The 576,716-nt window shown below is 43.4% G+C and overlaps 14 protein-coding genes and 3 long non-coding RNA genes across 34 annotated transcripts in view; 9 read left to right on the plus strand and 8 right to left on the minus strand.

The window, feature by feature from the left end:
- vps50 (VPS50 EARP/GARPII complex subunit) overlaps positions 1-18,794 on the minus strand; it is a 131,498-nt gene extending 112,704 nt beyond the window's left edge. The window contains exons 1-5 of the mRNA XM_035429341.1: positions 18,617-18,794; positions 17,796-17,864; positions 8,433-8,555; positions 7,208-7,279; positions 601-654 (exon numbers count right to left, since the gene is read on the minus strand). Of these exons, the coding sequence (XP_035285232.1) occupies positions 601-654; positions 7,208-7,279; positions 8,433-8,555; positions 17,796-17,864; positions 18,617-18,649 (351 nt within the window). The 5' untranslated portion in view covers positions 18,650-18,794. The remainder of the gene's footprint in view (positions 1-600; positions 655-7,207; positions 7,280-8,432; positions 8,556-17,795; positions 17,865-18,616) is intronic.
- Positions 18,795-22,171: 3,377 nt separating this feature from the next.
- Positions 22,172-35,921, minus strand: hepacam2 (HEPACAM family member 2). Of its 2 annotated transcripts, XM_035428186.1 has the most exons (10): positions 35,736-35,921; positions 32,891-33,241; positions 31,801-32,085; positions 29,844-30,143; positions 27,388-27,513; positions 26,818-26,937; positions 25,892-25,913; positions 25,753-25,787; positions 24,985-25,058; positions 22,172-24,065 (listed from the first exon to the last, which is right to left on the minus strand). In XM_035428186.1, the coding sequence occupies exons 1-10, from the start codon at positions 35,794-35,796 to the stop codon at positions 23,955-23,957; spliced, it is 1,485 nt and encodes a 494-aa protein (XP_035284077.1). In that variant the 5' UTR covers positions 35,797-35,921; the 3' UTR covers positions 22,172-23,954. The 2 variants fall into 2 exon arrangements, with proteins under 2 accessions (XP_035284077.1, XP_035284078.1); XM_035428187.1 differs by lacking the exon at positions 26,818-26,937 and having other exon boundaries at positions 35,736-35,916.
- Positions 35,922-55,539: 19,618 nt separating this feature from the next.
- On the plus strand, positions 55,540-105,230 carry cdk6 (cyclin-dependent kinase 6). Its single transcript, XM_035429265.1, has 8 exons — positions 55,540-56,065; positions 56,839-57,178; positions 61,944-62,079; positions 67,268-67,435; positions 88,250-88,359; positions 96,963-97,013; positions 97,538-97,673; positions 98,528-105,230. The coding sequence occupies exons 2-8, from the start codon at positions 56,955-56,957 to the stop codon at positions 98,672-98,674; spliced, it is 972 nt and encodes a 323-aa protein (XP_035285156.1). The 5' UTR covers positions 55,540-56,065; positions 56,839-56,954; the 3' UTR covers positions 98,675-105,230.
- LOC118233472 lies at positions 91,454-98,763 on the minus strand. The gene is made up of 3 exons (XR_004766531.1): positions 98,679-98,763; positions 92,370-92,448; positions 91,454-91,557 (listed from the first exon to the last, which is right to left on the minus strand). It is a non-coding gene; the product is annotated as an uncharacterized LOC118233472 (long non-coding RNA).
- A 1,496-nt stretch (positions 105,231-106,726) lies between the features above and the next one.
- On the plus strand, positions 106,727-115,872 carry fam133b (family with sequence similarity 133 member B). Its single transcript, XM_035431500.1, has 11 exons — positions 106,727-106,896; positions 107,779-107,876; positions 108,355-108,433; positions 111,134-111,286; positions 111,383-111,415; positions 111,767-111,835; positions 112,113-112,211; positions 113,007-113,060; positions 113,203-113,289; positions 113,666-113,716; positions 115,099-115,872. The coding sequence occupies exons 1-11, from the start codon at positions 106,873-106,875 to the stop codon at positions 115,231-115,233; spliced, it is 882 nt and encodes a 293-aa protein (XP_035287391.1). The 5' UTR covers positions 106,727-106,872; the 3' UTR covers positions 115,234-115,872.
- Positions 115,873-116,555: 683 nt separating this feature from the next.
- LOC118232942 (progranulin-like) lies at positions 116,556-123,689 on the plus strand. The gene is made up of 5 exons (XM_035428200.1): positions 116,556-116,784; positions 120,208-120,345; positions 121,510-121,686; positions 122,899-123,129; positions 123,293-123,689. Exons 2-5 carry the CDS (start codon positions 120,208-120,210, stop codon positions 123,419-123,421), a joined length of 675 nt encoding a protein of 224 aa, XP_035284091.1. The 5' UTR covers positions 116,556-116,784; the 3' UTR covers positions 123,422-123,689.
- Positions 123,690-130,331: 6,642 nt separating this feature from the next.
- Positions 130,332-133,422, plus strand: efcab1 (EF-hand calcium binding domain 1). Of its 2 annotated transcripts, none has more exons than XM_035430231.1 (6): positions 130,332-130,480; positions 131,370-131,525; positions 132,057-132,161; positions 132,256-132,407; positions 132,737-132,841; positions 132,948-133,422. In XM_035430231.1, exons 1-6 carry the CDS (start codon positions 130,405-130,407, stop codon positions 132,996-132,998), a joined length of 645 nt encoding a protein of 214 aa, XP_035286122.1. In that variant the 5' UTR covers positions 130,332-130,404; the 3' UTR covers positions 132,999-133,422. The 2 variants fall into 2 exon arrangements, with proteins under 2 accessions (XP_035286122.1, XP_035286123.1); XM_035430232.1 differs by having other exon boundaries at positions 130,369-130,480; positions 131,334-131,525.
- Positions 132,503-135,235, minus strand: rbm48 (RNA binding motif protein 48). 2 transcript variants are annotated; one of them, XM_035430229.1, is made up of 5 exons: positions 135,078-135,235; positions 134,678-134,868; positions 134,192-134,337; positions 133,430-134,031; positions 132,503-133,205 (listed from the first exon to the last, which is right to left on the minus strand). In XM_035430229.1, exons 1-5 carry the CDS (start codon positions 135,198-135,200, stop codon positions 133,134-133,136), a joined length of 1,134 nt encoding a protein of 377 aa, XP_035286120.1. In that variant the 5' UTR covers positions 135,201-135,235; the 3' UTR covers positions 132,503-133,133. The 2 variants fall into 2 exon arrangements, with proteins under 2 accessions (XP_035286120.1, XP_035286121.1); XM_035430230.1 differs by having other exon boundaries at positions 134,678-134,831; positions 135,078-135,216.
- Positions 135,236-135,324: 89 nt separating this feature from the next.
- pex1 (peroxisomal biogenesis factor 1) lies at positions 135,325-153,126 on the plus strand. 2 transcript variants are annotated; one of them, XM_035430227.1, is made up of 24 exons: positions 135,325-135,747; positions 135,964-136,110; positions 136,306-136,389; positions 136,768-136,882; positions 137,169-137,863; positions 138,099-138,218; positions 138,453-138,576; positions 138,810-138,916; positions 139,032-139,114; positions 139,477-139,609; positions 139,904-140,000; positions 140,429-140,599; positions 140,918-141,072; positions 142,038-142,227; positions 142,713-142,879; positions 143,377-143,511; positions 144,131-144,195; positions 144,754-144,896; positions 145,591-145,694; positions 146,165-146,341; positions 148,268-148,477; positions 149,605-149,802; positions 151,589-151,719; positions 152,543-153,126. In XM_035430227.1, exons 1-24 carry the CDS (start codon positions 135,640-135,642, stop codon positions 152,628-152,630), a joined length of 3,747 nt encoding a protein of 1,248 aa, XP_035286118.1. In that variant the 5' UTR covers positions 135,325-135,639; the 3' UTR covers positions 152,631-153,126. The 2 variants fall into 2 exon arrangements, with proteins under 2 accessions (XP_035286118.1, XP_035286119.1); XM_035430228.1 differs by having other exon boundaries at positions 138,456-138,576.
- Positions 153,127-169,566: 16,440 nt separating this feature from the next.
- Positions 169,567-288,292, minus strand: elmo1 (engulfment and cell motility 1 (ced-12 homolog, C. elegans)). 8 transcript variants are annotated; one of them, XM_035429115.1, is made up of 23 exons: positions 288,155-288,292; positions 258,169-258,295; positions 256,161-256,201; positions 255,776-255,848; positions 254,835-254,885; positions 253,991-254,160; positions 251,335-251,370; positions 247,930-248,029; positions 247,533-247,684; positions 247,161-247,239; positions 244,445-244,486; positions 244,008-244,058; positions 242,662-242,784; positions 241,957-242,085; positions 236,465-236,569; positions 232,756-232,864; positions 210,041-210,177; positions 184,208-184,371; positions 181,883-181,995; positions 176,321-176,428; positions 175,335-175,417; positions 171,763-171,840; positions 169,567-171,130 (listed from the first exon to the last, which is right to left on the minus strand). In XM_035429115.1, exons 2-23 carry the CDS (start codon positions 258,244-258,246, stop codon positions 170,930-170,932), a joined length of 2,223 nt encoding a protein of 740 aa, XP_035285006.1. In that variant the 5' UTR covers positions 258,247-258,295; positions 288,155-288,292; the 3' UTR covers positions 169,567-170,929. The 8 variants fall into 8 exon arrangements, with proteins under 8 accessions (XP_035285006.1, XP_035285007.1, XP_035285008.1 ...); XM_035429116.1 differs by lacking the exon at positions 288,155-288,292 and adding an exon at positions 267,889-268,043; XM_035429117.1 differs by lacking the exon at positions 288,155-288,292 and adding an exon at positions 267,893-268,022.
- Positions 288,293-291,423: 3,131 nt separating this feature from the next.
- On the minus strand, positions 291,424-298,524 carry rp9 (RP9 pre-mRNA splicing factor). The gene is made up of 6 exons (XM_035427890.1): positions 298,193-298,524; positions 297,818-297,848; positions 297,468-297,597; positions 296,445-296,536; positions 296,143-296,204; positions 291,424-292,310 (listed from the first exon to the last, which is right to left on the minus strand). The coding sequence occupies exons 1-6, from the start codon at positions 298,345-298,347 to the stop codon at positions 292,085-292,087; spliced, it is 696 nt and encodes a 231-aa protein (XP_035283781.1). The 5' UTR covers positions 298,348-298,524; the 3' UTR covers positions 291,424-292,084.
- Positions 298,525-302,479: 3,955 nt separating this feature from the next.
- Positions 302,480-322,244, minus strand: c8h18orf21 (chromosome 8 C18orf21 homolog). 6 transcript variants are annotated; one of them, XM_035427860.1, is made up of 6 exons: positions 321,981-322,244; positions 321,709-321,801; positions 316,435-316,457; positions 313,359-313,558; positions 303,089-303,282; positions 302,480-302,641 (listed from the first exon to the last, which is right to left on the minus strand). In XM_035427860.1, the coding sequence occupies exons 1-6, from the start codon at positions 322,031-322,033 to the stop codon at positions 302,491-302,493; spliced, it is 714 nt and encodes a 237-aa protein (XP_035283751.1). In that variant the 5' UTR covers positions 322,034-322,244; the 3' UTR covers positions 302,480-302,490. The 6 variants fall into 6 exon arrangements, with proteins under 6 accessions (XP_035283751.1, XP_035283752.1, XP_035283750.1 ...); XM_035427861.1 differs by having other exon boundaries at positions 321,976-322,244; XM_035427859.1 differs by having other exon boundaries at positions 321,709-321,828; positions 321,976-322,244.
- Positions 322,245-337,094: 14,850 nt separating this feature from the next.
- On the plus strand, positions 337,095-339,631 carry LOC118233023. The gene is made up of 2 exons (XR_004766440.1): positions 337,095-337,288; positions 337,499-339,631. It is a non-coding gene; the product is annotated as an uncharacterized LOC118233023 (long non-coding RNA).
- A 9,174-nt stretch (positions 339,632-348,805) lies between these two features.
- Positions 348,806-355,014, minus strand: LOC118234554. 2 transcript variants are annotated; one of them, XR_004766682.1, is made up of 3 exons: positions 354,978-355,014; positions 351,184-351,334; positions 348,806-349,406 (listed from the first exon to the last, which is right to left on the minus strand). It is a non-coding gene; the product is annotated as an uncharacterized LOC118234554 (long non-coding RNA). The 2 variants fall into 2 exon arrangements; XR_004766683.1 differs by having other exon boundaries at positions 354,962-355,003.
- Positions 355,015-357,631: 2,617 nt separating this feature from the next.
- poc1bl (POC1 centriolar protein homolog B (Chlamydomonas), like) lies at positions 357,632-380,316 on the plus strand. Its single transcript, XM_035430550.1, has 11 exons — positions 357,632-358,055; positions 366,233-366,638; positions 369,923-370,092; positions 370,996-371,185; positions 371,344-371,529; positions 372,039-372,156; positions 373,399-373,575; positions 374,434-374,565; positions 374,989-375,099; positions 376,867-377,019; positions 377,715-380,316. The coding sequence occupies exons 2-11, from the start codon at positions 366,259-366,261 to the stop codon at positions 377,841-377,843; spliced, it is 1,746 nt and encodes a 581-aa protein (XP_035286441.1). The 5' UTR covers positions 357,632-358,055; positions 366,233-366,258; the 3' UTR covers positions 377,844-380,316.
- A 4,218-nt stretch (positions 380,317-384,534) lies between these two features.
- Positions 384,535-412,674, plus strand: galnt12 (UDP-N-acetyl-alpha-D-galactosamine:polypeptide N-acetylgalactosaminyltransferase 12). Its single transcript, XM_035431244.1, has 10 exons — positions 384,535-385,804; positions 388,100-388,269; positions 389,837-390,026; positions 391,847-392,032; positions 393,500-393,617; positions 394,641-394,817; positions 405,449-405,580; positions 405,727-405,840; positions 408,120-408,275; positions 409,658-412,674. Exons 1-10 carry the CDS (start codon positions 385,449-385,451, stop codon positions 409,793-409,795), a joined length of 1,737 nt encoding a protein of 578 aa, XP_035287135.1. The 5' UTR covers positions 384,535-385,448; the 3' UTR covers positions 409,796-412,674.
- Positions 412,675-441,098: 28,424 nt separating this feature from the next.
- gabbr2 (gamma-aminobutyric acid (GABA) B receptor, 2) overlaps positions 441,099-576,716 on the plus strand; it is a 211,634-nt gene continuing 76,016 nt past the window's right edge. Inside the window, exons 1-3 of the mRNA XM_035430498.1 lie at positions 441,099-441,410; positions 502,975-503,112; positions 563,870-564,040. Of these exons, the coding sequence (XP_035286389.1) occupies positions 441,099-441,410; positions 502,975-503,112; positions 563,870-564,040 (621 nt within the window). The remainder of the gene's footprint in view (positions 441,411-502,974; positions 503,113-563,869; positions 564,041-576,716) is intronic.

The raw sequence follows: 576,716 nt of genomic DNA on the forward strand, positions 1-576,716 counted from the left end.
TCTCTAGTTGAGAGGGACCCCATTATGGATCAGAGGAAGCGCTGCTGGGAGTTTGTGGAGAGAGGGGGAGGTAACTGGCTTTCTTCTGCCTCCACTTTGATCCGGAAAATAGAACGTGACCGTCCCAGATAATGGATAGAGCCCCCGCCGTCCCACGGCAGTACGCGCTACCGGCAAACCGGCGCTCGACTTCCACGAGCTCGCGCGAACAGGAATCACTTCCGAATATTTCTGATATCGCAATGACACTGTTAGGCGTTACACGTGAGCTGGGACATCGTCAGGCCAACTAAAAAGACTGATTTGCCTAAGGCAAGTTATCTGCTCATCTTAAGCAGATATTATGCTCTTATATTATGATATTATGATATTATGCTCATCTAAACACACTTTCAAGGCCATCACGAAACAGAGTCGCCTTTCGCAAAACTACTCGCGCAAGCCGACCGCGGGGAATCAGAGAGAGAATTCTCTTTGCGTTCGCGCCCCGCGCGCTTTGGGGCTTCGCCGCTGCTGTAAGGGAAAGACGTTCGGAACGGGGTGTCAGACATTCAACTTCTGAAAAGGCGAGTGAAAGTCAGCTTCCGACGGCGCGCTTACCTTGACGTAGGAGGGCTGCTTCTCCAGGATGAGGTCGGCCACCTTCTTGGAAACCTGCGGAGAGAAGACCGCACCCCCGGGTCAAAGAGCGTTCCGGAAGGACGGAGTGTGGCACAGTGGGTAAGGAACTGGGCTTGTAACCGAAAGGTCACAGGTTCGATTCCCAAGTAAGGACACTGCCGTTGTACCCTTGAGCAAGGTACTTAACCTGCATTGCTTCAGTATATATCCAGCTGTATAAATGGATACAATGTAAAATGCTATGTAAAAGTTGTGTAAGTCGCTCTGGATAAGAGCGTCTGCTAAATGCCTGTAATGTAATGCAATGTAATGGAAGCGTGGCCCCGTGCCGGCTGCCCACAGCGGCGCCCGGTCTGAGCGCTGGGCCCACGCGGGGCTGGCGGGGCTGGCGGCAAGGCAGTGCGTGAGGAGCGCTCGCTCTAGAGAGAAACTGCGACGAGATGCGCAGCTGCAGGCAAACAAACTGCAACAGCGGCGTGGGGAACGGCTGCCGTTACGAACCGTTAGAAACAGAAGGTTTAATCGAACTTAACTGCTGAAAGCACCTGCGTGTTCATTTGGAACTGCGATAATGCCACTTCGGCTTGCTTCACAGCCTGCATTATGATCTCATTGCAGGTTATAGGAAATCAACAGCACCCAACAAATCAGAGAAGAGAACTGAACGAGGCCTAGGGGTGTAAAATAAATTAATACCAGTCAAATCGAATGCCGCAATAACCCCTTATTTGAACATATAGTTAAATGCAAAACAACTGGGACAGTGACACAATGTTTTTTTTTTTTTTTGCTTTGGCTACGTACTCCAGCGCATTGGACTTGAAATGAAACAATGAATATGAGGTTAAAGACTGTCCACTTTAATTTGAGGGACTGTACAACCCTATTGGGTGATCTGTGTAGGAATTACAGCTAAATCCAATGTGCTTGGAGTTCAGAGGCAAAACAAAAAAAAAACTGTGTCAGTCTCAAAACCTTTGCTTTGTATGTCAAACTACAATATATTAAGGTGGATAATAGAAACGCTCATTAGGTGGGTCACAGGTTCAACTACACTACATGAGGGATAAAGAACTGAGTGGCAACGTGTTGTGTCTTTTTTATATGGTCCGCTAGTATTGCCTTCACTTTTTCTTGCAAGTGTCCACCTCTAGTGTGTTTTTCTAAAAGGAAAAAAAAAGAAATGGGCATACTTGGAAAAAAGTGACATACACTAAGTGGTAAAACTTTCCTTCTACTTGACACATTAACAACAAGGTCAAAACAAAGTGATCAGAGTGCCCAACCATCCGTCTGAAGAAGAGGCATAATTGGCACTGGTGCAGCTTAGACCTCGACTTTTCCATGAGGAAATAGCTACTGCGCGCGGTACGACTCAAACGAAGGTCGCTCGGCCTTTCGCACCGGTCCAAACAGAAGACCGGTCCGAAAAGAGAAAAACGCAAACGAGCCTTCCGCACGTTTGACCGAACGGGAGCCGCGGCCACCCGCGTCCTAAAGCGCCGCGTCCGGCCCGTTAGCATCGCGGCGCAGCCGGGCCGCTCCAGACCGCAGAGGGCGGGGAAAGGTCAGACCGCAGCCGAAATCACGACTCCGGAGAGAGGGAGAGAGAGAGAGGGAGAGAGGGAGAGAGAGGGGGGGGGGAGAGAGACGCGATTTATTCAGCGGCGCGCTGGCCGAGCGCTAGGAGGCCAAACCCTGGGCGAATTCCCCCCCCCCTCGTTAGGCATTCACATCGCCTCTGCAGCGCGCGATAATAACACGGATCTACGGAAACCCCCCAGGGAGAAAACACACAATCGCAACACAAATGAGGCACGTTATTAAACGCCGCTGTAGCCTATTAAAGGAATCGCATTACGCTAGATTCCGTTAGCTCGACGCGTTCCGCGCGCTCAGCAGAGTCCCGTCTCGGCTTTGAACTCGCAACCCCCCGGTTTGCGCAAACGCACGTCCTCCCCCCCCCCCCCACCCCCCCGACGAGGACGCCGCCGCGCCGCCCGCTTTGATTACCCCCCGGGAGGGAGCGGGCCCGGACCGCGGAAGGAAAGGGAGGCCATCTGCAGTCAACAGTCAGAAAAACAGAGCCGGGGGGGAGACTCTCTGCGCTCTGCGGAAGAACGCGCTTCCGCCGCCGCGCTGGCCGGAGAGAGGGGCCCGAGCAGGGTTCCGGGAACCAACATCTTGTCACCGTCTGGCGAACAAAATTTTTTTGGTACGGGAACAAAAAAGTGGGAGGGAGAGAGAGGGTGGAAATCATTCTCGGCGCGGGGCGCCCGATTCGGCCTTTAACGGTCCCGCTGGGCGGCGGCTAGGACGGCGCCGTAAATACACATTTATCGTCCGCTTAATCACACGGGTCCCCCGAGCCTCCCCTCCGAGACCCCGCCAGCAGCCCGACACAGGCAGGACCAGCGCGTGCCTCTCTGTCGGGCCGCGGACGAGTCTAACTCTGAAGCCTTCGACACACCGTCTCACTTAGCGGTGGGCGGGGGGGGGGTTTTAAAGCAGGGTCCGCAAGGCACAGTCTGCCACACGTATTAAGGACGTGTGCCTTCTAGGAGATAACGGGCTGGCAAGGCCTCAAACCTGAGACGCGTGGCAGCTCTCCGGGTTTGATCGGGCCCGCTGCGCCACCTACTGGCTGACGAGGGCGTTGCGCTCTCTCTCCGCAACATCTGCAGTCTGGGAATTGGGGAATCGACAGCGACAGAGGACATAACCTAACCCTAACCCTAACTTAACATCAGAGGCGGGGTCCAGCGAGACCAGAACCACCGAACACACCGTGGCAAAGCAGCTACGAAAGGCTGAAGCTAGCAAAGCTGTCTTTCTGATCACGAGGAAAGCGTGCCTGAGCAACGCACCCCGCCGCATCAGTCAGCCGCGAGACGGGCAGCTTCCCTACTCTCGGGTTCGACCAACAGCGAGCCAATCGTTTCTTCAGTTTCACAGCCGTGATGAACCAATCGTTTCCCTTCAGAGAGTTCCGCAGAGGCCAAACGGCGCTTCCGCACGGGGAGCAAACCGAAGCCCCGGAATCTGTTCGGCAGCAACGGAAGCGGCGCCGCCGCCAACCTGCGGCTATCGGTCAGGTTCACCGGCGAAAGGCATGTAGAAACAGAGCGCGAGCGGACGCCGCTCTGAATCTCCGTTCTGAGAACGGGCAAAACGTTAAGCGACGACAACCGAAAAATTTCCCGGCCAACGGCCCGGTTCTCTAAGGGCGAGGGTTCTCTCAGGCAGAGCGAAAACCCCCAAGACGATTCCGCTCGCGTCCGCCGGGGCCGACCGCCGTAACCAGCAGACGAACAGAGCGTCGCCGCCCCGACCGCGAACGTGTTTTTTTTTTTTGCGGCCCCCCGTGAAATCGTTGGGGATTAATCGGCACGGCCCTCAGAACGCAGGAGAAAAAGAACAACCCGGACGGCGTTACCTAAAAAAAAAAACAAAAGCGGCGTTTACGCACTCGAAACGGAATCGAATTATCTGCGGGGAAGATTAAATCTTTTCTGCTAAACGTTTTCGGGGACGGAAAGCGAACAAAAAAAAACAAAAAAAAGATTCAAAGGATATCAGATTAGAAAGAGCCACTTAAGAAGCCAATCAGCTATGCAGAACTGAAGGAGTCTCATTTGCATGGCTTCGCCTCCCCGCCACTTCTCCCTGGAGACAACGACGCGGAGAGCAGATAGCTTCGGCGTCTGTCAAACAGGCCGTCTGAATTTCAACAACAGCTACCTAATTTTAGGAAAGACAACAGAAATAAGCGGTCCGTGTCAACGTACAGGCGGCCCAATGGAGAACTGGACAGGTTCTATCTGAAGGAAGGATGATTAGCCGCGGTTGGGATGCGTTCCTCAGCCGTTCGCTTTGAGACCGGCCTTGCGAAAGGACTCTAATGCCGACCTAATCCTGTTTCACGGAAACCACGGATCCCCTCCACTTCAAAGAAGCGGTGCCCGGTGACCACGGACACCGGCTAACCCCCCGAAAACATCCCAGCCAGTCTCCGTTTGCACACTCTGGAAGCAGAGGCAGTCCGTCGGTCTGTCTGTCTGTCTGTCTCTCTCCCACTCTCCCTCCCACGTGCTCTCTCTCTCTCTCTCTCTCTCTCTCGATTGCGTTACACGCCTGCAACACCCTCACCGCAGACAGCCAATTACTTCTGCAGCCAGCCATGGCAGCAAGTTTCCAATTAAGCGGCAGAATGAGGCATTACGGACGGAACCACAGCAATCTCTGACGGCTACGCCGGGAGCCCGCAGCAAATAAGGCGCCCGGTCGAGAATGGTATTTATTTACCCGAGAGCCACAGCCCCCCCCCCCCCACCCCTGAAAAAGAAACTGCCCAATTTAGAACGGATTCTGCCCACGGGGGGGGGGGCCGTGACCTATCGACGGACGAAGCCGAACTGCCCCGGCGACACGTCTCCCCGTCCAGGAAGTCTCCCCCCCCGTTCTCCTTTCCCTTAAAAATGCCACCGAAAATGTGACATTCGGGGCGGTTCAGAGGCGCGCGTCGTTAAAATTCCCCCCGCTCCGCTCGGCCACCGCCCCCCCATCGCCATCGGCCTCGGGCAGCCTCCTCCCACGGCCCGGGAAGAAAAAGGCATTTGGTAAAGGGCGGCGGCCGCGCCCGCCCTTTTACCTTTTACCGAAAAAGGCAGGAGCGTGCCGCTCTCCACCGGGGCGTTCGCCGGGGGCGCACGCCGGTCACGCGGCCGCCCGTGCCCTCGGGGTCACCCGTTCCGCTCAGTACGCGGGGGCGTTTAAAAAAAAAAAAGAAATTCTGGGAAACAGAACATTTCAATCTCCAGTGTAAAATGTGCTCCGACGGTAGCACAGGCAATATTACCCAGTTTGAGCACGCACTGGGGAATTTTCTAGCGTTGCTTAATATCAGAGGCTTAGCCCCAATGGGGGGGGTACAGGGGCAACTTGTGGACCAGGGGGTGCTTCAGCTGGAAATGTGCCTCCCCCCTCCCGTCTCCCCCATCCACTCCCGCCTACGCTCCTGATCACACAGCTGCCCCGTCTCCAGGAGAAAGAATACGACAAACGAACCGCGCGTTGCCTTCCCTGCGCACTGGGGAGTTTTCTGTTGCGCGCACTCGTCCTTAATGAGACATACTGGGTTATTAGCATCGCGAGAACGAAGCATCCATTATACACCCGAGCTCGCCGCCGGGATCCTGTCGCTCCTCCGCGCTCCGAGCAGGAAAACACTTCAGTCTGGAGTCACGACCGGACCCCTCTCTCCCTCCCTCTCTCCCCCTCTCTCTCTCTCTCTCTCTCTCCCTCCCTCTCTCCCTCTCTCCCACTCTCCCACTCTCCCTCCCTCTCTCCCTCTCTCCCCCTCTCCCACTCTCCCTCCCTCTCTCTCTCTCCCTCTCCCTCCCTCTCTCCCTCTCCCCCTCTCTCTCTCTCTCTCTCTCTCTCCCTCTCCCTCTCTCTCACTCCCCCTCTCTCCCTCTCTCTCTCCCTCTCTCCCTCTCTCCCTCTCTCTCTCTCCCTCTCTCCCTCTCTCTCTCTCCTCTCTCCCCCTCTCTCTCTCTCTCTCTCTCTCTCCCTCTCCCTCTCCCTCTCTCCCTCCCTCTCTCTCTCTCTCTCTCCCTCACCCACCCCACCTCCCTCTCTCTCTCTCTCTCGAACGTCCCTGGCGTGGGAGATACCTGAGCGGAACGCAACACGCTCGCCGGGTATTTATCCATCTCCGAAACAAGACATCAAAGACCGCTACGCCGCAACAATGGCGGCCGTTAGCGAAGCGCTGAGAGCCCCTCTCCGCCCCCTGGCACGGGTCACCCGGGATTCAGCCAGCGAGGGGCTGGGGCTGGGGATCAGTTTCGCCCAGCGCTCGCGGGGGGGAGACAGATAGCGAGAGGCTGTCAAATGGCTTCAGGTCTCCCGGGATGGATTTTTTTTGTTTACATCGAAGTCGCTGCATCTTCTCGGAAGATTGGTGGCAGGGGCGGAGGGGGGGGGGGGGAAGGGGGAGAAGGGGGGGGGTACGCAACTGACAAGAGGTATATCAATCCGAGTATTCGGGCAGCGATGCGGACGGCCGTCCCCTCCTAGGTGCAGGGCCTTATCTCCCGCCCCCTCCATCCCCGCCTCGGGCTTGTCAAACTGCTTCCTGACAAGGTCACATTACTCAGGTTTGGGGGGGGGGGGGGGACACGTCCTCTCCTGCTGTGACACTCGAAGTAGAGACAGGGAAAAAAAGTTATTTCCTTGTTTAAAAACAGGCTTTTAAACGGTGAAATAAGTTTTTCTCCTTTCTCTGCTTCGTGCGGACGGAGTTCTTTTTTTTTTCTTTTTTTTTTTTTCAGCCACTGTTTTAAATTCCGTGACCCTCGATTGTTTCAGCAAAGTGGCACCGGAGTCGTCGCTTACTGTCCTTCGGGCCCCGCTGCCGAGGTAACCTCAGGATCGATAAGACAGACGCAGCTCCGCGAGGCTCTCAGATCTGCTCACGGCTGCGCGTTTCGTCATTCAGAATCAGGCTCAAACAGAGAGGGACGATCAGTGTGACTGCACATGCTCAGCCCTGTATTACGCATTCATGGACCTGCTCACTTACCGCAGCCTGCTGGCTCTTCAGTTTGTCCCTGTATTCCTCCAATTCTTGAAGGTTAAGATCCGGTGGCAGTTTCTGGAGGCGCATAAACAACACAATTAACTTCCCAAGCGCTGAAGGGAAATCACAAATTGGCCTCAGTGCTCGGGCTGTGATTTTTTTTTTTTCTTCCTCCGCTATTCGGAACCGTCGATCGTGTCCGCGAGGACAACGGCTCAGCTAGCTGCAACCGCGCAAAGAACGCCAGTGCTCCTCGGACGCATCGGTCTGGAAACCGGCGATTATTTTACATTCTGCGGGCCACTCGGTACTACAGGAGAGATGGCGCCTATGGTGGGAGGGGCATGTCTCTCAGTGGCAACAGCAGGTAGTCTGAGGGCATGTGGTACATCAGTAGGAGGGGCTAAGGCAGCGGTCAGTCGCACAGCGCCGGCCAAATGAAACCTACCTTGCTGTTTACCCATAATGCACTGGAAACACAGCCCAAGGAGAGCCTGGCCGTAGGGCAGACCCTGCCTATTGGATGAACGCTTTTACTCACTGTGCCGCAGACTTCCGCGTTGGATATTTGACGGAAATAACATAAACGACACATTCAGGGACTCGTTCAGAAGCAACGACTTAAAAAAACCACAATTAGCTTCATTCGGGGGCCAAAGCTTTGGTTTCAGAAGCACCCCTTTGGAAAACCCATCGAAAAAAGCACTGACAAAAAAAGCAGTGCTGTGGAAAAAGTCTGGGGGATTAAAGAGCAGAATTATCCGATGGCTTAGAAGCATAATGAATCAAACGCTTGCTTAGAAGCATAATGAATCTGATTTCAGAAAACCATTGTGAGGGGAAAAAAAAAAAAAAAACAACAAACTAAATCTGACAGAAGCACAATGACTTTCCTCTTCGTTGGATCTTTCTGCCGCCCAGAGTTACGACGCGGCACCGAATCTAATGAGGTTTCACGCTGACTGTACGCGGCCGATCCGTCGATCTGGCCTGGGCGGGGACTGAGCGGAGGCGTCTGCGTCCGTCAGCGCTCGCGCCGCGGCCTGGCCTGTGTGTGCGCGCGTGGAGCCGGGGTGTCTTAGTCCGGGGGAACGGGGGTCCGCTCCGCCGGCTGAGGGGTACCCTAAATGAAGAGCGAGGACGTGCATCTGCTCGGGCGGAGTCCTGCTGGATGAGAGGGGGGCCCCGGACCCCGCGCCCCACCGCGGCCCCCCCGCCGGGCCCTTACCTCCAGCTCGTGCCGGACCATGTCGAAGGAGTCGCCGGAGAAATACACCTCCTCGATGCCGTCGATGATCTCCTGCTCGGCCTGCGGGTCCACGGGCTGCTCCCTCATCTCCCTCAGCTCCTCCTGCGGGAGAGAGAGAGAGAGGGAGAGAGAGAAGGAGAGAGAGAGAGAGAGAGAGAGTGTGAGGACGGGGCCGGGGGGCTCAGTGCGCCACTCCACACGCTATCCCGGGACTGTCAAAACACCGGGGAAAAGCCTGCGGTCTCCGGCTCCAGAGACCCCACCGATTTATATCCCAGCCAGCACTTCTGACTCGGGTAAGCCCAGAGATTAATGCTTCTGAGCCCCCCCCCTCCCTGGAGGGAACAATCTGCGGATTCTAATGAGAAGGTCTAATGCTCGCAGGCGTGGGCATCCGCACAATGCACAGAGTTAGCAGAAACCGTGCCTGTTCCTCTCGAAGCGTGATCTTAATTCCGAGCGCCGCAACTTCTCAACCATCCAACTATATAAAGTAGAGCCTTCATAAAGATTCATCAACATTATCTCCGGTCAGCAAGTGTTACTGCGTCGCTGAAACGCAGCCAAGTCCCTTAATGCACACGCGTGATTCTGTCCCAACCGACAATGAGCTTGGCAGCACAGCCGACCTCGAACGCGAGCACCGCTCGGAAGGAGTCGAGGTAGAAGCACAGGACGGCCCCGGAGAACCGTTTCCTTCACTGGTCCGTTACAATAAAATAAAACATTTAAAAAAGCCACAAAGCAGATTCCAGCCGCGTTAGCACAGAGCTAAGGACTCAGAAACTCATTCTCGGCGATATCAGCCAGCGGCCTCAGGTTCAGTCCTAATAAAGATAATATTCAGCCCAGACCGAGCCGTTATCGCACCTCACGCTGTCTCCCGGCGCTGAATAACGAGGCGAAGCAGCATTTATTTTAGTTTTTTTTTTGTCTTGATTAGAACATTTTTTTGTATCGGCTCACGGAACTGGCAAAGCCAGAGATGACTGCTTCAACAACGGAAAAAAAAATTGCGTCTGCTAAATCTCTTTGTTTAAGACAAAGGACAACGTGTCCGGTCATTAGGTGAACCTGAGCCTTACGGATAGTGCTGCTGGTGGCCTTTCATGAAACAACCCTAAAGCTACAAAGAGAACATCCCTGCTTTGTACAAGCATGTACATGTTCAGAATTTGAAAAACCCCTCGTAACAAATTCACACCAAAACTTTGCTCCCCCACAAAAAAATCATGAAATGATAAAGAAGAGGGTGCTTAGAAATGCAGACGCCATTTCTTTGCGTTCATAAAACCGTCAAACAATTGAAATGATTGTGTGATCCATGTCGGAATCGCTGCCCTTTATCACAGATCACCAGACATGGATGTGAATACCCTCAAAGTAAAGCTGACAGTCTGCATTTTAACCTCACATTCACAGTTGTATTTCAAATCAATCCAATGTGCTGCAGTACAGAGCCAAAACAACAAACACTGTGTCGCTGTCCCAATACTTTTGCGTTTAGCTGCATTGTCGGTAGAATGATCATCATTTCCCGCGCGATCGACGACAGCGTACTGCGGAGGACACGCTTTTACCAGAACGTGTTGAGCAGGCAGAGGTGAGCGTGTTAATACGCAGTAAAGTGCTGAAGGAGTGCGCAGGCAGGCGTGGGCGGCCCTCCGTGGGAGTGGATCGAGCGGGGTGGGGGGGGGGGGGGAGATGAGTCATCGCTCGCTGGCGCCAGGCAGGTAGGGGAAACGGGGAGGAAGAGCCGTTAAAACGGAGGATTCCTTTCTCGTCCTCCGCCCCGGCGAGCCCGGTGCCGGCGAGAGAGAGAGCGGCGGCGGAGCGGGCTTCGGCGGGGCGAGCCGTCGGGCCCCGCGGGAGTGACTCACCGCCGTTTCCGGGAGCGCGCGCGCTCTCCGCGGGACCAGAAACGGCCGCCTCGTCCGCAGCGCCGTCAGAGGTGTTAATTAATAGCGTCCGCCGCCTGGCCTCGCGCGCGTTTAAGGAATACCGCGACGCTGCCGCCGGTTATCCTCCAAGAACTCGACGCATTTGGTTCTGTTTTGTTTTAGTTTTTCCCCCCCTGTTCTCTATTCCAATACCAGGGTGTAGTGACAAAAGAATCAATTTGCACTTTGCAAATGACTCCGTCTCGAGCTTTTGTGGGAAACTGAACGACTCGAGAAACCTAGTTCTCTCATCTGGTCGATGGTTAAATGCCAGCGATCAAAGAGGAGACAATGGCTAATTTCGTGGAATCAGCTGATACACTTGACAATACCGAGCTGGAAGCAAGGGGTTGCTGATCAATGCCGATATCTCCTGCTGTGTCCCTCATCTCAAACAATCGAACCCTTCTACGGTTCACCTTTGGAAAGAAAAGGCAGGCTGAATATTCACCAGATATGTTTGTGTTTTTCTTCACACCTCAAAAAGTACACAGGAAACACCCTCCAAAGGGGAGGAAAGTCAGCTATTGTCTCTTGAGAAAAATCCTACTTTCCATTATTATACATAACATCAACTAACTCGCAATAAAAGGTACCAATAAAAGGGAACAGCAAAAACAACCTAGGACTACTTCAGTGCAGCATTTTCTAAATATAACCAAGAGGGGAAAGGCAGAAAAATGGACTGATCTGATTAACTTGTGGTGGAGAGGATGGAATTTAACGGGAATATAATCTTGCAAAACCAAAACTGATCCTTTGCTCCAGCACACAGCTGGTATGATGAGACCGTCATCCTGTATTAGTAAAGGAGGCCCATTTGGCTACTTTGCCCCAGACCCTTTTCTTTCAGGTCAACAAATACCAGCCCAAAGAATAGTCATGCAGTGCCATCTATTGGCTGACAGTGGTAGTGGCCTTACAACGCGCACAATGAGATTCACCATATTTCATGCACTGTCCTATCTGTGCTTTGAAAATAACATTCAACGCACGCATTCAGTTTATCCAAAGCTTGAATTTGACGATAATATTTCTTGAAAAAGCCGATAAGAGTTTGAAAATGTACCCGTAGGTAAAACATGGTTGGATATACCAAGGGTTGATACATCCACCCCAGCGTCCCAAAATCAAGCGATACATCGTATCCGTAGGGGTTCCTAAAACTAATAAGTACGGTTTTCAAAGGGGGAGGGATGCACCTTCCGTCATATCTCACATCTCATATCTCAACGGTGTTAACTGAACATTTGTATGCTGAACGCAGAGCGTTCGGCAACCGCACACAAAGGGATGAATGGAAAGAGAAACCTCTTTATTCCAGCGGTACAAAAGGCGCGTCGCTCGCGGCGGGGGAGAGCCGCGCCCTCGACGGCTCGCTTTCAGCCGCGGCCGCGGCGGTACGGCGCTTTCCCCCCCCCCCCGCCGAGCTCCTCCCCTCCCCTCTCCCGCCCGCGTCCCTCCATCCGTCCGTCGAGCCTCGGTCGTGACGGGGAACGCGCGGCGCCGAGCCCGCTAACACCGTCAGATTAGCGGGCTCATCACTGGGATTACAGGCAGGCTCGCGCTAGAAAACAAGCCTCTGCTGAAGGCAACTCAGGACAGACACTGTGTCTCTATTCAGCGGGAGTCTGTTTCACTGAGCGCGACTTTAGGTCCAAGGCATAGGCCGCCACTTACACTGCATTACAGGCGTTTAGCAGACGCTCTTATCCGGAGCGACACTTGCACAACTTCTTCTATGCATGGCAAATTGCGCTCGCTCACTCACTCACTCACTCACTCACTCACTCACTCACGACCTTTCAGGGGTGTTTTGTGGGACGCATGCGCAGGTGGTGCTTCGTTTAGTAGGACGCTTGCGCAGGTGGTACGGCACGACATTTTAAAGCACAGCTTTATCGACTAATGTTACTTTAGCTTTCGTGTTTCGCCTACTTTAGTTAACCTAGTTAGCGCGTACGGATGCTATCCTGCACACTTGAGTAGGAGCTAAGGACACACAGCTAAAACCACTGACACAGATGTATGGACACACGGAGGACAACAAATAACATTACAGAGGTGAGGACGTGCCATAGATACCTAGCTATATAGTTCGCCAAGTTGCGCCGTGGGTCTGGACGGTTTCATGCATGTTTAACTTCATGGAACTCGTAGCAGATCTCGCACGTGGCGAGTTTACTGGCTGTGATCTTCATTTTACTCCTTTTCGTTCTTAACCACACCAGCCAATTCAGGGGTGACGAAAAAGATATATGCGGGGCACAAATTATAAACATGAAGCTCAAATTTTTATTCGACTTTATTTTTTCGGCAACTGCATTAGATGTCTCATTATACGTTCTTCCAATGGAAAATGACATTCACCCACATGCAACATGAGGTAAATACTTCAACTATGCCTCCTAAATTCTACATTTTGAAAGCTGTTGATCTGTTGCCCGGGAACACACCTGACTGGGACTCAAAGCAGAAGGGTAGTATTTCAATGTCAGCTACAGAATGGGCGCAGGAAAAATTTCAGAGGCAGCACTGCCAAATTGGCACGACCGGTCGTCTTTGAAGGGAAACTCAGAAATCAGCACTGGAATCAGGAACAATTTGACAGAAACGTCAATGCTAATTATATACAATCTTACATGGAAAACTGATCTCATGGCGCTGCAATGGCCACATGCAAAGTCGGTTATGCCATGTCATTGCATGCATGTTAATTTTATCAACTTTCATTGTTTAGCTTTCCATTGTTTGATTAATTTACACTAATATATCAATTATGGGAAGTAGAGGCAAGCCCCAAAGTTCCCCTGGGGGAAAATACGGTTTCACTCTATTGGAAGGATAGCATGCTTTTATAGGGCTTCCGCCTCATTAAGCCACAGACAACGAGATTTATAAATAAAAATGGATTTCCAGCAGGGCCCAATGCTTATTCAACAAGATGGCAGTCTGAAAACTCCTGGATCAGTATGTATGTATGGATGTATTTCAAAAAGAACAACACAGCAGCTTGATTAACGACAAAGAAATTCACACTGGCCATAGGAAGGTAAATGCAAATCCATGCAGGCCAACTGATGCAAACATTGTTAAAAAAAAAAAAAGTTGTAAATAAATACGAATGGAATTTAATAGATTTGTTTCTCTGCTGATGGTGCTCTTTAGAACAGCCACAAAACAGCAATGAACAACCTTACCTGACAGCAAAAATACTAAGATAACCCTTTTTTCAGACTGTATTGAAATTTGCTCAGGTTTCATAAACCCACAGATGTGGAGAACATCTCCTATTTGGTGTCCTTGAAAGTGGCGTCTGTGGGTGAACCACAGATGTGTTAAACCCAATTTCTTTGGGTGACTCAAAATACGCACCCAATTCACAATAGAAAATGGATTTTATGTTTACCTGCTGAAATGCACCAAAGTGAATTAAATAAATAGCTCCTTACCATAGGCTACATGCAGGTCAAGCTCAGGCTTTGCTTTATACAATTAGCCTATATTTTGAGGTCACTGTACAGATATAGGCTAGTTTAGGGGGCAAAAATCCCATTTTCACTGTGAGGATGAAGCAATACAGCTCACATCTGTCAGAATCCAGCTTTCGGTGTGTTTCAGCACCACTGATTCACGTAAGTCACTGATTGGCTAAAAAGTCCAGACACCTTGACCCCAAACCCTTAAAGTATTGCTGATTGAAGGGAAACCAGAAATACCTGCAGACACTGCAGCCATCCAGGCCTGAAGTCACACCTAACGCCCCAGCTCTAGCCCCATTGGCTGCAGCAGTGTGGCCAGGACTATCTGACCTAGAACCACTGCATTACCCACAATCAGAGACGAGGGCACACAGTGTCACGCTGAATACTGCCATCTGCACTGATTCAGAAAACAGGCTGCAATTTATCTGCTGCCAAAGGCTGGGGTCTGCAATCTTTATCTCACAGTTGTACCTTAGCCATGAACATGCACTGAAGTAAATATGCTTGTAGACAACATCCTACAACACAATATAAAAAATGAATACAACACAATATTTTTTGTCCTGCATTCACAGGGAAAACTAACCATAAAAGACAAACAAGCTTCCTGCTGTCTCAATTGATTATTTATTTATTTATTTTAAAGTTAAATTAGGGAGGTAAAATTGGTTAGATATGTCACAAAATTGTGCCAACTGTACTAAACATAGAAGTGATATTGATGATTGATGACTATGATATGTTTATACCTTTGACCATATCAGGGATCTGTTTCACATAGGCCTTGTGAGTGGGAGTCTAAGTCTTTCACTAACTGGCCACTTGTGTGCGGTCCTAGTAATGTAATATGTCAGGAAGGAAGCAAATGTTTTAATGACCACAAAGTGAGGTGGTTGTCATGGGCTGATACCACCTGCACTATGAAACTGAAAGAAGGTCATAGTATCAGTAAGCATCGGCAGTATCTAGTGTTCAAAAGTACAAACACGCCAGGCCTGTACAACTGCTTTATCACAATCCTTATTTATTTTTCCCCAACATCAAAAAGGTTTCAAACGCACTGAAATGTATTCATTTTCACCATATGTAGAAACTTCAATCATGATGAAGCTGCAGTCTACTTTTCCCTAGTGAAAATTCGAAGATGTTTGGAGTGAATTAAATTCCATTCTTCGGTCTGAGCCTGAGAACATTTGTTTTGGTTTCTCTGTAGAAGGCCCTATGCCCTTGGCAACAAATAAATAACAAAATATACCCAGAAGAGGGGCACATAAAACAAACAGTCCAAAATGTCCACCATCATGGAAACTTATGTTAAGCCTAATAATAATGCCCATAATCATCATCATACTTCTTTCCTATACAGGGCATTTTAAATTATTGGCAAACATTTCATACAAAGGAATATAGTAATGTTAATGTATATCAAAATGAGAAGTAAAAAAACAAAGATAAAAAAACAGTGCAGAGGGCAAGGTGAGGGCTGACAAATGTTCCACCTCAAATGCTACATTGAAAATATAACCCTTTCTAATGTTCAGAAAGGTTTATAATCTTCTGAACTTCCAGTCTCTGAATTACTAGGCGATATAGCATCCTATCCTCTTTGACCAGGAAATCCAAGCACCTCCAGTTCCAGCTGCCATCAAATGCCCCAGAAACACAGGAAATTAAACGGCCCAGTGCAATTAATCTAGCCTTTTATCTCCAACAACTCATGTAAATACAGCTGAGCAATACAACTGCCTATTCTGCCAAACAAAGAAAGGTCAAGCAAAAAAAGCATGCGCAAAAGTCACGTGTGGACTACAATTTATTTTCCTTGTGCACTTACTGGATTTAGAGGACAGCATTTTCATCTACTTTGCAACAAACACATAACTTGCATTATGAGAAGAATAAATGTCCAATACGTTTAATTTAAAGAATCAAGACAGATTGTAATTTTAAAACTGGCTATTTGCTTCCCCTTCCTATTGTTCAAATACTGCAGCTAAATGCACAGCCCAAACAAGCTCGTATCACCCTTTGTCCTTGGCTGGAACAATTGTGGTTCTTAAGATAATGTATCCATTTCTCATTTTTTCTAATCTCTAATGTAGGATACATTTTACATCAGATTCACTCAGGCCGAGGCATGGTGACTTTGATGAGGACTGGCGTTTCAATTTTCTGTCCTCACAACCAAATGAAATCTGGTTTTTGTTCTTGAAAGACACAAATGTATTATTTTTAAATTAGCCTATTTTCTGAGTTTTTATTTTTCCCTAATGCAAACTTATATTTAACACAGCATTGTTTGGCTATGAAAGCCTTACAAATCACAGGTATTCCAAATTATGGATATAAATGACGAACAATTTGGTAATCGGATACTTGCTCTTTTGACGTGAATAGAATTTGGATCCTTTTTAAGATGTTATTGGTGTAGCCGTGGCTTTTTACCATGCAGAAATGACTGTAGGCTAAATTTCAGACCAATGTTCCACCGCAAAAAATGTCAAGGTGCCTCTACTTAAAATGACGAATAACCTGGCTACCTTAAAATCTTGAGGTAGGGGAACAACAGATCTTGTTTTTCATGCTTCTTCTGTATGAACCGTATGGAAAAAATATGAAGTAGATCTGTTGTTTGCCTAACTCAAGATTATAAGCCAGGCAGGTTGCTCATTATTTTAAGTAAAGCCACCGTGAAATTTTTATGATGGAATAAAATGTTCATTAAATTCATTACCACATGACACTTTAGCTTATCTTTGGCAATAATATTGCAGACACAGAATGACCCATGCAGTTACTTCAGAGCTCTGTGGCCACATTTCCTCCTCTGAACTAGCAAGACCAGAGATGACAGTTGAGATAATAATCATCCCATGTCTGTGCTGGCAACGGTACAGTGTTTTGCTTTCATATCATTTCACATGCTAGTTGTTCCTTCCATACATTTTAGTACTGTACCACACAAGCACTTTCGGACTTTACACTCACAGTTCGTTTCCATGAAATAACGTGGCTAGAAGACAGGCTAATGTAAATGTTACCAGATTAGTCTAGTTTTTCTCACATCAATTTGTCAAACTCAGATCAGTCCATTTGTCTACTGTCTTCCTCTTGTATTTTGGTTTACAGTCCACATTGTCTTTCAAATAACAGGTTTAACATAGGCCACAGAATTCCATGGGAACATACATTTTAGAGAATTAATTAAATGCTCTTTATTCATTTGCATTATCCAAGCTTTACATTTCTAACAATTATCCAATTATTCAGATATTCATTTCCAACCCAAATGTTCATATTTCACACTTGTAAATCTGAATTATTAGCCAACCAAATTAACAGGTAATATTTTAAATGTTCATGATGCAGACAGTCCCAGGTAATATCCTTCATTCAAAAAATTGACATCAAAAAGTAATACCAGCAAATCAATTTCATAAACCTCCTACAAAACTACACCAATCTATATTTTTAATTAACATACCTGAAAAATATATTTTTTTGAACTGAATGACGCAGCTCAAGGTGACTGACCACCTATTTGGCCTACACATACCTGCAACAACAGTTAAGTTCTACTTATAATTCTTCAACATGCCCATTAAGTTTCAGGATTTTCTAGTCTACAGTCTAGGGCCACAATTCATCTTTGTTTAACTTTACTGCAGACAATGGGTAGAACATCAAATTTGGGACTTAAACGAGAAAACTGATATCCACAAGCTATCACATTCCGGCAGAACGACTTAGCATAATGCATTCATTACAAAAAGGAAAAACAATCTACTTTTAAGTGAGTATGTGAAACACAATACACAATAGGAATGGAAACAAAGAGGGGAAAATGCAGGGACAGTCACGCATTTTGGTCAAGGTTACTTTACACATTACACATGCATGACAATGCACATAATTACCTTGCTGGGAATCCTGAAGTTCTCGACGGGGCTCAGGTCTGTCATGCTCTCCTGTGGACTTTTGAGACCCTTCGAAATGCAAAAGAGACGTTCACTCATTAACGCATTATGTAATGTTATCACTGGTCGTAGTTATATGGCTCCTACATTGAAGACTACCACTGAATCGCCACATCGGAAGCAAACTGTCAGTTTTTGGTAGAAGCGTGTCTGTGACATCCAGTCATCGGATTATTCCTAAACAAGATATAGGATTACCCGTGATCAGTGGGGAGCAAGAAAATACAGAATGATACCTACTGGTACACCTGTTGGAAGAAAATACGTCTATTCCAAGAATTACGAAATCCTTCCTGGAATCAGTTCTCAGTTTGTAACTTAGATAAAATTGTACATGCAGCTGTCTGTCTTATCTGTCCCAACGTCGTTAGATAGCTCCAGCATGCCAGCTATCTATAGATAAAAATATAACTAACAAGCAAAATTTCACTACATTCCAACCACCAATAGCACTATCGCTTCATAGCTAGCCGGCAACTGTCGCTCCCTCCTAGCCAGACGGCCACCACACTATCAAACATGGAAGACACCAAATATCATTATTTATCAGCTACCTGTTAGGCAGACAACCAATGTTCAGTTCTGTTTCGATTATTACAGCATCATTCATCACTCTTATATCTTGTCATCTTACCACTGTGTCATTGTGCTTAGCTAGCTAGCTAACTAGCAGCTACGTTTTCCAGTTGTCAGTGGACATGAAGGTAGTAGCAAGCTAGCTATATCTGGAAGACAGTCAAATAATGTTCACGATAACTCACCTGACGGGTCATTAGGGATTTTATCTTCTGCATTGCTTTGCAAACTATCTGACGTGATTAAAAAAACTAGGCATTAAGTTATTACGAAATATATTCTAATTCCTTGTCGGAAAATCAAGTCCTGCAATTTGGAGCAGAGGCCATGTTTTGTCACGTGATTCTTCGTTTTAGCATAGCATCAAGGGACTTGTGGTTTATTGAATAATAAAGACGCAAGTTCTTAAAACAGTACAACTACAATTCCCGTTTTTTCAGCAAACAATGATGTACTGTGGGATCGTTTCCTTTTCCGTTTACCTGTCAAAACAAACCGAAAGGTCAGAGGAGTTGTGTTTGGGGTGTTCTGTGTAACTAAAGTGTGGAACATGTGTGTATAATTTTTATTGTCTACTCATTGTAAGTTCATGTACAATGGCATTTTAAGTGCCATTTATGTTCCCTTTACCTGATCGCTATATTAAAACTGCCAACAACGTCATCTCCGGACCTGTCAGGTGAATTCAAAGCGGTGTAGTCTAACCTCCCACCTAAGGACAGACTTGTGTATGCTGAATATATAAGAATTCTTTAGAATACTTTAAAACGAAATATGGTCGAGTTGAATGGAACGTCATTGATTTTACGAACGAAAGCTTTTCAATTTCAGGGAATTTTTCATCTCATCCAAAAAGGCTTTGTTTGGGGATCGTCTTTCTATTCTCCACATTTAATGTGGATTGGCGGAGTGATTTTACCCTTTCCTTCCTAATAGTAGAATAGTTAAAATAGCAGCACTCACACAATTATGGTATTATTCTTTTACAGCAAGAAAGAAGGGCACGCGTTTCCATCACTAGTCGGGTTATGCTCATTGTCACGCAGAAAGCCGCAGTATTTCTAACTAGGCCAAAAACCTACTAAGCACAAGTAAACTATAATATACTACTGAGGGAAGACGTCATGTTAAGTTTAAAAAGAGCCATGAATATGTATCTAAACACTTAAACATTGATGCTGCAAATAATAAATGAAAAGGCCATCGTATTATTCGATTCGTAGTATGCGCTTTACGTGCACTTAGTCCCGGCTAATCCCTTTGCGTGAACAAATTAGTCTTCGTTTGTGTGTCTGACGTATTTGTTTTAGATTCATCTATGGTTGGCAGTCAATGTATCCCAGTCTGCTAGCACAGAATAATATACATACAGTGCTGTGATCCTAATATGTGGCATACTCTTTGTTCGTCTTTTGATTACTTTGGTTGACCCATCGCTAGATGGCAGCGTCCTGCACTTCATCCGTGTTCTCAAGGTATGATCCGGGTTGACATATGGTAGGCTCGACAGAAAATGCATACGTAGCATTTTATGTGTACGCTGATTGGAACTGCGCGCAGTTCAAGCTTCATGCTTTCCGTTGGAAACGTGCCCCAAATATGCCACGCCAAAAATTTTGGTTTCCTTGTGAGCATACAAGTACATTCTGGTGTTTATACGACTCTTTCAAGTGTTTTTTCTTTTCTTTTCTTGTTTCTATGTTCGTCTATGTTTATTTATTCACCAGTTTGAAATTTACAGTTATAATTTTAGGTACTGTTCCATCATTTCTGTGTTCAAGACTGAAAAATCGGGACACCGTTATATGCTTCCACTGAAACACATTCGGTCTGTAAATCTTTAGTGGTAACAGGCCTGTTGATTTTTGCTGACCATCCTCTTGGTTCTGTATTCTTACCTTATGCCAAACATACAAATATGGCTATGTTAATGCCAACTTTAATTTTTTTTTTTTTTTTTATATATCTGCATCTGACTGTAATGTTACCATTTTCACCAAATATCAATTGCAATGTTTAGCAGTTCTGAAATATGTCAACATTGCACTTTGAAATTTACTCTCCCATGCAATTACATCGTTGTACAAATCCATGCAGAAGGATATTTACACAGACAAACAATGTGCAATGTTTGTTCCCAAGAGCATAAGGCACTGGCAATCCTGTGCTAACATCTTGTCTTTAACCTGGTTTGTTGTTGTAACGGTGCCACACCTTGAACACCTGTGAAGCCTGTTTAAAGAAAATTACATTTAACCTAAATTCATCCAGTCTATTAAATGTTCTCATGAAGGATAAAATAGGGACATTTTCCTAAAATGTAAATGGGCTCCAGAAACAACAGCAGAATGATGGGGAATTATTCCAGTTTCAGGTGATTGTGAATGATTTCCCAGTCAAATGATGGACTACAGATGTTCCTAGGCAGCTGAGTTGTTTGTCAGGAGAGGGCAATTCCTGGGATCTTCCCATAAACCTTATAATACTGTACAAAGGTTGAACAGATGGTCTGTGTGACAGGACTTCATCATAAAACCTGCCGCTATATCAAACCGAATCCATTTCGCTCTATTTGATGTTGCGTTCTTTGCTCACGCACCAGAAAAGCTTTCAAGCTAACAAGTACAAGCAGAGAATGGTGATAAAGGCTTGTAGTACATTTCCTGATATATTTAAGGTTGACATCCTTTTGTAATCTTCTCATGTCCTTGCTAATGACAAAATGTTTTTAATATATGTACGTAAAGATGAATTTATGCTATTTATAGGGATTTTATTTGCATTTTTGGGTCACTGGCCTTCGGGTAAATTTTTTTATTTTTATAAGATGCAAAAATATTCCCCTCAGCATAAATATTGTTCCTGAGGACTTTGCTGGACAATTTGTGCAGTGTTGCAAGCAGATTGCTTTAACTGATGGACTTTAACAGTTAATTCATGTTCTTCGTTTTTGATGTAAGCACAATTTTCCTGGCACAGCCAGAAATGACCGAAAAAACTTCCACTGTGAGGTTCATGACCAAAACACCCAAAAGTTGACACAAGCGAATAAGGGGAAGTAGCTTTAAAGTTCCACCGCAAACCCTTCAACAACAACAACAGTAAAAATAATAATAATAATAATCACATAGTATTACTTACAAGCAAATCATAAATCAAGTAAAAAAAATAAGAATTGGCATCTAACAAGAGTGGTTAAGCACTGAAGACCATAAAAAGCCACCACTCTCTCTCCTTGCATGTATTTGTTACAGAATGAAATGTTGTCTTTAAAGTGTGATACTCATATACGGCCATACTGTGGCATACTGTATTGTCCGCCTTCATTGTACACACAGTGAGTGGAGTTTCAATTTGAATGTCCATCTACAGGTTTCTCTTCCTTTGACTGGAGAGCTGTAATTGGAGTTGTTTTTGATAATACAATAAGAGCTAGATCACTTACTTCTTTATTGTCGGACGATTAACTTATTCTTGGTTGATTTTGTAATGGGGGTCTTCCAAAATCAAGAAGACACACCAATTCATCCTAAAATGTTCCCAAAATGTATATATAATTTAGCAACAATTAGCAATTTGAGTTTGACCTAATTACCTTGTCTTGTATGAGCATTTAAGATTAGGCTGAATAAAGAAATAAAGATGTCGATTACATAAGATTCTTAAAAATAGGTGGAACAAAAATGTGTTTGTCTCACGCAATACATATCCCTCAGTCAATACACACAATTCTACTGAAATACTGAATTGTTATAAATCTTTATTGAAATACAAAATATACACATATGTTTACTGACACTGTACAGCACTTTGCAGATAATTTAGTTTCGTTCAAAACCAAATAGCTCTGCCTGTGAAAAATCAAATAAAACACATATAATCCCTTTCATAGACAAAAAAGGAAACAGTAACTGAGAATCAATCTACTTACAAAATGAGCTGTCCTTAAAGGGACAGTTCACGTTTTTTATATTATTTCAGTTTTGGTGCATGTTTTGATTGGCCTGGACAGTTTAGGTACATTTGACACTTGTACAGCAACATTATGCTTCCAGAGATTATGCATGTGAAAATTACATGAATATTATGAAAATAATAATAAGAAGAATAAGAATAATTTGGGTTGGAACTACTTTCTATGACCATGCAGCCTGAGCTGAAAGAAGTTGTGGCACAGCTTCCTGTATCAACATTGCTGCACCTGTACCCAGGAGTGCAGAGCTTATATTGTTTGAAAACTAAGAAGGAAAGAAGTACTGACACAATTTTTTTTAAAAACTGATATTTATGTTTGTAATTATGAATAAACACTATAAAATTAATCTGTTCACGTGCAACCTCTGGAAACATAATATCACAGCACAAATTGCTTGAAAATGACTTGATATGTTTTGTTTTTTTTATTTGTTTTTTTTTGTTGTTGTTGCTTTAGACCACAAACCCCTGAAAGACCTGATACCTGGCAGTGTGAAGTCGACAGGTCATCAAAAGAAAACCTCTGGAAATATCTTTAACATTCTTCATTACACACAAAAACTGGTCCAATCGAAAACATACACTAAAATTTAAATAGTATATTTTTTAAACTTCAGAAAGTGAACTATCCTTTTAACAAGCGTGTGAAATGAGAATTTAAGTTTGTTACAGCATGTTTCAGAATCTTTCGACTTAAGAACAATATGATTCAGCAATTGGCAAACACATAATATAACTGTAAAAACACATATTAGTTACACTTCAAATTTCATAAATTCAAAGTGTGTAGTCTTTATCCGTTTTAGGAATGAGTTTGATTGAATCGAGGCCAATGCCTTGATTCTGAAACAAAACCACCTCGCAGTTGTAAGAGTTAAGCACAAATGTATGCCTATGGAAGAGTGCATTTGCATCTGCTAAAAGTGATCTAATATCCTTAGGCTATTCAAGCACATGGTCGTGACTATTTTCTGCATTTGAAGAAGGTTCATATTTAATGTATGCTATAATATATACTTTAGCATGTCATATAGTTTCAAATGCAGGGAATAGTCAGGACTCACACTGGATGCAATGACCACGGTGTGTGTCTGAGACCATGTGTTCGAGACCAGGCCTGACAAACTGCGACTCTCTCAACTGCAGGTGAAATGACAAGAAGGGCTGGGATGAATGACATCTTCTCGCCATCATGCATTGTTGCATTGTTTCGAAAAGAGTGGACTCTACTGGTATGTGCATTAAGCCAATAAATATGAACAGGTGATGAGGCTATGCCAAACCCTGTAAAAAAAAATAATAATGATAGGCTTATGCAACAGGCATAATAGAAGCAGAGTAATTAGCAGTGCAAGGTTGAGTCACTCAACAGAAGAATCCTTCTCCTTTCCCTTTAAAGCGCTTGAAACCTTTAATAAATATTCGCCGGGAAGGTCGCAGAAGCTTTCCAGCGCTCTGAGTGTGCGTGTTCCCGCCTAAAACCTCCGGCGACGTGAAGACTGTATCATCACAGACCTTTTTTTTCAAACGGCACTCACGGGGGGGGGGTTACTTCAGCAAGCTCTGCGACGGCGTTTCGGGAACATGCTTTATAACATCATAGATGGTGGTATGCAAATCCTGAGCGGACTCCAGCCCTGCCAGGGACCTGTTGGATGCCTGTGAAAAACAAACCGGGAGATCGTGTCACCATTTTAGATCCTTTCCGTTTTTTACACACTGGGAGCAAATGGTAAAATGAAGGCTTTTATCGCGGTGCTTTACAGTGTCACCGCTGGAATGGTTCTGTATCTATATTGTTTCCCGCTGCTTTTCTTCATGTGCTGTTCTGCTAGCGTAGAGCATTTGTTAAATGAATAACTGTAAATGTAAGAACCTGATATAATATTATTAACATGGGTTAAAAATTGGTTTGTATGCGTGTGTGTGTGTGCATTTTTTGTGAGCAAATGCACGTGTGTGTGTGTGTGTGTGTGTCAGTATCGTTTGTGCGGAGCCTGACTGACACTCCCATGCAAACAGTAAGTAACCATTGCTTGTTTAGTTCAGTACTGTTTCGACATTAGAAAACTGTTCAGTGTATTGAATGCACCCCAGTTTCAGGCACTAATAACCAACAGTATGCTGAGTGTTTGTATCTACTGCAGCCCTGTACTGCCCTGCTCCCTGTGGATACAGCTGTGCATTCTGGCATTCATTACAGCCCAGATCTTCGTTAGATTAATTTTTACTGTTATCTTAATGCAGAGCTGAATTTGGCATGCTTTATCAAGTAGTTCCTTTTGGTAAAGAGATGTTCGGTTAGAATAAATGTTTGGGCTAACAGAAAAGTTAAAATGTGTCGTCCACTTAATTTGCATCATTTGTAATTGAATTTGCATTGTTAGATAGGTTAGTATTATACTTATGAAAATCTACGCTCGAGTACCAGACAATAGAACATCATTTCCCGCTCATTTAACCATTAATTATTCATCCCTGGGACTGCTTTCCCATTTTTTACTATTGATATTTGATCAACAAAGTATGTTGAGAAATGCATGGCACCAAGCTGAAGGCACTGCTGAAGGTGAAATACCAGTGTGGATTCTGCTCTTCCTGGTATCGCCACAAATTCATAGATTCCAAAGTCTTCAGTTGCGTCCTCGTGGCCTGGAAGAATAATGTTGCATTGAGTGCTTAAGGGGTTTGGCTTCAGTAGAACAGCAGTTAGACCTCACCCTACTGTATGGACAATGCTTATGTAAATCCCTATCAGAGGCCACCAATGAAATGAATAATCTGAATACTTGATGTTGTTCAGTAACAATTTTTGGCAGATCATTGAGCTTGCCACTGTGTTTGTAGTGACACCTTTTTCCACATCCTGTATCCTAGATATGGACTTATTTTTATTATTCTCCGCATTATTCTTGTTTACTTGCGTAATATCGCTTTCACTTTGACAAGTTCATACGTGGTACCTTTTTGCCTAGCAGCCTGACTACTCTGAATGAGGAAGCTATGCGGTGGCCTTCCAGTCTGTACACAGACCAGCACTCCCCTTAGCAGTCCTGCCATAGGTTGCATGGATGACTTTAGTCATCACTGCAGGACTGTAAGGTGAATCGAGGTAACGGCATGACCGCAAACAAATAGCTATTTATAGAGACGAGCGAACGGGAAAAAGATCATTAGATAGGCATGCGCAGTATGTCAGGGATAAACCCACACGTGTGATTACACTCAACTGCGGTAAACACATTGATGTATAGATGTGCAAATGATTATTTAAGTATAGGACTGTACACAGAGCTGCAAAACAATGAGCTTTTCTGAGAAATTAAAAGTGTTGAATCTGCTGTACCTGAGAGGTGTGGTCCCTTTTGGTCAGTTAGAGGCCTGCAGGGGGACAAACGAACAGTTTAAGCTCCAGTGCTAATGTCAAGAACAGTCTAAATGTTTGTTTTCAAAATACTAACTATTCCAGTTTAAATTTCCCTTACCTGTTGTAAATATTCATGATCACTGTAAACAGAAGGATAAAAGATTAAAAATCATTGTGAATTTTCTCAGATAAAAGACAAGACAAAAAAGACAAAATTCATATTGCTAGTCTTTGCACATAAGTCCAAAACAGTATTCAGGTAAATTACTTTTGAAAATCTCGATGAAATTATTCATCATTAGTGGATGCGACTCAAGATAATCATTACTACACAGTAAAATGTTCAGTGTTGAATCAGCTGTTACAGAGTGCATTTGGTCCTTGTTGGACTGATTACGCACACTGTTAGAGCTGAATTAACACCTGATATTTTACTGTGTAGTAATGATTATCTTGAGTCGCATCCACTAATGATGAATAATTTCATCAAGATTTTCAAAAGTAATTTAAAAATGTAAAGCAACTGATAATGCAACAAAACTCAGCTATAAGGCCTTGTTTTGAGGTGCTTATTTTATCATTAGCAGGATCTATTTAAAATATATTTTCTCATTTTCAGTCCTCAAAATAAACAACATGGCATGTCTAAAGAATTCACACACTGCATATACATATATAGTTGATTTTCATTGATCTTGTGGTTTAACAAGATCTTCTTTTCAAACACCCACAGATGATATTTGGACAGGGAAAACTGGCTCATTTGACTCTTTGGCATTTGCATGAAGCTCATTAAGGTGCAGACCCGGAGCTGTGCAGGTAGCACAGAGGTGACTCTGCTGTGTTTGAGTCCCCGGTTGCAAGAAAAGACTGCGCAGCCGAAGACATTTCAGAATTCAGCAGGTTCCACATCAGCTTCTACTCGGTGTCAGTCAGGGTTATGAAATAACAGAGGGTTACAGACAGACTGTAACATGTACATTTATCTGAGCCAGAACTGTGATGATTTCAGGATTGTGGCAGCCTGCTGATAATGCTCCTCACCCCGTGGCAGAGGTGTAATTGGGTAGCGAAGAGATATATCCGTTAATAAGAAGTGAGGCAGACGCTCAATTTTTACTTCATCCACTTCTTCACAGTGCTTTCTTGTGGGATCTCCATCTGCTGTAATGAGATCAGGCACATATCCAGGCTGCTCAGTCATTTTTCTAGGTTTCATAATTAATAACTATAAGCAGAGGACCCAGATCATTCCTTTGTGGCCCTGAAGGTTTTATTAATTTCCGGCTCATTTCCAGAGTCACTGATCCTCTTCTGAATCTAATTCTGACAATAACACCAGATTCAGAATGATAATTCAGCTTCTCCTCTCCTCTGCTACTCTAGGCCTTCATGCAGCCAAACCGCGATGCGCCTTGGCCTCAATTTCACGTGAAGCATTTGAGTGTGTTTTAGTGCTGTGGGCATTTCTTGCAGAACTATTTTTGTGCGGATGGAAATTTTTTGTAAATTTTCCCCAACCGCCAAACCCGTCGTTCTGTATGGAAAAAAACGCAGAAAGGTTTGGTTTGAACCTGAGTGTCAGTGGATAGCGTGCAATGCTCAAGGTCTCACCTCTGTGTGGATGGCAGGACTTTCTGAAAAGAACCACCAGCATGCAGATGATGACGATCAGTGAGACGATGACAATGGCGGTCAGCGGAGACGCTGCGCTGCCTTCTTGGAAATGTTTCTCCTTCCCTGCAGAAAAACAGAGAGGACATTTTGAAAACAGTTGCAGGTGCAGGTACGCCAGACCGGGAAAAATAGTCCTCTTGAACGGAGCCCAGTCAAGCTCAATGAAAAATAATGAAAGATGCTTAACAGGCCATTTATTATACATAGCTTCTGGCTATTCAGTGAATCCACTGATGACTATTAGACAGAGAGAGAGCGTGCATGAATTTAGGCTATGAAAATGTACGCCTTAAAAGACCATTGATGTCGGCGAGATGTCTGCCACAGTTCATAGGGTAACTGACTATCAACCCACAAGCGAAGATTGAATTCCTTCAGATTCGTTCTCCCATTTTGTGCCGTACATTATGTATCAAGAAAAATATCAGGTGCCAGAGGAAATGCATGTGACACTTAATTTCTGCTTGACACTGTCGTGGTGTCAAGATGAATGTATATGAACCACACTGATGTGTATCTGTCATAACCTTGTCTTCGTTCCTCTATTGTGATTAAGCAGTGGTTAAATCAGCTTTAGTTATAGTTTGGTTGCAATATGCAGTACTTTACATGTGTGACTAAAGTAACTCCAGTCTAGATCCAGTCTATTTGCTCCCATGTCACCCTGGGCCCTGCTCAATAACCTCACTATCCCCTGTTTCCTGTCTTGTCTGCAAAGTGTGCTCAAAAGGTAATTTCGCAAATCTGTCACAGAAATTAAAATAGTCTCATTTCCAGTCATAAACAATGCTCAGTCATGGTTTCTTCTGTGGTTTTGGACATTGTTCAAGAATGTTCAAGACAAGAATGTCTTGAACATTCTGACAGCTATTCTTCATTTCACATTTATTAAATCGTATTACACGTCAGTGCATGATCTGATTACATATGACGAATTTACTTGTTTTGACAACACCTTAATTGCCATTGAGCAATTATTCTGGAAGAAACAACATTTCAGAAGGAATCACATTCTTTGTCTGTAAAGCAAACCGGAGTGGCAGTGAATCTCAATAATCCAATGATCCAGCATTCCCCATCATTTTCATTTGCTGAAAAGGAAGCCAGGCCAGTTCAGCATGTAGCATTTATGTTTTTTCTGCTCGGTGATGGAGAAAGTCATTTTTTCCTTTTAGGGCAAGTCGCAGAAACTGCCTGCACGGTTGGACTCTGTCAACAGGGAACACCTGTTGCCAGCTGTTTGCTTTCCAATAGATCCATAAGATGGTTCAGAGGGGAGAGACCAGGGACCAGGTCTGAAGAACAGAAACTGAAGAAAAAAATAATATTGACTTTTCTCAAATGTGGATGATGAATTAGATAAATGTCCTGTTTGAACATTTCACTCAGATCAAGTTGTGTAAATAGTTACAACACTGATGGGGACTTAGATGTTTATTTTAACGTATTCACCCTTCCCTGAATATTTTGTAGCCTGTTTCCATGAAGGCTTGGTCATTGCCAAGATAATAAAGTTGAGTTAATAATGAAGATGATTTATTCTTTGTGTAAAATTATGGTATTTAAATATATGTGTACATGGGAACTAAAGCTTTATATTTTCTTTATTTTCACAAATAAATTATTATCACTGTGTGGAATATTACACATATAGTACTGTCACTAATTATGGAAACACTGCATTTATAAACAGAGTTTGATGACTAATCCAGTATTTTGCTACAATTTCTGTTTTTGGCATAATAAATGTAAAATGTAGGAAATGTAATATAAACATAAAATTTATATATAAATAATTAGCATTTGTGTTAAATAATCATCATTACACCTTCCTTTATGTATTACCAACATAATTGAGAAGTCTAATGTATCTTACTGTGGGAATTGTATAATTAGCTTGAACATTGTATTTCTTTGCCCAGTATTTTTCTACATAAAGTGATAATAGTCATGCAAAGAAAACAATAGTCATTTCAAATTACTGATGGTCTCATAACATCATTACCAATTGTGGTGAACTGTTTCAAATGAAAATGGCTCTGAGAAGCGACAACAGAAGACAGGGACGAAATAAAAGCTGAAAGAGAACACACACACACACACACACAAACACACACGCACACATGCACACACACAAACACACACACACACGCACAAATGCACACACACAAACACACACACACACACACACACATTCACACACACACGCACACACACACACACACACACACGCACACACACAAACACACACACACACACGCACACAAACACACGTGCGGGCACACACACACACGCACACGCGCGCACACACACACGCACGCGCACACACACGCACACACACGTGTGCGTACCCACACACACACACACACACACATGCGTAAACTCATACTGACCGGTGCCCAGGCTGGCCACCACCAGAGTGAACTCGGTTTCGTCCTGCTTCTGTGTGACGTTGTTGAAGGCGCGGCACAGGAACTCCTCGGTGTGGGCCAGCTCGTAGGACGTCACCTCGAAGCGGGGACCCGTCATGAGGACCTCGGTGGCGTTGTTGGTCTTGGAGATCCAGGCGCAGCTGTTTGGGGGGTTGGAGTCTGCCAAGCAGTCGAAGAACACCAGCTCTCCAGGATTGACAGTGAAGACCCCCCCAGTTTGCAGGCCTTGGTCTGATTTGACTGCCAGGTTGTACGGTCCATCTGGGAATTAAAAAGTAAATAAATAAATAACGTAACATGATGCCGAGCACAGGCTACTCAACCCACCAACACTCGCCATTTTCCTACAACTAAAGTGTAGCTAGTGCTCGGTTTACCTGCAACTAGATAGTATCTAGCACTGTGTTTAAATAAATGAATAAATAAATAAAACCATCTCTGTTTCAGTCATTTCTGAGAAGTAGATCTTACTTCTACATTGACTAATTAACATAATTGTTGTTTCAAGGTATTTCGAAGAGCAGGATTTCTTCACAGTCTGTAGAACCGATGGTCTGAAATTTAAAATGTTTTGATGTAACGTGGAAATTCTTAATCCTACCCATGATTTATTTCATTTGCCAGGATTATACATATTAAGATATATATGTAAAAGCATATTTATTAAAGTGCTCTAGTGTTTACCGTTTTTATTTTTTCCTAATTAAAAGTGAAATTGCAAAGCAGAAGATTTTACTTTCACCCATGTTTTAAAGAGTATGACTCTCACTTTTTGTCACTCCGGATAAGAGCATTTGCAAAATGATAGTTATGTCATGTGTATTGGGCTATCATCTGAGAAAATAGTCTGTCACTGAAAAAGAGCTATATGCTAGACATGGGCACTGAGGGAAGTGAAACCGCGGTTTTCTTAGTCTCTGCTAGCTCGACTTGGCCGTACTGTAGTTTCCTGACAGACGGAGAGGTGGCGGTTCTGCTCATTTCCCCTGTGTCTCCAGCTTACTGGTCTGCAGGTGGTAATCACTCTGTTCTGCACTAGGCTATTACCAGAGCCCTGGCCTGGAGCAGTGGCATATGGTGCTCCAGGAACAAACACACATTTACACTGAGGCAACACTGTTAAAGCCTTTGTGTGCATGCGCAGCCATTGTCTACATAAACCTGTCTAAAAAAAAAACAGGCAGTTGTAAATTACAGGTATTTTTTAAAAGAGATGTTTCACAAGTCTGAGGTTTCTACGGAAGGGCTCTATATGTCATTAAGCTATTATGCAAGCTATTATGCTACTCTTCTTGCATTAAGCTTTATGACACTAAATAAACATCTCTTAAATTGACCTTAAATACAATCACACAGATATATAGTCTCAAAGGTGGCCACAGACATTCTAAACAGTGTGTAATCCCAATAAATAATAGCACTGTCGCTCCACAGAAGTTGAAGATTAGAACTGGTTCCTCAAACTTGGCTGGCTCTGTGGTATCATTGATACAGCACCACCTAGGTTTCAGTGATGGTGACATCATTGTTTGACTAACCCAGAAGTGCCAACAGTACGATACAGGAGCCTGAATGCAAATATCAAGCACTTCTGTTTTTCCATCTATGTGGAAGGACCAGGCATGGCACAATGGGTGCCTACAACAGGGTTAGTTATTTAAAAAGGAGGTGAAATTAGAGCGTTAAGCGAGAGGTGTTGCTGCACAATGATGTCTGGTGTTAACAGGAACAGAAAAGGCACACACTACGCTTAGAGGGCAAACTAAAAAAAAAGTAAACTAAACTTTTGTTGCTTACTTTGTTATTATACATAGTGTGTGTACGTGTGTGTGTATGTGTGTGTGTGTGTGTGTTCCATGTGTGTGCGTAGCATATTTTACATAAGCAAAATTAAATGTTGAAAGATATTTGTACTTACAGAAAATATTTAGTGCCACTGGCGCGCTTGTTTCTTTGCTGATGAAATTTTCCACCACACAACTGTACTCCCCAATGTCCTCTTTTCTGACGGGGCTTATGACAAGGCTGCTGTTGTCGGGAGAGAGTGTGTGTCGCGCCCCGGCGCGAACGGGTCTGTCATCTTGGAACCACTGGTACCGCACCCTGGTCCCGTTCTCCACCGAGCACATCCACATCACATTCTCTTTATCCTCCACCACTTCAGTAGCGGGACTCTTCTTGATGACTGGGACAGATACGGGCACTAGACAAGAGAGATGGCACCTCATCAGATCTCTTCATCAGCTTTCTGTACTCTTCATTGTCTTTGAGGGGTTCGTTAATACAACAAACCACTCAATTGTTGCTATGACAGCATGCATAATATACTACTCATACAATGACATGCTAATGAACAACCTTCTGAATGACGAGACAAGGTAATGAGTAAGGTGTAGTCAAAGATGGCAGAAGGAGTTAGAAGTAATGGGGGCTGTTGTCCTTTATAGAAATAAGTACATTCTCTCAGGTCAATTCCTTCGTGACCAATTTTTCCCAGTCTCCATATCAGCATCAAATATTTTAATCAAACCTTTGTTCGGGTTGTGTACATTAATTTTACTTTGAAACCTGTTTACAATTTCATTTTGTAAACGTTTATAGCCTGTATTGATCACTCAAATGCACCTTGCACATATTTGAAAGCAGAGGTGGAAAATCCAGATTCAGAAATAATAGTCCTCCCCAGCATTTTGTTCCAATCACCGGGATTTTCTGATTAGCACAATTTTTTTAGCCAGAAGGTAGAACTAATTAGTGAAATTAGCTGGCTGAGTTCATGGGTGAAAGGATCACATGGCAGGACTTTCTTTCTGACCCCTGGACTTGCCACCTCTGATTGAATGAGAATAATAACACAATAATGCCTTTATGAATTACATATTAATACCAGAGAAGGGGAAGTGGTATATAAGGCATACCTGCTTGAGATTGCTAGGTAAATAGACCTGTTCAGTTTAGTCTTAGTCTGCCTTAACCCTATTTTTAACGACCATGTGTCACCAGCTTACCATGGACCATGATGCGGACGGGATTGTTCTCTCTAACAAAGGATCCGTTGGGAAATGTGATGTAAAATGCGAGCCAGTACTCCCCCTCCATCGTCTGGTCCAGGCTGTGAATCAGCAGCGACGCGTTGGGGGGCTGAAATGAGAACCTGCTCTTGTCCATGTTGATGTCCTTTTGGTTTTGGAAGGCCACCAGCAGTGTGGGCATGTCCTCGGTTGGCCCGCGGAAGTTCCAGTTGAAATAGATCTCCACGTCTTCTGAGTGGACGAAATCTTCCACGGGCAGGAGCAGTGAATGTCCATACGTGCCATGGAGAATAGTGGGCACCCTCACATATGGGGAGCAGTAGGTGCCTGAGGGACCAGGAAGCAGCGCTTGATTATAATGGCCATTGATACAAGCAGACATGAGTAAACGAGCATTGGGGCAAGATGAAATCTGCGCTCAACACATTACTTCAGGATTCGTTCCTGTTCATTAGCCATGCACACTGTGCAGGGCAGGCTAAGCCTCCAATGTTTCTCATTAGAAAAGGGCTCATTAGAAAAGGGTAACTTGAGTAACTTTCTGATTAAGTTTAGAATTATATCTGACTGTATGATAATGATAAAATACTTTAATCTGAGCAAACCATGACAAATTGTGGCATTAATTGGACACGTTCATTTGACGTAATTAGGTAAGTTTTAATCCCATGAAGCTTACTGATCAGATGTATTAACTAATGATTTATGTTTCCCCAAAAACAGGAATATGTGCTACATTGTATCTTAATTGCTGTAGATTATATGCCTGAATTACAGATAGGAGTTTTTGTCAGTGTTTTTCTGTTTGTTGCTAGATCTACATTTGACCTTCAAACTCAGGAGGAGCTTCCTCTCTGACAACTTCTTAATATGTGGTTCAGACTTGCTTACCACAAGGCTATATTAGGTTGTGTGTCATTCACTAACCTGTGAACCTAAAACGGTGTGCCTTATGAAATTTTTGTGGGTTTTAAACTCATGTCTGACAGGAAACTTCAGTTTGAACAGAGTTACAGTTATATTAAGGTTAACCCTTTGTGTAAGATACTATACAGTATGTCATAAACATTTTTGTATTAAAGTATAAAAACATTAAATTTTGTGTATGTTGCCACTGACATGATATAACAAGCCTAGATTGCTCCTCTCTGTTCTCTCCCAATGTTTTGATATTCCTAAATCAATAGCAGAAATATGACCCATGACTATTGCCTTCCATCACACCTAATAAAATAAGGGACACCAAGATGTACAGCAATATAACATGTATGTACAAATGTTGTTATTTGTTTTGGTGGAGATTTTTGGGACTTTAAAACTCAATATTTATTCAGTTCTTGAATTATACATGCTCCAGACACCGGGTTCTGCTTAATTCTGAACTGGTCTAAAAGCAAACACTTGCTTTGCAACGTAGCCGTTGAACATCAGTTTGAATTCTGTTTACGTTGCACAATTGGCACAAGCCTCTGTTGCCTGGGGAGTACACAGGCTGTCAACTCAAAAAAAAAAAAAAAAAAAGCATTAACCAAGTCCAAAAAACAGGACAGACAATGTGACAGATACACAATGGCTAATTACCCCTCCAAATTCAGGATGTAGGCTTTTGAATATTTCATCACTGGGTCATGCGTCCATTTTTGACCAAAGGCACAGAGTGGACGGTGAGAGTTGCCCATTGCAACGGACAGGTTCCGCGTTGCTGGGCAGGTCATGCAGCAGGAGGTAGGCTGTGTGCAGGTAAACACATCCTCCTCCCCCCACCTCCCCCCTCCTCCCCCTCCTTCCCCAAAGCCACCCTGGAGACAATCCGCATTATCTCCACTGTTGACTGTTGGCAATATTATTCATCACAATAGATGGCCGTGCGTGCCTTGTTATGTCGTAAATAATAAATAGAGCCACCCCCATTACATGCTCTGCGTATCCTGCATGGGGTGGGTGGGGGGGGGGGAGGGGGGGGGGGGGGGGGAGGGGGTGGCAGAAGTGTGCTCTCTGTTTACCCATCAAGGGTTGAAAGGTCCCCTCAATAGGTGCTTTTCGCTGGGCTACTGTTGCTTCTAAACAACTTGGAGGCTGTGGCAGCGAGGGGCACGGTTGACGGTCTGGATTCGTATTACAATGCACACAGGTGAGATCCCTTCAGCGACCCCGATGACCCCCCCCATCCCCCCCCCCCCGCCCACCATTCGCACCTCAAACAAAGCTGTTTGGACTCAAAATAAACTGTGACAGCTTGGCAGCATGCCGCCGTAGAGACTTCATGCGCACTCCCAAAATAAGCCTTATTAAAATAGCACTTCAAAGATAGACTGAGTAACTCGTCACATTCCTATCTTTCCAGAACATTCATCATCACATGCAAATCGTTTGAATCTCATAGAGGGAAACTATGAGAAAAAAGCCCAAGATAATGGGGTTGCACCACCTAAGCAAAGCTATCTAAACAATTTAAAAAATTACGAGCCAAAGAGGAAAACAAAATGCGATAAAATAAAATAAATATTCAGTTCCTTCTCTTAATTTTTGACTTCCTATATAATACTAGAGAGACAGGAACAGATCTCAAACTGCTGCATTACAGTGTTCTGTAATACTGAATGTAGTGCGTCCTTCCAAATATTAGAGTGTTTAAAGGCTTTAGAACCAAATTATTCGACCAAATTTAAATGATCAAAAGTTGATCAGCAGACTTTCATCATTTTAGCATTACATGAATTGGTACCCTTCAACCATAATGTACAGCCGACATGCTGGCATTTCAGCCGCAGTGGCTACTTAAGACAGTGGCAGCCATGGCTTCAAACACCTGTGGTCTTACCTGAGAGGAGGGAAGTCACTGTCCAGAGCAGTGGCAGGAAGGTGCTGCTGAAGGTCTCCATTAATGCATTCTGCTCTCCGTGGAGCTGCCTGCTCGTGACGGAGGGGAGAGGGGAACTGGTGACACAACATTTGCCAGGGAAATGAGAGGAGCTGGTCCGGCCCCTCCCATGTGACACCAGCAGGAGAGGTACACCTGGCGACGCCTTTACGTGGTCACTGCCTCCCACGGGCACCGGCACACGGGGGGGGCGGGGGGGGGGGGTTTGGCCCCGGCCCTGACCCTGGGTCCCAGCCCACCCCCCCCCCCCCCCCCAAGCAACCGGGGGTGGGGGGAGGGCGGCTCTCTGTCCTCCCGAGCTGTTAGCATTAGCACTCTTCTTTGCGGGGCTGAAGAAATGTTCCCTGACTGGCTGCATAAAGGTCTGCTCTGTTCGCCCTGCTGACTGACTGTCGCCGAGGAGCGTCACGCAGCGATGGGGTCGATTGTGGTTCCTAAATGTCCCACCCCCCCACCCCCCCCCCCACCCACAGTGCGTAGCTTTGTGCCGACCCATTCACACCCATTTTCTAAAGCAGCCACATTCATCTGTGTAGAACCATTGCAGCACACAGAGCTGCTAAAAGAAATCACGCAATCAAATTTATTGTGTCACTTCCTCACTTCAGCCTACTCTCGTCATCAAATTAAAAGCATTCCATTCAGAAGAATGAGAATATTATTTGAGCACTGTACACTCATCGCGTGACACAAATGGGTCATTATACAGATGCTGTGTGAAACCCCCTTCTCCAAATAATAGGGATATGCGTTATACACAGTGGATAGGCACACGTGTAGCTAGCCAAGCTGTGAGAGATAATTCATGCTCCTCTCCACAGGCAAACAGTCCCTTTATTGTGAACGGATACCTGCGCTAACGAGCCATTAGCGCTGCAAAGCTGAACCCCCAGGGCCAGTTTCTCATTAGTCCCATGTTGTATGTCCCTGTTGATTGGTCAGACATGGCGGCTAAGTGGTGAGACACGGCGGCTGAGCAGTGAGACACGGCGGCTGAGCAGTGAAACATGGCGGCTGAGCAGTGAGACATGGTGGCTGAGCAGTGAGATATGGTGGCTGAGCAGTGAAACATGGCGGCTGAGCAGTGAAACATGGCGGCTGAGCAGTGAGACATGGCGGCTGAGCAGTGAGACATGGCGGCTGAGCAGTGAGATATGGAGGCTGAGCAGTGAGATATGGAGGCTGAGCAGTGAAACATGGCGGCTGAGCAGTGAGACATGGCGGCTGAGCAGTGAAACATGGCGGCTGAGCAGTGAGACATGGCGGCTGAGCAGTGAGACATGGCGGCTGAGCAGTGAAACATGGCGGCTGAGCAGTGAGATATGGAGGCTGAGCAGTGAGATATGGAGGCTGAGCAGTGAAACATGGCGGCTGAGCAGTGAGATATGGCGGCTGAGCAGTGAAACATGGCGGCTGAGCAGTGAGATATGGAGGCTGAGCAGTGAGACATGGTGGCTGAGCAGTGAGACATGGCGGCTGAGCAGTGAAACATGGCGGCTGAGCAGTGAGACATGGCGGGTGAGCAGTGAGATATGGAGGCTGAGCATTGAGACATGGCGGCTGAGCAGTGAAACATGGCGGCTGAGCAGTGAGATATGGCGGCTGAGCAGTGAGATATGGAGGCTGAGCAGTGAGACATGGCGGCTGAGCAGTGAAACATGGCGGCTGAGCAGTGAAACATGGCGGCTGAACAGTGAGACATGGCGGCTGAGCAGTGAGACATGGCGGCTGAGCAGTGAGACATGGCGGCTGAGCAGTGAAACATGGCGGCTGAGCAGTGAAACATGGCGGCTGAACAGTGAGACATGGCGGCTGAGCAGTGAGACATGGCGGCTGAGCAGTGAGACATGGCGGGTGAGCAGTGAGATATGGCAGCTGAGCAGTGAGACATGGCGGCTGAGCAGTGAGACATGGAGGCTGAGCAGTGAAACATGGCGGCTGAGCAGTGAGACATGGCGGGTGAGCAGTGAGACACGGTTTATGCTTCAGTGGCTGCTCTGCTCTCCCTGCCACAAGCTTCCCCCTGCCAACTGACACAAAAGCCAAAAGTCGCACATCTTTCTCCTTCTTCATGCTTTGTCAAAAGACTTCATAAATATTTCCTATACAGAGTCTCTCTCTCTTTCTCTCTCTCTCTCTCTCTGTCCTTGTGTGTGAGTTTGGAAGGTAAGAGTTGAACAATGTAAAAAAAAATGTAAACATGTCATTTGAGACAGGCAATTTGATATCTGCTTGGTATAAGATTAGGTAGAAGGAATTGCCATACGCATGTCAGTATTTCATTATACCGAAAAGTTCTGTATAAAAATGGCTGATACCTCATGTATATTCCATACAGAAATGCTGCTCCGAGAAACTGGCTTATGCTCAGAATCAATGGAGTCTGTGGCTCGCAAGCTTCACTACTGCACTGGACTGCAAATGATTGCAATAAGATGGGGACGCGCTACGCCACACTATGTTTTAGATGTGTGTCTGTATCTTATACACGTCACATATCTGTGCCAACACAATCACAAATACATGCATCACTAGTTAGATTTGTAACAGTTATTACAGTCATATTTATATATACAGTAAGTGCTATAACTGTCATTCATTTGCTCTATTCTTCCTTTTTCTAGCCTCTTCCTGCATAATATACCTTGGGAAGTGTGGGAGGTAGAAAGGAATGTGTATCATGTTCTCTCTCTCTCTCTCTCTCTCTCTCTCTCTCTCTCTCTCGCTCCCTCTCTCGGTTCTGTTTCATCCACTGTTTAAACTGAGCAGCTCAAAGCAGTTACAGCTCAAAAAAAATGCAGAACTGAGACTGTAATTTTAATTTCTTGCTCAGAAACAAGCTAAACCACAAACGAAGGTTTAAATCCCCATTCGACTGACAGTCTACTGTTTACTCGCCCACTTCCTCAATATCCTCCAAAAATAAAAGTGCAATTGCTCTCTTTGCCACTAGATGGCGAAATCGCCTCAGTCTCAGAGTTAGGTTGGAAGAATTTTTTTGCATGATTTGCCGGACATGAAATTGTACGTCTAATGCAAAACAAGGGCATTCAGCTTCAGCGGTGGGCATTCCACGGGCACGGCGTGTAATTGCAGGTTGCTGCAGACGCAAGTTAGCAGCGGGGACGAGGGCCGCGCGGCGCGGCGCAGTCAGGCTCGAGCCGCATGCCGCGTTTGAGCCGGCCCACTTAGCCGCGGCTAGCGGTGACACTTCCTTGGCTGCAGCGGGCCACGCGGCTGCAGGCTGACACTGTGCAGAATGGAAACATCCGCCCCGCTGCCAGGAAAGGGCCGGGGAAGAGCGTCTGCGCTGACCGAGCACTTTTTTTTTAGCGACGCCGCTGCCAAGCTCGCCGTTTCTTAAAATTCCAAAACCGTTTACCTTTGCTCCACTTCCCCCACGTCAAGGCCAGACGAAGAGCCCACTGCCGCGGCACATGTGTGCGTGTCTGTGGTGGTAGGGGGAAGTGGGGGGGGGGCGGGGGTTAATGTTGGCCAAACTGCTTTAACTGCCCAAACTGGGGGTGACACTGGCAGGGGTTTGTCACACTGTCTGCGGTGCAAGTGCATTCGGGAAATTGTGTGAGGCCCAAGAGGTGCAGGAAGTACAGAGGAAGGGAGGTGGGGGGGGGGGGGACTGTGCACGTGGGCATGAGCCACACCTCCAACACCCAGGCCCTCCCTATGCCACGACGCGTCACATTTTCCAACACCCAGGCCTCAGAAGACAGCACTTAATGGCCATGGAGTCCACTAGCTCCTGCTTTGCACAGTGGCTTGTTCCGACACCATAATCCACATAAGTTCACACCGACAGCACCTTGAAGCACTGCTCTCTAATTATCATTAGGAGCTTCTGTCTTTGATCACATGACTGCTTAAACAAGAATTAACGGCAGCGGGGGACGATGTTGCAAGATAAGTCACCTCCAAACAAACGCAGTCTCTCACTCGTGCCTCTAACAATGAACTACACTGAGCTAGTGCTACGAATGGCAACGCAAAATATAATACCAACCTACAACCTGTGCCAAATATTAACTGTGAGATGCATGTTCCATTAAACCACAACAACTATCATTTTCAATCCTGTTAGAACATGTGGACAGATATACATATTCTTGAACTGACAGAAGAAACACAAGGCCCTTCAGACTTGAGCACCGCAGACCTACATAATTTTCCAGTGGTAATGGCAATATTGTCATATGTACCTGTGTATGTAAAATCATTTCAGTTGCGAAACAGCAATACAAGAGAGAGGCCCCTCCAGTCAGAGGCTTCAAAACGAAAGTTTGGCTCTGTTGGCATTTTCGAAGAGGCCGTTATTCCATAGCTAGTTTTTCTGAACCACTGTGCTGTCCATACAAAAACCATACAAAAAGCCCTTGGAACTGTCGGGTTCTAATGCTGTAAAATACAGAAGTGATGTTGTCCAGAAAAAAAGTCAAACGCAAGTACACTAAGCCTTAAACTCTGGAGGCCAAACGCGGCACGTATAAGCACCATTCAGATCCCAGCACTCGCGGGACGGCCTTCGATTTTAAATGCAAGATGCCACTGGAGATGCATTGACTGCTGCTTCCCCACAGCTGGGAGAGTCTGGACAGATATGTCATTCTACGGGAAGAATGCACGCAGTCATGAGACTGGCGCTGTGACTTCTCCGGGACCTTCCTCCGGAGAGGAGAGAGCGGGGCACCCTCGCTGGGGCCTTCTGCGGGGCTCTCGAAAAAAATGGACGCCTGGCTCTTTCTTTCTGCGACGGCCGGAACAATGCAGAAGCGGAACCCCCCGAGCTGGTACAAAGCTCCTACACATGGTATGACCTCAGAGCACACTCTGTGCACGCGGAGAGAGGGAGCGCCTGTTTCTAGGCGAGAGAGGAAGTGGGCGGGGAGGTTTGCTTGACCTCCGAGCGATCTGATTGGCCGACGCGGGCTCATTCATCTCAGCAATGATTTATAATGCTGGGAAATCATTGACTGCTGGACCCAGCATGTATTTCCTTAAGCCTGAGGTCTAGACCACAGAATTTGCAGGCTATTATTTGCAGGATGTATTCCTTATTGTTTGAATAACAGCACAAACAAGTTCAAAATGGTTGCAGCTCTAAGAAATCCAGTGGCCTTTCATGAACATCAAAAGCCCATAACATCACTCTGTATCTTGGATGTTTTACGCCGTAAGTTTGAATAGCTTCTGTCAATGGTGCTTTATATCCATAGTAAACAACTGTCTTTTCAACTGTGTGATTATTTGAAAATGATAAAAAATAAAAGTTGTGTGAGAGGCTGTGGGAAAAGCTGTATGTGTAATTGAATTTCTGCTAATTATAAATGTTATATATGAGTAAGTATCCTTATCATCAACATCATGTCATATCACATGAATTGCATGTTAAATTGTATTATTGTTTTTCATTATTTCACTTACTGGCTGTAAATTCAGTCACCTAGTCTTTATGATGATGTACATGCGAATAAATGAGTGAGCTTCCACATACTTTAACTCGCTCAAGAGTAAATAGCCACCATCTCAAAACATAGGAGAACAGGGGTTCCTACTGCTTTGCTCGAATGCATTTCCTTTTTATTGCACCATTTCACCCATAAGGGTATCCATTTTTTCATATAATTTTGTGCTAACTTGTTACACAAAATGCTTAACAGTAATTGGCTTGTGGCTAATAGACTTGACGCTGAGTGCTATGCTAACCAGAGTTGTGGATTTTCATAAGACGTCGCTAATGAGCACATTATTACATGTCACAATTTCCCAGAGAAGAGAGATCAAAGATATATCTCAGAGAGAAATCCACAAACTTGGCCAAAAAGAATAGTTAAAGCACCACTAAGAGATCACGCTGCTGATTATTGGTGCCGTATTTGGCATAAATCTCGCTCCATCACCAGATTCAGAAGTCCATGGCTTTCCACCCCAGGTGGAAATAAAAAATGAGAATAAAAAAAAAGAAAACCTGCAGTACTGACCCAGAACCGGAGTCTTAAATCGCCATTGTTTCATTTGGACGTAAAACAATCGCGCTTTGTATTTAAATCCCCAGCGCTGAGCGTGCAGCGCGCGCAGGGGCTGGACAGTGCAGGCGCAGCGTCTGTCCGTCCGCCCCGCTCGCCCTGGACGGAAAGAGCCGGAGACGCGAGGGAGAGAGAGCGCAGCCTCGTTTCGTTCGCCTCTCTCCGATCGCTCGAAACTACAGAAGCGCAGCCAGGCCCGTTGCTCAACGCGCTCACCACTCAGGTCCCTCCGAAGGCCCCCCTATGGCAGCCTCCCCAGACAGAGGCATTAATTCCAGGCAGTAAAAAGAGCAGCAGCTCCGGACTGCTGTCAACCTTTGATTAAAAAGCGAGACCCGACATATTTCCCATACTCCGTATTTATAGATTTTAAAAACACGCACCACATCTCCCCTCCTTGGCTTTGGAAGGGATTTATTTTTAATTTTTTTAAATGTTTTTTTTTTCTTTTCTTTTTTTTTCACAAGCGACGGAATCATTTCGGAAGAGCGGAGCCCGGGGGCTCCTGAGGAACACAATTGTTTACACATCTCTGGGTTAGTCACACTGTCTCCTCGGGCCCGGGTTGCTGAGCGCACGCATTTCCTCGCCGGCTTTGGAAAGACTTTGCATAAGTGGAGGGATATTATAACGGGGCGCTTAAGTAAGGTGCTGGCATCTCCTGCGTTTGGCGAATGCAGCTCTCCCGCCCGGAGAGACAGCGCGTCTGACTCTTGAGGAAGGGGGGGGGGGGGGGGGCGCTTTTGGGGGGCTGGAGTAATTCCAACTGTAATCCCACTGCTCCCCCCACACCGCAGAGGATTCTGGGGTTTAAAGCCGTCCCTACAGTTTCCCCTGCAGTCCCACGTTATGCTGTTGGTAGGAGGGCCCTCACTGCACACACAGTATCGCCCCATGTGACTTCTGTTTTGAACTGCGTAACATGTTCTGCATTGCACAAGCATGCTGAAGTCAAAGGATCACTGACATCATGTCTCATTTAGTGAGAGACTTACTTTAGTTATGATTATTATCTATCCATCCATGATCTATACCTGCTTATCCTGGGCAGTGTCACGGGGGGTGCTGGAGCATATCCCAGCATGCATTGGGTGAGAGGCAGGAATACGCCCTGGACAGGCGGCCAATCCATTGCAGGGCTATTATTATTATTATTATTATTATTATTATTATTATTATTATTATTATTATTAAAACTGCAATACTATACATAAGTTTTATTTCACTAAGCCTAATAAATTCTTTCACCAGAAGAGATCCAGGACAGACAAATTGGAGCAAGGCATCATTTTATTCAAGCGAGGCAGTTCATACATGGTAATTCATGGAGTCATGGGTTGCCCGAGAGACAGAGAGAAATAGAATACTCAGGTGACATATTGTTTGTCTGCTCACAGACGTAACACTCCCAGAAGTGTTAATTAAATTTAAACAGAACTGCATTGACCAGTAGAGTCTTCCTTCAGACCAAGGCCCTTGTGGTTGGAATGGGTTTTTTTCTGTTGGACTCTATTAAACACTCCTGGGAGCATTACAACAATGTGGAGATATGCTTCATTCCGGTGGAGTATTCCTTCCTGTTCCTAACCAGCAGCAGTGAAGCAGGATGTGTGTGTGTGTGTGTGTGTGTGTGTGCAATCCTTAGTCCCAAAGAAGAGAAAGAGAGCCAGCAGACTGGGACCTCAGTCCTATTCAGTGCGTCTCGCTTCTCCTCACTGTCCTCACTCCTACAGAGCGTAGGTTTCAGTGTTTTCCAACAACCACTTTCCTCCTCCACACGGAAGCGGTGTGAAACGAAACAGCAGAGTCATGTCTACAGTGGGCCTTTTTGTACATTGTTCTCCTGGCGTTGTAATAAATCATCTGGCCGGTGCTAGTGACTCCAGACAGATGGGACGCATGGCGAACCCCCGGCGAGCCCCCAGCAGCTGAGCCCCCCGAAGGCCTGGGGTCCCCTCACGTGGCCCCCACCACCCCCAACCCCCCCCCCCACCCCGGCTCCTCTTCAAACAGCCCCGCTGAAAGAAAAGCCTGTTGCTGAAAACTATACCGAGAGGCCCCGGCCAAGTTCTTACTTAGATGATGTAATCTAAAGTAACATTTTCCCAAATATGCAGAGTTATACAGAGCTGCGCTTTGGCTGCCAGGCTAATAAAGCCTGAACTCAGTCTGGCTCAGTCTTCCTCCTGCCTCCCTGGCCTGTTCCGCAAGCCAGATGGGATTTTTCTGTTTCCAGGCTCGCATGCGCACATACACGGATGCACGCACGAGCACGCACGCAGAACCGAACGCCGCGGACACACAGGAACAGACATGCAGGGGCATGGCTGCACACTCACACACACACACACACACACACATTCACACATTCACAGCTGATTCAGCAGGCCAAAGGATGACATTTTCACTTAAGCATCCTTCAGACCTCAAATATGCAAACTTCAACGCATCCACCTCCCAGTGGCTCTAGTTGGACATGATTGATGTCTCTGCACCGTGAGGACTGTCAAAGTAAAAGGTTACATATCCATAGAAAGGTCTTCACCAATACTGTCCTCACTTCATCAATCAATTGCTTGTGCTTTCATAGTAAACAGATAATATGTGTGAGTGTGTGTGTGTGTACATGTGGCTGTATTTGTGCACATGTGTGTATGTGTATGTGAGAGAGAGGGAGAGAGAGAGAGAGAGATAGAGAGAGAGTGGGAGAGAGAGAGAGAGAGAGAGAGAGGGAGAGAGAGAGAGAGAGAGAGAGAGAGGGGGAGAGAGAGAGAGAGAGAGAGAGAGAGAGGTTGGCTGGCTGCCTGTTTGCGCACAAAGTCCTGAAGTAGAACATTTTACAACTTAAAATATGTGCAATTTAAGCTACGGGCAATTTAAGATTACAGACTGTAATCTGATGTTGTCACTCAGCTGTCAAGCTTAATGATTGTACAGTTTCGTTAGATTTATGTCTTATTCCTTAGGCAGGAAAGGTTTGCGTACAGTCTCTCCAAGATGATGAGGAGCTAGTGGTGGAGTACAGAACAGAATACTGCAGCTTGTATTCACAAATCATCCCACAGTAGAAGCACTGATCTAGGAACAGTGTAGCCTTTTGTCTCAAAATGGGTAAGGGTCAGACGTGGACGAAGGGAAGACTGATCCTAGATCAGACCCAGCAGCACTATGTGAATATAGGCCTAAGTGAAGTCCTATGCAGTTATTTCCAAGGGAGATAATATGGCTCTTCAAACAGGCAGACTGGTCTCCCAGGTGGCTCAGTTAGTAATGGCACTCAAAACTAGATTAAGTTGGATCCTATCGTTAAAGCTCTATATAGGACCCAGTTTAAGTTTAAGCTCTGGTTGTTTCATTAGTAGAGTATAACCAGGAGACCACAATGGCAGGGCACAGCTTGCCTCATCATACCAAGGTTAAGATGGCTGTCGTGTATTTGTTCCTCCCAAAAACACCAATAGCTTACAATTGCTTTCAGAGATACTTCACTCCTTCAATGAGTGCAAACTCCTGCAGTACTGTGTGGCCTGTAGCTCATAAAATAGTCACTGGTTTGTGCTTCAATTGCAATTCTCTACCTACAGCTCTCAATACATCAACAAGAAGTATCTAACCTTGTGAGGGGCACAATTGTCCATTCCAAATTGGTGAGGGAAGTTAGTGGCCTTCCAAGAATACAGAGGGCGGCGGTGCCTTTGAAAATCCAATTAGGCCCTTTTCTTTTCATCATAAAGATAATATGGCCTTTTGATTTCTCTCCTGCCGAAGTAAATTGACCCACCTCTAAACTTTTTATTACTTTTTTATTTTCACAACATGTGTCGTGTCTAGGTTTATTGGATTACATATTGATTATATTAGTGTATAGTTATACATGTGATATATTTTTATCATGAAGCATCGAGAGTTTGGAGGAAACAGTTTGATCAACATTGATGGGAATACCCTAACTTTAACATGTGACGTCATCTCAATCATGGGGAGTCTCAAAATTTTCCAACACATGATTTACTGATATGAAGCACTTTGGTTTGAACAACGCAGCCTTTGAATATGAGTGAATGTTTATGTTTTGCCGAGGCAAAAGCAATTTCCTTTACTTTAATGACAATAAAGTAAACCATAACAGAGAGCTGCTGACAATCAAGCTCATGCATGATATTCGAGGAAAATGATCCTTTCGCTTTCGCTTCTACATTTGGCATGCACTCAATCTACAACTTTTTATTTCGGGTCAGTATTTTTCTGTTTGTTTTGGTCCTGCTATCCTCTTTAAAGGGTTTGACTGAGCTGTTAATCGAAGGCTGATCTTTATTAGACATTTTTGCTTTCAATGTTTAATCCATTTTTTCTGTGGAAGAAAATCACAATACCTGTTAATTGATGTGCTCGTTCTGACAATTAGTGGAGTACAGTAGTTCATTTCCTCTTGGTCTTTCACAGAACCAACATTACCATGAAAAACAATATCACGAAAACACGAACAAAAGCAAACAAACAAGCTGTAAGTTGTTCAGTGACTTAAAATTTAGTTGTTGCAAGCTACTGCAAGAACAAACACGCGTTTTGAAACCTTTAGCTGTAGCAAATAAATAACAGCCAGAATTCAACTCAATTAAGCCGTTAAGTCACAGTGGGTTTGTTTGCATTCATTGATTTACAATTAATCAAGTCAGTATCCTTATCATGGTAAGGGTCCAGCGAACAAAATCTATTGTAGTTTTTAGTCACAAAAATCATGCAAACTCGGAGAAACATTGATACAATGTCCGTTGTTTACTTAATAATTCTCCAGAGGAATTATTGATGTCCGTTTCGGCGTTGCATACACACTGAGACTACTGTGTACATACGCAATGTTAGCATCACCACTTATACCGTATACTCTCTGGAACAAGGTGAGCCCACCTAGATGGTTGTCTTACTAGTAGTGGCCAAGCAGTCTCTCAGTATATCTAATGGAGCCTGCCGTTTGCAAGCAACAACTTTACATGGACAGTTTAACTTCTCCCAGTACACAGCCAGCCAATGGCATGCTCTTATAGTGATGATTAAAAAACATTTTAGCCAATGAAATTACATTTCTACTGGTGTATAGGTTGTTAGGCTTAAAAAGATGCACATTGTTTCTCATGCGTAAACAAACCATAACTTTTTCAGTACACACAGAATGTTATGCAGCAAAAAAAAGTTCTAAAAAGGTTGTTGGTTTACAACAAAAAAATATTTTGCAATGCCTTAGTCTAAGCAGAAGGCTCTACATTTGGAGGCCTTGGAAGAAATCACTTGTCTGAGGAAGATAGTGAAAACAGCTTTCACTCCACATCAGAGGGCATGTTCACTGAAGGATTTGATCCCATTTTATATCAGTGAGCATCTAAATACATTTTCAAAATATTATTCAGTATGCTTATAAATAGGCCTGATTTTCAAAAATAAATGTGGCATGTAAAATTGTGGGATGTGTTTGCTGATGGGGGTGAGGTATTTGACTAAATTATGAGATGTGGGATCTTGATTGGGGGTGGGGTATTCGACTAAAACATCTATTAGTGGACCCCAATCAATGGATAAGTAAACTAGATAGCTAATGTTGTTCTTTTCTACAATCTACCAGACCTACTGCTCCAAGAGTTAGCAAGGAGAGAGCAAGGTGAGAGAGGTGAAGAGGTAGGGGGGGAGGGAAAGGGAGGGGGGGGGGGGTGACAGGCATTTCAGCACACCTCTTCCATAAGCATATAGTATACAATATATAGTATTTCACACTTCCAAAACAACATTTGTTCACCAAGTGTTCTTTTGGGGACTCCAAATGGCCTGTTTGGAAACCCGCCTAGACATAGCTTAGACAAAAAAAACATGCAGAATGCTCATTTTTGGTGGTATTGTCATCAAAGTTGAACCAGGATTTGTCCAGTGTTGTGGCTGTGGCTCCATTGTGTTTCTAAGCTGACCAGACACAGCCACAGGCATCTGTACCCGCTCAAATACAAAAAGTCTTCTGGGTGAGAAAAAAAAAACTTCCACTTCTATTGTGTTTGAGCTTCTGTTACTTTGTTACAGCAATATTTAGAGCAATTCTGACTCTAGGAAAACAAAGTCCTAAGGGTTGCCTTTTAGAAGAGACCAGGATTATGCCTGTAGTCAAACGGGTTCAAACACAGACACCATTTCATTTTGGCTATGAGATTTTCAGGCTTGTGTTAAAAAACGATGGTGCTACATTATGGGTCAAACAAGATCTCAGATGCAGTTAAATCATTTTTCAAAGTGGCTTTTAAACCAAGACACTGCACGGAGATCATTTGTATTTCCACAACAGTACTGTACAATACTGTCATTTTAATTGTATATTAATGCTACGCGATGTGCACTCTGTTCCTCGGATTACGGATGATGAATAATAGCTTAGTGTTCACTGTATCAAGTAGCTGTTAAAATTGGACTGAATTCTCACAGTGAAATGTTCTGTACGTACCAGCATGTGCATTGCCAGCATACATGAAATCTGTCAATTATTTGGCCTTTTTTTTTTCTTTTTTTTTTGAAAGAGCGGTTAATTTTCAATGGAATGTGCGAACAGCAGTGGGCTTCACACATGAATGAAGCCCACCCAGGGCAAAGGAGGCAATGACCAGACATCAGGCACCGTAAACAACAGGCAGCTGGACCATATGGTGTCATCTAAGTTAAATTTTAATCTGGTCGCAAAACATGTTGCCATGGCTTTGCCCATTTATTTTAGTGTACATCCGCTACTGTGAATGATTCCTTAAATGCAAATCACAAATATTCCACGACTTTGATGTCACATGGATGTGTAAATTCATGCCTGGCTGGATTAGAGGCCTGAAATCTCTACAATTGCAAACATAATAATCACTGTGAATGCTCTCAAAATACCCAGTCACCCTAATTTCTCTTTAAAGCTTTACATGCTGTCGGAATCATTGTGCACTGTACTGTTATATGACAGTACTCGCAACAGAAGTTTTACCATCTTCTGCCAATACGTCTTTCCCTTAACAACCACAAAATGATCAGATTTCATTGAAATCGTATTTTAACCTCATGGTTTTTGATGTGATACCAGTTCATGCTTGGGCAACTGTCCCTTATCTTTTGTTAGTTTTTCTTAATATTATTTTCCAAACACTGAAAAAATATATATAAGCTAATTTGCCTCTGTGGGCACTTCTCTGGAGTCTGCCAGTGAAAGTGTACTGTGGGCAATGTATAAATGCATTGTCTGTCCAGCCCCCATCTGTGGCAGTGGCAGGTGTTCCACCCTTCAAAGAGCAGGTTTTATGCCTCTCCTCAAGTTAGTTGCTTGGTTTCCATGGAAATACACAACAGACAGAGTCTTGTCTAGGGGCCTGTGCAGGGGAAGGCTTTGCTTGCTGCTTGCTCTGGACATCAGTCAGTAAAATTCAAGCCAACACAGAAACAACTTAACATTGTCCACTGGGGTAATATTAAGGTTAAATGGCAGTCTGCTGTTGGGATAGAGAACACCCTTGTTTTCCTCACCTCCGCAGTTAACACTTATCAGATGCTTACTGACAACTGAGTTTGTGTTCCGTGTTGAGTTCTGTGTTGTGTATTGTGTTGAGTCAATAGTGCACTGGTTTTAAAACTTGTTCAAGAGACTGAACAATTTTAATGCGCAGGGACAGTTTGGGTCGACAGGCTAAGCGTTTGCAATGGCTATCTAAATAATGACTGGCTTTCATTTAATGACTTATTTGAAAATTGGTTTCCACTTTTACATACAGTACAATGCATATGAAGAGTCGAGTAGAGATCACTCCATCTGAAAATTTACCTTAGGTACCCTCTGAAACAAACAAATATTGCTCTGAATTTATTGTGGAAATCCATATGAGAATAAAAAAGGCAGATATATACAGTGCCATAAAAATGTATTCACCCCTTTCCTTATTTCCTCCATTACTGCATGTTTGTCACATTGAATGTTTTCAGACAAAATGTAAAATTACGAAAGGGAACCTGAGTAAATACAAAACATATTTTTAAATTATCATTTCGCTTATTTAACGAAAAAAAGTTATCAAACACCCATATCACCCATGTGAAAAATTAATTGCCCCCTTAAAATTAGTAACTGGTTGCACCACAGTTATTACTAATAACTCCAACCAAATGCTTCCTATAATATGATATCAGTCTTTCACATCGCTGTGGAGGAATTTTAGCCCACTGCTTATTTCAGATTTTTATGTTGTCCTAAGACAAGTACTGTTCAGTAAATGTACAGAATAACAGCATTCAATGTAACAATTTCCTGCACTCACATAGTCTACTTAAGGTCATGGCCCTGATGTTGCCTTTCATTGTTTTCTGCTGTAATTGGATGTAGCAGAGTTACCTGACACACTCCAAACACCTGCTGGCGTTTCCCTGGAACTGATCAACAGCAGACACTCCCTTCTGTAGGAGCGTTGTGAGGCTAGAGGGAGGTGTCAGGAAGTATCCCAATGCTCCTCTCTGTGCCTCGGCACAGGTGTGCTACCCCAGGAGGAACTGGCTGCCATCTGTTGCAGGGACTTCTCACGTATCCATAAACAAACGAAGAAAATTCGTTTAGGGAAAGTCCACAGGGGCCAAACCCACAAACTGCAAAAAAGTACATCTTATGGACAATCTGCAGTTATTCTCTGGAAAAGCAAACCCGAGAAAAGAGTTTGACAGCCGTTTGGTTTTTGTCTTAAAGCTTTGGGTATTCCCAAAGATCAGGAGAGGGAACAAAAAATGTCAGTCACTGATATTCCACTGAGCACAGTCAAGCCAATCTTTAATGGGTAAGCCCACATACTGATTAGATCAGGTTGTGCCTCAGAACTGGCTATCACCAGGACAGGGTCGCATAGACATCAGGCAGTCATCAAATGCAAAGGATTTACAAACAAGTGCAAAATATAACGGCTTCATTTCCAATGGTGTTCATTTATCCAATTAATTTTGCTCCCTCCAAAATGGGAGAGCGTATAAAAATGGCTCTAAGTCCTACATGGATCACCCAATATGGATGTAAATACCCTCAAATTAAAGCTTGTTTCATTTTCGATTGTGTCCCTGCCTAAATACTTACGGACAGCACTGTGCACACACACACACACACACACACACACATGTATGTATGTATGTATATATTCTGGTTTTTTTAGATGAATGAAAAAATTTTCAAAACAATAATTAATCAATAATTAATTAAACAGGTGTCATGCTGTCAAGCTCTGAGGTAAAATGTGAAAACACCTCCAAGTCACTGTAAATATAAGCAGACCTACAGAAGCCATTATCATTGATGATCACGTTATTTCTGTTTTAATACCCTGAGCAGCATAACATCTATCTTAAATTACCTCTCATATAATGGCCAGGGATGTATACTGTAAATGGACTGCATTTATATAGCGCTTTTATCTATATATTTATATATCCAAAGTGCTTTACAATTGATGCCTCTCATTCACCCATTCACACACATACTCACACGCCAACGGAGAAAGCTACCATGCCTTTGGTAAATGGTTGCCATGCAAGGCTGCCATGCAAGGCGCCAATCAGCTCGTTGGGAGCAATTAGGGGTTAGGTGTCTTGCTCAGGGACACTTTGACACGCCCAGGGCGGGGGATCGACCCGGCAACCCTCCGACTGCCAGACAACCGCTCTTATCTTCTGAGCTACTCATTACAGGAAGGCCTACACCCACTTGGAGTATAGGATATAAAAATTGAATTTACTATTAGATACCAATAAAAATAAGAACATATTCATTATGAACCACACAAGCTGGTTAATGTCATATGAGTACGTTTTTAAAAATCAATTCCTCAACAGGAACATGCTTAGTGACCGAAGAAACTGGCATGTTTTGAGTGCAAGTGTTCTTTGAGGATAATAAGAGGTTCAAGGCAGGAACAACTTAATTAATTCAATTCAAACATCTCTGTATGAATGTCAATATCTTATAAATTACCCTAAAAGCTAATTGACCAGTGAAAACCAAAACAAAAAATGTATTTTATAATAATAATGCAAATTTAAGAATTTTAAAGACTGCACCTTGGAAAAGTCTGTTTGACCTTTAGAACATTCATTTTGGTGAATTAAAAAAAAAAATTAAGTTTTATATGATAGTTATTTTTGAATTTGCCTTTTTTGGGTTTAATTTACCTTTATGCAGAGTACAGATAATATAGTACAGAAAAAAAAAAAACAATAAACCATTTGCATTTGATGTTTTTTCCATTTTGCATTATAATTGAATTCTCTCTCTTGCTTTTACTGAGGGGTGAATTTTCTGTCTCTGTATGATGACAATTCATGACTTGGGTATTTGAGGGCTTCTGATTGGCTGATTTTTCCTTCCATTTAAGGAGAATGGAGGCTAATCTATTCAAGATGTGTAATGGCTTTCAGTGCTAATTGAAAAGGAACAATGATGATGCATAAATGTAAATGAATACATTTACAGTTATTTGTTGAGAATACTTTCTTCCCTCTGTACTTTGTAATGCAAATCATGGGGGTGGGAGGCTGGGAAGGGTGTTGAAGGGGAAACTCGATCTCACTACATTCGTCAGACTCGTTTTCTATCGCGCTTCCTTTAACTGTCCCAACTGAAATGAATGCTCAAGTTTCCCAGACCCTCATTAGAACTGATGCAGTATTTCACGCTAATTTATGTAAATCGCTCGTGAATTATAGCTTCCATGGCTTTACAGTGCCACTGTTTTACAGAAGGAGCCCTTTTGATATTCTTTTCACAAAGTTCTTCTTCATGACTTTGTTCTCCACAAAGCTGGGGCTAGATGCTGTAAGGACACAGCTCTAATTGGGCTTTTATATAGGTAATTTGAGATAAAGTCCTGTCAAGTTCCCTCCTGCTTGAATTACAACAATGAGAAAGAGGGGGGAAAAAACAACAAACTTATTTTTTAGTTTACTGTTGTCTTTGAATTCACATCTGAAATATGAAAATCCACATGACCTTATGAAATATTTGCATAATAAATGCATAGATAATGCACATTTTATTATATGATATAACCTAAACAAAACTAGCATATATTGTAACTATATCTCAGCAATATGAAACATTTCCTATGTGTGATACAGCTTTAAAAATGTACATTATTAAACTTTCAATAATATATATTTCTAAGGCTATATCACATAATTAAATGTACAGTATTATTGAGATGTAATTATAATTCAGTATTCTAAAAAAAAACCCAAATGTGCAAGATTCTGTATTAATCATTTTGCTAAAGAGCTCTTCTTTTATCACAATAAATAATTTTCATAAATAGCATACTCAAAACAAGGCTGGAAATTAAAACCCAAAAGAAATTCCATTTTAATTTGTGGGACAGGACACAGCACCAACTTAAGCTAGGAAACAGAAATCACATGATTAACAAAATCAGAATGGGATCTCAGGCTAAGGTAAAGCTGGCAGCAGCAGGCTTACACAGTTATTTGCTTGAATGTGAGAATGTATTAATAATCATGCAAACACCCAAACACAAGACCGCTGTATTGGGGCGATGTGTTTGGTACTGAAAACACGGCTACCATTTTGTAGTGAGGATGAAACGGGTAACCGACTTTGCCAAACTGCGGTTATGCCAGCTGAAGAGGACCATGTCACAGAAAAGCCAAGAATGGTGACCAAAACCTCAGCCCATTTCCCATTGTGCCCACAATCCAAAAACAGCTTTCATCCCTGAGCCAGCAATACTATAGCTAAACACGGGGCAAAGGGCCCATCTCTCTAATTAGTCTGCCGTAATCAGTCATCATTTTTTACCACGCTTCCATTAGATTGTTCTGGAGATGGACTGAGTGGGTGATAGCGGGAAATGCTGTAAATCCACAACACACCTTTTAATTTAGTTTCATGTGCTCTGTGCCACAGCGTAATTGGTGGCGCTGGAAGCAGTCCAGTGCACACTTAAAGAAACTTCAAGATGCACAGATTCTCTCCTACATGATTTCAAACAACTGTCTCTGGTCACATTTCTCTGGACAATTGTAGTCTAATGTTCTGGACACAAAATCCCACCCCCTCCAGTTTTGTAATCAGTGCAATGATTCACTTTAGCGGAGTTGATTTAACTCTGAGTATTTTGCTATGCATTTTGCTATTTGACACAATCAACTGGCAAATGTTGCTCGAAGCTCATATTTCTGGTTTATGTGAACCAGAGGCAAATTGAACATTAGTATCAGTTTGTGATTAAATGAAACTGTGTGCAATGCTAGTATCAAAGCAAGAAATTAAAACAAATCACACTCTTTTCTTATCAGAAACAAAGCACACAGAAATATAATTACTCTAAATGTGGAAGTTACATGTTGAAAAATAAATAGACAATAATAATGAGTAATGTAATCTATATCATTAACTATATTTATATTAAAATATTTTAACTGCTTTACATATGGTCTACAAAAAATTACGCATATCCTTACCATTCCTCGTTTGTCTGAAGGTACATGTTTCACAGATTCATAGTGCAAGTATTGTCTCGGATCAGTAGGCATGCAGTACAACTGTACAGAAAGCCCCAGTAATCTTTTCCTAATAACAGACATGTCTCAGCGCAACGCCTTTTCCGCAGAGACTGTTGCATGTTTGCTAGCAGAAGTTTAGATGGGATCAACACACAAAATGCACTGAACAAACTGTATTGTTTTACTGAGTTGCCCTAATGTGTCGATCATTATCCGTCTGTGATAATCGTGAAATGAAGCATACATTTCAAATTAATTTCTCACTTAATTTGTGTAAATTCACTTTATTTACTTATTTGTTATTTTATTTGTTATATTTGTAATGTTACTTATCTGTAATCATAGAATTGTAGTAGAATAACAATAACAATGATGGCAACATTAATCATAAGTGTCAAGATCATCATCACCATAGAAAAACATGAAGCGCAATAACAGTTCATTTCAAATTTTCAAACCTGGTCCAGTACCTTTAAGAAAATGCACTTATTTTAGTTGCAGTCTAGCACTGGCTCTTTAGCCATCATTAACGACCCAGACATTACAGCCATTTGGAGCTGACCTGTGTTTATTTTAAGACCGCAGGCTGCACGGGGAGGTACTAATGTGACAAGCTTACCTGTTGCGTTTTTCTGCAGCATGCTCACTGTCACGCGTGGCAATCTGCAAACCTACAGGAATAGATGCATGTACCTTAGTGCATTAATACTTATGTAATCTAGGTTTGTGTTTCAATAGAGGTGGAACGGTACATAGGCTATATAGACACACGCGGCAAATCAAAACAGTAGATTCATTTACAGAAAATGGATTCATTGTGTGCAGTGAAAGCGTAGCCTTATAGTTAGGTGAGCTAAAATTGGGTTGCCTACTGGTAACCAGTGTTATTAAAAAAACAAACAAAAGCCGGCGCAATTTAAAACTTGAACTTTCCTAAATATCTCATGACACAGACCCTTTACTCGTGGGGCCTTGAACCTTTTTTGTGCAGAATTGAGTCTGTCAGTCCGAATTCCCCAGAAGTATTGTTAACGGAGGTCTCTTTTCAATAGCCCGATACATCGGGTTGGCGCATCCAATAAACTTTGTGGCCGCCCAGCTTTTCCCCCCCGTGGTGATCGCTGTTTTTGACACTGGGACAAAAAAGAGGACTGAGAATGCTAAAGAACCAAGAAGGCAGAGGGAAAGCAGAAGAAGGCGGTTTGCCTTTGTAGTCAGAGAGGAATGCGGAAATGTCCCTGCTCTGTGTCAAACTTCTCTGAAGAGGGTCAAGGCACATTCAGCCAGCGTGGGAAAGGGAAAGGAATCGGAGCTCACAGTCCTGCGTTGCATATTCTGGGATAGAAAGAAACTTTGAGGGAGTTTGCATGTTGATGAGTTTATGCTAGGCTCTGCGATATCTGAAACGAGTTTGCATGTACGTTATTTCGAGGAAAACGATTACCCCCTTTTTAAAGTTATTCTGCCCGTATTGCGATTGCCGTGTTGGTAAGCATTGGCGACTGCTGCGGGATGGGGGTTCCAGTGTGCACCGTCCCTCTACCTGTGTGGCCCTGGGTACGGACAGTGAGGTATCTGTGAAGTAGCCTACTTGCAAACTTGTTTAGAAAGAAAGCGGCGCCTCGTTGCCGTTTATAAAGGACGTGCACGCCGTTGCGGAATCTGGGTCCTAATTGTATCGATCAGGTAACTGAACAACTGCACACCGTTTTATTTTACATTATTAATCTATCTTATGCATGCGTGCATATTCACTGTTGTAGGCGTTCATGTTCCATTATTTAGCAAATATTACATTTATTAGTGATGCATGTATAGTAAAGCAGTTAATTCCTTTCTAGGTTGTCCTTTTTGTTTTGTGTTATTCCAGTTGGTGTTGGTTAAGGAAATATTATTGTTATTTAAGGTAAGTTAGTTGTGGAAATGTAGAGAAGTCTTACACTGACAACGTTTTTATTGATAGGGGAAGTTGAACAATACCATCACAACCACGTGCTCGCTACGATTTTAACTCGCTCGCGAATGAAAGGTGGAAATAAGTGTAATTATAATCTACATTTAAATTAGTAACTTAGCTTACCACCCATTCAACTTATTTGCTTCGGTTGTTAGCTGTTTATTGGTTATTTGTTGTGCTGATACATTGCGCTTTGCGCTACATAGGGATCATATAGCTACATTAAAATATAATTTATCGCAGACCTTTTCAGAAAAATATCAATATTGACTAAATAATATGACTCGGACTTTGATTGCGTTGAGCTTCCAGATGTTGAATACGTTGGTGTTAGAGGAACAACCAATGTGTGCAGCCTGCAACAATTTTGCAGTTTGAGTAGGTGAACTAATTGAGGTTCATGTGCAGCAATTCAAGCTAGCGTGTTTGGATAATAGTTTGATGTGATCATTTATTTTGAGTGTTTGTTTAATTTTAATCCCTTTATGTTTGTCTAATATAGGTATTGCTTATACTTGGCCAAACCTCTGATGATGTCTTTGTAAAACATATTTTGGACGTTGCCTGAATTGGGACCCCAACAAAACATTTAGCAACGTATGAAAGGAACCTTTTAAAATGGAGAAAGAAGGCTCAACTCAACAATACGTGCCCGTCGCCGAGATTGGCGAAGGTGCTTACGGGAAGGTGTACAAAGCACGAGATTTGAAGAACGGTGGTCGCTTCGTTGCCCTTAAAAGAGTGCGGGTGCAGACTGAGGAAGAAGGGATGCCCCTTTCAACTATACGCGAGGTGGCAGTACTGAGGCAGCTGGAATCTTTTGAGCACCCCAACGTTGTCAGGTAAGGAAACATAACAGATGGAGGAGCAGAGCGGTATGATTGCCAATTACATTGCCATCGCAATGGTGAACTTGGGCGGGTGCAGACTGGAATGTAGGCCTATCACTGCCCTGTAAATGGTTTAACAGCTGTTGATTCCAAAGTAGTTTGTTTTTATTGCAGTTACTCTCAGTAAATCATGTCTCTTCTGGAACCGAAGTTGGCTATGTTTTATGATAGCATATAGGCTACAACATGCAAGTAACACATTTTAACTGATATGTAAATTCATAACTGAATGTATGTATTTTGCAATGTGTGTGTTGTTTGGACGTTACAAAAAGCATAGGCCTACTGCATCAATGTACATGCATATGGTGAAATTTATATTGTTGATATGTTATATATTGCATATAAAGTATTAACATATGTGAAAACATTTCAGTTTAGATGTTTTGATATACAAATTCAGGAGCTCATGGCTATGTCAGCCAGTTGAACAAAATCAGACACCCATTAGTATATGAATGGCGAGAGCAGCAGCCTACAGGATCCTTGGTTTATCTCTTTAAATTGCTTTGTCCATGTGTTTTTAATTGACGTGCACAAAAGAGAGTTTGCACCAATTTTGATAAAAGCACACCAACCTTTAGATAGGAATTTTTATTTTAGCAAATTCAGAGGTGGGGAACCTAACCTTTGACACAAAGCACAAGCCAGGAGCCAACAGTAGATCTTATGATTGATTTGGCCCTTAAATTGTTTGGATTTGGGAAAATATTAAAATCTTGAATTAAATGTTTGATACCTCTTAACAATATAGGCTTTATAATGTCAACTGCACCAAAACATGCATCAAATTCAATTCAGTTGTTTTAAATCCCTACAATATCCATACTTTGGGATATTAGAGGGCAATATTTGATTCTCCAGATTGACCTCAAAGGGATTTAAGATCCTAGATACAAGAAAAGGGCAAATGTTTTAAACCATATTTTGAATAAAAAAAATATTGCTCTGCAGACAAATGTATATGTGAACAATGTGACAAAGTCACCAGCATCAGACTTTCGTGCTCAGCCATTGAGAAATGAAAAATATGGAAATTAGGGAGAGCAAAGTGCCTTTGTGACTCAGGAAGTGAAGGTCAAACTGAAAACATCTGCCCTTGCGTTCTGATAAGTCTGACGAGAAACTCTCTGCAGACTACGCTAATGGGTAATATCTGCTCCACACATGAGTCAGCAGAATGAGTCAAGGTAATCATTTAGTACCTGCCATAGGTTTTGGGGGAAATTCTCTTAAAAGTCAAGAGCTGTTGGGAAAGTTTAGCAGTTTGCAGGTTGAATTAGATTAGCTTGCATTACTCAGGACCTTGTGCGGCTAGCATTTCCATGGCGTCCATTTATAAAACAGGATATTTACTGGAGGTTAGGTTAAGTATCAACAAAAGGGCCTCAAATCTACACAGTCTGATTCCAAGCCCAGCTTTTCACTCGGCTGGCCCCACAGATGGGCATTTTGGAATTTAGCATTATGGTTTGAAAATACTATGTATTTTTGTCAAGAAGCAAATTAATTTGTCACAACTGTCAAGAACAGATTGTATTTTCACCCGGCTGGGTTACTTATTGGTCAAGCTTTATTTTGAGAATCTTCATTCAGGAAGTTAAAAATTGTGCTTATAGCTTGACTGAAACAACCACAAAAGCAGCAAATCAATTTTAATGAAAACATGTACTCAAGTCTATTGCTGACAAAACTGAATTACCTTTCCCTCTAGACCAAAGTTTTCATCCAGAGTTTTTCCCCCAAAAAAACTTGAGCCCTGATACCTTATTATTTAGTATTTAAACTTATCCCGAATCAGTGAACTATATACGTGCATTTCTCTATATATTTCAGTTGCATTGTATAAAATAAAGTATTGTTCACATCATGGTGCTGGACTTATCCAGCAGCACAATTTTTGCCTTTGAACTGGTCAGGATGAGCGGCTGTTATGGGGGAGCATGGCTGCCATTCGCCCGGATGATGACTCTGTGCATGTTGCCTGTGGATGCAGAAAGTTGCTGGAGGCAGTGTGCTCTGTGGGACGGCTGTTGGCTCCCAGTCTTTCCACATTATCCCTTCAGTCCATCCACGAAGGCTGTCAGACGCAGGAGTTTCGATGGCACTCTAGGGTAAACAGACGGCCAGGTGTTTCCACGCTCCAGATTTCCACCGGTGGATTTGACCTCGTTTGTGTTCACGGGGCACTCTGGTCTGTTTTTAGTACAATGTGAATGTTTACCGCGTCACACCCGGGCCGTAGCTAAATTTGGACACTGCGTTTTCATCCTGGAACGGAATCCACATGTTTTAAATGACCTAAATTAGAACGTCTAATTGCAATCCTGTGGCTACGACATCCTCCCGTCAGTCTGGGTGCAGGCCGGCACGTACAGATGCTGAAACACCTGCGGCCGGCCACTGCTTTCTCTGCTGTCCTCCCGACGAGCTGCAAAGTAGCAGTTTCAGATCGTTCTTGCAGTCTGTGCTTGCAGTGAATCACGTCGATTTCCATATTCCCTGAAAGTGGGGCTTCTGCTGCGTCCTATATGAGAAGGGGCTCCTGCTTTAAGGGGTCTCTGGCTGCATATAGGCACAAAGACCAAAATGTGTAGAGCGTTCTGCTTTTCGGCTAACTGCTGACAGTTCCAAGACGCTTATAAGCGTGTTACTCTTTCCATATGCAGAATGTCAGCTCCAAAGTTCCTTTGCGCCAGAATAATTAAGGGTTTAAGACTCATATTTAACCCCGGATTTCAAGGGGGAACAGATTTGTGAGTTGTTTCATGAACACTGCAATAATTGTGATGTACTCATTCTCAAGATTACAGTGACACTGCCTCTGTAAATGTCTCAAAAGCTCTGTGGTGGGGCTTGACATATTTTTCATATGACCGACCTGGTTCATTAGTGTATACCAGATCAAGTTCTATAAATGACCAATAAAATAAGGCTTTAAAGGATTAGACTTCAGTACCAGTACATTTACTGTAAATTGACATAGCTATCACAATTTTTAAAATGTGTTATTTTACCAAAACTGCACGTGTTTCAGTATAATTCCAGTGATCCCTGTATCTGTAGCCTATTTGTTTGTGTATTTTGCGTCGTTTTGGTAAAGCTCAGATTACCCAAACTGAAATGCGAATCATGATGTGCCTGTAATTACAGGTAGAAGTTCATGGGTTACATGTGAAAACTGAAAACAGACCTGTTTTCAGAGCTGGAGAACTGTCCCATCAAGGAGAATGGCAGCTTGTAGTGTGATATGAAGAAAGAGCCGTTGTGACAAATAAAATATACCGACGTGTGCTGTGATGTTTCGCTCTCGTGGCGCAAAGAGGGGGCATCTGAATTTGCGAACCTGACTGGGAAGTAGTCGGCGTGGAGCGGCAGAGAGCTCGGACTATTCACCCTGGACTCTGCGGTACCGCTGATCACATCAGAGTCAGGCCCAGGTTACCAAGGCTCTGAGTGAGGAATGTTTCGGCAGTCATCCACCCTTAGCTGAGGGCAATCTTCTCTTTTGTTTCAACTGTTTTGATCCTGCTTGTCACCGGGCAGTTTTTCAGAATGATCTGGATGATGGAACCATGGATGTTGAGTGGAATTCTTTTTCTTCTTCCCCCATATGTAATAAATATTTGTGGACAATGTGCCATACTCTAAACATTTTCCCACTTTGAATCTGTCTATGCACATTACATGGTACCTAAGGCTGTTCTCTGAACATAAAATATCAGTTTTCATTACAAATATATAACTTATATAACTTAAAAAACCAATATTTCAGGAAGTAAAATGAACCCTATTTGGTTGGGTGTACCAAGCACGAGCCAGGTTAATGGCCCCTTACATGATTGGTTTAAAAATTCTCATCATACATCCAAGAACTTTCTACTTGCAGGTTTCTTTCCTGATTACATTTTAAGCAGCCTTGAAGAGGAAGAAGATTGATGCCACTGTAATTTTGGCACCTTATAAGGATTTTTTGGAGACAGGCAGTGGCAAATTTAGCCTGAATGGTCTTTGATGACAGGGACTTTTTCACTGTGGGAAAGTTGAACCAGCCCTTTTCCCTTGATTAATGAGCAAGTCCTGGTTAATGCTATACCAGTTCCCAGTATCAAAATAGTACTGCTATATTGAAAACACATGTTTACTGTAATGTTCCACTGAAAAACGATTAAGTTAGGTGATGATTGCCATAAATTGTTCTGTCTAACATTGTCACATTTTTGCAAAAATTTTACAAGCAGGTCTTGAGATTATCACCTTCCTCCAGCTTGCCATTCTTTCCTTATTTCTTTTGTTTCTGCCCCATTTTCAAATCCATGTGTCCAAAATAATCTCATAAATTCCAACAAAGGTCTCTTAACAAAACATCAGTAATGGTTTCTGTGTTGCTTGCAAGCAGTGTGGCAGCAAAAAAATTTTTCCACTAGATTCTTGGCTTTTGTGCCTTTTGTTTGTTAGCATCTGCATTGGCGCTTCTCAGGTGTGCAGGTACCACTTTTAAGCATTCAAGATCTCCAATGTGAAATCTCCTCTACATTTTCTTAGAACTGTGATTTGATTTTGTGAAAAAATATCAGCATCATATTTTTTTTACTTCAATATAAACAATGCAATTGTTGAGTTGAGAATGACCTACACACCTGGAAAAATCTAGAAGATTAGTGTGTTTAGTTATATGTCTGCTTTGTATTAACCGTGCTGGTGCGCTTCCCTCCAGGCTGTTTGATGTGTGCACAGTGTCCAGGACTGACAGAGAGACCAAGCTGACCCTGGTCTTCGAGCACGTGGACCAAGACCTGACCACATACTTAGAGAAAGCGCCTGAACCAGGAGTGCCTCCTGAAACCATTAAGGTACCTCAGATCTCTTCATTCTCTTTAACATTATGAGGGTGGTTCATATGGACTGAGAGGTTCTACTTGTCAAGTTCAGCTGAGATGTGTCATATTGAAATTGGCTGTAGAGCATTAGCAACCTCAAAGACGTGGAGCCCCAGACAAGGGGAAGTCCTTATTGCCTGTTTTATGAGTGTTACATAGCTGAGGTGAGTCAAGTGATGGTGATGGATAGCTTCGATGAAGTGTCACTTTTTGCACTCAGTGGAATAGTAATGTCGTTCACTGGCTCTTTCATGGTCCTTGCTACCGAGCGGCCTGTATTCAATAACGTCAATGAGGAGTAGCGCTCGTCAGCCCATACGTACATGTTTTTGTGAGCTGTGGCAGTAACTCTTTTAGACATTAATTGCCGTCCGATGTTCCGGGTAGACATGAAATGACTTGAACTGGCTTTAAAGAGCACATGGAGGATATCGCAGAAACATCTGAGGGAGGCCTGGGCTTTCCCAGGGCAGAGCCTGTGGTCTAAGGCTACTAATTAAGGTTTTGAGATGATGTGCTTCTGTTTTTTTCTTTTTTAATTTTTCTCTCATTTTTACTATGGTTGCAATATGAGTTCTATTTCAGGGTTTCAACGTGAATTAAAGACTCTGGCTCACCAGGCAAACTGTCAGAAAAATATTCCATACTCTTCATGTCAGCTGTCATGTCAAATTTGTTTTCCATGAAAATGATGAAAGGCCATTAGAAATGGTACATGTTTAGTTGTGTACATGCAGTAATTTACCCTCAGTGATTGTGGCCAATGGAGTGACGGATATAATCAAACAAACAAAAAAACATTCTGCAGCAGTCCAAGGTCTATTCAGTAAATATCCATTTAAAAGAAAGGCATTCAATTATTTTTAAAAATCAATTTGTACTTTTAAGTACATCATATTATATTAACAAATGGACATGATCATAAAACCTGTGTGCATACCGTTCAGACCAAAACCAGGGCAAAGGTGCAGGTGAGCCAAGTCAGAGCTAGAAAGGCTGAGTACACATTAAAATGTGTGTCAATATTGCCCAGCATCTAATGGTTTTGGCTGTATGGGGAGAGTCCTCTGCAGATAGCCCCCAAGGCAACATCTATGGAATAACAAAAACAAGGGGATTTTTATTCACGTGTGACTATCACTTTCATTATCCATAAATAATCATATAATGTCAACGTTTTCTTTCGCAGTGGTGAGTAAATGCCTTGGTGTCTGTTTACAGGGAAAAGGGTGTCAAAACAAAAGGTTTGGGTATTTCCTTGTTGTAAGCTGTCACATGTATAGTGTGCGCTGACCTGTTCCCACACATTTCAGTTACAGGCCTATTTATTGTGTTTCCTTCCCATCATGCCCCTGGGCATGTCCCAGAAATCACCAGAGAAGAAGAGTGGCCTCTTTGCAAAGTTCTTTTTGACTATGGAGATATAAAAAAAACTGTTGATTGAGAGCATCAAAGTTTATCAGTGGCAACATTGGAAATTCCTGTAAAAAAATGTGTGATCTATTTGTGATCTGGCGAAGTAACAGTGGTGTTTTTGTGTTCTTTTTCATGTGGTCCATTATTGCACAAAATAAGAGGTACTTTGGCAAACAGAAATATCATCGTAGCTATCGTGACAGCCTCCTGTTTACCCTTGTGATTTCACTAAATACACTCTCTTCATTCAAACAATAGAAGCCATGCATTCCACTTTATGGCTAAGAGCACTAATGGTGCTTGATGTGCTGTAACACACACAGGAATCTGCACACGTGCACTCACATGCACACACGCGTACACACAAAGACAGGGTCGACGTGATAGAGAAGTGATCCATGCGTGCTGTATCTCTGTCATTGATTAGTCATTTGTGATTAGTGGTTTGTGCTTGTGCCTATTTCATTTTACATTGCAATGAAACTAATATTTTCCTATTAGAATAGATGTAAAGGGCAAAATGAACAATACTGTCAAATTGACACAGAAAGGCACTGTGTCAGTATATCCCCAGTCAGTTAGGATTTTGAATTCAGGAAATCACTTGTTGAGAGAAGGACTAAAACCACAGAAGTTGAAATCCTGTCGAAGTTAGATAACAGAAGTAAAAAAAACCCACGGACCGGGAAAACCAAACCGACCGAAGCGGCCAGAAACACGGTCGGCCTTATCATTTCGGTTTCTGGGGACGGTAAATAAAGGACGGTACTCCCAGATAAACCTCTAACAGCTTAATTTGCAGTCCAGCCGAGGGCAGCAGATTGCGAAAGCCGGCCATTCAGACCCACCGCGGGATAATTGATGAAAGAGTCCCCGGAATGAAATGAGCTGGAAAGACATCAAGCGGTTCCCTCGGCTGCCGGAGTGTGACTGGTCCACCCGCCCCCCCCCCCCCCCCCCCCCGCCGCCCCCCAAACCCTCCCACCACCCCCGAACCCCCACCCACCCAACAGAATCCCGTCTCCTGACCGTAATGAGGGGGGTTAATGAAGCATAGGGAGAGTATTACACAAACGTTAACAGGCAGATGTCCCGCATTATGCCCGGCTTCAATAAACAATATTGCCGCTCCCCGCGTATTTGCATGAGAAAGGGATGCCCTCTGCGTGCGTGTTTTGACTGCCGCGCTGGCCTCTCTGTTTTCGCTCCTCTGCACTGCCCGGCTGCTCGTCACCGCCCTGGTGTCCCCTTTGGACCCTTGGATAGATAGCGGGGTCCGCAGTAACAGTTGCATTCGAGGCCTCTTTCTTTTGTGCGTTTCGCGAGATCACCTTCCGCTACGTTTAAAGTCAGAGCTTCTGTCGTCTGTCTCCCGAATTGCTTTAGCCGCCTGTGTCGCATGGCTGGAAGTTTCGGCGCTTTTGGGAAGGTGTAGACTACTGAGCTAAGTGTCCGTTCGCTAGCACTGTGCTTGCTTTGGCTGTTTGCGAACACGTAACCATTTCCCTGCTATCATATTTTGTATGAATGATCTGTCTTTTGATAATGCTCAGTGTCGCTGCTTGTCGGAACCCAGGATGACCTGTGCGTAGGACGATAGTTTCTTCAAAACCACTTTTAGGGAAGTGTCCGTGGCCATTTCTTCCCATTGTCACCATTTGCTGTAGTTGCAGTGTTCTGCACATTGTGTCTGATCTCTTAGCGAGAAAAACGAAACCATGAAACCGTGTAGGAGGATGCCACATGCACCACTATTAATTTTGTTGGGCCCACACCCTGCGGTACTTCCTGCCTTGTGATAGATGCTGTCAACTGAGCGGTATAAATGAGTATGAGCACACCCCCCGTATCGTCTTTGGGTTTTTTGTGGGGTAAAGTGTTTTCCCCTAGTTGAGTAGCTTCGACCTCAGAGTTGTTTCAGAGACGCTGGGAGTCCGTGTGAGAGGAGTCCTATGTCTAAGCACACAGGCCCAGGGAACCCTCAGTCAGACGGCCATACACGCGTGTAAATACCATAGCCGTTCTTCAAGCTCAGACCACTCAGCATTTTGCATCCAGCATCAGTGAAATGACCCACTGCACTGGGCAGGCTTTTTTTCCTCCCCCCCCCCCCCCCCCCCCCCCCCGTCTGTGTTTTTGGATGACGACCATTCGATGTTTGGGAGATGTTAACAAGCACCCGCCCGGGGGCGGAGGACTTGCTATTTAAAGCCGGTGCGGGATCGGGGTCGGAGCGCATTGTTTGACCAAAAATAACTGCTTTGGCCCCCGCCAGATCACGGGTGGACGGTCATTAAAAAAAGTCTTGTTTCCAGGCCTGTCCATCTCCACCCTGCACATGGGGACCCCTTTCTACGCATTTACTAAGCCCGTCTTTCTTTGCATCTTTGCATTGTGCCACTGTCCCTGGTCAGGCCAGAGCCGTGCGCAAATGTTTTCTGGTTGAGTGTGCACGCTATTGTTTCAGCTTTTTAATCACTGACCAGCTGGCTTGTTAGTGAATGGAGCAGTAGGCCCCTGGCCACATCTCTTGTGAGGTCTTGGCTGGGAGTCTGGGTAGGCTGCCTGCACCCCGTGTCAAAGTAATTCAAGCGGCAATCGCAAAAAAAACTGCCCTTTCTCCCTCTACTCCTCCCCCCCCCACCACTTCTCCCTCTCTTTCTTCTCTCTGTCCCTCTTTCTCCCCTCTTGCGCCCCTCTCTCTTTGTATCCCCTCTCTCTCTCTCTATCTCTCCTCTTCCTCTCTCCCACTCCCCTCACTCTCCCCCTACTCCTTACTCTCTCTCTCTCTCTCTCTCTCTCTCTCTCTCTCATTCTTGTTCCCTTTTTCTTTTCTACCCAACCGCCACCATTAACGTAAAATTTCTGCTGGTCGTACGCGGCTGTGCGGGTTACGCCAGAGGAAATGGCCGTTGAGCGCGTTTTCGGGTGCCGAGCCCGGCCGCAGACGCGCCGTCCCCGGGGTCGAGCGAGCGGACGCGCGGGTAGCCGCGATCCGCGGACAGCTGCAGGAGCGCGGAGCCCCCGTACGGGGCCTCTCAGCAACATGTCTTCCCTGCGAGCGATAGTGTCAGTTATCAACATCTGCTGCGCTTCAGCTTTAAAGGGACAACCTCTCGCTCCCATTTTGTGAACCTCCCCCCTGCCGCCCCCCACCACCTCCGCTGTGACTGCACAGAGGCGACTGTGAAAACGTTTCTAACTGTAACTCCTTGCAGTTTGTGACATAATCTCGTATCTTATCAGTGTGTACCTGCATTTAAACGAAACAGGAACTTAAGCATGGCGGCTTTCCCACGGTATAGATACTCCCACTAACTAGAAAAAGGTTCACATGCTGAAGTAACTGCCTTGCGATGATGTACATACCAACCAATCAAAAGGATCATGGATAGAATAAAAAATATTTCATTAACCGACTTATGAAATCTGCCAGATCAATCTTGCATACATACTTAGTATTATGCCTTATAAATTTTCTATGCCTTAATCTCATTTTGTGTTGCATGTGCGTATATGTTAAAAGAATGTCTGTATGCCTAATGCATGTGCGTGTGTTGCTGCACAAAAGTGTGTGCTCATGAGCCTGTGCATGCATGTCCGTGTTTGTAGGCATGTCGTGTGTGTGCGGGCACATGTCTAGCTGTGTAGTGCACGGCATGCCTGTTGGTGTGGAGGCCAACGGGGTAAAATTCCCAGGTGATGATATCATTGCTGATGATGTCATATCTTTACCTCTGAACAGGACATGATGTACCAGCTACTGCAGGGTCTGGACTTCCTCCACTCTCACCGTGTGGTCCACCGTGACCTGAAGCCCCAGAACATCCTGGTCACCAGCGGAGGGCAGATCAAACTGGCCGACTTCGGCCTGGCGCGGATATACAGCTTCCAGATGGCACTTACCTCAGTAGTGAGTACACAGGTTTTTTAAACTGGGGCTTCTTTTCCTTTGGTCAATGGACAGCACACTGTGTCATGGCTTCAGCAAGTTTATATGTATCATTAGATGATAATGGTTAACTGTCGACAGACGGGATTGCCACAGGCGGCCCTGCCTTGCCTTTGGGGCAGGCGGTCTGTTCTACGGCCTGCCTGCACCAGCTGCATGTGTTGCACAGCAGCTCAATGTGATGACTGCGCAGCTGAGGGACTGCACCGACACACAAACACGGGCTAGTCTGGGCTTTCATGAACTTGATGTTGCAATAAAGGAACGGGCTATTTTCCACACTGCGTATACGACTGAATATTTCAAATTGGAAATGAAAGTAAACATGTGGAATGAAAACTTATTTTTTTAAAAGCCACCAAACTGATAACAGAAATGGTAGATCAACCCATATTCAGTTCCACCAAGTCCTTAGGGGTGTTAAATTTGAATGACATGATTCACATTCGCAGACGTCAGCTACTGCCAATTTTGTAAAGGAATGAAATTCATTTTTGCAAACAATGAATGAGTTAAAAAAAATAGTAGGGTACTGAACTTAGATTAAATCAATAGACAGAATCATTTTCCTTAGACGAGTAAGTTTGTGGAAGGATTGGATGTTTTTCATGGAGGATTTATTTTATTTTGATTGGATGTAGGTGAAATCACAATGCAAAAAGCTACTGTAGTAGCTCACATAGTCATTGTGATGTTCATTGCAGTGTTGGTAATAGTTTCAAGGTGGCTGTGTGAATTTCTTTGTGGTATTGGTTGCCATAAAAGATGCTTTTGCTGTTTCCGGTGTGATTATTTTACTGTGCAACATGATGCTGTCAGAGAATTGTATTCTTCTCTGATTCATAAATGGCAAAATGAAAAAAACCCTTCTGCCCCAGTGGTCTTGGTGGTGGTATAATTAAGCTATTCCCAAAATTCTAATGAAAGTCAATGATAATATATACTTTTTATGCAAATCGACTGAAATGTGGTAAATATATATTACTAAATAATATCAATTACATTATTTTTACTACAGTAATACCTTCTTATAGAAGAATTTTCTGGCAAGCTACTATGACACTCAAAACGTAAGAGGCTATGACATTCTTGTGTAAAATAGGGACTCTGACATTTATTTGAATGCGTTTCTTACTAACTCACATTGGAGTATATCAGTTAGTTATGGTTATTTTCATTTTCATTATCATCCCATTTAATCTGATGAACACTTGAATACGTGACATGTTCCCCTGGGGTTGCCATTTGGAACTTGAGATGTTTGATGTAGCCTTAAATAATGCTAGCTGTGCCAGGCTGCTTATACAGTAGCTTTAAACATAGCCATACTTGCATTCACTTCTGAAGCTATAGTGGTGGAACTACAGTCATAATGGGGGGAAAAAGGTTTTGTTCTCTTTGTAGCAATGATGAATACATTTTAGCAAGTAGCTCTTTTAGTTTTGGTCTTCTCTGAAGTTATAAAAGAAACAAAAAATGAGCAAACACACGCATGCACATACACACACACACACACACACATACACACAGACCTAAACATTTTACAAAGTGTACTGTGATCAGACAGAATAGAGGCATATGTGTCAAGTAGTAGCATTCATTTTACTGGCAAGTGTTGTGAGGATGTGTTTGATTGTGATTACTGCATGATTCTTTCCAAATGAAATTTGAAAAGGAACCTATTTAAAAGGGTACTGCTCCCATATATTTTACAAAACAAAAAGGTTGTTCATCTGGGACAAAAGGGTTGCTGGAGGGCCTTCCTCTGAAAACCTGATCTCCCTTTACCCTTCTTTCTCTCCGCTCTCTTGTTTCTCTTATCTCTCTATTTTCTTCCCTCTCTCTTGTTCCTCACACTTGCTCGGATCGGGCAGCCCGGGCATTTCAAAGTGAAGGCTCCGGCGTGGAAGATGTTTGGTTTTTTTTTCGAGTGCTTTTGTGAGGCGGCGAATCCCCTCCGGTGGGTTCACGAGCGCGACACGCCACTGATGTGAAAGGGGACCAGGGATCCCTCGAGACTGGCCTGAAAGGCCCCCCCCCCCCCCCCCCCTGGTCTGGGGCCGTCCTGAGATGCCTGCAAATAATGCGTGGTGTAAAGTGAGAACGGTGGCCGCAGCTGCAAGGCTGGCGATCGCCAGAGTGGACAGGACCCGGGATGGAGGGACCGAGGGGACCGCTTTCCCTCCTCCTCCTCTTTTGATGCCGTATTCTGTTGCACGCGTTTCTGTCGTCCGGCGATAGGGTGATATCTGAGAGGGTTTCTGTAGGTCTAATGTTTAAGGCTTTAATTATCCTATGTAAAGATAACTTAGTCCAAACTAAATGTGCACGTTTGTACATGTTCCAAATTCAGTTTCAGTTCAATTTAAAGGGGAAATGGGAAAGAGCATACATTTCCAAGGTTTCCCTGCTCACTAAATGTGAAAAATTGCCAACAACATCCTTCTTGTTCAGTTTAATCCCTGACCAACAAGTGTCCCTTAGTTTTGTCAGCTGGGATGGTAATAGTAGCAATACGCATTTAGTAATCCATTTAAGCTCTTAATTGTATTAAGGTACGCTTTCCAATTAAGTATTTCTTTAAACGGTATAATGAAGTACTTCCGAGTGGCTCTGTCCATAATGTTTGATTTTGGCCGATGTCATTGGCTCACTCTGTCCATGATCACGCACAAGCGGACAGTTAGATTCGTTCTGCTTGGGAAGAGTGGGCTTTGGTTGGCCAGGCTTCTCAGGTCATTGCTGTATAAGGGCCTCCTAGCAATTCGCCATCTCCTGCATGCTAACGCCGATCTTCAGTCAAAGCTGCATCCGTCCTCCGATAAGCGTTAGCGCCCTTGTCGTAACGGTCTGCAGTGTGGAAAATAATCGCTGGCTCACAAAAGGGCATTGAAGGTGTGATCCCACTTCAGCTGCAGTGCTCCCACTTGGATGCGATGATGCAAGAGTAGGCTACAGCGCGACTGCCAGTTCCAAAAAAAAAAAGAGCAAAAAAAAATACGCAACGTATGAAAAGCAGCAGAAGTACAATGTAAAATGCACTGGGGAAATGGAAAACAGCATGCATCCCCCTGAAATTTCGTCGACGTTTTAATTGCATTGCGGTTGAGCCATGCATCGTAACGTAAGGCACATGCAGTAATACGTAACAGATGCGTAAGGAAATGTGGCGTGAGCGCAGTCCATTTCTGGGCTCAGTTTTAAAAGGTGGGCTTTGTGTGAGTGTGTATGCAGATTTGTGGTTCGGCGGTTTTATTTGCACACGTCAAAATTTTAGTTTCAGTTATCACGGGGTGGATTTGTGTGTTTCGTTTGTTAGTCGCGTTTTTTTCTTTGCAGATTCACCCGGGAATTCACCAGACACGTCAGAAAACAGTCTCGCAGTTGCAGAACACGGGCCAACTGCAGCTCTCACCCAGTGGTTCAAAACCCAGAGAAAAAGTGGAGCGTTGTGTGAACTGGGCCTCCGGCTGCCATGATTAATTTTCCCGGTCAGGAATCCCCCTATCGCCTCCCTCGAGCCAAAGGAGGGGATGGAAAAAAAAACTATTTCCTCTCGCTTCTGCCAAATGAAGGAATGTCGTTATTTTTGTATGCAAAACCGTTTCGTATTCAAAGTTTTTTTTTTTTTTTTTTTTTTTCCTTAGAACTTGCTTGCTAAAAAGCTACCAGTACAGTGAATACCAAGCTGAGGAAAAGATTAGCAGTAGCGGCACGCCAGAACTTGGGGCAACTGTAACTCAGTCCTGATAAGCAGGCTGACTCATTCCTGGAACGACAGCACTGCAGGGAGAGCGCTGTGTTAAAAGAGACACGTTTCACCAGCTTTCCCTTCTTCGTTTTTATGTCTATGAATGATTAATTCATATCTTGTAATGATTGCTCATGACTTAATTTTAGCAAATGAGTGCAGAATTAGTGCACTGTGACAGAAAAAGAAAAAGTACCCTGTAGATGTTTTTGGAAATTTTTTTTTACTGCTGCGAAGAGAAGGCTGACCTCGCTGACAGTTCAGAATGTCTCCTGCGTGTATAAGTCACTCAGCGGCCCTTTTGTAAATACCAAACACAGGTTTGAGGTTAGAGATTACTGATGCTGCAGAGTTGGAATTGCTGCCTCACAATGTGAGGAACTCACATTGTGAAGGAAGTATTCACTGGGGAATTTATTGTCGTTGCTCCCAATATGTTTTGGATATAAAAAGCCATCAAACAGTACGAGTCCACGACGCTACATGAGGGGTGCCTGAATGCAAATGGGACCACCCATCGGGCCGAGCCTAGGTGCGGATAAGCAGGCCGTGTGAATCTGCACAGTTCCACGTATTGTTCTCTGGCCAAGTGATTGTTTTATTATGACTTCAGTGTCCCCCCCCCCCCTCCATTGTTGTCAAACCCTGACTGACAGGTCAAAGTGGCGAGATATAAAAAGTCTTCCTGCATACACAAGTAGTGGATGGGAGCTATTTTTCCACCCTGTTTTGTGATTCTGAAACGAAAACGCCCAACATCAAACTCCGTTCAGCTTTGTTTGAAAATGGAAAGCAGTCCACACCATACACCCCGTTTGTCCTAATCCTTTGTGGCAGAAGCAGCATATGTCCTGTAAACCAGTACTTACATAATCTCAACTCCCAGGTGAATAATGCTTGATCCTGTGAGTACACGTACTTAATAAATACTATGATAAGTATGATTCTTACTAAATGAGTTGAGTTGTAATTTCCCATTTGATGTGATCATGAGTCCGTGTAATAGGGAGCAGACCAGTCCCATGAAACTGATTATCAGCCACTTGGGAAAGTATCATGTGCGTTAAATTGCACAAGAAATTGGATTTGGGGAGCAGGAAGCCATTGGTCATTTCTTCAGTATGATTATGTATTCACAACAGCTAGATAAGTTCCATGGCAGGAGTGGTCAGCTCAAGAGTCACAGTGTCGTAGGTCTTCATTTGTAGTCGAGTAAGGACGTGCATCTAAGGACAGGGGTTGGAGGATGGATTAATAACCGAGGTCACGACACTTTCACTTTCAGACTGAGACTGTGAACAGGCCTGATCCAGTTCTACATTTGCTTGTGGGAAAGGCCCTCCCGACCTTGCACTTTGAGTTTGGCCCTCATCCGAATGAACCGTCTGCGGATTGTTCCAAACTGCTGAACTTTTCACAGATATTAGCCGGTGTAATTTTAAAGTAGAAAACAACGCTTTCTTTGCTTAAAGCACGTACTGGGTTAATTAACAACAGTCCAACAATCCACTAGTCTTTGATGCTAACCATCACTTTAAAAAATAATGTTGGAGCTGGGTACAGCACACCTTTGAATCTAGTACCAATCACGAGGCTAGTTTGTATGGAATATTGGTGAATTTGGTAATCACAAAGGGCCTGGTAGGCCAAGGAAGACCTTTACTGTTGATTACCAAACAATGTTCAGCATAATGAAGAAGAACCCTCAAACACCTGTCTGACGGATCAGAAACACTCTTCCTTGTGCAGGCGTGCGTGTGTCAGTGATTACTGACAAATCGAACCGCAGAGGCTACACTGTTAGATTCAAACCACTAGTTAGCTGCAAAAGCAGGATGGCCAGGTTACAGTTTGCTAAGAAGTATCTAAGAGAGCCTGCAGAGTTCTGGAAAAAGGTCTTGTGGACAGATGAGAGCAAGAACGACTTGTATTAGAGTGATGGAAAGGGCAAAATGTGGGGGCCAAAAGGAACTGCCCAATGTCTAATATCATTGGACAGCACTCCATCCTACATTAAGACAATTATTCCAGACATATTGCTAAAGCAACAAAGGAGTTTTTCAAAGCCAAAAACTGGAAAATTCTTGACAAACAATTGACAGAAGTCAATCACCCGAACTGAATCTAATTGAATATATGTTGCTGAAGAGAGAACTAGCCTCCAAAACAAGCAGGAGCTGATGGCTGCAGTACAGGTCTTGCAGGGAACTATCAATGAAGATATACACCTAGTGGTGTCTATGGGTCACGGCCTTCAAGCAGTCATTCCATGCAAAGGATATGCAACAAAGTACATATAACATTAGTATGTCAAAAACATTGTGGTGCCCAGAAATGGGGGGACTATGTATAAAAAATGTCTACATGGTGAAACCAAAGTGTATAAAAATACCCTTATATAAAAGCTGAGAATGTGCATTCTAACCACAAGTGAATTGCCTGATTGCAAATCTGAAGTGGTGCTGTACATAGCCAAATCAAGAAAAAATGTCTTTGCTCCAAACATTATGGAGCTCAATGTAGTTTGCAGCTGGGCCCTTTTTTTGGTCTTTGACATGGAACTCAAGTCCTCGCCTGACATGACAGTGGAAAGTCTCTCCAGAAAGTTGTTCAGTGAAAGTCTTGTTTGGATAATGTGGGAAAATATGCTTCTATGGCGGACTGGCAGCAGTGCTGGAATGTGGTATGCAAACCTACCTATTACAATGGCATTCCTGCCAGAGAAAACTATCTAACCTCACTAAGTAGTCTATAAGTGTCTCCTACAAAACAGAGATTCACATCTATAGGTGAAGAGACACAGCTTCAAGTGAATCAATGTTTGTGTCAGTAGTGAAATCGATCTAATGAAGTATTCAAAATGTATTTCGTTATAACCACCTATATGTTTGAAATGCAAATTTGTTTGCATACAGCAATCACCTCAGTGAAAAGATAGCTTCTAACTTGCTGTATGCACTCTGGGTCTAGCTTTTGAAATATTTGTCTATGTAAATGAAAGATGGGACGTAAAATATATTGCGTTTTGTACATGTATGTAATCCGGTCAGATTGTTCCTGCAGAGGTAAAGAGTATCTATAAAAGAGAGGCAGGCTTTTACAGCTGCTCTCCACGGTACCTCAGCATGGTGATTCATCCTGTTATAAGTCATTTTCATGGAGCTTTTTTTTTTGTGCATGTGTGTACACAAACTCAAAGAAAGTGCCGCACTGGGAGTGCTTTGGGCCTTGTCACTACCTTCTCAACACCGATGGAATGAATTCCTCATGTTGGCTACACCTATCGCTTAGCTCTGACGAAGCCCTTCAGTCTCTAAGGGCTATTGTGCCTCTAGTTCAGGGCTGTCAAACTTCCAGTCCCGGAGGGCTGTGTTGTCTGCTGGTTTTCAGTGTGTTTCAGCAGGAGTCGTTCATTTAAGTCATCGATTGGATAATGAGTCCACACACCTTGTTTTTAAAGCCTTAATTGGCTTCTGACCACAAATACCTGCCAACACAGGCCTTCCAGGACTGGAGTTTGACACCACTGCTCTAGATGTACCTTGTCGGATCAGGGTTTGAAATGTTGACACGTAGAACAACGAGGTTCCCTTAGTATGATTTTAGCTAACATGCATCTTCTGCATCACAGAGCAGAATTCCCCCTTTTTGGTCCGAGAGCACTGCTAGCCCTGACTTCAGCCCCACCACAAACATGGCTGGCACTACACGTGTTTGTGCACGCCTGAAATCTCACCTTTCTATGATTGAACAAGTAGCGGTTGGCTCCATCTCCATTCTCAGAAAGTAGTATTCGCTGCACTTGTTTGCACACTCGTTTCTTTACTGACACTGGGTGTGATGTGAGCTTTTTTTGTTGTTGCCATTTTTCTCCCATTTTCTCCCCAATTTAGTCGTTATACCAATTCCCCGTGTGTATCACGGTCCTGGACGATGCGTTATCCTCTGTCGGTCTGAGGAGGGTGTAGACTACTACATGCCTCCTCCAATACACGTGGAGTCGCCAGGCGCTTCTTTTCACCTGACAGCGAGGAGTTCACGCTATCTCCCCCAGATCCCCTCCCCGCTGAACAGGCGCCCCGACCAACCTGTAGGAGTCGCTAATGCAACGAACAGGACTCATACCCTCACCGGCTTCCCACCCGCGAACACTGCCAATTGTGTTCGTAGGAACGTCTGACAAAGCCGGAAGTACCGCTGCCGGGGATTGAACCTTAGTCTCTGTGGTGGTAGGCGAGTACTTATACCTCTACACTACCTAGATGGCCATGTGAGCTATTTTTTGACTTCTCCATATCTCAAGGGATTTTTTGTCTCTAAGGGTTGCTGGGAGGCTCATCTTAAGGCACTGTTTCAGTGCATTGGATGGGCCCCACGGTCTAATATGAAATCCGGATCAGGACAGCAGCCCTGCAGAACCACACTCAGTTGTTTATAGTTTCTAGGTTTGGTTATGAGGTCACACTTCCTATGAAGTTTTTCTTGCCGTTCTCAAGAGCTTTCACAAGAGAGTTCACAAGAGCTTAAGGAAGAATAGGTCCAAATATCGGGACATGTTTTGGGGTTCTGGCTATCACCCATGATTGATTGAATGACTGTAATGATGGGTTAGCCAGCTGACCAGTTTGCTAGTTATTGAGTTAACATTAAGGTAGCTATGTGGCTAACATGCTACAGTTACTGTCAGTTTCTAAGCTAGAAACCAGAAGTGTGTTTTTGACACGAAAGTCAACATTATACCTGCAGTAGCTCCAACCATCATTAGGGACCTAACATATTAACTCACGAGTAAATGATAAATGTTTATTGTACCTTGAAAAATTCCGCTTCTCTCCACCCCACCTACCCTACCGCCCCTTTGACAAACTCTCCACCCATTTTTGTGTGTGAAAATTAAGGACGACCCTGTTCTTGGCAATGGGGGGAGGATGTGTTTGTCCTGGGACGAAGCCAAGAGTTCAATAATCATTAATAAAAACGATAATGCGTTGTTCACACTGTATACGAAGGATGCTGGAAACATTTCAGAACACTTCATCCATCGCCATACAACAAGCATGTTTTTCAGTCGCTGTACAATCTGAGACTTCAGCCATCATTCCTAAAATTGCTATGCAGTATAGACAACGTGTTTTATTATAAGTAATGTGTATTATTGTGTTTTCTCTTTCTGATTTATTATTAGTTGGCCATAAATTAGATTGATATAATAAAAACTGGCTGAAAGACTGTTGTAAGGATTAACATCAGCCTCATGTAACGTGACCTGCACCATTGTTGGTGGATTGTGAAAGTAGAGCATTTTTCTATTTTCCATTTTAATTCAAATATAAGAAATTCATCCTGCCTTCAGCAATGGTAACGATTTTCCATGGCTGATGACACATCAACCATTGTCTCTTTGGCAGCAGTGACATCCGGTAGTTTTCTGTGATCATGAGTTGGAAATGTGAATGCCCTATAAATTATACTGTTTTCTCTCAGTTTGAGCCAGTCCAAGTAAATAAATGAATTTTAAAAATCCATCTTTAGGATTTGGGGGAAATTGTGCTTATGCAAATGTTGAATTAGAGTATAATAATAACAATGAAGTGAACATAATACATGTTATGGAATAATTCTTAATGCGTTATTTTACGCAGGTAAAGCTAAATGGTGATACTGTTTCATCAGCGATTTTGCAATGGAAATAATTAGCTATTAAAGTTGTGGTAGGATAAGTGTGAATTATTGCAACATTGGAGGGAGTTTACCTCATGATCTGAGCCATGGCCATGTGCGCTGGCCGTAGGCAGAGGTGTCAATCACACCTCCACCTAAGCCCTGCCCTGTTCTTTACCCCACCTAGGGCCCTCCAATGGCAAAGTGCTTTCTGCTCAGCCACATACGCGCAATGCACGTGCTCAGCTAGAACTGACCCCGCTATTATCGCTATAGCACGTGTCCAAAACCGTCCGTTTTGCCTTTAAACCTTTTATGGGCCTGGCTGGAGGAGAGGCAGCGGCACTTTCGGTCTGACTCATGCCTCTGTAGCAGAGCTGTAGCAGACCTTGCAGGCCCAGGGATATTTTTTCCACCAGCCCTTTGGAACCACCAGGGCTGCCCTGCACGCGGCAGCCTCCCACGCTGACAGACATGGGGGCGGTGACAGCAAAACGCGGAAGTGACAGTCGGAAGACTCGCATTGCGGCACGTTCCTGGGATGTTTAGCTATCGTTTCCATGATCCAAAAAAGCACCTACTCAAAGGCCAAAAAGTAAAGGGCGACAATGAATGAAACCGTGAAACAATTGACCTTATTTGGTATTTCCTGTGAGACTGTTGCCAGTCACCATGGAGCGCATAGTGTATTTTATGCATCGGTATTAATTGTTGATGGGGAATTGGCAGGGGCCCAGGTTTAGAAGGACTGATTTGGGGGGGGAGAATTGCATCTGGATAAGCCTTGCCTGCACCAGTAAAGAAAAAAATTACAGCATATATCAGGAATTTTTCCGACTAATGGTGTGCGGATGTGGTAGCGCTGGGGGAAAAGAGCCTGACTGAGCTCTCTTTGTTCACTAGCTGAGGGCCCCATGCAGCATTCCTTAAAGCCGTGCATACTTTGGCAACAGTTGTGCAGTTTTTAACTGTATACTGTTTATGCGTGGCCTCAGTTGTGACTTCATATATCTTTCCGCTGGCTGGGTCAGCGATATTGTTGCCGTTGCGTCAAGAAGCCGGCTGTAGCTTCCAAATAATGGAGTTCATGCCACCTCTCGGGCTGCAGGAGAAGGAATGGCTGTTCGTGCAAGACAAAACATTTCGCGGAAGGGAAGGAGTCGGGCCAGTAGGCGGTGCCTCCATCCCCAACCAATCAGAGTTACACAGGGTTGTAATCATGCAAGGGCTGCTTTTGATTGGGCAGGTGAGCATGTTTTGATGGACATGACGTTCATTGCGGTTTGCAAGTGCACATCCAGTGTCTCCAGTCAGCTGCAGAGTCCGTCAAAATAAAGCAGAGACTTTCTTACACCTAAGACTTAACTGAAGTGTCCTGTAGTTTTTGGAACGAGTCAGAATGTTGCGTTTTTTAATACATGTATTTTTTGCGTACATGTAACTATTCAGTTAGCTCCTTGGTAACACTTTTTTCCATTTTTATTTGGCTCCTTATGAGAATACCCCATATTCCAGCCATTATGAAGCCCACTGGTAATCAAAAACTTCTATAATTATTTAAAATATCCTGCATTGCATCCAAATCAGTTTGCCCCACTGGAAATCATACACTAAAATTGAAATAATATACTACAGAAAATGAACTATCCCAAAGGTAATTATCAGTCTGCATCATTTTTCTTTATGGGTTCTGTTTCATGAGCTTTCATTTTATCTATGCCACCTAGTTAGGTTATTAATGTTAAGTTAAATCTTTTTTTGCCAAGAAATTGACTAGCTAGCTTGCTCTACTATTTGGTTAATTTTGGAGTGAGCTGGCTTGCTGTTAACGAGAGTAACTGTGCTCATTAACTGTTCTGTTTACAGCAGCCATGTAGCCTACCTAGTAGCCAATAATGGTAAGCTCTTTAATCTGAATGCACTTTATTTAGATATATTTGGTTAGTAAAACCCTGCCCATGGACTAAAGAGAAAGCAATTTCTTTCTGTTTGTGGAACAGCTGGGGTTGTATCATTTTATATCCAGCTTATGTGGAAAAGCTTGAGCAATCTTGCTTCATCACCATCAAAACCAATCCTGGTTGTATGAGGAGTGTGTTGAGATAAAATTTTGTAATAAATAAATAAATAATACAAATTCCAGAAGCCTGCTAATGTAATTTACTTAGATTGGAATGTTTTCAGGAGGTGGGTGGGGTTTTGGAAGGGGTTGCCAAATATTCTAGTATTCATTCCCAACAGACAGGAACTTTACTCTATTATGATTTCATCTTGTAGCTTTGCAGCATGTTTCCTCAGGCAGTGCATTGGAATCACGATTGATTACTGTAAAACTGTGGTATAGAGGGGACATGTGACCTACTCAGTGCTTATCTGTGCTTTGATGAGTCTGCCTCATCCTGCCACCCTTGTCAAGTGCTCCTTTGCATTCTGGGAATGGTCGCAGGGTCACATGCTAACACCCTGCAGTCTTCTGGTAGATGCGTGCCTTGTAAGCACTCTGATACCTGATACCACCAACTGCATCAACCAGCCAAACACTGCTCACTTATGGAAGGAGGGGTCAGAACTTGATGCGTACCCCACCAAACATAGGCTGTGGGCATTGTGACTGACAGCTTTGTCTTTTCATCAAAGGCCAATCAAAAGCCTGGACGCTGTTACCTTGGGGGCTGTAGACTGGGCAGGTGTATCGATACAAAGGATTCATGGGTAGAGTTGCTGTTGCTCTGGCCCTCTTTCAGCATCCAGTGCTGTCGTGTGTCCGTCTCGATGAGTCACGTGGGCCGAGGCGGATCTGTGGACGGCATCCCATCTGAAGGTCCCCAGCCAGCTGAGAGGAATGCGAGACTCTGTGTTAAAGAGCCTTTCATCCTCCACTTCCTGCTGGAGGGGGAATGTAAACAGAGGCTCCGTGCCTGCTTCATCAGTGGCGCTCGCTCTTAGTCACATCGCCTATTGTCTTCGCTTCACAAAGGGAATGGAGAGAGCGACTGTAAGAAACGCCATCCCGCTTCAACCTGAACGCAAGCGAAGCGAGCAAAGTTAAAAACATACGGTCGGTGGTTGTCGTCTCCCCCCCCCCCCCCCCCCCCCGGTACACGCACGGGCGCGCGCCACCCCCAGCCCCCCTCGCGGACTGGAGCGGCGAGGATTTGCTTGGTCAGTGAGGCTTCAAGCGCGGCATAGCTGCCGCTCTCCGACCAAGTGGGACCCGCGTTCTCACCGCAAAGGAATGCGCAGAATGTTGTCGTTTAATCTCGAGTCCGCCAGGGTTCCCTTATCTGCCCCGTTGCTACCATAGCAGCTTCGCCCGTCTCCGCCGGCTTGTCCTCCGAGCCCGATTAGGTGGCCTCACACACCAGCGGCGGGGATGGGCCTTTCGGGTTAGGATCCACGCCGGATTTCGGATTTCTTTTCCAAAAATCATCCGTGATGCCAACGAGCATGAGCGAGGTCGCGAACAGGGAGCCTGAAAAGGGAAAAGACGACTGTTAAAGGCACAAACAACTCTGATGCATTCAAGTTTTTATTTATATATGTTAATGCACTTGTTAAGACAGTTTTAATTTTTTGTGAATATGCCTTGCACATAAGTCAGTGTCGCTTGTGCAGTGCTTCTTTCCGCATTATGCGTTTTCTCGAAGGTCTCTTAAGTATGGTTCCTAGAAAGCGTAAGTTAGATCCGGGGGGAGGGAAGAGTGGGTGTGCCAGGGCTTCCTCAGGGTGGCTCGATCTGCAGCCTGCCACGCTGGCACGGCGTCCAGCGCCCGTTGTTGGCACCGGTGTCCTGCAGTCTGCGGGGGGGCTCAGTGTTGCAGCTGTTGCATTTGCGAAATTTTCAGCGGCAGAGATGAGTCCATCGTCAGAGTGACTGTGCTGTCCTGCGTCCTGGTACCAAATTGTCGCCGGGCAGGTGGCACCCCTGGGAGGGAAGGACAGAAGAGTAGGACACGGGGAGGAGAGGTAATCTGGCTTTTCACCGGCGTTTATCGGGAGAGCGAGTTTTCAAAATAAACACACAAATCTTTTCCTCTTCCCTCAGGGGTTCCAGGGGAAAGTAATAAACTAAAATAAGAAAGACAAAATAAACAGAGGCACCATGAGAACCTTACCGCCGTGTTGGTCTTGGTCTTGGTTCGGCTTCAGTCTCGGTACAGGGGCTCCCAGCATCGGTCGTTCCCAGTGTCAGTCAGAAAGAAGCACGATTTTAAGCCCTGGACTGATTGGTTAACGCAACCCAGGTGTGTGCCTACTTAACCAGTAGGCGTGGCCCTAGATTGCTCTGATTTCCTTTACCGAACAGAGCCCCACCATAGGGATGATTTGTAACAATTTGGATTCTGAGCAGTACACTTTGGTGTACTTGAAGAAAGCGCTCTGCTTATTTAACTTCCGAGTCCAATAGATTGTGAGGTATTATTTGTAAATGCATGAGGAAGCTTAAAAAGAGGATCAGATGAGATAGAGCACTGCCTCATCATTACTGGAGTACAGGAAAGAGTGAACCATCCCTGGATCAGTACCTACTGCCACAGGTAGTGTATTAACAGATTAGTCTTGTACCCCTCTTATCAGCCTTGTTACCCCTCTTGTCTTCAATACGGTTCATCATCTGGTAGCATTAATATTCAGAAGGCCTCTGTTCAGTTTTATAATAGAGAAGTGCTGCGGTCTATTCCCAATCAGTGCTGCAAATCTCATTTCTTACTCAGAAGTGCTCATGCTTTTTTCAGTTGTTTCTATTATATCATTTGGAGAACATGGTATTCATATGTTTCATATAGCCATTAGATAGGAACGAAGTTGCACATATCATATTTACATGAGACATAACCCTCCTGAAATACATTATTTCAAAGCTGGAATAAAGAAGATTCAACGTGTTACTGCACATGGTCCTATTTCCACAAATGACCACCAGAAAAAATTATACTGCCATACTGATGTGAATAGATGAAATTGTTGAACATAACACAAAAACAGATGCAACTGAACTTCTTGGGCTATTTATCAAGTTCTAGTTTTGGACTGAACATTGGGAACAATAATTCCAGCTGAGATTTAGGATTTATTTATTGAGAAAGTGTGAAACCGAAACAATGCTCTCCCAATTCAGTTTCAGAGCTCTTGTCACCTTTTACAACCTTTTACTTCCTGCTGCCTGAAGAGCAGAAGAATGCTGCAGAAAGCTATCTGTGGCAAGGCGTTCTATTTAAGTGCGTATGGCTGAGCGGGTGCACTCGAGCTGACATCACAGAGCCTGCGGTTCTTCCTAGAAATCGAAACACTGTTGGTTTTTCTGAGAGAAAGAAACCCGTGAAACGATCTGACGGCATCCAGCCGACTGCTTCAAATTGTGTGCCGATGATTGAGAACGTGAGCAAAAAACTAACACATATTAAATTACGATTATCACCAATGCAGTGACATTAATATTGGATTATTGTATGTATTAACAGTGAGATGTATGCAGGAGCAGGGAACATAACCTAGCGCACATAAAATGACAGTAGGTGTCCATTTAATGTTTAAGAAATCATTGAATTGTCTGGACTGGAAAGGAGTGTGGAAATATGGACTGTCCCTTTAAATGTCTTACAAGCCAATCACTTATTAACAAGCCTAAAAACAAAGAAAATGATGGTTATCTTGCTAGCCGGTCAGCTTGCTTTTTGATTTCAATGGAACAGTTTTGTGGCTGTAGATCCTGTACTGTAGTTACATACGGACATTAATTACATACGGATAAATGTGCTTGAGAGAGCTTAGCATTGTCTAAATTTAAATAAGCTTGGTCTGCAATTCACTACAAAACTAAAAGACCCTTTTGACTCCGGCTGGTTCACAATTAAGCTATCAACTGACGAAGCTCAGTAAGAATGGGTAAGGCATTCCATATGCCTTTTGAAAAGTTCTGTAAGTGCTCTCTATCTGTGATCGGAAGGTTTTCAGCTACAGTACTACATTCATTTTACAGTTTCTGAGCTCATATATGGGATATATACACCTGAAATTCTTCGTTCATGCTCTTGCATCCCTTCATTCCACTGCCGAACCTAACATGAAGCTACCAGGCAACATTAGGATGCAGTCTGTTAACCTTCATTTTTCTCCTGAAGATGCTCTTTAAACATTACCTTTGTCTACACTACCACTGCCTCCCATTTTGTTTATATTTCTTACCTAATTCACAGTTATAAAGCTTTACATGGATTGGGTAACTTACCAGTTCCTCATATTTTTTCACCCTGGTTCAGCATGTTTTCGATCCTTAAATTCTTTGCATTCTCCATTTTTGTTTTACCGTGTAATACGGTCATTGTGTCGTCAAATATATTATTTTTATTCCTAAGTCATAATTTTATCATCGTTATAAAAATGAATAAAAATAATAAAACTAAGGGAATGCTTGGGATGCTCTCTGCATCTAGTACCCATGATGCACTACTGGACAATATTTACGGTTTAATCTCGCTCTTTACTCAGTGAATGATGCAATGCCCGAGTGTTTGTGAAGAACAAAACAATGTTGTTCTCAAAATACATCACACACTTTGGTTTGATCACATGTCATGATCGACCAGAGGTATGGTTCAGCTCTTCGATAGAAGCTTCCTCTCAATTTCCACTTAACCAGGAAACCCCAAAGCTTGTGTGAACTTGACTATTACAATTGCATTCTAAAAATAATCCATCATTTTGCAGTGCATGTGGGTATTCTTGTGAATTCTAACTGCGGTAGATCAAATTGATCATCACCTGCCAATCAATCAGATTTGTGTGAAATCCATAGTTTTGTTGAACTCTGACTCCCAAGACCAGCATCATGAATGTGATTATTTATTGACCATAAAACTATATACTTTTATTCTAATGCAGTTTTTTAAAAATAAATATGGTGTAAAATTTATTGGCACCCCATTCACATTTTAATATAAAAATATATTTAAATATTTAAAGGTAAATCTGCAACTCATTATTTAAGTTAATTTCAGTCTTAAAAGCGGTATTGTGGCCTTCAACTATGTCCTGATTTACAAGAGCAGTAGTTCCAAACCTCGGTCTTTGGGGGGGCGGGCTGCATATGCTGGTTTTCCTTCCAACCACAGTTGAAATCCAAGAATTTTAACAAGCTGTTAATTTTCTTTATTTAGGCGCTTTTCATGTTTAGAGGGATTATTTACTCTCTTAAACCACATGATATCAGAATTAGCTATGCATGCCATGAAGACTAAAAGTCCCATGTTTGCATTGTGCTTATTGTGCTATATTGCAAACAATTACATAAAGAAGTAACAAAATGTTTTAACTACTCAAATGAATTATTGCTGCGAATCAACAGGCCCCTTTCCTTAACCTTGTTAACACAATGCAAGTTTGGCTCAAAATCATTTGCTTTGTCTTTGAATTCTTCATTATCTACCAGATGGTTAGTTTTACGTGCCATGTGTCCACACTTTCACCAATTCAGAGCCTGTTGATTCACGTCAGTCTTTAATTTGATCAGTTAAATAATTTTTTTTACATCTATGTAATTGTTCGCGATATAGCGCAATGCGAACATGGGACTTTTATTCTTCATGGCATGCATAGCTATTTCTGGCATAATGTGGCTTAAGAGGGTAAATAATCCCTCTAAACATGAAAAGCACAAAATGTAAAAAATTTAAAACTTGTTAAAATTCTGGGATTGCAATTGTGGTGGGAACAAGAAACAGCATACACTGGGTTCCCCTAGGACTGAGGCTGGGAACCACTGCACTATGGTATAAAAATGAAGTAGCTCGCATGTAAAATCCCTTCGTCATTCATCACCATGGGGAAGGCCAAAGAACTGTCAAATCAAGAGACGGATGGTTGTTCATCTACACAAATCAGGTTAAAAAAAAATATATATGTAAATGGTTAAACATATGACTAAGCACTGTGAGGGAAATTATCAAAAAGTTTCAAACATCTGGAACGGTTGCTAACTTGCCAGGAAGAGGACACAGGTTCAAGTTATCTCTGCACGCAGTGAGCAAGATAGTCAGGGAGCAAAGAAGAACCCAAGGTTCAGAGTTGTATTTATTTTATTTTTTTTGTATTTTGAGGTCACCAAGTCTCAAAATCAATCATAAAATGCCAACTCCAGACCAACAGGCTTCTCTCTGAAGGGTTGCCTGAGGAAAGCCCTTCCTGAGACCAGAAAAAAGTGTGGACCTTGGAACTATGACTGGAAGGTGCCATGGTCAAATGAGACAAATTAAATGTTTTTGGCTGACGTACACTGTCGCCATGTTTGTCCATCCCTGCCTTAGGCTACTGCGACTCCATGCTGGTTGGCCTCTCTGCATGTGCTATAAAATCTTGACACTACATTCAAAAAACCAACTTGGGCACAGCCTTCCAAAATACTCATCTATTTGTATCATCCAGTGACAACCAAAAGCCACTCTTACCACATTTAAAACTTCGGTGGTAGCTACTCCAGGCTGACCAATTTCAGCTGAGGGGCGCAGGGCTTCTTTTGCACAGACTGACTAGAGCAGAGCATCTTCCGTGTGACTTCTATTACCAAAGCTACCAAAGTTCTGAAGCACATCTAACTCCGCATTTCTCAAATCATGGTGAAACCTGCGAGTGTCCATTTTAGTCGTGCGTTGGCATTAAAGTGGCTTTCTGAACGTTCGGACAAGACTTGTTTTATTGTGGTAAGCCCACTGACAGCGGTCAAATTAATTGGGTGTGCTGAAACCGTTTCACCTGAAATGGAGTGTACCCTGTGTACAGTGAAGTCTTCATTTTGATTAGCAGTTATATGGTAAGGGCAAGCGATGATGAGGATGACCAGAAACCGCCCACCCTTTCTGTTTACCAGCTGCATGTTCCACTTGCACTTATGTGAAAATGCATGCAAAACCTTGCATTGTCACTTCAAGAGAGTCTTACGTACAACACACAAATCAAGCAAGATGAATGTGTTGTGCAGTGATGTGCACAAAGCGAGAACACAAAAGAACACCAAATCCCCATTAAAAGGGTGCAATTTCAGCTTATTTTTAGATAGGTGTGCTAAGGTTTGTCAAAAGAGTTAATGGGATCATTATAACTTTAATTTTAATTCATGTACTTTATGAAGTATTCTCCTTCACTACATCATGACCAGTTGACACAAGCTCAGAGGCTGTAAATGGTGTACATTTGATGTACTTTTGACCGCGCTTTCCACACAAGGAGGGTCTGAGTCTTCAGTATTTAAGAGCAGGTATGTTGTATTTGCCATGTAAATATGTGAACTCTAGTCAGGCTTGTTTTCAGATCAAGCTCAAGAGTGTGGCTTTTTTTCCCCTCCTCATACCCGGCTGTCTGCGGTCTCTAGCCATGTATAATTTTCCAGTGTGTAAATGACTACTGAAGCAGACCAGGATTTTTGGGGAGCTGTCAAGAAGCACAGTGCGAGATTCACAAACTGCCTCACTGGACTAAGTGTGGCATGAATCAGCTCTGCTGCTTCTGCACACCATAGAATGCCGCACGACTGTACTTTCGAAATCCATCACCTCTCGAATGGTCACAGCCAGTGCATCATGGTGCACAGTATGAGTACAACACGCATGTAAACCAGAACAAGAACAAGCGCACGTCATAGGTGAGGCCAAAGTGAAGACCTTGTATGGTTTGCTTGTTCTTAGCTTCTACTATTGAGCAAATCCAACTGTTCCTTATTACTGAAAACTCTCCAAATTGTGTTTGGTAGGAAACAAAATTAAAACTAATAGTTTTATTGAAGTTAGGCACACATGTTGATTTAAATACAGCCTTTTGCAAAATGAAACAAGTTTCACTGAATTTGCAGAACCTCACATAGGTGTTTTATCCTTAATTATCTAGTGATTAAGCATTATTGCTGCTTCCCCTCTTTCTTTACGTTGAGATGCTGAAGAGCAGATTGTAGTGATAACTAATTTGGGAAAGGAACAGAGTATGATTTGTCTACAAAGCAGAGAAATATCCAGGCAAGCAGATTTGATTTTTTTTTAACCCCTCAACAGTCCTGTACTTCCTCTATGATCTAACAGAACAGGTGAGGCTGCACAAGCAGTTATTGTGACTGGGCTGCGATAAGGCACCCTGCTGTTGGCGCGTTCTTCAGGAGCACTTCCTTCAAACAGGCAGACTCAGCGACTGAGGGAAGTGTCTCCGTATGGACTGTGCATGTGCTGTGCACACCCAAAGAAAAGCCAAGCGACGTCGCTCCGCCACATTTCATACCTTACATAATCCCACACGGCTCAGAAATATTCGTCTTCGGTGTTCTCGCTGATGTCAGTTTCTTCGTACTGTTTAGTTTTTAGAAAGATTTTATTGCCTTCCCGGCACATTTTCCCTCTGCATGTCTACTGAAAGCAGGGATTGAACAGACCTGGGCACTGGAAAAGTCGTCAGAGTGACCACTGCAGCGGGCAGTGTGACATGGATCTGCCCCTGGGTGCATTCGGTGTATTCTTAAAGAACATGAGGGGAAACATTCTGATGAATAGCTTCTGCTTAGATCATGTGAGCATGTGTCACGTGTGTTACAGCAGTCTGAAGAATGTCTACTGGAATGGCTTAAAAATATATGTGAAGATATGACAACACACCAAGTTGCCTAGTTATTTAGCAGTTGAGATGCAGAGCTAGTGTGCCAGAGAAGCACTTCTGCAGGCGGCTGTTTGACCAGAGGGGTCACTATTGAGTCATAAGCTGGGGGAAACCCTGTCAGTTGAAGAGCTCAATCCCTGGGTAATGGCGTGTATGTAAGATTTTGAGGTTGGATTGCACACCCCTGTAAGTTTTGTTTGTCCTCCACTTGTGGGATCCTTTACAAATGTAATATGTGTAAGTCTGCCTGGATAAGAGCGTCTGCTAAATACCAAAATGTAATGCAGGTAATGTAATGTTTATTGGGCCCACTACAACTGTCTGAGCGTTTTGCTGACAGAGAAGTTTTGCGGTTACAGTCCTCTCTCTTATCTGAAACCAATCATTGCTTATGTTGTTTCTGATTTGATGAGAGGAATCTCTTAGCTGCTGCAAATTATTCACAATCGACTTCAATGTAAAGCCCCATGGACTAAATCATTCAACAATAGAAACTGTCGGGAACAGTTAGCTAATAGGTTATAGTTATCTAACCGTCATTTATTTGCACTACAGAGAGTGCCAGGAAAAACACAACATCAGAAGAAAAGGGAATACCCAAGCCTTAAGCCTTAAGTCTTCACTGAAACCTTAGTACAGTTGTGCTGCCATTTAATAGAAGTGCGAAGTATTTTTGTCATTTTGAAACTGGAAAGTGTCACCGTGAACACCCTGTTGTGACTTCACTCTTTCAGGTTGTTACACTGTGGTACCGCGCTCCAGAAGTCCTTCTGCAGTCCAGCTATGCCACGCCAGTTGACTTGTGGAGTGTGGGGTGCATATTTGCCGAGATGTTCCGGAGAAGGTAAGACCCACTTAAGAGGGAGAAGGACCCTCCTAACCACTTATTTTTATTTTTTAAATATTGTCATTAGACATTATTAGAAAATGTTTTTTCACTGTAGTAAATCATTAGATGGGTGAGGTATGAAACCATTTTTGTGTGTTCATATGAAGTATTGCGTAATCACAAACGTGTTCAGCTGACTCAAGGTATATGTTTATTATGGCCAGCAGCCATACCACCATGTAGCTTGCTCCTTTTCGAATGGCTGAAGTTAAGCAGGAGTAGGCTTGATTAGTACTTGGGAGAGTGATGGGAGACCTTCTGGGAAAAACTAAGTGGCAGCTGGAGGTGGTATTGGTGGGGCAATAGAGATCAATCTTCCCTCTGGTCAAACAAACCCCAATGCCCTAGTGCAGTGATGGGGCCACTGTGCTGCAAGAGTGTGTTGTCTTTCTGTTTAGACATTAAACTGACTCACTGTGGAAACATTTATCTCAAAGGGTAGGGGATTCCCAGGTGTCCGGACTAAATTCCTAACCTGGCTGTCTCAGCCTACTACCTAATCATCCCCAGTTCAATTGGCTAAAAATCATTCCCAGATCTCCCTTTCTACCTCAGCTGATGTGTGTTGGTGCAGAATGGCTACTGTGAATCACCCAGGTGGGTTCTACACATTGGTGGTGGTTGAGGAGCGTTTCCCCCTCACCACTGTAAAGTACTTTGAGTGTTAGAAAATATAAATGCAAGGAGTTTAATAGGAGAGTGTGTCTTCAACTCACTATAGCACCAGCTATAAATATCAAATATTTCTGCTTGTTAGACACAAGCCAGGGGTTTTGCCTTGAATCCCCGCTAATCGACTTTCTGCAGTACTCTTACTGAGAGAAATAAATCATTTTTTAAGAGAACATACAGATTTCTGCAATGCTAGCTGCTGCAATGGTCCAGAGTGCAACAGCATGGCTTCATGGGGGATTGGGAGCGTGACCACTATCTCTAACGTTGATTTTCGTCTATAGCGAAATACTGCTAGCTAGTTAGCTAATGTCAATCTTGCCGGCTGTGTATGCCACGCCCCTTATCACAAAGGGGGTGGTGAAAGTGGTTCTGGATAACTAGAAAAAAAACACACTGGAGCCAGTGCGGAAGAAGCCTGACAGGACAGCAATTGAAAAATTGGAAAATAGCGATAAACTGAAATATATTACAAATATCAGTTAATAAACCCTGGAATGATTTTCACATCTCTGCTACACATTTACAAATGATGTAAGTGTTTTAGCCTGGAATTTTCCTTTAATATGAAAAATTAAAGGGCAATTTGTAATAATATAGAACCAATTTTTCAGCAATGAGATTTTTATAAAGTGATTTTAATTGTGTGTGTGTGTGCGTGCGCGTGTGTGTGTGCGTGCAGTCCTGTTTGTGTGTTTGTCAGTTGGTTGCTAAGCTGTAAATGAAATTCAGTTACAGTCTTTGTGGTTGCCAATTTTTGAGAATTCAGTTTCTGATATTTTTTTTCTGTTTGTGGTTTAACGTACTTCTCTTACTCTGTGGGGCGGCATTCATAAATCCACTTCATGTTAAGAAAAAATGTTCCAGCTGAAAGCTTTTTCCTTCACTCTGTAATTTTATTGTCTTCTGCTATTGTGTGGGCATTTCTGTGTTTTTGTGTTGTTTGCTTAATGCTTATGGATTAACACGAGAAAGCAGAACATGTCAATAGCATTAGTTGCTCTGCAAATAGAAGCTCACAAGAGGGGAATGGGGCCAAATGGGCGAGCTCCTTGTAATTTATGTTTCCTTCCCCTGATAAGGTGCATGCCCTTCACTGTGAGATCCAGCACAGACAAGCAGGCTAGTCGATGGAGTGGGTAGTTTTCCTTGCTTCCTATCACAATGACACATATGTACGTTTCGTAACCATTTTATCATAATGGCTCACTAGGCAATTGGTAGCGGCAACATACAGTGTTATAATACTCACGAAAATGTCAAAAATACATAAAAAGTCTGAAGATTTTAGTTTTTTAACTTTTTTATGACATAAACACGTGCTAGTTGGATTGTGACTATTGCACTATGGGAACGTTCATGTAAACCCCACAGTGCTCTTTCTTTGCCTGTGTCATGACAGTGTTTTCCAGCACATTTCTTTATAAAAAGGTGCCGTACAGTGTGTAGCTTCATTTCGGGTAAAATGTCAGTGGGCCGGGTCAGTTTTCTGTGTCTTCGGGCAAGTATGATGCTGCAAGGTCACATTACAACCCCATGCAGCCCGTTTTAAATACCTAGAACTTTGGAACAGTTCAACAGCCCCTTTTGCAGATGTCATTTTGCTGAACATGTAATGCACTGTTCATTAAGAATTATACCAAATTACACCTATTTTTCAGATGCAGAATTTAATGTTTTTTGTGCGACTCATAGGTATTTTTAAACAAATGGTGAAAACAAGGGGATGATGGAATATAAGTGCTTACCCAGAATACTTTTGGTAATTTTCACTGAATGTGAGATTAGCCATTTTGGCTAATAGGTAGGTGTGTATTTAGATGATTGATTATATTCAGTGGGTTCAGGAGGTGGACATGTTGTGGTCTGTTTTAACCCAGTCTTATGAACTGTGCTCCATCGTCCCTTCTTCCAACAATCTTATTTCTACCTGTGCATTTATTTAGCGCCTTACATCTCAGGATGCCAAAGTGCTTAACAGTGAGCACACCTCACTCACTGGAATTGTGTGGCATCCATCTCCGTATTACTGAAATGGCAGCCATTTTGTACCAGGATTCTCACCACATATCTTCTTTGATGAAGGGGGTGATCAAATTTAACTAGGGGGATTAGATGGTCAGGATAAGACAGTCAGGTTGTAAATTTGGCCAGGGCAGGATGGAGGCTCCTAGTGTTTGCTGTGAGGTCATTTAATGACCCGTCACTTCTCCTGAAAGGCCTCAGCATTTTAATTTGCAGAAAAATGGCAAAAAAGAATTGCATCATTGCAATCAAAAACATTGGGATGTATTTGGTTTGATTTCATTTGAATTTTCTCATATTTGCAATGGGAAGAAAACGGTAGCACCTGTGACAGTTTTGGGAAGACATTTTTAACAACACACTGCGAACATTTCGGGAGTTTTTTTTTCCAGCTGTAGGAATTCCAGGCTCTGTCCGGGAGGCTCTGTACACAGACTGAGTGTAAAATGATTATGGCTGAGGAAGAAAAATATGAGGTTATGACCCAGGAAATAGTCATTTCTCAAAAATGTTAACCTGCGACTTTGCTCTTTTCTTGGGAGCCACAGAACTGGCTTGAGTGATATTTATTTGAAAGGTTGGCTTTGAGATTACCATTCAGATTCATCTTTGATTTCTCAGCTGTATTCAGGCACAGTGATCAACATAAAATAATTTTACTATTATTGTTTTTATTATTTTAATAAATCTCTTTGCATTCAACAAATACTTTACCAATGCTTTTAATGAATACAATACAAATATGTTAAGAACTTTGGGGAAAATATTAAAATTGCCTTGAAGTTGTTGAATGTTAAAGCCAAACCATTTTGTGGCCTTATCATTTGACCAGGACACGGGGGTTAACACCCCTACTAATTTCAAAAAGTGCCATGGGGTCTTCACTGTGGCTGAAGGCAATTTGGATCATCCATCTTCTTTTTTTTTAGAGGACGACAATCTTGAATAATAAAGTTTGTCTGTTTTATTACAAAAAATCCTATATTAAACCACCTTACACATTTTTGTTGTTTTTGCATATTCCAGAAATCCAATTTATTTTGAGATCCAATAGCTGGAGAATGTTGCTGGGGTGTAGTCATCAGGCCTGTCAAGATGACCTCAACAGGATGTGTTTTATAATACATTAATACATTTAATAATACATTTCCACCTGGCCTGGCCTTTTAGCAATGTGGTAATGTTGCGGCACTGCGGAGTGGAACACCAAGGACACATTCCCCAGTCAGGCTAGCAAGCTCTTTGCCTCCCCAAAATGTGGAGCTCACCACAAATGTGTCAACAACAGGAGTCAGGACAGCAGGGGGGAGCCCGCAGTGAAAGTTGAGGCCGGTGCAGCCGTCGTACCTGTCAGGGGGGAGGGAAGAGCACTGTAGCGGGACATTCCGCCTCGCCAAGAGGCCCTGCCTTTTCCATCGTTCAGTAGCGGTACTGTGATGTGGAATGGGTGAGCAGGAGTCGGTTCCCATGTCTGTAGCAAAAGCACTTTATCTCCTTGAAAAACCACTGCTCTCCACAATAACATGAGTTCTTCTTATTCCTGAACTATCAGCTACCCAAGGTGTTTGGATCAAATAAAAAATGTAATATAGAGCACTTATACATATTTAAATTCCTAGCCAGATTTAGCTAGCATATGCATGTATGATACATGATTGAATAGTAATATCATATTTATATAGGAATAAAATATTGGGTGACAAGTGTGCCAGCTATCGACTTAATGCTAGCATGATATTAATAATATTAATAATAGCCAGGTGCCACCTTTCTAACAAAGCACAGGTTAAAACTCCAGAGTTATTGGATTTAGAGACGATCACTTGCACATTGATCTCGTCAAAATAACGTCTTCCATCTGTGCAGTGGAAACAAAACTCAGCATGAGGACACAGAAATGAATGACTTACTGGTTAAGTATGATGCTGCTTGGGATGTAAGAGTTTTATACAAGGTTATAATAAATGAGGAGTGAAGTACTCTTCGATGACAGAGCTTGAGATGATGTCTTATTGGCTGGCTGAAGTTTTGAGCTGGTGTGACGTTTGGTACTCAAAGGATATCCTAAAATGGACAATGTTACCGTCTTTTATAGAATGGCAGATCATGGCCATGTTCAATATGATAAACAGTACTTTTATCACACTTTTTTTAAAGGTATGCCCTGCCACCAGAACAAAGCAGATGTTACTAGAAGTTTCTCTTTCCCTGACAGGTACCCAGTACAGTTTACGCCTAGTATTTAATCACAGAACTAGGATTTATAATACATAGATATTCCCCCCCCTACACAACTGAAACCCTTCTGTTCAACATCATGCTGGAACAGTTGTGTACATGATGAGTCCCATTGTATATCAATTTCTGAGAGAGGTTCAGCAGCAATTCATGGGGAAAATAAGAATCACATGACAGTTGGTGTGTGTTTCAAGACATTTTTTACTTCTGTGCTTTCTGTAGTTCCAGAAAGTTTGCAGGACAGTGCCTGTTGCCCCCTGAAAAAACGGTTGAATTCCGCTTCCGGTCGGTTCTGGAACTGATGTCATTTGTATGTATCAACATTTTATTGGAAACAATGCTAAGCATGCGTGACAATGTGGCTATTCACATTGGATCTGGTTTGGACAGTCTTACCATTATTAGCCTGCTGGCTAAAGCACTATAAGCTAAGTAGTTAGCTAAAGCAAGTAAACTGTAGTAAACTGTAGAAAGGCCTATATGATAGGCCTAGTGCAAAGACGAAGATAGCAGGGCAGCAATGCTGTGGGGTTGATCAGGAACCGTAATTACAACTGCCATACTGCCAGTCTTACAAACAGAAGCACAACCGAATCTTCACAATGCATTCAAACCATGAACATTACAAGTACGACATTTCGCCAATTTGAACTGTGCCAAATTTAACATTTGGCTTTATCACTTGCAAGTTAGCAGCTGCCTGCAGCTACAGAGCATTGTTAGCTAGCGTCATAGCTGATACAACTACATAGGCTTAGTGAATGAATGTACCAGTAACTTGTATATACTCATGCGCAAAACAATGTCCTGGAGTGGAAAGCACTTGATAGCATTTTATCCAATAAGGGGTTGACCGGAACTGACCGGAAGTGGGGGCAGCAGGTTTTGCACTGACACCTGCAATAGAAACAGCAAACTGCATGGCCTCAATAAAATTCTGAACTGGAATCCGGAAATGATCGTGTGCGTTTCCGTCGTGAAGCTAAAGAGGGTCACCTATTACTGAAGGAGATTCCAGGGCCCGACTCAATTGTCTAAAAAAAAGCCTTTTTTTTTTTTTTTTTAATGACACAAAGGCCGTGGTGAACACTTCAAGGCCTGTTGGTAACGTGAGGAGAGGTGGCACGTCTTCCGTTGGCACAAAGAGCCGTGAAACCACGCCGTTGCGCCGCTGGCCTCCCGCCAAGCCGGCCGGAGAGCGAGCGGGAGGCTCTTTGATCCCTGTAAAATGTGCTTCTTTCTTTCTCTCTGCCGCAGGTGATTAAGATAACGTTTTTAAAAGCCACCTGCTGCAGATTAAGTGCTTTTCAGACGCCGCTCTCAGCGTCCGAGCGGCCACTCTGACTCGACGACTGCAGAAGGAAACAGGTCCTGTAGATATTCATCAATACTTTTAAATTTGAGCTCAATGACCAATGAAGAAACAGCAACAAATCTGCCTATCTTGGAAATGGAAAAGCAATATAGCTATTCATGCCGAGAGCACACCGCGGAATATGGTTGTGTTCCTGAATTGCGTTTTCATTTGAAGGTGGTCCGTGTGCATTTGGATGCTTCCTTATAAATGGGTGTGTATATACTGAGCGCGTGCGAACGTGTCTGCAAGCACAACGGTTTTATCTTTTTATGAACATTCTGATGTGCTGAAACTAGCCAGTAGAAATATATGTTCCGTAGAACATTTTCAGAAGTCTTCTGCATGTGCTCGATTTACTACGCCTCATCTGTGGATCATACAGGAGAATGTGTCGTGTTTTTTCCTGACTATTTAGCATCGTCACAACAGATTCTGGGACCCCTGCAGCTAATACGCTATTCTCGCTCCTGTCACACATCACCAACATAACCTCTCCCTTCCCAGAATGCATCACGTGCGAAGCAGGAGGGGGTCGAACCGCGCCGTGAGCGAAATGCGAACGCGAAGCGAGCGCAGGTCTGACGGTCCGGGGGTTGTCGCGGCAGCGCTAACGGCGCAGCGCGGAGCCCGCATTCCTGTTTACTTTCTCACAGTTTCTCAGGCGCGCACGTGTACGCTTTCCGTGGGAGACGTCGCCCCAGCCGCATTCCGGGAGGCGGAGCCCCTGGAATGCAGGATACGAACGCGCGGCCGTTAACAAAGCGTGACTCAGCCGCGTGTCCGAGCGCGATCCCATTCAACCTGTTGGCGGCACGTCCCCCTGCAGCCCGTCCTCGCCTCGGGAAGCTCCGGCGCGCCGTGAGGTCACGCAGTGCCGCACGCTTGCGTTCCGAGGAAGAATGTAAACCTTGTTTGAAGCGTCTGATTAATTCAGGGGAAAATCGCTCTTGGGGGAGAAAAAAAGAATTCCTGCCAAAGTATTTTGGGCATACTTGTTTTGGCATGACACTGCTTAAGGTTATTTTAGCAAAGAACTGGTTTGGCCGATCCCTCTGATGAAAATCATTTGCCTGTCGTAATGTAAGGATTTGCAACAACAGATCACATGAATCCGCAGATTGACTACATTTTCAGTGTTTGGAAAAGGGGTTGGTGGTTACATGAAATGCTGGGTGTCTTGCTGCAGATGCGACATCTAGTGGTGATACTTAACTGTGAGGGAGGGGAATTTCGGCCTGCAGCTGGTGCTTTTCTCAGTGAGGCTGTTTTCACATTCCCCTATTTTAAGCTGCCAGTGGTGGCCCTCGAGTTATTGCTGCGCCAAATCGACCCTGTTCAAGCATCACTGCAGCTTGACCACATGCACTCACGAGCCAATGGGTTATCCACGCTGCGGAACGCGCAACACTGCGAGAGAGCTGACCCCGATCAGGAGAGAGGCGCGTCTCTTGCCGATGGCGGCTAGCTACCTGTGGGCTACCTGTGGGCGCTCTGCGTGCGGGTGGGAAGAGACAGAGCAACGCTTCTCCGGGGAACCGCCCCCCCCCCCCCCCGGGCGCCTGCCGGACCGCGGACGTTCGTTTCCTCCGACGTTTAAGGCCCGGGCCTTTATTACTGCAGCCTATGGGGAGGACGGCCGCGACCTCGATTACAATGCATTCTGGGCATACATCTGACGGACTCCCCGCTGTGGTGTCGTCTTTGTGCGCGTGCGTCGTCCGGTGACAGTGTGTGCGACCAGCCTATTAAGGCCGTCACAATGCCACCCTGCCCATTCTCCACGCAGGAGGATTATCATTATGCAGGATTAATTGCTCCCAAAACTGTATGTCCATCTGTGAGTTTTTGGAGAGTTTTCCGAAACACTGGAGAGAATGTGAATTAAAAATTCAGCTGTGAATGAAAGCCAGTCAGAGTGCCTGGGCCCTTATTGTTTTATAGGATTTGTATTTAGTTTTTGAAATGGTCTAACTTTTTAATCAAGTTTCAGGCTTGATTAGTTTATGCAGTTTCTGTATTGTTTTCTTACATATTCTTGATTTCACATGCTGTAATTTTCAGGGGCAATCCTTTTGGGTACTGTTGTTCTGCTTTCAGGTTTCTGCTTTTTTTTAAATCAGGTTTTAGGTTTCAACTTACTGTTTGTACAAAATAATACAAAGATCAGCAATGCAGTACTGCAGCGTACCACAGTAAGTTCTGGAAAATGGTGCTACACTGAGTTGCACTTAACTCAGTAGTGTTGTCCCTGTTTCTTTATTATTAGGCCTCTGTTTCGCGGAAATTCTGATGTTGATCAGCTGGGCAAGATTTTTGAGTGAGTATCTCGTCATTCTCATATCCTCATTCTCTGCAAACACATTCATGGCTTGTGCCCACACCTCAAAGAAAAGCATGTTTTAGTCACCCTCTGAATGTATAGTGAATATCAAACCTGGGTATGGAACAATAAATAAGCATTGTTGTTGTTGTTGTTGTTAGCAGTGGAACTAGTGCTATAACTAGTACTTGTCATGCTACTGTTTTTCAAGGAACAGCATGCTTTATATGATAGATATTAGCCTATTTGGCATGCATGAAAAGGTTTTGATTTTCTATTATGTTAATATTTTCACTTGGTATTGTAGCAGTCTCAACTACCAGTACTTATGCTGGTCACAGACCAAGAACAAAAATGTGAATTAGGGACATTTTGCCACCAGCTCACTGTCATCATGTGGTACTATGCCGTGCTATATCACAGTGGCACAGTGCCATTCACCTTCCCTGCCTTGTTGAAGGCGTGTGTATGAAGGAGGAGGGGGCTGGTAGCTCAGTACTGACTCACGGGTGTGTCTGCAGTGTGGTAGGGGTCCCCAGCGTGGACGACTGGCCCCAGGAGGTGGCTCTCCCACGGAGCGCCTTCGCCCCCAGGCCCCCCCAGCCCATTGGAGACCTGGTTCCGGATATCGACGAGCTGGGAGCTTCACTTCTGCTTGTAAGTGCCTCACTGAGCGGCTTGTGGCTGCCATTTCTCTTTCCCGTCACAAAGGTTGAGTGGAGATTGCAAACTGAGAGAAGAATCTAAAGAAAATGGCTACATTGGCTACATTGCCCTGCAATAGATCGTCAGCCTGTCCAGAGTTCATGCCTGCCTCTCGCCCAATGCACTCTGGGATAGGCTCCAACACCCCCACAACCCTAACCTGGAGTAAGCGGGTATAGATGATGGATGGATGGATGGATGGATGTAGGTTACATTATTAATTTGCTGTGACAGATTCCAATATACAGGGCAGCCTGCAAGTCCACCTGTACTATATGTAGTTTCTTTACCGGATGCCATAATCTTGGGACTTAGAGCAATGTAGCTAAAGCTCCTTACTCAAAGCTGTAGTGTTAGCACACCACATGGGATTTTAATGAGCAACCTTGCGATTACAAGCAAAGGGATAACTGCCTTGACCATGACGTTCCTCTGTGACCCATTGATTCATGGTTTGGCGTCGAATTTGGAGTGTGCCAGTACCGACTGTGGCCGGCAGCCACGTAGGACAGCACACAGCTGGCTCTGGCATCTCCCAAGACTTGGAGGGTTTCAGACCAATTGCTCATTGGTGAACCTCACTGGTCTATCGGGTGCCTGTGATGTCATAAGAAGTAGCAGCTGACATCATGCCCTCCAAAGAGTAATGAGTTGTGGTAATGAGTGCTAATAAAATACAATTGGGTTTTAAAGCATTGAAAAAACATTTTAAGAGAGATCGAAACCGCTCTGGCCTACAGCCCTCTGGGATTAAGCAATCGTATGCAAACTGTACTATATTAACATGTGATTCTTTTCCCACACAGCAATTCCTGTCTTTCAATCCTGCCAAGAGGATATCGGCCTATGCTGCCCTGTCCCACCCATACTTTGAGAACATGGAGAGTAGCAATAAGAACTCCCAGGAGCTCGCTAACAGCCAGTCACCCGTTGAAGAGAGAGGAGCCAGCTGAATACCTTGAAGGAGATCGCAGTCTTCCGCTTTTTCTGAAAGGGATGAGCGAGGGAAGTCTTCCACACCGATGAATGCTGCTTTGAGAATACCTTACTCCAGCTATAAAAGCAATTCATTTTTTTATTTTTTTATTTTTTTGGCCCTCAGATGCTTTTATATAAGAATCAATGCAACGAACAGCGAGGCTTACATGTGCTGCCTGGTTATACTCTGGATGTCCAGACGCTGCTTTTCCGCTGCCTTTTTGAAGAAAATGCTAAGCAAAAGCCAATCCTAACACACACACACACACACACACACACACCTCTTACTGCCAGTGATCTCTCTTTAGGGATTTAACTTGTACAGCTGCTTTGAAAAGCCCTCTTCTCCACCCACGCATACACACATAAACGCCAGGGTGCCTTTCACCTGTACAGCTTGCTGCAGTAAACCTCCTTTACCGTACATGTACAAACAAAATTACACACACATACACACACACACAGACTTATGCACAAACCTACCCCTTTCGCTGTCAAAGCTCCTCTGTATGGCCTCTCTGATGACACACACACACACACACACACACACATACACGTGCGCACACACACACATACACACCCTCCCTCACATTCCATCTCTGGGAACGTCTCTGATATCAGCCCCACACACCTTGCCTCCCTCCCAGGACGTGTTGCGGATGTGAATTGATGAAAACTGGCATCTCTGCCACCTGGTGGCCGGCAAGCTTCATCGCAAGCCCGAGCACCTCACAACCTGGACATTCTCCTCATGTCAATTCAAATATACCCAACCGTCATTCAGAGCATCCAACAGCTGACTGTCTTAAACCTTTTCTACAAAGAGTGCTGCATAATATTTACTGTTCCTCTTGGGGACAGCATTTTATTTTATTAATAATGCTGAGGTTGGGGCAATGTCTATCCATTTTCAAAACCAGACTGTCCTCTTTGGAAATATGTTAATACACTGGGCGTAGATCTTGGAACATATGAACTGAAGTAGAATTATTCATACACATTTAAGTAAAATAATAATATTAAAAATAATTATTTAGGTATTTTAGATATTTTCTTCTTTTTTGTGGATCGTAATGTCTTTTTTTTTGTGTGATTTTGTCTTAATACATCTGATCTAATGGTAGAGCAAGACGCTCTGCTACCACATCTCTGTAGGTTGTTAGAAACCTCTCCAGCTTCATAAGGAATAGTCAGCTCGTCACTGTTGCAAACAATCTGTGACAGAAAAGGTTTCATGCAGGCATATGGGGTTCGGAATGAATTTGTATGAACGTACAGTAAGTGATTGGTAACAGTGTTAGTGGTAGTGTGTTTTACATGTGTAAAGTGAAAAGCATAGGTATAGCACTAGCATTGGTAGTGTTAGTACAAGGAAGTGAATTGGTGTGGTTTGATAATGAAGCATTTGCATGGGTGGACAGCTCAGTGGAGCTTTGTTCAGAAGTGTGTCCCTATTTATCATCCACATATCAATGGGTTGGATATTTTGAAACAGCACTAAAACTCATGAGACAGTTGGACCTAAATGAATCAGACCAAATCATTTTTAGGAACTAGTGTAGTGTAGAATAAACCTGAACATAGTCTAGTATTTACCTCCAAAAACCTACCATTTATATTTTTGAAAATTACAAAGAAGAATGCACATCATTCCTTAATTAGTATTCAGTAATATAATATACAGTGGTCTCATTACCAGTAGTCCAGATTGCATTTGTCTACATTTCATTTAATTTTCATTCATTTTGCTGTAAGTGTTTGATCTTAATGGTAAGGGAGAGTACTAATTTTCTAGAACCATCTAGATGTTGACAAGAAAGGACCCAATAATAACGGTAATAATGAACGACAGTCTATGACAGGCCAACCGGAAGCTCAGAAGGAAGAATAGCTCATGATTGGATGTGGTCCTCCCTGACCATGACCATAATCCAAAGGCGATGACACATTACGACATTCGCTAGTGGATGAGGTTGGCACTGACCGGGCAAGGAGGCTGATGAAAAAGTGAGCAAAGGGTGGGTCAAGAAAGCAAAGGGGAAAGCCAGTAGAGATGAAACAGTTCACATAAACCGAAACCGCTCTGTATTCTATTCTCAGGATTAGTTTAGGAAACAGAAGACAACAGATAACAGAAGACTCACTATGACAGATTTTGCACATTCAGTTTAGTGAAGGACGTTCAGTGCCACCTTTCAGGTTTCTCTCATAAGGATGCAATTACTGGTGATACTGTGCTAAGCTTGTCAAGTTCTTGGCAAATTTAATGCATATCTTATTTTCACATACAATGGATGCAGTGGTTAATATTTCACTTTAACAGGAAAATAATGCAAAACTGTAGTTTTTTTTTTTTAATTTTAACAAGTGCTTCGCAAGTTTGTAAATAGATTCAGTAAGAGAGGACATATCAACGTAATTCTACTAAAAACTACAAATTCTATGCCTGTCATACTAATCATTTTTTTGATATTATGGCACTCGGACAGTGTGACACATTCCATAATGATGCACAAACCTTTTTTAATAATGTAGTCTTTGATAATAAGTCTTTGATTATGGCTTCTCAAGCAACTCAGCTCTTTAGATACTGAAGACTGCTCTGCTCAGCTTTCTTCAACTAAAGCAACAATAACAAAACATGTTTTGTCTAGATGATTTATTCCTACATTGTAGGTATTTAATTTATTACAGCAGCAGATGCTAAACAATTCTGAAAATAACTAAGCTTGTGTAAACTGTGTTATTTCAGTGTTGATCAGTGATTAACAACAATTTCATATGTGTGCTGTTAAATATCTCAAGCAACACAAAGTAATAACTGAATGTTTTTTATTCTGGTTGGTTTTATGATGCTTGTGGGTAATTCACATAGCACAAAATACAGTCAGATATGAAGATCCAAATTTGCATGACCGTATATTTATGTTTCATACGTATTCACATCATATTTAGATGTTGGGTGATACTTTTTCCCTTGCTGTTTATGAAATGGTAGGGAACAGGTGTTGCACAACAGAAAATGGTTGCATGGAAACCTGGGTTGTGCTTTTGCTGGATTTCAACACGGTTTTCTCAACCGCATGTTGTGGTCAGCCTACGATAGTACATTTTCCCCCTTTGTCTGTTGTGTATGCAGGAAATTGATAATGGAGATGGAAAGAATGACTTCGGATGAATATGCTGCACATGACTTTTAATATTATACTTTAATTCTCTACAGCTCACTCTATGTTCAGAGTCATTGTAGGAGTTAATCTTATTTGATAATACGTGGCAGAAAATATTTATTTACATGTGTAATCAAATATTTAGTGTATATAAAGGGTAGGATGAACAAACATTTGCCTTTATGAATCATTTGATCTGTAACATAATTTTTGGTTTCTGTGAATGATCACCACATCACCAATAGCAAAGTAATGTGGTAAAACAATGCCACTGAACAAGTTGTGGATGTGTGCTATCTGGAAGGTTTTTACACCTCTCTTCAGCTCACTAGCTGAATTCTATTTAAATTAATTTTATTAAGGCATGATTAGATGCTTTCTAACAGTTTCGCTCTCCATATTCCCTTTCATTTTATCTCGTAAAATACGTTAAAGTGTTTGGAATTGCCCATATAGTGAACTTCTTGTTCACTTCTGTTATATAATATACACAACTGTAGTCTTGTAGATTTTGATAGTTAAGAGGACAGCACTGAGATATTCTAAGGTCTCTGAAAATGTTTGTTTCCGGACACATTGTTAATTTCTGTCTAGTTTGCTGTTATTTAGCTAAGGGACATTAAGTTGTACATGCGTTTTCAGAAGTGGTGTAAAAAAAAATGTCATTAAGCATTTTTACATACAGACAACAGACCTTCAAAAATACATTTTTTACAGTTTTCTTTTGTATCAGTGCCACATATCATTAATGTTATTTTGGAAGGGGAATTATTCATATAATTTAAACCATTAATGTAAAGACAAATTGCTGTGTGGTTGAACTGAATTCAGGAATTGATAAATTGCAGTTTTAAAATATTGTTTGACTTGATTTTGTTTGGAGGATACTGGCACTTTGCGTTAGTTTAGTGTTTATCCACAAACAAAAACTCCTGAGAGCCCACAATTTCAGTCCCTTGCATAATCTTGTTTCCGTGACATTATTGTTTTTGAGTTATTTATTGATTTGAGGGGATTTTAAAAAAACATTTATATTTCTTATTTAAAATTTTGTCACAAAGGAGGCATTTGCAGGTTGTATGTTGTGAAGCGTAAGTGAGTTCACAGGTCCAATGATTTTGTGATGATCCTGATTTCATTGCTTGTAGGATCATTTCAATTGAGGCTAAATCATTTGTGATCATGAATTGATTTTAGCACTCGACGTCCCTCTGTAATTAGAAAATGGTTGATATTTATTTTAAAGTAAATCTTGTTGAAAATCCATTACAAGCTAAAAGGCTCTGGTTCCTCCGATAATGAACTGATGTACTGTTCTCTGTGTGAAACTGTCTCTGGGAGGGACTCTGGAATCAGAACAGCGTCTTCTCCAGTGGGATAGAATGGCATAGATCTGGTGCTAGCACACGTTTTGCTGTACCCTTTCCATTTAAACTTGAATGTAATCCCAAAACCTTTTAGCCCACACATGGTGCTGTAATGTGGCTTGAATCTTTCATTAAATGGCAGTCATACAGATTCTTTGAAAGACCGTGGTAATTGTTCTGAAAACCATGAAAAAGCTGGACCATGCGAAATAATGTATCATTTAAAGTAAGGTCAGAATTTGTTCAAATGTACTCAAATTCATATAATCATGCCTCAGCAATGGTAAAGCCGGTCTTGGCTAACTTAATTATCTTGTATTACATCAAATTTAGGCTCACATGTCGGCAACTAGGAAGATGACCAATAATTTGGTGGCTTCACTTCTGAGGTGTTTCTGAGATGGCGACTGGTCCCTATCTTGCACCAAATTAGGCTTTCGGCCAGTATGTCTGTTCAAATGTGTGATATATGGCTGATCTACTTCTGGGGTTTAGTCATCTACCCCAACAATGTTACAATGATGTCATTTCTCAGTTTTTTCCTCAGATATACTGGGAATCTTACTGCATTTGATCAGATTTTCAATTTCACTGGAAAACCTCTTTCTTAGTACATTGTATTATTATATTTCATTTATGTTGAATAAATGTTATAAAATATATATTTGCATTGCTGTTAAAAGCATGATTTTATTTGAAAGCAGTGGTATATTGTTTATGTATTAGCATTGTGCTTGAAATAGGCAAGAGACAAAAATATTAGGTTTTTGTTTTATTTCTTGCAGGCAGGCAAAAGAGTGAAATTGGTGCTGTGAGGGCATGCTTTTAATATGTCCATGCTTTTTAAAGTATCACGCATTGTTTTAAATCTGAATCGGTGATATCTGATTAGTCATTTTTAATGTTAATACTGTATCTATTTCATGCCTTGAGCATATTTTGCAGTATTGTTCAGTAGTTGCATATTTGTGTAGTTCAGTTCAGTAATGAAATACAGTACACCAAATTTATAGCTGATGATATGCTTAAACAATTATCTACTTGTGTTTAACTATTTCTTGTCTGTTGCTTTTTTTTCCAAGTTATGTACTAGTAAGTTGGAAATGTACATTTTGCTTTTGGTATTTTATCAAAGCAAGAAACAGGGGTGCTTTTATAAAGTAGTACCTTGTGTGGATGTGCTTATACTTGTAATAGGATTTAGAAATTCAGTTTAACAATTGTGATGTATTTCAGACATAATACAGCTTTTTAAGTGTCCAAATGAAAATGTGCAGAGAACAGTCAAAACAGTAATTGCCAAGTAAAGTATCACATTACTTTGTGTAACAATAGCCATGTACACTTAGTACTGTACCATGTGTGCTGGTTTAGTGTGCTCATTTAGTTTTAAGGATGTGTATCTTAGTGCAAACCAATTTCAGCCTAACCTAATTATGTAGATGGAATAACATTTTATTATTAGAAATATGTGTTCATCTTTGCAATTCTTATTTATACCACGTAACCTGGAATTGGAAACAATTCATTGGTTGACATCACATGTATTTTTGTCAGAATTGTTGATAAGAATGTTGTTTTTTTTGTTGCCAGGGAACCAAATGATTGATTATTGATAAGAATGTTGAATGACCATGTAGAATTTATCATTGAGAATGAAAGACCATGTATAATTTACCATTTAAATAGGGCAACAGTGCTGATATTGGATTTTTAAAAAATGTTATTTCCTTTTCAGGGTAGGTGGGTGGGTGGGTGTGGGGGAGGGACACATTTTTGTGGGATTTTCTTTAAAAGGGTTTTGCTGCTAATTCTGTATCATGCTCTGGCCCAGTCCTTGTAAAGATATAGCCAATCAGACAAGACGAGACAAGAGAGGCGAAAGTGCTGCCCATGAAAAAAGCTGCTTAAGTTTATGCTTGTGTTTTGTAGCTTCAACTGCTGGACATTTTTATTTTTGTAAAATAAATATTTCAGTGTGTGAAAAGCCTTGATTCCATCTTTTTCGTTCTTCTTGTTCACTCTCTGTATCAAGTGTCTGCTTTCCCACAACGTGTAGAGCTGATGACTAGTAAAAGTGTAACAGGGGTAACAATTACAGTATAGGCCTATGTCAAATGAGAATATAGCAATATACAGAGATGGGCATGGGAGTTGTTACATTTTTTTAATTGATTGAAAATATGTAAAACTGAATGTATGTATGTACGTATAATTATTATTACTATTATTCTCATCATCATTGTTATTATGTTGTTGTTGTTGCTAATGCTGTTTTTCACAGAACTACACATTTTATATGATAGATCTTTACCATACATGCAAAGGTCTTGATTTTCACTTGGTATTGCAGCATTCTCCAATACTACTAATTGTTGTTTTTGCCTACCTACAATTAACACACCAGACAAAGCATCGCCCGAGATCATGCATGCTAAATTACATGACTTCAGTATAGAGGTCAATGAAAAAAAAAAGACAAAACACTTCAAACGCCTCGCACCCTGTGACACTAGCCTACATTTTTTGTGGGTTCGAATCTCGGCTTGGGGTCTTTCTGTGTGGAGTTTGCATGCTCTCCCCGTGTCCGCGTGGGTTTCCTCCGGGCACTATGGTTTCCTCCCACAGTCCAAAGACATGCAGGCTCTAAATTGCCCATAGGTATGAGTGAGTGAGTGAGTGGTGTGTGTGCCCTGCGATAGATTGGCGGCCTGTCCAGGATGTATTCCTTCCTCTCACCCAATGCACGCTGGGTTAGGCTCCAGAACCCCTGCAACGTTGCTTAGGATAAGCAGGTATAGATAATGGATGGATGGATGGATGGATGGAGAATGCAGCTTTCACTTGTATGAACTGAGAAAGGGATGGGCAACAACAACACACAGAATGCTTTACAGTTCTCACCCAGACAAAGGCGAATGTGGCTGATTTACAAATCCATTCATGTGATTTTATGTTCAAGAGCAGTGCTATGACTTCAATTAATGTTGTCCCTTTAGATCTAAGGGTAGATCCGTTTTGGAAACATATTTGAACAAAAGGCACACATCTTCCAAACTCCAGGAGACATGATAGCCTCTTAATGTTTTGTTTTGTTTTTTTTGACAGGGGGAGAGAAAGAGAGAGTGTATAAATAGAATAACTAAAATTTTAAATGCATTTTTTAAAATATTAAATACATATGGGCTATTAAATTTGCTTTAGTAGTTCAAGTTAGATTTTTTTTAAAATTATCATAAGTAAAGTCCCACTGTTGAACTGATTCTATCTGCAGTAACAGTGCAGACATGAAATTGAAAATAACTTAAACAGTCCTGTTTTAATGTAATGAATAAATGCACTCTAAAAACAACTTGGGGTAAATTAGAAAGGAAGAGGTCAGGGAAATGTGTAGTATTTTGGAGAAAAATCTGCCATTATGCATGTCGTTGGATTGGTAAATAAAAAGAAACACATTCGTTGTCCGCTAGATGGCAGGCGTCCCATTACTTGTTAGTCATTTTGAGGCAGTCTGTTGCTGGAGCCAGTCTGTTAGCCAGAAGAACCCTCGATTTGCTGGATTGACATGTAAACAAAATCCCTAGCTAACGTTAGCTAGTTCATTGAAACAAATGAAGTCAGCGTGAGATCGACATAATGGGGAAAAGAGATAACAGAGTGGTAAGTACATATGTTAATAAAACTGATGCATATTATGCAAGTGAATTAATACTGATACGACATTTTCGCTGATAAGGCACAACCTGTGCCTTGAGCGCTATTATCCGTTTTTAAGAAGCTAGCTCGGAGAGCCTGGGCCTGCTTTAAAAACTATGTTAGCTAGGCAGTAAACCGCTCAAGCGGGTTGTCTGCGTACTACGGATAGCGATCACATTCCCCTAATAACTAGTTAGTCTTGCTTTATGTAGCTACCTCAGTGATGTGACCATTTTAAAATGTTTAAATAGATAGCAAGCTTATTACCATGGCGTTAACGCAATGTTATGCTAACGTTTGCTAGCTACATTAGATTTCCAATCTTAACATTAGTCTGTCTATGTCAAACAATACAGTATCATTATTTTGTGTGCGTCTGGTTATAGACTAATATTTTAGCTAGCTATGTAACTAGCTGGCTGTCTCACATACGTCGTATTTGTCTTGTTAACTAGACTAGCGAGCATTACTACAAATTAGCTAGCTAACAAGCTAGCTAGCTACCGACACTGTGTTAGCTAGTCTAGCTAACTGCCGTTGGTTTGCAGACTGCTTTGCAGCTATTGTTGCTTTAGTAATAAAATTAGCTAGTTAAGGTATTCCACAGCCTTTTCTAATCCAGCTCTTTTTCTTAGCCATCGGGCCATTATTCAAGTTGCTTTCATGGTCTCGTAACGTTAACTAGCTACGTGATCTGTGAAGGCAGCAGTAACTTTAGACAAATATGGCTACCTAATTCAGTTCATTGAAATCAGCTAACTAGTTTTCTAAATTACTTGTTACTTCTAATGTTTATAACAGTATTGGTTTAAACCGTGCGGTTATCTCTGTATGTTTATATTACAGGCTTATGTGAACCCAATAGCTGCGGCCCGAGCGCGGGGACCGGCGCCTTCTTCAGGGCCCACCATACAGGACTACCTGAGTAGACCTAGGCCCACATGGTAAATGTACCAGTAACAACTCGCTCTCACAAGATTTCTAAATTACTCAGTTGCCTGTCTCATGCTAAACATTATTGTGCTATTTGCATGTATTTCCGGACAACCTGGCATGCTAGCTAATTGATTAGTCAAGTGTCCAGTAGGAACGCTCTTGTTCTGCCGCAAGATTTGAAATCCTATCGTGAATCTAAATTACAACTGGCAGTTTCTGAAGGCTGGTTGTATTACAGTAACCAGTCAAATATGATAAACCCAAGTTTCTGCTTTGCAGCATCGTGGTGTTTGTGCCACACTAGACTGAATCTGTTTTCAGAAATGCTGAAGGTTTTCTTGATTCATAGTCCCTTTCTTAGAATACTCTTGTTCCTTTTGATGAGAGAGACCAATGTTCTTCTCTTTAGAGTGGCTGTGGGAGTTAAAACCTTACTTTATTTTTGAGGGCATTTGAGTTGAATGTGATACCACTCTCACTTTTCAGGGAAGAAGTGAAAGAGCAACTGGAGAAGAAGAAGAAAGGTTCAAGAGCACTGGCAGAATTTGAAGAAAAAATGAATGAGGTATTGTATTATTGATTCAGTTTTACATTCCTAAATCAGCAACTTTACCATTCAACAGTTAGAGATAAAATAGAGGACTATTTTAGCCACATTTCCACCCAAAGACTTTTAGTCCCAGGAACTACTTTTCAAGGAACTAAAACGTTCCTTCAGCCCATTGTTGTCTGCGTTTCCACCGCGGTCTAAAGTCCCGCAAAGATTAGGCAAATTAGTCCACTGACATATGAAAAAGCGACGTTGTCGGTCCATCTGTCGTATGATTTCTTCTGTAACCCCATACTTCCACCAAAGTAGCCTACATTATTTTCTAATAACCGGGACAGCCCGGAGGGGTTTATTCCACTTATATACAACGGGTTACCAACAATGACTATATATGGTTACTTTAGTATTTATTGTTTTTTATCGATTTAATCACCTGAAATTGAAATAGTCTTCTGCTTCCGTTTGGGCATATTTTACTGTTTTCAAGCAAAACTGTCATTGGTAGTTGGACTTGGACCGTTGTTATGCAACAAATAGGATATAACAAGCCAATAGTCAGATTGTAACTGTTTTATATATCCTCTCAAACACATTCATTATGTTTTTATGCGAACATTCACTTTCATGTCTTGACATCCGAGGCGACAGAATGCATTCACATTCCACAAATAACTGGCAACAACAGCAGGAAACATGCACACGTCGTAAACAATTTGCTGTCGAATTGATTACTTCGACTCTCATCGTCAATTCCATATAGGCTAATGGCAAAATGACAAGAATAGAACGAAAACTTGGACTTGCGTGAAAATTTAAATTAGCAGTGGTACAGCCACCGTTTGCTTTCCTTCAAAGTTGCTGCTAGCCAAGCAGCGAAGTGTGCCCTCCAGATGCAAACCATGCACCATAAATTAGTCCATAGTCTTGCTGGTCTTTTTGTGGAATTGAAGAATGGCAGAGTAAAATTATGGCAGTCTGAAAAAGCAAAAGGGACGATTACTAGAATTAACCTGTTGTTTTACCCTGACAAAAAGTGTGGAAGGTGATTTCTAGTTTGCTTTTACTGTATCACCAATGTAAATTACGCAGAAATACCGCATACCTCACATAACTGTATCAAACGTTTTGAGTCAATTATAACAGGCCAACAAAGAAAATCCGGAAGAAAATATTCAGCAACCAAATTAAACCGTTTGAATGTTTTGGTACGTAATATGCTGTCCCAGCACGAATGCTGAACATTTTATAAAACGAATACTAAAGCAAGAAAAGAACAGAAAAGCACACACGTTATAATTCCAAGATGTTGGCAGGCTATAACCAAAAGTAGGCTACTGCGTCGCATAACATACAAAGTTTGAATTCAAGTTATGAAAATAAATCGGTTTGCGGCTGCAGATTTTTAAAAATGGCGGTTGAAATAAAACACTGCGAGTAGTCGACCAGTCAGAAATATTCAGCGCTTGCGCCCCTCCCCAAAAGTTCCGGTACTTTTGGAAAGTACTACCCCTCGAGCAGGGTTTTTTTTGGGGGTAAAATAAAGTCCCGGAACTTAATTTAGACCCTGGTTCCTGCGGTGGGAACGCAGTTCCTCAAAAGGTTCCTAGTTCCTGGCGAAAGTTCCTGCGGTGGAAACGCGGCTTTAGTCCGCTGACATATGAAAAAGCAACGGCTGTTTTACACGTCATTTTTGCGCGTGACTATACTACAACGATGATGCCATATAAAGCGACGGACAGGCATCATTATTCGTGCGACACTGCAACAACAGTATTAAGCATGCAGGAGATTCAAGCCAAGCTATTGCGGAGATTGACCGCCAGATGACTGAGTCGGACTCGCGCCACCGCGCACAAAGCACAATAAAAACATTCCAAAAGAGAGCCCTTCCATCCACAACAGCCTGCAGGACGATCGAATGCCAGCCCTTGCGGGTGAAATACTCTGTGTGTTCCTGTATTCCTCCGGTCCAAGAATGGGGATGTGTGATCCATCTCCACACTGTGGCAACCCCCATCTGCGCTCAAAATATGTCGCCATTTCCTTTAACTTTTCACTGTTTGGGCGCTGAATATCTTCTGCCATGAGTACCTTCTCAACAGAGGAGCAGAAATCGTGTACACAGTGACACACCGTAGTAATGCCGACTCCAAATAAATGAGAAAGTCGTTAAGTTCTTCTGCTGGTTTGCGGCTGCAGATCTTTAAATATGGCGGTTGAAATAAAATGCTGCGAGTACTCGACCAATCAGAAATGTTCAGTGCTACAATCCCCACCCCCAAAGTTCCTGTGCTTTTGGAAAGTACTACCCCCCGAGCAGGGACTTTTTGGGGGGTAAAATAATGTCCCCGGAACATAATTTAGACCCTGGTGGAAACGCCTTTTGAGTTCCTCAAAAGGTTCCTAGTTCCTGGGGAAAGTTCCTGCGCGGCTTTTGTATGATGTGTATAAGTCATTATAATTGGTAGTAATGTTTATAACATTGTTAAATTATTTAGGTTTTGCAGCCAAGCACCACATCAAATACTATTTGTAGTACATGTTGTCAATTGTTTTAGAATCATGTAACCTGGTCTACCCATGGATTCACCCTGCAATTGCTAGCAATCCTAAATTAGTTTCTTGTAGAGTGAACAAATTACTAATATTTATTGGTGGAATTTTTTATTTGTATTTTTTATTCTCAATCAAATCATTTTGTGTCCGTATCTGTAGAACTGGAAGAAGGAGTTGGAGAAAAACAGAGAGAAATTACTTGGTGCAAGTGAAAGTAAGAAGGACAAGGATAAAGAAAAAGAAAAAGAGAAGAAATTACCTGGTGGGAGTGAAAGTAAGAAGGATAAGGATAAAGAAAAAGAAAAGAAACAGGTGAGTTGCTATTGCCCTGAAAATAAATTTGCTGTTATGGCTTACTGTAGCTGCGGCCACAGTTACACGCCACTTGCTTTGCTTTTTCGTCCTTAGAAAAAACGGAAGGAGAAGAAGAAGTCCAGCAGGGTGAGAAAAGACCAGCATACCGTACTGGCTGACTGCGCTACAATGTGCCGTGATGTATAACTAGAAAAATGTAACATTTGTTTGGTGATTCTGGTAAAGGAGTCATAGGAGGTATTTTTGTTGGCTTATCATTGCTTTTGAAGCCCGTATCAAGCATTCAGCAAATGTTAAGGGTCATTGTACCCTTATGTTCATTGTGTGATATTTTATATGTTCCTTGATGGGGTTTTTTTTTTTTTTTGTTATCTGTATTTTTTTTTTTTTAATGCTATTCCTAATATTTATTGGTGTTTATTGTATCTTAAATGACTGAAAATCTAATAAGCTCTGCTTTCATTGTGTTTGGTCAAGCATTCCTCGTCTTCCTCCTCTTCATCAAGCTCTGATTCCTCTAGCAGCTCCTCTGATTCTGATGATGAGGTAAGTAGGTGCTGAGGGCTTACTGGCATGGAGGTTTCGAATCTATGTCCGTATTCAGAGGAATGCCTTGCCGCATCATAACGTGCCCGGAAGTCTGTACATGCAATTTTAAATTTTTATTCATTTATTCATTCATCCATTTAACTTTCTGGCGTGTTTGCAGTAGTTTCAGTTTGTTAACCTGCTGTGAAGGGCAAGTGGTTTAACTTTTGGATCTTATTGCCATTAAGTCTCTTAGAGTGAAACCTGGACTTTTTTCTTCTTTTCTTTTGAATAGGATGAAAAGAAGAGCGTTAAAAAGAAGCGGAAAAGGAAGCATTCCTCTGCCCGGAAAGCTTCGGAGGGCTCCCTCTCAGAGTCCGAGTCGGATAGCAAGGTACCCACCCCCACTGCGCGCCCATGTATTGGCTCAATTAGCAGCTAACTTGTGAGTAAGGGGGTTGCCATGGTATAGAAGCTGTTTTACACCATTTAAAAAATTGTAATAGTCACATATATTGACTATCTGCAATTGGTAACATTTCAGTTACAAAAAATAATCAGAATCAATGTGAATTAATTGTTGTAAGCTATGGGTAAGCTGTGTTGTAAGGTTATTTTTGTTAATTTGTTTTCCAAGTGAGCTGTTGTGTTTCTTTAATCTAATTTTATGTATTTTGATTAAGTTGTTTTTAAAGGATGTTCCCAAGTAATTGTATAAATCAAGATTGTTGTTAGTCTTTTCAAATCTGCCATTGAATTAATATGTAATGGTATATGATGCTATGTTTACAGGCAATGAAGCTTAAAAAAGATCATCCTTTTTTCTGAAAAAAAAAAAAAGTGCAGAAATTTTGGTCAAATGCTCTTTTTCTGTCTATAAATCTACGCCCACTTTTACATATGATGCGTGTGTCTACCATTTACCTGTACCTGATTCAGTAAGTTGGTGCTTGTACTGAAATACTGGTATTTTTGTTCTGTAATCCTTCACTGCATCCTCTGAAGGCATGCTGTTTTTCTTAGAATTTGCTAGAACGTTATCTTGGTGTGCCTCAATGCCAAATAGTGCCTGTGAGGTTGATGTTGATGTAGTGAGTCAATGACCTGTATGTGATTTCTCTTTGTCTCAATTAAAGCTCTAAGAAGTGCATATAGGTAGCTGCAACCCATCTTGTTTTATCTTCTCTAGGAGTCTTCCAAGAAGAAAAAGAAGAAACTCAGGGAGGACCTGGAGAAAGAGAAGGTCATTTCTCCCCTGTGAAATTAAAGTAGTTGACCCGTCACTTTTTCCCACGGAGAGTTTGTTGATTTCATTCCTGTGTAGTACAGTTCTAAGTGTGTGGTGGTTCGGTATATTCACGGGTGGGAATGTGTGTACCTAACAGGATGGCAGCCGGAAGAAGAAGAAGGCCGAGCGCACACACAAAGGCTCCTCTTCTGAGTCCTCCGCTGACTCGGTAATGGATGGAGATGTAAGTACTCTCCACCGAATCGCTTCTCTCCAAATCACCTCTGTCCAAACCGCCCCTTCCGAAATCAACTCTCTCCAAATCTCTCACCAAATCACATTTCGCCAAATCTTTTCTTGGCTTGCCAAAGTCAGGGGCCACCTGCTATTCTCTGTGATCGTTATTATTACACATCAGGGATTTTGGGGACCAAAGTCCTCCTAAAATTTTAACTAATTTTATTGTATACCTCATTACCCCCTACTATGTTGCCTTAAGCTGTTCTTTTTACACTTATTAAATGATAAAACTTTAAAAATCTCCATTGCTGCAAGACCATTTTCCCCCTGAAGAATAATTGTTCTCACTCGCATCCCATAACCTTTGAACTTCTGTGTAGGTGGAGTCAAAGAAGAAGAAGAGGAGCAGTGAGGAGAAGGAGAAAACTACAGTAAGTTGGTTATGACTAATGGCACGTAAAATTTGAGGGTTCAATTTGAGACTTTCAGGTCTTTTTGTCTCAGTTTGTATGTAAAATTTAAGTTTTTTTCCAAATTTTCTCCTCATTCACTCAAGGTATGTTCCACTTTTTTTTCTTTTTACAGTAGGCGTGTCCACATGTAGGGCTGTAGTTGGGATTTAACGGTACACAAAAATCTTGGTTCGGTATGTACCTTGGTTTTGACTTCATGATTTGGCACATTTTTGGTAAAGCGGAAGAACAAAACAAAATGCGAAATACAAAATTGCTTTCCGTTTATTACGGCCATATAACTGGCCATAATTTCTGGCTGAATAAAACAAGGCACATTAACACCAAGTCGTTAGGGGGAAGTTTTGTGGACTTCTGAATTTAAGTTCGACAAAAAATAGTTCTGCGTGTGAGTTAAAGCGAGATGAAGTGTTTGGTTTGCAGCGCATACCAAAATCCGATACTACAGTATACTTTTTGGTAGGAATATGTGTACAGTTACATCCCTACGCACTAGCACTTAATGTCTGGTTCAAAGGGTTACCCACAGTCTCAGCTTGACACCAGTGTTGGTGGAATATGATTTGCGTTTGAAATCCTGGTAGTGCAGAGGGATATTTAAAGGGTTTATTAGTTTGCTAATTGGGCTGTAGGTGGAGGAACTCTCGCTTAAGCTGCTTGCACGTGATCAGCGTCAAAACACTCTGCGCTGTGTGAAACCATTATATGTCTAAGGAGGGAGCGCTGACACCTGTTGAGTTGGCACCCTGAAATTCAAATCATTTGAATTTGACCTTTTTTGAGTTTGACCTCTCGTAGCACGTCCAATCACACCACAGCTTTGTATGAAGCAGGCAGGTGTAAACATGGATGAACAACTGTAAAAACTATTTTTGGAAGAAGAGTGTTGACATTTTGGGATAAACCCAGGATTTTCGGTTTCATGAAGAGAGTTGACAACTTAGCCTTATACCACAGACACTGCTATCACCACTTGTTACAACTCGTTAGCTACAGTTTTCCAAACCAACGGCATTCCTGGATGGGTGGGTTCAACAACTGGCGGCACTCGATTCTTCTTGTGTAGTCACCGCCTTCCTTGGCGTTGAAAGTGGCTTTGGTGTTACAAAATCACTGTTGCCAAATACACAAGTGATGCCTCATGAAATACAGTGGTTACTGGAATCCAAGGTAAACATTTGCAATTTTTTTTTTGGGGGGGGGGGGGGGGTGTTCACGTGCTTCAGCGCTCCCTGCGTAGCAACGATGCGGTGGCGTAGCATAGCTGCCCTCTTCCACAAACAGAAAAGTGGGAAGTGAGACATTTAAAAAAAAAAATTTTAATTCTTGTTCGTTTTCAGGAAAAATCGAAGAAGAAGAGAAAAAAGAAACACAAGAAACACGGGCGGAAGAAGAAGAAGGCCTCGGGCTCTGGGTCCGAGCTGGAGAAGCGCCCGGCGGCACAAACGCCGGAGACGGGAGCGCACGCTGTTTAGGGAGGACGTTTAACAATACTACCAAAAAAAAACAACAGCATCGTCAACCCCCTGCATGACGGAAGACTTTTCCTGGCGAGCGAGAAGCTCGCCCCCTGCTCCTCAAGGGTTTTATCATGGGGACATTTCACGTTTCAGTTACTTTGAACTTTGCAGTTTTTTAGAGGAAAATTTTCAGTCCAAATAAAGGTCATGTTACCAATATGATTGTCGAGAGTGGCTTGTCTGAATGATTCCTTGTCGATTTGAAGCATAAAATCGGTTTTCTGTGGTATACGAGGCCCGAGACTGTTGTACTGCAGCAGGGAACTGCTTATTATGACCTCTTTGCTCTTCAAAGGTGGTTAGTGATGACTTTCACTCCAACAGGTCTTTCACAGCTGTTATGTCTGCAATTTATGTTATTTTCTCATGTTTCAGTTGAAATTTTGGAGTACAATAATTATGTGACTTCAGTATGCTTGTATGTGCTGTGCATGTACCTCCATCAGGACTGTTACCAGCCTCATATTGAAGTTGGAATTACAAAACTTGGTTAGTTATAGTTGGTGGAGACATGTTTGGTCCTTTGAGATTGAAAAATAAAAGATGGTGGATAATTCTAAAGTTTGACATGAAATAAAATTATATTGTAGCACTTCCCAGACTGTTTAAATATTATATATGAGCTGTGTGGAGCTGGGGAAATGGTGAAACAGAACTTGTTCGGGAAGCAATCTGCCTGTTGCCCACAACCACGTGCAAGATTGGTGCAATTTAGCGCAAGTTTAGCTGCCATGTGCTTTGCATGTGATATGCTGGAAGTACCCAAAATTGAGCAACAAATGGACACAGTCCCACAAAACACTAGCTGCATGAATTTATGAAAGGACACAAAATTATTTATTTTTTTAAAACTGGCTAAATCTTCATCTGTAGCATGAGTTGCAGTGATTTTATTTTATTTTATTTTATTTTAATCCTGCCAAGATTAAAATGGTGGCACCTCGGGATTGATGTTGGGAACTTTTGGGGTTTCATTCGGCATGTTTGAAAAATGAATTGTAAACTTTAAAGTAGTATTTAAAATGGCCTCCTGTTGTATGACAGTCATCTGAACAATTTAAAACTTGAAGTAGAAATCAGTGCTAAAAGGAGGGACTTGAAAATGAATTGAAGCTTGACATTTTAATTCTACAGTTATAGACAACACCCTTTCAGTTTTACATCTTGTTCTGCCAGTGACTTGTAGAGGTTGTTTCAGAAAAACAGGAATGGAAAGTGAAAGTTGAAAGGAATCCCATCCCCCCCCCCCCCCCCAGTCTGTGATTGGGCTCAATCAGAATTTGAAAAGGTATGTAGCAGCAAAAAATACAACCACTGATAAGTTGGTAAAGCCACATGCCTTAAAACCAAAGGAAGTTCTGTTTGCGAGAGTTACTTCCTCTATACTTCTGACTTTTGACTGCGTTTCATTAAACCATTTTAACGGAAGTTGTCTGTTGTATCAAGTTAAACATTGCTTAGGAAAGTGTCTAGCCACCACTCTAAAGAGGACCTAGATCCAAGAAGGTAAGAACCCTACCTAAAGTTGCAGGTTATTTGATTTGGGCAAATCTGCATTAAACAGCAACATGAACAAGAAGACCTAAATATATGCATTTGCATACTGTTGTGGGTGTCATTTGAGGTAACTGCTTAATGAACTGTCAGTTTGGGCCATGCACTTTCACCACAGTGCGTGCTAGTGTACCAAAAGCGGTCTGTAGGCTACTTTGCTGTACTGTACTCGCATCTTTCCATTTTTCATACGTAATATTTTTTTTTTTACTACAGCGCCCATTATTTAAATATTTGTTTAAAATTAAATAAATTTGACTTATCAGATTGCATTTTTGAAGGGCGTGAGTGCTCGAATGACGAGGACTGCTCGAGCACTACTCGGGTGAAAAAAATGCCGTTTGTTTTATGGGTAATAGCCTACTGTTAGTTTCAGAAATCCTTGCTCCGCAATCTAATTATTTCAAGAGGTGTTGTGACTAATGCAGACCTGCCAACCTGCACTTGGTGTAGGCTACCAACCACGCAATTCTTGGTCAAAATGCGCAGGTACGAAATGCCAGCTGAAACTAGGCAAAAAATATATTATTGTAATTTAATTACGGGAAAAAATCAATTAATACAAAACAATACCGTATATTTATTCGGTATTTAAACTACATCCCTCGGATTGAACCAGATGCTACGACCTCGTGCTTGTGGTTCTGTAACCCCTCCCGACCCACTCAACATCCACTGATACGCAGCGGTACTTTATTATACATCGAGGCGTAACGCTGCATTGCTGAGGTACAATGGGAAATTGGGAGTAATAATCAAGCACAAAAATGTGATCGTAATGTTAACATATAAAACGTTAAAAACTTTACGAGATGATGCATTTCAAGGGGTATATCCTAATGAGATAAATTTGTGTATATAGTTAGCTGTAGTAGTAGCTCGCATACGATTTAGCCTCGTTAGGAGACGTGCGAACAACTGGTGTAATTTAGCTGCAGTAACTCAAACGCTACGGAGACTCCATGTTCAAACTTTGAATCGCGCACCCTCTATTAGAGCAAAGTGACCATTGCAAAGGTGTTTGACTATAGACTGCTAACGTAGCAAATAATTCCCATTATTGCAGCCAGTCACCCGACCAGCCTTGCAGTTAGAAAATAACCATGACGTCAGACGACGAGGATACTAACAAAGAGAGAGAGAGAGCAGCAGACCTACTAAAAAGAAACGAGTCCATGCCCCCCAGAAGTTCCTCGCAAAATATCAGCAGCGATGGCCGTGCCTCCGACCCTCAAAACGTCCGTTTCGCACATTGTGCAATTATGACATTGACATTAGCCACCAAGGAGCTTCAGGTAATAATTTAGCTAAACCTCTAGTTCCAAAGGCCTACATTCCTAGATAACTTTTCAATTGAATACTTTTTTTTTTCATTAGGCCTAAATGATGTGTGCCTATATAAGCTGATTCACTTATTAAATAAAAATGGAAATCATGAACAGAAACTTTTATTTTATTTAAGGTTTTATTCATAATTGACAGTGTTTTACATCGCAACATAAGTTTTTTTTTTACACATTACAAAAGTTTCTGTAAATACTTAAACGAAAGCATGTTACAATATATAAAATAAATTATTTCCATTTTTATTAAAGAATTGAATGCAATTCACTTAACTGATAGTTTTAACTGATCAGTTTGTATAAGCACACATATCATCTAATGAAATATTAATCATGAAAAATTGTTTTAAGCAGGCGTACTCAAACTTTTGACTTGCAAGTGTATCATAATATAGCCAAGTGCAGTAAGTGACATTTTAGAATCAGGTCAAATTATACAATTTTGCCTGATCACTTCAACAGTCAAAACTAGAATTATGAAGAAAGGCTTGTGTGCGCGTGCAAAGCGGTGAACTAAGCGTCACACTGACTATTGTGGTAGCCTACTCAAAATATTTTCCTAAGGTTGGCAGGTCTGCTAATGTAGTGGAGTTCTCAGTATTTTACCGATTTTCTTTGACCGTTGTCGATCGTTCCTTGCTTCGAAAATTACGTCAAAATATGAGTTTAAAGTAAAAATTGTAGATATCACAAACTCCTCGTACGGATTTTTTTCTACAATACGTTTGAAGTGTAATTAATTAGGGCTATTTTATATCGGTTGCTACGTTTATCTGTATTGCCTTCTATAGCTAGGCCTACATATTCAATAGAAAAACATCGCTGAACACCCATGCTGTATGCATTATTAAGGCGGGGTGTTTGTCACGGAAAATACTGGATAAAGTCATGGAGAAGTCGCGCTAAAGTTGTTGACAATGACAGAAAATGAAAACATGAAATAACATTCGCAAATGGTGCAACAATAACGGGTGCATTAAAAACAAAATTAGCGGACCTATATGCTATTTGAGCATATGATGTGTTTCACGTTATGTAAAAGGCCTTTCCATGATGGACCAAAGTGATTAAATCTTCACTGGTCTATCAATGCATTTTACTGGTATTTGTTGCAGTAGCGATAATAACTAAATGTAAAAAAACAACTTCATACGTATACATTTAGTTATATTACAGCCCTATTTACTATATCAACTATAAGACAAGCAACACGCTCGAAATTCTTATCGCGACCCATTAAATCCAATGGCGCAGACATTGCTTCATAATTTCAAACTGCTTTCCTAAAGGCTATTTTGGGTCCTGCGACTTGAGTTACAAAAGAGAATATGTACGGATTCCTAGACCTGCTGATAGCGACCACCCTCTCTCATATTAACCTCAAATACGCAAGACAGGACACAAACAGTATGCTAGCAAATTTATGTCAGGTTCTATTCATTTATATGGGGTGGTCGATACACGTCCCCTTAGCAACCAAAACTAGCGCTGAACCACATCAGAATTATTTGCCAGTCACAGAAAAAATCACAGAAGTACTGAAAAAATAACCACTGGAGGATAAGGAATTTTTTCCTACATAACTAGGTACAGATTACCGATATTTCGCCTATTTCATATATAGTTGCAAATCAATTTACGTTTTCCTGTCTGTCGAATGAAGGTGGTCGATAATAGGTGCTCTCACTCTACCTAGCGATCAACGTTTTAGTTGGTCTTGGTTGGTCACTATAATCCTGCCCCCAGCCCCTGACATAAGCAGTTTTTCGTTCTAGACCAGCGAAGTGTTGGTCCCGCTTTGGAACCAGTTTTCCCGGTTCTTTTGCTGTCGAAAAGAGAAGAACTGGTTTGCGATTAGGCACCGGCTCCGAACCGGCCCTCAAAATGCCTTGGTGGAAAAGGGGCAGTTGAGGATGCCTTTTCAAGAACGTTTAATCAAGCATACTTAAGAGTTGTTTATGAAATTTGTCACCTCAATTTTGTTAGCAGAAGGTACCCCCAAAACAAGTCATACTTATGTTTTTCTTCCCAGATGCTGAGAGTTGTGTTGGTGCTCCTGTCGTTTGAACTTGCCTCCAGTACTGTAATATATCCAGATGGAAGAGTGTGTCCGGATAGATCCACCTGCTGCGAAACAGATTCTGGATACGAGTGCTGCCCGGTTCCAAATGTAAGTCGATTATAGGAACAATGGTCAATTGGCTTTCAGTGGAAACGTCCAAGCCACTGGTGATGTTACCACCCAGAATAATTTTATTTAAGTTAGAGCTATACACCTGGGACACACATCACATAATTCTTAAACCAACAATGTCACTAATGTCAGGGTATTTGGGGAAATGGACCCAAACGCAGAGTGGGAAAAATTCACAAAACTAAAAGGGTAAATATACACAAAGAATTTAATACAAAAAAAACTCAGGATCAAACAAAGGGGCCACGAGGGGCAAGACCACAAACTCAAATAACCAAAAAAAACACAGAACAGAACACAGGCAGGTCAGAAATACGGGCAGGCGGAACACACACAAACAGGCAGAAACTCACAAGCAGAAGCAGTCAGAAACACAAACACGAACACAAGCAAGCAGATACATACCAGTCAGAAACAAACACAAGGATCCAGCACCTGCATCAGGGGAACAAAGAACTAATAACGAGACAATAATGGAAAACAATAATACAATTAACACAGGGGAAACCAATGAGGGAAAGAACAGAAATACAAAAACTGAGAAGTGCTGCCAACTGGTGGCCCAAAAAGGAAAAATAGAAACAAGAAGACAGAACCATGACAACTGATTGTTGCAAAAAGAGTATGGCAATCTGTCGCTGAAAGAAGTAGTTTGAGATTAGCTTTCAATTGATGTAACCAGCTGAAACAATATAACTGATTTGGTTTTCATATTATATTAATGCAGCTTCTCCTAATTTTTGAATGAATTTTTAATATATGGCACATTCTATTAAGACAATTATTTTAAAAGGGGGAAAAAGTAAAAAAGTGATCACATTCTTAGCTTATACCAGGGGTGGCCAACCCAGGTTCTGGAGAGCTGCAGGGTCTGCCAGTTTTTGTGTTTACGCTGCACTTAATTGATTAATTTAAAGTAGTCAATTGCACAGTTAACTCAACTCACCTGGCTTCGTTGTGGTTGATATTTAAGGTGAAAACAAAAACCAGCAGTCCCTGTTGCTACCCTGGACCAGGGTTGGCCACTCCTGGCATATCCCATTAAAAATGTGACCAAAATGTTAGGTTATACCCTTATATGTTGAAGAGCCCTCAAAAAATCCTGGCAAGTGACACTCCTGTGTTCCCGTGTTTTTAAAGGCTGTTTGCTGCCCTGACCGGTCCCATTGCTGCCCACGAGGTTTCAAGTGCAATACGCTGGCCCAGATGTGCGAGTGGTCAGGTGGAAGCATGCCCATACTGCGGAAAGTGCCTGCAAAGCCCTCTGGCCTCTCTTTCCTCAATGCAGCGGTGTCGGATCCTAAGATGGCCGAACAGGTGATCCCAAAACATAACCCCCACCTCCAAAAAACTGTGTCTGGGGTTACTGCTGTTTCCCACTGAGCAGCAGTGTGAGCAGTCTGCTCCTGCACCACTCTCCTGTCAATGCTTTTACCCCAGGGGTGCGCATCAAGGGTCGATCCATTTCAGGATTTTGTGCCAACTTCTGCTAATTATTTTATCAGCTCAATCATGCACTACATGGCCTAAAGTATGTGGACACCTGACATCCAACATCTCATCCAAAATTATGGGCATTAACATGGAGTTGGTCCACCCTTTGCTGCTGTAACAACCTCCACACTTCTGAGAAGGCATCAAACTAGATGTTGGAGCAATGCTGCAGGGATTTGCTTTCATTCAACCAGAAAAGCATTAGCGAGGTCGGGCGTTGATTGGGCAATTAGCCATGACTTGATGTTGACTTTCCAATTGATCCCAAAGGTGTTGGAATGATGTTGAGGGCAGGGTTCAGTGCAAGCCAGTCAAGATCTTCCACACCATTCTCAACCAAACCATTTCTATATGGACCTTTCTGTGCGCAAGGGGCATGCTGAAACAGGAAAGGGCCTTCCCCAAACTATTAGGGAAGCCCAGAATCATATACTGAATGTCATTGTATGCTGTAGCTATAGATTTTCCTTCACTGCAATGAAGGGGCATAGACCAAACCATGAAAAATATCCCCAGACCAAAGGGTGCCCAGATACATTAGGTCATATAGTGTATCTTGATCTGACATTTATATAAGCACCAACTACATCCGCTGATTACAATTGTGTACTAAAGTCTATACTGTGCTTAATTCCATGAGTAAACCAGAATAGTTTCTAGAGCTTTCAGAAAACTAAGTCTTAGGTAATTAGTTGGAACAAAAACCAACACACAGACTAGCCTTCCAGAACCAAAGTTGTGCACCACTGTTTTAGATTCATCACAGACAGTGCTCCAATGAGTGAGTGCTGATGGGTGTATAACTGACACCAACACCACATTCACAGTGAGTAGACTGTTGGGGGCAGCCATGCTGTCAGGAGAAAACCTACCTAACAAAAATTCTTGACAATTCTGTTCTGCCACATGGACTCCCAGTTATAGTTACCCCATAAAGTTTGGACCTGAAATGTCTTTGTTATTAGGCAATAATTTCTGTCTGAACCAGATCAAGACTGTTGACGCTTATTCAGGGTGTTTTTTTTTTCCCTGCAGGATGAGTGCTGTCTGAGCAGCAGTGGCTGCTGTCCTGTAGGATTCCACTGTAACGAGCACAAGGCTTGTGAGAAGGACAGAGTGCAGTACCCACGGACCGAGCTGCAGCAAGCCTCGAGCATTGAGTCCCAGGGTGTGATCACATACTGTGATAGAAAGTTCTACTGCCCCATGAATACCACTTGCTGCAAGAATCCTTCTGACCAGTGGGGCTGCTGTCCATATCCCTTGGTACACACATTATACTAATTTCTCAGTTTTAGCTGGAGGTGGGGTGGGAAGCAGCGCTGTAGGCATCGCCTCAGAGACCCACTGGAGTGATGTTGTGCATTTGTATGAGCAGTCAGTGCAGTGTTGGCCTTTTCAGGTATTAACGTACCTCTCTCTTTCTTAGGCTCTATGTTGCCCTGACAAGCTGCATTGCTGTGCATATGGGTTCATCTGTGATAGAAAATCTACGAACTGTATAAAGGAATACGCAAGCGTCCCTGCAGCTCTCAAGGAGGCAGCGAGGAGAACCTGACCGACTTTTGAACATTTCGCTCAAATATTCCCAGCCTTTTGCATTCTTTAAGTATTCAATTTTTCACACAACAGGATATAAAGCGATTGTTTCATTTTTTAATTAATGCACACCTTCAGCTGGACGCCAGCACAGGAACCTAACACAGAAGCAACAAGAGTAATGAAAATGCAATAACCTCTCACTGCGTAATTGCGCTTACTTTAAAACAAATTATGGTGGTTGGTTCAATGTCGACAATTAATTAAACACACTTGTAATAACAAAATTTTGTGGTTTTTCTGATTACCCTGCAGGAAAAAACAACGTTGCTGTTAGCCGATAACCAGCATTAGCAGCAAGGGCTAGTTTTGTGAAACATGGTATCTGGTAGTTGGTGATCAGCTAGAGTAAGGTTTATGAAACGGGAGCGTATCTATGTTCCCATGGTCCTATGCTTCCAGGGTCCTAAGTTCCCATGGTCCTATGTTCCCAGGGTCCTATGTTCCCCAGTTCATTATTCTGTTAACACACATTAACCCTCCTATTGCGTTCAGGTCAAATTTGACCCATTTCAAGTTAAAATATTTAATAAATATTATCCAGTTTTTTTATTGGAACAAGGCTTCAAAACAGCTATATAAACACAACAAAACCAATGGTTATCATTTTATTTGATTATATAGAGCTGGGGAACTGGGACCCTGGGAACATAAGACCTTGGGAACATAGGACCCTGGGAACACAGGACCCTGGGAGAGCACATATGTAGAGCTGGGGAACATAGGACCCTGTGAACATAGGAATGACCCCACTGAATTCGATACAGCATGCATGCTATCTAGCTACATGTAGACAATTTCACTAACAAAGTTGCTAACAAAGACTACTGTCCTCATCAGGGTTCACTAATAATAAAGCATAACTGACTAGGCATTGGTAGTTCACCTGCATTTCTTTCAATCAGGGGAACTGAATTCGATACAGCATGTATGTTATCTAACTACATGTAGCCAAATTCACTAACAAAGCTAACAAAGTTTCTAATCAATGGCTTAGTATTATTCTATTCATAAGTTGTAGTACTTCCATTGAGTTACTGAAAATGACACTAAATGAATATTTGCTAAACGTTCAACATTTTATTTCTTACTCTATACCTCGGAAACATAACAATGTAATCATAGTATTAAGTCCGGCGGTGAACCGGATTGGTCTTGGCTACGCCGGCTGGTGGAGAGAGCACGCAAAAGTTGTGCTGAGGTCACCAACGGCAAGAAACCAAAACTTATCACATTGAGGTCACCAAACTTCAAGAAACCTTTCCGCAAACCAAACAGTATCTGAGTGGCAAAATAGTCTTACCCAGTGCTACTGGAATGGGATTCATTTAATGTTATCTCAGTTATCTGACTCCAAAAACGATGTTTTAACCTTTCCTCTGTGCTAACAGTTATGCAAAGACGGAGGAGCCTGCTGTCGGCCAGTAGTGGCAAATCGCTGTCTAGCTTGGTAGAGGTGGACATGTCTTTGGCTTGTATAGCCTGCATAAGTACAATTGTGTATCCTGCTACTACACTAGTGTATAGACAAGTGACTATGGGGTGCAAGTTCTATGTGTATGCTAGCACCTTAAACCTGCAAGAGTCAAAGAGGAATGCCAGGTTGAAAAGAATGCAGTTTATTGTTCAGTGTGTCTATTAATAATGACAATATACAACGATGCAAAATGTGAGTAGTAAAATGGCTATACACGTAAATGATCTATACGTGCAGTAGACCATGGTGACCAATTGGTATCAAGATCTTTAGCCAGAACCCCATCACTAAAGTCAAGACACCAACTTGTTCCCCATAACATCATTTTTTCCAACAATACAAACCATGATTACATATTTTGGAGAACTTAAAGTTCACATAATGCTGATCCAATTGGATGTTTTGCAACTGAGCACTGTCTCATCATCACAATTGCTGACTCCCTGTCAGCATAGTAAACAGTCTGTTTTACTTTGAGGGTGAGAGGCAGACTACAGTGAACTGTCCTACAGTGTTAACTAATCAGCCTAAGGTGTGTTCTCCACAGTTCGGGGCTGGGCCGGGAGCACACAGAGAGAGAGCAGGTTTCTGAGGTTCATTCTGTCCTAGCACAAAAAGAAAGCAAAGCTGGCACTGAAATACTGGAGGAGCTGGTCGGCTGAAAAGCGGGCCAGCTTTGAACAGCGAGCTGAAAAGCTGCCGCTCAGTTTTGCTTTTTTGTCTTTCTTTTGTCTATTTTTGTTTGTTTTGTTTGACGCCCATGTTAACAGGTTAGAGCAGCCACACAGCCTGCGTGAGACGTGTGACTGAGGCGCGGCTCGAGCCTCGCTGCAGTGGCGCATCATCTAGAGTTTTGGCGTGGAGCCTATTTTTCATGCGTGAGGCTCGCGGTTATCAGCAAAAATAGACAGTGAAAAGATCTGTTGATAGTCATATTGACATCATACCAGCAACATTACATAACTGACACCTTTCACTATAGTTTCAATGTCTAGGCCATATCTGAATATGTCACAGACATGAAAAAAATATATAAATATATATTTTTTAAACCATTTCAGCAATTTTTTATTTATTTATTTTAATTATTATTTTTTTTACACTTGAGCACACACTTCTTAACCTTTTTCTGTCTAAACTAAATATAAATTAAATTTGTAATGAAATTAAATCAAACATTCTATTATCGTTGGCCATTATCAAAGGCAAACTCAATGCAGAAAGATAGGGCTGGCAGTAGCAGCGCCGCAGCGGCAACGCTGGCGGTGTGGACACACGCATGCGTGCGAGCCGCAGCAGTTCAGCAAGGTAGCCGTCACGCACACGTGAGGTTAGCGGTGTGGCCCAAGCGTAAGACTACCCAAAGCAATAAAGGTGGGCGTAACTGCGGTGAGGCGCCTGGCACCTTGTGTCCCTCTGTGCAGTCAATAACCCTCCTAGACACCCTGTAAACCACAATCCCTACTTTCTTCCTATCTGAATTAAGCAAAACATTTTTAACAAGGTGAGAAGAATTTTCTATAACTTTAGGTAATCTATTTCCAAATTCCTATGACAAACATCAGATTGTAGAAGGGGATGAACATGTCACTATCATAGCAATATATTATATGCCTGTATTCACTCAATGGTCTCATTTCAAATAATTGCTGCTCGTTCCTCACACCCCCTTCCACCACTTACACAGTCCTGTTCACTCTTAACCTCCTCCTCAGTGACATTTATGAGAGCAGAACAATTCACGGATCAGGACAACTATTACTTGTAAAAAGGGAAAACGGTATTTTTGGATTTTAAAAATGTACAATATCATTTCAATTCATGCTTAATTTAAAAGGCCGGTGTCAGTACTTGTAATCTTTCATCCCTGTCCCATTGTCCCTTGGTCCTCTCTGGCTAGGTGCTTTAGTTCCATTCGATGAAGAGGACCAGTTGGGGTTGAATCATTTTGTGGCAGATGGCGGCCGCCAGTGGCCACTGCAGTGGCGAGTGGGTGATTCAACCCCCTCTCAAGAGGACATCACTGTTGACTATCAGCTAGGTCACAGTCAGCCCTTAATAGTTTGGAGCCACTTAGGGGAGTGGTACAAAAATAAGCAATAACATTAGTATTTAGTATATTGTAAATAACATAATTGTATACATTTTCTACACAAAAAAGGTCATTTTAAAGTATCATGATAAATAATGAAATCTTGAAAGTAAAATCCACTCCTTAAGTTAATATAAGCTCCTGCTTGTGGGCCTTCTCTTACTTTGGGCAATTTCTTGCCAGCTGAATCTGCTTCTTGTCCTGGGAGACAGAGGAGGGATCAGTACATAAAAAAATTCAGCAAGCAGTGCACACCTTCTTACATCATTGGCAGTTCCAACCAAACCCGTTCAACATTAGAACTTTTTTCTCAGTGACCTTTTTCCAGGGTCAGCGGTGAGAAACCATGACTTATATTGTGTGACACCATCACTGATTATCTCAAACAAACAGACTGGTGTATAGCTCACTTCGCTCTTCCTTATCCTTCAGTAAACAACTGAAACAAATCACCCAGCTAGAAGAGGCCAAATTGACTAGAGAAATAAGTCTGTGCTGCAATAAACCCATAATTACTGATGCTGACAAGAGGAATTTAATCACACTGCAAATTAAATTGGATGCTATTTACACAAAGAAAGCAAAGGGGGCTTTCATTAGATCTAAAGCAAAATGGATCAAGGAAGGAGAGAGAAATTCTTCTTATTTTTGTAGATTAGAGAAAACCCACCAGGGAAAAAATAATATGGGAACATTGATCATCAATGCTCTGACTCAAAGAGAATAGCCAATGAAAACTATTCCTTTTATAGTAATTTATATTCTTCTAATTTCTTACCCGATACAGCAGAAATCTTCTTTGACCAAATCAAAGACTTCATTCCTCAAATAACTGAGGATTTCAGAAATGACTGTGAGGCAGAGATCTCATATGGGGATCTAGAGAAAGCAGTGCAGTGCTTGACTCCTGATCACTCACCTGGCCCAGATGGCCTTACAGCAAATTTTTATAAATATTTTTGGGAACATATCAAACTACTTTTATTTGAAACACTAAAAGAAAATATAGAAAATCTATCACTTCCACAGACTATGAGGCAAGGTTTAATAGTTCTTATTACAAAGCCAGGTAAAGATCCCAAAATATTGGATAATTTGCGACCAATAGCTCTTATCAACAATGATTACATACATATTTTCAAATTGTCTCAAAGGGTTTTCTCAAATAATAAGTGACACTCAGTCAGGATTTATGAGAGGGACATCAATACATAACAATGTGCGCCTAGTCCTAGACTTGCTTGAGTATAAAGATTATATAAATGGCTTTATTCTTTTTCTTTATTTTTATAAAGCTTTCGACATGTTAGAACATCCTTTTATTTTCAAGGCATTGGAACTCTGTGGTTTTGGAGAGAATTTCAGGAATGTAATCAAATGCCTTTATCATGACACTAACAGCTCAATATCTTTATCAGGTGGTACTTCCCCTTGTTTTACAATTAACAGAGGTATAAAACAAGGCTGCCCAATTTCACCATCACTCTTCTTAGTTGCAGCTGAAATGCTCTCAATTCTTATCAAAAATTCAGATATTGAGCAATTGAGTGTCTTTGAGAACCAAATAGTCGTAAGTCAACTGGCAGACAACACAACTTTGTTTTTGAAAAATGTTGAGCAGGTTCCAAAGGCTATTCAGATTATAGACTTATTTTCCAAAGCATCTGGTTTACAATCGAACCTGAAAAAGTGTGAATTATTAGCTATACACGACTGCCTTCTTGTGGCAGCATATGGTATCCCCATTAAAACTACGGTCAAATACTTAGGTGTGCATATTACAAAGGAGACTAAATTAAGTGAAACTTTGGATGTATGGAACAAAATGGGTGAATGCAAATTAAGATTAGACAGATGGTTAAACAGAGATCTTTCTCTGTTTGGTCGCATTTATATAACAAAGTCTATCTAGTCAAAGGTGCATTTATACAGCTTATTCTCTTTCCATATCTAACAAAGCGGTAAAGACCATCAACAAGTTAAACTTTGACTACATTTGGAAAAGAAAATCTCATTACTTAAAGAAAGCAACCATGGTAAAAGTCTATGAAGATGGTGGTCTACAGGCCATTGACTTTGACTATATAAATGGAACTTTAAAGATCAAATGGTTAATTTCCTTTCTTGTAAATAACAACAGCTTTTGGTATTGTGTTCCCAGGGAAATTTTTTAAAAAGAACACAATTTCACACCGCACGATGTTCCCATCTGGAATTGCAGATTCATTCTTTTTATAAATAGGTATTTATTTTTCAGTGACTGGGTGGAGAAAAAGATTTGGTCTGTCAGCAATTTATTAGATGAATCTGGAAACATCTTACCTTTTGAGGAATTCTGTATGAAATTTAATTTCCAGTGCAACCGTAAACAATATGATAAGGTTATTAAAAGCATACCATCTTCTTTTATTTTGATGACTAAAAACGCACTACCTCATATGGTTGCCCCCCCCCCCCCCCCCTCATCCCCCTTCACTGATGATTAGTGTACATGATTTCTCAAGTAAGGTTTTGCCAAACAAAGTGATCACTGGTCTCTTTACAAATGTTTTATATCCTATGCAATTCAGCAGAAACTCAGCTTCTCATACCTTTTGTCAGCCTACTTTAAAGAAATTACGCATTAACTTCCTAAGCTTACCTTTACCACCAGAAGGAAAAGAGCTATACTTCAATGTATTTAATGATATCCTTCAGGAGAATTCCTTAGACAAAGGTTCAACTTTGATCACAATAGCTGTATATTCTGTGATGAAGAAATAGAAACTACAGATCACTTATTTTTCTTCTGTCTTCATAGCAATATTTTCTGGTGTGATATGTATGATTGGCTAGAATCAAAAATCTTTTCTCTCTCCCATTTTACCAGAAATGATATTACGTTTGGAATCATAATGGAGGATAAGAAAACTGAACTTCTGTTGAATACTTTACTTAGGTACATTTTTTATTCATAAATGTAAATGCATTAAGACACAACCCTTGTTGGTGGTTTTTATGAGAACTAGCACTGTACTGCAAATCACTGAAGTATATGAAAAAGAAAACAGCAAAAAAAACTACTGAACATTATTGATGCCTTCGAATTATTAGAAGAGACCCCTTAGCTATTTTATTTTATTTTTTGTCTTTTATTAGGTTATAATTATGTTACATTGTGTGCTCCGTTTTCTAAAAAGCCTACTACTGATGATGTATCTCTTGCCATCTCTTGTTTGTTGTACAATTTCTACTTCAGTTAATAATTTAAAAAAAAAAATTTTTTTAAACTTCGCTCTTCCTTCTTTTCACACGTGGATTTCAGTTTCTATAGCAACTTGATGATAAACATTGCCTGTGAGTGTTGAAGTTACTTCGACTGAAAGACGGCGAAATGTCTGAAATGTCGGCGATGAACAGAAAAATCATTCAAAATCTAGCAGAGACCTTTTCCAGGCAAATAAAACACTGTAAGTGCACGCCGCTGACGCAGAATTATTCATTAATAGACAGCCTCCATGTTCCCGAAAGCTTGTTAGCACCGCTCAAGTGCAGCTAACGCTACAGTAGCTAGCAAATTTTAGTCATCTTGTTGTAGCGAACAACCGGAATAGGCTACTTTACGGAAAAATGTCTTACAACCCATATTGAATCTTTCAAGTAATTTTAGTTCGGCCAGCAGCTATTCGTCCATCAGTTGTGCTTTCCAAACGTTCAGGACTAACACACTGATCATGAATTTGCTGATCGCTAGCCTTAACGTTACATATCTTTCAGTGTGGCTTCGAGCTGTGTTATAAATTCCCTAATAGAATTTTAAACATCTATAGACTATTTCAAGCAATGTCATTAAGGGCCAGACTAAGGCGCCGTTCCTGAATATTATTATCTTAGTCACAGACTCAACAAACGATGATGAGCCCAACAGATATATTAGACTTAGTCTACCAAGGTGTGTCGTCCATTGTGCCAGTATTACCATGCAAAACTGATGAAATATTCTTAGCTACAATTTGCTTGTAATACTCGATGATCTAAGTCACAAAAAGGAACACTTGGGATCAGTTGTGCTTATTTTTAAAAAATCACTTGCTTGTTTGGGCTCCTCTTCTAGTTCAGTTAAATCTTTTCTAGTCTATGGTTTAACGTCAGCCTGACCTTACAGGATAGGTAGGCCTACTTGCAAGTAGGCTACTCAGGAAAGCATAAGTTAAACTGTACTTTTTCCAATAAATCATTCTTCCTGTTTTTTTATTTTTAAAAAATCTAATTCTGAGACCATGTTTTATATGTAATTTCATTCTTAATTCCCAATAACTTAAGAAAGATCAATATAAACCCCATTGATCCTGGCTACAGTTAACAGAACTGAGATGGAGTGTCTAATACGACTGTTTAATGGCTTGCTGGGAGACCAAAGTGACCGGAGAGCTGCAAATGGCCTGGATCGGGGTAAATTCAGGAACATTCTCCACAAGACGTTTGGAATGACAGATGATATGATCATGGATAGAGGTATGCACTGAATTCCATTTGTTGGAAAAGTGTTTCAAAGTAAACTCATGACAGCAAGGGACCTGTACATATTTTGTAAGATATCTGGATCTCTGGGTTTCTAAATGCAGTAGCAGACCGAGGCTTGTGTTGTAATGTAGCAGTATCCCTATTGCACATATTGTATCTTGACCATGCCAGTGCCAACCCATGGAGCAAAGTATAATTAGCTGTTGCTTTGTTTAGGTAGGGAAGGTTGTAGTCTGCAGGATAACTCAATAACCTCAGCAATCACAGTAACTGCTTTGGTTGGATATGTACCTGCAGTTTGTCTGCATTAGCTGTGTCTGGTTTGCATGTTGTGGAATGACCATGCATAAGTGTAAAAGCCAATGACACAAATATGAGGATGATGAGGTAGTAATGAGTTGGTTGCAACTGGGCATTCAATTTGGGGATGGAGGCATTTGGTATTACTCCTTGTCTATAGCATGTTTTCTCAACACAAATGTGTGCTTTTTGCTTTAAACAATAAGATTTATTTTTATTTAGTTTTTCATGCATTCGATAAGGATAATGACAGCTATGTCAATGTGAAGGAGTGGACAGAGGGTTTGTCAGTGTTTCTACGTGGGACATTGGATGAGAAAATAAAATGTAAGTAAAATAAAGTATTTGCCAAATGCTCCCATCGTGTGTTGACTTGCAGTATGTACACTAAATATTTACTTCTTCAATTTTTCAAATTCAGACTGCTTTGATGTGTATGACTTGAACGGAGATGGTCATATTTCTCGGGAAGAGATGTTCCACATGCTGAAAAACAGCCTCATCAGACAACCAACAGAGGAAGACCCAGATGAAGGCATCAAAGACCTGGTGGAAATTGCTCTAAAGAAAATGGTGCGATATATACATGATATAGTGTTTGCGAACGTTTAAAAATTAATTAAAATAACATACATAATCATAGGGTGGCCCCAAGAATGATGCTTTGGTACATTTGCAAAAATAAACACTTTATTATGCACATTCACCCATATTTGCATATGCACAGCTGATTTTATATTAACATATGTACATGTGACTGGAGATTTTGATCAACGCTGAAAGCATCGAATACCGATATATATATCATGTTTAGACAGTTTCTATTTACATTCTCATTTAAAGATGTCAAACAATGTTTTGAATTTAAGGGGATTTTTGTATGATTGTGCTGCTACTTACAGGATCATGATCATGATGGCCGTCTGTCTTTCACTGACTTTGAGAAGGCAGTAAGGGAGGAAGACCTGTTACTGGAAGCTTTTGGAACTTGTCTCCCAGACGCAAAGGTATACATCGCAAATAGTGAATTAAACACTTTTGTGAATTATTTTCAGTTGCGTTATTAAGGTGCTGGGATAATAGCTAAAATGTCTTTTTCCACTTCTGTTCCAGAGCATACAGGCATTTGAACAGCAAGCATTCCAGGATTCTCTTGAGAACTAATTCAGGCATGTTTTATTCCAAGTTCTCACCAAATAAATAACTCTGACTTAAATTTTGGGTGTACGTCCTCAGACACCTAATACCCTTATCACCAGTATTATTGGGTGTAGTTCCTGTGAAGACATGGAATGCTATTTATATCCTCCTTCGTGGCTTGGGAGTGGTGGCTTTCTTCTCTGCAGGCTTGTACTCTGGAACTGACGAAACCTAACATATGACGACAAAGAAGAGAATGTACACTGAATATTCTCAGACTTAAACTTGAATGGTTAAATATGTCTGTATTTAATATCCTAGAATGTATATAGTGTTGCAGAGACACACTGCATTTCTAGCTTAACATATGTCAAGCTAGAAATGCAGAGATTTCAGAAATGTGATCTGATGGAACAACAACAGTGTTTATTAAAATTCAGTAACACATCACCAACCTTTGCCATGGTGCTTCTTATTAAATTAGCTGTAATATTCAAGGAAGCATCCTCCATGTCCATCTTAGGTGGCTGTGGTAGTTTTGGTCCAATCAGAGTTTCACTTTTTTCTACAATTCCCAACAGTGCATCTTGACAAGCTTCCTCTATTTTACGTTTCCTGTTTTCTAAGTGTGTTGTCCTTGGTATAAACCTGGTTGTAGGGTGACTGATTTTTCTCTGCTGGTTACTCGATGCTGGATTTCCATGAGGGGATTGTAAAACTTTAGATGGAAGAGGCTCATTATTACCAGTATCAACGAAATGGTATGTGGACCCCATGTTGTCCTCAGCAGGCTGCATGTTACGTTGATATCCCTTTAACACAAATGATGATGATGATGACGATGACGCCTGCTCAGAAAAGGATGAAGGTCTATAAACATCCTCTTGTGGGGGAGGGGGCAAGAAAGGATAACTTGAAAGGTAGCTGGCATTCAAACTTTCCTCTTCCTCCTGAGAAGTATCTTTCCATTTCTTTTTTTCACACAAAGTCATTTCTGAGTCATTTTGGGTTCTGGGTATTTTGCTTTTATCGTCTTCTGTTTGGTCAGATTCTCTAGCTGTGAATTGGAGAACAAAAGTTATCATGCAAGTAATACTATTTTAATTGCACCAAAATTGTAGTAAAAGTGAAACAACCAATGTAATAGGTAGGATCTGAGCAGCAAAAATAAAATAGATAGCATGTAGAATGTCAGCACATAATTCAGAACATTTTACCTTTATTTCGCATTATCCTGGCAACAAATCTTCTCCTCTCTTGTAATTTCTGTCTGGTGTCCTCCACCGTTTCGTTTTCAGGAGCATAGCATACGTGAAGCAAGCCACCAAAGAAACTCCTTTCATCCAGATTACGTTTTGCCACTCTGTCAAGTGTTTGAAATCAGAGAGTTTATAGTTTTTGGGTCACGCAATAGTTTAGACCAGTGATTCCTAAACTCGGACCTGGGGCCCACCTGTGCAGACAGGTGTTTGGTCCAACCTCAGTTGGAATCCCATAATTTTAACAAGCTTAATTTTTCTTAATTAACAAAAACCACCATACATGAGGGGGGGGGGGGGGGCGAGTTGGGAAACCACTGGTTTACACACTAGCTAGCATAATTTGACTGTTTTATTAGCATAATGTAACTAAGAACACACTGCTGCGTGTATGGCGTGGCAAGATGGTTATGTCTATGGTCCAGTATGTCCGACAGCACTCACTTAGCACTTTGAAGCCTCTGGAATTTAATTAAGTAAACTTCAGTGAACTCCTCTGCAGGGTATTCGTCCAGTACTCGGTACTCTTCAACCGCCCCATACAGAGCAAAGAGCTGGACCAGTTCTGTCATCACGCCAATTGCTGGAACTCCTTGGACTAACAAGAAACGAGATTCCAAGTTGATGGTGTATACCTAAGGTAAACAGTAAACAGTTTTCATGTTCAAACGAGAAATTCATATTAGCATCACAAATGCATGTACCAAGTCGCCAAGTTAGCTTAAACGGTAAACATTAAACAGCAAGTTAACTAGCAAGCTAACGTCAGTTAGCATAAGATAGACTGATATAATATTTAGCGATCTAGTTAGCTAGGTAAAAACCCGCGATCGCATATACATACTTTGACAGCTTTGGGTCTCCTCCCTTCTCTATATTTGGGCCTTGTGTGACAAACTGTTCGTTGTTCGTGGTGTTTGTGAACTTCGACGGGGCTCCAGCTTGAACCACCACTGGGGGCTGCCATCTTCGTTTGTCAAGACAACAGCAAACAAGACAGAGCTAATCGAGTTGACCCAACAGGAAAATGGTTAGAACAATTCTCCAATCGCTATGAAGTAGAGAGGTCACGTGTCTGAATTTCATCCAATGAACAATGAGCAACAAGACAGCATCAGTAGATGCGAAGTTAACTTCAGCTAGTTAACGTTGTAGTTGCAGTGTTTTCAGTCTCGGGTAAACTGGAAATTGTTTTGTTTTTCCAGCTGTAGGCATCCGGATGAAAATTTAACGATCGGCTAACAAATGATCAATGAATTTTTGATCTGTCAATTGTGTATTTGCACAGAGAAGAACACGTTACGGCCATGCTCTGTATCCAATGTAGCCTATCCAGAGTGTCAACCTTAATGTAAACCCTCAGCCCACCAAGGCTATTTCTGCCTGGCTAGGTTAGCGAATGAACAATGCTGGGTAGCCATGGGATTCAACCTGTCACCGTGGTGTTTAACAACTCTAAAAACTGTTTCATTCACCTTCCTTCCAACTTAGTATCACAGCTCTGTCTTCAAGAGGTAAGACATTGCCATGACACGTTATAATGTTACCTAACTAATTTTTTACGCAATCACAATAGTAAGATTTGTTCAGTTGCAGAATAATACTATGAAGCGCTTTGATAGTGGCGATCGTCTGTTGACGAATTTGTGGTTGCATGTCAAACTCGTGTTGTCACAATGGTAACCGTGATTTTATTGTACTGACACTAAAAGTATTATTCCTCACAACAGACTCAAGTTTTAGAGCTTACCTGGGGTGTCTGTACTCCTGTATATCTAAGCTGGACGAGATGTCTGAAAAATTCAAATCGGAACGAAAACACGGTCGAGGTGAATAGGCAGCTGGGGGACAAACTTGGAATCAAAGATGGAGAGCAGGTGACTTGGCATGTTGGTGGCGATAAACGTTTTATCGCTACTTTTAAAAAGCATTACTAAGCTACTAATTATTAGAGCAAATTTTGTATTTTTGTTCAGCATGATTTTTTTTTTAAAAAACACAGAATAAACAATTTAGTTCTGCTATATGTGAAATGTATTAAAAACTAACGTCGGTTTGACATGATGTTGCAGGGCTTTCTGCGGGCCTGTCAGCAGGTCCTCTCTGTTCAACAGGTAATGGTGGAGCCACTGTCATCAGATGACTGGGAGATACTGGTAAGGCCCTCTTTCTCCTGAAAAAGGGATCATTTCTCTCTTCATATGACTGACTGAGAGTCCTTAGATTAATATTATAATGCCTGCATACTGTTTAAGTGACATTTTTAAACTGGTAGGACAGATACAATTGGCTCAAAACAAGTAAACGTCTCTTCTGGGATTGTAAATGGTGTGCACCTTTTTGTAAATATATTCATTTTATGATCTGCATGCATCTGGGGTGATATGCCAATGTTTCGTAGTTATATGGGGTGTAGTTTACATTTCAAAGTTATATTATGTACAGGTGGACTATTGCTAACTGTGATAATGGGGATAAAGCTGACTGACCACTCCATGGGGCTGTATATACCAGTGTAGCCTTTTCGTCCTCAGGAGCTCCACAGCTCAGCACTGGAGCAGCAGCTCCTGGATCAGATCCGAGTAGTTTTCCCTGCTGGAGTGTTTCCTGTGTGGGTGAACCAACGTACTGTTATCTACATCCAAATAGGTCAGTGCGAAGTATTCCTCATGTTATCCATTTAGCTGCTAGGCACCCACAAGTACAATACAGAGTGCCGTGTACAGAAGGGTAACCACATCAATCCTACAGTGCTACAACTGCTACATTCATAAAACTGTATAAAACCCTAACAGTGACTCAGGGCATATTATTGTACCACATGTTCAACATGGCAGGTACAGGACCGAAAGACAAGTTGAAGTAGGGAGAAGGAATTAAGTCCAGACATTATTCACACACGTATTCTTGATTGTGTCCTCCTCGTGTGCTACAGCCTCCCTCTCACCGTCTGTACCTTATGGTCACCTGGAGCAGTTCACCGAGCTTGTGGTCGCACCCAAATCGCGGGAAGGGGGAGAACACCCCACCACCCCTCGGCCCAGGCCAGCTGGCTCTGCAGACCCAAACCAGAGCCCGGGTGTGCGCAGGCAGGGGAACGTTGAGGTCCCGGAGTCCCCCCAGGGTGCCCTGCTGGACACGCCCGAGCCCGGCACGGGCGGCCTGTGGGGCGGAGTCAGCCATCTGAGGAGCCTGGTGAGGTACATGCTCTCGGGCGGCGTCAGCCCCGAGAGGGAGGCGCCCTCCGTTCCGCCTATACCCCCTCTCCTCAGGGACGGCGTATTCAGGGCGTGCAGGGCCCCGCCTGTCTGTGCTGGCCACTGGGGCGGCGCCCACGGGGCCCTGCACGTCCTGCCCTGGGGCCACTGCGAGGACGCTGGGGACCGGGGCCCAACCGCCGTGTCGTACGGCAGGGTCTCCCGCCTGCTCTCGGCCAAGGAGCTGAGAGAGAGAGCGAAGCAGGCCTCGGAGAAAAAGAGAGGGAGCGCGGCCACGCCCCCTGCTGGCCCTGCCCCCGATGAGGCCCAGGAGCAGCCCTTAGTGGTCAGGGTGTTCTGTCACTCTGCGGAGGAGATCCTGGAGGCCCAGAACAGCAGCGGAGGGAGACAGCTCTACAGTGGGAGGGTCTGGGTGAGTATGCCTCCTGGGATTCTAGGCCAAACCCTCAGACCAGATGCCCCATTAAACCTGTTTTGTTTACCAGATTTCTATAAAACCAGATAAATATGTGCTTCAATGATGTCCATTTCTTCAAAGGTCTGTGGTGACACCACATTAAATAATCCATATATTATTTGTTGAAGTAACTCTAGAATACAACTCTTATTTATTGCAGGGACTGACGGTATTTGTTGTTATTTTACAGATCCCTGAAATCTTAAGGAAGCGGCTAAATATTGATATGCACTCAGCTGTGAGAATTCAGCCAATAAAATCGACCCCTAAATTGGCTTCTGTCGTCCAACTGCAGCTGTTGCAAGAACTAGTGAGTTTTGTTAATCAGGACTTTTATCATATTTATCAGGCAGTCGATTATGCTTCTTTCCTATATGAAATTAAATGATAATTGTGATGCTGTGGTTCATGTGTGCAAGAACAGAAGTGTGTAGAAGACCTCCAATTCGGAACTGCTTGTAGTCTTGATATGGCCCGTAGTTTAAGTATACTATATTGTGGAGACTTATTGAATGAGCTTTGAATATTTGTTGGTTCTCTTCAGCAGCAGACTGAGAATGAGCTGGACGTTCAGGCAGCCTTCTTGTGTTGGCTGCAGTCTCAAAATGATGATGCCCTGAGCTGTGTGACTGGTCGTTCTCATTTCATCACACTTCCTGTCTGTGAAGGTAGGCTTTCAGCGCTGCGTTTCAGTATTTTCCAAAGGGCTTACAAGTGCACTAGAGCAAACGTGACAATGATTGTGATCTCTGCTTATACCAGTATTGAATTTGGCGACATAGTGTATACTTTATATACAATGTAGTGTATATAGTATACTTTGTTTGCCTGTTTTCACAGCATTAATATACTTGAATTGAAACTGTTTGTTAGTGTAATTCATCAGTTTTTTTTCCCCCAGAACATCTGGAGTTTGCTTTGACTGTGTTAAAGCCAGAGTCTGAGAGTGTGAAGTCTGATGAGGTGTTCTTGTTAACTGCACGTCTGCTGCAGAAAACTAACATACAGGTAGTGGCTATGTGTTATTGGCTCTTTGATTTCACTACTCTTATTGCACAGAGGGTGCTCTACATACATTGTATTTGAAACAAGCCTGTGTTCATTATGGTTTGTACATTTCCAGGTTGTTTGGGAGCCACTGAGTGTTCCTGCAAAAGCCGATGATGACACAAATTATCTGTCTTTTCCTTCGCTGGATAGTCTTGGGTAAGCCTTATTTTTTAGTCTTAATCAGGGTTAGACATCTGATTTGTTGGTTATGAATTGGGCTTGTGCTGGGTGGTTTCCTGGTAAAATACCAGTACGTGATCTGGATTTCTTTAACAAATATCCAGCAGCATATTTGGCTAATATGCTAATATGCAAAATTTTCATACTGTCAGTTGCTCTGTGCAGGGGAACCTGCTAAGCAAATACATATATAATGTATAATATAATAAAATATATAATAAAATGATACATTTTGGCTTCAAACTGTGGAATAAAGTCCAGATATTCAAAATCAAAGAACTCAAGTGTTTCCTTGAAATTCAGAGCACAGCACTGTCTGTCTCTTGCCCTCTGTCCAGGGGAATGGAGGATATCGGGGTGACGGCCTTCGAGCACATCTCCTACAGTCTGCTGGGGCGCCCCCTGTCTGAGGAGCTGGCAGCCGCGACCCCGGGGCTCAGAAACGGGGCGCTGTTGGTCACAGGCGCCGGGGTAAATACCGCCGCGCATGGGTTCTAGAGAAAGGCAGAGGTGTCCCTGGGGTGGGTATCTACTGCTTTTCAGGGACACCGAAGTACAATAAATAAATTAAAAAATGTAGATAATACAGACAGTGCTCATATCCAAACAAGTGGGTGGGGGGTGGGGGGGGGGGGGGGCAGCAGCTTGCTCTGCATATAATCTTGCTGACGGCTTTGTGCTTTGTGGCTCAGGGCTGAAATTGCTGTCCCCGTTGCGTGTGAGAGAGTGAGCGTGCGCCATTGTGGTGCCGTATGTGCGTTGCAGGGAAGCGGGAAGACCGTGTTCTCCAAAGCGCTGTGCAGGAAAGCAGCCGAGGAGCTCGACGCTCACGTGGTGGTCATCGACTGCAAGAAACTGAGAGGTAGGAAGTAGGGATGTTGCTATGGGGATGAAGCGCTGCCACACTGTATCTTTGAGCCTGCATTTAGACCCGTGATGTGTGTGCGCTCGATGCTGTGTTTAGACACTATGCTTGCGATGATGCGTTTTACTGCGATTCACTTTGTGATTGTGTAGCTCTGTTTTTAAAGCACGTGTGATGGTGATGCGATGTCGATGCGCGTGATGCGTTCATTGCGTTTGTGAGGAATACAGTACACGTGAGGCTGCACTTGCGAACCTGTTTTCACAAGCATTGCTGCAGTGATAGGGCAAATTTATATGTGTAATGCTGTGCTGTGTGTAATAGAGTAATGTGATGCATCACCGTGTTTGATATAGCCCATTTCAGGGTCTGATTTGATATAGCCCATTTCAGGGTCTGATTTGATATACAGTAACCCATTTCAGGAAAGCGAGTGGAGACGATACGGCAGAGGCTGGAGGAGGTTTTTGAGCAGGCAGCTTGGAGACAGCCTTCAGTGGTCCTTCTGGATGACCTGGATCATGTGACGGGGGCGGCTGTCTCCCCAGAACATGAGCATGGTCCAGAGGCGCTTCACCGCCTTCAGTTAGCCCAGAGTACGTGTCTCCTGTCCCATCTTCATATTATGTAAATATGCTTAAGGTTGCTCTCCCTGTAACAACCTGTTGCATAATTTATTTAAATAACATTTCACATTAAATTCTTTTAAGGAGCAAATGTCTGCTTATTACTGTGTATGTATTATAATGGAGTACGATTTCTGCAGAAATGTGCAAAGGCGACGTACGTTCACATAAATGTGCTGCGATACTACGTGTAGAAACCTCTTAAGAACGTCTGTGGAGGTTAACAGGAAGTGAGCAGCTGTTATTTAACCCACGCTGCGTCCTCGCTCTCTCGTGTCGCTGTCTCAGGTCTGAGGGACCTGGCGGGCGAGGCCGTGCTGCAGGGCGGGCTCGTCACCCTGCTGGCCACCAGCCGCAGCGAGCACTCCCTGCACCCGTCCCTGGCGGAGGCGCAGGGATCCCACCTCTTCCAGTGCTTCGCCCACATCCAGCCCTCAGACCAGGTACAGACGTGGTCTGCTCGTGTCACAGGCCTGCCTACGCACAGAGGCCTGCAGTGCGTACAGTACGGCTAGCTGAATGCCAGCACGATTACAGTGACTGAGTGTGACAAAATTGAAACCAGGCGTCATTGTAAGAATTTCTTTAATAAACATATGGCCACTCATAAGTGCCAAACAAAAATAAATGTTAACGGCCCATTAAATGCATAGAAAAATAGGTACAACGTTAATTATGAAGAGCGCTAGAAGTACAGAGTTGGTACAGTGTAGCTCAGGAACGGCAGTTGTGGGCCTAAAGTCCTGCAGTGGGAATTCCTGCAGTCTGAGCCATTAATTACAGAGTTGGATCAATTATTCGGCTAAATTGCTGCAGGTGGTCGCATACTCAATATTTTACCGAGCTAATAAATCTGCAGGATTTCAGCACTTTGGGGAAAGAAGTGCACTTAAATTCTGCGTGTGGCTATTTAAAATCCTCTTAAAGATCTTAAGAAGAAGTGTGTTCCACTTGCTGTCTAATAGACCACAAAATTGTTTATGTTAAACCAGAGAAGAGATTTAATTAAACTCCAGCAGAGTGTATTGGCACAGTAGGTACAGCAGTAAAGTATAATCTTTTCAAAAATTAGTGCTTGGCACGCTTTAACTGAACTTTTAATTTCATTTAACTTTTTCCTGAGTTGTGAGGATTAAGTGCAGTCCTATGCCAGTTAGTGCCTTACCGATTATATATATCATGTCTGTTGCTGTGACATCAGTGCAGTCATTTGTGGTGGTGCGTTGTGGTGTCATATGTATTTAATTTTTTTTCAAGTTTTCTATGGTCATTCATGCTGTGTTTTGTCTTAATGTGACGTACCCAAGCGATGGCTCCAATAACGGACTGGTGAGCTGTCTTTTTCGGGGACGACGGGGGGCGTGCTCTGTGCAGGGAGAGAGGCGAGTGAGATGACGGTGTGTTGCAGGCGCAGCGGCAGGAGATCCTGAGGGCCGTGGTCAGGAGCAAGAGCGCGGTTTCCCCCGAAACCCTGGGTGCGCTGGACCTGGAGAGCCTGGCCAGGGAGACGGAGGGCTATCTGCCCCGGGACTTCACCCTGCTGGTGGAGAGGGCCATCCATGCCAATGCCCTGCACAACAGGGGCAGCTCTGTGCCAGGTACTGACGGAAGAATCCCTCACACAGGCCACCCGTGTGCTGGCAAGAGCGGCTGCAAAAACTCCAACTAGATAACTATCAAGCTGCTTCAGCTGCCTGTCCAGCCAGCAAGCAAACAGACCGCTAGTGCCAGCACATTGGTAGTTAGATGCCAGGCTGTCTGGCTGTATTGGGATGGCAGGTATGCCATCCCGCCAAGTTACGCCTTGGCGGGGGCATTAGCAGATACGCTGACAGCACCATAGAGAGCAGGTTTTGTAATTGCAGCATCCATTTGACAACAGCATTACTGGGAGTAATTGTGTGATTTGTGTATATGGGTAATATCTGTTCCTTCCGTTAAATCTGATGAATTAAATTACCTGAGAATTCTAGGATAATTTACTCCGTTGTTCTTTTCTTGTGTTAATTACAGTCGAATGAGGTCTGTTTGGGTTTTTCTGTTTGTTTGCTCATTTTTCATGGGTTTGCTTTGTCTGTTACAGAGGTGTGCTTGTCCACGTCTGACTTCCAGCAGGCTCTGAAGGGTTTCACCCCGCCCTCCCTGTGGCACGTCCGGCTCCATCCCCCCAGCGCCGCGGGCCTGGATCGGGTGGGCGGGCTTCACGAGGCACAGCAGCTGCTGATGGACACCATCCTTCTGCCCGCCAAGGTGCAGCTCCTCCCCCTAGCTCCTCTTCAGCCACCATGGCAACGGCTTTGTGCCCTGCCGGATGGCTGGTTTCAATTCACCGCGACAAGTCTCTTAATCCTACAAAATAACGTGGATTTAATCCTCATTTACTGAGGGAACTGCATTGGTTGTGGGATGATGGCTACTGATGTGCATGTAAAACCTTTTCTGTTGCATTTTCAGATGTGAAGCACCTCTTGGACCTTAATTGTAACTCACTCACAAACTCACTGACTCACGTTTAGCAGACTTAAAATTCTCCACAGGGGGGTGCTATTAACATGCAAGCAGCTGAATGGGGCTTCGCATCAATGACACTGTGTGTCCTTGGTTAAATATATGTGAAATAAAATATCACTAATGATAAAGATGTTTGGCCCACCCTGTTTGGTTTTATATCCTGTCTGAGTGAAGGGCCATAATTTGATGCTAGTGGATATCTTGTCTGCTCACGCCACCATCTTTGTGCGTTCCAGTACCCCGCGCTCTTCGCGAACCTTCCGATCCGACAGCGCTCCGGCGTGCTGCTGTACGGGGCTCCCGGAACTGGGAAGACTCTGCTGGCCGGGGCCGTAGCCAAGGAGAGCGGCATGAACTTCATCAGCATCAAGGTGCCCCCGGCCGTACTGTCTCCCCCGACAGCATTCTCATTGGCCGCATCACAGGAAATGACCGCCCAACAGAGCTCAGATTGGCCAGCACACAGGAAGTTACAGAATATAAGTGTATCATCCAAGCAGCACTAAGATAAAATTCCAGCAGCTGTGGTCAGATCTTAGGGGAGCCACAGTAGTTTTGTTTCTGGTCCAGCAGTGCACCACTGCTTCCACTGATGCATGATGTGTTTGTATAAACAAGGCTCCCTGCATCATCCTGAGCCAGCTCCAAATTCTGCAACTCAGGATCTATTTTATTAGACTTATTAAGACAAAAACAATGCAATCAGAGGCGCTTTCAGGCTTTACCCAAACAACAGCTGCAGTGCTTTTGACATTATTCCTCTGGCCATTATAATATCATTTTACTCAATTTGCCGATTTACTTGCCTTCTTCAGCTACTTTTCCACTTTTAGATTTAATTACATTGTTAAAAAAAAATAGCCTACAAAAACAGTTGAATTATGGCTCTGAAGCACCAGAGTTGAGTAGGTTTGTTCTAGAAGGTGGTTTCAGCAGATTGCTTACGGAGATGGGGTGGGTGAATGACTTGCTGTGGTTGTGTGCCCTCAGGGTCCGGAGCTTCTGAGCAAGTACATCGGGGCAAGCGAGCAGGCTGTACGGGATGTGTTCCAGAGGTCTGCCCTCCACTTTTCTTTCTGTAGCTATGTATCGCTGAACTGTCTAAAATCCAAATTGAAGATGGGGTTTGCAGTTTAAAGTCCATTTAGTAAATCATTCATTATCAAATATGCTCCTTGATATTGTCCTCGAAGGTCCTTGACTTTTGCATTAGAAATACTGTGGGTTGGTCGGTCACTCGGTTAAAAAGTTTTAAAATTGTGACTTGAGTGTCTGTGATCCAAACAATTATATAATGGACAAAAATGATCTCCAAATTGCTTTCAGTCATATTGATTTCATAAACATTAGGTCTTATGCAAAGCACTTCCCATTGACGAGCACTATTTAGGATGCTGAGGGATGGAACTGCCAAACAGGAAGTAGTGCCTGTAAAGAAAAAGGAAAAAGTGGAAATGCTGCCATTTTAGTGAAAGCGCAAAAATGGAAAAAGCTGAACGAAATGTTGGAAGGCACTTTTCCCTCCCTAACACCTAAGCCTTGTTAACTGAGCTCTGTACTGCGGAAAGATGACCTCTGACCCAGCACTGACCTCCATTGTCGTCCATTCGCAGGGCCCAGTCCGCCAAGCCCTGCATACTGTTCTTCGACGAGTTTGACTCGTTGGCACCGCGCCGGGGTCACGACAGCACGGGCGTCACGGACAGGGTGGTCAATCAGTTACTCACCCAGCTGGACGGGGTGGAGGGGCTTCAGGGTAAGGGTTCTTTTCTGGAGAAATGTCCCTTTTACGGCAGGCTTATTTTATAGGCTTTTTTGTTCTGCAAGGCAAATAGGTGCCCATTTACCTGTCAGCAGCATTAACAAATTTTGCTCTGACTTACAGTGTTGAACTAGATTAAATTATGATATTTTTCATTGTGCATTGAAATTTCTTTTGCATCAAACATGCATATTCATTTGGGTGTCGCATGTGACCACGAGAACATACTATAACGACTAGCTGAAAAGCCTACTGAGATTAAGGGTTTTTTCCTCCTAAAATTATTATGTCAAAATGGTACCAGTTGGCAGTTTTTATTGAGGGCACTGACTTTAACATTGGTAGCTTCTTTTCAAACAGATGATGTCAGTTTGGCTTCAGGTGTGTAAATATGTGTGTAAATGGCAGCCCCAGGGGGATATTTCACTAGGCAGGATTACTGAGTTAGCTGTATAACTGCGCTGAGTAAAACCTGGAGCAGCTCTTTTTACGTCAGTCCATGTTCCAGGTTTGGGAGGGTTCCGGGCTTTCTTTGTGCAGTTACCCAGCTGTGCTTCATGAAACAGGGCCATGGTCATTCATATCCTGTTACTAATTTATTTTGCGCTGGAGATGTTGGAGTGAAGGCCGATGCAGTGTGGTGTACTGGACTCTGTTAATGAGCGGGTCCATGTTATGTGGCCCCCAGGTGTGTATGTTCTGGCTGCCACCAGCCGCCCTGACCTCATAGACCCTGCGCTTCTGAGACCCGGCCGCCTGGACAAGTCCCTGTACTGCCCGCCACCCGACCAGGTATTACACCCCTACCTGTACTGCCCCCCACCCGACCAGGTATTACACCCCTGCCTGTACTGCCTGTACTGCCCCTCACCACCCAACCAGGTATTACGCCCCTGCCTCTACCACCTGACCAGGTATTACACCCCTACCTGTACTGCCGCTCACCACCCAACCAGGTATTACACCCCTGCCTGTACTGCCCCTCACCCGACCAGGTATTACACCCCTACCTGTACTGCCCCCCACCTGACCAGGTATTACACCCCTGCCTGTACTGCCCCTCACCACCCGACCAGGTATTACACCCCTACCTGTACTGCCCCTCACCACCCGACCAGGTATTACACCCCTACCTGTACTGCCCCTCACCCAACCAGGTATTACACCCCTACCTGTACTGCCCCCCACCCCACCAGGTATGGGTGGATCTTGTTGATCCGGGGAGCCCCTCAGCTCATCTTTGCTACCCTGCACCCCTGCAGGAGGCCCGTCTGGAGATCCTGAAAGCCCTGACCCAGTCCGTCCCGCTGGCGGGAGACGTGGACCTGGAGCAGGTCGCCAGCGCCACTGACTCCTTCACCGGGGCGGATCTGAAGGCCCTGCTGTACAACGCCCAGCTGGAAGCCGTCCACAGCTGCCTTGGGCCCGGCCACCTTCACGTGAGTGTCACACACCGCCCCCCTGTGGCAGGCCCTGGAAAAACGTGGCATTGTCTTGGTATCAGATATGGAGGGATTCAGTCAGTGAAATGTGGGTAGTTACTCTGGTCAATGAGGGTATTACAGTCAATCAGGATAGTGCCTTAGAGCAGCTAAGTGTAAAATACACTCCTCTGAGGTAAAGACTGAACTGCAGACTATAGAGACGTGGGAGCTAACAGAAAACACTTCAAAGTAGAGCCTTTGCTTGTCTATGCTCTCCTGAACTGGCAGAGATAGTCACATTAGTGGGCTTATGAATGTGACTGAGAGTAGGAGAAAATGAAAGGAAACTGGCAAGAAAATTGTGCAAATTAAAAATTAATAAAACGAAAGTACAGTGCAGCAAATGGGCGACACAGCACTACCTGATCAAGGCGGTGCAGGTTTATACCAGTATTGAAATATGGGAAATCCAGTATGATTGAGCTGCCTACTAGCCAATTAATGCATTAAAACAGCAGTCAGGTGTGTTTAACAGGTGGTGCACAGTCTCCGTCCAATCAAAAACTTTAGAGCGGTTTCCACATTGTAAGGACACAGGTGCCAGCCATTCTCTACAGCGCTCCCATTTTAGGGAGCATTTGTTCCTGAAATTTCATGTCTGCTAACTGGAAAAATAATTTCTACTAATTGGGATACATTAGTGTTGTCATGGACAATGAGCACTGTCTGTTTGGCTTCTTTATTACATGCATACATGGAGAGATGGCTGGACTCAAGAGTTCTAAAACATCTCTGGAGGAGGGGGAGACAAAATGAGCCTTTCACAGTATTTCTGCACTGCTATTAAAAAACCCTAATTTGGGATAATAGAAAAACAAGGGTGTTATAGACAGTTCAAGGTCACTTGTAGTTCACACAGGCGGATAAACCACAGTTTTTTAGCTTATCAGGAAAAAACAACGCTTCTGTCACATACACCTTAGTTCATAGAGAGGAAAGTGCTTTTTTTTGGTCTCTCTCTTTTCACTTAGTTATACAGTCAGCAAAAATACATACTCGTATTTATCTTCCACAGTGTGCTCCTAAATCTTTTGACTTGGCAGCACGTGCTCCTCAAAAAAAAATGTTAGCGTACAGCCCTGCTTTCCCGCTGAGATTTCGGGGTGCAGCTCGGCCTGCTGCTGTGAAGGCAGTAACTCGGTCAGTCACTGATGAGTCAGTAGAACGAGCCTGGTCTTCAGCCCTATGCTGTTATATTTCAAAATGCAGCATATAACGTTTCTTCTTATATGATTGGTCTAGTTTGACTTCTTAACACCTGTGCAGATTGATCCACTGGTATATTTATTTATTAACCTTTATTTATACAAGGTAGGTTGACTGAGCACATGTGCCCTTTTGCTGCAATGCTCTGTGAATTCCCCCCAAAAGTAGCCTAACCTGCATGTCTTTGGATATATTAATCTATAAAACAATGATTGGTCTATTTCCTTCCTATTTTGTATGTCTGCTAATTATAAATCCACATAATTATCACTTTTGCTGTTGGGATGTGATACTTAACAAAATTACCTTGTCCCTCTGCTGATTTTGGAAAGCTCGGCTTTGGATATTTTGCACCATATAGTTGTAACAGTCTACAAAAAAGTCTTAAACTTTTTAGACAAATGAACTTCAGTTGCTGATTTTAAACCTGTAAGTCATGACTCACTGACTGAAGCACGCTCCTGCGTTTAACCTCTGCGCTGCTCTTTAATTACAGTTATACTACTGTCTCATTGCCCATTTGTTGTTTGTAATGTGATTGTCAGCTGTCCTGTAGGGTAACTTTGTGTTTTATGTCAGGTCCCCCTTGCGAAAGAGATTTTGATCTCAGTGGGGTATTCCTGGTTAAATAGAGGTTAAATAAATAAAATTAAAATGTCGTGTCCTCGGCCGCAGGATCTGGGCTCCGGCTCGGACAGTGACGTCAGCCTGTCCTCCATGATCTTCCTGAACCACAGCAGCGGGTCGGACGACTCTGCGGGGGAGGGAGAGGGCGGGCTGGACCCGGGCGAGCTGCCCCTGGAGGACCCGCACCACAACATCTGGAGGCTGTACTTCGGCAGCTCCTGCGAGTCGGAGCTGGGGAACCCGTCGCTCTCAGAGCTGGTAGGACGAGCGCTTGTGTGAGAGCAGCTACACCCCTGCTGCATTGTTGGGATCTTGAATTTACTCGGAGGTTCTCTTGGTTCTTTGTTCTTCTTGGTTCGGCTAAGCCTCAAATCCTGTCACAGTGCCGTGCAAGGCTTTGCATGGAGTACTTGGTGGTGGAGCAATGATCTACTGGGAGTAAATTAAGGAAACTCAGGGGTAGCTATTTGAGACAAAGTTTATCCTGTTTTATTCATAACCAACAAGGTCTTTTTTTGGAGACAGGTCAATTTGCATGAAGGGAAATGTACTATCCAGCAGTTATCCATGATTTAATGTGTCGATGAAGCATAGGCATCTTGATTGACATAGCTAGCCAACATTAACAACCATTTAGTTAGCTAGCTGTCATGGGCTACAGTAAGGTGCCTTAATCTGTGACATGCAAAAGCATCCCCTTGATGGCAGCATCAAGATGGCGGTAATTTATAAGGTGACTACTGAACTGGTAGTAACTAAAAAGCTGTTGAAGTAGCTGTCCCAACACAAACTACACAAAAAAACTATTTACCTTTTCTGGTTGATTTTGCTTTATATGTTCCTGGCATTTAGTAGTCTGTATGCTGTTATTCAGAGCGACTGGCAATGCAGACACTAGTGCAAAGATGAGGGATCAAAGTGTCGTAATGAGGGTAAAAGTTATAGTCCGAAGACAGACTGCAAGTTCAGGAAGTAAAGACTCAATTGGCCGCTTGCAAGCAGTCCTTATGAACTAAGTTATACAAACAAGGACAAAACAATCCTAATGAGCATTAAACTACATTAAACAAACCTCTGCAAAAAAAAAAGTCCAGTCTGCGAAAACAATGAAATGGAAAAATTACTCCTAATTGGGTGTTAAGACTATGTAAAAGTGCTAGGAAAGATTGCAGTTCAGTTCCTTTCATCATGAGCGTGTGTCCTGGTCCGTGGTGCAATTTGTTCTTTATAAATAAGCTCAGTTTCTGTTCTGTTTGGCTGTGAGTTAATACATGGTGTTTGCAATCATTATTTTATATATTGTTATGTCTGTATTTCCTTGATATGCATTTGCAAAGTTCAGAGTTCAAAGGCATCAAAGCCTTTTTGTTTTTTTCTCACCCCAGAACTCTCAGTGCCTTTCGGGCCCAAACTCGGTGACCCATGACCTTACGGGCGCGTCTCTGCGGGACCCCAGCTGCTACCACACACCCGTCTTCATGGCCTCCCTGCAGGAGGGCTACCAGGAGCTGAGCCACGAGCAGCTGGAGCTCCTGCGCACCGACATCGCCAGCATCAAGACCAACTACCGCAGCAGGTTCACGGTGCGTGTACATCTATCTGTCCTTAAAGATAGAGACCAGCACGGTGCGTGTACATCTATCTATCCTTAAAGATAGAGTCCAACATCAAGACCAACTACCGCAGCAGTTTCACGGTGCATGTACATCTATCTATCCTTAAAGATAGAGACCAACATCAAGACCAACTACCGCAGCAGGTTCACGGTGCGTGTACATCTATCTATCCTTAAAGATAGAGTCCAACATCAAGACCAACTACCGCAGCAGGTTCACGGTGCGTGCACATCTACCTGTCCTTAAAGATAGAGACCAGCACGGTGCATGTACATCTACCTATCCTTAAAGACAAAGACCAACATCAAACCAACTACCGCAGCAGGTTCATGGTGTCTGTAAACCTCTCTGTCCTTAAAGATGGAGACCAAAATCAAGACCAACTACCGCAGCAGGTTCACGGTGCTTGGCGATCTCTCTGTAATAAAAGACAGACCAGCATCAAAATTTTATTGCGCAAGTACAGTAGTTCTCTCTATCCTTAAAGACCAACATCAAGACCAACTGCTGCAGCAAGGTTACAGGCCTTTTATATCTCTCTGTGCTGCAAGATGGTGACCTTAGCAGGGTCACATTAATTCATATATCTTTGTTCTCTTTTGCCATTTTCTCCATTACCGTAGAACCTGTAAAAGAATTGGGAACGGAGGTTGTTCAGAACTGAAATGTTTTATCAATTATCAAAATTTTAAGCATTTGAATCCTTTACTGATTGAATTCTGTACTGGCAGTACAGTAACCTTACTGGCTGCTATTTGTTTAGTTAGCTAGAAAACGTAAATTAGGTTGATATACAATAATCTATCACTGCCAATTGGGATCTCATTTGGGATTTGTCTGCTAACTGTATGCTACTTTCCAGTTTTATATCATTTTTTTAGTGGTCAGGCCATAGCACTTAAGATCACATCCGTGAGGTTGTACAACGTAGTTACCCAGAATATAATTATATAATTTCAACACTTGGGTTTTAAAGTCTTTTATTGCTTGTCTTTGCTTAAGGAATTAAACTAGCCTAATGAATGATGACTGGAGGACCATAAAGGGAAATTAAATGAAACTAGTGGAACTAAAAATGTCATAAAAACATGGAAAGTAGACATAAGTCAAGATATTTGCTTGCTGACGTATTGAAAGCGACCTCACAATGATTCACCAAAGATAAAGGGAACATTTCTCAAAAAAAGGAAAAAAATGAATGCTGGGTTATTCTCCCGTCACATTGATCCTTTGTTCTCATTTCTGGGAGTCAGAAACCTTGAAGGAAAGGAATTCTTTTAAGGGTGCACTAGGCACTGGTTTGCTGGCTGTCGGAGTTTTATTGAGGGGTATGGTAACAGAGGGCCTCATCCAGCGTTGCCAACTTTTTCCCCCACGGAAAGTAGCTGAAGCACGCTCAAAAAGTCACTAGAAGCTGCTAATTTACACATTTATGACACCCTGGCATACTCATTTGCATATGAAAACGTGTCTCGCTGGTGGATGGTCGACTGTAGCTTCTCTCTGCACTCACTAACCAGCCACTGTTATGTGAGCTGGTCGATAGCGAGCGCAGGAAAGACTGCAGACCCACTGAGCAGCGTTGGCGGCTGTTTTCCGAGGAAGCTGACGCCTGCTCAAGAAGTCGCTAGATTTGTCAGGAGGCTCTCTTTTTGAAATGAAGTCGCTAAAGGAGTCTGATGAGTACTTAAATGTCGCGACGAAAGTCACCGAGTTGTGGCCTCACCCGGTCTGTTTCCTGTCTGGGGCTCAGGAGGAGTCTGCGCTGGCGCAGGCGGGGCCCAGTAAGCCGGCCCTGCTGATCTGCCACGCCCACCTGACCTCGGCGCTGGCCTCCACGCGCGCCTCCGTCACCAGGCAGGACTGGAGGAGGTACACGGAGCTGTGAGTTGCCCTTCCTCCCTCTCTCTCTCTGTGTCTGTCTCTCTCTCTATCTCTCTGTTTTCCATCTCGTATCCTTCACCCGTTTCGATCCACAGTTCCTTCCTCCCATTGTCAGTGAGCGTACTATCCGTCAGGACGCGCTTGTTACGAAGAGGCACACATTTTACAAAGAGGCGCTTGTATGAAATAATGGCCTCCACTAGTTTTATGGAGCATTCTTGTTTACCTCTATTCAAGGCAAACCCAGGAAACACATTCATTTGAATGCATCAGATGCATTCAAATGGGTCACATTTTCATCCATCTTGTGTTTGACCTCCCAAATTAGCCCCACTGACTACTAGTTTGAAATCTCAGTTCAAAGTACAGTTGTTAAATCAAGGTCTGATGATTTTTCTCAGAAGAGTCTTTGCCTAAGTACTGGCATTTCATCATCGCACCACTTAAACTGAGCAGCCAAGAGAGAACCGGCGTGCTGTGAAATGCATGATTTGCATATCTCCTAAGCCGTATTACCAGCATGTCACATCCAATCAAGTTTGGTGTTTTGAAAGCCTGCCCAGTGAGAATTTAGGGACTGAGTTACAAGACTGTATTCATTGTTTATGGAGCCATGCCAGAAGGAATTAGGGGTATTTGCCCTCTATTTCCAAACATCAAGCCTGGAAAAAATGGATTTTTAAGGATGGGCGAGATTAAATATATTTTATTTCTTATTTCACTGGTTTCGCTCTAATGTTGACAAAGGGATTTCCTTTTCTTGATTTGAAGCCAGCTTTCGTTTTTGTGCTCATTTTGAAACCGTTCTTTTTTTCCCCCCCAGATACGAATCCTTTGGCTACACAGGGTCGGACGGGAAGTCTCACGGCACGGCTGCATTTAAGCCTGGCCAGCGCGTGACTTTGGCATAGGGAACACATATAGGCCTATACCTCTCTGCCACTTGTGGTATTGACCATGTTTACCTTTAGGGAGCCCCTGTCATGGAGGTAAGATGGGGTTGGAGATCACGATTTTCTCCTTATACAAAGTTGTTCATAATGTTACCTGATGTATACCTGAACCAATGCAATTACCACGACATTACATTGACCTATAATTAAAACCAACATTATGTTGTACTGAAATTAAAACCAAAATTACACTGTACTCTGCATGCCATTTATGTTATTCTGTCCCTGTAGGTGAAAAAAGTTCCAACACACAATTCCTGTGCCTAGTACATTTTCTTTACAAAAACTTATATTTAATCTTTGACATGTGTGTAGATCTTTTGGGAAATAATTATATAAATTATGCCATAATTTTCAGTACAGTTTCACTTACTCACAGCCCTTTATGTAAATTAATTTATTTGAAAATGTCTTGTAATTTATGAGCTGATTAAAATGTTTACATTTCAAACTATTTTGGACTAAATGAATATGAACTATTAATTCAAGGAGAGAAACCTGCATGGAGGAAACCCCACACTACACACTGAACAGAAATACTTGTATATTCTCCAAATGACCACTAGATGGAGAAAGACGAGTAATATTCCCATCACTTAACCATTGGCAGACCATTACTTTGAGCTGTATTCAATTAACAAATGTGAAAAAACATATAAGAGTCTGTATTGCACATCAATGAGAGCTTTTGAGTGAGAATCTCATCTTGATTTGACAAAAGTTCTCAGTTTTTCTTGGATAAGCTTTTTGTTTCTTTGCACAAATTTCATGATGCATTAGTAGTTAGTTGTGTTTTAGATGTTTCTGGCTCACTGTTAAAACATACTATAAATAAAACTATCAACCTACACGTTTGTACAGCATGCCCTGTAGTTTTAAATACAGAAGTGAGGCTGTGTCTCTGGTTTGGCACACATGCGTGGGTTAGAGCTCAGTGCTTTTCTGACACGTGATAAACACACGCACACGCACACACACACACACACACTACAGACAGTGCAGCCTATGCCTGCAGAAGAACCAGGGATGCTACTTGAAGTGATTTGAGAATTCATCTCCTCAATAATTCAGCTTCACACAAGCCAAGCTTTAGCCGTCTATTTCCCCTACTGTAAAGAACACCCATTGGCAAAAATTTGAACCAGCTCTGACAAAACTATGAAACGCACATAAGATGAGGCTAAGACTGCATATCCCTGGATTTTTACCACTTTCATCCACAAGGCTCATGCAGAAACAGAGATTATCAGCACATTTCTGATCGTTTTTAAGGGTTTGATTGTAGCGCATTTCTGACGTAAAACACAAATGGTTCTCCCCAAAGCAGGCAGTAGACCCAGGAGGAGGTTGCACGTCCGGTCAGGTCCTCACTGGTGGTTTCTCCCGTTTCTCTCAGGTGTCAGGTCAAGTTAACATTGAAGGGGCTGTTCTCATTTCCCTCTGATAAACTCATTATGAAGTGCAGTGCATTGGGCTGATGGGATTTGGGTGAAGGCTGCACCGCAAATGTATTCATCCTTCCTCCTAATGGAATCCTTACAGCACATATTGCAAGAATTGAAAGCGACCTCATTTTAAAGGCAGAACAGGGGAGAAATGACTGACGCACTGCTTCAGAGAGAACAGAATATTCTGGAAAAGGCGAAGAGCACATACGATGTGAATGACAAGTAATTTTCTTACTTTGGTCTGATACTTGTCGTACACTGAACTCTTGTGGAATCTGCCTCAGTCACAAAAAAAGGATGAATATTTTTGTTCTCATTTTTTAACTGTGCTTTGAGAAAGTGGTCTATAGTATTCCCTTCTAATGAAAGGTTGGCATAGTAACATAAGCAAAAATTATGACTTTTTTTAAAAAGGGCATTGCTTAGCTGGTTGGTATGCTCCAGTTTGTTCATTTTCATGTTGGCCTTTCTGTAGGTCTCTCACACAGCCTTTGGTGTCCATACCTGTACAGGGACACACACCCTATACTGCATGCACACACACATATGTGTATATTCTTGCCGACACCTGCTCATGTACTTCAGGGAAAACTAGCTATTTAGCTAAATCTGGCACTGTTGCGTTTCCTCATCTTTCATCTTTGTTGATTAGTATCCATTGCCCCTTGTCAAATAACACAATGAAATGCATTTAAAATGCACAGACAACCTTTATGGCAAATACACCGACATCAAGCACCTGCAGCCACAAGGAAATTCACAGGGACAAAAATGAAAACCCTGAACTGTAAAACTATGTCCCAGATGTAGTTCTCTGGAAACAGTATAATTTAATAAATTCTTTATATACACACACACTCAGTGGCCACTCTTTGAGGTGCACCTATCTAGTACCAGGTTCGACCCCCTTTTGCCTCCAGAACTAAATTCGTCCCAGCATTAATTGAACAAAGTACTGGAAACATTCCTTAGGGATTTTGGTCCATGCTGATTCAATAGCATCATGAAGATCCTGCAGATTTCTTGGCCTCACATTGATGCTGCGAATCCCCTGTTCTACCTCATCCCAGAGGCGCTTTTGAATTGAGATCAGGGGACTGTGCGGGCCATTGGAGTAAACTGAAGTCACTTTATTAAAGCTGACAATCTGCGTTTATAACCTCATATTCGTTGTTTGGTTTCAAATCCAACGTGCTGGAGTACTGAGCCAAAACGAAAAAAAATTGTTGCATGCCTTAGTTTGACTAATGAGACCACCACATAACCACATCAGAGATAATAGGTACTGCATATAATTCACAGTCAAAAAACTCTTCTTGCCTGCCATGTAGTCGCATGCTGCATAGAGCCATTGCCAGAAATAAAGCACTAAATGTACAGTATGTAGTTGGCACACAGAAAGAGTTCAATGTGAGCTATTCTGGGAGGGAGTTACATTAATTCCGGTTGAAATGAGAAAGTAACAAATCAAATATATCAATGCAGCAGGCCACTAGGCCCGAAAAACAATCTGTATAACCATTTCTGTTTCCCTCCTCAATTCCAGCCTAAATCCCAGCCAATAACAGCCACTGTTACGCAGCTGTCTATTCTCATCGAGGGCTCTCTTATAATTGTACCGAACATAAAACCAACAGAGACCTTGTCCAACAATCAAGCTCTTTCATCTGCAGTCAACAGAGAGCAGTTGTTAACAGGCCTTGAAACATGTACAACCATAATCGCATTCAAATCCAAAGTTAAATGTTTAATCATTGCCGTTTCGGGAGCACCTGGGACAATTAAATAAACGGAGAGCCAGAGATCCACTTTTAAAGCATAGGTGTGCCATTCTCTTTGCGAACAGCTTGTCCATAGCTGGTTGAAGAGGCACTAAATGTGGTGTCCTGGACATCTGGCAAACAGGGAGCATTGTCTGTGCCGAGAAAGCCAATGACCTAAATTTTAGATGTAGGTCATTTACATGTAGCATAGAGGCAACCATTCCCCAAGGTACAGTATATAAGCAAATGAATCACTTGCCACTTGAATAATGGGTCTGTGGCATAAAACATACTTTTTTGAAGGTTTTATAAATTCTCTGTTAATGACTCTCATACCATTGGATGAGGATAATCAGACTCTTGTCATGTTGTATAAGAAGAGTGTTGTACAATGTGCTGTATCGTTTGCATGACACTACAATGGCAAGAGTGAATAACCTTATCTGTGGATTGAGAGTCCGGATGGTAGAATCGATTAAGCATACAATAAACACAACGGCTTCACAGCACAAATAATAATGAACCACTAAACATATTAAAACACTCCTGAATTTAACTGAAAAATGTACATTATTGCAGTCCTGATGAACTGAAACCAAAAGCCCTGTTCAGTCAGCCAGTTCACAAAAAATCTGAAGGCTTTCATGAGTTTGCAGTCTGAAGTCTGGATATAGAAAATCCTCCACTTGATTCTATCCCTGGCTTCAACAGTGACTCACTCTGAACTTCAAAATGGCAAGCAGCATGCTTAACACTCAATTTCTGATCATTTCTGAGGCAGCCGAAAAAAATTTCTCAGTTTAACATGGAAGGCCAAACACTACATCAGTTGTTATGGATTCTGTTGACGCAGAGAGAAATGTATCTAGTTGTGGGCAGGTTTTCAAACATAAACATCTATCCATGAAGGTAGAGATGATAAACTGATCACATTTAACGACAAAATTTAGAGCTTTTTTCGTTTACAGAAATCCATGATAATTGATCAGTTCTATTTATGTACCCCAACTGTGAATAATCTTTTTGTTTTATGATTTGTTCAATAACAGCAGGGTGGCATGCATGGCTATTTCTGATATCATTCCAGAGAAAATTTAAGTGTTGCTTGATCTGACTGATTAAAAAATCCTGACATCTGGATATCAGATCTATTCTTGGCATGCACAGCCATTTCTCATGTAATGTTAATTACATTTAGAGGGTTCTTAATTAAGAGGGCAAGTCCTTCAGAAGACATTAGAAGTGCCTACGAACAATCAACAGCTCATTACAATTCAGAGTTTTCAACAGTGGTTAGGATGGAAAGCAGCATATAATGGGGGTTGGGTGCAGGAGGAGAATTCTGACACCTGATCAGAGGCTCTGTTTCGAGGCGCAGAAAAGCTGAATTGAGTGGATTTCACTCCTTTAGTTCACCGCTTTGTGTTCAGATGCACTGAGAACAGAACCAGGTCCACAGTGGAACGGCTCCCGGGCGCCAGATTAGATAAAGCACAAGCTGTCAGTGCAGTGATTCACCCCACGGTCCAAACTGAATCCTGACCTTGGTGATGGGGCACTATGACCCCTGATTCACTGCTAGAAACTCCCATGGGCAATCACACAAGTGAACAATTGATTCACATCTCCCATATGCCTGCACCTAGGGGTGCTGTATAGGGGGGGATAAAAATTCCAAGGTTCCTGACTCACAGAGGCCCTCAAAAAATGTAACTGTAATTCTGCAGGGATGGGGTGTCCTGGGGTGGAGGGGCCCAAAATCTCTGGTGGCACCCCTGCACACACCAGCTTTTCAGCTGAGCAGGTGGATCGCAGAGCACAAAGGCACAGCTCACTACAAGCAGCCCTGAGGACGTGTGTGCTAGTTTGTGCCCTCACAAACCGAGGGAGGACATCGCTGTGATGGAACAGGCCTGTTACTAATTTGGCTTTATAAATTCGCAAATAATGAAAAATGGGGATTGAGGAAAAAGTGTGTGAGGCACCAGGTGTGCTGTCGACATCATTTTCACCTCCGTTTGAAGTCCCTTGCTGAGATGCCCCCCTCTGCGTCAGACTGTATTACATTACAGTCATTTAGACTGTAGACAGTCTTATCCAGACAGCTTATAAAATGGAATACGTAAGTGTTTTCATTAAGGGCACAAAGTACAGTCTTAACACTGAGAAGGAAAACGAACGTGTGGAATCTACGACAGCGTGAAGACGTAATGAATCGGGTATCCTTGAGTTCGCTCTTGCCTTTAGGGCGACGAATGGAAAGATAAATCAACCCGCGGCCGTTTGACAGCAGCCAGACCCGTCTCTACTCTGTTTTAGGCCCGGCTGTGCCGAGCCGTCAGCCCCATGCTCTCACACGCTCCCTCCTGGACCTTATTGCTTTCCTAACCGACAGGCAGGTATGCAGTGTGTGAGGAGATTCAGCCTCCCATCTAAACAGCATGTGGTCCAGGAGCTCACTGATTTCCGTCCACAGCACACTTCCTCCTGGTAGCGCGGAGGCTGGTGGTGCGACAGAGAGACGGCTGCCGCTGTTTCAGTTTTTCCGTGCGGCGATTTCGTAATTAGCAGCTCCTAATTCCATTACTGTATGTACAGCTGTGCAGTTCTCCAGCAAAGTAAACAATTTTCTCGCATTTTGCTGATATTAAAATATAAAATGTGATAAAACATTTTCCCTGTGACAAACACCTGAGGCTGAGGTCATTTTGTCCTTCACCAGAAAGAGAAAATAAATAATTATGTACCACAGACGGTTGAAAGCTGTGAAAAGTAAGCCTTTGTTTGCTTCCCGCTCTGTAGATGCAGCTTTCGACATTTGATTTAGCTGCTGAGGAATGCGCCTTGACGTCTTCTGAAACAACTCTGTTCAAACGCCGAGGAGCGCAAAAGCACTGCTTGAGTTCAAATTGAATAAGAAGGGGAGGAAGAAAGAAATACTGGAAGCCTGCATTAGTGTCAAGATGTCTGCCACAGTTATGTGCTGTGAACCACAGTAGCTCTGGAACTCACAAGTGAATTCTTTTTTCTATGACAAACACCCCTTTTATCCCAATTATTTTATTTCCCAAAATTCCAATTGTCCTGTAAATTCCTCCCATCACTGCAACGTCCAGTTTGGGACATTGCATGCTAGCGTGCGCATCCTCCCACACACGCCCAACTTACTTTAGCTTCTTTATGTGGAGAAGTCCAACGACTGAGTCTGCAAGGACTACATTCTCACAAGAAGAGGAGCCTTTGAGAGCTCAGGTCATGGAGGCAACCCCTGTTCTTACCCATCCAATCACATGCTGGTGTTGTTCTGACTGATGAGTGGAGTCACCCAGTGAATTATGACTCCTGTCATGATGGCCATGGCCACAGAGTTACCCTGTGAAATGAATCTCTCCCTCCTTGGGCTGTGGTTGATTACGTGTCACCCCGTGGGAATCCTGGCTACTTTTGGTATCAGCAAGATTCAGTTTTGATCCAAGCCATGGGACTCACCATTGCACTCCACACCCACACACACACACACATTGTCTCAGTTTGGAGTGCCACGTGCCAACCATAGTCCCCACACCCTATATAAAGAGACCAAAAATGAACTTTCCGGTACAGCCCTTGCATTGCGTGTGCAGTGTGTACACTTCCCTCTCACTATAAAGTGAACTAAGTTTCATCACCTCAGTCATTAATGACGAACTGTGCGTATGGAAGGAAATGAATCGATCGTCCAAACAGTAGGATTGCTGCAGATGGACAATTGATTCCATTTGTAAGCACAGTGAGTGCTTTTATTGTTTTAACCAGTGAGAGATGATGATGATACTCTCCCAAGAATGTCAATGGGCATGATCTCAAAAGGCATTTATCCATTTAAAACATATTGACTCACACTACCTCCTTTAAAAGTGGAACCCACAGGGAGAATTCCCAAGAGAATTTGTCCATGCAAAAATTCAATACCACTCAACAATAATAATGGAAAAGCACTTCAGAACATTTCCTGGGGCTCAAAATGCAACATTTCATGGTTCGTATATTACAACCATACAGGGACAACTGTTCAGTTCAGGCTTAAAATCATCTCATGGAATACTGTGCATCAGTTTCTTTGTAGATGTGCTATCCTCACAATTCAGGGGATTAACAAAAAAATTAACGACTGAAGTTGCTGATATAGCAGAATATTTATCAAAAGTAATTATGTAAATAATCATAGCTGCAAATATATACAAGCACTATTAAAAGCTAATCTGATGTAACTGGTGTTCAGTAGGCTACAATGTGCAGTGCACTGAAAATTTTGACAGTGACATGTCCATTTATGTGGAGCTGCTCAGTGGCCAACAATAGAGGATTGTGGTTGTACTGGGCAGCTCCCAGGTGTGAATGTGTATGAGTGTGAAGCAGGGCGTTCCTGCAAATGAGCATCCATGCTCAGTGAACCTACCCTGGGTAAATAAAGGTAAAATAAAATAAATAAATAAATGATGTATGGACCAGAAGCCCAGTAATATGGAGACACTTTAATACCATATAAATTATGAGATTTTGCATACAATTGCAGGTACTTTCTGGTCCATTGATTCATTCTATGTTTGTTGCATGGAAAACTACTAGAGCATCTATCCCTTTAAGCAAGAAAAATACCTTGTATGTAATTAAAAATTTGAGCACAAGGAAGGTGATTTATCAGATTGTCCTCCCTTAAGCATCAGCTATAGTGAAATATAATTGCCTCTATTTACTGGTAAACTCCTGTCTCCTGTGGTTTTTGAACTGAATGTTCCCACATCTGAACTCCGCACAGAAAGAATCCCTTACCAATTAAACAGTGACCACAGCTTCGCAAAACAATTATGAAAGAACCCCGGCTGCATACTAAATACTGACCACCTCTGCATTAAAGGAAGCAACTCTAGGGATACTAACTTTCACTCTTACCATCTTCCCAGGATTCATTCAAGAGGACGACCCTGCTATGGGTGTTTCTTAACTATATACCATGGGTTAATATCCATTATTTGTGGAAAAAGTACCAATTGAGTATTCGCAGTCTGCCATGATTTAAACATACCCTGCCATCCCGCTGTCTCAGATACTAGACGGTAGGGGTTTATGAATGCAGTCATGCGAACCCATGCTGACACTGAGCAATGTGGTGAGGGGGAGAAAAAAAACTCTGCAGGAGAATCTCTAATCTGATTTGATTACTGCGCCGCTTCCCGATATGAATTTCAGAGCCTCGGTCGTTTGTGTACCGCCCACGGCCGAACTTACTCGAAATAAGTTATTATTTAGAAGCCAGGCGCTTCCATCGGGGCCAGCTCTGCCCGCGCTCGCGGGCGAGGACGCGGCTGCCGCGTTTACGTCTTTCTTCGCTGCCCCCTGAGGTGAGCGAGAGCTCTTGAATAATTCAAAAGCCGTCCTTCCTTTCCTTCCCCCCTTTGAATTCCACTCCAACTTGCGTCCGCTCACGGTCGCTTAGCCCATGCGCTCGCTTCGAATTTAAGCTTAAGGCATCGGCGATGACACCCCAACTCCTCTTCCATACGCTTCACAGGCTTTCTTCATCCTTCGTATGCTACAGTGTGTTATTATATACAGTGTGGTCCCTAAGTACCACATTGTATATAATAACACACTGTAGCACATTTTTTGTTGTTTTGGCTCAGATGAGCAGACAACTGTCCAATTTCTTTTGGTTCCCTACAATGGGGAGGCTACAGTATGTATGAAAAGGACTGATTCTGAAACTGATCACTGAATATGGATGTAAATACTTTCAAATTAAAGCTGACAGTCGGCACTCTACCCACATATTGTTTCATGTGCCGGAGTACAGAGCCAAAACAACAAATTGTGTCACTGTCCAAATACTTAAGGACCACATTATTTTCTTGAGTACAACTTCATTTTTCTTAATGTTGAACTAAATGTATAGGCCTGCATTGCATAAGGATTTTTTCAAAACTAAAGATCATTGACTCAAACTTTTCCTTTCAATTTTATACATATGCCCAGTTATGTGTTTGTGGTTAAGTTAACATCAGACTGCTGCCACTACTATTTTTTGGTCCCCCCCCACTACCTCTTCCCCTCCTTGGTGATTATTGTTAATGAGCTACAATATAATACACATCTTTAACTATATTATATCCCATTTATAAACTACTATACAGCATGCACTTGTTTCCTGTTAAACAAAGGTATCACACTGAGTATCCACTTGTATTGAGTATCCACACATTTCCAGTCATTTTCTACTCAAAAAAAAACCCAAATGATAAAATGCTCCCCAAGATCTAGCCACAATATCCACTCACAATTATTGGCTGTCCCATTGCTGTAAATACAAATTATATGAGGCCTCTGAGGGAGTGGGAGTTTTGGGAGACCAACCGCGACTGAACAGGGGGTTCTTTAAGCTATTAACCAGAGGTAAAATAGCCACAAAGTCTCAAGAGACAAGGGAAAGGAAAACAATACTCCTTAGGGAGAGTATCCCAAAGAAAAGCTCTACACAACCCACGTACTGGGTAAAAAAAAAAAAACTAAAGCTTAAGGAGTATGAAAATAACTGCCGGAGCAGAAAACGGGGCAACTCAAAGAAAACAGACCTCGAACCGAGGCTGAAAAAGTAACACCCTAAAGAAAGAATACTGAGCTTAGATTGTGGCACTAACTTGTTGCCAACAATCTAAAAAAGCTAAAGACTGTTGTGCTAATTTTATAGCCACAACAATCCAATATCGCACCTTTTTTACCTTTTTTTTACCTTTTTTTTACCTTTTTTTTACCTTTTTTTTACCTTTTTTTTACCTTTTTTTTACCTTTTTTTTACCTTTTTTTTACCTTTTTTTTACCTTTTTTTACCTCGCTTGACAGAATACCGGCTCTCGTGCAACATAAATGACACTGAAGCAAAGCTTATCAGCTTGCTTGGGGTTTAAATAGAACGCCAACAGGTGCAAATTGTAAAAAGAAAATTTGCACGTGTATAATTCAATCAACTCAATGGCCGTAATAACTGAAGAAAAGGCGCATAAAAAAACCAATGGCCGTAATAACTGAAGAAAAGGCGCAGAAAGGAAAAGAAATGGTGGCATCAGCCAAAACCATGACAGCCTCGTATTTTGTGATCTATATTCAATGAGGTCAATCTATAACATGAACATTAACAATCAGTAGACAAACTTAACAGGGAAAAAACTGCTAATTCAACATACATATTTCCTTGTGATATTACTAATTCCAAAGTTCCTGGCTGTGACATTAAATGAAAAGTCCTTTGCGAAAATTATAGCCTTAAACACAGGACATGTGGGTCGGTCGTATTCACTTTTTCAAAGTCGTTGCAGGGTTGCATACAGGTATTATCACAGTAAATTCAATGTATCTAGAGTTCTACATTAAATTACACCAACCACAAAGACAGATTTCACAGTTTGAATTACAATATCATAAAAGTTATGGCCATTCTGTATGGGATGAAAAAGCTTTCTTTTTACATTATTGTTTTCCAGAAACTGATAACATTGTTGTTTATTGCAGAACATGTAGCACAAAGTCTTCTAAATGTAAATCTGAATGATTTCAATGTCAATAACTTGGATTTAGCTTTGCTTGGCTGGAAGTGCAGACAGTAGTATTGCTTTTGTAGATGTTACTGCTGTTAACCCCTTAAGTCGCACGACCTGTATTCAGGCAGGAGTGGGTTTATTTGCATTCATTCTGGTTTTTTTTTTACAGTGAAATTTTCAATCAATCCGGTCATGTGATGTGTTGTTTAAAAGTCTTAAAGCCCATGGTTCTATCTCTATAAACTATTTTATGATGTCAGTGTTTGTCCTTGTTTTGTAACATGTGGGGTGGCAAAACAAGCTTGAGGCGTCCTCACCTTATATACATTTTTGGAAATCCAGCTGTTAAGTATTGCTCAGGGCTGGATGATGTTAAAGAGCACATGGAGAATTCCTGTGATGGGTTTTTAAAAAAAATAATTTAAAAAGTGCAAAATAAAAAGAATCTAGTGCAGGATATGTACATTAGCGCTCACTACGAAACGCAAATAAGAAACTGGCAAAAAAAAAGAAGGAGGAAAGAATAAGGGAAACAAAACAAATGCTAGGCTAACACAGGCTATGTCCTCAGACCCAGTATGCCTTAGCTTCCTGCTCCCATACATTCTCTGGCAAAAGACTCCCTGAGGAGCAAAAGGCAGACTTATAACTGAAATTCTTCAAAGAAAAAGGCAAACTATAAAAAATACATAAATGATGCAGTTTATACCACTTCATATCACTTGCAACAGGGGAATTGGAGATGAAGAAGACAGGCAGGGGGAAAGTAAACTCATTTGCTCGCTCATCTTCCGCAAGCATATAATGTACAATATATAGTATTTTACACCTCTAAATATCCAAGATATCATTTGGCTACCAAGTGTCCTTTTGGAGTTTCAAAATGGCCTTTTGGGAAACCTGCCTAGACATAGCTTAGAAAAAAACAATGCAGAGTGCTTATGTTTTGGTGATGTTGTCTTCAAATTTGTCCAGTGTTGTGGCTGTGGCTCCATTGTGTTTCTAAGCCCACCAGGAACGACCACAGGCATCCACTCAAAAAAGCATATGGCTGGACCTAACACACGTGATTCGGCCGACCAATGGTGTAACTTCATCACTCAGTCAATCAGTCACTTTATCAGTCACAGACATTCGCGTTTGTAGGGCTGGCCTCGCTGTTGCGGTCCAGCCAAAAATAATCTTTAACGGTGTTGGTGTTTGAGCTTCTGTCAATTTGTATCAGTAATATTTAGAGTGATTCTGACTCAAACATCCAAGAAAAAAAAAATTCACAAAGAGTTACCTTTCAGTAAAGACCAGGATTATGCCTGTAGTCAGAAGAGTTAAAGAATAGTATCCATTTTATTTTGTGTATGTCATTTTATGTTAAAAAAGGGGTGCTACAGAAGGGGTTAAAGAAGATAGGGATTTATGCGTGCATGTTATACTTGGTCACTTTTAAAAATTCTCTATTTCAGTTGCATTTTCTGAGGTAAAATGCTGAGAAACTTTTGCTCATTTTATAGGTGTGTACGCCTTAGCTGTGCTTATACCAATAGCAGAATTTACAGACCTACTGTACAGTGTAATTATGTGGATTGCTGACCAAAATAGTAATCATTCCATACAACATTAAACCATCTGCATGAGTGCTGCATTTACAACACCTGCAAATAGATAATTGATTTCTGAGGGATTTTTCATTTGGGTGATTTATTCAGAACTTGGCCAATTCGCAGCAAAAGTCCATCTATACCAAAACCTGTTTTTCAGCTTAGAATGTGTAAAAATATGCTTTTATGCTGTTGTATTTCAGACGGTAACCATGCTATAGCATTCAACAATCATACAGTATTATATGCTCATGAAACAATAGTGTCCAATAACTACCTAGATATATAATGAAAATGGTCTACAACCACTGATGATTGGAGAAAGAAATAAACATTTTCCTCGAACAGGCATATAAAAATGACTGTAAATTCTAAATGAAAATATAAGAAAATGATAAAAAGCATTATTATTTTGCAGCGTGGCACCCACGTTTTGTAAATATTGCTGCATCGGTTAATCTGAGGTAGCAATTACTGAGTCCGTGCCCAACCATTCACAGCTGAAATCATTGAGCTGGCAGTTCCTCCACCAAACTGCTGACATGGCCTGGACCAGCATGTTCAGTGCATCAGCCTGCAGAGGGCTAGCCGGGCCCGTTTAATGGACGGCCTGTCAGATCAGGAGCTCCTGATCCCCGCGTGACCGACAGCGCTGCTCATCTACCAGATTGGAGCTCAAATCCGCAATGATTCTAAAAACAAAACCATAATCTGACCCATAATCTGTTTCACCTCCATGAGAAGAATGGCACAGATAACTATAGGCAGAATAAGGCATTTTGGAAAATTATTTATTCATTACTTATTCAATTTTTTGTTCCTTTCTCTGGATTGCTTGTATATGTACGTGTGTACGAGTGTTTTGGGTACCTGTCCCCTTTTTGTCGCCCCCATGTAAATGGTTCATAATAAAAAATGATTCGAAAAAAAGAAAAAGGCATTTTTGCATGTCCCTGTTGTGCTGTTCTGTTCCTGAGTGCCTTGAGAGAGCGTGCGCTGTGTGAGGCGTCGTGACCGCTCTCAGCCGCAGCACCGGCCGCTCCCGAACCCCGGGGCGCCGGAGCGGATCGGATCGTTAGAGGAGCGCCGGGCGAGGCTTAATGGGCCCGGTCCTGCTCCCCGGGGCCCGATTAACGGTGCGGGGCGCTGACCCGGCTCGGCTGCAGAAACAAGGCGCGGCCGGCGAGGAGGCGATCTCCCCGTTCCTCCGTAATGACCGAATAATAAACTCGCGTCGGACAGAGACAGGCTGAGTAATTGGCTTAAGAGACCGGGCCTGCTCGGGCCAATGAACCGGATGAATGTGGGGGTGGGAGGGGGAGTTTGGCGGGGGGGGATGGGGGAGTAAATGGCGCTTGGTCAGGGGCGACGCATTAGCGCAAGCATCCCCGGCGCTGAATTTGAGCCTGCTGAGAGGGGGCAGCGGAACGGCTGACTTCACTGCGGCAGCTCAGCCGACGGACGCAAAAAGGCCGGCGTGCCGAGCCCGATGCCGCTTGCCTGGCTGAAGTTCGTCGCCTGCGCTCGTGGGCAGACTGCTGTAGGTTTCGATCCCACGTGCAGCGCTGCTGTTGACTACTATTTGTGAAGCGCTGCATAAATGGATCATTAGCGAAATGTGGGCTACGGCATTACTGGAGGTATGAAAAAAAATCTGTTAAGCAGACGATGTGATGGAGGGTGTTTTTATTTGCCAGGGAAAAGTTACAGTGATGACACAAAACAAACACAGCTCCTATTTTTGACTGTTGAGATAAATTAGGAAGACGCTCGCTTTTTTACTGGTCGTTTCTTAGCAGCAGAGCGGATCTTTGCAAGTCGTGGCCGCTGACATGCGCCGCGCGACTTCAAAGGAGAATGACCAATTATTCTATTCTCTCTCTTCCTGAGCTTGAGAATAGATGAAAGAGTGTCACCGCACCGTTCCAGAAATAGCATTCCCTTTGTGTCACATTAAAAAAAAAAAAGAAAACTGACAGCTTTTTGAATGTGGCTGTACGAACCACAGGGGGGTTCCGCGGCTTAACAATGAGCCAGTGTGACAACGGCGCGCAACACTAAATGGAAGGTAAAGCCGGGGGGGGGGGGGGGGAGAAACGGAACGGGCGTTCTCACTTCCACCAGACCGGGTCTGGCACCCCTTCGGAGGGCGACAGACACCACGCGGGTCACGTGACCTGCGACGGGGCGAATGAAATTTCCCCCAGGCTCGGGGGGGGGGCGGGAAGTGGGATTTAATCAGCGCCGGGCGCTACACCGGCGGAGCGGTCCTTGTCGTTCACAAACGAACCCTGTGACACACCGCCTCTATAAATAGCGGAGGGTTTTGTTTGACGGCCGTCAACGGACACGAATTCCTTGAAGCCGTCCGGGCAGATCTCGCGTTCTTTATTAGCACGTCTGCTGGAGAAGCTGTCTGTCGGAATGCAGGGACTCAGCATCTGCCACGCCAGACCGACAAGCCAATTAAGACTAATGATGGAGGCGAACGGTGGAGTTTTTAAAAAGGCTTACGAGAGTTTTCTGAGGAATATATACACCTGTGGGGCATTATATTATTTATATAATAGCCCACAGGTATAAAATGGCTCATACATTCTTGCTCTTGCGTCAGCAGTCTGCCTCTGCCTCTTCTGACTATATCTACTTGTTCTGGTCTTAGTATTGTCAGCTCTGAGCTTCTCAATTTTGACATGTAGGACTGAAAAGCCAACTAATACGATTTTTATTATTTTGGCCTAAAAGGAGAAATCATGGTAACTGTGTAAAGCATTTTCTATTAAATTGATAAGATGGACTAATTCCCAAATAGAAAGCGCAACACTTGTGATCTGATGGACAGGTGGCTTGTAGTAATACGTGTGTACGTTATTAGTTTTGTTAATTAAAAAAAAAAAAGCATTACTTCAGGCATACACTTCTATCTGATCCCCGTAATATCTCAGTTTGACTTCACTGGCAGGGTAGGTAAGTAATGCTGCCTTGGGATATTGAATGTTATTTTATTTTTTGAGCTTTATATTGATGAAGCTGTCAGTCCTGGCTCTGGTATCCGCAGAGCACAGTCAACACATTAGTCCTGATTGCGAAGTTTGATCTGTCTTCAGGTTTTGAGCCAAAGACAGCGTATCTGTTGATGTATGCACTGTCTGCCTTTGTCTAACCTTTGTCTAAGCATCCATATTCTGAAATGCAAATGTTTACACTGAGCCTTGTTCAATGTTTATAATAAATTATAAAATGATGTAAAGGTGGTACATGTAAACTACACTTGTGTGTACTGAATGATGCTGATTATTATTTACATTTCCAAACTTTCTTTAAAAGTGTGTGTGTGTGTGTGTGTGTGTGTGTGTTCATGAGAGTTTTCAGGACAGTAGGGTTTGTGCATGAAATGGCTCAGAATTGTAGACGGATGCACTGTAGGGCACGGAATGGAAGACCGGCTCTTAAACTCTGCACTATGGACTGTGGGGGGAACGGATCACTCTCGCTTGTGCGTTAAGGAGCAATCCGGCGCTCGTAAACGCTCGAGCGTGTAATAGAGAGGCACACCCGCGAGCCTGACGCTCCACAGCCAATCACTCTCCAATGAGAGGGCCAGTCCAACGGCTGCCCACCCCACCGAACGTCCCCAAAATGGTGCGCAGAGACGTCGCATTCTGCTGCTATTCCCAACGAATCCCTCTGGGGTTTCCCTGCAGCTGGAATAGGTAGGTCTGCTGGGAGGCCTCAACACTTGGTGTTAGATAGCCACTCCATAAATAAATGTGTTCTAATTGAATTAAAAAAAAACAAAAATGTGATTCACTGCAATGTCGTACGTACAAGATGTATGTATTAATGTAATTCTAGGTAATTTATTATGTGTGTGGTATGTGTAATTTTGTGATTAACTAATTCGCCATAATTACACCAAAAAAAAAGATTATGCTTGACAGAAAGCTATGCTCACAAGTCATCCTGCAGCTTCACTGTCAGAGTAAGGCAAGTTACTATCGACTGTACTGTATCATGAATATAGCAGTTTTATCTAGGTGTCCATGGAAATTCTGAGGCTGACATCAACGAACAACATTTGTCTGGCCGCACTGGCTGATGCCGATATGTCTCTTTTAGTATTATGGCACAAATGCAAAATGCAACCAGGTTTACACAATCATGGCAGCAGACAGCATAGGGAGCTACTGAACATCTGTACAGCTTTACTTGTGAGCTCAAGTGATACATTGAAGTTCAGATGACTATGATTAGGCTACTTTTTGAGAATGACATTTTCATTTAATTTACAGCATCAGCAGTGCATAAAATAAGTTTGTTTTCAGCTATTTTCAGCCAATTTCAATTGTGACCCCAATATTGTTGTGCATACCAACACAAACCTATAATCATGAACATATTCTAACATACTACAATGGTTTGTTGTTTTTAAATATGTCATAGGCTACAGGACAACTGAGTAATCTTAGTCCAACCGTTGACTATTCGTTCAATTATAAAGTCTGTGGAGGCCCTTGTATAATCTAACACAAGTTTATTCATTCACTTGGAACACAAAGTACAGTGCTCAACCGAACTCGCTACAGAGGGGGAATGTTTTCAAACAACTCCACTGGTCCGGGCGTACAGGTGGCAACAACAGACTCCGCAGTATTTAAAGCTTTAAAGGACTCACGCTACCGGGCGTGGACGTGTGCAATGCGAGTACACAGGAAATGCAAAAACAAAGGTTAATTTTATTCTTTTTTTTTTTTTTTTAATGTAAACTGCAGGGTTTAGGGCATTTAAACCGAGAACAAACTTTTGAGTGGGTCAAAAAGGGTAAACAGTAAGATAAGTAACAGCCATGTTTATTTTTTTAAATTAAATTTACACTTGTTTCCAGATTGGTGGAGAGTTCAGAAAAATACCTTCCCTTAATTAACACTCAAACAATGTGGTAATACTGACTACTTGGCAGCTTCACAGACATTACTAAAGATACAGCAGCTTACGATACAAGCCAAATATTGCTTTGGAATATTACAGCTAACATGACGGAGCCCAACCGGGTTTCAGGCTGGGTTGGGGGGGGGGGGTGGGGGGAGGAGTGTTGGTGAATTCACACGCATATACTGCAGGTGAACCAGCATGGCTATTTTTGAAAGTTGTGAAAGCTAAGCTCAAGCAATTCGTTAATTAAACAAAATATCAAGAGGCGGCTTCAGTGCGCGATATTGGCAGGTCAAGGAGGGTCCACTTCATTTAGCAGTTTACAGGAAGTGGAGCAGGGGTGAGGTTTCAGTAAACCGTTGAAAATGGAGTGTATTTTTTTTCCTTTCATGATGGAGACATAGCTGCCGCGTGTCAGAATATGAGATGTTTGTCGCTACAGTGCAAAAACATTAAAACCTGGAGGTGTGAAAACAATAACAGGATACTGCATCCACCCCCTCTCACACAACCACCCAAAAAAACAAAACAACATTAAAATAAAACGGGGGAAAATGACTTCTATAAGAAATATTCTACAGCAAACTCAAAACAAAACCGTAAAGGACGTGTGGAACTAGTCTGGTCTTGGTCCTCCTTCAGCAGGTTACCTAAGTGTTGCCATGACGAAGCGTGTGTCATGATCGTTGAGCACATCTTGGCTTCTTGCTAACTGGCCTTGCAAGACATCAGTGGGCAATGGGACATGACAAGTTAAGAAGGCCTCGCAGGCAAGTCATTAAGTGCTGCAAATACATTAAAATACACCTTAAAAAAGTAAGTTTAGCAAGTATAGCAAGAAAAACAAAAAAGTTTGACAGATCCTTATTTTTTTTTTTCCTCTCTCTCTTTTTTCACCGTCAAAAGTTCTTTCCAGTATGAGTAAGAAACGATTGGTCCAGTTGGTAGTTAGTTGCAGTCGTAAACAAAGTCATAGTTGCTAGGCTCTTTGGGAATGGGGGGCGGAGCCTCGGGAATCTGAATGTTCTCGAGGTCCAGGAGGCGGAGCTTCATCTCCATGCTGAGAAGGACGTCCAGGTCGGTCTTGGTGAACTCGCTCGTCATCTCCTTTCCCAGGAGCGCGTTAAGACCGTCTGTCCACACACAGTACTGAAAGACAACATGGAAATGACTTACTCTACTGCACTGAAAAACCACTGAATCTGTCTCTGCTTTTATTTTTTGAGACTCCTCTCAACCAACACCCAACCAGAGCAACAAATCAATTAAGGTACAGGCAATCACTGGCTCTAACTGATTAAAATGCTAATTAGAACAAAGGCAAGATTGTGGACTGTATTCAATCAACATTTGTCCTTAACTTTGACTTACAAATAAATGCACGCATTATACCTTCTTCACAAACTCAATTTGGTGAGCTAGTGTTGGTGATTGCTCAACTCGCCAGACTGTGTTTGTGAAAAATAAAAAGAATTCTTGCTTTCAGCTGTTAGTCAAGGACAAACGTAAGGACAAATGTAGACTGAATCCCTACCTATATCGCCAATAGACTCTGGTATTCAATATCTATTCATAGGCAAAATTATCTTCTTAACAAATTGATCATCGTTTCATTCACACCATTTTGTTCACACCATCATGATTGTTCACCATCAAATACCGATATTACAGAGGCAAAGCAGAGAACCGCAATATTTATTCTGGAACATTTCGCACATTGCGATGGTGGTATTTTCAGCACTTTGCGCTCCCCCAGCGAAGGGGAAATGACGAAACCGTACCTCGTGCTTGTCGGGGGCGATGAAGTTTAAATACTCGTCCGACTCGTAGAGCACGGAGAACGCCAGCTCCAGCACTTCCTGCAAAGACAGATTCACACCGTCAGCTCCTCTCTTCCCGCCCGCCGCTTCCTCCTCTCGGAGAAATCAAACACCAGATGGCACGCGGCGTCCGCCGCCATCGCGCCCGCCCGTCCAATCGCAGCCCCCCCGCGGGGAGCGTGGAAACGGCGGGAGGAAGCCGAGAGCTCCGGGGGGGGGGGGGCGGCCGGCATCCGCCGCGGCGCGAGGCTTCGGCTGATTGGCCGACGTGTCCCGCGAAGCAGGGAGCGCGCTCGCACTCGCACTGGAATGACGCAGTGCGTCGCGGATACCCTGGGGAGTGCTGGGAAGTCGTCAAGCTGAGAGGAGGGGTGGGGGGGAGGGGTGCGGCTCGATAAGCATACAATACCTCACACCCAGCACAGGTGGGACGAAAACAAGAGCACAGCAATGCTGGGCCTGAGCTTGTCCACATCACAGAAACGTTCAAAGTGATGACTGATCGATTTACATCGCAGAACAAGGCAAAGTGAATACAGTTTATTCCAGTAGTTATGTAAAAAAAAAAACAATTAAATAATGAATTACTCAGTAATTGACTGAGGTGCAATCCCTTATTACACTATATTTATATACGTAATATTCCCTGCCGCAAAATAAAAGCCAGATGGGCCATAGGGCATATGCTCTTTGTGCTGGCACATAAAGTCATAAAACATAGTTGGATAAACACAGCCTGAAACACTACTTTAGTCAGTAGTATGTCATGCCAGCTACCTTCAACCATGCTACCTGAACCTTCACCTCATACCAAGATATTTTTCCGGCTGCAGACTTAACAACCACGTGAGCATGGACCGTAAGACCATTTGCAAGCATTTTATTTTGGAACCTTTTTTTGGACAGTTAAAAAAAAAAAGAAATATACACACACTAAACACAAAAAATAAGACGTGACAGGGACTGCATTACATTTACAGTCAATTCACTTGCCATCAGGTGTAATCCTAGTATAATGGCCGTCTTAAATCAGAAGGTTTTGTAATTTAGAGTTCAGTTCATGGTCCACTGAACCTTCTTCGCTGGCCTATTTTCAGTAAATTAACTGCTCCAGTGACCCTTCATTATCAGAACCTCCTCTCTCCAGTGAAAGTGTTTAGGCGAGAGCTACAGAGCTGAACACATGAGTGAGGTGTCACTTCCACTTTGCTGACTTCGTTCAGACAGTAGTTTGGATTCAGAGGCCATTTACGGAGCTATTAGCCGTATATGGTCCCCTGGGTGCGGCCTGCTTAAAATGAGTGCCCGTGACTCGAGCACTCCTGCGTGCCAACCAGTGATGCCGCTAACTCCCCACGCTAACAAACATTAACAAACTGGAAGTCTATAAATACTTGACCTTATTACTGCAGCATCTAATTGAAGCTTAAAATGATTAATTTTGAACATCAAATTCAGGGAGAGTGTTGGATGTGCAAACTAAAAAAAACAAATACAGGAAGACAGCCTCTACCACTGAAGTAAATTAATATATGCCCCGCAGGGCATTAGCTAAATGCCTCGTTGGTCAAACAAATCCCGTTTCCCTTGGTTTTCGTTTCACACGACTTCCTGGTGTCCTTTAAGAGCAGCGGGCACAAAGAGATGGGACTCCGAGGCCAAGGTTGTCTCCACAGCAGCGTACCCAGGCAGGTGTTCGCAAACAGTAACTCCTATAAATAGACTGCTCAGCGTCACGCGGAGTCGCTGTGAAGCTCCGCTCCGCTTCGCACGGAAGTGACACGTCCACCAGGAAACCGCAGCGCCGCAGAATCGCAGTATTTCAAACACGTACACGGCGCGAGTGCGGCATGCGTCAAACGGCAAAAATAAACGACCGGTTTGCCATAAAATGGCGGCTGTCGTTAAGGACGAGGCTGAGGAGTGCGTAAAAGCTAGGGGAAGCTTTTATTGTGAAGTTGAGCCTTCAGCTATAAATGTCGCCAGAACTGCGGTGATAGCAACTTTCCCAACGTTCTGTTCAGGCAGTGCCCAGCATCTGTGTGAGGTTAAACTGACTTTACCTCACATTTCCCACTAAAGACCCGGAAAAGCAAGGACTAGTGCGTATCGATGCGCACCAAACCACGCAGCCATCTACAGTGGCTGTTAGGAATAGCGACTGAAAGCTAGCTGAACATGGGAGAAAGCTCTCCACAGTCCTGGACCTGTCACTGATTATTAGATTGTACGCTTTCTTAAGTGTAATTCTCAAGACTGGGCGAAAGACAAGACACAATGGCACTAAATGGCTGTGCCAAAGACTGCACGTAAGACTGATTTCAGAGCTATTCGAGTATTTATCATGCAATCATATCATATTATATATTAAATTTGAGTGTGGGTGGACTGTCCTTTGGCCAAAAATTTTTAAATGATGATTCACTTAGATGTAAAGGCATATAGTCATGAAGGTGTTACTGAACAACATGTACATGGAAAGAAGTTTTATTCGAACGATACTGAGATCAGTTACAGAACAGCATAACACATCATGTGCTGTATCAAAAAAAATCACTCATGGGAACTCATTCACTCACATCTCCTCTTTTCCCTGGCTGACATTTCCCTACCCCCCCCCCCCCTCCCCTAGGAGCCTCCTCTGTCCTCCCCACCCCCTCCTCTCCCCTACCCACCTCCTCCTCTTTCCTATTCACCTCCTCCTCTCTTCTCCTCACTTGCTCCTCTCTCCTCCCCACCACCTCCTCTCCCCTACCCACTTCAGCCTACCTTTTACCTCCCCTCCCTACCTCCCTCCATTGCTGCCCACCTCTTCCTCTCTCCTCCCCACCACCTCCTCTTTCCTACCCAGCTCCCTCCATCCCCACCCACCTCCCCATTACCCTACCTACATCCCTCTATATCCATGCCCACCTCTCCTTTACCACAGCCAGCCCTGCAAGCAGGCCCCGATCCAAGCACTATATACAGCATAAACAACACAATGAAGACCCTGTTCCTTTAGCCCTGCAATGTCATCATTCATTATTATTTTTTGTTACCTGGCACAATATACCACCACTGACGCTGGCCTCCATGGTCATTAGACTCTCTGGATAAGACCTCTAATGGCCTAGACCTTCCCTGGGCCATCTCTGGAGGACTAAGAGAACAGTGATTTATGAAGCATCTCCTCCGGCACGGAGATGGGACAGAAGGCAGCAGCTGTCCCAGCGTGCGCGCGCCAGATTCGCTTCCACTAACAGAGATAAAACACCCTTTCGCCTGCACAAGTCTCACACACCCACCAATCAGGACGCAGAGCGTGGACCCCACAGCCTATCGCTACGCAACGCCTCATTCTGCGCGGTCGAGCGCCGGACGAATCGAAGGCAGCAAACTCTGTGGCGGGGTTCGAAGGCCACAGAGTTCGGCCAGGCAAGCGATCGCGCCAAGACAGGCGGATTTTTCCGGAAGGCTTCGCCCGCATTCGCCCGCCGGAGGGACCCGAAAGGGAGGTGGGTGGGGGGAGGCGGGGGGAGGGCGGATCTCACCTTGTTCTGCTTGAGCGCTCCCTTCTCCTTCATGTGAGGGCAGTCCTTCCCTGTCACCACCGCTTTGATGTCAGCCACCGGCACTGCGGGCGTGAGGAGAAGACCAGAAACAGTCAGACGCCCGAGCGCTCCCCCGGCGCCGCCGCGCCGCTGGCTAATCGCTCCCTTTAACGGGCCCGCTAATTTTAGCGCGATAGAACGCGAGCCCCGTCTGACAGCGTGCTATTAAACGCGAGATATGAAGGCGGTTTATTTTTTTAAAATTGTGTTATTAATTTGCTTAGCAGACGCTTGAATCTAGGGCACCTTACACACAGCTTAGACCGCTTACAGTTATATTACACAGCTGGGTGTTTACTGCTGAAGAGCCATGCTGAAATGTACAATGGCAGCGCTGGTACAGTACATGGTACTTGAAACTCCTGAGCCTTCGACCTCTGGCTTACAAATCCAGGTCTTTCCACTTTTACTGTATACTACTCTGCCTGTCCTAGTTTACTCCTCTCTGTGTTGTGCGTATGTGCCTCTGCTGTATTGCGTGAGCAGCGAAAGAAGCCACGTTAGATAGCTCTGACCCAGCATGTGGGTGTGCTGCATTTTAAAGGCAGGCCACTGCACCGTGCTGCAGAGAGCCAATGACGCTGCTGCCATGTCACATGACACACTGCTCAGTTTATATGAATAGACTGGTGGTGAAGGAGTAGTCTGTGAATGACCAGTTACTCCCCTCCCTCCGCCCAGTCAGACCAGTTCAGTGGCAAGATATGGCCCGTTATCGTATCGATAGCATCGTGCTAACGTTCATCTTTAGTCAGCCTTTTAAACTCCTGTGTTATTTAAGTGCTCAAAGTAAACAGGATTCAGCCTGTGTCGTGTCTGAGAGTTGGGGACAGCCTGTGCCTGAGAGTTGGGGACAGCCTGTGCCTGAGAGTTGGGGACAGCCCGGGCTGTGTGTGAGAGTCGTGTCTGCAGTGTGGAGTACTCACACTTGTCCTGCAGAGAGTCGTGGGGAACTTCGCCCTGGGGGCTCTCCTCCAGATCTCCGTAGTGCAGGACTTTGTGATTGGGCGACAGGCGGCAGTACCAGAACTTATCTGTGGAGGGGGATAATTTAAAACAATATTAGAGATGGGAAATGAACAAAGCACACATTATAAACAGTCTTTGGCTTGGTACGTGGGGGAAAAAAAAGTTTTTCAGCAACTTTGTTCAATTTTACAGAAAGCACAATACACCCCTACTTACAGTAAAATCAATAGGTGAAAATGTTAGCCATTTCAGTGGTATACACTAATACAATAACTTTAAGGTCACGGTGTAACGCTGCATGAATCTCTGAGCTCAAAGAGTGGTCGTAGCTGGCCGAGTTTATCTGTGAAGCAGGTTTGTGCAACGTTTAACCTGCGGTATGACCTGCTTCAAAGATAAACCCAATGGCCTTAAATTCGTCAAAACCATAATGTTGCCAATTTTCCTTATCGATTAAAAGAATATAGACAAAAGCATGCAAAAATTCTCAAACAAAAAAAAAAAAACGGAGGAGGTATGTACCGAGTACTACGTATGTGTTGTATTAATGTTTTTAACAGCAGTGAATCACGTTCTATCCTTCAAGGTGAAAAGGAAAATGAATGAAGCGTCCCTTGACCACAGCCCTGCTAACATAATAGACGTAGTACATGCGTTTATCAGGCTACTGTGCAGCTGGACGGAGCCATGTTTATGGCCACACCCACAGAGGAAGGGAGAAATGAGGGGGGAAAAGAGTAAACTCCCAAACAGCTCTACATATCCATGCAAACTCACTGCCAAACTAGTTCCATCAAACAGACTTCTCAAAGTCAGCAAGCCCTGTTATGCTAGACACTCTCATAATGCAGCAGCTTGCCAGAGTGAGGTTTTGCCATTTTGCGGAAACTCTGTGTAAACGATGCTTAAAAAGTGTCACCCGTTTATCCTAAATCGACCACAAACGCACGGAGAGGCCCGCTTACGCAAAGGCAGAAGTGAAAAGAATGTTCTATCGTGACGCAGCTCTCAAAAAAAGCGCAGAGCAAGCGCAGTCCCTAAAGCAGAGCGAGCTCCTGGCGTGTGCCGCAGGGAGCCTCCTGGAGGGCCAGCAGCCCCGTGCGCTCACTCCCCTTATCAGCAAAAAAAAAAGCATTAAGCCAGGAAGGCTCTTACAAGCCGGTGATGTAAGCAACTGCAAAAAAAAAAAAAAAAAAAAGAACAATGGGGCAGAAATGTCATCGCGGTGCCCGCTGCAGCAGAGTGCTGAGAGCGTGGCTTTAAAGCTCGCGGCCACGCCCAGGTTGACAGAGCGCAGCCTCCAGCAGGGGCTGGAATTTTCCGTTAGTGCCAAAGACCCTTCGCTACGCATCGCTGAAATAATAACGGTAAGTGGCTCCCTGCCCAAACTCGCGATCTGTGAAAATGAAACCCGTTTTAACGCCTCTGTTCGGACGCGCTTTAAATCTACCTATCATACATTAATAACAGGAGACCAGGGTGAGGGCGAGCATGACGCTGGAAAACTGGTTGGGTAGTCTGCGCATGTATTAAATCATCCTGTGTACAGCCTTTGATTTGGAGAGTAAACAGGGGCAGTAGGTAAACCCTTGGGTTCATTTTCAAATCGGTTTGATCTAGAAAACGCACACTTTTGTTCGGCACATTGTGACAATTACGAATTGTATATCAAGCGCATTTTTCCTTAGCGATTGCTTCGTAGAGTACTGCACGGTAAATAGCTTCTTCGGGATCGGGATTGATTTTGGGATCGGGATTGATTTTGGGATTGATTTTGGGATTGGGATTGATTTTGGGATTGGGATTGATTTTGGGATCGGGATTGATTTTGGGATCTCTGCCGTGGATGCTAGCGGCGCTGCTCGGGTAATGTCGCCGTCCTGACCCGTGTCGCCGGCACGTGACGCGAGGGGGACCGTCACACCGCTTTTTCCTCCCCCCCCGGTGTCAGCGGCGTTTACGTCCAGAACGCGGAGGGCAAGCAGGCGAAAGACGAGGTTAAGGCACGAGAAAATGCCAAAGTGTCAAAGCGAACGAGGTCGTTTCAGACCGCAGCTCGGCGCGACGGAGATCGAGGACGCGCTACCCTGCGGCAGGCGCGCCACGACAGCGTCTGCTCCCGAAATGTCACGTCCCGTTAAGTGCCTCGTGACACGAACGGAGCGTCCCTAAGAAACACACCAGATCTTGTCTGTACTGCGCGACGTCTCCTTTGGCTTATCTTACTGGGAATAAAACTGAAGCCAAACGGAATTACATCTGCCTCCTCAAATACTGAATAGCACACAAGACGGAAAAGATTAAAACAACGGTCGTATCTGAGTTGAATAATAGGAGCCTCAAAGGTAGACAAAAAATAAATCTTCTTTATACGAGTCAGGTGAATGCTGAAGTAACACTCCTCTTCAACGCGTGCTCAGCAAGAAAGGCCTCGCGTTGTAAATCTGGACCAGGAGCACCTCTGTATTTTGGAGGAGAATCCGTGGAGAACACTTTTTGCGAGGGGGGCAAACTTTGAGAAACCTGCACCCAAGCATGGAGCACTGCGGCTGCTGAGTAGGCCACAAAGCACTACAGAAGAGCTGGCACTGATTGGAGAAGGGCTGCATCACTCACTGGTGACAGCCTGACATTTTGGGACGCAGAACTCACGCCAACTTAAATCTTCTCCAGTCCTGCTTGGCATAGCCCAGGAGAGATCATGTGACTGTAGGCTCCAGCTTGCATTTCCAGCGAGCTCCTTCACTGACTGAACCACTTGGGGAATCCTTGGAAATTTTGTTTGAGCAGTCTTTTAGTTTAGTAGCCAAAACCAGTCAAATATTGACTCCACTTTAGATGATGCGCGCTCTTCAAACAAACGTGTTCTCAGTGACATCTGATGTAGATAAGTACAGTATAAACAGAAGCTTCTGGGGCCAGGTTTTGACGGATAGTTTCTAAACTCGACGATCCTTCCAAACGTTAAATTTGCGGCACCTCACCAATGAAAGGCACAAAAAAGGATGGAATTAATTCTCAAACGATTCCCACTCAGGGAGAGATGGAGGGAGGTGACCGAGGGAGCGAGGGAACGATGAAGAATGGAGAAGAGAAGAATGCGGTCTCTGGGCAATTTAAACCAGCCCCGCTGTGAGCAGCTCTAAATTAAACAGGCGAACCGATAAGGGTTCCCCCTGGACGTTCACAGAAATTACTCAACTTCTGCCGGCGAGTGTGAAGGAGGATATTAGGCTGAGTGATTCCCGAGCGCTCGGATTCAGACTGTGAATGCCTCATCCAGTCACGGCAGCGGCAGCCATTTAAAGAGGCTTCGCAGGTACACTGGCAAGGGCCCTCAGAGTGGTAGATGAGTACGCATAAAGCACAGATGGCATCAGCTTGCTGTTTGCCAGCTGAGGGGTGAGCATAAAACACAAAAAAAACAGAGAGAATAACTACGAGGAGAGACATTTATGGATTTTAGTTTTACCACCAAGGAAATCTCTGACCTGTTATTAGACATAAACGCATTAATTATACTTTCACTGCTCTATTATATTATCTAACAAGAGACACAAATAAGGCTTACGTATTGGTATTGCGTTGCTGGCAAATCCAGAGGGTGTTCAAAAGGCTCAAAGTCGAAATCTGTCTTTACAGTCCATCACACACACGCACGCACACACACAAATGCGCAAGTGCATACACACGCAGGCACACACGCACGCGCAAACACTTATCAGCGCTAACAGTCCCAAACCAAGCTTTCCAGTCTCGAGCGCGAGTCCCGTTTTTCAGACAGAGAACCCCAGCTGCGCTGCTTACGGCAATTCTGAATTATCCGTTGCAGAGCAACGCTTCTCATTCATTTGACATGAACATTATTTTGTAGGCAGAGCGCAGAGCATCAGAGCAAACTTGAAAGCAAGGCAGGACGTGTGCTTTTTATCAGTCCTATAAATATCACCAATCAAACTATCTGAAGAATTGAAATGAGAGACTTGCGTATTCATAGCTTCATAAAAAAAGGCGTTCTGTCGGGCCTGAAAAGATCTCCGGCGGCAGATGAATCCTAATAATGTTTCATTACTCTTAATAACCCGACTTGATTAAACAAATGTAATTTCAGCCGTACAGAATCTCGGTAAGTGACACCCACGTAGCCCACAGTGTTATATCAGTGATATTCAGGCTAGCGCAGGTTTTCAATAACCAATTTAACAACATAAAAGTTCAGCATTGTTCTGGAATCATACCAAAGCTGTTACTAAGGTCACCGTGTACACGCGTGTTTCTGTGGTGTACGGCTTTTTTATGTGTATGTTTAAAACGACTTCATAGAGTTCCATTATCATTCGTGGTTCCTAATGACAATGGCTCAGTAACGCTCCAAACCTTTAAACTAAAGTGTATATTATGCGGTGAAAACAAAAATCAGCAAGTGTTAGCAATTACACGAAAGTTCCATTTATAAGCACGCTACAAGTACAGCAAAAGGCTCTCGTCCATATAAAAAATGCCTGACGTGTAAGAACGTGAAGGATTCCCCTGGTTTTTCCATCAGCCAAGGTGGCGATTGTCAGCGTGTGAAGAGGAGCTGGCGCGCGCTCACGTGACCGAACACAATCAGGAAGGCTTCCTCCATTCGACCGTCGCGCAATCCCGCCGCTCGATCCCAGAGGCAGACGTGTCAGCCACATTAGGAGCAGGCCAAATTTAATTAGATCATTTATCCAGGCCGGGTCCAGGAACTCGGATAATAATTTCATTTATCAATCGCTGGAATCGATCGGAGGCCATCACGGAAAAAAAAAGTGACATATGGTCTTTGTTCAAGATAACGACACATACTGTAAACTGGTTTTCAGAAGCAGACCGCATAAATGAAGTTAGTAATGTTGTATTTCTGGCTTCCGTGCAGCGCGGTTGCGTGTTTTTGGGAAGCCTCCACTGGGAAAAACGAAAGATTGGATTAGGAGCAGAATGCTCTTGGGAAATACTGCGGGCCTGGGCAGCTGTGGTCAATGCTCATCGTGCTGTTCAGACTTTTTGCTGCTTGAATTACATCAGCGGTATCCAGCGTGAGTCCCAGCATCTACCTAAAAGCAAGCACTCATTTTGCGGGACACCGTGTGAGAGTGAGACTTCGCGGGGGTGTTCAGGACATTGAGAGCGTGTGTTGGGCACGCAGTGCAGTCACACTGCGTCGAGCGCACACAGCGCAGGAAAACCAGGCTTCCTTAAACCGAAAACACGCAAAGCCGCCATTTAAACAACTCGCCGGTTTGAACCAATCGCCGTGCTCCGCTGCGGACAACAAAGATGACATCGGCTGAAACGAGTCCACGGCCGGCGGCTAACTGTAGCTCCGCCCATTCGTTATGACGCTCATGCAACCTCGCTCTCTCAGCGCTAGTACACTCTGTGTAGGGTAGGAGCGTGTGTGAGTTAGACGCTGCACTGCGCAGCGCAGGGACCAGTGCGCACAGGACGGTGCTCGCGGGTGGTGGGACGCGAGCGGCGCTAAGTCCGGCTACCTTGGCGCCTTCGGCTGCTGATCTTCCGGAAGCAGGTTCCCTCGCACAGGCGGTTCAGCCTCTGCTGCTTGATCAGCTCCATGATCTCCGGCTGAATCTTCTCCCGCAGCTCCCTGGAGGAGGAGGAGGAGGACGGCGAGGAGGAGGAAGAACGTTAATGGAGGAGGGTCCGGTCAACGGAACATTAACATTTCATATTACTGAAGCCACTCTCTTCCCGAGTGAGTTATTTAATAGTCATGCATACAATATGCCCACATAAACACCAGTATAGAGAAAGAAATACTATCTGTGATGCGATTGAAACGATATAATCAGCACTATAATCACCATATTGCCATGCACAAATGCCATAGCGAGTGAACACAGGTACTGAAGAAGCAGAGTAAGTTCAGCTAATTTTAAGCAGTGGACAAACACTGTTAGTGGTCCAAGCCAATGATAAGGGAGCCATGGGGCTTCGAGAACCCTGCAGTGAGGGGAGCGTGTGACCATGACTCAGTCATTTCCACCAATCAGCGCGCTGCTCTTTATAGCACAGTGTTCTGATTGATCTCAAATCAGTGACTGGCATTGCCTGGCATCACCCCCAATAAAGGCATCTCAAAGCTTCAATCTCCTACCAACATCACAGACTCATCAGACTTACGATCATGCCGCGGGCTGCAGAATAGCCAGAGTAACGGAACAGACTTGTCCATTGTGTTTTCTGAACGTACACACTATTCAGCTTTAATAATGCATATGCTTATAATTATGTAAAATACACTGTCTGAGTCCACAGGAAGTTCCTTAGACTGAGACTGACACACCGTATACCACAGTGAAGGGGAGCCTGCTGCTTAGCCCTGGCATTTCCGGAACATTCTCCTTTCTTCTTTTAATGCCCTCCGGTTTATCCTGTCATTTCCACGCCACACCGGACTAGGAGACGGGCAGGTCTTTAAATAGACAAGAGAGGCAGCCCAACACGTTCTCTGATTTCTGAGAGGGAGACTGGAGGCGCCTCTGAAAACACTGGCCAAGATGTGCTGCCACATGAATTTCATTATCGGATTTAGCATCGAGGTTTTTTTTCCGCAGCCCTGTGCAAACCTATTTTAACAGTTTTTTTTTTTTTTTTTTAGATTATACCTTCTTTCTTTTTTAGTTTTTTTTTACTGCTCCACTGCCATTACCTCACAGAATTCTGCACTTACTCTTGTAAGCTCTCTGGTATTGGGAACTGCATGTAAAATTACGCAGTTTTATTTTCTTTGTGAATGGATACTAATAGCTGGATGCTAACATGTATGTATGTATGTATGTATGAATATATATACTGTACATTTTCCAAACTGTGAGGTAACTTATTTTTGTAAGTAAACCCAGGAACACAAACTCCGGAACACAAATTTCATATTTGTATAACTAATAAATAAATGATTCAATGGAAGTGTCGCTGGCAACAGCAATATGTGGTTTGTAATCAGCAAATTCAGAAATAAGGAAACCTTTGCGGTGACAAGATGTAAGAGCAATTCAGGAACCTTCAAAATTAAAATGAGCAAAAAACAGGTAGCATGACGGAGGTTATGGGACTGCTACTGTAGTAGTGCGTGAGTTTGTGAACCTTAGCAACGCAATGTGCCTCCTTCCAAATAAGAGTGGGTTTTGTTTCCTTGGCTGATGACCTTGCCTTTAGCTCTACAAAAGCTAATAACATCTCCTGTTGGGCATTGTGGGTGTTGAACCCAATTCCTTACTAAATATCATCTCTCATCCCTGTTAGAATGCAGTGCACTTGCAAAGTAAATGATGCACAAAGCTTGCTTCCTGATACACAGAACGCAGTTACTTATTTTCCACGTTTTCCCCTCATAATGCAAGAGTTGGGAGGTAGTAATCACGGTTTTGCTTAATAATTCCTAAAAATTCAGACTCGTGCTTAAAAATGAAAATTTCATGGATTAAAAACTGACTGAAATGAAGAAAGCCAGCACGAGACCGCTTCTGACAACTGACACCATGCATATATATATACTAATGGCTATAACTGACTATTCTCTACAAAGCTGATTTAATACCATTTAAAAATATATCAGACTAAATATCAGTACTACAAACTTTTACTATCTTATGTTCTGGGTATCTGTTTTACTCCCTTTTGAATATATTCATTGTTCAGTTCATTGTGACAGTTCAGTAATAATAAAAAATAATAATAATTAAAAAAAAGTGGCTATGACAAAAGACATTTTGATTGGTTGATTCTCTGAGTAGGCAGGACAACGACCCGGTCGTTTGGTGTGAGAGCGGGGCGTGCGCTACGTTCGAGGAGCTCACAGGATGGGCCGGGACTGGAAGTCCTCCTGGTTCATCCTCTCGGATTGACGAATCTTCAGGATCTCGGTGTAGCTCAGGTTCTGCAGGCGACTTTTGAACTGGTCCAGAGAGTTAGGCTTCTGAATCAGGGCTCGCATTACCTGCTCCTTCACCACCTGCATCACCTGGCAACAGACAAGGAGGGGGAGGGGACAACTTCAATCACCTGCGCTGAGGCACACGTGGACGACATCACCTGTGACAGGGACACAGATCGCCAAGGCTGCTGTGCAGACATCTTAAGGCTCAGGGCTGCCCAATCCTGTAACTTGGGAGATCTACCATCTTACAGGTCTTCACTCTAACCCTAACCAAGCACACCTCATTCAACAGCTGGAGATCTCACTGAGCTGCCAATTAGTAGAATCAGGTGTGCAAAATGAGGGATGAAATGAAAATATATGGGATGGAAGAACTCCAGGAACAGGACTGGGCAGTGCTGCCTTAAATGCTGTATTCTGCTCTCCAGTACCTGAAGTCACATGCGCTGAGGTACAGTAGAGGTCAACGCTCACGCTAGAGATCAGACAAACAGATCACACGTGCTACATGAAATCACCTGTGCTGGGGTACAGGACAGCTCTGATCACATGCATAATTATTATACAGCATTTACTAAAAAGAATGTTCCAGTACGTTGCACCTGCGGCTCTACGAACATTCTGCAAGCACATGCACAAGCCAAAACAAGACAGAAAGTACCATTCTGCATCAATAGAGAGCCTAACGCGACAAAAGAAAAACCTTAAGTAATAGCCAGAGTAAAGATACTACACTCAATGTAGGTCAAAGATACTAACTTCAAGAACCTCACAAAGCAGCTTAGACACACAGAAATGGACAGAAACCTTAAAAGCTTGGATGTAAAAGACCAGCAGTACAACAGCTCATCCTCATTTCTAAGAAAATACACTCGGTGTTGTCAAGGCATGTTCCCGGGCAACGTGACGGCAAAAAAGGAGGGGGAAAAAAAACACCGTAACTACTGCGCGTGTCAAGAGCAGCAGACACTGGAGCGAAGCTTTTCATTAGCTTACAGGAGGACAGCTATCTCAGAGCACGGCCAGCGACGTGACACTGCTACCCCTGGGGCATCCGCAAAGCAATTACTCCCGCGCTAACAGGGAACAGCCGGCCTGCGCGATCCGCGTACTCCCATGATGCAGCGCTGCCTCGTCTCGGCACGCGTCCGCAGTCGGGGCGTAATAAGAGGAGTCGGGGGTTCGAGGGCCTGCGCGGTCCCTCGCACGGGGCAGACAGGCAGGCGAAGAGGAACTCGGTGGATTTTGAGTGGCGTGTGCCGGTGGGACGCATTAAGCTGTCGCGCCTCGTGCCACCTCCGCAACACGTCCTCTGAATGCATCCGCACGCCTGCGCGAGTAAATGGCGCCTTCCCGTCTCTTTTGCGTTTTTCCCGTCGGTGTGCAGGTCTTCCTGAAGGGCTCTGTGAATTCAAAAGTGCCAGGGATGCGAACCGAACCCGGCAATCGTATCGTTCAAGAGAAGCGCGGGAGACGAGCGACCCCAAAAATATGCAAAATACACAAACAGCCTGTCAACTCTCTGACACACACATGCATACACCCACACACATAATACACACACACACACACGCGCACACACACATATACGCACACGCTCAAACCAGGTATCGACAAAACCAAACAGACATCTGCCTCTAGCAGCTGACAGGCTGTGGAACCTTCCATGCTTAAATTATACAGGGAACAAATGTGCGAACGTTATGCTTATTAACCAAACAAGGCTGCCATTCTATAATGGCCCTCAGCATATTGTAAGGAATGTCAAGTAGGCTTCAAATTGAGCTGAAATTGGACAGCGGCTAATTCCATAGCCGCCCATGAACACGTCTGCTTTGTTTAATTAAATCCTGTAGATTAGTTTCATTTTAATTAAAGATAAAGACTGACAGAAAGGCTGTACTGCTTCTCTAAATCACTTGCAAATCTACACATTTTTGGCGAATGAGAAAATTGCTGTCCGGTCATTTGAAACGGAATCTAAGATGGCATGTTGGAAAGAAGCCTGACAGCACGCAGTGGAGAGGGATGCTCGCCCGTTCGAAATGAACAGCGCAGAAAGCACTTATTAAACCATACCCCAGCGATGACAGAACTAAGAACAACGTGCCAAGCAGATTTTCAAGGACTGTCAGCTTGTTCTGCTCTTTGCCTCTCAAACCCATTTTCTCGGAAATGGCTCAGTTTATTATCCATTTCTTAATGCGTTTTTTTTCCCCCCCCTCATTCTTCTCCCCGGTTCGGAATGCCCAATCACGCGCGAGCTGCGCCGCTCGTCTCCGTGTCTGTCGTCAAGAAGGTTCAGACACGCGGGCACGTGCTCTGCTCCGAGGCACGTGATGTCAGACCCTGCTTCCGATCACACCGCTGCTCCCGGTGCTCGGCTCACACAGACAAGAGGCAGAGGAGCACCCTTCACGGGCAGCTCAACAGATGAACTGGAGGGTGACCAGCAGTGGTCTCCAATGGGTGATGAGACTCTGTCATCCTGGCAGACTGAAGCTCTCTTAGCCCTGGGCTTACGCCAGAGCCGACTGTGCATTGCCCTGCAGGGATTCCATCATTACCCCCTTTAATGCATGAATACAACAGTTTTCCTGCCATTGCAAGAGTGCTTTAGACAATTAACTTAAAATACAGATGACAGACACAAAATGAGACTTTTGCATCTATAATCTTCAATGAAAAAATAAGCTTACAGTAATGCAGGTGTAGAATTTCACATCAAGAAAGGATTCAAATTAAAATTAGTTTATTGTCAGCCACTTCCAAGCTGCAAATATGTAAGTTCCTAATGAGCTCCACGGCTAATGTGATCGCAACCCGAAGGCTCTACTCCAGGGCCGCTCAGCCCTGTTCCAGGAGATCTACCATCCTGTAGGTTTTCACTCCAGCCCTAACAAAGCACACCTCCTTCAACAGCTAGAGATCTCACCGAGCTGATAATTAGTAGAATCAGGTGTGCCAAATTAGGGGTGAAATGAAAACCTACAGGATGGCAGATCTCCAGGAACAGGGTTGGGCAACTCTGCTCTACTCTATTTCTAGACTGAAAACTATCGCAAATTATGGCAAGTCACAGAAAACAGCAAAGGGTTTGCTTAGATTCTCTGAAAAACACCAGGAAAAGTGCTAATACAAAGTCAAGGGGTGAGCCTTCCTCATTGGCTGGTAGCTGGTTGACTTGAGAAAAATAACTTCTGTGAGAAGAGGGCAGTCCTGTAGGTGTAAGATTCTCACTAGAAGATGAGTCATGAATCTCACTTTATCCTTTAATCCAGTCTCTTTAGACTATTTTTGTTGCTTTTCAAGTATACAAATTAGATACTTCAAGAACGACAAAACATCGTTTTAGTGATACGCGTGTTGTTTTCGGTCAACGTTAAATACAAAGGAAAATGTACATTAAGGTGAACGGACACACACAGACTGCAGTTTCCAACACAAAGATTAACAAAACAAACAGGTAATTTACCATATTCTGTAGCAAACACGCAACCTAAACAAACTATTTTATTAATAGAAATACTCTTATACGTGCTTATTATTTCTGTTCTGTCAATAACCAGAATAAAAGTAACACCCTACTTGGTTTCTCACCACTGATTCTAACAGTGTATCTGGCTCTCAATGCTATCTACTGCATACAAATAATCCACAGCCAAATATGTGAATAAATTACTATGGTTAGTCTGAAATGAATAATGCTGAGAAATACTGAAAGGAGTTTGTTTCAGAGGATGTGACACAATAACTCTTGCTTTGTTTCTGGCCTCTAAGTCACGCTGGGATGCTTTCAGGACTTAAGCCGGCAACCCTTTCCGATTCTAAGCTTCAACGACGCGTGCCTCTGCTGTGCCACGGAATTAGCCCGCCTACCGCGTGTCAGTTTTACAGAATAATGTTCCCCCGACAAGCAGAGGGCGAGCGAGGAACTGTGCGTTTAGGAGATTAGACCGCAGCCCGGCCAGAGTAATGGGTCTCTCTACAAGCCAAAAAACCACCCGCCAACCGCTCGCCGCAGTCCACGGGCAGCCATTACTCACAAGGCTACGAGAGCGGCGTTCATTTTATAACCCGAGAGAAACAAACAATGAGAAAAGCGAGGTGCGGTTTCTGCAAACGCTTCTGCGTTCTGCTACAGTGAGCGGTGGCCGTTGGAGAGAGACCGCATGGCTGAATCAGTCTCAGCATTCACAAAGCCCTATCGGACGCCGCCGTTTGTCTAGAGTTTTTACTTGGTTGCGCCAAGACCGCTCGTCTTAGAATACCAGGAAAAACGGAAGGCTGGAGGACGCTGCGACAAGAGGAACGGCCCTAAAATCAGACATTCTAACTTTAGGAAGAAAATAACTATCTCATTCTAATGAAAACAGACACGCTTCTAAGGCCTTCTGGAAAAAAAGAGATATAAAAAGCTCCGCGTTCAATTGTTTCATTCTTTGTCATGAAAGAAGGATATTTCACCATCCAGATTCTGTGATGTTAGATGAAGGCACACTAAAACCAAGCCGACTGGAGAATAAGGAAGGAAAAAAGATATTAACACAAATAAATGAGACCACAGGCAGTTACAAAGAAAGAAGGCATTAAGGCTCTATCCTGTGTAAAATAGCGGTTTAGTTTCCGCTGATGAGATGTAGAGACATGAAGGAATACTTCGGGCTGGAGCAGGGAGGTTATGCGACACAAAGAGGGATTACGCTTTTGCCATTCCGCATTTCATCTAAACGTTCCCGAAACCAATGTCAAATTCTACGTTTACTACCCGAAAAAATCGCAACCCAAATCTTTCATTTGAGTTGCAAGTCACCACTTACATTACAGACATTTAGCAGACGCTCTTATCCAGAGCGACTTACATTGCATCCACTTATACAGCTGGATATATACTGGAGCAATGCAGGTTAAGTACCTCGCTCAAGGGTACAACGGCACTGTCCTCCCGCAAAATCGAACCTGCGACCTTTAGGTTACAAGACCAACTCCTTAGCCATTTAAGAAGTCAAGCTAAAAAAAAAAAAATGTCCTTGGGTGGCAGGGGATCGGTTTTAGGAGAGGGAAAAGACACTGTGGAATGATCTCTCGTGCCAACCTTTGACCCGCAGAGCAGCCGCACGCAACGAACGCAGCACCGTCAGCTCGGCTGGCAGTGGAGGACCTGACCCCCGACTGCCCTCGAGCGTCTCGCTGCGGGAGACAAGGCCGCCTCTCTTTAGCCGCGAGCGCCGCGGCCGGGCCCCTCCCCCGCATTACGCACGCAGGGCGCGGCCTCGCTCCGGACGGGCGGGACGGGCTCGACTCGCCCGCACAACGGGCCTATTGGAGGGGGGGCGAGGGAATCCGCACAAAGGCGGGGCCTCATCCGCCGGCCGCGCGGCCTGGGTCTCCGCGTTTCTGAAAGGAGCCAGACTTCCGAGCGAGAGAGAGGGAGGGAGGGGGAGAGAGAGAGAGAGAGAGAGAGAGAGGGAGGGAGGGAGAGAGAGAGAGAGAGAGAGGGAGAGAGGGAGGGAGGGAGAGAGAGAGAGAGAGAGAGGGAGAGAGGGAGAGAGAGAGAGAGAGAGAGGGAGAGAGGGAGGGAGGGAGAGAGAGAGAGAGAGAGAGGGAGAGAGGGAGAGAGAGAGAGAGAGAGAGCGAAAGAGAGCGAAAGAGAGCGAGAGAGAGCGAGAGAGAGAGAGAGAGAGAGAGAGAGAGAGAGAGAGAGAGAGAGAGAGAGAGAGAGAGAGAGAGAGAGAGAGAGAGAGAGAGAGAGAGAGAGAGAGGGGGGGAGGGAGAGAGAGAGAGAGAGAGAGAGGGAGAGAGGGAGAGAGGGAGAGAGACGGGGAGACAGGGAGAGAGAGAGAAAGAGAGAGAGATGGAGAGAGAGAGAGAGAGAGAGACAGAGAGAGAGAGAGAGAGAGAGAGAGAGAGAGAGAGAGGGAGGGAGGGAGAGGGAGAGAGAGAGAGAGAGAGAGAGGGGCGGCAGGGCGGGCTTTTGGACCCGCGCGGCGAGGCTCGCCGGTCCCTGGTCTGAGCCGCCCCTGCTGGAGGAGGATTAGCGCAGCCTGTCTGTCTGCCTTTCAGACCCGATCCTGCTTATGGAGCTCTAATAGATAGTTTCACTAATGGAAGTAAAATGAATAGCACATTAGCTTCCTCGGTAATGGAAAGCAGTGTTCGATCGCTGTAGCGTGACTGTAGGAGGAGAGAGAGCATGCGAATTTGTGTATGTTTATGTGTTTGTGCCTGTGCGTCCACGTGTGTGTGTGTATTTGTGTGTGTGCACGTGAATGCGTATGTTTACGTGTGTGCCATTGCATACGTGTGTGCATGTCTGTGCGAGAGAGTGTATGTGCATGTGTGTATGTGTGCCTGCGTGTGCCTGTTTGTGTGAGAGTGTATGTGTGTATGCGTATGGAAGTGTGTGTGTGCATTTGTGCGTGTACGTGTTTGTGCATATGCATGTGTGTTGGTGTGTGAGTGTATACGTGCATGTGTGCGCATGTGTGTGCATGCGTGCGTATGTGCGTGTGTGTGCGGGCACCTGTGTGTGTGTGCGTATGTGCATGTGTATGTGTGTGTGGGCACGTGTGTGTGCGTGTGTATGTGTGTGTGGGCACGTGTGTGTGCGTGCTTATGTGCGTGTATGTGTGTGTGGGCACGTGTGTGCGTGCGTATGTGCGTGTATACGTGTGTATGTGTGTGTGAGCACGTCTGCGTGTGTATATGCGTGTGTGTGTGGGCACATGTGTGTGCGTGCGTATGTGCGTGTATACGTGTGTATGTGTGTGTGGGCACGTCTGCGTGTGTATATGCGTGTGTGTGTGGGCACATGTGTGTGCGTGCGTATGTGCGTGTATACGTGTGTATGTGTGTGTGGGCACGTGTGCGTGTGTATATGCGTGTATGTGTGTGTGAGCACGTCTGCGTGTGTATATGCATGTATGTGTGTGTGGGCACGTGTGGGTGCGTGTGTGCGTGTTTATGTGTGTGTGCGTGCGTGTGTGTGTGCGTATATGCGTGTATGTGTGTGTGGGCACGTGTGCGTGTGTATATGCGTGTATGTGTGTGTGGGCACGTGCGCGTGTGTATATGCGTGTATGTGTGTGTGGACACGTGTGTGCGTGCGTATGTGCGTGTGTATGTGTGTGTGAGCACGTCTGCGTGTGTATATGCGTGTATGTGTGTGTGGGCACATGTGTGTGCGTGCGTATGTGCGTGTATACGTGTGTATGTGTGTGTGGGCACGTGTGCGTGTGTATATGCGTGTATGTGTGTGTGGGCACGTGTGCGTGTGTATATGCGTGTATGTGTGTGTGGGCACGTGTGCGTGTGTATATGCGTGTATGTGTGTGTGGGCACGTGTGTGCGTGTGTGAGGGGCAGCTGAGGCAGCCTCCAGGAGGTGAGCAGGTGGCAGTGCTCCCTCTTCACGCCTCTCAGCATCCCCCCACACGGCGGCCCCTGCCAAGAGAACTCACCGGGGGCCTCCGGGCAGGGGACCCACCCCCATGGGCAGCGCGACCTCCACATCTCTCCGTCGTCCTGAAAATTAATCTCCGCTTTCCGCAGGAACGGTCCCCAGCTGCCCATCGTGCCAGCGCCTCCACCGATACGGATAAAAAGCGGTGCCTGGACGGCTAATTACCCGCTGTGAGAAACATTTACGCTGTCACTTCCTGCTCGGTTCCTGGGGGAAGGGGGCGCTAGTATCGTTCCCCGGCGCCCTGCTTTCGTTTCGGGGGGCCCCGCTCGAGCAGAACGGGGCAGCGCTCTCAGGGCCCAAAGCGGACACGTCGCCCCCCGATCTCCCGTCTTAATTACGGCTTCGTCGCCATCCGCCATGAACTGGCCAGCGCGGCTCCATACCTCACGCGCTTTCGTAGTTAAGTCTCACGTTTAATTCCGACGTGCAGCGATGAGGGGACCTTCATCCACTCTAACCGGTTCGTAACAATTGACCCGAAGTAGGTAAATGACATTGGTGTGTGCTTTCAAAGACAAATTATTTCCTGGCTATTAGCAGAAGAAACAACACAGCCAATGCATATCGTGAATATGTTCACACACTCATCTGCAGACTGAGATGAAAACATCTCCCCTTCTGACAAAGGTGAGCGATATTTGGGAGGTAAAGGAACAACACTTCTACAGAGAGGAACTTCAACTACCGAATGGACCGTATTCAAATCCAGACACCACACAAGCCTGGGCCACTAGATGTTGGGAATCAACAACAAGAGAGAGATACAACTCTTGTACTCTTGTTAATAAAGTCTATCTTATCTTATCTAGACGGACGGAGTGTAGCACAGTGGGTAAGGAACTGAAACCGTAACCGAAAGGTCGCAGGTTCGATTCCCGGGTAAGGACACTGCCGTTGTACCCTTGAGCAAGGTACTTAACCGAAATTGCTTCAGTATATATCCAGCTGTATAAATGGATACAATGTAAAATGCTATGTAAAAAAAGTTGTGTAAGTCGCTCTGGATAAGAGTGTCTGCTAAATGCCTGTAATGTAAATGTAATGTTATCTTACCTCTGTTTCGCAATTTCAAAAACTGACCACAACCAATTTCAGCTATATCTAACTAAACAGCAGACCTGTAAAAGCAGCTGTTTGCATTTGATTAACATGGCCTAGCAGAAACGCTTTCGGGACGTTCTAACTTTTGATATGACCAGCACTCCTGGAGCTGAAGCTGAGACCACACCGAGCGCAGCACTTGATGCACAGCATGCATTAGCTTCACATAGCGTGCTACACCGCTTGTGACTGTAGAGCTAGTTAAAAGCTCAATTAGAAAATGGTCTGTTATAAACACTAAAGTAAGGACACAGATGAAAACATTCTTTAAGTCCTCCTCAGTAGTATGCTCTTCTGTTGTGAATTGCAAATTATGTCATGCATTTTAAGACACAGGCAGTAATCCCATTAAATCAACAGGAACCTGACTATATAACTCTAAGCAAGTTTGGCTGGAATCATTATTTCATTTTATAAATATAAAAAAGTCTCAAACATTCATGACCGTTTTTCCATTATAGTTTATTGACTTGTATTACATATACATTATACATTTATGTATTGTACAGCCCAAGTCAATTACTATAGTGAGTCCTGTAACAGTGAGTATTTATAGATTGAAACAGGCGGATAAGGTACCATGCAGGAGCTGGCCATTCAAAGAAAGACCAAAGGCTCAGGAGAGGCAAGTGACCGTAAAGACAGGACAATGGCTCCAGTACAAAAAGCCAATTCATCAATCTGAAGTCAGAAAGGACAGACAGATGAATCGAGAGGCCGCCTGATATCTTTTGATCGGCCTTCGATCGTTCGGCGCCTGAGGGGCGCTTCATCTCCCCGTTTACGGCTCTCTCTCACAGCCCTGACCCTGAGTCCGAAACGCATCGGTGCCTTCCACTTCAATAAGCTCCTTTGAACCCAAGGGAACTGCAAACCAAAACCATTCTTTCAGTAATATTAAATGCAGCCTCAAACTGCCTTTGTGTTGGTACGGTACCTACTATAAACAGGAGAAAGGTGCCTGTTGTTTCTCTCCCTTCAGTGGCTCCTCCAGTATTGGTTCCCTGATTTCCATGGCAACTTTTCCCCCTCCCCTCCCCTCCCCTCCCCTCCCCTCCCCCAAGTCAAGGTCAGCGCAGTAAATTTTGATGAGGAAACTCAATATAAGCCGTGATCCAGAGATCTTTAATGAAGGTATGTAAAAGTCTATTAAAAACAACCGAATTGATTTTGAAAGCAGGTTCTACGCGTAGATTCACGTTACAGACGGGCGCAGCTAACAGAAAGATAGCACTGAATCATCAGGCAGGCATTCTGCTCCTCCACTTCCCAGGACAAAGCAGAGAGCACATCACTCTCAGCCACAGACACTGTGACAGATGAGGTCTATTCAGCCGCTTGTCTCCAGCGCGTCGGCTTCTTATTTGGGAAAAATGGTGCATATGCGCCATTGTCCATGTACTGTATGCAGGATAACGTATGAATAAAAAGTACCGGATGCGTTTTAAACGACGTAGGGGCCTTCTTAGAGCACTGCTGTTACATAATACTCTGACACAGGTGGGAGGCGTGTATGTGCAGGCCTGGGCACTGTGAGGAGTTCTGACGCGTCTCCCTCTCCCTTCCCAGCAATCACTGGGCCGCGACTGTGTCTCGGCGGGCTGCGTCTGACCAGCAGGCCTTTCAGCTGAATATCTGCCATCGTCACGGGAACCTCGGGAAAGACGATCCCAAGGGATCTGCTATCGTCACGGGAACCTCGGGAAAGACGATCCCAAGGGATCCGCCATCGTCACGGGAACCGCGGGAAAGACGATCCCAAAGGATCCGCCATCATCACGGGAACCGCGGGAAAGACGATCCCAAGGGATCCGCCATCGTCACGGGAACCTCAGGAAAGACGATCCCAAAGGATCTGCTATCGCCACGGGAACCTCGGGAAAGACGATCCCAAAGGATCTGCTATCGTCACGGGAACCTCGGGAAAGACGATCCCAAAGGATCTGCTATCGTCACGGGAACCTCGGGAAAGACGATCCCAAAGGATCCGCCATCGTCACGGGAACCTCGGGACAGACGCGCCCCTCAGAACGGTATCCGACCGACGCGGGAGCCGCGGAGAGCAGGAAGCCAGGCAGAAACGGGTGCGCTTAATCACGGCGCGGGGAAACGAGTGAGCAGCGAGGCCCTGGGAGACCGCGGCGTGGCGTGGGCTGGCTTTCAGGGTAACTACTCAGGACACGCGCACGTTAGCGCGCACATGCTACACGGGCTACGCATCGTACTGCATCAGTCAAACGGAACGCACGTAGGCTACGCGCCGTACCGCGCCGGTCCCAAAGCTTTCCAGCTAGCACAGCGCTCCCTCACGCACAACGGATGATCTGAAATGAAACATTTATGATCACGTCTCTCCCCCCTTTCAGTCCCCCTCGTCTAAACACCGAGTCACGCCCGCCGAGGCCATCTGCTTAATCCGCGGCAGTAATCTGGGCTAGGCCGCGTGGCGATGACGCGCGGAACCATCCGCCGTCCGCGGCGTCACGCACGTTTCCGCATCGCAGCGCACCTCCCGCGGACGGAACACAATTTCCCATAAGCGCTCGAGGGGCCCGTCCAGACTTCATTTCGGATTTCTCGCGTTTCTGGAGAGCGCGTCGGTCTCCGATTGATCGTTTCCGTTGCCGAGCAGCATGCGGTCCGCGTGAACGAGCTCCTCGACCGCCCTAAACAGGACGCGCGTGAAATCGTTTACGGGCCACCGAAGCGCAGGGGGGTCTCCAGAACGTTCCGGAAGATGTGCAGGTAATAAACTACCACTGAACACAGAGGACTGTAATCTCCATTAAAGGCGACATGAAACAATTAAACGGGTTAGTGTTTTCATATGAGTCACAGCGCTGTCATTTCCATGTGTTTTCCCGTTAAATAAGCCAGAAAAAGAAGTGTTTGAGAATTTTCCTATTGCCATGGTAATCGCCTCACTCAGTAGTCATACTTAAATGAATAATTCCAGCCTTCAAAAGCGTGTATCATTAAATCCGTCCTTTTTGTTTTATAAAGGACAAAACAAATATAACACAAAATTAACTGAGTAAGAATTTATTCACAACACAACATGAAACTGAACATAATAACGATGGCTACTGCAAATGATTTATTTGGCATAAATTAATTCATATTTACAATGAACCTCCCTCAAAGGATGTAGTGCAGTGGTTCCTAATCCTGTTCCTAGAGATCTGCCATGCTGTAGGTTTTCATTTCAACCCTAATTTGGCACACCTGATTCTACCGATTAGCAGCTCAATGAGATCCTCATCTGTTGAATGAGGTGTGCTTTCTTAGGGTTGGAGCGAAAATCTGCAACGAGGAAACAGATCTCCAGTAACAGGGCTGGGAATCACTGGTTTAGAAAAGGAGCGTTCTGTGTGGATAAGCACCATTAGACACACCAGGCCAGCCAGGACTGGACCCAAAAGGACAAGAAATTGGAACATGACCCACCAAAAAACGCTGCCAAAACGTTGCCAAAAATGAAGCCAAAAACAGAGGCAAAACCTGAAATGTTGATTTTTGTATTGTGTCAAACAAACCCAGATAAATTCTACAGTAATAATTTAAAAATAGTCAACCGACTGGCCACGGGTAACTGCATAATCCGATGACAAGTGTCTTTCCCTAGAGGACGGACACACACCATTAAGTGTAGCCATCCTCAATTCTTGATAAATCGCATCAAGTGGTTCATTTACTACCACTCACATAATATTATAGTATATGGATGGTAGCGTATATGGCAGAATGGTAGAATATCTCACAACCTGACATCTCCAAAAAATGCTTAAGAATAAAAGCTCCCACACAAAATGGTGGCCCTTTTTTTGTTAATCAAACCGCACGTGCAAAATGCTTGTGTACCATTACAGCAGACACAACAGCATGCCTCTGACATGTGCAAATGGTTTTATGCCTCAATAAAAAAAATAATAATAATAATAAAAAAACACTCACAAAGCTAATATCAGCCTTGTGGAATCTAGGCGATTTGATCAAGCAGTGACATTTACAGGATAGCCAGATTTCATATGAGCTGGTAACAAATTGAGGCAAAGTAAAATGTTAGTCCATACAAATTCTTCTGTGCTCCTATTTGGAGAGGAATGCTTTTCTCTCTGCCTCAATGTCCTGAGTCCAGCTCAAAGCATCGTACCTGGGAAAAGTGTCTATCTCACTGGGAAGCACGGCAAATGTTCTCCCGTTTCATGCCTAACCGTGGAATCCAACTTCCTTCCTGTGGGAAAACTCCTTTTTGTTAAATCTTGACTTTCGAATCGTATTGGTTAATTCGATATAGCATAAAAATGTGAATCGCATGAGACCTGAAAAAAATGCAGTGCTGGAATGAAAAACTGGACTACACAAAAAAAAACTCAACGTCAGGGAACTTGTAGAAAGTAGAGCTGAAGTTATTTTATTTTGATTGGTTTCTATTCATCTACAGTCTACACAAATAACTTGGGTTTCTTTCCTCTCAGTCAGTTTGACAATGTCTCATAATACAATTACAAATCGAATTTGTTACTCATCGTTTAGGACAACGTGCACCATAGTTGGATTGAAAAGAAAGAGCATTCATAGGAAAAATGCCAAAGATAATCCAAAGTACATCTGTTATCTCTTCTGGTCTCTTATTAAAACTGACAATGGAAAATGAGATCCACCATCAACTATTTTCATTCAACTGCATAAAAATACATAGTTTTGGCCTTGAAATATTTGCTACATAGTTTCTATGGTGTAACTAATAAAGTAGTCATTGAGTGAGTGTGTGTCTGAATTCTTCACGCCACAGATTCAGATAGGTGCTGGAAATGTTCCTTGGGGATCTTAGGGATCTTGGGCCGACTCGACAGCATCACACAGTTCCTGTCATTTTTTTGGACACACATTCATTCCGGGCACCTTCCGTTCCACCTCATCCCAAAGGTGCTCTATTGCATTGGGATCTGGGAACTGTGCAGGCCACTGGAGCAAACCGAAGTCTATCGTGTTCGTTGAACCAGCCTGAGATAATGTTGGCTTTCTGACAATGGTGCATTATCCTGCTGGAGAATGGTGCGATAATAAATAAAAAGAAAAACCATCCGGCATCCAGCAGCAGCTCCTCGAACATGGCAGCGACATCAGTTTACTCCAATGGCCCCAGATCACAATCCAACAGAGCACCTTTGGGATGAGGTGGAATGGGAGATTCGCAGCTTTAATGTGCGGCAGAAAGATTACAGGATCTGCATGATGCTATCGAGTCAGCATGGACCGAAATCCCAAAGGAACTCTCGGTGAATCAATGACATGAAAAATACAGGCTGCTGTAGGCAGGCAAAAGGGAGTCCTAGGGAGATTGGTTGGTAGGTAGGTAGGTAGGTGTGTGTGTGTGTGTGTGTGTGTGTGAGAGAGTGTGTATGTGTGTTTATACATATATATATATATATATATATATATAGTTATGGTTTGATTTTTTGATGTTTGAGCCAGAGTGCTCTTCAAGTGTGATGGCTCAGAAGAGACTGTGGGCTGTCATCAGTGCAGCCTTTTTTTCAGTTTGACAAGCAAAGTGAAGCTGCGGGCTGGGTAGGTTTTATTGCTAACAGGCTCTCATTACAGTACACCTGCTCCAGGGCACCTCCCTGAGAATCAAGCCGGGGAGGGAGTTTGATATATATATATATATATAAAGCAACCAGCCTTTGAAGGCCTATGGACTGGTGTGCACAGACGGATGTCCAACTATGTACTCCCGAGTTAGGTCTTGCAATGCTAATTGGCTTTTCTTTATACATACATACTTTTGCAATTAGATACACACGATAAGTTATATTTGATTTGTTAAGTTAATTATTAAGTTACACCCCTATGTGACCCCTTATCCAGCTGGAACGGTTTTAATCACAGTACAGAATTTGAGCGTACTTGTCCCACCGAGTCTGACTGGCCTGGCAGGGAACAGAATCATTTCACAGGCAATAACTGCAATGGTGGCTAACCACACGAAAAGGCTGCCGCTCTCCTTGGTTTCTGTACATTTAGTAGAACCGAAATAAAGAAACTGCGATGACATATCTACAGTAGCGCTCGCTTCCGCAGCGGAAGAGCTTCGCGGACGTCACACGCGTGTTCCCAGGCCTCGTCGGACGGCTGGCGGATCGACTGCCACGCCCCCGTCGCTCGGAGGAGCGGCGCCGTCCCGCAGATCAACGGGTGAAAGATTTCCCACCGGAAATGTTTTTTAATTTTGTATTTTTCCAGCTGCAGTGGTATTTTTTTAGAGGCTTTAAAGTGTGAGGGAACCGTTTGGGCCTCGAGGAGCAGTCAGTGACTGAAGCCCCCGGCTCGGAGAGCTCCGCTCCTGGCGGGAACGGGAGGGCGGCGGCGGGGGGGGGGGTTCCAGAACGCTCCTGAAGAGGCAGGAGCGACGCAGGGGATGCGGCGATGCGGAAGGATGACGCTCCCCGCCGACGTGCGGCCGTTTAGCACCGCGACCCATCCGCCCATTCACCACGCAAACGGGCGCGCTGCAAAGCTATCACATTACATTCTTTATTCTGAATTCATAACTGCTTTTTAAAATAATACATTTTAATCACTGTACCCAACAGTCCACGGTCCATGCTTATACTTTTTAGAATTAATTTCTTTCCATTTTCCAGTGCCAAAAACTCAAGTGCTCACGAAAAACCATACCAATTGCTTACAGTATTCGTTTGACATGAAGGACACTGGTAATTCCAATTTGAATAAATCTGGACTTGTTTACGGAACCACGTTTGGATCTGGAGTTGATAGTTTGTTTCTGGCAGATGATGAGGGTGACCCTTTAACGGTCACCTTTCACGTCAGCAGAGCGGCCCTCCGACCTCAGGACTGACCAGGAGGAACCCCCGTCCACAAAACGCCTGCAGGCTGCCCTGCCTCGCCCTCAGTCGGCCATTTCCAACAGCAATTCCTACTTCAGTAAGGGAGAGCCGAACTGCGGCCTTTCTCCCTGGTTCCGTGAAGCATTCGGGATTTTACAAGCTAACATAAAGAAGGTGAAGCGCAACAGTGCTAAAAATGGCTTACAGGTGACATGGCATTCAGGAGAAGACTCGAAAATGACCTGGTGTTCTTCAAAGCAGGTCTGAATTTCCTGCCTGGACTCCCTAAGAACAGCTTAGAAACCCCCAGCAACGCTTTCGAAAGCCTCACTTGTATTGCAAACATGATTCAGCAGACACATGTTCTACTGAAAACAAATTTGGTATCGCTAGCTGAATCACTGATTTTTCTGATGAAGATCACTGTAAACTGCGGGTCAGATGTATGGAAATGACTGGATTCAGCGCATGGCCAGGCTGGAATATTCTAGATGCCTAGATACCTCAATCACACACTGCTGAAAGCATTAGCTGGTCCAAAGTATAAGGACCAGTAGCATAGCACTATATACCAACATACACAAATGTGATTATAAAGAGCAGATAAGACATGGGTGTCAGCTTTAGCTCAGTACGAAGTTTCTTCTGAATCCCAACATAAAAATGTATGTACAAGTCAGAGTATGTGTGCATGAGATTTTGTAATAGCCGTATAAAGAAATAAGACAAAGAAATAAGCTAATAAGATAATTAGTCAATATTTGTTTTGACTAAAAATGTCTGTCTAAAATCCCCCGAGCAATTCAGTATCAGATGGCCAGATGAACAGACCATATTTACTTTTCCTCTGTTTTTGCACATTCGAATATTCTCAATATTTAAAATGATCAGGCTTTTCACCGAAATTACACGTCAGATCAGAAGCCTTGCCTACAGGTCAGAAGCCTCGTGTCTCTGTGTCCAGAGCTTGCGATGGAGCGGCGGACAGCAACGCTCCCGCTATTAGACGGGAAAAACAATGAGCGAACGCTGTTAATGCCGGGGGGGGTGGCGGTGCAGACGGCGGGATAAAAATAGCTCGCTCGACTTCGGCGCGGAACCTGCGCGGAATAAGCAATGATGCGGCGGCTGGTGCCTGACCGAATCCTCCGAGCGCGGGGGCGGGGGGGGGGAGCCGGGCCGCAGACGCCGCTACGGGTCCGACAGGACCGCCCGCTCACCGCTCCCCGCGCGGCTCGAAACCAACTTCCTGTTCCCGGTGACCCGGGAAACGCGGAACTCGTGCGTCGTACGCGCGCGCGTGCTGCTCGTTCGTTCGAAACGCTCGGCGCAGAACCGCTGAACCGTAGGAGCGCTGCCTCAGCCGAACGCTGCCCTGGCCAGATAGGCACGCGAAGGCGTGCGAGCTGGCCGGTACGACCGTGACCGCGAGCGGTGCCCCTCCTGGACCGTTGAGTTTCTCATTTGGCATTTCGGATCTCATTCAACACACATCAGTGACGCTCGTGACCAAAGAAAGACGGTCCTCCTAAAACACAGGGAAGTCCACGAGGGAAAAGGCTTTTATCACATGGAAAAGCACTGGGCAGATGTGACTATATTTTCCATATTAAAAAAACAGGTTTAGCACTCTTACAGTAAACTAATCCACACGCACGTGCCAACACGCTCAAAACAGAGTAGCACGTGAACGAGCTTTAAAAAAAGCATTCTATAAGCAAAAAAATTTAAAAGGAAATGACTGCATTTCTTGCCTGTCAGCGTCCAATACAACAGGTACTGTGGCTCCTGTAGGATGACAGTAATACAACGGTATGTAATGCACTGAACCCTAACCTGTCCTTACAATAACAACAAGCTCGCATCCCCGAACTCGCGCTGCACTGAGGGCAATGCGATGATCTCCGCTAATACCCGTAACCGAATTACTGTCCTTAAATTCACACAAAGCCCAAACTCCATCTGCCCGTCTTCCAGCACGCTGCGCTGCATCCAGGCAACCAGCCCCCCGCGCGCGTCTGCTCCAATCAGGCGCAGGCAGCGCGACCTCGCTCCAGCACGGGGAAGATGAAATGGGACTAATCTACTTACATGCCAGCATCGCGTCCATGTCTCCCTCTCTCTCTCTCTCTCTCTCTCTCTCTAGCCCCAGGAAGCGCGCGTCTACGGACGCGGGCAGAGGCCGGTGAGAAGGGACGGCGGCGTCTGAGGGCGAGCGGAGCGGGGAGAGAGAGGTGCAGACGGTCCCGGGCTGAGCTCTTCAGTGAAAACCGAATTTCCTTTAGCCATGTGCGTGCGGCACGCGCTCTCCGTCGCTCTCTCCCTCCCTCTCTCGTTCTCTCTTTCACTCCGTCTGTGTCTCTCTTTCTCTTTCTTTCTCTCTTCGCCGCTCCGGTCCAGAGAACGCGTGTGCCGCTGCCGTTGTGTTTATTTGAGCGTCGGAGCGCGATTGGGCGGACACCGCGAAGGCTGCGGCCAATGGCGGGCGGGCGGGGGGTTGGTGTAAGGAGAGGGAGAGGGAGGGGGAAAGAGGGAGGTGGGGGTGGGGCGCTAAGTCGCTGTCTTTGTGCATGGGCGTGTGGAGGTGCTTTTTTTTTTTCCAGCCAGGAACTGTAGCATCTCCGGCAGGGAACAGCCCGGACGGCCATACGCCACAAGAGCTCCAAACCACACCAGCCTCTCCATTATGCCCAGCTGGATCTGTGTGTTTTAGAATGCGTGTGTGTGTGTGTGTGTGTGTGTGTGCGTGTGTGTGAGTGTGAGTGTGTGTGTGCGTGTGCGTGAGTGTGAGTGTGTGTGTGTGTGTGTGTGAGTGTGTGTGTGTGTGTGCGTGTGCGTGAGAGTGTGTGAGTGTGTGAGTGTGTGAGTGTGTGTGTGTGTGTGCATGAGTGTGTGTGTGTGTGAGTGTGAGTGTGTGTGTGTGCGTGTGTGTGCGCGTGTCTGTGTGTCTGTGTGTGTGTGCACATGTGTGTGTGTGTGTGAGTGTGAGTGTGCATGCATGTGTGTGAGAGTGTATGTGTGTGCCAGTTTGCGTGTGCTTTTGTGTACGTGCGCGCGTGCGTTCATGAGGGGGTCTAGCAATTAGAATTCAGTAGCCATGGAAACAAGCTAAATGTTGCCTGTCAAGGTTTTCCTGGGCACATCATCAGGATGGATCCGTCTCCTCCGTCTCCTCCGTCCTCCCTCTGTGAGCTCCGTTATTTACACAGCGCGGCGGGGCGGCCAGGAGGCGTGTGCGGGGGGTGGGGGTCTGCAGGGGGGTGTGCGAGGGGTGGGGTGGGGGGGGCGCTCGGCTGGAAGAGGCCGCTCGCCGAGCCGCGCGTTAGCGTAGCGCCAAGGCGAGCGTGACGCCGGCACATAAATAAGGGGTTTGGAGGTGGGGGGCGGGGGGGGAACGAGTCGATACGGATTTTTTGCCGGCCGTTGTTTTATTCTTCATTTGAGGGGAAAGAAACAAAGGCGCGGACATGAAAGCCGACGGACGCTGGGATCAAACGCGCCTTCAACCAAAAAAGCGCTTCACGCTGCACTGACCCGCACTAGACGCCCTACGAGTCTCATCCATTTCTGTGTAGTTCTGCAGAAGAACACTGCATCTGCAATTTCAACTACAAAAAGAAAAATAACGTGTCTTTGTTTTATACAAGTTTTATCCATTTCTGTGTAGTTCTGCAGAAGAATACCGCATCTGCAATTTCAACTACAAAAAGAAAAATAACGTGTCTTTGTTTTATACGAGTTTTATCCATTTCTGTGTAGTTCTACAGAAGAACACTGCATCTGCAATTTCAACTACAAAAAGAAAAATAACGTGTCTTTGTTTTACACATCTCAAGTGCACGATATATCTTGATCATTTCATTATAAGCCATATAAGTCTACGTTCGAATTATACGTAAAGCACTGTTAAATTACACGAATGACAGTGACTGATCCATGCGTTAAATGCATGCATTGTTGCATCGCATTAATGCGGCACAAATGAAACTGAAGTGGCTTGCGGCAAACGAAAACGGGACAAAGAATAAATACAAACGCGCAATTCCCAACAAATGAGAGAATAATGTGCCATTAAATCAAACCCAATACAGAGCGAGTTCAACGCAATATGCTAAATAATGATGGTGCCAAACATTCACTGATTGTTATCTAGATAGTCTTTTATCTGCTCGTTAAATTGCTCTCATCTGCCTTGAAACGATGTTCATTAGATGCGCTTTCTTCAGTCAGTCAAATTCCCTTCCCTTCCCCGTCAGTAAAAGCGGCTCTTCCTGTTTTCCATTTCACCCATTCGGGGGCTAGCGTTTCCTCCTGCGGGGGTGGTATTTCAGTCTACTAGGGTTCATCTAAACTCCTAAAATGATTAAGACTTAAAATGTCTGACATTCTGTTATTTCTCTGTATTAAAATGTAATGGGTCCCTGCTCACATTTACTGAACAGGACATTGCGGCATAAGTTTAAAATAAGCTTAGATTTAGTAGCGTTACCCTTAAAATAGCGAATTCTTTTCTTCAAAGGGCTTCTCAACATTAACACGTATAAAATAGATTAAAGACCAAAAGTTGTCTATGAAGATTATCGAATATAATTGGAGGATGAGGTAATTCTGTATGTCCTTCTGACAAGACAGAGGACACTGCAGTGGTGGAGCGCTCCTCCAATTAGGACTGAAGCTCTCCAAATGTGCGAAATCCAACCGGCGATAAAATGCCCAGACATGAATCGTGACGGCACTAATGCGAGAGATTTCGCCGGAGGTTCCCAGGGGCGACGCACAGCTGGCAAACGGTAGGGAGGAAGGCTCGCCGTTGACCGCACAACCGGACACGCCAGCTGTACGCGAGGAGCCCTGCTCCGGCGGAACGACCGCGCGGGTCAGAGCCGGACCGCGGAGCTTCTGAAGACGCGTGCAATTCCAGAACCAACAGACAAGATGGCGGAGATGGAACCAGCCATGTAAAACAAACTGCACGTTCCAAATCAGAATAATAGGAAATAAGGGATATAAACTGCTTTCATGGAGAGATGTCTGGTGCAGTCTGTAGGGTGGTCAGCACTCAAACCAACTGCTCCCCCCGCCCCCCCCCTGCCCCCGCCCCATACACAGTGGGGGGTTAATACCCCGCAGTGTCACCTTCTGTGCTGTGATCCCTTCTCTATCTGTCACGCTCTTCGCTTTCTCCCCGTCTGAATAAGGCAAAAAATACCAACAGAGGGCAGCCTCTGAGCTTTAATTTATTTTTTATGCTTTTAATTGCTTTCACGAAACAAACCAGAAGCGATGAAATTTCATCACGGGCAACAAAATCCACTGCCCCTGGTGCCTGTCAATCAGCCTCCGTTGTTTAGTAATTTACGGCATAAAGGGGAATCGGCGTCGTCTGCCGGTGCGGCGAATCTTCAGGCGGCCTGCGGTTACGCTAAGCGAACGAACGCGACGGCGGGAACAAAGAGGCTGCCTTCCTCGAAGGGCATCGGGGGCTTCGGACGAAAACCGTTAGCGCAGCCCATCGCGCTGCGTCGCGAGACGAAGCCATCGGAGGCGGCGCCAGAACAGAGCCGGACGGAACGGAGCCGCGGCCGGGCCGGCGAGCCGCCGCGAACCAAACGACCCCCCCCCCCCCCGCTTTACCGGGCGTCGACACATTGCACTTCCAAAACCCTCTGAAGAGCAGGCTTTCATGGAATAGAACGTTATTTCAAAATACTGAGTCAGTGTTCTAGAACTCCGTTGCAATTCAGTTACCAGTAGTGATTGTTACATACGTATTAGTACGTTCAGTTAAGAGCATTCTAATCACATATTTAGTGAGCATGCACATTGAAGGGTTAAGTTTGTTCGCGGACACGGTCACAATGCACTTCAACTGTGGCGTTACCGCAATGACCCCATAACAAACATTTACTAAGGGCTCTTCGGCGTTGCAATTATTTCTTTAGCAGAAAGCTTCCAGGAGGTAGAACTGAAGTTGCTTCGGCAATTACGAGTCATTCATGTGCACTCAACCGTTAAATTCTCTGAGAAGCGGCGAATGGTCTTGATTGATCGCGCAATATTTGAAAAGCAACCCCGCGCATTTACAGTGCGCACCCAAATATGCTAATTACTTTTAAAAGGCGATGAAGCTAATCGCGGGTCAACCATGGCGGAATCATCACAGACAGAAGCCAACTTGCCACTCGCGTACAAGGCAGAGCCCCCAACGTCGTGTGAGCCAGTTAAAACAATCTACATAAAAACATCTATGCTTATTCACTCAGGTAAACATAACGGCCTTACATCAGAAGAAACCAAGCGGACTAATTGAATTCACAAGCTGCATTTAGAATATCTTCCAAGTGCTCATCTGGAGGAGGATCAGCGACGGAATTTCAAAGCGGTGACACTTCACTCACGCCGCTCGCTGAACCCGACATCCTGCTTCCTGAATGAGCTAAGCGCTAACGCTGCATGTGCATCGGCCTCGCTGAGCACTACAAAGCAAAACACTCATTAACCAGTCAGAGCTGAACGTCAATGTGGATTTTGATCATATTTGGTAAGGTAAGATGGGAAAGATGTAAAAGAATGCAGACAGATGGCATGAGTGTCATAGGTCCGGGGGGGGGGTGGGGAGTGGGGAGTGGAGAGTGGAGGTGGGGGGAGGGGGGGGTCAAGACAGCACCCGTCATTGACCATCATTCAAAATAGGCTATTTTCACCTTTACGATTATTTTCCTTCTGGTCATCTCTTAAATTTTAGATTCATTCTGTACACAAAAACAGGCACTGCACTTGTATAAGACTGAGGTAAGCCTGGCTAGCTGCAGCTAGCCTGCTGCTGTTCTACTTCAAAATTACATGCACATTTAATAACAAATTTAGCGCTGTACCAACCGTCCTGGACATCACCAGTGAGCCCCCAGAATGCTTCATGGAGCCTGACGAGAGCGCTTCATGACTACACACAAGCTAGCTGGCTCATCAACAGACCAAACCCAGCACTTCGCTTTGCTTACACACAGTAATTACGAACCTGCCATCTGCCTGTACCAATGGATCTGTCAAAGCAACACCATATTTTACTGCGTTTCACGAAAACATTCCCCTCTCCTTTTACGATGATGCCATCTGTCTCCATGCCAACAGATCACTTTGTAGGAAAGGCTCTTTAACCTCATCTTCACTTAAAATGTATATTGAGCACCTTTTATGAACGTAGTTGTGGAAATTCTATAGATGGACACACCTTCGCCGCTTAAAGACTAAAAGAAGAGCACAACCCACCAATGTTTGAAAAGAACTGAACTTTCAAATTTGCATATGCCAAGAAGGCACAAAATGGCCGACGCTCTCGTTCAAACTGCATTCTGACGCATTAGGCAATGGGCGGCGCGTTCCAGTGGAGTTCCTGGTAAGGTGGAAGGTGGAGGCGGTGTGTTAAGTGGTCAGGAGAGAAGCGCATTTCGTCACGCGCGTCGGGCGCCCACTCCGAACCAAAGAAAGCCCTGAATCAGCCCTTTGGCAGCAGGACGGGGAGGGGGGGGGGGCTCCAGGAGAGGCATTCCATTCCAAGTTTTAACAGCCCCCACCTTCCTCGTCCAATCAAAAATGCCCCCCTGCCCCCCCCCCCCACTTGCCACGTCAGCGTTTTCACCTCAAGGGAAATTCCCACCCAGATTTAATCCATCTTGTTTATAAGCGCTGTCCCCTTCCTCCACCTGTCCCACCTTCACTGTGCACAACGCTCGGGCCTCCGCGAACGCCCGTCTCTCATCGCGGGACGCGAACGCCGGGCTCATCTCACGTCCCCGAATCCGCAGCGACGCTCGGCGGGTAGCGGAGCGGAGAAGAGATTCGCCCCGCGCGCGACGCGCGAAATGAGGGCTAAGTAAGGAGGCGCGGGGCGACACCTAAATAAATTACAACACAAATGACCCTGATGATCCGCGCTCAAGGCTCGGGAATTGAATTTGAGTCACGGGCGCCTCCGGGCGGGTTCTCTCCCGCGGACCGACTCGTGACAGAGAGAGAGAGAGAGGGAGAGAGGGAGAGAGAGAGAGAGAGAGAGAGAGAGAGACAGGGACAGAGAGAGACAGAGAGAGAGAGAGAGAGAGAGAGAGAGATAGAGAGAGAGAGACCTGCCTGTGCAGCAGAACCTGGGGGATCGGCAATACTGCGCCGAGGTTTCCTTAATTAAATCTGAGTCTTAGCAGCAGCACAATCCACCCACACAAACAACAGGGGGAATCTAATCTCTCTCAATTCAATCAAGGCCTGGTCTCGGCGAAGCCAGTGATGGATTCAGATATTAGAATTCCTGGCCGCGGGACTTGCGGTCTATCAATCCAGCGCGGGCTGAATCAACACTTCAAAGGCTAGCGTTTCACGGGAAATTGATTCTCGACTTCGGCGGGGACGGGAAGCTACGCGGCACTTTGGGGCGAACGGCGCACCGGCGGTTCAAATCGCCGCCGACTGGGGATTCCACCAAAGTTTTCGACGCCTCCTGCGATCTGAACGAGGCTCGAGGCTGGTGCTGAGCCGCTGCCATTGCCGGCTTCCATGTAGCGCCGCACAAACGGCTGGACGGGGTGGAGCGTCCGGTCCGGGACCCTCGCTCGCACGGTCACGGTCACGGTCACGGTCGCAGGGCTTGGGATCAGAGCCCTCGAAACCCCTTTAAGGGTCTATTCCCAGAGGATCGCCGTGGTCACAACAGAGCTCCCATCGCCAGCTCGGTCAAGTCTCTCACAGCTGCCAGACAGCCGGAGGAAGGTCGGCGACTGAGGTCGCTGTGGATTCCCGCCCAGAACCTGGCCCTAAAAAACCAGTGAGGTATGCAGGTCACGCAGTCCAACCCGTAAGCAGGTGCTACACCACTGCTTTGAGGACCGGTGACATTTCATTATACATTTACGCATTCCCCATTCATTATAATCAGCCCCCCCCCCCCCCCCCCCCCCCCCCCCCCCCCCCCCCCCCCCCCCTTTCAAGCGGTTTACAGAAAAGACAGGAGCAGTATGTTCGGCTGGCAAAGCCAAGGCAACGGCAATGCTGACTCCACCTGGCCTTCGGAACACCAGCGCCGCTCGGCTTCTGCGGCTGCAGCCGTGGGACTCCCTTATCGACGGCGGGATCGCAGGCTGCTGAACGGGCCGGCGGTCCCGGCCGCCGCGTTACCTGCGGTCGCTTGCGGTTGGTGAGCGCGGCCCCCCAAATTTCCCCTTCGCGAGCCTTCGGTGTTTTTGAGGTGCTATCGCTAAACCCTGTGAAAACCATAAACCGCGCGCGGTAGCGACGCCCCTGGTTTTTTTTAGCATGTCAGACGCCATGGTAATTTACTAACTATTCTGCGCTGTGGCTTATGTTCATCTCAAACAGGCTGAGGTTCACCTTATTAAAGCAGAAACTGAAGACATTCCACACACAGCATCCAGGGGTGTTAGCAGAGGGGTGTGCGTTCGAGAACGCGGAATGATGATTTCCACTATGAGACCACGAGACTGTGAGAGGGAATAACGATCCTGCGATCAACAGACTGGGAATATCAAAACATTAAATTCTCAGTCTGTTGATGGCAGGGGCATTATTCTGTGATCAGAGGATCACAGTCAAAACTGAGACGGAGAAAGCACGCTTGATCCTATGCTTGGCACAGGAAAATAAAATCAATAGGTGTTTTCATGCAGCAAGAAATCTAACCTCGTTACTGGTGAAAATGTTATGAACACAATAAAACTCCTCTTTTATCTCTCTCCATACAGCCATCGATTTAATTATGCATGCTAATTAAGCACGAATTAAAGCAAGATTAATGCAAGCTTTTCTCTCACTGTACTGAACTTCTTTTAAAGGACAATCTATCAAGTTGATTTACTGGTCCATATGAAGAATATCCCAATGACATTCAATAACCAACATTTTCATTTTTTAGACAATCGCATTTGCAAACGCATTGAATTATGATGAACACAGCAGTCATAATCATATAATGCTAATGCCATTATTACACCATTGAAGCAGAAATCCAAATACCACACTCAGTCCTCAAATGCTTCTTCACAAAACTGTCAACTCTCCAAAAAACCAACTTTGTTGGAGCTAGATGGGTTTTCATGCTTCATGGCTCAATCAATTTAATACATCTGCAAACCTCTTAAGGAAAATTGGCTTTTTAACAGCAGCGTCTATCAAGTTCAATACCAAAGCTGGCATGAGGACAGGTCTCAAACAAACGGTTAAGGGCAAACGGTCCAGGATGGGTAAAGCGCGCGATTGGTCCAACAACGAGCGGCAGCAGAGACCACACCCCCCAAAAGCCCCGCGCCCGCCAAAAAGCGGCTCACCTTGTTGAAGTCCTCGGACGTGGCTCTCATCTCCTTCCAGGTCTTGTTCAGCAGCTGTATGCAGATGCAGAAGAACTCCTCGAAGGAGCGGTCGTGGGTGAAGAACATGGGGTGGAAATCGTGGCAGTTCTCGCTCGCTGCAGAGAAAAGAAGGGTTTGTTACTCTACTGCTTCACTGTGTGCGATTATACACCTTACCTTCCACACACTTTACCTGTATACAACCAGATAATTATTGCAGCTGTCCAGGTTGAGGGCCTTGTACTACAGCAGGGGACTTCAACCATTTTTCACCATGGACCATTTACAAACTAGGCTTTCAGAAAGAATTTTGCAATTCAAACATAATTTGAATGCCAAAAGAGTGAGTTTCTTCCAAACAGGAAAATGCGTGCTCACAAGCAAACAGTGGATTTTCACGTGTGCTATCAAACGTTTTTTTTTTTGCCTACTGAACATGTCCCTCACACTTCTGCCTTCTCATTCCCATGATACATTTGTTCTTCTATCCGTTTACCCACTGTCAGTGAAGAGATCGTCTCTCCTCAACATCGAATAAGTAAAGTTTGGAAAGTGTTCTGTGGAGCTCATGGAAAAATTCAACAAAATGAGACAGTAATTTGCACAATTTGTAAAATAAAGCTTAGACATCACATGGTGACTACCAATCTGAGGGCCCACTTTTAAACTGTATATCCAGCAGAGTTTACTTTAGTGTAGTTTGGTCGACTTCAGTATCCCACAGTGGGATTAGCTGCAGAGATAACAATCAGAGGCGCCTGCATCTAAATGGGCAAGCATGACCACATTCCCCTCTCTTCAGCTACACACACACACACATACACACACACACACGCACACACACATTACTCACTGAACAGCAAGAGACCACTGCACATTAAAACCCTGGTAAGCACGGCACGCTGGTTGATGGCACTGACATTTAATCGTGCAAACACAATATTTTCATGTGCATTCAAATTGTTACATTCTTTAGATAAGGGATTTGAACCTACAAATACACTGCAACCCACAGTTGAACCATTGTTTCATTAGGCCAACAGATCCATTAGATTATCATTTCCAAACATTAAGCTAGCATATTCATAGTGTACATCAATAATTCATGAGTTAAACATTACCCTGCATCGTTCCACAACACTCTAACTGCGCCATAATTATATGTAATACTGAGTGATATGCTTGCAATACTGTAATACTGAGTGATAGGCTACTGTTGGACCACGGCCGCGTTCAACAGTAGCCTACAGACAATGCATAACAATGATTCTAAACGCATAACAATGATTTGAAGAGCGGCATTACACCAGACCGTATCATATTTCTCACAGGATCGGAGATACTCAGGTGCAGAGCTCTAGGCACAGGACACCTCCAGGTTTCTGAACCACAGTCAGCTGTGAGCAGATGGGTTTTTAATCAGTGTCAGAGGACTTCCATTTCTGTCTCGCATCACCCTGCTACCCACGGCTCGGCAGATGCGACGCCCCAACCTTTCTGAGGTGCAGCTTTACCCATCAGTCTCTTTTTTAGCGGTTAGATTACGTTTTAGATATTACACGGGACGGCGAGTCTCACTCCATGAATGGGTAATGCAAGAAAAGACAATAACCCCAAACGCCTGCCAAAAAAAAAAAAAAAAAGCCTTTAGAGCACTCTGGACTGCCGAGGGGGGGTGGAAGCTTCACGGAGCCACGAAATGAGATCTGTAACCTGAAGCGGCTCCCGGTTTGCTCTTAGCGTTGCTCTGCTTAGTAAAGGAGCCGGGAGACGTTACCGAGCGGCGGTATTCTGTCTCTATCCGCCGCTTCCTCCTTTCTGGACCCGAGCCCAGCGCTGCCCAGCTCTGCCCAGTACTACCGCACACCGATTCCTTCACTTCAGAAGGCTCCTTTACCCAGAAACACTCCAAACCCAGCAGAAGAGGAATCAGAGGAAACCTCAGGACACAAAGAATTGTAGCAAATGCACTGATATCAATATGTAAACACACATACTAAAATCTGGCCCAAACAATAACCCAAAATAACAAACGAACAAACAAATCTGCCATTATGAAAATCAAACAATGGTTGTCTAGCACAGGCGAAAAAACCAAAACAAAGTATTTATTCTGAATATGACCGTTAGAGGTGTAATGCTATCATGTGATATTACCAAACACATTGTTGCAACAGGTGTGTCAGTGTTGTAGGCCAGCAGGAGAGCTAGCATTATAGAGGTGACATACATCAGTCAGCGGTAAAACAAATCAATACTCAACAAGGACAATCATATTAAAGGACAGCTGCACAATGTAGTGCCTGTGTATCTGGTGCTATAATTGAGACCATACATACTCCAATGTCCCATTAACTGCAGATCAATATATATATATTTTCAAAATCAATAAATATTATTACCCACCGAAAATGGGTGCTTCAAGACATTACTCTTGCAATGGAAGCAGAGATTACTGCAAGGGCCCCCAAGCAAACAGAGAACAATAAGCTAAAAGTATTAAAATGAAGAGGTTTTATGCGAGATAATAAAAGCACTGAAAGCATTTAAAGCACATTGTAAAAATGTGTTTTTATTATAGCAGTTCTGCGAGCCTTTCTTCTGCTCCTAAAATGCTAAACTGGTTCACAGGCACTGCAGCAGGACAGCTCAAGGAGCTGACGCTGAATAGTTTAATGAGCGTCGCCCACAGGCAAGCTGCGCTTTATTTACTTCTGTGAACTTCTGTCATCATGTGGCCGAACTCGAGGATGTAAATGGGCACTGCTTACTCATCACTGCACCAGGCCAACAGGCCACAGAACTCACACGCAGTATCAAAAGCACCTGGAAACCATCATTAAAAAAAACTCAGGGAAAGTACTTAGCTGGACATGGCTAGTGTTTGTTAATCTGCTTTGTCCATCCTACTTGGCAAGTCCATGCAAACTCATAGAGAATTCATCCAGTGACTAAAATAATTGTAGACCTTGCGTCAAAAATGAAAACCAAAAAGCCAAAAACAGTAGTAAGTGGACTTACACACACTTACACTCAAGATTATTTTCAGGACAATCTTTCTGAACACTCTACAGCACAACTAAAGCATTTTTGCCGAACCCTGAGGGCCGGCCAAGAGCAGAGAATGTCTCTTACTGAGGAGCTGGCTGACCCGCTAAGTCGCTGACTCTCCGTTGTTGAAACGAGCGCCGAGTGGTGGTGTGCAGTAGGTGGCGTTCTGGTAGCTAGCTAGCAAGTATTATGTAAATAGCCTACAAGACGTTGTATATTTGTGGATAAATTCAAAATACCCAAAAAACGCTTGCTACAGTAGCTAACTAGTTTCTATATTATAGCTCAGAGGCTAGTTACAAGTAGCTAAAATTAAATGGTGAGCTGAAAGCTTACCGATGGTGACTTAGCTAACGTCCAAATAATAAAGCAACTGCAGCTGGCTATCGATAGCCAGAGGCCTAGTTTAGGTATGGCAAGGACACCTTGGATTCATGGACTTTTTTTGTTAGTCTTGTTTGTTAGAGAGGGTGCATGACATGAATAAAACATATGCTATATATCATCAAAACGTGTGAACACTGGACTCATTAATGCATTTTGTTTGGTCTTTCGTGCTGTGCCACAACAACAGCTGACAAATCACCTGAACTTTCCTGCTTGGCACACATCATTTGCAGCATTTCATTTATGCTTCAAACTAGGGTAACATTTCCCCTGCAACTAACAAAACCTTGCATAAACTCAGAATTCTTAATTTGACAATGTGAATCACTTGCTGAGCATGTTATTAATGAGAAACAGGGAAGGAATCTAGGCCATGCCTGGCAAACAGGAAAAACTGAATGAAGAAAATATGAAGCAGCTATGAATCTCTGCCCGGGATGTGGGCAAATGCCCTGGGGCTTTCTGACGAAAGGACAGGATGCATGCTGGAGCCCTGCTCCAATCAGACGGTCAAGGCGCATCTCCAGCCAATATTACTGAAGACGAGACAGGCAGGCTGGCTAAACCCTTGCAGCCTCCTCTCCTGGTGTCATTTGTCAAGCTGGGGCTGACGCTTCACCAAACCAACTCCCGTGAAAAGCTTCACGTTTGATTATTGGGCATAAAAGAAGACAACTAATGGGTCCTTCCAAAGTGCACTTCTAGCAGTGTGCACCCCCGGGAGCCAACAGACACAAAGCAAATGCAGTGGATCTGATCTGAAAGAACTTCAGCTATGGTTAACCTGGAATAGGAGAGACAATAATTGTGCGGCCTCTCAATCAACACTTACTCTGATTGGTCAAGACATCCTGTGTGACATGCCTGACCAATCACTGAAGAGTGCGCTTTTCCCATGATGAGAAAAGCAACCCATTCTATAATAGAGTGACATCAGCACCAAAAAGGCCAGTGGACATAAAGGCCTTCTCTCAGTATCAATGGCCTTTTTTGGCCTGAGCACAACAGAGAAGATTATGTGGATGAGATCCAGTCAGTGACAAACCAAGGCACTGCGTGGGGAGGCTGCCATATTGCAGCTATCCTTGCATTACTTCCCACACTGTAGACAGCCAGCAGTGCACTTTTTCTGTAGTACGACTCAACTGCAGCTCAAATCAGACTTCATCTTTTTGGATGGCTTTTTGAACGGAGAGCGTCAAAATGAACTGCTCGGCAAAATCCCTTTAAGGAAGTAAAACCAGGAAAATGGTAAAGCTGTTCTCAAACACAGGTCTTGAAAGGAATATTTCTGCTGTATTCCCAGTTATCTACATCTAAATCATAGACTGCTCCAGATTCAGCACAGTCTGTGTAAAGATCTGGAAAGTGACACAATTTTTGATGGTATGGCACTACACTCCAACACAGAAGATTTGTAATAAAACCATGAATATGAGGTTAAAGTGCAGACTCTCAACTTCAATTTGAGGGTTTTTGCATCCATATCAGGTGAACCGTGAAGTAATTACAGCTCTTTTTATTCATAGTTCCTTTATTTGAACCGCTTATTCATTGTTTCATTTAAAAACCAATGTAATGAGTATAGAGCCAAAACAACAAGAACTGTGACGCTATTCAAATACTTACGGACCGGTCAGTGACAAAATTTTGGCTCTGCGTGGGAAGGCAGCCATATTGCAGCAATCCTTGCATTAATTCCCACACTGCAGACAGCCAGCAGCGCATTTTTTCTGCGGTATGACTCAACTGCACCTCAAATCAGACTTCATCTTTCTGGATGTTTGTTCGGTCTGCACGATGAACAGAAAAAACTAAATTGCAACCTCGCTTTGATGTGTCATCGCCGGGTTGAGAGGGGGGGTTCAGTGACCCGCAAACCACTCCACCTGAGACCAACCGATAACAAGCCATCTCCAAAACACCGTGCCACACTCACAGAGAGTCTCTCTTTGCCTCACCTCCATGCAATGAAATGATGAACGGCAAAGGGTCAAAATTAACTCTGCAAAATCCCCAAGTGCATTCAAATGTACCGTGGTAAACGCGCACGTCTGAAATCTACAAACCTTCGGTGTTTGACAGATATCTGATAAAACCTCAGCAGTATAATTCTGTTAATGCGAGCCATGAAATGTGATAGCAATACTGCTGAGCACACAGCAATCAAAGAGAATAAGGTTCTTCGTTAAGAAGAGCTTATTAACTTCAGTGGAAAAAAGACAACTCAAAAAAAGATTTTTTTTTGAATAGATTTAAATTCTTATGTGGCTAGATATAGACACATGCCCAAACACTATGTTAGGAGCAATAGTTTGAGGGAAAATGAAAAACTCTCTACCACTGTGTACAACTACTACAGACATATTGAATATATTCTGAACTACTGAACATCACATTACATTACAGGCATTTAGCAGACGCTCTTATCCAGAGCAACTTACACAACTTCTGCACAGCATTTACATTGCATCCATTTATACAGCTGGATATATACTGAAGCAATGCAGGTTAAGTACCTTGCTCAAGGGTACAACGGCTTCGAATTGAACCTGTGACCTTTAAAAAAATCCCATTGGTATATGAAGTGAAGTTACCATTCTGCATGGATCCAATAGAAAAGTTGACAGTCTTGTAGAAGCGACATTTTGAGAGCAGATTGCATTAGAATGCATTAGAGGTATCCCCATGACGGTCTCAACCCCCAGTACAACACGTGCTATGAAAATAAATGTCACAAGCCCAGCCTGTATGACATATGGAGAAGGGAGAGAAAAAAAAAAACCCTGTGTACATTGTTTCAGGGCTAGACAGTGGTGTGTTTGGCTAATGGCGGGCCCCTTAGGACCGGCTGACATGCGATTCCTCGTTCATTTGACGGACAAGCTTCGAAAACCTGGCCGGTAGACCATCTATTCCCATCCCTGCTTTCCCCTCGATTCTACGAGAGAGCGCAACGCACGGCCTGTTAATTAGAGCCAGAGGACACGTGATCAAAGTCACTGGAGCCTGGGGGGGGGGGGAGAGAAGGGGGAGGGGGGGAGAGAAGGGCATCTATTTTTTGTCGTGTGGCCCGAGGGTGTCAGGCGAGAGCTACCCCGCTGAGGCCGCTCCTGACGTCTGCGGCGAGGCCGAATCGGCGCGCGGGCGGGGAGGACGGGGACGGCGCGCCGGCGATGTCACCCTCCCAGCCGAACGGCGTGATGAATGCAGGATGAGCGCTGTCATCCTAATTATAATTAATACCAGGCCATGCCTGGGCGTCGCAGACACACCACTCTCCCCCCAGAGGGGAACACTCTGCCCTTGTCCACAGACTGCAGTCTGCTAAGATGGCCGCCGTACATGTCGGATGATGACCAACACGTTAGCTTGCTGCCCACCAAAGTCTGTACACCTCGTACTGTTGCACTAGTGCCTGTTAAGCAGGGTTTCTTCTGAGCTTCCAAATAAGCGCAGGTATAAAATGCCACCGAATAGAAAAATATATTAATTTCAATAAAATACACACATAATTAGTGCTTCAGGAACTCATCTCGCACAGAACCTACATAACATAACATAATTATGAGAACAGGCCATTCAGCCCAACAATGCTCGCCATTTTCTTGACTAAATTGTACCGAGTGCTCTGATTACCTACAGGCTAGATAGCATCTAACACCGTATCAAGCCTGGTCTTGAAAAGCCCCAGAGTTTCTGCCTCGACAACATGACCTGGCAGGATGTAAATACGGATGTTGACTCTAAGCTGATTTTGCTTGTACCAAAGAAGTCACATTTTTGTCATTTGCATTTGTATTTTCAGGCCAGGTCTTTTTAAAAAAAAAATGGGATGAGATGTCTCTGGCAAAGCACGCAGTTGAGCTCTACAAAACCACGCTCTGCCACAGCCTCGTGCAAAAAGGAAGTGCAACTGATATCGATGGAAAATCCATCAAAGCCGTCTCACGGATCCAATTTGGTTCCTATTGAAAATTCTAATGAAGACAGGGAAGTTTTACACTAATGATATGCTAATTCATTTTTGATGAGAAAGTGAACTGATTGACTGATTGAATCATTACCTTCAACCATGCATTTAACTCAGCTCAAATTCAGAAAGCGACTAAAATATATATAATAAATATAATGGAGCCAGAATGAATAAGTACTGCTATCCAAGGGTTTTCCTGAGGCAGCCCCTGATAAATCTCAATGAATATTTAAATTCCACAGGTAAATAATATGCATATCTTATGTAAATAATAACCATACCAGCACACAAATAACCTCACAAGTTCTAAACTGACATTAATACAGATGAACAGTTTTGGACCTTCAAAGAGTACTGTTAACTACATAAGACACCACGGGGGTTAATATGATATCATGAGTGGCAATTATACAGCTGTCAGTAACAAAATCAATCGATGAAGGCATTAACAACTGGGTAAAACTGCACTCGTGTGTGCAGATCTGATCTGAAGTAAAACCAGCACTCCAGTCAAGCAGTTCTCAAACACAGGTCTTTAAAGGAATATTACACACTATTCCCACTATTCCACTATTCTAGTCTGTAAGTATCTAGACAGTGACACACTTTTTGATGGTATGGCACTGCACTCCAGCACACTGGATTTGAAATAAAATAATGAATATGAGCTTAATAAGTGCAGACTGTCAACTTTAATTTGGGGGGTATTTACATTCATATCAGATGAGCTGTGTGGAAATTACAGTTGTAATTTTGTTGTACAGTCGCACTTTTAATTCGTAGTTCCTTCATTTTAACCTCTTATTCCTTGTTTCAAAACCAATGCACAGTAAGGAGAACAAAGCCAAAACAACAAAAACTGTGTCACTGGCCAAATACTTACAGACTGTGATTCTGTAACTGGGGAAGAAAGTACATTAGGACAAAGAAGTATTGTCCCCGGCATGTTACTTGAAGAGGTGATCCAGACTGGATCACAGACATGACCTCAAAACTGTCGCCCAATGTGCTTGCACATCGCTAGAATCAGGTAGTGTGAAATATCCAATCCGATACAACAGTAAACAACATAATGCAACACAACACACAGCGCCCACAGTTCCTCTGCTCAAACCAAGGTGAAATCACCATTGTTACCAGTCACCGTTCTGAATATTCAGGACACGTAGGCACGTTCCCGCTTAGCGCTTCATTTTCTGAGCACTTTAAACGTTTGCTGGACAGCACAGAGAGAACGCATGACATTTAAAAAAAATCAATAAATTACAAAATTCCCAGCAATTGTTTCTACTGAAGAGCCAGGCGTGAAACCGGTCGTGTTGTAATGGTTGCCGTGAATTACCTTCAGCTGAATTTTGATGCCGAAAAACTGTACCCATTTCCCTATCTCTTTCAGTGAAGGATTTTGGCGGTATTGTTCAGTGGACATAATCACTTCACGACAAGCACAAAAGTGAATGAAACACCCAAGCTCCCCCAAGTCGATCCTGGCCTCCTCATAGGTCAAGCCAATGTGAAATGGTTTTAGCTTTAATGATGTGCCGCGGCCATGATTTTTTCCCCCTGATTTGTGCTGAACGGTGTGGTGCATTGTGGGAAGAGGTAACAGTATTGAGTCTTACGCTTCCCAGGGCGGACGGCTATTTATAGACTTTTACCTGCTCCCTCGGCATTCTCCCCAAACGGGGAACGGTGCGCGAGCAGAGAATGAAGTCCATTCCCCCCCGACGCCGCTGTGAAATGAAACTCCATTACCGTCTGATGCGGAGAAAACCGGGTTCCGCCACCTGCTACACGGGACCCGTCCTCCATTTAGAATCGAGACACAAGTCCCGGGGGGGGGGAGGTGGTCAATATCTCACCTGGCCTTCCTGTGGCGAAAAGGCAGCTCATGTGCTGCCGTTTAATTGAAACACTGGAATTGCAGCCAGTGGTTTAATTTGTCCTGTTTGACACTCAGAAAGCCAAAGCTGAACTCTAAATGTACACCCTTGCAGAAATGAACTATGCTGTCACACATTGTAAATATGATACAATGATAATATATTCCCACAGCAATTAATTTTTTAATATACGTTTTAATATTAGAAAATGACGATAATCTGTATATTTCCCTGCATTTTGTGAAGAGTTGCAGTACCATGCTGATATATTTTGTTTCGATATCTTTCTATCTAAGGATAGGTTGTGATGAGTGAACTGAATTTGCATTAGTAAATATGGTAGGGGAATTCCGTGTCAGCACAGTACATCGACCCTGATTCACAAGCTATTGTGTGCAATGCAAATGTAATTACAAGTGCAGTAATATTGGACCTGCCTCCCCCTCCACCTTCCATGATTTGTAACATGTTATACCGCAGTGTATAATTTTCAGGTCACATGACAAGAAAGAAAAGGCTTCTAAACTGGCCTGTGTATTAAATATATAATTTAGCAGGTACATGTTTCAAAAGTGTAGAAATGTCCTTTTCAGCTAAGAAATCTCCGGTGTCTTCCACAACCAGCTCGCAAAAGTCACTCCTCGCGGACGATGAATCACAACTTGCTTTCTGAGTCACTGCAACATGTCGGAATCTTTTTCTAATCCCCATATGAGCACTCTGGGCATCCACAGGTGGCTATACTAAACCATTTAAGCCTTTTATCTTCCCAGATTTATCTTGTTGATTTCATAAAAATTTTGCTGAAAGTTAGTGTACTTCTCACTCCATTCTTACTGGCTCCAGATATATGCACAATTCCCATTTAGAAAACTGAGCAGACCACACCTCTATATTAGTTCAGATGTTTGTGTATTAAAGATTTTATTTATTGTTTGAGAAGGAGAAATGATGCAACAGGGTAATTAAACTGCCTCAATCCATGGAAAACCGAGATGGAAGAATTCACTCTGGGATTGGTTTGAGACTACAGACCCTAGAGGTTAGAATATCACAAAAGGATTTCAAATAGACTTGTGTTTTTTGAACAATAATTTCAATTTGGAATCTTATTGGAGTACGGACCTCCATATAAATACTATTTTAGGTTTGACAGTAAAACATAAAAATAACCGAGGGAAAAAATAGTGCGAATCAATTCAGTGAATAATGAGAGTCTGGAAGTTACTTCTGATGCTTCTTTACCACTTTATTTACGACCGTGCTTTCCACAGACCCAGCAAAGGGGCAGAAAAATGCTTATCACAGAGCAAACACCTGCAAAAAAGGTCATTTCACTTTAAGACTATGCAAGCAGCTTCTTTTTTTTAATAGTCGTTTCATATAATTAAGCTCGCTCACTCTGTGCAAAGCGCTGGATCCGAGCGGCGCACGTTTCTGCCAAATAATTCGGGCTGTCAGGCATTTTGATTGTGACAAACAAACCAAGACTGTTAAGCTCCACTGCTGTGCAGCTGTCAGGCTGAATTCTCCCCGGAAAGGAGACAATGTGCGTTCTTTAAAAGCAGAGAGAGAGCGACAAAGACAGAGAGAGAGACAGAGAGGGGGGTGCGTTTATCCATTAGATGAGCATGGCAGCTAAAATGAATTAAGATTTACTGCGGAGTGTTTGGTGGGGGGGGAGTTGAAATGAACACTACACATTAAAGTGAGACGAGAGATGGTTCTTCCATTTCAGGTGAGCAGATGGACACCTCAGGACTGGCCGAGGTTCGGTTTCAAATATAATCCAATTGGAATGCATAAATGAGATTTACTGAACACACTGGGGTGGGAGAAACACGGAACAGAATGGAGAGCAAAACTACAACAGGGCAGGTTTCCTGAATAACAGCTGAGTGAGGTTAAGTTCGGGTGGTGAACCCTCACAGCCCCCTTCTCCTGCTGCTAAATCTTTGGCTAATTGCACAGCCATTTTGCACCAGAGGTCAGATGGATCACCACCGTGGGAGACCTGGCCTTCTACTCACACAAACCACCAGCCGGGCACCGTTTCTATTACATTACAGGCATTTAGCAGACGCTCTTATTACACAACATTTTTACACAGCATTTATATTGCATCCATTTATACAGATGGACATATACTGAAACAATGCAGGTTGACTACCTGGCTCAAGGGCACAATGGCAGTGCCCTACCTGGGAATCGAACCCGTGACCTTTAGCTTACAAGACCAGTTCCTAAATCATTATACCACATTGCCGCCCATCTGTGGGGGGCCCACCAGTGCCCCCGTGTCCACAGCTCAACATCGCCAGCGCTAAGAGGAAACGGCAGACGCTAACGGGCTCTGAGGCTCCACCGCTCCGGCCCTGACAGGAGAGACGCTCAGCTAGGTAAACATGGTGCGGTGGGTCTAAATTCGCGGCCGTAACGAGAACGCCGGGCGGACGTTGGGGCGGGGGTGGTGGTGGGGGCGCGGTTGCACCTCCAGCCGCCGCCGCCGCCAATCAGTCACAAGGAGGACAGACGTCGCTCGGCGGGGGGGGGGGAGAGGTCGCCTCCCCTCTCAGCCTCGCTCTTCTTCCTCTTCCCGCGTTTAGCGCTACCTGCTCAGCCCGCCAGCGACGGCGCGGGGCGGCGGCTTTTTAATAACGCAACCGCAGACCTGTCAGTCAAGGGGCTCGTCCCTCCGCCCCGTCGAGAGTCTCATCACCTCACATCCAGAGGGGAGACGCCGCCATTATTCAACAGCCCCGCGAATTCACATCGCTCCACGCTCCCATCTTAAATAACTTCATAAATATTATATGGGCTTCCTCTTCCCTCGAGGAGCCAATCCAACAACATCTGACTGATGCAAATTCCATTAAGGCTCTTTCACGAAATGTGGAGATCATAAATCTTTCAGAGTCCACGTGGCGTTTGAGAGGAGTTAGCACAAGGACTCCCGACCGTGACATTAATAATCCAGAAATGGTGACAGGACGCTTGATGACGTAGACCTCCGTACATCCAATTTAGAAACAAAAAGCAAAAACATCAAGCGGTATGTATCCATTTGCTGCCATGACGAATCTGGAAATTAAGTGAAGCTCATGTGGAATATGGCGCCTACGCTTCTAAAAAATTAATTGCAAAATGTTTTTTTTTTTTGGACTAGCAGAGGCTTTCTTGTGCCCCTTGGGCCACAAGAAATGTTGCCGTCTCTGAGACCAGTTTTTAAATATGCAATATCCTGTCCTGTTAAAGACAGAAAGCTAAGTGGAGTTTTTCTTGGTCCACTAAAAATTCAGTTAATTAATGTTGAGCCATTTTTCGATAACACTGTCAAGCTGCCATAATGTATAACTTGCTTTGTGCTTCGTTCAGCCTGGCTTCATTCTCACATGTGAAGGAGTAGTCACGCCACCAAGCTGAAGTGGAAACATGCTTGATGACGAGATCTATACGGAACATTTTCTCAACCATTTTCCAAAACCTTCATCTGAAAGTTTAGCTCTCAGGTTTCTGTGAGGGGAGAGGGGGTGAAATGTTGCCACTGGGGACTCTAACACTTAATGACAAGTGTTGCCAAGTGCCAAATATCAAGAGAAAATAGTCCCCAGGATGCCCTCCAAAAGTCCTACTCTACTGCTAGAAGTCATTAGTGGTAATACTGTGAGGTTTTAAGAGAGTAACTAAGCTACATAGATAAGAATAATTTCATACTTGCATTTTTGGCCTTTCTGGACAAACACATTAATGGTAAGTGATTTACTCAGAATAAATTGAATAACTAATGTCAAAGGGATCTGAAAGCATAAACATCATTTAGTAGCCATAAAAGTCCCTTGATGGTGTCACAAAACTGCAAAGGTGTCTTAACATTTCCTGGCAACTGAAAATGCAGAACATGTCCCATCAGGGACATATACATGTAACAACTGCATTAGCATGTCCCCGTGAGAAGCAAGGCACCCACAGACTGCCTGTCAGTGAGATACCCGTCCCACTTGTAGCATGCATGCCGTGTGGCCTGGGGCTCAGAGAACAGTCAGTGGCTCGCGCAGCGGATCCATTTGCAGTATTAGATTTTTATCATGTACATGATACGCCATTACTGTGCTCTATTTGGAGAGTTAACACCTTTCAATTGGAAGGTGTTCCATTCTGCATTATTATGTAATGTCCTCAGCACCTCAAGTTTATCACCAACACACTGTTGGTGGCTTGTATTGCTGTACAAGCAGCTTTACAAGCAGACACTTCAGTATTTTTAGTCTTTTTTTTCTTTCTTTTTTTTTTCGCTTTAGAACATGAAACCCCAAATGCTCCTATAAGCCAGGGAGTCTTCAGAAACCTCAGCACCTAAAACATCCTTCATCACCAACAAAAACTGCCGGGAGCACTAAAACACAAACAAAACTGAGAAACAAAAACCCTGAAAGTGAAATATCATTTTAGTCTACAAGACAATCCACCTAGCTTTACTTTTTATTCTATAGTAGCTTAAAAAACATAACATAAAAGAAAGAGACATCCCTGCAACAAGGACTGCCTCTGAAAGAGTTTTCAGTTCTTTTGGTCATATTTAACCGCCCTTTTGTCCAAGCTTGAACACCAGAAAAACTGAATGTTGGTCTTCATCTTAAAGCACTGCTCATTTGACAGTTCAGTTTTTAAATACTGAGAGTACATACCCATGTGAAAAAACAGTATGCCGAAGTACACTATTTTATATTTCAGAACACTTGAAGCACTGTATAATTAACCCTGCGTTCACACAGCGAGCAACTCGGTTGATGGGTCGCTCAAGAGTACTAGGCTGAGGGACGGACAAGGGCTTCCTGTTGTATCCTCTAAGTGGTTTTGTACAGCTACACATTTTTGAAGAAAAAAAAAAACCGCATTGCACAATGTATCAAAGACATATATTTGCCATACATCCTATAATTTAGTTTCTATAGTTATGTCATGACACTGATAATTACTATTTGTTACTGCTATCTCCTTAGCCAGCTAGCAATATATCTCTCGATCTCTGTCACTAGCTAGCTAGCAAGGGATCTCTAATCTATCTCTCTCAATAGCAAACGTTATCTAGCTAGCTAGTGAGAGAGACAGATAGATCGCTAGCAATAGCCAGCTCTCTAGTGGTGTATAAAACGCAACGTGTTTGGGTACAAGCCACTTATTTGTATTACACTCTGCTGCCTATCTTTTAAAATTTTTTAAAGATATTGCAATGAGTGAAGCCGGGCAAAATGATTATTCACAAAATTTGGCATCATATCGGCAGGAGAAATAGATAGCTCAAAAGTCTGCTTAGCTGTTGACGAGCAATGCCCACGAAAAGACAAACCGTGGGCAACATTTTTCAGTTGGCCAGTTGCTTGGGTTGCTGGCTATTGCTCAGCTTCATAGAGAGTGAATAGACTTCCGGCAGATGGTAAACCAAATTGCTTGTGAACGGGGGTAATTAAGTTCATATAATTATGTGTCACGTATTTTTCAATATGGACATGTACATTGATTTAGAGATATAAATGTGATGACTGCTTAGGGTCTAACATATGCATAAATATGTAAAGCAATGCACAGATGTAAACTTGTATATCCAAGTTACTGAAGTCATACTATGCAGGATTTCTTTCCTTGCTTCACTCCTGTGTTTACAATCAAAAATTCCTCCTCCATTCTCAACCCCACCTATACCTCCAAGATGATGAAGCTACCGCATCAACAAAACAGCTAGATATTTTGCTCTGGCTAGTAATGTCAGTAGCTTTATAACACCGTACTGCAGACTGTTGGGATCACATATCTTTAAAAAATACAGCAATACTGCATTCATACCCGTCAGGCAGTCACAAGTATGCCAAAATGCTCGACTGACATATGCAAAAGCAAAAACTGTCACTTTGCTGTCATATGGCTGCCACCCCCTTCAACAGATTGGGGAAGTAGCCTAGCAGAACTCCAGGCTGTGCCCTACCAGCCAAACCCTGTGGCAACAAAGACACACGAGCACACCTTCACCTAAGATAGGAATTCAGTAAAAAATGCAATGTGCCTCTCCGACAGAGGATATTGGTCTGTAGTAGTCAAACTGCAGTCATCTCTGGAGAAAAAGACCTAACTTATACAGGATAGTAGGACTTCCTGACTGGTTCACTCCCCTATTACCTAGCTAATGATAGCCAGCTAGCCTATATGAGTTGAGAGAAGTGGACTGGAATCTTATTCTCCAGCCTTAAGTTGTTACTTTGTAAAATATTGGACCCACAACAAATTCACAGGCCATGGGCAGCCAGCAAATGTTGGCAAACCTAACTGACTTTAGTTAGCAAATAACTTCAGCTTCCCAACCGAAACACTGACCAGTCACTTTAGAATAACAAAGACATTAGAAACATTAGAATAACAAATACAGGCAGACAAGCAAGGACTTGACAGAAGAACACACAGACACAGATTGCTAGTGCATCATAGTAATGACTGAGCATGGTTGTTTTACTATATTTTCAACGTGAAAATCCTGCATAGTATGCCTTTATATATAAACTTGAAAAGAATCATACAATAAACGAAATAAGTTATACACTTTGTGTGGCACCTAAAATATCCTAAAATGTATGCAAAAACAAAAATTAAAAAATAAAGATATCACACTATTTATTGAAAATCATGATACTGGCCTCACACCAGTATCAAGATTCTCATACCTTGAAATCTCATCCCACCCCTACCATGAACATCTACTGGCAAATACAGTATAAAGAATGAATAAAAATATTTTGTAGGGGGAAAAATGATTCCTTTCAAAAATAATTTAGAAAAATGAATACATATAAAACAAAGTGCACAGGTGTTGAATTCAGCAATTATACTAAAATATGTTTGTAAGCGCAAATAGTATTCTGGGCGGGAAAAGCTCTACTCAAACCCAGTGGTATTTATGCAGAACCAGTCCCCCACGTTTGTAACCCTCTCAAAAGACGCATTTTATTTTTTAATGCCCAACTGCAGCGTGGCTGCCTCTCTGAGTTTGTTTAATTAAATTTTGGTGCCTGAGTGGCTAAGTGTGCCTCCTAAATGATTTAGAGAGGAGTACTGCAGTGCATAGCATTATCAACCCTCCAATCTATTTTCCACGGCCATTTCTCTAATAACTTTTATTTGAAAATGCATAACTCCAGTTTTCATCTCTCGGGTCTTCTGTGCGGACGGTTCAAGACTCGGCCTGTTCTTATTCTAAAAATATTCTCTTAAAGAGTTAAGACAGGAGGGTGAGTTAACAGGAGGCTGATATTTTTAAGTCTTGCATATCATTAATTCATATTTAACCAAGTGTGATACTGCTGCAGATGGTTCCGCTTTTTTTTTCTTTTTTGTTCTAATAAATTTTCGTCTCTTGAGGCGAATTAACAGGAAGCACAGAGATGGCGCTCCCCGTTTTCCTGCAAAACAGACATGAAAATACCGACCCCATAAACCAACAGCTGAAAAGTTGAGCTGTTTTACGCTGGGAGAAGTTAAGCAGTTAAGTGCATCTGGATGCAGCAGTGATCCAAACCCAAGGGCACAGCAGTTCTGACACAGTTAAATTGGTCATTCAGGTGCGAGGTCTATGAATCACTGGTAGGCACACCGGACCGGGGTGCTCTTTAAGGCTCTTAAATGGGCAAAATTACAATTGACTTTTGTTCTTTACGGCGAGAGCACTCGATATTCCCGCTTGGGAACTACGCAGGTTGATCAATCTCCAGGAAACCAGTATTGAGGGCAGCTAAATGAAGCGCAACACAGTGCAGCGCTTCGAGCATATGCTTTGAGCATATGCGATAAAGCAAAGGAGATCTCAGCTGCCATTGGGGGAGGAATCGCACGGGCACAGTCTGCAAAGCAGGGAGCGGAAAACAGCGCAGGCACAGGAAGGCCCGTTACGAAACCGCACGCCCTCTTTGAAGATAAGCCGCCCTGCGGTGAATTCTGGGAGCGTAGCTTATCGATGTGCGCGGCTCGTGCTGAATGGCCACTCGCGGGCGTATCGGTCTGCCTCAGAGCGTCCCTCAGAAGGGTTTCCGGAACGATCAAAGGCCCGCTGGTTGGTGCGCGATCTGGGCCCTGCGCAGGCCAGGCGCTCTCGCCCTGCTCTGTGCGATAGAGCGCATTGCTTCCAGTAAGAGCGAGCCTTCCCTTCAAACCCCCGCTCAGCAGAGCCTCCTGTACACATGCAGCAGAGCCCGTCGCGGTCCTCACAGATCTGGGCCGCACAGGCGCGTTGCGCACGTCGTCCGTAAATCCCTGTTTTAATGCGGCAAGAGCCCCGCAGCGCTTAAGGAAAGCGCGAAGCGCCATTGGTTGTCGTGGGCACCCTGGCCCCATTCGGTGCCCAATGGTGCCAGACCGAGCCGGCTGTGCCACCACGCAGGCCAGGAGCGACAGCCGAATATTTACTGCCAAAATGGCCGACCAGAAGGCAATTGGACATCACACGTGTACCCAATTTGCACTTAGCATTGCACCAACCCCAGAGAGAAAGCCTGAACCGTGAAGGGAAAATTGAGTCCCAAAGACTGCATTAATAATTCATAATCAGAGATGCATCTGCTCTGCACATTTCCGCTTTTTCATTTCTATACCGTCAGCATGCAGCTTACAGCATTTGTTCAAATGTGGTGGCGTCTGCTATAATGAACATAACAGTAACATTTTCCTCATGTGAACATCAAGCCGTTTTTCTTTTTGGTGTTCTAGAAAGCTCCGCTTGTGACTAAATGTTGGCTCTTCTGAGAAACCCGTGCCTCTCCATCAGCAGCTACTTCCCCAGCACATAGCTACACTGCAGACCACTGTCCACCATCTATGTTAAACCTGGGATTTGAACCATCGATTGTACTTCTTGGTTCTGTTACGGTTATTTTCGCGGTCTTGCATTATGTACTGTCAGCTGTGCTGCCACTTCAAAGACTTCAAAGTGTTCAAGTGTTTCTCATACAACAGCACCCATAAATTGGGTCAACCATTTTTTCCACAAGGCACGAGATCCACAGGCACTTTCAATATCCGTGTGCCATCCCTATATTACTGGATAAGCACAGTCACCTGGCCAATCATAGAATGTAATTATTTGCGACCGTCGTAGAATCAAAAAAAATAATTTACAATGAAATATCAACAGTGTTCTTTTTGTACGGAGACCAACAGCAGCGGGAATCGGGGGGAGAACAAGGCAGCTCTCAGAGACGGATAACAGTAATCTACATATCTGACCGCTGACGCACAAAGAAACCATAAGGGAAGTGGTTGAGTCTGCTGATCGCATGTCTGAGGTCACAGATGAGTCAACAGAAGGGCACAGTTATGTTTTGCGCATTTGAATCGTTTTGCCAGGAAGATCAGTCGCATGGGATTCAAAGCAGTCGTACGCGCGGCGTACCTTGCTTCTGCGAAATCGCTGCTCAGGTGCAGATGGCATCGGAAGTGCCTGTTGGACTTTGAGGTGGATCTCAACGATGTGACAGCGTTCATTTCAGATAACGCGAGGAACATGCTGAGAGCACAGCAGGAAACCCTCAAAGGCTTCACGCCAAATGCATTCCATCCATCTGGCAGCGCCCGCGTCCTGGTGCTGGCGCGTGGCGTTCGGCCAAGCGACTTTCCCGAAGCTGACAAACTTGCGGGAGTTTTTTAGGCGTTGTTCAAACAGAGTTACAGCAGCACGGTGTTCCTAAGGAAAGCACTAATGGAGCAAGGTTCAGGCCTACCAATAAAGCCCCCATCTGAAACCCATGCAAGACAAGATGGGATGGTGGGTATTCTGCCGTGTGTTAGCATTCCCAGGGCTTCAGGTTATAGGTTTGTGGACCTGGAGATGGACATCTCACCAGCTAGTGCTGGGCTGGCACAGCGCAGGGTTTTGAGGCACAGCTCTTGGGACATGACAAAACCTTGTGGAAAAGATCCACTGTTTTGAGTGCAGAGAAATCGCAACATGCATGGAACGCATACGATATGATGCGACCACTAAAACACAGAGTCCTAACATTGGCTCAGTAGATGAACAGTGCAGCAAAAACAACAAGTAGCCAATGAGTCGAACTATTCGGAGTAGCCGCGGAGAAACTGACAACATACTGCAACCCCGTTGCACTCCAACAGAAACACATTTCTTTCAACCAGCGCACAAACTCTTTGAGGCAGTTAGGGGTTTTCGATCCCAAGCAAGCCTGCACACTTGACTCGACAAAACTCCCTCTGGACTCGATTCAAGGACTTGACAAGAACTGTTCTTCCGAACTTGTCAATTACACACTGTCTGCGCAAGAAAAGTGCGCTGCGACTGCACTGGGGGAGCTCTGGGAGACAGACGAGAAAATCTTTACAATTACCGCGCCGAAAGCAAGAAGATACTTGTCTGTTCCAATTCCTTGGTGCAGAAAGACGAGTCCAGCTTACACCAAGCACCGTCAAGCAACAACAGAGGAAACCAATCTGACCGTAATTAAATTTAATCACCAAATTTAAATTTAGTAATCTGTTTTAATCCATTTCATTTTTTCCACCCTCACCAGCTCCAAACCCTTGCAGTATTGTGAATAGCCCTCTTCACTTTCAGTGCAGGTAAATAAACTCTAATTAAATGTACAGAACACTTCCCACAGATAAAAAATGGTATGTCATTACACTATAAATATACGCGGTTTCCATAAGCATACTGAAGGCAGCATGGGACAGTGTGGAAACATTTCTGGCAATCTTTTTTGCAGTGCCAATTGACTTATCATACTGAAGAGTGAAAAGGATGAACGTGGAGGTTTAATGTCATAATTGTCTAACATATGCAAAATAATGCACTCCTGACCTCTTGCTGAAGGACAACTGAAATGCAGGTGAGAAAACATGCCCATAAATACAGAAGATTTTCAGAAGCCACATTTGCAATAATTACATCCAGCCCCATCCTAGTGATGTCCGTCAATTTGTTGATCCGGTAGCTTTCCACCCACTACTATACACACACAATCTGTGCCTGAACTGTATTTATGTGGGGAAATGACTACATTATACAATATTCATATTCTTGCCATCAACCCATTTCAACAGGAATAATGTCAACATTTTACATGATATCAGACATTATACCCAAAATCCCAAGCCCCCACACCAGCATGAACCTTCATGGGCCTTCCTTCATGTGCCATTATAGTGCTGACCAATCCAACTCATGGGCTTTCCCGCAGCCCCGTTTCATGGTGCAGATATGATTCCAGTGTCAACAGACCTTTCCGGCAACCCAGCTTCATGGCATGGATACGATTCACTCCAACCCCTAACAAAGCACTCCTTATTCAACAGCTGGAGGTCTCATTGAGCTGCTAATTAGTAGAATCAGGTGGGCTAAATTAGGGTTGAGATGAAAACCTACAGGAAGGCAGATCTCCCGGTACGGGGTTGGGAAGGACTGCGTTCAGACTTTCCAGCAGGCTACTGTCCGCTCTCCCAGACAGCACAAGCTCTTCTTCATCTTCGGAGGACTCTTCGGAGGACAGGCGCACGCGTCCGAGAGGCACGTGGCGACGGAGCGGGTGGGGGTCCCGCCCCCAAGCACGTCCTCCTGCCCGCAAGGACCTTTCAGCTGCCAGTAAAACTACCAGCCCATATGATCTGCATAATATTATTCAATTTTCAATTACCACTTCCTCCTCTTCGGCTGGGGGGAGGGGGTGTGCTAACCGAAGCACAGCTCTGACCAGGCAATAACCAAAGCGCTGTAAATTTGCAGGCTGAGTCTGAAGGTTACCCAATTTGCACCAGCAGCCTGTGCACAACTTTTTTTTATTTTTTTAAACCAATGATACAAAGTTGCATTTAAAAAGTAAAATAACTCCTGTCAGAGGATGAATAAGCCCGCAGTAGCATATTAAACCAGAAGGGTGTGGAAAATGTATTAAATGAAGTGTGAATGTGTCAACTGAAATGAATTAACTGAAGCGCACAAATACCTTCAAGCACGCATGCGAGCCGTAAGATCCAGGAAACCAAGAGATGCAACTGCGAGAAGTTGGAATACACAGATATTTTCCTTCTTGAATCTAAACTTTAAAAAGCCTACTTATTTGACTTTCTCAAAAGCTCAGACTAGAAAAGCAGAGAACCAACACTACAATTGTAGTCCTTCCTGAATGCCGGCTCAATATTTCTTACACATTCACAACCGTAGTAATCCTAAGAACATAAAGCCTCAGCAACGAATATAGTGAACTAATGAATACAGTAAACTCTGCAGTTTCCTGCGTTCAGCTCCTGAGGTTAGAGAGGGACCCGGTCCTAACGGGTCCCTGGAGGCACATTACAGTGGTCAGGGGCCCCAGAAGGCTTAGCGTTACAACAGGGAGGTCCTACAACCTCCCAAACGCTCCTTCACACACTGACCCATACCAACGCACACAGTTACTATTCTGTCCTTCCATTGCACGATTCTCTATAAATCTTTAATGTGGAGAGTGCACAGTGGCATTACTGAATGTAGAAAATGGTCACTACACTACCTCAAGGTCACTACAGAACTATGCAATGAGGAATATTTAAAGTGAAGGCTCAAAAGGGCACTTCATCTCTGGGTTAAATCTAGAAGGTCATCTGATTCAGGCTACATCGATGAGACACTTCCAGAGGCCCTCTTCAGGCTAACGCCAGTAAACACTACCCTCAAAATCAAGTCCTCGTCCTCAGAATCAGTCATCTGACTGCTCGCAGCAGTGAGGCCTTCTTTCTGATCATTAACTTCTAATTAAAGACCAAATTAAACGCTGAAAGCATTATTGTCCATTCTTAGGTATCAAACTCATCCACATAGCTTTTTTAATACACAGTCTGGCTGGAAACTAGAGAGAGGGAACAAGGCCATGCTGGCACACAGCTTGTTTCATCTTTAATTTAGAACACATAAATGCAAGCGCGGGTATTACATTCCCTTACTCAAACAACACTGTGTTTGTGGTTTTTGGAGGACTTCATTTGTTGCCGAAGCTAAGGGGAAAGGCATGCTGTCATTAAGACTACGCAGAATGAGAGCAATTTATCTTTGTTCGCTAGGATAAATTCTGACACTTCTGCTAACATACCTGTGGGACCTTTGACAGTGCCACACAATCCCTGGCTTCAGCTCTTTGTTTTCATCCATTTGTCCAACATCTCTTTCAAAGCTTGCCTCATTTGCTGGGGAAAAAACCCCATGACTGTCCACATGTAAAGGCACAGCGCTCTCCTTCAGGGCTTGAGCCTGCTGGTGCTACAGCGCTAATTCAGCTAGTTGGCGGGACACAGGCTGAACTATCCCACATGGCCGAGGCGGCGGCGGCGACCCCGTTCCCCCCCCCGCCCCCCGCAGAGACTGTGGTACTTACGCAGCTCTCCCACTTTGAGGATTTCGCAGAGCATCTTGGTCAGCTCGATGCTGCTCCGCCCGAACGGACACTCGTGCTTGTCCTCCCGACTGCTGTTTTCCAGAACCATCTGCAACGTCAAGCGAGAGGGACCGTTATTAGCCAGCTATACCCACCCTGTCCACCAAAAATGGACTACGAGGCTTCGACTGCTTTCTCCTGGAGCATCATGGTACTACTGTTAACTAGGGGAGCCGACTGCTTATGTGTGGTCAGTCAGTGACCTTGTGGCTACCTCTCATCGTAATCAAAATCTCCACGGGAACAACTTAAAATATATGTACTGTCTTATATGCATTTCACATATTATGAGATTGCATTACGGCGATATTACATTGCGGGACTTTGATGAAATGGAACCATGTCCTTAGGAACAATGCATTAAAAGCACCCGATTAAAAACGCAATTCAAAGATATTTTAAATCGAGACAGGTGAGGCTAAAACCATACTGAAGCGCTCAACCAGCCACCCCGTGAAGAAACAGGCCGTGTTGCATTGGGAAAGCTTGTCACCCGCACAAACAGAAATCTATGGGGAGATACAGAGGCTAATCACACAAAAGCACTGCACCATGGGCTCTTATAAGAAGCTTTTATTCGGGGTGCAAATCTTCACGGCAGCACAGGGACAAAAAGGAAAAGCAGAAACTCTCTCCGCTCAGTCGAAACACACCGGCGGAGCAATGGCCTCTTAAATGAAAGAGATGGGAAATGCCCAGAGCGGAGCGAGCCTAAGCCAGCATAGTCACAGCCCAAAAACTTAAATACTGTCTGACGTTGTGGGACACCGCAGAGCTCAGAATGATCCGCCTTTACCTGGCCAGTCATAACCCCCCCCCTTGTTGAAAAGCGAGGTACTCAACCCAAAAAATGTAAAATGGCGAAACACATACACATGTAAATACCATGAAATAACAGGTGATCGTCTGTACTTTTGTCTCATATTCATCTATTCATCTCAAATCCAAATGCCTCTAGAATATCACTCATCTCACTCAGTTCCCATACTTTTGGAGGGCACAGCATATGATTATTTAACCACTTTTAATCCAGTATGTTTCCAACATGGGACTTTTTCTTTTGATATGCATTAGTATAGATATAGGTATTTGTAATATTTCTCATGTATCCCTCAGCATAGCCAAGGGCAGTGCATTATGTTCTACTTAACCAGCTTCACAATTATCTCCTTGGATTTTGATCTGAGAAAGGGCCTGAAACAGGAGTCTATCCCTCTCGTCGATTTCCTTAATAAAAATCTTGAAAGCGAGGTCTCATTTATAATTCCCTTAGATCAACCATTTCAGAGACTATGCTTTTCAAAGAAATACACATTGTCCAAGAAAACAAATGATCATAGCTTAAGGACAACGAACAAAGACCAGAGGACGTCTTCTTACAACTGAGCAGCACCAACGTATTACATTATATGGGAATTAGCATTCAAGTTGCGTCGGACAGGCAGTGGCTAGAACTGTTTAGCATATACACGCGGTAATCGTACGCTTTCACCACAGCGATCCGGAGAACGGCGAACGACAGTTAATTCGCTATCAAAATGCGGCGGTATTTGAACGCAAGGAGAGACGTTGACGGCTGGACGGTCAGACCCGGGTACGATCCATCCTGCAGCGGAGGCAGAGCACAGAGGCCAAAGCGCACCTCAGCATTCATCACCTGACCCCGCCGCCCTCATCTCTGCGCACGCCGTGCGACGAGCGCGCCGTTCGTCCGCCCCGACGAGCCTCAAAACCGAGCGCGCGGCTCAGAATGAAATCCAACGCGACCGATTTATGAGAGCCGTCGCTGATTCGCTTTCACGGGAATACTCAGCTTTGATGAGCAGAAGTCATTTGCCGCAGAAAGGATCGCGTGCAACAAAAGAGAAGAGCAATAGCGAGCGTCTGTCCTGACTTTCTCTGAAGAGAGGCACAGACTCAAAAGGTGAAAGAGGAATTGAACCGTTAAAAAGCCGGTCCCGGTGGTTTTGACTTCTGATGCAAACCGTCTCGGAGCCAGGAACGCAATGGATTATTCAGTAAAAAGGAAAAGTAAGCTCGCGATTAAGTTACAAGCGTCGTATAAGTGCAATTACGTTTCAAACGGAGCAAGAGGAAGCAATAAGTGACAAACTGTTTCATTGATCCTCCAGAGCCTAGCGCACTTTAGTACTTTCTGAAATAACTTTGTAAAGCTTGGGAGTCACTGAGACTGAGGAAGGGGCAGAGACAGGCCCAAGTCAATAAGACAGATGACAAGCGTGGCCCAGAGTCACCTTCACCCCCCAGCACAGGGACCGGGAGGGCAGGGACCACGAGAGCAGGGGCCAGGATTAATTATGTAAAAAAATACACTGTATGGCAGTGCCAGCCTTGTTTGGAGGGCACCATGCCAACACTTGCGACTTACACAAGAAATATCAGAACCTCGGGGCTACACGCAAGGAGCTCACTGAGATTCTGCTTAAAGTCTCATTGTGTTCTTGCCAAATTCAAACAAGCACTGTGTCGCTTTGAAAGCGTGAGCTGAGAAGATTTTGCTTTTGCATTCATATAACAGTTTGGTCCAACGGAAGATTGCAACTTGCGACACTACGGAATTTAAGACATTACTTGGCCAAAAGTAAGTGGACACCTGCCATCAAACATCTCGTCCAAAATGATGGGCATTAATATGCAGTTGGTCCACCCTTTGCTGGTATAACAGAACGGGAAGGCTTCATTAGTGTGAGTATTATTGAGGTGGGCACTGATTAGGCGATTAGGCCTGGCTTGCAGTTGGCTTTCCAACTGATCCCAAAAGGTGTTGGATGGGGTTGAGGTCAGGGCTCTGTGCAGGCCAGTCAAGTTCTTCCACAGCGTTATCAGCAAAACCATTTCTTTATGGACCACGCTGTGCGCCAAGGGGAACTGTCATGCTTTAACAGGAAAGGACCATCCCCAAACTGAATCATCTAGAATGTGATTGTGTGCTGTAGCTTTATGATTTACCTTCACTGGAACTAAGGGCCTAGCCCAAACCATGGAAAACAGCCCCAGACCGAGGGGAGTCCAGCTAATTTTGGTCATATGGTGTATATCATACCGGTACTGTGGGAGGTGTGCATGTATTGTGCCCGAATTTACAAGGATATTTTAAAAATATTTTTTAGTAGGACTAATTCCTGAAAATGAAGGCTTGAAATTGTAAAAAGCATGTATAATGTGCAATGCTAATTTCAGCTGTTGTCACTATCAGTCAGGGCAGAAATTTGGCTAGAACAAATGATAGAAAAACTGCTATTTAAAACAATGGTAGTGGTAGCTAATCTTATTAATGCTACTACTTAGTCAAGATAGAAACAATTACTCTTGAAAGCCAGTCATTTATTCTTCTTCAGTATTTTCAAGTCCACACTTGCCACACAACGGAAAGGTCCCAATTAACTGCATTGAATTTTCACAATAATTCATAGTCACGTTTGCTGTGAAATTTTTTGGACAGAAGTGTAAATGGATATAAGCTGGTCATAAATGCAAATGCTGAAAGCATCATAAATTAAAATTAAAATTATTGCTTCAAATTAAAACACAGCGGACCCCAAAACCATAAAAGCTAGAGGGAGGACTTGTGACAGGGAAGTGTGAGCCAGAGGAAGGTTCTGGAAGGTTCCGGTCCCTGCACGCTCACCCGGATGTAGGCGTCCTGGTGGTGCTTGGCGAAGTAGAGCATGTTGTCCAGGGCCAGCATCCCCGGCGGTATCTGCGTGAAGTCCACCGCAGGGTTGACGTGGTTCTGGGAAAGAGACGGATGGGCGAGAACGAGTCAGTATTCCACACACAGAAGGTAGGAAGCATTGCAGCTGCCCTGATCTGAACGTACAAATCACCCACAGCCACCCACAGCTGTCTACAGTCAGGATTCGATGACAGGTCATTTCTTTAGCAGAACTCTCCAGACTATAGCATGTTCAGATACACTGCACGTTAGCCTTAGCAGTCAGTGCTATTCCACAGCAAATATTGCAAGTATTTTATGTCGGGATATTTTGCTTAAATAACATTGTTATTACCGAGGCTAGAACAGCAGCGGCTGAACTGGGACTCGAGCCTAAAAACCATTTAATCGTATTTGCAGATCCATTACCCCTCCCCCCCGTTCGTTCCGCCAAAACCGCTGTGCAGCAGCGCTTCTGTTCTGATCTCTTAATCTGATCGTAAAGAAGTGCGCTTTGTTCCTCCCCCATCTGTCCGACCGCCGTTCACTTTTAATGCCTTATAAAGCGCGTCAGAGCCGCCAACTCCGCGGGGGAGGGCCGATCCCGACCGCCGACGCGCTCGCGCGGTGCGTAGAGCTGCTCGAGGCCAGGAGTAAAATTATCCAGACAAAACTCATCCCACCGTATGGGACTGAAACCCCCCCCCCCCCCAAATAAAAACACCCACACACCCGCACTTCGTTCACTGAATCGCAGGTATTTCGTTCGTTTGAATCGTGTATACGTAGTTATACGGGGTGTCCAATCTTATCCGAAAAGGGTCGGTGTGGGTGCAGGTTTTTGTTCTAGCCCAGCACTGTGACACCTGATTCTACTTATCGCGGTCTTGATTAAAGACCATGATTAGTTAATTAGTTGAATCAGGTCTCGTAGCGCTGGGCTAGAACAAAACCCTGCACCCACACTGGCCCTTTTCTGATAAGACTGGACACCCCTGACATAGTTGCTTTAGGTTGATATGGAACACCAAACCCCTCCAGTGGCCCTGATTTAAAAGCCAAAGACAACTCCACCACGCCAGAGGTACTGAACCAAACAATGTTACATACATCACTTCCACAGCGTGTTATTATCCAGAAATCCCCAGTCTGAAGGACCTCGGGCAGAATGATGGAAGGCCCACAGAGCAAATGTTCACCGAACCGCACTTCTAGCCCTTTTCTCTCTTTACAGAACGCTTTACTATTTACTCGGCAAACGCAGGTGATTTAAGCAGAAATCTGCGGCAGCAATAGTAAATTTGGAAGAGGTAGAGGAGGGGCAGGAGGAGTAGCAGTTGCAGCGTGCTGTAGCAGTATTAGTAGTAGTGCCAGACTAGCATCAGGGCCATAATTTGGGGCAATTTACAGGACGCTAAAAGATAAATGTGAAAAAATACCCATCGCTGCTGTTCGCAGAAATAACAGCCATAAGCGAGTGCTGTATGCAATTTAAGTGCCACAGCGACAGAGCATAAGCCGTAAACACAACAGAATACAATTCCAATCCCTTGTGTCATCAGATTGAAGATATTGGGCCCACATATTGTGTATCAGAGGATGTTGAACGAAGCAAATATTGGCTGCCCAGTTTTCACTGAACTGGCTGTGATACGTAACTGGATTCGTAGACAGACGCGTCCCGTCACATCTCTCCAGCACACAGCAGCCTGCCGCCATTTAAAACCTGGCAGGGGTCCCACCACCGGGGACCCGACCCGATCCGATGGGCCCCGGCGCGGACGGCGGGGGGTAACGGGACGGGACGCACGGCTGATTAGGGACAGCGACGGAGGGCTGGGGAGCGGACCGTCTCTGCCGACAGATTCGCCTCAGCCCCCCGTCCCGCAGAGAGGGAGAAAAATAAAAAAAACAGGATCGCCCCAGACAGCTTATCAAAGTCGGGGGCTGTGCGACCAGGAGCCCGGAGGACTCGAGGAGAGGGGGAAACGGAAGGCTAGTTTCCACACGGCCTCCACAATCTCCACCCGTCCGGCACCTCCAGAGAGAGGGGGGAAAAGAACACTGAGAGCGCTGAGAACTTTCCCGCATTCTCACAACACCCGCCGGGCACAGGAGGAAAAAAAAGAAATAAATAAGAATGTCTTCAGCCTATCTGTCTTCTTCAGAGAATTCAATATTTACAGCATTCCCCTGTTATGACACTGTGAGATCTGCTGTTCAGAGACCCCCATTATAGAGGTCTAATAATATGGAAAACAGTATGTGGGCTGGAAACATTATCATGTGACACAGGAATTGCATGTTGCCTTACATTATTTATATGCTTAGCAGACTTCATTACCCGGTAATGGATGAAAACCTTGGGTCAAGTTGTCTGCATTGCCTAATTACGCAGACGGATGTTTGCCGTAAAAACCATAATTCAGGCGCCTCGTCTCCAGGGGGCAACAGGGGAGCTCCACCTGGGGTTTCGCCCTCCAGCCCCGCGGTCACGTTCGTCTTCCCATCCCCCCCCCCGCCCCGCGCGCGTCACGACAGCCGCCGCTGTAATGAGGAAGGGCTGGATCTCGGGGGGGGGGAGACCGGGAAACAGGGGGTCTCGCCGAAAAGACAAACTGCCCCCCTGGAAGCGCCAGGAAGCGGCTCGCAGTTCACAGGAAACGCCAGGGTGGATAATTCGAAGCGGCGTTTCTGCGACACGGCCCAGAGCGCCAAGCAGGGGCGAGATCAACACTTCGGGAGAAATAACCGTACGGTTTTACCGTGACAAGCCACTTAGGAGACCAGAAACACCGAGGTACAGAAACCCCCAGCAACACTAACGTGATGAAAACGAATGTCAAGATAACGCAATATAAACGCCATCCGAGATAAATGTATTTGCACGCACCGAAACGCAATGTTACAAAACACAACGATCTCCCTTGTAGAACAAAAAAAATATTGCCGTTTATGTGCAAATAAAGTGATGAGAACGGTGATGAGTTACAAGGCTGTTGTATTTTTTATTTCCGGGGATGCACCTGCGGCACGGTTCGAATGTGCAGAAAGACTCTGTGTTATATTGAGCTCTGTGAACCCACAGAGCTCGCTGGGCTGGCTCTACAGTAAATTAGCCTCGTGGCTCTCCTGTGCGGTGGTTTCAACAGATACGGACGCCGAGCGACGCTTCTTCTCTTTGACGAGCATCGCGTACAAATCTTCACCCGCGGCCTCCGTCTCCTGAATAAACACCCGAACGATAAATAAACACCCTGTCTAATTCAACCGATCTGACGGACGAAACAAAAAAATAAAGAAAAAAAAATATATATTTTTTTGTACTTCAACAGCAAGGAACCGTGAGACTCGAGCGCGCTTCCTGCGTGCTTAACTAAAAGGGGGCTGCTCGGCAAAGGAGAGACAGCCGCGGAGCTGCGCGAGTGTGATGTTTGCGAGAGATTACGCTCCTTGTTTTATCAAAGCGGCCGCCCACGCCGGACGCCCCGCTGTACCCGCATTCTGCAGGAGTCTGCTTCGCTCCCGTTCCCAGTCGTCTGGACTCCATGCTGTGCGCTCCAGCGGCACCGTTACCAGAAATGACTGCTTCTGACACTAAACAATGCCACAAAAAGCTTTACCGCAAACTTGCCGCGCTAGCGTTCTCGTGCCAGAAGCGTATATTCATGCTGGCGAATCGTAATCGTCTGGATTTAGCAACCTCATTTCTGGAAAGCAGACAATATTTTTGCTTCCACGGCCGATTCAGAAAGTTTAATATTCTTTCAAATGTGCTCCAGTAATGAAAATTCATAGTAGAAGATGAAAGAGAGATATATTTTCCAATTCATACAACTCCAGTTTCATAATAGCAAGCTAATGATTGGACACAGATAAAAGGATAATCCCACTGGCATTTCTAATAATACGGCCCCTAGAATACAATAAACCCAGTATGAAACCGTTATATGTTAATTTAGGATGATTGCACTCGTATGAAAACCAAAATAGAAATGCCTTATCACGTGAGAGTTCGCGTCTGTATGCATTTATGCTTTTGCGAGCCCTGATACCACATTTAAATGTGATTACATTACATTTACACAACCTCATAACCAACATTCCTGGTCTCCTGGTGTATTTTTTTTACCATAAAGAAAGACCAGAGATGCAAAACAGAGCTACAAAAAGGCTTCACACTGAGGCTAGTGGACAGGGACAGATGTACTTGTATATATATAAAAAAAATGAAACCCACAAACAAACCTTCTGGGAACATTATAAGTAACCTTAACACCCTGACCCTTGCCCAGACAGAAATGCTCCTCCGTTACTGGTTATGGAGCAAGCACAGCCTCTGTAGTGTGTCCTTCGGCAATTTGTCTCCGTATTGTAAGATACAGTATGTCACTTGCAATAGGGAAAAATGGTGGAATTTCCTTCCAAGGACCTTGTGGAGTTCAAATGGAATCAAAACTTGAATTAGATTAGCTGACATGCCATCTGTCCTGTGATTTTTGATTTTTTTAATTCTAAATTGTCAATTGCAGGTTGATAATTGATTGCTTGTTCTTACATGATAATGTTGGTGAAAATAATGCAATTCAGTGTCAATTCAGAGAAATGGACACTTTGTGATGTGAAGATAAGCAGCAAGGCAGGATAAACTTCTCTGCCTCAGTCTGTAAGGCTCAAATATTCAATGCATTGTGCTAAAATACAAATGCATTTACAATGTTACAGGCCTGAGCAATAACAATAGCAATAACACTCAGTTCCCAAATAAATATGTTAAGTAATAAAAAATAAGTTCACAACTTGTAAAACTGTAGGAATGACCAACAAAACAAAAATGTCTAAATTATGAGTTAAATTAGTTAAATTTCAAATGTACCATTTGAAATAGCAGATGAAATCCCTACTCATTAATGAATTAGAAAATGATTGCTGACACAGTCAGTTGCAAAAATAACAAAGGCAAAACATAGAAAAATAAAAAAATATTAGAAACAGAAAATAATTTCCCTTCATTAAATTAACCTGCACAGTACAATACAGTAACTGCACATTCAGTACTAAGCAGGTTGTTGAAACTGTTACTGGCAGTTTGAGTGATGGACAAATTACTTTACATGGAATTTTGAAACACGCAACACCGTTTCCATAGAATTGCTTGCTATTCTATGACAAATTTGCTCTGCAAACCTGAAGTAAATTGCATCCCTGCGTAAGCGAGACCAGTGCTCTGCTGCCCTCTAGTCAACTCGGAGAAGATCCCATCACCGGAGCCCAGGCTGTCTGCACAGGCGGGTTTTATCACACGCCATGCAGCACTTCTGCAGAAAGCCTCCTCCAGAACTTTACCCAAGAGCCTACCGTAGACCGCATCTGAGTTTACTCCAGAACATGCTACAGAACCCAGCCCCATAACCACATGCAATACGACCCAGGAAACAAATAATAAAAATAAAACAGGGGCTCACTATGAATCCAAGCTTTTTGTAGTCCCTGGTGTACATGGACTTCCTCTTCTCCATGCTGCCGCTGTTGTTTGGTTCGCATTCGACGTCAAACGCGATCCTGCGCAGTTCGAATATGATGTCCCTCTGGGCCTGGGGATAGGGAGGGGCGGAAAAGATTGGCAATAGTCGATTTTTTTTTTTGGGGGGAAAAAATGACATGGGTCAACTGCATATTTCTCTGAGCACTGATGATTCTACAGTCCTGGGGCCTCGTTGGACACAGACGGCTTGATGAGAAATGCTTAAGTTAAATGCTTTACGCACATTTCTTTTTAGTGGGCATCGTTCAAACGGTTTATACGTTAAGACTATTTTGAGTGGGTCGCACCGTAACTTCCCGCTATAAAAGCAATATGCAGTGAAGGAAAGAATAAAATCATATCATTACGTTATTTTAGTATATGATATTACTCACAATTTTATAAAGCGGTACCAATCAATCAAGATCTCAAACATGAAATTAGAACACAAAAGCACAGTTCCCTTAGCAACAGAAGTAAATTATAATAAAATGCTCCTCGTCCTTTCCCCAGTTATCCCTATGCCTCAGACAAATCTATTCATCTAGTCACTGTGCTCACAGACAGACAAACAGGAAGTGGCCGGATGGCCTCCACTCCCCCTACTGGTGGGAGTGGTGAACAACCGGCCCGGACAGCACAGTACCTGATCCTGGGGGTCCATCTTGGTCATCATGCGGTCCTCCAGCAGGTTAAAGGTCAACACCTGCAGCACGTACAGCTGATGGGCCATCTCATCGTTAATGGCCCTGGTGCTCCGGATGACGTTCTGCAGGGGAGAACCTGATTGGCTCGTTTTACAGTTCGACGCACCGCGAAAATCTCATCCCACTCGGAACTCTACTACCATCTCCAATGCAGTTTGATAAGAAATAACCCACAGTGCCCAAACGACAGGCAGTTTCCAGAGATAGCGTTTGAGTAAGACTAGGGCAATGGTGCCAAATGCCTCTCAAAAACTCCCGAAATATAGTATCGGTGCGTTACTTAGAATAACCCTGCTCGGTTGTGATATTAGTAAGTGCGCATATCTTTGAATTAGCTTTGAATAACTGCATTTCTGAATGATCCATCTGGCAAAGGAACAAATCTGAAATGAAATCCAGGCTACCACAAGCACTGTAGTAAAAATACTCAAGCTGGATGTAATTTAGTATGAACATGGAGGATAAAGAGAGAGATTGTATATCCGTTTTTTCAAGCAGCTGCTCTATGGCTATGGGCAATACTCAGCAAAGGCATCCAGCTCATGAGGCGGTACTGAATCATAACCAGGCGAAAGCACAGTTGCTCCGTATTTCGGTTTGGAAGCCTGCACCCATAATATCTACCAAACCACTGAACATCAGGCTTCTATTTCTGGCTGTCATTCCCCCCCGACAGCAGTTCCCCATGTAATTCAAGACCAGCCAGGTTTTCCTGCTTGTAGTCCTTATCCCTAAATCATTTTCTTTCAATACGTATCATTTGACAACCGTCCTGCATATGGCAACTACACGGAACAAAGAACTGTTATGCTATATTGCTTGACATGTGAATCAGTAATGGGAATTAAGTGTGTTAAAAAGCACATACTGCCATATACAAAGGTCATTTCTTGGGATCCATGCTGTTTATCCTCAAAACTCACCATAGACAGCTGCAAATCTAGCAGAGTATAACCTCTTTTTTACATTGTTAAAGTGCATGTTTTGATAGCTTTCAATGTTTACTAAGAATAAAGCAATAAAGAGTGTTATGAAAACCTCAGGCTTCCTTGGCTGGTGGCATAAACATCACATAAAAACGAATAATGTGAGGGCCCTCTCTCTCTTTATCACTCTCTTAGTCTCGCTTTCTCTCTCTCTCTCTCATTTATAGATCTCTCCGCCCTGATCAGGCTAGATCTGCTAGATCTCGTGGATCATGTTAATACCCTGCAGTGATCGGTCATGTTCCCGGGAGGTGTTTGAGAGTGACGGGGGCGTGCACTAGTTTCGGGCTCGTACTCACGCTGAGGATGATGGACCGCAGCTCCTTCTGAGCCAGGATGTGGGCCATCTCCTACAGACAGACACACAGACAGACAGACAAACCGATCTGTGCACCAGCTCAGGAACTCAAAAGTACGCACTCGCACAAAAGCGCACGCATGCACACACGCTCAATCGCACACGCAAGCACGCACGCACAGGCATGCGCTCACGAGCACCACGGACGTGACCGCAGACAGTAGCGGGGCGAGCCTTCCATTCTCAAGACTCTATGGTACGACACAGCAACACAACTCAATCGGGGGGGCGGGGGGGGGGGGAGGGGCGGGGACGCATCCACAGAGGGAAATCATAACGGTAAAAACGCAGCTCTCTCAGACACGCACAGACACGGCGCAGTTCTGCAGACGCATGGCGCCGTTAGGGAGGAGGGCCCCCTGCCGCCCGGCCACTTACTGTCAGGGGCCAATCGAGGATGCTCACGCGGTTCTGGCCCGGCTACCGCACAGTGCAGCGGGGGGGGGGGAGAGAGTGAGGAGAAGCCCACCGTTAGTAGCGTTCCTCCCGGCCCGAACACCGACGGAACAAGAGAGGTGCGGAGCGCGGGAAAAAGCAGCAGATCTTTAGAGGGCACCAGCGCCATTCCCGCAGACGCGCTTCCCCGGACGCTCGTGCAAGGGAAAGTCTGTTACATCAGCACTGCGTTGTACCGCTGCCACAGAGCTGAGGCACAAAGGGAGGTCTGTTCCTTTAATGGATAACAGCAGTACTGCAATAAATAAAAAATTTTCTAGCCTGATAAATTATAAGAGCAAACAATGTTTACATAAATTTAATGTACAGAAACCATACATATCTCTGATGCGGTCATATTACGCAATAATGGGTGCAGAATATGGATTTCACATTGGGAGCATCCATCGATACTTAAATCAACACTTAAAGTTTCAATACTTAAAATTGCCTTAAACCTAAAAGCTGGGGAATGGTGAAGGTCTCCTGTAGGGGCTTCTAGCCTCTGTAGAATAAAATGAATGGAATTCATGCCTCCTTTTCCCATTTTGCATTTTAGTTGTGTGATGTAATAAATGTAAATGCACTGCCAATTTAAATGTATTTGTACCCTTGTAATTTCAAATAACTGACGGTAAAAGTAATTGCAGCGTGATGTAACTCATGCAAATGCTACTTTATAATTACAATCTAGTGTAATTCTGTAAAGTACTGTTAATGTTGATTATTATAGTATAGTTGTACTGTATTAGTAAGCAAATGTTGCAGGGGACCCGCTGGCCAATGGGATCTCAGAGTGATCAGCCCTTGGCTTGACTGAGTGCCATGAAACCGCTCATCATTTACTCCTCCGCACGAAGCGTCAGGCCTCCAGAGCTTTCCGGACTGCCGGGAGGGGGCCGCTGTGACGTCATCACGGATGAGAGAAATACACGAGCGGAAGCGCTTGGCTGAGCGACTTTATAGCCCTCATCAGTGGAGCGAGGAGGCTGACAGCCCCATCAGAGAAACGGATTACTCAGCCCTCAGTGGGCGGCGGCTCCGCCCCACGCACAGGCCCGCGATCCTGGCGCAGTTTCTCAATGGGCAGCAGTGTGGTGTGGCGGCTAGAGAACCACTGGGCCCTAGAGCGGCTACAGGGGCCACTGAGCCCTAGAGCGGCTACAGGGGCCACTGTGCCCTAGAGTGAGGTACAGGGGCCACTGTGCCCTAGAGCGGCTACAGGGGCCACTGTGCCCTAGAGTGAGGTACAGGGGCCACTGTGCCCTAGAGCAGCTACAGGGGCCACTGTGCCCTAGAGTGAGGTACAGGGGCCACTGTGCCCTAGAGTGGCTACAGGGGCCACTGTGCCCTAGAGTGGCTACAGGGGCCACTGTGCCCTAGAGTCGCTACAGGGGCCACTGTGCCCTAGAGTGGGGTACAGGGGCCACTGTGTCCTAGAGTGGCTACAGGGGCCACTGTGCCCTAGAGTGGTTACAGGGGCCACTGTGCCCTAGAGTGAGGTTCTGCAATTAGCCTGATTCACTTCAATGAAATATACATAAATATGCAAAATGTTTCCCATGTTTTGTCCCATCTAAAAAAAAAGTAATTTATAGCTTTTGCCACTCGTTCAAGTTAAAGTTTGAATGGGAAGTTGCATAAAGCTACAAAAATTGCTGACCTTTTTGTTTTTTCCATGAGAACTGCATCATTTGGGATTTGGTGCCGGTTCAATTTCAGCCTCTTATTTGAGGACTTAAAAGCAGATTTGTCAGAAGAGGCTTTCATATCTGAAGTATCCAGACCCAGGGAGGACAATGACTGATGCGTCGGGACGAGGCCATTGGGCGAGTGGGATTAAGGCAGTGATGACTCAACCTCTCTCTTAGCATGAGTCAACACTTTCACAGGGCTGCAGTCAGTCAGACAGCATGAGGAAGACTGCTCTTCGCCGCATCCCTATGCATCAGGAGCGGACTGAATTACTAGAGCGCAGAGCGTTTCTGAAGCGCACCGCTTAGTTTCCTCCAGAGCAGGGGAGTCAAACTCAATCCCAAGGGGGACAGCATTCTCCGCGTGCTTTTGCGGTTTCCTTTCAAATCAGCTGTCAATTAAGGCCTTGAGAACAAGCTGTGTGGATTCCTTGGCCAATCAATGGCTTTCATGACACACACGTGCCGAGAACACCCCAAAAACCAGCCGACACTGCCACCCTCCAGGACTGGAGTTTGACACCTGTGCTCGAGAGGGTAACCTACTCAGACAGTCGATGTAAAGTCATTTGTGCTCTGCTACCTTACTGTGACTGTTCACCGACCACAGTCTGATATTTAAATAAGCCCATGAAAGTAATTAGGTGGCAGTTTTTTTTAAAAAGCTAAGAGCACGCAGTTAGAGAGCGAGGGAGCTGGCAAAAGGCTGAGAAACGCTCCCTCCCCCGCACCCACGCGGACGCGCGTGTTCCAGGAGAGCGAGCGAGGAGACCGGAGACGCCGGGCGGCGGGCGGGCGTGCGAAGAGGCAGCCGCGGACCGCTAACGGCTCGGGTTCGGCGGGTTCGGCCCCGTTTAGAGGTCGCGGGGTCGGCCCGCCTCGTCCCGGATTAATCACCGCGTTCGCGGCGCGGCCCGCGCGGCTAACGGCGGCGGGGAGCGTCGGGGGGGGGGGGGGGGGTTTACCTGTCTCTTCTCCTCGGGGGCCTTCAGGAACAAAGCGTTAATGACGGCGATGGTGTACGTCTGAATGTCCTGATCGGTCCTGTCATTCAGAGACAACGGCAGCTTCAGGACAACGGCCCACCACGCGCCAACTGACAACTGAACTCACAATGAAGTATTATCCCTTCAACATCTGAGGAACCTCATTCACAGTCCCAGCTGATATGCTTTTTATACTAATACTCTAATTACTGCAGGCATCATGAAATGAAGAACTCTTTATTTATTTATTATTGTTTTTTAAGTCTTGTCTGAAGTCTGTCCTCACACTGGTTGTGATCTTCAGTCATAGCAGGAGGAAGCTGCTGTATAAATGTGCTATTTCCTCCTCACCCTTGGAGATGCGGTATAAGTTGGCCAATTGTGATCTCTTGCGCCACCTTCTGGTAGAGATCCTGGCTGTTCAACACCATGGATTCCAGAATAGCCAGAGACCTCTGCAGCACAGCTGTGTCCATCGCAGGCTTGTTCACATAGCTCGCAATCTGCAATTGAAGAAATTAAATGAATCGTGTGTGTGCGCGTGTGCGCGCGTGTGTGTGTGTGTGTTTGTGTGTGTACACAAAAAGAAAAAAATGAAACTCTGTCAGATGGAAAACATCAGGCAAGGACAGTCAGGAATGCAGCATTGGACAGAACTGCCTGGGTTGCTACGCTTCCCGCCGCGTTTTCACGACGTCGAACGCATTAAGTTGCAGAGAGCCGCGTCCTCCCCCGCGCAGGCCCGTACCTTCTTGATAAAGGCCATGGAGAAGGTGTCCCAGGAGACGATGCCGTGGTCCATGAGCTCCACGAATGCGGTCAGCGTGAACGACAACAAATCCCCGAAGCTGCGAGAAATCAGACAAAAACCAAACAGCGTCATCTCTGTTAGCCAGCGTAGCGTAGCCAAGCGATTGGGCGGGAGCGGGAGCGGGGGAGGCGGCTCGGGTGGACAGGGGGCGGAGCTGCAGCCAGAGGCGCGGACGGGGCGTCTGAGAACAACAGGGGGCGCCAGAGGGAGGCAGCGCGGGAGAGACAGCACAGCGGGGGAAGCTCGGACGCCGCTCCCATGCATGGTTACCGTGACGTTAGCACACAGGCGACTTGCGATGTACTCGGGTCTATTAAGCAGAGTTAGTCCTGCGAATAACCTGCGCTGCTAATATCGCATTCAGTAAGTATTTCAATAACACAGCGGCTATCAAAGCGAACGCCAGTTATCACCTTCTCCTTGTATCTCTAAAATACCCGGAGGGCACAGCGACAGAATGAAATGGAGATTAATCTAATTAGAGGATAAGTGACACTCCATTACACATTATGACATTAAATTAAAATCTACAGGAAATCTTCAGTGCCTCTGGATAAGAAGTGAAACTTCACAAGGCAATTATTTTTTAGACGGATACTTTTTATTTCTTTTTTTTTTTTTTTACAGACGTCCCAGAAGACTTTGAAGAGATAAAGTGCAAAAATCAACTGAACCATGTAATTACACCTGGAGCTTGAATTAAAACAGTTTCGATGTCTGTTCTCCGTGATTTACACACAAAAGCATGTATCTATGCACAAATGTATTTATGTACGCAAATGCATATAGTTTTCACTGATATGAGTCTACATCTCCAGATGTCACTGGGATTTCTGTAAAAAAAAAAAAAACCATCAGTGTATATTGTTAATAATTTTAAAAGAATCCCATATTATTAAAGCAGCAGTTTTGTATAGTAAGTCCTTCGTTGTATTATAGAGGCCAAAATGGCATGTACTGAATGCAGTCTGAGCTCTCTGTAAACAACTGTCTCCTAGTGAAATCCAAATAGCTTCCGATCAAGTATCTGCTCACCAAATATTTTAGTTTGTCTGTTTCTGTTACTTCTGTAGATAACACTATTTCTATTAAATATTAAATTATTCTCAGGTTGAACATTTTCAATGGCAGCTGGTAGATACAGTAGCAGTCATGGTAAAAAGCCTGTGAGATCAATCAAGCTCACATATAATTCTATAAAAATATAATTAACAGAATGTCTATTATGTTTATAATAAATTTTTAATTGTGTACCATGAATTACACATTTCTGAATGTCTGAACTAAGTCCCCTGATCATTCATTTTGAACTGAAAACAATGGACCCTTTAAGAATTATATTTAGCTTCAGTTTAATAAAGATATTGAGAAGTAAATTACTGAAGAAAATGAGATGAAATTTAATACCGCCTTAAGTAATTCTGCAATCCTCTTTTCCTCTTTCAATCACCTCTTTTATACATTCCAACATGTATGTTTATCACAATCACTAATCAACCAATGATTAGAATGAAGAAAAAGTCATTAGGAAAATAAAGGAAATTAGTAAAGCAAAAACATAAGTCTCTTTAAGGCAATAACCAGAGCATGGATTACATTCAGCAATTAAAACAAACACTTATAAAACTGTGTTCATTACAGAAATAAAACAACACAGGATATACAAAATTATTTTGCGCACATGTAACAGTCATGAGTCTAAATATTTGCAAAATTCCACATGTGCATCTCCATTTAAGTAAAAAATGTATTTACAGAACAAATATTTCATTTGATGATCTGTCTGTCTGAAACTACAGAAACACAACTCACTCTTCTGAGGTCTAATGCCTTTCTCTTGGTCCACATGTAGTTTTTTGGGACTGTCGTTAAATTATGACACACACGTATAGGCCCAGAACGTAGCACAGAGGTTAAATGCAGCATCGGGGGTTGTGTTACTTTGCAACATTAGTCAACATTTTACTGCTCATTGTGAGTAGGCTTTTTGCACATGGCAGTGGGCAGTCATGTGATCTATAAGGAATACTTCATCTCAAAAACAATACTATCAGAACAGAGGGGCTCTTAGGAACTGTAGAAACCAGAGGAAAATTAATAGTAATTTACAACATCAAATTGCAGACTGCATCCCCCATTGGCCTCACTGTAAAATAAATGTAAATATTTAAAAGCTAAGATAATTTGCCTGTTGAACTCACCTGCAGGTTGTGTACAACGTGTGACATACTGTGAGAAAGTAACGTGAAAGAACTACGCTTCAGCTCCATATTACTGGTAACATCAACACAACACCCTTAAAATGACATCAGACCTTTCCTCAACACGCTCTCACAAACACCAGCTGCCAAGTCAAGCAAGACTAGGCAGAGGTAATGGCACATTAAAGTAGCCACTTTCATTTCCAACACTGCAATGAGGTGCCTGACACATTGACAGGACAATTCAGCTGTGAAATACTCAATAGTAGCATTGGAGGGCTGTGAACCAGATAGATTTCTAGAATTCTTTAAACACCAATGCTTCCCACAAAAGGTAGAGATGATGGTAAACAAATTCACCAGAGCCCATGTGTACATGAATCAGCTCCTGTAGAGAAACCCTGTAGATGCTACTACTACTAAAGGTGCAGTTTCCAACATATAACCATCTCAACCAGCACCACAATGGAGGTAGATGGTGCTCATGAGCCAACAGTATCCTCCAGTCAAGCTCCGCCCACACTAATAATGTGTCTCCCATTATTATGCAAACAATACTGTGAGTCTCAGTGTCAACTATCACCATGTTCAAAGGCACCTAGAGCGATTTGATGATGAAATAAAAATCTAGGGACATACTGTACATACAAAATCTGCCTAATTTGTAAGGTAGGTCTACTTCCTTCATCGTGTGTATGTCCCACCCTAGGGTTTGTTAAACACACACAAATATTATTGTCAAATGTGAATCGTACAATTAAATTTTATTTAAAAGGCTTGCATAGCATCCAAGGCTAGATGTGTATATTAAATGACAACGGTGTTGGGGAAATAATGCGGGTAATTATTCAGTAAACAGCCCAAGGTGCCCTTTGAGTGAAACAACCACAATTTCCACCACCTTGATTAGATAAAGATAAAGAGTAAATTTGCTTCAACTTGAATTAATTTGCCCATTACCACATGCAAAAAGAGCAGAGATACCAATCTGTTAAACAGGGAAAAAAATGAAGTGAAGATAACAGTGTCTGGTATTTCCCTTTCTTCTAGCACCAGAACCAGAGCCGAATCATGCAAACTCAGTCAGTAGATTAAGAGCATTAATAGGCAGGGGGGTTATCCGGCTGGGGGAGGGGCTTACCATGGCTTCATTATCTTCTGAAGTTTCTGATACCGTCTGCAAAGATTTAAAAACTTTGACGTCAGGGAGACAGAAAACCAACAAAGGGCTCACAGAAGACTGGGTGCTGGGCATGGAACTCTACCTCTGTTTCTCTTTTTCTCTCTCTCTCACACACACACACACACACACACACACACACAAACACACACACACCAGTGACATTTAATCGGTTTGCTTCTTCCTGCATGTCACTCACTACCTTCAGTGAGTGAACAACCACCAACTGCATAATACAAAAGACATAATACTTAGAATAACTTGGAACGTCACGGCAAGAGAAGCACATTCTGGAAAATTCCAGAATTCCATCTTGCCAGGATGGAATTATTACCGACAAACATTTCCTACCTTATGAAATAAAATTGAAAAAAAAAAAAAAACACTCCAAGAATATTACACCAAACATAAATCATTAAAACCCGCTTTGACAGAAGGCAATAACGGACTGGGCACTCGCGCAACAGTGAGAGAGACAGGCATGGGCGGTGACAGGAAATAGCTAGCAAGCGGAATTACTTTAAAAAAAAAAAAAAAAAAATACATCAGAGAAAAAGAAGAAAAGAAAAGTGGCGTCACCCGCGACCTTACCGTTGCACACAAGCGGGGATTACAGACTATACATCGCAGAACGTTGCCAGTGGAAATGGCGCAATGACGTTTAATTACAGGCCACCCTGCTGCAGTTCTATTTTAAACTAGCGGCTTTCTCTTACACAAGGAAAGCACCAAGTTACACTGGGTCACTGCCTGCTGCTCAGGGTCCTGTCAGCAGGGCACAATTAAACCAAAGAGGAAGCAAAAACTTCAACAGTCGACACATCTCTGCAGCCAAACGCCATTTAACCGCCAAGTTGACACCTCGCCGCGCTATATGATTATGTTTACGGGCCGGATGTGTTCGAATCCACTCCACTACCGCGTAACCGCCACTAGGTGGTGCTGAATTACAGCAGGATCATTCACCGCAGGCCACCTTCGTATTTCATACTTTCGTACGCCGGAGCAATGGAAACCCGTTAGTTCAGTCTTTTTCTATGTCCTGCGAACCCTGCGGAAATGACATTATGGTAAGCAGCTGGCAGGCGTTCAGACCTCTGGGGATGATATTCCAGCCCCGGGGTCCCTGTGCACCGGGATGAGGTAAACAATGCGCTCGGAATTAAGGCGTTTGACGCAGCCAAGGATTACGCAGAGCACATTCAAAGAAAATGTGCTCAGCGCATAACTGTGCTCGGGGAGGAGTGCGAGGAGGAGGAGGAGGAGGAGGAGGGAGGCGGTGGCTGCACTACACTGAGGGTTGACAGGCCGCGACATGAATCGCGCTAGCGGGGGGGTGGGATGGGGGGGGGGGGGTGGTCGAATAAGCTAGGGAAACGGCTGATTTTGTAAATGGAGCAGTGGTGCGATTCTCAATAACCATGTGTAATGCTCATCTCATTACGAAGATGCCAGGAAGCCGATCCCGTGCCCTTCCACGCCAGCTTCGGTTACTCCTCACGCGAGTCAAACCCGCCCAAGAGACAGGAAGCTAGGACCTGCTCTTCCTCCGGAATTAAAAGCGATAAAGCAGCGCTTTGGGCTCAAATATCGTCTTCAAAGACACCGAATCTCGTCAACCTCTTACGCGTTCCATATTACCCAATAAAAAAAACCCATCCAGGGACAATTTGGACGGCATTATACCCCGTGTGAACGGGGGAGGCTGTGCGCATGCAGGCAGAAGGATTTCTGCCCGGCAACCTTCAGACTAAACGGACCTTCCGAGACGCGCCCCTAGACTCCAGAGGTGGCGCTTTAAACGCAACCGAACGCCCTGCCGACCGGAGCCCTGCTGACAGAACTAGCCTCAGGCTGGTAGCAGTGCGGAGACCCAGCGAACCAAAAACGTCTTTACAGAGGCCGAATTACCTCAACACCTCATCTTTCTGAACAGCCCTACATCTACAACGCAGCTACGATACGATCTCCTTAACACTAATCTTCTGAGTGAGACGCATAAAATGAAGTGTCTCAAACAGAACTTGAGTGTTCCTCATAGGGATAAGAGTGGTTAAACTATACTAGCTCAAGTTGATTTTCTACTGTGGTGTGACGTCTAACAGACCAGGGGTAGGCTAACCTGGCCCTGCAGGGCCAGAGATACTGCTGGCTTTTGCTCCGTCCAAACTGACCCTACTACGTAATCAGTAATTATTAGGCTAAATGAACACAGGTGACCATGTGCTGGAGGTTATCCACGCTTCACCATACATGTTCTGAGTAAACCAATAAGCTCTTCTGATCAAACTGAGACGGAACAAAAACCAAAAGCATCTCAAGCACTCCAGGACACGGGTTACCTACCCCAGTACTAGACAGACGCGTTGCAGGTTGTCCTTGACTCTAAAGACTTTTCACAAGACTTTTTTCATTGTGATTACATTTCTGTTAATCAGAGCAAGAATTACACTGACAACAGGTGTAAACAAGCAAAAAAACAGAATCTGTTGCTGTACACTTCTTAGCGAGTCCAGGACAAACGGCAAAGCGGTACGGCTGAATGCCCGGATGAGGGGCGTGCCCGCTGCGGCGCGGGCGGAGGGCGGGGCGGGGCAGGAAGGGGGGCGGCACTTACTCCGTTCCGCTCTCCACCATCTGGGTGAGCAGGGAGAGGCCGTCCAGGTTGATGAACTCCTGGGCGAAGGTGACGTCGCGGGAGGAGCTGGCCAGGTCCTTGAGGGCCTCCAGCTTGGCGTCCATGCTGGACGACTGGATCCGCTCGTGAAGCTGTTGCGCCGTCTGCGCCTGTAACCCGGGGCAACGGCCCCCCGCAAAGGCAGTTACGCGGGGAGGGATTTTCTGCATATCCGGTGCACCACGCTGGGGAACCGCGGTTTCTGCAATGTCTGCGCACCATTCTCGCCCCTCCAGCAAAAACGCGTAAAAGACGCCGCCTCAAGCGGTCCCGAAAGGTTTATGAACTGCGCGGTTTTACCGACGGCCCCGTAAAAGGGGACGCAGGAGGCCGCTGCAAAGCAGGCCTCATCTGTCTTCCAGGCTAATTAAGGAATATTATTCCGCGGCACCCTTTTAATAGCCCTCAGTGATGAAGCCGACACGCCCTCCCTCCCCCTGATACTGAAGATTAAACTGTCACGGGGTTCGCCTTTATTCAGCCCGGCTCTCCGGTTTCACATCTGACAGGGAGGGCAAATACTGCAGCGGAATAATGGGCAATTTCAAATCACCTGATACATTATTTATACACTTATCTACAAGTACAAAAAAAGTTTCCGCCCAATCTCATCTCCTTCGTCATCTACTATTACTATAGCTGCGACCACAACCTACAGTGGCTACTATTACCTATTACCATTACCATCTCCACCAGAACAGCTATTTCCTAATTATTTAGCATAGCAATTATAGCATTATAGATAACAGTGTAATTTTAAAAGCACAAAGTCAAGCTCACTTACAGGAGATGTGGTCAACCGTAGAATGGAACCATTTTTGATGTCGTTGCGATTCTGAAGAGAAGAGAGGAAAAGTCTCAGTGACAGAAAATAATGGCTTGTCAGCACAGAGTCAACCCTGCTATTAAGTCTGTACATTTGTACTGTAAGTGGGTGTCAGCTAATATATTACAAACCACTGTCATTGATAATAAAACATATCAAATTTGACAATCATTACAGTCAGTATTGCCAGATTTGAAAACAGTCAACCAGCCCAATCAGAGCCTCAAACCCACCCAGAGGCTGTTTTGATTTCTGAGTTCACCAGTGCTCCCTTTCTTTTTGATGTTCCAAATAGGTTTTGGTTTGCCTAAGCTTTGGCCTGTCCTTGACTGTTTTTTTTTCTTATTTCTCAGCCACATTATGGCTTCTTCCTGCTTTGACTTTCATTTTGACTTTCAGATGCCAATAAAAGAGTCCAAATGCAATCAAAAGCCTAGATCTAATACCTGAACACACCTGACTAATCAAAAACAGCTGTGAATCCATTTGTCCCAAGAATAATGACACCCTAAAATGGGAACTGTATAAAATGAGCTGTAATTTCTACATGATGAAAAATACATGTGATTACTAATATAAAATTGTGGATTACAGAGCCAAATCAATAAATAAAATGAACATTACGCTGCATATACTTTTTTATCTTAAATTTCTTTTAGCAAATTATGCTTCTTTGAGCAAATTAGGTTTCCACTTCTGAATGCACTAATGCACATTGCCCTGTTGGCTGTACAAACCGCCACCCCCAGCATACCTGGGAGACGGACCATAAAATATGGAACACAGAAGAGAGAATATTCAGCAAATTCATTCACCTCTCTGCTTTATGCTGCAAACAGATGGATTCACAGAAAACAGAAAAAAAAGGTCTGTCGGTTTGACATGACAGTGATAAATACCTTTTCTGTGATGTAGAAGTTTGTAGAATCTGCATTTTGAAGAGCAAAGTTTTCATGGTTCCCGAGTGACCACCTAAATGCATGGAGAATGTTGCATAAACGTTGGTGAAAGGTTCTGTAATGCGTTCATCTGGACCAGAGTGTCCTGGAACGGCTGCTGCGATGACACTGCTAAAGCTGGACTGCAAGCAGGCTGAAATCCCAGTTTCTCATTCAGGACATACTCCTGTCATTCATGTTCACGTACAACAGCGTCATAAGCAACGAAAACGCGCTGAAACGCTGACGTAAGCGTCAACAGCAGGAGCTTTAAATACGAACCACAAATGAATAACCAACATTAGGGTGACAAGCAAAAAACAATGTAGAACTTCAAATGACTTACCCTTCGCACACCTCCTTTATAATGGCAGAGAGAGGCTTTTTCTGAGAGAAGAAGAAAGTAACGTTAGCCACTGCATATGAGAAGGCCCTCCAGATGCCTGCCTGAGACACATTACCCCAGGACATTACAGTGTATGTCATGTGATCAGGGCGAAATCGCTCAATTCATTTCAATTCGTTACTGGCATGTGCGGGCCGTGCCAGTTAAGACATCAGAGACCCTCTCTTCTGCGTATCGCAAGACCACACAGAGGAGGGAGTGGGGAGAAGGTGACTAAGCAGTGGCAAAGGGTGACACGGGTGTTTCTGACCACGCTGAACTCTGCTAAAAGCCACAGAAGCCGAAGTGACAAAGCGTTGCCGTACAAACGGGCAGGCGGCTGTTTTTCTTCTCCACGACAATTGCGCAAAGCCACATTACCCCCTCAGTACAGGAGAAGAGAGAAAAAAAAACTATCCAACAGCTTAACACAATGCCATGTGACAATGCCACAGGCACTCAACTCCCTGTTTTTAATGCTTACCTTTTTAAGTTATTCAAAAACTCAGAAAAAAAAACTCTTTGGATTTGTGGGTCACAAGAGGCACAGCAGTTATAAAAACAGCCTTATCTGTAAAAATAACTAGTTTTACAAAAAAGAAAAAAATTTGTTCTGACCCATTTTAGGTTCAGGACTGTTTTCGGTGAATCGAGTTTGTTTTTGGCATATGCTCAAATGAGTCATTCTGACACACGCTGCAGAGGTCTGTTCTTCTGAACAGGGTTTATGTAACCACATGCATATCAATAAGTACTTCGCTGAAGCCTAAATCCTTCAATTGTGTGTCCACTAGGACAGATTCCAGTACAATCGCTTAATTTGTTCAAATAAATCCTTCCCCATCCACTTAAATCCAATAATAACATTATGTAATTCATGTGCCAAGTAGACGCACTTTTTCGGGTGACTTTAATTATCTCGTTTTTGTGACATTATCCATTCATGTTGTCGGATATTTACAGAAGTAGCTCAGATTAAGTATTAGGGCTGTCAGACATGTATGGCGTTAAAATGGTCTTTCAAATATGTTCAAAAATGTTCTTCCTTGCTTGTGAATAATCCCTGTTCCCCACTGGTGTGTCAGGCTTCGAATTTTAAGAAAATGGCCATAGCGGATTAATTCTCTACAGCTAAAGATGATGATGTATGGAAAGGAAGCAGTAGCACCAGTTGACCAGAATCCTCTCTTGTGGTGGTGAACCTCAGGCTGTGGGAGGCTCTTCATGCTACGCACCTAGCGCAGAAATACCTGATAGCTCTTTGCTCAGTAGGGCACAGTGTAACTAAAAAAAAAACAAATGCACAGAACTCGCCTCTAACCAAATCATTTTGTGGTTTTGGCAACTAATCTCTAATAGGACTTTGCCAATACGGGTTGCCAAGCGGAAACATAACTGTTTTTCATCAGAATGAAGCCTGTGGCTCCCCAGGAACTTGTGCTCCTCATAAAACAAGGGTTTAATAGTTGGGTTAAAATAAAAGATCTCGATGTTTTTAATGTTATGATGTGATAGTCCAGCTTTTTGTTTACTTCAGGTTGTTGTTCCAAATGATAACATTCTCAGACAGTTTTCCTATAGCAAATAAGGGTTAAGCAGCTTTCTGGGGGTAACTCTACTGTCTGTTCTGTCACTATCATCAATGCTTTCTGTAAAAACACAGAGCAGAACATTACCTTCCTTTGCCTTCATGTTCATTTTGCACCCCCTTTTGACATACAGAATGTGGCTAAAAACACTAAATGCTTGTTATGGCAGGGGAATAATTATACAAATTTTGCAATGAATATTAAAATACATTTTCTTGAATATTATTTGGAAAACAATATTCAAATTACTGCATTGACAGCCCTTGCTGAAAGGTACAACAGAAAAAGCCCACTCGTTATTCGAACTTTGACCTTCTGGTTATAGCCAGTTCCCAGTCAATGCAGCAGTAGAATCCTCCCCCTCCCCGCTCCCCCCTCACCTGGTCTATCTCCATGAGCTTGGGGAAGGCCCCCGGCCACTCGATGGCCACCTTGACGATGTCGGAGGGCGGCGGCATGGTAGAGGCGGCGCGGCGTTGTCCCGGCGACAGATCTTCTCATTCAACCCTGCGAGGCAAGGGGGGACAGACACAGAATCACTCACAGGTCACCTGACCTGGACATAGGCCTAAACGAGGGACGACGCTGGGGAAGATTCGCCGTTCTACTCAAATTACCCACAATGCAGCGGTCGGTCGCAAACTAACCTATACATCTTTCAAAGGTAAGTTCAACATGCACGTGCGTTATACAGTCATTTTCAAAATGACTCCACGACAAACTGTACACACATTCCGAGTTATTCCACTGAAAGGAAAAGGTAAGAACAAATGCTCAACAGGAGACAAAATACATTGCAAACATTCCATTTCCTGTCAAAAATGAAGGCAACACACCCTTATATGAGAGAGATAAGATCCACGATGATAGCATACCAGTTCACCAGGAAAAGACAACCTGGTTTTTAAGACATTTTTTTCAGGTGCGATGTGCCTGAAAGGTCAGTGTGAACATTCTTACGATCGCCGTGAGTCAAAAGGCAATCACCACGCTAAGCTTGAGGAACCCTGGAATCAGGTTAAGCTCAAGGCTTGAATGGTGCCAGTGTCATGTTACTAAAAACCGAAACTGTCTGTTTGGAGACAAGCAGGCCTTGGGGAGCTGTGGAACGGCTTGGGCAACGAAGGCTAGAAAACGCACGCGCTGCACTTTCAAAGAGAAACCCGACTCCACTCATTGTTTTATCAACCTTCCTCTTCTTCTTTCACTTTTCTCCACATCCTTTCACTTCATTCCTCAAGTTGTGAGTTAGTAGTTAGCTATCACTTCAGTAACTCGCCATGTTATTGACCGTGACTGATATAATTAGAAAATTCAAATTGATCGACTTCAGCAACATTATTGATACAGTTGTTTGCATTGACATATTTGGCTCTGCTAACTTGACAGGATGGAAATAAACATACGCTGAAGAAATATACATTTGTTTTATCCATTCTCTTTACAGCAAAGTCACACATTTAGCTGAATCCTATCAGCAAAATAAATAACACTGGAAATGACAGAGATGGAAGCCTTGAAGAGGGGCTTTAGTGTCACTGTGTCTAAGTATAAATGCATGAGCGTGTTTCAGGGGAAATTTAGGTTTTAGTATCAGTTTGCGGGCATAGTTGAAAAAGCAAGGACAGCTTTCAAATCCAAAAATGCATCTAAACCTCATATTCACCATTTAATACAATAAATACAAAGTGCAGAATTTATTGGTGCAAGAAACGCCCTGATTACCAGCGAGTGCACAGCTTTAGCATTGTAACTTATCCCACACAGAACAGTTATGAATAAGGTTTATAGGTTTAATAACCAATCATTTATAATATTATATACTGTCAATTGAGTTACTTAAACAAGATTTTGAACTAAAAACTGCATATTTAATTATTTTCATGTCTGTAATTTCATGCCCTACAGATTTAGATGCCTCAAACCTGTGTAATAGACATAAAAAATGGGCTGGACATAATGAAAGCATAGTTGCTAAGCACTGAAGTTTAAAATAAATGCAGCTAAACCCAAGTAGGTTACACAGCCACCATCTGTCCTACATTTAACGTGAATGAAAGTACCACTGCCCTATTTAGCCCAAGGTTCCATCTCGCATCAAAAACTATTTGTAGTTTCACCAGGTGCTCTTGGGAGTCAAAAATAGTCAAAAAATACAAGTCTATAGCTAAGGACTTCCCATTGGTGCGGTTCTTAAACACTGGGCTGTGTTTAGCAAACGTCCCGGATCCCAGCCCAGGTCAGCCACAGGCCAGCGAAACAAACACTCCAGGCTGGGTCCACGAAGAGGTGAGCGAACGAAAGAGCTTGAGATCTGGACAGGACCCAAGTGTGCAAAATGAGCTCCCTGAAGTACCCACATCGGATGACAGACTCGCTATCCACACTCTTCATGGAAGCGTGGTTCTGGGTCATCCCAAATCCCCGCGCATTTATCCTATGACTGATTCAGCACAGCTTCCTCAGTCTGCCGATTCACTCTGACTAAAAGACCACAGACACAGGAGATACTTTTGACTAAAAGACCCAAGACACAGGAGATGCTTTTGATTCGCTGCTACAGTCGCTGTTCACGCTCCAACAGCTGCGCTCTCAAATCAAAAACTAGAGCTAACTTCGGGGACCTGCTTGTTGATCAACTTCAGCAACAGCTGTTTTGGGCAGCCTGGCACGGAGGGACTTGAGGGAGGTATGAGATTTAATTCAGGAGACACACGGGGGGGTGGGGGTGGGGGGGGGGGGGGGAGGGGCGAGCATGCGAGAGAGTGCAACGTCCAATTATACGACTTCCATTTCCGCTTCGGCCTTGCGACTGGTTCATATGCACTGAGGCCTCTTCACATTACAAACGGACCAAACAAAAACACGGGGCACAGTGTACAATATTTACTCTTCAGTAAGTCTTGACGGGCCAAGTCATCCTGGCTCCGCACAGACATTTTCGATCACCCAGCAGAAGGAGCGTCTGGGCCGGAGGCTGTGATCCTCCGTAGAGAAAACAGTGAGTCACGGGGGCCGAGCTAAAGAGCCGTTTGGAGTGCTCCGCCGCTCCAGCCAGTGCCCGGGCGTGCCGTCTTTTCCAGGGTGTGCCACCGTGAGCAGTTTCTGCCCACACTAAAAAAATAAAAAAAAGTCTGGCTTACTACTTTTTTCACCGTACAAGTTGAGTGGACCGATTGAGGAAACCGTTTTGTTTCTCTAACCCATTCGTCAGAGGCCACAGTGCAACTTTACGTGCGTCGTCTTAGACATTATTAAGCAGTTTGTCAATATTAAGCCAGGGAAGAAAAAAAAAAAAACAGCAGCTGGTAGAGCGGCAATGAAGCTCCCACTGTCTCCCGAAATCTCTCCTTTTCAGTCCCTCCTCGTCTTCGACCTCATTCAGCGGCGACGCGGTTGCAGGAAGCCAAAGCAGCTGAAAGGGGAGGCAAAAATAGACGGCCATTGTGCCATCCATTTCGCTGCCCCATTAGAGCCGGTGGAGACGGACGCGCGGCAATCCCTACGCTCAGCATCTCGCTCGTCCCTTTCACTCGAAAATTAATATAAACGACATTGACTGTCTTACCCCCCCCCCTTTTCCTGCATTGCGCCTTTTGAAGAACAGTCAAAACGCGGTCTCTGGATGGATGTGTGAATGTGTGAATTAATGCGACAGCTTTCGGGGGGGGGGGGGGGGGGGGGGCGGGGGAGATGCCGATGTAAGCAGACGGAAATTTCCGGATGCCTGCCTGCGCTTCCAGTCCGGCCATCGCTTACCCCGGCAGCACTGAGATTGAAATATTCCCAGATTTGTGTTCCGTGGTGCCACACGCCCCGCCCGCATACCTCTCAACCCTCTTTCCCATAAGGGGAGCGTCTCACCTCACCTCATCCGCCGCTCACCTTCAGGTTATTGATTGCCAGCGCGCCCCTGTCCGGATACAGACCCGGGGAGAAACAGGAGAACCACCGTAACATCCGGCGTTACGGGAACTACGGTACGCTTCCCGGCAAACCGGCAGCCGGCGCCGACCGCTCGATGATGTGTAGCTCATGCTAGACACGTATGCGTGATCTTCCGTGTCGTCGGTTCTTTGGGGAATCAAATCTGCAGCCTAGACCGAGCTTTTAATACCGCGAACGTCCCTTTAAAACTAGGCTGTCACATGCGTTCGGTTTTTATTAAGGGTGCGGCTGTCAAGTTAATCACGTCGCTTTAGCCGACGGCCTTTAAACTGCGACGCTTCAACAGTATCTTCCCCTGCATAGCCTGGGGGCTAACGAACGGCGATGAAACCTGGCCTCTCGTAGCTGGCGCGCTATTCGTCATTGCGGGGTCCGTTTCAGGATGCCCTCGCGCTCAGACGCCGGACTGAAATAGTGCCCCGGGTGAGGCGGGTCACGTAATGATGCGTGACGACAGGACAAAGTGCTGCTTGGTCCTGGGTAATTAGAGAGAGGCAGTGTGGCCCGGTCTGAAAACATATGGTCCTGCTTTAAGTTCCCTTCCGAGGCCCGTTTAACCAGTCATCTGTTTTAATGGAGACAGGAAGCCTCTTAAGAGCCTCCAAGTTAAGCAACCCAGCAATACCTATAAAGATGTTATTATTAATTTTTTGCAAAAATAGATCTTTTCTACGCAAACATCTTTATTTATCAGCGTCACAATTGTTTGTTCATTGTTAAAGTGTTTTGGTACACATTGTACAAGCTAATTTATGCACCTAAACTCAACAACTGGCCCACATTTAAGAGCTAAAACATAATCAATACTTTTCAATGCGAATTTTGATTTCAAACTCGCCGGTTTTCCAAATTTCACTAGCAAACACCAGATGTTTTCAGAATTCTTTCAACGCAACCGTAACAATCAGAACGATAACGAGCGAGTCCTCTGAACCAGAACATCGATGCGTCCAAGGTCAAAGCCAAGCTGACACCGAAAAGGCCAGCGCCCTTTCCAGCGTTGTGTTACGTAAACGCATTAGACGCGATCCCAAAGGGGCCAACAGCAGTAGGGCACAGAGCGGGAGATTCACTGCTGGAATCTGACACAATCTGTACCACAGGCAGAAGCAGAGGAAACAAACCCTTCACACCGCAGTTCACCAATATTATCTCATTTTGAGTGGATACTAGAATCATTCAGAACATTTTTGGGACTTCTCATTAGATCTTAATCAGAATGTTACTCTCTACGCCCTTTGGAAGTCAGACTGCAAAAACCAATCACGACAACCGTCAACCACAAATGCCCTACAATTCTAAGACTGTAAATACAGAAAAATCTTGATATGCGTACACCAAAATTAGTTTTTAAATGAATGCCGACAATATCAGGTTTAGCTGAAATACAGAGTTCATTTCAGTATACTTTCAGGTCAATAATTCATGAGGGAAACTCGAGACCGTTCTCCTTCGCCGAGAGAGAGGACAGCCACTTGGGCTTGGCATCAGGGATCACCTCCCACTGCCATCTTTACAAACAGAATCTATGGCCACTGCCATACAGCATATTAAATCCAGGCTCGCTCTTAAAGCAAGTCATCCCTAAGTGTGCCATTTGTCTACCCTCCTTACATTTTAATGTGATTTTACTAGGGTATTATTTACAAAGTCTAAATTCTGTTCTTTATTCCTGCTCCGACAAAAGGCTATTATATGCATTTCAGGGTTGAAATGTTTTCACTTGGTTCTTTTTTAGAACTTCAGAAGTACTGGAACGTCTCTGTTACATTTCATTTTGACAAACTTTGACTGATATTCAACAGTAAGGCCACTCTGAGTCAGCAAACAGAGGAAACAGGGTCGGGTTCTAGTCTTTCAGGTTGTGGTTCAGAATGCTCAACCATGGTCAACATTGAAAAACCCAATCTAATTTGGAGTTTGTCCTGCTAGAGTGCAGGTTCTCCGCGCAGACACGCCATATTGACCGTCATCGACTCTCGGAGGGTGTCAGTCGGCAAGGCTTTCCTTGCCTCCACCCCAGAGGGACTGTTGTGTTGTGACGGGGCGGGTCCATCTGCACCACGCTCAGTGCCGGTAACGAGCAGCTCAGCCGGTGGACTGCGGAGTGAGCAGACGGAGCAGCTGGCAGACTGAGCTGCAGAGGAGGCATCTGCTTTCTCCTGCACTGACTGAGGACGCCACAGTAATTGGACAGGCCTACAAATACAGTTGGGCATTCCAGACAGGAACTAAAAAAATACGGAGATAAAGTACGTACTTACCCGTTCAAAAATGTTTAATTGATATTCAGTTTCGAGCTGTACAAATTTAATGAAGGCCTCATGCCACCCGAATGCGTAATCTGAGCACCCTAGTGACAGTGGTTTAAAAAAAATGTTTTGAAAAGGAGACGCAAATATCCAACTTCAGAAGGCTCATGCTGGTCATAACAGTGTCCAACGGCTGCAGTCCTGCCAGCTTTGAAATGCGAAACTGCAGCAGCCTCCATGAATCAAGCTGACAATGCTTCTAATCAGGACTCTTTATCTACACTCAGACATTAGCCAGCAAGAAGCACAGCCCAAGGTGGTGGAGTATCAGCCAAGCAGATTATTTATGAGGACTAATTTATGCTTCAACCGACAGCTGTGAGACTGTTAGGTGCCATCTCATGAAATTTTAAGTGCTTCCCAAACAAGCATCTTTAACTGTTGGCCATTATTGAAAACAGTGCTGAAGGAATCCCATATCATGTAAAGGAAATTACATTAAGTGAAGGTTACATTTTTCATTCATTACCCGACACCAAGCTCAGCAGTTACCGAAATGAATGCAATGAAATATGCAGCTACAAAAGAAGTCAAACACTTGTCCAAATGCATGATGGACAGATAATGACAAATTGAATCCAGGCCTTAATATTTGATAAAGGCAACGCAAAAAGCAGAAACTAACCCTCATTAAAACTCCATAACACAGAAGATTCCATTTTCACACCAGAAAAAAGGCCTGCATGGACTTCAATGGGTCTGTTAATCTGACACTACGACAATGGACCCCACCTCACAGATTATATTGTACGCAACATATACAGCAACGCTATGGAGTGATTTCAGTGCCAATAGTATTTGCACGTGTTTCACAACTTTCACAACACAATCGAAATGTTTTGTGCACTGCAAAACAACAGAATTTGGTTTTACAGATTTCAAACTACAAACGCTAAAACACTACTGGCACCAGTGCCTAAATGAACAACAGCAACAAGAAACGTGATTTCACAGAAATGACTGTATAATTGGTGACAGCATAACAATGGTCTATAATTAAATGCATTTTTCATTTGGTAACAATTTTTCATTTTTGCAGTAATCAGCTATGCAAATGATCTGGTAGTGAACTGGCAGCCTATGGCAATGCGTGACGGGGGCATAATGCTGGGACACCGGTTGGCAAATGTCCCATCTGTGCCCCTGCCTGCTTACCACTGCTCTTCCCTAATTGCCCGTCTTTGCCCTCGTCTCCCTCTCTCATCGGTGGGGCGTCTTCCCTGAGCCCCAAGCAAGCTGCAGACCTTAGACACCTGAGCAGTCTGTCCCCCCTCTGTTCTGGCCCCCATTTTGCCCCTGGACTGCCACCTCCTGCACCCGCACTCAACCAGTCCTGCACCCCATCGTCACTCACCACTAGCACGCAAATTATTCAGAACCGTTTGTTAACTGGCTGTTTTGACCTGTTGTTCATTATGAAGTCACACCACGAGCTGGTCAGAGGAGGATGGGCTCCCCCCTCCAAGTCCGGATTCTCCTAAGCTTTCTTCCTTCCCCACCTAGGGAGTTTTCCTTGCCACTGTCACCCTAGACAGGCTTTTGTGGGGGGTTAGGCCAGAGTATACCATAAAGCATATTGTGGCAAAAGATTTCTGAAATGCGCTACACAAATCAATTTTTACATTTTAAATTTAATGGTAAAATTGCATGCATTTCTATTTGGACCAATATATATCAGTTAAAACCCTGAAAAGATTTTGGAGCAGTTCTCCTCTCTTTACTTTCTAGCAATGTATTTTAATAGAAACAGAGATCAGACGGGCAGAGTTGAATAAACAGGAATGGAAAGTGGGAGGGTGGAAGGACACCTTTCATGTTTACTCCTATTTCACTGTAGCACTGACGAGAAGTGAGCAGTAAACTGGAGATGATCATTTAAAAAAAACTGCTGTACAGTTACAGAAAATGTGCTATGGAAATTGTAACAGACATCTTTAATTTAAAACAAACATCTCACTATTGTTACCTCACACAAGGCCATGACGTTTATTGCTATGTAACTAAGTGGCTGCTGGCTGGCTATTTAGCATATTTTGCTAGCTTGAAATCCGGCTTCAAAACGGCTTCAAGAGTTTCAGCTCACGTTTCCTGTGCACTGCCGCTTTCCTGCTCTCACTGATTGGTTATGAGCCACCCTTCCCCTGATTTGCTGCAGACACCTTAATTTGGACCCGTGGCTTTTTCCCCTATTGTACATTGAAAATTAGCACCAACATTATTTGTATTTTTGTGTGTGTCGACAGTTTGAGCTGTATAGTCTCTAATCTGTAGCAGTTTGACGTCTGTAAGGCAGGATGTGTAGCCTTGTGGTGTGTAAAACATGTGTGAATTGTCTTTTGCAGTTCACAAACCACGCGAGTTGTGAAACACGTGTAAATAATAATTCCACTAAATTCACTCAACAGATTCGCTCAACCCTCTCACCGCCACAAAGCAAAACAAAGGCAGTGGCGACATCCTGTGAACTAAAACATCTTTGAGCATGACACTCACTCGCTCACGCACCAGTTCAGGTTTAAGCCCAAAGGGATTCTTCACAAATCGTGCCAGTCCAATTCCAGTTTTGGCAAACAAGAATTTACAGTGCTGCATGCAATATTCACACATAGTACATTAACCTCCCTCACTCTGTTACAAAGCTTTGTGAGTAAATGGTTTTGCTGCAGGAATAGGTACTTTGAGAGAAACTGTTCGGAGAGCCCATTAACTGTGAGTTTTTTTTTTTTTCTGAAGTGCATAACAATGCTTACATCCATTACTTGTTATTCTACGAGCAGCTGACAAGAACTGACAAAACAGCGAGTGATAAAAAAAGTGGGAAACGCAAAGAAAGAGCATTGCAAACATAAAATGTTAGAAAGCTTAACAAAGGAAAGACCCAAATTGTGCTGGGCAATAATTTGACGTGAGAGATGCTTTCAAGGCTACAGTTTTCAGAAGGCGCGCGCATGTACACAGACTATGATAAATCATACGTGCATTTTGGATAGCACATTGTTCTGTGGAGACCATTCTTCCCTTTTTCTCAGATTGTCTCAGTGACTGATTCGTTTCATGACTGCGGCCCATTCTCTCCTCCGGCAACCAGGATATCCTGTCAAACGACTGCATCAGAACCTCCCCACCTCCAACCACAGTTTGCCATTTTGAAAAGAGGTTTGTTTTGCCTGATGTTAAACAAAAGGAGATATTGCTTTTTAAAAAAATCCATTCTCTCCTCAATCCATTCCCTTTTCTCAAACACCTGGACACCTCACAAAAGCATGCAATCTCAAGCACCATGACTGAATGTCTGAAGTAATGCTTATGAAGATAATATATTATTCTTACTAAAAACAAGATTCATTTGAAAAACATTTAGTATTAGACAGAAAATTACCATGAAAATTACACACAAAAATGAACAGTTTAAGTCAACCAACCACTACAATATATACTACTGTACATTGGTAAAGTGTAGATGCAGAGTTATGATATCCAATCAAGGGCTGGTTTCAAGCAAACACAGCAAGCAAAGCATGTACTAAGTGGCTACCATCTCAAGTGTCCAGAAAACGAATGTAAACTTTAGACATCGTAGTGGTCAACGTCTATAAAACTGGCCAACAAACCGTTAAGGAGGCCAGCACAGAAGCCGAAGACGGAGGAAACCACACCCTGACTCTCTGAGACCAGGTTCTGCCAGGTCGCAAGAGGGACCTCTCTAGTACCCGGAAATCCTGCGGCAGAGCGACGAAGACGGCAGATTCTATCCCGCTGCTAGTTTGATCTAATAAAATACGCACGCAACCAGCCGCCTTTTCACTCATTGCGTCCGTCGTGCGGGAAGACTGAACTTACTTGCACGTCCCACCAGCAGATTCCCCGAGAAGAATATCTTTCAGACACGCACTGGTCCGGTTCGGCAAGAGGGCTTTGGCTGAAACTTTGCAGCGGTTCAACGCAGAGGGAGGTGAACAGAAGGAGGAAGTAGGCGTTTGTCAGCTGAAAAGGAAACAGGTCTGCCGTTGCGACAGAAAGCGGCAAAACTCAAAAGAAATGGCCGACTGAATGGGAGACGGGAAGTCTCTTCTTACGCAACCCAGCACTGGGCTCAAAGGGCTTTCACTCCCTCCTCATAGTGATGGAACCAGGATCCCCGTTTTGACCGACACACCAAGCAGAATACTCAGAGGGCATGGGCACAGGAGATGATATCATATTCATGCAGGGATACACACTCAAAGCAAAGGGCGTGCCGATTCGTTAAACAAACTATAAGCTGTCTAGCACACACTCTTTCCCTTTTATTTAATTTAGTATATACAGACAAACTATGCATGTGTGTGTGTGAGTTCGTGAGATAGAGAGAAAATTCATGCCTCCAAGTCCTGTTAATCACAAATGTTCTACAGTTCATTCCCAGCACTGCATGACATCCATGTAGCTTAGATGTGCTCTCACATTGCCCCGGCTTACTGAGGTTGAAGTAGCGCTAGGCCTGCGGTGTGATGTTCACGTTTCAAAGGATTTAACCCCTGGCTTCTGATCTGAAGAATCAGTCGATTCCATCTATAAACAGACCACAGCAGAGCCTCTGACAATAGGGAAGGTTTAGCAAACAGACTGTGCTGCAGTGCCTTCCCTCCAATGAAACCAGCCCCGGTGCACCCCAGGTCGGATCAGCCAGCGTCATTAGGAGGAGGCCGAACAGCCTGGCAGATGAGGTAAAATAAGAAAACCCATTACGATGCAGGCCTCTATCCCAGAGATTAGTATTGCATAATACAGCTTAAATCGCACCTTTATCTTCAGTTCAACAATTTTTTGGGAAAAGGACCATGTATTATTAAAATCAGTATGTTACAAATGCCACATGTAGTCCTGTCACATTAGGAGCCGCAGTCAAACAGGCTATGTGAATATCCCGTTTTTCATTCAATGGGGGTCATTTGCCGGGTGCCACACATGAACGATGACTGAAGCAAATTCCCCCCCTTTGCTGTAAAGCAACTTTGGATCATGATATGAAAGTTGCTATATAAATGCAGTCCATTATTATTATTTGAAATTCTTTTTTTTTTCATTTTTTCATTCCCTGCAGTGAATGACAGTCCTAGTCTCAGCCTGGTATTGCATTGGACTGTGAGTACAGTCTGATCTTACTGAAGCCTGTGTGCTGTAGAATGTGGCTTCACGGTGTCCGTTACTTTTATCTCCATGTCTGAACAACCCCGGCTGATCAGATATTCATTCACACGAGCTACTCAAGAACGGTGGGAATTCCGTGCCCGCTTTCTAAAATGCTTGCATAAACTTAAATATGATTATTACAGTAAATTCTGGAATATCATTATAACAATAAATAGAGCAGGTGGTGCTTTTGTTCCAAAAATGTCAATAAGCAATTGTTCAAATTCCCACAAAGCAGATGGAATGAATGTCCTTTGGGGTCTCTTATGTGAATAAATACACAGTTAAACCCTGAGGTCTTTGAAACCAAGTGGACGGCTCTGGCCCAGTGCCTATGGCCACACCACAGAAAAAGAAGAAAAAGAAGTCAAACGAAGGCTCCTGAAGTTTACTCTTCAGCCTCGGAACGGCAGAGAAGACATTTTGCGTTTCCCCCGCCGCTCCGTTCCAATTAGCCCTTCTCTATACCTCCAGAGCCCACAGTAGGTGAACCGGTCTCAGGGCTCTCTGCCAAAGAAGATTAATTCAGCCAGTCAGGACGCATTTGTGGCACAAAGCTAACAGCATGCACGACGCCTCTGTTGGAACAACGCTCAAACTCCAGTCCCCTAAGCTGTGAAATTGTCACCAGACAAAGCCAATCTCAGCGAGGTGCGTATAAAGCAAAACAGGATATAGCAAATTTTTTGCTTGACATAATAAACATTACGTAAGGCAGTAGTCAGTCGTTTCCTTCCTCTATGCTGAAAAAACCCAGTTAAAATAAATAATCCCATTAGTTTTAAAAATGATATTCCTTCACCCCACTTCCCTTACTTTCCAGTGCGCTGAAATACTTCACAGCATGTTTTATTGCCGCATAACGCTACCAGTGCACCGACGAGACAAAATGTTTGGGAAACACATCCAAATATTATGTCTATCAAGACTGAAAAGCAACAGCAAAAACTGGGCTTCTTTTTTTTTTTTTTTTTTTTTTTTTAAGACCTCACAGCTTCCCTCGTGTCCCTTGGAAACAGCGTTGGGAAAGCGGCCAATGGCGGCCGAAGCCCGTGGCCCCGTGACTCACGGCGACTGTGTGACCTTCTGCTCCACGGCTCCCCGGTGCCCCGACAGCCACACAAACCAGGTCAGCGTTTCCACCGCAAGCTTACTGGACTGAGAAGTCAGACTGCAAGCTACCGCAACAAAATGCTGCCGGCGAGCTCAAACACAACGCTGACCGGTGAAGCAGAGAAGCGCCAGCGCCGTGACTGGCTTGCCAATGTGTGTCAATAATAATTATTATTATTATTTTTATTGCTTTATCATTACAATAATATAATTGTATTATTAATATCGTAATAAAGTTACAGCACAACAGTGCGAGGTTAGTTGGGGGTATTGGTGCCCCGACTGGCTTACTGATGTACAGCTACATATTTGCAAACCTGTTATTAAACAAGATGATCAAATCTCTCCAGTTCAGACTGTCACTTGTAATTTGCCAACACCCGATGAAATTCCATATCCCATATTCCATTAATCCGTTCACACTGGGCAACACTGACATCGAGGAGCTGCTTTTTAGACCCCGTCTGGGATGATATTTCCTTGACTCCCACACTCGTCACATCTGATAATAGTGGTCTCGTACCCTCAATTATATCCACTTATAAGGGAACAACAACATTCTAACAATTCCTCTGTGTCCCACAAGACTCCAGTTAGCATCACTCTTGGCTCTCAAAGATGGGTTAAACTACATAGCTGAGAGAATAAAGTCAAACCGGGAACGAGTCTAGCATTTGCGGCGAACAAGAAGTTCCATATCAAGAATGTGACCTCTAATACTCGTGCTGAACCAACTAAATCTAGGGATTTAGACACGGGACTAAATCAGAGGAGCGCTGCGTCTACAACTCAGCACCCGTGCGCCATCCTTCCAACGTACAACGTTTGGACCTCGTCCATTTATGGGCGGCACATTCAACTCGCACATTAGGGCAAGGTTTCGGCAGCGCGCGCGTAAAGCAAATGTGTGCTCGCATTTGATTGCTTACAAAATTTTCTGTGAAAATGGAAATGCAAGAAAGACGGGGGTCTTGGCTCACTAAGGCTCGTGCAATCAGACAGATTTTTAAAACTTATTTTTGTACACCCACTGCTAACCTGACGTTCATCTGAAAGCCTTGGTTTACGCACACACTGGCACATAACTGATTGGCATCTTCATTTAAGTGAAGACGAGCAGATGGGGTTTGCATATGGTAACCGGCACATTTTCCCTAGGCTAAATAAGACCACCCACTTGATTAATGATCACGAGATTTGGCGTAATTTTCTCACAAGGGAGCAAATTACAAAATTAAGACACGAGAAAAAAACGACGGTGAGTCACGCGAGTGAAACTCTTGCTCGTCTGGGTCACTGACTTTTGAATCTCTGGGGTTAAATCCGAAAGAGGGGGCGCACGGACAATGAAAAGGCTAGTCCAAGATGTCCGAGGGCTATACAAGATACTTTCACACCACATTACACCAGCGCAAAAAACCTTTTTTAACTGTCAAAGGAGCAACCATGGCGACCAAGGTATTTTTACGTCCATTCAATTGTAATCGCGGGCGGACACCAAGCAGAAGGTCTGAAAGAGACAGAGAGCTGGGTAAATAACCATGGGCACAAGGAGAACCCATTCATCAGAAAATTCAGCTACAAGAGAGCAATTACCATAAATGCCCCATTTCAGAAGTCATTTTCCCTCCGATTGTGCTTCATGCAGAGTGCACATATCTGGAAAGAAACACAAATCTAATCTCTGAACTGTACTAAAGTTAAGTGCACTTGAAACCTTTACCCAGTGTCTTCCAAAACCTCATCTTAGCGGTAAAAGCCTGGTCTTATAAAGATACATACAAAGGGATGAAAAAATGAGTGCAGAAGACAAGGAGCACCATTACTGAGGTATATCTTGCCACATATAGACAAGGTTCTATACATAATGATTTAATGAGAGTGACCAAAATAACACATTTTTCAAATTACTAGGGCATTTTTAAAAATATGTTTCACAACTATAGGCCCCCCTGTGAATAGTACATGGTGTAGCTTAGGATAACGGCACTGAGTATTTTCCTATACTGTTTTATAAGGCTGGAGTACACATCTTGAGCCATTCCTTCATGAAGAACCTTTTAAAACCCTTGGAATCCTATGGTACTTTGGACTGCCCTCTGCACATCAACAGGGTTCAAGTCTGGAGACTGAGATGGCCAGTGCAAAACAGAAAATCATAGAACCATTTCTGTGTTAATTCAGAGGTGTTTTTGTGGTCACCGTCTTGTTGGACGCTCCATTTATGGCAAAGTCTCAGCCTCCTAGCAGAAGCAACCAGCCTTTTGGCTAAAATGTCCCAGGATTTAGTTTGTCATTGATCTTAACAAGAGCCCCCTGGACCACTGGCAGCAACACAGGCCCAAACTGTACTATAATACAGTTCCTTACAAATTTGACAAAACTATATTTATTTGAGTGTAAGTCTTTTAATTTAAAAAAAAAAAAAATTATTTATAAATTCAGCATTATAAGAGGTCATGTCATAATAATGTGAGAGCAAAAAGAAGGTGTAATTTGGGCATTAAAAGCACTCTTCTCAAACAGTCACACTGGGGAATTACATTTGACTGAATGCCATTGCAATCCCCCTGAGGGGGGGGGGGGGGGGAGCGGTAGGGGGGTTGCGCACTTTTGCTTCTCTGCGTGCCAGCGACCCCGGGTCAAAGCGGCCAGCCCATTCATATTTCCCATGTCGGCCGCAGGCACAGCTCCCTGCCTTAAGGCCCAAGGCATCCCTCATGCACCATCCCAGTGCGCCACTCCTGCTGTGGAACAGAGTGTACAATTTCTCCCTGGGGCCTAGAGGCCAATACACCCCAGATACTGCTGACCGAATGTGAAATGTGAGTGTTCGAGTGTAAAAAGCACACCGCGCCCCGCACACCACATCCCCCACCCCCACCCCAAACCTGCCCCCCGGCTATTTTCTCTATTTTATGGGGACAACAGGATCTGAGACAATGGCTCAACCAACTCCGAGTGCGTCCTCCTCAGCGTGCCACCCTGTCTTCCTTTCAGGTTCTTCATCCCCAGTCCAACCCAGGAAAAACCTCGAGGAAAAACATACAGCTATTTATAAGAGAACCCGCTGTGAATGGAACGGACATGTGGCGTGGCGGTTATGTTTGGAAATTTAACAGGTCGCTCCATTGTCTGTAGCCGTTTTAGCACTTTGTGTCTCCTTTGGGGTCAGCCAGAACAGCAGCTCAGCTGCCCCAGTATCAGAAATAATCTATGACTACACATACTGTATCCTGGCAAATTCTTCACCTATCACCAGGTTCCTGTCTGCAAGCTTCCGATTTGCAGTCTAACTTCTTGTCTAAAGTGTGTCTGGCTTGTCAATGTTAAAAAGGAAGTGAAAGAATCTACATCCACAAATCCTGAAGAAAATGCTTAAAAAGACACATTCATCAACTTTGACTCAGTTACTGAAGCATAAACAAAGCCCTGTAAAACCGTGGAGGAGAGAGAATCAACATATGCATTCATTTAAAACTATCCCTACTTCAAAAGACCACTGTTTTTTTTAAGCGGTCACAGAATTAAGAATTCATATTGGCTATAATTTCAAAAAGAGATGAATGTGAATGTGGTGTATTTAACAGAACTAATTATAATGCATATTTTCAAACTATTTAATTGTTTTTGTGATTTGTGAAGATATTTAGATCACCTTGATTGCAAAATAGCATGACATGTACCTTTATGCCTAATTTATAGCATGAACCCACCGTGCATTTAATTAATGGAAGTGTTTTTAAAAACGTTTGCTTTGTCTAGATGCATCAAGCTAGAGTGGACATTTTTTTTTTTTTTTTTTTTTTTCTTTCTTTGTTACACTTTCCCAAAATCAAGAAGCCGGTATTGCGACGTGCAGGGGGGGGGTTTGCCATTTTCTTCCGATTTCACAGACAGGATGAACAGCATCAATTACTGCCTTTGCTCTCTCATACGTCAAGGCAAAAAACGATTAAGTCACCGAGCAGCGAGGGGCACACAACCCACACACGAAAACCTGCGTAAGCAAATATGAAGTTCTGACTGCGCTGCCGCAGGTTTAAACAATATACAAAATGAGTCTGCGATATTTACTGATCTTCTGTTTACTCAGCAGTATCCAAGGACACTCGCGGACCATAGGAAAACACACATATAAGCCAAGGCATACGGGGGCCCCAGGAAAGGAGTCGCTTCTGTGAAATGAAGCAATCCCCCCCCAAAGTCGGGTGCAAGCCAACATCACTGTAACTGCGAGACATCGCATTTTGCGATGCCAACTCCGTTTTTCAAAGAAATTAATAGCTGGAGAAGCTAACGCAGCAGAACAAATACTGATGAATTCCGGCGCGAAGCCTTCCATGTTATCCTAATAAGCTGGGATCATCGGGTGCTCTGCCGGGTCCCCGAAAGACACAGACGGGAACAACGGTGCCCTTTTCATCAGATGAGCAGCAAATTACCTTGAAATTCACACAGTAGACGCAGTGTACCATGATAAGAATGCATTTTTCCCCTGCTGTTATGTTCAGTTATTGTGTCATGAAAGGACAAATTATTCTGGGGGGGGGGGGGGGGGGGGGGGCAAAGGAGTGTTCTCACCCTTAGAAACACATTCATCTCCTGCTGTTCCCTTCATTAAGCTTATCTGACATTTCCTTTTTAAGTGTGCTAAATTGGAAAGGAAATTTACATTATTTATACCTGGTTAAATTTCTCCAGCCGACAGAACGCTTGAGTTTCTTCTGACACGTCTTTAACCGTCGCCATCCCCTCTCTTTTTATATCGCCGGGACCCGCTGCTGCTGCGGGGCACAAAGTAACGTGTCATGGAGTCCCGGGTGGTTCGCGCTGGCCTAGACTGAAACCTGAAAGCGCCTGGAACATTTTGTGATTGATTTGTTGCTATTTTTACATGTCCTACTTCAAATAAATGGTTGAAAGTATACCGCGCGGTATTTCTACCCGGAATGTACAGCTCACGGCGGAAGAAAATAAAACGCGTTTTGAAACCTCACAATAAGAAGACCTGCCTACAACCTGAGAGGGGAGAAACCCACGTTGGGCAGAATGGACACCTTCAAAGACTAACAGTTCAGCAGATGTAGCAAGTCAGCAAACCATGCAATATTTTTCCTCTGCGCTGACAGGGAATAAAGGTAGTGGTGGGTTCTTCGGAGCTACAGAAATAAACTCGCTCAAGGCAAGACGTACACAGCTCTACAGCAGAAAGGTCAAATGAGACAGTTCAACTTGCCTCATTCTCGGCAGAATATTCATTGCTTCTATTCAACAGTAACCTCTTTATCCCGATCCACTGCTGCAGTGCAAGTGCTGGCATTAACCTGCAGAGACCTGAGGCCCCAAGAACTCCAGCTTGAACATTCTGCGTCACTGAAGAGTGACCTGCAGCCAACAAGCAGTTTGCTGTTGCCACAACTGACAAAAAAAAACATATTAACACCATTTTAGTGCAACAAAATTGAAAATAACTAAGAAAAATGTAACAAATATTTTAGAAAACGGTGTCAAATTATGAAATATATAACTAGTAGCCTATATTTCTTTGTTTTGTATTAACTTTTTTATTTATTTTGAAATTTTAAAAGTGTATTAGCCACAGTCAGGTCCAGAATTATTGGTACTCTTCATGAAAATGAGGAAAAAGGCTGTGGAAAACTAACAAATATATGGGAAAACTATATAAGCTACCTTTAGCTACTCCAATACATAATTAAATCGTTTCATTCAGCAATACTATTTTTCCTCAAAAATAAGTGTGAAAATGATTGGCTCCCCTAAATATTATTCCATTAAAACAAAGTTAAATCTGAAATAATATTCTACTTATTTAAGTTCATTTCAGTCTTAAAGAACTGAATAGCCTATTCACCACAGAATAAAAATGAGGTAAAGCCATGTAAACAATTAAAACTGCCAGGAAGAGGATGCATAAGCACACTGTCCTAACACATAGTAAAGAAGACGGTGAAGGAAGCAAAGCAGAACTCAAGCATCACAGTTCAAGAACAGCAGAGATCAGTTATATATTAGGGTCACCATAAGGCTCAAAATCAGTCATGAAATGCCACCTCCATATCAACAGGCTCTTTGAAAGGTTTGAATGAAGTAAGCTTAACTGAGAGCAAAAAACAAAGTCAAGCATCTGGACTTCACCAAATGCCATTTGAACCATGACTGGAAATGGGTACTGTGGTCTGGTGAGACCAGTATTAAACTTTGGCCATGTACACCATCGGTATGTTTGGCATCAATTAAGAGATGCATACAAGGAAAAGCACTTCACACCGACTGTCAAATATGATGCTTTGGGGCCATTTTTCTGCCAGTGGTCCAGGAGCTCTGTTTAATATCAGTGGCGTAAACCTAAGGGCGTCAGTGACCTCGAAAGGTTCTGAATGGAGGAAATGTTCAAAATTCCGCCAAAAGCGTTCGCCAACCGTATCGAAAATTATCGAAAAAGGCTCAGTGCCGTTATCCTTTCCGGGAAAGACTGCACCAAACACAAACGACAGGGGTGCCAATAATTGTGAAGCTACTTGTTTGGAAATGAATGTATCGTTTAAAAAATGGCTACTCTGATTTCATTGAATCCTTAATAAAGTACAATATTTTCAACATGTGAAATCACAAGAAATCTCAGTAACTATGTTGTTTATTTTCTAGTCTTTTTTTTGTGCATCTTTATCAAGGGTACCGATAACCCTGGACCAGGCTCCATGTGCAACTGCACCTACAGGGCTAGGTTGCCGAGCACTGCATTCATAAGCTCCCATAGGTCTAGGTGCAGGACTCACTGGGGGTGGCCATCGCCAAGGAAGCACACTACAACTAACACAGGAAAAGGAGACAAAGGAGACACTGTGCTCCCTCCTCCCCCCCCCCCCCCCCAACACCCCCAAACCCTGGCGCCCCCATCGCTGCCATCCCCGGCACTGCCAGTTGTCCCTTGTCTGGGGCGCCTCCTCCCACCCCCAGCTGCCTCCTCCCGCTCCGGCGCGTTGGGCGTGTTCCAGAAGCCGGCTCCTGGCTGTGCGGGCCCCCGCGGCCCCGCGGCGCTCTGCGCGGCTACGACGCAGATCAGCTCCGCTGCGCGTAAATAAATGATGCTCTCGGGCAGGCGAAAGGCAGGAGAGCTGCGTCCTTTCAGTCAGCGCGACGGCGCGCCCTCGCTGAACGAGGCGGCTCCCACGCCGGGCCGAAGGACCGCTAGGAAAACACAGCTCTTAAGGGCTCAGGATCCCTGGTGTTGACACATTTCGCCCGCAAGCAATGACACTGGATCAGCAGGCACCTCGCGGATGTCATAATTAAGGGTAGGTAAGCTGATCTCGGACTGGTTGCTAGGGGAGGCAGACAGCAGAAATGGTGTACGAAATATTCCTGGGCAATTCGATCCTCAGGAACAGACTTCAGGCAAACCTCGGCCCGTATATTTCTAATTCTCCTCCCCTTCACAGCATGAAAGAGCCAAGGAGGTAAACAGGAGCCTAGCGTGAATGGCTAAGGCAAAACAACTCCACTAAGCTGAAGCGAGCAGAAATGAAGTCAGCTGAGCTGATGTTAGTCCAGGAGGATTTAGAAATATTTATATTCGGCAGCACCACAGCATCTAGCATCAGCACATTACAAATTTAAAACCATTGTTTCTCACAAGCACACAAGCCGCAACATTTCTTCAAGTTCATCGCTCCAATGTATTTTTCCGCTCACCAAAGGCCAAATTTATACTGAACAGTCTTGAGTCAGACAAATGAAGATGATTATTAACTAGCCTATATTTCAACCCACGGGAATCTATGCAGCAAACAATTCTATGTAAAGAAAGTGCTCTACAATACATATTTTTTCTAGATAATAATCACAGCCATTTGTCAAGGACCTAAATAACATTAAGACCTTTGATCTTAATGTTATTTAGAGAAATTCTAAGAACTTCTAAGGAATATTGTGGATCTAGAGCAATAACCAGTCAGATCATCCAGTTACTAGGGTCCAATTTCAGCTATTACAATTCAGTAACAAAAGAATGCACACTTTTTAAGTGTTAACAATAACATTTTTGTAATTATTTTCTAAATGTGAGAGAACAGCTGAAAATAGTTTGGTGAGACCTTGTGAGACCATAGCTTTGAAAAGAGGCATATTGGATCACTCATCTTCAAACACTCACACAGGCTTAAATGATGAGTTCAAGTTTGGCACAGCGATCAGAACAATAAATAGCCTATATGTGACTGTTTGTGATCTTTAGACAAAAATAAGAAATGCTTTGCCTTTTTTATACAATGAATGTACATGATTACACCACGTTTCCTTACCGAGTAAAATTTTGAACAATTATTAGCCTACAATACGAGCATGGACTGAAAGTGATGAACTGATAAATTGGCCGCTCATAGTTTTAGATACTGTCCTCTGCCTTTGCAGACATGTGGCTCACATGTGGTTCTGATCAGGCTTTGATTCTCCAGCACCTGCTGCAGGTTGTTTCATCTGCCCGTTTATTGCTCTTCCCTACAGCTCGGATGAAGGACCTAGCGTCCAATGTCTAGCGTACATGTCTTCGGGTCAATAAACCTTTTGGAACCGATGGGAGTTAGAGCGAAACCATTTTTCTACAGCAATTTAGCTAATGGTTCATTGATACGTTTCACCGGGAACTGCTCCAAATCAAGTGTTTCACATGAAAGGGGAAGAGCAATCGGCGTGAAGCCTAGTTTACCCAGCAAGAGAACCGAACTGTCAAACAGCTAGCCTCCCCAGCAAAGACAACAGGAGCGACAACCATGCCCTGAAGGTCTGCCAGTCTCGCCCCATCAGAGCGCAGTGCTGGCATGAATTAACCTGTCACCGTTTGCCTTGCAGCAGAGCTCGCGAGCGGCACGCCCCGGCAACAAACGCCGGCGGTAAGGGACTGTGGCACCTCACCGAGACGGCGACAGAAGAGAAGGTTCCCGCGGGATTCCGGAACTCCGCTTTCGGCAGAACAGCGGAGCCGCGGCTCTACCAGGAGGGCAGGAAACCTTGCCGCTTCGAATCGATGGCGGATAAAAACCAACGGGGGGGAGGGGAGTGTATGGGACCGAGACCAGGTGCTCCCCACATGCTACCTTTTCAAAACATTTAGGCTGCGCCAAAAATAAAACTAAGGGGAACAAAGTTTTTAAAAACTGGCTGTAGATGAGTGAATGCATACGTCTCTGTCACTCAGCCCACTGCAAAACATAGCAAGAGATCCTCTAAGTATGCATAGCTGGAGCCCAGGGTTAAACTGAGACGTGTTGTTCTGTACTGAAGAAATGGGACCATTTGGACAACTGAAAGACCTGCTATAATTGTCCACCCATCTGTTCAATTAGACATTTTTAAACTGAAAGAATATTAACAGTACCTAATTAAGAAGACAATTCAATGACACTGGCACAGACCATTTAAAGCAGCTATGCTTTTACAGGTTCTAGCCGGGGACCTTGATTGGGTAATCTATGAACATCCATATTTCAAACACAATGTTAACTGGACACAGAATTTAGAAGGGAAGAAACAAAGTTGGTCAATGGAAGGTCCCAGTAAGCCATCATCAGGGTCTTGGTCTTCAGTTTGATTCAATTCAGTGGCGATAACTGTCACTGTTCACCACGGTATAATTCATAGCATTTTTAGCTTATGCTTTTCTTCATGTTGGCACATCATATTCCTTCCTGTCACAACTGTGTGCCATTTGCAAAGACAGGGTCACCCATGGGAGTGTGTTCACCCTAGCAAATCAAGCAATCAGATTAAAATTGCTATGCAGCTGCATAGCTTAACCTTAAAGCCATGTGCAATTTAAGGAACAATGACAGTCACGTTCAGTCAGTGTTCCCTGAAATAAAAATCATAATATAGTAATGCGTATAAACATGGAAGAATTCATTTACATGAAAGGCTATTCAAACACTTGTACATGAACTGTGAGTCATAAGCCAAAAACAGAAACAGTGGCACATATTTACTTCCCACGCAGTTATATTCACATGTTACTATGTCTGTGCAAACAGTGGAAAAATATAGGCTATACAGAAACAGCAAGAACTTACCTCAAGTCACACAAACAAGAGTGCAAGAAATGTTTCCAGCTTGCTACCGAACGTACTGAAGAAAGTACCACAACTTTGTGATGCTCACGACTGAAACAACTAAGCAATAATAATAAGACTGAAATAAATAGTTCTTAAGCTAGTGGGAAATATATAGAATGTATTTTGCATTACAGGGAGTACTGCTTAAGACCAGAGCTTTCTGCTTTCATCTATGATCTATGCTAGCGTCACACAAATATATTGTCCCAGCTCGGCACCTCTGCATACAATCGTTCATATGCAAATCTCATTGTTAGCACACTTTGTTAAACAAAATTAATTATTATAAAAAAATAACTGATCATAAAAATGTATTTTTGATGGGGTTACATGCATCTCAGATCTGTATTTTCAACCCCTGTGTTTAGCATAAGAGATGCTTTAAGGCGTGGTGCCGCCCGTATAGACCAAGGGAGAAACGCAGACAGGAGGGGAAGCAAACCTGGCTGTCAGACTGATCTCAGTTCAACTATACAGGTGAGGCACGGTCACGTCTGGGGCTCATGTCAAAAGCTTGCCCCTATACTCAACCAAAATGGAGGTCTGCGCACTTACACAGACAGAATGAGGAAACACCGATACGGGGCCAGTCTGATAGCACATCTTCACAAAAGTCATTGGTCCGTTTCCTGTCCTTCAGGATTGTGGGAAGCCAAAGTAGGATTGTGGGAAGCCAAAATACTTGGTAAACTTTCTAATTTAACATTGGTAATTTAGTGTATGAATTTTATGACTTTCAAGGAAAGCCAGCCTTTCATGAACAGCCAGCCAGGTCACATAATAGAGACAGAAACTCTTGATGCACAAAGCTTGATGCATTGTTAGATACTATCTAATCTGTAGATAATCAGAGTACCAGGTACAATTTATTTAGGAAAATGGTGAGCATTGTTAGGCTGAACGGCGCCGTAATCACGTTACGTTATGTAAAGCCCGAAAGAGAAAGCGATGAGAAATGAGAAATATCACTGCCTACTTTCCGCTGTCAGAACAGGGGCCACATAGACCTGGAACCACCAATGACAAACCAGCAAAAAGACAGGATTCCATTTGCACTGCCATTCCATTCCTTTACAAACAGCCATTCCAAACAATCCCGATCACTGCAAGGCCAGGCCACTGGATTAGGGCGGAAGACAGGCAGACAGAAATTACAAAGGTAAAACCCTCATTTTTTGGGCAGAAGTTTTGCAAGCAGTATGATTTATTAATCTTCAACGATTAATTACTCTTCATCCTGAGACAAACCAGGCTATACACTGTTTATGTTTTAGGTATTTATTTAAACATGCAAGCATTAAAAATATAGAAAGATTTTACAGTTTTTTCCTAAATAATTCATGCATTTTATAAAATTAGTTTTTTAAAGTTTTAAACAATGAATAACACTGATCAGTGGCTGCCACTGAATCACACTGATTCACACTGTTGTGGCATTCATTGCTTTGTTTCAACTATAGCCTATTATTTTATGAATCTCATTTACATATGCCCTCAACTACTGTATTTTTGCCACAGACCAAATTTTAACTTGGTGTTAGTATTTGCTGAAATCTGACCATGACTTGATTGTTTATCTGTGCATGGGGCATCAGTAATTACAAAGATCTTTTTATTAGCACTACAGATGCAATAGTGATCGGAGCAATGAGGACTAAATAGTGTCATTGTGTACATCGTTATATACTATTACTGTTTAATACAGTTACCTAAATTCCCATTTCACATGGAACTAAATTGTATATTTTAGGTTTAAAAATGACCCATTCAAATATTTTGTCATTTTGTGCCTTTTTAACATTGATAATATACTGTATTTACTATGGTCTGTAGCTTGCAACAATCATAAAAAATACTATTTAGAAGAGTATGCGGTATAAACTGCTTACTCACTCTCCCATGAAGTTAGCTATTCTGGAAAAATTGAAAACTGGAGTTGTTCATTTTGTTTTCTTGGTAAAGCGTTTACTGACTTTTGCCAGAAATGACTAAAGTAAATTGTTATCGCAAGCACATGCGGTCAGGAATAAACAAATGGCTCTTTGTAAAGATCGTACCAAATTATAAGCATTTGCCATAACTGTGCTGGTTAAACGGCATCTAAATAAAAAAGAAAACTGATTCATTCATTAGCTATTCTCCTAAAAACAGATACTACCATCATATTAAATACATTTTTTGAAGCTGCAGATTTTATGTCTATTGTAGCTCTCAAGCCACTGCTGTGCCACATGCAGAAAATGCAGCGCATGCATAAGCAGTACTGCAGCTGAAGCATGCTCACTCCTCTAATGCGCTAACCTGCAGCAAGCATGCTCTCCACGGTACGGCTCGCACAATACAGGGGAGTTGGAGGAGAGGGGGTTGCTGTGCGGCTCATCTGGTTAAGGCACTGTTCTCATTATCGTGTATGGAAGGGTCCTGCTGACCAGGACTGAATCCCGACCGCGCCAGTGCCAACTGTTACGCCTGGCACCGCGTGGATGGGCCCCGCAGGCCGGGTTCCAATCCCGACCGTGCCAGTGCCAGCTGTTAGGCCTGGCACCTCATGCTTCGGAGGCCAGCACACCCCTGCTGCGTTCTCCTGGTTCAGTCGGGAGCGGATCCACCAATGAGCGATGACATAGCCTACATACGATTGGCAAGAAAAAGGGGGAGGGAGGGGAACGGATAACTGCCACATCACTGGGAAGAGGAAAATGTAGCAATGATTCAGTACCCATGGCCAACATAAATGTTCCTCACTTCTGGGGATACAAAACAGCTTGCCACCCAAGACCCAGGTCACGAAGGAATATGGATTCAATCCTGCAACAACCTGGCAACAGGGTCAGCCTGTATCCATGGTGAGCGCCTTTATCAACTCAACCACTTAAAGAGTTATATTTTAAGCCATCATTTAAAAATACATTTGACATGAGTCACAGTTCCTCTGATTGCCAGTGCCTGACAGCAGGTGCACACTCACTGTCTTGATTCCTAATTGCTAGCAACAGCATTATTATTGGGCTGAAGCAACAGTTCCATGTTAGACTTCTCTCCTTTAGCCTGATAAACAGAGTAGCGGAAATTCATTTTAAAACATAACTTAATGAGTCCATCTGTCTGGTTCCAATTCAAACCGTGGAGAAAGCCAAGAAGATTTATTGTGATTATGTGTATTTGCTGTAATGCCCATCAAACATGATTGCAAAGCATTGAAAAGCTATCCCAAACAATTGGCATATGGATTATTGATATATAAATAGCACCACTTAAACTGTAAGATATTAGAAGATTAAACTGAGGAAATGTAGGTTGCCTTCATGCGCTCCATGAATGATTTATACATCTGCTACATCCGAGCTCATTTCCCAGAATGATTTGTTTTCAGAGAAGACCCTAGGCACCCTTTAAACTTTAAAATAGAACCATTAAAAAGTGGCCATATATTTTTCCACTGAAACAACAGAGTTCCAACATCCAGCAATTACTGATAAATTTACAGTCTACGTGAAGCAGAAAGTATGGTTCCTGTGCTCGGAGTTCGTCTGAGTTCAGCTCCCATGCTATCCATATGGGCTGTCTGTCCACCTCTATCTAGGATTTCGTTTGACAAGGCCTTAAATCTCAGGGCAGGGACAGACTGCACGTGTGCACTTTCTACACGTGTAGAAAGCGTGCGAGGCATTGGCCAATCCAGAGCTATCCACGCATGACTGTAAGAAAAGCAATGGCACTCCATCAATTAAAACAAATGAACCGTAACCAGGTTTTTTCTTTTTTTTTAATGCCTTATTGGACTCCCCATGCCAAACCTTGACTTGCAGTTTTAGAGCACAGTGGACAAGCTTAAGGATAAAGTATTGTTTTAATCTTTATGCAACAAAGAAACGACGCGGCGTATTTCGCTGAGTGTGCACAATACGAGCCCTGCCACTTCATCTTCCCTGGAGCAGGAGTTGCGGAGATGACGGGATAGATTTTTTTTTTAAAAGCAGGCTTGTGACCTTGACGGGGTTCGGGCTCGGAGCCACGTTGTGCAAGCGACTCGCCGGCACAGCTGGAACGCGCTGAACCGGAGAAGACAAAGCACGGAAAAACTCCGGAATGCGTCAGGCTGGCCGCGGTCCAGCCGGGCAGCGCCCACGAGCGGCCAGCTGGGCCGCAGAGCGCGGCGCGGGTTAGCGCATCGACCGACTCCGCCTCGCAGCTTGGACCCGGGCCGGGCGCGGCGAAACAAGGGCCCTTCTTCACTCCACAAGGGCACCCCTGCGTCTAGCAAGGCTGACCTGTCCACCTGAATCAGGAGCCACGCTGGCTTCGCATTCACACACATATTCTTTTAGCATGGGCGCAGTCTACACTCAATCACCACAGCAGACACAGGTCAAGTAATTATTACTTTTTTCCCCCCCATGTTAACTGTGAGAGTCTACTATATGACAACACCCGTGACAAAATCCACCTCAGCGCATCCGGCTTAAGCATCTGTTCTCAGTGCAGTGAGCCCTGCCGGGATCCCGAATCAAACCTGGAACATGCGGTGTTGACTGAGGTCAGCAGGCCCACATTGCAGCCATAGCTGGTCACAGTACAGCTCAGGGAGGGAGGGTTTCATTCTGCGAGCTCTTTCCCGACTCACCGCACAACTGCAGCTCCTGACCAACAGATACGTGCAGTGTGTCTGCACCAGCTGCTTAACTACACAGACCTCCCGGGGTATAGACCGGAGAGCGAACAGAAGTAGAACAAGAAGCCGCAGAGCGGTTGCACAAAGGCAACCATTCTCAGTTTGACCTGGGCTATCGACGAGACAAAAAAAGTATGTTGGTTGAAAACACACTCAGTGAAAGACTGAGTCTTTTTGAACCACCCAACATGTGCAACTGCTAATCTTGGGAGACTAGCAATTGTGGCAATTATTCACAACGCTAAAAACATGTGGTCTTATCATGCGTTTCCGTTATCATATTTGACAAGGGAATCCCATTCATGTGAGCAGCAACACAGGACCATGGCCAGAAAAAAATTGGTTTTCAACCAATTGACACAAAGTGTAGAGACTGAGAGCACAGGTGCAGGAAGGGCATAATGGAGGTTTTTCACACGGTCCTCCAGGAGGACTGCTTTGTGCTCTTACAGCCAGCTTGATATGCTGTATTTCCACAGAGAAAGCACAATGAAAGTGAAACAGTCCAACAGGAGCACACGAAACAAAAATCTATTTCATAAACTTCAGTAGCGCCACGCATGGTTACAGCTTCATGAGCCAATATCAAAGTTATTCACTCCCAAGATATAATAAAAATGTATAATGTCTTGTTAAATGTACACAAATTTGTTAAAATACAATCATTTTAAACCAAACCACCACATCTGTTGACCTTAGAGAAATGTAGACTAATGAATGGCAGCCTTGAAACCATTCAAGAAAAAATGTAAAGATGAAGCACTACAAAAGCTTTTTGATCTGGAGAAATAAGAGGCATTACATTTTTTAAATTCTCAAAAAAAAAAAACCCAAAAAAGTAGTAGTAGTAGTAGTAGTAGTAGTAATAATGATAATAATAATAATAATAATAATAATAATAATAATAATAATAATAAACAATTCTCTGCGACTTCTGTAGGCTACTGTAACCAGGAAGGATCATTTTCAATCGAGAAACGCACATAAATTTGCGAGGTAGCACTATAGGCGTGATAGGATGAGTGTGTGAAGACAGTAATTTATATGCACACAACTGTGTGGAATCAATCTGTATGAGCGCAAAGTGTGACTGAATCTTAAATTCTCCGCGAGCCTTAATTGCAGAGTTTGACAACGCAGATGTGCCGCAGAAGACTGGGAAATCTTAATTGCGTTACATCAGCGCGAAAATGAGAGAAGGGATGTGAGAGGCCTCAGCTCTGTCTGCCGAACATATTGCCACGGTGTGAAACAACTGCATCTCAACACCTTAGATACGCACAGCTTCGCAAGGCACAACTGCATCGAACAACACGAAAATGTATCTTTCTTTTTGTTGTTTCCAAAAGCAGACAGCTGGAGGATAATAATGCTTTGTGCAACCCCGCCCAAAAATGATTACAAAAATCTATAGCCTGAAGGTCAGTTATTTTAATTTTATTCATTTTTTAGAAAGAGAACAGTAAACAAGACTATAGTTAGTCTATATTAGCCTATGTTATGAGAGGGATGTCTCAAAGCACACATTTCGTCTTAGAGGTTTCAGTCAGAACTAGGCTATTTTTAGTGTCATGAATAGACAACAGAGAAACAGCCCAATTCACAGAATCAGTGTTTCTCGTTCCTAGGAACCTTTAGGTAAAATAAAAGCTTGCATCTCCATAACTGTGGAGCTAGCACTTTACGTTAATTACTCCGCCACCAGCAAACTGAAGCCCGTGTAAGATCGCGGCGTCCTCAGCAGTTGTAGCCCACAATGAGTGAAGCTCGAAACAGTCGAGCTGTCGCTGTTATGTCTAGCGTGGGAGAGGGCGAAAATTAAAATGTTTCCTAACATAGCCTATATTTACAGCTGCAGTAGCCTACACATTTTGGCGAACTAAAATCACGCGGTCAATACTCTGATAGCCTTCTTTTTACCGTCGCCGGCAATGTCTGTTCTGGATACCGATTTAAACGTTTCATAAAATGCAGCTGATATCGTTTCAACAATATGCCAACAACTGTCCAATAATTCGGGTACTTTTGACTTGTGTGCGAATTTACAACAAATAAGAAATCCAAATGGGCTTATAGCCTAATTATGTTTGGCTTCCCGCAATGTTGAGCTGTCACCACATGGGCAGTGGTCCAATATTTTTGTAAAAGGATAAAGGATTGCTTGAAACCACGTGCACTATGCATGCTTACTCAGCCACCTAGCTTAAAATAAACAAAAAAACATCGCTTGCAGCAATGTGGCGAGGCTAGTTTTTGAGAAGAAAAATGATTGCAAACAAGCAACAGTAAAATGTGTTGGGTAAAGCACTGATTGAAACTATTATACAACTTAAATGGTGTGCGCATTATGTTTTGCGGTTTTGTAGTTGTGTGAAAGCTATGTGCCCGCAATTACGACAAACTTGCCTTGGGCTGAACAATCACTTCTCACCAAAACGCTGAATTTAAATAAATAAATAAATAAATAAATAAATAAATACGAAGCATAACCGTGGCTAGGCACTTTTTAACAACAAACAAAAAACTACTCCTGACATCTTGTTAATTATAGGTAAATAGCCTAATTTACGTGGGCTACTTTCCAACTTGCCTCATTGACTACCGAACTGAAACCGGGCAATAATCCTAACTGACTAAGTTATCGTTATAGGTCACATAAAACGCACCGCATACAGAGATCTTTGTTGGCAAAAAAAAACAGAGTTGAAAACTGGTCATCCGAACACAATAAGTGAAACCCCAGCCTAACGAAATCTACATGCCCGTCGGGTGTCTAGCTTGTGAGATATATCTCGCAAAGTGAACCAAAATCGGGACGTTCTGCATCTCAGGCCCCCTTGCAGAAAATAACATAGTAGCTAGTTAGTTAGCTTGCTGCATGTATGCTGTCAAATAAATTCTATTCATTTTTGGAAAGCAGACACCTTAAACCGAATGAGTTCAACACTCAAATGCGTGCACGCAGTCACTGAAACGTTCTTGCTAGGTATGGTTTTGAATGACCGACATGAATTTCGCAAACCTGATGAAGCGAGCAGACTTTTCCACCATGAAAGTGCTGATGTTCGGAGTTCCAAGCTTCAGTGCTGCTTTATCGGTCTCTTCTCCGCTTTAGATACGGCTGATGTTTTCACTTCCTATTTCCTCCTCCTCCTGCTGGTTGGTGCTTTTCGTCCTAGTGGTGATGTGAGGGGCGACCAATTACAGTACAACAAACTGTGACAATTGAATAACCTAGCGTTTTTCTTGTAACACGGACATTCAAGAAAACTTCGCCGTTCCTTGACGATATACGTGCCTGAGTTTTATATCCAAGTCAGATGATAATGGCCACAGCAACTTCCCAGTTTCACTGTGCAAATAAACTGCTGTTGAAATCATTTAAATGATTATAATTAACGTTGACGTGTTTAGAACCGCAAAGCGAAACACCTTACATTTTACAGTATGTTGTTACATTTAGGCAACAATAAAATATCAACCGCAACAAAAACAGAATACCTGAACGTTTACAAAGTGTATTAGACAAAAGAGCTGTCTACCGTGGATATTGGCTAAAACGTTATATTGTGAAATTTAGGCGTTCGTATCCAGGGCGATTCACACAGTAGACTAGGCCTACATCATACAATGTTATACAGCTGCATATGTTACTGAGGAAATTTATGTTAAGTACATAGCTCAAGAGTTAAATGACAGTGCCCTAGATGTAAATCAAACCCACGAACTATGAGATGACAGGCCAGTTTCCCAGTCATGACGCAACACCGCTACTCTGTTTGCTGTTTGCAAGTTCCTCGAGCTGTTTTACAGTTCGTCAATCTGTTGATTTTGGTAGGTCTGCTTCATAGGAAATCCAAGATGAGAATGTGAGCAGATAAAATTTTAACATGTGAGAAGGAAACATGTAATATCTTTGAATAAATGGCTATAATTTTATAGAAATTTGTGTTTTATATAAGGGACATTTATTATACAAGTGACATTTTTTGGTATGCCACACTTAAACCTGAGTGCGCACACGGAGTAAAACAAACAGATCCTTGTTGACCGAAACTATGATAAATTAAACAGGTCTGAGAGTATGAGGTGTCTGACACAATGCTACCCTCGACTCAAGTTCAGAGAAAAAGGAATCATGGTAATAAATGCGTTCCAGATTAAATAATTGCTCAGATGGATATTTTACTGTACGCCTAGTGTTATATCTTACAAAAAATCACAAAGAAATATGGCTGGAAGAAAGGGACCCGTAGCTAATATGAGTGAACAGTGCCCAAGCATTAGTGCTAACACAGGTAACAGTTCAACACGTTTTGTGCAAATTAAATTCAGGCCAAGCTGTACTTGAATGGGCCTGACATCACCTTTAACATGCAATGAATAGATGCAAGCTGTCACGTAAGGCATTCAAATCAAGGCCTAGGTTGCAGTTACCTATTATTATGGTATCTCACCGACTGGGCGACGTCAGAAAGAAGCTTCACCTAGCAGCCTATTTCAGACACGCACAGCTCTCACCACTATGACAAAGGGAGCAGAGGGATTAAGACCAGTGCTTTTCCAATCTCAAAAATAATCTGTGGTAACAGCAGCTGTGTATCTCTAAACAATCATTTAAAAATGAGAAATCTCCATCATAACAAGCCTTGGGGCAAATCACTTCCCTTGACTTAATCTACAAAAGGTACAACTCTGACAAACATTGCAAATGCACTGGCATAAAATACAGGATTTACATAACAAAGGTGCTTGCTAAGGGCAAAACTGATGAGACAAACTTCTCAAATGAATATCACAAACATTACTGTGGTATAGCCATGTTGAGTTCTCCCAAAAAGTATTAAGGAAAAAACCCTAAAACCTCAAAAAACTCGCAGAATGTGGATAACCAATGAATTGCTCGCTTTCCAACCCAAACCTTAACAGGCCAAACCAACAACTGAACTGTTACCCAGAACAAACACTTCACCAGACATTTCAGAAACATCCTTTTCTTCATTTTTGTGGCACAAGCTGTGAATACAACCATAGAAAGGACTCTAAAACATCTCCCGATGTTTAAATGTCAAGCAAAGAAGCAACGGATTAGTTTGAAATACTGAAATGGCATGGAACTGAACATACTCTTGGGTTATCAGGGGCAGACTCTAGTCTCAGAATCTTGCTGGTGGCAAATAATACAGTAATTTTCACTGTTGTGATTCACTCTTTTAGCAGTCACAGCAGTGGAACATGTGACATCCTACTGCACAGCCGGAGGGCACAGAGCTATCCTGCGGAACACCAACTTTCCTGGCAAGAAAACATGTTCAAACTGGTGAAAAAAAACTTAACAATTGCCTGGCTTTGAGATTCTTTAAAAAAAAAAAAAATTTTTTTAAAGCCTCTTGGACCCACTAAGGATAAATCCCATTGGAACATGTGACCTCCCACAGAGAAAGACTAGAGCCTTTGGTCAGTCAAAACCTAAACACTCAACACTGTTCCAATAGACGACTTACCACATCTTCTGCCAAATATAAAAAACGGGAAACAAAGGATGCTGCTGTCATGGAGCTGAAAATAGCAGAGGGAAGAGACTGAACAGCGCTTCTTCTTTCAGCACATGAACTACAAACACACGTGACTCCAAGATTATACGACAGCGTGATAAAAACGACTGAAATCTCCCCCTGCATTTTGCTCCTCTAGAACAGGAATTGTTTAAAAAAAAAAGTTCTCCAGTCAAAAAAGTAAAAACCCTGCTTTATATTTTTACCTATATGGGTGTTTTTATGAGAGAGGTGTAGTTAAGGGTCTTTTGATGTGACAAGCAGATACTACAGCTTCCCATAAAATAACATGAGCACACTCAGAGATGCAGAGGGACTTACAGGTTTAAGAGAGGCGTGACAGATCAGAGCTAAGATCCAAAATAAAATAACTATATGCACACATATTTTAAAGTCAGTGTGAGAATAGCACTGCTCCTCCACCGCCACCTGAAGATGAAAGTTGTGCTTCGGGTGTCCAGAACAAAGGCAATCAGAAGGACATCACGGTCACGCGTTTAAGCTTTGGCATATCTGTGCAATTCCACCATTTTTACACAGCCCTGCTGGGACATAAAAATGGCCACTTTAATATTACTCATCATGTCTGGTGCACTATTGTGAGTCTGTGCCTGAAGATATCCAGGCTTGTGGCGACGGGTGACCGTGACGGCCATACTGAGCTTGCACTGGGATTTGAAAACCACATACAAAAGCAAATGTGTAAGTTTATGAAAAAAAGAAAAATGCTTCAAGATACTGGAAATATTCTTTAGTTGAATTTATTTGAAGTCTCCTTTATGTACATTCGTATTTACATATCTGCGCATCTTGAAACATTAAAAGGTGCTGTGGCAAGACTGGCTATTACTGGAAGCTGTGGCTAGCTGATTAGCCAAATTAGACAATCACTTTTCAAATAAGGCGGAATAACACTGTAAACTGCAAACTTTTTTTTATAGGAAAAGTGAAGGTAACACACTTCCTACATACTATATGGATATGTATTGCGTACATTCACTCAATATAAACCACAATCTCCCCTGCATATGCATCCCTGGTGTAATTGTCTACACTGTGGACAGAATCATATTTACACAGCAAATGCAGGGTTGTGAGATCAGGTCCTTGTTTGGATCAGCTCTGTATGATCTGATGAAGATGCCTAATTAACCTTTCACCCTTGGCAAACAGAGAGCGGAAAATCCATGCATTATTAAACGGTTCTGACTCGGGGGGGGGGAGGGAGGGAGGATGGAGAACAAAGCCCCCACCCCCCCTGTGATTAGCGGCTCACGCTGCACGCCGCCGAGGCGTTCTGTCTGTCTGTCTGTCTGTCGGCCGGGCCCCCTCCTGAGGGCGGGGCCCGATGGCGAGGGGGGGGGCAGGAGAGCGGCGCGCCCGGCCACGTCCCCGTTTCAGTCCGTCGAGGAGCCGTCGCTGGCCCTGGAGGACTTGCGCTTCCTTTTCTTGCTCTTCTTCTTCTGCTTTTTCTTCTCTTTCTTCTTCTTTTCCTTCTTCCCCTTCTTCTTGCTCCTGCGCCGGCTGCTGCCGCCGCTGCTGCTGCTGCTGCTGCTGCTGCGGCTGCTGCTGCTGTCCGAGTCGGAGGTGGTGTCCTGCAGCAGCTGCTGTAGCTGCTGTATCCTGGAGACGAGAGATCAGAGCGGTCAGCGGCGCGGGGGAGAGGGGGGCGGGGCCACGACCGCCACTCAACAGAGACGCCAGCGGGGCCTCCGAGGGGGAACGCAATTACACGCCCGGCTGCAAAACGGGAGCGCTCCCGACGGGAGAACCGCAATCTTTACCTTCATGTATCTTTCAACGCCTCCGCCCGACCCCCTTGTGATTTCAGGTGGCTACAATTTCGCTTTCTAAGGAACGAGCCGTCGCAGCTCTGAAACCCCATAAATAAAGAATTAGCGGAACCCTGCCATGCGCCTGAGATTAATCTCCATATGGTTATGGGGGAACGGTGAGGGAACAGCTTGATGACAGCTGCCGAATGGATTTCCACAGATTAAGTGGACTCGAGGTGATCCCCAGCTGGAGCCAAAAGTTGGTTGAGAAAGGAGCTTCTGGTCACTCAACAGAATGACCAGAAAAATCCATAATGAGCATCAGCCTGAGTTTAAAAATGAAGACTGAAGTTACAAATAACGAATGCAGCCTGCAAACGCACTGTTAAATGAATTATGAATGCCTCCTAATGAAAAAGAATATTAAGACGTTTCAGTGAATGGGCTTTCGTTAAACTTTCATCCCTTCGGCGTGACGTAGTCCGAGAGAGATAAAAAGTACGAGAATATACTTCAGAAATATTTCCCAAGAGAGAAACGCAATTAACAATTCATCTGCAGCACGTTCGTCTGAAGGCTGGGACGGGATTACTGCTCGACAGTCTGCGCTCCGGAGAACACCAGTCCTGCTTCATTTCTGATTTTCCTCCATTTCATTTCATCCCAGCAGTCAATTTTATTATTCAGCCTCTAAGATGTCAGCCTCGCACAAAGACTTCCAACAGAGTCAAATGGAGGTAATAAGGAGCGCTCTAACAATGCGCGCCCCAAAAAGTATACTCACGGTTGGCGATGTTTTATTACCTCACCATATTGTAATAAAGAGTGTGAGCAAAAGAAAGGCAACACAAAAGAAGCTGACTAACCTGCAGGCCCTAATGTGCTGCAAACACGATACTATTACAAATCTAATTTATAATCCAACTAATAACTTCAAAAAACCTCTTGGTTATACTGCAATCTTTTAAAGAAAGTATTTGAATAGCAATTCTGCGGAAATGTGCAGTCATTTTCTGAAAAGACTTGAATTACGTATTAAGTAAACACTGATGCCGTAACCCAGAAACTGAGAAGTGTATTGAACAACTTCATACAGTACCGACTATGTTCTAAAATCATGTTATTTGCACTTTTAAATGTGTGCTTTTGCATTTACAATTTTCTTCCATTACAGGTAAGATCTGGATAATAATTATGGGTCATCCATTTTGTTTTCTTTGTCTGGAATGCAGCAAAGTAGCCTTTTAAGACAGATTGCTGACTTGTGTTTTTTTTATTTATTTCATCACATAAAAATAAAAACCCCTTAAATGTTTAGCTGTTTATCCTTATATTTAAAACATAGTGATAGCAAAATGCGGTACCTACAGAAACTTAATTCACCCCTTCACATTTTCTCCTGTTATTCCTTAAAAATGTCAAACATTGACAAATTTTTCCGTCAAGAACAGTCTTCTGAAGACATCTAAATAATTCATTTCAGTTCGACATCACAGAAAGTGACTAACTATTGAGTAGAAAAAATCCTATGTAAATATAGTCTAATTTGCAACACAGCAAAATGAGAAATAATCGACAGAAGAGAGTGATAACATCCTAAAGGCAATTCCTGTCTCCTGCATGGTTCCTCCTAGGCCTAAGAAACTCTCCTTATTACTACGCCGACTATGTTTAGCCCTATGTGCCAATCCATTAAATCTACCATGAAGCTTTATTGGCACATACTTACCGGGACCCTAGTATAGGTACATCTCATGGGATTGCACCTGGATTTACCAACAAGAGGTCGAGTAATTTGAGAGATTATGTAGTAAAAGCCCGTATTTCCAAGCACTTAATGTCTTGCAGATTTACCTGAAGGCAGTTTTAGTTGTCATAACTGTGTGAGTTGTAACGCTACGATTAAGTCCACGGTGGTCACGCAGCACCGTTCAGGAAAATTACAGGCGGGATCACCAGCACTACTAAATGTGTAATTGATTTACTAAAGTGTCCCCGTGGCCTTTGCTATATAGGGGAGACTATTCGCGAAATGAAAATGAGAATTTGCAGACACAAATCGGCTATTAGGACTAACGACCAGCGATCTGAGACATGTCAATAAGTTAAAACGTGGCGGAAATACTCTAAGGACAATGAGGCTATAGCTCGTTATATATCCCGTAAAGGGGGTGCTAGAGATAAAGTATTTCTCTAATGGCAGGCTTGATGGATTCACTCCCTGATCACAGTTTCTCCAAGTGACCTGAAGGAGGCATCACCATTATCCTGTTTCTATCCCGAGTCTTTTGTTCTTTAATCCTCCTCACCAGTTTTTATTTTTATTCCAATTTCATATATGTTTTGCGTTGATGTTAGCTGTGATTTGATGATGATCATGAATACTAGTTCTTATGCAGAACGCTAATGGTTATCCATCTTTTTCATATGCATGCTCAATAGGAACTGAATATGCATGTCAATGAAATAAGGACAAAATTATTTAAATGTTAATGGATAACTGCATAATTATTTTGCGTTTAACATCGCTAACTCGACTCATGTTTTGGGGTTTACATACATATGTTTAAATGTTGTTTATTTAAGATGTTTTTGTCAAATTGTTTTGTCTTTCTCATTATTTCTGACATGGAACAGCACAATGATGCAGGCAAGTGACAAAACTTTGGGAGAGTGCCGTCTGATTGTTCGTTTCGCCTGCAATACAAATAATAAATTTAACTAGGTAGCTAAATAAATTATAGTTACTGGTATGCTTTTATAGCTAGCTCGCCTGGCAGAAATGCCACTGTGCTGGGTAGGATTCACAGCTAATGGTTTGCTTTCCATACACACTGCAACGTGAGTTATTTCAATGGTCTGATTCAACAAATAAACCAGTAACCATAACAATCCAGCTTGCTAGCTTAGCTAATTCGCAGAGCAGAATGCACAATCCGACTGCTGGCATGCATGCACATGGTTTACGAGCACCTTAGTGTGCCATCGATTTTAATAAAAAACCGTCACCATCATGCAAGTCAGTGGTAACCAGCCCTGTTCCTGGAGATCTACCGTCCTGTAGTTTTTCATTTCAAGCCTAATTTGGCACACCTGACTCAATTAATCAGCAGCTGAACAAGATCTCCAGCTGTTGAAAGTGGTGTGCTTTCTTAAGGTTGGAGTAAAAACCTCCAGGATGGTAGATCTCCAGGAACAGGGTTGGTTACCATTGACATAAGTCATGTTTGAATGCAAATACAGTCACCCACATACAACTTGAAGTGCAGTACCAAACGCAACCAAAAAAGAAAAAATGAAGTCTGAACATCACTAACATCTTCTGCTGAAATTTTATCTGTGCACATATGGCCAACATTGATATGCATGTATGGAAATAAAATATGCTACGGGAGCATTATCGTAGCAGGCAGACTTAATTTCTTCCTTTTTAATTCTGCAGTGTTGCACTTACAGTAAGCCAAATTAGGAAATGCATCACAGTTTTACAGCACTACGCTCTGCTGACTGAAACTTTTCCTCCCTTGGCAACACTGCCCTGGGGGCAACTGGCACAGATGCCAGACTGCACTGATAGCACTTTGTTTCAGCAGGGCAAGATGCCAGACGGCCCGTGATTTCCAGCTTTGTTAGCAAATATGGCAGAATATAATTAGCCCGGGAAAAAAAAAAACAAATACCTTGTTTCCTTTTCATTGTGTTTGTTTTCTCTTATCAGGTCATACATTGGGTCTTCATGTGCCTGCAAACACATTAAAAGTGAGGCGTACGGTTTATTCATTCACTGATGACCACTCATAGGCAAAATGCCTACAGACTAGAGCCCATATTTAGCTTGAGCCTGATGTGCCCTGAGGAACTTCAAATTTCAGTAACAATTTAACAAAGCTCGAGAAAAAGACAATAGTTGCTCAAAGTTAAGGACAAAGAAATATTGCATCCTGAGTAAATCTGAGCCAGAAATGTATGAGGGGAAACTTACAACTCTGAACTGTTCCAGCTTTTGGTTTCCTTTGATAAAGAAAGGGCACTCCTTGTCTCCCGTCCGGTGCCCATAGCGTTTGCATCTCCAACCTACAAACGCACACATCTGACTGCATGACACTCGTCCGCGTACTTCTGAGGTTTCTCCACATGAAAGTGACATTTAAAATGAATGAATAACGCAAATCAAACATTTCACATTTGATTTTCGAAAATCAAATGTGAAATGTTTGATCTGCATTATTTATTTTCATGAGAAAATCAAACACATTTCATGCTATGGATGAAAAAGCAGCACGGCTGTCCATCCGGCACATAATTAAGCCAGTTCTTCAGTTTCCCTTATCAATGATCCCATCGAGGCGTGCACAAAGATTGTCTATGTGTCAGGAAATGCCCCATTAACTTGTTTATTCCACAGTGTTTTCCCTTCTGAGACTGCTGTTGCGAATTATTTGGGTTATTTCGCATCACAATGAGCAAACTTCTCAAAATAAGAAAATGAACAATCAAACTACAAAAAAACTATGCAAATACCTCTCCAAGAACAAAAAAAAGGTTACAAATGCCACAAGAAAACAATTGAAACGTGTGTACTGTGCTTGAATGAGTACTTGCACTGCATACCACAAACTTGTGTGGGAACAGGAATTAATATGAGAAATAAATGAATGCAGTTGTTCTCCCAAGATATGCTTGGCAACCATAATAAGCTTATTATAATATATTCACTGGGGGAAATGTGCAACATCACTGACTGCTTCAATTACACTGAGCAGAACTTCCCATATTGAGGCACTAAAGTGACACCTTCTGGCCTTTTGGTGGTTAGTTTCCCCACATAGAAAACACACTGATTATGCAATTTCTTAGGTAATTTCCCCTACAATGCATCATGATAATTAACAATTCTCTTTAATAGGTGAGTTTCTTCACCACTATACTATAAAGGCATTACTGTGGGGAAGTTTTGTAAAGGGTATAACAAGGTCAGTGTAAATGCAACGCCCTCTGTACTTACACTGCATTACTTTGACTTCCTTCCCAAGTGGCATCCACAAACCCTTGGTGGGAGCATGGGCCAAAAAGTCTCTCGCTTGTTCATTCCCAGGTGAATCAGGTATACAGTCTTCGGGTTTGTATTCGTCCTCCTACAAAAGCATCCTCAGTGTGACGCCAGCAGTACTATGACAGCTAATCCATAGGCTGTGTCACTTGCAGGCTCGGTTCTCCTTGCATGCATTTACATTAAGCCAAATTTACAGTTTGCGTATATACGCTGTTAACTGTGTACACACTGTCACAATAAATAGCTTCAAGGCTTTGTGCTGCACCATGATCTCGGTTGGGAACTGAGAGACGATTACAAACCTTAATCAGGCCAGGAGGGGGTTTTTCATAACTGCAAGAGAAGGGAGAAAACAAATGTTTTTTCCACTATTGTCGGCTTTCTGAATACAATTTCATATCATCTTGCAATCACTAGATTAATTTAGACGTGCAATTACGTTTTCAGGAGTTTCTTGATTTCGGCTATACAGTGTTGGCCACGATATGTTATGATGATATATGGGGTTAACTTTTCACAGCCGTGATGGTGACCCCATTTTAGGTAGCTATCACGAGTAACTACAGTATCGTCCTTAAACTCCATGCTGTTCAAGAAATCATATACTATTTTTAGCTGTATCGATACGTTAGCTAGTATAACGTGTTTCACTGGCTTCAGGAGAAAATCTGACTTACAAGGTCTCAACGTGCTTTATTTTTTGGACTTCTTGTTGAAGTTTTTTAGTTTGTTTCTTGAGTTTCTCCAAATCATGTTTTGATTCCTTGTGCCTCTTATGGTCTCGGCTGTCCTCCTCATCTTCATAGCGCCTGGATCTTTTCTTCGATGACATTGTAATTACGTGAATCACAATGAATTCGCTACAAATAATAATCTAGACAACTAAACATCATCCAGAAATGAGCAAATAACACGAAGCAACGGCATTCAAATTCACTCGAAAGGTATCATTTTGTAAATTATTGCACTTGCAACATTCTACGGTATTTCCTGTTATGCAGCTGCTGACTTTAAAGTCCAGCGCCATCTGTAGGCCACAGAAGTGGTTGTCTGTTCCTCGGTTCGACATAAATTGACCCATGTCTATCCATAGTACTGTATCTGTCGTTCAATCTAAAACGGAATGGAATTTGTTCATTCTAATCGCCGATTGTACGCTTTTCTGTTCTGGTCGGTAGATCTGGTAGATTTATTAGAATGAGCAGCCTCAGCGTTTTCTGAGTATAAAACCTATTGTAATCCATTCGAAATGCAGCAGTTTGTGCTAAACACAGTTGTGAACTGGGCTTGCATATCATTAGACATGGTTAAATGCAAAGTCATTGGGACAGTGACACAATTTTAGTTGTTTCTGCTCTGTACTCCAGCGCACTGGATTTGAAATAAAACTATGAATAAGAGGTTAAAGTGCAGATTGGCAGCTTTAATGAGGGTAGCTGGGTGATCCAAGTAGGACTGACAACCTTCTAAGTACATAGTCCCCCCATTCTAGAGGAGAAAAAGTAATTGGACAATCGGCTGCTCATCTGTTTTGTGGCCATCTGTGTGCAGAGTTGATTCTTGGTGTGGAATTTGCATTTGTTTCTGTTGTCTCACCATGAGGACCAGTAAAGCAGGCCATCATGTGGCTGAAAATTGATCATAAATTGATCATAGGCATACCCAAAACATTGGGTGTATCAAAATCAACTGCCTGATGCATTATTAAGAAGAAAAAACGCACTGGTGAGCTCAAAAATATGGTAGACCATGGAAGACCACTGTAGTGGATGACTGAACAATTTCAATTGTGAAGAAAAACTACTTTTCAGCTGTTGAACAGATGAAGAGCACTCTTCAGGATGAATGCATAGATGTGGCAAACACAAAAAATAAAGAGAAGACTGCACCAGCATAACCTCAATGGGATTCTGCAAGATGCAAACCATGGTAAGCCTCAAGGACAGAGCAGCCAAGGTAGAGTTTGCTAAAAGGTTGCTTAAAAAACGGTAGAGAAAGCTCTTATGGGCAGAAGATGGGTATTAACCTGTACCAGTGTGATGGAAAGAGGACAGAGTGGAGAAAGAAAGGAACTGCCCATGATCCAAAGCACCCCCTCATCTGTGAAAACATTGTGGAGGTACTGTTATGGTGTGGGCATATATGGCTGCCGCTGGAACACTGAATATGGATGTAAATATCCTTAAATTAAAGCCGACAGTCTGCACTTTTATTTCATGTTCATTGTATCATTTCAAATCCAATGTACTGCACTACAGAGCCAAAACAATGAAAACTGCGTTACAAATAATTACAGACAGCGCTGTAGATAACCAATACAACATGTTCAGCAATACATGCGCCGTGCAAGATGCAGTTTAAACAGGTAGATATTCAGTCCGCTGTGGAAGATGGATGGTCACTCTGCTGTTCTAGTGGAGAGTGTAGTGGGGAGCTCATTCCACCCCTGTGTGGCCAGGACAGCGAAGAGCTGTAATGAAAAGGAGGGCTTTTTAGGGAGGGGGCAGTAAGGTGACCAGTGGATGTGGAACACCTGGGGTGCCCTGGCAGGAGCGTAAGGTTTGATAATGTATTGTAGGTAAGAGGGTGCTGGTGCTGTTCCTCTTGCTGCACCAGCGGCCAGATGTCGCTTTCATTTGGCCCACCACCAGTAGTCAGTGAAGGTAGATGACTTGAGCCATGACATGTGAATTTCAGTTGATCGTAGAAGAAAATAGCAACAGCATTATATTGTATTTTACTACTGGGATAAATTATGTTAACCTCATTTGGTACTGTTGTACTTTAAACATTTGTTAAGGTCAGAATAGTGTTCACTGTGTGAACTAAACTGTGTTCTTGGCTAGAAATAGCTGTACGAAATGAGTATCGTATCTTATTGAACCTGTGTTTTGTAGTTGTCCATGACCATGAAATGCATTTTTGTATAAAAACGTTTTGGATAAAAGCATCTGCCAAATAAATGTAATGTAAAGTTAAGGTGCAGTTTTTCCAATTTCAAAACTTGTGGTTCTGTGCTCTTGCTTTTATTAATTATCCTCATTTAGGTAGCCCTGTTCTTATTCGTATAAGTTTAATGTTCAATAGGGCAGATGACAAGTTGCCAGTTAAGTCTACATTTTCCCTCGCCAGGGAATTACTGTACTTCAATCCCGTATCTTTGTACTGGTGTTTGAATTGTAAGTTGCTCTGGATACGAGTATCTGGTAATGTCAGCAAAATAAAGCATTACTCCAATTACATCTCACCTGGGATGATGCAAGTCATCATTGGGGTTCAACTGTATTTTGCTCTGAGAGCCAGCATCTTCTCCGTAATCCTCGAGAAGGCATATATCATCACAGTATAAAACACAGAGGGGAAAAGGCTGACCATGGAGATATACCAGCTGCTAAAAAGAATGATTCAAAACTTACACAAACATTTTCAACACGAAGAATTATAAGTAGCAATCAAAGGACAAGCATTTATTTACATTCAATAGCGTTGATAAACATTGTTGGGTATGATTTTCCAAAAACCCAGAGCATGCAATTTGCTCTGTAACTCGGTGCCGAAGATATATTGCTGTGAACACAGCCCATTCAGCCAACTGTTACATCTGTACGCAGCATTCAGTAAATTCACTTGGGCTTCACCGGTCAGTCTTTAGAGAACCTTGCCCTTTTAGCTTTTATAGCTGAAACAATCAATACAGAAACTAAACAAGGAGTCAGCGGAGGTAATTTTATGTCTGCGTTTGAGGTCGTCTGTTCAGACGATGTAACAAGTAACATTTCATTTTAAACTCGCTTGATTGCATTTTCTGACCAGTGTAATCTACATTGTGCTTCCTCTTGCAGGACCACAGAATAAATGAGCAGAACAGAGAAACTGTCGACAGGGCAAGTGGATGAGAAAAGTTTTATTTTCGCACAAAGGCTGAGCTGACTTCAATCACGTACAGAGAATTACATTAGTTATTCACAAGTTATTACATTGATAAAAGGGTACATTGTACTTGCCATCCAATTATACCGAGCTTCTTAAATGAAACATTTAACCCAAAACATGCCTTACTTTGCTTAGTTACTTTGTACAATATACAACCAATTTTACAATCCAGTAAGTGTAAAAAAATACTGTCTGAAAGGCCTTGTGAATCTACACATATTCAACACACCAACATGTATAAAAAAAGAAAAATGTTGAATATAAACTGTATTGTACAGCACTACAAAATATAAATGTAATAGCATGGCCACCGCGCATTTGATTTATTTGGTCTTTTTTTTGTAAAAAGAAAAAAAAAATCCTTAAAAGTGTAAGGCAGGATAACTTTAATGTAAACACGGCAGTCCACACAAGTCCGTTGTCCTGCAAACAGTCTTTGTCTGGACCAATGCACATGAACACTTTATGCATAAAAAAATGTCTTTTGAAACTTGGCGTACCACAATACTATCGTGGTCCAAAGCCAATATGCTACATAAACATTTTTAATGTACCACCAAGTGAGTCAACAAAATTGATACAAAATGAAATTAACTGAAAACTGTGCATGAGAAATACATAAATGACAGCAGTATAGAACATTCTTTTTTTTTTTTATTTACAAAAAGGTTGAAGAACACCTCTTTTAGAGAGCGGTCCTCAATACAATGCAAATAATATATTATCAATATCCACTTTGTGAGCATATATACTTTATATTGCCCTGTGGAAATTCCTTGTCTCGGTGCAAGACTGATTCTTTCGGCACCTACATTAGACAACAAGGACAGAAAAGTTCCCGAGAAGCGCTTCTGGGGTTTCTTCCTGCGGGACAGCCCAGTGGCGGGATGTCAGAACCGCGCCGTGAATTTAGCAGTGAAGTGGGCGCTAAGCCGGTGGGGGGGGCCGCCCCGCGCGTCGCTCGGAATCCCAGGCGAAGCCGTTCTCCGCGCGGATCGCCAGCCGCGCTGGCAGCGGACCGGAGTGGAGGGGCGGGCGCGGCTCAGAGGGAAGAGAGGAAGGCCTTCAGGCCTCCCTTCTCCTTCGTCGGGGTCTCCGACAAGGTCAGGATCTTCCTGAGCCGCGAGAAGGCCGACTTCTTGGCGCTGCCCAGCGTTGAGGGAGGGGTGCCGGCCGACTCCGAGGAAGCGGACCTGGGGGAACGGAGGAAACGCACGCGACTGAGCCTCGCCTACCGACTGCAGCACTGAGGCTGCTACCTCACAAGGGCGCAAACTGGGGGAAATTCAGCCATGGGCTATGGGCGGGTAAAACTCTGGTGCAAAGCATACAAGTCATTAATAAACTTATCTATCAAGGGTCATTTAGTTGGGGTCTGTTTATCATGCATGATGACCGCAAACACTCCTCGAGGTTTGTTCACAATCACAGTAGTACTGACAGACAACAAATTATGCAAAGCCCCAATGGAATAAATGTTATAAATGACTGTAATTGAAACAATAATTTTACCTAGCACTTACTGTGGATGCCAGCAGTATATAATGTATTGTATATATTATGTACTGTATATTCATATGTATGCATATTAAAAACAATTTAAAGTATGAGAAAAAAGAATGAAATGTTCTCTTGTGTACCTGGGTGTTCCATAGGGTGTCTTCTCTGTGGATTTCAGGAGAACTTTTCCACCCCCAGAGTGGGGGGTCCGACCGGCTGTTTTCGGTTTCCCAGAATTCCTGGGGGTGTTGTGGGCCTTGGAGAGGGCCGCCACAGTGTCCCTGCTCACGCCGCGGCTCTTTGAAGTCCTGTTGCAGGTGTGGCAAGTGGCCATCTGACAAAAAAAAAGGGAAAGAAACGTCACTCCTACTATCCAAACACCCAGGTGACGCAGCCCTGTACCTGACAGTGAACTCTGATGGAGGGGACTGAGGAGAAAAAACTCAAGGAAAGCAAAGCTGTTTACGGAGGACTGTTTACTTCTCTAATTACCTGCCTTAGACAACCGTGAATGTGAATTAAGAGCTCTAACGTTTCAGATCAAAAGTGTGTGGTAAATGGTATTTGCACTTGATCTAAACTTCTGACAGTGTTTCAGGCATCAGCGCAAGGTGCACCCAACCGATGGCATTACGGTGAGTTTCGGTGGTTCAATCGGCACGCGGCACGCCACTCTGTGACCTCCCTGCCGCCTTCCCAGAGGGCACCAGGGGCCGGCGGCTGCACCAGCCGCCCAGAGCTGGCGTGTCCGCCCCAATGAATTCAGCGACGTCCTCAGACGAGCGGAATTTCCCCATAAATCTCAGGGGGGGGGACAGGCGTGCCACGACATCACAAACCAATTCCTCGTAAATATACCGCGGAGGCTACGCAGTAATCATAAATCTCCCGCCCGCTACTTTACTCATCGCTCGAATGTGAAATATGCGCGTGCCAAATCTGAAAGGCATGCGGCCCATATATAAAGCTACGCAGTACGCCATATGTAAAAAATATTTCAAACCCAGAATAATTCCAAGCGCACTCTGTTATAATAATCTAACGGGGGCCCGTAAATCAGAGCCTTTGTCAACTACTGGCCGCCAGCGTGGCCTGTGGCCTGCGCAGGCTAACGACTGGATTTCCACATGTTTGGATAAGACCGCTGTCATAACGGAACCAAATCCGGCGGTGCTGTTAGCGTGTCGAAAAAAAGTGAAACGGGTATGCGGGTCTTTAGGGGGACGTCTCAGGTTCCGCTGAACCGCAGCACACGTTTTCCCTGCAAGCGAGCCCCGCGTGTTCAAGTTAAACTGCTGGCCACTGCCACTGTAGACACAGTGCAGAGCCACACAGCCCGATGTGACAGCCCGATTCTGTCCATCCAACAGACAGGTGGCAACTACGTCCCAAAAAGTTTCCGAAACATTAAGAGAATTATGATACACTTCAGAAAAATGACCAAAGGCAAGCATCACAGAATCAAGGCAAAACGAGACAGCTTCTTTTTAGCGAGAACTCACCGAGACGAAGGTTGCCATGACGGAACAAGTGGTCGAGAGGCAGAGCAAAATCAGGGGATTTAAGACGACCTGGCTGGACCTGGTGTTTACTACCGCCCTCAAAGTGCCCCTATTTATACAGCACATCGGCTCGGCCGGTCGACCAATCAGTCACCGAGGGGGCGGGGCTACGGAACATTAATCCTGCCTCTTCTCGCTCGCCCCCCCTCCCTCCCTCCCTCCCCCCCTCCCTCCCTCCCTCCGCCTCTGATGTCACTGGCACAAGTTTTCCCGCCCGGAGTTACGATCCATAAACAAATGGAGGAATGCAGATTAAGTGCTGCGGGGAAAGAGCCACAGCAGTCGGTGCCAATAAGTTTTACAATGGGGCTGCTCCGTGTTCCCTGGCTGTATTCCAGGAAGGTTTCTGACTACATTATGCCCGCAGTGCTGCTGCATTAAAAGGACAAAGCGTCTCAGCAAACACATCCACATCCGCCACACCCCCCCCCCCCCCACCCAATAAATAAACATATGCGTATACACGTGCGTGTGTATACGTATACAGACATGAATAAGATACAGGGCAGTAAATATTTGGGCAGTGACATAATTGTTGTTTTAGCTCTGTATATATCTGAATATGAAATGAAAACAATGAATATGTGGTTAAAGTGAGGTTAAAGTGCAGACTGTCAGCTCTAATTTGAGAGTATTTGCATCCATATCGGGTGAACCGTACAGGAATTGTGCCACTGGCCAAATACTGACGGACTGCACGTTACTGTATATTTCCATAGACTCAAATAAGGTTGAAGGTTGCTACTCAAAGCCTGAATGACTACTGTCCATCTGTATAAGAAGTTGGTTTTACTCAATGCAGCACTGAGGAAGGGCCAGGCTGAAACGTGCCTCATCGGACATGAATGAACTGGATGAACTGTTGCTCATCTCCACCTGTTTCTATACAGACACAGTGGAAGCGTCTGTGTTCCATTCGTCCTGCTAGATAAGCTCATACCGGGAAGTGACCCAACACTGTCATTTGCGCCTTTGAGTGACATGCTAACTTAGTTCCCTGGGACGCAAAAGACTGGCCATACGGAACGATGCATCCTGCAGTGCTTTGTAGTATCATCCCACATGACTACTGTGGGATGATACTACAATACTGACTACACTATTCGGTCCGCTGGCTGGTGGAGAGAGCACACGCACCTGGGCTGCGTTAGCTAATCACCCCGGGCGCTAAAAGGTGTGTTCCTCTCTACAGTTCGGGGCTGGGACCAGGAGCGCACACTGAGAGGGCGAGTTTTTGAGTTTTGTTTCATTTGGTTTTGTTTGTCCGCAATAAATGACAGAGAAAGTGACCCGCCACTCAAAAGGAGGTTGGCTGGTCTGCTAAACAGCTGCCGCCTTATTTGTCTTTGTTAGTTTAGCTTGTTGTTTTAGTTTATTGTTTTTCGCCCGAGACTCGCGACGGGGAAGGGTGAAGGTGTCTGTTTATTTCATTTCATGTTTGGTGTGAGTGTGCTCTCTCTCTCTCCATGTGGCAACCAACGATGTTTCCAGGAACTGCTGCATCGCCCCCCCCGCCCCCTCCCCCCCAGGTGTGTGACAACTACTTTTCCCATCAGACACTACACACCATAGCATATTCAAGAAAAGGCAAAAGTGGTTTTGATTTCAAATGAATTTATAAATGAATTACGGGTATTTGGGAGAGCAGGCACACAGACATACAGATGGGCACAGCCCTGTGGAATGAAAGCCTACTTCCTGGGGTACCCCATCCCCAATCACTTGCCATCCTGCCAGCCACAGTGGGCACTGCCACATGACTTGACACCAGACAGTGGAACACGTCACTTCACCCAGGACCAGCCCTTCGGCAGGACGAGCTACCCAGAAGCCCCTGGAGTCGTGCCGATTCTGAATACCGGATTAACGGCGTTTACCGAGCAAACACAGCCACCCTCTCTCGGCCCGACAGCTGTGGCGATAGACGCTTTGAAACGGAACCGTTTCGCTCACTTCTGGATCAGACGACGCAGAGCAGAGTTCCCCGGAGACGGCCGAGCCGCTGGAGGAGAACGTCGCTCCTGACGCAAGCGCCGCCCGTAAATCCCGGAGACAGGCGGCCACGCCGCGCACGTTAGCAGGAGACCGTTTCAAAACATCGCTAACGCGTCGTCCGTGCCGCAAACAGAGAAGCCCTCCTAAAGGGAGACCCCCGCTGCCTTCAGGGATATCCATCAAGCAATAAAAATGCATGTGAAGTACATTAGCAAAGCAGCTGGAAGGGATTAGAGTCACTCTGCGCAAGAACTAACGGAAATCTACAGGCCGAGGCAGAGGGTGTCTTTATTCGAGCGCAGAAGAGCTCGTCTAAAGCTCACGACGGCCGCTACGCTTTCGCTCCACACACGCTTCGCAAATCTCATCAAGGAATGAACACCAGGCCTTCCATACCCCTACGGCACAGACGGCTCATTTGACCAAAGAGGAAGAATATCGCTGAGTGATGCCTGTGCGTCTCACGCATCCCTCAACCCTGGCCTGGGCCCGGTACGGACACGCACGGCATGAACAAGACTGGGCCACCTTCAAGCTGGAAGATTCCAGTTACAACTGAGAGAAATTACAGGTGTTCAGAACAGTCATATCTGCACCTATCACGTAAAAAAATAATAAATGAATAAAGGCTCCTCAGTACAGTTGAATCTGGTTATTCAAAAGAGCATCGTGGCACTCAAACTGTAAAACAAAACCACAAAAAACCATAATTGAAATGACCCAGTAGTCTTTGTCCCACTCATTGCCCAGCTGTTGCGTTTGATGCGTTTGCTGAAATGTTTCTTCAGGCAAAAACTGGTTCACATGGTAACATGGTAGAGAACAACAAACATTCCTCCAAGTAACCATTGCTGGAACCTACATGCTCAGTGTGCCTCACACTACTATCTGGACAACTTATTATTGTCCCTTTGTGTTTCGGGCTTTGAGGTGGGGCCTTTGGAGGCGAGTGTCCCACTAAAGCAGGGGCCCCTTTTGCAATGACAGGAGTCAGAAGTTCCGCAGGGTGGCATAAAACTGAAATGGAGTGCTTCAGTTGGGAGGGTATCCCCTGGGTCTTTCCAAATTACGAATCTGGTCGACTTGTTCATGTCATTGTTCATGAGAAATGCGAAGGTGAGCAGTAGGAAAATACTCTGATGCTAGAATGCACTCCTAAAATTCTACAATTCACCCTCACTAATGGACAGAGATCGGTGCGATCATGGGTCTATAAATACGATTGGCAACTCCACACTGATATTCTGCTCAAAAACAGAATGCATTACCAAGGTGGTTTTCAATAAACGATAACAAGAAGACACGAGACTAGGCCCACCTCTTTTTCACCAATTCTGAAATGTATATATATATATATTTTAAATTTAGCCTTTATTTGCCCAGGATTACCCCACTGAGATCGAAATCTCTTTGGCAAGGGGGATCAAACGTAAGCACTCAAGAGGAAGAGAGGGGCTCTTTCAACAGAGGAGTGATTCAGAGTATGCCCGGGAAAAAGAATACCCCCTGCGCACCCCACTGCTGAAAGCGGACTAAAACCAGTGCATCTACCCAAGGTCACGCTGAACCTCCACACTGACAGACTGAGACACACCGAAGACCAAGCAGTAGCATCGAAAAGCACCGGTCCCAATTCACACCATCACAGGCCTCCTACTGCAGCAGTGCGCAATCCAGTGTCGTCCATTATCTCAGGAGCACCGGTTTAGCCTTTTAGCTAGCCCACGCGTGGTTCCCTCCTAGCCGAGACACAAAGGACTCACAAAGTGCAATCCAAACAAAGAGAAACGTGCTCTTTGTTTTCCGTATACACGTCGGCGCGTGAGAACTACAACCAGCTGCCGTGTGCCGTGAGGAAAGACCAGGCGGCAGCCGGTACGACCTTGAAGCTCTCACGAGCGCCCGTGCCCCTGTCCTTGACTCACTGCGGTAATGGGGGGTGGGGGGGGGGAGCATGCATTGATACACGATTTCCCGTCACATGGCTAATGCTTTCAGGCTCGCTAGACGCCCTAGTTCTGCAATTGCAGCTGTGACTGTTAGACACCAGGGCCGAGCACAGACTTGTTCAGGGACGTGCTAACAATAGAAAGGGTGCCAGTGGTCAGCTGTGAGACTGCATACGAATAGGGAACTTTAGAGGTGTCGGGGCAAGGGGGGCAAACGCTTCGACACATGTTGGTGTCTCTCTGTGCACGTGCCAGTCAGACACTGTGGTATGTACAGGAAGTAGGCCTTTGTCCATTGAGCAACTATTGTGACAAGAGGCAGCAGGGAGATATATATGTTCATGTAGAGATCATATATTCTCTCTAGGACATGGAGGGATGTACAAGTCTGTTTGCGCTCAGGGATGCAGTCAGAAATCACCGGGTGCAGTAATCGCTATTTAAATCCTTACTAAACCTGACCCTCCGTGTTGATGCAGCAGGACAAGTATCTGTTACATGTTAGGGAACATACGTGTGGTAAACAAGCGTGACATTGTTTACTGGTCCAGCAGGATCTTGCAATGAGGTCAGAATTTTGCAGTTCTCAGAATCTATTAAAAACGTGAATTTCTCAATTTTTTAATTTCCTGCATTATCTCTGGGGACAGAATAACATTGACATCACCGGTGGAGACCGAGCTCAGCGTTGCAACAGCTGGATGACGCACCGGTGGGAGGAAGTCCAAATTGAGTTTACTCTGCCAGATCGATCTTACCTCACCAAATCGAGTTCACCTCACCAAATCGGGTTTACCTCACCAAATTCGCAGCTTTGAGAGACTGAACCCGGTGCTGAAAATGTTGCCGGCGACGTGTGGAAGTTCCAGCAGCTGAAACGACCATTGACCCAGATGGCGGGGCAGAATGTGGAGCGGGCACTTAAAATAATTCTGCAATGGCCGGAGAAATCCCTACACGTGCGGGCTCTCCTTTCCTCCGGAAGGTTCCGTCCCGCCCTGCTCAGACCCAGCAGAGCCTCTCGTTATCTCACCAAAAAGCCCGCTGCCCGGAGTTAAGCCCCCCGGCTTTCCGCGGTGGGGCAACTGCTACGGAACGTGAGCGCCGCACCTCACGTTTGGGGCTGCGAGTCCAGCGCACGCTCAAAGCACGAAGTGAACGGGAATGCAAAGATCACAGACAGAGTGTCTGGTGTCTAGTGTTTGTATGAGCCTCACAGCATTGGCCCGAGCAAGACACTCCAAACAAGCGCCAATGACAAACGCGATAATACCTGGGAATCATGCGTCAGAGACTTCTAGCGAAGGCCCGGTCCCCTTCGAAAGAAATCGAGCGGTCAGACGTAAAATACAAACACCCCACATGGAAGGGTAGATGAAAACACCTAAGATTTATTTTTATATGTGACACAAGGGTGAAATATTGATATTAATTTATGCTGGTAAACCTTTGGATAGGCCTGAACGGTAAGTTGTATAAATCTTACCGAATCGTGTCGTATGATTTATGGATTTCAGTCGGTAACCCTCGGCCCCGGTTCTTCCTTGAGGAACGAGAAACCCACGTGCCGGGTCCGCTCGACGAAGCATTTTCCCCGGGGTCGATTTGAATTCGTTTACTTTTACCATAACTTCATTTCATGCTCCAGTTAGAAACACGTTTATACTGGAGGTCCCTGCTCTTTTTTTCACCCACGGTTTGAATGCCCAGAGCTGACATTTTGGACAGGGCTATCCTTTATTCTTGAAATGGATTGGGAAAAAAACGTTATTATTCAGAATCATTGCAGTCACACACCCCAGGTCTGCATTTGAATCCTCGCTGAGCTGGTGCAGACTGGGGCCAACAGAGCAGAGGACATTAGGAGGGAGTTTCAAGACTGAGAGGGTAAAAAATTTAGCTAGATAAGATGTGAAGTAAATAATACGACACAACTAAATCAGAATTACAATTTTTCTACAAAATAATGCACTCTTATTTTTGGCTGATAACCGTATGGCTGCACGCAGTGTCCGCCTGACGGGAAGGTGCGACCGTATTCACCTGATGTGATCCTGTCTCTGACTGGCGTCTGTCTCATTGGGTATGCGAGCCGAGTGTAACGGGATTTACCCCAGAGAGAAATAAACACGCTCCTGCAAGGTCGGCTGCAAAGACAGAAACTCGCAAAAGGTCAACTGAAATTTCAGATATGCCCCCCCCCCCCCATTTGCTCTATCCGTTTTATTTCATACCTGTGTTTATCGATCTGTCACACCGTAAGTGTCAAACATCAGCCCATTACATGCATGTTACATTACGTGCAGACAGCCAGAATGCCCTGTCAACTGGAGTCACACACTGTATATGAAGTAATGGATACCTCTCAAGAAAATAAAGCCTAGTGGATCTAGCACCTGCAAATGATCTCCACTCCGATTCAGGGGTTTCATATCTGATAGGGATGAATTCTCCAGGAAACATATACAATAAAAAAGACATACAAATTACAGAAACGCCAAGGTCAGACTTACGCGGACATTTAAGAATACAATTAAAGATGTACCACGGGTTGGCAGAAAATGGCAGACATTTTGAGGTTAACTGCTGGAAATAACCATCCGGAAAATAGGGTCCTGGATGCTGAAAACTTTTGGAATTGTGCACAAAGTTGCACTTTATATACAGACAGTTCAACAAATACAGTTAATCACTTGGGGAAAAACAACACGTCTGGAGCCATTGCGAGAGATAGATAAAAAGAAAAGCAATGATATATTTTATGATTACCCCGCTGAAACACCTCAGTGACTGCTCTACCAGAATGGTGGGACTTAAATCCTTTGCTGACCTCTCTATCTATTCACTTCCGCAGAGATAAAGCACGTCCTGCTGTTTGTTTCTGTCCTTGCGCTTATCACTTTCCACAGTGGAAAATTTGGCAGGGAACGGGAGGAGACGCATCCTAATGACAGCCCCTGCTCCTCTCTGCGGGGTCCTGGCTCGCAGGTGTTGACATACACAAACCAGGAACACAGTGCCACACATTCTTATGCCCAACCGCCATGCAGCTGCTCCGTCAACTCCACAGGCTCCTATGGGGAGACTGGGAGGGGACAAGCTAGGCAGCTAGCTCGTGTTATGAATTACTGCAGCGCTAGCTAAATAATGGCAAGCTACCAATGCACTTCAAAGTAAAGGCTCGAGGCAATGCTGGCTTGTATTTTGTCCACATGATTTCAGACTGTTTAACAACAGGCGATAATAAGTTAACACTTGCTAGCATGAGCATGCTAGTAAGTGAACGCTTGTTATCATCAGCCTGCTAATACGTCGCTATTAGCACGTTAACGTTTGCCAGGTATTTGCCTTTTTGAGCACACAAATGAATATGCTACATTAGTGTAATCTATTATTTCGCACTGCATTGGGTAAAATTGAAATATTCAATGTTATTCTTATTTATGGAAGCAATTTGCACTACTGAAGTTACACCTCGACTTGCTCAAGGGCTGGGAAGGCTCCTGTGATGAATGCCATGTCACTACCGCACGTCAAGGGCACGAAGGTGCTGCTCTGTGTTATTCTCTACTCTGACTGTGCTTGTCAGAGGCGGACGGATTCTGAAGCAGTCTGACGAACGGCCTTCAGAGTGCCACAGTTCAACGCCCCCGTCTCTGCGGGACAATTTATGAATAAATAGACACATCAAGCCAAAAAAAAGAAACTAACTCAGCAGAACACACCAGACTGTCACAAAAACTCTTGACTGCAAAAATGTGCTGTATAACTACTGCATGACCAAAGGGGAAGAGTAATGGGTGAGACTGAGTGTGTGATGTCGCATAGGATAATGGAACGTTCTTAGCAAGGTACACCACACTAAATAAGACAACAGAAGGGCAATAATTGGTATTGAAAGCAATTTAATTAAAAACTACTCTTCATCTGCTAGGACTCCAACAGTGGTACTGGACAGCAAAACATCTCTCTCTGGGAACACCACAACAGTGTGCTGAGTGTGTCGATTCTCCCTGTACCACGTGTGCAGAATCCGCCCATCCCTCCCCACCTACTCCACCCAGCTTTTAATCCAGGCGCTGACCCTCTCCCGTCTGAACTGCTACACCTCCCTCCTCACTGGCCTCCCCTCCTCCACCATCAGACCTCTGCAGCTCCTCCAGACACTGCTGCTCCTCGTCTGATCTACAGCCTCCACACGCTCAGCCACGTCACTCCCCTTCTCATATCCCCCCCACTGACCGCCTGGAACAAATGCATTAAAATATCAGCGCTAGCTTATCGGGCAGCTAAAGGGACAGGTCCGCTAGGTATTCGCACGCTCATCGAATCCTACACGCCAGCCAGACCTCTCCACTCTGCTATGTCTGGGAGCCTGACACCCCCTCACTTCCCCCCCCCACACCCCCCCCCACCCCACTGTGGTCAGGACAGCAGAAACCCTACCCGTTATCCAAAGCAGACTGAACGCCACCTCTCTCCAAACTGCACCTCCGCTCAACCTCTTTAGCTATCCTCTTTCTTTATTTTTGGATCTCCTTCTGAGATAATGTGACCGGTACAGCCGTGTGAAGAAGGTTATCTTTGAAGTGCTATTTGCTTTGTTTACAATGCAAACTGTTGGACTGTTTGGTTAACTTTACACTCAGTGATCGTAAATTTATAAATTCATAGAAATCCTAAAACCTTTCAGCTCCTGTTGTGCACCCCTGACCTATGCTCAAATCAGCTGTATTGTGAACATTAGACAAGGCTTAAGCAGTTGGAGGACCACAATAACTGTTGTTGTGTGGAAAGCCAAGACACCCGCCCGGGTCAGCAGACCAGGACGCGGGAGGGCACGTTACTCCAAACCCGCGGCGGGTCATCCCGCCCCATTCCCGCCGACGCTGGGCGGGACTCACCCGAGAGCTGCAGGAGTTCCGGAACCTTCTCAGGGCCTTCAGCTGCTCCGGGCTGAGGCGCTTCCGGGCCGCCTCCCGCCGCAGAAGCTTCTGGACGCGGCCGGAGGCCCTGCGCTTCGGCCTGATCCGGACTCGCTGCTCCACGGCGTGTCGCCACTGGAAACAGAACGGGCAGAGCGTTCCGTCCGGCTCCTTCCCGCCTGGAACAAACAACGGACAAGATGAACCCCTTAAGTCCAGCCGCAGTCAAATACGAACTAATGAAATGCATGCACCCACCCGCATGTGTATTCTAGAGTGATTTTTATTATTTTTGTCATTTTTGCCAACCATTATCTGTTCACCAGCTAGAATCATACCTTATTTAAATATATAGCATATTTAAAATGGGATTAAAAAGTTTTGGTCTCCACACAAAGTGATTAAAGATTAAAAACCTTACTGCGGAAACTCCTGAACAAGCAGAAAACAGACAAGAACACTGATCTGGCCGGAGATGGCCTACGTGAGGAGAGACTTAAAGCAATGGAAAGTCCTACATCTCAGTTCATTTGATTGTTCATTTGAGATGGTGGTAAGGAATTAATGGGATGGACAGCAGTGCTTATTTAATGTCCCAGAACAGACGATAGCAGTGACAACGGAATGTATTAAACTAAAGAATGAAATGCAAGGAATCACATTGGCATTTGGAACCTGTCGATCCTCCAAACTTGGGATAGACTCAAAAGTCAAGCCAAGACAGGCAAATGGCCTGTTCTCATTATAACAACTAATGTTACAGAACAGAGAAAGGAACAGTAAAAAAATCTATGAGTAATCCTCTATGTTTCTGCAGTGCTTAAAAGCGTCCCAGACCAGATCGCAACTTCCAAGCGACGGGCCACCACACCCCTCCCCTGGGGTATGAACTTCCGTGTGGCCCTCTGATCCACAGCAACACCAGTGTTTGGGTTACCCTAATCAATGTGGCCACCTCCTCCACTGTGCGGTGGTCCTATCGGTGTTAAGGCGCGGGGGTTCGGGGGGGAAAATCAAAGGCAGAGTCGGCTGCGGGCCGCAACCTGAGACCCGTTTGCCTTTCACACTGCACGCGCTGGCCGAGCGCCACACACTGCAGACCGCAGCCGGCCCGCACGCACAGACGCCCTGACCCGGCCCTCAAACTCAACGCTCCCCGTTAATCAGCTTCCCCGAGCCCCACACAGCCTGTCAGCCGCCTGACAACACGATCAGATATAGACTGCTTCAACAACACTTCATTTTAAGAGCCGCGAGAACTCAACATGAACTTCAAATGGCATTAAAATAACATTTTGACTGCACAAAAGCATAACTGTTAATAGTAAATAATTAACATTGTACTTCCAGAATGACAAATCACTCATAGCGGAGGTACTTGTGGTTAGTGCAGTGGCAATCCTAAATCCTGACTGCACAGTGCCAGCTGTAGTAATGAAAAAATAATGCATATTATTTCATTACTACATACTCCCATTTTGGGAGCATTTGCTCCTGTAAACCGATGTGCAAAATAATGCAGGAGCACATCCACCTCAATGCCTCTGCACCATTTTCTCTATAAGAGGCTGGAGGCTAAAGTTAACTGGTACCTCAGTAACTCTGAATCTCCATATCAGCACAGTTGGCACAGGTGGGGAGGAATGTGAAAGCTGGCAGCAATCTGATAGTTGATTGACATCCATTCATGATAATTTGAGAGGCAGTTAATAATAACAACATATTAGTGACCTTGTGTATGATGTTTCCATTAAGCCATTAAGAACACATTAATAGCAAAGTAACTGCTTGACACAACTGCTTAAGCATAAGAACATAAACAAGTAATTGCACTGTGGTCTTGTACCATGGTGGGTACAATTGCTTAATGAAAACTGCATTTTTCACCACCCTTGAAAAGCAGGCGTAACTTTCAGTATATTCTACACAAATATATTTTATGAGGGGGGGGGGTCAAAATACAATGGATTCCCATGTTATGCAACATTACGGATTTTCATTGCGTTAAATTATGAAATGGAATGTGAAAAAACATGCCACTGCTACACCACAGAAGTGCCATCCCACTTACAGGCTCACAGCTCAGTCACTTTCACAGCGGATGTAGGCCGTTTCGTACACATTTAGCGGCAGTGCATATATACTCAATTACTCTTAATAAACACCCCACTAGATCAACAACTTCCAAAAGCGGTTTCTTTTTTTAAACTCCCAAAAGTTCAAAACTTTTTTTAAGTCCCGTCTCTCGGTAATGAAATCAGCGTGCGGTTATCTTTAAACATCCACAGTGTCGCTCCGCATTTAGGCCAGCCGCCTGACAGCTGGGCGAAGTGCGGATGTTGACTCCCGAGATGCCGGGCTCTGCCTGTCACTCAGCATTTCCATTCGTACGGGCTCCGCGCGAGACGCTTTTCAGAGCCTAATTGAAAGCGGGCTACAAACAAGCACAAAGACGCTCAAGGTTAGCGGGGACCGCTGACTGCTGTTACACGCTAATGGAAAAGCCTTGAGCAGTATGCATATTACAATGAATACAATGCCGCCTTCTCCGAACACACGGATAAATGCAGGGGAAACGGGTTCGCGGATAATTCAGGGGATGAATAAAAAGTTAATTTCACTCACAAAGGTGTATCGCTATATATGCCCTATGCGAGTTTTACTATGATGCCGAAACTGAAGCAATTGAATGCAAGATTCCCTGAAGAAATGAGCAGCCAGTTCTTGGCTGGTCGAGACCATATCGCCCTTTAGACAGCACAAAGCAAATTGCATTCCAACGTCCAAGGGAACTGGGCCTAAAATAATATCTACAGTTTCCACCAGGACAAAATCTCACAAAATGATTTTTATCGTTAGAAAAAAAAAAATCCACATCAATATTACATCAATCACACTTATCGGTACAAAATTTAGATGGATGAATATGGAGCACTATTATGCATAAAACTTGAAGTTTCAATTTCAAAACATCTCTGTTTCAATAAAGGAGTCAAACAGTTCAGCATTATTTACTTGACATTACTGAGTGTACAAATTAAGTAATTTAGTTTACCTTTCATACGTTGCTGTCGTAGCCTGAAAACAGAGAGAAGGAGAAAATGTTAGAATTTCATCAGTTAATATTAACACAATCAAAAGCAGTTGCAGCCCTGGTAACAGGCTGGATGGTGTTAGCAGGGGGATTGCAGCACTGTTTGGCCAAAGCCTGTTCAATGGGAATCATGCTGACAGTAATCCACTGCCATCACTACACCGGTAGTCCCTACGGACACCAAACACCTGAATTATTACTTATTGTGCTCTTTGGAAATATTTCAAGGCAAGACCCTTGAGAGGGAAGAGTTACTGTTTTCATTTTCCGTGGACCAGGATAAAACAATTAGCCGACGGAGGACAGCAGCCCACAGAAAAATCTCCACCTGCTTCGAGTATTAAAATTAAATTCAGAAAGTCTGGCTTCAGTTGCAGGTCTTTTTTTAGGTACACGTGCACAAGGTTTAAGGCTTCACAAGTCCCGGTTTGCCAGACGTCTATAATTAGCCGACGGAACTAAGGCTGGCTGTGAAAAATGACACCCGAAACACGGTAAAGGCAAGGGTGAAAAGTGCATTTAATACATGGCCACGCGCTGCTCTGTCAGAGCCATTTTTACTCCCATCATATTACGGCTCCTCTGCCATTCCAGGGTTTGGACATCTGGAGGGCAACGTTACACGCACATGACAACAGGGGGGACTGCTGCCAGAGACCGCGCCCGTCTGTGCCTGCCCAGTGGAGGTGCCCGCCTGCCCGGCCCGTGACCTGGGTATTCCCACCCCCCACCCCCGCATTTGTGAACCGTGACCGAGTGCGGTCGAACGGCGCAGGGCAGAGCCTAGCCACTGCAGACGAGCAGTAATGCGCATTTACAGAAAGTACGGGAGGAAGGAAATGAGCTCGACCAGAGCAAACACACGCTTCCTGTCTATCTTTCTTTTTTTTTTTTTTGGTTTCAGGATCTAACTTGGCATAAGATGAAACCGCTTTCCACATCCGTTGATCATGTACAATGGGCTCCAGAAAGCTGCAAAAATATCCTGTTCACTAGTAAGGATCATAATCTTAGTTGGCAAGATTATAAATTTAAACCAGAAGAAAAATATATAAATATCAACTATATATATGTATATATATATACCATATATATATATATTTCCCTTTTTGCAGGGACATAAGGCTGAAAGAGGTTTTACTGTTGGCCAACTGTGCTTCAAAGGCTGGCTTTTGAAGAAGCGATACCGTCATGTGCCTCAAATGTAGCATTCCAATTAAAACGCCCTTCATGCATTCCTTTTTAAATCAAGCACAGACTGTGATGCTGCAGCAATAACTTCAATTAACAGCCCGCCTTCTTGGACTTTTAACTGGAAGAGAACTCTGCCCGTCACATACAACCAAGGAACGATTCAAGACCCATTTATTCTCACGAGACCCAGCACAGCAGAAAAAAAGGGTTAGTATTTTTGGACAATGCAAGTGACTTGGATGACAAAAACATGTCGCAATTTCAAATGTTTTCCATTTCGTTTTTACTGAACGCCCCTTGGAGTGTAGGTTTCAGCACAGTGGAATATAGTATAGATTAACACCATGTCCTCTACAGGGGACAGAAATTAATTGGCGGGTTTTAGGAGGCTATGCCAGCTCAGACCAGTCAGGCCAGTTCGGGCCCTGAAGGGAGTGGCCATCCCTGCGGCGGCAGGGGCCGGTGATGACGTCGCTGCGGGCGGCGGTCCCGATGTCTCCACGGTGACGCTGCGCTTCCCGACAGCTGGGTCTGACATTCCCGCTGACGCGGACCGTTCGGAACGAGAGCGGGGGGGAGGGGGGTCGGGGTCGCATCGGGGGTGGGTGAGTCGCCCCCGGCAGTCCAATCGCCTGATTTCGTCAGCGGTACAGGCTGTCTTCTGCATAGTGCACATTCAGAACGCCACGCTTGCCCTAAACCACGCACGAGGAACGCCAACACACCAGGAAGGACGCAAGCACCTGCACACACAGCGCCCTCACTCATAACGACGCCTCTGCCGCAGGCACGGTCTGGCAGGCTGGATTCCTGCCTGGATGTCCTGCATCTGACGGACATGTAGATTTTTTCACTGCTTGTTCAATTATAGCACCGCGCAAAAGGCCAATTCATTATAACACAAGTCAATTTCTTTTCAAAATGTCAACTCTCCAGCAGGACAATTCTGACGCCATCCATGGCGCTACAGAGCTCGGTGCCTAGCCACCCTACGCAGCCTTTAGGGAGCGACTGAATCTTTCAGCCTGCGCCTATTTCTGACATACAGGTTTATCCACACTTCATTAATCCTGTTTTGCCAACATCTACTCCTGGAAGTCCTCTTGCCACATTGAACCTCCAGATCAGTACTGCAGCGTTCTCCGAGTGGCTCAGTCTGTACAGTGGCCAAAAGGAAGACTGGGAGAATTTTCTTTTTAAAAGACATGCTGAGCATCCAGAATGATGTCTCTCGAGGCCATAACCTCAATATCTTCCCGAGGGGAAAAAAAAATCACTTGGTCATCTTCCATAATTACTAACGAACTTGGAAAATTATCACTGTCAGTTAGGCTAATTTACTCTCTTCAGCACTGCTGCAGCACTGTAGAGCACCAGCGCCTGTTTCACAGTGCACATCCTCATTTACACAAAATTACACATCCGGCCATTAACCCTCTCCTGCCTGGAGCGCTACAACGTCCAGCCTGTCAGCAACATTCAACTACATCAAAACTAATCCCACACACTGCACTCACATTTGCTTATGTTTAGCCAGCTGCACTGAATGATACTGTTTGACAATCAAATTTCAACTGGCAGTTATCTATTTAAGGGTGTCAGGTTTCCCCTAAAACTTTTCCAGCATTATGAACCAAAGACTGATGACTGGCATTCACAGACCTGCGATAAACAATATTATATGAGCCAATATTTCCTTTCAATCAAAAGCATGAAAGTACCTCAGACACTTTATCAGTATTTTAAATATTCAAAATGTTTAATTTTCCTGTCCCTCTCATGTATGAGGAATGCAAATATTAACAATCCCAGGTCAAATTACATGGTAATATCGCCAGAAATTAAATGTGGTATTTTTAAAATAAATAATTTTTAGCTGAATAAACCAACACCAACAAAGGGCACATGGCATAAGCCAGCTATGCACAGTGCACTTACAGAAAATTCAAAGTCAGAATTGTCATCATGTAAAACATAGGCTATTACACACAGCATTCATTTTCAGGGACATATGTCTACTTCATTTACCACAAACTTCCACCTGCAAAGGACACATCTGGTCAGAATTCAGGACCTGCCTCACATCCATTCAAATAAGCAGAGGGCTTACAGAGACATCTGTCTGTCAACTAAAGCTACATATCTGGACTCAGTGTTTTTCATTAATGATGAAGCCAAAGATTCAAACTTTTTGGGATACAACCTTAACCAATGATATTGAGTTAAGCTGTATGCTGATGGAAGCCTTACCATAATATCTTATAATACTCAAAAACATCACATGACTGTATTAGCATAGTACACTAATGCTGTCCTTCATAAAAAATAGTATCAAAACTGGGACATCTTTCTGCACATCACTACAGTCACAATGTATCACTATCAATGCATGTTTCTTATGCATTCTTGTGAATATAATGTTGGCAGGCCAAACTTTACTTTCACCTTAACATTGTTCCACTGAAAAGGTCTACAAGTACTGGCTACTCAGGGATTAAAACACATGATTAATTGCACATGGATTCAAAGTGACAAAAAAACTATGCCTAAGGCTTATTTGTGCAATTAAGCTTATGATGTGAGGATTTATACAGGGGCTCCAAGAATCAATATCATGAAAAACGCACTGTTTAACCAGATCAGCATTTCCATCGACTCCTCGCTCGGCCTGTGAGGAGCGGAAGGAGAATCTGAGGCATCCTCTCTCCCTTCTCCGCAGAGAGCACCAAAGTCGTTAATCTCTGTTGTCCGGACGACAATATAGTTAAAAGCTTCCTGTACGCGTAATGAAAATGTCCACGCCCGTTTGAATTTGCCGAGCACACACTCCGCACTCGCAACACAGTTAGGAATGAGTCGTTCCAAGACATTTAACAAAAATTTTCCCATGCAACGGTAGTCACCATTTCCCCCCACAGACGCTGTAGTCAGACAATGTTCTGCCCATTTATTTTATATTACCCTGGCATAGCTACAGCAATGATGGTGACATCAAACTTCCTCCTGTACTCGGGCCTGATGTATTGATGTTTTTTTTCTTCAGGGGGTGGAGGGAAAGGTTATAAATACAAGCGGCTCAATATTAAGGATTCCACCATTTCAAAATGGGAACCCATCAAGGGCAAAATTAGACTATTTTCATTTGAGACGAAGGACAGTATATGCTTAACAGAGTGGAATCCATTAATATCTCCACAAAAGTGTAAACATGCATGTTGCGGAAGATGGATTACTACTTTCCATGCCTGTCTTTGTGTTAACAATATAGTTAGGCCATGTAATTAGTAACAAGACTTCATCTTATTACTGTACTGGCGTAGTATATTATGCCAACAGAGATACTGCATTCTTCACTATATTGCTATTCTTATTTCTTCCCAAAGATTTATTATTTCTGCCCAATTGCACTACAGTGTTTGCATATTATATCTACCAATCTATTCGCTAATTATGAATGCACGACAAAGGTTAGTCAATTAGTCCACACGTACATCTCATTAAAACACCGTAGCAGCTAAATACAGCCTGAAAACCATATTCCTGTAACTATAACCATTCTTCACAAGGCAGTTTTCAAACAAATAGGCTACATCCTGCAAGTAGGGGGTAGTCTGCTCCGGCGATATAAATAAATAAATAAATAAATAAATAAATAAATAAATAAAATCTCATTTAAACTGGACCAGTTACAGTGATCAGTCATGAATTGATTATAAGACATTAAGTACCATACAAACCCAAACACTCTCACTAAGGAAACGTGTTAAAAACCAAAAACGCCAATATATTTGTTCTCAATGTGTTAAATATATGAGGTTCAATTCTGAATTTACATGTTATAAATGAGCAAATATACAATGACGTTTGATAAAAAGTTAAATTGCAGCCCCAGTGTGCCTAACGAAAACTGGCTGTGTTTATGCTGCCTACCAGAGGAAACAACGGGCCATTGCACCAGTAGTGTCGTGTCCTGAAAAACATTTTTCTTCAAATAAAAGTGAAACAATGCGCTGTGTTTCAGTTTATTCTCTACAGACTTACATCAGAAAGCGGGACTGCTCCGGACAGATGTCTTTGTAATAAATGGAGGCCTTCTTTAAAAAGTCGACGGTGCCATCGGCTTCAGCAGACATGCTTGTAAAAGGAGATGTTCGTGTGGGACTAAGCAACAGAGACAGAACGATAGTCTGCGTTGCTATACAAATTCTTTATCTAATTATAACTTGAACATAACTAGCTGTGTAGCCAATTTAAGATTACTGCTCAATTACTGAACGCGCTGAATATATTCAAAGTAACTCAACTAACCTTACCGCAGACCCTTCACACACGACTTTGTTATATTTTCCCGGCATGCTTCACTCATGAACAAGACACCATGGGAAACCGAGGCACATGGTACAGCAACTTACAGAAACATGGTAATACGGAAGGAGTGCAGGCTATTATTTAACGAGCCTATGATCAACGATTTACATAATAAGAACATTTCATTTGGAAACGAAATGTAACCAAAATGCCCCGACTATTTTTCAGGATACTTGTAGGCTATCAGTAAGTACGTCATGTGATCAGGATTCTGCGCAGATTCTATACAATGTAAAACGGGATGGATAAATCAGCCTTTTGACTGTTCATGCTACACAAGCCGATCCACATAATTACACTTTACACTTTGACCGCGTGCTGCTGATACACATGCTCAGTGCAGTTCCTGTACGCCGCATGACGCCTTCGACTTCTACTGTCATAATAAATGCTGAAATGTTTAATTCATGCGCTTAATAAAATACTGAGAAGAAAAAATAAAATTTACACCCAATCTTTTCTTATTATAAGTAACACGATAATGCATTTCGACAATGAACGGAGCATATTAAACATAGGACCTACAAATGTATTTAAGGACAAATTGACTTTTTGCATACCTTTACCTGACACACTAATTTTGTTTTATGAGTATGTTTTAAAACACTTCTTTAAAATTATAGAAATGTATACAATTTGTTGGTGTGAAAATCACACATTATGCATAAATGACGAAAGCACACGTAAGTCTTATGTATTTCGAATAACGTTACATATCAAATCAGAATATATGTTTACAGATGTGACAGAGAGCTTGAATTTTTTCAACCCAACCGAGTCACGTCAGACAGATTTTTTTTTCCTATGAACAGTTAAATTAAAAGGGATCCTTGTTTGTTTTGTTTTAATCTATAGTTTACAATTTTATATTGTTCACAATATTGTACGGTTAATCCATTAGCCTATATTACAAATAGTTACTCTTTCAATAAGTTGTTTTTTAAGTATTAAGGATACTTTTATTTTTGACATTTTCTGTTATGACTTGTTGCAATAATTTTAAGGTCTATTATAATCAGGCCTATAGAATTATACTAATTAAATATTAGGCTATATGTGACGTTAAAATGAAAAGATTAAAATTTGATGATAAAAGATGATCAGATTTATCATGAACTGTCAATACTGAACTGCAAATCAGTGCTCACTGATGATTTGATTTGTTTATCCCAAATCGAAAAGAAAGAGGTGGATTGCAATTCTGGCGGAGTATATAAAGCCGGCGGTTAAAGTTCAATAGTCGCAGGGGAAATTGAGATTGATTGTTTGGGGAAATGTGTTTTCTTTCCAATTACAAATGGCGTTGAACCGAAAATAAGCCGTCTCCACTGTTTTAGTAATCCACCATGGACTGGACATAGCCTACCCAGGACTTTTGTGTTTTCGCTCTTCACGGAGTCACTTGGCTCATATAAAATGCCCCGCAGCGCTGCGTCGATGAAATTGGATATTAAACGAAAGGGGGAGAAGGTTCACTTTAACTTCCCTTATACTCGTGGAGCGGATGGAAATCAAATGAGGCAATCCGGTCTGAAATGGACCCCGAAATTCCTTCTGCACTTGGGGCGCGGAGACGTGACTGGACAGAAGACAAATAACTCAGATGTAATATTACGTGTAGATGAGATTCTGGTGGCGATTGGCGATGAGACACATCAGAGAGGACCACCTGCGGTGGCTCCACCCAGAACAGTGTAGCCCTGCTGAGCGGGTGTGATGCGAGCGCATCTGATCTCGGAGTTAGGGAAGCTCGGGGACGGCTGCGATTTATTCTCAGTTGATTCCTTGTCTGGACCCATCAGGTAGGGTTTTATTTTTGTCTCAGACTGATTAGCATTTTTACTGATATGTTTTATGCCTTGCTGCTATATACAGGCTGTATTTTAGTTATGCTAATGGCTTTATCTATTATTTAAAATAAATCAAGGAATAGTTCATTTAGTTTTAATGTAACTTAAGGTTTTGACCTCCCATATAAAATATTTTACAATAAATAATACATTTGTTATTAATGAAAACCTTGTGCGTTGAGTGACACGCGTCTGTCAAATAAATGTCCTATAGGGTTATACCTAGTGCGGGAAGTGGGATACGTACCCCACTATTTCCGTGAAGTCTATAAAAAAACATCGTACAACAATGCCTATGGTTTAAAGAAAGTCTATAGAACCAGATTTCAAAGTTCAGTCCTACCGGTTGTTTTGTTAGCATAACCATTGATCAGGCTACATCTCTGTTCTCTATTTAACCCATTTCAAGGGCATATCTGCCAGATATTCTAAGAGTCGAATGTTTAGGTGTTGTTTGAATATTGCTTATCAATACACCCAAACTTGTTGGTCAATGAATATGGAAGTAATTTGTTGATTATTCAATAACGAAAGGCAAACTAATAAGGTGGATACGAAATCGGGGTATAGACATGCATTACGAATAATAATATTAATCCACGCCCTGTTGTGCTGGACATCGTGGGCACTACGGTTACCTTTGTTAGGCAAAGTATTCTATTCAGTCGTACCTTGCATATATTGGGCCAACGTTTTAAGTAATGTTTTAAAAGGCTTCCTACACGGCAGTCCACATCAAATCAATGTAACTCAAGCAAACATGTGCAAAACACGTTTTGTATTCATCAATTTTAAATTACACTTGGCTTTTAAAATATTACTTGCTTGAGTAACAGACGCTTGAATCACTCACTTCTCTTGACCTCATATTGCTGTAGAGGTCACTTTTATGAGTCTTCTAGGAGACAGAAATCTGTCCATTTACATAGCTTGCAGATTCCCAGGTACCTTGTTTCTCCAACAGTACTTTGAGCACATGAGCTGAGACTTTAAGAACAAAATAATCCAATTATGTGAAAAAAACATACATTTTGTGTGAGAGTATCTGGAATGAATTTAATTCTTTCAGGCCAGATGAATCTGTTTCTTGAACCTGATGCTACAAATGATGATTAGGAAGATGATGGTGATTCTGTGATGTGGTTGTGGGAAAAAATAAAAGTAAGTGTGGTGATTAGTAGTTGAAGCTGAGGTCACCATAGAAGCAAACAACAAAAATGGTGCTTATGATGATGAAGATGGTGGTCATAGGTTGTGGTTATTATTATCACTATTATTATGGGGTAACAATGATAGAGATGCCAAAAACATAATGCTGATGGCAGTGATCAAAATATAGGAAACTGACTTTTTTCATTCCTTCATTATTACAAACATTTCATTTAAAAAATGATAATGGAAAACATGCTACACTTGTATTTTTATTAGAAGGCAGACAGGCTGTGTATCTGAAGTGAGGAGTGGGATCTGAGAATGACGTGAGCTCATCTCTTTCGTGGACTGGGAATTAATGTTGCTCCCACGTTCTGGCAGTCAGGGAAGCAAAGCCATGTGTCATGCTGTTGGAGACCAAGACAAACCCAAAAACCTGTGAGCCACAGAAAGTGTCCATTCAGCATGTGTGTATGTGTATGTGTGTGTGTGTGTGTGTGTGTGTTTGGGGTGTGGGGTGGGGGGGGGGGGGGTGGACTGGGGGGTTGGGGGTTAAGCCGTGGGACTGGTAGGGAACGTAACATAACACCGAACGCATTGTGCTGAGAAGAGAAAAGGAAAACGGGAGTTTGAGAGGGAAGCTTGCCGAGGGGACGGGCGGCACTCAGAACCGGCATCGCTCGAGGTCGTTTGAGGACGTCGCGTTTGACAGGTTGATTCTGGACCAAAGGGGATGTTTGCCTGCATTATTCAACGAGGGTATGTTTGAAGGCGCACGCCTTTCAGGTCCGTGCCACAAATCTGGAGCGCTGTCGCCAGGGCACGTCTGTGTCCCTACTGAAAAAGGATAAAGGCTTTATCTCGGGGTGGCACAGATACACGTGCACAGGGGACGTGCTTCTCTTCTACACAATCGGGTTTTATTGGAGATCTGATGATGTTGGAAATATATCAGAGGTAACAAACAAGAATAATATTGTGTGTGTTCATGTGCAAGGGAGACAGGGGGTAGGGGGTAAGGGGTGGTGGGAGAGCCGGAGGGTGGGGGTGGGGTGGGGTGGTAGAGAGATAGCTGGATGATGGGGATCTCACTTAGTAGAGTTAGTAGAGTACCCCTTTAACTGCAGTTCTCTTAGTATTGTGTGCACAGTGATACAAAGCCAATTTAGTAGACTTTGTCATTGATTTTATTTTCATTCAGAGTGGGTATCTGATTTCTCTCTTGATTGCTTCAAGGTTATGGAATACTTAATCTGCTCAATGCATTACCCTGTAGACGGGTGCATTGAGAAGATCATTTGAGCCTGGATACAATTAACAATTGTCAACTGTGACTCACAAATGAATGCAAGTGTTGTTTTTTTTCAATGGAATCATTTTACTTCAAGAACATTTGTGATGTAAAAACTAAACAGTAAAAACTTGAACCTTGAAAAAACAAAAAAGGTTGGTCAACAGAAAGGACTAATGTTGAATAAACCCAAATTTTGACCACAAGCAATCTTTTACTGTTCAGTTTATCTTTTGAATTTAAAGGAATTTTATGTGAATGAAAATGTAGTGAGAGAATATGTACCCGTTTTAATTCATACAAAGCTGAAATGAAAATAATATGTTCTATCCCACAAGCAAAGAGAAAAATTGGCAGCTTTCTGTCATGAATTACTCTTAATCATTAATGCCTAGAAAGAGTTGCCATGTTTCATTTAAGTGGAGGCTGTCTTTGGAGGATCTTTTTTGTTTGTTTAAGAAAAGCTTCATTTTTTGGTTTCTTTTTCTAAACAGACTCACAAAGTTTTTCAAAATGACTTTCATTTGCTCTGTTATTCATCAAAATGTCATTGTTACACCTAAGATGTTCACAAAAATATCACAGTACTTTAATTTTTAGCCTCGCATGCCCCGGGGGGGTTATTTGAAATAGGTCCCTAGGGAGAGTCACATTATGCATACAGCCTGAGAGAATGGAAATATACTACCAATCACAAGCAATGAAGCTCATACTGCAGCTGAGCACGTCTGCCAGAGACTCAGAAGATTCCCTCCATGTTCTCCACTTTGTAAGGACACTTCATCTTTCTATATGTAGTTTTTTAAAATTTATTTATGTTATATTTTGAAATGTACTTAAGGCTGGTCATAAGGCACATGTTTTCCGGCTGCAGTGAATGCAAAATATGATGTCTCCTCTTTGACATTGTGGTTGGTTCAGGCTAATGTATTTACTGAGCCCTGGAAAATATAATATTAAAATTTAACTCAGTGTCTCCCCTGATGCCATATCCATTTGAGAAAAGCTTCTTGCATAATTCGGTTGAGAGGGTATGAAAGAACGAGGGTGCCAACTTTAGAGTTAATGAACTGGTGATGCCGGACCTGTCCAAGGCTTCAGCCTTAATGTGGGTTAGAGGGAGAGTGGAACTTATCTTCGAGGAGCCATTCTGTCCTTCCAGAGGACAGCTCCCCTGGAAGAGAACGACCTGGTGTTCTCTATAATGTTTATAAATAGAATTATTATTTTTATATTTTCATGATGAGGAATCATAATCCAGAAACAAAGTGAGGGGGGGTTTCAGTGGACATACCTAGCCAATCAATGGTCACACGGTGAATGAAAATGTTTTCTGTTCAGCTGTTTTTTAAAGGTCATTTTAGCTCTGTTCAGAGGTGGAAAGTCCAGGGGTCAGAAAGTAAAAATCCTGCCATTTGTTTCTTCAACCCATGAACTCAGCCAGCTGAGTTCACTTAGTAATGCTAAACACCTCAAAAAAAGTTTGGAAATTTTGCAGGTCAGTCAACGTGGTTGAATGGAATGGCCTGCCAACAGCCCAGACCTCAACCCAATTGAACACTTGTGGGATCAGCTCGAGCGTGCTGTACGTGCTAGAGTGACCAACGCAGCCACGTTGGCTGACCTGCGACAAATCCTGGTTGAGGAATGGAATGCCATCCCACAGCAACGCGTGACCAGGCTGGTGACCAGCATGAGGAGGTACCAGGCTGTTGTGGCTGCGTATGGTTCTTCCACCCTCTACTGAGGCTCCTGACTGTTTGTTCAATGAATAAAGCGTAAAATTACCTTGTTACTGATAGAGAGTTCAATCATACAATCCCCCAAACAACTCAAAACAATATAGTCAATACCAACAGGAGAATACACTATTTGACATTGGCAGGGAAATTTGGCACATTTCACTTGGGACCCCACCCACATAATCAGCTGTGCTGTTCATCCCACAAATGCATGATCCTTGCAAATGGGACGTCATTGTAAAGGGAAATTAACAGGCTTTCCAATGACATAACAAACAATGCTGATAATACAGTGACAACAGACAGAGATATGATCGACCAAACACAAATTTCTAAACTTTTTTTGAGGAGTTTATATCTTGGCTGAAGAGTTATGCTAATCGGCAAATCCAGATGATTGGAACAAAATACTGGGGAGGACTTACTTTCTGAACCCAGATTTTTCATCTCTGCCTTCGTTTAACCAGATATGGCAACCATGAACTCTGTTTTCATCTGCAGTGACAACCTGGGGAATCACATGGTTGGGGATTGTGTAGCAAATTAGATATAGGAGGATGATTAGGTGGTCAGGTATAGCCAGTTTTATAGGACTATGACCAAGAAAATAGGGTTACCTCTCCCCCTCAATTCTGAAAAATCCTGTGGGATCTTTCATGACCACAATGAGTCTGGAACTCAGTTTAACATGTCGTTCTATGGGTAGCCCCTTCTATGGTCCAGAGTCCCATCTGCGTGATGGGGCATTGATTGAATTTGTCTCACCATCATTCACATGGTAGAATAATTTTTTCAAATATATCACCCCTAAGCTGCCAGAACACGTATCCTCTCGTTTTACTGATCTTGTCACAACCGTCGACAGAGAAGGCATTTTTTATATTTCCGTATGGATTGCATCACGATTTACGTAAACGCGCAACAGTGTGTACAGTTATTGTGAAATGTGACAAACAGATACGTTTTATTTGCTTGTGTGCTCTTCTGGGCTGAACGGGGTCGGAGCAGAAGCGCGATCGCGGGCGAGACGGACGTTCCTGGTACGGTCGTGGGACGCGGCGAATGCCTTTCCCCGGTGGTGCGACCGGCGCTGGATGAATGAGGGCGCATTGTCGGCCTCGCTGGCACTGTGGCTGCATTGTTGCGTGACCGTGGAACTGGAGGCAGATGTTCTCCATCTGTGCGAAAGCCACAAGGCCAGGAGACAAGCGAGCCATTCTGATCAGGGTCTTGGCCCACGCCGCTCCAGAGCTCCGGGCTTCCTGCGCTCAGTACGGTGGCAGTCAGCGACAACAGCTTTCACGCTGAAGGAAAATATTGTCCTATTATATAGTCTACATATTGTGTATTTACATTATACAGTACAATGGAAGATTGGCTGTCTCCTGACACCCAAGCAGATTATTTGTGTAGGCAAGGTGAAGCCATCTATGGGCTTGATGGATCAAGACAAGTTAAAGTATTTGAGAGCAGTAATAGCATAAATAAACCGTCCAATGATTCATAGTCATGGTATTTTGTTCAAAAAGGTTTTTTTGGATCATTTTGCACAGATTTTTGTTCTATTTTACACTTTTCCCGCTTTTCAGTGTTCTTGAATGTCACCATACTGCTTTGCCAGTTTTAATATGTTATGAGAATTATCATAATTATAAGAATGTTCATTAATGTTTATGTCACTATTATGGAAGATGACAAACTGTGACAGAGTTGTTATTATATACCGGTATCATCAATGGCTTGATGGCTTCAGCTTTGCAAAAAAAATTGTGGGCCATTAAACATTTAAGATAGTCTATGAGAAAACAATTAACCTTGAAATGAAAGCAATGGATGGGCTGACAGTTTAACCACAGTGTTTGTGAGTAATGTTTTTTATGCCTGTTTTATTTATTTATCAACTAAGGCAATTAGCAAAGGGGGAGGAATACGTTTTTTCAATTATATTTCATTAAAGAGGTCTAAAACGGAAGATTTATGTTTCTATCTTACTAACACCCTATTTGCCTCTATGAAAGGAACACAAAAGCAGTGCCGTAAGGAGAAGAAAGTTTTATTTCCTTCGGTGTCTATGTCTTATACTTCAATACGTTCCAATGACATCACCTTGAATTGTTAAGACGGATGGGTGCAGTCTGTCCCTGCCCGTTCACCTCCCGCCATGCACGGGTTTCCATCACCCAGACTGCACCTGTGACACTTTCCTGCGTGCTGAGGCATGGAGGGCAGAGGGGTCAACACCCTTCGGTGCGATTCCAGCGAAGGCCCGACATTAGACTGACTCTGCTTTTTTTCTGTCTCTCTCCTGTGCCTGCGTTTCTGGAATGGTAAAGTCTTTCCCCTCCTCTCTATGGCCCTCATCATACACTTGTAAAACTGTTGATGCAAACACAAATTTAAGTTGGCCTGCGCTGTCCCAGAGAGACCTGCCTGTGACTGATCTTGAGTAATGGCTTTCATGTTAGATTTTAGACTGTGTGCGCCTCAAAGGAAAAAGATACCCGAAATTCATTTTGACAGTAATGGCATGTTTATGCTGTCATGCCTTTGGTTAAATGGCAGGAAGGCCTCTCTTTACCTCTCTTTGGCATCAATTGCCTCTCTTTGAATCCAGACACATTAAATGTGTTCATCTTCCACAAGTTATACAAGTCTCTGTTGGATTTTGTCATTGAGGAGGAGGAGAAGGGGAAGGGGAAGGGGAAGGGGGACAGAAAGAAACCAGAAAGAATGGCAGTGAGCAGGTTCATGAAGCTTAAGCAGCATGGTGATGTACAGGCTTTGAACCAAAAAAATGGGAATACAGCATGTTTCTGATGGTACTGTAAAGGTGTCTCGCACAATATCCTGGCATGCTGTGGCTACACTCACGTCGATGCTAAAGGCTCTAGGAGGGGAGGTTGATTTATCTCAGTTGTTACTTAATGTTACTGAGTGATCTTCACCATGTTAAAGAGACTCTTTGAGGGGGTGACTTTCGAGATGATAATGCCCCTGTGCACAGAGCACATATAGTCACCAATGGGGTCTGTCTCCCAATATCCGCATGCCATGGCCTCCTCATTTAACAAATATTAACCAAAGTGTGCATTTATGGAATATTCTGGAAGAATGCCCAAAGCAGAATTTTTTATTTCCCTTAAAACTTTAAGTGGAACTGATTTTTGTGGTGGAGTGGTGCTGTATTCCTCCTGCATGCAGTGGTAAACTTTATAGCTTGGTAGATACAGGAAGTACTGGTAAATATGGTGGCCCCACACTCTTTTTAGTGACTGACCTGGCATTTCACTTTTTGTTCACTGCCTGCACATATAACACACAATGAACTATTCACTTATAATGATGACGCTTCCCTGTTATTGTCCAGGAAACAATAACAGGGAATCCATCAGCCTGCAATAAAACTCCCCACTAGGAGATTGAGGTTTTATTGACAAATGACATAATTTCCTTTTGGATTAATATTTCTCCCATAGGTATCCTGTGGGTTCAAGATGTGTCAGCACTGTATCAGAACAAACTGTACTCTATCACAGCTTAAAACTGAACATTTTACTTTTTAAGCAGCACTTAGATAATTCAAATGCGTTTACAAGGGCTGTTGCGATTGAGAATATTTTTTATCCCTAACATGCTTTTGAGTATTCACTGATCAGGTTCATATTTGGGGGGAAAAGACTAAATTAATCTTCAGTGAATAAAATTTAAGTGAATATTCCAAGTTTCAAACACATCTTGAGGTTTCATAGTTGTGAATCTAGCAGATGTGCTTACGTATGGTAAAGTGACTGAACTGTGCCAGTGCTGGCTGTGAATCTCTGGTGTGGTGATAAACAAGAGGCCATATCACTCTTTGAGGAAGGATGGTTTCAGTCAGTAGGGTATTCGTTAACCTAGTTGATTGGTTGATTAGTTGCCTGAATTAGCTGCCACAGTTTGGGGCAATAGCTGGAGAAACTCTTGCTTGACAATTACAGAATAGAGTAGTAGTATGCTTACTGAGTATGTTTCAGAGAGCATAGATTTTATTTTTTATGTGTTCATTTACTAAATGTGGACATCACAGTAACATCAGTACAATGGGCAATAGTGTCAAGTGTTTGTAGCGAGATGTTAGTTCATAACACTTGTCCTCAGAAGGCTTTTCAAAAGTGTATTAAGGTTTATAGAAAATAGAAAGAAAATAAAACATGCGCTAATAGAGCTAGAGAACGAGCGAGAGAGAGTGAGAGCGAGAAAACATTTGGTACCTGAATGGTTCAGTTATGTGAACATTTTAGATTTTATTTTATTCATGATTTATCAGCCCTGGACACTCTGTTCAAAGGCAGTTCAACACATTGCAACTTGACAGTCACCTTCCTTCTTTTCACAAACTCATTCAGGAGCGGCATAGCCATGTAGATATTTATAAACAAGGTTGATGTTTCCATCCGTCCATTATCTATACTTGCTTATTCGGACCTGTGTTTTGTAGTTGTTCCAATGACCTTTAGTATCCACTTATTAGACATCGCTTTGGATAAAAGCGTCAGGGTTGTGGGGTGCTGGAGCCTATCCCAGCATGCATTGGGCGAGAGGCAGGAATACATTCTGGACATGACGCCAATCTACAGTCTCCAATTAGCCTACCTACATGTCTGTGGACTGTGGGAGGAAACTGGAGCACCTGGAGGAAACACACTTGGACACGGGAGAGAACATGCAAACTTCACACAGAAAGGCCCAGGCTGGGATTTGAAACCGGTATCATCTTGCTGTGAGGTGACAGTGCTGCACTGCTCCACTGTGCAGACCTGGGTTGATGTTTGAATATTTTATAAAGATCCGAGAACTGAACATTGAATGTTTTTCAAAGTCATTGCAGTGGTGCCACCTCATTGGTCTCTTGATTTTGAGTGTATGATTATACGATCAGCTTTATTGATTATGAGGCTTGAGACCAGGTGCTAATGCAATATGAAAGGTGTAAAAACATCATTGTATTCATAGATAATGCTCTCTAAATTGATGCAATCAAATGTGCATCATAAATGAAAAGCTTTTTGGTTTATATTATTAAGAGTGGGAACAAGGTGTACTGTAGTTGAACAAATCTGTAAACTACTGTATATGTATGTGATATTTTTGTCTCTTGGTTTGAATTTCACTTTTTGTACGTCGCTTTGGATAAAAGCGTCTGCCAAATAAATGTAATGTAATGTAATGAATTTTGTCTGTTGCTTTGCAATATTGTGTTTTAAAAAATGAATAGGTTTTTATCTTTTTGTCAGGAAACCAGCTAATAATAGAAACAACAATGCAGAGTCACTTATTAAGGTGCTGTACCACAGCATATCCTGTGACATTACAACACCACTCCTCCCCAGAATTGTCAGTCAACTCATGCTTTGTAGGTGGGACTGGAAATCACTGTCTCGGATGTTTCAAAATATCCCATAAATGCTTGGTTCACATCTGGTGACTGAAAAAAGCTATAAAAAGCACATCACTGTCAGAACCGCTTGGGTACTCTGTGGATAGGGGGATGGTTATCTTGAGAGACAGCCCTTTCTGTTGGGAAGAAACGATTTAACATGAGGTTAAGATGATTACCCAGAAACATGAAGTAGGGAATGACATCAACCTTACTTTCTGAGGGTATGAGTGCACTCAAACCATGCCAGGGAAATATGTATAGTTCCTTATGGAGCCGCTAGAGCCATTCACTATTGGAGCACAGTATTTTTCCTTTTTGGCTGGACCGCAACAGCGGGGCCAGCCCTACAAACGCAAATGTCTGTGACTGACTGAGTGAGTGAGTGATGAAGTTACACCATTGGTCGGTCGAGTTATGAAGTTACACCATTGGTTGGCTGGAGAGGTCCAGCCACATACTAGGTTTTGACCTGGTCTTGTTTTTTGTCTGCTACATATAGCAACTGTAGGTTCTCAAGTTAAAGGGATAGGGAACAACCTTTGGTATAGACATTAGGCTTTTTCATTTGGAACAGGTATGCCTGGGGAAATGTAAACCGGCCTCATATATCAATAGAAAAATGTATTAACAATTAAATAATTAAGGCTGTTGGTTTTATTCTGAGCTGGGGTGTTGCCAGTGTGCCTGTTAGCAAGGTACTTAAGCTGAATTGCTTCAGTAAATATCCAGCTGTATCACTGGATTGCACATTTAAAAATTAATCTGTTTAAGATACTCTGGATAAGAGTGTCTGTTAAATGGCAAACATTTAGTAATAAAAGTCATTTTTATAGTAGAATTCAATCTCTCTCTCTCTCTCTCTCTCTCTCTCTCTCTCTCTCTCTCTCTCTCTCTCTCTCTCTCTCTCTCTCTCTCTCTCTCTCTCTCTCTCTCTCTCTCTCTCTCTCTCTCTCTCTCTCTCTCTCTCTCTCTCTCTCTCTCTCTCTCTCTCTTGCTGTTCTCACCTCTCATTTTTTCTGTCACCTTGTCTGGTTGTCCTTGGCAGCTCCCATCTCACAGCGCACGTTTCTGGTGCTTCATAAGCTGGCTGAAACAGGCTTGGGTAATTACGTTTCATCACAATGATGGTGAAATAGATTCCTCTCTCAAGGAGGGAGATGAAACCAGGAAATCTTTAAAAAAAAATGTTGGAAGAATTTTTTCGGGGGTGTGGAAAATTCTTCCACAGAACTGAGGAACTTACACAGCAAGTATGTCACAGGTCTTAAAATAGCTTTTGTGTAATCATAACAGAGGAAAGATGTTTACTCGGTCTGTAGTAGTCACTGAGATGCTAGTAGGTTTCACATTTAACATATGAATGATAAAGATTCAGTAGAGCAAGCATACGCATGCTTTTCCATTCACTTTCTGAGTGTGAGATGCATTTTCCTCTCCTTTATCCGGGCCAATGTCAGAAACAGCTTACCAAATTATATTGAAAGCTGGTCACAGGCTGACCGTGTCCCAGTACTTGAGCAATGTCAATGAGGCAAGCAGAACAGAGGGGGTTTTGATTTTCTGTCATTCAGGCCTACACTTTGAACTGGATAAATACAAGGTTACAGCAGACATGGACAATCAATTTTCTGATTATTTATCTCCCCCGATGCCACTAAGCAATGCTGTCAGCATTGTCAATGAACAATTTTCTGCCATTTTATCTGCAGATTTCCTTAAAGATATAAAATGTGCATAACACTGAATTAATTATACTTAACTAAAATATTGACACAGGAAATGACTCATTTCCTTTTTTAAAACCTATTTATGCCATAAATCATAAGAATTTCTCTGCCAGAATTGTATGCATCATGACCTTGTATTTGGTCATTTCAGATCCTGGTTTATGTATCTTAAACTTAAAAAAAGACACTTGAGGTTGTAGTCCTAGTCAAATATTTCTAAACTTTCTAAGTTTACAATATCATGCCAATTGTTCCTCCCCACCACACACCAGGTGTCCACAAGCTAGTAGTTGTCATCAGGGAGAGAAGTAGCTCTCCTCTTATCAGTGCTAGCTCTCAGGCATTACTGTGTGCCCTACAATATGTGACACGCTTATCGGCTCCTAGGGAAGTGCATCAAAGGCATGTGTGTGTGCTTCTGCTTCAGAGCTCCCAGTGCTCTCCACTGTGGTCAGTATTCGTGTCCAAACTCCTGTGCCTTTAACCATGCTGCCCTGCATATCTGTGAGCTTCTGTCTCCCGCCACGTCCCTGCATCCACCCGCCCTGTCTCCCTGCATGGCGGTAACTGTTACCGTGGTGATTTCGAGGGGCACACTCTTCAATTCCATACTGAAGTGAAAAAGAAGTGGGAAGCAGAATTAGAAGCAGAAGCAGAATTAGCAGGGGTGCCCCTAAGCATAAGCACTAACTTAGGCCTATTTCATGGTAAAAATTATTTAATGAATGTTGACAAGTAACGCTGTGCATTGTTTGCATTAAAAAACATATATTTTTGAATCTGAAATGAATTAAAAAAAATTTTTTTAATGAAATGTATTCGTATTGTTAAAATGGATTCGCTTTTCCTTAACATTTTTCTAAGCGTGATGCTCTATTTTTCTTAATGCCTCGCATCCACGCCTCGTATGACAGGCTAGCTCCCGTTGTTGTTTTTTCTTTTTAAAAAACAGAGCAACTTCAAAACATAAATGTTTTGATCCTACCTTTCTTCTGTGATCTGGGCCCCGTTTCACAAAGCAGGATTGCTGATTTAGCTGGTTAACTGCGCTGAGTAAAACCCAGAACCCTCCCAAATCTGGAACATGGACTGAAGTAAAAAGAGCTGCACCAGGTTTTATTCAATGCAGTTATCCAGCTAACTCAGTGATCCTGCCTCGTGAAATACCCACCGGGGTGGCTGCATATAACCAATGGAAAAAACAACAACAACAAAAAAACAAATTCTACATGGAGGGAAATCTCTGGACTGATGAGAGAAATCACCTTGATGTTCTTGACAACTTGATGAAATCTGCCTTTGATGAATGATCTCTGCCAGTTCTCTTTTATATTATTTTAGAAACCATCCCAAGAATGTCACTGTAAGCCTTTTGGGAATGGCAGAAAGAAATCAGTCAAACAACTTTTAGAAATTAATTGGCCTCTGATGTAAATTGGAACAGAAACGATCTTTCACACCGAGAACTGATGAAAAGGGCAAAAGCTACTGTTAGCTTTGAAGCAGCAAAGAAACACAATTGAGACCTTTCAAGTAAAATGACATAACATGTTCTGACACCTCGTACTGTAATACAGTAATGATGCAAGGTGCGTTCTGCTCTGCTCATTTGGTGCAAAGAGGGATGGATTTCAGAAGTTGAAACCCTAGTGCAGTGACCTTTTCCAAGTGACAGAACATGCATGGATGAGCCTACCGCTTTGGACGTGGGGTGAAACAGAGGTTATCTGAGACGTGGTGATGAATGAGGGGTATCTTTTTCGGAACAACGGGACTCGTTTCTCTTTTTTTTTCCGCAGGAATGTGGGCCACTGAGCCTGAAGGTGACTTGTGGCGGGGGGCCATGGGCTGCAACACAGGACATGGGAGCTTTCTCTCCCCCTCGTGTCTTGTGTTGCAGCCAGTGGAACGGCCACCAATTAACTTCGGCGACCGGGACGGCACGGGGCGTGGCACGGAATCGGGCCCGGGGGGCGGCGCCAGCGGGAGCCCCAGCTGCAAACTCCACGCCGTTACCACCGGTGCTCCAAAGGCCAGCTCGCGACCGCGTCCTCACAATAATACCCGAAAGAGTAAGTAGCCCCTGAGACAAAAGAAATGAGAACCTTTGATGGTAAACCGTGGCGGGAGGGGGAAGGTGATTGATGGCGCACACCTGAGCAGGATGCAGCACTTTGTACTCTTAAGCACACGGGGATCTGATGCAGCCGAGACAAGGCCGGGCCCAGGGGCAGCCGCTGCCATCTCACTCTGTATTAATGATCTGTTATTTCTCTTTCAAGGTTGTCGGATGAATGGCACTCATGAAAAGCTCAAGATTGGTTTTCTCCATACATACAAAAGAAGACAACTCTGACAGACCATCTGCTCTGTGCTATTAATATTCATAAAGCGTTCTGCAGTTAAAGATTTGTCCAAGCCGTTGGGGCATAGTGTAAATTGCATTTTTCTGAGAAGAGCGAAGTTGTTTTCTCTCAGATCTAGAATGTAGCTCTGAGTTCAGCCGTAGCGGTTTGTGATGCGAGCAGCGCAGGTTGGACTGGGAGTGTGGGGTTGTGTCGGTGGGATCTGCAGGGTATGTGCACAGAATTTGACATGTTAACACGACAGAAGAATACCTGCTTCCTTCACTGGAGCTGCCGTTTGCAGCTAGACCTTCTGTTGCCCCGTATAACCTCCTGTCGTGCTGCCAGCATAAATAAAATGGTTCACCATTCTGGAAATGTTTCGCGGTTGTTTTAGGAGAGAGTATTGTGCCAAAAATCTGTCTTCAGACTCTCGCACATGTCTGTTTGTCTACTTATCTCCCCTTTTCATTGCCTTGCAAAAACACTCATTATTAAATGTGACTCTTTGTGTAATTGGAAAGACAAACATGCACATGCATGCATTTAAAGCACCATTCTTATGCTTTAAAGTATTCATTTGCTGACTAATGGAGATTTTATCAGTGCTAGTTAATTGAAGTTATGCACGCAGGCATATTAAGATGGTGGTGTTTATGCATATCAGAGAGTAGTTTCTCTTCAGCACCTCATTAAAGTAAATAAATAAAGTTCAGTTAGTCTGAACGATTCTTTAGTAGCTGTAAAAACCTCTCAGGGTTTAGGCCTCACCCACGAAACCAGGCGTGAAATACCCCCTTCTCCCTGGGGGGGGGGGGGGTGAAAATGCCTCAGTATGAGAGCAGGGAAAGATTTGAAAAAGGAGAGAATAGGGAGGGAGGGAGGGAGGGTTTGGCTCCGAGGAGTCATTTATTAAAATGGTGTCAGGCAGCTCTCCTGCACCAGCTGTGACTGTCGCCTGCCACCAACAGATCTTTGCAGAAAAGACTGAAAAAGACACGCTCACATAGGGAGCGCGTTCCGCCTAATCATCCACACCCTTGAAAAGACCCCCTCGTTCATATTTTAAAAGCGCAGCAGCGCTCTGGCACTCCGGTGTTAAGCTGCTCAGCCCTCGGTCCTGAAAAATGTACAGCTGTGGGTTTTGTGGGTCGCCCTGGAAACGATCCTGGCGGGGCTGACTCTCCTGCCTTGGCGACTTTGGCGCTGCACTCACTCTGCTATGAGCGGCCCGCAGCAGCGGTGTTCGGAAATGCGCGGAAAATTGAGAAGGTACAGAAAGCTGCACAATGTCAGCTTTGTGAAAAAAGTATTTGTGGAAGTATGTGATCAAGTCCAAGTAAGATTGTAAGTTTTGTAAGGGCTTTTGCAGGAGTGGAAACTAATATATTTTAAAATATGAAGAAATTTGTTTTAAAAATGCTTCATTAGCTTTTACCGAGTAAAGATACAAAACCCCATCCATGCTAATTCTCTTTAAATGCAGCTAGAGACGCACAGGTTATCCAAATTACTTCATTACTTTTACTAAGTGAAATCCATTCAGTTTATTCAAATTAAATATTTATAATAAGCTCTTTTGAAACAGAAAGGGTTTGTAATCACAAGCAATAATCATTTTCACGCACAAAAGTTAAGTCTGGACCATACAAAACACTATCAAAAAGTCCAAACAAATTTTCTTTTTGAAGTTAGTATTCTTTGCAATATATTGTTATCTGTTTCTTGGAAAATGGCATAATATTGCATCACGCATCCTACTCTACTGCAGAAAATGACATTAAAATGATGTATGTCTTTTGTACATGTACGGTATGAACATTTAACCAAAAAATAATTTAAACATATTATTCACGACATTTTAAAACATTCTTTATATGTTTACATAAAGCAGTGTGTAATATTTTTACCCAGTTTTTGCATAATTATAGCCGGTGTGCTAATGCTCACCACCAATCAGCTCGCAAAGTCACTTTTAAAGTGCTGTATGTATGTTTGTTTTAGAACACCTCTGTTCATATTTGGTTAAATTTCTTACACATCCTGACCGATATCAATAAATTAAAAGTTCAAAAAAAAAAAAAAAAATCTGGGCTCTCTGACTGCCATAGGCTCTGAAATCAGCCACTTCAAATTTCACCCCACCTGAATCAGGACAGCTCTCTGCAAGGAGGGCTCCCAGCCTGCCTGTCAATCCTGTTGCGCATTCATTGCCAGAGCAAGCAGCGTGGGCTACACAGATAAGAGCAGAGCAGAGATACTGCAGAAATAGTACTAAAGCTAGTTAGCTAATTGAAAATGATAAGATGAGATTTATCTTATGCGAGCAGAAATAAATTGTCAAGTAGCAAGGCAGCTACTGGCTAAGAATGCTCCTTGCAGCTGCTTCATTGACAAACGTTATGTGTGAAATGTGCTGTAGTAAAAAATAATATTCAGTTCAAATAAAGTCTGACTGTGCAGTATTGTTAACTTGCTTCTTTTTTTTTTTGCTTTGTTACCACAGCCAGCTGAAACGAACTCTACCACTACCTAGCCAGCAATAATATTAAACTCAATCATTTTTTACCAGTAATATAATGCTTGCTATAGCCCGTGGCTGCCAATAAAAACTATACTCGTTGTTTATGTTCATTATGATGACGTTATATGTTTTCTAGTCCTCTTCCTACTTTTATATGTCTTTTTTCTCTAGTACTCACATGTCAGGCAGCACATGTGCATGTGTTTGGAGGGAGGGGCTTTGGAGGGAGAGCTGAGGCGAGGTCTCTCTCTTGCTCATTTCTCCAAACTTACACGCTGCACAATTAATCAGAGCGGCCTTCTCCAAGATGGCTCCTGGGGGTTTCAGGTTTTAAAATGGACCCGTCAGCGGCTGCTGCATGGGGCTTTTGAGGTGACTTATAGGACGGAGAGTCCCGACAAGGTGAGAGCCAGTTTCCGCTCCGACGCCTTGCCGCAAGCCGCTGACGGCCATCGATTCAAAGCTCCGGCTTTAATCACGCCTTCGTTCATTTCTGCCGAAAAGCCGACGGGCGCTTCGAAAACAAAGCCCAGATAGAGATGTTACATTAAGCGCTGTCTGTATTTACAACACGAATGGGGCGGTGAACGTCTTGGAAGTGGATCAGCGATTTGTGAAATGAGTGTAGTGCTTCCTCGAGGCAAAAACAAGGGCAAATAACTAAAATTCTGCTTGTATTTATTGTCAAAATGTCGTTTTGCTCTCGCCTTTTTTCTTGAGAGCGCTCTCACTCGTCTGTGAAGAACGAAATGGAAAGTTCTTTTTTTATTAATGACCTGTCTCTGTGCCGTAGGAAGATGTTTCGGGAACAGTGCCCTGTGTCTGTCAAACCTCTACAAGGGCAACCTCTCTGGCAGCCTGCATGGCTGGATCTTTAAAACAAGCTTTCACTGGTTCAGGACCGCTCCATCTCCCTGGCAACTGTCTTACTGAACTCGCCCCTCGCCCCCATCAGGAGCCTCAGAGTGACTGCAGAAAATGCTTATCATCGCACCGCATATAGGTGCAATCACCTACCCAGGGCATTCCAGGGCATTCCTTTGCTATTTCTACTTGAGACACAGCCACTAGCCCTGGCGTCTCCTACCTGTATTATTGCAACTCACCCTGGCAGGCTTCCAGGCCACCACTATGTAACCCCTTTCCTGAACCCTGCAGTCCCTGTGGTCCTCTCCTTATTCCAGCCCTGATGGGCTGGTGTGTATGCAGGGCCTGTGCAACTCCAGCCCTGGAAGACTGGTGTGTATGAAGGGCCTTTTTATCACCAATATCTCTGGCTAATTAACTAACTGGCTGTATACACTAACGCTGGTTGACTCGTAGATTACATCACATTAAAACGTTTTATGTAGGGACACAAGAGCAGACTTTGGCTGTCTTTCAAGCACTTATACTTATATCAAGAAATGTAGCTAAAATGTCAGATAGCATGAAAAAGTTAGGGCTAATTTAGTAGTTAAGGCCAGAAGGCTGTCATGAAAACCAAAAAAGATATGGCCCTTGTAGCTCACCTCTGTCTTACACACTAACTGTGGCTTACCCTGTAATCTCTGCATTTGCTACTGACTGTAGTCTGTATTCAAACTCTGGTGCTGAACTCCTGTGCCTTTAACCATGCTGCTGTGAATATCTGCGCGCTTTAATCTCCCACTACATCTCTGCCTCCGCCCTGTCCACCTGTATGCTTGTCCGTTCGTCTGTCCGTGTGTCCATCCCATCCATGCCCAGGGCAGCCCCCCTTCAGGGTCACTGTGCAGTCAAAACTTTGCCAGCAGTATAGGTCAGTCACTGACACTCTGTTACCACATCAAAATTCACCTAATTAGGCATTCCCTGTTTTCTAAAACCCTCTAGTTACTGTGGGAAAAGGAACTATTAAATAAACTGCGAGGACTTTAACTTGAAAGACAAAATTAATGTAAAAGACTTAATTTTTAGGCTATCAAACACATTTTGCTTTTGTGTTTATCAGTTTAATAGGTATGCGTTTAATATGTGACTGATGCCAACATGGAAATTTCTCCCTCTAATGCATGAGCTATGACTGCATATTTGGTTTTTGTGTTTTTGCAGTCTTCACATGAGCCTTTGAAGCATGCGCATGTGGCTGGATGTGCATGCGCATGTGTACTGGATCATATTTTTTTAAAAGCTATGTAATTAAAAAAAAATGTTTTATTACTTCTCAAAAACTTCAGGTGACACGTGTGTACACCTGACTCCAGTTCCCAGAATGCTCTCTGTGGTTTGTTACTTCTCTCATGTCTGTCAGAATGCAGAAACCAATCCAGAGCCCACACTGTCAGACTAAATCAGCTAAACAGCAATTTAGCTACGCTGACTATTTATCAGCTGAGCCTTTGGAAACAATATTTATGAATCAGTACTTTTACAGTTGAATTTGCAATAATTAAGGTAGCAATTCAATCGATTCAGTGCATTTGCTCTATAGGCATTGGGACTTGCATGAATAGTATATGCAAATTAGAATGAGCTTACGTTATTTTTTATTAAAATAATTTTTATATGGGTAACTATTTCAATATAGGTCAGCAACACATTTTCAGTTTGGCCTACGTTATTCTTAAAATGGAGAACACTGCACTCTGTCTGCAGTTCCCCATAACATTTGAGCCGCTTTGATGGCCAGGGAGGTAAGGTGGCTGTCAAGGGCTTTTATAGCAGCCCGTTGAGACTGATTTTTTAAGAGCGCACCGACTGTGTTCACAGGAGCTGCGTTGAGCGAGCTCCGGGTCCCTCCTCCGGTTAAGGTATCGAATGATTCCGGCGGCGTTGCCGCGAGCAGAGAACGCCGCGGGGCGTCCTCTGCGTCTCGCGCTCTGCTAACGAGCTGTGACTGCGAGCTGCTGGCGCGGACGGTGTTTACTCTTCCAGCCCAGCAGGAGCCAAACCCCTTTCAATTTTTGAGCCGGTTAGCTGGAGAATTTTTTTTCTTGCGTCAAAATTAATTTTCTGTTTGTAATTTATGTCTGCATTACTTAGCAAAAGTTTCCGTTGTTCTATTTTGCACATTTAGTATTTTGGGAAAAGCAGACAGGCTGTCAAAATAACAGATTGTAAATGACAGATTGTAAATGAAAAACAAAAATCACAAAAATGACTGTGGCCTTCATCTTGTAGGTAATGACAAAACATTTTTTAACATTTCCTCTGGGCGTTGGGGCCTTTTACCCATACACAGGGGCTGTTATCCCAACAACCACACCTTTACCTTGGTGCCAAGTGCCAGAGCAGGCCAGCAGCAAATCAGCATGTATAGCCTTTTCCTTCCATGTGCTAAATCTATACAGCAGGGGTCTGCTATCTTATCCGAAAAGGGCGCTACATTAGCCCAGTACTAAAACACCTGAATCTCCTTACCAAGGTCTTGATTGAAGACCATGATTGGTTAACTAGTTGAATCGAGTATTATAGTGCTGGGCTGAAACAAACACCTGCACCCACACTGGCCCTTTTTCGGATAAGATTTGGCACCCTGCATAGGTTAAAAATTGGGTGGGAGACCTCCTGGGAAAACCAGGTTGCTGTTGAAAAATAATTCCCCCTTAAAATATACAGTTTGCTTTTAGCATTCCCAATCTACCTCTGGCCATTTAGTAGCTGCTGTTCAATTGGCTCCTCTTCAACTGACCCCCACAGGACCCCTTGAAAATTAGATGTTACATCTCAAGGGATTGTGTCCTGGAAACCAAATGTACACACACACGTACAAACACACACACACACACACACACACAAATTTAAAGCTTTACGATGAGCTCTCCAGCTACCTTTGTCTCGTGAGGAATGTACATAGCTCACTGAGCTTCTTGCCCTTGAATGAGTTGCCGGGACAACCGAACTGGTGCCAGGAGAGCGATGGGATCCGAGTGCAGCATGGAGGACACTCCAGCCCAGGGACGATCTGGACGAGTGCCCCTCACAGCCTGCTCCCCGACGCCGGCGGTGCTCCCGTAGCAACCGGCAACAGTGCGGCTCCATGTCAAGTGTTTACCAGTTTCCTGTGACCTCGTTCCTCTCTGAAGCTCCTGAGGGGCGACCCGCGCCTGAGAATACTTTGAGAAGGAAGCCATTGCACTCGTACTGTTACATTACAGCTGTAATGTCTCTGCTGAAAATGTCTCTCCTCAGTGTTGTTGAACAACGTTTTCCAGTTGGTGCAGTGCATGAATAAAACATGGAAATAGTTTAAATGTTAATGCATGATTTTCAAAGACCCAGTCGCTAAGGTGTGTTTCAAAGCCCGCAAGCAGAGAGCATGCTTCATATTTAACAGAAACTGGATGCTTGTTTTTGTATGGACTGGCAGTCTAACCAACTGACCTTGCCTATATGGACATGGCTATATCCTGGGAAGTCACGTGACTGTGGGTGGATCACGTGGGTGTGCAGCCAAAGGCTGGCAATCAGAACTTCAGGACGCTCTATTGGAAAATGAAGGACTGCATTGTAAAGTAAAGCAGTTACGGTGAAACTGTCAGATTAAAAGTATTGGGTCAGATTAGGGTCCATGCCCTCATTGGTAATTGGAAAAGTGTACTTTCAAATTATCAGAACAACCATGGAGTCAAAGTAAGGACGATGTAGGAACTCACTATACACCGAATGAAAAAAAAAAAAAAGTGTATCAAACAGGGCCAGAGGGAAAATCATGGAAACATAACACACAGTTTTTTCGCAGCAACCTTCAATGCACTGGTGCGTTAAATACCCTCAAAGGCCTTCACATGACACAGATACCCCACCTTACCTGGGCTGAGATGCGAGTGCTTATCTCTGTGTTAAGGAATGACATGCTTTGTTCAGAAACAATGAACGCTCTAACGTTTCACTGTGAAAAAGTGCTCCTGCAGGCACTAGAATGGTGCTGTAAAAATGCTTTCAACTCCAAGGGCTTATGGGTATCCTAACAACATCACAACAACTGAAGCGAATGAAACAAACTATCCAAAAACACTCCTGACACTTTCTGCCATCATTTTTTAAAATAGGTTCAGAATATGAATGCATACACAAGTTTGAAAAGGAAAAATAATGTTTTAGCTTGTAACCTATGAACAATATCCTCTAGGGGGCACTGTACCCGTTGCTAAAGCAGAAGCTTCTCGCTGTCACATTTCGAGACCCGGATATTTGCTGACAACTTGGCACCCGGATATTTGCTTGACAACTGATGTTACTAGGTTGTAATTATTTAATGTTTATTTGGTAATTTAATTCAGTAGCCTCAATTTAATTAAGATCTCAGTCATTTGATTACTGAGAGGAACCTTCTCAGGCTGTTTGTCAGCTGATGTAAAAGACTTCAGTTGGCAGTTGAAGACAAAGACCTACTTAGATACAGGCTCAAAGTTTCTATTAAAGTTTCAAGGGTATGTTTATATAAAGTTACGTTCTGGCTGATATAAATTATATAAATAAAGTTCAGTGTTAAATGTATTAACACAGGATCAACCATTCCCTACGTTTGGAATTCCTTACAGGAATTGAAAATGCAAGATGTGTTTGAAATGAATGACATGGTGGACGTGGCAATTGTGTGCTCCACCCTGAAAAGTCAACAGTGTTAAGATAATGCTCCCCCGATTCCCAAGGAAAGCAAATATTCTGAACCACATGTAAATATGGAATGTCAGTTGTATGTATTTTTGGATATATGTGGGGTAACTGCCACTTTCACAGGTGGAGTTTTGTTCCACCATATTCAGAAAAGTGCAAATATGGTAAAACATATTTTTGTATGTGATATTAAATAATGCGTGCACACTATACATACATACATACAAACATATAATTCTTATTTGTAATTTTTGATAATTGATACAACTTTGATACATATTATTAAGACATATTAATTGATAAATATATTGAGAAAGATATTACTTGAATAAATCTTTAAAACGAAGAACTATGGCTTCAGAAATTTCCACTATAACAGTTTTAAATCCTTTATTAACAAGCACATTTCATAATGCACGTTTGCCCATCTCTTTAAGTTTTGTATTGTACAATGTTTTTGTCTATCTTTTGTCTATAGACAATAATATTCACAACAAACCAAGTTGCCATCCATGAATTCTAAACAGAGCAGTTTATATAGTATTTAAATTTGAGAAAATATCTTCTTAAGATTTCTACTAATTGCGTTCCAACTGAAATGATGGTGGCTTATTGAGGAGCCGCACGGTAGAGCTCCATTTGGGGTTTATACGAGCCTGAAATCTCCTGATCATGATCCTGGTTTGTACTACACACTGCTACACTTCTGTTTGTTCCTTCCTGCATTTCTGTGCGGCATGCAGGCACTTGTACAGTAAACAGTACAGAACAAGCGTGCTAATTTACCCCAGTAATGACATCCCCGCAGGCAGCTGTTACCCACGGCAACTGCAGCTAAGTGCACGCTATGCTACTGTGAAGCATGGGACTGAAAGGCTGTGCAAGTGCTGCTTCACTGAATGCTTTATTTGCATAGATGTTTACTTTAATCCTCAAGAAGAGTTTGTAGAATATTTATACAAGCTCAACCCCCCCACCCCCCACATTCACACAAAAAAGACCAAATACCCCAAAAGTGAAAATCCCAAATCTGAAAAGCATTTAGATTGTTTGTGCTTGAACAAAATATGTAGTCTGTCTGGCAATGGCTTAATAGATCATGGGATGTCCATTAGCACAGCGTGATTTAATTAGTGCTGTGTATCGCCAAGCTTGAAAATGTTCCATTGTGTCGCATTTCTAAAACATGTAAGGCAATGCTGTCATGTACAGTACATTAACTTCATTTAAGAGATCTGGACACATGATGCATAACTCATGAGGTCAATTATTTACAGCTACAGTGTGCAAACAGGGATTTCATACATTTTTTGACTTATTTATAAATAAATAATACCCCGTCTAAAGCCAAGAGGTTTCTGTTTAATTTATAAGAAAGACAAATGTTTTTTTCCTCAGAGAAGCCAAGCTTCGTAATCACAGAATGAACTATCATGAAAAGTTAATCCTTCTGAAGCAAAAGCAAACCTGAGTATGATTGGAAAACAGCTCAACTTAAATCTGGAATATAATGAGTTTTGTTCCCAGGAGAAGAGCTGGTGTGTACCAAACTTTGCTCAACATGAAAACATTTGATGCCCAGTTGTATGAATCAATAATCTATGTTATGCATGCAGCTGTTCGGATAAGCGTCCACTCATCAAGTAATGTAACCCTTTCGAATAAGCATTTATTTTTTTGGCAGGAGAATCATCCAAATCATGTGTTCATGGAATTAAACATTATTCAATTCTCATTACACATTGCACCTTACAGATTTTACTGACCCCCCCCCCCCCCCCCCCCCCAGTTATATTCACCAATGATTTTTCTTTGGTGTTGGATTGAGAATTTCGCCAGTACAATTCAGAGTACGAGATAGATGAGGCCTCTATGTGGTTGTTTAGGACCACCACCGCTGGGGGGGCCACACGAAGGGGGGCCACACGACCCAATTTTTATCTAAGGTAAATAATGTTATATTCGCAATTAAGTTATTCATCCTCTATCGCGGAACTAGCGGTATTCATTTTAAATGGAATGGCAACTGAACATTCTATAACAATGTAATGTAAGAAGGATTTTACCAAGCGAACCCCCCCACCCCACCCCTCCCCCGCTCGATGGAATCCAACACCCCCCCCCCCAAAAAAAAAATCCTAGGGCTGGCCCTGCCTGGTCTGGCTGAATATTTGCATTCTGTTGTCTGTGGAAGAGCTTGAGATATTTCTTAAGGTATAATTATACCTTTTGACTATCTTGTAAAGGATAGATTCTCCTTGACTGCAGCATTTTTCTCATACCATGTGCTTGACTTCAACTGAAAGGGAGGGGTTCCTAAGCTAGCATATCCAGTGGAACCCGTGTCCTACGCTTTTAAACTGAAAGGTCAGCGATGGTGATTGCTATCAGGCAATGCTACTCCCAGCATTCCTGCCTTACCAGTTTTACTCACAACCGTTTGTGCTGCATTGTAACGTAGGTTAGAAGGTGTGGACAGAGTTGAGTTAAAGGAGGGTTGTGTTCTGGGCTGTGCTTTTGGTCCACATTGGTACATGGATTAACAATAACTGATCTGGGTCAAGTAGCACAATGTTCATAGTGCCACTGCCAGAATCTAGACATCTAGAAGGGTAGAAATCCCCCCGATACTTTTCTGACTTTTCTTCCTTCATGTATCAAACTGCAAAAAGCACAAATGTGCTCGACATTTTTCTTTAATTTATTTAGGCCCCAAGCCTGCTCTCAACTTGCTCTGTTATCATCCTTAGTAGACCAACCCAGTTAAATATATAGCAAAGTTAAAAGTCCACTTTGCATTTTACAGCCTATCCAATCAGGGGCCAGTAATAATAAAAGCCATTTATCACCATGCAGCAAGGCCCCAAGCTTGGATTAACAAGTCTATTTGCTCTGGTGTCAGGGCAGCCTTTTACAAACACTGATTTCCTGCTCCAACCAGGCCATATCCTGGATCTGGGTTCTGAAGTAAAGCTGTTGGGAATTCGAATGTATCCTGGGAGCTATGCCTCCAGTCATTGACTATATATATATATATATATATATATATATATATATATATATATCTGTGTGTGTGTGTGTGTGTGTGTGTGTGTCTGTCGCTATTGTATAGATTAAGAGACTGAAAAAAGCAACTAAGCTGAAATGAAAAAAGTAGCTAAAAAGCACTAACATAATTTATTCTGAAGGAATTTGTGCAGTGCAAAAGGATAGAATGTTTGACACACTAGAGTGACAAAATAGCTGCAAAGCAATGTAGCCTACTCCTGATGACAGTTCAAATACAACACATTCTCAGATATTTGCAAATTGATGCATAAATAAATTAAAATGTAATATTTAATATTAATTATACAGTGGTAAAATAAGTTCAAAAGTGCCACCAATTAAATGTGGTGGGGGTTTAAAAAAATCGTAGGGGGTTTTTAAAGCATGGTTATTTTATTTCAGAAATGTTAGTTACTATAGTGTATTACTGACGTGTTAGATGACTTCATCTTCACAGTACATGTAGTCCCACTCTAAATTTGTTTTTTCTATATGATTATCATTTCAACTCTCTTTACCAGTCATATAATTTGGCAAGGGCATGTGAGCAAGATCAAGAGAGACCACGTGAAAGAGAAGTTCTGATTATAAAACTCGGCTGCAGTCCAATCCACAAAACGTTCTTCCCTGGAAACTTCGCTTGCAGTAGAAACCTCACTCAGGAGGATATGATGCAGCACCAAAGAATGAACCCTTTAATCAAGGGGAGGAGAATAGGAGAAAAAAAATAGTTATTTGAAATGAACCACTCAGTCAGAAAAGACTGTGCACTCAGTTGCTGTTTACATCAGCTTAACTGGAACGAGCTGGTTTTGCAGCTTGTTTGAAATAGTCATTCTAAAACAACATTCTAAGCATAATGTCAAACTAAAACAGCACTCTGAGCATAACATCAAAATATTAGCTGGAGATCACTTTTAAAGTACATACGTTCAGCCACAAGATGTATAAACAATGTAAATTGCAAAATCAATATTATACTGTATTTTAATTCATTCAACTTTATATTTCACAATTCAAAATTATTCTTATACAGTGCTTCAACTGAAGTCAGTTCATACATTTTTGCAAAACATTGGGAGCAAAAAATGAGAAGTTAAGAAAGATTTTAATAATTCCATTGCCCAAAGTATGCTGTTTTGCAGAATCATGTCCTCAAACAAAATGGAGCATGAAGAAGTTATTTAGCATACGTGTCCTCCCCTTTGAATTGCCAGACTGGACTGTGCTCAATTTGAGTGAACAAACAACTTCCAGATAGTAAAGGGATTCCCCAAGTGGAAGTGGTGAGTGCAATTCTGCGTGCATACATCATTTTACAGATTGGACTGCAGTCAAATTGTAGGCTACAATACAATCATGTTTCTCTTACCTTGATACACAGCTAAAACTGCATTAATATATTATTATATGTTGTTTATTATTGATTATCTATGCTGTCGTTGTTTTCTGTATCTCTCTTACTTCTTTGGCCCTGTATTGGCTAGAATCTCACTTGTTAAAGGGATTAACAAATTTGACTTCTTCAAATAAGGGTTTATTATTATTAATAATAATAATAATAATAATAATAATAATGTAACACTTTTGAAAACCACCTTAATTTGAAGCTTCATTCTTGATGATGAAGGTACTGCAACTGACCCAGAAGCAGTATGTTTCAAGAGTTTAAAACCATCTTTCCCAAATCCTCTGAACTGATCCCAGCTCAGTTGCCACCAAGGGGTTCCAAGCATTTTATCTTAACATGTAGAAGTGGTAAAGATATTTTAAATACCTGCTTCAATTCTTGGCCATTTTAAAAACCTTTATTATTAATTGTGTTTAGAGAAACGGGAAACCAGTCAGTATGGTTTTCAGAAGTATTGAATACTGAATTTTGAAATCACGATACTAAGAATTCATGTTTCTGATCTACACAACTCACTACTGTTATAGAAAATAATATTTAAATATAAACTTAGTAAATATATATATATATATATATATTTTTTTTTTTTAAGTTCCAGAAGTATTCAGACTCTTAGTTTGACAAACTCAACTTAGTTCAGGTGCAAAAAATAAATAAATAAATAAATAATTCACACATTGTTATAACAGCCTCTCTCTGTATGCTGTAACAGTGGGTCACATGATCTCTGAATAGTAACATTTAATGCATCTGTCATTGGAAGCTCCCTCTATGAATTTAATAATGAAACTCCTTTCAAAACAGCTTGGGGATAAAACTGTAGGAAGGTACGGGTTAACATAAGGGTTAAGTGACAGACTACTCCTTTGATCACGGTCAGTCATTATTAAGTGGATAGATGGCAGTTTGACCCTAAGCTAGAAGGTACTAGTACAAACCCATGGCGCCGGTGTGTCTTATTCTTCAGGCGAGGGCCAGGGCGAGCTAATCCCTCCCCAGGTCAGCACAGTTGGCTGGTCCTATTTTCTACCACAGATGAGGGATTAATGTGAACAGTACCTGCTCCTTGGGCAGGCCAGCTGGGGGGCTGGTATGCGAGGTCCTTCAGTTAATCCCTGCGGTATCTCCACTAATTCATTCAGCAAGAGGTTGTGCCGGCAAATCACTGGTCTGGGTAGCAGCGTCTTCTTGCTCATTGGGTCAGAGCAAGCTGTCGCACCAGACGTTGAATCATGAAACACAATTGTCTGCATTCATTTAAATGTATCATTGAGAAGCTGTATAGTCACGCCCTTCCTGCATTCCCAACACATGTACACCTTCATTATAACTGAAGGCAGTGCAGCGAGTGCTGGGCTTAAGGAAGTCCAGCTGAGGTGTTGTCTTAATAGCAAAAAAGACATCAACGTTTGCAGCAACAAGAAATGACAGAAATCCCCCATGTTAATAATTTCTTTACAGTAATGTCAGGTAGGACCCGAAGCTCTTGACTTCTCAAATACATGTACATTCTCGTAAAAAAAATATATCTACTCCACAAAACGCTTCCTTGAGGTAAAGAGGATTAACAGGGCAATCAGAGTTATTGCATTAACATGCACCAGACAGGACACATTTATGTATGATCAAATAGCCAGAACAACTTCAGACCTTCATATCTATCTCTCAGGTAGTTGGGTTGGGCATAGTTACTACTTAATGGTAATTGAAAAAAATTGTGCAGATTTTCAATCAATACAAAACTATTTGTCAAATAGAATGCTATAGGTGGTGAGGTAGGGGTAGATCCGTTGGATGTTTCATATAAAGAATCTGCACATTGAACTCACCACTGCTACAGTATATGGGAACAGGAGGAAAGTTGGTCATTGCGGGCTACCCCTTGCTTTCCTGCAGTGGAAGTTTATCTGTACCATTTAGATTAATCCAAGGCAGGCTGATTTCAGTCTAAACAGAGTCAAGAACAGATATACAGTCCCCTCCAAAAGTATTGGAACAGCAAGGTCAATTCTTTTGTTTTTGCTATACACTGAAGACAATTGAGTTTGAGGTCAAAAGATATACATGAGATGACAGATCCGAATTTCAGCTTTTATTTCCTGGTATTTTTATCTAGATTTGTTAAACAACTTAGAACATATCACCTTTTGTATCAGACAACCCAATTTTCAGGTGAGCAAAAGGATTGGAACATGTGACTGACATGCGTTTCTTGTTGCCCAGATGTGTCCTGTTAGATTGATTGGTTAAACAAATAGTTCTGAATGTCTACTCTTGGTTTTGCCTGTGAAAACTGCATTTGTGTTATAAAAGAAACTAACATGAAGACCAGAGAGCTGGGGGATAGCTTGTACGACAACCTGGAATGTCCAGAAAAAGAAAGAAACCGCTGGCGTACTGAGCAATAGATATCGAACAGGTCGACCAAGGAAAACAGCAGTTGATGACAGAAACATTGTGAAAGCTGTGAAGAAAAACCTCAAAACATCAGTCAGTGACAAACACAATCTCCACAGGACAGGGGTGAAGGTATCTCAATCAACTGTTCGAAGAAGACTTAGAGAGCAGCAATATAGAGGCTATACCACAAGATGCAAACCACTCATCAGTAGTAAGAATTGGAAGACAAGATTATAATTTGCAAAGAAGTAAAGAAAAAAGTTCTGGAACAAAGTTTTATGGACTGAGACCAAGATTAACCTCTACCAAAGTGATGGAAAGGCCAAAGTGTGGAGAAAGGGATCTGCTCATGATCCAAAACATATAAGCTCATCTGTGAAGCACGGTGGAGGAAGCGTCATGGCTTGGGCTTGCATGGCTGCTTCTGGAGTGGGCTCACTAATCTTTATTGATGATGTAACTCATAATGGTAGCAGCAGGATGAATTCAGAAGTCTACAAAAACATTCTGTCTGCCAACTTACGGAGAAATGCGTCCAAACTAATTGGGAGGAACTTCGTCATGCAGCAAGACAATGACCCAAAAACACACTGCCAACACAAAGGATTTAATTAGGGAGAAAAAGTGGAAGGTTTTAGACTGGCCAAGTCAATCACCAGACCTTAACCCAATTGAGCATGCATTTCACCTCCTGAAGAGAAGATTGAAGGGAAAACCCCCCCGAAACAAACAACTGAAAGAGGCTGCAGTAAAAGCATCACAAAAGAATGCAACAGGCTTGATGCAGTTATTGCAAGCAAGAGATATGCTATATAAATATTAAGTGTCATTTGCTTTCATTTACTTAAATACTCTGTTCCAATACTTTTGCTCACCTAAAAATTGGGTGGTCTGATACCAAAGGTGCTATGTTCTAAGTAGTTTAACACATCCAGGTGTAAATACCAGGAAATAAAAGCTGAAGTTCTGAACTCTTCTCATGTTCATCTTTATCAACCCCAAATGTATTCAGTGCATTGCAAAAACAAAGGAATTGACCTTGCTGTCCCAATACTTTGAGGGGACTGTATATTCTATAATTCCGTGGATTCGGACAGAAGCAGCTAACGTTTTCATTGTATGTACTCCTAAAAATTATTTAATCCAAAGAGACAAATATGTATTTGAAGAGAAATTTTACAAACAGCATCAGTTTGAACCGAGGTAAAAAAATTTAACTGAGGTGCTTCTGTAAATGAGTGTCATTATAATTTACCATAAATGGTAACTAGCACCTAGCTCATAATTCAAGCTGCTCCTGAAACACTGGGATAGCATGTGTTACTGTTAGGTATTTGCAATCATGAATCAAATCTCAGCTGTATTTAAACCAGAAAAAAAAAAAAAAAAAAAAAAAGACCAGTTTGCTAAACAGAGAGATGTTGTGTCAAGCACAATTATGCAGCATCATGTGGAAAATGCATATTCTGTGAATGAAATGCCAGTGCTGTGGCAGCAGCATGTTTAAAATTCTTTCATGCAAGAAAGTATCGTTTGCCAGGAAAAGAAAATGCAACCCAACTATAGACTATAGACTCATCTAAACATTTGTAATTTGTGTAGTGACTCTCACCTGGGACATTAACAAAGCAGATGGTGCTATGAATTAATGCACTGCACAATGACTGTTAGCAGGCTCAACAAGCAAAATACAAAAGCAATCATTTCGTCCTGCATACTTTGAGTAAGTCCTGACCTTCAGTGTCATACCGTGGTTTTTGTTCATTTACCATGACAGACTGAATATTACGTTTTGGAGAATGTAGCTGTGCAACCTGCAAGAGGTTGGCAGGAACTGTAAACACAGAAAGGATGTGGACAACCTGGACATACTGCCAGACCCCCAAGTAATCAACCCACAACCATTGCCATCAGAACATAAGTGCAGTCCCCACAAGGACCAAGAAAGTTACTTAACATTTTTTTCCTAACTGCAGTAAGGCTCCATAATGTTGTCAAGTCAAATCAAATCAGGTTAAGTCAGATCAATCTGTTTGATAACTAATTTGTTTCTCATTTTAAATAGTATTTTTCCAAAAAGCAGACAGTGTTTACAGCGTCCTGAAAAAGTATTTGCCCCTTTCCTGATTTTTTCTGTTATTGCATATTTGTAACACTGTGACTTCAGATCTTTAGACATTAGACAAAGGAACCCTGAGTGTCAGGTCAGGCGAGGGAATGGACCCAAACGCAGAGTCAAAAATACTAAAAATCCAAAAAGGGGTAAATACAACCGAGAAATGAACTGTCAATAAGTACAAAAACCAAGGAGAACACGCAGGGCAAGTCTCAAAAAGTCAAAGCAAAGTTCTTAAAATGCAAAAACAAAGGAAATCCAGAAATCCAAAACCATGCAAAAACAGAGCACGAGCAGGGTAGAAAACAGAGTCAAACGTACACATGGGAGCACATACCGAAACACGATCAGAAAAGCAGACACTAGGATGCAGCACCTGAGTCAGGTAAGAAAGGAACTTAAATAGACAAGACACTGACGAGACACAGGAGGGCACAATGCACAATCAGGCCACAGAGAGGGAAGGGAAAACGAGACAAGCAAAAAACAATAATTGAATAATTGAAAACAATAATACAATTAAACAGGGTAAATGAACAGAACTAAAAACTGAAGTGCCGCATCTGGCGGCCCCAAAAGGGAAACGCAGACAAACCACAGAACCATGACACTGAGTAAACAGGTTAATTACTCAATCAACTAATTAAACAAATTTATTTGATATTTTGATTCAGCTGACTGAACACAACCAGGAATAATTGCAGCCAGCCCTGTTGAATTTAAACCTAATTTACACTGAACCTTATCATCAGATTGTTTCTCCAAGCACAATATGCCATAATCAAAAGAAATTCAGGAAGAGATGAGAAAAAGGTTGTTCCAATATATCAGTCTGGAAAGGGTTACAAAGCCATTTCTAAGGCTCTGGTACTCCACCGAACTACAATAAAAGCCATTATCACCAAACAAACTTGAATCTTCCCAGGAGTCAGTGTATGAATATGTGTATGCTGGAGGCATTCTTAGGGTCTGTGCATGACTATGTCTGTGCAGGAGGCATTCTTAGGGTCTGTGTATGAATATGTGTGTGCAGGATGCATTCTTAGGGTCTGTGTATGAATATGTCTGTGTAGAAGGCATTCTCAGGATCTGTGTATGAATATGTGTGTGCATGAGGCATTCTCAGGGTCTGTGCATGAATATGTCTGTGCAGGAGGCATTCTTAGGGTCTGTGTATGAATATGTGTGTGCATGAGGCATTCTCAGGGTCTGTGCATGAATATGTCTGTGCAGGAGGCATTCTTAGGGTCTGTGTATGAATATGTCTGTGCAGGAGGCATTCTTAGGGTCTGTGTATGAATATGTGTGTGCAGGAGGCATTCTTAGGGTCTGTGTATGAATATGTGTGTGCAGGAGGCATTCTCAGGGTCTGTGCATGAATATGTGTGTGCAGGAGGCATTCTCAGGGTCTGTGTATGAATATGTGTGTGCATGAGGCATTCTCAGGGTCTGTGCATGAATATGTCTGTGCAGGAGGCATTCTTAGGATCTGTGTATGAATATGTGTGTGCAGGAGGCATTCTTAGGGTCTGTGTATGAATATGCGTGTGCAGGAGGCATTCTTAGGGTTTGTGCATGAATATGATTGTGCAGGAGGCATTCTTAGGGTCTGTGTATGAACATGCGTGTGCAGGAGGCATTCTTAGGGTCTGTGAATGAATATTACATTACATTACATTACATTACATTACATTACAGGCATTTAGCAGACTCTCTTATCCAGAGCGACGTACAACAAGTGCATCAGTTCAAGGTGCAGAGGTGCAGAAAAACACACTGGAGTGAAGTAAAGATCATAGTGCCAGAAGTGACCACATAGATCAGGACTCCAACCCTGTACGGTAACCTGTTCAGCAAATAAACAAAACAATCCTGCCAAGTACAAAACTAGCACGAAAACACAATGTACCTAACTAGGTACATTGAGCTAAACTAGAGGCTTAGGGAGGGGTGGGGAGAGGTGCAGCCTGAAGAGATGAGTCTTTAGTCTGCGCTTGAAGGTAGTCAGATTCTCTGCTGTTCTGACCGCCACGGGAAGGTCATTCCACCAGCGAGGGGCCAGGACAGACAGCAGACGCGAACGGGAAGTACAGACAAAGAGGGGGAGGTGCCAAGCGTCCGTGGCAGAACGGAGAGGTCTGGCTGGCGTGTGGGGTCTGATGATCCTCTGGATGTATCATGTGTGTGTGCAGGAGGCATTTTTAGGGTTTGTGCATGAATATGTCTGTGCAGGAGGCATTCTTGGGGTCTGTGCATGAATATGCTGGTGTGTGGGGTCTAATGATCCTCTGAATGTATCATGTGTGTGTGCAGGAGGCATTCTTAGGGTTTGTGCATGAATATGTCTGTGCAGGAGGCATTCTTGGGGTCTGTGCATAAATATGTCTGTGCAGGAGGCATTCTTAGGGTTTGTGCATGAATATGTCTGTGCAGGAGGTATTCTAAGGGTCTGTGTATGAATACATGCATACAGAAGACATTCTAAGGGTCCATGCATGAATATGTGTGTGCAGGAGGCATTGCTAGGATGCATGTATGAATATGTTTGCATTCCTACAGCACATGTATTAATATGTTGACACAGGAGCTCCTGTTAGGGCATAAGCGACAGGAAAGGAAATTATACATTCCCTTATGTTATAGACCTATGCATGAATAAAACTAAATTTTAGTCAACTGTCATATTTTTCAGTTCAATTTCATCTGTGAACAACACTGAAAGCACCCAGTAAGCTGGATATTGCATGTATCCTACACAGCAAGTAGGCTACTCAGCGTGAAATCAACTCTGATAGAGTACATTTTACACTGATTAGGTCCATGATAATCGATATTAGAGTTAATGAACACTGAACATTGTACTATGAGAAAGTGAAGGCCCCCTGAATGAACCAAAAATTCGAGACGTCATTACTGTAATGCTTATTATATCAAACGTGAACCGTGTCCAATGTCCGACGTATCCCACCATACTCTGGTCACGTGGCTAATTTATAGGGAACTAGCGAGTCAAAACTTTTTAGGGACCAAGGGGACAAAAAAGATATAGCGGGGTACATTAGAAGGCGCACCCAAATTGGTTTGCAAGAACAAAAACACCACATTCGCAGTCTATTAATCCCTTACGTCGCGTACGTACCTAGTAACGTTTGCTGCAACGACAGACCCGGAACAGCGCATACAATTCACCAAGTTGAGCCTGAACAAACAGACCCTCACCGGGCAGCAGAAGAACAATAACGTTAGCTGCACTAGCTGTCTAGCTAGCTAAACATTTCCAGTCAACGTGGAGGATGATGTGGTTATGCTGATATTTGGAGCTAGCAAGCCACAAATCCAGTCTGGTATCGTGCGATTTCACAGATAACTGAAATCGAAATTTTACGTGGATTTGCGGAATGTAGCTCGTAGCTAGGTAAGAACAATCCCGACGAAATTATTTAGACGATGTTATTCTGTTACAGAAATAATTGGCTCACTAGCAACTCAGTGCTGAAACGAATTGGGTAGCTAGCCTATATTGCTAACGTGGTTAATTTGAGAATGTATCTAACGTTAGCATTAGCGACTATTGTGAGTAGATTTTCAGGGAAGTAGCATTAGTTAACTGAAGATAGCTAAGGAAACTGCTCTTTTCTCAGGTTAACGAACTCGCTACTGTATGTGGTGGTTTAATCGTAAATTATCTAGCTAGTTAATACGTATTTAAATGATTAACTTTATCTGTCAGCATACTTGCGAATTGGCTTCAAATCTAATGTTAGCTTTATAGACTGCCTGTAATGTACTAGCTACCAGCATTATCTAACTTGTCATAGTAGTTCTTGTTTACCAAGCTGAAATGTTATTTCAAGTTAAACTAAGTAGCTCGGTGGTTATCAGTTTTCATAATGAAAATTACACTTTGGGGGATACACTTGTAATAATAGATAATGTCATTTGTCATGTCTGAAGAATAAGTGAATGTGTGAATCCATAACAGGTTAGTCAAGTCCATCTCGTTTGAGTTACTGTGGCAAAATGCATGTTTTATTGTCCCCACGTCAGTTAAGCGGTAGCCACCTGTTACTGGTGTAGCCCTACTAGCCCACGTGTCGTTTAACACGGTCAGACTCCCAACTGGGAAAAAGGTTCGTTTATTGTCCAGGCGTCTACACTTTCATCAGTTACGAGCCAGTTGATTAACCCGAGTCTTTTATTTTATCAGTTCATTTTCTTAAACCTCTTTATGTACTCCTTTGCAATTTAGCGCAAAAAGCATGCATAGCAATTTCTGACGTAATGTGTCTTAAGAGGGTAAATACTCCCTCTAAACATGAAAAGCACTTTAAGAAACATGAACAGCTCTTTAAATTTCTGTATTGGAATTTTGGTTGGAAACCGAAACCAGCATACATGGGTTCTCCACAACTGAGTTTGAGAACCACTGCTCTACACTCGCTTATATTGGTTCTGGTACACATAGTAGTATAAGTACATGAAATGTCACGAAAGAATATTGTCTCTTAGTGTATGTATCTTAGCTAATGCTTGGAATATCTTTATGCACACAGAGGGACAAAAGCCCTCTTGGATCCCTGTGGTTGCAAACGTTGTATTTAAAGGCCTGAGAATCCCTCTTTGTAAATTCATATTTGTTGTCGGAAGTCTGTTTCTGTGCAATGTTTGCCTCATGTCTTTGAGTCATGAGGTCTCAGGTTAGCTAGAATAATCAAATGGATATTCTCAATCTTGTGCATTGATATCGGAGTGCAATGAAGTGTCTTAAATGTGATCTCTGAAAATGTGGCTTTGAGGACTTGTTTTCTTGTTGACCTTTATATAGCCTAATTGAGTCAAACCGCCACAAATTATTGTAATGATTATTATTAGCATGACCTTTTCTAGGGCCAAAGTGTCTGAACAATCACATCATATATAGTGTATTATCTTGGGTATAATTAAAAAAAAAAAAAAAAACAATTTGAAAATGTTGCCAGGGAACGCCAAGAGCGAAACACTGGTCTAGTGTAGACTTGTTTGATAATCCTGAATCCTTTCCAGATATAAGCGCGTATGTAGTATTACACAGTGTGCTGCACTGCCAATGTAAATGTTTTATTGAGTAAATCAGAATTTCACCTCAACTGACCTTCACCCTGAGCTATGCATACCGATTTAAAGTAGTTCACCAGGACAGCTGAATGTAGCCACTTTTTATCAGCTGACTGCTGTAATTCACATTTGGAGTAAGTCTCCACTATTTATTCCATCTGCTTTTTCAATTCCCTTTCAAGGTCTTCCCTACCTCCATCCCTCTCACTTTAAGGCGTATCTTTTCAAAGACAGAAACTCAGAACATGACACCGACACTTGCCTCTTTTCAGAAACTACTGGGACCCACATGAAAACGAACACCCCCACTGCTTGCAGCAATATGTTGCATATTAGATGCACGCAGTTAGGGCACACAAAGTGCATGTGGCCATTGTATCTAAAATATAGCAACAGGATATGTGCAAGCAAGTTGATGTACCTTTTGAGCTTTGCACAAGAAGTTCAACAGAAATAGCTTGTATCATCAACTACTTGAATAGACTGAGTAATAGTGCACCTTTTATATTAAATGAATTTGCTTAATAGATTTGATATTATTGTCATGCTAATGGAAATGTCAAAAATGTAATAGAAATATAATTGATTAAATAGGGGAAATTATTTGCTTGACACAGATTTTAAAATAATGTTCTCTTGTTATAAAAGTACTGGAAGTAGCTATTTGAAATTTTTTTTGATTTGTTGTTTTGGAAGTGTTTTTGACTGGGAGTTCCTTTCGATTGAATTCTTACCTATTTGTTGGCTTAATTTGAGTTTTATCAAGATGGAGTTAGGGCTGGCAAATGTATTGTAGTAATGTCAAGTTTTCTTTATCATCCAACCCTAGATGGAAGCAGTGTGTGTTATGCATTTTTGTAACTTGCTGTGGTTCTAACAGAATGAAAAATGTAGCTTACTTCTATCCAAGTGAGTAATGGAAAGTTGTTGGGGGAGGTCTGTTTGCATGTGTGAATGGCCTGTTCAGGATGGAGTCTGTTGTTTCTCTGTTGAGCTATGCAGTTAGTGTGGGAGTCTTTCTTGCAGGCTTTGCTTACAATGATACTCATCCAGGCCTTTTAGGAAAAACAATAGATGTAAACCTATTATGAAGATAATTCTGTGACAGCAGGAGTTGGATTACAGTATTTTAGACTGCTATCTTTTCCTATCTTAAAGATTTTGCAGTGAAGATTGATATCTAGTTGCAGGCTGCTAGCTTTGCGCTTCGCAGTCGACAGCACAATTCACACACAGGATATCATCTGCCCACTTTCTTTTAATAAGTTAGAAAAGGCAGCTGCTGTTTTTAACAGTATGGGGAGGGCAGCCTACTTTCAGAGAGGGCAATAATTCCTCATTTTCTCTCACATTATTGTTGATTTTCTTTGGTGATTTCTGCTGCAAAGTTCATGCCTTAAATGACAGGAGAAACCTGGATTATAAAGTTGGTAAACAGATATGGAAATGGTAGGCCTATTTCTGGCTTTGTTTACCTTCCTGTAAGGATAAAGAAGGAACTGGCCTACGGGAACTCAAAACACAGCCGAGTGCTGGCGTAATGGCTGGTTCTCCATCTGTTTTTTTTTTCCCTTCTTTGCATTTGTGTAGTTTATATTTAGTGCAAAGCTAAACATGACCCAGGGTAAGGCTACTCTTACTCTGCTTCTGGTAATTGTTTTCCTTCATGATTGCTCCATGTACTCTGCAGCACTTGGTGGTCTGCATAATCTAAAAGTGCATGTCCTAGTAATGCCACCTCCTTCTATACAACTGAGTAGGCGCAATTGTATTTATTTATTTATTTATTTATTTATTTATTTATTTATTTATTTATTTATTTATTTATTTATTTATTTATTTATTTATGTTTAATTGGTTTTGTTTGAAACAAAGATTGGGCACTTGTATAACCTTGATGTATTGGAATGTGAATGTGATTTTGTGATTTTGTTTTGAAAGAAACCTAACTTCAGTTAAACTTAGCGGTGGCAAGTAACTATAGTACTCATTCTCTGCCCCGACTTGCCCCAAGGTCTGGAATCAGATCCTAACCGTATGAGCGCTGATTGGCCAGCAACCCTGGGCACAGTTGTCTGGAGTTGCCCATAGTGCCGTCTGTGGAGGGAGGGGCTCAATCAACAAGGTGTTCCTTGCCTCATGGTGTATTCTGGACTCCTCTGGTCAGTTAGGCATCGTCCTGCTCAAGCCGCATTGCTAGTCTTCCCCTCCAGGGAAACGACTTCCCAGCTGACCTACGGAGTCAGAAAAGCAGAGGCAGGAGACTACACAGTTTCTGGAGAACATTCTAGATCGTGCTTCCCCGAATCTTTGGAGGACATCGCACTGATGAGAATGGTCCCTTGAATACGATTGGGAATTCTTAATTGGGAAACAATAAAGGAGCTCTCAAAGGGTGAAGTTGCCTCTTATGAAGCTACTGCGAAAGATACTGCCAGTTTGTCATTTAACAAGATACAGTTCACCAAAAATAACAACTTTCTACACTGAGAGAAAAATATAAATTCTGTAATGCAAGTTATTAAGTCTATTAAATGAACATTATTTTTGGATACCTTGGCTGAATATTTGGTATAATTTTTTGTTAAATGGGAAGGAATACTACAGCCAAGAACTAGGTCTTGAAGTTCATATTTTGTAGCCTGTATGGTAATATCAGTGGAATGCTAACAATGACTGACGGTTGTTTTAAAGTGCGCTTCTGAAGTGTAATTAGGCCCTTAGTCAAACCTCCCTCCTACACAAAGCAGGAAACTGTGGGCAAAATAATTATTTCAGAGCCACAAAAGCGCCGTGCACATCGGCCACCCACAAACCGCGCAAAGATACACAGCCATCATAAATAATTTGGTGTCTTCATCTGTGACATAGGCCTAGCGTTAGTCTGGTTAACCATTGCTTCTTCACCTCTGCTTGTTTTGTATTGAATTGAAGGAGAGGGTAGTACTGTCCGGAAACCTGTGTATTGTTGCACGTACAACATTATTTAGTTGCATGCTACTTCGCTTGCTAAGTATTGCAGCAAACGAGCTTGTAAGCAAAGTTATATCCTTATTAAAGTTTGTCAGCAGCATATGTCACTAAGAGTTTTTTGAGTGCATACAGTTAGGCCTACTTTACTATTTATTTGTTTGAATTTAGGGGCATATTTTATTTTCCCCAGTAGCTCACAACAAAGCGTTGTTATCAAATTGTCTGGCTGTGCGATGTTATTTCACCAGTTGGGTGTCGTCCAGGATTTTTTTTTGAGTGTGCTGCGGCAAAATAATGATGCAGATAAACAGTCGCTGAACTGCTTAAACTTTGCAAGCACGGGCAGGGAAGACATTTTTTCCGCGTTGGACCAGGAGAGCTGTAGAGAAAGCGCCAGCGGGTCGAGCGGGCGACAGAGGAGCCATCCTCCCCTCCGGGGTTCGAGGGAGGTTGCAGGAGGGTTACGTCACGCCTCGCGAACGCGCGGGCGGTCCTCCCCGTCACGGCGTTTGACTCAGGAGAACGCGTTTGACCGTCTGAGAGCCTTGAGCTTTTAAACTGTGAGCCGTGACTCAGTCGCCAGGCAGTGTCAGAAGCAGATAATCGCCTGTGTTTATGTTCCTGGCGTTGCTGCTTAACAGAGATGATTTCATTTGTAGCCTGAAGTCCCCCGGCTGCACACACTGAATGCAGGTCTTGCTCATTGGCTGTAGGCCTGTATGGTCTGAGCCTAAGAGCTTACTGTGGCGCTTTGACCTTTTACCAGACGCATATGATACATGCTCTGTTATAATTTGACAGCTTATTGCAAAAGAAACATTTCTCACATGGGGTGATTCTTTCCTCCCTCGACATGAAGGACTGTGGTTTGTTCTGTCGGGTGTTGTGTTTATTACGATAGCCACCGTGAAAACTTTTCTCCTCCTGAAGATGATGTTCAGCCTGCTTCAGAATACAATTCTGTGAAAATACCCTGATCAAAGGAGGGATTAAGGAATCCCATGCAGTCTCTGGTCACTAAAGATTGCAGCATTTTGTCAGTGAGTGAAACAAGTTGAAGAACATTCCACAGTATGATTTACTTGGCATCAGAGCTGCCTGCATCATCTTCGCTACAGTTACCTTTGCAAAAAAAAAACCAAAAAAAAAACAGCTAGATCTAGATAACCCTGCTTCAGTCCTCTCACAGATCACAATTCCATTAAATCTTACATCTTTTGTTGTTTCCATTATGGATGGTCCTATTGGTACGACAACAAATATGTCAGAGACAACCCCCTCTGACACCTGCCACAAGACATAGGCTAGAGCACACGGTCTGCTCTAACAGGCCTGGGCTTCATTTCTGGATTCGTGCTCGGTCCAGTAGTGCTAAAGCGTTTCTGCGGGCTGTTTAGCTGAGAGTGGAAGGTGTGATTGATTCATAATAAATAGACTTTTTGTCTGTCGGCCTTTCACTCGATACATCAGGACTTCTAGATCTTGGCATGTGCCCAGGGCTTTGAAAGGGCTGGCTGTACTCTCAAAGCTGAAAAAGAATCTCATGCCTGTAGACTTACAGCACAGCAAACACACCAGAGACTCTGCCCCCAACTTCTGTGTGTAATTGAAAAGAGGAAGAACAAATTCAAGGGTGTCACTGTGTCCGTATCATAGTTTGCCATTTTAGATCAACCGTGACTGCTTTCAGAAAGAAAAAGGATGTAAATATTTATAACCTGCTATAATGAATTGTTGGTAATGTGATACTGTGAGGAGGAGAATGTGCACCCAGTCTAACAAAGTGCTTGTGAACCCCTGGCACAGAGTGGTGAAACTTTGGCTTTAGCCATTTTTTAACTGATTTTTGAGGAGCAGGAGTGTGTTGTTGTCTCAATGTGACAGACAATGTTAATCTAAAATTAGTTTTGTTACATTTTGACATTTATTTAGTTCTGTTATATTTTAGAGATTCTCAGGGACACAAATGTATTTCTTTGCCACTTAAAAATGTAAGCCTACAGTTTCAAGCCAAGTAAACCAATTGTATCCATCATTCACAGTGGATTATGAGAAATGTTAGCCAAGAAGATAATTAAAATGACAGCTGTTGGAATATGTTGAATTTTATAAATGGAACATTTGCTCAGACTAATGAATAATTTTTCGTGGCCAGTTTCTGTGAGGATATTTGAGGATTTGTGTCTGTCTTGGGTGTATGGAAGGTATGATTAGTCAGCTGCCATGCCCTTGATATTTGCACTGAAGTCCCTGTTTGTTTACTTCTAAGGCTTTAGCTGTTGAAATGAATAGACTACTGTCTGTGTTGGGATTTGGCAGTTTAGTGGTTTTTAGGATTACATAAGAAATGCTGTGATTGAATTAGCTAATTAAAAACTTAAATAAAGTTAAATAAAAATAATTTTCTGTTGTATTTATAAACAACATTCATGGTGAATAGGATTGCACAATATAGGCCTAGCTAATCCTGTTTTTTTAAGCATAAGACTAGCCTATGCATATTGGCAACCTTTCAGCTTCTTTTCTTTAATCATACCTGATGCGGTAGTAAACAACCCATATGCAATGCTTCTAGGGGGAAACGAAAACATCACCGATATCAGATACCGTGATGAAATGAGGAGATATGTCGACAGGAGCAGATGCGACGCGTGATTGCGTAACACCATTCAGCAGCGCTAGCTTAGCGTTTTAGTACATTTGTTGCGTTTTGCAGCTCAGGTCCTGACTTGATAAAACGAGGTGCTGTGCGCTGCGGTCTATTGTTGTGGAAACGTCTCGGTGCCGAAAGTGTAACAGCATGTCAAAACCACTTTTTTAGCTAGATAAATGTTAGTTGTCACGCCTCTCGATTCACCATACATTTAGGCAGACAGGATTTTTTTATGCATAAAGAAAAAAAATGTGAATGAAAGATGTCTTAACCATTTTCGGGGTTTACGCAGTTCACTTCCATTCAGCCGGTAACAGGCTGAGTACTCCTTTGTAGAAAAACTACCCACAATCCATAGCGCGTCCGTTCGCATTGAGTGGAAGCTTTGCTAACTGTTATTACCGCCCCAGGAGAGTTGGGGAAGGCCACCCAGCTGACCCTCGAGCCCGAGCAGAAGAAGCAGGCGGTCAAGTCCGTCAGAAAAACGCATCACGTGATCACACAGAAGCTGTACTGTCTTGCTCCTGATTGGCTGTCTTATGAACATCCAACAGATATCAGTGATGATGTTTTCTCCTGGGAGTATGTCACATAGCCTCTGACATTTGGATGTTTACTAACACATCATAAGACAGATATGTGGCAGGGCGGTACCCTAATGTGATTACTGTAATGGTGATTAATATCTCCAGCATTCAGCTGCCTTCAGTGCATGCTAATTTACTGTAAGCACTAGTGCTGACCATGTTTGGTGTTGATAGTTAGGCAGTATGGTAGTGAAGGTCACATCTTGGATCTCCTCTCAGTTGAGGTTCGTCCTGGTGCTTTTGCTCCTTGTTCACAAGGCCGCCTCTTTTGCTCCCATCCTGTAGGGGGCGTGTGAGACGTTGCCGCGGCGATGAGGGTGCGCTTGTCTCGGAGGCTGGGCCTCCTGGCGAAGGCCTGCCTGCTCCTGTCGGTCATGTTGCTGGCGTACTTCCTGCTGGAGCGCTCGGGGACGTCCTCCCCGGGCTCGGAGGAGGACGGCGGCGGGCGGAGCCTCCGGGAGAGGCAGTTCTCCGACGCGGAGGAGAGCCGGGAGCAGCTGGCCAGGCCGGTCTACCTCAAGCCCCCTGCCGATTCCAACGCACCGGGGGAGTGGGGCAAGGCCACCCACCTGACCCTCGACCCCGAGCAGAAGAAGCTGGAGGACGAGTCGGTCGAGCGCTACGCCATCAACATCTACGTCAGCGACCGGATCTCCCTGCACCGCCACATCCTGGACAACAGGATGCACGAGTGAGTACACCGGCATTACATCACGCAGTGTCAGCACAGTGCAATAATCTGTGTTGCTTAATTTTGTACCACCTTAAAAATTATATCCAACATTATATTAATATTCAATACATCGTCCAGCCCTTGCTGGGAGCATTAAAGAAACTTTGAAATGTGAAATTGGTAAATGGTAAATGGACTGCATTTATATAGCGCTTTTATCCAAAGCGCTTTACAATTGCTGCCTCTCATTCGCCAGAGCAGTTAGGGGTTAGGGGTTAGGTGTCTTGCTCAAGGACACTTCGACACGCCCAGGGCGGGGTTTGAACCGGCAACCCTCCGACTGCCAGACAATCGGTCTTACCTCCTGAGCTATGTCGCCCCAGAAATTGTCTTTCTATTTTTAATTGCATCAGTGTAACGTACATGTGACATTTTGCATTTGTCATATGCATGACATTTTCTACATTTTGTGTGTACCACAGGTGTGCATGTGGCATACTGTATGTTCATGTGATTTATTTGAGATGAACTATCGGTGTCTCAAGTAGGAAGGGCTTGCCAAAACATCTCGTTTAAGTCGATGCCACACCCAGATCATCTACTCCGATCTGTGCTGATACGTATCACTGACACATCACTCATTTGTTGCAATAAGACCACTTTCTCTGTCCCTCCTTCCCTCCATCCATCCATCCATCCATCCAGTGGTCAGTATAAACATACTACCAATAACAGGCTGAAAAATGTGTGTTTTATGTTTCCAACACTTAACTGATAAGACAGTTAAGAGCGTACCCACATAAATAGAAACATGTTCATCACTTGCCTAGTGGAGACTGCTGTGCTTGTCTGAAAGCTTACCAGTGGTCCGACGTTGTTTATCCAATCCAAGAGTAAACCGCAGGTGCCTATTGTTCTACGCTGAAACTTTCAGTCCACAGACTATTATAACGGGCAGCAAAACTTTTTTTGACAAACACAAGAATTTTTGGCAGGCCTCGCATCGGTGAGAAGCCTGATAAAAACGTTCCAGGGGATTTCATGCACAGTTTATGAACCAAGTCAAGCAGCTCTTGATGTGGCCTTTGGTTAATAGGATTAGAGGTCCTTTTTTGTTACGGGAAGCGAAGTGTCTGGTTTGGCAAGATGTTTACAGCCTGTTGTCAGCCCTCAGGGTTTGGTTCCCCTGTTTTCCACAAAGAAAGCCTTTGTAGTTAAGCCCCAGAGGCTTGCAGTAAATATTGTCTTGAACTGCGGTGTGCGAAGAATGGGACCAGTATCAATTAAAATGACGTGGCGTCCGCCTCCTTTCACGTCAGGCTGACTATCTAGAGTCCTCTGCATCCTTCCTGAGGTTGTGTAAGCCCAGTGCCAACCATTTCCCAGAAGGCAGTTCCTATACTTTAAAAGGGTCATTTAAGAATATCATTGATTTGGTTCAAAGGGGAGAGGCCTTTGTTTATAAACAGTGTGAAAATATATTATGGGATTGTTGGCCCTCGGGCTTCAGAATCGCTCAGAATCAGGGATGTTGGCTGTTCTCAGTGACGTGTGGTTTTAACGGTGACTGATCGCCATTTAGTTGAATTCCTAGTGTACTTTCATGCAAATCAGCCACAGTGAAACCTGCCAACATTGTTTGATTCGTCCTTGAATTCTGAGAAAATGTTTCACTCCTCAAGGAATCACTGTAGTCACTCGAATCTTTTCACTCGAAGACTTTGTATAAACGGCACCGGGGCACATGCAGTTGTACCAGGAACTCATTAGAGAAAGTTTGTCAGCACAAATAATATTATGATGCACCCAAAGTCAAGTTAAACAAAGTGAAACTGAGACAGCAATGGCATCTCGAACAATGACTATTAGGGACACAATATACCAGTATCCACCAGCTATTGGTACACCCATTGGATGCAGTTTGTTATGTGCATCTTGTCATTAGACTACACCCAAAAGGCAATAGATATGAATGTCAGCTCTCCAAACTATTAAAAGCATAGGGTTCATATTTTTGTTCTCTTTAATTTGATGCATCTTCTTTTGTCTTTTTGTCCAAGTTCCTAAGTCTGTGCTTAGAAACTTGGCTTGGTGTTGCAGACCACATGCTTATAAGCTATATTTCTGTTAATTAGGTGATTCACTGAGGCAATTTGAACCATTTTTGTTTTGTAATGGGATACTTGGCAATAGTAGTGCATTGCCAAGGGGAAATTCAAAATTACATTAAATACCTGAAATTACTTTTGTTGAAACTGACAGGGATTTTGTTAATGACTTGGAAATGTTCTTATCTCAAAGTTGAATTATAATTAAAGTAGAATTATGTAATTTAATGTAATTCTGAGCTCTCAGTTTACCATTAAGAGACATACCGATGGCTTACTATAATGACCTGAATAGTTCTAATGATTTCAAAAAGTAAAAAAAATAATTATCTCTATGCTTTATTGAGGATTTATTATCCTTCAGGCATACCTTCAAGTTGAAGTGATTATAGTCGCAATGTTGCTGAACTTTGAATGAGCAAACCAGAGAAAGAACGCCTCAGGGATCCTTCATTCCAGTTTGTGTGTGTGTGTGTGTGTGTGGTGGTTCTTGGTGAGGTTCTTGGGGAGCTGAACGAAATATGTGTGTATTGTTCTGCTTGTGGCAGTAAGCCTGACACTGACTTGACAACAGTGAATAAAGTGGACATTTGCATATGGCATGGAAATTAGTTCCATTTTATTTTCTTGTGGCTCCCATGTTGTTTCACTTAATATTCAGAAATGAACAAACCTAATGTAGGCCTAAGACCATGTTTGGGGCCATTCAAAATAATTGTTTGGAGAATTGGATAATTTTTTTGTTTTTCAAAGAGGGGAACATTGAGAGAGAATAATCTTTTCAGCTGAATTAATACAGTTTAAACTGTCAGTAAGCAGAGGAATAGATTTACAAAATTTCAGAAGCCAAAGCCAATGGTAATGTTTATGTGTAATTTTTATATTTATTTTTGAAAAATTATTTTCAATTGATTTCTTATTGCACTGCCATATGTGTTTGGGAACTGCTATTGAGGGAAGGTTTGGTATGAGTCTCTACCAGCCAGTCATATTTTCAGAATTTTGGGTGAATTGGAGATAGCAGTGGATGCTAGTGAAGAAGAAGAATACTGACAACACCAAGAGAGTTCCAGTTTGGTGGCCGACCCCCTAAATGGTTACTTTTTAATACAGTCGCATAAGCTATTTTAGTTTGTACTTCAGATACTGGTTGAAGTCTTCACAATTTTTTTCCCCCCATTTGTTCCGTCACAGATGTAGAGCGAAAAAATTCAACTACCGCAGTCTGCCCACGACGTCGGTGGTGATTGCGTTTTACAACGAGGCGTGGTCCACGCTGCTGAGGACCATCCACAGCGTGCTGGAGGCCACGCCCGCTGTTCTGCTGAAGGAGATCATCCTGATCGACGACTACAGCGACAAAGGTGGGCCACTCTCTGCACCCGCAGCCCGGCGTTCTGTGCGGACCACCGCTTTGATTTCTGTGACTGCTGTTTTGAAAGAGGCTGAAAGGAACACATGGTGGGGAAGCTTGTCTACGCTAACCAGATGGTCAACTCTGTATTCCTAACATTGGCCTGATAACTCTAGTAAAATGCATCACATTTTAGTAGAGTTCAGTGTACGTTTTTATTCTGAATTGAGAAGATAGAAGTGAAATGCATTCACAGGAGCTGACCATCTGGTTGGCACGTAGAGCATCTGTGGCACCGTTGTCCGTGCCTCGTCTCCCGCCCGCCGTTTTAACCCTCCGTCTCCCAGCGCTGCAAATCCCTCATAGCGTTTCAGACTGAACTTTAATCTCACCATCCTCAGGCTATGATAACGGCGTGACCTCATCGATAACCTAAACGCCAGGCTTCACAGAACGACGCGACGGCAGCGTTTCATCCTGCCTTGTTTTCCGATTGCTCTATTGAGGGCGAAGGAGGAAAGCACTCAAGCTTTCCTCTCCCTGTTTATGCATCTCTGGACTATTAATCATCTTCGCGCAGGGTTTTGGTCTCTATCCCAGTCCTCTATCCCAGACGTTACACCCTGACGCTCGCTGCCCCGGCGCCCAGTGACCTCATAGGAAACTGTTTCCTCCTCGGCGGCCTGGTGCAGCTGCTGGAACTTCAGACACACCTAGACGAGCGGCTCACACAGTCGGCGTGACTCTGTGAGCTGCTCCTCAGTAAAGCAAGGGGGTGCCCCAGGCGGGGGCCCAGGAACAAGCTTTCAGGGCCTGGCGGTAATGGCGCCGCTGGGAGGGGGCGGCAGGGGGGACGAGCGCGGAGGTATGCCAATGCAAAAGCCGTCGCTCACGGCAACCGTGTGAATTGCAGCCTACCTGAAGTCCCAGCTGGCGCAGTACATCAGCAGTCTGGAGCGGGTTCGCCTCGTCCGCACCAAGAAGAGGGAAGGGCTGGTCCGGGCGCGGCTCATCGGCGCCACCTTCGCCACCGGGGACGTCCTCACCTTCCTGGACTGCCACTGCGAGTGCGTCCCCGGCTGGATCGAGCCGCTGCTACAGAGGTGGGCCGCCATTTTCTCTCACCAGGCTCCTCCCAGTTCTTCGATCCGCTCACTTCCATTGCGAGCACAATACAGGTCACATGCCCGATCGAGAGCAGCGCCTCCGATAACTCAAACTGAAGTCTCTCGTAATGGAGATTTGGGTCTTTCCCTGGCAGGATTAATGAAGACGAAAGCACCATCGTGTGCCCCGTAATAGACACCATCGACTGGAACACCTTCGAGTTCTACATGCAGACGGACGAGCCGATGGTTGGCGGGTTCGACTGGAGGCTGACGTTCCAGTGGCACGCGGTGCCCGAGGTGGACCGGCAGAGACGAACTTCACGCATCGACCCCATCAGGTGGGTACGGCACCGCCAGAGAAGCCGTGATCATGATCATGGCATGACATGACATCGTGATCCCGTGCTCTCATGGCATCATGATCCCGTGCTCTCATGACATCATGATCCCGTGCTCTCATGACATCATGATCCCGTGCTCTCATTACAACACGATCCCGTGCTCTCGTGACATCACGATCCCGTGCTCTCATGACATCACAATCACATGCTCTCATTACAACACGATCCCGTGCTCTCATGACATCACAATCACATGCTCTCATTACAACACGATTCTGTGCTCTCGTGGCATCACGATCCCGTGCTCATGACATCACAATCACATGCTCTCATTACAACACGATCCCGTGCTCTCGTGGCATCACAATCTCGTGCTCCCATGACATCACGATCCAGTGCTCTTGTGGCATCATGATCTCGTGCTCTCATGACATTATGATCCCGTGCTGTCATGACATCACAAACTCATGCTCTCATGACATCACGATCCTGTGCTCTACCTTCAGGTCTCCCACCATGGCAGGAGGCCTGTTTGCTGTGAGCAAGTCCTACTTTGAATTCCTGGGAACCTATGACATGGGCATGGAGGTGTGGGGCGGAGAGAATCTGGAGCTCTCCTTTAGGGTGAGTTGTGACCCCCCTGGAACACACTCTTTACCCCTCGTGTTCACTAGTGTTCACTTGGTCTGCCACACATTTTCCCTGTGAGTTGGCCTAGTGCGAGTCCAAGAGTGCCGTCAAAAGTGAACCTTTCGACAGTATTGTACAAGTGCCTCATTGGTGGCATTTTACCAGCTGACCCTGCCATTCAGCCCGGTATAGATTTTTATATATTTATTTCTGTATCCTTTTTTGTGAACACCGAGGAAAGATAGGGTGTCCTCTGGAGTGTTGGACTGATGTTTTATAGATGAGGAAATAAAATACTTTTTTTGGAGACTTTAAACTTACATTCATTTTTAATGTTGTGTGGATTGGTTTACGACCAATCCACCAAGGGCATCCGAGATAAGAACAAAAATGGCAAGAATTGTAAAATGCAAGCTACAGAATCCTGTGTTCTCAAAATTGTCTGGATACACGATGATCGGTACTAGTATGGCCTTATCACTTATTTATAATGATAGCATCACTCCTTGGAGGCTTGCCCTTAATGGAGGATGTGTAAGGACGGTGAATTTCTGTAAAATCGGCAGAATTGTTGAATGTATGAAAATCATGATCTTGGAGTAATAAAAACCTGTCAAGATGACTGACTAAATGATAAAGCAGTAATTCCGGGCATATACACCTCTGAAATTCTTTGGAAATATACCTGCAAAGCCAATCCTGCAATGCAAAAACCAAAAAATAAGTCAATCTCAACAAGGATTTTTCAGTCTTATATTTAGACTTATCTCTATAAATATTTTGCTATATAAGACAAAAAATATTGCCAATGAGGCGACTAATTTCACGATTTGTCAATGGGTTAAGAAGATATCACTTGTAAACAGACTAACTTAAGCACGCAAATATTTTCTACTTGAGAGAAAAGATTTTAAGTCTCAGATTTTAAGACTGAAACAATTGTGAAGATGTTTTTGCAGTGTATAAATTCAACAAGAGATAAAAGAGGTGTTCTGGAAGAATAATTCGCTAACATAGGGGCTAAATCATTTTTGGAAATCCAGCTGTCTGGTCTTTGTTATATGTAGCACCTTGATGGCTGTGTGCTTCACATAGCGTGTAGCATGTTGAGGACCACTCTCGTCAGGTAGGAAGAGCCAGTCCAATACTCGGGAGTGTCGAGCTTAAAAACAGGCTGAGACTGCCGCTCTCCAGATCTGACGATCGCTCGTTCGCGATTGGTTCTCCCCCTCCCAGGTGTGGCAGTGCGGCGGATCCCTGGAAGTCCACCCCTGCTCCCACGTGGGTCACGTCTTCCCGAAGAAAGCCCCCTACGCCCGGCCCAACTTCCTCCAGAACACGGTCCGGGCCGCCGAGGTGTGGATGGACACCTACAAGCAGCACTTCTACAACCGGAACCCCCCGGCCCGAAAGGTAACAGGCCGCCCCCCAGAGTCTCTGCAGACCGGTCCAGCCGAAACGGAGCGTGACGTCAGAGCTCTGACCCGCTCACACATACGTGTTCGTTTCCAGCGGGGATCCCGAGGACAGTGTCACTCTGGTAACGGGTCTCTGTGGCTGGATCCGAGAAGCCACCGTCGGTGTGGATGATGTAAGGGGATCAGGATGTGCCGAGGTTCTCAGGTTCATTCTGTTGGCCAGCCGTATGGGAGTTTCATGTGTCACGGTGTCCTCTGCCTGAAAATTTCATTATTAATGCTGGGGATCTTTGATCAAACTATAAATTAGTGCCTCAGACACAACCAAATAGCACGTGTCAATCAGGAGTGTGGTCCACTCCTGAAGGGTCAGAGCATGATTTTACAGCAGTAGAATTTGAACCGTGGAACTTAAGCATATATCTCAATTTTATTGATGTTAAATGTAAAATTTAACGAAGTAAATTATTGGTTATGTCTAATCGTATAACATCAATATTGAATGGAGCACACATTGACCTCTAACCCTCAATGTTACAAAAAACAAGCTCTAAATCAGAAATAATCATTGAGTGTTTATCTGGCATATGCTCAGAGAGTCTCAGGACGCGTGATGTCAGAGACGGTTCCTCCCTGGTGTGGATGGCGGGGGGGAGGATAAGGGGAAAGGCCTAGCTCACCTAAATGTATAAGAGAGAGAGAAAGAAAACACGCACGTACATGCAATATTTTTGACTCGTTGTCCTTGGGACATTTTGTGCCTGGAGCCAGATGCCCTGGTGGCAGGACTGAATTTAGAGCAGTACATGCTTTTAGGCCTAATAAAGATGTTCTCCACCCTCCTCCCCTGCAGGAATCGTACGGAGACATCTCAGAGAGGCTCGCCCTCAGGGAGAAGCTGAAATGCCAGAACTTCGAGTGGTACCTGAAAAACATCTACCCGGACCTGCACGTCCCCGAGGACCGGCCCGGCTGGCACGGAGCTGTGAGTGCCACACCTCCCCAACGCTCTCCCCCCTCCCCCTGTCCTGCAGGGCCACACCTCCCCCCTCCCCCTCCCCCCCGTCCTGCAGTGCCACACCTCCCCAACGCTCTCCCCCCTCCCCCCGTCCTGCAGGGCCACACCTCCCCCCTCCCCCTCCCCCCGTCCTGCAGTGCCACACCTCCCCAGCACTCTCCCCCCTCCCCCCGTCCTGCAGTGCCACACCTCCCCCCTCCCCCTCCCCTCGTCCTGCAGTGCCACACCTCCCCCCTCCCCCCCCCCTTCCTGCAGTGCCACACCTCCCCAGCGCTCTCCCCCCATCCTACAGTGCCACACCTCCCCAGCGCTCCCCCCCTCCCCCCATCCTTCAGTGCCACGCCTCCCCAGCGCTCTGTGTGACCGCCCCTCTCCCCCCTCCCCCCCCAGGTGCGGAGCTCTGGGGTCCACTCGGAGTGCCTGGACTACAACGCCCCGGAGCACAACCCCACGGGGGCTCACCTGTCTCTCTTCGGCTGCCACGGCCAGGGCGGCAACCAGGTGACTCAAATTTCCATACGATGCGTTCGCGACCGTGCGGCTCTGAGGGGTTGAGAAGTTTCTCGGAGGGTCTGGTTACACAGGCGTGATGTGTTCCCGGTTACTCAGGAAGTGACAAGCACGAGCGCTTAAGACTTCCGTCTGTCTGTCCGGGGTTACGGCTGCCAGTGTCTGAGTAATGGCGTTCCGCCACACAGCGCCAGGTAGTTTGTCATCTTTTAGATCAGGAGTGTGTTTGCCCAAGATGGAATTCAGTGGCCTTTGAATGTATATTTAATGGCAGCTCTGATGACAGGTGTATGCCGCACGTGTACCTCTTGGCCTGTGTTACGGTTTACTCATTGATGAAAGAACCAGCGTGTCCACATCCTGGGTGTAACAGGAACCCCCCCGTCACCTCTTTATAGAACTTAGATCCGTTTAAAAGATACATGAGGCTTGAATGGAGTGAATGATCTGTACTGCCTGGATCAGTGAGAATCGGACTGAGCCTTTTTATAGACCCGATTAGCCCTTTTAAAGATACATGAGACTTAAAGAGGGCGAATGGTGGGGGCAGCTTTGGCCCGGGCTACTCCTCCACACAGAGGTTTGGGGGGCCGTTCAGCTGGGTGGAAAAATCCCTAAAAATCCAGCCAACACATCCAAAGATATCGGTCACATTTGATATCACACAGAACTACTCATCATACTGGATCGGAAGGAGTAAAAACAGTAAAATTCTATTCACACACTCTGAAATTTAATGGTTATTTTTAAGGTCCTGTTTTAGCCCTTTTTTACAGATCAGAGATACGGCTTTGAATTAGGGCTGGGCGATATAGTGCAATGATAATTTCCCAGGCAATAAAAAGCATTGCCAACGTGTGGCTCACCCAATCAGCAAATACCGGTAAATCATTACCGGTATTTGTGTCAGCTGTCAATGGAAAAATACCTACTTTGACATCACTGATTTAGGTGTGGCAGCCCTCAACCCATAGGGAGGCTTCTGCCTTGTGTTGACTCACTCTTTAAAGCAAGCGAAGGATGGCTCTTGTGATGTCATAAAAGACGGCATTAATGATGGGAACAATGGAAGGGGAGCAGTTGCTCTGCCAGCACAGTGGAGGCTTCTGGCTAACCAACTCGGCTCAAATTCAGCAATATTAATGAGTAAATGCAGCGAACGACACAATACAAATGCTTTTTTTGTCACACACACATATCCATCTGTGTTTTTCTTTTGGTTTACCGCTCCTTCGGGAGCCCATTGACCCAAAATGGCTGCTGCTGGTTGATAGGCCTTGACATTTGCTAGTTATCAATGGGGATTTCAAAATGAGCTGAAACGCCATCAGCACTACCCAAGGGTAAACACGTGTATGTAGGTTTATGTTCATTTCTCAGCTGTTTTTAATTCCCCCCGCATCTTCTTTGGACTGGAACATGATTGCGTCATAAAGGATGTGATATGTATTATTACAGTACCGAAGAACAGTACATACAAAATATGTCTTCCTTTTAGATGTTGCTTATACATGCAGCAATTACAAATGAAATGGGCCATTTTTGAGTTTGACTTGCACGTCTGCATGTATTAAGAATGTATTGCTTTATGGGGTCCTTTGTTTTAGTGTAGTCACCATTGCCTTTCATGAGTATAATTAGAAGTTTTAATCTAAAGGTTTGTAGCACGGTATGTTGTTCCAATTAACGCCTAATACAAAATATTTTAATGCTGCAGTCTTTAAAGCGCACCAACCTTTTTTTTTCCCCCCCGCACAGTATTTCGAGTACACATCGAAGAAGGAAATCCGCTTTAATTCGGTCACTGAGATCTGTGCGGAAGTGGAGGAGGGCCAGACCTACATTGGCATGAAGTACTGCCCGCACGACGGAGTTCCGGTGCCTTCCGGACTCATCTGGATGTTCCAGTCGGTGAGTGCGCCGTGCATCGCAAGGTGACACGTGCTCTGAGAGTGTTAGGGATACGCACGGCATTACAAACGAACTGCGATTTACAGATATCACCGCCTCGTTGGGTTCTCAAAGATAGATTCAGTGGATATTTAGAGGTAAGTGGCTGATCCTGTAGGCTTGTTTAGCGCTTGGGTAAGAGACGACCTGGGAAAACGAAGTTGCCGCTGGAAGAGATGTTGGCGGATCCAGTTGGGAGCAATCTGACCTCTGGACCCAACAGAAACCCAGTGACCTGGCAGAGTAACGATGATGAAGGAGACCTTCTTCGTGTGAGACATTAAACTCAGGGCCTGACTGCGGTGGTTAAAGATCCCAGTGCACCTTCAGAGAGAGTAGAAACCGCTAACCCTGGTGTCCTGGCCAAATTCCCGCAACAAAAACATCCCTACAGCCCACCTCCCCTGCATCTGATTGGCTGCCCTATTCCCTGCATTCCCAACCTGTTTTGATTCCCTCGGTCATCCCTGCCAAATGTAGTTGTCCGTTACTCCACTGGTCTAAATGTAAAATAAAATGAAAGAAAACATGTTGCTTCTAGTGTGGTGCTGCCCGGTTATTTTGGCCCTGTGAGCAGTTGGGGCAAGCGTCGAGTCTCGCCTCCCTTCGAGGAACGGCGCGTGTGACGTTTTTTTTCTCCCCCCCTCCCCCCGCAGGACGGGAGCATCTACCACCCGCGCTCGGACACCTGCGTGACCGCCTTCCGCCACGGCGACGGGCGCACGGACGTGCGGATGGACAAGTGCTCCCCGGAGGACAAGAACCAGAAGTGGGCGTTCGAGTGACCGAGGGAGGGAGGAGCCGAGAGACCCGGACCCAAGTGCAATTACCGTCGTGGCCGACGGAGGAGGGAGGGAGGGAGGGAGGGAGGGAGGGAAAAGACGGAGGGACAGAAAGACGGAGGAGAGGGAACTCTCGAAGCACATCGGCCCCCGCGCCCTGCCTCCGGGCTTTCTGTGACAGAACTAAACTCACCCAAGTGCCTGCAAACGCAATAACGAAAGGGGGTCTCGACTCCGGTAGTGCCAAGTGCTTTCCATCAGTCTTTTCGTTTCTATTTATTTCTCCAGGTGCGATGTGGGTCGCCCAGCGTCGTGGGCCACTACGTCAGCAGGACTGGGGATTAGGGGAAAAAGGCTGTCCAATCAGCAGAGCCGCTTTCATTTCATCAGAAATGGGCATGTACTCCAATGTTATTGCACTACGGGTATCTTTATATGGATATCGCAGTGCCTCAGTGATTCTTCTTTGTTTGGTTTTTTTTTTTATATAAGAGTTGAGATTGTGGTTTTATTTGAATTATGCTTGGGAGGTCGGTTTCAGGGAATGGTGAATAGTTTTCATCTCTATCTTCTCTTCGCTAATTTTGCCTCCCTTTTCTTTGAAATGATGTCAGTCACTTAGAGAAATTCTGTTTAAATAAGGTTTTTTAACATTTTATTATTAAATTTTTTCAGTGTCTCCACTGGGGGTAAAAATGGATTGTAGAAGAGGGGAGCTGGGTTCGAGGGCGGTGTTCATATGAAATACTTCTTCGGGAAGTCGATTACCAAAATCAGAATTGCTTTACCCTGTGGCCGACGGGAGGATTGAGTAGACGAGTCTGACGTAGTTTCTTCAGCATGTTGTTTTCTTTGACAGGAATAAAAGCAATAAATCTTGATGATGTTGGGGGTAAGTAAGGGCTAATTCAAAGTACTTACAGAAACGACACTTCATTAAAAGAATGCCTTAACCAAAGTGCCAGAGAGCACAGGTAGCTATGGTGCCTGTGACTGAACCTGATTTAGACGCATTGCAGTTCTCCAGAATAGCATTCCCTGTACTGTTCCTCTGGCCGTGAGACTGACAACAAACTGGCTTCCATTTTTTAAATTTTAGAGAAATATATTTTGTAAAACCCATGTTATTCAACCATGGCAACCTGTGCACTACACGAAAAGAACTATGCTAGCCCTGCTTTTGTCTCACCAGTGTCACCGTGTGTCTCACCAGAAAACCACTGCATTTAATGGGATCTGATCCAGCTGTAACTTAGGGCAAAGTTTTACTTTCGAAAAGCACATTCCTTGTATTTTATATAAACTCTAGGGCCTTGGTTTGTCAAAAAAAACAAAACAAAAAAAAAACAGTTTGATTGTATAAGCATGCTCAAATGACGTATCGGGTGCTGATCGTGCACATGCACATTTCCTTGCGGCAGAAATCCACCACTGCTGGACGTTTGGTATTCTGACGGGGTGCCACGTGACAAAAGCCTCCATGTGGGCTTAAAGGGTTGAGTAAGCAAACCCTAAAGCCCTGTTACTCGAATCACGGTCCTCAAGGTGCAACAACTGCTGGTTGCCCCCCCCCCCCTCCTTTACAGGGAGTCGGGTGTGAATACAGTCTGGCCAATCAGTGGCACTAATTGTTCAGTTAATTACCTGGGAGAAAAGAAAACACGGGTTGGATTTTGATTCGAGGGCCAGATTTGAGTATCCATGCCCTATAGGAAGCACATTTTTTTCTTTTACTAAGAGTACAATAACAGTGTGAAGAAAAATCTATTTTCTGTCAAACTGAATGGTGATGTTATCACATTGGTAAACATGGCAGTGTGGAGGCGTTTTTAAAAAAAAAAAAATGTTAATGTAAAAACGCGTGCGCGCTCTTAATTTTACAGGCTGGGGAGATTTATCGACACTCGCTGAGATTTACAGATGGAACATCCTGTGAATCGCTTTGCGAGGATTGTTGATGAATGAGCACATGCGCGATCGTTTGGTAAGCCTGTCAGTTTGTCTATCGACAGCATCATCGTTTTCCACCAGCTACTCTGCTGCTCGTGCACATGCCCAGTTGTGCTTATTTTTGTGAGAGTTGTCCATTCTTCGTACTGTACACATTCGTTTAGGCTTCATTGGTGAGTTCAGGCTGTAGGACCATGACAGAAGCTTTACATGTCCTTACGTGCTGTGCCAATTATGTGCATACGTAACCTGCTGTTTAACTAGTTTGTTAATGAATGACATAATTGCATTTATTTTGTGATTATTTGCACTAAGGCATTTGAAATGTCAACTTGTACTTGGAAACTGGTGGATCATTGAGAATGACTCCTGGGGGACGAGTCGCTTCCTCGTGTCTAAGCGGCACGTGTGTGCATGGGGACCCTAAAGGGAAGGTGCAAATGGAGATTGTGTGTATTTAAACTACTGATTAAGTACAAATGACTTCTGTTTGCCAGGAGAAATAAAAGCTGATTGAAAGACCGTCCACATTTTTTGACTTGTGCTACATCAAACTTTTCACATCACGCTGATCATATTTTGCGACAAAGTATTTTGAGGAACTGTGAAAGAGGCCAAGTAACAAAGGTGTAGAACCCTCATACTTTTGAAAATGGCCGTTGTACTCAGGCCCTGTAGTTGGTTGCGCAATGTTTAAACCTCAAGTGCACTGTTTACAGTAGTCACAAAATGTGCTATGCAGATGTATGTCCTGTGTGTTCATTAAGTGCATTTGTAGACATAGGCCTGAAGTTAACTGACAAAGGCTACTTGGCCCCAGGTGTGTATAGAAAGTATGGAAAGTAGCCAACACAGGTACACAAAAAGGGACCTTTACTCTGGGTTTGAGTAGTAGTTTAAAAATCTGAAATGTACAATAAATACTAACATTGTTGTTTTGGCTCTGTACTGCAGCACATTGGATTTGAAATGACTGAATGGATATGAGGTTAAAGTACAGACTGTCAGCTCTAATCTGAGGGTATTTACATCTATATTGGGTGCTCCTTGTAGGAATTATTGGCCTTTTAAACACCGCCCATTTTAGGGGTGAAAAATTAATTTGACAAATTAACATAATCTGAAATTGTCATATCTAGTACTTTGCATTCAATGACTGCCTGAGGCCTATAGACATCATTGGATGCTGGGCATCTTCCCTGGTGATGCTCTGCTAGGCCTGTACTGGAGCCATCTTCAGTTCCTGTTTTTTTCTTGGGCATTTTGCCTTCAGTCTTGTCTTCAACAAGTGAAATGCATTTTCAGTTGATTCAGGATGGGTGATTGACTTGGTTAGTCAAGAAAATTCCACTTTATGGCCCTGAATAATCATTGGTTGCTTTAGCAGTATGTTTGGGGTCATTGTCCTGCTGCCAGGCGAGGCACCATCCAATGGGTTTTGAGACATTTGGTTGGATCTGAGCAAATTCTGTGCCCTTCAGAATTGCATCCTGCTGCTGTCAGCAGTCAGCAGTCACATCAATAAAGACAAGTGAGCCAGTTCCAGTGGCAGCCATACATGCTCAAGCCATAACACTACCTCCACCATGTTTCAAAGATGAGGGGGTGCTTTGGATCATGAGCAGTTCCTTTCTTTCTTCACACTTTCCTCTTTCTGCCACTTTGGGACAGAGTAATACTCATCTATACATAAGAATTTGTTCCAGAACTCTAGAGCTTATTTAATGTATTTTTTCTTTAGAAAACTAACTTGGTCATTCTGTTCTTGAGGCTTACTAGTGGTTTGCACCTTGTGGTGAACCCCCTGAGGTTATGCTGGTGTAGTCTTCTTTTTATGCTTTCATGCTTTGTCTTTGACAAATCTATGCCTACATCCTGGAGAGTGTTCTTGATCTGTTCAACAGTTGGATTTTTTTTTTTTTTTTCACAATTGAAAGTATTCTTTGATCATCCACTACAGTGGTCTTCTGTGGCCTATCAGATTGTTTGCTATCGCCAAGCTGACCGGGACATTCTGGCTTCTCAAAGTACAGTACCAAAAAGCTGATTTTGACACACCAAATGTTCCGGCTCTGATCAATTTATTCAGATATTTCGGCCTCATGATGGTGTGCTTTACTGACTCTGGTACTTATTTGGTCCTCATGTTCAGAGACAACAGTAATGGACTCCAAATGCAAATTCCGCACCTAGAATCAACTCTGTACCTTTTGTTAGCTTTCTTGTACATGAACTAATGATGAAATTATGCACAGCTGGCCAAAAAAAACAGCTGAGCAGCCAACTGTCCAATTATGTTTGTCCCCCTAAAATGGGGGATTACGTATAAAACGGCTGTACTTCCTACACTGATCACCCGATATGGATGTAAATACCCTCAAACCTGACAGTATGCACTTTAACCTCATAATCAATATTTTATTTCAAATTGAATGTGCTGGAGTACACAGCCAAAATAATGAAAGTTGTGTCACTGTGCCAATACTTTTTGCACTTAACTGTACAAGGTAGAGTAAGGAATCTGTGCAAAATTGAACCAGAAAAATAAAAACAAGCCCCATGCTGTTATGACGATTAACTTCAGTTCCATGTTACAAAATGCATCTATTAAACCTGTTAATTTACTAAGTCCCCTTAGGAAAGTAAAGTTAAACATCTGTTGAGCTACTTGTATTTAATTTCCACAACTATCAACAGCAAAAAATGATGACAAAGAAAGTAAACAAGAAGCATAGACAAATGTGGCCTTGAAGCACATACTGTAACATTGCAAGGTCGTGATTGGCTTTTTATCCCAAAATGGCTATTGCAGTGCCATCTTGTGGTTGGAGCAATTTTCTACGGCATATCGTCAGCGAAGACCATGCTTCAGTGTGCACAGGTTTGCACTTCGCGGAAATTTCTGGTTTGTAATTCAGACGTGATCTGTAAAATATTGATGGCCTGACTAATAAACCTTATGTAATAACCTCTTTCGCTAGTAAATCATATTACTTCCCAGAGGTTGTTTAGTTGTTCCATTTTTCCCTCACAATAGATCTGCTTGTTTGGCATTATAAGCTCTGTGAGATAATTATGAACACGTAGTGAATTGCACAATGATAATGTTAGTTCAGTTTCCTTCTGTTTTCAGTACTGCTGTCACAGTGGCAGATACCCTCAGTGAATCCCACAAAGTAGCAAATTAAGTATAGTAAAGATAAAGCATAAAGCTTTAATCAAGCATTTCTCAATAAACAAAATCCATATACACCCTTTCCCCGAAACAAAAGGAAATTGATATCGTGCAAACATTAGTGAACATGATATTTAGTGTCTGAGATATTGAACTAGTACTGACTTTTGTGACACGTGTTCCAGAATATTCATATTTGGTATTGCTGTTTGGTTGCTTCTCATGTTCACAGGTCAACATGTTTGGACAATCTGACACTATTCGTGGTGTCAGAGACTGCTGTTTTGTCTTTTGAAAGTGGCACTGCTTACAAGCACTTGGGAAATAGAACAGGCCAATGAATTCAACTGAGCATGAGAAGAATGCCAATATGAGAGTAAAAACAAAAATTGCTAAACAATTTCAGTCACTGTCAGTGCATATTTTGTAAAATGTTTGAATGGTGGCTGAAATTTGGAATAAAGATGTGAGAATGAAGATATCAGATGGACTGTTCCAAGGAAAGTGCATCTCTCTCCCTCTCTCTCTCTCTCTCTCTCTCTCTCTCCACACAAACTGCTCCAACTATAAAATTAATCTCCCGCATTAACATTTGATGGTTTTATGCATTATGATTTAGGTGTTAACTTTTCAGCTGTGCGACTTAATGAAGGACTGCCCTACACTAGGGGTACCGTACCAGAACATATCACAACACTTGAGTAGCCTTGTTTCTTTGTAGGTTTGACAATAAGGGTACTCGTTCAAACGGCGTGTCGCTCATATTACCATTTTACATTGGATAGCAAGTTCAATTATTAATAATCTTAATTTTAGTAAACATTTTTTTTTTTACACTTGATTGTATGAATTCGTATATGAACACGTTGCTTTTACTAATATTTATTTAAGCTTTAAGTACCCTGTATTCATTTCCCAACACATTCAACTGCATGACCTTTGCCTCGGTAATAAAGGGTTGCAAAACGTGTGTATAATCTGATACGTTCACCAAGATTAAATTTGACAGTCTCGTCTTTATCCCAGTTGTGAATAGGACAGGTGATAGCCCGCTCACACAAGAGTAATATCGCAGCTACAACTAGTGATTTAAATAAGAGCAATTGTATAGGTGATTAATTTTCAATTTCCTTTGCACGTGGAAAACAATTGCTTTATTTGTCAGCCCAGAGTGCTATTTTTCCGCATTTGTCACTTTATTTGACACATGCCGATCTGTGCCGTTACTGTTTTGGAAAGTTTGACAGAGAGTAAAGATGAATGATCCTACTAAACAGAAAATGTATTAAACCAACGATTCCAAAAAAATGGCGTTTTTAAGCGAATCTAGTTCTTGGCCAACTGGGCCCTGTTTCACGAAGCAGGATTACTGATTTAACTGGATAACTGCACTGAGAAAATACCGGAACCCTACCGTATCTCGAACATAGACTGAAGCAAAATCAGGTTTTGCTCAGCGCAGTTATCCAGCTAACTCAGTAATCCTACTTCGTGAAATACCCCCCCTGGACTCCAAAACATGAAAACATACAATAAAGTACGTCACACGTCAATCTAGTAGGCTACCTGTTGCGTACCCGGAAGCAGTCAATATCGCGAAGCTAAATGGTAGTTTGTGTAACGGTACTTAACTGAAAAAGTCATAATGAAATAACTAATCTGCGGTGCAAGTGTGCATTGCAGGAGTGGAAATGCATGGAAGTACTGTCCGTTGCCACACCTCCCCATGCTGAGACACTGTTTCTCGTTGTCCTCTTCTTCGAGAAGGAAACAAGAAAACACCGCTGAACTTGGAGGAAGTTTTATCTGCTGCAAAATGAAAGATATGTCGTTAGCTCAAACCTCCTCCCCTCTACAATACAGACTTCCTGGACGCACGAAACTTGCAGATTCTGTCCAAAGGAAGAAGGTGTTGAATTACACTCATCATTTAATTCACAGCATGTTTAAGACTGTATTTGCTTCTCTGCCATGGCGACTGTAAGGAGGGGAGTTCATAGAGCACAAAGTGGATTATCTTGAGAAGTTGCTGTGTAACCTAGAAGAGAAGTCGCTGTGATTTGACCTGGATTTTCTCAATCGGTGCTAAAATAGCTAGCCAGCTAGCGAATTTAATCGGACAAATCCCTCTCTGTCTCTCTCCACACCTATTTTTTGTGGTACCTTCCCGTTTCGCGGTAGCATAATGCAGTGTCGACGTGCAAATATTTAAATTCACCAGGAACGAGGAAAAGCTGTCGCGCCCTGTTTGCTGAAACGATATTCGAGTTTTCCTGCGGTTACTTGCACTGTTAGTTTTATCTGACTTAGTGAAGTAGCCCACTAGTTTTCAATCGTTCTGTTTTAGTCAAATACGCTTCCAGTTTGGAAATGAACAAGCTTGTGTTCATTCACACTGTTGCTGTAATTTCTATGAAAGTGGAATATTCGGAGCTGGCCTTTACGACAAGTCTATGAAGTGAAGAAGGGAAAAGTGGGACACTATGGCACTATTTGGGCGACGGAACCGGTCAAAGTTGATACTTTGTATTCTTGCCGCTTTTCTTGTCGGCTACTTAATCTTTCACAGAAACAATGCAAAAGAAGTCGGAGTGGCGAGTAGACGAAGAGTGCCAACTGTTGGATATCCAGAGGACAATGAACTGTTAAAAAGACCGGTTTATGAAAAACCACCGTTGGATATGAGTGCTCTGGGTGAGATGGGAAGAGCTGTAAAACTCAACTTGAACGGGGACGAGAAAAGAAAAGAAGAGGAAAGCATAGCGAAGCATCAAATTAATACCTATGTGAGCGATAAGATATCCCTTCACCGCAGGTTATCTGAAAGATGGAATCCACTGTAAGTTAAACACGAACTCCAGTGTGATGTAGCCTAACCATTATATGCAGTTCTGCCTTCACGTTGGTTTGGTCTTAGCTGCGAAGTGAGACTTAATTCACTGTTAACTTTAAGAAGGCTTTGCACAAGAGCAGTTTATAGACCTTTGCAATAATAAAATCTCATGCAGCATTGACCCGTCTTTCTACTGTTCAAAAATACTGTGTGCAAGCTGTCAAAAAACAAACAAAAAAAAAAGTGTTGACTACTCGGCGTCACAAGGAAACTAGAGGCTACGCTGCTGTAATTCGGTTTACCTGACGTAATTTTAAATGTTTGCGCAAACACTAGCCTACAGGATCCTTTAACTAATTTTTAATGCGAATCATCCTCCACTAACTACATGACTCGCATCATACAACTGTTGCAGTTATCGCCGCGATTTACAGTAGGCTACAACTTTCATTCTGGGTAGTATAGACTTGGCACAGCTTAATATAGACCTATATACACCTATAGCCTACATATGTAGATATGTAGGCAACTGTTGATTTGGACTGAAAAAAAACGTGCTTGATATTCAGTGACATCAACTATATGTTATCGAAAGCTTCCATCGAAAGCTTTTCTGAGTGACAGAAGGTAGCCTTAATTTTCTATTAGGTTACACTACTGCCATATGCAGTTACTATGCCATACATGAATGTGGCTGTCACCGGCAGAGAGCTGTTTCTAAGCTCCTGTTTAGTGCTAAAGGGCATCTCAAGTTATATGGTAGATACACTGGTATTGATGTTTGCGGTAGTTGCATATCAGGTGTTAATAGTTTGAATAGACTTCTTTTTCTTTGTTGTAACTTGGCATGGATTACCACTTAACCCAATTGAGGAACACCCAAAAAGGTGTTCCTTTTTTAAAGAGAATGCAACTGAATATCCATTCTTACTTAACAGCTCTTAAGGCTTGTTGTCATCTCTGGGAAAGGCTGGGACATGCCAGGTAGGCGTTTTAAGTTGTTCAAAACTTTTAAGGGCTTCTTCTGTCCGTTGCACTTTGTAATGTGATGTTAAACCATGGGCATGAGCTGTCTTGCTGCAGGGGTTGAGCTATATGCGCATAATCAGGTATCCACTGTCTGCAGTAGCCCGTCATTCCTAGGAAAGACATAACTTGTTTCTTAGTGATTGGCTTAGGAATTGTTACAATAGCTGCCACTCGGTCAGCACCCAATGAGTGGCCTTCAGGAGAAATAGTGTGGCCTAAATACTGCACAGTTTGTTGTACCAGCTGCAGCTTCTTTAAACTGCATTTATGGCCTTGGGTGGCTAAATACTGAAGGAGCGCAACTGAATCAGTTAAACAGGAATCTGCATCCGGTGAGCATACAAGCAGTTTCCATTCGTAAGTAAAGAGAAAATAGTAACAGGGTTCGGCACAACAGGTGAACGGTGATGCACAGCATCATTAACAGCGCGCAAGTCTTGGACGAAACGCCACGTTCCGTCCGGTTTCTTGACTGGTATGATTGGAGGATTACAAGATGAATCAGGACAGGGTACAATAATGCCCTTATCTAACAATGATTGGAACGCAGGGGCTATGCCTTGTACGGCCTCAGGGCATAGAGGATATTGCTGCTTGCAAGGCCGGTATGAGGATTTCGGGGTAACCACCAATGGGGTGGCGCCTTTCATTAATCCAACATAGAGAGAGCCACCAACTTGATGCAAACAAGCACTGCTGCTGATTGGCTGGTTTCAGGTGCGGTGACACCAGAGGAGCCGCAAACTGCTCCAGTGCCAGTGCGAATGTGAATGATTATCTGAAAGACGGCCAACATAAAAATAGCCCAAACTTTAACATGCCGCCCAAGGCCATTTTCCCCAGCACAATAAGATGAAAAATAGCTCGGTTGGGCGGGAATCTGCCCAATCTGGCACCACTGTGTGCAGTGTGAAACTCGTTACAATGCCGTTTGAGTTCTATTCTATGCGAATCTCAATGACACAAAAAAAATGTCTGATTGAACTTACCAAGCATTTATCTCATTTTAAAGGGCTTCTCTTTGCCTTGTATTTGGTCAGTTTAATGAAACTGGCTTCCCGTCATTTTTGAGGTTTCATATTCTTTAACTCTCACGTTACACATAAACTTTTTTAAAATCAGATAAACTGATAGGCCTATTACTTCAGCAGCACTGTGGAGAAGGACCAATTTGAGGGAGAGGAGGGTGCCTGTGAGTTTCGGCTATGAACAGTGACAGCCGCACCTTACACTGTGGATGCTGACGGTTCACAAAATGTCTTCTCCCCGCAGCTGCCGAGACCTGAAGTACAGCTACGCGAGCCTCCCGTCTACTTCGGTGGTGATCGCCTTCTACAATGAGGCGTGGTCCACACTGCTGCGGACCGTTCACAGCGTCCTGGAGACCTCGCCCGACGTCCTGCTCCGGGAGGTCATCCTCGTCGACGACTACAGCGACAGAGGTAACCGGGGACAACCCTGCACCGAAGGCTGCGCAGTTTCCGCAAATTACTGTAATAAATGCGTATAAAAAAGGGATGATAATAGTGAATCTTACAGGATGTACCGCTGTTTGCTGACCGAGAGCCTGCACTCTTCTGTCTCCCTCATTGATGCAATGATTGTGATCGTTGTGTTTGATCACCCAAAGGTGTAATGGGTCTTGCAGTTTCCACTAGGAGTTCTTATGTGGCCAGGGACAGCTGAGTGTTTGCTGTGAAGCGGAAGAACTCTGTACATATGGACCTGTAGACCAGCGTTTAGCTGAAATCGGTGTGGGGCTGGTCTGTGTGTGAGAATGTGACCTCTCTGTATTGTCAGTCTCTTGAGTACTATTTAGTGTGCATCTTTAGCAGTGCTTTCTCAGGTGGACCTTGGATATGTAGGCTAATTTAGGTGTCAGGTCAACTGAGGCAAATCCGATAATCTCTGGAACTACTCCAAGATTGGAAAATGCATCTGTACCATGGACCAATAGCCTTTGTTTATTATTATTATTATATAATAATAATAATAATTATTATTATTATAATAATCATCATCATCAGAAAGGAATGCTTAAGGGCATTATTAAAATGAATAGTATGCTGGCAAAGATTCAAAAAAGATTAGCTGCTATAAGACTCTTTAACGCCACCCTGTGGTAAACATGCACAATATAAACTACTTTTTTCCTTGTTTATTATTTTCCTTATTATTTTCATTTTTATTTTATTTTTATTCAATAGGTCTTACAATACTTTCAGTTTGTATGACTAGAGACATACTTAAGATTGAGTAAAAGTCAAATTCTCCATCTGAGATTTGACATTATTGCATTCTCACTGATGTCCAGTTTGATGGCCACACCATGGCCGGTTGTTGTTGGCAAAATGTGGTTTAAAAAATTAACAGATGTCATCAGAGGAGAAATATCCTCTTTAGTGCTCAGCTTTATCTCTCCTGCAGCACTGTGTGACCTGGTAATGTGAGCAATGGCTTGTGGGAAAATTTGTTGAAGGAGAGCATGCACTTCAGCTACAGCCCTCCTAGCAACTAAATAATAGAATAGACTTTAAATAGAGTTTATTTGAGTAGAGTAGAGTAGAATATAATAGAATACGAAAACCTTATTTTTCCCAGAGGGGACTTCAGGTGAAGTGGCTGGCATCCAAGTAATTAAATAAACTTCCATTTATACTGCAATTTTAAATGTAAAATTAAACAAATTTACATAAATTACATTAAGAAATAAGCAGCAATTAGGAATTCCTAAATTACATGACTCTTGTTACAAATTAGAAATGAATAATTCTATTAAGGAATTTCTAGTAAGAATTGCCATACATAAATAAATGACGTTACTAAAATACATTTTGGACTGTGGTAAATCAGAAAATGAAATAAAAGATTAAAACTAAGGTGTACTTTGTGCTATACGGGCACAGCTGAAAATTGTGTGGCACAGTTGATGACGTCACTGTTGTGGGCAGGGGGTAAATGAATGAAACTCGTCGTAAAGTAAAACCCGACCGTGGGTCCCCCCCGCAGATCACCTGAAGCAGCGGCTGGAGGACTACGTCTCGGGCCTGCGGAAGGTGCGCCTGATCCGCGCGCGCAAGCGGGAGGGCCTGGTGCGCGCGCGGCTCCTCGGGGCGTCCATCGCCACCGGCGACGTGCTCACCTTCCTGGACTGCCACTGCGAGTGCCACGAGGGCTGGCTGGAGCCGCTGCTGCACAGGTGAGCGCCGTTTCCGTCCTCCTCCTCCTCCTCCTCCTCCCTGACCTCGTCGGGCGCGGCGGGATACGAGCGCTCGCTCGCTCTTTCAGGAGGTCGCGACCCTCGGGGCTAACGCCGGGCCTGTGCGACGGGCGGGGTGACGAGCCGCCGGCCCTCGAACGGCGGCGTCGCGTGCGATGCGGTGACGCTGCTGCTTTGCACCAATCGCAGCGGTTTGCTGTGGAGTGCCAAGTCTCACGACTGCTTCTGTGATTGACAGGCTCGCTCTTGGTCCTGAAGCCTCACATACTGTAGGTTCCGTCTCTGGACTGTAGATCTAGTTTTTGCACAGCTGTTTTAGAACAATCAAAACCATTATAAAGTTAATGAGATATTTAATAGTGTGTATATATGATACTAAGCAGGTCCTGTGGATCACAAGAGAAGATTGAGAAGACTGTAAATCAGAGGCCAAAATAAGACACAAACCTGGAATCCACCTTTTCTCATGTAGATACATGCAATATTGTGGAAGATGGTCTGAATGTGGTGGAGGTATAGGGCTCTGTAAGTGAATTTGTTTTACTGTGTTTACGGCTGTGTAAATGGATGCAAAGTTAAAATGCAAAAGCTGTGTAAGTCACTTTGAATATGAGTATCTGCTAAATGCCTGTACTGTAACGGCTTCCTGTTAATGAATATATAACAATAAAGAACATGGGGACTTGTATAAGATTATCATGTAAAATCAGCTTTTGCCATAAAAAGGCACTCATCATATTTTATACGGCCTGTATATTTAAGATGGGCAGTCGAAATGCATTCTGTTATTTTGTCAATGTGTCAGCCAGCCTTCCGTCCGTCCATTATCTATACCCGCTTATTCCTGGTCATGGTCGCGGGGGGTGCTGGAGCCCATCCCAACGTGCATTGGGCGAGAGCCCAATAAGCCCTGGACAGGCCGCCAATGTATCACAGGGCACACGCACCATTCACATCAGACTGTAATGTGCACAAACTCCAGTCTATTGTAACGTGCACAAACTGCAGTCTGTTGTAATGTGCACAAACGTCTGTCAGTTGTAACATGCAGAAACTGTTGTCCATTGTAATATGCATGAACTGCAGTCTATTGTAATGTGCCCAAACTGCACTTCACTGTAATGTGCACGGATGGTAGTCTACTGTAATGTGCACAGACTGCAATCTACTGTAGTGTGTACAGACTGCAGTCTACTGTAACGTGTACAGACTGCAGTCTACTGCAACGTGCACAGACTGCAGTCTACTGTAACGTGCACAGACTTCAGTCTACAGTAACGTGCACAGACTGCAGTCTACTGTAACGTGCACAGACTGCAGTCTACTGTAACATGCACAGACTGCAGTCTACTGTAACGTGTACAGACTGCAGTCTACTGTAACATGCACAGATTGCAGTCTACAGTAATATGCACAGACTGCAGTCTACTGTAACGTGTACAGACTGCAGTCTACTGTAACATGCACAGACTGCAGTCTACTGTAACGTGTACAGACTGCAGTCTACTGTAACGCGCACAGATTGCAGTCTACAGTAACATGCACAGACTGCAGTCTACTGTAACGTGCACAGACTGCAGTCTCCTGTAACGTGCACAGACTGCAGTCTACTGTAACATGCACAGACTGCAGTCTACTGTAACGTGTACAGACTGCAGTCTACTGTAACATGCACAGATTGCAGTCTACAGTAATATGCACAGACTGCAGTCTACTGTAACGTGTACAGACTGCAGTCTACTGTAACGTGCACAGACTGCAATTCTCCGTGGAGACCTGATGGTCAGTTTTGTCCCCAGAATTAAGGAAGAGGAGACGGCGGTGGTGTGTCCTGTCATCGACGTCATCGACTGGAACACCTTCCAGTACCTGGGGAACCCTGGGGAGCCCCAGATCGGGGGGTTCGACTGGAGGCTGGTCTTCACCTGGCACACCGTCCCGGAGTACGAGCAGAAGAGGCGGAAGTCTCCCACCGATGTCATCAGGTGGGCGGGGCAGGTGCAGACCAATGAGAGGCAGGAGATGGAAGGATTTACGAAATAACTGAAGTACTCTCCTCAGCCCCTCTAATATGATCTTAAATCCCATATGCAGCCTTTTGTAAGGTCCTTGTCATTTACAGGAGTTCAGAACCAAGAAAGAGACAATACTTTGTGTGCAACCACAAGTGCAAGTCTCTACACCATCCTTAAAACATAGAAATTAGGGATAGTACTGATTGGGTGATCTGAGTGTAGTGGTGTGGTGGTGTAACTTGGCCTGTGCGATATGGCCAGAATATCTTATCCTGATGTTTTTCATATTATTAACAGCATGACGGTAGGCCCTATTTTATGATATTTGGATTTCCAATGCAGATTGCACAAGAGTAAACTGAAATATACTGTAACTGTAGAAAAATAAGGATCAATCAAAATGCAGTAATAAATTTATCTAATTTTGTTAGGAATATAAGAACACTGAACTGTGTGAAATATTGAAAACATTCAAAAACTTGATGGTAAACAAAAAAAAAGCTAAATGTGCATGTTGAGCTACTACACAAAATATTTAAGCATCTAGGTAATGTACTTCTAGGTAGGACTGAGTGGTAAACCATATCTATGATTATCATATTGTTTAATGAAATGGTGCAAGTTTCATTCAAAACAAAAAATTCCCCTTAAGGTTACGTTACAAATTCTTTATCACAATGTGGCAGTGTGCAATTTTTAATGTTCATTGGATGAAAAACAATATAATACCTTTGACGATTGCAAAACTCTATAGCATTGCATGAATTCATACGGGAATACCTGAAAATGAGGAATGCAGCCCAACCCTTGTTGTAACCTCCAGGCAGGTCATTGGAGACAGATAGTTAGATAGGTAACCTCTGACCACGACTCCTCTGGTTGGTCATATATTCAGCTGTACAATTTACAAATACAATTTTGTCGTTAGCAAAAGTGAAAGTCAATTTCACATGGTGTCCAGACACCACAAGAGCTTTCACTTTCAGTCATGTGACTGCCGCCGTGAAGACGCATACCAAAAACCTGTGAGGTGAAAGAAGTGAAGGGTTTGTTTTTCCATTTTCATGAATGCTAAGCTGTTGAAGTCACTGTGGATACGAGAAGTGCTGCCCAACCCTGTTCCTAGAAATCTGCCATTCTTTAGGTTTTCATTCCAACCCTAATTTGGCACACCTGATTCTGCTAATTAGCAGCTCAATGAGATCTTTGTGTGTGCTTTGTGAGTTGGAATGAAAACCTGCAGGATGGTTCAGGAGCTGGGTTGGACAGCCCCAAATAAGAGCATCTGCTAAACACTTAAATGTAATGTAGTTGTGGTAATGTTGTTGTGTTCGAACAGACATTGTAGAGAACAGGGCGAGGTGATTTTTAGTGTGGAAGTACGTGCTGCGTGTGTCTTCCAGATACATTTAACCTCCCCCTTCTCCCGTTGGCCAGGTCTCCCACCATGGCCGGAGGTCTGTTCGCGGTCAGTAAGACCTACTTCCAGTACCTGGGCACCTACGACACGGGGATGGAGGTGTGGGGCGGAGAGAACCTGGAGTTCTCTTTCAGGGTGAGTCACTCTCCGGCAGAGCCGCTCGCCGGTCGCCGCTGACGTCATTATTGTCCTGTTCCCTGACGTGTTACGCGGCGAGGGGAAACCCCAGTGGAAATATTTGATCGGAGGTCGCCAAGTTCCGTGTGAAATATTCAGACGTTTTCGCAGTGAACTACAATTTGCGATTTGCCAACAGAGAATGTGACATCAGAGTCATCGCCGATGCTGTTTTCACAGAGCATTTCACTGAGAAAGTTTTCATACAGAATTAATATATGCAGTTCGATGGTATATTCCTATTTATCCCGAGCATGGAGCTACTAAGCCTTTATAGTCTCTAGTCAGCCATTGGCTTAGCCTGCACTTATTGCAGCCATCCACTTTAGCTGGGATTATTTAATATTTATCATTTTTTAGTTGTATAGTTTAATTTATCCAAGGGGCCCTGTTTAGGTATAAATGTATTTTTACAGGATTTTTACTGGCCAAATGGTTTCAGGAGATTTTCCTGAAACCCGTGGAACTGAAATGAATGGATCAGACTCATGTCAGATATACGCGATGCGTAAATTATAGCGCATGCGTCTATGGAAAGGCCATTTATGGGCGTTCACGGGTTCAGCTGGAGCGCCGGTCCCCCATGTGCCCCATTGACTTGAATCCTGACCTTGGCAGTGCCATCTGCGCAGGAGGCATTATCGTAACGCGCAGCTGGTGCGCTGCAGTGCATGCGCGTGCTAATCTGCACTCACTCAAATTAACGACGGCCCTGCGCATGCAATTAATGCAGGCCCCCGCGTGTGACTTGCCATTCCAAATAGGGAGAAAACAAAAAAAGCAAAGTAGATGGCGACAACACTTTGAGAACAGGCCTAGGTGGCCTTTGCTGTCTTAAGTAGGTGGCCTTTGATGTCTTAAGTAGGTGGCCTTTGATGTCTTAAGTAGGTGGCCTTTGCTGTCTTAAGTAGATGGCCTTTGATGTCCTGACTGAATTTTAAGTGTGTGATTATAACCGCGTCTTTGCGGCATGTTACCCAGATCTGGCAGTGCGGGGGCAGCCTGGAGATCCACCCCTGCTCCCACGTGGGGCACGTCTTCCCGAAAAAGGCCCCCTACTCCCGCAGCAAGGCCCTGGCCAACAGCGTGCGTGCCGCCGAGGTCTGGATGGACGGCTACAAGGAGCTGTACTACCACCGCAACCCCCACGCCCGCCTGGTAGGCCCCCGCCCCACACCCCGCACACCCCTCACACCCCAGACACGTCTGCACTAGGGATGCACTGACCTGGTAGGCCCCCGCCACACACCCCACACACCCCAGACACGTCTGCACTAGGGATGCACTTACCTGGTAGGCCCCCGCCCCACACCCCACACACCCCAGACACGTCTGCACTAGGGATGCACTTACCTGGTAGGCCCCCGCCCCACACCCCACACACCCCAGACACGTCTGCACTAGGGATGCACTTACCTGGTAGGCCCCCGCCCCACACCCCACACACCCCAGACACGTCTGCACTAGGGATGCACTTACCTGGTAGGCCCCAACCCCACACCCCGCACACCCCTCACACCCCAGACACGTCTGCACTAGGGATGCACTGACCTGGTAGGCCCCCGCCCCACACCCTGCACACCCCTCACACCCCAGCTATGTCTGCGCTAGGGATGCACTGACCTGGCAGGCCCCCACCCAACACCCCGCACACCCCAGACACGTCTGCTCTAGAGATGCACCTATATGAAAATCTCTGACCGATGCCAGTTCCAGATTATTCAGGGAAACTGTTGGCTTATTCCTATACCAATACAGATTGTTTGGTGGTTCTGCTTGGTTGAGTTTTATGATCAGCTATTGAAAATCTTGACATTCTAATAAGCACAGTCTTAATTACACAACTTTAAACATTTACGCACATTCATCCTACTTAACTTAACTGCTCTTCATTACTACCCATCTGTGACAAGGGACACCATGACGGGTGGGGTGGTGGTGGGGGTGGGTTTAGAACGATTCCATGGGCCTTGACTGACCCAAAAAATATTAGATCTTAGGATTTTCTGGGGTGGTGGGGCCCAATAACAGATCTTTTCATGGGGCCCAAAATACCTGGGGGCACCCCCTGCCTGTGACCACTGTATGTCCCTGTTTCTGTTTGCCTGGGTGTGCATGTGCGCATGTGAGTGAGCAGACACCCAAAAGCCTTTCACATACTGTTCTGTTCTTTTCTGTACGTCATTAGGTATGCACCGTTTATCTAGTGAATCAAATCTGTTCTTCATGAACCTGCTTTTTCCACTCTTTATTTTTAAACAGATAGATTTCATTCATTGATAGTGTAATGGAAACTCGGACCTCATGGTTCAGTCAGTCCGTATTTTATTTCTGTATGGTAAAATACTTATTTTTGCGGTCGGGTCAAGGTTTAGGCAGATGTATCTGTATAAAACCTTAATTTATCATGCAATAATTTTTTGAATGATAAAACTGGTGGATGAAGCACCAAATAAATAAATAAATGAATTGACTGAAAACCCCAAGTGCTTATAAACCGGTTAATGCAGTATATCCGTATATGAGGACTTCATCACCTGGTAATTCAGTTTTTTTTTTGATCAGCTGTTTAATATGTCACTTCCCTCCATTCACGTCCCCAAAAGTTGCTTAGTTCCTGAACTGAAGCGAGATCAGTGTTGACGGGGGTGTGGGGAAACTGAAGCGCACTTTGAGATGGCCCTCAAGTGCGCAGATCTTAATCACATGAGTCTGTTGGCCGAGCGTGAGTCAGCTCACACCATGTGGTCATGTTACGTGCTCTTCTTTTAATAAGGTTCTAAATGAATAAAGAACACTGACCAAGTCTCTCAGTTTAGGCTAGAGCAAGTGTTGGATTCTGGTTTGGAATCTGAAGGCCACAAGCTCGAACCGATACGTTTGTTTGAGTCAGGGAAAAAAGGAAATAAATGTGACAGATGAAACCACACTTTCTCAGTGTGAAGGAAGGCTACATTTCAATCACTCAATCAATCAATCAATCAATATTTAGATAGCGCATTTAATATTTATATAGCACATTTCATACAGTGGCTGTAGCCCAATGTGCTACACATTGGGCTACAGCCACCAAAAAGACAATGCTATAAAATGCTACAAACATTCCTTCCAGTGTTTTATTGATATGTGAGTGGAGTGTTTTTTGTGTCTCTCCATAGTCAGAACGGATCATATGTAGAACGTGGGTTTAATGCCCTTTTGTAGTGAAGGTGGTCTGAAGCACGATGACATCGTGCTAAAATCCGAAAGCCTGCGCATGGCCTGTACGGAACTGCCTTGAGAGCCGGAGTCGCTCCGTCGCCGTGGCGCCCGAACGCAGGCTCCTCGCGGGCGAAGGCTCTCTGCCGCTCCCCGGCCACGTGACACGGGCGAGGCAGGAAGCGCGGGCTGCGCGGCAAACTGACACCAACGTATGGCTCCGCCGACACCTCGCCGTCCCCGAAAAAGGAGCCTCATCGCAGCGCCTCCAAGAGGGCGCGGCCCGCTGAAGCGGTATCGGGTGGCGCTAGCGCTAGCGCCCCTTTGCTGAAGATCGCCGTTTCAGGCGAGCCACGCCAGCCCTGCACCGGGCCTATTCTGTTTCGGCGGCTGGGTTAGCGTAGCCTCGCGCCGCGGCGCTCGCGCTCTCGTGCGGGCTGAACCTGCCCCGGCCTGTAAGCAGAGCTCCGCTGCGCCGCATCTTTTATTCAGAGCCGCTCGCGGCGCACTTCATCTGGAGTGAAACACGGCCCTCCCGGCCCCCGGCCGTCCGCACCGAGCGATGAGCTCAGTGCGATGGGCTCCTCTCGCCGGAGTGCGCTGTAGGAAAAGGTGCTGTTAGCGTACTCTCTGAAAATGCAACCATATAATACATGTTCTTTGCGTTTTTTCATTCAAAATGGTAACTATTAAACGGATGCAGTGCCCTTCCAAAAGTATGGTATAACGGTAGAGTGAAATTTATTTTTGCTAGATACTTAAGGCATTTGAATTTGTGAGCAAAAGATGTATATATGAAAGTACAGACAGCTAGTCTTATTTTAAGTTTTATTTCACGGAATTTACATGCAGTATATGTTTTACAGAAAACAATCCACAATCCACAACAATTTTCACTCTACTGTTCCCATACTTTTGGGGGGCACTGTATTTTTGAATACATGTTATTACCACTTTTAACCCCTTTCTTATTTTGTAACGTGGGGTGGCAAAAAAAACTTGGGGGTCCTCACCTTCTATGCAGTTTGGAAATCCACTGATAACATGAACCACTCTGTGTGTTTTTATCACGGCAAGGATCTAGCGAGCAAAATCCACGGTTATAAAAACGTGATAACTTTGAGAAGAAGCTAAAAAAAGGTCAATTATTTACATTATCCTGAGAAATTTTCATTGTTGTCCATTTTGCTAGTATAAATATGCCAAAAGTATTGTGTACATATGAATGCTTTCTCCAGTTTGGATAGACTCTGAAACAAAATGAGTCCACCTACTGGCTTCTATGACAAGTGCTGGCCAAGCAGTCCCTCAGTATAGCTGATGGGAGCCAGTGTGTGCCAGCAATGATTTGAGCTCTGCCCAGTACACAGCCAGTGTTTTAGCTGATGAAATTACATTTCTGATGTGTATAGCCTGCTAGGCTTGCATGAACGGACACGTATTGTTTCTCCTGCATAAACAAACCATATGTTTTTGAGTACACAAACTGAAAATGTTATGCACTGGCAAGAAAAGTTCTTGAGGCTTTATGCCTAAAAAGGTTGTTGTCTTACCACAAAATTATTTTGCAATGCTAAATTTAAACAGAAGACTCAAAGAGGCCTTGGAAGAAATCGCTCGTCTGAGTGAATATTTCTGAGGAGGACGGTGAAAACAGCTTTGACACCACAGCACAGGTTGTGATCTTGTTGTGATTTTATATGGGTGAGCATCAAAAATATGTTCTCAGAATAAATGTATTATTATTCAGTATGCTTATAAATAATGAGTAGGCCAGATTTTAAATAATAAATGTTGCATGTGAAATTGTGGGACATTTGACATGTTTATGGGGGTGGGGTATTTGACGAAAACTTCTATCAGTGGACCTCAATCAATAGATTAATAAACTAGTTAGCTAATATAGTTATTTTCCAGACCTGCTCCTGCCAGAGGTGGCAAGAGGAGGTGTGGGGGAGGAAGGGGGAGGTGGAGAGCGGCGGGGGATTAAGACTGAGGGGTAGGGTGACAGGCAGGGGGAAGGCGAGCTAATTTCCACAAACATCTTCAACTAGCGTGTAGTATACACTATATAGTATTTTACGCCTCTAAACATCCATAATATCGTTTGGTTACCAAGTGTCCTTTTGGAGTCTGCAAATGGCCTTTTTGTAAACCCGCCTAGACAAAGCTGGGGGGAAAAAAATGCAGAATGCTCATTTTTGGTGTATCGTCGTCAAATCAGGATCAGGATTTGTCCAGTGTTGTGGCTGTGGCTCCACTGGGTTTCTAAACCCACCAGACACACCCACAAGCATCTGTATCCACTTCCACTGTGTTTGAGCTTCGGTTACTTGGAAAACAAACTGCCCAGGGTTGCCTTTCAGAAGAGACCAGAATTATGCCAGTAGTCAAGAGGGTTCAAGAGTAATAACCAATGTAGTTTGGGTATGTTATTTTCAGCCTTGTGTTTAAGGAAGGGGTTAGTATAGTGTATGCTATTTTTTATATATTGTAGGTGACATGTAATGACATCTGCTTTCTTTAATGTTACAGTGTGTTCTGCAGCAGGTGCATGCAGTAGCATAAGTACTAATTACTGATGCTCTGCTCTCAGTATACTACTGCATATACTGTATGTTTCTTTATCTTTGGTAATATATTTAAACCTAAGAGTGGGATAATTAGATTTAAATGAACAGTTTCAGAATGGGATGCTGTTTGTTGGCTGTTAATTGTGGGGTTAGTTGCGCAGTTGAGGAGGAATTCTTTACGTGCACAAGGAAATTGTGGTCTAGAATGTTCCCTGCTCTGCCTTGTTTTTATGAATTCACAACTGTCATTGAGCCCCGAAATGCCCAGGGGGGAGCGGGGCCGGCGGGAACCGGGTCGCCGTCCGCCCGTGATGGATCACCTCCTCCGGCGGGGGGGGGGGGGGGGGGTGGGGCAGGTGGTTCCCCGCAAACGGAACGAGTTGATGAACGGCCAATTAAAGACGGGCTGGGCTCGCACCGGCGCCATCCATCATCTCTCAGCGCCGCGAAGCTGCGGTCGGGCCGCCGCGCTCCGCAGATGTTTTCCCGCGGAAGCGCGGCTCGGCGGGGCCGTAACTCACGGGTAACGAGCTCTAAATCCGGCGTCGCGCTCGGCGGCCGCGGACCGAAGCGAGCTCTCCCCCGCGCGTGAGCCCCCGTGCAAATCGCCCCGCGATTAGCCCCGCTTCTTACGAAAACACACAGAGGGCTAGAAATGCCCGGTGTGTGCAGAGCGATCCTCTTTAAATCGCTGCATGCATTGCTGTGATAATGCATCCGCATTATTTTGCGCATCTGGCCAGTAGATGGCGCTGTGTGTTCGCTGGCTGGAGAGGATATGCCAGCTGATTGCAGTCTAGCAGTGGGGATACACATTGTACCCCTTGGTAGAATACTCCCTTTTGGGATTATTCGTCTCTTGCTTGTCTAATAGCGCTTTAAAAGAGCATGTGGGGTGCTTTATTGCAATTGAAATGGTGGTGAAACTGGAAATCAAACTCTTTGAGAGATTAAAAAATAACAAACAATGACCTTCATTCTTCAATGTACGCTGGGAGAGCAGCACGGGGCAGTTCGCGATGGCTCTGAAGCAGCCAGTCCGATGCACCATATTTATATTTACATATATTTATTACATTACATTACATGCATTTAGCAGACGCTCTTATCCAGAGCGACGTACAACAAGTGCATTAGTTCAAGGTGCAGAGGTGCAAAAGAAGTACAAACTAGCACTGAAATCACATTTGCCTAATCAGAATCAGACAAAAACAATCCTGCCAAATAAAAACTAACGTGATCGTATTAGCCTAACTAGGTACATTGAGCTAAACTATAGGCTAGGGAGGGGTGGGGAGAGGTGCAGCCTGAAGAGATGAGTCTTTAGTCTGCGTTTGAAGGTAGTCAGATTCTCTGCTGTTCTGACCGCCACGGGGAGGTCATTCCACCAGCGAGGGGCCAGGACAGACAGCAGACGGGAGCGGGAAGTACAGACACGAAGAGGGGGAGGTGCCAAGCGTCCAGAGGTGGCAGAATGGAGAGGTCTGGCTGGTGTGTAGGGTCTGATGTTCCTCTGGATGTATCCTGGTGCTGACCCCTTAGCTGCCTGGTATGCAAGCACCAAGGTCTTAAATTTGATGCGAGCCATAACAGGCAGCCAGTGGAGGTCAGTGAGCAGGGGGGTGACATGGGAATGTCTGGGGAGATTGTAGACCAGACGCGCTGCAGCATTCTGGATGAGCTGCAGGGGTCTGATGGCGGGTGCTGGCAGACCAGCCAGCAGCGAGTTGCATATATAAATTTATATTTATATTTCACCATATTTATGTGGCCCTGTACATATACACCATATTTATATGGCCCTCTACATATGCCCTTCCAAAACACAATTTTTCACTTGGTCACTTCCAGTGCATATTCACCAAATACTTCTTCATTCACCAAGCCCAGTTCTGGACCTGTGTCCATCCCTGGTGGTCCACGTGGAGTTCTGAGGCCAGGAGAAACTCCCCCTTTAAGGGGGATGAAAACCTGGCCCAGTTCCCTGTGGCTGCGATGGCACCCGGCCTCCAGGCTGAGCTGAGCACGCAGCCTTGTATCATTGATTAGATGTTCCAGCGTCATTTCTGTCAACATTAATACACAGAGCTGGGTCAGTCCATCAAAACTCAACCAGGAGTTAGGCCTGTGTTTCCAAGTTTCCTCGTACTTCCTTCAAGCAGTCTCTGTGTATTAAAATGAATGAAACTGAATTTTAGACAAGGTGTCAGCATAATTTAACAGACAGATGGGTCAATTCCTAAATGGAAGCCAGTTTGGTGGGTTAACACTCATCTGATTGTATGTAGGATATGAGGCAATAAAAATAAGTTAATTTATAGAACTATGCAGAATGAAAATAACACAAAATGAGTAGTTTTTTCTCCAAATATGAATGTAAATGAATGAAAATGAGATCAACAGAAACGTCTAAGAATGAAAAGTCATATCTGGGCATAACTCATGACACTTTCACAAATAAAGCACAGGGATATAATTTTGATATGTGCACCAGGTCATAATCCTCATGAAATTCCTTCATGGTTAAAATCTGTTTATTCTTAATCCTGATTATAAGACCATATCTTGATGCAATACCATTTTTGGACACAGGCAAGGGGGTGGGCGGCCTTGTCACAACTATGAACCATAAGAAATATAGTCTTGCATATCAACAAACGTTGTTTTGTTTTTGTTTTGTTTTTTAAACAGGGCGGTCGTTTGCAACAATGTGGTTTCTCTGTTGCAAGTTCTGTGGTTGCAACCCTGTACCAGAATAGCAAACTCTGGTGGCCAAAGACTGTATTGCATTCAAGCAGACATTATAACAGTATGAAAATGTGTCATTTTAACTTGCAGGAGTTACGTAAGGGTGATATCCATTTCCACAAATTAGCTGTGTACATATTTCCTTTGAAAAGATGGAAGAATGAGCCTGAAAACATACTCCCACATGTGATTTTCACCGGTATACATTATAACCATTATTTTGCATATAGTTGACTTGTTTTAAAGGTAACATAATATAACAAAACATAACCTAATGACGAATACAGGCCATTCAGCCCAACAATGCTTACCATTTTCCTGGAGAGTTTCTGCCTCTACTACATGACCTGGCAGGCGATTCCGCACATTGACTACTCTCTGCATGAAAAAATTCTAAAGTCTGTATGGAATTTACCTTTACCGTTGCCAATTTTCATTTATGTCCCCTCGTCCTACCAACTCAACCTGAAGAATCTCTTGTAGTTCACTTTGTTGATCCCCTTTATGCAATGAAATCACCCCTGAGTATCCTTTTATTAAGCTTGAAGAGTTTAAGCATCTTAAGTCTTTCCTCATAGCTTTTAGCTTTCATACCAGCAATCAATTTGGTTGCTGTTCTTTGGACTTTTTCCAGAACCTCTATATCTTTCTTGTAGTACGGTCCCCAGAACTGCATACAACACTCTAAGTGTGGCCTAACAAATGTATTGTATAAGATAAGTATAACTTCCTTGGATTTATACTCACTACTTTTGGCTATATATCCCAGCATCTTGTTGGCCTTTTTTACTGCTACAGCACAGTGCCTAGAACAAAACAGGCTTTGATCAACCATTACTCCCAAATCTTTTTCAAATTGAGCACATTCCAGTTTTGTTCCTCCCATAAAGTAATTCTGCCTAATATTTTTATTTTCTAACATGCAGAACTTTACATTTGGCTATATTTAATTACATTTTCCAGATTTTCGCCCACTTATTTATAACTTGGATTATTTAGTAGCTTCCAAACCATTAGCTGGGCCTCCCAGTAGTACCCATGTATAAATATTTTGGTTACCCCAGTAATCTTACAAAATTAATTAAATTTCTATCCATATTTTTCCCGGAGATACAGACTTCTGAAAATGATGCCTCAGTAAAAGGTGGCCATTTTGGAAGATCATTTATTTCTCAGTAACTATTTGGAGCTCTAGCTTCAGTTCTAGCCTTTACAGATTCAAAATATAGGGACTCTGAGGAGCAGGCCCGGCAACCTGTTATAATTATAAGTGGTGTAAATGTGTGGTAGTGTAGTGCTGGTATCAGTGCAGTGTGTGATTATGGTAAGTGTGAATGCCTTTGGTAAGTGCTGACACTCAATGAGATAAGATAAAAGAATAAGAATCCAGGCCTTTGAAATTTGCTGTGCTGTGTATGTGCGTGTGTGTGTGTGTGTGTGTGTGTGTATGTGTATGTGTGTGCATGTGTGCATGTGCCTGTGTTGTGTGTCTGAGAGTGAGAGAGAACCTGTGAATTCCAGCAGATCATATCACAAGCGAATGATAAAATACTGAATATTAACAATCAGTGTGGGTCTGTGTCTAACTGTCTGTATGTGTAAGAACATGTGTATCTTCATCTTTTAGGACAGCTTTAAAAGTGCTTGGCACATATACATTTGAAGTATATTTATAAGTTAATGATATATAAGTTATGGAGCCGTTCTGCTCTGCGTTGGCTCTTACCCATGTCATGGCTAGACTATCTTCAGGTGTCTCCAGTACATTAATAGCTATGTTGTGGACCAATGGAAGCTCACATCCTCAAAGTGGGCCGTATCCTCGGTGTGAAAAGGGTGTGGGCGTGTCCTTATGTGTGTAAAGGGTGTGGGTGTGTCCTTATGTGTGTAAAGGGTGTGGGCGTCTCCTTATGTGTGTAAAGGGTGTGGGTGTGTCCTTATGTGTGTAAAGGGTGTGGGCGTGTCCATATGTGTGTAAAGGGTGTGGGCGTGTCCTTATGTTTGTAAAGGGTGTGGGCGTGTCCTTATGTGTGTAAAGGGTGTGGGCTTGTCCTTATGTGTGTAAAGGGTGTGGGCATGTCCTTATGTGTGTAAAGGGTGTGGGTGTGTCCATATGTGTGTAAAGGGTGTGGGCGTGTCCTTATGTGTGTAAAGGGTGTGGGCGTGTCCTCAGGTGTTAACAGGGTGTGGCGTGTCCTCAGGTGTTAACAGGGTGTGGCCGTGTCCTCAGGTGTTAACAGGGTGTGGCCGTGTCCTCAGGTGTTAACAGGGTGTGGGCGTGTCCTCAGGTGTTAACAGGGTGTGGCCGTGTCCTCAGGTGTTAACAGGGTGTGGGCGTGTCCTTATGTGTGTAAAGGGTGTGGGCGTGTCCTTATGTGTGTAAAGGGTGTGGGCGTGTCCTCAGGTTTTAACAGGGTGTGGGCGTGTCCTCAGGTGTTAACAGGGTGTGGGCGTGTCCTCAGGTGTTAACAGGGTGTGGGCGTGTCCTCAGGTGTTAACAGGGTGTGGCCGTGTCCTCAGGTGTTAACAGGGTGTGGCCGTGTCCTCAGGTGTTAACAGGGTGTGGCCGTGTCCTCAGGTGTTAACAGGGTGTGGCCGTGTCCTCAGGTGTTAACAGGGTGTGGCGTGTCCTCAGGTGTTAACAGGGTGTGGCCGTGTCCTCAGGTGTTAACAGGGTGTGGCGTGTCCTCAGGTGTTAACAGGGTGTGGCCGTGTCCTCAGGTGTTAACAGGGTGTGGCCGTGTCCTCAGGTGTTAACAGGGTGTGGCGTGTCCTCAGGTGTTAACAGGGTGTGGCGTGTCCTCAGGTGTTAACAGGGTGTGGCGTGTCCTCAGGTGTTAACAGGGTGTGGCCGTGTCCTCAGGTGTTAACAGGGTGTGGGCGTGTCCTCAGGTGTTAACAGGGTGTGGCCGTGTCCTCAGGTGTTAACAGGGTGTGGGCGTGTCCTCAGGTGTTAACAGGGTGTGGCCGTGTCCTCAGGTGTTAACAGGGTGTGGCCGTGTCCTCAGGTGTTAACAGGGTGTGGCCATGTCCTCAGGTGTTAACAGGGTGTGGCCATGTCCTCAGGTGTTAACAGGGTGTGGCCGTGTCCTCAGGTGTTAACAGGGTGTGGCCGTGTCCTCAGGTGTTAACAGGGTGTGGCCATGTCCTCAGGTGTTAACAGGGTGTGGCGTGTCCTCAGGTGTTAACAGGGTGTGGGCGTGTCCTCAGGTGTTAACAGGGTGTGGCCGTGTCCTCAGGTGCTAACAGGGTGTGGCCGTGTCTTATTAGGAGGCCTACGGAGACGTGAAGGACCGGCGGAAACTCAGAGAGAAGTTGGGCTGCAAGGACTTCAAGTGGTTCCTGGAGAACGTCTATCCCGACATTCAGGTCCCTGAGGACCGGCCTGGGATGTTTGGGATGGTGAGTCTCCCCCCCCCCCCCCCCCCCCCCCACCCGCAGGAAGACCCCAAATTAACTGTGACTGAGGAAGTTGTGCCACCTACGACCATCTGTACCAGTACTCTTATCATTACTGTTCATAAAAATATATGTTGCATTCCCTTCAGCTGAAGAACAGAGGGATGGAAAACTACTGCTTTGACTACAACCCGCCAGATGAGAACAAAGTAGTGGGCCACAGGATCATTCTGTACCCGTGCCACGGCATGGGGCAGAACCAGGTGAGCGCTCGGCACCTTCTTTTGAATCTGTATGTGCAGGCGCTATAGGGGTGACCTGCAGCTAGGCATGTGCTGATATAAAGATTTCACAGTACGATTATCTTCACCGTCATTTTCACTATATTATCTTGATAATTATTGAAGTGAGTTGATAGTCTTAAAATGGTATTAAAACATTTCAATGACTTAGAAATACTAATTTATACTGATGAGAATGTTTTACTGTAAAGCATTGTAAAATAAAAGATATTGAAAAACATTGGCTATGCCAATAACAAATTTTAACAAAATAATGGAATTCAGAAGTATCAGCATTTTTTTTTACAACAAAATAACATGCAGATTTTTAAGGAAATGTAAACATTTTAGTCTGCTTTTAAACAAAACAGTAACTTTACAGCTTATTCAGAGATAAATGTAAACATGTTGGCCTACTTTTCAACCAAAAAAACTGACATATTTGTAAATGTAACTTAAATTTAAAATAATTTAACCATTAAATCTCCTTCTGTTGCCATGTATGACCTTCGGCTTCTGCATGATGCTGTAGCCATGATACAGTGAAAAGAAGGCGAATAAGAGGTCCTTCGTTCAGGTCTTATGCGGGGGCCACAGTGAATGCTGCGCAGAGAAGCATTCATTGATTATTTAAGTTCTGAATAACAGCAAAAACTCCAGGAGCCCATCCAGGACCAGAGGATAGCATCGCATAACTGTGGCCTGTAGGGTTTGGTAAACGTTGTAGTGTGGAATCGCATGCTGACAGTGGCTGCGGAAACCATGGCTGTGAGTTCTGAAGGACAGTGCATCCGTGATTGGCCACAGTGTCGCCACGGTAACCAGGGTTTCAGTCGACAGGGGTTTCCCTGCCGTGTTGCGCATTAGCGACTCCCGCGGCTGAAGGCTAGCGCAGGACCTACTGCAGCAGCTGCATGGCAAGCTAATGTGCGGTGAGTAGGAAAGCAGGGCCCATTTAACAGGCTTTGGGAGATCCAGCTCAGCTGAAATATGAGGTAATGCGTTACCTTAGTGGAGACAATTAAGCTATTCTTCTGAAAACACTGTGTGCACTCTCTTTAACTTTAAATAGTACAAGCATAATTACAGTAACCAAAACTTTTTTGGAGCTCCCTTGAGGAGCAGGTAACAAAAATATGAGTTGTAATTCATGGGATTTCAAGGAGGAGGTGAGGTTTTCTGAAGGATTTCATTTAAAAAAGGCTTGGGGTGCCAGGTCGTGTGATTCTGCACCTTATTCGTGTTTCCCTCTTTAACGAGAAATGCCAGACTCTGCATTTTTTCCAGCCTATTATGTTTAATTTCCAGAGACACCATTTGCATTTCTGCCAGGTAATGCAAAAAACGTGCATTTCTCCTGGAGAAGAGATCACTTCATTATCTGAAGCAGGAGGAGCAAATGAGCCGTTTCACCATCTGCAGAGTTTTACGATTTTACACTGATTTAGGGCTATTTTCAATGCAACCACAGTGCGCTTTGCACTTTACTCAGTAACAAAATCTTCCATTTTGTAACGGGAGTCCAGGTTCTGCAGTTATCTAAAAGAACAAGAAAATGTAAATAAGTTCAGTAGAGGTCTGCAAGTGTCTGGAGACTTTGTTTTGTACGTCTCATACACATCAGATGCTGACAGGCATATGGGCCAACCACTTCAGAAACTGTGAAATACATTCTAAATGAGTTCCAGTTCCAGTTAAATACTCTGGGGCACCTTGAGCACAGTCACCAAGATTAATTGTTGTGTATCTGTAGTTTTAAACACTGATTGTCATTGTCGCTGTGCTCCCGTTTCATGTTTTTGTACTGTTGTTGTGTACTGTCTGAAACTGTATGTGGTTTTGCTGTCTGGACCAGCTTTTTTCTTGAAAAGGAGACTACCTGTAAAAATGACTTCTAAATAAAATATGAATTACATAACTAGTTCACTTGGATGGTAGTGAACTGCAGAAATGTCTCTAGCATAGCAGCAGTGACAATGCCCTTTTACTGCAGATAGGAGTAGCCCTTTCCATCCGGGAACAGCCTGCGCACTGATACGTCAGCATGACATCACGTGAAAAAAATCTTGGCGCCAGTTGCATCTTTGATGGTGCGTTATTAACATGTTTGTGGCTGAAGGTGATAAACGGAAAGGGAAAAGGCGTAACGCTCTCTCGGTCCCAGGTAGAGAGCGTAGCGGCCTGGAGACGGGTCATCTCCGGGCGTCGATGTCGGCTAACGCCCCGTCTCTCTCTCTCTCTCTCTCTCTCCCCCCCCGCAGTTCTTCGAGTACTCCTCGGACCACGAGGTGCGCTTCAACACGCGGCAGCCGGGGGGCTGCGCGGCGGCGGAGCCCGGCTCCGGGTACCTCACCCTGCGCCCGTGCCGGGTGCCCCAGCAGGCCGTGCCGGAGGACCAGAAGTTTGTCCTCAGAGAGGTACTGTGGGGAAAAAAAAAAAGACCCCGCCTTTTTCCCGCCGTTTCTGCGGCGGTGCTGCGCGCGTCCCGCTCGTGCGTTTAACGGTCCCGCCCGCCCGTGCGGCGAGGGCCCTCGGGAAGGATTAACGGCCTGTGAGTGATCAGAGCCCGCGCAGCGGCTCCATACCGGCCCGTGTGAAACGCCCTGCTTTTTACGAAACGCTCGTGAGAATCGACAGACATGTCGGCGAACGCGTTTCTTGCGCATGTAAGGGGAGGGCTTTTGTATCTGACTTAGTTATAATTGCTTCAGCTTTTCCTTTTGTTGTGTTTTGCTACATAATGGATTTTGAGTTTTCTGTTCAACCCGTGCGAGGGCATTAGACCCAATGGAAAATCTGCTGAAGGTTTGCTGATGAAAGTCGACTAAACGTTCTTCTTAGCCAGCTCCTGAGAGTAAATACATTTTTTTTAAACCTGAGAGCAACATCTGATGTTAAGGCCTTTGACTTTCAGACAACAATACTATACATTTACTATACAATACTATACTGGGGAAACTATACATTTAATTCACATGTATGTGCAAGGCGTGAATAACTTTTGTGGCCATTTGTAAGCTTGTGGTTATTTGTCATATGTACAGCTGTTGTGTGAAGAGTCTTTAAAGAACTGAAAAACTGATCAGACTTGAAGGTGGGCCGTCAAAGTATTTGTATTATTTTGTCAAGAGCATTGGTACTGGGTATTTGGCCAGTCTGCACTACAGCACCAACAAAGCCACTCAGATGTAAAAATATGTGATGCCAAATCCTCGATTATTAGCAGTATTTCACAGATCGCAAATTAAATGCAAAGAATCGATGGCAGACCTTATTGGTATTCACAGTGCCCTTTAAGAGTTCCTGAAGAGTTCCTGTGCTAAACCGTAAGGCCCTGGGGCAAACTGGAGAACTGTTTTGCCTGTTGCCAGGCTGTCTTTGTCAATGAGATTCTGATCTTAATGGGCTCGCCTGGTAAAATAAAGGTTCAGCTTTAAAAAAGAATAATAAAATATGGATCAGGCAGTTTCTGATTTCAGCCCGGATTTCTGTTACTGATTTCAGCCCTGATTTCCGTCTCTGATTTAAGATGTCTTTTCCTTATGTAGCAGGTGTAGCTTGGCTGATTTGCTAGTGAAGCACAGTAAAGGTGTGGTAAAGCAAAAAGTCTCGTAGCAGCAGCACTCAAATTCAAAAATAACTGCTGCTCTTCGCTAGGGGCGATTTCACCTTTAGCTGACTGGTAACGTGTTTGCCTAAGAACACCTTTGGACGAGTGAGAGGCCTGGTTCAAATCTCATGTCATGTGACCTTCGGCGTCTTTCTCTCTCTCTCTCTCTCTCTCTCTCTCTCTCTTTAGGATGGGTCCTTCTTCAACGTGCAGACGAAGCAGTGCGTAGAGGCGGTGGAGAAGTCTGACAACGGCAGCCCCGCCCCGGCCCTCCGACCCTGCTCCGGCTCCGCCCACCAAATGTGGTTCTTCGAGGAGCGGTCGTAACCCAGCGGGGTGCGGCTGAACTGTGCGATGGAGCGCACGGGCGGCCCCGTCCCGCCTCCCAGCAAACCCCTCCCCTTTAAGACTGATGTTGAAACGGCAGCTCCGAGACCCACGCGCACCACTGTGTGCTACTGTCCCCGCTCCCACTGAGCTGTCCTGAGCACCGGACCGCTGCAGCTCTGCAGCTTACCGAAGGGCTCTGCGGAGGGTGTCGGCCTCCGGCCTGTCAGCCTTCAAGCTGGGACTCGTTTTTCACAGACTCTTCAACCACGATTGGACAGTGACTTTTGTAAAGAGGTGCAGTGCAGGGTTTTTCTTTAGGGATTAATTACCTGGGTAACAGCATTGCCCCTGGGTAACTGCATTGCCCCTGGGTACCTGCATTGCCCCTGGGTAACTGCTATGCCCCTGGGCACCTGCATTGGCCCTGGGTAACAAAATTGCCCCTGTGTAACTCCATTGCCCCTGGGTAACTGCTATGCCCGTGGGTAACAGAATTGCCCCTGGGTAACTCCATTGCCCCTGGGTAACTGCTATGTCCGTGGGTAACAGCATTGCCCCTGGGTAACACACCATAAGCTATCGTGTTGCAGCTCTGAATGGAGCTCATGCTGTCCTTCAGTCACTCAGCTTGCCTGTGGATACCCTACTTAGCTGCTCCGTGCTTCCATTTGAAACCGTTTATTTTTATGAAGGTCGGTTTTCTCTCTAGCCCAGAACGCGTGGCAGCCTTTCATTGGTATTTTTGGCCTGCAGCGGGAATACTCCAGTCTGGCCCTCAAGGTCAGCAGTGCTGCTGCCTTTCTCTTCTGCCTGATAGTCCTCAGTCCAGTAATATCACTGCTTGGCCACAGATTACACTCTCCCGGTGTGTTAGGGTCTACCCCTGATTAGTGGGGAGGACTGAAAACCAGCAGTACTACTGACCCGAGGGCCAAATTTCAGTATCCCTGGCCTACAGTGTGATATTGGCCTGTGTAGAAGCATCTAATCACTGAATGCATTTCCTGTGCATGCCTCTAGGTGGAGCCAATGTCTCTGGTTTTGCTTGTGCCCTCCATGTTAATTTACTAGATATAAATCACAGCTGTTGTTAGTGGTTCTGCTTCAGGTCTGTATGACCCGACATCTTCATGACACCTCTTGAGTGACCCAGTTTTTTTCCTTTCTTCTTTTTAATTTTTTTTACAGAAGTGATAACTACTAAGTAAACCTGCTTATTAGTGTACTACTGAACTATCTTTAAGACTCAACAAACAGAATGCACTTGGAAGTACACACGTACACCCCAGACCTTGGTACTGAGGAGAAACTTGAGTCTTAATTATTGTGATGTAGTCAGTTATGATGCATGTCAAGATTTACGTGCAGATTATGAAAATTGTTTTGATGCTGTAGGATAAAGTCACAAGTACTTTGCAATCTGTACAATGAAGTTCAATATTGCTTAATATTCTCAGAAGAGAAGTTGGATGGAAAATGCACAGCTTTCAGGTTTGGTCAAGGCTATGTTTCACTGGCAGAATCTGTTAATTTTGTTTGACTAATTATTGAATGTTTGCGATTTGTCTTTTTTGGAGGCTTCAGTGAAAACTAACATACTTGATCAACTGCTTGTCCTAATCAATAGATCAATAATTTAGATAACAATTAGTTATTGTCTGTTACTTAGATTTATGAGCATACTTTCCATGCCGATCCCAAATTGCTGTCGTGCTTTACTGCAATCACACTGAAAATGAAGTGCCTAATCTTTATGGGTGTAGCTACATAGTCCTTATGTTTAATTGCCCACATTTATATGAAGTTCGCAGTTTTGTATTGCACAATACAATAAATAAGAACCATTGAATATGCAGAATATTGGGCGCAAAATTAAATTTCCTGAAGGAATTGCGTTGCTAACAATTGATATGTCCATTGAAATATTATATCTTGCTCGACAACTGTTAGGATTCCATGCACCACGTGGACTTGTGTATGGTTGGGACATATTTGCACACTTTTTTAAAAAGAGGCTTTGCTCGTCATATGTAATGCATCTAGTGTTGCACATGGGATTCCCTGTTGGTTCTGCGACCATATGTACCTTGTGGAGCTGAAGAGATTGAATGACCCGCCTCATGGTTATCGCTGAAAATAATTCCATAACCCAGGTGCCCCAGCCCCCCCCCCCCCTTCCATTTCCCCTTCTGTCCTCTCCTCTCCCATGGTCCTTTGCATCACCACTTCCAGAGCCTCTGCTGACATGTGATTGGTTGTATGTCCGTGTGCTCGATGTGTCCGCGTGGCCCTTTTATTGAATGGTGCTATTCAGACTGAGCGAGCCGCAGTGTCCCGTACAGTGGCATGAAGCACATTCTGATGTAAAGCGGCACTTTGCGCACAACCGCATTATGTACCTGGATCCTGATTCAATCTAGCTACAGTGCTCTTTTTGCTTGAAGCAAGGAATGTAAGCAAGTTTGACCTTTCTCTATGCAATGCAATGTTTTTTTTAAATTAAAGCTGTGGACTTGATTGTCCATCCTTTAGTTGTTTTTAAGGTTGTACTGGCAACCCTATGCCCATACAAATGTAATGGATGATAAAAACTTGATGTGTACGCTGGAATCCAACCCACGGCGGATTTTTTATTCGCTTTTATTTATAGTTGTTATTCAAGTTGCCTTAACCAACATCAAGAAAATGAAGGATTTGGGATTTTTTTTTTTTCCCTAATGAAGAGGTTTAAAGTGTTGCTGAAGATTTTCACCATTTCGTGCACCACCGTGCGCACCATTTTGTAACTCTTGAACATGGAAAGACTCTCTTCTTCTAATGTACCTTCTCTCGACATTTTGAATTTAACATGAATAAAATTCAAATCTCAAATTAAATTCTGGACGTGTGTGCTTTATTTTATATGCTGTGTTTCCACAAAGTGCTTACATTTATAATTTAAAAAATTCAACTTTGTACATGTCTACCCCAATTTTGGCATGGTCTTGTAGTCTCTGAATACACGCTGTGTGATAGCTGTTTGTAAAGATGACACCACAGCTGATTTTTCTTTTTATTAGAATAGATCATTTAAAAAAACTAATGCTAAATAATTATTGATTGCGAATTATGGATGGTATTGTTTATTTGGTTTATACAAGCCTCTAACTAGCACTGGCATTTCTTTCATTCCCCACTTACACAGTGTATGTTAGCTGAAGCAATTTAGGTTAAGTACGGTCATTTGCCACCCAGGGATTTCACCTGTAGCCTTTCGGTTACGAGCCCGTGAAAACCGCGACACCACGCTTCCCGTGCGGCGGTGGCACGAGACCTCAGCGACCCAGCGAACGCCTGGCCGCGGGGCCCCGCCCTCTCCCGGTCACGTGCGTCCGCCCTGCTTCCGAGTGGCCGTCGTCGGGGGAAGGCGTAATTCCGAACCACGTCTGATTGGTGTTAAATGCAAACAAACAGACAAAGTTCACAGCGCGTGACGAATCCCTCTTGTTCCGGCGGTTCCCAAGCCGCCCGGGGGGGGGGGGGGGGTGGTTTTTAATTACGCGCTCCCCGACACCTCTCCGTTTGGCGCTCTCGTGCGCGGGCGCCTCCTCGTCATTCGCCTCGCTTTCAGACGAGCGCGCTGCTGATTGGACAGCCAAGCCCCGGACTCTTCAGACGACTGGCCATTCACAGTTTAGTATAAGAAATGATATAAGAGGGTTTGTGATAAGAAAGGCGTTGTTGGTGCAAGGCAGTGGCTGCACATTATTATTAGGGATCCAAGCAGCCGAACTGCTGGAATCCTATTGGTTTTGTTTTGTTTTTTTATGTTTTTTTCTTCTTCTCTTGGACAGCATGGTGAAAACTTGGCAAGTTGGGAAATATTGTTAGTAAGTTACATGAAACTAGTGGCAATTGACCAAATGGCACTATTGAGCAAAAATGAAAACCTCTTAATTTAAAGGTGGTTAATGTAAAAGAAATGGTTAATGTAATAACTGCTGGTTAAAGTCATAACTTACATTACAGTACATTAAGCAAGGGTTAAAACTTTTTTGATGAATAATGTAATACTTCAACTGTTAATACACTACATCTAACATATCATCCAAAATTATGGGCATTAATATGCAATTGGTCCATCCTTTGCTGCTATAACAACCTCCACTCTTCTGAGAAGGCTGTATTTGTTTCAGGGATTTGTTTCCATTCAGCCAGAAGAGCATTTGTGAGGTTGGACAGTGATTGGGTGATTAGGACTGGCTTGCAGTTGGCTTTCCAATTGATCCCAAAGGTCTTGGATGGGGTTGAGGTCAGGGTTCTGTGCAGGCCAGTCAATTTCTTCTACACCGTTCTCGACAAAACCACTTCTATATGGACCTTGCTGTGTGCCTGTGGGCATTGTCATGCTGAAACAGGAAACGGTCTTTCCCAAACTGTTGCCACAAATTTGGAAGTGCAGTACTGGAGCAGATTACAGTGGTTGCAACATAAATGCATTACAAACGGTACATTTCTTTTCGATCAATTACCTTGAAAGTCGTACTCTAGCTGGGGTCTTATATTATATTATATAGTCATATATTCATTCAATGAGGGACTTTATCAAGCAATGAAATTAGATGTGAGTTTCATCTCAAGTCTGCTGGTCTGTGACAGTCTCTATAATCTTCCAGAGGTGCTCCGCTGCATCATGCTCCAAAAAATCTCTTCCATCACACCCTGAGGTATCCCCTGGGGAAAATAAAATAATTATTCATACGCACAACCATATCTTTAGTAAGTGCAGTACCAAATATGATATGAATAGGAAAATGAAGTCTGCAATTTAATTCACACTCACACAGGACTGGGCTGGCCGTAGAGCAAGGATTTCTTTTCCAACAGACGAGGAATGAGTGATGAGATTACTATGGCCCCTGTCTATCGTTGTGGAGCTGCCTGGCCCCTACACTTTCTGGGTTTACTCTGACTACACACTGCACACGCTCTGTATTACTGGAGTCTCCTGCTGTAGCCATGGCATTCTGCCCCCTGAATGTGGGGGTTGAGTGGGTTGGGTCACGCTGTCCTAATGAAGATCTTTGTGGAAAATAGCATGACATGCCTGTGCAATTACAGTGCTCAGACTGTACTTCTGTTCCGTGTCCCCGGGGGACCCCACCGCAGGCCGGGCCGGGTTCACCCGCGCCGGCACCAGTGTGGGGGCCCCGCCTGCTGGGGTGGGGGAGCTCCGGGTACGCCCGTGCCGCCCTTAGCACCTGGCGCCCCAGGGGGCGGGGCTGTGCGCTCTGCCGCCTGCCCGTGGCGTCGGGGCCCCGTGGGAGACCGAGCCATTTCCTGGCAACCGGGTCGCCGTAGCAACGGGCAGCTGGGACTCCCTTTGCCGCGTCCCCCCCCGGCAAAGCCACCGGGGACCTAAAGGGCAGGGAGGATCGCAGTAGGGCAGGTCCTCACCACGCATATAAAAAGATGGCTCACACTGGGGGAAGCTTGCTAAGGGAAGATTTAGCCTAACCTGCACGACCCCTAACCCTAACACTAACTAACACTAGCTCAGTATAGATGCACCCTCCATTTTAAACAGTGGTAGTTAGATGAATGTGCGTATATACTAATTGACACCATTACAGCCACACCACTGGATACTGCACTCAGCTGACCCAAGAGCCAACTGCCCCAAAGTGACTTGCTCAATTGTGTTGGTAAAGGCCTCCCCTTTATAAATCTGAGTAATGAAAAAACTAGACATTGAGTTTCTAGACTGGAGTTTCCCTTTTAAGCAAGACTTTTTTTTCGGTAGGTGATTAACTTATTTCATGTCAATTTCTGATTTGATATTGGCTGTAATTTGCTAGGACTGAATAATAGTTAGTCATTGGTTATTCTTTGGCGATCGTTACTGTGATAGCGAACATTGTTCCCAGATCAACACACTCCCCTTGACTTTGATGCCATTCATTTTTCCCCATTGTCAGATGAGCCACCTGCCTTCTGAGCTACTTCTCCAGAAGGAAGCCCTGTATTTGCGTCATCGTTTGTGCGTGTCTGTCATTTTAACAGCAGCTCCAAATCCGGCCGTGGGTTTTTGTTTGCTGCGGCTGGCGGGAGCTCTGATGAGAGGTGGGGCGTGGCGGGGGGGTGGCGGGGGGTTTGGGGGATGGGGGGTAGGGGGTGGGAACTGCGGCGGACTGAGACTCTGACCTTTTTGAAGATGATCGATGCCCCGCGTGGCCGGGAGCTCCGGAGCACGCTCAGTTGCAGAGAGGGGGAAGCGGGAAGCTTAGCGGGAGGCGGGAAGCGGGAGGCTTAGCGGCCAGAGGCGGCTCTAATTGCTTTAAGTTGCCGGTCGCCCGCCGCTTCAGCCGGGGGTGCGCCCCGGCAACCCGCCGGCCTTCTGGGAACCTCCTGCCGCCGACCTGCGCCCGGGGCTGTTCCCAGCGCCATTCCTGGGGCAGATGAGGACACATTCCTCTTCGCGGCTCCTCTGTGAGATCCAAACTGCCTGTTCGCTCTCCTCGTGGAGTTTCCATAATATCTGTTTCCTTCCTTAATTAACCCTTGTATTACTTATTAGCGACTGTGTAACTGTTAGCCTGGGTCAAATGTGCACATACCATTATTGGGATTTTAAAGCAATACAGAAATAAAATGTATGCAAAAATAGCCAAATGAATTATCCTTACCTCAATTTCAAACAAAACATGTGGTTAATGGTTGCCATTTACCTTTGCCAGATCAACTTTAACATTGAAAGTGTCATTCATTTGTGATTTATATAAAAATCCACTATAATTAAGGAACGGGGGAATAAATGAATCATATTTATATATGAAAAATATCCTATTCCAGCTTGCATTGGGTGAGAGGCAAGAATACACCCTGGACTACCAATCCATCACAGGGCACACACATCATTCACTCACACACTCATACCAATGGGCAATTTAGGCTCTTCAATTAGCTTATGTGCATGTGTTTAGACAGTGGGAGGAAAACGGAGTCCCCAGAGAACGTCCGTGCAGACACGGGGAGAACACGCAGAAAATATACAGAAAAAAAGGCCACACACAAAGGCCCAGGCCGGGATTTGAACCCAGTACCTTTTTGCTGCCTCTTTCTTATTTTCGTCTATTATTTCCACTGGGAACCTTGTGAGGGTGAAGGGAGCAGTTTTGCGTTTGTTACGTTTAGCGTACAGTATATGTTAAAAACCTTGCTCGCTAATTAAAACGCTGGTGAGAGCTGGCATCCTCGCATTTCCCGGTGTCCGGCTCTTCTGCTCCTCCCAGAGGCATCGCCCAGCATGTGACACAACGCAATGACCGTTAAGCCGCCTGTTGAGCTGAAGTCCTCAGGGAATGGCTTCTGTCCCAGATCCTGTCCCAGTGGTGACTGCAGGCAGCCCTGCTGGTCCAGGAGCAGCCTCTCCTCCGTCTGATGTCTGCCTGCCTGCCTCAGCTGTGTGAGCGGGCCGATGACGCTAGCTCAGCCAGTGGACCGCGAGAGAAGCAGCAACTGGCGGTGATGTGTTTCAAAGCACAGTGAAATGTCCAGTGTTAATTAATCTCCAACAGTGATAATTCAGCTCTTAACAGATTACATTTGGTCTCGCATTCCAGAGTGGGACTAAATGTTATCTGTTAAGAGTTAAAATAACACTGTTAGAGTTGCATTAACGCTGGACATTTTACTGTGTGTTTTCCTGAATTGTTGAAGGACATGAAAATGATGGAACGGCCAACTAACATGATTGTTTTATTTTATTTCTTTTCCAGATTTGGATAAATATTGTTTCAAAATGATTGATTTCAAACTGGTCATTTAACTTTTTAATATAATGGGTTCTAGATGCTTTTTATTGCTTCCAAAATGAGAGCTGTCTGATAAATCCGGCTTCATATCTCAATATAGTGTGCTTTGCTCGGCTAAAAAAATGGGTTTTTATTGAGTAATTGACACTGCTGATTACATCAGGTCAGTCATTTAGCATGCTTTACTGTTATTGCCGGAGTAGTAAATTTTAGCGCGCTATATTCAACTATCTATTCTTGTATCTTTTCCGTGCATACTAACCCATCTGTTTAGTCTATCTTTATTGTTTGCGGTGCGGATACGTCGCTGTCATCCTCCATGCGTGGAGCTCAGTCAGGCTGAGGAGAGGGTGGTAAGTCGCCAAGCTGTGGGGCGTCTCACTTAATGAAGTGTGTTTGCCAGGTTATTGATTGACCTGGTCACCTGCTGTGTGGCTCGGGCTCTGCGTGGGATGATGGGATAGCATGCTGAGAAGAGAAGGAAATCACAAATATGAGAGTGAAAGAGGGTGAGAAGAGAAAGGAAACAGACTAAAAAAGACTTTCGTGGACGAATAGAAAGTAGAATGAGGAGTGAAGAGTAATTATTGCCTCTTTTCAGTTATTTGTCTTTGATGGGTAACACTTTTCCTGTCTGACCATTAAATATGAATGAACTCCTGATTTGCTCATCTATCATTCATAACTCTCATTATGTGAAGTCATCTTTCCCAAAAATAGCAGATGTACTGTGATATTGCTAAATTAGATTGACCCTTGCAGAATGTGATGATGTTGCTGACTTATACTTACATGTCAGGAGTAAAGCTATGTTCCTATAATCATTTCTGGTATTCTGCTTTTTCGGTAATCATTTACCATTGGGAATGAGAGTCCATCTGCATTCTGAAAACCAGGGCAAATTTATGAAGCATGACCACAGACTACAGAAACAAAACAAAACAAAAAATATATTTTCCCCCCCAAAATCTCTTAATCATATTACAGCACTGCTGTGGCATGGTCGGCACGCCCAGCTGCTAATGTGCTTCATGGCCTGGAATCAAATACTGACATTCCTTTCCCAGCAACGGTGGCAGGCGATCCAATGGGGTGGCGCGTTATTGTGTCACCAATGGAGGGGGGTGGGGTCCAGGTGCAGTGTTTCTCTTCCCATCATGCAGCAGTGACCACCTATGGGTTGAGTGTTTTCCCTACCATGCCGGCAGGTCTGCCCCTGTCAGCTGTGTCAGATGAGCTGTCCTCTGGTACAGTGGCTGTGCGACTCAGCAGGCAGACGGCAGAGGTGAAGGGATGTGGCAGCTGGTCAGACACACTTGGAAGGGATGTTGAAGGGATGCTATTTTGTGCCCTCTTAATGTTAATGGAGGATCTTACTGAAATGTGACCAGTTTACAAATGTCACAGGCTACTTGGGGAAAATATAAACACCGGGAACAGAAAAGGTCTTAAAAACAGTTAACGCATGTCCATATTTAAAAGTAATTTTCTGTTACTCTGAGAGAACAGAAGATTCTACCAGTAAAACAAACTAGAGACAAACATTCATAAAAAGAGTTGCCCATTGTAGCTCAGTCTTTTTTATGTAACATAAATGAACAGAGTATCTTAAAAGCCTGTGCTTTCACACATCACCACCCACATCATGATGCACGTAAAGAATGGATAATAGTTATAAACAAAATCCCTGTGAATAAAATAAACACTCCGTGCAAAACACAATAAATCCAGTGCATCTTGGTGTGGCCTTCGTTCTGCTGAAGAAATGCACGTACATCTTTCAACGTCTTGCGTTTGTTGATTGTAATCATTGTCTAAAGAGACGATATATGGGCAGACTCCTTTCTGTCCGTTCAGTGAAGTCTAACTCAGCGTCTCCGCAGTGTGACCCCAGGTAGAGTCAGCGTAACTCGCGCTTCCGTGCCGCGCGACGTGTGACCGATTCGACATGTGCTCGCTAAGTCCGCTGAGCGCGACACGCATCCGTCCAGGCAGCCCTGACGTGTCCTGCGTTCAGTCAGCGTAACGTGTTCCGGCGCGCTGCAGCACGGCTGTCTCTTCACGTTTACGCGACATGCCGGTCAGCGCGGCGCGGCGTGCGTGTCTGGTCAGCGTCACACGTGTGCTCGTCCCGCGCAACACGCAAGGCTTTCCATCGCTGTCCGCCGGAGGCCTCCTATGTTGTCCTACATTTCCTGCGAGCAGCAGCACCTCAGAGAATCTGCATCGGTATCGTCTTGGCCCTGGGGGGGAGTGGGGGGGGGGGGGCGTTTGGGGGAGTGGTAAGCTCTCCCTTGAATGAGTCCGGCCTTGAGAGTGCCGGCAGGGCTCGGCGAAAGGGCGCTCATTAGGGACGCCGAAGACAAGCGAGAGCAACGGAAATCAATGCTGATGATATCTGCAGGGGAGAGACGAGCGGGCGGCTCCCATTAGCCTGATCGGTGGGCGGGAGAGCGGCCCGTCGGCTCCGCGACTCCATCAAACCCGCTGCACCGCGCTGGAACACTCTCCCATGTGTAAATCATAGCCGGGCCTTCAACCTTTCGGAAGTAAACGCTGCTCCGTCTCCGCAGGTCCGTCTCCACAGGCCCGTCTCCGCAGGTCCGTCTCCGCAGGCCCGTCTCCGCAGGCCCGTCTCCGCAGGTCTGTCTCCGCAGGTCTGTCTCCGCAGGCCCGTCTCCGCAGGCCCGTCTCCGCAGGTCCGTCTCCGCAGGCCCGTCTCCGCAGGTCCGTCTCCGCAGGTCCGTCTCCGCAGGCCCGTCTCCGCTGCTCCGTCTCCGCTGGCCTGTCTCCACAGGCCCGTCTCCACAGGCCCGTCTCCACAGGCCCGTCTCCGCAGGTCTGTCTCCGCAGGTCCGTCTCCGCAGGCCCGTCTCCGCAGGCCCGTCTCCGCAGGTCTGTCTCCGCAGGTCTGTCTCCGCAGGTCTGTCTCCGCAGGCCCGTCTCCGCAGGTCCGTCTCTGCAGGTCCGTCTCCGCAGGTCCGTCTCCGCAGGCCCGTCTCCGCAGGTCTGTCTCCGCAGGTCCGTCTCCGCAGGTCCGTCTCCGCTGCTCCGTCTCCGCTGGCCTGTCTCCACAGGCCCGTCTCCACAGGCCCGTCTCCACAGGCCCGTCTCCGCAGGTCTGTCTCCGCAGGTCTGTCTCCGCAGGTCTGTCTCCGCAGGTCTGTCTCCGCAGGCCCGTCTCCGCAGGTCCGTCTCTGCAGGCCCGTCTCTGCAGGTCCGTCTCCTCAGGTCTGTCTCCGCAGGTCTGTCTCCGCAGGCCCGTCTCCTCAGGTCCGTCTCTGCAGGCCCGTCTCCGCAGGTCCGTCTCCGCAGGTCCGTCTCCGCAGGCCCGTCTCCGCAGGTCTGTCTCCGCAGGTCTGTCTCCGCAGGTCCGTCTCCGCAGGTCCGTCTCCACAGGCCCGTCTCGCTCCGTAATTAATGTTGCCGGGTTTTGTGTCCTGGAGCAAGAGTTCTGTAAGATGGGAGATTGCTCACGCGCGATTGCCAATCCAAACCTCTTTAGCAAAGAAGCCTGCTTAATTCTTTGGTGGCAGATTTGTATTGATGTGTAAGTGATGTGATTCACTGATGTGTAGTTATAGTACAGTGTCTGCCGTGGGAACACAAAGAGAAGCTGGTGAATGGTGCAGACAATGAAACAGTGTCCTTCCACTGTTTTTCTTACTTTATATTTGCCATGTTTAAATTCCATCCTGACTGGGACTGCCTAATAATTGCAGGCTAGTCCTGTCACTGCAGGCTCATTTGGTTACACAAGCATTCTCCTACACACATAGAGCCAGACTCTGATTCTTCTCCTTGTGAAGTTTACCAGCTCAGCTGTAGCTGCTGTGCCAGAGGACTGCAGAAATCGGTCAGATGGAGCTGGCAGATTGTAGATACCTGATTGGCCAGAACAGGCACTGTTGAGTGATGAGCTGGGTGACACTATGGGCATCTTAGCAAATGTTCAGCCACAGTTGGCACCAAAATAGATGTCATTTCAGCAGCTGGGTCAAAGGTTGGGTTACTGCATTAAGAACAAATTTCTCAGTTGGGTATGGGATGCCTTTTACATTATATATGCATATGGTTAAGTTCAAACCCATTGTGCACTGAATCTTATTGATAATAGATGCACATATACAGGTAGAGGAAGCACCATTGTAAATTTACTGCACCCTGATTGTGATATCATGTTCTGGAGAGTATTGGAAGCTTTTCTTTTATGAAACTAGCTGCTCTTGTCCCAGGTTGAAAGGTCAAGCACTCTTCAGGATTTGCGCATTGGTGCATGGACCTCACAGTCATAGAGTTCAGCCCACTGTGTCCTTTTCCTAATGAGTTCCATCACCTTGCACACCGCTGCTTCTGGAGCAGGAAGAAGAACCGCCTCGGTCACTGAAGTTCCAGGAACTCAATGTTCCCCAGCCATGACCGTTTTTCCAAATTCCTGATGTCTCCCCTTGCTGTTAGTCAGGATTATGTGCAACCAGACCTGTCCAATGTTTTTACCCATGACCCTACCCTATGACCCTATTACATTCTATTAAATTACTAATGAGTCACATCGGTTTCCCAGGTGTTAATTTATTTGGTTCACTAGCTGCACATATGCATATGCAAGGGTTATATCTGTGAGACAATTGTATGTCAAGGCAGTAGTGCACAGCTTCAAAAGAAGGCCTTGTGAGCAGATCTGTGCACATAAAATAGAATCCCTGTTAAGGAGAGGGACTGTAAAATGAATTATTTTCTATATTTTGCCAGAGTGATTACTGCTTACTGCAAACACACTTATCCATGGCTTGTGCATTCCTGTAAAACAGGCACACGTATGTGTGCATTCATTCGCACACATGGACATTTGCTCATACGCATCGGCATGCACACGCAACCTACAGGATAAAAGACCAGTTCCCTGCCCATACTCTGGGAAGCATTAATGATTCCCGAAAGAATGAAAGCTAAAAAACAAAACAAAACAAAACAAAAAAATGCAAATGCAAACAAATGCAAGCAGTAGCAAATGCGCAATGTTCGCCAACAACATGACGCACACGAGTGCCAGCAGTAAAGCCAGGTGTCCCAAATGAACAAGATTCCTTCCAGATCCCAGAACTGGCACACTGGGGATTTGTGGGACAGATGGGTGATTACTGTATGTGGAACTGAAGGTATTTTCAGATAGAACAGAGTAAATCATATCCTTATCGGTGGATAAGCATCCACGTGCAATCTTTATGCGTCTCACGCTTAATTTGCTCTCTCGGTGTTGGAGTGAAGCACCAGGAGAACCGAGAGCTCTGAGATGTGGCTTTTATGTGGGGTGGAATGTGGGTCACAGCATGGCAGAGATCAGCCGTGTGTACGGTCAAACTGCTGATCCCTGTCATGCTGATTGCACCAGGCTGGCAGAATTAGTGATGCCAGAATGCACATCTAACACTTCACCCTTCATAGTTCTACCTACAGCAGTCATTAAAACTGAACGATGTTTTAAAGCATTAGAAGAAATTAATTTCTGTTCTTTGTTGAAAATAGAATTTGATAAAAATAAAATTAAAAGAGGTTTTTATTGTTTTCATCTTTATTGAATATGCAGAATTTTGGGCGCGTATGTGAAAATGCATGAAGAGGGGATTTTTGGGAGTGTGCTGGAGAGTTTTGGGGGCGGGCTGGCTTGGGGTTCTGTGTTGGTGAGTTTTGGGGGTGGGCTGGTGAGTTTTGGAGGTGTGTTGGTGAGTTTTGGGGGTGGGCTGGAGAGTTTTGGGGCTTTGTTGGTGAGTTTTGGGGGTGTGTTGGTGAGTTTTGGGGGTGGGCTGGCTCGGGGTTCTGTGCTGGTGAGTTTTGGGGGTGTGTTGGTGAGTTTTGGGGGTGGGCTTGCTCGGGGTTCTGTGCTGGTTTGCTCAGCTCCTGTGCTGACAGCTTTATTGGGTGCCTCTCCATTGGCACGCATGAAGTACAGCATGTTAAGCCAGCCATCCATGTGGGCCCCGGCAGAGTGCCATCCTGGCCAAGAGAGGAAGCCAGTCAGCAGCATCACAAACATTCACTGTCCTCAGGCTTTTAATATGAGCACACCAGGTACATGGCTACTGCTGTTTCAACCACACATGATATTGAATTAGAATGAGGTACTACTGCGAGTCCTACATCTACTACCACCAACAACAATGACAACAACAACAACCCTAATTGAAAATAATAATAATATGAAGAATTATTATTTTTTATGCTCATTATTATTATTATTACTATTAATAATAACAATAATAATAATAATGATAATAATAATGATGATAATAATAATAATAATAATAATAATAATAATAATAATAATTATTATTATTCATGTTATTATTTTTGGCTGGACCGCAACAGCAGGGCCAGCCCTACAAACGCGAATGTCTGTGACTGACTGACTGACTGACTGAGTGAGTGAGTGAGTGAGTGAGTGAGTGAGTGATGAAGTTACACCGCGCATGTCTGTGATGTTGGCTGGTAGTCCAGCCATATACTAGGTTTTACGGGAGGGTCGGGGAAGGGACGATGCCCATTCGCTCCAACAGGATTCAGACATCGGCGGCAAGCGAGTTGGGTGTACTTTTCGCAGCTTGTCTGTTGGTGTGCTTTAGAATCTACTTTTTGATACTCACTGCAAAGTTAGTGAGTCGATAACGAGACTCGGTCGCTCTTTATTGGAGGGACGAAATGGAGTGTGAAGTGGTAGAAGGAGGAAATAAGAAAAGGAAAAAAATAATTGAAAATGAAAATAAGGATGAGAAATACGTAACAGGAATGAAGGTGGATGTGAAGGCCGGGTCTGGATGGGAAGCAAATGGCGTTTTTAATGACGTCCATGAAATGGGGAAATTAGTGTAGAAGGAGATTGGGGAAGTCAGAGCTGTGAGGGTAACCGGGGGGGAATCATAATCATGGAGTGTCAGTCTAAAAGATTGAGGGAGGGAGTTTTCGGGGCGAAGCAAATGAAAAGTTATAGGGAGGGGAATGAACAAGAAAGTGGTTCAGTACTGCTAGAATTTGAGAGAGAACTACCGGAGAGGATTTATTTAGATTACGTTAGTTACAGGGTGAGGGCATATGAGAGGGTTCCACTGAGGTGTTAATGGTGTCTGGACTATGGACACGTGGCAGCCGTTTGCAGGAAAAGGGATCACAGGTGTAGAAGGTGTGGGAAAGATGGGTGTTGAGATGAGGACTGTACAATGTCTAAAGACCAGGCAATATGTTTTCACTGTGGGGGAAATCATGAAGTGGGGGCAAAGCAGTGTGAAAGAAGGAAGAGGGAAAGTGAGACAGGAAGAACACGAGTGCAGAACAAAATAACATATGCAGAAGCAACAAAGAGAGTGAGGGCAGAAACGGGAACTGTGAGGAAGGAACAGAATAGAACTGAAACAGAGGAAAAAGACCAAGTGAGATGTGACAGAGAAATTATGTATATGGATAGAAGAAGGTTCCTGACATTTATGGCGATGGTGATCAATTGTGCTAGTGAAATAGAAACAAAATCAGAGAGGATCAAGATGGTGGTGGACACAGCAAAATAGATTTTGGGAATAACGGATGTGAAGGGGGACGAAATACAGGGAATTTTGGCGAAAGGGTTTGGAGGGAGTCAGACGCCAGGGATATAGGGAAATAGTAAAGAATCATGAGTCAGATATTGGAGGGTTGGGCTGTTGTTTTATTTATTTTTTGAGAGAACCAAACCAGATAGCAATTCATACAGTAGGTGGCGGTAATGCACTAATTTTAGACTGTCAACCGCCATTAAAACCAAAGAAGAAGAAGAAGGGTCGGGAAAGCAATGGAAGACACTGCATGCTACTAAAAGTTTGTTAGTAAAAGCTTTTTGAGAGGATGAATTATTACTTTTCTTTGGCATGGATCCAACATCAGGTGAGTGTCTTTAGTCTTTGAATCCGTCATTACGCTGAGAAATAGCTAAACCATTTTTATTGATAGTATTTGAGTTTCTCTGCAAATGCGTGAAAACACGCTGGTATAATAAAACAATGACAGTAAATAAATAAATATATATATATATATATGTGACGGGTGCTGGAGAAAAGGTCCGCAAGTCGCAAATCTTGAAATCGCGCTAGGAGGAAAAAAAAAGTTTTTTAAATTTTTTTTTACTGTTTTCCTTTTTTTTGTATTACGAAAGTTAAAGTGTTGAAGAAGTCACTCAATAGAATAAACAACATTTTTAGGGTCACTAAATACTTATAATTTGTCAGCAAAGTCGGCTTGTTTTAGTGATTCTTACAGCCGGGTTTTGGAGGCGTGATGGGGGTGCAGTTTAATTAGCATGTTTGATTTCGTTGGCTATTGTCACTTTGTTTCGGTCAAGCCACCGCCCGTAAATAAAGCCGTGTGGTAGTAGCCTATGTTTGTTTACTGTGTGAGGTTGCTAAAATGGCGGATGCTCAATCAGTAGGTGAGAGTATAAGCTTTCTAACGATGTATAACATGTCTAAATTTGCTTTTGGAATAGCGTTTTATAGGTTAGCGTAACCGAACATTTTCTTACCATGGCATTCGCTCTATATGGTAGCATTAAAAGACGTTACACCTAACGAAACGTTGTCAACGAATTTTCATAATTCCTTGGAAAATACCATTATTATTGAGGACCTCTGGGCATAGCCATATGTTTGCTGATAGACCTATCTGACATCGTTTTCTGGAGCAAAACAGAAGCGGATATAACTGTCATTGATTTACTGTCTCTGTCTCCATCTACTGAACATAGATAAGATTTCATCATTGCTATGTAAGTATTACTGCTCAAAATATTTCGGTTATTACGTTATTTTAGAAATTGAGTGTCTTTAAATAGGTTAGTGGTATTATGTAATGTGGATATTTCACACTGTAATGTAAGCGTTAGTTAGTAGTGTAATGGTTTTTGTGACGCATACAACAGTGATGAGGAGAGTGTTGAAACATTGCCAAAACGTGGTGGACGGCTGAAAAATGTTTTTATATCGCCCCATTCCCATACAAGAAAACATAGGAGTGTACAGAGTATAGAAATAGGCTACATACAAGAGTTAATTATTACACATTTAGGTACTGTGCAGCATTGTGTGACTATGTGTTTGCATTATGTTTAAATTATATCTATGTTTCATCTTAAACCTTCATAAGGGGCTCATATGCTTTACAATGGACAAAAATCATTATATTCCTTTTTGGAGAGGTTTTGGATTTGTTTCTGGACCCTTAGCTATTTTAGACCAGTGTTAATAATTTAGACATTGTGGGTAGATTTGGAGATGCTGGGTACACTGCTTAGTTTTTGCTTCATAGATCTTTAGTAGTTCTACATATCCACCCTTAGATTTTATGAACTTGTGGTCAAGAAGTTTTTGATCCAGGACATGCATACTTTAACCTGCAATCTCCCAGTATTTCATTGCGAACTAAAAAAGGAGGAAATTCATTTTAGATTTTTTGCCTTGACCATTGCATTTGTGGCACTTTATTTCTTACAAAATTATGAATATAAAGTAATCTAAGCTAGTATTATAAATGGTACAAATGTATTGCTTCATTTAAGACATTTTTCTAGTCTCTGTGGTATTCACATCTGGAGTTATAAAGCTTTAAATAGGGTAACCCCTAAATGGGCAAGGATTTACAGGTACTCTAGTGGGGGAGTGGTTGGGGTGGAGTTAACTAGCTATTGTTCCCACCCATTATCTCCCTGTGAGAAGTGTGAAAAGTTCAAGATCTTTCAAGGGGATTTTCTCTGCTACTTGATTTTAGGAGTACCAACATTCAAATAAGCATATCTTCTTCAACTATTTTCAGATTTCAATGTTGACACATCATTTGAAAGCTTATAATCTGCACTTTCGTAATCTGTAAAAAACTGAAAAATGACCTTGCCCTACTTGCGGACCAAAACACCAGCACCTGTCACATATATAACCGCTTCGTTCCGTTGCTACCATAATATAACAAACTTTCTTGTGTCTTCAGCTGCAGTTTCTCGCTGCCATTACTAATGTTGAATATAAACAAAAGACACAATTTATGCTGTAGTCTGCCAATATCTAAATAAATAATATGGTACTCTGCGCGCAGCACGCAGGCAGCAGGGATGGCAAGTTGATATTTTGTTTTTTGCTACTAGAAGTTCGTTAGTAAAAGCTTTTTAGAGGATGAGTAATTACTTTTCTTTTGATCCATTTGAAGACAATATCAGGTAAGTTTGTTTAGTCTTTGAATCCGTCATTATGCTGAGAAATAGCTTTAACCATTTTTATTGATAGTATTTCAGTTTCTCCGCAATAAAACAATGACGGTAAATATATACAGTGTATATATAAATATGCTAGCCCTACAAACGCGAATGTCTGTGACTGAGTGGTGAAGTTACACCACTGGTCGGCTGGATGATGTGTGTTAGGTCCAGCCATATACTAGGCTTTGACCTGGTCTTGTTTTCAATTAGCGTTGTTGTTGCTGTTCTTGCTGGTGGTGGTAGTAGACATATGACTCGCAGTAGTTCAAAAGTTTTGGGCAACAATAGGAACATTATTTGCATGCCCTTTTGCTATAACTCATCTCATTCTGGGGGGTTATCTGAGTCTTTACCCGAGTCATTGGCTTTATGGTTAAGTGATTAAATGGTCCTTGAGTGAATGCTAACAGGCTCTTGGATGTTGGGTCAACAGATAAGCGCATCCTAACATGGATAACAGTCTTTTTATGTTAAGATTTGAAGGCTGTGGGTTGTGAGGGAAGGGAAACGTGCCATTCTCACAGTATCAGTTCACTCCCAAGAGCTTTGTTCTGTGATCGATGCTTCACAAAGCAGCAGTGTCAACCATGTTCACATGAAACTCTGGGGAGACACCAACTGTATGCTCTGCAGAGTATGACAGTACTGAATGCTTATTGTCAGTCAATAATATCAGCATTTGTGAGACATTATTTTTGTATATCTGATATATAATATACCTGATATACCTGTATTTTTATATTAATACAATGGACTTACGTCACTCTTTTTGTTACAATACTGCAGATGTAATTCCACTTCATATACTTGCATGATATAAAAGCATTGTTAATAATACAAACTCATCTCTGGCTTTCTGGCCTGTGTCTTTTAAATCTTTAATGACAGTGACAGTTTTTAATAATAGTATCATAGGCAAAATAGCTTGTCATTATTACCCGTCACACTTTGCCTCTGGCGCTAATTAATAACTGGCTTCTGTGACGTCTCTTGCCAAAAGCCAGGAACAATGTTCACATCATACTGTATGTTATTTATAAATACATAAATCATACATCTTGTCCTGTTGTCCTTCCCAAATTCACAGATCCCAGGTAAGGTGAAACATCAGGGAGTTATCACCTCTCAGCTCTCAAGCTTTCCTTATCTTCCCTTTAGATCATGTCTTAATAATGCGCGCACTGCAGTAAAGAAAGTGCCGTCCAACAATATATTGCTCAGGAAACTCCCATTTTAAATATTCTGGAACAAAGAGGTTTTCAGTGAAATTTGTAGGCTAATAAAACTGCTTTGGTCTTTTGGGCTTCTCAGCCATACAGAACTACAAACATAAATGAATCTTTCTATTTGCCATGACAGCACTCCAGAAACAACAAAAACAACACATTCGATGAAACAAATCTTGCTTTTATCTTGTCATTTTTGGGGGTTTTGCCAGCAAATATTTAACAGAAAAAGCACAATTATGTCCCGCGCTTAAAACTGTTTTGGCTATATCTGCCTGAGTAGTTTGTCATGGTACCAACGAATGCAGGGTTTTGCTATTTATATCAAATGACCTTTTCATTGCCCTATAAGCTCCCCAGTGCTTGTACACGGAATATTACTTTGTTTAATAGTTCAGTTTCCTCACAAAACCCAATACTCATGAGATTAATTTTTCCAACATGAAACTCACTGCATATTGTTTCTTGTAATTGAAAATGTAACATCTCAACAAAAACATTTTCAATGTAAAAAATTACTCCCATAGACAAAACACACACTGTCTATACATCTGTAAAAAACAGAATTATTCATAATCTGTCCGCATACCAGGATGCTTTACACAGACTCAACAAGCCATATTCCATAGTAATGCTGCCTCATTTCCCCCTACTTTCATTCAAGTCACTTTACCCTGCGCTTCATAATGATCAGATTTTTTGAAAATGTTCTGCTGGGTGAAAAATGGCATTAGTGTGCACGTCCACATGCAAAAATAATAATAAGCAGATATTTAATTGCTTGAATTAGGTCTGAAAAATTCTGTTTTTGGGGAGATTTAATGACCGCATCACTGGGCCATTTCTTATGATGTATTTAGCAGGGAAATTAAGGAGAATCGGATGATGGGAAGGGGAATAAAAATAATCAATAAGATTTAAGCTTTGTTGCGTTTTTGAAACGTGTTTATTTACACAAGGTCAAAGGGATTCAGCTGTGACTATGGTCATTGTAGTTATTTATGTGAGTAGATATGGGATATGTATGTCTAGCCCTTAACCTAATGGGTGGTGAATCTTGTAAGCACCTGATACACTCAGATTCTTTCATTATTCCATTCTTCGAAAGAAAATGACCTGGGGGATGTACTATCAGGTGAGTGTACAGGCTGTTCTACATCATGAAGCTAGCTCACTTTTTAATTGGGGTATATCGCCACGATAACTTATGCTGCAGGGCTAACCTGGTCCAGGGCAGGTTATGTTCAGGCTAACGGATTTAAACATATAAAAGCACCGGTCTTTGACCAATAAAGGCATCTACGTTCCTAGAGGATCCTGTAGAGCCGATGGGCTCTCTTTGCAAGGCTGAGATTATTTAGAGACAAAATGAATCTGCTGGCTTTCTCCAAGGATACACTACATGAAAAATATCGATCAACAGAGGAAATTACAGTACTTAATTATGCAAGCTTCTTGAACCCTATATGTTCATATCTACTTCCCTTAATTATGGGACAAATGTATGTATGGCAGTGGGTGACTACTTTTGAAAGGGTACTGATTTGGTTTGGTAAACAGTGTGGCCTACTTATAAACAATGTTTATAGAAGAGATACAGTAGCAAACACAGATACCATACATTGCGGTCCCAGGAAGGGTGATACAGGAGCACCCAATCCCCTCCCCCCACCTCTGCCCCCCACCACCCCACCACAGCCCACTCCCTGTCCCTTTCCGGCTCTTGTAGTGCGCTGTCCCTTCAGCACCTCAGGTTTTCCAGTAACCTGGGACAGATGCAGGACCCTGGACAGCGTCAGCCCCACTCACCAGGCATGGCAACTGAGACTCACTGCCAGTCATCTCAGCTGCTACCCATTCATTGTTGTGCTCTATAAAAGGCCTAAGAGAGGCCTTTTGTCTTCATAGTTTTCCAGGGGTGTATATTTCTTGTTTCCAAGTTCTTACTTGGCTCTTCTTTTGAGTTCAAATAATAGAGTGAATAATGCAGTAAGCCAACATTTTCCCCATGTTTGTCCATTTGCCACATGACACAGTGGCCATTCCAACAACACATTCTAATGTGCCACAACATAAACTATACATTTGATATTTTTGGTCGTTTAATTCAGTTAATTTTGTAACAGATGACAGGAAACTGAAAGAGTTTTGCTGTATAAACTGTCAGGCAAGTAATAACATTGTATATTATTTTTCAAAATTGACAGTCATTGTGCTAACAAATGTCAATCCTTACTGTATAGAAGATGGAGCAGTAGTGAGTAGTGAGTACATGCCACCGTATGCAGAACAATAGCCATTCAGATTCAGGATTTCTACCTGCTCAAAGAAACTTCCCTGTTTGAGAGTTATCATAAAATCAAGCTTAGAACAGGAAACCTTGTAGCCTTGCAGACATTACGTGAAAGACACAGTGCTTTTCTTTTGAGTAGATTATTCTATTATACCATTACGACCCTTAGCCCGGTGTATATTCAAAATTGCTTTCGTTCTTTCAAAGGGATTCTGAATTGCGAGTCGTCCAATGAGTTACATTTTGGGAGCAATCATATCTTGTTTGTTAAGTTTCTGAAGCAATATTGATAATGGTAGGAAAACAAATCACAGACAGATGTTGAGACTGCTGGCTGAACAAAAACAGAAACCCACACCAACACCACAACAGCAACCTCTCAACAAAGGCCTTGAGATTAAGGCCAGTTTACTGGTACAGCTCTATTGTTTTTTAATCAAAACATTTCATTAAATGGCATTTTTATTAATGAGGAATGATTAATGATCAAGACATTATTTATTGGTTATTGGTTATTGGAAAATGGTTGGAAAACAGTAAAGACTTCAGTAATGGTGTGTAAGCTACATTGGTACTGTAAGCTATAAACTACAATAGGTGTAGCTCTTTAGAATGTGATGCCCCCTCTACTATCTACATCCCCACTTCTCCACTGTCCACTGTGTAAGAGATGTACACCTCACCTGGAAGGAGCATTTTGAGAACACAGAGAAAAAGTGGAAGCTATACATGTTAAATCTCAATCAGAACGGGTATTATTATTCTTCACTGGCCTTTATAATAATTACATCATGTCATATCGCCTGTGCTTTTTGGATGGATTGGTATTTTCCAGACTGGCGCGGCACAGCTCACATCCGCACCTGCTCGGGGCAGAATGGTAATTCAGGTTGCGCTTTTGTTCGCGTCGGGAACGATTGGCAGGCCGACGGCACTTAAAGCTCCATTCAACGCGCTGGCATTTCCCCAAAGCGCTCGGCTAAACGCGCTGATTATCTACTCGATCGGCGCATTATTGCGGCGCAGCGGAGGAAGGAAGGCGTGCGGCGAGGTGAGAATGGCGGAGCCGGAGTCCCGCGGCTCTAAGAGGGTTTTGAGATGACGGCGCCGTTACGCGGAGGTGCTGCAGCCCGGGACGCGAACAACACCATGGCCAGGATCCAACACCACGTGTCCCGCATTTTCACTTACAAAAAAAAATGCAGGTATTTTTATTTTTAAATTTCACAAATAAGATATGGAAAGTCAATTTTTATCACAAAGCTTGCCAAAACTGTGTTTATGATGAAAAAATTAATCCTTTAACTTAATCACCAATCACATTGAGGGACAAATGAATCATGGCCCATCTTGAATATGGTACAGCAAATATTATAAGACCAGTTTTACACACCCCAGTGTCAAAATTAGTCAGAGAAAATATTTTCAAAAACAGAATTCTGATTAATGTACACAAGCTAAAGAATAATTATGATATTATACTTACGATAATATAAATGTTTACAATTAATATCAGATAAACTCATTTTTGTGTGCAACATGCAAGTATCAACATGATAACAGCATAAACAACGCGCATATATGTGCAAACCTCTGTTTATTTCCACATTATTTGTGCACTCTCTGTAAGTGCCTGAAAGAAATAGCAAACTGCACGTCATTCTCTATCCTCCCCAGCTCTCCTTCACTCCCTCTCTTTCTCGCCTCTGACCTATTTCCACACAGAGACTTCATTCTTATTTACAGAATAATCTTCCAGCCTTAATCTTCGAGCAAATAAAAGATAAGGTAGAGCTAGATTGAACTGTCAAAAGAGGTCAAACATTGATGTTATCGCTACTTGTCCTTTGGAGAAAGACAATAAAAGAGATATCTCTTTCCCCTCTCCGTTGTGCTACATGCGGTTATGATATTCGGGGGCAACATGCTATGCAGTGATAAGAAAGAGGTAAAATGAGACTTTATCTAAGTATGCAAACCATAATCTTCCTCTCTGATCCAAATACAACCTTGCGTGCTATTAGGAATCTAGTTATAGGCTTAGGTGGGAAGGAGGCCACTAGCCTGAAATGTAGCTTTTATCAGATAACTATCTTGACTGCAGAAATGGTAAGTGCCAATGACATTTTTTCCATCATCTTTTCCATAGCATTGTCTCAAATGAAATGTGCCACTCTCGTGCTCTGATTGAATAACACACATTAAAATGTATCCTGATATGGCCAATGGTTTTAAATAAATGCAATCTAGTTAAAATACTAGAGAAGTTTACCAGTGAAGAAAAACAGCCCCTGGATATTTTACATCCTAAAATGCAATTGCAAAAACATTTCTATACAATGACAATTAACAGACATTTCTTACGCAAAAAAAAACAAAAAAGAATTTGCAAAATTGTATGTCTCATGCCATACTGAGATCAAAACACACCGACACAAAACAAATCCATGACAACTGATATTTTGGTTGTAATATAGCCTAAATAAAAGGAAACTGTTATAAGTACAAAACTAATGGGATGTGGCAAGGGAAAGTTGTCAAAATTGTGGTTTTCATATTTTAAAATCAGGAAAGTTTGTTTAATGCACCTTCAAATCGACAACGTAAACAAGGCAATGCTTCAGGTTATGAATATTTCACTATGTATCTTTTCATATCTCAGTAGTTTTGGACAAACTTAAGACTTTGTCTCTTATCTTGCATCGTGCTTCTCCAAAAAGTCATTTTACTATCATTTAAATTGTTGGACAGTTATTATTTTGGTGGAGTCCTCATTTTCTTTTGAAATGAATGGCTTTCATATTTTCAGTGTGAGGAATAATAAAGCATTAAATAAACCTAAAATGTTACATTGTGTGTGTGTGTTTCTGAATAAAGTGTATATTGTTTAGTTTAGGCTCACACTCGATGAGTCCCTACCCTGGTTATTCGAACAAATATATTGCAAATAGATTCAATGTCTAAGTGAATTCATTTAATTACAGGATGCATCTTAAAGGATAACACATTTTAAAAAATTTAAATTATTCAATTTCAAAAATTGATCGACCATACTTACACTATTCCACGTGCATGAAAATGTACTGTTTACAGTGGTGTGTGACTCACCTTGATAAGATAATGTGGAAAATCTAAATTCTAAACCTGTTGCAATGGTTTATTATTCATAAATCTATTACATGCATGTTGTTGAGTCTCTTCACTTTGATGGCTGCCCATATTTCTTTCAACCAGAATACGCAAACTAAGAGCTGGGCTTAAATTATTTCTATTTTCTTAAAAAAAAAATATATATATATATATATATGAACAGGATTTTTTCCTACTGCACATACATTTTTTACAGAATGAAATATCCCTTCCTTAATCTAGAAGTGAGTTTTCAGTGCATACGTCATACCCGTCTCCTCAGTCGATGCAAATACAGTTCTGATATTTTAACACAATGCCCCACGTCCTCTCTTGCTCTTTAAATCTCTGGGGTGTGTGTCTAAAACTCCTTCACACACCGTGTGCCAGTAATTAAGTCACATCTGCTGTATTCTCATGGATGTTTTTCGTCAGCAAAAGTGCTATTGCAAACGGGTCTGTTGTTGTTTAGCCTATTTGGGAGCTACTCGAAGCACTGCGTCTTAGAATAGTATGTTAATTAAGCCATAACTATATCCTTTATTAATTTGATGAAAGCCCCAGCGTCTAGCTATCCAGTTTTTAAAAGGGTACTTAAAGATCCTTAATGATTTTATTATACAATTGCTTCTCCCAGCCCATTTAAAGTTTCTGGATGTGTCTGGGCCCAAGTTCCTGTGACTGTATTTCATGGGTCAGGCTATGCCTGGAATTCTAATAGCATGGACTATGTGGTTCTGTGGAACTGGTTTCTTGGGGAAACTCTTTCTTGGTGGGTCCATCAGACTTTTTTCCCTAAAAGGGAGAAAGACTGATGCGATAACTGGGAATGGACTCACGTAACTGTCAGGCCTTTGCACAAAGATGTCACCTGGTGCCTGGGATGATGGACATGGTAACCACTTTCAACTGCAAGCAGCCAGTACGTTATTCTGGATATGCCCTACTTGGTAACGGTTACATGTGATTTGCAAAGCCTAGGGCCTGTGTTTGAAATTCCAATGTCGTGATGCTTCTGTCCCAGAATCTGGGTATCATTGGCTGGAGGATCTTGTGCTGGCATTTCAGGGTAGACAGGCAAAAAGGTTCTGGTGTCAGACACATGCACTGCTAGGACGGTATCCCAGCGCACAGGATGTTAGAAGAGACATATGTACCATTGTGATCCACTTCTGGTGCAGCCCTGCTAGTGTTGCAAAAGTAGAACTGACTCCTGTGACACTGCAAAAGGCCTGTGCATTAGTATGAACGACAACACAGGTGTTAAGCTAAAGAATGTCCTTGAGAACTGGCTATAAAGCCATATAAATAGTTAGCCAACCAGTTAATTGTGTAATGGAGTGTGATAGCATGAAAAAATGTGTTATTCAATGTACTAAATTCACACTCCCCCAAAACAATGCCAAACCCACTTTGTAAGAATGCATGAAGAAGTCCCATGTAAATTATGTCTGTCAGTTTTAGACAATAACACAATAATTTTCAATTTTCAAAATAACATATAAGAAATAAATAGAGCATTCTTTTGACGTCATTGCACATCAAATATTCTGCTAAGGCGGCACGGTGGTGTAGCACTGTCGCCTCACAGCAAGAAGGTTGTGGGTTCAAATCTCGGCTTGGGGCCTTTCTGTGTGGAGTTTGCATGTTCTCCCCATGTCCGCGTGGGTTTTCTCCGGGTACTCCAGTTTCCACAGTCCAAAGACATGCAAAAGGCCGATTGCCCATAGGTACGAGCGCGTGAGTGAATAGATTACCAGACTATCCAGAGTACAGGGTCCTGCCTCTTGCCCAATGCATGCTGGGATAGGCTCCAGCACCCCCCGTGACCCTGCTCAGGATAAGCGGGTACAGATAATGGATGGATGGATGGATGTTGTCTGCTATATCAGTGCAGGGCATTACACTGTTGAGAAGAGGAATAAAAACAGTTTTAAGTGGAAATGCTCATTTTCTTCTCAGTCCCTTATCTTCATTCTTCAGGAGAATGTCAACATGCTGATATTGTACACCGCCAACATATACACAAAGACGAGATAGTGTGGGTTATTGACCCCATTAGTCCTTGCTAAAGATCCGTCCACTCTTACCAAGCACAAAAACATGGCATTCTGAAGAGCGTGTGGTATCAGTCCTTTCTTTCCACCATGTATACATAGATTAAATGGAGTTATGTGGCTCAAACAGCAATGACAGGACCCTTCAAGAGTATCATTTTTAAATATGGTTTATTTATGGTATCATTTTTAAATATGATATCGTTTTTAAATATGATATTGTTCCCATTTTAAAAAATGGGAACGATATGATATTACTACAGAGGTTATGTGCATTTTACAGTACACATTATTATCAGGCGTGTTAATGCATTGCGAAAGACTTGCAGTATAATGACAAATCATGCCCGAAATGGCATGCATGATCAGGTTTAAATGAACATGCTGCTGTGCATATCTATTGACCACCACAACGTCTGACACCTTTGCCAGCAAGTGACGCTGTGCGGTATAGGCATGCCCGCTAATAGAGAGAGCTCATCTGCATTTCTCTGTGGAGAACTCGCCAAGACTGCCTGAGCAATTTCCTGTTGAGCTGTGGGTCAAAGAGGGTTGCTCTGCACAATTATACGCACAGCGAGGCGAGCTCGGAGGAAACGGTGAATTATTTATTTTATTCAGAGTGATATTGCGGCCAATTATGCTTCACTTGCTCTTTACGATAGCGGGACAAACAGTAATAGAACGCGCGACTGGCTTTATCTGTCTAGAAAACCCCCTCAAATGTCATGATCAAAAGACATGTAGCGCAGCCACACAAATGATGTACGAAGTCACGACACATTTGATCCTGATATCTGGTCACAGCTTTTATTTAACTGCGCCAATTCACTGGAGCTCAGAGGCCTGGAACGCAGTTCTACATTTTCCACTGAGCCCAAAATATATACTGTTCCCATTATGAAGTGATCAGATCAGTTGGATAAAAGGCTACATGTACCCTGAAACTGTGCCTGATACAAAATGTGTTCAATCGGGCATTTGTTATGGTATTGTTATTATGGAATATCAATGTAGATGTACTGTAGCAGTTGTAATTCCCGCCTTTACAAGAATATGAATAACCGCTGTTAGTTGATCCTTAGTTGAAACCTGGACTGCATCAATAAAAATTCTGCAGTATATAAAAATACCCAGCAAACTGCTCTGAATATGAGTATCTGTCCAATTAGGAATAGCTGTACGCATGCATGATATGATGAATCGACACAATTAATCTATTCCCTGATAATCTGTCACACAGATTATTCAAGTTGTTTTCCTCTTTTGATTAGTGCAGTGAAAGTAATGTGAAGATACCTTTTGGTTTTTTCAATATGGAAAACAGATGGTATGAAAGCTTGACCTATTTTCAAATCTGTCATTCTTAGAGCTGACTCAAAGGTCTGCCAGTATTCTAATAATACATTAGACATTTTCAGTAGATTTAAGGGCTGCTTTGCATTTGTGGGGAAATAATTCAGTTGTACAGATAAACATGTACAATAAAGTATTTGTGGAATATGCTAGAAGCAAGAGTGGACTGCTCAGACTGTCTCATGATAATATACATGAGTTTAGCTATGGGATTTGGGTCTCATCAAGATTGCTTCATTACATGGAATGAACCTTTCATTAAAGACGTTTAATCTAATACGCACAGTTTCCCTAATTAGGAATTTGTAAAACTTCGTAAGACCATTTGAGTGTGAGTAGTTTATATTTATCTGAATAGAGATCTAACCTCCAGTTCCAGTTTTATGTGACTACTAAACCTTTTTGTTTAACCTATATTAACCCGTACTATCATGAACTGGAACACATGTACTTACAATCCAGAGAAAGAGATAACCTGTCTGCACAGTAGTGACAAAAAATACGCTTAGACAAATACATGCATCATAATGTAGTGAATAAGCTGAACATTTTTATGTTTAAAAAACAACTGACAGTCTTCAGCAGTGAAGCAGATAGATCTACCTTACCGCCAGTGTGTTCAATGAATATATAATAACAAACAACTGCTATTTCCCAAATTGGGATTACAGTCTAAAATAATAACAGGGCTTGCAAATCTTAAATTCCCAGATGCTGCACTATACTGTAATGGGTCCCCGTCTCAGAAGCAACGTCTGGGTGAACTCTTTCATCATATTGACCTCCTTTGTCCCTGTAAGGAACACTTTTTTTAACATTTTATTTTAAGTGAAGGTCAGCACTGTACAGCATTTGAGTACTGTGTCTCCACACTGTTTACCTTGATGCATTCCCCGGATATCCTTCATCTGCAGATTGTTTCATGACAGCCTCAAAAAAATAAAAAATAAAAAAATAAATATTAAAAAGTAGTCAGTGTAGTTCTCTCTGGAAAATGGCTTCATGGTCCTTTTTCAACATTTAATGATTTGTAGAAATGAAAAAAAACCCAATTCATGTTTCGCCATTCTATGTTTGAATATTAATGAAAACATCCATTATAACATTCCAGTATAACCATAATTACCCTCTCTGGAGGAAACTCTCACCGTAAAATATATGTAGACTGGGCTAGTCGCGATTTTTAAAAACCGAAAATGCGGTTGTTTACTGCCTGTCTACTGCATGGTAGTCAGACGGTCTGTAAGTTATAGTACTGCAGTCAAAAAGTATTTTTGTGATTAATGTAATTTAATTTATTTATGCATTTCCTTACAAGTGCATTTGCAAATTCAATGAACGATCGATGATCCACTAATAACATCACATCTGATCAGTTCGCAAGGTCTTATTTTCTGAAAAAATATATATTTGTATTGTTTATGATGCTACAGTTCCCCATAAAAACAGTGATAGGTGTTATTTAAAATGGTGGTCAAACTCCCATGAATTGGAAACTTCTGAGTGAGTCTACATAATTCCGGAAATACTAACAGTAAGATCGAAGTCTGTTTACGTTAATTCAGCACCACGGATAGCATGGACGCGCAAACCTTGCACGGCTGTTTTTGTCGCTTGCGGAACTTCATCAACAACGATCTGTATGAAATAGAAATCAAAAGAATTTGATCCATTGCATGAATGGACACGAAACAGTTACAACGCCAAATAGTCTACAGATAATTTAAATATTAGCCAAGTACACAGCTTGCAAATAAATAGGTTTGTGTGTGCCTCGGTAGACTGCTCTTCATAATCTAGTTGGTATGGTATTGCTAGGTGGCACTGTTTATTAGAAAAGCGATTTTATAAGAACGCCCACATTGCTGTTAGTCGAATAAAACATCCCTTTAGATAGCGTTTTCACTCTTTAAACGAAGCGCCTATGTTCTGTTGATGCGTTCGGTTTTATCAGATGAATTTTCTAAAATGTTCGAGCATATAGCCTATTCTGATGTGCTCTAGATTCAGCTACCTTTCTTTTGATTAATCATGAAAAATACTGAAACCAGTCAAAAGCAAGCGTGATTTCCACACGTTTTAATAATTTAATGTATGGGTGAAAAAAAACTGATACAAAGGATCAGAATGCAGTGTCGACAGACATCATATGATGTCACGACGCATTAGTAAATTAGAGCCTGTGTAACAGCAATGTTACATCATGGCTGTAATTTTACATTTATATTGTTTGATTTGTTTCCCATCGAATACGAATACGAAAAGTCTTGTCTGAAAACAGGGGACGACAATAAAATAACCTTTGCCTGTCGGTGGCTCGCGCTTGCACTAGAGCGGGTAACACCAGTCCCCTGAGTTTTTATGCCCTGCACAGCTCCCTCTCGCGCGCGCTCTGATCAGCAACGGCACTGAGTAAAGTGAGACCTTGCGCTGAAGCACTTCGGCATCCGCATCAGCAGCAACAGCAGCATCAGCGTCATTCTTGGAAGATACGGCCTCGATAAAAAAAATCGGCAAGGAGCTTCACTGCCAAATAGCGGTTTTGCTGTTTTGTTCGCTGTTCAATAATAGCCATTCGTTGCTCTCTGTTTCTCCAATACATCAAAAAGAACGGGGCGCTGGCAGGAATGAACAATATTTGTTCTGGTTTTCGTTTGATGGGAATACAATCGGATGGTGGATTTGCACCTATAACAACCGCCTCCCCAAGTGGCTGACTTTTTTTATCATCGTCGAGATAGTCTTTCAAAATTTATCTGCGGATCCCTCGTTGACTTTGGATTGTAATGTACTGCTGTGACTGTGCTGGTACGCTCTGGGGGGTGAAACGATGGATTGAGTTTGAGGGACATTAGCACGCAGTGTTCTGTGGATCAAAAAACCGGGAGAAAGCAGCTCAATCGCATAACTACATCTGTGACACAACCTCCTTCTTCAATACATCGGTGTTATTTTCTTAATTCTGGAGGGTGCCCGTGGAAAACCGTAGGGACGCGCCATTGAACGAAAACACTGGTACCTGCATAGAAAGACGCTGCGATTGATCTTTCGCGGACCTGCCGCTTTATCTTTCATATACTTTGTATACAATTTCCTTGGACCGGCTGTCCATCTGAAACAAACGATTTGCCATGCCAGGGCAGTGAAAGGGTGGATCTATTTCCTTGTCCTGTACTGATAGCATGGCTCCATCTCAGTGGAAATGCAGATCGGAGATGCTCGTGGTGTCGGGATGTCTGCTCTTGTTTATCTGGGGATTTCAACCTGTGTTGTCAAGGGGATGCAATTACAACGCCGGGCACAACCTGGACAACGCCTGGTATTCGAAAGACGGCGAAGATTTGCCCATTATGGTCCTGATGCCCATGAATGAATCAGCGCTTATGAGCAGCATCAGTCAAGGGATCGACCCCGCAGTCAACCTTGCCATTCAACACATACGAGAATCCAGGCTCTACCCCTTCTCCTTGATCCCAAAAATCTACGACACTGAGGTAACTCGCTAAGTCCCCGCTCATTAACGCGCCACCACTATGGTTTGTGGTCATGTCAACGTGACGTACAGAGTGCAGGAATGGTGTGCGTGTTTGAGCGCATCGCCTGCGGTGCAAGTACAGCGGCATTCATGTGGAAACCTCGGTCTTACGTAGTTAGCACAACGTTATTTAACTTCGTTTAAGTGTATACTTTGGCCAAGAATAACACACAAAGCCAGTAATGGTATCTTTTTGGAAATTATTTAAGCTGCATGGACCTTGAAACACCCGTTTTCGCAGAGTAGCTTTCAATTAGGCGACGCAGAATGTACACTGTAGCAATCTATGACATTATTAGGGACTTGCTGAGAAAGTGAATGTCCTATCAGTTACTGTAAGCTGACTTCACGGCCAGTAGGCTACTACGGCCGTTGTCTACTGTTTGTAATTTAACCCACTGTATGCATGTCCATCTAACAATCTGGAGTTATAGTATGTCATTTTCATAGCCTATAATCTGTAGCCTATGTCAGTTGCATATTGCCTGCATTGTTGTTGAAAGCTACATTCCTGTGGTGCAGGAGGGTGCAATCGAATAGCCAGTTTTATCGGGTTAATTTAGCCATATCCATTAAGCGGATAAATCTTCTAAAGCAAGTTTTAAATTAGATGCTGATGGTGTGTCACAGCAACGTATTATACAGCCTATATCATGTCTCATAGATCTTTACGGTCTACCGAATTTTAATCATTATTGCCCTGCTAATGGCATGGTTCGAGAGATACATAAAAAAGACTGTTTTCGAAACAGACAAATAATACATGTCAGTCACGATTCTCCTTGGCTATTTCGTAACACGAAGGATGTTGGTTTTCTGTATACCTGAAGATGGCAGTAATTTGTTGTCATAGGATTTGGCTGACCAGCAAGTGATGTGAAGGGCACCGCAATAAGGGTTCGACAGTGTATGTCGTTCTGTAAATTCTTCGGCATTAGTAAGGATAACTGTGACTGGCTGTGGGTCTTTAAACTTCCTGAACCCTGATTCATTTTTCACCACAGCAAAATGATCACGGACAGAATTCCGTCCTTCTGTGAGCTAATTGTATGTTTTCTTCTTCTTAGAAAATGGCAATATTTGGATTTTGAATTATAATTCCCACATCATTATTTTGCCTGTTGGCTACATATATTTTCACTGTGTAGCCTAATACTGTTAACTGTGTAACTAAGTGAAGTAGCTACATTTAATTAAATGTAAATGCCATAATGACTTCAAAATTAAATTGTCTTTGTTGGTCTGGTTCGATACACCATATAGGGCTACTGTTGCGGAAAGAAAACAGCGTCACCTGTTTGTTTCGTAAACATCACATTTCGTCGCAGAAAAAAAAAAAAAAGCTAAACGAAAAATTTCATTCATTTTGGTTATTTTAGTTCAGAGCGCAAATATGGAGATGCACTACTTCAATCGGTGCGGAATATCACACAGTATGTGCGTTTGTTAAGTTTCATAGTTTCTGATCGCTGTTGCGTAATACATTCATTTTGTAGGCCTACATGTGATGCACGTCGGTCTATTCGAACTTATGCTAGCATTTCTACATCGTGTTCTGGTTTCCGTTATTATATATACGTTTATCCCAGGCGTTACTTGGTAACACAAACGCAATCCTCGTGCACGTTAATATCTGGGGATTAAGTCGTATACAGTTTAAAACGTCTAAAAACGTGAGGGACAAGCTAATTGATTTGGAGTCAAAATGTTACATTCAGGTCACCATATCACCACTATATTCGTCCAAGTCTTGACCAACTGATACACAAATGATATATAATACGCGCGTTAACAAATATCCTTTGCTGTAGCGGCCTTGATACGGTATCAACTAGTTATCGTGCTGCAGCATCGCTATGTGGCATTCACACATGAACTGAATATTTGGCACTGAATGAATTAGGCCTACCCCACAGTGTACATGATATTGCATTTAAGCGATAATGTTATGTCAGTATTTGCAATACAAACTTTAATGTGGCAAAATTGAAATCACACACGCTTCACCAATATCAGAATGGGAGCTCCATAGCTCATTTGAAAAAATAAACGTCTTTGGTGCCCTGGTAACTTTCCTGATAGCAGTGGGCAAATAAACTGAACATTGCCAACGGGTTAAATGTCAACTTTCTGTGGCTAAATTATTTGTAATTTAATAACTTAAATAGGCTACAGCTACCATCTTTACACAAACTCAGAGGACTAATTTGACAAATAATTATATGCACATTTACTCAACCTGTTCACTTGGTTGTTTTTACTTTCTCCAGAAGCTAAAATGTCATCTTAATAGACTTTTTAAAATATTCCATCATTCAGTTGTTTTAATCTGTTTATTTAGGATATATAAGGCCTGTAATCAAGAATTTAGCATGTTTAAGTTATTAAACGAGAAAGACATTAAGCAATTAAAAATAAAAATTGATTTTAAGAGTTGTGTGTTGAACCTCTTTTTCACTCTGAAAGTAGGAGTAAGTCTACTGAAATTGCAATAAATACATTTTTGAGGTGAAACATGTGGCTACGCTCCACGGATTACTGTTTTGTAACTGTAATTTAATTTGTTGCTTGATGAATGCGCGTTCTTGGTGGCTACACATTCATCAGTTAACAAATTATAGCAAATATAGCAATAATAGTGGAGCTGAACTTGACTAAGAACAAAAGCATAAGACTTTATGAGAAATAAATGTTAATTAAGAGATAAAATGAATCATGTACCATAATCAAACAAGACTAAAGTACTGAAATTGTCTGTACAACACATTGCTTCTCAAATATAGCATTTATTTTATGGCAGAACATGCATTAATATTCCCATTGGCTACACAAAGTAACATTTTTGAGACATTAAGACGGTTTTGACTAAATACACTTCCCCACACTTATATATATTCACTTGTTTTTCTAACTAACTCTAAAATGTTGACAGGGGGTACTCCTGCCCTGTCATAAAAGCAGAAGAAATGCTAACGGGTTTCTCTTTTTGGGGTTTATTTTTAAGTACTCCTCTTCTAAAACTGCCGCACTAATTGTTTTAGTATATTGAAGATTATCATTGTAACTGATAGCGGATTCAATGTTTACGCATCACATAGATAAACATATTTCTATTTTTTTTTGCCCCTAAATTAATAGCATGATCATTAAAGGACATATGGATACAATACGATTTAACAATTTTAACTGGATTGCATTTGAATCATGAGGAAAATTTTAAATACAAACAAATGAATTGTTGAACGAATGGAAAATATTTGTTTGTAATGTTACTTAAACATATTGGGCCCCTAATACTAAAACGTAGACAGCAGTAGATGCACAATGTAAATGAACATTATGATGATGACAGATTAATTTTGATGATGATAAATAATTTATACAGAATTTACATTTTGTTAAGTGTAAACATTCAGTACTTGCAAGCAGTTTCTCACGGATGAAATGGATCAATGTGACATTAAAGGATTATTCCAATTAGCTTCCTTGGTCTTATAACAAAAACGATGAGTCCTCTGGTCAGGGATGACCTCTCCCAAAATCAATTCACATACGAGATACATGCCTCTCCTCAGTTCCGGGCCTTCCCCTGAGCTACTCTCCCTGTCATTTAGTCAATTAGCGCTGTTGGGACTGACGGGAGCCCCAGCGTGCATCCGTGTCCGAGCGCACGGGTAGCTGAGCAGGCACGGGTACGAACCTGCTGGGTTACTTAAAAAGTTATCGCCGCCTCACACACAGTAAACAATGCGCGGCGGTGGGGACGTGCGTGCCGGGATTTACCGCGGCAGATGTAAGTAATCAGCCCGAAGCGGCTCTTTATCCCTTTATCCCTCTCAGTGGATTCCCCCGGAGGGAAAGGCCTCCCCCCTGCCCCCCTGCACCCCCCGCCCCCCCTCCCCCCTTCGTCAGATGGGCTGGGTGTGACCAGATCAGGCGTGGGAAGATGCCTGGAGGGGGCAGCGTGGTCCAGAAGAGAGCGTGCCTGTGTGGTTGAGAGATGTGGGGGGTCTCTCTGTCTCTCTCTCTCTCTCTCTCGAGCCGGGCGGGTTACTGGAGCGATGGAGGGCAGGATGCTGGCCCGTGAAGGTGATGCTGGAGGCCGTCTGTTTGTGCCACGTCCGCTGGGTTCCCTTCGGGTACTCCCTTGGTGGCAGTTCTGGCTGCAGAAACCTCACCGCTGATGTCCTGCTTGTTGTCCAGTTAAATCTGCGCCCCCTGAATGAGCAACTTTGAGGTCTCTGAGACCAAATTTTACCTGGAAGGCATTCAGGTTTCCCATTTCCTGTTTCTTTGACTTCCGTGTGTTGTGAAAGGCTGTTTTTCAGTTTGCTCAATGGAAAGACCAGACATTAAGCATTGGGGCATGTCTAGAGTGTCCATGTGATTTGATTCAAACTGTCCTGAAATTGAGAACCAAGCTTCACTGGGCTCCTCATTGATATTGTAATGATCCACACATACAGGGCTCAGTATGGATGGCTTCCATTTTCAGGTTGGGGGACAGAACACGCACAGTCCTGTTCCTTTCATTATAAATAGATATGCCACATGTTTTGACATGGTCAATAAAATGCTGAGGGCAGCTGCCAAAATGTGTGTCTGTTCCATGATTATGTATTTATAAAAAAAGAAAATACTGAAATATTGTAGCGAGTACACTACTGGAAGTCAAGTTGTGGACATTATCATATCAGCCTACATGTTGTGTATCACTTGACAAAGGTAGGAGGGGCCTAATATATATGGTGATATATTTGGACACTGGGTTGATGAACAACAGGAACATGTCTAGTACCTCTGTTAGATGAAAGTAGCACATCTCAGTAATTTGTGCTCTGACAGAAACAAACCTCTGGGAATTGCTGCTCTGAAGTAGTTTTTTATTTGCTACCCAACTGGGGGCTGTACATATCCAGTTTGAACAGTCTGAATTGTCCACCCTGCCAATTCAGAAGAACTGGGGCATCTTCTGAAACATATGCTGCCCAACAGCTGCTACGTTTTCCAACGCAGAGCTTAGCTAAGCTAGCACAGAGTGGCGTCAGAGGAAGACCTTTCATCTGAGGCTTTTACATGCGGAGATGAAACACAGACCAGCATACACTGCAGTCCTCTAGGGTCTGAAAAAACACATTTGGAGGTCAATGTCCACAGTACATATGAAGTACATAAAGGTTAAAAAAGAAAGAAGGACAGCCAAAATGCTCTTGCCAAGAATGCAAAAAGTCAATCAGAAAAAAGTTGAAATGGAAAAAAGTCAAGGAAAGGGTTTAGTGAATAGATAATAAAAATAAAGAAGCATATGATAATGGGTTTATTGCACAGCCCTAAATAACCACTTTGTTGCAAGATTTACCAGGGAGATTATCCTTACTCTATTCTATGTACTCTACTCAGGAGTTTAAATTATTCTAACAGTATTGATTTCTCACTGCACATCTTGCGGTATATTGAGATAAGGGATGAAGAAGTACAAAAATGTGTATTAAAAAAACCTTAGCATTAGGTACCACCAGCATACATTTGTACCAAAATAATAGATAATTAATAAACTGACAGGTATTTTCATGCAATATCTTAAACTGGACAATGCTGATTCATGAAACTACAGATGATGAGATAACATAATGCAAGATAAGATAAGATAGCTAACATGCTTTTGATGTGAGAGGACACATGCCTCCTGGACGTCTTTGGTTTGGTGTGAACCAGGCCTATGATATCATATAGGCCTATTTAGACTTCCCAAAGACATTGGATAACCACCACACGAGCCTCATTGTAAAAACTGAATCAGTAGGAGTTCATTCAAAGTGGGTTTGAAATTGGTGCGAAATAAAGCACAGGGGGTAAGCGCAGGACACTTTTGTTCAGGCAAGGTCTCATGGGAAGACGGGTATAGTATAAATAAAAAAGTATCTGCTTTTCCTTATTCGCACAAATGAATTTGATGCTAAAAATTGAACTATTTTTCAGTGCAAAAAATCTGAAAAGATGCATGTGATATAGGGCAAAAAGTTCTGAGGACAAATCAAAGGAGGCTATGTTGATGTTACACGATGTACAATGTCTTGGTCAGGCCACAGAGTATTTTGTGCAGGTTGGGGAACCGCACTATATACAGGCTTTTGTAAAAGTAAAGAAGCATAGCTGCAAAGCAGAAGCAAAAATAGTTTTTTGGTTTGAAAAACAAAAGGTATGACATTTCATATACTTAATTAATAAATTAATTGGCTGCCCCAAACCTGAATTGGACCTTACTGGAAGTAGCTAAGAGATTGAATTTCCCTGAATTCTGACATACATGTATGGTACAGCATTTTCATTCTGATAGGTGACGTGCATATGCGCAATCCCCATATGTCAAACTAGAAATAATGAGATTGAGTCATGCGGCTTGTAATGTACGGCCTCCCACGTACAGTTAGCGTCGTGCACTGAAATACAATGGCTATAGCCCAATAGCATCTCTTTCTAAGATGCCATTCAGGGCATTGTAAATATGTGTTAAGGAGGACACTTGTTAGCGCTGGATTTATGTGTGGCTCACTCTCTGTGAAATTCTGGGCTGGTTTCTACCCACAGCATAAATAATAGTCATTGATGTGAAATCCATACCATAAACTCATGACTCGCCTCGGCGCCCTATTTTTCTGTAGTGCTGCTCTGAGGGAATTATGAAATAAGACAAGAGTGAGATGTCGCTGATAGAGGAGAGGGGGGATTTCCACCCCTTTATTAGCCCAGAAAAATGATAGGACGTGATTTATTTCTCATGTCCGCTGCCATAATTCAGCGGCACGTATGTGCTCTCGTGGAAAGATGAAATCTGAAGATGGATGTTTGACGCTGAAGCCACACGCAGGCGTGCATTTTGAATCATTTTCAGGCAATATTGAGGAGGTAATTCCCTCAGGCTGTGTTAGGCCATACAATTAAATATACAAGGAAAAATACACATCACACGTAATGATCTGCTACAACATTTTCCACCCTTCCGGAAACGGGAAGCCCTTGAAACAGTGTTAAAAAAAAGAAAGATTAATGGTTCTTCTCCTGAGTATATGATAGTTCTTCGCATTTTTCCCCCTCCAATATTTTTTGTGTTCACTGTCAGATCGTCTTAGTCTTCTGCTCAAGTTCAATTTCTGGCTCATGATCAGTACATATTATTGGAACCATGTGCAAAAAAAAGGAACCAAGCGCATTCAAATTGTGTTCCTCTCTCACGCTCAATTTGGAGTGCGCAGAGATGACATCTGTATTTGCTCAACCAACAAAATTATATGTATCTGTATTTGGACAGAAAGCTGCAAACGGGTGCGTCTTAAACAGGAAGCTACATTCACCAGCGAAATTGCAGTTCTACAGCTTTGCAGTTGTCGCCCTTTCAAAGCACCGATCACTGACATATCATTAATCATGAAGTATAATAAAACACCATTTCTTTTTAAGTTGTATTTTTAAAACTACACCAAACTAGATGTTCTAAATGAATTTCCAGGCCGATGAAATGCAGTCACATTATAATAGTCTGAGTGAGCTACTCTAGTGCTTGTTCTACCCACACCAAACACTACAGGTACTGTAGGTGTAGGTAGCTCTGCTGAATCTCCCCCATCTTCAACTATGTCCTCTTTTTGGTTAACAGTCAGAATAAAATATATCGGACTGTTGCTAGCTGGCTGGCTAGTTTGTCAAGCGATATTCTTGATGCATGTGGATGGTTCAAGACAGGAGTGTAGCAAAACTCTATTAACCTTAGAGTAGCTATCCTCTGCCTCCTGTGTTTTTGGTTGCATTCATTGACTGATATTGGTCAAAAACATGTCTGTGTAACTGAACCGGCAGAATTTGTGCAGGTTGACTGTTGTGTTCAAGTCGAATGACAAAATTACAAAAAGTATTTCTAATCTTCAAAAAGTTTTGTAAAGTTGACTTACACAAAATATAATTTTCATTTGAGTCATCTGGCTGTCATCCTTTGCTATAAATATCTTTTTATATAAAATTAAAAACTAATAACCAAAAAATCTGGATCTGATGACCATACTGCAGTTGACTCTAATATGGCCTGAATAATATGAAACAATTACGATACGCATTTACCCTATTCATTTTTCAATTTTTTTTAAATTAAAGTACACTTCAGTTTATTTTAATATTTTATGTTATACATGCCATACATGCCTGGATTAAAGATTAAGGCTAAACATTCCCTGAACATTGTTTTAATAAGTCAACCACACGAAACAATAGATTTGCTGTGTTTACATTTACGTTTAACTGATTAGTGTCTCATTGTTCCGAGCCTATCTGGTTAAAAACAGATGGGCTCGAAACAATGAGACACTCAACAGTCATTGTGACATTAGCCAGCTAGCGGGCGGTTACTGAGGTGGACAGACTCCACTTTGCTAAGGCTATCATTAACCTGCGCTGCTGTCAGTTGGTGCTATGTGTTGTTGCATGGTATGGAGGGGTCATCTTTTTACGACTTTCCTCTTTCAGAGAGTAAGCTTCTTAAGCTACTTAAGTTGACATTTGGAGCAAAATTCACTCATCCTGCTTCGACCTGTCCTCGGACGCCATCTAGCATCTCAGGAAATCCACCTTGCTATTTCCTGCTAAAAATAATCATACCATTACATCCAACCTTTTTAAAAAGCATCCCTTGTCTGAACGTGTATACGACCTCCCTTGACCCTTGTAGAGGGGACCATTCTAACTGAGCTACGCCAGTGCTTCAAGTGGTAAGTTAGTAGATAAGCTAACTGACAAACTACACGCCCTCTACCAATAAAGTGTGCTGAACACTTTTGTGTTCCACAATTTATGTTTCCTGAATCATAAGCCATGCCTGAACTTGTAAGAGGGCCTCCCTTGCTCAGACTTGTAGTGTGGCCCAAATCATGAACAAAGCCCCAACTTGTAGGTAGGACTCCCTTGCCCAAACCTGTAGGGGGTCCCATTCCAACTGTGCTACGCCAGTGATTAAGTTGTAGGTGTGCAGATAAGTTAATTAAGAAACTACATACCCTTTAAAGTGTGCTGAACAGTTTTGTGCTCCATGGCTTATGATTGCTAATGAAAACAAAAGACAGTCATCTTTTGTATGCAGCTGGAAAAACTGGAACCGCAGATCAAGCCATTTTGGCTTCAACTCTTTAACTGTAGTTTATCACAACTAATAAGTACTTAACTTACTGACTGTATTACGTACATCATACAAATGTGCAAAACATTGGATAAAAAAGTTGAGGAACATTATGCGTTGTGGGGACCTTTTGCTGGTCCCCACAAGGTCAAGAGGTTGTTTTAGGCTTAGGACTTAGGATTAGGGTTGGGGTTACAATTAGGTTAAGGTTAGGGTTAAGGTTAGGTATGTAGTAGTTGAGGTTAGTGTTAGGGAATGAATGTAGTCAATGGGAAGTCCCCACAAGGATAGCAATACGGGACTGTGTGTGTGTGTGAGTGAGTGTGTGTGTTTGAATGTGTGTGTGAGAGAGCCTGAGTGTGCTGATGTGTGTGAGCATGAACATGCTTTGGCTAATTAGGTTTCATATATGTAATATTTACTCTTTGTCCCAATTTTCTTAAATATCCCTGTTAGTTTCCCAAAGGCTATATAAATGTTTGTAAGTTTATACAGAAGTGGAACGGTAATTGGTGACCTTTTACTGTATCATACCAATTGCCTGAAGCAGGGAACACAAACACTGATACTTACGTTTGCCCTCATGCCTCAAGGATGTGACCTAATGTACTAATGTATGATGCTGCTATTTCACAGGGGGGCTTTTTTGGTGGTATCTCTTCTGGTACAGTTAAAAGCAAAGGGCCAGAGCTGTTAAGCAATTATAAGAGTGTCTATTCTTCAGTCCATTAATTAAAGGTTTCTTTTTTTTGGTACAAAGAGGGCCTGTTGGTTGATTTATGGGCGATAGGTTAGCCACATCTGAAATTTATATTGCTGTGAACATTTTTGTGCATCCACGTTGAAAACAATTTCTCAGAGATATCTGAATCGGGTGGGGAAATAGAATAACGAAGGGAAAATGGACAACGCAGTCGGCTATTGCTAGTAAAAAGTAGCAAAATCTCGAATGTTGAGCCTGCTATACAGGATTTCAGAATGGATTGCTATAGGAAGAATGCACCAGCTATTGATGCAAACTCAAGCTTGCGGTGATTTTTAAAAATTTTTTAAGGCGTGTCTGTTTTTTCCTTCAAAGAAGAGACCTCAGACTGTTTCCTGTTCTTCCACTCACTGCACCAGACACAGTGCTCTTCATTAGTGCTTTGAGCAGAGAGCACTTACTCAACTGGACCAGCAGTGCTTTCCCAACTGCATTACCAATGAGCTGCCCAGGCATATGCCTGAGTAAAAGTGGTGTGTGTTGCCTCATCATGGATGGTGGCGCACTTGAGAGGGAATGCAGAAGATCCTGTTGTGTAGTGGAAGGACCTACCGAAGTGACAATGGTGCCAAGATATGTCTAGATACAACTGAGAGACAATTTCAGAACCCAAAGGAAGAATTCACCACCGAGTGAAATGTCTTGTTTCTCTCGAATACCGCGTGAAGTCCCATTCAAAGCTCATATTGTCTCAGTCATTCGATCTGGAGCAGAACAGTTACTGGAACATTATACAACAGAACTAGGAACATTAACTTAGGAAATACTATCTGATTTGTTTGAGAAAATTGGTAGCATATGAGAAGTGCCATTCAACAATAAGAGAAGAGAAGTGCATAATCTGAAATGGCAATCTGGGGAAAAATATGAACAGAAATTGTGAAGAACATTGTACAGCAGCCAGAGTTTGGCACTCACAATTTGGCACTCTTCATAATTTCACACAGAAACAACTGTAATGAACACAGACTCTCACTCCTAACAAACATTAACTATACTATCTAGCCTCATATAAAGACTATGAAGACACAGAATTCAGATACTAGTTCACACAACCAGTTCCAAACTTATTTTACATTTTTTCTTTTCCTCTTCTTCAGCTATTTCCTTCTCTTCCTCGCCAACTAATAACCAAAAGATTAATACTGCTTGTACTGTACAGACACATTTTAATGAAGGCAACCTCCCCCCTTTCCCACAGGCTACATCTCTGTTCTCAGGTGCTGAATTTAACATAATTTTAATTTTAAATAGGAAGTAGGCTAAATTATAATATTATATTCTGTAGTCTGAATTACTTGCAGGGCCAAGTTAGTTGAACAAATTGTATGGGAAATATGGGCAGCATTGCTTTGGGATATGGCTTGTGTAGTTTCAGTTTTTGTTTCAGAAACATATTGGTGGATGTTTAGTTGTAACTTGCCATCACTGCCCCCATGCATGACATCAGATTCTGTGGCAAAATATTACATGGTAATAATATCATAGTCATGCTGTGTCAATATGATCATGGCAATACACCCAAAACTATTGTTATTTATTTGGAAATAAAAACTACAGATTTGGATCCAAAAATCACAAAAAGTTTTATATGTTTAAATTTGAATTCAGATAAAATGTCAGAAACACCCGCATTCTATTTCTTGATTTGACATGGTGCACTATTTTCAGTTTCCAAAACGATTTTACAAAAGGGTTTATCAATAGCAAAATAAAATAAAAAAAGAGAGAGACAGAAGAAAGAGGAGACATTACTCTCATTTTGAACTCAAAGGACAGGAGAAACAAAACAGATTTTAATGCCTACCTATTCGGATGTTTTGTTATCTGAGTTGTTTTAATTTTTTAAGAAAACAGCTTTGTTTGTAATACTCATTTTATGCTGAGTTTTGGAGAAATGAATGTTACAATGAAAACATGTGTTATGTATTATAGCTTGGACTTATGCAGATATAGGTTCCATTTTTGTTTCTTGGCTTATTTATTAAGTCTACAGTGATGATGTCATTTGCCGTGTCCAAGATGAGCCCGAGAGTTCTTGTTCGTGCCCTGTATGTTCCACCAATATCAAATGAAATGCAAACATGTTTTCATAATGCGTACTTTGACCACAGCTGGTCTCTCAATCCTTTCTTTTATTTCCATTCCTTCTTTTGCCATCCATGAAATAACAGGTGACTGGATGCAACAGCCAGTTAGTCTGATATTTTGAAACTGTGTCGTGTGCAGGCCATAGTTTCCAACAGAGCACAGGTCTATGACAGTCCTTTGGTGGAGGCATTACATTGATAATATATGAGAATTTGGCATATTTGGTTTGCCACAGGAAAGGGTTTTAATTCTTTAATGCAATCAAGCCATCTTCGTGTACATATATGTAATAAATTATTTGTTTACTAGTTAATATTTTTCATATCTATTTCACATAAATGGCGCCATTTGCTAAATTGTGTCAGACATTTAATAGCTTCTTCTGCAGTCCCAGGGAAAGTTACAGTAACACACGTGATATTGCACAGTGACCAACAATAGCACATGCATTGTTTATTTTGACACAGGCGTAACAGCGGCTGAGCGAGAGAGAGAGTATATGTCGCCTGCAGTTAAAATAATGATAATAAGTTGCTTTGACAAGCAAATGTGTGTTGCGTTCTGGTTGTGAGATGCTTGCAAGCGCCCGGAGCAGTGAGCTAGACTTTGACGACTGTCTTTGCAGCTGTGCCTGCTTCTAAATGGAGTGGAGCATTATAATAACAGTGATGCTATAACCATAGGTTCCTTCCACCGCAACAGCCATTCTAAGCTGTGTAATGGAGTTCATGTTTTATGGTATAATGTTTCAGTAAGCTTTATAGTTGGAGAAGTTAAAAAAAAAGTTAGGAAACCGTTATAAATGAAATAAAATATGTAGTTGCATTTGAACTATGGGACTAGATTCTGTCTGACTTTACAGGCCTTCGGTTGCATCTTTCATCCAGTTCCTGTAAATGAGAGGAACGAATTTCATTTCGAATCCAGCTAGCATAAGCATTACCTCAGTTGTACATTGGATCTCGACAATCCATTCTGAAAATGAGACATAAAATACAGAAATATTGAATTTTAAGAACTGAGAAACTTAGTACTGCATATCCCTATATATCTGTGAAGTGCAATATTTTCAGCAGCAGGAATTATATATTAATAGGGTGTTGCTTGTAGACATTCTGAAATAACAGTGACAAGTTTTTGACAAATGGTTATTCAACACGCATGTACACATGCACACACACACCCACGCGCACACACACGCGCACACACATGCACGCACATCCGCACGTGACACCACCCACTTGTATATTTGGCTCACGCTACGGATAACCCTCCTGATGTAAATAAACCGGAGGGTGACAGCCCTGAACGGCCATGTCTGGTCTCCCCGTTCAGCCATCTAGTTTTTTTAACGCTACCCTCCCCCCTGTCGGCCTCTCGTCAGAGCGGCAGCTGACCGCTCTTCTTATTTATCTAGTAGTTTCCGCCAGCCCGAAGGACAGGCAGAAAAGAGCGTCTCGTGAGCCGTCCGGTGGAAGCCTTGTTGACGTGGCGCGACTCAGACGGGCTCCCTTACCCCACCGGGGACGGACTGCACTGCCCATCGCTTATCTGACACCTGCAGCACTGACCAGCAGCCTTCCCGCTGTGGCTGCAGAGGTCGACTCGGCAGCGTGCCCAAATGTACGAGGCGTGCAACAGCCTCCTCGCGCTCGTCTGTACCACCTAGCGACCGCGCGCTAATGTGCTGTCCGCCCGCCCTCCTCGGTCCACTAATTAAGTCGAATCAAATTGGCTTCCTGGACAGAAGAGAAGCTGTGCAGCTGAAAGGGGGGGGGGGGAGTTGGGGGGGGGGGCTCCAAGGGAGATGGCGGTGACAGGGCTGTCTGGGTCACAGCTGGTTCTGAGCAGTCTGTAGGCGAGAGGTCTAGCAGCTCAGACAATTGTGCTTTTTTTTCTGTGACAGTGGAAGGGCAACCTCATGGTCTCAATAGAAACACTGCAGGAGAGCCTGATTAGAACTGTATGCAGTACTGCAGCCATGAGCACATGCATGCATTCGCAGGTGTATGCACGGACGACCACAGACATGCATGTAGGGTTTATGGGCGGTTTTGAAAGGTGAGTAATAGGGATGTTGCGGAGCAGCATAATTGAGGATGCCTTTTTCTCAAAAAAGGACAGTTCGACTTTCATATGCATTGTTAGTTTCGGTAATGTAGTGGCCGTTTGACAATAAATGACTTAAATTTCCTCTTGATAGCAAAAGCTCTGTGACTAACTTCAGCTGCAACATGGTGATCAATTAGTGTGCCTGAAAGTCAGTATTTATTTTGAAAAAGTCTCTTGGATTGTTGGCAAAAAATAACTTTGCTATGAAACTTTATTCCAGAGCAACCCCTGAAACTCTCCTAGAGACACAAGTGTAGCCGTTTTAAATAAAAAACATTTTCTTTAATTTCAGTGAGCCTATGGTTATGTAGATAAAGTAGCACTTGTACAGCGTGTACTGAGGTTTATGCATAAAAAAGCTGAACTTGCATTTAATCGTGAGTGAACATTTATGGACATTGAGTCCTTTGCCAATTTATAATCTTGTTTTTAGTGTACCCCTGTGCAAAATAATCCTATGCTTGGTTGGATGTCTGAGAAATTCAATCTGGCACATTTGTGGCAGTCTAACATGAAAAGAATAGAGGTATTTAGTGGAGTGCAGTTCCATAATAACATCATTTGCTCAGGAGAATCAGGGGAATTTCTGTGGAACCATGATTAGTTTTATACACAGGGGATCTTTAAAAAGGGCCAGATATATTCTCTGGTGATGAGGCAGGATTCAAGATGTGCCGGTTTAACAGTCGCCGTTAATTCCACTGTCCGCTGGACTGTAATTACGCGTGTGTGTGTGTCAACAGCTGACATGTTTAAGCCACATATAAATGCTAGTCAACACACTGGTCTCTTTCCACACGCGGTTATTTGGTTCACCTTGGAGGCTCAGGCTGGTACAGCGATGTTTCACGATGGAAGGTCTGAATCTCGTTTCAAAAGGAAATTGATCATTTCCAGAGTGTGCGTGTGTTTCATATGTAAATGGATCCTAATGTAAACAGAGCTGTAATTTGTATGTGTAGAGTGAGGTCGACAGTGTACCAGCTTCGTACCATAGTATGGCGCACGCAAAAAATGTTTTTTTTTTTTTTCTGTTAAAACCCCAAAATTGGAGTCACAAGCCAAACTGATGCTGAGTATTCTGCGTGTATTATTGGATCATTTACGTCCAGAGTAATCTTTTAAGCATGTCAATTGTACTGGATGAATAGGAACTTGAGTGGCAGAGCATAGTTACTTACGATGGTTTTTCTTCTAGATGGCATTCAGATTAGGGCTGAGCGATATATTGTACCTTTTCAGGTATACCGGTATGAATTCACGCAACAGTATTGCAACCAATTTGCAATACTTTCGTCAACAGTATTTTATTGTTTTTCATCTAATGAATATTAAGAATTGCACATTGCAACCGTATGATTAAGAATTTGTGAAATAAATTTGAGATTAATTATCTATTTTGAATGAAACCTGCACCATTTTGTTAAAAAAGCGACGTGAAATGACGTTGCAAACACGTGGAGAACGCATGAGCCAAGTGACACCCCAACCTCTCAGACTGTGAGGCATCTGACTTCACTTTTTAAATAATTACAGAATCCATGGAAGGAGGCCTGGGCACTAAACCATATCTACAATTATCCAATGCTTTTCCAAGTCTAATAACAATCATCTTTCTTCAATTTCTGTGAACATGACCTTGCTGCTGAGTGGATATTATATTGACACCCAGTAGGCAGATTGAAGCTTATTTTTCCAAAGTTACAATATATTTCGGTTTACTTCTCGTGAAAACCAGAAAAAAAGTATCATGATACCTTTTTTTGCCATATTGCCCAGCCATAATTCAAATTTAGTCTCTCTATGTATGAGACTGAATGTATTTTTTCAGAAAATGGGAATGACAAGTTCTAAATGTTGTTTGATGATTCTCTTACTGTAAATCACTTATACTGAACTGAAGTACAGTGTACGTTGCTTTATTTGAATGGACCATTTCCTGCCAAAGAAATATTGGATTTTTATGCATTACAACAACTCTGTCTGCATTGGTCTGGACCATAGACTGTAGAAAAACATGGACAAAATCACTGTGACGTCAACCATTGACTCGCCATGGGCTTGGCAATAAGGGTTTTGAAGCCCAGGAAGTGTAGTTCGTGGATGCCACCATGTTGTACAAATTGGAGCCAGAGATTGCACAGTAGGGACTTGAACTCCAGTCATCCACTAGGTGTGCGGGATACAGACTTGGTAGTGATGCAAATTGTCCCCAATTCGTCCACAAAATATTACCGGCTTGTCCAAATAACACAATAACTTAACAAATCTGCATATGGGGAGACATTAGACAAAGAAAAAAACACCTATTGCGGCTACTTTTTCTTGTGGAAAGAAATTATTGACTTTGTATTTTGACCGTATTATTGCCATTGAAAAACGGATGGCTGAAACACCTATACTGGAGCCAACCGCAGTGGTGCCATTGAGCGACATCTCTCAACACGACAAAGAAGTGAGCTTCAAAAAGGCAGCCCGGTTTTGGCCGCTTGGTCTGGACATTGGTACAGCATCCATATGTCCATGCTCTACAGCAGTTACAGTCTGCAGGTACTGGTTTTCCATGTTATTGAAGTGAAATGGTACGACGAAGCTGTGCTGGGGAGCCATTCGGGGTCTGCCTAGTGCCTTAATCTTGGCCTTAATCTTCTCTCGGTAGGGGAGGGAGATTAAAGCCATGCATTGCCTATGGAAATGTCAGGGCCAGGGTTCAGGCTGTTACAAATGTACATGCCCGAGACTGGGCAGCAGTGTGTCCCAGAGCTATTATCCTAGTCCCTGGCCCAGCCCTCCTGAATGACAGACAGAAATGCACAAGTGCTGTTTTCCAGATTTTTGACCTCATGTGGTTGGCCTTGAAATCCCAACGCTTATTGGCAGTCACACTATCCACAAGGCCATATAAGCAATGTCAGAGTCAATTATAAAATGTAACAAGAATATCCAAATGAATATTATTAATGCTGGAGGCAATGCCATCAGGCGTTTAGACTTTAAAATTATAATTATTCTGACACTTTATTACAACGCAGTACCCTTCTCCTTCCCATGGCTTCTCCTAAATATTAGGCCTTGAAATTACTGCGTTTTTGAAATTTAAAAAAATAGAATCTAATACAGGCAGTTTGTGACATTTTCATCACAAAGCCCCCAGACAATATGCAGCAGGTGCTGGTACCCAAGGTTTGAATCTGTCTTTCTGTCCTCTGGCATGCTAGTCAACAATTGAATGACTGACACTTTGAAACAAATTGGTCAATCAAGCACTATGGAAACTAATTTGGCACATATAATGAAATAAAATTCATCCTTTGCAATTGTGTGATGAAGGTAATAAAGACTTCGGAGTGGGAATGAATAATTGTGGACATACGTAGTTATAATAATGTATTTTCTGCATAGAAGCGCTAAGTGCTATCCTTACTTAACAACCACAGGACTCTTGCTCAGCCCAGACTTTAATGTCCAGCCATTCCTGGTGCGTCTATGGAGAAAAATGCTCCTTTACGCAACAGCCATTTTCATAAACTCACCCACTGCACATGGCATTTGCTAACAGCCATTCAAACTCTGAAAATTCTTGCTGCACACCATACTTTGCTGTTCATTTCTGGTTTTATTTTTCTTATATTATCAATAGATATAGTCAAATACGCCGTCCACATATGCGGTGTTTGGAATTTACAGCTCTGTGTCCCGTAGGTATTTTGCGACCCAGTGAAAACGCCTCCTTGAATGCAGTCGCGGTGCCCTGACCTAACGGGTCAGCCGCTTACCTCGGTTCACACCGCCTCCCAACCCCCCGTCCCGGAGCCCAAGCCGCTCAGCCGTGAGCGATGGGGGGATCTGTTAAGCGCTTCTGCATTTAATTTCGCATTAGGGCAGGGCTGGTAAAACCCCGGCACAGAGAGTCAGCGGCGGCGCTCGTCTGCCTTAATGCCGGGCGGTTCAGGGAAGCGCCGAAGCTAATGTGGCGTGGCCCTGGAACCCTCGTAAACGTGCCAGCGCGGGCGTCTGCGCCTGGACAGCGCTGCCCTGAGCGCAGCCCTGAGCGCGCTCGTAAAACCCACTCACCGCGTAAAGGCGGGGACGGCCATGAAACGCTCTGGCAGTCCTCGCGCTCGTAGAGGGCACAGAATGACCTGGCTCAGACTCAGGCACAAGTGTAAGGGACATTACTGGGGCACTCAGGAGGGAGTTCCTGTGGCTGCAGAGTCAGGTTTGTGTGAAATAAGTGTCCAATAGTGGAGTGAATTGGTGTGTTACAAAAGCGGTGTGCTACAATTTTTGGAATAGCTTTTGGATTTCAAACCATGTTCCGTGTGACCACATTCTCCTGTAACACTCCATTTCCAAGCTCAATGCAACATGAAATCATCCATGGCTAATTTGGCCATCCATAATGTTTTGGATAGTGGCCAACCTTTGGTGAACCACTTAACTCATATGCTCACACGATACTAATTTTTCTGGTCAGACAGAAGCATCCTAGATGCAGATTGATTTTCGACATCAGCCTATGGAAATCTTGTGTCCATAGCGTGTGCCTAAAATTTGCTTCTGGCTGTGCACAGTTATATTAAAATACGGTATTTATAACTTTATGGAAACAACATGCTCTTAACACTCTCCTAATCACAATATTGAAAATACCAATGGGTTAGTCCAAAGGGGTTAATTGGGAGTTTTTGATTAACCAGTACCTTGCTCTGTGCCCCAAAAACATTTTTAAACTTAGCTTATAATTTTTATTAAGGATTTATTTTTGCCCATTGCCAACATGCATGACAGCAGTAACATTGAAGGCAATGGCCCCTGTTTCATCCTGAATCAGAACGGTATAGTATTTTCTCAACAAGTATGCACCGAATATAGCAAGCACTGTAATTTGATTTATGTAAATTACTTGTGAACTTGTGGTGATTAACCACCAATGAAATGTGTGAATAAGCAGCTCAAAGTATGTTTTTGAAGCACCTGTGATGTTATTTTTCAAATAGGGAAAATAATTTTGTGTAGCTCTTCTTCTTCAAAGAAGACACATTTTTGGACGACAGTTTTCTGCATGATAATGCTTTTTGACAAACAGCCATGAAAGACGGGGCTTGGACCTGTGCACCCCTGATGTGTCAACTGTCTGTGTGCCCAGTTCAAAGCTGTGACAGAGAGATTCTGCTGTTTGAAGCCGTGGGTGGCAAGTCATTCATTGTAACACACACCGGATAAGAAATGTCAGATTAACTGATGGTTTACTTAAATAATTCAGCCTTGTCAATGATTTTCTCAACATCTTGATCCTCTCCCTTGGAATGTTTGGGCAGTAAGAAAGCACTTAATCAATATTTTAAGGGAAATGTTCTGTACTTTAAAAAAAATGAGTGATCTAATATCTCAATCTGTTCCCAGCTGGGGTTGTAAATGATTTATTGTGTACACAACTTCTCTCTCAGCTAACGCAGAGAAATCAATTTTCTGGAGTTTTAACTTTTCTGAAAAAAATGTGTGCTATTTCCAAATTCTGCATTTTCTCTGTGTACCTATGGGAAATGCCCTGAGGTGCAGATATATACAGAGCTGCAAATCATGGGCATATAGTGTACATAAAGGGACTGTAGATACAGCTTATCCTTAAAGGTATACTTTATTTTCTGGAGTAAAAAAATATTGTTTCAGGTTTATTGTTTGTTCGATTGATACCTGTACATGTACAAACCGCTCTATAGTTACTGGAAGTGTATAGTTTCACTTTAGACCACACATTAAATACTGATTAACCCGGATCCCACAGAGATGCCAGCAGGTTGTCAGAAATTTCTGTGTCTAAAATATCCTTCATTGGGCCAAATGATTGTCTTGGCCAATCGAAGAAATGCACTAAAATGAAAAAAAAAAAAATTTAATTTGCAGAAAGTGCAATCTTTATTGCAATCTAACTACTCCTGTCATTTTAAAAGCTGATTTACAACCCAATATAATGACTACAACGAGAAGGTGTTGGTTAATGCGTGGGAGGAGGACAGGATAATGAGGCTTTTGAATATGTCTGGCATTCAAAAAGCCTTTTCTGTTCGTCTTTATGTTCATTTTGTGCATTTTATGATGTCCCTTTAGCATTGCCGCCTCACAGCCAGCCAGAAGGCCTCTGGTTCGAATCCCAGCCAGGGTCTTTCTGTGTGGAGTTTGCTTGTTCTCCCTGTGTCCATGTGGGTTTCCTCCCACAGTTCAAAGACATGCAGAGACTCTAACTTGGCTGTAGGCATGAGCCGTTGGGTGAATGGTGTGTGTGTGCCCTGCGATGGATTGGCAGCCAGTTCAGGGTGTATTCCTGCCTCTCTCCAATGCATGCTGGGATAGGCTCAAGCCCCCCTGCAGCCCTGACCAGGAATAAGCAGGTTAGATAATGGATGGATGTATGGATGATGCCCCTTTCATTTTCTGCCCTGAACAGGATGATATTGCCTTCTGACTACTCATGCTATGCTTTATATTTAGATGTTTTCTTCGGTTCCTATTTTTTTTAACTCCCCGATTGGGAATTGTGCTATGCAACTGAAATGTGTGCTCCTCTAATGCTCTCAAGCACAAGTCAAGGACACAGTTTCTAATAGTACACACAGTACACGCAGTACCACAGAACCGCTAGCATAAAACCGAGCGAGCCGCATTCCTCACTGATAGCGACTGACTGTCACATCATCGGGAGTGACTGATGCGGGGCTAACTTAAGGAACACCGGCTGGGTTCAATGCACCCTACAGTGGGCTAATGCAATCCCACTGCTGCGGTCTCATTGGGGGTATCCTGCTGAACACATAGCCCAGAATGAAACCTGCTACATCGAGACTTTAGGGTCCAGCCTGTGCTTCTGGCAGATGCCTTTTTCCGATTGAAACTGATATTGTTTAGCGTTTTAAAAACATTTACTGAGGATGCCTGTGTGGTTGACAAGGGGGAGGCTGAAAACTAAGCTTTTTTTTTTTTTGCCATCTTTCTCCCAATTTCTCCCCAATTTAGTCATGATACCAATTCCCCGCGTGGACCAGCCACAGTCCTAGTCGATGCGCTATCCTCTGTCGGTCTGGGGAGGGTGTAGACTGCCACATGCCTCCTCCGATACATGTGGAGTCGCCAGCCGCTTCTTTTCACCGGGAGAGCGTAACACATGTGCATGAGGTTCACGCTATCTCCCCCGGATCCCCTCCCCGCTGGACAGGCGCCCCGACCAACCAGTAGGAGTCGGTAATGCAGCGATCAGGACTCATACCCTCCCCGGCTTCCCACCCGCGAACACTGCCAATTGTGTGCATAGGAACGTCTGACCAAGCCGGAAGTACCGCTGCCGGGGATTGAACCGGAAAACTAAGCTTTAAACTGTTAATTGCGCAGCGCCTGTTTTTGAACATGTCAGTTTAAATACGGATCACCCACTTGCATTACTTTAATTGCCTCCAATGCGATTGCATGATCTTTGAGCACTTCGCATGTAATTATAAAAAATATAATTAGATTGCTTTAAAGTTGTTTTGGAACAATAATGATGTAATGTGCCCCGTCTCTGATATAGTCTTTGATGTAGCTGCATATATTTTAAATTTATGTATAAAGATGCAACTACTTTAGAAATGTGATCAACTGCAGGTAGGTCATGCCTGTTTTAACTAAAACGCTCATTAATCATGCAAATAAATAGCAAATGAAAACAAATAGCATGGTTCAGGACAATTAGCAGTTTAAAGACAATCCTAGACTGCATTTACTGTTGAGTGCTACAGATCTCCACAAACTGTGAAAGAAACATGCACCAGTCAAACCTTGAACAGCAGTGCTTGAAACTGAGAGGTCAGCTTTCAGAGCACCGTGAACATATATTTCATTGCAAGCACAGAATTAACAGACTGGCAAATGGAGAGGGCAGCCTGTTCTTTTTACCGTTAAATTGCAGAATCAATTTTAATGCATTTCTTGCATAATGCTGGCAATGATCCTTATTTTAAATCCTCTACCATACATCATTCATATTCTTACAGTCATCGCCATTGGCATCTTATAATTTTAATGATTTAATCTGACTGATTAAATTCTCTAATCCAATAGAACGTTGCTGGTAAGTAAATTCTACTTCATTATCCTTGGATGGATGATAGATTTATATTTCCACCAGAGGAGAAAAAGATGGCATTTCAGCATCGATCAGAATGACTCCCCCCAACACAGTACAGTGACAAGTCCTGTTTCCCTCTCATCCCTTTAAATTTAGTTGGACTTTAGTCCAGTTTCCAGGAAAAGCCGATAGAAGGTCACCTCTCTGTCATTGCAGTGCATGTCGCCTAATGTCTGAATTTCACTTTGGGTTCCTTTTTTTTGAATAACTGCTCTGTGAGGATGAACTTAAAATTCCTGAGGAGTGCAGTTATTTCATCTCCAGCTGTTGGCTGCCCTACATGACTTGTGGTCTCCAATTACAGCAGGTTGGAGTCCTCTGTGTACCAAGACATGTGGCTTCAAATGCAAAGGGTACACCGAGCAGTGACTGCGGATGTATTTTGTTTGCGTCCTGGTAGAAGTGATTTATAGAGCAGACCCACATCCCTGATTGGCCACATGATATTGCAGGCCATTTGTAGTCCCTTTTTTTCCTCTTAAAGGGATAGTGGATTATGACTTTAACCCGTGAAGCACATCTGCATCTGTTTCGTAAGCACATACTTTTGACAGCTCATATTTGCATGCTTTTGCATAACAAAAGGGCCGTATATTTGGATCAACATCTCATGCAGTAAATAGATTTATGAGTATAAGAATCTTCTGAATTCTCTTAATTGTCCTTTATATGACAAATGGAGTATCTGGGAATTCCATCTTCTTGTCTTTATTTATAGATCTCTCGTTTTCAAAAGTGTTTGCCTTCTGTGTTTCCCTCTCCTGATCTGAAGCTAAAATCATCCTTTACATATCCAGATGCTCATTGTAGCACTAATTGCAGTCATCATTAACATATTAGTGAAGCCTCAATAATTAACATAGTCATTAAGCTTAAATAGGACACAGAAAATACTGGTGGAACATTTCTAGGTTAAAAGTTTTGCACTTGCTTTCACCTTTTTTTGCAGAGTAACAGCATGATTTTTTGTGTGATAATATTATGCATCCTGAAAGCACTGTAAGTATGGTAAGGTTAACATCATCAGGTTCTACAAAATATGTTTACATATGCATCATAATGTTTGATACATGAATGCATGACCGTGATCTCGGATTCACTTAATGTCAACTTTCACACAGGAACCTTGTGAATATATCACTGAAGGGTGTGTACACATTGACAGATTTTCTGAAATAAATGTCGTGAACTCAATAGTCTAATAAATAACTTACTGGCTTACATGTTATAACTGATTAAATGAGAGAATGTGAAATTCCCCTAGATGATTGCTTTCAGATGGATTAATCAGACTTTTACATGGTCTCCTCTAGTTGCTGGCATTCACATCTGCATAAATATTATTTGTGTTCGAGCAAAGGGTTCCTCACATTTGTTAATTCTTGCCCACAGGGGAACCGTGATGATTTTCTGTGTCCTTTATGGATATGGTCTGTGGCCGTTCTGCTATCAGCCGTATAAATTTGCATGTTCTCAGTCTCTGTGCTTGACGCCAAGCTCTGCGTCAGTGTGGAAACCGTGAAAGGGGGCTACGTTTGATGAAGCACAATGTCAGTGAATGTCAGAACACTTTCAAAGCAACAAAAACTCCTGACCATGTAATAACATTGCCCAGGGAATGAGGGTTTCAATTAGCAGGGTACTCCCCACCTAATCACTCCAGGGCAACTCTTCTGTTCGATTAGGGGCCAGTAGTCTGTGCCAGTGAGTGTACCCCTCCGATACAGTGACTGTGTGGCACAGGTAGTGGTGTGCAAAATGAGAAGAAACAGCATGGGCTTATGACAAACACTGCAGGGCTAAGATGGAACTAAATGAACGATTGGGCATTCCAGAGATGTAGAAAGAAAGAAAGAGAGGTGATAAAAGTGGTTCAGAAAAGAAACAGCAGTCTGATCCTATCCCCCATGAGAAATACCTTCCATGAGGAATGCTACTGTATAGAATCACCAAAGGCCATTCTTTAATATATACCATGGGGATTAGTGTAATACAATATCACTTAAAGACCCAGTCAGTCATTTTGGTTGCTAATCAACAAAAATGATGTGGATGGCAACTAAATACCTCTGTGGATTATGGTACTGGTAGTTTTTAAAGTCTTGCACTGGCGTCTTGGTAACCTGGGCAACAACTTGCCTAGCCTTTCAGACTGTTGCAGTTTGCATAAAGCTACTGTGGCAGTGTCGCATGCATCTGAGGAAGTTAGGCATGGTTTATTTGCCAGAACATTAGCTAACTATTTCTTTCAATATATTATCTGACAAGTGAGCGATGAGTTTGTTTCCATGGTGATGAGTTGTTCAAGGACTCCAAAAACACTCAGTTATCAAAAACAAAGAAGAATGAAATGCAGCAGATGGAAGATGAACAAGAAAGTAGTGTCAATCTGACACTTATTTCAAATACTTATTTTTCCTTTTGAAGTGCTTTTCATGAGGATCTTTACTATTATTTTATTGGGAGAATAATTACATACTACTGAACCTTATCTTCATCATTTTGCTCATTGTAAACCATCACCATTTTATTAGCAACCAAAATTACTGAGTGGGCCTTTACATTGTTTCCAGTCGCAAAGAATGTTATACCTTCTACTTTTGCTGGAGTGATCTGAATTACAATGTTTGGCTTCGGACAGAAAAGTGTTGCGTTTAGTGTGAAATGTATATTTCACAGCAAACGCCGCAAAATGTATGCGGCACCTTGAAATAGACCCTGATTTCACAAACCTGTCAAGTGAAAGATCAATTTGGAGATTCCTGATGAGTCATTTCACAGAAAATATTCCCCGAGCCCTGCCTTTGCCGCTGAACTAAGTGGATCCGGGGTTTTTGGCGCCGTCGCTCTGGAAACGCGGCGCCGTGCATCGCCATCCATGAAATGGTGGGGTGAGAAGGTGTGCGCAGCGTGCGAGAGAGTGATTCACCACGGCTCTGACTTCGGCCCCTGCGGCCTCACCGCCGCAGACGGACTCGGCGTTCCCTGTTCCTGGCGCTCGCCGCTTGAAAGCGCGAAGGCGAATGACACCGCGGCGGCCGCTTCGCGCTGACTCGCGCCGGTCCTGTCCCTCGCCTGCTTTCCCCGCTGTCTCGGGGGGGGGGGGGGGGGGGGGGGGGGGGGGGGGGGGGGGGGGGCCTGGGGGTTTCGACAAGCCGGCTGAGCGCGGTTGCTGTTTTTTCGCGTGTGCGCTGGTAACGTGAGAGGGTCTGTCAGGGCCTCCCCCCTAAGGTCGGTGAAAATCGACTCTTAACATTACGAGGAGTGGCGGAAAAGCTGATGGGATTCAGAAGCAGATTCAGAAAGGGCAGAATTACAATGAACGTTCGCTAAAAATCCTTGCCGACGGGGAAGCCCGGGAAAGTGAGACGGTCCCTTGTGATTACACGCTTTGGCCTGTGAGGAGACGAGGAGGAGAGGAGCTTGACGAAGCTCGTTTCGAACCGTCATTATTATCCACAATACGCAGACCTCATTACGCATTCTGCGAACAGATCTCAGCGGAGGCGCGCACGTTTTACATTGCTCACCTGAACGCCGCAGCCCCCGCCGTATTTTGGATGCGGTCCAAATTAAACGCAACGATACCGATTAATTAAAGCCAGCTTCGTGTCTTGCATTTGTATTTTCCTTGTTTGCCAAGCTCATTTGTAGATGCAGATTGCTTGTCATGGGTTTAGTTCAACAAATTGGGCTCGCACACTTAAGAATACAGAGTGCAAATGCAGAATTCACCCCTCATTATAACTTGCCAAAGAGCATGATGGTCCAGAAATACTTGAGGCAGTGCATTTTACCTTATAAATTCATAATTAAGAATAATGTTGTTGGATAAGCAAGGCCACGATCTGATAACAGACAACCCAATGGGGATTGGGGGGGGGGGGGTGGCAATCTGAATACAACATAGCAGTGGATTCAGAACAATATGGAGTTAGGAATCTGTTGGAATGTCTTATAGAATGCTATAATTATGACACAAAGGAGCCAGTGATATCGTTAGTACCTGCTTAATTCATTTATTCATGAATGTAATTGAAATATTAACACCCTTGACAGACATTGGAGACTAAGCTGTGGGCTCAGAATCTCTTCATTTGCCACTTTGCACAAATGTAGAATATTTCATTACATATGTCTCTCCAACTTTTTCCCATAACCTTTATGATATTTTTAATTTATGAATTTGCTTTGATGACTGTACTCTCCTGAGAACATTGATACTGGTTAACATTTTAGTGTTGAGTAGACATGACATTTTAAGGTGCCCAAATAAATGTTACACTAGGTTTGGGACAAAATAATTAACATCCGCCATCTTGTTGATGTTCAGGAATATTGTAAATATATCTGGGCTGAATTTGACATATTATTTTGCCTCCTCAACTCAATGTCCAGAGGGAATATCAGGTGATTCGCTTAGTGGTACGTGGAGAAAAAAGTAGTTTTCTCACACAAAAACTGCAATCAAGGCCAAAATGAATAACTTTCTGTGTGAATGCTAGCAGAAATTGAACTTTAATTACTTAGTGACAGAAATATATACCTTACAGTCAATGCAATGCTTTGAGTTGAAATGGTCTTGTCTTGGTTGTCACACAGAGGGTGCTTTCGCTGGGGTTAGATTCCAGAGGCCTTTAAGGAGAAGGCCTATTTGGCAGCTCCCTGTTTGCAGAGCAAGGAGAATGGGAGAGTTGTGTGCAAATGCTAGCCTCTTCTTTCCTAAGATTAAATTCTGTCAAATATTGCTGTTAAACTATGTATGAAGAGTCACCATATTTGCTAAATTTGCAACTTAAGCAGGTGATTTCTTTGTCATGTTATTAATAATAAGTGTTGTGTTGTGGTTCGTTAGAAGCAGGTTAAAATCAGGTGTATGTTAGAAACTGGCGTCCATTTTGAAAGCAAGGAGAATGAAGGCGTGGCTGGGTGTTGCTTTGTTACCTGTTTTGCGTGAAACATTTTTGTTCACTTTCAGTGTTGAAAAAGTACAAATCCCTTTGGTCTGAAAGGATGGGAAACTTTGAAATGATTCCTGCAGTGAGTGACTTGCATGTAATGTAGAAGCTTACTGTATGTTTGATTACTTCTGTGCTGTGTCAATATTTAGAAATCCAGTCTTTTCCTCACATTGAATGTAGCCAGTACCATTCTCAGAGGAAAGTTACGAAAATGGTAATTTATATTTTGATGTCATCTGGTCATGCAAGCTCTCCTGTAGTTAGTGGAGGTTCGCAAATCACTGAGGAACTGGCACAGAGGAAGTCTTCAATCCCCAACCAATCTCCAAAGTTAAAAGTTATGTTATGGGGATACTTTCCCCAATCTTAAAACTCTCTCAAACTTAGTTTGTGCCAAGAGAAAAACATTCAGTTGGCAGGCTATATTTGCAGAGCGAAAAAGCAGTGCCATTCTGGTCACATACAGCTAACTCTTTATCTCAAACGTAAATGGCACAGTGTTAGATAAGCTGAAGCAGGATTGTTTTGATTTCACTTGTCAGATCTATGAAACAGTGCAGCAGCATTCCCAGCAGCGAAGCAGAGAACCAATATGCTCACAATTGTACAAGGCTGCTGGTTTTGAATCTTCAATGGCACTTGTCTCAAAATAAGGCGGATGAAAATGAAATGCATAAAGTGAAATGCACATAATGTCTTCCTCGTGCTTGGATTGCACGCAATCTGTAAATTGCTTGGATGAAATCAACAGCGGGATACACATACTGTGTGCCGGTGGATGGATATTCAGCCAAATTCAGCTACAGTATCTGAATTTTTACATCCCTCTGCAGGTACGACGCCCTCAGACTTCCTGTCAATTTTTGTCAGTTACAATTCTCGGTTTTTCTGTGTTGTCTGAATCCAGACTGAGTTGTTACCAGCTTTCACAGGGGCCAAGGGCCAGTTCCAGACATAGGTGACAAGGGCTGTTTTCCTTTGGAAAAGAAGGACCAGAAAAATGATTGAATTTGCACACGTATGCTATGCGGCATGGTGACTGTGCGTTCAGTCGACTGCTCTCATTAGCACAGCTTGAAAAATGGCTGTCAACACTTCAGGGACAGCAAGGGTTAGGAAAGCCCATCAGAGTAAACACAACTCACTCTCTTTACTTCAGCTCCACATTTCGCTGAGAATTTTAACTGAAAGTCTATGTGCTTGTGACAGTGACATCAAACTGAAAATCTCAATTATTCTTGGACTAACAACATGCAGCATGCAAATAGTACTGTTACTACATTACTACACTATAAAAACATGAGACAGGAACTCTTTTTTTTTGTGAAATCCCACATTCTGCCTCTCCAGTGGATTAGAGGAAGCGACTACATTTAAATGAACGTACATTCGCTGCAGCATTGCTTTCAAGTTCTCTTTTAATCCAAAACAACCATTCACGATTAGCATAACCACTTAAAGACAAAGAAAAATGTTCTATAAAGAGGTGCTAGACAACACTTCTTTGCTGACATTTAAAAAATCACCAGCTTATCATCAGCTTCAGCTCAAATCACTATTTTTGGTTGTAGAAACACATTAGGTTAGAGCAAACCTTTGCTGAGGCAGATTGAGGGAATACAGGAAGCCATAATGGAGCTCAAGGAAGACATATTCATTTCTTGATTTGGCTATGTACTGCACAGTTTTAGATTTTTCTATACATAGTCCCCCATTTCAGGGCACCATAATGTTTGGGACAAATGACTTCACAGGTGTTCTGATTAGTCAGGTGTGTTCAATTGCTTCCTTATTGCAGGTTTAAGGGAGCTTTCAGTATCTAGTCTTGCTTCTAGGAATCTGATTACCTTTGGAGTCTGTTATTGGTGATTGTCAGTATGAGGGCCAGAGCTGTGCCAGTGAAAGTCAAAGAAGCCATTATGAGGCTGAAAAATAAGAAAAAACTGCCAGAGATATAGACCAAACTTTAGGCTTACCATAGTCAACTGTTTGGAACACCATTAGGAAGAAAGAGAGTACTGGTCAGCTCAGTAATTGCAAAGTGCCTGGTAGGCCAAGGATGACCTATACTGTTGATGACCAAAGAATTCTACCCATAATGAAGAAAAACCCTAAAATACCTGTCAGATCAGAAACACTCTTCAGGAGGCAGGTGTGGATCTGTCATTGACTACTGCCACAGAAGACTTCACAAACAGAACTACAAAGGCCACACTACAAGATACAAACCACTAGGTCTTGTGGACAGATGAGGCCAATATTCACTTGTCTCAGAGTGACGGCAAGAGAAAAGTGGAGGCCGAAAGGAACAACGCAAGATACAAAGGACCTACCCTCATCTGTGAAACATGGTTGTGTTATGGTTTGGGCGCTTCCACCTACAGTAAGGCAGTGACCTACAGTCAGCAATCTACAGAATACAGAGAAAAGTTTTTAAAAATATGTTGTTCCAAACATTATATACATATATTATATTATGTATGTTATTACATACATATACACCTACATGCACATACATACATGTATATGTGTGTGGATAAAATGGATAGTATCAAATAATTTTTCCTCAGTCCACTTATAATGTGAAATTAGGTCAAACTAATCTCATTGAACCAATTGTGGAAAACCAGTGATCAAATCGTTGGGACTACGGCATTTTAATGACGATAACTATACATAGCATTGGAAGTTGCTTTGACTTTCCGTGAATCCATGCCACCCATACTGGTTTCAGCATTGACGCTGCTGTGGGTGTACAGTACACGTGTGGCGGCGTGCCAGGGGCTGCAGCAGTCAGAGTGTTCAGGAGACTTCTAAAGAAGCCATCCCACCCCGGACCAGAAGAGAACAGGCGTCTATGTGACAGGGAGGCAGCTAACTAGGCATGAAATCTACGGGCTGAACTCGGTCTACTTCTGCGACGGGGGCCCTTGTATCGAAGGCGGGGCGGAAGGAGGAAGGGGGGGGGGGGGGGGTGCGGAAAGACGACGGCACACGTGCGCTGCTGTCACGTGCCGTCGCCATGCCAGCAGCGAGGAGGCGCCGCCCACTGGGACGCCGAGCCTGACGTCGGTTGCCAGCCTCTCTCGCTCTTTCGGCTTAGTAAAGAGAGAGAGAGAGAGAGAGAGAGAAACGGGAGACGGAGCTGCCATGGATGATCAGAACAGGGCTGTGGCGCTGGCTGCACTGTGAATGGGGGTGTGGGGGGGGGCTTTCTGCAGCGGGGCTCTGCTTGTTTGCTGGGCCCGTGGCCCATGAAGTCCTGTCACACTCTCGGCATCTCACAATGCCCACACTGCTCTGCATCTATAAGTGAAGTTCACATACCATGCGAGCTGCTCTCTCTCTCTCTCTCTCTCTCTGTCTTCCACCCTCTCTCTCTCTCTCTCCCTCCCTCTCTCTCTCTTCCACCCTCTCTCTCTCTCCCTCCCTCTCCCTCTCTCTCCCACCCTCTCTCTCTCTCTTCCACCCTCTCTTTCTCGCTCAGTCTCTTTTCAGGTTCTTTCTCTCAGATAGTGCAGATCATCTTAGAGCACTACTCAGTAGAGATTGTTGGCCCCATTTTTGCAGTCAAAGGCTGAATTGTTGAATGCTAAGAGTCACACTTCAAATCACAGTGACTTAAGTCACAGTGCCAATTAACGTGAGTCCTACTGACTTTCATTAATTTCATAACTACAGACTGTAGCATACTGGTGGCATAGTTGTAAAAGAGGTTAGTTTCATTTTAGCCAATCAGACCAGCTGGTTGCTTTCCCTTTATCACCATTGTAAAAACGACTTGGAAACTTACAGTTTCATCAAGTCTGATATTATTGTCCCGGAGATGCAGAGACATCATGTGCACCCCACACAGTAAAGCAAAAATAGTACTAATATCTTAAAGGTTCTACTGTACATCAATGTATTTATTTAATAGATACAATTTGAAATGAAGAGATTTTTTTTTTCATTCAGCATCCATCAGACAGTCTTGTGTGACCACTTTTCTGCCCCATATGTTCATTACATTATTAGCCCCCAGACGTGTGCGGTGCAGAATGCTTTTACTGACATACCCCCCGTCTCTGCGCCCAGCCCGTTTTAATGCAAACAGCGTCATTGCAGGCCACAAAATGACCAAACTGGGTGGAACCGAAGTATGGAATGAACAGTTTCCCTGGGGCCCCGGCATGCTTTCCCGAATACTGCCACAAAAAAATAGGGCCAATATATCAATGATCTGTCCGGGACTTCTTTATGTTAAAGATCAGATCCCAATGATATTTTATTTTATTTTTTCATGTTCACTATTCATATCTATATTCATCAGAACCGCTGTTCCTGCCAAGCCTATCCCTGTTCATTCATGGCATAGCAATAGCACATCTTTGGTACTTGGTAAATGGACAGCATTTATATAGCGCTTTTATCCATAGCACTTTACAATTGATGCCTCTCATTCGCCAGAGCAGTTAGGGGTTAGGTGTCTTGCTCAAGGACACTTCGACATGCCCAGGGCGGCGTTTGAACCGGCAACCCTCCGACTGCCAGACAATCGGTCTTACCTCCTGAGCTAGTTATTTGAGTAATATACAATGTGCCATACCAAATGTCATCATGCAGTTCAGTGTCGATTGATTGGTGAAGAAAAGCCTTTCCCTTTTAAACAGACATTGTTTGTGTGTGCAGTGAACAACAAAAAAAAAAAACTTTTAAAGATTCTATTTTGAATGAATCAATACATCAACCACATCCCTTTGTTTTTAATAAATTAACTCACAAGGAAGCACTCCACCATTATTGTGGCCAATCTTAGAGCCTGCTGCTAATGATCAAGTTTTCTTTTTGGGATGTGATATAGTTCAGTGGCAGTTCAGTAGCTTTCAGACCAAATGGTCTTGTGACCCTGACTATGTTAGAATACAATCTAATATGGTTTGGAGAGAAGAATCAAAGGAACCTGCCTCCCTCTCCACGTGTTATGCCAAGGCATTTATATGTCTCTGACTCATCGGCCATTAAAGACTCCTATTGGTTCTTGCTCATAATAAGTTAAGTGCGAGAACATGTACAGTATATATATTCTCGCCTGATTTACACGTTGTCGCTTTCTGAAGTACAGCGATGGGAGTCTATTTTAAGGAAGAAAAACAGGTTCCATGCTGTGCAAACAATCTTCTGTCTGATGCAATATGACAGCCTTTCGAATATAGCAAGAACTTTGCAGCGAGAATGTAGCAATTCTTTTCTACATATTTTAAAATATGAAACATATTTTGTGGCTATGCCAGTTTCTTCAATATGTTTGATTGTATGTTACCTTAGCCTTTCAAAAGATTGTGACCATTGACCATTAGATTATTTGACTTTTTCAACAAGGCAGTGCCCTTTCACTAGCTGAGTTCACTGTCATTTTGACTGCCTATATAATGACTAGGGCGTGTTGGTCCTAAAATGAAAAGGTGGAGGTGGAGGCATCTCTAGTCAATGCTTGAATACGTGCTTTCACAGACTAACAGTGTCTGACTTCATGAAGAGGTTGGCATTGAATTCTCTCAACTGTGAACTGTAATATCGCAGTGTATCTGACTCTCTGTGTATTTTCTCCTGCAGTATTGTGTTCCACTCTATGTTTGCACCAAGTATGTGTGCCCTGCTCCCCAAAAGAAGTTCCTCAACCCTCGTGTTCTGTGTCCTTGTGTACTTAGTGAAGCTGTTGGCCTGGGTGAAATATACCCTAGACATTAATGGGATTTTAATTAATGCAGAAATTAAATGCTTTCAAAAATGCTAAATATGTATTATCCTTATCTCAATTACAAACAATATAAACACTATTAATGGTTAATGGTTACCATTTTCCTCTGCTGGCTCAAATTTAACAGTGTCAATGAAGTGTCATTCATCTTTTGTGATAAAGGTATGATTTATGTATATATATCTACTATAATGAAAACATGGTTGGGAGCATAAATCATCTTTATCTGTGAAACGTTAAAACGAAACAAGGCTTTCATGCAGTAGATTATTGTTTTGAACTGACATTCTCAATTATTTGTCATTTTTATCTTATATTCAAAGAAACCATATAGGCATAAAGCAAATACAGAGGATGCACAAGAAATAGAAACACAAAGCAAGAACCAAATACATCTCTCAAAAGTGACATTCCTCTTTTACTACAAATTTAAAACTGGTCAATTTGACCCAAACTGAATACAAGGGTTAACGGGATAGAAAATTAATCCTTTAATCTATTTTTTTATTTTTTATTTATGGAAAAGAAAATGTACACTGGCATTGAGGTCAACATAGTATTGTAAAGCAAAAGAGACAGACCTTAGTTAACAGTTAACTAGGTAAAAAAAAAGCTTTTTATTTGTAGACACATCAAAAATAGCTCACTTTGCAATGCTGTAATTTTGCCCTTGTATTTATAAAAAAGAACGTGTTGTACAAACCGAGGTGACATGAGAGTTTGTGCTGTATGATAACTGGCATCCATCAGTTTTTGTTTAAAATAGTGCATTATGAATCATCACAGGGTACCATACAGTGGGCATGGCATACAATAATGCATATAATCCAATACGTATTGGAACACATAATATTAGGTGGGTTGAAAAGTAGTATGACATATTGGCAACACTGAATATTTGACTTCATGTGATGGTATGGGTTTTTGAACAGATCAGCTGGCAGTGGACAGATCAGCGAGCCGTTGCACATTGTAAGTACCTCTTGAGATCACCAGATACTCACACTATTTCCATTTGGGCCCCTTTGTCACTGCTTGGTCTTTTTTAGGAGATCAGAAAAATTACAATGACCTGTAAACAAACTGAGTGGTACCAGATGCACACAAACCACCCAAAACCAGAGTGAAGCAGGAATCCAGCCCCAGAGATGAACAAGCCTCTGTGCCTCTCAGTTGCTGAATATCTTTACAGAGACCTGCTGTAAAGCAGGTGTTAGAGTGGAAGTGGATGTAAAGCACCCAGCAGTGGGCTACATGTAGCAATAGCCAGCATGTATAATAAATGCACAGAATGGGGGCCTGAGGGCCCCACACCTGAAGAGGTTGATAGTAGGGGAGTGATAACGTCACAGTTACCATAGTTCAGCCCACATCGTGATGACACGGAGGAAACTTGGCAGCAGCTAATCTGCTATAGCGCAGCTAAGGATAAACACTGCTCTGGAGAGGAGGGTTTAAATAAGTAGGAAAAAAGAAAGGCCACAGTGATGACTCTCTCTCTGTCTCTCTCTATGCCCACGTGTGTGTGTGTGTGTGTGTGTGAGTGTGCATGCATGTGTGTTTGTGTGTGTGTGCGTTTATGTATGTGTGCGTGTGTGTGTGTGTGTGTGTGTGGAGGTATACAAAAGATTAAGAAAATACTTCTGGCTACTTCTATGTGGCTGTAAGTTCTGCCACCGCGATGCTGTTAACTTTTTGTCCACCGATGTCCATTTCACAAAACGGAAAATTAACAGTAATAATTAATGAACAATTCATTCTTACAATGCAGGCACAACTGCTGTCATGATGGTGTGAATAATTATCATTATACAGTATCATTTGCCATACTAAAACTACCATACATCAGATATATCTGATAAAGTGCATTAGCCAGTGTTGATTGGTTGTCAATATGTTATCCTTACTACAAGAATGACACAGACTCCTTTTAAAAAAAAAAAATGCTTTCAAATTACAGAAATGTGTCTTCAATTTCTCAGGGCCCATACTGGAATATATCTGAATTATTCAGCCAAGCTTTGCAATAAGGTGTTCATGCTGTGAAAACAATCAAAGAGAGATACTGCAATAATTACTAACGTGATTGGAGGTGCAGTACACAGAAGGAAAAGAAAACAGGTTTCGCTCTCCATTGCGAAAAAAAAAAAAAAAAAATCTTTTGGGAGTGACAAAAGAAGATATCGACATTGGAAAGCCAGCGTAACTGATAAAAAATATTGGCAGTGAAGAAAAAGTCTTCGTGCCAAACACTGAAGTGTAGGCTAAACTATGCACTCTAGAAATACAGCATTGTTATTTTTAGGCAAATTGAGCTAAGTTGATGAAGTTCAATAAAGAAAGTTGTGAAATTATACGTTTTAAATTTATGTCTGATAATTCTGAGCCAGCTTTTCAAGATGAGCAAAAAATGTTTACAGAAATGCGTGTATATTTTACACATCTGAATGATTAGTTATAGTCCTGCCTTCAAAACTTACTGAATTTTTGTGACGCAGTTGTTTTGCATTAAATGTTCTGTACGGTGAATTTCCTTCGCAGCAACATTTGGCTCCCTTCAGAAAACACGAAGCACTTTGTAGCATCTGAAAAAAAAAAAAACTGCCCAAGGCAAATAGCACGTGACAGCTTTGTTATTTTACACATTAAAGGAATACACAAAGGGGTTTATGTCTAGCATGTGAAATAGCATGGCTGCTGCTGGCTAAATGGCAAAATAATAGACTGTAGCAGCCATGACCTTTTCAAGAATGCTGAAATATTCACGTCTTGCGAAGGGGTTTCCGAACGCACAGGACATCATTTCTGTTCGCAATATTAGTGACTAACCTTTACAATTGACAGTAGACAAAGAGAAAAAAAAATCTGCATTAGATGTAAGAAATATTCAGTTCAGAAATGGAGAGCTGGCACTGATAAGAATTAGAAGTGAGGGCTTAGTGCCTTCTAACTTTCTCTCAGTACTGTGTCTCTGTATCTAATCTGAAGATTTGGCTCTTGGTCAGATTATGTGTTCCTGCTTGGGGGGGTGGGGGGTGGGGGGGGGGGGGGGGGGGGGGGGACTTGGGGCAATCAGAGCGTTGTCTCCATAGACTTATGACAGGAGAGATGAGGCCATGGTTCCCACAGAGAAGGTGGGGTTTCATTACTGGTGTGGGATTGACTGGCATTTGGGGGTCAAAGTGTCATGTGTTCTCATTTAGCAAAGCCCCTACACTCTTAACCGCTGGTGACGCGAGTGGTCAAATATGCATTGATTTACAGGGTCAAATGCTCACAATTAATGAGGAGGGAGGTGTAATACGTTGATTCTCCTCTGCTTATGCTAGTAACCACACCCTGTGCAGTCACAAAAATAGCACCCTGTAAAATGTATTTTATTTTCCTTCCTGATGTTGAATTTCTTACCTTTATTTTCCCAGATTTTTTTCTTCCTTGATTATCTTATTTGACTTATATTTATTTATTTTTGTACTGTATTCATTTTATTAAATCAGTTGTGCCAAACTTTTATTTTGAAATTAAAAACACTTTGTGCTGACGTGCATGACATGAAACTGAGATTGAAAAAAAATCTAAATGGAGCTGGAGGGAAGAAAAGGGAGGGGGAGTGGGAGGGGCCCCTCATTAACAGCAGTGTGTCTTTTGAATGTGTGATGGCAGTTGGCAGTTATTTACAGTAAAATGAATGAGCTTGGTGTGGTATGATCATAGACATTCATATTAACTAGACAGGCAGGCACGCCTTCGGCTAACCTAAGCTTGTGAAGTCCTGGAAGTGAGCCTGTACTGCGTGTGTTGAGGGCAAAACATTGGAGCTCCCATTAAAGTGGATGGGATGGGGTTTTTTCTTTGGTTGTTAAATCACCTTGGGTTTCTACATTGAATTCAATGGGCAGAAAGCACTTTTGCCCTCAAGCATGCACAGTAGAGGCAGTAGTTTCCTGTTACTTCCTAGGCTTCACCGCCTGGCCCCTCCTACCCTCTCCAGGTCCTATGTACGCTCTATGATAGTGTACATATGGGTATGATAGCGTTAAGCTTTTTCAAGGGCTTTGAAGCCTTTGCAGCAGGCTTGGGGGCAGATTGTAAGTTTCACCAGCAGAGGGCACTTAGCTTTCCACTGCCTATTGCGTCATTACATTTTGTGTTGCAGGCCATCATAATTCACAGTTTCACGCAGTGCATGAAATTAAATGCATTTCAATGAAGCACGCTGCTATTTTCAACATTCACTGCATTGCCTATCAATTACTGGATTCTACATTAAGTACTAAATTCTGCGATTTGGACCAATTCTTCCCATCATGAAAACCCATGGGGGCCTACAAAGGGTTCATTTAAGAGCTCAAATGAATTTTATGTAAGGGCAGATGTATTATATATGTATATATGTATGTATGTTTTCTCAAGGAATATTATGCCATAAACAAAATAAGGGACAGGAACCAAATAACAGGGACAGGGACAGGAACTCAAAATAAAGGTAATAGAGGCATTGGGCTATTACAAGACATTTTAACAATTTAATAACTAGGGTAAGGATACTCTAGCCTATCCTTACCCTAGCCTATCCTTAGTTTGCTCTTAATGATCTCACTGTCTTATTTGTGTTTGTGTTTTTATACCTTTAGTTAACTTTTCATTTCTTCACTATCTTATTTGTGTTCTTGTTTTTTATTAAATATTTTTGTTATTCTCATTTTATGTGAAGCACTTTGAGCTGCATTTTATGTATGAAAGGTGCTATATAATTATATTATTATTATTATTATTATTATTATTATTATATTCACAGTGTGAGCTTTACTGAACAGTGAGGGGCTCCCCCTAACATTGTGCATTTTGAGGACTTCTCCAACCGAGTCCAGTAACATAAGAAGCCTCGGCTTGAATCAAGGGACTGATAGTTGTCTCACATGAAATCCGCCCACTGAAATGGGAGTCCACTCATTTTGTTCCTGTGGTCTATAGCATGTTTATTTTTAGCTCAGTTCAATTCAACCCAATGCTTCTGCTTCACTTCACTTCCTTATGTGCGCTGTGCAAACACAGCACTAGGCACCTCCTCTCTCCAAACCCCCCCCCCCCCATGGCAGGAAACAGCAGCATGGCTTCCATAGTTCCCCAACATGCTATGCCATTTGCCTATCGCTTACTGTTTCAACATTAATTTAACAGTAGCCAAAGCAAGGAGAGCGTACGCAAACAGAGGCCAGATTTCACCCAGTGCAATGGTGCAATATGCAGAGTGAGGGTATTGCATGCGTGTGCCAGAAAGCTCTGTGCCGTGGGTATAATGTATTTGCCTTGTGTCGCAGAAGGCTTGTGTGAGGAAAGAAGGGTGGAGTGCAGAGCACGGCGGGTGGTCCGGTTTGCGCTGAACCTTCTCAGCAAGGCTACATGGTCCTGTGAAAGTGAAAGGTTGGCTTGTGGCTGTAAGTCAGCTGGACCGGATAGACTCTGCCTTGCTGCCTTGGCAGATGACAGAGGTCCCTGCTCTTATGCAGATTCCAGACCAGTGAGCAAGAAGACCTCAAGCTCTAATGACACCTCTGTCGAGAAAAATACACCCAGAGCAGTTTCTGAGCTCACTCTCTCTTGCTTCGAGACTTCAACATTTCATATAGAAACGTTAATGCATCATCTCACCCTCTCATGTCTCATTTACTGATTTATTTATAAAATCGTAAGGTTCTGAGATTCTTTCTTTTCTTTTGTGGGTACAGCACATATTCAGTGTTGTTCAGAACCGTGATGTGAAAGAATGCGTTTGAGGCTTGGCATTCATGAACCCGTAAGGTTGGGCAATACGTACGAGGCAGGTCGAATGAGAAAGGGATAATGCAGCGTGTCAACAGTAAGCTGATCTCCGTGGAAACACTGCCACTGCGAATCGCTCTGCGTTGATTTAAATGTTGCAGACACGACTCTGCCTCTTACCACTGGGGAACAGAACACATTACGTTTCAGACTCCTAATGTTCACCCAGACGTCCATTAGCGGGCACGCCTGGGCGTCCGAGTCCATTTTCCCATTCGAATCACCGTCCGTAAACTGCAGGCGCGCGGCGGCCGAATCGAAGATGCCATTTGGGAAGTTGTGCAAGGAGCAGATGAATAGAATGAATACGTGTCGAAAAGACACGTGATCATTTCGAATCGGTTTGAAGTAGATCATTGGTAGTTTGCTTTTGAATACGTGCTCCTCCCACAGAACGCGTCTGTATGTGTCTGGTCACTCGATTCGGGGGAATCCCCCGTTACCCTCGCCATACCCCCCCGGCTTTTGCGTGTGGCGCTGCGGTCACGCCCAGGGCTGGCGGCCCCCGTGCGATGCGGCGCTCTCTGACCCGGCGCGTCATGACCCCCCTCGTGGCGCAACCAATGGGATTTAAAAACCGAACCGGACCAGGATAACCGGCGAATCGCAAACGATAAGTAGGGGCTTTAATGTGGTGAGATCAGTCGGTGTGGGTTGTGTGCAGGGGATGTGAAGGGACCCTCAGCGCTATGATTCAGCGGATGAATAAGCCGCGTACGGAAAAAAGGCCGTTTTAGGAGCGTAAGTTCTGGAGTGCCGTGGCATTCAAAGTGCTTTATTTTTTTTATTTATAAAAATGCCGTTGCTGAGAACCTTCATTACTTATATATGGGACTGATACGGAGGCTTAGGGCGGCGCACTGGATGTATTTTTAACCAGGCGCGTTTCCCTGAAAGCTCCAGGTTAATCGCAGGGACGGTTTTTAATTTCGCGCAGTATTACCGCTTCCGCCCGGCTGCGCAGACGCTAAGCGCAGCGCGCGGGGTCCTGCGAGCGGCCCTGCGGAGAACGCGCCTGCGCCCGGCTCCCCGCGGAGGGGAACGCGCCCCCGTGCGCGCGCTCAGGGAGACGCTAGGGTTTGGCGTCTTCGGCTTCGTCTTTTTCTTCCAGGACAGAGATTCCGGTGCGTTTTTCTCCTTGCAGCAGATATCCCCTCACGAGCGCATTAGCATAACCCGTGGGTGTTTCCCACAGAGCCGTGCGACCGGCGGAGAGATAGATTGTTCACTTTTTTGCACGTCTCGTTACGTAAGGTTATTAATGGCGCGAAACCCCCGCTGTCTTGCGCAGAGAATTAAATTATGTGGATTTGACCTACATGTCAGGAAATATAAATAATGGCTGTGCGTAAAACCCATGGGAAAAAAACAGGAGCTTAGGTAAATCACGCATGCCTCGCACCGTGTTTAGACAGCTCAAATTAGCTGTTCAAATGGGCTGTGCATGATTCAAAATAGGCAGCATGCTTCCTGCGGGGCGGGGGGGGTAGGAGGGGTGTTCGAAAGAACTGTGTCTGCAGCTATCCCTGGAAGAAAACAAAATATAACAAAACAAAAAAAAAGAAAATAAAAAAAAACGCCAATTTCAGTGCACCTCATGGTTTCAATTCGCCTCAGCACCACAGGCATGTAATTGCACGGGGGGGGGGGGGGGGAGGGCTCGTCCTGAGAGAAATCAGACATTCTGGAAGTATGCAAATTAAATTTGAGATTTTTTTTTATTTTTTATAAGGTCCATTTGTGAAATAGCAAATGCTGTCGTCATGGAAACAACTGTAGCAGCCATATCGAGGCTCCGTAGACTTCAACCTTTTTTTTTTTCCTGAATTCAAAAGAAAAGGCGAGTGCGCGCGTGCTCATTGGTGGACGATGGCCGATCTTCAACGTTATTCAGTGAAAATGATCAGTTTATTTCCTGACGAGCAAAATGGAGTTAGCCCCTTTACAGTTTCTCTGTGGCTGTAAATGATGTGGCATCATACGGGGGACTCCATGTAACTTCACAGCTCCTGCCTGTCACGAAAACCTCAAAACTCCCTGACGTGCGCCACGGCGTGCCTCGTCTCGCTCCTCTAACGGTGAGGCGCGTCCGTACATCGGCGCGGACGCCCTAAAAGGATCGGCGTCCCGCTTTGTTCCGCTGCGAGACGAGCCCTCGGGCAGCCCTGCGCGCGGCTGCGCTACCTTCCCGCTCTAATGATTACGGGCCTTATTAAACACAGGCGCCTGCCAGGGATAGAGCCGGGAGATGAAAGCTAGCCAGCTTCGCCCCTTTTTAGGTCCTGCTCCTGAGCCGCGGAGACGAGGAAGCAGGAGGAGAGAGAGAGAGAGAGAGAGAGGGAGAGGGAGAGAGAAGCAGGAGTTCTCTGTGCTCTCCCGCCAATCTGTGTCTGTGCCCACGCACCTCCTCCTCCCACACCGCTAATGTAACGTCCCCCCCCCCCCTCCTCTCCCAGCTCGAATCAACTCCCTTGGCAACGCGCAGATTTCACTTCAGAGTCTTCTGTAATGTATGCTAGCGTCGCCTTGGCATATGTACTGACAGGAAAGAAAGCATTCCCATCGATTCGGGGGAGAAATAAAAAAACGAGGAGCAGCGCTGACGTTGACCTCCCGGTCGAGAGAAGCAGGGCATTCCGTGTATCCGCCCTGGATGGTGGCACTCCAACACTGGAGGGAGCGTGATAAAAAATCAATTTTAAATTCAATCAAGGACCTGCTATTCAATCAACAAAATGAATTATCTGCTATTCTGTACTCAAAGCTATGATGCTTAAGAGTCGGTCCATATTGGATTTCAGAGCAGCCTTTACCATCAGCCGTTTGTAGATCTGTTGGACTGGATGATATACGAGGTTGACCCTAACCGTTGAATTACTGTTGCTGGAAAAGGCAAACATATGGGTCTGCTATGGAATGACTGCAGACACTGTTTTCACTGATACTTAGGCATATTAGCACCGCAGCTGATATAGAATGAAACACAGACACTAGCCAGATTGTATCTGCGAGTTTAAATAGAATGTTACAAGGGAACCTTGGAGCAAAAATTTTAAGCTGTTCCATCGAAATCACCTAATGTTGCTCAATCTTACGGCTAGTTTAAAAGAACATCTTTCTCAATTAGGATTTTTTTTTAATGCACGTGTTTAGGTTCTGCACCATAGATCAGTGTAGCTTGAATCAAAGTAAAGTTTTTTTTTTTTTTTTTTTTTTTGCAAAAGTCAGGCCTGAGATCTCTGATATCACAACTTCTTAATTGAGCTTTGGTGCTAATTAGACCTTTTCCCTTGCAATTAGTAGATTAGGAAGTCGTTGCCTCAGCTCCAATGCTGATGATTAAAATGCAATTAACCCTGTATACACATGATAAATTACTGTCTTTCCACGCAAATTAGTAATGCTTACTTACATCTACCTTGGCTTAACTACTGACACTATCTCCCAGTAGAAATTAGCTGTTTAGCTAACAATGGCACTCTATACTTTTATCCAACTGCTGAAGTGATGACTGGTGTGCACTGTCCCATTCAACTAAATCAGCAAGTAAATGAATGAATGAATGAATGAATAGATAAATTAATAAATATTAGGATTGTATTGACCTTCATCATATTTTAGCTTTCTGTCTAGTGTCTCTTTATTATCTGTTTTAAATGAATCTCTGCATAGGCCCTACTAAATACTACAGGATCTCTACAGGTTCTTACCAGAACCAAGGGAGGGCCCTTCACGAATGGCATTCAAGGGATGTGTGCTAGTGACAGCATTACATTACATTACATTACAGGCATTTAGCAGACACTCTTATCCAGAGCGACTTACATTTTCATCCATTTATACAGCTGGATACAGTATGGAGCAATGCAGGTTAAGTACCTTGCTCAAGGGTACAACGGCAGGGTCCTACCGGGGAATCGAACATGCGACCTTTAGGTTACAAGACCAACTCCTTAGCCATTATACTACACTGCCGCCCATCAAGCCAAAGCCTATCAAGGCAAAGTCAGAACAGGCCTGGGAGCTATGGAGTGGTGTGTCTACCTGCAATGCTAACCCTCAGAGCGATGGTGCGCCGCACAGCCTGGAACTGAATCCTGACATAGCCCATCCCAATTGGCAGCTCTTAATTGATCATTGCTTTGCCCAGGGAGGGACTGAGGGTTTTGATTGGCACTGGGCAATAACAACTTCTGCCCATTTCATGGCTGCAGGTTTGCCTTTAACAATCGGCTTCATAGTACAATTCTCCAGTATAGGTACAGCACTGTATAGCTCTGTTTATTTTTCAATGAAAAGAAGGCCAACAATTATGATCTGGAATTCCACAGTGATGAATAAAAAATTGTATTGAAAGATGGTTCCCCAAATGGACAGAACAAAATGTTGTTCCCCATTTACATCAATCAGATCTTTTTCTCAAAAATAAATATATGTAAGAAAGAGCTTGGCTATCATTTTGTACCAAAGGTACCATCCAACAAATTTGCAATATTGAAGTCCTCTCTACAATTAATAAAATGGGAGGAAATCAGTGCACTGGAAAAAGAAAATCCGTACTGAAGCGAGAGTAAAACAGCAAAAAACTTGAAGTGTATTTTAAGGAAGCGATATCACTCTCCTGTGGCATTCACAAGCCTAGCATGTGGTAAGTCAGTACACTTCGACCAGGGAACATTGACTTGAGGCAGGTGTGTACAGTCTCGGTATGATTGATGTCGAGTTTTCTGCAGGCAGGTTCTCAGTCAACAGAATTTGTACTTGTCCCTCATGGGCCATGCCATACGAAAATCATCAGCTGCAACAGCTGAGGTTTTGGTTTGAATTTACTTTTTGGCGTGAAATGCGTAACTTTGAGAATTCTTACGAGGGAAAGATCCTAAATGTGCCTGTGTTCACTCCGGAAGCTGCCTCGTTGTCAGTTGAGGGGCAGTTCCTGTGAGAGGCTACATCTGCGTGCTGAAGATGTGCCAATGAAAGAGCCTCCAAATATACTGCATTCTACACCATAAATCCAGCTTGTCTGCCCACTAACCACCCCAGTGAAATGAAAAAAGCTGTACACTTAATAGTCTGTTTTCCAAAAGCACGCTCATGGTTTTCTCGTGGATATTGCTGAACTAGGTGTACCAATTCTGCTGGAGTAATCCAGATACCATCATGTTCTTTTAAAACTATTCTCAGGTCCCTGAAATGAGTCTATAAGTGAACAATGCTCCAGACATCTTGGGATATCATTGAATGAAGCATGCATAATAAAACTGAATTTCACTGTGTATTTGCAAATTAGAATTTCCTCACTGCGTTTTATAACAGCATGGGCCCTGAAATGGGGGGGGGGGGGTGGCTATATATAAAAAGGGATCAAATTCCTACAAAATCGGGGGGTCCTCAATCTTATCCAGAAAGGGCCGGTGTGGGTGCTGGCTTTCATTCCAACCAAGCAGTTGCACACCTGATTCTACTGATCAACCACTAGAGTCTTTGCTAAGGACCTTGATTAGTGGAATCAGGTGTGTAACTGCTTGGTTGGAATGTAAGCCTGCACCCACACCGGCCCTTTCTAGATAAGATTGAGGACCCCTATCCTACATGGTGAAACCTAAGTGTATAAAATGCCCTTCAATAAAAGCAGAGAATGTGCACTTTGACCACATGCGAACTGTCTGATGACAAATCTAAAATTTGTGGCGTGCAGAGTCAGATCAAGCAAAAATATGTCTTTGTTTCCAGTCATTCTAAATGGTGAGACTGAGCGCTGCCTTTTTAAATGTGGGAGAATTCCTTGGAAAGTGAGGGTGTTTCAACGGTACCAAATATCTTTTCAACCACATGTTTGAGCCCTTCCCCAAGTTGCGCATCACCGCTGCCGCTCATGACATGGTGTGATCACATGCACGCTAGGCGATGACGGTGCAAATGTGGTGTGATGAAGACAGCGGGGCGCTCTTCGGCGGCGGCGGCAGTGCGTGCCGCGCCGAGCTCCATTTCGCCCCGTCCCCAGGGAAACCCCGCCGGAAAGCTTATTTCCTCTGTGTACCGTACGCAGACGGCACAGGCGGTGCGCTGCGCACAGCAGCCCGCAACGCGCGTGTGTGTGCGCGACTGCCCGCGGGCTGACGTGACCTCGGCTACAGGTGGCATTTCGCAGTAACCCTGCTAAAGCCCAGCTTGCTAAACCTCACTGTCTCAGACTCGTCATTAGCATCCTTTTCTATCCTTGGCATTTGTTTATGGGGCGACATAGCTCAGGAGGTAAGAGCGGTTGTCTGGCAGTCGGAGGGTTGCCGGTTCGATCCCCCCACCCTGTGCGTGTCGAAGTGTCCCTGAGCAAGACACCTAACCCCTAATTGCTCCCAACGAGCTGATTGGTACCTTGCACGGCAGCCTTTCACCGTCGGTGTGTGAGTGTGTGTGTGAATGAGAGGCATCAATTGTAAAGCGCTTTGGATAAAAGCGCTATATAAATGCAGTCCATTTACCATTTGATTGATGAGGGAGCAAGAGAAATGCTGCTAAGAGATTCTGACAAAAGTTATTTTTAGAATTAGTAAGGGATACGGGATATTAGAGGGCATACGCAGTTTAGTTTTTGTTGTCAAAATATTGAAATACATGAAATGAAATGAAAAGTCATATAATAATGAAAAATCTGTCTTGAAGCCAGAGGTAATACAAGTTAGTAATCTTGATTAAAAACGTCATAGGACAACAAAAGCTATTAGAATTCCATACAAACCCAATACACACCTCAAAGCCAAATAAGTAGAAAAACTGTTCTCTCAGTTTACCTTCACAAGCATGAAATAGCATGAAAAAAATGAAATACAGAAATTAAGGTATACAGAAGAATGATGTGAAAAAATCAGGATAAATGAGTGCATATTTATATTATCTAAGTCTTTATACAGAGCAGTAAATCAAAGCAAAATCAAAGTACAATGCAGTCGTCCTGCAAAAGAACAGCCAAACAGTCTATCTTAGTACTACTGTTTTAATAATGCTATAATATCCCTGGCTGTATTTTTGGACAATTATCGTGACCCCATTTGCAAGAGTAATGACAACAGTCACAATCACAATGTGAAAATAAGCCATTAGACTGTGACAAAAGTCAAAGCTGGAGGACTGCATTGTGTGTGTGAATGTAGGACTGTATCAGTGTATTAATGTGGGTCCTTCACTGGGTGCAACAAAAGCATTGAAGTGCAACTATTCGATGCCCCAGAGGAGCATCATGCTACAAGGCAAAGGAGTCAGCCATTTCTTAAATTTCTGCATCTACTTGAGTGGGAACTTTATAGCTCTGGAACGCACCAGCTGAAAGATTCAGAGTGGGTGCAAGACAGATTCCAAGGTCTGACTCAGAGCTCATATTTGATTTGCGCCGTTTGATAATGTGAGCCAGATTCTAGGCATTTAGAGTATTAAGCTCCATGCCTTGACAAATGCTTTGCCAGCCCTCGAAGTTTGAGAAGAAAATCAATATCGTGAGTTTGGTTATGTATCATTCAGGAAGAGATGAAAATAAGAGCAGGTAGGTGCGAAGAGAGATGCCACTATTCTTGTGTCTGTATTTGTTCAAACAACAAAATTATTCGTTTTTGTACTTGTATTTGGATAAAACCAGAAATGGGCATGGCGTAAACTGGAATTGGTGGAGTTTAGCGTGTACACAATAAAACAGAAGCTGTATAAAATGCCATTATAATCACTGGCACTGCTATTGTTGAGATATTAAATCATTAAAGACACAGTTTTACAATGACATCAATTATAATCCAGTTTAACAACCGGTAATTTGCTTTTTTAAAGCTGTATTTAACAAACAATGACCTGTATGTTCAATAGCCAAAACAGGCTTTTGTAACACTGAGGTAAACTAACAGTCATATCAATTTTCAAACACAGGCAAAATGTATTTATAAATCAAAACTGCATGAACCCCACCACCACCACCCCTACCCGAGGGACACTGAAGTCAATTATAAACTGTAAAAATGCTTTTATAATTCAAAAAATAGTTCTCGATTTTCATTATGAAGTACTGTATGCTATGAACTCCTAATGAAATAAAAAATGGACATAGTAGTTAAATAGAAAGTGCAATATTTTTCCAAACGTAATTTCTTCAGTCATAATGAATTCAGCACATTTCTCCCTCCTCCTTGAAGTGCGCCTTTGCATAGCCTATGTACCGTTGCTCTTCTCTTATCGATTCCACAGAGAATGTACACTTTGGAGGCTGGGACCGGATGCACACAAATTGGTTATATTTAACACAGTTGTCATGTAGCTGCACCATTCCGTTTATTCAGAGTCTCAGTTTCAGTGAAAACTCAAAAATATGCAAATGGCTTTAGCTTCGCCGAGTAAGCCTATCATTTCTATAGCGTCCACAGTTATTCATTCCCACCCTACAGGCTGTATCAACTTCATCACACGATTGCAGTGAATGAATTGTGTGCGATCGTATGTGCAAAATTAGTTTTGATTGCTCTTGATTGGGAAATTCTAACCAAAGTGCCGGTCATGCATTTGCTGAATAGTGGAGTAGACGGCAACACATTAGCACCTGGGTAAAAGCACCTGCCTATTGTCTGGCCGGGGGGTTTTGTGAACAAAATGGCACAAACTGCCTGCATTTTTTGTAAGTTGATTAAAAAAAAAATTAAAAAAAACAAAAAAAAAATTTTTTAATCCCAAATGTTTAGGAAAGTTGTGGAAGGAGAAGAATAAAGCATTTACGGCATTGGATTAATTTTAATTTTAAAGCCCCCGAAGGTCCATGGCGTCACTCTGGCCTATCTAGTGTTAAGGGAAACTCTCACTCGCTGTCTTTCTGCAGGTCTGTGTGTGTCGAACTGAGAAGCTTGGTGCTGACCTCTGAGCGAATCGCATTAAAGAGGTGTGAAAAAAAGGAAAAAGAGCCGAATCAGAATAATATTGGCCAAATTCGGGAGGAGGGAGCATTCGGAGAGAACGCATTACTCAAGCGCTGCCAAATATGGCGTTTGTATTCAGCACCATCCCTACGAGCAGGAAGAGAAACAATCCCCACTGTTGTTTTGGGGAATTTCACACCATTGGAACAGACACAATGTGGACAATAGTCTAATATCATTTGGCTGTAGGATCTGAGCTTTAGTTGTGGTGTAATTAAGGTCCATTACCTGTCACATTCAAACATTAATTTTTAGAATATTATGTGTCTGAAAGGGAAACAACTTCATTGCAAAAAAACAAAACAAAAAAAAACAGACATATGCCTGTTAAAAAACAAAAATGAGAAAAAAAAAATGCAACAAACTGTACTTTCTCCTTTTAATACTTTTTAAATAGCCCAGTGAGTTGTGTTTTATGCATTTTTGATGTCGTATAGGAGGAGTTTGGCTAAAAGGCTTTATGACCTACTTTAGTAGTTCCCTCAACCGATGATGTCAGGGAAACAGTATGTGAATTAAATATTTGATTGCAAGATGGGACAGTACACACGTCAGCCAGCTCCATTTTTATTCCGGAGGTAACGCTACCAAGAATAATACTGTTTGAAACAGCACAAAAAGGCCTTCCGGAAACCTGTCTGTAGTTTCCTGTTATACTTTGATGTTATACTTAAACATTTTCTAGGAAGGTTGTTGCTCCCAATGAAACTGACAGAACCTGAAACAGGGGTTTCCTTGACAATTAGACCTCTTTATTTTTGTGGATTTTCAATCAATCTGAAGTTGATCTACAGAATTAGGAAAATTCAATACATGTCCAGGTGGGGACCTCCTAAGAAAACATGCAAATGATGCCACCGATTCCTCCTCCTTTTAAGAAATTGTGTTTTCTTTGTGCCCTGGCCTCATATCCAAATTAATTTTCCTTTCGCTGCCACCACTCTCTGTGTAGCTATGGCAACACCATTTCAGACATCATCTCTTCAAACTAGACGGAATTGTCCAATTGCCGGCCTCTGCTGCAGCATTCCTCTAATCATTCCTGTTGCGCAGTGGAGATGCGGAGACACATTTTCTGGCACTTGAAGCACTTTCCTTTTCTTTTTTTAAAGAGAAGCAACTCTAAAAGGCCTTCACTGAATACCAGTTAGAAGCAACATGCTTTAATACCATGTCAAACGTTGTTTTTCAGAGAAAACATTACAGCATTCCCAAACTTAGACCACGTTGCTCTGCCGTAACAAGCCTTTTGTCTGCCCTGGCGGATTTGCTGTCATTGGCATCAATCATTGTGTTCTTCCCAATCACAGATGGACAATGGCTCTCCAAAACTCAGTCTACACAGCCCTGCTACCCAAGTCATATAAATTGCAGATTGTTTTGCATAATCTTGCATTCTTTGCACCTGTTAGCCATTGTTTAATTTAGCATTATTTGCCAGAAACAACTGGAACAAAGGAGGCACGAAAGTTTGTTTAGAGCAGGTAATTACAAAACCACCAGTGTTAATGCAGTATCGGAGACAATGACAGTATGATAGAGGTTTCTGTGCTCGGACTGATGAAGGGTTCCATATTTGATCCTGGAAAAGAGTGCATTGAACACGCACATTCAGAACTCAGAGATTCAATATTCCCGCTATCATGTTCTGTGTTTTCACCAGTGGTGTGAGAGGACCCAGCTGCATTAAGGGTGGCTCCTTACAAAAAGTGATACATACAAATAGCAGACAAAAATGGGACCAGTAAATTTAAGTAAATAACTTCCCAGAATGCATAGGGTCACGCACAAAAATTCTGGACAGGCTTTGTTGCCAGTTGATGCTATCTTGGCTCTAAGAATAAGACCTCAGTGACATTGAACGTGGGACGATTGTCTCCAAAAATATCCGTTACTGTCTTTTTGCACCATTTCATGCATATTGTCCAATTTTTACAAAGGAGAGGTAGACAGGTATATCTTAATATATGGTAGCAAAATGTACTGAAATATGAAACCATTAATTATGTTTTTACCTTTGACTTAGTTAATAAGTACTATACTTGTTTTCCTTCACTAACACGGCATATGAAGTTCAGCTTGGTGGTGCAGTGGGTAGCACTGTCGCCTCACAGCAAGAAGGTCCTGGCCGGGGCCTTTCTGTTTTCTGTGTGAAGTTAGCATGTTCTCCCCGTGTCCGCATGGGTTTCCTCCGGGTACTCTGGTTTCTTCTCACAGTCCAGACATGCAGATGGGCTAACTGGAGATGCTAAATTGCCCATAGGTATGAGTGTGTGAGTGAATGGTATGTGTGTGCCCTGCAATGGACTGGTGAACTGTCCAGGGTGTATTCTTGCCTCTTACCAAATGTATGCCGGGATAGGCTCCAGCACCCCTATCACAGTGAGCATGTCCTAAGGCAGCACCCACACCCCTCCACAGGCTAATGTGCTGCAGGGTGTCCCTCCACCTCCCCACAAGGGTATTGCTGGTAATTTGCTTATGCACTTCTCTACTGCCCTTCATCCCTGGCCCCATGTTACTTCAGCTTGCTCATCTCTCTCTCTCTCTCTCTCTCTGTCTCTCTATTTCACTCTCTGTCTCTTTGTCTCTCTCTCTCTTCACAGTGACTGGCACCACTCTAAGGTGTTTGCTTCCGAGAAAAGACGAAACAAAAAATAGAGCTGCGTGTTTTCTGTAAGGACGTCACATCTTACAGGGTTTATGTGGTCTAGACATACATTTAATAAATTTCAGCAGTGCCTCTGCTATCAACGGCTTCTTAGAAAGGACGACCTATCTGTCCTGTGTCCTTATCGGAGGAACTGAGGATTGGTAGTATGCAGCTTCAGACAGCACAGGACACGTACTATGAATATATCAGCACTTCCTTTTCTAAAACAGACCTCACTCAGTGTTCTCTTGGGAACAACTTTTAAGGTGGAAGGAGAACAGCTTTGATTGCAGCAAGTTCAGAATTCAGCAACCACACTGGACCATAAGGGGTTAACAGAGGATTCAAGACTGATGGTCAGGCTAGACTCAGGGCAGCAAGTGTCATAGTGCAATATAGCTGTACAGCTGAGCTTTCTGCCTCAGTAGAGCTGTGTCTTTCACAAAGAAGCAGCTTGATGAATGACGTTTGTTACTGCAGTACTTATTGCTCCAGCCCGCAGCTGATTGGTCAGTGTCGTGATATGGGGGCGGAGCACAGCACAGGTGCTGAGTGATAGGCTGACGCTACCTCTGGACTGTTAAGGTAGGTCCAGTACAGGCAGGGATATCAGCTACGTATGGTATTGATAAAACAGGGGTGCTACTTCCAGACAGACTGTGGAATATTCTAGGACTTGGATTCAATCAAAAAGCTTAATCATTGCACTTAAATGCACATTTTAATGTAGTTTGGCTGTCATAAATATTGTTTTCATGAAAACGAGAAACAAATGTGATTTAAAGATATTGCTTTTTTCCAAGATGGTAATTTCACATTTCTTTACAGACAAGCACATGCATACAGTACTCGTGAACATGCACATTCATTTGAAAACTAGTACAAAAGTGGCACAGATGCCTTGTCTTTGAAGCACTGAGAGTTTAGCCCTTTGTGTGGAATAGCCCTGTAGTGACATTCAGGCATTCACACTGATTCAAGCATTTGGGCTCGTTCCACTTTATACAGTCACACAATAAACAGCCACATGTCAACTATTGTATACTTTACATTCGACTCCAACTTCAAATTTTTCCTGCTCCTAATTCATTCATATTGAACAGTTACAACTGTTGGCTACCAGGTGGTTCACATTGTATATTAGCTTAGTGCAGGATGAGCACAATAGCATGGACATCACCAGGACAGGTCTGGGTCGTGTCATTTGCTGAAAATAACTGAGTTCAGGATTAGTCTTCAGTTATGGGAAAACAGCTAATCTAGTCCTGTTGGAGTGAGCTAGGCTTGGAGTTGGGCACAGTCAGATGAGTTATAACTGCGTAAGCACCATACCGGGTTGCTACAGGTTACCAGTTGTCATCGGTGTGAGATTTGCAACTAGGTCTTCTGAAGTACATACAATTTGACTAAATTATACCAATATTTACCATTCTGCCTGTAGTTTATAGTCTGTGGTAGTTACTTGGTAGTTATCTGGTACAGTATACAGAAAAAAGCTCAGTTTTTCCAGGAAAAGACCGAGACTTAATGTATAGAAATTTGATTCATTTTTGTGATGAGGCTGCATGACACCATGACACACATCCACCCACACACACTTCTTTACCTCTGTGCTTGCAATGCACAAGACAGCTGAATGTTCTCAATCATAGGAGGTGGTGTTACAAGACATAAACGGCTGTATCCTGATCATTTAAAATGCACAAATACTGGAAATGGGCTTTCCCAGCAGGAGGCTGAGGTGCGTTTTAACTAATAATCTGTCCTGCCCAGAGCCATGCATCAAGTCATGCGCTTTTGCTGCAAGGGTGCAATTTTTTGTTGCTCAGAATTCTCATATTAAATGCAAACACTGAGGCTGTGGGGTGTCAAAAATTGATGTTACCATATATATTACCTTTGACCTTTTTAGAAGGTGAAATGCACTTATTGGTAAATACATTGGTTTGACCTTTTTAGAAAGTGAAATACACTTATTGATAAATACATTGGTTTATATATTTTCTTTAAAGCTTGATATGTATTGAGTGACAAGGAGTGATGACTGCTGTTGTATCCTGTGGTTGGGGGGGGGGGGGGGGGTATGAGGTATGAGGATTGCTGAAAGCTGATAGGATGGTTTGTTGTCCTGGCACCGTGCTGCAGTAAAGTGCTGTCCAGCATACAAGATGTGGGGAAGGTTTATGAAGGACTGCCAAGACACCTGAGCGAAGGGCAGCAGGGTATGTGGCAGACAAGAGGGTGTGTGTGCATGTGTGCGTGGAGAGAAAGAGAGAGAGAGAGAGAGACAGAGGGTGGAGAGAGAAAGGGAGGGAGGGAGAGGGAGAGTGAGAAAAAGAGGAGGAAGAGTGAGAGGGAGAGACAGATATACACCTCATCAGGATAGTGGTTGAAGGACAAACAGTCCCCTTTTCCTATGCTTGCCTCCAAGAGCTGCAGGCAGAGCGTTTCAGTATATCCCCATACATTAGGTACAGCAATTCCCCTGTGAAAAACAGGAGTAGCAGGTCTCTGCTCCGAGCACCGAGGAGAAAGTGTCTTGGGGAGGCTTGGAGACCTCTGGCCAAGAAATAATTAACTGGATAATGGGCTACCCTTTTGCCATCTATCTCTTTCACTCTGTTTTCAGTTTTCCACCAATTAACTGGATATATTATTCAGGCTGCTTTTAATACCAGTTTTCTAATAGCCTTTTTTTGTCATTAAAAGTTAATGGATTCATGTGTATTTTCATCTTGAGCCAGAAGCCATTACGTCAAAACCCTGTCTAGACTGCGCATGGCTTCAGGTTATAAGGCTTACAGCAGACATTGAAGCTGTGAATAATATTTACCTGCATTTTCACCACAGGCAGGAATGTGATGAGTCAGATTTGTTTTTTTTTTTCCCCCTCTCGTCGTCTTTTGTATCTGTTGTGGTGTGTTCCCATTTGTAGGGTTGTAAAGAACACAACCCGTAATAGGCTTTACGCGCTAAGCCTTGTCTGGCCTTCCGCTCATCACATACAGCTAATAACAGCAGTATGTTTAGCCAGTTTGGGTTATCCCATTTTGTGAGGCCTGAGCTGTGGACCCGACACTGATATCATACTAAGGTCATCAGAGGCTGGACAGCCCATTGGTGCTTGCTCCCAGATTATATAACATCTGGGCAGTCAGGTTGGGGCAAACAGCTGGCAGAGAGTAGAGCTAATCTCATCAGACTCCAATGCCAAATCATCCTGGGTCTGCACAGGTTTGTTTTATGGGGCAGTACTAAAAACTGTGGACTGTGTACGGTTAAAAACTAAAATCGGTCTAAACAAGGATGTCTGGCGGCATTTCCAGATGAAGCACTTGTTCAGAGTGCAGTCGTGCGGTCTGGAATTGGATCCGGATTACTCCAGGGCCGACGGTGGCCGGAAACAGGGCAGGGCGGTGAATAATTGGCTGTAGTGAGGGCGTCAGTCGGCAGCATATCCCCACCTCTCCTTGGGCCAGCCCTGCAGTATTCTCTGGTGCAGTCCTCTATGGTGCAGTCTTCTATGGTACAGTCTTCTCAGGTGCAGTCTTCTCTGGTACAGTCTTCTAAGTCCATGCAGCTGCTTGCTAGAGAGGGAGAGAGAGAGAGAGAGAGAGAGAGAGAGAGAGAGAGAGAGAGTTAAGTGGTTGATAAACAGTTAAGTGGTTGAGAGACAGACAGTACCCTTTTCCTATGCTCGCTATTTATGAGAGCATATCAGATGCCTGTGCAATTTTGAAGTTTGAGCAAAAGAAAATGATCCAGACAGGAGGAATTCATGTCCAGAAAAGTCCATCTGTGTTATCTGCCGGGAGGATCACTGGCTCCTGGTGAAACAGCACCACAGTCGCTTGTTCATCGTGTTGGCAGTTGGCAGTGTGGATTCTCAGCTCCCTAATTGATTCCCTAATCACAGAAAATTTCATTTTGAACGCTACTACATTTACATTTAGGCATTCAGTAGATTGTCTTACCCTGAATGACTTGTACAGCATACATTTTTACATGTCATCCATTCATACAGGTTGATATTTAAGCTATTCATGTTAAGTAATTTTGCTCAAGTGTACAAAATTGCATTATGGTACACTGCTATTACTTAAAAGACCCTCGACTTTGATTGCACATAATAAAGAACATTATCTTCATTTAGTTCATGTGTTCCTAATCATGTTCCCTGCCCTCTGTGTGTTACTAATGTAAGAAATCCTAGGATTAAATTAGTATAGCCAACTTTTTATATGCTGGGCAGAGGAACAACTGTGAGTTTGGACCTCATGCTGTAGTGACAGGTAACATGATGACTAGGCTTTCAATGCAGTCAAACCCTCGATCAGTTAAAAGGTTACTGGAAATATGTGTAGGTGAAGCCGTACAGTTGTACTGAAACAGATTTTGACACAATGCTGATATTAATCATCTCCATTCTTTGTGAACTCTTCATTTTCCACTAATGGTTTGTTTCAGTGACCAATTCTCCACACTGTCAGCTTTTTTTTTTCTTCTCAATTTTTCTGATTTCAGCTGTGGGCATTGTCGATTAATCAATTAAAGATGCAACCTCTTTCAAAAGCAACCATCTGTCGCAGCACACTGCAGAAAATAAAAGCATTGTCTCTGAACTGATCTGATTAAAATCTTCAAATGAATGTGGAATATTCGCTCTTTGTTACATTAATAGCTGTTTCTGACATAATGTGGCATTAAGGGGGTAAGTAATCCCTCATTAGACACCGAAAGTGTCTAATTAAAAGCAATTAACAACCGGTTACACTTCAAGAATTGCAATTATGTTTGGAACGGAAACCCGCATACTGGATGGCCCCAGGAGCAGGGTAGGGAACCCCAGATCTAGTTGCTGTGGTGTAGATCTCACGTTGGGTTGCATTTGTAGACTTCCTAACTACGTATGCCAACCATCTGAAATAACCAGTAAAATACGGACCCCCCCCAGCGATGTCACCAGTGACGCAGGCAGTAAATGACTCAAAACTGGGAGCTTGCGGTGTGGGACGCAGTTTGTTTTCTTCCCCCAGGGGCAGGGTGTTAGGCAGCATTAGTTCCTCCTGACAGCTGCAGTCAGTGAGAGGTGTGCCTGTCCTTCTGCTGCTGGATCTCGTGCTGTACAGTGTGTAAAATAATACACTGGCGTTTGAGCAAGGAGTCTAGAGGAGCACATGCATTGAGGGGCACTGGACTGGTAATCACTCATAGAGGAGAAAAAAATATGGGGAAAGAAACAGTTTGCTAACAATGTGTAGCTTCTGGCGAATTGTTTATTCCATACCAAGAATGAATCCTACTTGCATGCATGTGCCTTTTATATGCTTCAGTGCACCAAATCTACGTTTCTTGTTTTTTTAAAACAGTTCCAGAGCTCCTCCACCTCAGTGGGCTTTCAAATGGGCAGATGAAAAATGGCTGTGTCTCTTCCTTGCTCCTTCCTCTGCAGCTGCGTGTTTATAATCCTGATCTGCTGTTGCTCCTTCTGAGTTTCGCAGCAGCGGTGCGGACGATCCGGGTGGAGTAACCCTGACTGTGCCGAGCGATCCTCCATCCTCCTTTATGCCGTGTAGCCAGTATGGCGGGGAACCCGTGGAGTCCCAGAGGCGGACATTTAAAGGCCATAATATTAACGGGGCATTGGCTGACAAAAGAGGCCACTGGGGCTTTGCAGTCATCTGTGCAGCTTTGCCACGGCGAGGCCGCGTGAGCCTCCCTGAGCGGTTACTGTTGCCATGCTAACAGAAGGCCAGGCACCGTTGTGTGTGTGTGTTTTCCACTTGGCTGAGCTGTGTATGTGCATGTAGAAATGCGATCTTTCGAGGCTGTTGCCGCACCAAACTAATCCTTCAATTCAGAGACGTGACAAACAGTGGCATGCCCGGGGGGTTGAGTGTTTACACCATCCTGTTGTCCTGCCTTCAGCTATCTGCCCGTATCCCTGTGTGGAATACGAGCAATTTCAGGACAACGAACCCTGAGAGAAATGCCCCTGTGATTTTTCGAGCATTATATCTTGGGTCTGCAAAGATAATGGCTATGTTAAGCAATGCATCACTGTGGCACTTAAGTAATTGCAGGCAATGGTATGGCCTACCTTTTCCACCGATTACCTTTCCACATATCTTTTTGAAGCTTTGCCAATCAGATTTTTTTTTTTTTAATCGAGTTGACTGCCTATTATAAGAGGCTTTCTTGTTTTTAATGTTCTTTTCAGGGGCCCACACCACAGCACTGGAGGCCCCAGGTTGCTTGTTTGAGTGCAGTAATTTGACATTTCCTTCAGGCGTCCCCCACCGATGCCGGCATCTCTGCAGAGACGTTTGATCACAGATAGCTTTCCCCGATTATCTTCTGTTTTGTCACAATGTCATTTCTGGCCATCACACTGGTAATATGCCCTTGGAAAATGTCTTGGTAATGGCTCGTTCTTTTTCATGTGCATCATGACGCGGAAGTCTCGAGTGTCTCAAGGTGCGCGGCAAATGAATTCGCTGTAAAACGTCTGTAATAGCTGACAAACTGGCGACTCCTCTGCAGACAATGGGGGTGAAGGAGTCTCACTTCACCGAAATAGGACTTGACAGGTACAGCCATTCTCGGAGACTACGGTAAAGACCTTAACTAGCTGAAGCTGTGCGAGTGATTTCAATATTTCCTTTCCGCCCTCCGTCTCGTTTTCGGAGTGTTTAAACCGTGAGCGTGCGCTCGTCTCTCTCGTGTATACGACAGCCTTTGAGTCACAGGCCGCTCCTCAGGAAGGCCAGGCCTTCAGGGCTCACGCGTCCTCACCGGGGGTTAAGGAGGGGAGCGGGAGTTGTGTCACATGGTGCTTAACCGCTGAGGACTCGCGCTTCTGAAAATTAGCATATTTGTATTGTTGCAGTTGATCCAATGCACAGTTCTGCACTCGAGCGCTACGCTCAACGGTTTCATTTGCATAAAGGTAAATAGAAATCGGAAATACAGCAAAGATGTAGGCCGTAGGCACCAGATTAATTGTGTGTGTGCGTGTGTGTGTGTGTGTGTGAGTGCGCATATGTGCGTGTGCCTGCATGTGTGTTTGAGAGTGTGTGCGTTAGAAACATTTTAACATTCTATTTAAATTTTTTAACATTTTACTTAAAAAATACAACAGAAATTAAAATATTAATATTAAAATGGTAAAGTCAGGTGAACGAAATCAGTCGGGTACTCCATCAAACAGGGTCTGATTCTGCTGTTTCGTCAGCAACATCAAGCGCTTATCAGCCTTGGGTCAGCACCGAGGTCTCGCGCGGTCTGTGCGTTCCCTCCAGCTGCTGTTCCACCGAGGGGACCTGGGCTCTTGCCAGGAGCGGAGCGGGCAATAAAAACCCATGCGCCACGCGCCGGCCGGCCTCTCGTTTTGGCCCGCTCCCAAGCTGCGGACAGCGATCGGATTGACCTGCGCTCTGAGCTAATCGGTCCGAAACGCCTCCCCGATTCCTCAGATTTGATTGGGCGGGAAAAAAAATTGCTCGGGGCGTTCAGTGACGTACTGCGTTCTCGTGTTATTTTTGCGCAGCGTTGGTTCAGTAGACGTTTTCCAGACCTTGCTTCACACGTGCTGGGCCGGGATGTGTTTAGCTGCTGTGATCGGCTGACAAGTTCTTTGACGGCGCTGATGCTCGGGAAGTGTTCAGGTACCGTAGCCTTCTTTGAAGCGCCAGGAGTCAGAAGCAATGAGATTATACCCTCCGAACAGCTGAACAGATCAAAGTTGGGGAAATGTAGTCAAACATACTGTGAATTGCCAGTAGCAATGCTATAACATGGCGTCTTGGGTATTATTTTCTATTGAAAACATGGGCTGCAGTATGACATTGGCCACAGCACAAACCCCACTCACCTCCCTAAAGCACCTTAAAATCCATGGTGTTATATAAACACAATCAGTTATATGGATCGAAATGAATGTTTGAAACTTTCATGCTTGATGAAAACTGTTGAGTGTAATAGTTTTTTTGAATGTCAGCTACATCAGATAATTTCTAAAATGCATATTGGGAGGTTCCTTTAGATGAATGTGTCAGCTCATTCATCTTTTAACTAAACTTCTATGGCCACATTACATTTCTGGGATTTACTTCTATCAATATATTTTAATATACAGACAAGTATATACAGGCAGGCATTTTGCACTGCCTGGAAAATGGACAGAATGCATAACCCATCAGATAATATATCAGCAAAGCTTCTACTGATAAATCTGGAAAAATTTATTTATATGCAGGCTTAAATAGTCATAATGTAGATACGTCCTGCTCTTGTCTTATAGTAAACTGTTCCACTGATTCCTTTTAAGATACAGCTACCGCCCATACAAAATCATCTTGCTTTCTTATTATGGACAAAACTAAAACAAGAACTTAATGATAAGGAAGATATTTCTTCCTTTTTTCAGTGATCCTAATGGGCCATTGAATGTTAATCTAACATGTTCACCCTTCCCTTAATGAATGTACAGGAAACCAGAAATTTGCTGGCTTGAATTTCGATTGGGACACAATTTTTAAAAAACTTTTAAATGAATTGCTTCCGTAAATAGATTATATGAGAATACAATACAAGTTTGCAATGAACAACCAAAATTAGGTATACTGTTTCATTTGTTTCAAACTGTCAAGCACACTTAAGCTCTGAAGGCATTCTGAAGGCATTCTTTTCGTTGTTTGACCCTCAGAACATTCTGGAGATCTAAGCAGAATGAAACGGACGGCTGTCTTTTCAAACGGCTCTTTCCTACACTGCTCCCCTTTGATCCATCTCCAGTTGGACTTGCATTAACCCTCCTATTGCTTCTGAATAGATTTTGATTAATAGTTCTGTGAATGCAAAGCCTAGTCACCGCTAAATATAGCTGTCAATGGCAGTCTGGCTTCTTCCCTCATTTATTGTTCAAAGTGTCAAGCAGGTTCCCATGGCAACTCGGCCAAGGCTTACAAGACACTGCGAACGCACTCATCACAGAGAGAAGCGGCTGCATGTGTCGGACAGTACAACTATTGATTGGCAGGACTGGCAGCGTGGTGTGTCTTTGAAATGAGGAATATATACTGTATCTGGGCGACACAAGCCTGATATTCAGCTTCCATTGAAAAAGATGAGCGAATACATGGTGGATTTTTTAGTCATGTCATCGGAACTAGAGCTTACCGTGGACATTTTTACCATTTATGATTCTTGCCATTTGTGTCTTCTGAAGAAAATTGTTGATTGCATCCCTCTGTTAGAATATAGCAGTCCTACTATAGACATCAAAGCATAAACCATGTGTACTAGCATGGAGACCAATGTGGTGTCTTTCGGTTGAGGCTAGCCCTTCACTACTATATGATGTCTAAGCTCCCATTAGCCTGTGTTATATACCCCTGCCCAGCATGTGAATAAGGCATGCTAATATTCATATTAACATTACTAAAGATTACCCTAAGGTTTCTGTGGCAGTCTTTTTGTGCCCTCCACCCCCTCACCCACATGCCTCAAACATACACTATATGACCAAAAGTATCTGGACACCCCTTGGTCTGAGGCTGTTTTACATGGTTTGGGCTAGGCCCCTTAGTTCAATTGAAGGCAAATCTTAATGCTAGAGCATACAGGGACATTCTAGACAATGTGTTTCCCCAGCAGTTTGGAGAAGGCCCTTTCCTGTTTCAGCATGACAGTGCCCCCAGGCACACAGCAAGGTCCATATAGAAATGGTTTTGTTGAGAATCGTGTGGAACACCTTGACTGGCCTGCACAGAGACCTGACATCAACCTCATCCAACAATTGGAAAGCCAACTGCAAGCCAGGCATAATCGTCCAATCAGTGCCTGACCTCACTAAAGCACCTCTGGCTGAATGGAAGCATATATCCCTGCAGCAATGCTCCAAGTATAAAGTTTTCCCAGAAGAGTGGAGGTCGTAATAGCAGCAAAGGATGGACCAACTCTATATTAATGCCCATAGTTTTGGATGAGATATTGGATGTCAGGTGTCCACATACTCTTGGCCATGTAGTGCATTTATTCATATGATACAGCTGTAAAATTTCTGCAGCTGATTGAAAAATGTACTGTCCTTAGTGCACAGTCACATGTAGAACTGTCATATGGAGAACTAATTCAAACCCCAACAAAGTTAACAAGGTCAGATCACAAGTGGAATTTCATTAATGTGGATGCCGAGACCACTCAGGGGCTGACCTGAACAGCCGCCCTGAAATGGAGCGCAAATAATGTGAGAGAAAGTGTTTACTGGAAAAGAATACCCCTACAAACTCCGAAAATCTGGGCAAAATGAGTTATCAGCTCATATGGAAATCAATAGACCTGTTCCACATTTTCTCCTGCAGTTTCAGGAGCCCAGAGCGTTACCATAGCAATCTGATGTCTCGACTCTGCTGCAATGGCGGAAAGGCCCTCTTGTCAGACGTTGCCAGAGAGAGCTTCTCGTGATTTGTATATTCAAATAAAGGAGGCCAGGAGGAGAAAACAGTTTTTAAAAAATCAAATGTATCAGTCCTTTGTGTACTTCCATAGATGTCATGTGCGGATGATGAACTTGTATGGATGTTGGATAACCTTTAGGTGTATTTACAGGTAGATATACAGAATGTTGAACTGAAGGTATATTTTGAGCAGGGGTGGCCAGTCGTGTCTGCAAAAGGCCACTGTAGATGCAGGTCTTTGTTTTAGCTCAGCACTATAACACCTGGTTCAACTAATCAACTAATAATGGTCTTCAATCAAGACCATAATAAGTAGAATCAGGCATCTAGTGCTGGGCCAAAAGACATGAACCTACTCGAACCCTTTTCAGAAAAGACTGGACACCACTGATCTAAGTAGACTGACCCGAAGAAATGTGTATGTACAAAATAACTTTAAGGTATAGCTATTTAGAGTGAAGTACATGGTTCATGCCAAGGTATATTCACAATGAGCATTGATGTATATACAGTATTGATTATATGGATGTCATAATAAGAATAACAACAATATCCATGGGTTTTGATCATTCTTATTCTCTCTCTCTCTCTCTCACTCTCTCTCTCTCTCTCTCTCTCTCTCTCTCTCTCTCTCTCTCTTCTCTCTCTCTACAGTGTGACAATGCCAAAGGACTGAGGGCCTTCTTCGATGCCATATGCTTTGGTCCAAAGCACTTAATGATCTTTGGAGGAGTGTGCCCGTCCGTAACTTCCATCATCGCCGAGTCACTGGAAGGGTGGAACCTCGTGCAGGTAAGGAGTGCTAGCGTTGGGCCTGCGTCGCCCTAGCCACGCCCCCCTCCTCTCCCTCCAGCACTAGCGCCTCCTCTGGAGATGTTACCGCGAGTGTAGTGACAGCACCGCCCAAGCCACGCCCCCTCTCCTCTCCCTCCAGCACCAGAGCCTCCTCTGGAGATGTTACGGCGGGTGTAGTGACAGCACCGCCCAAGCCACGCCCCCTCTCCTCTCCCTCCAGCACTAGCGCCTCCTCTGGAGATGTTACGGCGGGTGTAGTGACAGCGCCGCGGGTAGCTGGCAGCTCGAAGCCGTGAGACGACGCGTTTGCCGAAACCTGCTTGGGGAACGGCTGAGATCCGGGGAGAGATCCAGGTTTCCTCTCATTCCCCCCCCTGCGTCCGCGTCAGATCCTCCCACTCTCCCACTCTCCCGATCCAGCCCGAGGGCCGCGTGCGGTCTCCCGTCGCCCGCCGCGCCGCATCGTTCACCGCGACGCTTCGCGTACGCAGAGCCGCCGCCACGCATCGCCGCGGGACGCGATGCGGTCAGACGGGAGGGCGCGTCAGCGAGGGAACCTCCGCCGTGAGATCCCCCCGCGGCGGGGTTTCCGTGAGGCGAGGAGGTCCGGGTCAGGGGCGGGCGGATAGCTGACACTTCCCCGCGCGGAAGCGGGCTGCTTCCTGAACCGTTCGGACAGGCCCGGCGCGCGGGTCGGATGCGCTGTTGCTTCGCATTACGGCCGCGGCGGCGGCGGCCCGTGCCGGGACCGGCGTTCCGGAAGCTCGTTACGCGGTCAGGGGCGGACGCGTGCGCTCCAGAGAGATCAGATCGCCCCGCGGTTTATTAACTAATTATCTTCATTTGAGATGAATCGCTCACGCCGCGCGAGCGCCAGAAGTCCTGACCTGCGGACGCGTCTCTCGTTAACCTCGGTCATAATGATATCTCGGCCGCGTGCCAACATTCCCCAAATCCTTGCCCGTTTCACGACCCGGGAGGAGCCTGAAATGAAGACTAATGTCTTCTGTCCGTTGTGAAGAAATGAGAGAAAATAAGGCCTCCTTCCGAAACAGTAAGTGTTCCATTATGCGACATTGGTACATTTTTAACAACAGAACCTGTGAGATAAACTGTTTTTTTTTTGTTGATACAATTGCATTGAATGAAATCCTCAAACCATCCTGAATTTACTTGCATAGAAACATGATTCAGATGGGTTATTATTCTTCTTTTTTTACATGTGGCTTTGGCTGACAAGGAAAGAGGCACTTTGCCCTGCTGGATATCTTCTTTCCGAGATTTGTCCGGAAATTACATACATGCATTACAGTTGTCATTTGACTCTCTCAAGCAGCAGTGCAGTGCAGTACTTTGTGTTGGAACAAAGCGGAGAATGATATTATGCATTGACCTCTTGAGCCTTTGTCTGTCATATTCAATCTGCAGGGTATTCATATTCTATTGAATAATAAAAAGGAGACTACGTGTATCAAATTATCGATTTCAATTTACTGTCTTACCTAAAAGTAACCTGAAAGAAAAGAAGAGAAGCAAGGACGAATGCCCAGCATCATGTACAAATGATGGAATTTGAATTCAATTACTATTATGGGCCTATTACAAGTTGACATTTCAGAGCCCAGAGAGTGGTTCATTTATTACTTTAAATTAGTTTATTATTAATTCAATAATTTTAATTGCAATTTAATGATTGCAATCATAATAATTATACACATTCTGTATTCTGGGTACATTCAGTTGGATTATATTATTTTTTGTCATAACAAATAAGAAAATTACACAAACACTGAGAAGGTGTCATTACAACATTAATTACTCCAGACATTATTAAGACAGAGGCAATAGTTACATTTTTTCTGCAGGAGGCTTCGTGCTAGTATGATGTACTTAGGCTAAAATGCTGTCTACTTATGATATGCTGTATTATGAGATAATGCCTGTGAACGTTACCCAGTATTCTTACCAAGTTTCCAGATGCTTAACTACAGTATATTGTTGGTGATGATGGCTGAGAAGAGCTCTGGTAGATGTGCCATTTATATTGAAGGCTTTCAATAGAACCTTTTAATCCTTTCATCTACAGCTCTGGTCATTTGCCAATTAAGTGGCAATATTCATATGTCTCCAATAGACATGACTAGTTTAGAAACCAGTTGTCTCAATTTCTGCAGAAAATAACAAAAATGTATACAGGTTCTTCACCTCCAAACAGTAGCCATAACTGCCCTTTTAATGAAGTCAACGGTGGACAACAGAAGAGGCAGTATTAGTATATAGTACATTCAGATCTAGAAGTGGCTGCAACGTGCAGTCACACATTATGCTGTAAAATGGCACACAGCACACTAGCCATTACAGAACTGTTGCCAGGAGCAACCAAGAGCCTCCTTTGATAGTAAGCCAGTGAGAGTGAGAGGGCCTTTTGCTAATTACGCGCTGATGTAACATTAACTATTAATGCCACTAAGCTAAAACAGATCTTTGCAATCCCATCTTAACCGGATAACAATCGGCCATTTTCAAGCCATAATTGCCAGATGTATTACAGCGTGTGCTCATATGTGATTTAATTTCATGTAATGGTGTGCAGCTAATGGAGAGCAGGGCGGCCATTTTGTCAACGGAAGCTTGCTGGGAATGAAAGCGAACCGCGGTGTGGTAAACGGTGGCTCTTATGCAAGGGTTTATGGGATCTGTGAGGAAGCATCTTGAATAAATAAAGTATGAGCAAATGATAGCTGCTGTGGGTTATACTTCCTGACTCCTGACCAACGTGATCTTCTCAGATACAATCGACTGTCATGTCCTCTCACAAAGCATTGGGCGTGTCCACTTAATGGGTCGTGTTATTGGTATCTGGCATCGATAAGTGGAAAACAGTCTGCCGAGAAGTGCTCTGGAAGCCAGTTCAGTTTTTCTGTAGTTCGGGTGTTACTGCAATTCTTGATATTCAAGTCATATGTACGTGCCATGACTGTGTAACTCAGCATATGATAACGGGGACAACCCTTGCATGATCTTAATGAACCAATAATAAGCATTCAATAAATCTAAATTTTCTACAAAGAAATTGACTTTCTAAGTGATATAATAATTTCCAAGTGGTACAGAAATAACTTTACAACTGTGCCTATCTATCTATCTATCTATATATTTGTACCCATATGAACAATGATAAATGCACACAAAATGTATTTCAACTGGTCAAAATGTGTCAACCACATAATTATTTTCATATGGATAGTATTGTTCTTAGTGGGTTGATCTTCTGAAAGTGACAGACTAAGGCCCTGTCCACACGTATACGGGTATTTCTGAAAACGTAGTTGTGGCAAACAAGCCTGCCACAGGCCACCGAAGTGGCTTTCCACGAGGCCCTCCAGCACAGAGACACAGGGAGATGATGTTCAAGCAGTCCACGTTTATTTACAAGGGTGGCAAGATGGTACAGCCATATGAGCAGATGTAAAACAGTCATGACAGAGGCCCCCTTCTGTGAGTGGGGATGGCAGATTTAACCTGTGCGCACTGATTACCTCACTACGCACAGGTGCAGCCACTCCTGTTCCCGGGTCCAATTAGCCTGGCCAATTATCTAATTGGCCAGGTCTAATTAGCTTGACCCAGGGCAGGTGTGGCTGCTTAAACCAGCCATCCCCACACCACAGTAGTTTTTTCCCTCCGTTTTGGCCTCCCGTCCACACGAAAACGGCATTTTAGGTCACTGAAAACGAAGCTTTTTGAAAACGCCTTCCAAGGTGGAGATTTTTCAAAACTCCGGTTTCTCTGTCTTCGTGTGGACAAGAAAAACTGAGCTTTATGAAAACGCTGACGCCATGACGTCAACTCGCGCATCAGTTACCATGGCAATTGGTGTATTGCGCATGCGGCAATCGTTTTAGCGTTCTCCTGTGGACGGAGATATTTTGTAAAACGCCGGTCGTGTGGATAGGATTTTTTTTTTAACGGAGGGGGAAAAAACTACATTTTCAGAAAAATCCGTACACGTGTGGACAGGGCCTAAGACAGCTGCCTGGAGTGTACTCTTAATATCCTTAGAATGTGTGGTGTGTTTTTGCGAAAGCGACGGGCAAGATGCCCTTTCTTTTTAAAATGTCTGCACAATATTTAATATGTTTGACTGTAATTTTGTGGTGAAACCAGCATAGGAACCATGTTTTTGTAATCATTTTTGTATTCATACAATTCAAAGAGTTACTTATTTAATAGTAATATAATATACTAGTAGATTTACTAGTATTTGTCTTTTTTCCCCCGTTTCAATTGTATTTAATATTAGTTGCAATTTATTTCAATGCATTTGTATAACATATAAAAGTGCATGTAAAAGTTATTAATTTCATGAACCGAGTCATAGTTTTGCTTACCATGTGCCGTCAATGGCTGTCAAAAATCACTGCTCCCCAAAACAGTGAGTTATTAAGAGTGCATGTAGCTCAGAATATGTAGCAAATCTTAGGGCTTACAAAGGCTTGCTTCACCATCACTGTTCACACCATGTTCGTTTATCAGGAGTTGTCAGTGAGTCACCGCATGTACGTTCTCCTTCCCCCTGCAGTGGCAATGTTTGTCCTCAGCTCCCAGCGGTACTTCCTGCCTGACTGTACCTGCCTTCAAAATAAGTTTGCATTGTTATTATATTTGCCTGGCAGAAACTCAATTTGCTCCGCAAACAGTGCCTTTGACATCGACATTTTCCCCCCACAACTGGAGAGGGGTGCAAATATCCCAAATTGTTATTTAACTATATTGCAAACAAGCATAAGGGGAGAATGTCAACAGCGTTGTTAAAACTCCCACTCATTACAGCCTTGCAATTTACATTCTTTACAGTTTATTATTAATATTAATGTGTGCTTTGCTGATTGATTTATATTTGACCGCATCCTTAATTTCAACTCAAGATCCCGCCTTCATTCTGATAAACTTTAAACATAAAAGCACAGCAGCACGAATCAGTTTTTTAAAAATGACATTTTTACTTTTCGACCCTTTTGCTGACAGTAGAAATAATCCGTGAATTCTCTGTTGGCTGTGCACAAAGGACTTTAAAAAGCCAATTCCCTCCAAAGAGCAATTCATACAATTTTTGTAAAGCATATTCATAAAAAAACCAGGGGAGTACTCTAATAACATATCAATTTAAATGGTGCTACTGTACACTGGGGAAATGGTATTCTTTCATGACTGACGCTTTGAGGCTTTCAAAGTCAGTGCACAGCATCTTGCCCTGGGCATTGCTAAGTGATCAGTTTGCAGGCACCATCTGCCTGCAGATTTACGTAACAACTGATCCCCATCCAGCTCTTTTACATTGGGATTGTGACTCACCCCCTCTGGTGCTGTAGTGGAGCGTCGGATCCACAGCCATTTCCCTCATCTGTGCTGAGCATTTCCAATGGAGAAGCAGCACAAGAAATGTGTTAAAATGACTGCAAAGAAACTGACTGAACGAGGGAAGAAGAGAGGGTCTGGCAGGAAGCTGTAAAGTAAATAACATGTAGTGTAGGAGTTAACATTTTTTATCTCAGTGGGTTAAAATGCATTGGGGTTATTTAACAGAGACACTGTCAATGTAATTCAAAGGAAATTTGGCTGTCTCTCAGGTGCTAGGTAAAGAACAACTGAGATTAATTAGGGCACCCCCCCCCCCCCACACACACAAACACGCACACACACACGCACTCAGATGGGCAGTTATATGTGCCGTTTTCACTCATAACTACATGTAGATCACTGTGGTCTTCATCAGGTGAAGTGGGGAACAAAAAGCACCCTCAGTAAAGTAAAGCCATTCTTTGTAAACATTTGTGCATTCTTTGTAAATTCTTTGTTAACATTTGCACAATATGCACAGCCTTCAAATCTTCTAGATTTTCACAATGGACACTTACCACTGTACGAAGGTGCTTTGATTAAAATAAAAAAAGAAACCCATCTTTAAAAAAGGCCTTAAATCGAATTCCTCAGTCTGTTGGCTCAAAATATATACTATCTTACCATTAAAACAGTCTGTATACTTTGATATCAGTGTTATGCCTATTCCCAGCTGCCATGTTACATTATTAACAAGGAGACACAGGTTGGACACAATGTACTCTCTGGTATGTTACATAATGCAAGAACTGCCTTTCTTCTTCAAGTGTCGCAAAAAAAGAAATAAAAAAATCACGCTGTTGATGCAATCCCAAAATGACCTTGTTTGCTTATAAGAACAATCGATTCTACTAGGAAATGGTCCATTGTCAGGCTGAAACTTTCCCATTTGGCTCAAATGTTCTGCAATGAGACAAAAATTACTTTTTCAAAAATCATTTGTTGCCAAAACCATGATGAGATAGATGGTGGTAATCCAGTTTGATGTTTTTCCCCAGTAATTAAGACAGCAAACAGCGAACTGCAATTCCCACACCAGTGTCCTTGTTGGATTTGCACGTTCATGGCATTGTTTGTTTCAGTAAACCTGGGATTGATTCTCAACTAAAGGCACATTGTATAGGATTTCCATTATCCTGCCACACTGTACATTGGAGAGTACTTTGGTATGATGTTCCAGTTATAAAAGATAAAGGTCTTTGGTACATTCAGATCCACCAAAAACAAGCTGAGTAACTGCAAGAAGCTGCAATAGATCTCTGTTTATGGCGCAATTTTCAAAGTTTCTGCAAAGTACTGCAGTTATGTCCACCGCTGAAAAAAGCAGACCCTGTAATGGATGCTCTCGAGTTCACTACTCACACTTCTCTTCGGCTGATTTCCCAAAGTGTGTCTTCTCTGTGGTCCACCCGGAATTTAAAACACAGTCAACTTTCTTTTCTGCAACTAGACCCTCTGCTAGCTGTTCCTCGCCTCCACCACACTAGTGGGAGGCAGGCCTAGACTAAAACCATGTTGTGACATTCGCAGTCACAATATTTTCACAAATTTCTGGGGCCTCCCTGCCTTCCAACAGACCCCTTCCACCCATACGCATGCACGCACTCACACACACACACACACACACAGTCACACACACACACACACACGACAAACTGCTACTTTTTGCTTACACAATCTTACCTAGCTATAGGCCTATAATCAGCTACAGTTTCAACATGAAACTGAACAGCTATCAATGTAATGGCTCACAATGATGTTTGTTTATATTCAAGAAAAACAGACATATATGGGCCAATAGACTACAACATAAGTAACTCTACTTATTTTAAAAGATATCTCATCAAGGCGCTTCCTAAAATTGAATGAGGAAAAGATATATGTTCTTCATATTGGTCCAAAGGCTCAAGAAAAGACTTGTAAACAAGCAGGGGCCTCTTTTAGAATGTAAACCTTAGGGGTTATGTTGGACTCTGATCTGAGCTTAAATGTACACATTAATCCAGTCACTAATACTGCATTTATTCATTTCAGAAACTTTTTTTTTGCAGTCAGATTCTGGGAGGTTGATACATGCAAACAGGCTTGTTTATCGCAATGGCCTTTTTACTGGTCTTGCAAAAAGTCAATTGATAGACTCCAGCTTGTTCAAAAATACTGACCAGGACAAAAATGACACAATATACAGATTTGGCCATTTTAACACATTGCTAAAAATATATTTATTTAGGATGGCTTATAATTAACACATTTTTGTTATAGATTTTATATGGGATAATAAACACATTTATTGTAAATGCAAATACTCTCAAGTACTTTGGGCTGCAAAAAAATAAGCTTCAATATGTGTGCACTGGTTTCATTCCACACTCAGTTCCCACCCACTTCATTCCACACTCAATTCCCACCCACTTCATTCCACACTCAGTTCCCACCCACTTCATTCCACACTCAGTTCCCACCCACTTCATTCCACACTAAGGTCTCACCCACTTCATTCCGCACTCAGTTCCCACCCACGTCATTCCACACTCAATTCTCACCCACTTCATTCCACACTCAATTCCCACCCACTTCATTCCACACTCAGTTCCCATCCACTTCATTCCACACACAGTTCCCACCCAATTCATTCCACACTCAATTCCCACACACTTCATTCCACCATACCACAAAAATGTGCATAAACTCATCATCTCTTCAGGCCCTCTGAATTGATAGTTTTCATTGATTCTGTTTAGCCACAGAATTTGTAGATAAATAGATAAATGTCCCTCCCATTGCTCTAACAGTGTAAGCTTGATATTCTTTTCTTTTTGGAAAGCAAGTTTTTTTTTTCTTGATGCAATGGCGCAGAGTGCTGCCCTGCACTACTCAATAAAACATGCAGGCTGCTGTATTGTGCTGCATGGCTGACGTCAAATCTGTTCTCCTACCGTATCCATATTTCATGTTTTTCAAGTTTAAGGTGAAGTCACAGCGCGGGGTAGAGTGGAGGAAGCGGCTTGTGCTTCAGCATTACCTAACAAACACTGCATATAGTGTGTGCGTGTGTGTGTGAGTGTGTGTGTGTGTGTGTGTGTGTGTGTGAGTGTGATAGGTGTCTGCTGAGGATGTATGTACCGGAAGACACATATTTACACAAAATGGCTGAATTGACGCATACCTCTGTCTTCTATGGTATGGCATATCTATGGTGCAACATGTGGCACAGTTTCTCAGGGCAGACGAATCAAGGCAATTCAAAATGGTGACCGATTGCCCTGTTGCCTGGGTAAAGGGATCCCTTGGACTGAGTCAGGGTCTGACCGCAGGCAGACCAGTGGTGCAGTTCACTGAGGGATCTGCTGCCAACAGGACAGCCCCCATCTACTTGCAGGACATGATTCGATCCTATGTGCCTGCTCGACCACTCCGCTCTGCGGCAGCAGGGCGCCTTGTAACCCCTCCCACCCGCCCAAAGGGATCACAGAGCTTCTCCACCCTAGCTCCCCAGTGGTGGAACGAATTCCCTGTCCCTCTCCGAACCTCCCCCTCACTACCCATCTTCCGCCGTGGCCTGAAGACTCATCTCTTCAGACTATACCTAGACTAACCACCACGCTGTATACTTCACTCTAAATCCCCCCCCTTTTTCATGACACTTGTTACATGTTGCCCCATGCCAGCACTTTTTGGTCAGAGGTTAGGTCTGAATAGTGTTCACTGCGTGAACTAAACTGTGTTCTTGGCTAGAAATATCTGTACAAAATAAGTATTGTACCTTACTGAACCTGTGTTTAGCAGTTGTCTATGACCATGAAATGCACTTTTTGTACGTCGCTTTGGATAAAGGCGTCTGCCAAATAAATGTAATGTAATGTAAATGTAATGGATTTAGTGGTGATTCACACACTGCCTTTCTGCAATGAACACTCTCAGCTGAGCATGCTCAGAGTCCTCCTTCAGCCTGATGGGCGGGGCTACGCTGTGTGGGGTAGAGTGGAAAAATGAAACCGAAAGTAGTTCAACATCCTTAACCCACTAAGGGAGTAATTAGGAAATAGCACAAAAATCACTGACTAATTACTGAAGTCCTGTTTGGACCCAGAAACAATTACCAGAAAAAATAAAATAAAATAATTTTCACCTTTGACTTGTATTTTGGATGAACATCATTTATAAATGACTTTGGCTCATTATGAATACATTTTCCCCCAAAAGCCTTATATAAGTGCCTTTATTGCCTTTAAGTAATAAAATGGCACATAAAATGTTTTATTTGTTTTTATAACAGTATGATTTGTTTTAACACTTCTCATCTGACAACTTAAAATAGAAATTTAAAGTGAATGCATTATTAAACATCATTAAACATTCATATCTTTTATGCTAAAACTTTTGTTTTCTGCGGTTTTAGTTCATTTCACTTGCGTTTCAAGCAACCGAGTATCATTCTCTTAACAATAAACAGCTCATGGGCATCTGAATATTTAAGAAATTAGCCAAGCACCTTCCCATTTTGTGGCACATTACTCTTACCAGAGCAGTGCAGTCTTCTTTCTTGCACCATCCTTGCTTGTCTGCATAGTAAGACCAGTCGGCCATCCCATAATTCCAAAATTCTGGATGTGAAACTGACGTCCTCTTTCGTTGCCGAGCTCCCCACAGCTGGGTAGAGTACGTTTCACTTGATTGCCCGTGCCTTGTTTGCAGAGCATGTCTGCCACCCCTGTCTGACTGTCTCTGGCTAAACGTCAGCCTCATTCTCTGTCCCTGGCAGTTATCCATGGCTGAACATCATTCTCATTTAATGGTCACTTCCTTCCTTCTTTATTACTGCTATCAGCCAAAAAAGAAAAAAGGTTTACTTCACCTGTGTTATTACTAGCCACAACGGTGCCATATTTTGATACATATTTATTTCCTTATCTGACTTTTTCAGTCATAGGTGGTCTTTATGTTTAAAAACTATATCTTTAAATGTCTTCAGAGACATCCCAAAATATTTCTAAAAGAATCTGAGTAAACTATCCACTTGACAACGACATTACGATACTTTCTGCATGCAACTGCCTCCCTTACTTCCCCTAGATACCATAAAGTTTCAAATGGCTGAACACTGCAATCAACTTTTATTGGTTAGAGGAGAAGTCATGTAATATATGACTCGAATCTCTCTTTTTCAAGATGGCTGTGGTGGCTTGAGTGTGAGATGCAAGCTCCACACTCAAGCCACACTAATTTGCTTTACTCTATTGATTTACAAAATACTTTTACTGGGTGCCATCATGATTTACACATGATACTTTGATACAATGCTAAGATTATACGCAATATACCCTCAATGTTATGAACTGCAAACAAAATGGCTTCCAGAGGCCAAAGGTCATGTTTGAATCATCTGTAAGAATGTGTAAGATCTGTAAGAAGCAATGAAAAGCAATGAAAAGTATGTGGATATTTTTTAAAACTCCTTTCAGACCATTTGTCCTATTTATACTAAATGTAATGTGTCTGACTATTTGGACACTGCTTATCACTAAAACATTTTGATAAGGCCACATATACATTTCACAAAAGGTCAATGCCAGCTGTGACCCTTGTATCAGCCATATCTCCTCAATGCAATGTCTGATTTTGTTCAAACTAGACCACTGTGTTGTTGGATGGTACATTACACTTTTCAGAAGTGACTGAGTGTTCCTTTGCGTGTGTGCATATCATGTGTGTTTTTGGTTTGATGCATTTTTATTGTGCTTTTTTGTTTTAAGGAAACCCTTGATAACAAGATGTGGTTTCAAGTATTTCAAATATTCATGCAAAGTGCTACTGTGCAAATAGTGGACGATTCCGTATTTTGCGGGATGGTTGGCAACCCTAAATGAAGCTAGCTACAGCTTTTTTCCTTGCGCCATTTATACATGAGTCAAATTGATGTACAAACATATAAACACATAAAATTATATAAAAGGATTGTAGAATAATCTTGAGAATTTTCGCAACCTTTAGTTTACCTTTATCCCTTTTCCACCCCTGATATGCAGAATTTCATATGAATTCATTTTCAGTTTTGTAGTTTTCTCTGAATTCAGCTATTAACTCAGCATAGTTCTGTGAGAAAAGGTTTTTCTCTCCTTTCAGAAGGAAACGTTCCTGCTCAAGGCAAAATCACAAGGAGAGAAATCACACGAAACACTGACTGCCCAGGAAAGCTATTGACTGTATGTAAAATGTACTGATTCCCACAAACAAAAACAGTCATGCCCAATATCTTGTACTGTGCATTGACAAATAGTACATTATACTCTAATCATGGTGCTTAATATCTATCTCAATACCTATCCAAGTTATATGAATGCAGATAATACATTTTTTGTTTAATTGCATGGGTAGGTTTTTGTTTAATAGTATGGATAGCCGATGAGAAAATATATTGCTGTCCAGAGATCCAGTAGCTTTTTAAATTCTCCTTCATTTTTTGTGTGCGTAGGCCGGATGTTCACAACAGAAGAATATCTATTGCCTACTCTGGCATATCCCCATGAAATACAGTACGGTGTTCAGGGAGTCTTACTTAAAAGGAATTCTAGATGAATTAACTTTTGATTCCACATGGGTTAGAGCTGTAATAACGTATTCTTGTTTTCACAAAAGGGGAAAAAAAATCATACATGTGGGAGCTCCATATATGAACCATACACCACAGAATTATAAAAAGTTAAATGCTCAAAACTGGAACTTGCTGTGATGTTACGCGTATGTGCATATGTGTGCGCTTCTTGTTTTCTGGAAAAGGTGGTAGCTTATTTTTGTGTATTTTTGTTCTTTGATGGTTCTTATTTAGGGCACATGTTCCAGGGCACTTTGAAGACCAGGAGTATGAATTATTTACTACGAGAGGGAGCTTTGAACAAGGAAATCTGAGAATAAATGGCATACATAATTAAGTACTATCCAAAATTCATTTAGTTGAATTAATAAAAATCATATGCATTTACAAACTTCCTAGGGTTTATATTCAAGACCAGTATGAATATTCCCATAACCATTAGTTAATTTAAAACACTGCTAATGTTTGTAGACATAACCAGAAACATTTTTTTTTTAAACCCTTTGTTTATAGAGCATATGCTAGTCCATTAATTTACATTTCGGACTGACAAGGACTCAAAGCTATTATTATGAAGAAGTAAAAAATACTTGATACACATTTACAGCAATTGTACACTTAAGTCACTGAAATACAAATAAACACTTTAATGTATGGAAACCTTGTTGTGTTTATATGATGTGCCATTTCTTGTATAAATGAATTTAAAGGTTGTTATGTATACTGAGCTCATTGTTTTCATATAGATTTGTGTAAAATAGCTTTATGTACACATTGTACATTTCATGTATTAATTAGTTTTAAACTATTAAACAATGAAAGATTCTGTACACTTGCAGTCTTGCATTGATCATATGTTACTCACTGCTTATGAATGAGCCTAACGTTTGTAGTGAAGCTGATTGATACAAAATTGGTATTTAAAATAAGTTTAAAAATGACAGGTTAGATGTCTGATAAAGAAAATAGTCACTGACACATTCACGGTGGTGGCTAAATGGTACAGATGTGACAAATTATCTAACTACAACAATGGTTATCAAATATTTTACCAAACACCATCATAAGCATTTGGGTAAAATCTTTTCCTCCCTCTTGCAGTCATCCCTTCATACACTACATGGCCAAACGCATGTGGACACCTGACATCCAACATCTCATCCAAAATTATGGGCGTTGATATGCAGTTGGTTGATATTCTCATATAACAACCTCTGCTTCTATAACAACCTACAGGGATTTGCTTCCATTCAGCCAGAAGAACATTATGGAGGTTGAGCATTCAGCCAGAAGAACATTAGTGAGGCGATTAGGCCTGGCTCACAGTTGGCTTTTCAACCGATCCCAAAGGTGTTGGATGGGGTTGGGGTCAGGTTCTCCCACACCGCTCTGGACAAAACCATTTCTGTATGGGCCTCACTGTGGGCCCAGTGGCATTGTCATGCTAAAACTGGAAAGGGCCTTCCCCTTCTAGACAGAATTGTCTAGAATGCGATTGTGTGCTGTAGCATTAAGATTTGCCTTCACTGGAACTAAGGGACCTAGCCAAAACCATGAAAAACAGCCACATACCAAAGGGTGTCCAGTTACTTTTGGTCACATAATGTAGTTTACACATCCATCTTGCTTATAAGAGATGTCTCTGGACCTTGTATAGAATGTTCACATCCATAATAATTATGTCATATTATTTGATGTTTTATGATTTAAAAAAAATATCTGTCACAAACTACCTCCATGATATGACCATGAATTGCAATATCATCACACCCCTTTTACTAATTATGTATTTTCTGTTCAACACAGCTATTGTAAATGTGGGCAGAGTAGTAGTAAGAGTGGCAATAATAGATATACAATATCTTCATTCTAACAAAAATGCAACTGTAAAGGGATCTTTTATCTTGTTAATATTAAGACATTATGGCAGACCTTACTACTTAGCTATTTATCCTGAAAAATGATCAGTAATTCAGCTCATACTCAAAAATCTTCATACTCAAATCTGATTGGTCCAAGGGTGTGCATTAATTTTCAATAACCGGAAACCTCAGCCTTTTAACAGTTCTAAAAATCAATGCACTAAAGCTGTCAAATAACAATTTCATTCTTTCAATTTTGAATTATTGTTACACCCCCTCCCCTTTTCAATGTCCAATTTTACAACTGATGGCAATGTTGAATCACAGTTCTAGTTACTGTAGCTAGCTTAATTTAGGGTTGCCAACCATCCCGAAAAATATGTAATCGTCCATTATTTAGACAGTAGAATAGGCGTTATGTATTTAACATCTGGCTATGAGACGCATTTTTTTCAGTATCTTTGTGAACGATTGTGTTTATATTAACCGCTGTTTCAAATATAATTCAGTAGTTAGCTAGCTAGTTAGCTGAGATAAAAAGCATGCCGTGAGACCTTTTTGGCCTAAAACCCAGCTGAATTTTAATGTTGGCTAGGTGAAAAGTGACGGCAGCAGTCATTATTTCCTGATAGCTGACCGCCTCATCATGGATTATCCCTTACTTACTCACTAGCCCCTAAAGGATGATTTTTACGTTCTTGAAAGCCCATCCAAAGAGTTCCCTGGGTTTCGTATTGTTAGTGAACTTTACAAACCTTTTTTTCCAAACCTATGGCATCTAGCAAGAAAGATAAGGGTACTGGAACATCAGGTGAGGGGGACATCTGTACTTTAGGATGGGCTCACCTGTACATTGTAAATGCTTTTGAAGTGTTCTATATGTCCAGTATTACCATGACATGGACCTATGGGAGCTGTGCTCTTCCTGATTGGCATGTCAGTGAACCATGCAAAGATGAGAAGGATAGGGATGCGAAAGTTAAGAAATAAAATGTGAAGGAATTCTTATTTTAGGGTGCGAGCCATTTTTTCCCGGGGATGACCTGCTGTGACTCAAGGGGAAGAGAGACAGCTTTATTTTCTCCAGCATCAGCACCAGAGATAAAAAGAACCCTGAGCAGTTTCAAATTACTAGTGTTTCTAAAACACATTAGCAATCCTGTGTTTTAGGCAGCACATTAACATTCAACACTGTGAGATGTCACAGATACAATTAATTCCACACTGTTGCACAAATTAGGGGCTCTCTGCACTCAACTCTGTGGATCTTGCCTAATAGCTGATTTACATGAGAACTTGCTATGCTCTACATTACATGCGTGAAAAAGAGGCTATTGGAAGGAAATAGATTTTCATACGCCGCAGTGTGAAACGTTACATAATATTTTCGCGCTGCCCTCTCATTCATCTCTTCCTGCGTTTGCATTTGAAATGCGACGCGTCTTAAGATGATGCAAGAAGCCGGACCTCTTTGCGGAATGTATGATGTCACGGCGGACGATGAGAGCCTCTCTCATTCACCTGCAGCTGAATGCTCTCTGCCCATGTACAGTCTGAGCTGAGTGAAGCTGGCTGCCAACCATGTCTTACCTTGTCCTATGTGATAAATCAAGCAGCCTGTTTTTATCAAGTGGACAGCAGTTACTCACACTGAATTCTAATGGCCTGTGTGACATATTCTAGTAGTAATTCACCAATTGGCCATCATTATTACTTATTGAGTATGTATTTTTGTTTTGTTTTATGTGGATATGAGAAATTAGCATGAAAAATGATTCCTTTAAAGAAGTATTTTTCCTTTGCTCAGATCAACGTGTAATTAGCAATTGGGTCACTCAGGGTACGAGAGTGTATAGTGGGTTTGGGATCCGCATTTCATTGCTCTCTTGCAATGCCCACCACCAGGCACCTGTTGGCTGCATGCCAAAAGGTCCGTATGAGATGTCTTCCTCTGACTCAACTCTACCCAAGCTTGGCTGAGGGCTGTGGTGTGAAAAGAAACAGGCTGATCCCACCACGTTTCGGAGGAGAACTCTCCATCAGTAGTGGGGGTCGCACATGAACGCGGACGAAAATAGGAGTTCGCTACTTGCACTGGTTAGGGAACAAGGAGAAAGGCGTTAGCTTTCATAACCTTGAAGCTAATTGATTTCCATTGAATTACATGATCTGTGCACCCCCTGAAAAGCATTCTTACAGATTCTCCATTTTATGAAGATCCACTCTTAAAAATGATTTTGTGGTTTATCAGCATGGCGATACATGTTTCGGAGAACAGGAATTGCATTGAAATGGATGCTGGGCACAGCATATGCCAGATTGCTAGTTGGTTCATGACTGCAGACCTGGCTGAATTCATAAAGCAGCCACTCCACTGCCTTACGGTGACAGGCGTAAAGGATGACCTCCATCCAGACAGTCACCGCACACGGCAGCCTCACGCTAATCACCCTCAGCTGTGCTCGAAACAGGCTCGACTGTTTTTGCTTTCACAAAAGCAGTACGGGCAGTTTGCCAAACTAATTTAGTTTGCTTGTCCATCTGAACGACAGAGGTCCTTGTGTGTGAAAGCAAACTGGAGCAGTGCTATGATAAACAGGCAGGTACTGCCTCCCTGACTTTTGTACCATTCCTAAAACCCCTTGAAAGCAGCCTCTTGTCATCCCTCAGCTTTCATGCTTACACCAAAATCAACACTGTGGACATTCAGTCTGTATGATGTTACTGCAGGTGATGAGAACATATGTCATTCACCTGCATGGAGCATTCAAATCCAAGGTTAGTAGCAAAATAAACATGAATACTGTAGGTGCCAAGGCTATATAGTAGAACAATGTATCGGGAAAGGTCTAAAATTGTTTATGGGATTGAAGAAAGAGAATTTAGGAAGAGTATTTATTGATAAAATCAGAGCCGACGACATATAGCCTTTGCCTCTCATTTTGGCAGTTTAAATTTTCCATTTCTTTTTTAAAAACAAAGAAAATGAGGGGGATTTGTATTGCCTTTGGCCTGGAGATACCACTCCAGTATTCTTTCATTAGAAAAAAAAAAACACCAATCCTTGCTGACGCTCCAGGTTGGTAAGGCTGTAATGAGGTGGTGAACTGATATCTGGAAAGCAAATTTGCGTTAACAAAAAACAAAAAAAACAAAACAAAACAAAACACTCACTCGCATTAATAAAGAAAACAAAACTTTCACCACTTCCTCTCGATGTATTGCGAGCAATTATCTGACCGGGCACCCATGGCAACAGGGCCTAAACGAATTCCCGCAAACCCTTCCCTTACCCCCTCAGGGAATCGACAAAGAGGATGCATTGATAAGCCGGGCAATTACGGGCGAGCGGCACACTTTAGCTCCGCGGTTTCATTCGCCATTAGCGGAGCTCCTGCTTCTCCTGCCTCCGTCTTTTTTTTTCACGGCATCTTACGCTCCAATTTATCGAACGCGAGGATGCGGCTACTGTAATTCTACTTAATGGGGGCTCTGACCCCTATAGTTTGTTCTTTTCTTTTGTCTTTTGTCTTTTTTTTTTTTTTTTTTTGCAGAGACACAGAAAAATCTTTTGTGCCTGGATGTCGGCTTCCTGAATATTAAGAGCGCAGGAAATGAGTGTCCATGCGCAGTTCTGCGTTTAACATAGATGTTCCTGAACTGGACAGGATATGGCCACAGGACATGGTAGATGAGCGATCTGTGAATAAGCATCCTTCCTTTGCAGTGAATACCGTACTCATTACCCAAATAGTCCAATGAATGATGAGGCTTTGTAGAGACTGGAGCTTGGTCTGGAGATCAGAGTTGAGGACTGAGCTAGTCCGTTTCATTTTTTTCAGCTCACATGTAGCTGTATTGCAGCAGGTGAGGGGAGCAGCCTTGGTCTTGTACAGCAGAACCTCTACAACAACAAAAAAGAAACTTCAGGAGCAATCAGTTTGGCTCTAAGTGCAGTTTAAATATGCAATAATTTTAAATATGCAATAATTTCCCATTTATGCTGTGCATGAGGTCCATTAGTGCAGCCAATTTAGCCGTCCTCTCAGCTGTATGACTGATGCAAGAATTCCTGCAATGCTTTTCCCTGTTCTTTCTCTTTTAATCACATATTCCTGGCTTAAAAAAAAAAAAAAAATCTTTGATATCCCTAGTCTGTGACATGGATGGTTCTGTTTAATATCAGAAAACACCTAATGTTGTGTCACACATTTCCTTAATGAATTAGGCCATTTGGAATTTACAGTATGTGCATATACACAAATGAAAATAAATAAGTAAATAATTTTAATTCATATTCTATACTGAAATAAATAGCAGTCATTTTTTTTTGTTTGTTTTGTTTTTGCGCATATGCTAATCTTGTATGCTAAGCATGGAACAGGTGGGTGCATGCTGCATATTTGCTTTGCAAATTTTACTTATACAAATTTGCATAGCAACCAGGAATTTGCAGGTTTGGTTCTCACCAGGCAGTTGCTGTTGTATACTGTATACAGTCATCCACGCAAATACATAAAATGGATAATTGCTAAATATTAATATAAAATTTACAAGTTTAAAAAGTCACGGGTGTTTTTGGAGCCATTAAAAACTGACACAAGCACAATGGCGTGTACCTGACTTATGGGCTCCTGTTCCGTACGGCGAAATCCAGGCGATCAGTTTAATTACTGAGCTTTGCTGTTTCAAAATGTCTGTTTTCACCACGCTGCTCAGCGCTTTCCCCGGCGTCGTGAATCTGAATGGCAGGGGAGAATTATCCCTGGCGAAGGCCGAAAGCAGCACTTTGAGCCGCAGGACTGTAAATAATTCACTTACGGAATGGTAATCAGTCAAGCAAAAAACTGCCACAACAAGGGCGTAAGCGCCGGCCGAGGTCCCCTCTCCAGCAAAATGACTTCTCCCTTTTCTGAAATGAACAGCCCTGGCTGCCGTTCCTCCCTCTTTCAGAGTCCCCCGTGCTCCTGCCACCGGTTGTTTAGAAATGAGAAGCAAGCACAAGGACAGATGAGTGTTTTTGTGGACCAGTACGGCGGTGTCATGGTAGGCGTGGGTCCGAAGGAGGTCCTGTTTTTGAGCTAGAAATGATCAGTGTCTTGCCTAAGACCGTCCATTTTTTGTCCGTTTTAGAAAACGAGTCACTATAGCTTGGCTGCCGTGGGAACACGAACGCAAAGGGGGGAGCATACGGTTGCTAATGCTAGTGAACTGCTGAACTTGCTGACTTGGCTAAAGATGTGACAGCAACACCAAAGCGATGGTGTGAGACATGGGTTGACATGGTTCAGCCTGAATTATTGAAACTAACAAAAGAAAGAAGAAATGACAAAGGACAAAAAAATATATCTTCTGTGTGATTGTGTTTAAATGTAAAAGGGAGCTTTTGCAACACATAAAAAAGAGACTGGGAGGGCAGTGGGGATATGACAAACTTCATTCAGTTCTTTTTAATTGAATTTCTTAATGAGTATTTTCTTACACAGAGAGATAATTTTAAACAAAAAAGCTTACCTGAAGTAAATGGATCTGATTAGCTTGGATCTGAGATGGTTTTGAGTTAGGTATATACCACCAGGTAAAGAGCTCAGAGCAAATAAACATTGTTGTTTTATGCCTTGAATTAAGCAAACGTCTTCTATTATTGTGGATGTAGGTAATGTTGGTGAGCATATTAAAGTTGGTGATGCTGGGGTGAGGGAGAGAGAGAGGGAGAGAGGCTGTGTGAAAAAATTATGGAAAAAGTTGCAAATTTGGAAAGAATTATTATTTTTTTTTTTAAAGGCAGTGGGAAGAATTTTGCCAACAAACAGCCGGAAAATGATTGTTTACCTTCCAAAATCATAATTTTCCCAATTTTGAATATTCCCCTTTCTGCAAGTAAGTGTGCACGGCTGTGCAGACAAATAAATACAGAAATACTTGTACATTTCTCTTACGAGTGATTGCCGCACTATCTAAGCAGATATATGGGATGATGGACAGTTGGATTTGAGGATGCATGGCTAAAGGCAAATAGAAGTCAAATGATACAAAACTCTTCTGTGTTTTTATTCATAAAAATACAATGTTTAGTGTTGTGATATTTCAGTTTGGAAATAAAATACAATAAAATAATTTATGGATTTTAAACAGAAAAGATTTGCAGAAAAAAGACTCCAATGACATATTTGTGTGAAGTAAGATAGAAAACAAAACAGTTCTCAAAAATCCTGTTATAGTTTTGATACATGAGTGTTATACTTTACATTGAAAGGCACCTTGATATTTCATTAAGTTTTGTCAGGCAGGGATTGCAAGCTCATAGACAGGGACCTGTTAAACATCATTCTGTTGCTGAATCTATATAATCTGATGTCAGACTATTCACCTTATGCCATATACTTTCACTTCATTTTCTATTCTAATTATTTTCAATTTTTTTTTTGTGTGAGTTTGCTTTTTGAGTGAGTCTGGTCCCAGTAAAGGCATCTTTCAAAGGGACCATGACAATAATACATCCAATGGGGCATAATGAAGGCATGCAATAACGTTTTATAAATGCCATGTAAAATCATATGAAGTATATTAATCTCTTCCCGAAGCTTGTTAGTAGCACATCTGAGAGATATTATACGTTTAGAACTGATTTCAGGGGGCCATGTTTGTTCCTGTTGTAGCTTATAGATTATATGTATATGAATGTACATTATATGTCTTTTAATAATGCTCAAAATAAGCCTACCATACTGGCTTCAGTTATTTTCAGTGTGCCCTCCTATACAATATATTTCCTATGATATTATAATTGATTTAAACATGGGTTTAAGCTGACTAACTAGCTGCAACACATTAGTTCCAGTAATAACTAGGCTGGACATATACGTATTATTAAATATGTTTTAAAACCGAACACTAGGTAGCCAGCAAATAAGTTAGCTGGCCAACTGTAGTTGTAGCTGCTGGTTAGCTTTGTCCACCCATTATATTTCTAGCCTCAGTTCAATGCAGAGATTAATTGGAGCCTCTCAGCCATAATGTTGATGTTGGTCAGAATCAGAGGCCTTGTCCTCTGGGAAAGGGTAGCATACTGAACCAATCAGCATGCACGCTGAGATGTCAGGTGAATGTGCCTGTTTTGAATTGCTTTCAATGGGACCGACAGCAGACTACAAAGTTGCTGCAGAATGGCGCGAACAATCTGTCTGGTTCCAGGCTCGAAATTTCAGGCGTGAGAAACACAATTGCACCAGATACGGGCATTCAGAAGCCGTGCTTAATCTGCGACAGTGATTTTCCAACACACGCCTCCTTTGTGACTCTCCTTTTCCATATTTTGATGAATCGTGTGATGTAAACACTCTCCTACAGGCCGCAAACCTATTACCGCCAAGGCCTTCTCCCTCCCATCGCACACAATCAGGCCTCTGTGTGCGCTTTCTATAGCGGGCTGCATTTCCCAGCGGGTCAAACCTGATAAAGAAAAACTGGCTCAGAACCTAAAGGTAATTGTCACTTTTAGTTTGGGGAATTTGTAAGCACCTCACACACGGAAGCAAATGGCCTGCTGGAGCGTCACATGTTCTGCACCCTCAACTGAATACGAGAGGCTAAAGACACAGCAGACCCGGCCCTGTTAAACGTTAATAAAATTCTTCAGCCGTCAGTGGCAGAGCGGAGACAGATTAAGTGCTCTCAGAGACTAAGATTTGTCTCTCAATCGAAGGCGTGTCAAAGAGGAAAGAGGAGACGGATTAAGTGGTATTCGGAGACTAAGATTTGTCCCTCAGTTGAAGGCGTGTCTTAGTCTGCGCTTTAACCTGATATTCATCGTTTCGCTTCAAATTCAAAGTGCCGGAGTACAGAGTCTAAGCGACAAAAAGTGTGCCACTGTCCAAATACTTACAGACTGCACTGTAATTTGATTGTCCAACAGTTGTTGATTATCAGTAAGACAGTCTCCTTCACTAATTTTTTAAAAATGAAAAGTGTGCCACAAGGAACATACATACATAGAACAATTCTACTGTAAAACATTGTAAACATTTGTGAAGCTACCAACTTAACTGTGCTACTCATTCATTTCCACCAGTATTTTATTTTCTTTGGTATGTTTTTAGTATGAAACTTTTATTTTCCTGCTGCCATCTTGACCAGGACTCCCTGGCAGAAGAGATATTGTATCTCAATGGGACCTTCCTGGTTAAATAAAGGATAATAAATAAAATAAATAATAAAGTATCCAACAGACCCATACTCAGTGTGCTTGTCCTCTGATTCATTTAGTTCATTGGATTAACCTGCGATCCGTCATTGCCCAAAACATGTAAAACTGCTTTGAATCCCATGTAAAATGCTTTTAGGTACTGTATATAGTGAAACTGTGTGGCTATCTTTCACTAACTTGTTAGTTGGTGAAATCAGATAACACAAAAATAATTTTACAGTGATATTGGCAGAACCTCAACATTTGCAAATTCTGTGCTTCTTTTTTCACTGGCCACCACAATTGCAATAAACATGGAAATATCAGCAATATCTTTCACATTTCAGTAAAGATACAGTATAGTTGAATAAGTCTACAGAATGCATCTGCAACTGACCATGTTAGCTAGTTTAAAAACCCTGTTAAAGCAGTTAAAGTAGTGGTTGACCCTGTCAAAATTAAAGCAGTTCTGAGGACAGATTTTTTTTTATTACCAGTAGACTCCATTTTTATTAGCAGTTTTTAAAATACACAACAGCATCTCTGGAAAGATAACCTTTGCATGTGTATGTTATTTTGAGCTTTTTGAGGTGTAAGCCACAGTAGTTTAAATGGCTGAAACTTTAAGCTTTAAAACAGTTAGAATATGTTTCAGCTAGCTCTTATAGCATTAATCACGGGCACAGCTGACCTGGTATGCTTTCAGATAAAGCAGTCCTTTTATCAAGTGGGTTTCCTAACTCACCGGCCGGTTTGCTGGGACAGACAATTGAATTACCCTTTTGGATGATAAACTTGATCTTGAGTTGTGATGCTGCATTATTGCAGTGCTGCATTATTGATCACTGGCAAGTAGAAAGGGGAGTTTCAGTGATGGATCCTGTAAGAAATTTGCAATCAGCGACTGCAGACCCTACTGACTCATGTGAATCCATCATTTATGGACATTCCCCTTTTAACGGGTAGTTGAGGACACTGAGAAATGCTCCCTGGCTCATTCGTTAAACAGGAGTTCTTACTGCATGAGGGGACATCCCGCACACAATGGGATTCCATACCGGATCATGAGACTGTGCCACTGCATTGAGAACCAGTGCTGTAGCTGGGTACCTGTAGATATGTATCTGTGATACGACACCTGCATTGTGTGTTTTAAGAAGCACGTAAACATGGAAAGTTCAGCCGATAAGGAACGGATACCTGATATTTGTCAATCTGTAGGTTACCTCTCCCTTGTCACCGCTTCCCACGGTGTAGCCTCTGCATTTTTAAAGAGCCGTGCTGGTTTACCAGCAAGAAGCCCGAATTTATATTGGGAAATGCACTGGATCCCTGGCTGTGACCTTTCCCAGCAAACAACTATTAAATATGAATAAGAAAATAATTGAAAGTAAGCAACAGTTGTTTTGAAGATCAGAACTGAATGAACAAACAGAGGGATGAACTATAACTGCAATGGCACGTGTGACATTTCAATTTCCGTTAATGTGAGCCACGTCCACAGATTCAGAACTGGTGCAGATGATGTACATTTTTGCAAGGGAAGGATGGATATTGAGATTCAGTTAACCTATTCAGGAGTTGAAGTCTGTTTGTGATCGCAACTTTATTATTTTTGTTCCTTTAAGGTCAACTCACAAGGCTCATCAGATTGTTACTCGGAATGGTGACACAACTTTATTAAAAAAATGTAAATTTTACCTATTGATCTTCTTAGTGGAACTCGGCCTAATCTGTGGCAGTAAATCTCCCGCCCTGCTCCCGTCCCGCAGTAAACTGCATCTTAGTGAGATCATTACCCTTGAAGGCAACGACTGGGACTCAACCCCTCATTTATCTGGGATAGACACAATCATATGCACTGGGGTCTGGTGCCAACACACACAACTTAGCAGTACAGCCAGCTATAATTACTAGCTATTCATTTCTATCTGCCCTTACTATGAGTATGGTTGAAGATTTCTCCAAACATTATTTTAGATTTATTGTTGAATTATTGAAAGAAAGACTGGTCTGCTCCACACTGGGTTTGGATAAATTGAAGGAGTCATTACAGGAGCTCGGTGGGTCAGGCATCCGCCTTGAAACCAGAAGGTTATGGGTTCAGCTCTCCCATGAGTCATACTGAAGTTTTGAAAGAGGTCTGCATTGCTATTGCTACCCTGTTTGGCACTGAGCAATTTCAGATGGGTTTGGGTCATGCCCATCCCCGTGTGCTTGCGCATGTGACCCACGGCCCGTGTTTGTCACATTCAGGAAAAAGACAGAAAGGAGATACCAAATTAGGCCAAGATCACCCTAGCAAAGGGCACTAATTGCACTGCCACAATGGCACTTTATGAAATGGAAGCTCGCAACCAATTGATGCTTCTGAACACCACTGTGCCTGCAGTGAACAAAAAGGCAGCTTCTGTGTTCACCATCTGAAACTGACATGTCAACACACACAAACCTAAAGTGATTATTAAACTAAAAATACCACTGTGGCCATGTTCAGCAGACCCACATAGCTATTTAATAGAAAAAAGTTATATTTTGTATAATTCTGAGTGTTTGTAACTTATCTTGTGCTGCAAAAATGTCCTCTGTGCATTAGCAAAGACACTGTAGCTTATGTAAGGGAATTGAGATGAGCTGTTTTCTCAATTTTGGCAAATGATGATAGAGGGATTCGGTTTCCCTAACCTTAACATGGACGTAGATTGTAATTCAGAGTATGAAATGTTCTCTGCTCCAGGTTTTAAAACACAATAAGCGAGCACCCTGGACACAGCATTTAGCCATGATGTCCGGTTTCCATTCCTGGGGCCTTCAATATGGCTCTGAATGATCGTCTCTGGATGAGCAGGCCCAGAGCCAGGCGCAGATGCGCGTACGCGTTAAGCCGGGCCGTCCCCACCAACGCTGCTTTTTCACAATGCTGCTGAGGCTAAATGAATTCCACCTCCCTTGACCGAGCTCAGAGCCCTTATGTTGCTAACGTGTCGCTATGGAGAAACATCCGACCCCGGCCATGTTTCCCTCTGAGCGAAGATGATGGAATTTTAAAAATTAAAGGATTTCTCAACGGGCTTACCCGGGAACAGCTTCTATAAATTGAAAGCATCAGACACCCTGGAAATGGTAAGTATCCCTTCAATGTTTGAACATTGTCAGATAATTTAAAAGGTGCCTATGACTGTCAAACAAAGTTTTTTTTTTTTAAATAAAATTGTGACTTTTAATGGGGTCTTCTCTGAAACCAGTTTTGCCGTGCAGTGATATATTTACGTGAGTGAACAGGAAGGAATTTAAAATTTGGCCTTGTAGACAATCTACATTTGTATGTAATGCCATGCAGTAAGCAAACAAAAGAGTATCCTTCATATTAAATTAATCCATTACAACATGTCTGTCAATCTAGAAAGAACTTGCATGTCAGACCTTATATCTCACAACCTAGTTCCATTTATGGGCATTGTAAAATAATGGAAAATCCATCAGCAATTGACTCTCCCTGAGGTAATTGCTTGAATTACATTTCCACTCACAACTTAGCTCGTGGGGAAATATTACTGAAGCAGCTTCCTTTTGCATGCCCATCTTCTTATTGTTTTAGCAAGACAGGAAAAAAAAAAAAAGATTAATTCAATATTCTTCCATGAACTATTCTGCATTTTGTATGGGGTAGAATGCTTAATAAATGAACTGAGTGAGAATGTGGGTGTGATCGTGCAACCGAATGCCCTGTGGACTGCGATGGAGGCAGTGCATTAAAGCGCTTTAAATAGAGGAGGAAGTCTTTGGCTTATTGAAGCACAAGGGGCACTCCCGGACCTCAGCCCCAGCTCCCCCCCTCTGCCTTTCGCCGGAGGGACAAACAGCATTTAGCACCTCGGAGTGCCATTCAGTCCGGCTTTCCCCCCCTCGGCTCATCGACATGTTTAGACAGGGGCAGGTGCTAGCCGCTGCAAAATTGCATTTAAAAAATCATATTTTAAAAGCGTGGCAAATGTACCAAGTAACAACAGACCAGAATTAACTGCACAGTGAAGATTTTCCTTTTTTAGATTCAGGAGAAAACGGTCCATTTCCCTCTCGTCGATCCCTACTCTTTTCTAATATTTAGCCTAAGTATCTTGCAATTTTAATATTCCTGCAGAACATTTAAGGGGATTAGAGACAATTAGAAAAATGTGCAGTCAGCCTTCTTCGGTGGCTCGGGCGCTGAGCATCCCTGCCGACTGCCTTTTTTAGGCGGGGACGTCTTTGGTGTCCGTCACCCGCAGAGCCATCGGCACGCCGAGCACGTTCGGCCCAAACTAGGCTAACGCGCCGTAATCAAGGCCAGCCGATGAGCTCCAGAGATGAGAAACTGCAGGTGTCTGCTCAGCACTGCCACACGCCCGGCCCCTAAATGTATTATGTCCCCTAATGGAACCAGAGTGGCTCATTCACATTTCAGAACAGTCAAGTGTGTTGACGCGCATTTGTAACTTGACTGTCATTCTAGCAGTATAACTAAAATGACTCAAATTTCACAGGCACTTACCTGGATGCTGAAGGATACTGTGTCTTGTGTATCAGACCAGCAGATAGAGAATATATGTAATTCATAAGAATTTATGTGAATTGTAAAGATGTTATTAATACATTCTAATACATCCATCCATCCATCCATTTTCTAACCTCTTAGTCCAGGTCAGGATCGGGGTGGCAATAAGGCAAGCAGAGCAGCCCAGGCAACCCTCTCCCCAGTGACTTCCTCCGACTCACCCCGGAGATCCCAAGGCAATCCAAGGCCAACTGGGAGATATAATCTCTCCAGATTGTTCTGGGTCTTCACCTGGTTCTCCTCCCAGGTGGATGTGCCCGGAACACTTCAAAAGGGAGGCACCCAGGGGGTATCCATATCAGATACCTGAACCACCTCAACTGACTCCTGTCAATGCAGGGGAGCAGGAGCTCTACTGTGAGGTCCTCCAAGATGGCTGAGCTCCTCACCCTGTCAAGGAGAGTAACCCCTGCCACCCTGCGGAGAAACCTCCCACAAGATACCCTGGCGAACCCAGTCATATGTCTTCTGAAAACACAAGTAGACTGGAGAGGCAAATTCCCATGAGCCTCACCCACCCCCCACCCCCCAAAAAATATATATATATCTGCGAGAGGATAAAAACCCAGTCCGCTGTGGAATAGGCAGAACCCACATTGTTCCTTCTGAATAAGGTTCCACTCTCGGTCGTAACCAGAATCTTGGCTGTGAGGTTGAGGAACGCGATTCCCTGACAATTGGAACACACTCTCTGATCTCCTTTCTTAAAGATGGGGACCACCACCCTGGTTTGCCATTCCAAAGGCACTGTGCCCGACCTCCATGCGAGATTGAGGATTTGTACCAGCTATCACACTCCCATCAACATCCAGAGCCTTCAACATGGCTCTCATCCACTCCTGGTGCTCTGCCACTGAGGAGCTATGAATTAGCTATGCATATATTATTAAAATTGAAGCATTTTATATATGATTTGATATATATATATATATATATATATATATATATATATATATATATTACAGTTAATGATGTTGCCATAAATTTGCAGTGAAGTGGAAGTACCAGTATAGTTAAACATATTTATAAATACATATATTCATTTGTTTAATATTATTATTGACATGGTATGTAGAGTGTGTATTTTAACAACAGATGTGCAGGAACAAAAGCTAAATCACACGATTTGTAAAGGTCATTTGAAGGTTAGTGTCAAAGGCTTTCATTCCTGCTGTCCCTGTCAGTGTTAGGGCACATTATTCATTGTTATCGTGCTTTACCAGGCAGAGATCGCAAACAGTATACAAGTGCATTTGTGATTTTGTACGAACACATTCTTTTGATGTTCATTATGAGAATGAGACATACAAGCTGAATTATTAAATTTTTGGATGACACAATAATGTGCTGCCAAGCACCTGTATTTCATTTTGCTTAATTGACGCTCAGGTCACTAACTGTGACTGAAAGAGATCAGTGTGGCTGTCCAGAAGCTCAGAGGTCTGCAGAATGTGTGATTCAGTGGCTCCCATTTGCTTTCACATAAAGAGATTTATTAGCTTGCTTGCCAACTAGTCTATATTAGCTCTCTGTCTGCTACAGTGGTGGTATCTGTTGACGTGGGCACAGTATTGTTCTTTCTGTCTTTGTTCCAAGGTACGTGTAAATATTATTTACAGAGAAATATAAGTTATGAGCAGTGCTCAACTCCCCACTTAATAGTTGACAAACACTTTCAAAAAAATGCTGTACCTGAGTGATTAGTTGATATATTCAGTATATACTATACTGAAGCCACACAGGCAACTGTGTACAAACTTCCTTAGATCTACTCAAACATTTTACATTAGCGGTTTTCCTCATATGTACCTAATGTAATACAATGGCAAAATGTATTTGACACCTAAACATATGTTATGTCCCACAGAGATAGAATATTTAATTACTAACTATTATAAAGACAACACAGCTATATATATAAATCTATTTATTTAGAACAACAACGATAATTAGTGCAATATGTTATAAAATTGTGTAATAAAGAGCCAAAATGCAATGTATATATTTGAAGAGGTTCCATGTTAAAGGGCTGTGAAAACCTAGGCTTTTGGGTTAACTTTAACAAACTAGCATTGAGTTTGTAATGCAGATTTTGTAAATTGCATTTGGCTGGAGTATTTTTGCTTTTGATTGGATCTGCGGACATCAAAGCAAGAAATAAAGCAGGGTTGTCCAAGTGTAGATCTGTCAGTGCAAAGCACCATGGGACATGCTGTGGTCATTTCAGTATCCTGAACTCCATTGATGAATACCTATTAAGATTCTTTGAGGAAACATATGAAATAACTAGTGACCTTTTATGTGACCTGCCCAATTGAATCGTTACATGTTGTGCGATGTAAACCTATGAAGAGTACATTACTACAAGAGTTGGGTGGCAGTGTAGAATAATGGCTAAGGAACTGGTCTTGTAACCTAAAGGTCACAGGTTCAACTCCCAGATAGGACAGTGCTGTTGTACCCTTAAGCAAGATACTTAACCTGCATTGCTTCAGTGTATATCCAGCTGTATAAATGGATGCAATGTAAAATGTTGTGTAAGTCGCTCTGGATAAAATAGTCTGCTAAATGCCTGTAATGTAATGTAGTTTGCATAGGAGTACAGGTGCAGGCATAGGAGTGCAGTGACGTTCCCTGTAAAAGCTCTTATTTGGAAGTATGGGGATGTTTTTTTCCTGATCATGGAGACTGCAGTGAAGGCACACACCAGCAGCAGGGATTGGGCATTCAAATGTGGGGAGCAAACCTGCGGAAAGCATTCGTGTGCTATGAAGTTATATAAGCGTTCTGCATTGGCCCAGTTTGTATTTATTACCTGCAAGAATGTAATGTTGCAAAACCCAGCGTTTCCCTGGAACTGTGGCACTTGTCAAGCAGGAACATGCGCCACAAAAATGGAAGTAACAAATGGATATGGATATCCTCAAGCAAATTGTATTGTTCATATTCACAGAGGAATTCATGCGGTTACGGTCATTTTGTATTCCTAAGCTGGAGCTGCTCAGTTTTGCCTTTTCAAAGACCCAATATAAAACAACATTCAATAGCAATAGAATGTAGCTGTGCTTGCAGACAGGGGAGAATGCAATAATACAACATCAAGACCTGCTCATGTACCGCAGAAGCTGCGAGCCTGTTGGTTTGAGATACAGGGGACATACAGTACAGTGTATGGAGTGTGTGTGACGTGGTGCTCTGGAAACATTTGTTTTGCATAATTCAACGGTCTGATTGCAGTTAAATAAACGTGACTGGCCAGCAGCCCTTCATAGCTTAGGTCTTTGACTTTTCTGTTGGGGTTTTCAGCATGTGTGAATCATGCCATCAGTCAGCTAGTGGCGCAAAGGATTACAATGGATGTGAGCTAATCAATGTCACGCATGCGAGTGCTGTACGTGCACGCTCACGTGCACGCACGCCCTCGCGCGCATGTATATTTTAAAGCGCACGCACAGAAAGCGCACACGCGGGCGCGCACGTGCAGATTTACGGCGACTTGAAGGTAATGCAATCTCTCAGGCGTGCGGCTGTAAGCCTGGGTCAGCGTGCGTGAACTCACCCTCCAGAACACACACCCACACAACAAAAAAAGAGGAAAGCTTTGTCGTCACCGGGTGAGGCCAGCCACTTAAACCTAAATGATTAAAACCCACCAAGCCGCAGCCATTGCAGCTCCCATGAGCAGACGCAGCTCCCGCGCGTTCAAATCCACTTCTCCTAACAAAGGCTTTTTCTTTGTAGGTGTTTCTTGCGGAAGAGTCACGAACATTTCATTTTATTATTTATTTCTTCGTTTAGTTTTTTTCTTTTCTCCGGTAGAAATGGAAACTATTTCTAGCGCCTGTCTGGGCTTGGGGGAAAAAATCAGTCTCTCAGGCTGACAAGTGGAGGTTTTTTCCCTGGTGAGGAGATATTTCAAGATTCTTCGCTGCGGCGTCTTCGCTGGCAGGGAGAGAAACCCTGGCAGAATGAGAAGCAGCCGGAGCGGGGGGGGAGGAGGGGCCTCCCCTCGCCCTGCCTCGCGCTCCCACACACACTGTAATTTACTTAAGTGCTTTTTGCAGCTGCACTTTTCCTTCCTCGTCTCGACCCCCGACGTCGTAATTCGAGGTGAACGCTTTGACTTTCACACGCACGCCCCGCACCGCAAAAAATAAAAACATCTCGCGAAGGCGAGGCCCTCGCAGTCGCTCTCCGGAGGCGAGCGCGACCGGCCCGCCGGGTCCTTTTTTTCTTCCCCCCCCCCTAATGTCGGCCGCGGCGCATTTGGCTGCGCTAACGGCCGGGCCGGCTCGATTAATATGTCGCACGCTCCTCCCTGGTTGGTGGAGCCTCGCTAATGTGTCATACATGGTTGTGCTCGCTTGTTAACGACCCTAAACTCATTTGTGGAATTAATGGCACGGCAGCTGTTCATTAGCGGGCGCCCGCCTCGGCCGCGCGTCGTCCGCGGAGCGCCGGGTTGTTTGTTGTCTGGAGGAATCCGTTCGCGGCGGCGACGTTAACTTGACGAAGGTCCGTCTCTAACACAGCCTGCAATCGAGCGGGCATTTTCCATTCTTTTTTATTTCGTCTTGGCTGGATGCCGAACGAAGAGGTGCTCGTCTCTGCGGAAGAGTCGCACGGAGGTGCATCCTGCATCACCCTCAGCCTCTCTCAAGCAGCTCTGCCTTAGTGCGTCATCTAGCGCTCGCCCCGCGCGGAGAGAAGAAGAAGAGAGCCTGTTCTCTGACTCAGTTTTTCACCGATCGTCGGGCGGGAGGGTGTCATCATTTTGAGACAAAATGCGCCGTTGATAAGGCTGCGTCAGGACAGCTGCCGGAAAATAAGGACGTGTTTTCGTCCTCGTGAAATTTTCTGCTTTCACAAGCAGCGCTGTACTGGTGATAAATGGCAGGAGGAAAAGGCGGGGGGGGGGGGGGGGGGAAATCGCACGTGAAGGAATTGCGTTCTCTCCTTAGCCTCGATGTCGCTTTTCGAGAGGACGGGTCGGAGACTGGCGATAATTACCGTCAATCCGCTTTGGTCCTATCTGAAGATTTAAAGATAGAGGTGCGCATTTGGCTTCTTCTGGTCCAGAGACAGCCAAAGCCTCGGGAGCTGGCATCTGTCTCAGAATGTCTGGTGGAAAGAGCAGGCGGGGTGTTCATCTGGGAGAGCACTGGAGTCGCTAATGTGCTGCCAAGGGTGAACATCACCCTCCTGCTGACAGACACAGGAGTCTTTCTGGCATACTCTTCTTCTGTTATGCAGTGCCACAGATCCCCCCCCCCCCCCCACACACAAACACATACACACACATGCACTCACCCCCCTCCACACACACACACATACACACACACATGCACTCACCCCCCTCCACACACACACACATACACACACAGGCACTCACCCCCACACACACACGCATACACACACATTCACTCACCCCCCTCCACACACACACATACATACACATGCACTCACCCCCCTCCACACACACACACATGCACTCACCCCCCTCCACGCACACACACATGCACTCACCCCCCTCCACGCACACACACACGCACACACACTAACATGCACACACCAACACACACACACACACACACATGCATACACGCACACACACTCATGCACACATCCACACACGCCACACTCAGCACATGATCTTACGTACTAGCGCTTGTATAGATGGTAGAGGATCTAAAGGCCCGTTGAGGAGTTTGAGCAGTGTGACAGGAAGGGCTCTGGGTTGATTCATACGTGCACTCTACTGGACTCCTCGCCCTCCCTAAGAATCAGTCATGGCTGCCTCAGCAATCTCTGACTGTCCTTTTAACCCTGGTATTGACCGAAGATACTACAGCCCTGCAGTGCAATTCAACAGTAAACGCAATGTAGCAAATTTAATAAGCATGCTATAGAATGCTGCAGTTATGTAAGTATTTAATCATTTAGCTATTGCAAAGACCCACATTTGTGTGACAGTATCATACCGTCTCATGCCTGCAGGTAGCCTCCACAGTTACTCACTCTGCAGTCCATCAGCACAGGTGTGCAGTCACTGCACTGAGAACTGCATAACTAGCACAGGAGATGGCAGGCAGATGCCCGATTGGAGAGAACAGTTGGTGTTGAGCGTTTAGTTTGGGGGTACCTTTCCAACTGAAACACTTCCTATCTGAGTGATGCTATGCCAGTTATGCGGAATCCTGGCCAGAGCTGGCACTGTGGTGGTCCAGCTTATAATCTGAGTTGGATTTGCCACAGCACTGAGAAGCTAAGTGGCTCCATAGAAGAGGTTTCTAAAACTGAATTCAAAAATAAGTATCACAATTTATTTATTAAAATATCAAAATTGGGGAAAAAGCAATCCTATGATAATAGAAAATGTAATTTCACCATACCTTATTAATGGCACTGTTTGTTTATTTATGGATAGATGATTATTTAGATGGTTTTACTTTGTTTAGATTTATAAGCGCATTGTGTTTGGACTGAAGGGTTGCACATCAGCGCTTGTATGGTGACCCTTCAGTACGGATTTCCTCCCTCCTGAGCTGCAGTGTTATCAGGACTCCCAGGTAGCGCGCGCAACCGAAGCACTCAGTCCTACTCTAGCGATGCACCTTACGGCCCAGATCGAATTATGGCACCACCAGGGTCTGACAGTGCTGAGAGTCCGCAGTCGCCTTCTGAGATCGAGGCTTTCTCTCCCGCATCACTCGACGGTGACGCCCCTACGCGATTGGGTGCCTGCGTTGAGCCCGCATCATTTGTGGCTTCCCTCAGGGGGAGCGACTACACACCTCAGCTGGTGGATTGCGGGCTGAACGGAGTGCTTGAGCTGCATGAGCCTCAGGAGGTGTGAGAGCTAGCATTGCACCCGTTTGTCAGGCATAAAAATCTGACCGAATTATCAATTGGATAATTGATTTTTTTTTTTTAAACTAGAGAATAAACACTTGTTAAGAAAGACAAAACGACTCAAGTTCTGGCACATCCCTGGCAAACCTTGTTAGCGTGTGACATCGATGTTCTGAGCTGTTCTGTCATGTGCAGGAAGCGTTCATTTTGTGGTCGATGGGCTCCCTTATCCTGGGGAGGTGCTGCGTGTGCTCTACACCGGATCGTAGATATCTGCAAGGTCCTCAAAAGTGCACCCCAGGCCCAGAATTGAAATTCCGGGCAGCTGCGTTGGGTAAAGAGGGCAGCAGTGGAGGGCGACCCTAAAATAAACATGAGAATTCAGCCCGCAGCGGAGGGGATTAATAAATAAAAACTCTAGGAGCAGAAGCTTCCCCTACACGGGCCTGTGCAGGCATGTGATTGCTTGATAACTGTCCCAGTCCCATAATCCTGCTCACATTGGCTGGCGTCTCTCCAGTCTTAATCAAGAGCTGCCATCTCTCAGGGTTCTCCTGACACTCCCATTGTTCATTATTCATTTATGTACGGACACTTACTGCACTTAGGTTTTTTTTTAAAAACCCAGTGTCAGCCATCTTACCATGCATTAACACTGGGGATTTTCTAGCCTGTTCCTGGATTTGCTACAGTTACCAATGTTTTATTTGCCAATTTCGTCACCCTCCAAAGCCAATCAAAGCCAAGAAACCAGGTGAGATGGGATAACTATGAAATCAGTTAAGTTACAGTGAAAACCAGCACACCCTGTGGTCCCCCATGGCCAGTGTTGGGAACCGCTGATTCATACTTTGTGATTTGTATTTGGAGCTGGAAAGAAACAGTGCTTTTACACCTGAGTGCTTTCACACATGAAATTTGACATCCTGGGTTTTCACTGCAGTGAATACCAGGTTAGGAAAGTTTTTGTTTCTCATTGATCTATTTTCTGCCATTGGGGAATATGTTCAGTTTCTGTATCCTGTAACAGTTCCCAGTATGCAAAAAATAATAGTGCTGATCTTACTCTAGAATCCTCTATTATAATTGGCCCACACAATCAAAGAGGATCTTTTATATGATGATTTCCCCATATTTTTCATGACCGCACACAATGGGGGATTCCATGCTATTAATCATTATGTTTTTTTTTTCAATGTCTAACCATAGGAAAACCCAAAAAGATAAGATTTAAAGTGAGGGGAGGGCATAGGCAAACCCAACTCAGCATGGGGGAGGACAATGACACAGGGACAGGAGAGCACAGACTGGCACTCTCGGCGGCTGAGCTAGCAGAGAGATACCCGATGAGATGTCCTCTACCCTGCCAGGGCTGCCGGCGTGCCCAATCTGAGCCGGACGCACCGGGGCTGCTGGGACATCCCTCTCGCCTGGCTCAGCGGGGCCCTGAGGGAGGCTGAGATCCCCGCGCGATCTCTTCCCTCGCCCCGCCCGTTCCCCCGCCGGCTCCTCTTCTGGGCTCCTGAGGCCGCATCGATCCCCGGCCAATCAGACCCCGAGCCGCGGCACGTCCATGCGCCGCTCCGCTCCGCCCCGCCCCGACCGAACTGAATAATATAACGTGAATATAACGGCTTCATTTAGGCTCCGGCGTAGCCCAGGTGCTACATTTTGCGGGCTGTCTCCTGCCTTACTCGCACCGCTGGGGGTAGATCGGGATGGGGGGGTGGGGTGTGTGTGTGTGTGTGTGTGTGTGGCGGGGGGGGGGGGGGGGGGTTAGGGGTGATTCAATCGAAAAGCCACAAAGGTTTATTGCCGAATGAGGTACGTTTCAGTGGCAATTATTTTAGTGCAGCCTCAGCTTTTGAAGATGGCGGACGCTCAGGCTTTACTGTACGAGCGGACCGCGGATACAATTCAAAAACTGTCAGTTCACATCCAAACATCCAGAGGAGAAGGATTTGAATCTGCAAGCAGTATACAGGAAGTACATGTAAATATTCATTTCGCCCATCGAAATGCTTACAGAAAAAAAAAACTGCCAAGCTGAGTTATGAAGCCTATCATGACTGATGTGCCCCTGATGTCTCTGTGACGCTAACAAAATGTGTTTCATCAAAGGATAGCCAAAGGCGAGTTTTGCTTGTACACTGTATTTTGAAAAGGTTAGATAGGGATATTTTGTCACACTGCACTGAAGGAATATTAAGGAAGACGCTTTGATTCAGTGTTCATGCAACACTAGCTTTACATTCTTTCTGACTGTATTGGCACTCATTATGGGATCCTTTTTTTTATTATTTACTGAGTCAACCAACCTGGGTCATTACAGCACCTTGCTCTATTCTATCAAAACCAAACCTGTCTCCAAAAAAAAAAAAAAAAAAAGAATATATATTACTCAAGGTACTGGATTGCTTGCTTACTATTAAATGTATGACCATTCAGCTTACCTCTTAAGTTCATAAGTTTTTCTTCACTACATTCTCAGGTGCTATTTGCTGGGTATTTGCAGTCCACAGTCCCACAGCTGTCACCCGTCACATGCATTGCCTTGCCTGGTTTGCTCATCATTATTATGAATTCCTTTTTGTCTTGTCCCTGTTAAAAATGACTTTTGTCTTGTTAGTTAACATTTCCCTACCAAATTCAGTCAAGTTAACTGGACTATGAAGCATACTCCTCCAATGCAATAACTGCTCAGCTCAGCCGGTGGACTGTAGCGAATCCCCTGTGAGTCCTTGAATTGATGTAGGTCATTGAGCTGATGGGACAGATTTACAAAAATGATTGAGCGGCCCAAATTTGAGTTTGGACAGAATTGAAAATGAGGACACAAATCGCTTCCAAAGTAATTGCTGGGATGCAAACAAGGGATGAGCCTTTACTCTTCAAGATGATCGCCTACTGCGCGGGCACCATGGTGACCGCTACACATAACGCTATGCTCACCCAAGCAAAAGAAACTACGTAACTATTCAGAGTCAGCTCCTAAGAATGGATTTACTTTTTTTTTTTAAAAACATTTTATTGCTTTGGCAGCTGTTATATTCAAGACTCAATGTGGTTGCAAGTGATGGTATGTAACATTCACCATGACCATTTAATGTTTTATTCCAAATATGGGCATGGGGAGGGCATATTATTGCTTTTCAGAATAAGCCTTTTGTGCCCTTCATTATCTACATGTGCCAAGAGACATCTGCCACACAGTGACTGAGAAATAGATGATGTTGAGAAAAGCCTGTCCAACAACTAGAGTGGCCTTCCCCTGACACAGTTTAGAGACACAAAGTGCAATGATTTACTTCCTGTGCACCTATCTGTGTGTTTGCACTGCCAATATTTGGACTGTGGAGCCAGCACTTATGCAGTTAGACTAATAATGCCTTAGTACACCTATGAAACTAACTGTATCATCTGAAGTGGCCCAATAACAGTGTTAGAGAATGCATTTATTGTTTATGCTTTAGTAACAAATGCATTCACCAGGCTTTACTGTTGAATTGTTATGGACTACCTCCATAGGAAGATGTTGCTTAACCTTTATCATGACCACCAGGCAGTTTTTCCTTAAAACTGTTGGTGGTGTCTACATATTCACAGGCTTTATTCTAACTGAGCTGTGGCGATCATTTCCCCATTGGAGAGTCCAAAAGTGCAGGTACTGCAGGTCCCTAGCTGAGGTTTACTTGGCCAGCTGGATTGAGTCTACTGAAGGAAAAACAGTGAATTACTTTGTGTGAAAGTTTGTATACAGATGTGAGCATACAGATGTGTTCATAAGAAATAACTGCAGTCACTATGATGGATTCTGAAACTGCATGTATTATGAGAATGTCAGAGTGTCAAAGTAGAAATCCAAGCTCTTGAAGCTTTTGAAGCTTTTGGTTTGGCAATGGGCAAATGCAACTGTGAAAATATGTCTTTGGAAGACTGTGCTCATCTATGCAGTCATTCCTCACATGCACTTTAACAACAAAGTGAGAGAAACGATAGTTCTGTTTAAATCAAATATTTGAAACGCCTGCTTATTAAGGGGAACTTACTGACTCAGATAAAGATTATCAAACGGAATTCTATGCTGTTCTAATCATTATGCTCTAAATTGGTCCTCCACTGTACAGTTAAGTAATTCTTAGATAGACTGATATACTTCTTTTTTTTTGCTGTTTTAAGAGTATTGAAGTCCTCAAATACTTTCATGTACACCATCACTGTCAGCCTGATTCTGAATGTTCATAGAATAATTACCCTTGTTGTGCAACTTGCGAGTTTTTTGTATTGGTGAGGGCTAACACTGGCTCAATAAGGGGGCCTCTCCTCTTTCCCAAAGCCAAACGAGGCGTGTGGTCTGATTTCGTAAAGTGACAAGTGATAAGATCGACCTGAACAACTGGTACTGGACTGAAACTTCATTTACTTTTGGCTTAGTTTAGCTGGCTATGAGAAATATAATTAAACATGACATATTTACATATGGCAGTATGTTTATATTTTTGCATTATATTTTTCTTTATTGAAAATTACAACCACCTCAGCATTATCAGTTGTGGATCTTTCTCATACATTACACATATCACTTGATTTCCATTTAAACCACTGAATGCTTCTGATACAGTAGACAGTAACTCTTGGGAATAGCTGGGATTGATTCAACTCCTAAAAGGGCTTCATTTTGCACAGAGATTAATCTATAGCCAAAAGTGTATAGTCAACTTTCTTTCAAAAGCATTATTTAAGACTGTACTTTATTCTTTCAGGTGAATTTGGACACATCATAAATCAAAGCAAAGGGAAGCTAAATTACCATTGAAATGCTTTTCTGATAGCTCCACCTGAAGTAGCCAAAATGTACAGAATGCTTTAACTGCTGAAAGGGCATGAGTTTGTCCTCAGCAGAAATCTGTGAAACGCTGATTGACTGTATTTTTACCATGGCAACAAAAAGCATTGAGTCACTGCAAGACATCTGACTATTGAACATGAAAAATATTTATATTTTTGTAAGTTAAATAAATGAGAGAGTATAAGAAAAGAAATAAGATGTTTGGCTGAAAAAAAAACATTTGAGTGGCCCAATATATATAATTCCCAAATATATATGTATATATATATATATACATTTTGGATATGATATATATATATATATATATATATATATATATATATATATATATATGTGTGTGTGTGTGTGTGTGTGTGTGTGTGTATGTGTGTGTGTAAAATATAAAATCATGGACTTCTTCATATAGATAAATATAGGTTCCATCTGGTCAGTAATCTTAGTGAGTGTGCTATCAGAATCAGTCGTTTCCCCCCCTGTTGTTGAAGGGGCGTGTTGAAACATCTGAAAGATTTAATACTTATATCCGTCTGCCAAGGTACTCTCCTCCCCCCCGCTTATTGTCCCGTAAATTCTCCCAGTCATTTCTGTCTGGGTCGTCCCATCACCTGATCACGCGGGTGCAAGGATGCAGGCCTGGCTCTACGTGACTCGCGGCAGCACGTGCGAGAGCTCCACCTATATGCAGCAGGCCACCGCTCTGGCTGTGTTCAGGGAGCGGGGGATTTAGCCGGGAGGCTAGCACAGAGCACAGTCATAGCGTCGCGAAGCACAATCAGGAGGCAGCCGCCGGTTCGCCTCGGCACAGCCGGTTCAATGTCTGTGCCGCCGGTGGAGATGAAGCCGGTGAAAATGAAACCATATATTCCAAGGAGGATCTGTGCCCGGGGTAGATTTTCTCCAGCCGCAGACTTCCTCTGGCCTTGCTTTCCACTGCTGTACTTTCCTTTCCACAAGTGTGCTCACGCAGCTGAGGCTCAATGCTAATCGGAGGGGGTTTGGCGTATCCCGGGAGGGCTGGTGCGTGTTTCAAAATGATTTAATGTCACCCGTTCGCCTGGCGGTTATGACGAGCGACAGTTATCGCGGACCCTCTCCTAAATGATCTCGGGGACCCGGGTTGACACTATTAGGCGGTGTGAGTCACAGACCACAGCCTTGGTCCCTGTCCAGTTTTTGTCCCGGCCGAGGTGACTTCATCAATCTGGCCTGCCCGCGGGCAGCAGCAGAGGTGGAGAGTCCAGGGGTCAGAAAGTGAAAGTCCTGCCGTGTGTTCCCTCCAACCAGGAACCCAGCCAGCTGATTGCACTAACGGCTTCTACCATCCTGGCTGAAGAATTGCGCTAATTAGCAACTCCAGGTGATTGGAACCAAATATGTTCCCTACCCCCGTTTCTGTGTCTTCCCACTGCCCCAGTTTTGTTGCGTATTTGGCCAGACGGGCCCTGGCCCGCACATCACAATCCAGGTTCTTTCCCAGAAACATCATGGGGTACCATTCCATTTAGTATGGCAGCTGACCTTATGAAAGAACCAAACCAAATGTACTGCACAACCACTGCATATTATCCATGGTTGCTCTCCCAATGCATGCAGATAGGCTTTCTCAAAGCCATTTGTGCAAGGCCTGGGGGTGGCTTCTTCTCTCTAGATTGGTTTTCCTCTGCATTTACCATGTATCTGGGGACGTGTGCAATGCTTTATGAAGCTGTATTTTAGATTATTTCTCCTCAAAATATGTTGGTGTATTTTTATGAGAATGGTCTCTCCTCCGAAACTAGTGCAATGCCTGATTGCCATTCATTTGACTTTGAATGTACTCAAATGTTCCCAAAATCTGACTGGAGGTCATTACTTTGCGGTGGAATTTGGGTGGGCGCACGGCATGAAACATAAATTTTACATCTGGTTAAAAATAATCCACTGATAGTAATCCACAGCTCTGGGGACCATTCACATGGATGGAAATTAAAGCTGAGTAAGAACCAAGGTTGGATTTTAAATTCATGCATTATTCATTTGGAAGCGGCTGTTCAAAGGGATTTTGCTGTTCTGCATACAGCACATACGGCTTTCTGAACCATTTTCCAAAGCAGATTAAAACCCATGCTTTGTCAATTTTTTTAACTGTCTGTTAGGCTTGCTGTCTTCGGCATTTTGCTTTGTTTCTTAAATTACATGAAAGCGAGTGGACAAACAATCAGAATGTCTGCATGCTTTGATCTCCGATTGCAACGTGTCCAAATACAAAGAATTGGTACTTTATTATACCGAGCTACAATTCACACTCAATTTCTTTTCACAGTATGTGGTGGGAGGCTTTGTACTGTGGTAGATGATCAAGGATCTTTTCTACCTCAGCTAAACATTCTGAAGTCCCAGTTTATGCAGTTATTTAGCAGGACTCCTTGTCGTGCTTTCTTGTGGCCCTACATCATTATGTGACAGGGACTTATAAATGTTCCACTAAATAAAGCTTTAAATAGGATCATTTAGGTCCGTCACCTTCTTCCTTCTGATGAATGGACTCAGTAAACAGCGTCACTTTGGTCATAAGTGTGGATTATGCTGGCGTGCGAGCCTGAAAGCATAAAAGCATCAAGCGCAAGAATTAATTTAGACATCTCGCAATTTGCTCGAGAACCAGGAGCAGTTTTGTAACCCAGCTGGGCACTGACATTTATGACTTTTTAATTTATTTTTATTTATTAACTATGTGCTGCGGGCCATAGTCAGCACTGACATCCTCAGGGTTCAGTACAAGACCATCAGCCATGTCGCTATACTGGAAAACATTGCTGCTTCAGTAGGACATGCTACTTGATAACCCACAAAAACAAGGTTTCCATACATGAATTATCCTATATGCGCCTCTCAGCACATTCTAATATTCTGTAATAATGAAATTTATCCTTCTGTTCAAGGTTAAAAAAAGAATGAGGCTGCAATTTTCTGTTTGTAACCTGATCCTCCAGATCGGATCAATACTGTTGAATGTATTACACCTATATCGAGATCCACTTGGGATATTCTATAAATACTTCTCTGAATATTGACATGTTTATTCTTTACTTCTCATTTCTGTACTGTACTAGACTGCCGATCATAGCATTGAATCTAGTTTTGTTAGGATCTCTCTTAACTGTATGATTGTATGAATGCCAAACTCTACTGAAACTCTACCCTTCTCCTACAGAAAGGACTTCTTTGTTGTTCTTAGGGATATTTGACTGCAATTGCCTTTAATGGCGCTTTCCGTTTGTCATTTTATATCAGCTTTGTGCAATTTACGTGATTTGTGCGGCAAGTGGAAGCGAGTGGGTATATTGCAATTTACAGACAAGAAATGAATATGGGGTGTCAGAAAGCAGTGGCTGCTGTTTTATTTTCCCCAGCACGATATTGAGATTGAGATTTCCATGCGTTGCTTGTGGAGGGGTCTGATGGGTAGAAATTGAATTACTTACATTGAGAGAATGTGTAACGTCTAGAAAGAGCTGTTGCAATCTTCAGGACATTATAAATGAGAATGGAGGATTAGGTTTGCGAACAGAGAGAGGAAATGGGGCCGCCAGTAATATAGATTTCTAGGGAGCGTTTTCACAGATATATGGCCAATTAGAGTCTGAGCTTTAAGACTTTTGCAAGTCATTGCAAGTTCTGTAGCCTACATTCCGGTCTCGTAGTAATGGAAAAGGCTGTCTGTATTGCTTCAATAGCCAACATATTCCATCCCACAAAGGCAGATTCAATAAATAATAATGTTAAGCATTATGCTCTGTCCCCAGATAAAAAGCGTTTTTCCTCCATATTTTCTGAGGTATTTTCTTGGGCTGTTTTAAATTGTTTGTACCTAGCAGTGCATATGGGAATGTTGTGTTTGGAAATGATCATGGTCTCCCTTTAATGGCTCCCATTACTCTCAATATAAAATAGCGTAACGTTTCCCAGCATTGTACTTTCTGTTCTCCTGGTGTGGGCCACCAGGCAGAACCCAGCTTAGTCATTCTGACCTCCTCAACAGTTCCGTTAAATATAAAATGTACACCTTTTAAGTCAAGCTAACTTACAAGACAGACCTCTGAAAGGAAGCCTTCTATGTAGGGAGTCCAAGTCGACAGGGAATCATCATGGTAGAGTTCAGGACAGCCATGTGGTAGAGTTAGGGTCAATTGGGCAGCTGTGTGGCAGAGTTATGGTCAATAGGGCAGCTGTGTGGTCGAGTTAGGGTCAGTAGGGCAGCTGGGCGGTAAAGTTAGGGTCAATAGGGCAGCTGTGTGGTAGAGTTAGGGTCAATAGAGCAGCTGTGTGGAAGAGTTAGGGTTCAGCTTAGCAGGGCGAATTTGTAGTTTGGGTCCAGTTGGACAGCTCTGTTGTAAAGTTCAGATTGGTTTAGAAACAGTACGGTAGAAACAGGCCAGTAAAGCAGCAGTATGATAGAGTTTAGGTCAGTTGAACAGTTTTTCAGAGCTGGATTTGTATAGCAGAAGTTACAAGTTGTAAATCAGCGGTGGAACACTGATGCTGTCTTATCCTTGAGCAAGGTACTTTACCCCTGTAAAGTAAATATCCCTGTAAAATATGTATGCTGTCAGAACAAGGGCATCTGGGAGCAAATGATTGAAGCAATGGTCAATGGGATAAAAAAAAAGGGTACAGGTTCTGTTTATTTGGTCAGATGGAAAAAAAAAAACACATCTTTATCATATGTAACAGTACACCAATCCATACCTGGTTACTCTTGAGTACTGCCCTGCCTAAGATGCCATCTGATACTGTAGTAATTCCTCCCACATACAGGACATGAAATGGACCCTGATCCACTCTTATTGGGTGCTTGGCATGCCTGAACAGTGAGGATATGACATATCTCTGTCATTGCGATGTGGCTAGATTCCTTTCAGCTAATCAAGTATAACATATGCATATGTGACGGGTGCTGGAGAAAAGGTCCGCAAGTCGCAAATCTTGAAATCGCGCTAGGAGGCAAAAAAGGTTTTTTAATTTTTTTTTTACTGTTTTCCTTTTTTTCATATTACGAAAGTTAAAGTGTTGAAGAAGTCACTCAATAGAATAAACAACATTTTTAGGGTCACTAAATACTTATAATTTGTCAGCAAAGTCGGCTTGTTTTAGTGATTCTTACAGCCGGGTTGCAGTGAAGGGGTTGCAGTTTAATTAGCATGTTTGATTTCGTTGGCTATTGTCACTTTGTTTCAGTCAAGCCACCGCCCATAAATAAAGCCGTGTGGTACTAGCCTTTGTTTACTCTGTGAGGTTGCTACAATGGCGGATGCTCAATCAGTAGGTGAGAGTATAAGCTTTCTAACGATGTATAACATGTCAAATTTTGCTTTTGGAATAGCGTTTTATAGGTTAGCATAACCGAACATTTTCTTACCATGGCATTCGCTCTATGTATGGTAGCATTAAAAGACGTTGCACCTAACGAAACATCGTCAACGATTTTTCGTAATTCCTTGGAAAATACCATTATTATTGAGGGCTTCTGGGCATAGCTAAGCCATATGTTTGCTGATAGACCTATCTGACATCGTTTTCTGGAGCAAAACAGAAGCGGATAGAACTGTCATTGATTTACTGTCTGTGTCTCCATCTACTGAACATAGATAAGATTTCATCATTGCTATGTAAGTATTACTGCTCAAAATATTTCGGTTATACACGTTATTTTAGAAATTGAGTGTCTTTAAATAGGTTAGTGGTATTATGTAATGTTGAAATTATATCTATGTTTCATCTTAAACCTTCATAAGGGGCTCATATGCTTTACAATGGACAAAAAACATTATATTCCTTTTTGGAGAGATTTTGGATTTGTTTCTGGACCCTTAGCTATTTTAGACCAGTGTTAATAATTTAAACATTTTGGGTAGATTTGGAGATGCTGGGTACACTGCTTAGTTTTTGCTTCATAGATCTTTAGTAGTTCTACATATCCATCCTTAGATTTTATGAACTTGTGGTCAAGAAGTTTTTGATCCAGGACATGTATACTTTAACCCGCAATCTCACAGTATTTCATTGCGAACTAAAAAAGGAACAAATTCATTTTAGATTTTTTGCCTTGACCATTGCATTTGTGGCACTTTATTTCTTACAAAATTATGAATATAAAGTAATCTAAGCTAGTATTATAAATGGTACAAATGTATTGCTTCATTTAAGACATATTTCTAGTCTCTGTGGTGTTCACATCTGGAGTTATAAAGCTTTAAATATGGTAATCCCTAAATGGACAAGGATTTACAGGTACTCTAGCGGGGGAGTGGTTGGGGTGGAGTTAACTAGCTATTGTTCCCACCCATTATCTCCCTGTGAGAAGTGTGAAAAGTTCAAGATCTTTCAAGGGGATTTTCTCTGATACTTGATTTTAGGAGTACCAACATTCAAATAAGCATATCTTCTTCAACTATTTTCAGATTTCAATGTATGACACATCATTTGAAAGTTTATAATCTGCACTTTCATAATCTGTAAAAAACTGAAAAATGACCTTGCCCTACTTGCGGACCTAAACACCAGCACCTGTCACATATGTGCTCTGTTCAAAAGCATATGTAATGTACACAGTCCACTTGCAACATATTTCTATTAACATGGAGTATTTATGGATGAAGACATGCACCAAATTATTTATGAGAGTGCAAATAGCATCATTTATAATAATAATAATACATAGGGAAATGTAAATGCCAATGGCATATTAACATGAATTGTTAAGGTTCTATATAAGGAAGTGAGAGTGCTAATTATCACATCAGTTCATTGGGAAAGAATGCTTGCCTTTTAATGCTCTGAGTTTTGGTTATGTATCACTTCATAAATGAACACCGAGATACAGCATCTAATGCATGATTAACTCTGTAGCCTTCCTCAGTACCCCGGCTCCCACAGAGAACCCACCTGGTGTGACAGTCTCCTGCATATGCACAAGATCTCTCCAACAGCACATTTTATTGGCTCAAACATCAATTTTTGATTACAGTGACATGAGACCGCCGTTCAGAAGAAGAAGAAGAAGAAAAAAAAGGCAGCAAAATATGAAGAAATTGAAGGTTGGGCAAAGTAATCTGTACCCTCCCTGAAGGAAAAGAAAGGAACAGCCTCGCCATCTGCAGTTCAGTGTTTCCTCATTAAACTTTTATCCCTGTCGATCTGACTGCTGCAGAAACTCAATGAGACGGCAGACGGCAATATCAAATATCAATTTATATATAGAGAGCAAGATCCTTTTCTCAGCGAGGGTCTTGACATTGTTCATAGACTAAAATACTATACATAGAAAAATGCACCAAAATGCATTAATACTAAAAATTGAATCGTACCAGAAGAATAAATAGTATCATGTGCAATACATTAAAAGCAAAGTTGATCAATGTGAGGTTAAAAGACACAATAAGAAACTTTACAAACAAACATGAACAATGAGTTTGATACGATATATGAGCCTGCTCTGTATGTCCTCATAGGTCTTATGTAGTGCGTATACACCCATTGGTTGCGAATGGAGGGTTTCTCTTTTGGCTGTACTGTAATACTACATTGTTTGCTGAAGAGCCCTTACTCCCTGTGGATCGCTGAAAACCCTTCTGTTTGAAGGAATGAGAGCAGGATGTGCAACACAAAGGAGGTTATTAGTTGAGATGGAGAAATTGAGGTCGAGGGTCGAGGCGAAGGGGAACCCGGCTGTGTGCAGGAATCGCGGTGATCTGTACTTCTCAGACATCACTTTGATTTCTGTTATTCGTTCTGTCCCCATTCCACATCAGAGGTAGTTTTGGGCAGTTCGTCGTATTTACAAATCAAACACTGTATGTGTTATCTGAGAAAAAAGATGACTCAACACTGAAGACATATTGGGCCATTATTTTCTCACATTCTACAAGGTATAATGTCTGAAAGTCAGAAATTTGAATTATGCATCTGGATATTGCAAAATGCCTTCCTTAGTAAGCAAACCCTGTATTCGGTATATTTGTGTAGATATTACTACTTTCATTGACAGTCGCCCACAAAGGGATCTCAGTGGTGAAACCGATGTTTCATAATAAGGGTAGAACTGAGCACTGGAATGCTGGGGCACTGAAAATAGAATAGAACAAGAGCTCTCGCTTGCTCAGGGAAATGCTAATTAAATAGGCCAACCAACAAAAATGAAAAGCTTTTGCTTTAACTATCCATTTGTAGTCACTTTTAGGAACTGGTCTTATTAGGATTAGTTTCTCCTTTTCCCCTTTTCCCCCAATTTGGAACATCCAATCATGCTCAATGGTCAAGGTGACCTCCTCTGTCAATTTGGGAGATGGCAGACAAGCACATGCTTTCCTCTGAAGCACATGATGTCACACCACAGCTTCTGATCACACTGCAGTTCACAAGCTCGGCTCACACAGACATGAGTCAGAGGCTTCCAGTGCACCTCAACAAACAAACTGGCGGGGTGCAGTATAATGGCTAAGGAGTTGGTCTTGTAACCTACAGGTCGCAGGTTCGATTCCCCGGTAGGACACTGCCCTTGTACGCTTGAGCAAGGTACTTAACCTGCATTGCTCCAGTGTATATCCAGCTGTATACTTGGATACGATGTAAGTCGCTCTGGATAAGAGTGTCTGCTAAATGCCTGTAAAACAAAAAAACAAAACAAACTTGTGGGCACCTGATTGGCCAGCAGGGATCACTGTGACATGATGAAACACTGTCCTCTCAGCCAACTGAAACCCTCCCAACCTTGGGTGATGCTAGAGCCACTGAAATTCAGCATCAGCTGCTACGTCAAAAATAAACATTGAAAATAATTTAGAAGCAGCTGTGGCCAATCATCATTAAGAATGAGGCAGCATACCAAAAAGATGCCAGGTACGTGTGATACCCATGTGATGCTGCCAAATCTTTAGGCATGAGCACTAAATGCAATAAAGACCACTCTTGGATAGCCAAAGACTGGTTTTCATGGTCAGTGTGTGAAGGATCGCTATACCCTGTCAATGACATATGAATCAGGGGTGTGGTCAAAAGTGAAGGTGAATTCAATGTATTGGCAAATAAATCATGAGCTGAGTACTTACATGCATAAGTATCTAGTCTCAAGAGCATTGTTAAGTGCTCTCCTGTAAATGTTGTATTTATTGTGAGTGTTGCTTACTCTACATGTCATGAGTGCTAATAGCATTCCCATTCATGGTCTGTCTTCTCATATGTGACTAGATTGGTTTGCATTAAAGTGAACAAACAGTCCTCTTTGCATATTGCAAACGGAATCAGAAACGCATGTGAGAATTTATATTTATAAGCTGCTAAGCAATTTGAATGTGCTGGAATGTAACACCAAACAAGGATAAAAATGAGTTCAAAGAAAAAACTAGCAAAGTGTCAAAGAGAGACATTTCAGATGCTAACCCGGGCAGTATCTTGCCATCTGATATTGAAACCACACAGAATCTTATGTGAGTAATAGTGCGCTGTTTAAACATGCATGTAGCCTATTATTTTATAGGGTAGATCATAGAGTATATGGGCACATTATGTATTATCTATATATAGACTATTGCAGGGTATTATTGTGAACATGTTCCTGTTAAGTCATATTCTGCAATATTTAATTTTCAACTGATGAAATATATTTTGGTTGTGTACAAATTTCAAAATTTCTGTTTTAATGAAGGGCCTTCTAGCAATAAAAACAAAAAAAAATCCCAAGGCATTCACATGAATTAAAAGACCTTTATTTTATGGGCAAGAACACAAGATTTGCAGATGACCAATGCATTGGGGCTAGACAGCATAGTTTTCTGTTCTTTTACAGTTAAATACATGCATATATTTCTGGTTTCTCTAGTTTTAAAAGTATAATAGTCATCTTTAGCTTCTGGATTAGCAATGGCCCTGTGCCCTATAGGATTAGTGAAGGCTATGAAGGTTTGGGCTAATGTGTGTATTAGATAGATGAATGCTCAAAGTGGCCCAGTATAAGCTCTAGCCATAATTTAATATAAGTTGAATGCAATGTGGTGTTTAGCTTGGACAGCGCACTGCAACAGTTTCAGCGCTTAGGTGAAACTGTCAGCGTGTTGAAATAGGTTACTGTAACTTTCAAAAATAAAATTACAATCAGGGTCCATAATGTAGTAGCCTAATGCACACACGCATGCATTTGGGATATGTTACGATTCCGTGGCAAAATAGAACGGCCTGAGGATTCGTATGTGGAAACTGTGCCCTGCCAATAAACTTTTTGATGACTTCTAATTTTCTGGTTTTCAATTTCAATTGATCATTTTTATTGAGGATTCTTGTTCTATTTTGCAACATGATTTCCGGCCCCTAGAAAGTCCTCACCAGGCTTAAGTTCAAATACGCGTGTGGTTCATTAGCATTCATGTTTCAGACTTTTGTCTGTCTGCACATAACCCACATACCCCTCGGGATCAGTGTGAAATAAACATCTAACAAAGAGAATAAACCACTAGTGCGGAGAAATTTACTTCATGTCCCTCTGAACATGACTGCAGTGCAGATGTACTATTGAGCCTCAAGCAGTCAAAAGGGTGATAACTTTCTGTAAGGAACCTCAGGAAATATTCAGCTAATGAACTAATGTACTAACTCGACTGTGCTATGTATAAACAAATGAGGATAGGCTGCAATGCATCACCATGTCTGAAACAAAGAAAACCAGACAGAAGTATGCAGGCGAATTATGTCATTCTCACCTTAAAGGAAAAAAATCTGAGAGATCCAGGAAGTATGTGATGAATACCTAAGCGATTCAACTAAGTTAGCCTCTAATTCATCCAGTAGACATTTGATGTCTGATAGTACCATAGTAAATATATTGAAAAATCATTAAGACTCAGAACCCAACTGAACTGAGATAAAGGTGGTTGTTCTGCACACACAGACCAACTTTAAAAACATAAATTTTGCTGCTCTGTAGAAAGTCAAAACTTGAGGTGTGAGGGGAGAATGATCCATTGTCCACAAAATGATTTTGGGGAAACGTTTCAAAATGCAAAAATGGCACGGAAATTGCAGCAGGGCCTGGCGAATCGAGAGGGCCTTTCTGCGGATTCCTCAGTAATGTGCCCATGCCACAGAGCCAGCCGGCAGAGCACTCATCAATGTCTAACTTCCCACTGACATCAGAGACCACCCTTAGGCAGAGCCCTACCACTTCAACCTCGCTCCGTCCCTGCGGTAAATGCAATCATTGTAATAATGCATGGTTCCTATGATGAGGCCGGCCATCCTTCCCGTTTAATGATGATTGGCCCGGGCTCTCCTTCCCTCACGCAAGGTGACAGTCCTGAAAGGGCAAGCAGCGGAGCCTGCGAGTTATGGAGGCCTGAGTTGTGTTGTGTGCAGGGGCAGAACTAATGGGGGCGTTCTGCAAGGACACCTTTCATAAACACCCATCGCTCAAGCACAACCCCCTACCCCCTACCCCCCCATCAGAAAACTGTATGCAGCACCATCACACGTGCATAACATAAATTTATGGTAAGCGAAGCCGGACGGGGGAGGGAGGGGCGCTGCCCCGTTTGCGCTGGGCAGCGAGCTGTACGCGCGCGGCGCTGGGCCGACGCACGGTGATGGATGGGCTGTAGGGTTGGGTCGCGGGTTAAACGCTCTTCAGTAAAATGCGCCTTCTGGATGCCGCTGCGCTCCCGCGCCGCCGTTTCGTCTGCGCTCTGACCTGCGCGCGCGGGTTAGCCTTCGGAAAAGCCGCGGGCCCTTCGGTAATGTTGTTCTTGATACTCCCCGGCTACGTGGCCAAATGGAGTGCAGCCGCGGCAGGAAAATCAATTTTCAGTTCTTTGCGAATGACGTCTGAGGATACGGATACGCGCTCGGTGAGGAGCGGCGCTGTTCCTTTCTGTGCGATGCCTCACAATGGGTTCTTGACTGTTTAGCAGGCCTTTTGCTGCAGAGAAAAACCTTTCAGATTATTCACCGCAGTCAACGGCCGACGTAATCTTGCTATTTTATAACGCAATCTGATTTCTGTCCCACACACATTTGATGTGACAGCATATTTCGTACAATTCTCCCGGGCAAATTTAAAATTGAGTTAGAGGTCTGCCTTGAATCTGTCTTGTGTACAAACAAGGATTAAAATGGATGCCACTTTTATTCCGCCTCTTTTTATGTTACTCAAAAGAGCATTTTGCATATGTACGTACACACACACGTGCGCGTGCGCACACACACCCACACACACGCGCACAAAAAAATTCAGTGAGTCTAAATGATAGTTGGAAGCGTGAGACTTCTCAACAGCCCATTCGTGCAAAATCAGAGGACAGCTAATAGACCGAGCACACATACATACAATAAAGGCCAACAATAAAATATACCGAAGAGGAAATTAAATAAAACAGTCTATACTATGCTGTGTGTTATATATGTGGGAAGCTAAACCACTGCAGTGCTAAAATTTCCCTGTGATTGACCATATATGGCATGGGACAGAATATGCGCCTTTTGTAAGCATGCACACTTCGCTGTAAAGGAAGAATTCACACGCAACAAAGAAACATGCGGTCTGTAAATACATCTCCATTTCACGTCTGTGAAGGACACCGCTACAAACCCAGCTGCAGCCATAAAGAAGGCTCCATGTGCCGATTTTTATGATTTAAAAAAAAACCACATTTTGTTGAATAGGCTGTCTGGGGATCCCTTGGCCCGCTCTCCCAGCTCACGACAGCAGCGCAGGTCTAATCAGCTGCGAGCTCTTCGTTCGGACAGCATTCTGCCTCTCTCCGGCCGGGCGGGTCGAGGAATCGCACGGTGGCGAATGCCTCTCATGAATACTGAGCGATCTTGTCCCCCGCCGCACCGCGCACCGGTGCAGGGCGCCGATAACGAGAGCGCCTGATTAAGCTTGCCTGACGACGCGCTCCGCGATTTCCGCGATTCGCCTCCGTCGTCTTCGGGCCCGACCGCGGCCCCTCGTGATGAATGCGCGAGCACTCCGAGGAGACGTGAATAATCACCGGGCCGGCGTCTCTCTTGACCCGCTAACGGAGTTCAGGCGTCGTCTTCTCCTTCGCGCCCGAGGGCTACGCTAAATGTTTGCTTTCTATCTGGAACTCGACAGTGAATCCGAACAGGTCGTCTGTCATTCCTGGTGTGACATATACCTGATCCATTAATTATCCTCTATTGATATTCCATAATCCCTGCTCCTCCAACACCAACCCAGGAAGCAATTATAAGCAGCTCTCATTCAATCGCTTCGCAAGCCGCTGCACCTGAGCACATCTGACATAGACTCAAGTGTGGTAAACAATGCATGCTATCAGCGCGCAACACATCAGCCTGGTTGGCGAGCAGGTAACGCGAGGACACATTCCCTATAATTACCTTAGCAAGGTGAGGCGCTAGCGTGAGAGGGTGACAAACAAACATGTCGCGCCAATTAGCTTTCGTGATCTTTTTCACTTGCTAACCGGTTCAGCGAGACGAGATTGCTAGGGAAGCATTTCGCTTCTGTTTTTTTTTTTTTTTTTTTGCCAGGTTGATAAACCTTCTCCCGTGAAACTGTGAAAAGCTGCTCTCTGTGTCTGTCAGAACACCTCAATTACACAGCACATGCTGCTGCCATGAATCAGCCACTGAAAATAGTTTCAATACGAGATTATACAGATTCATTCTTCGGGAGCATCACAGAGTGACAAAAAATATAGATGTCAGAATTCATTAATGTGCAAAATAATGATATGTATGTGTTGATATTTTCAGCTGTTAACTGCTTTCCAGTTTAGCTCATTTTGGGAGTAAAATCTGAATGTTTTATTTTTTTCATTATAGATATTGGACCATGTGATGTGAACAGAAAAGTATGGTTATGGTTGGTTTATATTTGCAAAACAGCAAAACAGCTAGCAAGATTGCTGCTGGCAAATGCCTGCTTTTCATGCATTCTCTGGAATTTCGCATTTATCCTGCTAGTAGAATGTCCGTAAGCTAAAATGATATAACACAATATCTCGCTTGACCTTGCTAAACAGGAATGGCACATATCAAACTGATGCTGGGTTTTTTAAAGAAAGAGATGGACTTTGGGCTAGTCTTAAAAGATTTTAGACTAAAAACATTCACAAATTTATTGTCATTCCTGGGAATGGATAAAGTGTTGAGCTCTGTTGACAGTGATTCAGGCAAAATGTCTATGATGTAACAAATAAATAGACTGATTTATTATAAATAAATGCATAAATTCATTACAAACTTTATGTAGCCTATATAAAGTGCTGTAATTTCTACATGGTGAAACCAAAATGTGAAATACCCAGTAAAGTATGTTATAGTATTCCGTTTTTATTTATTTGCATATGTGACCACGGTACAGTATTTTTTTCTGAACGATATTTGTTTACCCAGAAATTAAACACTGCATTGCCATCAATATATCAGCCTGGGAAGCCTTAATGAATGGAACTGGGTGAAAGACTAATGAGAATGAGACGTGGTCTATTGACTGCAGCTGACAAGATCAGTTTGTCCAGTTTATGCCAGAGTAGTCCAGCTTAACCAGATCTCTTTACGTAAGGGAATGCTGAATGTACACTCCAGCTGAAAGATTTGTGGAAGTATGGCGGATTTAATCTAGAATTGCAAGTGCTGTATTCGTTCAGCAGTAGAAATTTCCAAGCTTCTCAGTGTAAAATGGTGGTAGATCTATGCATGTCATACATAACAATTCTCTGTGAGGTAGGGCTAAATCAAAGTATTACATTTGAATTGAGTATTCGCAAGGTACAGTACATTGTGGTGGATGCTCGGTTACACGTACCAGTGGGTGCTTGGGTAGATGTTCCTGCAGTATTTTTGCAATTTTATGGTAAATAATATCCAGGCGTACATTTTCCTTAATTTCACTTTCTGCTGTGAACCACCCTGGTTATTGTTCATGGTGTAGAGGTGCAACCTTTCAGCCATTGCTTTGGTAAAGTTTTTGCACCTGACTGGAATGCTTCATTTGTATAATCAGATTGTTAGAGCAGCAATCTGTGTGAAGGATAAGCTGTCACATCGCCACAGACGTCTCATCCATACCCTCGGAGATGTTAAAGAAATTAAACAATCTTTTAAGGTGCCTGCATCGTTCATCAGAGAGTTTGTCAAGCTCTGTGGCTGCCTCGCACAGAGACTTAATAAGCTTACCTGAAACTGGTGTCAACACTTAAATAAGATAAGAGCTGATTGGTGTTTGTGTTTAGAAGGCTTTCATAATTACCTTGAAAATCCAATAAAAAATGTGTGTGCGTGTGTGTGTGCATACATGCAAGTGTATGTGTGTTTGTTTGTGTTAAAGAGAAACACAAAGAGAGAGAGAGAGAGAGAGAGAGAGTCTCAGTATATATGTGCACATGCATGTTCATGCACCTGTATATGGAAGCCATATCATATAGAATCAGCCAGACTTGATGTGGAGCAAAACAACAGCAAGCACTGTAAGAAACACGTACAACCTCTGCAGGGCCTAGTATTGGACAGCTGTATAATTCAAACTTGTACGGCGACCCAGATCTGTCTGGCTACTCTGACAGCGGTGCACCTGAGAGAACTACCACTTCAAGCACTTTTCTTTAGTTTTTCAAAGTTTTATTTCTCGCACATAGTCATAAAAACACCTTCCATCCACATCACTTCAAAAAAAAAAAAAAAACTTGTCAAAAGCAGCTACCCCTCCTTGCTGTTTTAATTATCACAGGCTCCAGGAGATTGAAAATAGAAAGGGAAGAAACTGTTTGTCCATGTGGCCTTGCTGTAACAGAGAGTCGTCGATTCTACTCGAGGCGTTGGTCAATGGGGCAGGCCGAGGAGTGGAGTGGGTGAGCTGGAGATTAGGGCAGGCCCAGGGGTGGACCGGGTGACCCGGAGATTAGGGCAGGCCCAGGGGTGGACTGGGTGAGTCGAAGATTAGGGCAGGCCCAGGGGTGGAGTGGGTGAGCTGGAGATTAGGGCAGGCCCAGGGGTGGACTGGGTGAGTCGAAGATTAGGGCAGGCCCAGGGGTGGACTTGGTGAGTCGGAGATTAGGGCAGGCCCAGGAGGGGACTGGGTGAGTCGGAGATTAGGGCAGGACCAGGAGGGGACTGGGTGAGCTGCAAATTAGAGCAGACCGAGGAGTGGACTGGGTGAGCCATAGATTAGGCGAGAGCTGCAGAGGTACCTGCCGGCCTGATTCTCCTGCTTCCTCTGCCTCATGAACTATTCAAGCCTCGCCAGCGAAGATGTGCGCCGACCAAATCAATCTTTCAGAGAACTTTCTCACCTACCTGGGCCTTAATACATTTAGCACAATTCATATTTAACTTGTGAACTGCAGCTGCTAGTGGTGGGGTGTAATTTGTGCCTGTTTTATTTATTTATTTATTTATTTATTTATTTATTTATTTATTTATTTATTTATTTATTTATTTATTTAAATAAATAAACTAGGCTTAAAGTTATATAGGGTTTGTTTCCCACTGTGTTGTTGCCAACAGTGACTACAAAAAAGACTGAGTCATACGAGTTTTATCAGTGACCATGGTGCTAGGCTTGGGCCTGAAGTTTAAATAAATCCATCCTTGGAATATTATATAAATATACTTTGAGTTCATAACCAAAGTTTATAAGGCTTTTTTTTCTGTGAGTTGGCACTCCAATGCTGTGAGTATTTTTTTCTTCGGAGAATTCAAAAGCCTAATGCCTTGTGATGCTGTCTGTGTTATTTCCCACTAATGGAGCATTGTCAGCCTATCTGAGGTTTACTGAAATCAAGTAGGTGAGAAAGAAGATGGGGACAGCTAGCAGCATAAAAGTGATACTAGTGGTGGAACAAAATGTCTGCACCAGCAATATACAATTAACCTTATACAGTATAATGCACATGGGGGGAAGGAAGCTTCATTTGTTATGTTTGACCCAATCAAGGGTGAGCGAGTAAAATTTCCATCAGGTGATTGACAGTTTAGCTGGTGGTGGCGGTATCTGTGTGCTTAACAATGATTGGTCCCCTCGGGATCAAAATGAATTATCATGCCCCTCCTCCAGAGCCACCTGGGAGCAGATAGCTGATTGATGTATTCTGTCCTTAGTTATGCATCTGACTGATTCATTGCATTGATCCAGGACAAAATGTGGGGAAAACATAAAGATTATTTGTCTGCATTAGCCATCGAATGTTCCCACAGCAACAACTGCCCGTAAGACAGATGTTCCCATCTGTGATTCGCTCGCTCTGAGATTGGGAGAGAGAGAGAGAGAGAGAGAGAGAGATACAGAGCCCCAGCTGACCACAGACTATAACCTTAACAAAAACCTGCCCACCTCACTGACCACATTTACATGCTCGCCATATTCAAAGTAACAATCTTTATTCTGGTTGGGGTCATTTTTCGATTATTCCAATTACGTGCGTTTGCATTCATCATGAATCGAATACAAAATTAATACAGTATGGTAATACAATAATTAAAATCAATTGCATGAGTTAACACATTAGCATTGACAGCCCCGCTTAAAATACTTCTGTGTCTTTCACCTGTGTCTAATTTGTTCTGTGGACTGAACTCAGGGTCTTTCATTTTGTTTGCTAGACCTTTAAACAGGTGACGTTTTCTGCTGTCCATGCATTGCACAATGTTTAATTCTTATGCACAATTATTACATTAGTATACTTACAATACATAGATGAACATGTCTGTGTCCTTGTAGGTCCAGATGTGAGGGCTTTGTGCTTTCCATGACATTTTTGCAGCAAGCGAGCTGGTTGACTTCAACACTGAAGACACCTTGCGAATCTGTGCACGCACAGACCATGTTGAAAAGTTGTAAATGGAATAAGGAATAACGTTCACATGCTTTTCATTTGTGGATTATTAGAGGCATATGCAACCTACCTTATTGGGATTTCACAAATTTGGAATAAGGGCTTAATCTGGTTTTGCTATTCAGAATAAGGTGTTTATATGGGCTGTATTGTAACCGGAATACTGGAGTTTTCCAATGTGGTAGGAATAATGATGCGCGTGTAAACATGGACACTGTCTCTTGGGCAAAAGTGGATTCAGCAGCCCTAAGATAATGAAAGTAAGTTCTGTTCAAAGCACTAATCTGCACATTGTTCCATCTATCCCAGCTGATTTGAACAGCGAAACAACAACAGTTGTCTTTCTGCAATGATGAACGATGCGTCGTGTGGAATTACAGGCCACGGGAGATTTGCTTAATGCGGAACCAGTATATGCCACGGGCCAAATTGCTTACTTTCCAATTACATACGCTGCATTTCTTTTGTTCCTCCACAGGACTAAATGCAGCTATCGCCCTGTTAATAATTTTTCTCACTCATGAACCTTACCTCACAGTATGTTGGGTATAGATTTGGTCAGCAAGCTGGAGAGCTGGATTTCTATCACCAAATTACAAATTAGTGGGAGCGTGTCTCTGTTGCGTCCATTTTAACTTGGTGACCACAGCACCCCTCACAGCCTGGTTCATGCTGCATGCTCAATGGCTCAGTGCCTCAGGGCGGTACCTAAATCTGTCAGGACTGTGAAAAGGCGCAGTTAGAAATCTGCAGAACGTGCCTGAGATTGAATCAGATTTTTTCCTGCAGCCCATTCACTAACATAAACCACGGAGTGAAAATTAGTTTCCTCACAGAGATTCTGGAGCCACCCAACTGCACTGGGTCAGTCACCTGAAACAAATCTAAGTACTACCTGCTCATTGAGTCGCTCTACAAAACACTCCATCCTTCCCTAAAAAGCTAATTGAACTTGATGTTAATACTCAAAAGCAGTCAATACTCAGTTAATACTCAGGACATACAGCGCATGACTAAATCAGGCAATTAAATGTTTTTATATGTAAACTAAACAAACCAAATTCTTATTGAAATATATCATGTATTTTATCAATATATACCCTAAAATGGGACTGAATAATCATTGTCTTTCAATCTCCTCTTGCAATCAAAATCTAACTTTTAATTGTGGTGAGAAAAACTATTCATTAAAGAACAAAGAATTTTTCTCAGAAAAATATGTGGCATTCTGGAGAACATAATCAAACAGATGCAGAAGTTTTTTGAGCACATCTGAGTCTTAAGCAGGCATCCACGACTTCCTGTTCCATGGTGTTATATATTGTATGAGACGATACGTTTGCCAAACTCCCTAAGGCATCCGTTAACATGATCAGAGAACACACAAATGAAGTGTGACCACGGACTGGTTGCTCACATTCGTAAATCAGGCAGCGGCTATACGAAAATGACAAAATTGAAAGTGCCCAGTTTACCCATGCTATTATGGCTGTAATGAAGAAGTTAAAACTACTGGAGCGGTGATGATCCTGCCTGGATGCGCGTGCGTTGTGCCTCCACACACTGTGAGGAGGGTGCACTGAGAGCCCAAAGATTCTCCAGGGACCACAGTTGGAGAGTTGCAGAAGGAGGTTACACCCTGGGGTCACCGAGTCTCCTAAACTTAAATTAGACACCACCCCCCATGCCAGCAAGCTATTTGGAAGGCTTACCAGAAGAAAGCCTCTACTGTCATCGAACCAAAACTATAAGCACCTGGAGTTTGCCCTGGGAACTTTGATTGGCCTTTTGGCCACAAACAACAGAGGTGGGTTTGATGCAAAGAGCCTAATCCTCATTGCGAAGCATGGTGGTGTATGTGTGTTGTTATAGGGCTGTCCTACCTCCAAAGGCCCAGGGAACGTTGTTAGGCTACATGGTATCACGGACTCCATCAAGCAGCTGACTATAGAATCAGAGCTTTGAAATGGCCTTCCCAGTCCTCTGACCTGAACCCCATTGAAAACCTTTGTTGTGAGCTAAAGATGAGAATCAAGGCCTGGGATGCATCTTTTGAATGGAAGAATGGTTCCACATCTCTTGCTATGTGTTCTCCCAACAGACATTAATTGACATTAATGAAGATGATTTGATGTTGTTATCTTGGCAAGGGGAGGGTGCAGAAATGTAACGCGATTAATAATTGTACTTTTATGAATAAAAATTATTTAAATTTTTTTCTCTGAGCAATTTTATTATAATAAGATCATATTGTTGAACATGGAATGCATTTTATTATCAATAAACTCCTTTACAGCATTTTTGTTCATAATAATTGAGTGCCAATAATATCTGGTGGTTGCTGTAAAATGTATACAAATATGTATATCAACATATGAGTGCTGGATGTCACACATTTTATTTATTTATACATTTATTTATTTATTTATTTATTTATTTATTTATTTATTTATTTATTTACCACGTATATTTATTTATCTTTATGCATTTTAATTTAGCTAAGCAATTGAACTGAGACCTTTCTGAAACTAGGAAAAGATCTTTACAAGTGTATTTAGGAAAGCACAACCCGCCTTCTTGAGAGAAAATACATTTCAATCGTCTTACTCATGTAATGAGATGTAGTTGAAATACATTCTGTTAACCTTTAAGGTTTGTAAGATTTTTAGTTCTCATAGAAAGGAAAACAAACAGAGATGAATGCACACTAAAGATATCTGTGCCAAAATGCTTTTGAACTCACAAAAGCATGCAGATATGCACTTAGTCTATTGCGTCAGTCAGCCGATGAAAGCAATCTACTCTGGATCTGAAAAATATGACCAATCACACCACGGATGAGGGTGTATGGCTAAAGGGTTATTTCAGGGCTTGATTACATAAATAGAAACCAGACAAACAAAACCAGATGAAATGAGCCATACATTTTTTTTTTAAAAAACATTCTGAACATTATTAACAATACACTAGCCAATCAGTTGTTGCTATGTTTCAATGAAGTTAAAAGTACATCCACGAGTCATTGCGTGATACTTAAGACTACTGTGTACTGTTGCCTTATAGCGCATTGATTTGTGAATGTTGAGATATTTGGATATGTGCGTAGATGTACTGTAATACTACTTTCCAAGTAAGTGAACAACATTTTACAGTCACACCCATATAATGGTCATGACTGCTCATACAAAGTATTTGTGTAAATATGCTAGGAAGTAATTTTTGCATTGTTGCTGTATACAATGTCTTATATGACTGCCTGAAAATATGTTGCAATGTCCCACTCTCAAAATGAAAAGAGTGAAAAAGCTAAATGTCCTTTATACATTTGTTGTCAATATATTTACATATTATAGTTTATTTCACTTCATGGCAATAAGAACATCATTGACTTTACTACACCACGAAGGTTACTAAATCATAACCTACAACTGCAAAGTGATCTATTTCAATGTCAGTGTTTCAGTATTCAAAGCACACTCGTTTCATTGTGGAATTATTGTAGGAGGTGGCCTTTTGAAGGCGAAATAAAATACTTGTGTCAGCAAACATACTTCAACTGGACTGCTCCACAAAAAATGCATAGTAAATGAATATCTGTATTCATGTCACTCATGCTGGCTTATGTGCCACAGTCCTTTTTTTAACATGAGCAATGGATGCTCTTAAGGGCAACCTGGCGATCGATTACCTTCACCCATCTCTTCACCCAGCCTTAACTCTGAAGGTGCAAGGTTGCTGTTTGCTCACACCCCATTGACTGCAGTCCCATGTCTTGGTGTTGTGAACGTATTACTCAACGTGTGGGTGCCAGGATAGGACAACTGGGCGTGAGATAAGAGTTGAGAAACCTCTAGAGGTCTCTACTCTGATCAGTCTCATTACCATACATTTGTTTCTAGTTGTAAGTAAACACAGGTTTTTTTCAGCTATTTTCAGCAAATTCTGAATTTATTCGAATAAACAAAAACATGCTTGCTTAAAATGCTTTTTTTTTTTTTGATAAATGCTTTGTATATCCTACCATGCATCTTGGGGACAGGTTATTTTGGGAAGCATTGTCAAAGCAACGTGGCACAATTTGGATAATATGAATAATGCAATCAATTTATTGACTTGTTTTTATTAAGACTGAATCCAATGTCATATTTTCTGAACTTACCTGATAACTGAATTTTGGTATTTAATGCCATCCACACACTATAAAAGCATGTCTCATGTCTTATGCATTGTTTGATATCATGCACAGACCCTGTGGTGATGTGGGGAAAGGTCTAGAGAATAATAAAAAAACAAATTGCTTTGAACATTGCATGCAAATGATGTTTGGTAGATCCAACAGTTTTCAAAACAAAGAATTCAGCGATAATAAATGCAATGAGAGATTCAATATGTTTTCAGTTGAGAAAAGTAATAAAATAAGCCCCGTGTTTACTCCAAGAGGGAATTTGGGCTGCAAAACCAAATGCTTGAAAATGTTTATGTTGCTTTATATGGTTGACTGGAGATGGGATTAGCGCAATGTATGCTGTTCCCGTTGAGGACGTCCAGTGATTGTTTCATCTGTGTTCTTCTTTCAGCTGTCCTTTGCGGCAACAACCCCTGTTCTGGCGGACAAAAAAAAGTACCCCAACTTCTTCCGAACAGTCCCGTCAGACAACGCCGTCAACCCGGCGGTAGTGAAGTTCCTCAGCTACTACAACTGGAGCCGCGTGGGAACGCTGACCCAGGACGTGCAGAGGTTCTCTGAGGTGAGCTTCAGCCACGGCTGTAAACACGACCATGGACTGACTGATTGGGATCCTACTTCAACGTGTTTTTTTTGATTGCTAGCGTCTCCCAGAAGGAAAGGTTTCAGTTGGCTGGGAATCCCCCTCCTCATCTTTCAATAGGTCGATCAAAGTCTCTGAACTTTCAACTTTTCAACTGTTTACATTTTTGGACTAACTGTATCATTATAATATGAATATGCGAAAATGCAGTGGGTGGTGATGAGTGTGGTCTTAACACATCTTTACAAAGTCAAATGACACGTATGTAGTGCAGATTTTCAGATATTCAGAATTCAAAACGTATCAAAGATAGATATTATAAATAGATAGACATATAATCTGCTGGAATAGAATTGCACAGTTCAAACACTTCCTCTGTATTCCTCTGTATTGTAAAAAGTTTGAAGCGTGGAAGCCATTTTAAGCTAGCCGGTTAATAACCGAATCAGACCAGTTCTCTCTCCGTGTCCAACACGGTCCCCTAAAGATGCGACAGAGAATAGGTCTGACACCTCATTTGGTCAGATTGACATCTTACAGTCCCGCACAATGCTGAGCGCGCACTCTGCTCCGCTGACCTTTTCAAACGCCGCGCACGGCCGGCAGGCAGTCTGACAATGCGCCCGGCCGTCTGAGTTCCCGCTCCGAGCAGCCTCGTCCGAGCGAGCAGACGGACGTGACGCGCCTTCGGCGAGAGTCCCAGCCGAGAGGCGTGAATGTCAGAGGTCTGCTCCCGGCCCGCACCTGTAGTTTAAATCCAAATGTTTCGCAAATGCTAAGCGAACTTCAGTAAAAGTCGGCAAAAGAAAATGTGAATCAGCGTGTGTTTCCATCAACTACAGTTAGGCGCAACAGAATTACATAATCAAAGAGTGCCAGTCAGACATGTGGCGCCATTTTTTTTAGCAAAACCATGTGACTTAGGTCCCCAGTATTTCATCATTAATTTAAAAAAGCTGTTTTCATCGATCTTTTTATTGCATATTCTCTTTATCAATACCCCAAGTTTTCCAGCGTGGCCAAGCGTAAAAAAAACCTTTTTTTTGCGATATTTCAATAAACTTTTTATTTTTTATTTCAGGTGTTTCCACTCACCACCCCTGTGGTGTTGTGGTCTTTCATTGCTTTTTTTGCCAAGGCTGGACCAATACCCCCCCCCCAGTTTTGAATACATGAGTACTATATTCTTGTTGTTGAACCCATGAACAAAAAACGTATAGTAAATTAATAAGCTGTTCATTCAGCTGTGTGCCCTTTGTTTGTGTTCTGGTTAGACATGCTCTGGTTCTCAGCCTGTATGCATATTCCATGTATATGAGATTATGACACCACTGGCGAAATGTGGCGTGGGTCCTCTAGCTTGGCTAGTATGTGCAGAGAGTGTCTGATAGGCTATAAAAAATATAGGATGGGCAGAGCAGGTTGAAAGAACTGTCCGAGGTGAACTATAAGAGCAGGAATCAGAACAACCAGCTTCTGAAGCACCCGTTCCCAAAAGCTGTTGCAGCAGATGCTGCCGCGTCAACGTTCCGAATCTGCAGAATGCTGATAACCAGACCTCCAGGCTATGGGGAGGGAGAAAATGCTACCAGAGCTGCAAGGGGTGAATTCATCATTCCTACCCTGCTAAGCTTAGCAGCCAGCTGAGGACAGCCAGGTTTTCCCCCTAAAAGGCAGCAGTAAGCTTCTCTGGCACGAGCAGAGAGAGGGCACATAGGCTCATATGACTCGTGTGATGCTCTCGGCCTCTGCAGCCATGACAGTGCTCTAGACAGGGTGTGCAGGTGCTGTGCCTAGCCTGGTGACTTCCCCCATTCCTCTGAGGCAGCGCATTTACATAATACAGTTAAATGAAAAAGCATTTAGGACGGTGACGCTATTTTTGTTGTTTTGGCTCTGTACTCCAGCGCATTTGGATTTGAAATAAAACAATGAATACGAAGTTAAAGCGCAGACTGTCAGCTTTAATTTGAGTAATTACATCCATATCAAGCCATCCGTGTTGGAATTACAGGCTTTTTAATAAGTTAAAGTGAAAGTGTTAAGAGGAAAGTGTGATGAAAGAAAGGAATAGCTTATATTCCAAAGCACCCCCTTATCTGCACCTGGAACTATCTCACTTGTCTTCATTGATAAATTAAGAATTCTGAAGTGTACAGAAAGCATCTTATCTGCTCTGATCTAACCAAATGCCTCAAAGCTCACTGGACAGTGGTGCTTGACCTAGCAGCAGGACCCCAATGACTCCAACCACGTTGCTAAAGCAACCAGGGAGTTTCACAGGGCCAAAACGTAGAATGTTGTTGACTGGCTAAGGCACTCACCCATCCTGAATCCAAATAAACATCAGTTTCACTTGCTAAAGACAAGAACGAAGGCAAGACGCCCAAGGAACAGAAACTGAATATGGCTGCAGTACAGGCCTGGCAAAGTATTACCCAGGAAGATATCCAGCGTCTGGTGATGTCTATAGGGTCACAGACTTCATTGAATGTAAAGGATTTGCAACCAAGTACTAAATGTGATGACTTTATTTCAGATTATGCTAATTTGACCATTAATTTTGCTCCCCTGAAATGGGAGGTCTATGTATAAAAGGACTATAATTCCTACGCAGATCACCTGACATGGATGTAAATACCCTCAAATTAAAGCTGGCCCTCTGCACTTTAACCTATATATGCTTTGTGCGTTTATGTGTGTGTGCGTATTATATAAATAGGGAAATTAACGAGAACTCCCCATAGCAGAAAACAAGACTGCTTTAGGAGGGTGGTGGGGGGGGATGGTGGTGAGGGTACGCATTAGCTGTAACAAGCGGAGACTCTCCACGGTTACGTGAGCGGAAAAGAAGGCAGCGGAAGGGGCCGGAGACGTTGATGGAGCGCACTCGCCGCGACGCACACGCCCGGCTGTAAAAGTAATTACAGCGCTAGATGCCCACATAAAATCATAATCCTCCATCCGTCACAGCCGCCCGTCAGGGCCACTGAATTTGGACTGCACGAGAAGGGGCGAGGCGTCAGCCGCCGCAAGAAATATTTGCCGTGGCAACCGCAGTCCCGACGCTAAAAATTTGAAAGGCGGGATCCGTACCTGCATTTGAAATGAGTTTCCGTCCCTGTTCGAGTCGGCTTATGCTATACTGGTCCGCCGCTCTCCCAGGGGAAAATAAGCAATAGCTACACGTAGCTGGGAGCTCAGTTTTGATAGCAGGGGGCTTAGTTTTGATCAATATAATGACTTGGTGTGGCTGTAAATGTTTTGTGTTTTTCCCTGCGTCATAAATAGTTCCCCATTACGTGTCCTGGCATGACTGAGGGAGTCCATCCCATATTTGCCATTATCACCTAATGCGCGTTAGCATGTAACGTGGTTATTTCTGAGAAAGAAAAAAACAATGTTGAGTGTGACACTGAAAACAGCACGGCCATATATTTCACACAGACATTTCTCTCCACACATCATTGTCCCTATGAACCAGTTTGCAGAGGAAACACTACCATTGGGCCTTGAGCTCCCCAGAGGACTGCATGTCATGCAGCTGATTTATTACTAGAGGAAAATATTATCCAGTGAGGAAGAGGTTGTCCTGACGATAAAATAAACCTTCATGCATTATGCAATTATGCATTTGCTGCATGGGTCTATTTGACAATGCAGTTATATAATATTCAAACAGAATAGATTGTGGATTGTGGTGATACGGCTTGGCTATGTTCTTAACTGAACAAGCATCACCTAAGGAACTGCTCTGGCTATGGGACAAAGCTGAAATTCAGAGACAAACATGTTTACAAACTAAAAGGATAGTTTTGTGAGGATGGCCAAGTTACATATATAGTACTGTTTGTATGAAAGAGGGAAAAAAAACGATATAAATGGATGTTGAGGCTTCTGGGTGTTTGATCCTGTTCAGGCTCTGTCCTAGAGCGTGAGTGGGTCCCATGGTCCCATGGCTTGATATCAAACCTGGATCGTGCCAGTGTTGCCTATAGGTAACTGCCAAAAATACAGGAAACACCTGAGTGAATGAGGGCTTCATTTTGAAAAGTATGTTGAAAGCAAGTGCTTCCACACAGGTGTGGTTCATTTGACATCTGTAGATGCTCAGTTGTGTATAAAAATGCTGGGCAGACCCAGTTCCCCATTTTGATTAACCATGCTTGGAAGAAGAGATCTCACTTACCTTGACCTTGAAAGAGAGGTGACAGTTGGGACACATTTAGCAGAAGTTTAAGTGACTGAGACTGCTGAACTTCTTTTCTCAAGGAACAGTGCCTAAGGTGGTGTTGGCATGGAACTCTTAAAGGTAAAGGCATCCTCAGCTAGGGGCAACTGTGTTCGAAAGCACATGCTCCTCAACCATGATGTCTGTGCATTGGATTGTGATGCAAGGCAAAACAGAAAAACAGACCAGATCAGATACCAGTGAAACACTCTGGTCAACTGCACAACTGCACAAGCCTGTGAGTTTACTACAGAGAAGGAGCAGTGGCTTGCCATTGCAAAAGCCGGAGACTTGGTGCCTGTCTGTGCTCATCAAAATTAACGGAACAGGTTGCGGTGATGAGTATAAACATGGTTAATTAGCCATTTCAAAATGGAATAAAAAAAATCCTGAACCCTCCAAATCAGGTGTTTTCCTGATCTGTTTGTCTGTGGCATCATGAAGAGGGTCCTTCCTTGAGTTTAAAACTCATTAAAAAGCGGACAGCATCCTGAAATTAATATTAAGATGACATCTACCATGTAATTATGTATTTCTAATTACATGGTACAACTTTGTCTTCATTTTAATTGCAGTATGTTTCCACATCTATTTAATTATGGAATAGCTGAAATGATGCATTTTTTGGTCAAATATAAATGTATAAAGGTTTTTAGCCAAATTTAGCCAGTGTAGATAATGAAGGTAAAAATTAAAGAAAGACTTCACTATACAGAGGATACTAATCAAATGACAATTGGATTGCCTAGGATTTTGACCTTCCTTTGACAGAGATTTCTCAGGAAAACAAAAGCGTTTTTTTTCATGGTGGTTTCCAGGGGAAACAAAATTTAAGCATTGAATAAATATATAAAAGTACTTGTTTGAGAACAGTTGACTTCATCTCATCATCGTTTGTCCCCAATTTTGGTCTTTGATATATAATATTTAATCTACCATATTAAAGTTAATTTTTTGTAAAGATTTGTATGCTTGTGTCTGAACATTAAACCCCCATCCCCTCATGTTCCAGAATGTGTGCTGCACCTTCTCAATGCTATCAAGCCGGTCTGGTGACCCTCTTATGCCAAGGCTGCCACTCTAGTCAAAAAGACTGAGAATAGATCTGACAGACCTGTAAAAAAAAGTCAGTGGGGGGATGCCTCTGTCTGACCTGGCCACAGGTCAGCACATTCTCCTCAGCTAAAACTGGGTGTGAAGCTGCTGTCTGTTTGCTGCTTAAAAATGAGAGCATAGCTAAATGTAGGCTTGCTGCACAGGGGCCCAGTATAAAAAAGCGCATATTTACCTGTCAGCAGCTCAGCTGGTGAAACCCCAGTGCTGCTCGGGTTAATGCTACTTTAACTCCTCCCAGGGAAGTGTCTGCAGGGTCTTGTGGGTTCCCAGTTTTATCTAATGACAAAGCTCGCAGCCCTGCAAGGTCCAGGCCTGCAGTGTCAAACTAGTGTCCTAGGGGGCTGCAATGTCTGCAGGTTTTCTTGGCAGCTAATTAAGACCTTGGAAACGAGGTGTGCAGAAGGTTCAGCCAATCAGTGACTTAAATGAATTACTGGCGCTGAAACGCGCAGAAAGTCAGCAGACACTGCGGCCCTCCAGATCTGAATCCTGACACCCGAGGGCTAAGGCACAAGGCTGATCCTGCACTAGTGCAGCACCTTTATGGACCTTTCTTTTTTTTTTTTAAAGAACCATCTGAGTGTCTATCATTAAATCATTGATCATTCAGTCGACGCTGATCATTGTGTATGTTAGTATCAATGTCTATCCACCGTGGCTGTTCATTTCCTGTCACTGTGCATTACTTCCACCCGGCTAAGAACATGTACTGTGTGATGGTACTCCCCCCTTAGCATATGCAGTCTTCAGTAGCTTCTCCTCTCCTCCTGCCTCTTCCCCACCATCGCTGCTTCACCGTAGGGGTCGGTTTATCTGAGGAAACCCCCTGGGTTTGGAAGAAGGTAATGCCCCCCTAATGAGGCAGATGCCATTTAATCACAAGATGGTTACGCTGCATGAAGAACTGAGTTTCCGGAAGATACCTGACCTGTTAAATTGTCGTGAAATTCGGGGTGTGTCAGCCATGAGCGGTGGTTTCCCAGTGTATTTCCAGAAACTTCTGCACACTCCTGTCTGTGATTGTGAATTTCTGGACTCCCGATCAATTAATGTAGTCTGCAAGCGCTGAAATTTCACGGTGTGTCCTGAGATGTGAACAGCCATGTCTGGTATGCCAAGTGTCTGAACAAGAACACCTCCGTGCAGGAAATGACCTCCGTTTCCAGCACAGAACCGCGGCTGCCGGCATTGACGCATGCCGCACACGGCGGGAAACGCATTCGTCTCGGACCGGCGCCTGCCCCCTGAACGCACCTTTTCACGCGGCTTTATAAATCGGTGAAGCGGGAGGAGGGCGCAGTGGAACGGGGCTGGGCCAAACTGGAACAACCCCCCCCCCCCCCCCCCGCATCGCAGCAGGCAGCACGGGGAGGGGGGGTTGGGGGCGTGGCTTCACTCAGCCGGAGACCTCCGGTTTGGGGGGGGGGGGGGGGGGGGGGGGCTCCTCTAGGGCGCTGCCGGAGCCGGAAGAGACCTACGGAGCGGCACGTGCACTGCGATGCCGCTGAGCACCCGCCTCAGTCTGCCGACGGCTGACACCAAGTCCTTTACCCTCCTGCACACACACGAAACGTCAAGACATTTCACTTGCATGTTCCTGTACGCACGCGACTTTTCTCTCCAAAATGCCATGCCATTTTACTATCAGTCTAACTGACATGCATCCTGAAGGAATTATCATTGAATATCAATCCCTCTCGACATTTGTGAAAGTGAATATTAAGCTACTAATTGTGACCACTGTGTTTGCCGAACAGAGTATCACCTTGAAGTAGTAACATTCCTGTATCTTAGACCAAGAATCCATATGGTCTACAGTGACTGTTCTCCATAGTGTAGCACTGCCTTTAGTAATGTAAAATATAGAGATGTGGATATTTAGGTGGAAACTTTTATACCCATTTCAGATATAAAACTTTCCCTGAAATGTTTGGGTTCTCCTGTTAATGTGGAAGTATATAGCAGTTTCACAGTTTTGAAGGAGCAGAAAATCAAGTTTAGCAATTCCCTGCACCAACAGCAACTGTTCTCAAGAGTAATTGTTATTTTGGAGTGTGGAATTTATTTGACTTTTTAATTTGAAGGATTGCTCTCCCAGCTCAAACGTAAGCCTTTTTTCATCTGTGAAAATCTGGCAGAGAGCGATGAGAATTTTTGGCACACCCCCCCCCCCCCCCCGCCCCCCCCTCCCCCGTCCTGCAAGTGTCTATCAAATAAGTGGATTAAGGTCTTGAATCACAGCGTGGAACGCTGTCTTGCAGATTAAGTCTGAATTTCTCTTTTTTTTGGCATTAAACCTTAAAGAATGATTGGAGCCCTGTTGATAAATTTAATATTTTCATCAAGGGTGCTCTTTGAAATTTTTTGACTGTGTCAGCCCAAGTCTCGTCTCCCCAGCCTAACAATGAGCAGCATCTGTGGCCAGCGCTAGGAGAACCCCAGCCCCGCCCACCCCACTGACCAGCGGGGCGGGATTTCACTGCAATGTGCTTAATAATGCATAATCCCTTTGTCTGAGAGCCAATGTCCCTGGCTGATTTTAATAGGTGGACCAGACTGCAGCCCTTCAGATAACAGGACATCATTGGATTCATAAGATTTTCAGATGGTGACTTACGCTTCGGGAGCGTTTCACAACACGGATAAGGAGGGATTATCCGACATTTCGGGCTGTCGGCGATGTCGCGCGTCGATGTTGTGACTGATGAGATGGGCCCTGTAGCCAGCGGCGTGCTCCGGCCTGTCCTCCGTTCACCGATGGGCATTAATGAAATTAGAAAGCACGGCAAAGGCCACGCTGAAAGATAATGCTTTCAGAATTAATGTGAGAGCCACGCTTTTTAGGGTTTGAGACAGAGCTTCTTGCTCATGCAAAGACTGTAATATATTCGACAAGCTCCACAGTTCAGTATTGAATTGGTATCATGCCGGTACTGTGGAAAGCAGTCCTTTTGAGTGATGCATAATTGCATCACTGAGAGTGGGAGGGTTTTAGTCCAGAGGGGGTCCCCCCTAAACGTGCGCTGATTGGACGCCTGCTATCTGCCTGCACTGGCTGTGCATGAATTACACTCCTCTGGCACAACTTCTGCACAGCTCAGCTGACGGACTGCAGGGTGGGGGGAAGTGGTGATTGGCTGAAAAGACCTCAGAGGAGGGGTGCTGAAACCTGCACTCACCCAAACTGATGGAAATCATGACAGGAATTGCACAGACCTGCATATAAGATATGTCATTTCAAACCAGTGGATCCATCAATGAATGCTGATATACAACCTGGGCATTCCATATAGAGAGAACAAAAGGGAAAAATGCTAAATAAATAAATTCAAATGTAATATGTAACTTAAATGTTCCCAATTAATCTATCAATGAATTCAACAAATGGAAAAAAAAGAGCAAGCCTTGTGTGTCTTGCGGCAGCATGATTGCACACGTGCTCACAAACAAAAGCAAGGGTCTCTGAGACTCACACTACAGCCAGTGAAGTCATCGCGGACCCTTCCGGCAATGTGCTGGTGTTTCCCTGATCTCAGATGTTGGCCACTGCATCTTTATTCTCCTCCTGCTCGTGTTATTCACCTGATTGGTCTGTGCCCGGACTGAGCCGACCGTAAAGCCCGCCTATAAATAGAACCCCGCTGCCGCAGCGTTCTTCCGCAGCCGCAGTAAATGGAAATACATTTAACGTAATGCGAGCAAGACTGTCATCTGATACAGATTTCCCCTCAGCCCCATCCCAAACAGTGCATCTATACATGGATTACCCACCCTCCCCTCGCTGCCCTCGTTTACTGCAGAGGGAATCCCGTCCCGGGCTCGAACCAGGGCAGATGCGGCCATTGTTCACCCCTGCTGGCCAACCGGCACCGTCCCGAAAAGCTGGAGACGTGCAGAGGGAATCCGTCCCAGGACAGAGGGACGGGGATTACCCGCACAAACAAAAAACCGTTTTATTTTCCAGGAAGAGGCGCTTGTAAGCAAGCAGGCAGCCGGAAATTTCGCGCGGCTGCAAAGTGTCTCACTGTTCGGGAGATTGAACGTCGGCCTTTTATCAGCAAGTGGCGGAACAGAGCACGTCGGTGTGTCGAACCCGTCCCCAGTCATTGTTTCTGGAGAGGAAGGCCGGGTGTTATTGATTCAGAGATAACAGGCCCTGCCGTTGAGTTCTCAGCAAAGGGATGAAAGACATTACATGTTTGTAAACGCAACCCAGGCAGAGTAAGAGACTTTGCTCAAAGGCGAAAATGATAAGTGTGTGAATGAACTAAATGACCACCACATGTAATACTTGTGATTTCTTTGGATTTGAAATATCTATCTATGGTTTATGGCCATGGCAAACTATTTGCTTAATTTACTTTTAGTTTTCTATTGCTTTTGTTTTAAATCCAATATCTCAGTCCAACAAATTTAACAGGGTAAATATGCACATAGGTAGACAATAACACGAAATGGCAGAATAGCAGACAGCAGAACAACCTCATCAGTTCTTTGACACCTTTTGTTTTTTTTTTTATATCACAGCCACATACGTTAGCATTTATTCTTCAACAGCAGAAGTTTATTTAACCACAAACTTCAACAACATTGCTGCCAGCAGACGAAAAAATGTTAGGACAGCACTTGGATAATTGCTTGACATCAGCCTTAAATAAGAATTTCAGCCACGGAGCAGAAAACTTTGCCTTGAACAGAGGCCAGCAGTATTTTTTGTGAGGTGTTTCGTCCTGTTCCCCCAATGCAGAAACCTGCACAGGCTCTTACAAATGATTTCTTCCCCTGAAAATGGCAGTGGACTGGAACGAGGTGTTTGGACTCTGGGAAGACGTGCTTGAGGTTCCCCGCACGAGCTTGGTCCTCGGGGTTATCTCCCTCTCTGGTTGCCCTGACGATTGTTTCACTGGCTACTTTGCCAAGCTGAGCCATGTCTGATGCAGATAGAGAAATGTTGCTGAGCGCTTATCTGCTGTATTATAACAGCAGCACATGATAGCGTTGTTGAAGAGGCTCTTGGATTGGTCAAGCTATTTGCCCTCTGCGTGGGCTGTGCGTCTGACTGTTCTGACAATAGCTCAAACAACCATGGTGAAATTAGTGAACAAAAATAAATATGTGGTAATCACGATAATGACCATTTGTCGTTAAGTATGACCTGCGTACTCCACTTTCTCATCAAACAGTTTGTCACAATAGTTTGCACACAATCACACAAGCAAAAGAGGCCTTGCTCCAGTAACCCTGCAAAGCACACACAAAACAGCATTTGCACACACCTGACTCATTCTGTCTTTTGTTTATCATTTTTAGTGCGGGTTCACTTGATGGGTCAGCATGTAAATGCATGATGTATTTCATCACATCATGCTCATCTTCTGACAGTTCAGGTTTGGTTTTAAATCCCTTAATCCTCTCGATCTCTCGCCGCTCCCGCTGTCCTCTCCAGTTAAATCTGTCCGTCGAAAGGTCCTGCTCAACGACCTCCCCCAACACACACCTGGGTTGGGAAAATACAGTTTAGTGCTGGGAAGTGTGTGCGTGCGCGTGCGTGTACGTGTGTGTTTGTGCGTGTGTACGTGCGTGTGTATTTGTGCGTGCGTGTGCATGTTTGTGCATGTGTGCATGCGTGCGTGTGTGTGTGTTCACGTTTTTCCCACATTTGCCCCATCCTGTATTACATAATTCATTAGCTTTGCAGACCCCCTCATCCAGCTTATGGTTTTCCTGTTATCCAGCTGGATGCTTACTGAAGCAAGTCATGTCGATTACCTTGCTCAAGGGTAACCTCAGGCTTTTAAACATTCCGCCTCCTGAATAGATGTTTGGGTGCTAGTGCAGTGTATTACAGTCACAGGGTTTCCCAAACTTTTGTCTTCTCAAAGCAACTGAAATGAGCACCTTACTGCAGCAGAGCGCTCTCTCCTTAATTACGGTTTACTTTGGAACGCTGCATTCAATTCCAGTACTGCATTGTGTTATGCAATTAACACGCTAGTAAATTGAAGTGTATCATGGACCTGCTTAAGACATACATATTTAGCTGTTTAGTCCACTGGTTTAGTCCACAGCATCATAATATTATCACATAGTATTATCACAATTTGGCCAAAGATATAGGTTCATTTTTTTTTCTGAAAATCCGACAAGTCTTTTACAGAAAATTATGCAATTGACAAAATTACCTTGCTAAACTGTGTTTATGAAGAAAAACGAATGATAATAATCTGTACACCTGAATTTATTACAAAGCCAAAGTTAAAGAATCCAGTTGATGTCAATCATAGTACAATAACTGTGTAATGCCATGTGTGCCATTGTCATTTTTGTGTAAAGTTGCTTTAAAAACATAACTTAGGATACATCTGCAGTAAAAGAGTTGCCATACTCAAGCAGAGTTTACATTTTGCCTAAGGTGTTTGCACACAGCCTGGATATTTACCCAAGCAATTTGGGTGAATTGCATTGTGAGTTGTCAGTTCATTTTTCTGTCTTCGGCCGATAGTGTTCTGTCACATTCGCCTCTCGCTTTTGGACATAATGTGCTTGGACAACCTGCTCAACCACATTTCCTTTTGTTGCCATTTTGGTTGCCATGTGCAGGCTCTAACTGCCATATGGCAGCCAAACCCCAGGCCTGGAGGACAGACACTGTCTGTGGGTTTCTGGGTGTATCAGAGTACCTAACTGCTTAAATTAAGTCATTGGCTGTCTAAACCAGTGTTCCCCAACCGTGCTGCGGCACTCTGGTGTGCCGTCAGAAGAGGTCAGGTGTGCCGTGTGAAAATTTTTTATGTTCAAATGAATTTAAAAAACTTAAATGAACAAATCCCATTCACAAAAGCCAAAATAAATGTCATTAAAATGCATATTGCATAACCCCAAAAGAACATTTAGGCCTACTGTTGGCACGTCACATCAACGTCAGTACGTCGCTTACGGTTTTTTTTTCTGTCGGCGTGGTGTGCCATGAGATTCTGTAAATTTGGAAAGTGTGCTGTGGAAGGAAAAAGGTTGGGGAATGCTGGTCTAAACAATTCACACTCCTTGTTTCAAAGGTCACCTAAAAGGAAACCACAAAAACCTGTGGACCCTGGTCCCCTCCAAGACTTGAGCTTGACACCCCAAGCTACCATATTAGAAAAGGCGCTTGCCACCTTGGCAGTTCTGACAAAATGTATTTTTTGCCCTCAGATAGCTGGATGAGTGCATTTAAAAAATGTGTATAAATGCTTTCATTTCAGCATGAGCCTCAAATACACACTGGGAACCCAGAAGTAATTTCCTGTTTGGAAAGCCTAATTTCCTTTA

Source organism: Anguilla anguilla, chromosome 8 (genome assembly GCF_013347855.1).
Source record: "Anguilla anguilla isolate fAngAng1 chromosome 8, fAngAng1.pri, whole genome shotgun sequence".
Taxonomy (NCBI): Eukaryota; Metazoa; Chordata; class Actinopteri; order Anguilliformes; family Anguillidae; genus Anguilla; species Anguilla anguilla.

Excerpts from the sequence above, each read along its gene's own strand:
- hepacam2 (XM_035428186.1), bottom strand. The coding sequence starts at position 35,796 with ATGGAGACCTTCAGCAGCACCTTCCTGCCACTGCTCTGGACAGTGACT. Across the intron at positions 25,914-26,817 it reads AATTACACCTCTGCCACGGG|TGATCATGAATATTTACAAC; the intron begins GTGAGGAGCATT and ends TTCTGTTTACAG. Across the intron at positions 25,788-25,891 it reads ATCATGAATATTTACAACAG|GCCTCTAACTGACCAAAAGG; the intron begins GTAAGGGAAATT and ends GTCCCCCTGCAG.
- cdk6 (XM_035429265.1), top strand. The coding sequence starts at position 56,955 with ATGGAGAAAGAAGGCTCAACTCAACAATACGTGCCCGTCGCCGAGATT. Across the intron at positions 97,014-97,537 it reads CAGCTGGGCAAGATTTTTGA|TGTGGTAGGGGTCCCCAGCG; the intron begins GTGAGTATCTCG and ends GTGTGTCTGCAG. Across the intron at positions 97,674-98,527 it reads TGGGAGCTTCACTTCTGCTT|CAATTCCTGTCTTTCAATCC; the intron begins GTAAGTGCCTCA and ends TTTCCCACACAG.
- fam133b (XM_035431500.1), top strand. The coding sequence starts at position 106,873 with ATGGGGAAAAGAGATAACAGAGTG. Across the intron at positions 106,897-107,778 it reads GGAAAAGAGATAACAGAGTG|GCTTATGTGAACCCAATAGC; the intron begins GTAAGTACATAT and ends TTTATATTACAG. Across the intron at positions 112,212-113,006 it reads AGTCCGAGTCGGATAGCAAG|GAGTCTTCCAAGAAGAAAAA; the intron begins GTACCCACCCCC and ends TATCTTCTCTAG.
- LOC118232942 (XM_035428200.1), top strand. The coding sequence starts at position 120,208 with ATGCTGAGAGTTGTGTTGGTGCTCCTGTCGTTTGAACTTGCCTCCAGT. Across the intron at positions 120,346-121,509 it reads AGTGCTGCCCGGTTCCAAAT|GCTGTTTGCTGCCCTGACCG; the intron begins GTAAGTCGATTA and ends GTGTTTTTAAAG. Across the intron at positions 123,130-123,292 it reads GCTGCTGTCCATATCCCTTG|GCTCTATGTTGCCCTGACAA; the intron begins GTACACACATTA and ends TCTCTTTCTTAG.
- efcab1 (XM_035430231.1), top strand. The coding sequence starts at position 130,405 with ATGTCTGAAATGTCGGCGATGAACAGAAAAATCATTCAAAATCTAGCA. Across the intron at positions 131,526-132,056 it reads TGATATGATCATGGATAGAG|TTTTTCATGCATTCGATAAG; the intron begins GTATGCACTGAA and ends ATTTTTATTTAG. Across the intron at positions 132,162-132,255 it reads ATTGGATGAGAAAATAAAAT|ACTGCTTTGATGTGTATGAC; the intron begins GTAAGTAAAATA and ends TTTCAAATTCAG.
- rbm48 (XM_035430229.1), bottom strand. The coding sequence starts at position 135,200 with ATGGCAGCCCCCAGTGGTGGTTCAAGCTGGAGCCCCGTCGAAGTTCAC. Across the intron at positions 134,338-134,677 it reads CAGAGGCTTCAAAGTGCTAA|AGTGGCAAAACGTAATCTGG; the intron begins GTGAGTGCTGTC and ends AACACTTGACAG. Across the intron at positions 133,206-133,429 it reads TAAGAAGCACCATGGCAAAG|GTTTCGTCAGTTCCAGAGTA; the intron begins GTTGGTGATGTG and ends GTCATATGTTAG.
- pex1 (XM_035430227.1), top strand. The coding sequence starts at position 135,640 with ATGCTGGGTAGCCATGGGATTCAACCTGTCACCGTGGTGTTTAACAAC. Across the intron at positions 144,196-144,753 it reads GTACGGGATGTGTTCCAGAG|GGCCCAGTCCGCCAAGCCCT; the intron begins GTCTGCCCTCCA and ends GTCCATTCGCAG. Across the intron at positions 149,803-151,588 it reads ACTACCGCAGCAGGTTCACG|GAGGAGTCTGCGCTGGCGCA; the intron begins GTGCGTGTACAT and ends TCTGGGGCTCAG.
- elmo1 (XM_035429115.1), bottom strand. The coding sequence starts at position 258,246 with ATGCCGCCGCCCTCCGACATCGTCAAGGTGGCCATCGAGTGGCCGGGG. Across the intron at positions 247,685-247,929 it reads CCATGGCCTTTATCAAGAAG|ATTGCGAGCTATGTGAACAA; the intron begins GTACGGGCCTGC and ends CTTCAATTGCAG. Across the intron at positions 236,570-241,956 it reads ACAAAAAGCTTGGATTCATA|AACCACGTCAACCCTGCGGT; the intron begins GTGAGCCCCTGT and ends TCTCTTTCCCAG.
- rp9 (XM_035427890.1), bottom strand. The coding sequence starts at position 298,347 with ATGTCATCGAAGAAAAGATCCAGGCGCTATGAAGATGAGGAGGACAGC. Across the intron at positions 296,537-297,467 it reads GGAAGTCAAAGTAATGCAGT|GTTGGAGATGCAAACGCTAT; the intron begins GTAAGTACAGAG and ends GTGCGTTTGTAG. Across the intron at positions 292,311-296,142 it reads CACAATGAAAAGGAAACAAG|GATACAGCAGCTACAGCAGC; the intron begins GTATTTGTTTTT and ends TCTCGTCTCCAG.
- c8h18orf21 (XM_035427858.1), bottom strand. The coding sequence starts at position 322,033 with ATGAGTGAAGCATGCCGGGAAAATATAACAAAGTCGTGTGTGAAGGGT. Across the intron at positions 313,559-316,434 it reads ACGACAGCAACGTATGAAAG|GCGGGAAGGAGCCGGACGGA; the intron begins GTAAACTAAATT and ends TGTTTGTTCCAG. Across the intron at positions 303,283-313,358 it reads GGAACTCCTGCAGCTCTCGG|ATGGCCACTTGCCACACCTG; the intron begins GTGAGTCCCGCC and ends TTTTTTTGTCAG.
- poc1bl (XM_035430550.1), top strand. The coding sequence starts at position 366,259 with ATGAGGGTGCGCTTGTCTCGGAGGCTGGGCCTCCTGGCGAAGGCCTGC. Across the intron at positions 371,186-371,343 it reads ATCGAGCCGCTGCTACAGAG|GATTAATGAAGACGAAAGCA; the intron begins GTGGGCCGCCAT and ends TTTCCCTGGCAG. Across the intron at positions 374,566-374,988 it reads GGCCCGGCTGGCACGGAGCT|GTGCGGAGCTCTGGGGTCCA; the intron begins GTGAGTGCCACA and ends CTCCCCCCCCAG.
- galnt12 (XM_035431244.1), top strand. The coding sequence starts at position 385,449 with ATGGCACTATTTGGGCGACGGAACCGGTCAAAGTTGATACTTTGTATT. Across the intron at positions 388,270-389,836 it reads CGACGACTACAGCGACAGAG|ATCACCTGAAGCAGCGGCTG; the intron begins GTAACCGGGGAC and ends TCCCCCCCGCAG. Across the intron at positions 405,581-405,726 it reads GGCCTGGGATGTTTGGGATG|CTGAAGAACAGAGGGATGGA; the intron begins GTGAGTCTCCCC and ends CATTCCCTTCAG.